This window comes from Trachurus japonicus, chromosome 21, assembly GCF_045865225.1.
Source record: "Trachurus japonicus isolate A0001 chromosome 21, Traja_1.0".
NCBI classification, from domain to species: Eukaryota; Metazoa; Chordata; class Actinopteri; order Carangiformes; family Carangidae; genus Trachurus; species Trachurus japonicus.
In genome coordinates, this window is record NC_140927.1 from 1,778,845 (window position 1) to 2,257,243 (window position 478,399).

A 478,399-nucleotide genomic window follows, 5' to 3' on the forward strand; every position below is an offset into this window, starting at 1 on the left:
GTTATTAAAGTTAAACAGGTAGCTAACCGTTAGCCCAGCTAATCTATGATAACCATGACTAATTACAAAAATGTGCACACATAAATAGTAATGTTTGTCCAGTCATTGGTTTTATAAACTTTACAAACACCAGATTAGTCTAAACGGTGATATAGTGACGTGAAAAATTAGATATAATATAGCGAAACTCTCGTCCGTTACTATTGTTCTCATGCTGGTTTTCTACCCGGAAGTATGTGTAAACAACAAGGCGATTCGTTCTATTTCATATTGCACTTGTGTAATTTTTCATCTTCTTTGTTTTTCAGTTTTTACAGCTCTAAAGGCCGCAGCAGACCCTTAGCCTCCTGCTCTGTGGATGGGATGTCAGACAGGTGTTGGAGAAATGGTCGTCCATGGATGCAGGTCTGGCTTTTCTCACCAAGCTGCTGTTCCATCCGTAGGAGAGTTTCCTCCACATCCTCCCTGGACACATTTCTAGGCAGCTGACGGGCGAGTCGGACAGCTTCACCCTGGGAATTCAAACATTCAATTAGACAAACGCAACACCCCATGTGTGTGTGTGTGTGTGTGTGTGTGTGTGGTGCCACTCTTATTCTCCACTCGTAGCATCTCTCACTTGCAAGTAGTTTGTGATTGTCAGTGGCCGGCACTCTTGCACAGTGCTGGCCTTCCTGTGAAGAACTGCAGTCAGGATCTCCCTGAGGTCCTCCACACCGAGGAAAGGCACGCAGTCTGCCATTGCTGTCACTTCCAGATGTCTCTCGGCTGACGTGAGGCCTGGCCAAAACAAGCAGAAAACAAGGATTAATATACTCCAGACGCTACTACTATCTCCAGGAAAGAATAATAAATAAATATTGTGGTTTACGGCCGAACTGATGACCAAGTCAAACAAGCAGAGGGCCAAATGGAGTGTTAAATGACTAATAGAAGCCCCAGCAGACTGGAAGGAAGTTGTCTTGTAGGGCTGAAGAATGATGGCTTCTCATTTCATGAGGAAATACTGCAAATCATGGACAATTCATATTTCTGATACATGACTTTGGATGCAAAATGAAGTCAGAAAAATAAAAATAAAAAGTGGAGATGCAGAGAGAGAGTGAATATGTCTGCACTGATTGTGAGCCTGCATAGTCAGGCCTGTCCAGTGAAGTCCATAGGAAATATTAAATATAGAACAGCATATATATTTTTTTCAATTTAGAAATAAAAGAAATTGCAGACATCTCAGAAAATAAATACAACACTTTACGAAAAACCGAAGATACGCAGCAGAGATTGTGTAATGAAACCACCTTATATACACCGCTTCCTTCAATCCCATGCACACCCACCGAGGCGGCCCATGCCAAATGAAAATTCCTAGAATTTCTTAGAGGGCAACCATTCTCATCACCTGCACACTGGGGTACAAACCTACTGTGAGACCACGCTGTTGGGCAGAGTGCCAGTGTCAACTGAGGTGAACCGGTCCAGCAACAAAAACAAGCAAGCGAGCGGAGAAGCAGTGTCACAATGATAACGAAGAAGGCTGGTAAAAATATGTTTCACTGCAGAAGTTGTTTAGTTTTACTTTTAATATGAGTTTAATAATCTGGATTTGGCATTAGACTTTATTTATCACAGTTTATATACAGGGTTAAACTACACTGATGTATATTTTAATTATCAGAATATTCTGTCAAGCCCGAAATGCACCACTATAAGAAATTAGATTATACTGAAATATTGAAATAAATGCCAGCTTCAGAGATAACCTTTACAATACACACACATATTGATGTTATTTAATCTGGCATGATCGATAAAAAAATTTTTTAAAAAGTTATCACAAAAAAGAAAGGGAAATTTTAGACCAGATTATCTGGTCCTTTATCCTCAGAAAAAAATCCTGTTTCTGAAATTCATTGTTCATTGTTTTGTTTTGTTTTTTCCAAAATTTGTTAAAGGAATGAGACTATTTTGTCTTATCCACAACTAATCCACTACACTAAAACTCTGTCAGAAATAATTGCTTGTAATCCAGTTGCTGGGGACTGTACGTTTGACATTTGACTGGTGAACTATGACATTAATGATGGGAAACAGCTCCAGCATTTGTTAAATACAACTAAACAACCCATTAGACCTTTAAACAGCATGACTCAAAAAATAAGAAAGGCTTGTTTTCTGATTGATCCAGTGTGTTGTTGACTTCTACGTTGTGCTGCGGTGCTTCTGTTACTACACTGTTCTATCAGATGCACATGTATTGATCTGCTTTACTCAGAATTCTGTACCTGGACTGAGTTTGATTTTAAAGCCATTAGCTACGAGCCTGGGGTCCGAGATGAAGTACTGTCCGTTCATCTCGGGGCTTTGTTTCTCCATGTTGCACAAAGCATCAGTATATTCAGCTCCCCCTAGAATTCTAAAAGAAAAAAGAGATACCAGCAAATCAACATACAACAATGTATCTTCATACATTAGATACGTTTTGATAGGATTAGAATTTGTATGTGTAAAAAGCAGCCTCTAACATTTATGTCTGTGCAGAAAGTTGATGAGTGTGCAGTTCTCTACAAGGAAAACAACTGTTGGCTTTTTGCTGATGAGAGGTGAGTGATACCTTACCCATCTGTTAACTGTATAGGGTTCTGCAGACTCTCTGCTGGAAGTATATTATTCTCTAGAAGTCTCTTAAACAGCAAGGCTTCCTCCACTCGAAATGGGTTTAACAACATGAGCCTCTGACCACATAAAATGACCCAGGCGCTCTGAGAGGCCAGGCGGTTTACAAGACGGAGGCCCCGCGGTGCTGCGCTGCGCTGGGATGAGAGGCGCTGAAGCTGCAGCCGAAGGTCAGCCACGCTGCAGGGGAGGGGCTGCCAGGGCTTGGGTGGAGGGTTCTTCATCTTCTTCTGGGGCTGAGCAGAGAAGAGCTCGTCCAGCAGCTGCTGGTTGGACAGCGGGGCCTTGCGCTTCTGGCTGCGCATGTGGGATGTCATGGTGGTGGTGGTGGTGGTGGTGCTCGCACTCGGTTCTGTGGGCCCCCCGGCCGAGGCCAGCTTGGTCCTTTGGTCGTGGTGCTCCAGGTGTTTCTTTGCCTTCTCCTCGTACCTGCAGAGTCATACCAAAACCTTTTAGACTTAGGACAGAGAAGACAGCAACACTTTGTGATTAAATGGGATTCAGCATGAGCAGAAAGCATGAAGACTGGGCTGATGATGTCATCAGGGTTAAAGGGATAGTTCAACATTTTGGCAAATCGGTGCATTGCTATAATCCCTATAGTTTTAGCAGTAGGTTTGTTACCTTTAATTGTTGGTGCAAGCTGTTTTTAGAACGGCAGAGCAGAGCCGTGAGCTGCTCAGAGCTACGCTACGGAGGCTAATGGGATTTCTTGGTTTCCTCATCAAACTCATCAAATCAAGTAAACTAGGCATCATTAAAGATAAAATCATGGCTTAAATCAACTCAATCATGCACCAATCAATCATAAATTCAAACACTGGCTCACAATCCACTGGTTTGGAATCGTGTCGTGTCTTAACATTGTGATTTTATTGTTGCTGTTGTGTTTTAAGAGTGTGAAACTTTGTTATTGTTGTTGTGTGAAAAGGCTGTTTTTGTGACAACGTTTTTATTTGTTTGGTACTATGGTGTTATATTTCTATCTTAAAGGGATAGTTCAACATTTTGGCAAATCGGTGCATTGCTATAATCCCTATTCACCTTATTCTCCGGGGCAACCATGGAGTCAATGGAACGCTGTGAGATTGTGTTGGAACTTCCGGCGACGACCGGAAGTCGTATTGTACATTAGCGGTAGCTTGATTATTTGAGTCCGTTCTCAGATGTTTCTTGTTGGCAAATCCGGGTTTTTTTTCCCGTTGTCGATTGCAAAAAATGACGAGCATTATAAAGAGGAAGCTACAATCACTGGAAGAAAACGTGTGAGTTTTTATAGCAGTTGAGCATCGACCTCATCTTCTGTCCCAGTGTGTGTGGAGCTCTGTACGACCTGCACCCACCTCCATCTACTCTAGAGTCTGGTTAAAAATAATTAAATAAATCCCCGTGTCCCCGCTGATTTCAGCCAAGGTGAGCAGCTTGTTTGGAGAGAGTAGGAGCGAATTAAAAAAAAAAAACGCTATCACAGCCCGAAGCAACATTGTTAATGCACATAAGAGGCTGCTTTTAATTTCTGACAGCTGGACATTGCGCTACTTTTAATTATGAAGCTTTATCCATTTAAACAAAATAAACTAGAGGAACAACTTTCATGTTTAAATTGTGTTTTATAGCCTACTTTTATATATTTTACTGATCGCAATTCAGGCTGGGTGTCCGTATGAAAATATGCTACAGTGTTTCTCTTTTCTTTTCTCTTTTTTGGAGGGGGCGGGGGGTAGTTTAGGTGACAAAGACATTTTTAACTGTGAAAATAGAGATGTATTCAATATTTGCATTTGGGCAATACTGCTGTAGGCGAAACAAGTTTATTCATGGCCACATTTAAGTTACAGTAGTTGAGGGAGGGTTTTATTTCTAAATCCCTCCGTTTATTTCTTTTACACATTAGCGAGCAGGTTCACAGCGTGAACAGCGTGTCCCGACCCGACCAGGCTCTGGACACGGAGCAGAGACCCAGGTCCGATAGTGCAAGGCTCTCTGGAGCAGAGGATGAGGCCAGCTTCCCGTCAGTCTTCACAGACAGTCCAGAGTTGAACGAGTTTCTGATCATATAGTTGTCAGTTTGCTCCAGGTGACAGTCGACCCTCACAACAAACCCCCCCCCCCTCCCTCTCTCAGTAAATAGTTCCGACGTCCATGCTGCAGCTTATATCCAAGTAATATAATAGCCTATATATAAATGAGCTCCTGACGCTCAGCTCAACAGTTGGTAAACAGCAGCGGATCAGCGCGATCTCTCCCTCCGTACTGGTTCTGCCAGCTCCACTTGGATTTCAAAGTAAAAGTCACGCTGTAAATGAGTTAAATTGTGAAACAGCGGCGCTTTTATAGCCGATTTTAGGATTAAACTCTGAATATATGAGCTAAACATCTGTTACCATAAGTTTCCATGGCGATCTAGCTGGGTTGAAAGAGAGAGTACAGGAAAGCCTGGCTTTAGACTCAATAAAAAATATATAATTATAAAATATAACCCACTAAACTCACTTCGAAGTACACCCCTCAAGTGTTGTCCATGTTGATTTGATTGTCTGTATTGTAATTGTCCCGCAATATACTGCAAATTCAGTCGATTGTTTACATCAGTTTTTACTTCCGCATTTGACCGGAAGTCGTAACACAATCGCGGCCAAACCGGAAGTGGCAAAGTGGGCGGGGCTACATAAGGTGAATAGTTTTAGCAGTAGGTTTGTTACCTTTAATTGTCGGTGCAAGCTGTTTTTAGAACGGCAGAGCAGAGCCGTGAGCTGCTCAGAGCTACGCTACGGAGGCTAATGGGATTTCTTGGTTTCCTCATCAAACTCATCAAACACACAATCCAACAACTCCAAAATGCTCTGGTGGACAAGTTGTGACCTGCACATTCACCACGCTATGAGATAACAGAACGATGAGACCCTTTAGGTTGTATTGGGCTAAAAACCTGCCTTATAAACAGGAGCTGTGAGATCAGCAGTCAATGATTGACTCAATGATTTCTAAATACTAAATCCCTGTTGCACCTTTTAATGTAAAGCTGTATGTTTTATTGTGTGGGATGGGTGTAGGTCTGTAAAGTTAAACTGGCATCGTGTTGGTCATAGTACATTTGTTTTTCCATCACCATTTTGAACCTGTGACCTTGTTTCACTGCTACACCCAAGGTTGGCTACTCTGCGCTGCAGCTAGTGTTATCTCATTTACATATCATTTGGGTAACACTTTATAATAAGTACACACTATTAAGCATTAGTTAAGCATTAAATACTGAATTAATCATTTATAACACATGAATACTCAGTATGTAGTTTATAAACACAGTTAAAATGTTTTACTTACCATTGATAAGCACTAACTGTATTTATATACTACATACTAATGAGTATTCATACGTTATAATTGAAGAATTCAGTATTTATTAATGCTTAACTAATGCTTAATGGTGTGTAGTTTTTTGTGCACTCTTTTGAAAGAACAACCTGAAGTGAATCACTTCATGAAATGATCTGTTAATTTGTCAGTGAGTTGAGAGCAAACATGGCGGGATCATGAGGATTACACACTGTTGTGGCCGTGTTTCAGTTCAGTGAGCTGAACGCAGTCAGAGCTCCAGTGTGAACATTTCACTAAGCTCATCTTATGGATAAATTGGAAAGAACTATTTTGCCGATCACTGTTGCACGTCTCCGTAACTAGTGGTCCACTGTCACTGACTTCTCTGCATAGACCAGTGGTTTCCAACCTTTTTTGGCTCGTGACCCCAATCCCCCCCACACAACCCCAACACAAATGTGATGTCAAAATCAGCCGTCAATCAAGATGCGCCAGCTCAGATATTTCTATATGCTGCATTTTATTTGAACTTCATTTATATTCAAGAAAGTGAAAGTATATAATACAGTTGTTTAAGATTGTGTGTGGTGTTTTTAATGATAATTTTAGAATTTTTAGAATAATAATTAGTTTAAAAAATATTTTTATCAGTATTTTTTTTTTATCAATTATTCCCATTTTAATTTCAGGCGACCCCATGTGGTTGAAAAACACTGGCATAGATGCTTTGGAGAAACAACTTTTTCTTCAGTGTGGGTGTAGATCTGGACCACGATGAGCTTTAAAATTTGACTGACGGGCCAGTATCAAGATAGATGGAGAGTGTTTGACTGAACTAATATAAGTGACATGTAAAAGCCACTACCTAAAAATAAAATAAAACTTACATTCAAAGTTGGTCACCCTTTGCCCAGGTCTTTGCTATAATTTGGACAATTTTGTACCAGTATACGACGGGCCGGATTAAAAAGGTCAACGGGCCGCACGAGGCCCGTGGGCCGTAGTTTGCCCACGCCTGGTATCGATGCTGAGCTGCATCTGTTGTTGTCCACTTCCACCACGTTACAGCACGTCCTAAAATAAGATTTACGACACGGAGCAGCCAGCGACTCGGTTCCCGATGTAAATGCAGGCGACCTGCTCAGTGTTTGATATATGTGGCGCCCTTTCCTCCACAAAATTGCCAACTCATGTTTCCATAGATCTTCATGTGTTAAGCATTAGGGCTTACACTTCAGCAGCCCATTATTCAAATGACCTGTTTCATGAACTTGTGTAAGAATAATTCCTAGAAATGGTGTCCCACTTAACGGTGGAGGTGAAAGGAGCCAAATACCTGCCACATCTCACTTCATGTTGAGGACGGCAGCACAGCAAAGCAGATGTCTTTTTCCATACACTCTTCCATACCTTGTATAAGGCCCCGAGCTCGGCTGATACACATTTTCCAACCTTGCAACCTTGCAATTACTTAAATTGGTTTGCAGTAATCTTACATAATGGGGTTGGCGGTGTTGTTCCTCGATGCCAGCTGAGTAGCAGGAGTTTTCTTTTTGTTTTATTGATGTATCCATATGAATCTGAACCCTGAAGTTCTCATACAGTTTGTTCACCTTCACATCATCATTGGTAACACTTTATAATAAGTACACTATTAAGCATTAGTAAAGCATTAATAAATACTGTATTCTTCATTTATAACACATAAATACTCATTCGTATGTAGTTTATGAATAGACTGAATCGCCTTGTTGTTTACAACTATTTCGGGGTAGAAAACCAGCACGTAATTTGAATGAAAAACAGTAGTTACAAACGAGAGTTTAGCTATCATATTTTACGCCCTATCACCGTTTAGACAAATCTGAAATGATTGAAGAAACATTACTATTTCTGTGTGTGTGTTTTGTGTTGCTATGTGTGGTATTTATTCAGTTTGGGGTAAACAGTGTCTAGAAAGCATCAGTGGCTCAGCTGACAGGGACAGCTAACAGCAGCTAAGCTAACGGCAGTAGCTAAGCTAACATCGGGACGTCAGCTGTTGTCGGACACGACATTTTGGTGTTGGACCTCAGTGGAAACTTGCCTGAAAATCTGGAGTTTGAAAGTCGTAATTTTGCGGTGTGCAGCCTCATGAGCTACTCTGGCTTAAACAAAGAGCCCAAACGAAAAAACTCAGCCACTTTCAAACTCCAGATTTTCAGGCAAGTTTCCACTGAGGTCGAACACCAAAATGTTGTGTCCGACAATAGTTGGTTAAATTCTTTTTAGGAGATAAATGTTGGTCTCATTGATGAAATCTAACAATTGTGGTAGTCGTATTAGTTTGTTTAAATGAAAAGTGAAGCTTCACACAAAGCAGCAGCTTTGCCCCGGGGCTCTGTAGCCTACATACAGAAATCACCACATTTGCATCAATAAATATCTGTTTTACATTGATCCGATTAAATTTTGTTTCATTTTATTAAGTTATATAACATGGTTACGGTACACGACAGAGAGCAGCATAGTGTGCGGTTTCCAATGCAGCCTGTATGTAGCCCACTGGGCCAGCCACCATTCCGGCTCTGTCCTTCCTATGTAATGTGTGCCTCATTACATATTAATACAATGAACATCCGGACCAGTCTAAACCTCGCGCTTACTCTCACGAGAGAAAGTTGCTGTATGAAAAAGTGTCAGAACAAATTTTTTTTTTTTTTTTAATGTTTCTAATAAGTTTTAAGAATTGATTAAAAGCAATTCAAGGGGGACTGGATACGTAAAAAACCAGGTGATGACTCCTTTAAAGTTAAACAGGTAATGTTAACCGTTAGCCCAGCTAATCTATGATAACCATGACTTTTACTAAAATGTGCACACATAAATGGTAATGTTTGTCCAGTCATTGGTTTTATACAAACATCAGATTAGATATAGTGACATGAAAAATTTGATATATATAGCGAAACTCTCATCTGTCACTATCGTTCTCATGCTGGTTTTCTACCCGGAAGTAGTTGTAAACAACAAGGCCATTCGTACAGTTAGTGGTTATTAATGACGAGTAAAACATTTTTAACTGTGTTTATAAACTACATACTAATGAGTATACTAATGTGTTATAAATGATGAATTCAGTATTTAAAGCTTAACTAATGCTTAATAGTGTGTACTAATTTAAATAAAGTGTTACCTCATTGTTTTATGTGCTTCGATAGAAGCACACACACACACCTGGAGCCTGGAGAATGATGCACAGTTCTACCAAAAATACACACTGGCCTGATTTACATGACTTTGATCTGTTTGTTTTTTGCAAATAACTCCACTCCCGTCTTACCTTCATTAATGTAAATCCTTGGACTCTTGAGGGGAGCAGGGGTCAAACACAAACACTCATTACCTCCATCTGCTCCGCGCCAACTCTGTTCTTGACTGGCCAACTATGTGTCACTCCTTACACCACTTCTGAAGTAAGTGTAGGTGAGATTTTTTAAATGGACAAAGGGAATTGTGCGAACTTGGAAACGGGACATTTAGATATTAGATTACAGGAGGGTCTCCACTTAAAAATGAGTGCATACAGTTCAAATCAGTCAATATCCGTTAAATTAGTATACCCTGTCTTCGTGCCATTATAAATGCTGAATAGATTAGTTAACTAAAAGCTACCACAAACAAGACAAATGAGACAAGGGAATAGATGGAACACTTTGGAAACAGAGGACATTTTATCAATAGTGATACCTGTTGTACTTTGGAAAATGTTGTCTACCTAGCTCCCTAATAGGCCCAGTTTTCTGGAAATTAGAAACACAGCTCATATCAACTAAATTTCCAGTCTAGGCTTTTCACATGCAAATGACAGGTCAAACTTTCCCCCCTCTCTGTGCCTTGCGAATAACAAGAAATGGAAACAACTGCTTGGAAAGGTGAAGGTCTGGAAACTCACTTCTTACGCTCTTCCTCTCGCAGATTTTTCCACCTCTCGTGAACAGCGACGCTGATATCCTGCAGACTGGCTGTGGGTTTGTCCCTGAGGACGTCGGCCCGGGCCTCCTTCTGGAACAGGGCGGCGGGAGACAGAGGTGCCCTCATGGCTCGGCTGCTGATCAGGTCGTAGGCCGTCAGGGCGGCCTGCTTCTCCGTGATGGCGTTGGACGTCTTTTTGTCGGAGCTGCTCAGGCTCTTGAACTCGTGCGGGTCCGACTGGTTGTGCTTCGGGGGTTGATGGATTTGGACCGGCTGCAGGGGTTCTCGTGTTAAGGGGTCGGTCAGAGCCGTGCCCCGGCTCCAGTCCTCTGCCGACGGCTGGTCTCTGCTTGACGCCACGCCGTCATGTCCTACCAGAGATTCTCCAGCCGAACCCAACTCTGGTGCCGTTTCGTCATCATTTAGAGAAAAGTTAGATTCCAGTCCCACTGGGATCTGGTTCACAATCCAGTCGTCTGCGATTGAGGATGAGGAGCTGCTGTTGGAGGTCTGCTGGTCCAGTGAAGCCGCCGACAGAGCTGCACCGCTGTGTTTAGGTGCTTCTTTAAGGAGGTCGCTGCTGTTACTAGTGCTGTTGTCCATCTCTACAAAGCACTCTTCTACAGGTGGTGCAGCATCACTCTGTAGAGGACTAGATGTCTCATGGCTCAGCTGCTTCTCGGCTGACGGGTCAGGTCCAGGCCGATAGCCATAGAGAGAAACCAGCAACGCCTCGACGGCGGTGAGCACAGCGTCCTAAATAACAGACAGAGGGCAGATTATACAAAGAGTTTCATTTTTTAATGATGTCTTGGATGTCTTTTTGTTTTAATTCTCCTGTCATCACAAAGTCTGAACAAACTCTGGGCTGAGTTTGAAGTCCCCCTAAAGAGGCATTTTAAAATTTGTAAAAATGCTCTGCTATGACTATTTTTTGATTAAAATTGCTCTCCCACAAAGAAGTTGTTTAAAAGAACTCCCAAAGAGGCTAAAAACCCGTCTACTATTTTTCTACTAAGTAGATGACATCATAGTGAACAACAAATGAGATGCAAAACAAATTCAACAGGATTGGTTGCTAGGGATTATGATGTATTAATCCCGACTGGGTGCTGAAAAACTGAATCCAATTTTTTCAGACTCTGGCTTTGAAACTGCATTTTCAAATCTAAAATGCTCAGTTGTGGCTGCATTAGCGACTTTGCTGCTGAAATGTCTTGTAGCAGAACCCAAACACTACATTGACATGTTAAAGCAGAAGTAAGTGGTCCGGTCGTTTTCGCTAATGCTGCGTTCCAGGCAGGCTTTTGAAATCGTAAATTACAGCTTCAAGTCACAATTTACGACTTTGTAGCGTTTCAGGCAACCCACTCGTGTTTTTCCGACCTGTTTTACCGGTGAAAGTCACTATAACGGCCACTCGTAACTTCTGACCGGTGAACTCGTACCAGATTGAACTGGTACCACTTCACGGTCGGAAAAATACGAGTTTCCTTGAACGCACCATAACAGTCCTCGTCCCTACGTCGCCACATTCACGGCGTTTCCTTGGCTGCACACACAGCCCTGCATGCCGTTCTCTCTCCTCATTGGATAAAAACTGTAGGATACGATAAATGTTTTCTCTTCGGCTCAGAGCAGAGCAGAGTGACTGAGAGACCCGTGTTTCGGTCCAAACACTCTATGTAAGTGATTGCTGTTGGAAGATATAACTATTTAAGACTTATATTAACACAAATATATCACTTACTTCTGCTTTAATAATTTCAAAAAGTCAATTTTTGGTTTAGGGGGACTTTAACTGAGCTTGAATTTCATATCTACCTTGTCCTGAAGAAGAACCTGCCTCTTGTCTGGTGTCAGGTTGACGTCGACCGACGAAGGTGAAACAGTGACTTTGAGCATGAGGATGGGGTAGCGGTTTCGGGCCGTGTCGTCCGGATACTGGGCAGCGTAGTGTTGACGCAACAGCTGATGGTCAAATACACAATCACACCACCAGGATCATTTTTTTTCACGGAAACAAAACAAGAAAAGAATAGTATTAAATACAAACTCAGTTATTGTAAAAAAAAAAAAAAAAAAAAGTACATTTTATTGATTTATCAATTTACCTTCATTATATCTTTATGATGGACGGGTCGGTCGTTGACATATATGAAGGTTTTGTCAGGGTTAGATGAGCTGGTGGAGGAGTGATCTGCTCCAGGCTTTGGAAAAAAACCATCTAATAGGATCTGAATGACATGAGAATAATCATAACATCATAATACAATACAAGGTAGATGTGATAGATACACCAAAAGGTCTACAATGCTGTGTCCCACTACTGACCAGAAAATCATTACATTACATGGTAACACTTTCTAATAAGTACACACTATTAAGCATTTGTTAAGCATTAATAAATACTGAATTCTTCATTTAACACATGAATACTCATTAGTATGTAGTTTATAATTACAGTTAGTGCTTATCAATGATGAGTAAAACATTTTTAACTGTGTTCATCAACTACATACTAATGAGTATTCATGTGTTATAAATAATAAATTCAGTATTTAGTGCTTAACTAATGCTAAATAGTGTGTAGTTATTAGAAAGTGTTACCCATTACATTACATAACAGCGGCTGGCTGCACAGGTGCGTAACAAAGAATACAAATCCTAGTTATGAAACTTGGAAATTCTCCAAACCATACCATCATGATAGTTTCAGCTGGGATGGCACAGCTCCCGATTAGAGCTGGTTCACTGTTGGCTCCTTTTATCTCTACCTGCATGCAGGCTCCAGCATGAACACGCTGTTGGTTGCCATTTGTCTAATAACATTTACATCATGTTACATCACCAAATCCCACCAGAGGGAGTTCTCCTGAGCTAAAATTGATCACTCTGCTGAAAACCTGAACCTCCATTATAAATGTAAGCTAGTAAGAAATTATGGAAAGCCGTTAATGTTCCACAGATTGCAAGCAGAGAATAGCTATGCTTCTTTTCCACATGGCCCGGGGCTCATTATTAGCAGCAACACACGCCAATGAAGTTAATAAATGAACTGCTGTTTCAGGTCATGGCACATATGCTTCTCTCTATTTCTGCTCATTAGGGTCACTTTATGGGAGCACGAATGGCACCTCTGGCCCCAAAGGGCCGCGGCTATGTGTAGTCATGCTGCCAAAAACGAGTGTCACATTTTGTTCTGCAGAGAAATAGCTCTTACGACTCTCCCCGAGTGAGGCCCCGGTGAAATTGTCAACCTGGCTCCCTTGATCACTGAGCTTTGGTCTTGGGGACAAGAGAGGAGGAAAAATTTCTCTTTCATTGCTACAGGGAGTAAGAGGAAAAGGTGAAAGGTTGTTCTCATAACTGGGCACCAAAGTGCAGCAGCAAAATAACAACAACAAAGAGGGAAAAATGAGAGAGAAACAGGGTGAAAAGGGCTGCTCCATATCTGTCAGACTAGATTAGTTGGGAGCCTGGCAGCAGGTACGAGCCACATGACACCTACCGTGACCAAGCAGAAAGTTACCGCTCAACAAGTAATTCAATTACGATCAGCACAGCAAAGCTTAGCTAACAAAAATAATTCACTCTTCATCAGGAAAGAACTCAAAAGAAAAGGGCAAAGAAATAGTTGGCCAGCCACCAACTGACCACATTTGCTGGCTTGAGACCAGGCGTTCCTGATGAGGTTATTAGCTCACAATCAAGTATAACGTGCATGCACTCATTTGCTCTGCAAAAATGATCCATCTTTGCATTTCCTTTTTCTAAAACAAATGCTCACTGGCACACTGTCATCGTCATCATCACTCCATCATTTCCATTAAAAATTTAAATCTGTTTTCAACTTCTTTTCTCTGGAAGTCTCACTGTCCAACTTCTTAATTATTCCCAACACATGTAAAAAAAAAAAATTCACTATCTCAACCACATATCAAGGGTGCTTCATTTGATTTGTGTTTTGACTGAAAGCAAGGCTGTGTAATGTCAGGCTGGAGGAGCTGCCGTAATGGCTCCATAATGAAGGGCAAAGTGGCATGGGAGCCACAGTATGAGAGCAAAGAGTGCAAGGTGTGTGCGTGAGGTGGGAGGGGTAGCATGCGGCCCGGTGCCAGCTCGGGCCCCGCTATGTGCCTGTGACGCTCATCCATCAGAGTGTGCAATGCACACCATGCAGTCTCTTCACAATCACTGCGCCGTTTGTTACAATGTTCAGAGGTGACTTTGTCCAGCAGAGTAATGGTCCATGTGAAACAATAAAAATAACAGTTGACCATGAAATGTGAAACTTGTAAACGTGAGCCCTACATACCATGATATGACACAACTTAGCACTTTGCCCACAGTTGAACAGGGTTAACTATTCCAAATTGACTTGTATAAAATGTTATGGGACATTTTTTTTTCTTTTTTTTTTGAAAGGGACAATACACATTAATGAACATCAATATGTAAATACCAATGTAGACGTGTTGGAGACATCCTAACCCTTGGCAGGTAATAGACAAACAGACAGAAGAATAAGAGTTAGAATTAAGTAACATTAAGTAACACTAACATTTTTTTGTCTGGATAACAGCAAAGTTATTTTCTCCTAACCTGCGAGTGTTTTATTTGTCTTAAAGAATTGTTCCTTTTTCCCCTTAACTAACCTCTGGTTGCTCTTGGTGATGGTGGCAGGGGAGCAGGTTGGCAGCAGCGCCGGGCCCCAGCGTAGCAAGCAGGGCGCTTCTGTGATCGGCCACCTTGGCCTTCTGCCAGACTACCACCTGGAACAATATGACACCGGTCAACTTCCATCAATCCACATCAGGCCAATCACACTGCATAAAACCCTGTCACGGTAGGACCCAGGCCACTGAGTCAGTAAAATATCTGACGTTTGATGAGATGGAGAAAAACTAGAGTTAGTTACATCCAATCTGTCAAAATATATACAACGTCAGTGCTGAAAAACGTCAGAGCTGAAAAATAAAAGAATGAAAATTTTAATTAACATTAACATACAGTCATTATTTCAACCCAAAACAGCACTACATGCAACAGCTGAGTTGACACTACAGTATGTAAATCAAGTAAACTAGGCATCATTAAAGATAAAATCATGGCTTAAATCAACTCAATCATGCACCAATCAATCATAAATTCAAACACTGGCTCACAATCCACTGGTTTGGAATCGTGTCGTGTCTTAACATTGTGATTTTATTGTTGCTGTTGTGTTTTAAGAGTGTGAAACTTTGTTATTGTTGTTGTGTGAAAAGGCTGTTTTTGTGACAACGTTTTTATTTGTTTGGTACTATGGTGTTATATTTCTATCTTAAAGGGATAGTTCAACATTTTGGCAAATTGGCCGATTGCCATAATCCCTATAGTTTAAGCAGTAGGTTCGTTACCTTTAATTGTCGGTGCAAGCTATTTTTAGAACGGCGGAGCAGAGCCGTGAGCTGCTCAGAGCTACGCTACGGAGGCTAATGAGATTTCTTGGTTTCCCTCATCAAACTCATCAAATACACAATCCAACAACTCCAAAACGCTCTGGTGGACAAGTTGTGACCTGCACATTCACCACGCTATGAGATAATAATGGAACGAGGCGGAGTTGTTTTAGAGATAAATTCATGCGCGTTGCCTTCAGGGACAGTTTTTCAGCAAGCAGTCTCTCTATTTACCTCGAAAACAACTCGTTCCGTTATTATCTCATAGTGTGGTCAATGTGCAAGTCACAACTTGTCCACCAGAGCGTTTTGGAGTTGTTGGATTGTGTATTTGATGAGTTTGATGAGAGAAACCAAGAAATCCCATTGGCCTCTGTAGCGTAGCTCTGAGCAGCTCACGGCTCTGCTCCGCCTTTCTAAAAATAGCTTGCACCGACAATTAAAGGTAACGAACCTATTCCTAAAACTATAGGGATTATGGCAATGGGCCAATTTGCCAACATGTTGAACTATCCCTTTAACACTTCATGTTCTCTGTTCCTGCTCAGGGACTACAGATGAAAATGAGCTAGTAGTACTCTGGTATGGTTGAGAGCTGTGCACCGTCCCTGTAAAATAAACGAATAAATAAAATAAAATAAAATAAATAAATAAATAATTTTCCTATAATGAATTTATGCAATTTTAGAAGATATTACAAGAGCATCATAACATACTGTATAAAACAAACACTGGATTGCAGACTTGACTCACGTAACACTTTATACAAGAAAGATCAGGTTAGATCAGAAAATAGTTTGGGTACAAAATATGTTGACACCCGCCGAGGGAACTTGTAGTTTGTATCCACCAGTGAATATATCTCCTGGGTGTTGACTCCTAAAAGCATGCAGCCTGTTGCAGAGCATGTCTCAGCTATTAAATACACAATCTGGCACATGTAAACGGATCACTCCTGTAAACGGTTCTTGAAGAAGCTGTGAAACACGACACAAGCCAAATAGCAGAGTTGGAGATAAAGGATAGGGGGCAACGGAGCGCTGATTGGGCGAAACACATTCATGCATACTCCAACCTGACAACCTCAAAACTGATTTCCATGAAATTCATACGGCCGCCACGTAGCCCCTCCGTGACCCCCCCAGGGACACCTATATACTTCTGTGTACAAACTAGCTGCAGCCTGAAACAGAATCTGGGGTTAAGGCTGCAGCTGCGTTCAGCAGCTAGTCGGGCGTCAGAATCAGCCAAACCCGAGTTCGGAGGCAGCCATGTTTGTGTTTGGGACTCTGAGACGCTGCAACGGGATGGAAATGTCAATTTGCTCTCCCACTGCTGATACACCTAATTGTATGCAATGGCACTAAAGAACAATTAAGTGCTGTTTCCATTTTCTAATGGGCAATAACACAGAGTAAACACTAAACCATCAATACTGCATAAGTCAACGTTTCTATTGATGGAAGGAAAAAAAAAAACTCAGGACCATTGTTACAGTTCTCTGAGGAGTCAAAACTGTGGCTGTAATGATCTATGGGCATTTGGGCACAGTTCTTGTATTTCATTAGTTTAAGACAGTAGGTGGTAGATTTACTGATGTCCAGGGCCATCTAGAGTCAAGGTTCAGGTTGCAGACAGAATTCATAGTTCCCTCAACAGCAGCAAACCCAAACAATGTTTGCTGCGTCATTGGGTTTTGTCCTCAATATTTCGGTTTTGTGTTTCTCTCAAATACAGCTCTGGGACCAGAGGCACGAGAGCCAGACAGAGTCGCTAAGAGTTTGAGTTATGCAAGGTTGAATATAAACTATATGAAATTGAACCAGATCTTACTTTTATTAGTTGAATGATAAACATTCTGGGGAGGGGGGCATGAGGTCTTGTCATGTCAGAGAGGGTTTGAGAGCCGCTGGTACAGAGTATGTTAATAAGCACTGGATAGCAGCCATACTCAAATTTGCTGCCACACTCGTCCCTTCTGTTGTGGGTTTTTGTAGAATCGAAGCTGATCTGTAGCTGTGGTCAGTGTTGTGCTGTGGGATCTTACAGTGATACTTGTGAGATGTCCAGTTCTTTTAGCAGTGAAAAGTGCTTAATTGCCTTAACAACACTTTAAATAGTCATTCATTTTTTATGACATCTGATTTGAACCACATCAGCATCTTAAAGCCACATCTGAATGTCATTACTGATTAAATATTGATTGGTCACTTTCATGCGAGCCTTTATCCTAAAGGTCAACATGTTTGGCCCTTCGATGTCTTTAATGAAGATGAGTGCTGAGATGATGAATTATCTAATTAATGAGAGAATAATGTTGAGTGCCAATTAATAATTTAAGTCATCCATTAAGTAAATGCTACACAGTCTGGTTCCAGCTCCTCACTTCTGTTTTATACTGATGCATTGCTGATTTAGTATCTTAAAGGTCAAGTCTGCTCGCTTTTCCGCTGTTTTGCTAATCCTCCTCCTGGCCATGTGCATTTGTTTACATCAAAGCTGTCGAAAAATCAATACATGGAGCAGTGGATAACGTTATACAACATATATACGATGTCACAACGTGTATATCTGTGTAGTCTTAACTGTCATAAACAAAAGATTGCGGGTCTGAGAAATTGTGATTACAGGTTCTGTAAGAACTGTTGACTGCTTCTGTGTTTTTAAAGTATCAATGTTTTAGTGGTTCAAAAGCTTTTTTATAATTAACACTGTACATATATTATGCTTAGCTCTTCAGACAAGTTGTACAGTCTCTGATACTTTGTGTAAAAACAACTGAGTGGACTAGTGTGAGGATCTTGGGCTGTCCCTTTAAACAAGACATGCAGATTCATGATAAGAGACACTTTTTAAAAGGTCAATGACTTGAACTTTTCTTCAGCAGAACCAACACAGACTCACTGACAAAGCATTTTCAGCTTCGTCAGTCTGCACTCGTTTGACGCTATAAAATGTTTAGTTGACACGTTTCTATGAGCCAAACGAATATTTTCCATCACACGTAACGATTTCATAGCTCGGTGACGCACATTGGTACTGACAACAAAACAACAGGAGGCGCAACACAATTTCTATTGTTTTTATGATGTTTGATTGATAATTTAGTGGACAAGCCTCTGATTATCCTTCTGCAACTTCCATCATTTTACACATTTGACAAAGAATCTTCACAGAGACACAAATACAGAACAACTCTCTGCAGAGCTGGTGTCTCTGAGCCAAAGAGCCAGTTTACATTTTACTCTTTCACAATATTTCACATTGTCATACAAGTGAAATGTGAGTTTAGATGGATGGTTATTTTGTATCTTACCCCCTTCTACATGTTTTTTTTTTCATTTTATTATGATTGTTTGGTACAGTGTTTGTTTTATTTTGATTGTTTGTTTCAATCGTATGTAAGTTAAGTATAAAGTATAAATTACCCGTTAGATCAATATGAATGTTAAATGTATTTGGGAAAATGCTCAACAAAAATACCATTGAATAATAATGATTATTATTAGATGGAGTGGAAGTAGTATTAAAATTTCATGGATGACAAATGTGATGCAATCAAACATTAATTATACATCTATTCTCTACAATCTGAGTGGACTTCCTATGTGGGAACTGGAGGTATTGAGTGGTTTTACACAGATCATTGTTCTTAGTTATGTTGCCACAGATATGACAGTATACAACAGGTACTCTCAGAATAAGAACAGATACTGTAGAGGCTGTTGGACCAGAGATGTTTAGTCATTTGAAGACAAATGAGGACACCTAGCGGTTGCTGTGTGTGTGGGAGGACATTATGTAGATAGAATTTATACCAGGACAGACTTCAGCACTGCTAAACCCTCAACAGTTTAGGCTAAAAATTAAAACCATGGCTCTGCAAAAATCTTTTAAGCGCTGTGGATTTAAAGGGATGTTTAAAAGTCTGTAGTTTCAGCTGTGTCACTTTTTCTTCTGAAGCATAAACACTTCTCTGCTGGCCATCCCCATGCTCACTACAGTATGTTCTATCAATCCTGAATAATGATAAATAATCGATACACACTGATCATGCAGGCTGACAGTGAAGAAGTGGTTTTAAGCAGCTGGTGTAAGTACATTTTGATATATTTTACTTTTTACAGCCACCTTACAAGCTCACAGGATGTCAGAGTTACTGGAGTGTGTTCACTTTGCATATCACTTTAAAAGCCAAGTTGTTTGACTGGGTGATTGGACAGTTTAAAACTGTCATATTAGGCATCAACTTTTACTTTGCAATTGTCACCAGTTGACACAAATCCTTTCACTTGGTTAAATCTGAGAAGGTGATGAGATGTTTCTGACCTTATTGTGAACAAGTGAGAGCCTCAGGTCAGGTTTTATGATGGCGTATGCCATCAGCAGGTCTTGTATTTTCTTCAGTTCCTCCTTGCACTTCTTGGTAGAAGAGTAGTACTGCCTTCTCACTGGGAGGTTCTTGAAAAGCTTCAGTACACTCACTGTTGTACCTGGAAAAACACAAAAGATCAGAGTGTGCAAGATTAGATTAGATTAGATTATACTTTATTTCATCCCCGAAGGGAAATTCGTTCATGACAGCAGCATTTGACAAAGGAAATAAAAACAAGACAAATAATAATAACCTCCAATAGCTTTCAATATCAAATAATACAGTTCCCACAATAGGATGCAGGTGGACTCACTCAATCCACCTGGACATCAAAGGGAAAAAGCTAATTTGTCTGAACATTAGCAGTTAAACACCTGCAAATTAATTTATTTTAAAGGCTGCTGATTTCCCATGGCTTCAAAAAGTTGCATATTGTTGTGTTGTGAAGTTAATTTCAAATGGATAAAATGTCTGTTTCAGCCCATCAGTGTACATTCAATAACCTAAAATAGCATAACATGTTTTTTATGAAAATTAAGCAAATTTATTCAAAATCAAAAACCTTATAGCTCCAATTTATAAAAAATAAAATAAAACAATATATTTTTATTTATATATATAAAAATATAAAAAATATTTTTTATTATTAAAAAAAAATAAAAACAGCAGACTTGCCTTGACCCAAGTGAGACGGCTTCTGGGAAACAATCTCCCCTGTGAAGTTAAGTGTGTACTGGGTGCTGATGTCATCCTCCACTGTCTTTGTGGTGACAGTCACCTGAAGGGAATCAGCAGACACAGACACCATGTCAATTTAGAGACTTTAATAACCCAGAGTGTATGTAGATCCCTGTTTAATTAAGAGGAATGAAAGAGTAATACTATTCGTAAAATATAATTAATGTATGCATGATTGAGATGTGCTGTTTTAAGATCAGTGTACTGTATGTACTGTCTGAATTCTGTTAATTTTGGCCCATTTGCATGTTTTTCTTCTCATGTGGCATTTGATAACTACAGTCGTTCAGTACTCATCACCTCAGCCACAGCGCAGATGGAGCCCAGTGCTTCTCCTCTGAAGCCGTATGTTTCCAGATGCTGCAGGTCCTCATGGCTAGAGATCTTTGATGTATAATGTTTCACGGCCATCACAGGAGTATCTGCAGCTTTGATTCCCTGACCATTGTCGCGTACTTCTATCCGGTCCAAACCATAGTTCTCCTGCAGTGGGAAAGTCAATACATTCTGTTGTAGACTCACTGTCAGAGCATCTGCAAATTATATTATCAAACACAACAATATTGCTTTTAAATAGACAAGTTTTTTTTCCTCTTTTAAAATCTGTAATGTAGACACTGTACCAGTTTTATGTCGATGCTTAAAGCCCCAGCATCCAGGGAATTTTCCATCAGTTCCTTCAAAACATTCACCACTGATGAGATGACCTGAGAGCTGGACAGCAGCCGCACAGTGTCTGAAGGCAGCTGCTTCATGATCCCAGGTATCTGTTAGAGAAAGGTCTGGTTATAGTTGAAGATTAAGTCAATGGTAAATATGCACACGTTGAGAAACAAAAAACACTGTTTAGAAAAAGCTATTTATAGTTTGATTATGTTCATTATGTCTTCCTTTCGGTTATTTAAATAGCTATTTGTAGTTGTTCATGTTTTGATTATAGGTCCAAAAATGTCAGAGCCCAAGCATGAATGTAAGCAGTTGATTTCCAACAAAACGTACACAGTTAAGCTGCACAGATCAGATGCCTTCTTTGCATTTAAAACACACTTGTAACCGAAATGTATAAAACATCAGGCAAACACGTATGTGCTGATGTTTGACTGAAGGATTCTCTGTGATGATTATTTATCGTTGTCGATGATGTTCAAATGTTAGAAATAAGAGCTGGTATGACTCCTCAATCGCTCACTTGACAGAAAAGTGTATTCCGTTATATAAAATCGATTAGATGTGATTGATTATGCATCTCGAATTGCAATTAGTTCTACTGGATTAGTCACCATAGCGTACACACCATGACGCCACCTGATAATGAGGGTTACCAGTTAAGGTAGCAGCTGCAAACACAGTAAGGTTGATGAATGTGTTTTTTTTTTTTTTTAACAAATACATAAATGAAATAAAAATCAAACCTAAATTTTAAGCTATGATGACATATATCATTCGTTTCTATACTAAAAAGTCGTAATACATAATTTAGTGACACAACGAGAATATGATCAACCTAACAGTGAACAGCTGAGCTTTATAAAGCTGGAAGCCACACTTACTGTATGTTGACATTACTAATGGTAGCTAGTCGGTCTGCATTTGAGCTGCTTGTTTTCTGTGTAACTAACAACTGAAATCACATTTTCGTGAAAACGTACGTGGCGACACTGCAAATGTGTATGAATGAAAGATAACAGTGGCTACTGACAGTTAGATACTGACTTACACGGGCTCTGTTGACAACAGTCCTGTTGAATCTCTCCAGACAGTACACCAGGCTCACACCGGAAACGACCTGATTCCCGCCCCCTCCTTCAGCTGCTGATTGGTCAGAAGTGAAAAGTACTTGCAAGAGGGCGCGTTTGCTAAAAATACACTTCCGAGTTAACTGCCCTCAGTTCAGCCTTACAGGTACAAGCGTCTGCCAGGGTTATAAAGACACGTAGCTTTTGGGTGGGTTGTCATACCCAAACCAAACACATACAAGCTCATACGAAGCCCAACCGTACAGCATGTGATGTAAATCTTTACATTGCCTCCTGCTTCGTGTAATTTTATAGGAGGTTGACTAAGCCTGAGGAGCCAGATTAGGGCATCAATAACACGGAGATCATGCCTTGAAACCACGTCTACTTCCGGTCGGGTCAGACTACGACGTGCTGTCAGACCCTGGAATCTGCACAAATCAACAAGGGGATAAACCATTTCTCTCCATAGCACCTCGTCTGTTTAAATACCTCCACTGCTCGCTACCACCTGTAAGTGTGCACCGCTGGGTGTTTTTATTTTACCGTGTAGGCTAACGTTACCTTATGTGTGTTATTTACGCAATGATGCTGAGAACTTGGTTTACGAATAGAAGACGATTTGGGTTGGGCTATGTACTGGAAGCGAAAACATCCCTAAGGGTCCTTACATGTTTACACATCTACTTAGCGAGGCATGCTACACTAGACAGTGCAAAATAGACCATAATTGTTCACATGAAGTCACCAAGGCACGTAGTCAGTATCCTCTCACGTACTTGTTTACGTAGTTGTTTTAACAGTCATGCAGTTTGCTGTAGCCACGAAAATTAATCAGCAAATAGTCTGGGCCAGCGACTGTTATCTGTGTATAAGTTTTCCCAAATTATGTTTTTAATTTTTCAGCCCAGTCTAAGTCATTGCAGAGTTGAATGATAATAAGGTCTTGTTATCAGATATGTTATCAACCCGTATGTATCTGTTACTTAACTTTGCTCTGTTGACTGAGATGCACTGGCATCCAGCTGATAACTTTATTGTACACTAGAAGAGACATTTGGACCCATGTGATTCTACACATATGTTGAGATGTTATGTTTCATCTGCTCATTCACACGTGTAACTTTTCATATATTAACAATATCCAAATTGTATACTGGCTTGACATGTTATCAGGCCTTTCATGGGAATATGAAAATAATAAGCCATCATTTCCATAAATATGTGAAGAAAACTTTGATAAACCGTTAATCCAGCCAGGCAGCTGAAAGTGTGCCAGAGGGCAAAGTTCATGAAGATTGCACAAGGTGTTTTCTTATCACGTTTAGTCTTGCATGGAGGGTGAAGTGCTGGAGCAGTACTCTGGTGGTGTGATTTTCTACCTCAAATGTAAGTTATTATTAGTATATAAACTTGTGAACGATGCAATGTGATAACTAAAGTTGAAGGCATATTGTAATTGTAGATGCTTTTCATGCATTTGGAACGAGTGTTTCCAAACCTTCTTTCAGGATTGTAGCTTGTTTCAACAGTTGATGCCAGATCAGCGATATTACTACAAATACTGATCTGACATTTTAAACCTTTGCAGGACTATAAATAGTCATTAAGACAGACTTAGCTCAAATTGAGAGATGCACTATTGTAAAACTGAATTCTTGTTCGTTAGTAATACTGCAATGGTAAATGCTTCCAGTAGAACAGAAAGGTGAAAAGACCAGCAGCACAAAGTGAAAGTATTATTTATTTTTTCTGCCCACAGACCAGAATGAATGTGGGTGTGGCACACAGTGAGGTGAACCCAAACACCCGAGTGATGAACAGTCGGGGGATCTGGCTGACCTACGCGCTTGGCGTTGGAATACTTCACATTGTGCTCTTGAGCATACCCTTCTTCAGCGTACCGGTGGTGTGGACGCTAACCAATGTCATACACAACTTTGTAAGTTCACGCTCTCGCCGTCACAGCCGAACCAACGATGTTCAGATAATCATTTTCCAAAACAATGAATTATTTTGACTACCACGGAGTAACGTGTGGCTTTGCAGCTGGATTGTGCCCTGCATGCCTGTGCTTGTTTTAAAAAAAATGCTCTATTTTAGGGAGGGAGGGAGGAAAAAACTTTACTCCACATAAGGTCTGTCTACCAAACTGACCCCTCATTGTTACATGGCTGACCCTGAATCAAGAAACAAAGTCGCTGTGTGTGACATCATGGACTAGTGTGTGCTCGAAACACTTAACAAGGATTGTGTATCAAATCACAGCCAATATGGAAGGCTATTAACAGTAACAACTAAGGTCAACCGTAGCCCATTGTTTTCCTCACAATGCAACAACAGTGCGCTGATTATGCCTTCACCATATGTCAGCATTTCAGTTTTATTACCATTCCCTCTGTAATGCAGGTTTCCCATTTAAAGCTGAATTCCAGCGTTTTGACACAGAGGAAGGCATGTAATTAGAAATGAGTGTCATTCCCAAGATAGCAAACTTTGTTTACAATAAAAAGCCTTCTTCTTCTTCACCACAACCCAGCCTCATTGTTTCCTGCTGGGGTTTCTCTCATCGTACTCTCCTGCCTCAAACATCCTGCGATTCAGACACAGCTCCTGCAGTAACTGGACTTAAAGCTGCTGGTTTATAATCTCAAGTAAAAATAGAAACGCTGTAATTACTGCACTGTTGACTTCAGGTTTTCTCTCTGCAGGGAATGTACGTCTTTATGCATGCGGTGAAAGGCACACCTTTTGAGACCCCAGACCAAGGAAAGGCTAGACTTCTTACACACTGGGAACAGCTGGATTACGGCGTGCAGTTCACCTCGTCTAGAAAGTTCTTCACCATCTCTCCAATCATTCTGTATGTATCACACATCATCTGGTTGTGTGTTTGCACTACTGGATAATTTAGAGATTAGATTTATCATTGATCATCACTTGGATTTTATCTTTAGCTTGAAAAACATTGATCACTGCAGTATTAAATCTTATGGAACTGTAATGAAAGCTGCAATTTTCCCTGTACATGTAAAAAGAAAAAAAAAATGTTGTGCATATTTTGTCTTGCTCCTTATTCCTCATATTAGAGGGATTTGGTGGTTTATATTTGGAGTAATCCTTCTCTTTTCTTCTACAGATACTTCCTGGCAAGTTTCTACACAAAGTATGACACGACACACTTTGTGATAAACACTGCCTCACTTTTGAGCGTCCTGATTCCCAAGTTGCCACAACTACACGGAGTGCGAATTTTCGGCATCAACAAGTATTAAGATATTGTAAATGCTGTGCCTCATAGCAACCGAAGTTAATTCCCATGTAGTCTGTACCGCTGATGTGAGTACTAAGTCGTACAGTTTGTTGTAAACGTCACTGTCGTCGTTAGATTTATGAGGTTGCAGATGAAATGTTTAAAAAAAACAGTATGTTTGTAGATGACAGGATGCCATATGCATTACTAACTTATGTGAATATTTAATGATGTATTTTGGCCTGCATAGACCTGGGCTGGCCCAGGTATCCATGAGGCTGTTGGTCGAGTTTTTTTTTCTTCTTTTTCCTTTGCCCTAAGTTGATATGGTGTGAGTCTGTTTGTAGCCACAAAGATGTCCCAAATGTATTTTTCAAAGATGTTTACTTCCTAAGGGTAGGAGCCTGTGGCTCGTTTATTGGTACACTCTCATTTTGTAATGGGCGTCAAAGTTGTTCATGCTGAGTGGAGAATGGAATCATACTCTTTATTTGCATGGTTTGTGAATCATTCCTCACTTGTAACTCAATCAAAACAGGGCAATGTTTTTTCATTGTACAGTTATTTTGTGTTATGTCCTTTATGTAGAAATGAGACAAATTTCTGTTGTCTGGTCAAGTGTTTAGTGAGGGAGGTCTACAGTGTCTGTGATGAGAAAAAATGTCACGTATGTAGCTGCTCTCTTCAGATTATGACTTTTTGCTATCATCAAGGCAGCTAGTCCTGCTTTGTTTGGCCATAGCTCACAATACTCATGATATTTCTTGTTCTTAATCTTATTAAACTTTTTGTGCCCTCCAAACGTTCCATCTCTGGATTGCTCTCAGTTTCCTATCACACTTGTACTGCAAAGGAAAAGTCATTTAAGGATGCTCTCAAGTTGAGGGAATTTTTCACATGAACTTCCACTGGATGTGTGTTTGATTGTAACAATCTGAGGCTTATCAAGGCAAGGCAGGGGAATTTTATAGCCAATTTTTAAACCACAAGACAAACCATTTGTCTCAAAGGGCTTTACATAGCATCATAACAACATCCTCTGCTCTTAGACCCTCACGTCGACTGAGGAAAAACTCCCCAAAAAAACCCTTTTAACAGGGAAATATTGGAGAAACGTCAGGGTAAGCAACAGAGGAGGGTTCCCTCAGAATTATTAAGCAGCAGCTGTTACTATAACTCACTATATTATGTTACCACTGTTTTTATGTTTACTGGGCAGCAGAAGTCAAGCTTCAGTGTCACCAACACCCTCTTTTTCCCTTCTAACAAAGCTGTAAGCCTCAGTCAAACATCTCTGTCGATGGTTCTCAACTACATTTTCAATGCAACAATCACCATTTGAATGAAAACTTTATTTAAAACAACTGCTTTTGTAAAAAAACAAAAAAACACTGGTTTATCCTTGTGGACAGACCTTCAGTGACTATATGACCTTGTTGTCATGTCTGTTAAGATCCTCACACTGTTTGGATAAGACTCCTTTGAAAACCTCAAAGCGATGGTTCAAATCTCTCTGTGAGTGGATTTTCAACTTTGTTCCTAAGGCCCCATCAGCAGAGGCGGTCCCGTAAAACACACGGCCGATCCGCGAGTGCACCAGGGCCATGGCGCACATGACGCAAGGCTCTCGGGTCACGTAAAGGTCGTAGCCGGTGCATATGTAGGGCTGAGAGCTGCCCTCCGTCTCAGACCCATTCCGACAAGTGTCCGAGGTTGGCGGGGTGAACCGGCAAGCGGGGTACCTGTCGAAAGAGTAACAGCCGCCCCCCTGGCTCCGAGCCACCAGGTCAATGCAGACCGTGACTGCGTGGTGAAGGGGATGGTCGCCGCGGCAGTCGTGGCCCACCGCGACGATGGTCTGCGTGGTTGGGTCGACCACCGCGGCTCCGACCGCTTCCATGCCCATTTCCTTGGCGGCCTTGGCAGCAGCGAGCGCAGACGTCATGTACGCGTGCATGGCGGCTTTCTGAGGCGGACTGAAGAGCTCTCCTCTCAGGGCCACCGTCACCTGCTTGTCCTCGTGGAAGGACGTGGGCCAGTGCTTGCTCGCCAGCTCAAACTGAGGTCGGGTCAAGGGTTGGCGCGCGGGGACCTTGACCACGAAGGGCTCGCCCAACCCGTCGCGTCTCACGCCGTCCGAGGGCGGCAGCAGAGAGTCGACGGTGGCGGCCTTCCCGCCCGGCGCGTCGCTCACGAGGCACACCAGGACTTCCAGAGGGTGAGGGCTGTCCTTCGCCTTGCACGCCCGCACCCTCTTGATGTGCTGAAGGCCGTCCAGCGGGTAGAGGCCGTTCAGCTCCCTGACGAGGCGCGACGTCTCTTTCTTGTTGAGGACGGGCGCGGCGAACGCCTCGATCAGCTCCACGTCCTGTGACTGCTCATCTGACAGCACGGGGTACGCCACCCAGGAGTCCGTGTCAAACTGCGACCCTTTCCGGCGCTTCGTCTGTGGCTCCATTGTTTTGTCGTCCTCCTGTGAAATGTGATTTCACACAAAAGTCAAAACAGTGAGTGCGTTTGCAGGGCAAAGCACAAAGCCACACAAAACTAAACCCCGATCGCTTTAATACAACAGCCTCAGTCTGTGACCTTTGACCTGGAGCTTTGCATATTGAATGACTTCCTGGTCTCATCACTCATAAGCATAAACAAGCTAGTTGCAATTTCAGAGATGACAGTGAACTTGTGATTAATAATCTCTGTTTAATAAGTAAAATACACCACAATTCTTTAACAATCTTTCAAATTAACCATTTGTATTACATTTGACACAAACTGTAACTTTGCAAAGCAGATCGATCATTGAAGAATCAAAAAGAATGTGAGGCAGATAGTTAAAAAAAGAAAGAATGCAATAACAGTATTAAGATGAACAGTTTTGATGAATAACAGGATAACAGACAGATTTGAAAGACAATGCTCAACAGAGGCTGAGATCTCCTGACATCTAGTTCCCTAGTATGGGCCACACTCCAAAAACACTGGATTCTACATTTCCTATAATGCAACATCCCTAAACTTTCTCTCAGATTTGACAAAGCTCTGTCCTCCTGAGCCCCTTGACAACATTACACAACTATTTCCACACGTCAGGAGAAGTAAAATTAATTGAATGTGTAAACTTGGTGGAGCCCCGCCCCCTAAATTTGGTCATTAAGGAGATGTGATTAAGATAATACGCAGTGATCAGTTAGTAACACACTTCACTACTCTCTGGTGGACAAACTAGGAATGACACTGTTCCTAATAAGTGAACCTGTCATACAGTATTTGGCCTTTGTGTGCTGCAGTAAATACACAGCTGATACAGACATACCCGTGCAAAGCTAAGATCATGTGATATGCCATTCTGAGTGGATTGGTTGAGCTCTTCTGTCAAGTAAATCCAGAAACTCTACACTGCACAACCAGCATTATAATATCTTATCTCATGTATGCAGCTGTAGACATTCTTAAAGGGATAGTTCAACATTTTGGCAAACTGGCCTATTGCCATAATCACTATAGTCTTAGTAGTAGGTTCGTTACCTTTAATTGTCAGTGCAAGCTATTTTTAGAATGGCGGAGCAGAGCCGCGAGCTGCTCAGAGCTATGCTATGGAGGCTAATGGGATTTCTTGGTTTCCCTCATCAAACTCATCAAATACACAACTCTAAAACGCTCTAGTGGACAACTTGTGACCTGCACATTCACCACGCTATGAGATAATAACGTAACGTTACGAGACAGAGTTGTTTTTGAGGTAAATTCATGCAAAACTGCTGATGCACGTTCCCGTCAGGAGCAGTTTTTCTGCAAGCAGTCTCTGCATTTGCCTCGAAAACAACTTTTGTCTCATAACGTTCCGTTATTATCTCATAGCATGGTGAATGTGCAGGTCACAACTTGTTGATGAGGGAAATCAAGAAATCCGTAGCGTAGCTCTAAGCAGCTTGCAGCTCTGCTCTGCCATTCTAAAAATAGCTTGCACCGACAATTAAAGGTAATGAACCTACTCCTAAAACTATAGGGATTATGGCAAATGGCAATAGGCCAATTTGCCAATATGTTGAACTATCCCTTTAAGTGTCTCATGAATTGACAAAACCCTCTGGTTCTTCAATGATTACAATCATTTTTCAACCGAAAACTAAGTAAGAAAAATAAGCTGTGACCTCTTCAGAGGTAGCTGAGATAATCTGAGGCAGTTGAAGTGATTCACTGCATGTGCAAATATAATTCAATACAATAATTCATAAAGCAGCCTGGGTTTAATGTCCATTACACTAGTAAATATTGTTCTGTATCAAATCCAACATTCAGTCTCTCCTCATTTCCTTCCCAGTACAAGCTTTGTCTTTATGACTTTGGGCACATGTCGTATAGTCAGTGACACCCTCGTGCTCCTTGTCAGCGTCTCCCCTGGCTCGGCCCCGGCAGCCGACAGGTTCACCACCTTGTCCGTCAGCGTGTCCTGGGCACACGGCCGGATGCCATGAAGGAGGCTCTGGTACATGTTGTCCTGGAGGATCAGAAGACTGCGTGGCTTCACCAGCAGCGAGAACAGGTAACGGTTCTCCTCCGTCTGCGGGGCATCTCCCTCCAGGCTGCCCACGGGCGTGTAGAAGTCAAGCAGGGTGTGGGAGCCCAGGCTGATGGTGGTGACGGTGGGGTGGTACAGAGGGCCGTCTTCATGAGGCATGATCCCTTCTCCTGGTTTATACTCATTCACCAACACATGATTGGCTGTTTTCCCACAGAACGCACCCAAGGAGGAAATTTTCTCACAGTGCATCTGCAGCCAGTCAGGGATCTTCTCTGCCAGCATGCCTTTGGGATGTGGTAACCCTCCCCAGTTCTGAAGCCTCCGTCCTGACAGCTGAGTCCACTTGGTCTTTGGGGACTTGTAGACCTGCTGCAGCAGGTAGGACTCCTCATCCTCTGATATGAAATCTGGGATGTAATACACTGTCGGTTGGGCATTGTGTACCACAAACTGCTTCATTTCCTCCACAATACAAGTTGGATGTTCCATGTCTCCTTCAGAAAAGTCAAAATAATTGTTAAAACCTAAGCTTTAAAAAAAAGCTAATGCTATGTAAGCTCCCTGCTGGCGGCTAAAAAATATAACAACTCGTTAACTGCTACAAGAAACTTTAACTAAGACGAGTACCAACACGCACAGGTCTGGATCATGTTATGTCCTAATGAACGAGCTAGTATCAGAGCTAACAACAGGACGTCTGTCATACGCAACCAAGTGCATTCTTCCAGTGTATGTTGGTAGCATTAGCATCGTTTAGCTTCCTCAAATCCTCTACATTCACTCTAATTCTTACACCTTAAAAATACTAAAGTTGGCAGTAAACAGAGCGTCACATTGTATTATTCTTTACAAGTTCACCGACATTTATGAAGTGAAAATACAAGGTTCTTCCTCTGGTTAAAAATCCAGCCTGCGACAGGGAAACGCCACAACTGTACAATCACAGCCAAATTGGCGTGATGCATTCAAAACTGTGGGACATCCCACAAATTTGAAGGGGTAAAACAGTTTTGCACTGCAGTGCATCTGGTCGGAAACTGAAGGGAAGATTTAAACGGCAGTTTTAGTGGTGATTCATAACGCCTTGCTGTTAATCATTACAGCTATCGCTGCCTGAAAATACAGTGCTATAAAAGTATGTTTGCTGCTGTTATTTCTATAATACGAGAGCATTTCATGTGTTAAATATATATACACAATAAATACGATTTAAAAAAAACAACAACAAAAAAACAACTTTGTTGGTCTGTCATCATTATGTCGTTTTGTCAGCGGGAGTTCAACATTTCTGGTGTCCCTGAAGGCGGCACAGCCTCTAAAAAGGAAAATTCTCAAACTGTGTGAAATATCGCCTCGTTTGTAATGTTCCCAGCACACAACTGCAAAAAACACATACACACAAAAATACATGTAATCATAAAATTGGACTTTACCTGTAATTAGAGCGATACTTTGAAGGGAATTGCGCTTGGTGAAAAATCCTACCTATCAGCTCGACTCATAGACTGTAAAAAGAATGGACGTAGCACCCGTGACGTCACCCATTGGTTTGGGGGAGTCTGTTTTGTGCCGCTACTACGGGGGTTTGAACCGCGCCATGTTGGATTCTACTTTCCATATTTGGGGAGGTGTGGCCGTTGGCCGGCCGAGAGCCCGCCCACTGGCCTCGAAGCAGCGGTCCCCGGACCTGTCACTCAACGTTTCCGCGCCCTAATTGGCCAGAACTTTAAACCTAATAATAGTAAAACAGTAGAGTTTAAAAAAAATTCACCCCCCTCAGAGTGTGTGCGGGGGTAGAAACTATCGGTTGAGACCAAAAAAATAAAATGTACCAGGCTGTAAATATGTTTTTTTAAGCTGTAAAATCGGCTATTTTAACATGGGGCTCAATTGGAGTTGCTCCCTTCTGACACCAGCCCCCAGAGGAAGCCGGGGGGATTGCAGTTTTTTGAACGCGGAAGTGAGCTTCACTTCTCAGACCGACAACTGCCCCCTTGTGGCTCGACTCCATGCTTATTCTTTTGTGCACCCAACTAAAATGTCCCCCACGGGAAAACATCCGATTATTTGGACCCATTCGTTATTTCCTCTCTAGTTGTTTTCTTTTTATTGGATTTTAAAAGATTATAAAAATGTATAACGAGCCAATGTTCGACTGTTAAGCCGCTGTGTGTTCATGGCTTTCAACAAGCTACTTGTGCTAAAAAGCCAAGGACACAAACTTGCAAACTTGACGCTACACGGAATTATTTACATGTGACACACGTCGCTGAAGAACGAGCAAGGTCCGAGCCAACCTGCGCTTCATCTGCGGAATTGTCTTCTTTATACACATGAATTTATTGTGTTTGTGAGGAGGATGAGGTCAGCCTGAGCTATCAGGTAGATTAAAGTGCTTAACCGGGTTTAACAGCATGCTCCCTTCGAGAGGTGGACTGGTGCAGAGGCTGCTGCAGCTGAGACACACACCGTCCTGCGGTCCGTCACACGGAGCAGCCGCCTGCTCCAGACTGGTGCTGGGCATCGAGACCAGCTGTGATGACACCGGAGCTGCTGTGCTGGACGAGAAAGGAGCGATACTGGGGGAGTCTCTGCACTCCCAGAAAGAGATTCATCTGAGGTGAGTGTCAGAGGAGCTACATTAACTAATGATGACTAAATGGCAAGTTGATTGTTTTTCAGAACAAGCCCTCGTTTTCATTATGTCGAGAGTACAAGACAGATTTACAACACAATATACAAATAAGACAAGAACAACACAGCATTAGAGCACAAAACACGGTTACATTCAAAGACGAGTTTGTTATCAACTGACCCAGAGAAACAGTAGTCTGCAGTTTGACTGTAGCTGCAGAAAAACTAAAAGCAGTTCTTCCAAATGAGGTGTGAGTTTTGAGTGTCAGCCTGTTACATGAGCGGTGTTGAGAATGGAAAATGATCACTTTTTACATTGTAGATTCATACTAGAGACATCAAAACTATGAAGAAAGACATTTCTTCAGTTATTATGTAAATACAAAAGTGTCAATCAAAAGCAAGATGGAAAACCATTTCAGGTGACGACCTCATGAAGCTGACAACAGAATCAAGTGTGCAAAAAGCTGCCATCAAAGCAAAATATGGCTATTATGTTTAGATAATTCCATAAATAATACAAATAAAGAAAAAACACTGTGTCCAAACTTTTGACTGGTGGTGTACAGGTAGTTGCTTCTCAATATTAGAATATCATGGAAAAGTCCATTTCAGTATAGTTCAAGTCAAATGGCCCCAAGCAAATATTGAGTGCATTTAAAATAAATGGACATAGTTTTCAGAGGGCCAACATTTCCATATTAAAAATCCTTTTTAAATTGGTCTTTTCTTATATTCACATTTTTTGTGATACTGAATTTTAAGGTCTTCATTCAATGTAAGCCATAATCATTACAATGAATAAATAAAGACAGGAAATGCTTCATTCTGCGTGTAAGGGATCTATGTAATGGATTAGTTTCACTTTTTGAATTGAATTACTGACATAAATAAACTTTTCCATGATAGTCTAATTCATTGAGATGCACCTGTATGTTGTTCCCTCCTCAAATGCTGCAGGACTGGTGGCATCATCCCCACAGTCGCCCAACAGCTCCACAGAGAACACATAGAGCGGGTGGTCCAGGAGGCTCTGGAGCGGAGCGGTGTGGACCCAGGCCAGCTGTCGGCCGTAGCCACCACGGCGAAGCCGGGCTTGGCCCTGAGCCTGGGCATCGGCCTTCAGTTCAGTCAGAGGTTCGTGAGGCAGCACAACAAGCCGTTCATCCCCATCCACCACATGGAGGCCCACGCTCTGACCGTCAGGATGCTGCACCCCGTGGCCTTCCCCTTCCTGGTGCTGCTGGTCTCTGGTGGTCACTCTCTTCTGGCCGTGGCCAGAGGGGTGGACGACTTCCTGCTGCTGGGTCACTCTCTGGATGAAGCTGCAGGGGACACGCTGGATAAAGTAACAACCTTTACACTGACTTTTATTTTACTGTATGTCGCTGCTCAGTTTGTGATCATGAACACAACAGGTATTTACAGGTAATACTCAGAAAATTAGAATATCGTGAAAAAGTTCATTCATTTAAGTAATTCAACTTAAAAGGTGAAATGAATATATTATTTAGACTCATAACAGGCATTGCAAGATATTTCAAGCTTTTATTTGTTAGAATTTTAATTATTATGGCTTACAGCTTATGAAAACCCCAAAATCAGAATCTCAAAAAATTTAAATATCGTGAAAAAGTTCAATGTTGTAGCTCAAATTGTCAGCCAATTAATCCAAAGCACCTGCAAAGGGTTCCTGAGCCTTTAAAAGCTCTCTGTCTGGTTTAGTACAGTTCGCAATCATGGGGAAGTGAATGAACTTTTTCACGATATTCTAATTTTCTGAGTATTACCTGTATATGTGTGTGTGTGTGTGTGTGTGTGTGGATTCACAGGTGGCAAGACGCTTGTCCCTCACCAAACACCCACAGTGCTCCACTCTGAGCGGAGGGCAGGCCATAGAGCTTCTGGCAAAGAGCGGTGACAGGACCAGGTTCCCTTTCAGGACGCCCATGGGACAGACTTACGACTGCTGCTTCTCCTTCGCCGGGCTACGAAATCAAGTAACAATGACGATAATGAAGAAAGAGGAAGAGGAAGGTATGAGAATTAGGTATGATCTAATCCATGTCACCATTCAGTTACAACCAACACTGTGTATTCTTCCCATATTGAGATGATATATATTGTTATACTGAGATTATATATTGAGATTATATATACGTATCTGCACTATATATACACATCAATATCCTAACCAGGTAAAAAAAACTCATTGAGATTTAAAACCTCTTTTCCAAGAGTGACCTGGCCATGACATATATTGACAGAAGGTACAGTACGAGACAGGAAGACACAGATTACTCAAATAAAACTATAAAAAGTACAAATAATTTTAAAACATATTCATATACAGGCTTTTATTCCAGTGCTCCCTGAGAATCGATGTGTAGCGAGTACAGCTCTTCCTCAGGTTGGTTAGAAACATGATGCCACTGTTCCCTGACTCATCTAGTCTACACATGAATTTATAGACTAGGTTTCTTAGCACTGCCTGAAAGGTATTGACTCTGGCAGCCACAAACATCTCACTGGCTCGGCACCATCAAGGTCTTTTAAGTACTATTCGCATGGTATCATTATATGCCACTTGAAGTTTCTGTAGGCTTGCTTTTCTATACCTAGCCCACAATTAAGCAGTGTAGAGTGATGTGCAATATGATCTAAATAGAGTCACACCTTCAGAACACATGCTGAATTTTCGTGCCAGGATGTTTGCCTGTGCATAATGTACACACTGCGGCACTTCCGGTAGATGTCATCAGATTAACTCTGTTATGTGTAATAAATAACATATATTGCTGAAATTGTAACACCTGTGTTTTTCCCTACTATGACAATATAAGTCAAAAGATTTATGAATCTGAGAAATTTACAAGAGTGGAAATAGTTTTTCAGGTTTATGAGTAAAAACTGGTTTAGGCAAAGTTTACCTTGCTTTTGGACAGCAGTAAAGAAAAACATACTTTTCAAAGTCTTGATAATGTTACCTCAGTGGAACTGTACTTTTACTCTGTTTGTTACTAGTTTCCACAATATCTATTGCAGTTATTTAAAAATATAAATGCGATTTCACAGTATAACATTTCTACCTTTTCTTTTGTCTGTCTGTAGGTATAAACCAGGGAACGCTGTTGTCATGTGTGAATGACATTGCGGCTGCCACACAACACACCGTTGCCGCTCATCTTGCAAAGCGCACACATCGTGCTATCCTGTTCTGTCAGGCCAACGACCTGCTGCCGTCAGACAATCCCACCCTGGTGAGTGTGTTACTTCACTTTATACCAAACTTCATTGATGAATTTATTTTATTTTTTTGACTGTAGATTAACTATGGAGTTAAAACACACAGAGGGTGATCTACAAATGCAGTCTCAGAAATACATGAGGAAAGAGTTGTGATGTGATCCACAAATGCAGAGTCACACTTCTCAAAACAGAATTTTCAGTGTTACAAATGGCTTTTTTGTTTTTACAAATGGAAAATTATACATTTACAAATACCCAATACAAATACAAATACAAATACAAACACATGTATTTGTAAAAACCAAACTACAAGTTACAAATAAGAAATTTGTATTTGTGGATAGCAAAACACGTGTGCAAACCAAGGAGCATTTGTAGATCACCCTCTGTGCGTTTACAGATATATAACTCCATATAGAACTTTCATTGATCTCTGGTGACAACAGCACTGACCATCAGCATCATAGTCATCGGGTTCTTGTTTTTTTCGCAAAATGTAATAAGAACTTAATAGTGACTCTAGATAGCATGTAGTTTAGTGGTTGTGGATGAAAGCCTCAGTAGTATTTTGTATTTTTTGTAATGTAAATACTAATGCTCCATCAAATGTTAATGAAGTTGCAAATGAAAAAATGCACAATTTCCTCCTGTTTAAATTCCTACGGTTCCCAGTTGTGTTTGGAGTAATTCTTTTCGAGGCAAAGATAAATTTAGTATTTGAGGATTTGTGCACTTAGAAAGAACCAAAGGTAAACAAATACACAGTATTTTGATGACAATGACAAAATGATAGGAAAAGATCAGCTCTATCCCCAGGATGAAGGAAAGTTGAATGTTTGATCCATCCCACCTGCTTGTATCTAGGTGCTGTCTGGAGGAGTTGCCAGCAACCAGTACATCCGAAAGGCTCTGACTGTCATCACTGAGAGGACGGGCCTCCACCTCCTCTGCCCTCCGGCCAAGTTCTGCACAGACAACGGAGTGATGATTGCATGGTGTGTGTAGTCACATCCATTAGTGAAGGTTTTAACGGTCGCTAGCGTCAGATTTTCAAGATGTGGCTCATTTCTTTTTTCAACCAGGAACGGAGTTGAGCGGCTGAGAGAAGGGAAAGGGATACTGCCTCCCAACGCAGACGTCTTCTATGAGCCAAAGTAAGCGAGAAGTCAACTGTGACACCGAACCAAAGAATCACGGTCCAATTTGTGTGTATTGTTTATGAATTAATGCTGGCTGACACATAAACCTTTTTTTCCTCAATGTCTGACAGTAAAGTTGAGGAAACGTTTTCCTGTTTTAGGTCAGCGTGGATCAGGTTTGGATCCCGTTTTTTTATTTTTTATTTTTCAATGTCAGAATGAAGCATTTTTAAAAGATTTTTTATAATTACTTCAATCAAAGTCAGACGTTTGCACACACACTGTGACTTTGAAGGTGCATTGTGTAGGAATTACTCCCATCTAGCGTTGCGGTTGTATATCACAAGCAACTCAATCATATTTTTCATGCTGCATTCACATGAAATTGGGCAGACAGCCACTGCACGTAACGGCATAAACAAGTCTCTATGTAAACAAGTGGTCCGTCGACACGAGGCAAAACAATACACGTGACAATATGTTGTCATGGCGATGTCGTATTGTTTACCTGACCCACGTTTTACCGGCTTTCTCTCGACTTCTGTGACTAAAATGACATCTGGTTTGTTACCGACGGCCGTCTGCCCGACTGCAGGTGAATGCAGCATCAGTGTAACGCTCCATTCCTCCTCACTGCGTTACCGCGGTGACTTTTCACAGACGCCACCTCGACCTGAGCCGACAGCTCCGGTGTCTCCGCTGAGTTTCCGTGGTTTCCTACCGTCACGCTGCCACTGAACGTAAAAACATGGAGACACCACATGGCAGCCAGCACCGAGCTTACCCGCTCCATGTAGATATGAACGATATGAACGGCTAATTCAGAGCTGAAAGGAACACTTCAGTTTGTTGATGGGGGGGGTTACTGATTAATGAAAAACATACTTTTGAACAAAATAATCGATTTTCGTGAATAGATAACAGGAGAAGTTACACAATGTCCCTTTAAACAGCTTGGAGATTACGGTTTCCTCAACTTTACTATCACACATGGTGGAAAATAAAGTTCATGTGACTTTCTATATATATAAACTGTATGTAAACTTTTGTTTACAACTGTATCTTGTGTTGCAGAGCACCGCTGGGTGAGGACATGACAGCAGAGGTGAAGGCAGCAACCATCCGGTTACCGTATGTCAGGATGAAGCTCTGACACACGTGGTGCTTTTATCTCGTCCAAAAATGGTTTTGTCACTCCTGGATTTCCCCAGATCAAAGTTTATACTGTGTATCAAGCACATCACTCAGATATTTATTAATAAATGTGTTATTATACAAATCAGTTGGTCTTGTATTTCTTCCTGTTCTTGTGAACACAATATCTCACATTGACTTGAGGGAACTTCAAATGTGGCACAGACGTCCTCTCGGACTCAAGGGTGATGAGGAAAAGACTAAATTACAGCCTGACCTTGTAAATCTTAATATCGGCATGATCAACTTCACATTAGGTGTCAAGTGAACAGACTTTGTTGTTATTACTTAATTTCATTTTCCTCTACTGGTGATAGAGCTATTCTTTAAATCCTTCCCAGCTGTTAAAATAGAAATATAAAGTTTATCCAGAGGGTGGTGCTAAAGAACAGGCAAAAGGGATCAGGACATTTCTTGATCTTCCCATTGGATCATTCTTCACAGTATCTAGTGGTAGAGTGGGACAAGAGGAAAGGTCAGTGGCTCAGTGAAGTTGGGTTTGAGGGACAGGGCCGTTGCTAGGGATTCTGGGGCCCCTGAAAGAATACCAAAGTGGGCCCCTGACTTTTCCACTTTTTTTCTTAGACTACGTACTGTATGTATTATCATTTTTCATTTAGCCTACTTTGTTTTGATGCTAATGCAGCATTACTGAGTATTAGTCAGGGTCTTATGCAGAATAATTCAGTCATACAAAGATTAGACTACTGGGGTTTTTTGTGGGCCCTACTGGGCGCTGGGCCCCTAGAATTGTCATCACCTTTCTCCCGTTTTACTGCAGGATCTCTGTTCCATGGTTAAACTCCCCTTGCTGAATTGATGAGGTCAAAACCCAAACACAGCATAAACACAGCACAGTCTCGGGGCGGTGCGTGGCGCAGTGGGTGGAGCGGCCGCCCCATGTAGAGGCTACGGTCCTCGCCGCAGGCGTCCCCGGTTCGGGTCCCGCGTCGGGCGGACCTTTCCTGCGTGTCATTCCCCCTCTCTCTGCCTCCCCATTTCCTGTCTATCTCTACTATCATCACTATCAAATAAAGGCAAAAAGCCGAAAAATATACTTAAAAAAAAAAAAAAAAAAAAACACAGCACAGTCTCCATCATAATATGAATGCCTTATCAGATGAGTGTGAGAAATTTAGTCCCACCGTTAATTGTGTGTGTGTATGTGGCACACGCATGTGTATACACACACAAATACAAAAGTATGATTTCTTGTTTTTTGTATCAAACAAATGTCAATATTAGACATAGATAACCTGAGTAAATACAGAATGCCATTTTTAAATGATGATTACATTTATTAGGGGAAAAAGTTATCCAAACCTACCTGGTCATGTGAAACAATAATTGTTAAATTATGAATTACCACATTTGTTTGGAACGCTGGGTTCAGTTTCACTCTCACCACGGCCTGATTACAACCAGAGCTGCTGATTCAAGAAATCACTTCAGTAGAACCCGTCTGGTAAAGTGAAGTAGGTCAAGAACAGATGAAAAAAAAAGTCACTGACATCTATTAGTCTTTGGAAGATGTACATCCTGCTATATCAGACGTGTACCAATACAGCATTTCATAAAGAGAACATCATACCAACAGTCAAACATTTGCTTTGCTGCTTCAGGACCTGGACGACTTGCGGTAAACGACTGAACCATAAATACTGCTCGCTACCTAAAGGAGAACGTCCGGCCATCAGTTCCTGACCTCAAGGTCAAACGCTCTTTGGTGTGTACATGTACGTCTCAAACTGTGATATGTATTTTATGTATATTTATTTGTCTAAGGCAGCTTTTACCATGCACTCGAATCCACAAGAAATGTCCCCTAGGGGACAATAAAGTTTATTCTAAGTCCACCTCTGAATGGCTTAAAAATAGAAGATTATGGAGAGGCCTAGTCAAAGTTTGGACTTCCCCACTGAGATGCTTGGCATGACCTTAAAAGGCTGTTCATGCTAAAAAATCCTCCAGTGAGGCTGAATGAAAACAATTGATTGATTTAAACTAATTGACTGAACTTGATTACCCAAGTTGCCCATGCTCTAATCCATTTTATGCATACAGGTCTCCCAAAGAAGACGCCTCAAGTAGCATCAAGTAGCATCAAATTATGAATAACTACCAAGTCTATAATTGATTAGATAAAGGTGGACTGAATTAAATGTATTTTGTAGTATGTCTTTCTGACCAATTTTGACAGTTTTATGGCACTTTTGCCTTGGTTTTGGTGCAGATACTGCACTTTGGCTTGGTATTAGCTACAGATACTGCACTTTGCCTTGGTTTTCCTACAATGGAATTATAGAGTAAATTATAGCTGCTGCGCAGCAATGGGTCGGGTCCGGGCTAATTTTGGCAAATTTAGGCTAATTCTGAGCAACAAACAGGAGAATAGGAAGACAGAACAGTTGACCATATAATGTTCAATTTGCACCAGTTGCGGATTGAACCCACAACCTCTGGAACCAAAGACCGTTGTCTATCACACTGAGCTAATTGACAAATGGCAGTTCAATAGTGGCTTCACAAATTGAGTAAGCCATTCACTGTCGTGTAGGCAGATTTGAAACCACAGTAAAAAGAAAAATCAGTTTTTGAGGTAAAATTCTGATATGTATTTGTCAAGCATCTACTATGAGTCTAAGATGTTAGGAGCCTTCGCACATGGTCCAGTCCAAGCTATTTGGATTTTTAAATTTAGAGGCTTGCTGTGATGCCACCATTAGGACAACTGTCTTGTGTTTCGTGTTGAGGACAACTGACTTTTTGATCTGTCATCATCATCATCATCATCGCCCTTGCTGGGTCTCGAACCCACAGCCTCTGACACCAAGAACCAGCTCCTAACTCGTTGAGCTAATTGGCTGGTAGTGAGACCTGCTGTGTAGCTTCATTTATCCACTCAGGTGAGTCAGTGCCCGGGCAGCTGTTGTCAAGGCAGATTTCAAAAAGTCAGAAATTCTATTATCTAAACAAAAATCTGTTAATACATAAATTGCATTTAGACAGCAAAATAGCTTGAGGACATCTGACATTTTGATCTGTCATCATCATCATCACCCTTGCTGGGTCTCGAACTCACAATCTCTGACACCAAGAACCAGCTCCTAACTCGCTGAGCTAATTGGCTGGTAGTGAGACCTGCTGTGTAGCTTCATTTATCCACTCAGGTGAGTCAGTGCCCGGGCAGCTGTTGTGATGAAATGGTCAAAATTTCAGAAATTCAGTCATCTAAACAAAAATCTGATAATACATAAATTGCATCTTGACAGCATGGAAATGTTGGTGATTTGTTTTTAATGATAAGTGTTTTGCTTCATAAGAGAAAATATGATGTTTATAAATTCCACTCTCACATTGACTGCAGTTGTTCCCATGAGAGCAGAATTCAAAATGTTCTCAAAAATTCAGTTTTTGAGATAAAATTCTGATATTTGCCAAACTTCATCAACCATGACTCCAGAATATTGTCATTTTTTTTCAGGAAGATTGAAAATGTATTTATCAAGAATTTGATGGTATATGTTTACAGTACTGTTTACAGTCAAACGTTTTCATGCACTGTAGGCTCAATTTTTGCTTAATCAAAAATCCGAGAAACAAGTTTTGTGGAGGACAGTCTGGAGATGCTCAAGTTTGGTGTCAATTGAGCAAAAATTGTGGGAGGAGATACATTTTAAAAGTTTTACAGTTATTGAAAAAAACAGAGTGATGGACTTCATAATTTGTAATAAGTTTAAGTGGACAAAAGTTTCAGCAGTATTGAGGCTACATTGTGGTGGTTTCAACACTGTAGCATCTACCGTTGGTTTGGTAGGAATTTTTAAAGCAGGACCCTAATTATAGAATGTAGGGAGTACAGTTACTCTTTGCAGATACTGCACTTTGCCTTGGTTTTACTCCAATGAAATTATAGAGTATATATAATTATAGAATGGAGGGAGTACAGTACTCTTTGCAGATACTGTACTTTGCCTTGGTTTCACAGTGCTTTTTTTTGGGATGGACAGCAAAATAAAAAAAAATCTAATAACTTAAAAAAAAAACCCCCAATAACTTTTAACTTTTTTTTTTAGCAGTACCAATATCAAATTCTACCAGATTAAAGAGAATATGCCACACTTTTGATTGGTCAAAAAATGTGACACTTGTCTGTAAATCTTTTGTGTTTACTTTAAAATGCTCTAATCTGAGTGGTAGCACCATCAGTCTAAAGACATTTGTGCCTCTGGCTTCCATCATGGCAGGAGTCCATCATGCTACTTTCTGATCTGCTTTGCATATGATGCTACATCAGAAACACTGACATGTTGTTATGAGTTTCATCTGTGAGAGCTCAAAGTGACTGATTATGTCAGATCATCAACTGAGCAAAAAGAAAAAACATCATTAGAAAAACACATCATGTTTTACTTATTTATTTTGTTACAAAATACACCAATGGTTCACTGGAGTACAATGTTAATCATGATGACAAGATGTGCACAGAACTTGTACAGTAAACATTTCTGACAAACCACAACATGGGTGCAAATGCATTTAATCATCATTATATTCAAACCACAGCTGCATTTAGTTGGTTTCCTCCTGGACATTCAATTTGAGAAATCTTTCTAAAAGTATTAGTCATCTCTCCCTGTGCACTGGTGAAACACTGCATATTAGTGGGCAAAAAAAATAGCATGTGGTGGTGTTTGCAGAAAAGTGAAGGTGATGCAGATGCTCCATATTACATAGGAGAGTTGTGTTGGGGACAATGTTAGATCCTGCCTGCTTTTTAAAGGAAAAATCCACCCTGAATAATTTTGTTTGGTGTTTTACATTTACATCTTTTCATTTTTCTCACCGTTATCATGGATAACACAATGTCTCATTGTGATGTTCACAACTACAGACTTTTCACAGCACAAAGATTTCTAGGTTTTTGTGGTCTTATGTTTTTTTTTATTTTTTTTTTTTTAAATTGTTGGTGATGACGATGTTATTTTTACTTGATCTGTAAAGCACTTTGTAACTGTGTTTTGAAAGGTGCTATACAAATAAAGTTTATTATTATTATTATTATTATTATTATTATTAATATTTCTCATTATGTCCTGGACTTGTTCCTTCACCAAGCCATTTGAATCATAAGGAGAAGTGAGTGACACACACTTCCTTTATCTGTATGCCAGCCAGGAAACAATTGAAAGTAAAAAAGTAAAAAATCATACACAGTGTCAGAACATGTGAGGGGGAATTTTTACTTGACATATTTTATCTGCATCTGTAACTGTATCAACTGTAAGTGTAAAAAAGCCACAAAAAGAGACTTGGATTAACTTTTTTCTGGCACTAGAGCTCATCACGTTGATAAATATTATACTCCTTTACACTGATCACTCCGTCTTTGTCCTGGTCATTCTTGTGGAATATATCAGCCATAACCTTCTCGTAGTAAGGCTCGTCTCGTGGCTTCCCTGATTTTTCAAAGTCCTGTTTCAAATATTCCTTCACCTGAAAATAAAGGAAAAATGTCATTAGTCACATTTACATTGTGCTTTTACAGCGCTCATCTGTTGATGTCTTCTATTTACACGTCATACTGTGTCATTCATAACAGGCCATTCACTTCCTTATCATCTGTTTAAGGTGCTAACAACAACCCAGATAAAAGCAGTAACATGACATTTTGGCAGCATATTTAACAACATTACATTCATTGTTTGATAATATCAGTAATTTAAATTATTCAATGTTGATTTGTAGTATTTATATTGTGAATATTATTGTGCAGCTGCATCACAGAGGAGGATGTAGATTGGTGTGGAGCAGGCACAGGCAAACTATGGCCCCGTCAAATATTGGTTCAAAATTGTCCAAATTAGACAGCAAACTGGATGGATGGATGGATGGATGGAAGGATGGATGGATGGATGGATGGATAGATGGATAGATGGATAGATGGATAGATGGATAGATGGATAGATGGATAGATGGATAGATGGATAGATGGATAGATAGATAGATAGATAGATAGATAGATAGAAAAAAAGACAGAGACAGGGAAAGAAAGAAAGAAGTAAAAAGACAGAGAAGGGCTAGAAAGAAAGAAAGAAAGAAAGAAAGAAAGAAAGAAAGAAAGAAAGAAAGAAAGAAAGAAAGAAAGAAAGAAAAGAAAAGAAAAGAAAGAAAGAACTACCCTTGTGGTCATTAGCCTATACATTAAAGTTACCTCATCCTTGGTGAGACTCTGATCCTTATCCAGGTCCATTTGTCTGAAGGCATCCACACTGCGTGGTCCCATGGTCACCGAGTAGACCTCCACCTCAAACACCACCGAGGCATTGGGCGGCACTGGATCTGATTCAGTGGAAGCAATACAAACAAAGCATTAAAGTTATGTCATAATCACAACTTATTATCTTACTTACAACTAGAAAGCGCTTGGAGAGCTCAGACGTCCTTAAATGTCAAAGTCGAACAGCACACACCAGAGAGAAAAATCGTATTCATCATGAATGATTCTGATCTCCCCTAAATTGGATTGGGTTCTTCCCTGACAAGTTCGATGCTGATTGGTTCAGCACTTTAATCCTGCTGATAAAAAAACTAACCAAAAGACCAACAAACAGACACAAGTGAAAATTGAAACTTCTATTTTATCATGTCCAGCTTTATACTGTCAGATTTAGCGATGAACTGAACTATGTATTCTTCTATTCTTGTATTTTTTCTATTTTAATCTTCATTGTATTATGTAACAAATATTATGATTATGGACCACAGGAAGACTGGCTGGTTGTCTAATGGGGATCCATGTAACAAATAAATAATAATAAAATAAACAGCTAATAAACACACAAATGAAAAAAAATACAAACAAAAAAACATTTGGTTTTAATATCAAACCATGTGAGTGACTTTATAGTTTGGAAAAAAGTATTATAACTAGAGCAATGTGCAGTTATAAGGTTCTTACTTTTTAATGAGAAGAGAAGAGAGAAAAACTGACTGTGTATCAGCAGCAAATGTATTCATGCTCAGCAAAACCAGTTTCTCCAGAGACAAAGAATGAGATCAAAGTAAAAACAAAGGCAAACCTGAAATGCAGACCACAGGCCAGGCAACGCCACCGTCAGATCATACCGCAGTGCATGAATGACCATCAGCACGGAGAGGTTTGAGGAAAGAGTTGTTAGTTTTCTTTCTTTTAGTTTAGTTTGTTTAGTATTTTTTGAAAGAGCTCCAATGCATGCAGGACAGAGAGAAACCCAGCAAAGACCTTTCACCCTCTGAGCATGCTCACAGTAGGCCCACATGCCATGGGCAGATGAGTAGCAGACACTGCGAGGGGTGTGATGCCATTTCAACTAAAGTGCTGTGAAAAGAAAAACAAGACAGAATGAAGGTAGTTCTTCTATTTAAAGGATAATTACCGTTTTTTACAATATGGACCTTATTTCTAGCATAAAATACGATCATTTACTCACCCAGATAACTTTGGTGTCATTACAAGTCGTTCCGATGAAATTAGATTCAGCCGAGAGCCGCGTATATCCATATAATGTGAGTCTACAGGGCAGCAGAATGCAGCCTCTAAATAACACATTATCTGCCGCGAAACTTGTTCATTCACCAATATTTTGTTATGATACGCTAGTGCTATTCTCCTCTGAGTCCGGGGTTAGCTGTTATCAACATCAGGGGTCTGTAGGTTGACCTACTAACCTCTGACCTGGATGATGTCATCTCCGAGCGCTGAGCAACTCATTCTAATAATAATATATATATTCCTATATAATAATAGGAATTCGGGTCGATTTTTACTGATGGGCGGACGTTCTCCTATAGGTCAACCTACAGACCCCGGATGTTGATAACAGCTAACCCCGGACTCAGAGGGGAATAGCACTAGCCTATCATAACTAAATATTGGTGAATGAACGAGTTTCGGGGCAGATAATGTGTTATTTAGAGGCTGCATTCCGCTGCCCTGTAGACTCACATTATACGGATATACGTGGCTCTCGGCTGGATCTAATTTCGTCGAAACGACTTGTAATGACACCAAAGTTATCTGGGTGAGTAAATGATCTTATTTTATGCTAGAAATAAGGTCCAGAATGTAAAAAAACGGTAATTATCCTTTAAAACAGCATCATACAGATAGTAGTTCATTTATGAGACTACATAAGGACAGTGGACATATACAGTAGATCTGATGGATGCCCATTTCCATTTATTTCCTATGTTGCACATACTGTAAGGCAGTGTTTTTCAACCTTGGGGTCAGGACCCCACATGCGGTCGTCTGAAATTCAAATGGGCGTCGCCTGAAATGTCTAGTATTGATAAAAAAAAATACTGATAAAAATATGTTTCTAACTAATTATTATTCCTTTTAAAATTATGATTAATAACACCACACACAATCTTACTATATTCTGTACTTTCACGTTCTTGAATATAAATCGAGTTGCAGCATAAATTGCATAAATGCAGCATATAAAAATATCTGAGCTGGCGCCCCGTCTCCTGGGGCTCTGAGAAAACAAACTGTAAATTGAACTGAGGTGAGGATGTTTTTCAGAGTCTGTGGTGAAAGATGCCAGTGAGATCATGCGAAACCAGTGTTTCCTGAGCTAATACCATTTTTCTGCTTCTTGTGCATAATGTCTATTTTCTAAAATTTGACTTTTTCCCCAGTCTCTAGATAGATTTACTCACGTTTGCCTTTTTCTCCAAACGCCAGGGCAGGTGGGACAGTTATCTTTCGTTTCTCTCCAGGACACATGTCCATTATTCCAATATCCAGACCCTTGATGACTTGTCCCACGCCCAACACAAACCACTGAGGATGCCCTGTTTTGTCCGATCGACTGAAATAGAAATAACTCATATAATGGACACATTTTCATACAGGTCAAAAAGCAGGATTGACTACAATTCCCAGTATCCAGAGTCCCTATACCCATTTATCAACAAACATGCATGTCATACTGTAATAAGGGTTTTCCCACTTAAAAACACACATTAGAACACAACATCTCTGAATGGTATTATATTATATTACATTATTATATTATAGTATTTTCCTCTTTCCTCCGTTTTTTAATGATGATTTCATGGATAAGCTTTCCAAACCTACGTGAAAAAGTATTCCCCCACCCCTTATCTTATTGTGCCACCCTCTGCAATCAAGCGTTTGCGATAACTGTGAATGCTCTTTCACATCTGCAGAATTGTTTTAATTCAGCCACATTAGAGGGTTTTTGAGCATGAACGGCCTTTTTAAGGTCGTGCCACAGCATCTCAGTGGTATTTAAGTCCAGACTTTGACTAGGCCACTCCAAAACCTTCATTTTCTTTTTTTTTTAAAGCCATTCAGAGGTGAACTTGGACAGACGTGGGTTTTCGATCGTTGTCCTGCTGCAGAACCAAAGAGCGTTCGACCTTGAGGTCAGGAACTGATGGGCGGACGTTCTCCTATAGGATTTTCTGGTAGAGAGCAGAATTCATAGTTCCGTCACTTACTGCAAGTCATCCAAGTCCTGAAGCAGCAAAGCAGCCCCAGACCATCACACTACCACCACCATGATTGACTTCCTATGAAATGCTGTTAGTTTTACGCCAGATACTGTATAACAGGACCACATTTGCCAAAAAACTCAACTTTTGTCCCAGCAGCCAGCTAAATATTTTCCTGTCAGTCTTCACCAAGATGCTTTTGGCAAATATGAGACGAGCCTTTGTGATCTTTTTGCACAGCAGTGGTTTTTACCCTGGAACTCTACAATAGATGCCATTTTTGCTCCGTCTCTTTTTTATAGTTGAACCATGAACAGGCCTGCAGGTCTTTAGAAGTTGTTCTGGGTTCTTTGTGACCTCCTGGATGAGTTGTCAGTGGTCTGGCCACTCCTGGGAAGGTCCATCACCACCATTCCATGTTTTCTCTTTTTGTTGATAAAGGCTCTCACTGTGGTTCACTGGAACCTCAAAGCTTTAGAAATGACTTATAGATGTCAGTGACTTTGTTTTTTCATCTGTTCTTGACTTTCTTCATGGCGTGTTGCATTTTGAGATCTTTTAGCCTACTTCACTTTGTCAGGCAAGGTCTAGGCTACCGAAGTGACCATCAGCAATCAGGCCATGGTGAGAGTGAAATCTACAGTATCTCAGCTTTACAAAAAATGTATCACAGTTAATTCATAATTTAACAAGGGGGGCAATTACGTTTGCATATGGCCAGGTAGGTTTGGATAGCTTTTTCCCCTAATAAATGAAATCATCATTTAAAAATTTGCATTGACCCAGGTTATCTCTACACTGATGATCTGAAACAATCAAGTGTGACAATTTATGCAAAACATATGACATCAGGAAGGGATACTTTTTCCACAGAAATGTACATAATGTTTACTTTTAAAACAGAAGATCAGCTTGTATTTCATCAATCGACTGCAGTTCAGTTCCCTGCAACCCACCCACCTGCAGTAGAACTGGGAACCATCTTTGGCGAGGAACCCATCGTAGTGGAGGTTTATCAGGTCGCCCTTCTTACTCTTTGGATCGCACTGCTCGGGTTTAAACAAAACCTCGATCTTGACCTCGCCGTCCTGATCATTTGCTGCGACCCAGACGCCCTGAGAACTGAGCTGTGAGCAGACAAAGAGGCACAGTGTGCAGCTCACCAACTTCCACATCATGCCGCTGTGTATTCGTGGCAACTTGTGAAAAGTGACGTTTGAACACACTGGAGGACGTGGAGAGCTGCTGCAGTCACTGTGCTTCCCTGAGCTCAGTCTGTCAGGCCGAAAGCTGCTTTCCAGCGTCAGTCTGCTTCAGTCATGTGTGGGGCGAACCAGGGCCTGAAGTCCACCTGACAGACTAAACTGAGGGCAAAGTAAACCTATAATTCAATCACATTAGATTACAGTCCCACCTTCTTTATACAGTGAGTCCCACTGACTGTTTCCACTAATGACAGTGGAGGTGGAAAATATGGAAAATATGTCAAAAATGTGAAAAACATACGTATTAATTGTGTAAATCTAAAAGCCTCAGCGTGAAATAGATCCAATGAACTAATACATTATTGCTTTTGAAAACTTGATTTTACTTGATGTAACTGTATAAATACAGTTTTATTAAGTTACAACAGTGCAACATAATAATATGATATAGACATATAAATGTTGCAAATTGTGACAGTAGCATGTGAGAGTTCAAGTTCAGTTTCAATTTGCCTTCCCAGTGTATAATAATAATAGCATTAATAAAGATCTCAACTAAGATTTTATTTTTTAAAGATTGGATGTTTTAAATAAAGAATTACATTTTTTAAATAGGTCATAGGATCTCATGACAGCCAGGCGGCCATTATTTCTTTGTAGACAATATGATTTAAAGCACTGTAATTAATACACCACATAGGTTTACCGGCGCTGTAGGCTATGTAAAAGTCAGAGCTAACTGGTTAATCATCCTACTGTTGAGAAGAAAAGACCCACATCAGGAGTTGACAGACACGAACATCAGCCAATGGAGAGCTTGAATGCCTCATAAATTATTCTCGACCGCCTACGTCACTACGTTTCCACCAATGGCAGCGTACGTGGGCGTGAGCGCGTTGCCGGTATTTGTTGGCCTCCTGGCGTCTGTGAGTCATCGTCAGACAGTCATCGTGGTCGCAGTCGCATCTGAACAGCTCTACACTTGCTACCGGTCATTTGGAAACACGACTTTCTCTCTAATTGACTGACAGGATTGAGATGTTACAGTTTAGGTTCTCGACAGTGCTGAAGGAGTTGTTTGAAACCACCCTCAAGCGTCCCTTGCCCGGCTGTAGACAGAAGACCTGGTTGCCCAACCGCCACTGCTGCTTCGGCACCACCTCCGTTGATGCCCGGGCCGTGTCGACCCAGCTGAAGCTCCTCCATGCCGCCGCCGCTCACCGCCCGCCGCTCCGCACCGCGCCCCTCGCCGCCCCGCGCCGCTCCTACTGCGCGAAGACCGAAGGCGCGGTGGTCGTGGACGAGCAGCTGAAGAAGGATGGAGGAGGAGGAGGAGGAGGAGGAGGCGGCGGCGGCGGCGAAGCAGCGGCCAGCGACGACAAGTAGGTTTCAGTGCAGCGGGGCAAACCTAGTCAGTGATGTGACGGTACGACCGGCGTTTTCTGGCGAGTCATGACGCAGACAGGCGCGAGCGGATGTAACGTTGCTCTCCGGGCGCCTCAAACACTGTCGTCGACTAACGAAGCGGTTAATTACCTCTTTCATTCAAACAGCTCGCACACGTGTTGCTAATTGACTCAATAACCTAACGCACTTGTGTGTAACAATGCTCTGTCAGAACACAGCTAATGTGTGGCCTGATAACAGCGGCTGCCCCAGCCATGTGGGGCTTGTTCAGCCTCCGGTGGCTTCGTGCCAAGAAGCTATATAAATACAAGTCCTTCAGATACCGGCAGGCAGCAACTTAACCCAGAGCTAATCAGGGGCTCAGGTAGCCATGGCTGGTTTTCAGCAGTAGGCGAGGAGGAAAAGGCTGGTGAGAGAAGGCGCAGCGTGGTGCAGCGGTTTAGTAAGTGAAACGTCACTGGGCCTGTTCTCAGGTCAAGGCTGAGGTGAAGGGTAAAACATCCACCTCCATTTTTAAGGAGCTTAAAGGTAGAAAATGAAAACAAATTCAACCCTAATACCGTCACAGTGCAGTCAGACAGCTAAAGGATGATTGATTTGTATGTTGTTGGTTATAAGAGTGAGTGCTGCCTGAGGGGCTTCTAGTGGTTTCTACAGTGACCTCCCTCCCACAGCTGGAGGGGCTGATCCAGAGTCAGACCACTGACACTGTGATGCCTGTCCTCTGGTTGAACAGTTTGTGATAGGAAGTGGAGAACAAAAAATTTCCAGAATAGCATTTGTGACTTCATTTTAAACTGCTCCTAAATGGGGGCATTTTGCCGCTAAATTTTGTTTTTTTTTTTATGTCTATTTGCGCATTTGCAACCAGTAAAATTAGCTGTTTTGACTCAAAGACTCTGGACTCTCTCATTACCGGTGTCAGGACAATGTGTGTGAGGATCATGAATGAAAAGGAAATGTGAATATGTGCTTTGCGAGTCTATTTACAGTGTGCAACCCTAAATTTTATGCTTACACTCCAGAAATTTTAAGTTAGGGGGCCACATGACTGTGCTCATACAGTAGTAAGAAGAGTTTGTCTGGAGCCCTGTAGTTCACTGAACAGTAATGAATACAGAATAGTAATGTAAGGGAGTATGCAAAACCTTTGTGCATATATTTGCTCTGCTTGTCATGCCTCAACGTATAGTCATGAAACCTCAGCCAGTGAAATGTGTGTTTAGTTTTTCTGCTGCTATTTGCAGAGCTCTCCTCCTGTGACATGACAACCATGTTTGAATGCTTTTTTAGTAAAAAGCCTGGTGCTGATGTTTATGCAGTCAGTTGATAAGTGAGTGAAGATTGCGTCAGCGTGAATTCCTTCTTTCATCGTTGCATGATAGCTAATGCAATGCTTCAAATTATGATTTTCTAGCAGAAACTAGACCCAGTTTTGCTCAGTTGACATATTCAAATAGCCCCGTTGTTTCAGTTTTCTCTTGACATAGATGAAACTGGTGGTTTTGAAAAAATACTGAGATCTCTTTTCACCACTGTCTGATTTAAATGATCCATATCAGCCGACGACGCAGTCCATGTGTTTCCCTTCCAAGGGAGTTTTTTTTAATGATCTCACCACTGCCAAAAATCACAGAGATATTTCCTGACCTAGAAATGAGCGCAGACAAGGATGGGGCGGCGTCATCAGTGAGGGGCTGGATTTGCTCTGCCGCTGTAAATGGCGCACTGCTATCACATAAGCAGAGTCTTCTCTAGGTCAGTAGCTTTGCAGTCTATAATAACCCTTTCCCACTGAAGCAACTTCTCCAAACACACCATGTAGTCTTTCTGCCCACTTGTACTCTCCTTATGATTTTGAGACAAATTACCAGAACCACAGTCCCACACTTCTCAGGAAGTGATATCAAATACAAGGTTAAGGTCAGCAAGAAGTCCAGACCATCATTGGTGTGTCAGAGATTCTATAAAACGTGGAAACGCAGCGAAGAACCAGCTCATGGTGCAGGAGGCTCCACGATACAGGTTATGTTTCTGCAGCGTACGTGGCTACGCACAGGAATGCTGCTTCTGTCTGATCCTGCCGCGTAGCTGGCGATACGTCAATGAGCCTCCGGGCCATTGCAACACAAACATCTCTGCACCGAGCCTGTACTGACTTAGTACGAGACAGAAAACAGGGTAAACAAAGCGAGTGTCTTCAGCACAGCCTCACATGTTCACATGCTCAGGGTGACACCGTGTCAGTTAGTAAATGGGATCAGACCTGTGACTCATATTTTGTGGGTCGGAGGAGCTTTGTGGGTACATTTTAGGGATGTTGTGTCACACTGGTGATGATGACTCATGAGATAAACCACAGAAGGAAACGTGATTAGTGACCTAAAGTCCCAAATGTGTTGCACTGAAAAACATGTGGGCAAATCTCTCTGATTCCTCTCATTCTGATATCCAGCCAGTTGTTTACATATTTGTGACGCTGTGAGGTTTAGCCTCCAAACGGTGGACTGAGCTGTATCACTGGAGCCGTTGCCTGCTATAACTGACAGGAAAGCACAGCGCTATATCCGTTACCTCAAGGCCTCGTAGAAACGTCAAACAATTAGAGCTTCCTTGGCTCACAGCCATCTACCTTGAGCAAATTATGGGATCAGTTACAGCTTTGAGCGGAGGCTAGTTGAGGTTAATGTGTCAGAAACAGACAAACGACAGTTTGTTGCATTGTTGTACACATGACGGAGAAACAAATGGGTGTTAAGGGCACATATTATGGAAATATCACTTTTTGAAGGCTCTTTAACATATATTTGGGTGTTTGTCTTGTCTTCCGGCCCCCAAAATGTGAGAAAAATCTGTAATGTTTACGCTCCCTATAGGTTGAAATTCATGTGGTTTTACAAGCTGTTCCCTCAGTTGTCTTCCAGTGATGTAACTAGGTTTTAAATTTGCACAACTCCACCCCTACCTGGTACCAGTAGAAGGGGCGGGGCAAGCAGTGGTTCATTTGCATTTAAAGGGACAGGCACTGAAACCAGCCGTTCTGAACAGGGCTGTTGTGAGAGGATGAAAAGAGCTGTGATGTTTGATCCTTGGGGTATTTTGACCAAAGAATGTCACAGTCATGTCTTTAAGGCACCTGGGAACTATTTTAATTTGTGGAAAAGGGGGCATAATGTCTCCTTTAATGTCGAACAAACTGCTTACTGATGTCACTGATGTGAGGTAATGAAGTGTGTTACCATACCTTGACCACTGACATTTGAAGTGACCTGAGTAAGTGCTGTATAAATAATAAAACAGTGCAGCGAGCCCACCGAATCTGTATCTAGAGCAGAAATAGATTTTTTTCTTTAAAACAAAGCTCAGTCTTTACCTTGTATCCAGGAAACTCTGAGTGTTGTGCTGATGCCAATGAGCAGTCGGCCAGAGGCAAAAGGCCTGAACCATGTGCCTGTGAAGGGGAAGCGCTTTTTTTTTTTTTTCCCAATGTACAAATGTTTGGATGAACAAGGTGTTCCAGTCTGAATTCACACACCTGAGCCGTTTTTGTGCAGTTGACCCACACTCTGTGCTGCATCTGCTCATTTTAGCTTTAGCTCTTGTTGGCTGGACACAAGTGAGAAAATCCAGCAGACAAGCCACAGGATTATGTGATATGGATATGTGTTAATTCATCCATCTGCCCCGTCGTGCAGGAGGAAGCTGTCCGTCAGTATCTGACAGATGAAGCTCACTCGCAGCATGAGTCATCGTCACTCTCCGGGCCAACTTTTCCAAACGGCAACAGAGGCTCACTGTGTTTTGGTCCAGACACAATCCTGACTGACTCTACTAGCTGCCATGTAGGGCTGGTAAGAATCAATGACACTGTACTGTCAACAGGATTGTTAATAATGTTCAGAAATAGAAACAAATAAGGTGGCACCATAAGGCAATTTGCCTTATGAGCTTTAAACAGAAAATATTTGGTAAGTGCCCCTTTAATTCCCCAAATACCTCCTTATTTACCTTCATATTTTCTGCAGTGGCTGCACAAAGTGCTGCCATGTGGCCCCCTTAGCACATTTTTAGCTGCACAAACGCAAACATGCTTGTCTGGTTTCAGAGAGCGTGTTGGTGGTTAATGAGCTTTTCACAAACACTGAAATCATTTCTCAGTCTCACTCGCAGCAGCAATCAGCCTCGTTTCACTAACGAACCACTGTTGGTTCACGGTGGTAAACATGGTCACGATGCGTACGGCCACCTGCGACGCAGTTCGGCGGCTGCCTTGTGACTCTGCGTCCGGCTTGTTGACTCTGCTGAATGGAAGTGGTGTTTCGGTGACAGATGCCCGGTCGATAAGAGTCTCTTTAAAATTAGGCACGCCTGACAGACAGCATTTTAGGCAATCTTCATTTTGTGTGCTCTCGTTCAACCGCGGTTACCTTGGTTGTACGTCGAGTGTTTACTCTGCGGGGAGCAGAAGGTGAGCCAAAAGGAGAGGGAGGAGAGGGAGTGGAGGCAGGGAGGAGGTGCTGACTGAAAATCCTGGAATTTGAAACGCTGATGTGGAGTTGGATCAGCAGCAGAGAGTCTGTCCACTCTGTGAAGCTTCAGTTTGATGTGAGGCTTCACATAGTGTCAGGCTTGGCTTTTCACTTGGACAAGTTGCGACCTGCACATTCACCACGCTATGAGATAATAACGGAACGTTATGAGATGTTGTTGTTTTCGAGGCAAATGCAGAGACTGCTTGTCGGAAAACTGACGCTGATGCACGTTCCCGTCATGAATTTACCTATGAAAACAACTCCGTCTTGTAACGTTCCATTATTATCTCATAGCGTGGTGAATTTATCCACCAGAGAGCCGGTGCATATTCTCATTTGCCCAGGTCATAGTATTTCAAAGGAGGTTAAATCGAAAGCAACTGGACTTAGTTATTTGGTCTCCACCAGAGCGTTTTGGAGTTGTTGGATTGTGTATTTGATGAGTTTGATGAGGGAAACCAAGAAATCTCATTAGCCTCCATACTAGTGTAGCTCTGAGCAGCTCGTGGCTCTGCTCCGCCATTCTAAAAACAGCTTGCACCGACAATTAAAGATAACGAACCTACTCCTAAAACTATAGGGACTATGGCAATGGGCCAATTTGCCAACATGTTGAACTATCCTCGGTTGTATCGTATTGCCTCATTGCTGGAAAGTGGGATTGTTGAAGATGTTTCATGGCTGCATTGAACCCACCCACTCAGTGTTTCCCCACTGATGACGCTGCAGCCCACTGTTTTCCACTCAAGCAACAACAAATGCTGCTTGTTCCTTTCATGGGATCTTTTCCAGGATGTGAAAATGAAACTGGTCTTGAACAGCGTAACTCGGATCCTGTTCCTCTGTGCAGAGCTGAGGGTGCTGCGCTGCCCCATGGCTGCTGCTGTGTCATGGCCAGTGTGTGAACAGGCCACGATGTTGGCTTTATTAATCCAAGAGCCACAGTGGGCTGAGCAGCGTAAAAGACGAGAGAATTTGTGGAATTTGAGCCCCGGTCTAACGCTGCTCCACAGACGACCGCCAAAACGTGTCAGTGGACACGCAGTATGTGTTTACATAATCAAAATATTAGAGATACATGACTACTGACCATGCACTGGTCTGCGTTTGCTGTTGGCGGTTTTTGGTCTCAGCTATTTATCTGCATTGAAAGGGTTTGTGAAATGACCTGGTGCTGTCTATTTAATGCTTGATCCTTTTGTTTCAACCTGTGGCTTTTCCTGGCAGTGTCGTAAGCAAGTGAATCACACAGTGTACATCAATAGAGGCCAACAGTTTCTGTTAATTGTGCCCAGTGCCCACACATTGTGCCCGGTGAACAAGGCCAGCGGCCGGTTTTTACCACTTTGGGTAAAAAGGAAAAGGTCAGTACGCCCACACGTCTGACATTTTGCAGGTGGACACGCACCGAAGTGCAGCTGTCGGTAAAAACTGCATTTAAACGTTTTGTGTTGTGTGAGTGAGAGTCAGATGAGCGTGAGCTGGCAGGGCACTCCTTCCCCTCCTCCTCCTCCTTCTCTGGACACGATGCAAATCACCACAGCACTGGGCAGAGTGTTACTGTGAAAGACAAGCTGTATCATCTCAGTGTAGAGCTCTTTAGCCTACATTGTGCAGCTGCATCACAGAGGAGGATGTAGATGGGCGCCGCGTGGAACAGGCACGAGCAAACTATGGCCCCGTCAAATATTGGTTCAAAATTGTCCAAATTATAGCAAAGACTGCAGTCTTTGTTGCACTAAAGGTGACCAACAACATTGCTCCCACTGAAATTAAGTGTTTGTTTGTGCGATATAGAAGACATTACCTGAAAGTAAAAGAAAACTTAAAGGACAATTCCAGGCGAATTCAACTCGGGGGTGTGTTTTCCTAACATTTTAGGTCTAAAAGAAGGAATCTGAAGATTTTCAGTTTAATTGCTCCTGTTTTGCGGTAGTTGTGTCTGTCCTCGCATCGCCACGGCAGCAATGAATGGGAGTGGATGTAAGTTCCGCTGTTTACATCCCTCAAAGCCGCAATTTTTTTCCACAGACAGCGTCAGATGGCTACTCAAACATGCATCGAGAAGTTTACTTACTATTTACAAGCAAGCCGACATGTTTGTAAAACTAGATCTAATTCAAAGTCTCCCGGAGTCTCGCGCGAGCCCGAAGTTGCAGTGCTGGTGTGTTCAGGCGCAGTAGGAGCTACCGCTTGTGTCATAAACACAGGAATATCAACTCTTGACTTGCTTGAAGTAAACATTTTTTTCCACAGACAGCGTCAGATGGCGACTCAAACATGCGCCGAGAAGTTTTTTTTTACTTGAAGCAAGTAAAGAGTTGATATTCCTGTGTTTATGACACAAACGGTAGCTTTTCCCACTGCATGTGAACACACCGCGCACGGCAACTGGGTCTAGCGCGAGACTCCGGGAGACTTTGAATTAGATCTAGTTTTACAAACATGTCGGCTTGCTTGAAGTAATTAAACTTCTCGGTGCATGTTTGAGTAGCCATCTGACGCTGTCTGTGGAAAAAAAATGCGGCTTTGAGGGCTGTAAACAGCCTAAACAGCGGAACTTACATCCACTCCCATTCATTGCTGCCGTGGCGATGCGGGGACAGACGCAACTACCGCAAAACAGGAGCAATTAAACTGAAAATCTTCAGATTCGTTGAGATTTAAAAACCTCTTTTACAAGAGCGACCTGAGAGCAGTGCACAAACAACCCTACATAGATTTACACAAACAACATGAAAGTTACAAATTAGGGCAAGCACAATCCCAAGAGTCGATGGATTTCCTTTCACCATAAACCATTACAGTGTGATCTGGGAGAGCTGCCAGCAGAGAACCGTTCATATCTCTTTATGTGTAATGAAGTCTCTGATCTCGTCGTTGTACAAACAAACACACACACCTCTGTGTGGTTAATGCTTACACTGGGATTGCATATTTCCAGTATGTGTCACTGACAGCCCTCAGTAATGTGATAAGACTGTATGAGCAGCCACAGATAAGCTCAGTGTTTACACTGGCTGGACAGGTGGGACCAGGCTTAATAGTGGCTCGTGCTAAATAGCAGCTGTGCTGTGTGTCAGCCGTGCCTCCACCGCTGTGGCCGCATCATGGGTCCTTTGAATTAACACAATAATAACGTGTTATTATTGTAAAACGTGTGTTTTTTTTAACATTTTGTGTTTAATACAATTTAGTTCAGAATCATCTTTGAAGAGCTGAAATATAAAATAATGAATTATAGCTCATATACAAAGACATTTTACATTCCTGCTGTATCTGACACATGATCTCTCTGACCCAGAAGAAGAAACGCAGGAATCCTCCCCAGTCTGGAGGATTTGCTCTTCTACACAGTCGCAGAAGGTCAAGAGAAGATTCCTGCTCACAAGTTCCTCACAGTAAGTCCTTCACATTCAGCTCAGCCTGATGGTTTTCTACCAATGTGTGCTGTTCCTGAATATTCCTCAAGCATATTTATAATCCTATGTATACATTGTTATTCTTTTAGGCACTTAAGGCCACAGGGCTTCGCACTGGAGACCCACGGCTGAAGGAATGCATGGACACCCTCAAAGAGACTCTGAAGAAAACATCAGATGGTGTGACACTGGACAGGCACCTGTTCAAGAAGTAACGTTTGTTATTTCCTGTTTTGTTTGGGTGTTTATTCTCCATCATACACACCTACCATGGTGGCACCCTTCTTTTTTTCAATCACATGTACATGTGCTCACTTCAACTCAAAGTATATGATGCAGTTTGATGACCATATTTTTTTAACGAGCAAATTCCAACATAATTTCAATGCGGAAATTTGCATATTGCATTAATGCAAAAAAAGAAAAATATCCATCAAACAGCATTTTGGGCAGAAAATCTGTTCTTGTGAGCTTGTAGAAAACCTTCAAATGGGCTCCTTCTCTTCCTTGATGCAGTTTCAGTAGATGTGATGTGTTGGTGCCACCTGTTAATGGCAGCATCAGAATAATTGGCTTTTTATAAATGATGGTTCAACTGTTAACACTACAGAGTTTCCAGCACTTTAATGACATAATTGTACAATAATGATCCCTTTATATCTAAAAAGAAAAAAATATTTTAACAAAAGGTTTATGATGTCATACTGAGATTGGTAGATGCTAACGCAGGTACTTGAGCTCTAAGTAATTTTAATTTTAAGAGGAGTTAATTTTAGGGTTTGTCTGTGTAACTGATGTTGGTGTCTGCTGTAAACTAAACTTGATGATGTCACAGACGCTGTCCATTGTTTCCTACAGTCAGTCATTGATGTGACAGTTGTCATTCTCAAACAGGGAGATGATCAACACTGATGAAGAGCCTCTTCATCAGTCATCTCTATTAACATCACAGAAGTTTGTCAGACTTCAGGGTTGCAGACGTGGTTGGCAAACTTTTCCTCTAGCTGCATGCAGTCACGGTGTTTTAGCATGCTTTTTGTGGTTTTTGTTTGTCAGGTGTGTCCAGAGCAACATTGTCCTGCTCACTCAGGCCTTCCGCAAGAAGTTCGTCATCCCAGACTTCCAGTCCTTCTCCTCCCATATTGATGAGCTGTATGAAAATGCCAAAAATCTCACTGGAGGACAGGTGTGTCCTTAGATCCATGATTTCTTTTGTTTGTGTGTTTCTCCAAGTGCCTCATGATTATTATTTAGCCCATGCAGATTCATTGCCATCGGCCTGGTTTCAGTCTGTATTTAACAGGTGTCAGTGATGTAGATCAGGGTGGAAGCCAGCAGAAGTCTGATCTGACTGAAAGCCACCAATCTTGAGGGAAAGTTTTTCCCTTGAACATGCTACTGTAAAAGTATCAGAGCAGTGTTTGCACTGCCACTCTTACATATTGGGCAGCAGCTTTTTGTCAGCTGAGTCGCATCATTTAAAAACTGCTCTTCAGACATTTAAAGCCAATAAGCAGCAGAATGATGAAGAAAAAGAGAAATGGTGTCAGCGAACCTCCCACAGTGAAGCTCCCTCTCTCAGGTGAAAAGCATGTAGCGACTCCATGAGCACAGTTCACACCCTCCTGAGGCCAACCCAGGGTCCGTGACGCTCTTCGGAGCAGACATTTAGACTGGCGAGATCAGAGCAAGCACAGATGGGATTTATAACATTAATGATGGCTGCAGTCCACTGAGCTGGGCCAGTTCCAGGGATCTGCTATTGTTCATTCACTGGCAGCGCTCACTGGGACACTTAACGGGGGCTATCGTTAATGTTAATATTTACACGAGTGCGTTCGCTGCTTTCAAGGGTCAAAATGTCGGCGGTGAGGAGGGTGTGTAAGCAAATGAGGAAACTTAGCCCACATGCACACACAGAGCCAGCTGCTTAAAGGGATAGTTCAACATTTTGGCAAATTATCGCCATAATCCCTTTAAAGTCATAGGAAACGGTTCATTACCTTTAATTATCGGTGCATGTTGTTTTGAGATCTGCGGGGCAGAGACGTGAGCTGCTCAGTGAACACAATGGAGGTGAATGGTACAGGTCCTCTGTCCCTCATCAAATACACAATTCAACAACTCCAAAATGCTCTTGTGGAGAAGTTGTGACCTGCACATTCACCACGCTATGAGATAATCATGTGTAACATTACGACACATGAAGAAAATACTCAGAACTACTTGCGCTTTTGAAATCACTCCGCCCAGCAGCCGTGTCTGGAATGTAGTTCCAGCTATGCATTTGCCTTGAAAACAACTCTGTCTTGTAATGTTACATTATTATAGCGTGGTGAATGTTTATTGTGGATTGTGTATTGGATGAGTTTGATGAGGGACAGGCGACCTGTACCATTCACCTCCATTGTGTTCACTGAGCACCTCACGTCTCTGCCCCGCAGATCTCAAAACAACTTGCACTGGTAATTAAAGGAAATTAACCTACTGCTATCACTATAGCGATTATGGCAATAGGTGAATTTGCCAAAATATTAAACTATCCATTTAAGAAACATGTAGGGGTTTAAATGACAGGTATTCACACCATGAAATATCTTCATCACTCCGCTGCTCAGCAAACAGCTGAAAGACACAGAAGTCAAGACCTGCAGTAGCTCCTGTGAGGACCTGAGGGAGACTTTTTCCTCTCTGACCCTCAGATCAGGAGTTGACCTCTGCTCTGTCAGTCCTCCTATTGTCCGCTCCACTGGCGTTAGCTTTCCCCAGTAAAATGATCCTCGGCAGACGTCAGAGGCGTAAGCTGACCCGCTGCTGCGCCGACAACCCTTTCAACTGCATCACCTCTCTTTCAGGTCGCAGACTACATTCCTCAGCTTGCCAAATTCAGCCCCGACCTGTGGGCCGTCTCCCTGTGCACAGTCGACGGACAGAGGTGAGACACTGTCAGCCTGCTGTTTATCTAAAATCCTGTCCTGTCTGTCAGTTATTCACTGTTACTGGATTTTACATTTCGCTGCAGGTTTTTCAGCTCTATATGTGATGTGTAATACATCTTAAAAATTAAAAATTTCATAAGCTGGACCAAATAAACAAAGAGACTATGATTTGTTAGATTATTATTTAAACTTTTAATAGTTGGCTGGACTGGCTTTAATCACAATTTGTTTGATTTTTGCTCAACGATAAAATTTTACATAAATTAAAATACTGTGTATGTGAACACAGAGAGAAGAGAAAAAAAGGAGAAGGAGCTGTAAACTGCTGACACTGAGCTCAATGTAAATATGTCACAGTCCAGTCCATTAACCTGTTTTCTGCGAAGCGTATTGTTTTGATTAATTGTAGAACATTAACAGGAGTGTACAGGTGTTGGGCTTCCTGTGTTTCCCAGTAAGTATAAAAGTAGCGCAGGTTCCATGACTCAGTCTGTTCCCTGATTGGCAGCCACAGGGAGGTGTGTAGATTTGTTATGTTTGTGTAACAGAGGAAGTCATAAAGATAACATAAGTACTGAACAGATCATCTAGTTCTGTTATCACACTGTAACACTCCGTCACTGAAGTTTGACGGTTTTCTTCCATTACTCACACAACCATCTTGACAACACACGTCCTCCATGTTTTACTCTGTCGGTTCTCTCTGAATGTCTTGTTCGTCGCCGCTGACGTCGCAGCTGCTTCGCCCGCACAGATAACTCGTTATCTTTTTGTCTTTTGCAGACACACAGTGGGAGACACCAAGGTCCCCTTCTGTCTGCAGTCTTGTGTCAAGCCTCTGAAGTACGCAGTCGCAGTGCACGACCACAGCACAGAGTACGTGCACAGTTTCATTGGAAAGGAGCCCAGCGGCCTGCGCTTTAATAAGCTCTTCCTGAGCGACGATGGTGAGGCTTAAGAGTTTTTCTTCTCCTCTCCTTTGCTTCTGGAGAGTATATCAGCCCACACACAGGTTTAACAGTGGAGACCTGGTGATTAGGACAACAGTTTGAGAAGTTAGTGTTTCCTGTTATTGTTAGCATTCAAATCAGAGTGAGTGGGAAATGAAGTCGAGTAAAACATCATCATCTGTATAAACTGCTGCTGCATCGCCTGCTGATGCTACAGTGTTGGCATCTGTAATTGAAATGACTCTTTAAACTCTGAATCACAGACAAATGTGGATAGTTTACATTTTTCCCACATGTGTATGTGTGTATATACACGGCTACTGCTGGCTGCATTCCTCCATGAACCCAGTGACACTAAGAGGGACAGTCTGTCGTTTACTAACCCAGATAATGACTCATCTGCTCATGGACGGTCTAGATGTAGCAGCAGGGAGAAGGAGAGTGTGAGAGCTGTGACCGAGCTGCCAAGTGAATGAGTCAGAAGCCGACACTGGAAGAACTCGTGGAAAAAGCGTTTTTATTTATTTGAACCAGCATTGTGAAAATAAACGTGGTCGGGTTAAACCGAACATGTGAGTCGCCACCCAGCACATGAATTGTCGGGTAATGTTTATGTCTCTCTGGGGCGTTTTTAATATGAAGCAAAATTCTCAGTTATCAAAAGCTGTGGAGGGTTGAGTTGGAGGAAATTCCACAATCCCCAGACTGGTGGTTAAACTGCAGCCATCCTGTCATCACATCCTGTCAGAGGGTTTTGGTCCTTGCCTCGTCCAGTTCAGGCCTGTGTCTTGCATAAGGCGATCACACACCTATGAGCTGTAGGTGATGTAAGAGCTGCACTTGACCTCCTTTAGGTCTCAAAAGGAGGAAAGCTTCCTCTCTGGAGCCAGGAAAAACCCAGTGAACAAACCCTGATGAGCAAACGGGGAGGAGGTGGTTCAGTACTGATCATGTGCATACCTGCTACATCTTCAACTGTTTTTGCACGCAGCATATTCCAAGTGAATCCTGAATGTGGATTTCCAATGATGACAGTTAAGATGCATCGTCGTGTGTGTTGTTCATGACATCTTAGGAAGAACTAAACGATTAATTGAAGGAAATAATAGACCAATGAAGAACAGATCAATGGAGAACAAAGAGGATTATTACTTTTAGCCCCAAAACAAAGGTTTTCTGCCTTTGTGTCATATTCACAAACAACTGTAACATCCCTCATCTTCATCTTTAATCTCAAAATTACACAAACATTAATTACCCACGTCTCATGAGGATTTGTAGTTCAAAATGAGATGAATAAAAAGTGACGTTTAAGTCATATAAACAAAGAAAAGACATACATACCATACCATAAGTCTAAACCAAGCCAAAACAGAGCCTCTACAAAAAAAACAAAGACAAACAAACGCACAGAGGGAGTCCAACAGAGACAGTATACATACCTACCCCTTTACAAATATATACATACCACTGCAGACTGGTGACAGGAGTTTACCCTAAGGGTGCAACCCACCATTGTATCAAGATGCTGCAGTATAAGGGCCCATTACTTTCAAGTATAACTCTTCCTTGTTTCGTAACCTACAGTATATGCATTGAACAATGACGGGTCACCTGAATCCCCTCCTGTTTACTACTTCTCATCAGGAACATGAATCAGCTGATAACTGCCTTTTTTTATGATTCACAATGTCAGCTTGACCTAAAGTAATTACTAGTGGGGGCGTAACATGGATTTAGGAAAGCTTTAGGAAGGAAGTGGATGAACAATATTCACCTGTTTTAAACAGCCACCAAATATCAGGGCACAACTCCCCGGCCACGGTAGCAATGAACGGAAGCTCATTGGAGGAAATTCCAAAGGAAGGTTTGATAGCTTTGGCAGCAGCTTCACCCTGTGCGATGCGCTGATTACAAAACAGTACCACCATGTAACGCCACAGTTGCGGTAACAAAGGCACACCGCTTTTTCAGAAAAAGGTGATTTACACAAATACGCCTTCATTCAGCCGAAGCAGGCACCTCGTAATTCTCTTTGTGGGAAAAACCCGGTGCAAGTTTCTACAAGAAATAGGAAGAGGAAGTAAACTCTGCCCAGTGGTGGTCACATAACAGCTGACCAGTTAACAGCAATACAGGACTTCACTGTATCCTAAAAGGGGACTTAATGGCTTCCATAGTAGTTGATCCTTCCAGCAGGATTTGTAATAGAGCCACCGCTCCTCTGGAAGTAGGTACAAAGATCAGTTGACTTCCTACAACATACCAGTGATATGGATATTATCATTATTATCTGCAGTAATGTCAATGTGTGTGATTGTTATTGTTTGATGTGTCTATAGACGGAGCTCTCAGACTTTAAACATTTACACTTTGACCGCCTGCCGAGTGTTAACCCACACTCTCATTGCTTTGCAGATAAGCCCCACAACCCCATGGTGAACGCCGGCGCTATTGTTTGTACTTCACTGATAAAGGTAAAAGCACAAACACTCTTATGTTTTCTTTTCTCCATGTGTGTTTTAATGTCCAGTCTGTGTCCAGTCATTTCCACTTAGCTTAGCTAGAACATTTCCTGTACGGTGGGTATCACTGAGCTGTTTGATCCAGGAGATAAAACCAAGGTTAATATCAACACTGGTAGCACAGAAAGACTAATTAACCCACTTTCCTTTTGAGCACACACTAGATGACTCACTATAACGCTGATTACTTTTCTGATTTAACACCCTGTCCAAAATCCTCCTAGTTATTATTGAGTAGCGTCGGTGCTGCGTCAGTAACATGAAGACATGAGCGCGTCCACATGTTTATGACTCTTGACTCAGCTTCAAGTATTTCTAGGTCACTAGCTTAGTCCACGGCCATGTGTCTTGTTGCGGTGATTAAGGCCTGTGCTAATCTATCCTGAAGGATGCTTAGCTGCCACAGCACACACATTGTTATTGTCCCTGCTGAAAATAACCTGGACAGAGAGCGCAGTCAAACGCAGGTGCACACAGACCAGGCTGTTGACCAAGAGACAGGAAGTTGACAAAGATTCTCACCTGACACGTCCTCGCCCTTGTTTCTTGGAGGTAACTGGGTGAAGACTGAATTCCAGTTACAGTTAGTTTGCTTCATTAGTCACAAAAATAAACGACTGGCCGTCCACCAAACCAAACAAGCTGCGGCTCAGGTTCACTTCATCTAAAGAGCAGATTTAACCTGGCTTATCTCGGCTTCGATTGGTTTCACACTGGCAGTTGTTGATCAGGTCAAAATTTGAATCTCTACCAAGCTCAATTACAAGCTGTGATCAGCAGTGAATTATTGGCACTCACACACACACATTCATACTCCAACTAGAGCTGTTGGTAACACAGTCTCACAGCTGTACAGGATGCATTACAGATATTTGCTTTCTAGTACCTCCAGATTAGCCTCCTCTCATTATCTGTTTACTGCTACAAAAGTGTCCAACTTCAGGACTGGTATTTGACTGCAGCTTCTATTGGACATGACCTTTATGTCCAGCTTTTGACCTTAGCCTTTGAACTGTAACTGACTAATGATGTGCTTCATCCTTGTTGCATTCACTTTGATGAGATTTCAAACCCTGGAGGTGTGATTGTTAGTTTCTATTTGAGTTAAGAGCAGGACAACTAGAGAGCATTAAACCGTAGACGGTGTCCACACCGTCCCCTGTGTGTCCAGACGCATGCTGAAGCATGGGGCCTGTGTGATGTTGATTGAGTGTGGATCTCATGCACAACAGATTAGCTCTGTCACAAGTCTCCAGGTCTGGGACCTGTGCGTTGTCAGTGTCCATGCGTCATTGAAACCCATTTCCTTTTTTAAAAAAAATCAGTGTTTCCTCTGCATCATCATCTTGCAAACTCAGAAGTGTATAACTTAAGTTTACACTTTCTAATATTCTTGACCAGATAGTTTGTGTTGACACATTGGCATTTGTCTGCAAATTGTTGCCTGGTAGGATGAAAGACTGTTGGTACACCATCAGCAAACTGCTACACCTTAGTCAGTACTCGGGAAGCCCATGTTACAGTATGATGGTTGATTTGAATAAGTGCAGCTAGTGGTTGTACACGCTAAAACAGCTAAACGTGTGTGTGTGTGTGTGTGTGTGTGTGTAAACTGCTCTTTTATTGTGCTTTTACAGCGGTTAAGATGACAACACAATTGTCTTGCACGTTTCTGAAGTAGGTCCAACCAAAGTTAATTTTTAAACAAAGCACTACAAATAATCTTTCCACTGGGCTGCTCACTGATGTTTATCCCAGTGGAGCGAGAGATTAATGAATAATCCAGTGAAGGATCATTAACTGTGAAGACATTTTTTTCTTTGTAGTCATTTTTATGGAAAATCTATTGGTTGCAGTCACCCAGGGCTTCAAACAGGAAGAAACCAAGGGCTTCATGTCAAAACGATTACTATCTATTGTAAATATGAGCAAGGTAAACAAAGTCATTGTGAGGGAATGCTGGAGCTTAACCTGCTCACACTCATGTCCACCACACACCTCTGGTTTGTGTCTCTTTAACCAGTGACGTTAAGAAGCCACCATCGCTTCGGTCTGCGATTTTTATTTTTTTTATAGTGCACAGGACAAATCCAGCGTCTCAAATCTTAAATCACAAAATGCTGTGTCCAGGATTTCTAGCTAGTTGGACAGTTTAGCATTTTGTGATCCCACATGAGTCAAACAGAAAAAGGCTGTAGAGTGTCAGGGATGAGGCGTTACTGTCGGCCAACCAGGAGTTAGCATCAACAAAAAGACTTATTATTATTATTATTATTATTATTATTATTATTATTATTATTATTACCACCATCATCACATTAGCTTTTGGATTATTGCAGAAAACAAGTCATGATACTGACACATTGAGCTTCACTTGTAACACCACAGTATGATTTTGAAGCATGAATACAATCACCAGAAGTGAAAAGCTAATGTTAACTTGTACTTTGAATTAGCTTTGCAATAACAGTAAGAGCAGGTGGACCACTGAGCAGATCCATTGGAGTGTTCAGCCTGATGATGGTTAAAGTCCCTGACAACCTCTGTAGTTACAATTAGTGACTTGTTAGCAACCAGCCTTTATAAAATATGCAGAGGTTGAAAGGACTCGGAGCTGGGGTATTTACTGCTGTATTCCAGATAGCTCACTAAAGTCCATTGACTTTGAGCTGAGGGAACAGAAGGGGGTAAAATACTAATTTCCAAGCTGGTAGGTATGACTCATTCCTGCAGCACTCTACAGAGAGTCGCAGTGATTTGTGTTGAATGAAACATAAGCAATCGCAGACTGCAGTGACCGAGTTGGCCTCTAAAATAGTTCAACATTTTGGGCGAATATACTTACTTGCTTTCTCTCAGAATTTGTATCAGTCGTCTTTTCTGAGATGTTTATTTCCAGTCTGCACTCATCTGTGTTTGTCTGCAGAGTGAGGTGATTTTAGTGTTGCATTTGGGTTCGTTCTCTCATTCACCTTGTTTTCAACAAATATCAGGAAATCATGAGCAGGAAAAGTCAAACCAAACGGCAGACACACAAAGCTGCTAGAGAAGCTGATATTTCTGCCAGGAGTTGATGGAGATCAAGATCAGCTAGTAATACAACTCTAAAGAAATGTTAATGTTGCCATGCAGGCAATTGTTCCCTATGTGATCTGAAGTCTGGGGTCATGCTGCGTTCACAGTGTTGCACTTGGAGTCTGGGTGTGTTCAGCTGGCTTGGAGGCAGGCCGATCCAGCTAACCTGAAAATGAAAAATGACTATTTGTCTTAGAGTTGTATGCCTGGAGCCCAACATTGGGCTTGTGCATTGTTTGTCAGCAGGTTGGATATACTGTAGCTGGTGAACAGGATTTGATCAACAACCAAACCTGGCAACCTCACTATAAAAAGACAAAGATGTGGTCGCTGTGGAAAGCTGCTGTTTGTCCAGAAACACTGATTGTCTCACACTTGTGTGGCCTTACGCTAAACTAGCTGAACACATCTGGACTCAACCTTCTGTACCAACACAGAGAAAGCCTGTAAGCCTCGATACTAAAATGTTGAACTATTCCTCAAACATGGTTGTGAAGTGGTGTGAGCAGATCCACACTGGGCTAATCTCTGTTGTGTTCTCATGCATAGTCTCAAAGATCATATCCAGCCTCACACAGTCAACACCTGTGGTTGTCTTAGTCAAGAAAAACAGGTTGTCCAACATGTCACCTGCTGATGTATGAAGCAGCGTGTGGGGAGTTGTATCAACAGGTCGTTCATCACACAGCAGACTGTTAATGAACTGACAGATCAGAGACCATCACCCGTTTTATTTGTTGAGACCATATTGTGTGTGTGTGTGTGTGTGTCCATCCACATCCACTCACCATTGTCACCACTTGTCTCAATGTGTTTTTGTTTTTCTTAACTAAAGCACAAATGTCAAGCTTATCCAGTCAGGTTGCCCTCTTGGCTTTTGACTTCGGCCGGGGGAAAAATTATGGGATGGTTGCCCCCAAAACACTGTTGTTACATGGTGCTTGAAGGCTACATGTTGTTGCTGTTTTTGTATGTTGTTGCATATTTTCCAGACGTAGGAACTGTGGGAAATAATGACTGCTGCTGCAGGTCAAATGACGTTGGTAATTTTTTCTTCCTTTTCCATATCTATCTCCTCGCACTCTCCCATCCTCCCCCTGATCCTCCCTCTTCTCTCTCTCTCTCTTTCTCTCCTCCAATCAGCTCTGTAGAAATCCCATTTAGTGACTCCTCTTTAACACCTCCATCAGTGTCACCTATGTTTTTGTTTTTATCTTCTGCACAGTAAAGTGTAGAAGTTGAAATGTACGTCAGTCACACATGAAGCATTAGTCGTTTTTGTAAGTGTAAAGTTAAACAAACCCATTCAAAACATGAACAGTTCAGTATTTTGAATTCATGTGAAATGCTCTAGCACTTTAAATGTGCATGCGTGTCTATTTTATTTTCCTTCTGCTGTGTTTTCTCTGTGGGACTAGGCAGCATCATCTAGCTTGTGACTTGATAAATGCACACTGAGCTACAAGCTGTATCTTACTCTCAGAGGAGGAGCATTCCTCCCTCCCCTCTCCCCACTGTTTTTGGCCGATGGGCTCTTTGCTCAGATGACTCATGTTGACCTACAGTACAGCCTCAAACGCACACACATGCACACCTGCACACCTGCATTATGGTAACCCATAATACAAACTTGCCCGCATACACCCACATTTCTGTACAGTCATCCTTGATGTAGAAACACACAGTCCAGGCCATCATGGTGAATTCTAGTTTTTTTTTAGACATGAATTATTAGTGAAAGTGAGATGAAATGGTGAGACATGTCTTCCTTTAACTGGCTAAACTGGTAATTCACATGTCTACTAAATCTCCTTTTAACTCCAAAAGACTTGACCTCTTTGTAACCTATTTGCAAGCCAATCCTATTAATATTTTGTACCTGTATAATTCTCTGACAAAGCTCATGTGATTTTTTTTTTCTTTGCAATAATATTCATATCTTCTAAATCTGTACTTTTAATTTGTCAGCAGTAGTCTTTTATCATTTGAATGATGCTGTGCTTATCCTCTGCAACATGTCTCGGTGAATGAAGAGAGCTAACCCCTTACTCTTCTGTTCCGTCCTCAGCAAGGTGCAGGCAACGCAGAGAAATTTGACTATGTAAGTATAGAAGTCAAACACTGAGCTAACCTTTCAAGAAAGAGACGAGTCATAAATATACATATGAGCAGTATAGATAATGATCTTGTATTTACTACAGTCCTGTTTTCTCTTTATACTTTGTCTAAGTTCATAATTCCCTTAAATCCATTATTCTAAGCAGGTTTTGTATGTGTTCCTGCCGGCAAAGTGGCAAAATAGAGTCAGTCTTACAATCAGTCGGTCAGTGGGCTGAACCCTCAGTTATGGGATGTGCTGTTGATGGGCACAAGTTTCACACAACACAATCCAAAAAGAAAAACCAGGAGGCTCTTACAGCTTTTCTCATTTTGCATAGTAATGTCAAAAAGTCCACACCTAAAACAATCAGTGTGCGGTTACTACATACAGTTAGACTGAGGTGTAGAACTGAGACACTGAATATTTCATTTATAATAGGTAATGGTTTACTGTCACTAGATTACATGCTGTTTACAACTAGTATTAGGTATCAGATTGTGGAAAAGCTACCACCAAGCAGGAATTTAACCATGAGCTCACTCTGTTGGTGATGTCCTCACTCTGAACTCTCCTCCTCTTTTCCTCTGCAGGTCATGAACTTTCTGAAAAATATGGCAGGAAATGAGTACGTGGGTTTCAGCAACGCCACGTAAGTTCCCTCTAAATCCCCACTCTTCTTAAATCTGTCTGTCAGACTGGTAAATGTTTCCCTCACACCGCTGGTCCAAGGTGATGTGCTCCAACACTTGTAGATGTGAAGCTAAATGTAGGTAAATATATCCAGATAGGATTCCCAAAGGGAAATTTGCAAGGAAAATAAATAATACGAAGAGGAAATATATGATAAATTATATCCTACCATGTCTAAAACAATAGAATTTACACTACAAGTGCAAAGGGAGCAACCTAGACAAAGGTAAAATAATTTGCTACATAATTTAAAAACAATATAATACTAGTGCAAAAGGCTGAAACATAATTTAAAATCATGTATTTTGTTGCATTTGGACATATTATTGTTTACATGTCATGTCCTGATTTCAGTAGTTTAGTAGTTTGTCAGTTGGGTCGCCATGTTTTGATCTTCACCTGCCTCTGACCACCACTACATGGTCATGTAGTTTACATATATTTGCATCCACACATATAAAGCCCAGAAAGAGCCAGATATAGTCAACACTTCCGATAAAAAACACAAAGAAGGGTAACATGTGTGATAAGAGGATAAACTTATCATAGATCTTCATCTCCTCTCTCGGGGCAGAACCTAGAAAGCCTTTTCTCATTAGAGACGTGTGTACTGTATGGTGATACACTACAGCTCACCAAAACGAGACAAATAAAGACGAGTAATTATAAAGTATTTTATTAATCAGCAGGCTCTAACTGGCAGAAAGGTAAAGTGGTTATTTTCTCAGTCTATCAAGGATGAGGGTAGGAGCAGGTGTCTGTCTGTGTTGTAAATGTCACTAGCATGTTCATGAGTGATGATGACACCACACGCTAACAATGTTTCTGGAAAAAGACCGAGTCCTGGAGCTCATGTTGCAGTTTGATCACATGATGGCATGAGAGCTCTGGCTGTACAGTACACATGAGGGGCGAGGGGTGGTGGAATTTCAACACACAAGTGTAAATGCACACACACACATGCACACTCACAGTGCAACCATTTCCTTCATCTGTGTAACGGGAGTGCTCTGCTCTTTGACAGATTCCAGTCGGAGCGTGAGTCAGGCGACAGGAACTTCGCCATCGGCTACTACCTGAAAGAGAAAAAGGTTTGACCTTGGATGAGTCATGCATGATTTGCTGACTGTGTTGACGTTGCTCTCTTTCTCTGCCTGACAGCAAAACACAGGGAAAGTGGAGAATAATTACATTTCATTGTGAATAGACACAGAACAAGGGGAACTTAGACTGAACAATAGAGGTGAATGAATGATGAGGGTGAAGTCACATGCCCAGTTTATCTTCCTCTGTATTATCTAAAGAATAAACAAACAAGTTGATCCACAGACTTTAATTTTTTTTTTCTAAGTGGTTGTAGTGTGCACCCTCCTTGACCTATATCCAAAACAACTCGTGGACAAGTTGTGACCTGCACATTCACCACGCTATGAGATAATAACAGAACGTTACGAGACAGAGTTGTTTTCTAGGTAAATTCATACAAAACCGCTGATGCACCCTTACCGTCGGGGGCAGTTTTTCGGCAAGCAGTCTCTGTATTTGCCTCGAAATCAACTCTGTCTCGTAACGTTCCGTTATTATCTCATAGCGTGGTGAATGTGCAGGTCACAACTTGTCCACCAGAGCGTTTTGGAGTTGTTGGATTGTGTGTTTTGATGAGGGAAAATGAGAAATTCCATTAGCCACCGTAGCGTAGCTCTGAGCAGCTCGCGGCTCTGCTCTGCCGTTCTAAAAATAACTTGCACCGACAATTAAACCTACTAAACCTACTCCTAAGAGGAATTATGGCAATGGGCCAATTTGCCAAAATGTTGAAACTATCCCTTTAAAGACAGATCTGTAACATGAGTCTGAATGTGACTTGTAACAGGGATCAGGATGTGCTCTGATGTTACACAGACCACCTCAGAGTTTTTAAACTGCAGTGTGTGTGTGTGCTCTGCCAAAGCTCCTCTGAAATGTGTTCATACTGTATCCTCCTCTCAGTGTTGAAGTGTCTTTAGTGGTGTTGGATGGCATGTTGAGCAGATGATACCTGTGGTCTGCTCTGTGTCTGTTACCAGCAGTATAACCACTGAGCTTTAGACAGGAGGACTGGTTTGTTACCAGCTTTTCTAAATAACAGCTCTTATACAATAATCTGTACAGTGAGTTGTCGACTAAATGCTTAAAGCCTCAACACATTTCCTATATATCTATATGGTGGTGCCACAAGATATAAATCATTAGTTGCAAAAGGATCTAAACTGATGCCATTATTTTCACTGGATGCCAAACTAGTGTGTTACAATATCTATGTTTCCTCTGGCAGGCTGCACTAGAGGTTCATATTTTTCTGAAATGAATAAACTGTGATGAAGTTTATAGAAGTTGTCGCCATATGCCCCGATCTCTTCTACTCACCAGATGAATTGGAAATATTCTCCAGTGTAATTTGGAGATTGAAGCTTGTTCTGCTTCTCATTGTGATTCTTCTTAAGTTTACATTTACTTTCAGTAGAAAAACTGGATTCTAATAAAGTTCTAATGGACCTCGACGCCGGCTGCTGTGCTGATGTGACGCCTTAGGCCGGGTTTAGTCATTTTCCTGATAATTTAGTTCTTTTTGACTCATTTTGCAAACAAACCCTCTTGCAGCACACTCCTGCCATTTTGCCTCCTGAACAATGCGGTCGTTCTTTATCTGCAGCTGCAGCAACACAGGAATGTACAGTAGTTGATAAATGTGTGTGTTTGTTTCTCTGCAGTGTTTTCCAGAGGGGACAGACATGACATCTGTACTGGACTTCTACTTTCAAGTGAGTGTGGCTGTTTTTTTCTTCTTTTCTTATCAAGTTCAGATTATCGTTTTCCTGTTTTGTTGCTTCTCTTCTTCATCATTGATTTTTTGTCCCGAGTGCCAGAGAGCCTGTGTCTGCTTCTCTACCAGTTGTCAGCCACCAATCCCCTTTATTCCTGTTTACCTGCTCTGTTAATGCTACAAATGTCCATCCTACAAATAGGAAACAAACCCCAGTATGTCTCAGTATGATGTTGTCCCACCATGAGCTCACATCTTATAATTCTGTGAGTGCAGTGTGACAATTGCAATAATTGTCCTTTGTGTGTCCCCGTCCCCCCACAGCTGTGTTCCATTGAGGTTACCTGTGAGAGCGCCAGCGTCATGGCAGCCACCCTGGCTAACGGCGGGATCTGCCCAATCACAGGCGAGCGTGTGCTGAGCCCCGAGGCAGTGAGGAACACCCTGAGTCTGATGCACTCCTGCGGCATGTACGACTTCTCAGGACAGTTCGCCTTCCACGTGAGTAGAGGACACAGGATGCACCTGTTGCCATGTCGTTCTCACCACACGGCAACAGGTCAGAATCAAAGAGGTGAAATGAAGCAGTAACTTGACAAGACGCCAAGAACCTGACACGGTGTTTTTGTCTAATGCTTGTGAATACAACATCTGCATGTGTTTAGGTGAAGCTCCTTGATTACAGGTTGATTACAGACTCTCAGATCTATTATTTAATTTACTCAGTAGTTTTAAATTAAACGTTTGCAGTGGAACATGACAAGAACTTTCTGCATACAGTAAATGTAGCCACAGGTTTCCAACGGCTCTTCCTGGTCCTCGCCATCGTAGCTGGTCTCAGCTGAGACGACCTCACGTTAAACCAGAGCCTCCTCTGATGATCGTCCTGTCACTCAGCATTGTTTACCTCAGGGAGAAATAATGACTGGTCTTGGATCTGCTGTTTAAGCTGCCCAAAAGTAATAAACATAAAGTGATGGCCCAGGGAAGTCATGTGTCCATGTATACCAAATAAGTGTTTGAAACATCTATAATACTGTTCAAGCATTTTGTGCATATAAAACTGATTTTGTTTTGATAGAAGCATGTTTTGTGAAGCACAGAGTAGACTAGGTCTTGGACCAACAGAGCTGTGGCGTCACAAGTCTGAGCCGATGTGTGGGTTGTGATTAGACGGTTTAATGAGACTTGATGGCAGAGAGTGCAGAGAGTTCAAGCAACGTGTGAACATCTTCAGCATTTCAGATTCTCATGATAGATCATATGTGGAACTGCACAAAGTGTGAGGATACATCCACAGACTCATGTTTTCCCTCCTTTTTGGTTTATTTTGTTCTGGATGGATTTTGGAAACAAGGCACAGGTAGAAACAATGGCCTCAGAACAACTCCTTTTACTTTAGATATTAACAAAATAAAGATGGCTGCAAGAAGAATCTGAATACATAATATATTTATATTTTCAAAGATTCTTCAAAATTAATCTGATTGTAAATAACAGAAATTATATTCCTAAACAGATGCTACTAAGAATCAAATTGCTGATTATCGTTGACTTGTTCTTTCTATTTTCAGCGGTGTGTTGTTGCCCTGCTGATACTGCAGACGTACACAGCTTACATTATGTAACCCGTCTGTTTTCCCTGTTGCAGGTCGGTCTGCCGGCCAAGTCTGGAGTCGCAGGGGGGATCTTGCTGGTTGTTCCTAATGTCATGGGCATCATGTGCTGGTCGCCTCCGCTGGACAAGCTGGGAAACTCAGTCAGAGGAATACAGTTCTGCACGGTACGAACGGAGGAGCAGGTCGCTGCACCCTGCACTGAAAACATGATCAGACTAGAAGGAAAAAAAAACTGCTGGTAGTTACTGCTGGTAGTCTAGAGTTACTTCTAACCAGAGTAAAAACAAAATTCCAGTAGCATGAGATGGTTTCTGGTAGAGCTGCCAATGTTCCTACCACGCTGCAGCTTGACATCAATAATGAGTCACTAGCCAGGTAGACGGTAATCATGGATTCACAGTTACTCAGTACATCAAGGACTGTGATGGTTCAGTCTAATCGATCAGAACAAAGGCTGTCTGTTTCTTAGCCAGCAGGGTGAATACATTTCCCTATGATAATAGAAATATGTATTGCCTCATGGGTAAAAAAAAAAGGTTATTAGTGTGAATGCTGGAGACAAAGTTATTTAACTTTTTCTTTTCTTTTCTTTTTACCATTCAAATGTATGGAGATGTTCTTCAAAACTTCAGCCTCTTTCAACTTCAACTACTTCAGCTACGCACTCCATTCAACCTTCAAACTGTTCACAAACCTTTCAGCTCTTCAACCTACATTCAGTCTGTTGATATCTTCAACAGTGGTTGATTTATGGCAGTTAGTTCCCACAGTTCTCACCTAACAAACACCAAAATGTATGTGGAAGCATATTCGGACATGAACGTGTTCAGGATGGTTCTGTCTCTTTGAATAGAGTTTTTCCAGATGTTACAGAAACGAGTGTGAGGGGTTTGTAGACCCCATCCTCCCATACATTTGTATGTATCCTTGTGTCACATAGTAAAAAAACTAAGCAAGTAAAATCGCCATGGCAACCTCAAAGGGCAAGTAAAATCACCATGGCAACCTCAAAGGGCAAACTGACACACAGGTGTTCTACACAGGCAGTCAGGTAGATAGGCGTAACGTTATGTAGCGTCATGTCAGCCGTTAGCAAAATGTTTGGCAACGTTTCAGTTGTCATAAAACTTGTTTGGAAAGTGACAAAAGACATGAGGGCTGGCTCCAGAGTGTTTTTACTGCTTATCATTTTATTAGTTAAACACTGAAACATGGCAGGCAACCATCACGTCTTCCACTTGCTATTGGCTGACAAGATCAGATGACGTGAGTGAGGACATCTATACTGTTAGTGAGTGTTGGTCTGTAGGGTATGGGACCTGTAAGTAAGTGAAACAAGACATGCTTGTACATACACTCCCTGTCCAAAAAAAAACAAACTGATGCAGTCTCATTTCTTAAGCAACCATGTCAGAAGACACATCCGGTGGTTGTGGAAAGATGTTAATCTGTTTCAGAAGGGTCAAATTATTGGCACCAAGCAAATAAATAATCTAAGGAGATTGCTGAGACTGACTGCTAATATTGTAACCCAATATTAGCAAACTGGAAGGATAGTTGGGAACCATCATCTTCAAGAAAGAAATGTGGTCCAATGTGACCAGAGTCCAGACCTGAACCCCACTGAGAATCTTTGAAAAATGAATGCAACTCTGGATGGAAATAAATGTAGTGACATTGCAGAAGCTTATTGAAACGATGCCACAGTGAATGCGTGCCGTAATCAAAGCTAACGGTGGTCCAACCAAATATTAGAGTTGGTGACTTTTTTTGGGGGGATGTGCAGTGTGTGTCTAGACATTTTTGTTCTGCCTTCAACCATTGGCTTCAACCTTGACACTCAGCCTTCAACCACGTTTTATTCAGGAAATGCACTTTAATTAGTGGAAACTGTGTAACAGTGTCCTTGAGCGTTCCTGGCTGACACACTTCCCAGTGACTGTAATCATTATTCCAGCATCAACAACTGATTAAGCAGGTTCAGAGAGAGCAGATAAGTTCTCGGTAACCACATTCACCTCTGCCGCTGATGTAATCAGATTACTAATGTGCTAATGTGTCAACTGTTACAGTGCAGAGTTAATCGTGTGTTCACCATCCTGACGCCTCTACCCGTGTTTTGGTTTCAGGACCTCGTGGAGCTTTTCAACTTCCACAACTACGACAACCTGAGGCACTTTGCCAAGAAGCACGACCCCCGCAGAGAAGGAGGGGACCAGCGGGTAAGGACACACAACACACCGTTGTGAAGTGAGAACAAAAACACACACAGGGCACCTATTCCTCTGTGAATGTGGGCGACGCTGGTTAGAGCCGATGCGTAGCTGACATTTAGCTTTATATACGTTTACATACACCTGAAGGAGAAATACACACAATGTCAGATGTGGAGAAACACTGGACAGTCCTCGTCCTCTCTTCTCCTCAGTCTGTTTCCTGAATTCCCAGCAAACACATCTTTCTAGCCGTGTCCTTTCTTACAGACTAAATTACAGGAAAAACTGTGACTCTACATCTCACCTCGGCTAACGTTAACAAATAACAGCAGACCCCACACACACACACACACACACACAGACATAGACACACACATACACTACAGCTACACACCCACGGAGGGAGTGAGACTAATTTGTTATCCGTGTCGATTGAAACAGCAGTACTCCTTCGGACCCATGGATTACGAGAGCCTCCAACAAGAGCTAGCTCTGAAAGCCCCTCTGTGGAAAAAGGTGTCTCCCACTGAGTCGCACCAGGACAGCTCCACCACTGTAGTCTATAGGATGGACACTGTCAGCGAGTGAGACTTAAAAAACCCACATGTCCCGCACACCCCCACCTCATCTGATCTCTCGCAGCAGCAGCAGCGGCAGCGGCAGCACCATCTTTCCTTGCCCTTGGATATTTATATATTATAAATTATGTAGAGGATTATTTATTGCTTGTGAAGCGGTTACTGACTGGGAAGCTTTTGTTTGTGTCTGTGATGGAACAACGGGACGAGTTACTACTTGTTGTTTGTCCTCTGAATTCCAGATGAACTCGTAGCCTCCACCTGCTGGTTGCCTTAGAGTGTGTGTGTGTGTGTGTGTGTGTAGGATCTGATGTACAGTGTACAGGTTGTGCTCTCGTTCCATCTCACCCCTTTATTGCAAATGTTTGTTTTGTTTGTTTTTCTCTTGTTTTGTTTGTTTCATTTTAACTATTTAACACACATACTTGGTCTTGATTTAAAAACCTGGGAAAAACCAAAAAAAAGAATGATGCGAGTGTGTTGTGTGTGTGTGTGTGTGTGGAGCTTGAGCGCAGCCAGTCTTTAGACCAACAGTCTGACTACTTTGTTTGAATGATTGCTTATTGTAGCTCACACTGAGGCCTTAGATGCTAGAGATTAGCCCGTTGTAGCAGATGCTGATGTGTGTGTGACACGGTGCGTCTTTGGGTTTTACTAATGGAAAGTTTTGGGTCAATGGAGTTTTATTGTTAACATATCAGTCGGCTGTGAACGCTTGGACGTCTGTTAAGATTTTAGTTTCTATATGAGCTCTGAATCTGAAGGGATTTGAATGAAGCAGGATTTGCTTTTTATTATTAGAATCATTACAATCAAACCATTGAAAATATCTGTGAAGACTCACTGACCTGAGTCATGGCTGAATGTTCAGTTGTATTTTTACACACACAGTCATATTAATATATGATTATGATTATTATTATATGTTTGCTAGAGATTCACCAGTTGTGGTTTTCTAAGAGCCATAAGTGACGGCGGCAAAAAGATGACGATCCATCAGTGCATGATTGTCTGTACAAGTGATATCAGACGGTGCTGCAGCAGCAGCTCAACAGACCAGCGTTGTCGAGTCACTGAGGCTTCATGTTAGCAGCCTGTATCTGCTCTGTTTGTTGTCTTGAACACACACTGTTTCTCCTGGACTGTGTGTGACTTCACAAGTTTCTACTTTCAGCACGCAGCCATCTCTCTTTAAAGGAAAACTTCGTTTTTTTTTCAACCTGGGCCCTGTTTTCATATGTTTTTCTGTATACGTGAGTGATGGATAATACTTGTATTGAGGTGGCTCCAGTATTGAGCCGGGCAGGCAGCCTGCAGCCCAGCTAACACTCTTCAACCGGGCAAGTGGCTCCCGTCAAAGTTCGCCCTATAAACCTGCCTTTTTTTCACACTGACAGGTTTAGATAGTTACAGTGTCCGACAACATACTAGAAAGGAGAAATGAACGTATGTTTCTACCTTTAGCGCGCCTCTTCTTTGACTGGCAGTAGTCATCCGGGTCAAAGCACAGCAGACCCTGTGGTCGGCATGGCGCAGTGCATCGACAGGAGTGTCAGCACAGCTAGCCCTAACTTGTGAAAGCTGCGCGAAGAGTAGCTCAACATTTTGTTGTTACAATTTGGAAATTCTCCGGTCGTCTCTCTTCACCTCAGTCAGGTAACAGTATTCCCCATTGGTGTTTTTGCCATGAGTTATCGCAAGATTTCAGAACGAGATTTCTGGCGTGGTGAGATTTTGACACAGATCACAACAAACAGCGACCTCCAGCTAAAGATAGACTATTACGTTAATTTCTCCTTTCTAGTATGTTGTCGGACGCTCATTGTAACTATCTGAGCCTGTCAGTTTGAAACAAATGCCGGTTTATAGGGCGAACTTTGACAGGAGCCACTTGCCCCGTGGAAGAGCGTCAGCTGGGCTGCAGGCTGCCTGCCCTGCTCAATACTGCAGCAACCTCAATAATTGTATTATCCATCACTCACGTATACAGAAAAACATGAAAACAGGGCCCAGGTTGAAAAAAACTGAAGTTTCCCTTTACTGTAAGTCTGTTTGTGCAGGACCAGAGTCTGAGCCAGTTGTTGTTGTTGTTGTTGTTGTTGTTATTGTTGATACAATACAAGCAGGTCAGAGTGTATTCAGTTCAGTCATAATGCTCAGAGGTGAGGCGACTGGTTGTGAGGCTCCTTGTGGAGACCGGTTTGACCCGACTGTCCTCATTTACCTGTCAGACTCCCAGGAGCGACGACCTCAGCAGAGCAGCTGCACAATCTGAGCTGCTGTTGAGTTGGGATGGAAACAAAAAAAGGTTTGTGTGTGTGGCCGGTTGTTTGTCTGTGGTTTGTGTGTGCTCTCGGCATCCCGCCAGTTGATGGAGTGCGTGTGTGTTGTTTTGTTACCACCGTATGGACCATTGGACCCGCGCTGTGAACACCAAGCTGCGTCCCCGTTTACACAGCGCACAGAAATACGCTCATGTTGACACAGGACGTCTCAGTCTGGAGATAAAAACTGCTTCAGACAGAAATAGCAAGTCATGATCTCTAGACTGACCTGTAGTGTCCCGCCTGTCGCCCACTGACCACAGCCCACCCACCATCACACACACACACACAGTAAAGTACTAGACGTCAGGATGACATACTGTATGCAGTCAAATTTATAGTCTGGTTTTGTAAACTCTAATCAGATTTAAATCAACATAGAAAAGTAAATCCACGTCTAATACAACATTTTCATGTCACAGCTTCAGAGGAGAAACATCTGTGATTCTGGAAGTTAAAACACTGAATTATTCCCCTTTTTACAGCCCAGTATGGTTTTGTTAGCTTTAAGCTAGTGTGGGGATGTTCTCCTTTTTTTTTCTTAAAGAAACAGAAAGCGTTTCCTTTTTAGTTATTTTTTTTCTTGTGTTCAGACAATGAAATCAAGAATGACGTTACCTGCTTGACAGTTTCGACTGTGACTCCAGTCTTCCTCAGAAGTGTCATCCGACGTGCTGCTGACCTGTCATTTATCAGCTGGTCGGCTCGGCAAACCCGTCAGAGTCTGCCGAACCGACCGCTTCCCCTCCGCCCTGGCTGGTCTCTGGAGCAGGGAATCCCAGGTGACGCCCCCTCGTCCCGGTTGATGGTGTCTCTCGCCCGCTTCCTGATCTCTATGGCCTCTTTTTTATCCATCAGCAGCACGTCGGATGACGCTTCTGAGGAAGACTGGAGTCACAGTCGAAAACTGTCAAGTAGATAACATCATTCTTGATTTCATTGTGTGAACACAAGAAATAAATAACTAATATATACGAGAAGAAATGAACATAATCAATCTAGAAAGTGTTTCCTTTTCATATTAAACTGTACCTGGTAGAAAGGTTTGGACCCACAGTGAGAAGTGGCTCAAAGACACTTTCAGGGCCTTTCAGTGTTCCTGTTTTTAGATTGTTGTTGTTGTTATTTTGTAACATTTAAGAATGTTGGCTTCTTATGGTAAATGATAAAAGATCATGTGTTATACCTCAGAGAAAGGTATCAAGAAAGCACAGGAACAGAAACTGATGTATGATGACGGCAAATGACCAACGATTCCCAGGAAGATGTTATCAGACTCTATTAGCAGCATCAAGTCCAACCGGTGCAGACATGATTGTCTGTCAACTGGTGCTGTCAAAAATGCCCAGAAAAGAAAAGTTTACTCACATGAGGCTTGAACCCATCAACAGGAGCTTATTTTCGCGATGGGTCCTCAGGTTTCTGAGGCTAGGCTGACTGTAGCTCATGTAGCGTACGTTGATCTTTAGCTTCCACATTTTTGGCCGGCGTCTACTGACGACAACCTGACGACCCGACCAGCTCAGAGTGAGGCTCTGTCTGGGTTCAGCTCTCTGCTGCTGTTGAATCATCTGCAGTTAATTTTCACTCAGTGACGCTGTGGGACTCGGATCAGGTCAGACGGTCGCCGTAGTGATGGTTTTTTTGTTTTTTGTTTTTCTCAAAATCCGATGACATAGTCAGATGTAGACTATTGTTGACAGTGTTGACATGTAAACACAACACAACATGTATCCAGTGTTACTCTGAAACGGAGGTTACTGTACATTAATGAAACATCTAGACATAATTAACTGGACCTGTGAATGTACATAGCAGCAGGTGTATATAGCTTTTTAGGTGTTTGTCTGCACATGAGTGATCCTCAGCAGCAGACCTGCTTGTGTGTGGGTGTGTTTGTGTGCGTGCGTGCGTGTGCGCATTTAACACTTAAAGACGTTCTGAAATTTCTGGTAGCATCTCCTCCAGGAAATAGAAACACTTGCACATGAATGTCATGTCAGCAGATGCCTTAGATGTCACTCAGTTGTGACTGTACTGGGGGGAGGGAGGGGGGGTGGGGTCAGTTTGTTACTCAGTGGTTGTTGAAGCGGTGCAGCTGGTGCGTGGTGTTCATCATTCACAGTTACTCCAAGTGGTAGCAGCTTGAGCCATTAATACTCTGTTATTACTCTCTGTCATGTATTCATTTGGTTTCTCTGTGTTAAGTCACAGACGTGTGTTATTGGTGGTTTTTCCGTGTTCACGTCTCTACTCGTCGGCGTGTGGAGGCGCAGAGTCTTACTGCTGCTGTCTGTTCTACAGTAAACAGGAAGTGGAGCTGGTCTGGTGGCCACTTCCAATGATTTTCTCCATGGATCTTGTTTCAGTTAAAGTCTGAACTCTAGAAAGCACTGATGGGATTTCAGTGGGACTGTCGTTAAAGTTGTAATCCTTAAGATTTTCTCTTCATATCAGACACTGAGGCAGTTTATGTTTACAGGGCTCCACACTAACATGTTTTACTAGGAGTGCAGTGGCCCCTAAGCAAGCAGAAAATCTAGGGGCGAACGTCATAAATTGACTTGCACAGCAAATATTTACATTTCCTTTTCATTCACAATCCTCACACACATTGGCCTGTTACCACCTGTAATGACAGATACCAGATTCTTTGAGTCACCCCTTCCACGTTTGACCAGCAAATTTACTGGTTGCGCATGTGCAAGTAGAACTAAATCAAATTTTAAAGGAGACATATTCTGCTGCTTTTCCACAAATTAAAATAGTCCCCAGGTGTCTTAAAGACATGTCTGTGACATGCTTTGGTCAAAATACCACAAGGATCAGCCTGTGAATATTCTCATTTGTCCAGGTCATGGTTATCTCAAGGAAATTTAAATCGAATGCAACTGGACTTGGTTATTTGTCTAGGAAGACGTTTCACCTCTCATCCAAAGATACCCCAAGGATCAAACATCACAGCTCTTTTCATCCTCTCAAAATAGCCCTGTTCAGAACGGCTGGTTTCAGTGCCTGTCCCTTTAAATGCAAATGAACCACTGCTTGCTCCGCCCCTTCTACCGGTCCCAGGTAGGGGTGGTATTATGCAAATTCGAAACCTAGTTGCATCACTGGAAGACAACTGAGGGAACAGCTCATAAAACCACATGGATTTCAACCTGCGTGCCTGTAAACCAGTGTCAGTAACGCATCAGGACCAGTACCAAGTGTCACCACAACTACAGTCTTAAGGATTACAACTTTAAATGTGCAGTGACTCATACCACAAAGTGTGTGCGTGCTTGAACGCAGCCCGGTGACGTGATCTTTGTCCCTCAGTGACGAGCTCTCAGTCAGTCACTCATCTCACTCTCAACCATTAGTGTTTTTTAAAGTGTGAAGGGAATCAGTCTCTCCGTTATGACAATGTGCAAGTCTTTATTACTTTGCTGCTACAGGGAACCCCCGCCCCCCTTCACTGGCAACCATATCTAGAACCCGGGGCCCGCAGGTCTAGGAGACTGGACCCGGGGCCGGCTCAGTCTGTTATGAGACCGGCTCGGACCCGATCGCAGCCAATCAGGGTAGACGGTGTGATCTGGAGGGAGGGCCGATGAGCTGTTACTTGAAGTTTGTAAATGAGTGAAACTTTTCTTGCTCCTCAGTCTGATCATGACTCTGCAGAAGGGCTTTTGAATGCAGAAATAAGTGTTTCCATTGAAATCACCAAACCTTCATGTATGTTTTAGTTTCTCCTCCCTGCATGCTTATTTATGTCTGATCCCATGAATGTCTTTTTAATCCCATGTCACAAGTTCATTTGATTTTTTTCTTTTCACATGTCTTTTATTCATGTTGATTTCTGTCATGTTTTATTCCCTTATGACATTATAATTGCATATGAATTGCAAAAAAAAAAAAAAAATCACTACCATTGTTATTCAGTGACCTTGGAATTGTGAGGTTCTCTAATGTCTCGGTTCAGTATTAGATATTTATTTACATGTGGTTTTTAAAGCGTCTCTTTTTGCCAAAGACTTATTGTTGAGATTGAAACAAATACAAATTTGAATGTTAAATTAAAATCAATTCTCCAAACCTACAATAGATGAAACCGAACAGTTCCAAGCTCACAACTGATGACTGTCGAACTTCTCTGTTTTGATTTTCTCTCTGTGTGTCCACATGGTTGTAAATCTGTAAAGTCTCCATGAATTCATGAACTGTCCTGTCTGCTTGAAGGAGAAGACACAAACTTGTCTTCCTTCACAATTCTAAGCAATTACTTGACTTTTTTCTTTTTCTTGGCTGTGACAAACCTGCAGACACGACAGTGACAGTGTTGTTAAGATTTTTGTTGCCTTGGTGTCCCTTGTATAAAATCCAATAAAGTACTGTTCTCTAACATCCTCTCCTCTGCGCCCACCACTCTTCTTCAGCCACCTCCTTGTCCCTGTGTAGATGCTGCTGCTGCTGCTTTAGTTGTATTGAACTTGAGTAGTTGCTAGAATTTAGTAGCAGTGACTAAATCATCATTCTAATCACCTGAAAATCTGCTTTATCAATATTAATCTTACACATAAACCTATGTGTAAGCAATAAGCAAGATCAGAGACAGATTTTTAAGGGAATAGTTTGACATTTTGTGTCATAATTCACTTCAGTTGGAAACCAAACTGTAAAAACATTAATTCACCGCAGCAAAAATAGTGAATTCTGTCTTTTTACATATGAACATGTTGGTTAATGAGCTTTTTACATGCTGTTGTCTGTGAGTCCCTCGATCTCATGATGTTTCCATCAGGGTCGAGGGAAAGTGGTTCAGAGAGATAATTTTGACTTCATCAGATTCTTGTTCAAAGGTGAACCCAAACCATAACCCACTAGTGAGGAAAACACTGCAAGACAAAACACAAACGTCTCATGTGACACAATCAAAACCTTCATTAAACCACGAGCAGCAGCTTGATGTGTGTGTGTTTGGATTCATGTTTCCAGAGAAACAGACTCCACTCATGATCCAAACAGCACTTGATCACAACACAAAGCAGCAGAACAGTTTTCTCCCTGATGTCGTCATGTGGTGTAACAACAACCATCCACTGCTCCAGTTCCACAGAGTTTGTTGGTTTACAACATTACTGTAGTGATGCAGGTGTGCACAGGTAATGTGTATATGCTATGTATACAGTTAAGATGAGGGGTGAAAGGAAAAAATGAAATGATCTATTTTGCTTCTCAATCATATTATGGACCAACCACATCAGACTGATACTATGTAGGTTTTGAAAAGTGCCTCTTCAGCCAAAATTTAAAGGGATAGTTAAAATTGGCCCATTGCCATAATCCCTGTAGTTTTAGGAGTAGGTTCGTTACCTTTAATTGTCGGTGCAAGCTATTTTTAGAACGGCGGAGCAGAGCCGTGAGCTGCTCAGAGCTGCTAATGGGATTTCTTGGTTTCCCTCATCAAATACACAATCCAACAGCTCCAAAACGCTCTGGTGGACAAGACAGAGTTGTTTTTGAGGTAAATTCATGCAAAACCGCTGATGCGCGTTCCCATCAAGGGCAGTTTTTCGGCAGTTTCTGGTGAATGTGCAGGTTACAACTTGTCCACCAGAGCGTTTTGGAGTTGTTGGACTGTGTATTTGATGAGTTTGATGAGGGAAACTAAGAAATTCCATGAGCCTCCGTAGTGTAGCTCTGAGCAGCTCTGCTCCACCGTTCTAAAAAATAGCTTGCACCGACAATTGAAGGTAACGAACCTACTCCTAAAACTATAGGGATTATGGCAATGGGCCAATTTGCCAAAATGGAACGATCCCTTTAAGGAGTGAATGAGTAAACAGATCAGATCCAGAGAACCAATAAACATGCAGCATGTACAGACTAAGATCTAATATTGCTGGTTATTAACACGTCTTGATGGGTAAAAGGAACATCACACTGGAATGTTTGTAGTAGTCATCTTTTCGTTTAGATGGACTGAATAGAGATGGTCCTAAGAAGCATCATCAGATCTAAGATCTAAAATTTGCAATAACCAAAATGAGCGCTCACCAGGCTACTGGATCAAATAGTAATAGTGCTAAAGATCTGAATCATTAGTGATTAGATCCCTGTTCATGTGTCTGTTTCAAACCCTGACCTGAGAAACTCCGTAATGGAAGAGAGAACATCATAATCCATGATGAACCTGGATTCTGTCGTGTCTCTTGAGCCGGGTTCATCCAGACTTCATGGTCACATGGGTTTATTTACATTTACAGAGGGAAATGATTCAACAGTGGAATCAGTGTGACACTGATAAAACACCAGAAGGTCAATAAAAGGAAAGTTCCAAACAAACTGTGACACTATGACGCAGTTTACTGAACACACACTGACCCACATCAGGGAAAACACAAATATTGGCTGTTGTCAGTGTAAATTAGTGAGAGTTAAAAACCTCAACTCAGTATGACTCATCTGAAAGTACAAACTGTATAAAGTGATGCTATAAAACCTCTGGTTCAGCTCTGAGAGGAAGCTGAAGCATGATATGAATATCTGTGGTGGGCTTTTACCCAACTACAGAAAAATTCCTGAAGTCAAGTTATGAAATGTCTCTTAAAGTTAAATGAAATGACATCATGCTAAAAAAAAAAAAAAAAAGGGGGGGGGTCATGTATGATATTTGGTGTGACTGGAGCAAGTTGAGAAGTTAAACCACTGGAGGTCAACAAAGATGGGATGAGCAGTTAAGTTTCTGTTGTATCTGTATGAATCAGTTTCCTGCTCTTTATCTTGTTTTGCTGTGGTGTGTAGTAGTTTTGTAGTTTTGGGCTCTGCTCTGTTGTACCTGCTGTTTCTTTTGGCTGCGTGGGCTCAGTGTCGGCTGTGTGCTGTGGTACAGTAGTTGTTGTGCTTCTTGCAGAGTTGAAGTATGTGTATTTGTACATACATGCCCCTGTCTACGGCTGTCTCCATCTATCTCCTCAGCTTGAATCCAGTCACCCTCCAGTACCTCCAACATAAATATTCAGTGAACAGAAAAATATCATGAATTTAGCATCTGTTTTTTTTTTTAGTAGAATATCCTTGGTTCAAACAAGTAATTAAACAAGTTACTGACACTGTGGGAAAATATACACATCAATGATTTTTTTTTTGTATATTTTTTGGGGCTTTTTCGACAGGACAGTCGAGAGGGACAGGAAATGGGGAGGCAGAGAGAGGGGGAATGGGGCGGTGTTTAGCAGTTTGTGGAGCACCAGCCCCATGTGTTGAGGCTGTAGTCCTCACTGCAGGTGACCCTGGTTCGAATCCCGCGTCAAGCTGTCCTATCCTGCATGTCATTCCCTCCTCTCTGCCTCCCATTTCCTGTCTCTCTCTCAACTGCACCACTCGGTGCCCCATCAATACATTTTAAAAGGAAAATGGTTATGTCCACTTTTCTCACCCAGCAAACTTCAAATTGTTTCTATCCTGAACAGATCGACGGTGTCACACAAATCAGTCAATTAAAGGAAGTAAAACTTAATATACATACTATATAGATAATCATGCAAAGCCTCATTCTAGCATGTCATTTACAGTATAAAGGTAGGCGTTTATATTAAAGCTCCATACAGTATAAAAGTAGATATCAATGTGTAAGAGAGTAAGAGTCCACAGAGAAATGCACACAATCAGAAACTGAGCCTGAAAACAACATAATGGATATTTATCACTATTTGAATCAAGAGAATAATCTGCTGATTAAATGATATCCAGGTAACTGATATACAATAAATTGGCTAAAAGTGTAATATACTGTAGGATTTCCCTCAGATATTATTCATGTCTGTAGGTATTTGAAGTATTTTTCTTCCAATGTCCCATGTGTGAACTCTTCAGGTTTTGCTTGTAGGAACTGATTCGTTGCTGTGATGGTAAGTCTGACTCATGCAGGGATCAGTCATGTTGGGTACAGTAGATGTAGCTTTGTTTCTGAGAGTCGTTAGCTGAGATCAGTTCTCTGTCACTGTTAAATTAGTATTTGTGATCAACTTTAGTCTTTGTAAGGTGTTAACATCCAAACTAAGGTGATTACTGATTAGTTTTATAGGAATTAATACTGTGTCCTTTGAAATAGTACAATAGTGTGTTCTGTGTGGTAGCCTGTGGAGTTGCTGTGACGGTGGAGACTCTGTGGTCCTTCTGCAAATGTTCTGTTTGTCTCCGTCTCTGTCCACAGGTCAAGTCTGTGATCAACCTGCTGTTTGCTGCATTCACAGGAGACGTCTCTGCCCTGAGGAGGTGAGCAGCTCACACATTCACACTACTGTTGATATGTGCACATTTTAGTGACCTCTAGTGGCAGCAGGAGGAAACGTTGGAAAAAGTTGGTTTTAAAGGAGACATATTATGTCCCCTTTCCACAAATTAAAATAGTTCCCAGGTGTCTTAAAGACATGTCTGTGACATGCTTTGGTCAAAATACCTCAAGGATCAAACATCACAGCTCTTTTCATCCTCTCTAAACAGCCCTGTTCAGAACGGCTGGTTTCAGTGCCTGTCCCTTTAAATGCAAATGAACCACTGCTTGCCCCGCCCCTTCTACCGGTCCCAGGTAGGGATGGGGTTATACAAATTCGAAAACTAGTTACATCACTGGAAGACAACTGAGGGAACAGCTCATAAAACCACATGGATTTCAACCTAGGGAGCCTGAACATTACAGATATTTTTGTCAATTCTCACATTTTGGGGGCCGGAAGTCAAGACAAACACCCAAATATATGTTAAAGAGCCTTTAAAAAGTGATATTTCCATAATATGTCCCCTTTAATTTACAGTTATTGGCTCAGTCAACAGATGTGAAATGTTCTTTATTAAATAATTTGAGTGCACTGCTTGTACTGTGTGTAGGTTTGCGCTGTCATCCATGGACATGGAGCAGAGGGACTATGACTCCAGAACAGCCCTCCATGTGGCATCAGCTGAAGGTAACATGCAGCCAAAAGTCAAACACACACACACACACACACACACACACACACACACACACACACACACACACTCACAACAATTACAGAGGGATCAGTAAGGAGGATCAGTAACTACAGGGGCGGCCAAAATGATATTGCACATCTTTGTCCAGTGCTGTTTTCACATTATTTTTCACAGCTCCATCCCAGTGTGACAGCAGTGTGTGTCCCCAGTCCCTCTGGTCCACATGTCCACAGTTCGCATGTGTCCTTGGGCGAGATACTGAACATCCACTCACTGATGTGTGAATGGTTAGACATAGTGTTAGTGTGTACTGTAGATAGAAGTGCTGTATGAATGTGTGTGAATGGGTCACATGAGTTGAGTCATCCTAGACCAGTGGTTCCCAACCTTTTTTGGCTCGTGACCCCTTTTGTGTGACAGCGTTTGACTTTTGTGTTGCGTTTGAGTGTCCGCATCGAAATGTTTGTCGTCTGACATTTGTCCAACATCTGCTCTGCTCTCCAGGACACACAGAGGTGGTGCGCTTCCTGCTGGAGGCCTGTAAGGTGAACCCGGTGCCCAAAGACAGGTGAGCCTGCTGTCTCCGTCCTACGTCTCCTCGGCCACTGCTTCTTGTCTTGCCACGCTTTGTCTGTCTTTGTGAGATCGTTAACATGCACAGCTTTATTTTGTCCCATCCCACCATCTCTCCTGAGCATAAAATCACAGTTTTTTACTGCGTTACAATGTCAGTCTGTCAGATCTTGAAACTTGCCTGCATAATCCATGTAATATAATATAATGTAAAATAAATGTAAATTCAAATTTTAGTTAATTTGTAGGGTAGAGGATTAGGGGCCACCTTGGGAAAAAAAGTGAGTTCTGACTTTTTTCTCAGAATTCTGACTTTAAACTCAGAATTCTGACTTTAAACTTAGAATTCTGACTTTTTTTTCTCTGAATTCTGACTTTTTTTCTTAGAATTAAAGTCAGAATTAGGGTCTGGGCAGCTAAGCTGCCGGGAACCTATTGTATTCCTAGGAATTCTTTCTTTTTCTTCTTCCTCTTCTTCTTCTTCCAAGGAAGTCATACTTCCCATGGGTGAAAAGTCACCAAACTTTGCACAAAGGTCCAGTCCCATGCCAGATTCACTCAACTCCAAGGACATGTGCCCCCCCCTCCTAGGGGGGGCACAATAAGCGTTTAAATTAAAAAACTTAAAAAATTCCTACCAAACCAACGGTAGATGCTAAAGTTTTGAAACTTCACCACAATGTAGACTCAATACTGCTGAAACTTTTGTCCATTTAAACTCATTACAAATTATGAAGTCCATCACTCTGTTTTTTTCAATAACTGTAAAACTTTTAAAATGTATCTCCTCCCACAATTTTTGCTCAATTGACACCAAACTTGCTAAAGAGCATCTCCAGACCGTCCTCCACAAAACTTGTTTCTCGGATTTTTGATTAAGTAAAAATTGAGCCTACAGTGCATGAAAACGTTTGACTGTAAACAGTACTGTAAACAGTACTGTAAACAGTACTGTAAACATATACCATCAAATTCTTGCTAAATACATTTTCAATCTTCCTGAAAAAAAATGAGAATATTCTGGAGTCATGGTTGATGAAGTTTGGCAAATATCAGGATTTTATCTCAAAAACTGAATTTTTGAGAACATTTTGAATTCTGCTCTCATGGGAACAACTGCAGTCAATGTGAGACTGGAATTTTTAAACATCAGATTTTCTCTTATGAAGCAAAACACGTATCATTAAAAACAAATCACCAACATTTCCATGCTGTCAAGATGCAATTTATGTATTATCAGATTTTTGTTTAGATAACTGAATTTCTGACATTTTGACCATTTCATCACAACAGCTGCCCGGGCACTGGCTCACCTGAGTGGATAAATGAAGCTACACAGCAGGTCTCACTAACAGCTAATTAGCTCAGCGAGTTAGGAGCTGGTTCTTGGTGTCAGAGATTGTGAGTTCGAGACCCAGCAAGGGTGATGATGATGATGATGACAGATCAAAATGTCAGATGTCCTCAACATGAAATACAAGACAGTTGTACTGATGGTGGCATCACAGCAAGCCTCTAAATTTAAAAAACCACTGTTAAACTGCCACTTGTCAATTAGCTCAGTGCGATAGACAATGGTCTTTGGTTCCACGGGTTGTGGGTTCAATCCTCAATTGGTGCAAATTGAACATTATAAGGTCAACTGTCTTGTCTTCCTATTCTCCTGTTTGTTGCTCAGAATTTGCCTAAATTTGCCCGGACCCGACCCATTGCTGCGCAGCAGCTATAATTCTATTTTTTTTCTCAGGATTCTGACTTTTTTTCTTAGAATTAAAGTCAGAATTCTATTTTTTTTCTCAGGACTTTTTTCTTTAGAATTCTGACTTTAATCTCAGAATTTTGAATTTAAAGTCAGAATTCTGAGTTTAAAGTCAGACATCTGAGAAAAAAAAGTCATAATCCTGAGAAAAAAAAAATAGAATTCTGGTTTTCATCTCAGAAAAAAAGTCAGAATTCTGAGATTAAAGTCAGAATTCTGAGAAAAAAAACAGAATTCTGAGATGAGTCAGAACTCACTTTTTTTCCCCAAAGCAGCCTTAAACCTCTTCGATATTTGTTTAAACACCAGAGGACAGTTTGATTACCAGTAGTGAGGAACCAGTGATTTACTGTCATCTGACTAGTTCAGTTAAGTGTATAGGTTATATTATAGATGAGCAAATCAAAGGTCACTCTTGTTTCTGGTCTCTGGTTATTCTGAGGTGAGGAGGAGTTACATAAAAGATAGAACATTCATATTGAACAGCTATGATTATGTGTAATACCGTTTTCTCTGCACAGATGGGGGAACACGCCGATGGACGAAGCGGTGCACTTCGGCCACCACGACGTGGTCACCATCCTGCGGGACTACCACGACAAGTACAGCCCCCCCGCCGGGGCCGATGACAAGGAGAGCGTGGAGAAGAGCCTGGACAGCCTGCTGTAGACCTGCTGGCAGCTTCTGGTTGTGTGTCTCTGTTAGAGCTTTGTATAGACATCACATGTGCGATGGACACAGTTTCTTTGCTTCCCTCTGTTTGCCGTGTCTCCTCTGCTCTGGCTGTATATCACCGCTCTGCTTCATCCCACCACTGTTGTAATGCAATTTGTGTTGTATGTATGCGTGTGTGTGTGTGCGTGTGTCTCATCAATACTGTTTAAACAAATGACGTAACAACATATAAACACCCGTAACACAGTGTTTACAGTATATTACTCCTGTAATCTGTCAGTGTAGTAGTTTAGTTACAGTACCGTTCTGTTCATTCTCTTCTCTACCTGGTAAATACACTGACTGTATTAGTTTTTGTGAGATAGTGAGGTGTTAGGAAATGATGGTGTAAACTGTGTGTGATGATGTGTCTGATTGTGTAAACGTGTAAAAAAAAACAAAAAAAGACTTCCAGGCAAACGCTGCAGTTATGTGCCTGTTGGATTCTCACACCTGCACCTGCTCTCATGTCGTCCTCCCGTCCCCGGCGCGAGGACGTCAGCAGGTTTTTATGAAGCTTCACGTCTCCTCCGACGTCACGCACAGACTGTTCTCTGAATGTATTTCTCAGTGGCAACACTTGCAATAGGAGCAGCGAGTATTTATTACAAAGAAAGACTTTCTAACGTGTAAAACTCCGAGAAGATGTAAGAGCGTGTGTCTGTTGGGTCTGTGATGAAAGCACATTCGGTTTCTTTTTTTTCTGTTGGTATAGTTACATTTTTCTGTTGAGGTTTCATGGGCCTTTAAACTCGACAACGAATGCTGATGTGTGGTGGTGATGATGATGAATGTTGGGAAGCAGGGGGGTCTGTTTTTGTCCCACTTCCTCTTCCTCCTCCTCTTCTTCTCATCAACAATGTAAAAACTCAATTCTTTCTCAAACTTTTATTTTTCCATCAGGGGAAAGACTCTGAGGTTTTATTCCAGGCTGGAGTATCAGATATTCCTAGTGCTTTAGATTTGGTATTGTTCAGCTCAGCTGTGTCATTCAGATCGAATCCAAATCAAAGTCTATAACTGTAGTGTAGGACTATAACCTGAACATATTTAGCCTACAAATTATAAAATCAAAATGTTAACACAGCCTTCATGAGATAGTTTTCCATGTCTATAGTCTATAATGTACTGTATATATATTATATATATCACATCTGTTAGTCTATAGGCACAAAAAGGTCAAAGAGTTAAAGGTAGACTACAACTGACTTATTACCTTGATTTCAAAAAAAGTAGTTATTTGTTAATTGCAATGAGGTGATTAAAAAATAAAACACTAAATGGTATTTTCTCATCTTTAACCAGCTCTTTCCATGTCTCACCACCTCCTTATTTGTTCTCATCCTTAGTAGATATACAGTAAAATCATTTATTTCATGTTTTGGTAGTTTATAGCTTATATGTTTATGCTCAACTACTTTGGTCCAGGAATTTAGGGAGAGTCGCTGACAGGATGGACCAAAGGTGCAAACTGAATGGATCATCAGCAAGTTTCTTTTGTCATTTCTTTCTTTGCCCAGTTATTAACCAAAGAGGGCGTACTCTTATTTCTGCCATCACACATACTAGAAAATTCAAATCATAGTAATAGTCTTATTCTGATCAAAAACAACTCACTAAAACCCGAAGCCCTCAGAGCAGCTAAGGTTTTGGTCATGGATGAAACCTTATGGTGACACCAGTCAACAGGTTCATCCTCTGGGGAACACGTCAGTTCACTGCAATCCATCCAATAGTTGAGAGATCTCAGGCTGGACTTACCTACATTCCCACAGCCATGCAGCTAGCTTGGTTAATGTGCTTTGACTTGGAAAATCCAGGAAGTATTTTACAGTCATGTGTTTATTTTATTGTTTACCAAAAGTACAGTTCAATTTTTTTTTTTACATTTGTGTTTTCCATATCAATATGATACAATACATCCAGTTCATTTATTCAGTTTAACATTTACACAGCATCAGTGGATTTCAACTTCTGAAATCTCTTTGGCAGTTCTATATTTGATCAGCTGTTTATTAGTCGAGGTATGTTTGACCAGACAGGTAAACCAGTTGTTTATCTTATTTAAGTGCTGGTGAAAATAAATCAGAACGAGGACCACAACATAAAATCTAATGTATTTGAGTGGATGTATTTTAGCTCTTTGATTAAATGATTCATTGTTTTCCTGTCAATACATTGATTTCTTAAAAAAAAATAACAAGGAGCTTGATGTCAGAGACAAAGACAGCTGAATATGTTTATCCTTTCCTCTGTATAAGTAAAAATATAATTACAGGATCAGTGCTGTATGATGCAAATGTTATGTATTTTGCCAGTGGAATGCGTTCAAATGTTTATTTTAATAAACAAAAGTTAAAGAAAAATATTTACCGTGCCGCATTTTCATTTAAAAATAAAAAGGCCATTCCCCATATATAATACACGTTTTACAGTACAGACGAGATTTCATACAGTAGTCAGCAAACACCTGCACCAGAACCCAACATTAAATAACTCTCTCTCTCTCTGGTTCAGCCCACATTCAAAGGGAGCTGTCTATGTAGAGGTCAGTCGGAGTGGTTGTTGTGTCTTCCCTTTCAATCCAGGAGAAATGAGATCTTGGTAAATTCTGGATTTCATTGAGGAGTTCTTCAATCACTTGATCCTCTGTCTACAAGTAAAGAAAAAGATTTTGTTTTCATTAACTGAAGAGTAAAAGTCAGCAGGAAAATATAGTCTGGAGTAAAATGTCAATCTCACACTGTCTGCATCAATGTCCATGTGTATCTCCTGAGGTGGAGGGGAAGGTGGTGTAGGATCTCTGTAGACAAAAAACACAGTTTACTGTACTGTAAGAAAACAGCGGGGTTTTTTAATATCAGTGATGCAAACTAAAACTGATGTTTTTAACCTTACTTACACTGAGCATGTGTGTTTTCTGGGAAGGTAGCCATTCGATTTTTTAAACACCTCCTTTTCTGCATGAACAAGGATAAGAAAAGGTCATCACAAGGCTCCTGTTCACTTTTTTTTTTTTGATTGTTTTACACTATTTAAGTGTCATGCACATTTTTTGTGCCCAGCCCACATGGGCTTATATTTACATTATATTAGAATTTATTTATTTATTTTTTAAATCTATGTGTTGTACACCCATTAAGGTGCCCAGGGACACATATTTCATACTCAAAGCCAGCAAACATAATCAGCAGAGTACAAACAAAGCTAAACCACATAGATCGTACATTTCAAGTAGAATGCACACAAATAATTAATTCTTTCCTAATTTCCAAAATAAAAAAAAATACATACAGTAATACTGTATGTTTCTGCAAGAACACACCACATAGCTAGTGGGTGGGTTCAATCCAAAAAAGCTACTTGGAACCACAACCCTGCACAGCCACAACCCATAGGGCTGGAGTTGATGACCACCCTGGGCAATGGGCATGCTTTGGTATTGGTATTGGTATTGGTATTGGTGCTGGTATTGGTATGTATGTATGTATGTATGTATGTGATGGATGGATGGAGGATGGATGGATGGATGGATGGATGGATGGATGGATGGATGGATGGATGGATGGATGGAAGTAACACGACAAATTTCTGTTGTAAAAAAATAAATTAAAAAGTGATGTGATTCTTAGGGTGAAGTAAAGCAACAGACAGTACCAGAGAGGCTGCAGTAGCGTCCAAAGGCAGTGTTTTTGGGGATGTCTGGGTAAAGGTAGAGGAGAGGATTCCTGGTTGTGTTGCCATGAGACTTCAGACTGTAGAGGTAAATAATGTCTGGTAGAGTCAAGTTCTTCAGCTCCTCCTTGGAGTAGGGCTCTACTGAATGCACATGTGTTGCTATGGTGGAAAGACACAAGAAAAAAAACATAACTGAGGCAGCAGCAGTAAACAATCACTTCATGGTGGTTTGTTGGAGCTTTTCTTTTCTTCCTCAGTGGCTCCATCACTTTTTTTTTTTAAAAACTACTGCCCAAACTCTGGCTTTGGCTCTCATTACACTGTAAAATGTTGTTTGTATTAATTGAATTTGAATTTTATTTTATTTTATTTATGTGTTGTACACCAATTAAGGTGCCCAGCCTATAAGGGACACAGATTTCATTTTCAAAGCCAGCAAACATAATCAGCAGAGTACAAACAAAACTAAACCACATACTGTAGATACATGTGTACATTTCAAGTAGAATTCACAAAAATCATTAAAAAAAACTCTTTTAGAAGGCACAGATTTATGTACAGAAACAAACCATCATTAGCGTGTTCAACCCAGCTGAAGGTGACAGCTCCATCTTGGTTACTCTCACTGAAGCGGAGCAGAAAGGTCCCGGTCTGTTTTTCCATCAACAGTTTCTTTGCAGTCTTTCTGCTCACAAACCCCATGATAGACCTGAGAACCCATGAGCACAATATGACAAGAGGTTGGTGAACTCATCCTCATCCTTCAGAAGTGTTGTTTCAGTGGTCACATGAGAACAACTGCAACATTATTATGTTGGTAATTATTAGTGGATTATACAGTTATACAGTAAAGATTCTTCTCACCCATCCCGCCAAAGATCCACCAAATGTTTCCTGATCAAATCCAGGATCCCATTGATCCAAAACCAGGCACTATCACCCTGGTACAAAGTAAAGTAAAGGTAAGTTAAAAGCAGACACACACACATACACACACAGCAAAACCTTGCGCAATATTCACCTTGGAGAACTTGGACCAATGAATGAGACCATCAGAGTCATCTGTGAAGGAACCGTTTATATATTGAAAATATATAAACTAACAGTTTTGTTGTGTTGTGTCATTGTGACTACAAATATCAATGAATCTATAAATGTCACAGGAAAAACATTAAAACAAATAAAATAACTCTTCATCCTTTACACCTCTTACTGCAGAGTTTTATTCAAGAGCATGTTGACTGAAGTGTTGAACATGAACCCAACAGGATACTACTGATAACTAGCTAACTATAGCTAGCACATTAGCTTAGCTTAGTTAGCAGAAAGAAAAAATATTTTATTACAACTTTCTCTAATAGATCAACATTTATCATAAAGGTAGCATGGCTAAATTCAATAGGAGAAGTAGCCGAATACTGACCCACAAATTTGTCTTTTAGCACGGAGAGCTGGTTTTCATCAAGTCCTCGCTGGCCCACAGACAGAAACTGCCAGCTGAGAACCTCTGACAGTTGCTGCCAGGTGAGTGGGGAAGGGTCCACAAAAAACAACAGATCCTAACAAAGAAAAGCAGTGGCAAAAGAACAGATGTTTGGCGAATATAAACTTATACAGCACAATAAGAAGAGAGAAAATAGTAGGCCTAGTGTCTATGACAAACACTAAATAAATATAGCTACAAGGAAATGAGAGTTTGATGCAACATAAACGTGTTCAAATGCAAATCCTGATATTGTTAAGAGGATAGTTCAACATTTTGTCAAATTGGCCCATTGCCATAATCCCTATAGTTTTGGGAGTAGGTTTGTTACATTTAATTGCAAGTGCAAGCTATTTTTAGACTGGCGGAGCAGAGCCGTGAGCTGCTCAGAGCTACACTAGGGAGGCTCATGGAATTTCTTGGTTTCCCTCATCAAACTCATCAAATACACAATCCAACAACTCCAAAACGCTCCGGTGGACAAGTTGTGACCTGCACATTCACCACGCTATGAGATAATAACACAACGTTACGAGACGGAGTTGTTTTAGAGGCAAATTCATGCAAAACCGCTGTTGCCCATTCCCATCAGGGGCAGTTTTTCAGCAAGCAGTCTCTGCATTTGCCTCTAAAACAACTCCGTCTCGTAACGTTCTGTTATTATCTCATAGCGTGGTGAATGTGCAGGTCACAACTTGTCCACGAGAGTGTTTTGGAGTTGTTGGATTGTGTATTTGATGAGTTTGATGAGGGAAGCCAAGAAATCCCATGAGCCTCCGTAGCGTAGCTCTGAGCAGCTCTGCTTCGCTGTTCTAAAAATAGCTTGCACCGACAATTAAAGGTAACAAACCTACTCCCAAGGGATTATGGCAATGGGCCGATTTGCCAAAATGTTGAACTATCCCTTTAATTTGCTGTACTGAGGTGTGATGACTTCACTTACCCTTGGCTCGCTGGTGGACAGCATGTTGCACCACATGACAGAGGCCCAGGCACTGGGGACCTGACTGGTGCTGGAGATGATGACCACAGGCAGGGAGCTGGCCTGAACCCACACATGACAAGAAGAACGTTCAGTGAACAGCCTGACGACCTCTTTTTTTTCCATCAATCTCTTTATGTAAAAACTGACTGAATGAATGAAACTGAAAACTGACTTTTGACCGTAATTTGAATGTCGTATTCACTCACCTCGATGTCACATGTCAGTCCAGCATGCTGAAACACTGTCACAAACTTAATGATGTGAAGATCTTCGGTGACTCCCAGACGACTCTGATTCTAATAAACACAAAATGTATCATTTACAAAGGTGATACTGCGAAGCTCCCTTGTCCTGTTGAACCCTCTATCCATCTATCCATCTATCCATCTATCTATCTATCTATCTATCTATCTATCTATCTGTGGCTGCTGACACTGACAGTTTCTTCATCACTAAACCTGTGCCACTGTCCAATCCTCCCTCACTCACGGGACAAAGTCTTTTGGATATGTGGAGGCCTATATTCCCTGTTTTTCCTCTATTCATTTCTAACCGACTCATTTCCGTTTTTGAAAAAATCCAGCTCCAGCCCGTAGGTAGTGAAGATACACAGGATCACAGTTACAGTAATATAAATATATCTTCTTACCTGACATGAGCCTTTGCCTCTGCCTTTCCTCTCTTGCTTTTCCTTGAGAGACTAAAAAAAAATAAAATGTTAATATACAATACTCTTGATACGAGATGGAGTTGTTTTCGAAAATTCATGCAAAACCGCTGATGCGCGTTCCCGCTGGGGGCAGGTTTTCGACAAGCAGTCTCTGCATTTGCCCAGAAAATAAATGGTAAATGGTCTGTATTTATATAGCGCTTTTACTATACCTGAACGATACCCAAAGCGGTTTACAGTATATCATACATCGCATTCACCCATTCACACACACATTCACACGCTAATGGCGGAAGCTGCCATGCAAGGCGCGAACCACGACCCATCAGGAGCAAGGTGGGTAAGGTGTCTTGCCCAAGGACACTACAGCAGCAACCGGGACAGAGTGGGATTCATTGTGCATTTGATGAGTTTGATGAGGGAAACCAAGAAATTCTAAAAAAAAATAGCATGCACCGACAATAAAAGGTAACAAACCTACTCCTAAAACTCTAGTGATTATGGCAATAATCAATTTGCCAAAATGTTGAACTATCCCTTTAATACCTCAACAGCATCCAAGCTCAGCAATGTGTGAGTTTCATACCATGTGTGCAAACTCTGCCGCCAGGCCTCCACCAGGTAAGTCCACATCCAGCACCTTACTGTTATCCCTGTTGAACTCAAAGTGACGGGACCTAAAGAAACATCAGACCAGTGAGTCTACGGCCAAAAATGAATCAGCACACATGAAGTGATGATAACTTAGTATCACAAATTGTCTCCAGTACAATTAACTTACCCACTGACTGTTGTGCTTTCTTCAAGATCCCTGATTTTTAGGAAACAAATGACATCTTAAGATTTTACCAGTAAACACACAACAATCACATTTCTAAAATAATCTTTCTGACTTACTTATCAAAAACAGGTTGGACTTTGAGCAGGCACTTGAATTCAGGTAGGTTTGCCAAAAATCTGAGAGGAGAAGACACACACAATGACAATCCCTCCATCCCATCATTTCCAGCCCCATGGTTCACACCTTGGCTCTGTGTTGGCTACTTACCGCACTCCTGCTGTGAACCGCACTCCCGTCTTGAGTATTAGAGGTCGGTGTGTCTGACTCGCCATGACAGGCTGTTTCTCAACAACTAGAGCGCTGCAATACAAGACCACGATACAAGATATTAAAGTGTGTTAGTCTGCAAGCATGTGCTGCGGCCAACAGGGGAGTCATGTCTCACTTTGCCAGGAGTTTTCGGAGTAGGAGCAGAGCTGAATTCTCAGTCTCCTGATAGAGCCCAGAGGTATTGTTGCTGTTGTATTTCTGGTTCTGCTCCTGTAGCTTCTGCAGTTCTTGGCGGACCTGCATTAGCACCTTTGCTACAGCAGTGAACCTGCACATAGAGAACACTTTGTCATTGCATGTGACAGGTGGGGCAGAGAGAGGTTTCAAAGCCAATGGCTGCGGTGCTGTGGAACTTCTTACCACATCTGGAGGTGGTCCAGACAGGTGTCAAATGGACCTCCGATGCAGGCCCCCTGCTGCCGACGCTTCCACTCAGGCAGCTGCACGTCAGTGAGAGCTGCAACTATCTGCTCGGCCTGTTTTAAGATCTTCACGATCTGCTGCAGCACCACCTGCAGGAGATAAACCAACACTGCAGGCATCATGTACATGATGAGGATTTCTCTTGAAGCTGCTAGTTCGTCAGTGACCTTACTCATAATGGAGAGTGTTGCAGCTCAGAATTGCTTTTTGTTATTGTTGTTTTTACCAAGATACTGTAGACATCCATCTATTGTTTACATGGACTTTTGGCAGTGTTTCGTACCCGTGCAGGGAAGTTACATAGTGCAGTTTCAGCCGACGCGACCCGGCTCAGGCTGCGGCGGCAGCACCATTCATCCTATTAACCATTTTTCTACCATTGCAATGAGTCTGGAAACATTATTTTAAGGCCGAAAAACTCCGCAATGTTACTTTAAAGGTCCCTTATCATATAAAAGTGGACATCATGTCTTTCTGACTATAAAGCAGCTCTGGGTTCTGTATTAATACAGTGAAAGCATCAAAGCCTCAGTCCACAGAGAAATGTTCACAGCCTGTGAGCCTGCTCAGAAACTGAGCCTTAAAACCAACTGTCAGGGCTTCCTGTAACTTTGTGATGTCACCAAGCCCCGCCCACCTGGATCTACCATCCATCCCTGCAGGATTTAGTTTCTCTGAGTGGATCCCTACAAAAACAACTCACCAAAGATACATACAGTACCTGCTTTGTCTCATTGATAAAAGTGGCCTGTTTAAGGCATTCCTCTTTCACAGCAGCTTCAGACTGGGCCAATCCAACACACTGCTCCACTGAAGAATGACAAAAGAGATGAAAATGAAGCATGCACTCACACTAAACCTATCACCTGTCTCTTTACAGCTCCTACCACACCTTTGTTTTGCCAGCTCTTCAGTATGTAGTCATGGTTTTCATATAACATCTCCAGTGACTTTATTTCCCCCTTCACCTCCTGCATTAGAGTTCAAGTTGACACATTTAGACCTAATAAAGCACCAGGATCACTACCAAACCAGCATGCAATTCTGCATTACAGAAAAACCAGGTGACCTCACCTTCGTATGTCTTTTCAGTTCATTGACTCTGTTGTTCAGCTCTCTCCACCTCTGATCAACAGCTGGGCTGTCGCCACTCTGATGAAAACAAAGATAATTTGTGGTAATTTGTGGTATTCTCATTCATCCAGGTCATCGTTATCTCTGGGCAACAACTGAATCGAAGGCAACTGGACTTGTATTTGTCTGACGGTGACCGAATTGTTGCCCGGAGACATAAGAAAAAGGAGAAAAAGTTTATTTATCTGACTTTATACAACAGAGAACCAGAGAAAACTCTTGCAGACTGACATTAGTTTGTAAATCATCTGCACAGCTCCTGTTCAAAGTTCAGTGATGTTGGTCATTTTACCAGTTTCTCAGAGGCTGAAGCCAGGACCTTCTTTTCCTCCTGTAGACATTTAGATAGTATGATGGCCAAGCAACGTGGTTCAGCTTGAAAGTATCTCTGAGTAAAGAAAAAAGAAGTCAGGAAACAGTTGTGTCAGCTGAGGATTGCTGCAGTTTGACATCAAAATGTAAAACCGTATTGAAATGTTTCCCTACCAACAGGTAGTCCTTCATCCCTGGAAAATCTGGTCCCTGAAAGGCGTGGTCCTGTTGGACACAAAGGTTCCACTGTTGGTCCAGATACAACAGAAGAGTATTGAAGGAAACTCTTGCTCGATTTTCATCCGAAGCAGCCGAGTCCCTAACAAAGAGAAACACAAACAAAAATTATTCAACATCAAAACTGACCAGGACATTGTATCTTATCTTATTTGACAGCCTTTTAAAGCCTCTAACATAGAAGAAGACATGTCTGAACAGCAGCAAAACAGGAAGAACCTACTGCTGTACTTCAAAACATTCAAAAGCAAATACAGGCCAAACATTAAATGAACTCCCCCTTTATAGTTCAATGGTTTGTAATGTCCATTTAAAGTTTGTCTGCACCTTCTTTTTGCTTCTCTTGTTATTGTAATGTTTATTGTTATAATGAGTAGGCTATTAGAAGCATTATTATTACACAGTAATTAGATAGCCTAAGCCTACTAAATATAGAGGTAGGTGTGTGTGTGTGTGTGTGTGTGTGTGTGTGTGTGTGTGTGTGTGTGTGTGTGTGTGTCATACAAGAAAGATAAAATAACTTGTAATGAAGTAGGCTAAATGCAGCGTCAGACTGTCTCTTACCAGTCCAGGCTCTCTATGCTGTTGCTCAAACAGTGGCGGATGTGTCTTGGGAATTTTGTCTCATAGACCTCACTCAGCTGGTTCTGGATCAGGCCCAGCCTCAGCAGCTCCTGCCACTGGGCCATCTGCAACCAGACAACAGCACACATGCAGTCACAACACAACCTGGAAACCGCTCACTAAAGTCCTGGAAGTACACTGCATTTGGACCATGGTCTTATAATAGATCCATGATTTGGTTACCGGTAGCATTTGGCTAGCCCGGACTGTTTCTATGGCAACAATATCTTGCCAATCACCACCGCCATTCAGTCTCCAGCTATCTGTGGAAGCTAAAAAAAAACGACGCTTTTCTCTCCATCTCTTGGTTACCATGGGGACGACGCCTGCCTGCCCCATCTGATTGGCTGCCTGACAGGAGCTGCAGTGACGACACCAGCGCCTCCAGGAAGCAGCGGGACTGGAGTGTGAATCCTGTTAACTCAACTATTGTAAAATATATAGCACATGTTGATCCTCTCTGTTCCTTCCGTCATCATACAGATGAATTGCTATGTCATCTCTTCTGGGATTGTCCCTTCAGTCAAACCTTCTGGTGCGACCTCAACCTTTTTTTGAATAGAAAATTAGATACCCCTTTTAAAATCAAAATTGAATTTATTTTATTTGGTCTTTTTGATAAGAAAATACCCACAAATAAATTATTTATTATCAACCTTTTTATTCTATTAGCAAAATTCCATATACATACCAGCAAATTTACAAAACAAAAACCCAACTTTTTTATCTTCGTCTCTTACTGTAAATCATATCTGGACACACTTAATTTTTGCAAAAACTCCAAAGCTTTAAAAACTTTAGCCTTATGTAATGAATTTGATTTATTTTAATTTATTTATTTTCACTTTGTTGCTCTCTTTATTTGATTCATGCACTATTGTCATTATTATGTTGTTGTTTTTTTTCTTTTCTTTGTTTTGTTATTTTCCCAAAGTGCATTACCTCGAGCATTCCGTGTTCTTATTGACAGTTGCCTTGTACACTACTTTGTGTAAATAAAGTTTATAAAAAAAAAAAATAAATAAATAAATAATAAAAAAAAGACTGGAGTGTGAATCTGTCCAGTGTCCACATTAGGAAGACTAACGAAGACAACACTATACACCGCACACATGTCCTAAAAGGCGTCGTAAGTGTGTTTCAGGTGTCACACACACACACACACACACACACACACACACACACACACACACACACACACACACACACACACACACACACACACACACACACACACACACACACACACACACACACACACACACACACACCACAAGTGTTGCAAAATGACACGAGACAGAAACCGGTCTCTCATTAGTTTCCCTTAATTTCCCCACAACTGGCAACACTGTAAAACTCTAGCCTACATTTAGCTTAACAGGCCATGTACTTTGACACAGTTTGATAAGACTTCTTGCTTCAGCAGAACCAGTCCACACAGACTGCACGTCTTAAAACGAAACTGTTGTTTTACAGAGTAAAAGAAAAACACAGGTTTTTCTTCATACGTCGTTCCTGTTCCTGCAGCTGACTTACCTTGTGGCTGTCGTGTCGCGCCTGTAGTGTAGCTACTTTGTATCCAAACAGACTGACCGTCCTGCACGGTGCTGACTGTGTGAATGGCAGTAACGGAGGGAGGAGGGAGGACCATTTATAAGTTCGCCTCACCCACGGACCACGTGATTCTCCAGAAGTCCCGCTGACTGCGTCAAGTCAGTGCAGTTACACCACTTCTCACTTCCGTTGTCACAACATAACAACATAAGAGAAACAATACAATGAGTAAAATAATAATAATAATAGTAAAAAAATAATGATTTACTAAATAATCTCATCATAAGCTATGAAATGCCTACACAACTGTCGGTATGCATCTCGGGAGGCTATGTTAAAAGTAGGAAATTATGAAGTTCATCACAAACTGTAAAACTTATAAAATCTTTCTTGTCCCACATTTTTTTTGCTCAATTGTCACCAAACATGCTACTCTGCATCTTCAGACCGTCCTTCACAAAAATAACACCGGTTATTTGATATTTGAAAAATTCAGGCTACAGTGCATAAAAACGTTTGACTGTCAACAGTAGTATCTGCATATATTTCAGGATGTTTTGCATCCCTACAAATTAACAGAATGAGTGTAAATATAACTGTTTTTAAAATGTAGCATGTTCAAAAAAAGTGGTCTTGTGACTCAACTTACCCCATTCCATAGGAGTGGGGTAAATTGATTAACCCCCCCCCCCCTTCTTTCCTTCCATCCATCTCCTCCCTCCCCCTTTACTTAATATTTCATCTGTCCAGGTTGCAGGTGAACACAAACTGCAGGGACTTCCTGCTGAGCCACCAACTCACTGAGATTTGGGGAGTTTTGTAATTACATGGCATCTTGGGAAGAATCCCAGATATTTTTCTTTGAAAGTAAAGTTTGGCACACTATAAACAACGTTTCCTGTTTATAGGAACATACTTACTGTACTCACAAACATACAGAATCTTGATTTAATCATTTGGACATACAGCCAAAATATATTCACTAAGTGTATAGGATAGGTGGCTCAACTTACCCCTGGCCAAATGGATCAACTTACCCCACAGCTACCTTACAGTAGCTTGGGTTTATTACTCCCCACAGCTAAAATGGTGCAGTTTCATGCTAGGTTTACTACCTCATGTTGTAGCTCATAGATACCACAACCCATGTACAGTATAAAACAAATTAGCAATCATCTCTTTTGGTCTAAACACAATTCTCATGAAACTTATGATCGACAAAATGCCTGCCTCCCAAATATTTGGTCACACGCTAACTTTTTCCTATAGTTTCCTAGAAACAAGGGGTGGGTCAACTTACCCACTGGCTCATCTTACCCCACTCTCCCCTACTGTAAACATTTACCATCCAATTTTTGCTAAATATCTTACTGAAAAAAAACAACAACAATATTTTAGAGTCATGGTGGCAGATCAGAATCTCAAAACTGAATTTTTGAAAATATTTTGAATTCTGCTCTCATTGGAACAACTAGGCTACAGTCAATGTAAGAGCAGCATTTTTAAACAACAGATTTTCTTTTATGAAGCAAAACACTTATCATTAAAATCACCAAATATCTCTATGCTGTCAAACTGAAATGTATGTATTATTAGATTTTTGTAAACAGAATTTTTGACAATATTTTGTTTTTGTTTTGCAGAGTTCAGAGTTCTTTATTCTCCCTCAAGGGGAAATTCAGTGTGCAGTGTCAAGGTCAACATCCTCTGTCAGTCTCTCTTTTATCATCACAGATTCACAGCTGTTATCTGACCTTAATTGACCCTGAACTTATAATTAACAAAGGAGGTGTGACTTTTCTTTCTACTCATGGAAGGCTTCCAGGGGCTACACAACGTAGCTTTGTCTGGGACATAACACAAATGAACTGATCTGAGTCTCAGTGGTAAAAAACAAAACAAGCAACAACAAACAGTTGTGTTAAAGTTGTGACCTTTGCCCTCCTCACCTACCTGTCACTGACCTAAATGAGCAGCTGGACCACTAACCCTCCTCATGGCATGTCAGTCAGTCCAGCTGAGCACTTACATGTCATTCATTCATTCATTAATCCAGAGAGTCCTGAGGGACTTTATGCTGCTCTCAGGTCTTAACCCTAGAACACTAACGTCGGGTGATTTTCACCCATGAAATTATTGTTTCATAATTTTCATTATGTTGCTGTTGTCTGAGTTTCATGGGTCCCTGGGTAGCTTCATACTGCTCACTGACGTCATTGAAGGTAGGCATGCTCCCATCCCTAGTTTTTTCAGCAGGCACATGTTCGGGTGGATTTCACCCGACGTTAGTGTTTATGTATCTAAATCTGGCGACCGTTTCTGGTGATGCTGAAAATGTTTCTTTTTTCTTTTAACTCCACCAAATAAGGCTCAAATGTCCCACAAATGGGTGGTCTGAAGGACAAAGTCCCAGCTCCATTAGTTTTTTTTTAAGGAAGTTTTTGTTAAAAAACAAAAAAAAATCACAAATTTTGGACATTTTTTTATAGGGTCACCATGATACCTTTTTTTTCATTTTGTGAAACATTGTATAGTGGAAAATTAAGGAAGTGTACTTCAATTTGCCATGTATTGTTGTATTTTAATATACTTTGGTGAGAAATATTTTTTTATGGGTATATTATATCGGGTAAAAAATACCCGGCGTTAGTGATGATGTTACTTTTTGTAACGTTAGTGTTCTAGGGTTTTCTGTTATGAACACCCTGCAGTGTACAGTGAACTTACCCTACAAAAATATATCCAACTTTTTTTTAAAGCTTCTTAGCTCATTGTTTTAACTTTATACTGGCTGTATATTAACTATAAATGGTCTTTAGCAAAAATCAGAATTGTACATGAGGATTGTATTATTTGAATGTTATGATCATCTTATTATTGCTTTACCAACAGTCTAAAAATAAATGAGGAAGAACAGCTGTGTTATTGTTCTGACTCAGTCTCCGTCACTTTACTTCATGTATCCGCCCGACTCATTCTCCGAGAATCACGTGATTCTTCAGAAACTCTGCAGCGCACGTTGAGGAAGTACTGGGCAATAAACAAATCAAAAATATGTTTAAGACATTTTTTTATTTCCTGTTGCTTTCAAAATAAAAGCTCTACAAATCTCAGCCGTGTCATCTGCAGACGTTGCCATGCCTCATTGTGTTCAATAGGTGGCAGCTGAGCTCATCATTACTGAAGGAAGTATAGTAATAATGTGTCAGCAACACGTTGGATCAAAAACATTGTGTAACCATTATGTACAGCTGAAGTCACTACGTAAACAAGGCAGTGGTGCAGGGATACAGAAAGCTCATGTGAATATAGTACACCAGTCACACTAAACACATTACAATTGTTTTATATACAATATAGTAGAAACACATTCAGTAGGCTGTCAAAAACAATTGTGAATATAAAAGTGATTGATTCCATTTTTTTTTTTTTTTACCATAAAAACCTCTTTAAATACAACAGACTGATGTAAACGCAGGCATCAGTTGAAGGCTGGTGGATGGAAGTTATCAGGGAACTCTGAGCACAATGTTGCACCCGTCTCGTCTCTCTTTACTCTGAATATGGAGAACTCATCTGTGAAGTAAAAGAAGAACATCAGCACCAGATAATATGAACGGCCCTGTTGCAAAGATGTATAGACACTGTGCCTATCTTTTAGAACCTGGACCTGATTTCTGGCACAAAATACGGCCATTTACTCACCCATACAACTTGGTGTCATTATTTCATATCATATTCTCCTTTAAGTTGTGATTTTTTTGTTTTTGTTTGTATTTGTTACGGTGATGTTGGTTTTAAAAATTATAATTGTGCTGATTTGTTTACCCTAACATAAAAACCCATCACATACACACACACATACACACAGGACAAGGCTGCTGTTTTTCTATATTTTTCTTGTGAACACATTCAATGAAAATCATTGGAAGAAAATCAAAATGAAAGTCATTTTGTATATCAGGTTGGCAATGTGCAGGACTTTTTGTCGAACAGCATGAACAGAATGGTGTATTTGTAAGGAACTATTTTCAATTGTGGATTAAAACACATCTGGTACAGTGTATAAGGGACCGAGTCAAAGTAAACTATATTTTATGTGCTATTTGGTCTTTTCATTGGATGTATTTATACCAAGGAAAATACCTACTGCCGACCTTATCCTTTAAAACATTAGTAGTAGCCAACAGTCAAACAGGGGCCGATATAACAAAAATAACCTGTAGCTCTAACAAACAGTGAGACTTTGCTCACCATCTTAAATATTTTGGGTAAATAAAGACTATTTTAAGAACAATGGCCAAATGAGAAACTACATCCAAGCACTGAGCTCCATTTACCTCAGTAGAAAATGTCTTCAGTCACAAGACTGGCTAGACTCTCTGCCTTCTTGTTGCTCTCCCCACAACAACAATGTTAGCATACTACATGATTTCCTGCTTTTTGTTGCTGGTTGCTAGCCTGTGTCACTAATTACTACCATGGTAATCTTAGTCCTGAGTTAGCCTGCGGTTAAGATGTCTGATGTCTGTGGCCTAAAACAAGTCAGTGTTTATTTCTGTGAGACAGCCTCAACTTGCATTAAACTCATCTACGTATGAGCACATTTAAGACTGGACCAACACTACACACCACTGTGACCCCCGGATGCTGAGGCGTGTGAACTCACCGTGTCAATGTCGAAGCACAGGTGTTCGTTGAGCATGTCAAACTCCCCGGGAGTCATTGGGGGCTCAGGAGACTGGCAGGAAGGTGGTGTGGCGTTTGAATTAGGCCTGGATACAAGGGAGACAAAGTACAAGTGAAGGCAGTGTTCAGTGTTCCACTCATCATAAACCATGTAGGTTGTACTGGCAGCTTTTCAACATTCATACCCTAAATATTGAGTGTTAAAGGGATAGTTCAAAATAGTTTTAGGAGTAGGTTCATTACCTTTAATTGTCGGTGCAAGCTATTTTTAGAACGGCGGAGCAGAGCCGCGAGCTGCTCAGAGCTATGCTACAGAGGCTAATGGGATTTCTTGGTTTCCCTCATCAAACTCATCAAATACACAATCCAACAACTCCAAAACGCTCTGGTGGACAAGTCGTGACCTGCACATTCACCACGCTATGAGATAATAACAGAACGTTACGAGACAGAGTTGTTTTCAAGATAAATTCATGCAAATCCGCTGATGCGCGTTCCCGTCGGGGGCAGTTTTTCGGCAAGTAGTCTCTGCATTTGCCTCGAAAACAACTCCGCCGTTCTAAAAAAGGCTTGCACTGATAGGTAACGAACCTACTCTTACTCTCTACTCTTACTTAACAAAGGTTCATCCAAAATTCATAAAAAGTTATTTGAATAATAGTTTCATGTCAGTAATGAACTCACCTCAACTGCGAGATGGGGATCAGGACAGATGGTATGTATGGATACGCTGGAAATCGAACATGAGGGAGATTAGTGATGTAACCCACTATCTTGTCCATCAACACACACTCAGAACATGCTCTAAAAACAACACATGAGGGATTGGGTTTGTATCCTTGCCTTTGCTCGGCTGACTGTTGTAAAGCCGACCGAAGGCCTCGTCCTTGGGGATGTCAGGGTAGAGGAACTTGAGGGGGTTCTCTGGGACAAAACCATCCGAGATCACTTTGTAGTCCCGTATGATGTCGGCAAATGGGAGAGCACTGAGCCGGTTCTTAGTGTACGGCTCCACCGAGTTGAGCTTCGCATCTCCTGTTGTAACAGCAATATTGATAATTATGATAACAACTTTTTTTCAAATAAGGACAACTAATTAAGTACATAATGAGAAGCAAGTGTATACAAACATAGAGTTCGACTGAGAGTTGATTTTGAAAGGTCGATAAAATAAAAAAACATCGTGCTGGAAAAAGCCAACAGCTGATTACTCGGCCTATACCTTGTAAAATAAGCACATAGCTGAGTCTGCATCACATTTTAATCAGAATAACGTCTTTAGTCCTTTAGCCATCTTTACGACATCACAGGCAGCTCTGCAATATACATGTAGGCAACTATTTATTTTGTGTTTGGGCAGCAGTAATATCAAGTCCTGTTTGAATATTAATTATCTCAGGTACATAACTGTCTTTACAAGCTGTTTAACAGGTAAATTTAAAGGCACCAACAGTCAGCTGACCTTATGTGACCTTTGTTCTGGTCAGTTCTATGAGCTGCCCCATAGCTCCACTGTTCAGTCAGCTAAACAGGGCACTACAGCAATCAAGAGCATGTATACATTTCTTTGTCACTAACAGAGGTGATCTAATTTTTTAAAAAACATTCCTCCAATTATAAAACACAACTGGCCTTCATGGTCCTGAAGAACAACCAAACATTTTGTAGCTGACATCCTGCTGTGAGTGAAGGGGGCTAAGGCGAGGCTGCATCTGTTTTGAACATCTGTCTTTGGGGCCAGTGATGAGAACTTTTGTCTTGTCACAGATACATTTTAAGACCTTCAACAAAGGTATGTCAAATAGATTCTGGTCTGTTTTTACGCAGGGTGCTTTCCAATCAAGCATAGTTATTTAAATGCCTAATATAAGCATTTAAAAATGGTTTAGTTTGTTTTTCTATACAGTTGGTTTGGTGGAAACGTGGTGGAAAGCTCACCGTTGTCATTGTGCTCCACCCAGGTGAAGGTGATTCCTCCAAGGTGGCTCTCACTGAAGCGTAGGAGGAAAGTGCCTGGCTCCCTGTCCTTCAGCAGGGTGCGCTCCATCTCTTTACTCACAAAGCCCATGATGTAGCTAAACGAGACATGCTGTTATTCTTTGCATTGAATGTTTTGTCTGACTGTCCAAATTGAGTGTCCTCACCTTTTTCATCATTTAGCCTCAATGTACACTTATTAAATCTGCATAATAGAAAGGTCTGGCCCTTGGAGCCGTCCTTCTACATAGTAAAATGAACTTACTTCTCATTCCAAACAGGCAGCAAGTGTTTCTTGATGAGCTCCAGGATGGAGTCCAGCCACATCCAGAAACTGAAGGGCTTCCCTGGAATATTCTCCTGGAGCAATCAGACACAAAGAGCAAATACTCAGCATTTAAACGCATTAAAATCACATCATGTGCAGCATGGGATGGAGATATGACATAATGCTTTCTTATCAGCCACAACCACCATGTTTGATGTGGTTATGTAACTGATTTCTTACCTTTGAAAACTTCGACCAGGACACCTGATAGTCACTACAGGAGGCATGCTGACCTACAGAGATACAGGAGATAACATCAGACTAAGGACTCGTGCAAGAAGCTCTGAACTCTTCAAGTAAACAGCCTCAGTATGATCTTAACAGCAACTATCAACTCTTAGTCTTAACACTGGCTACATGTTTTTTTTTCATCTTTTTTCACTTATTCCAAAGTCAAATCAAGCTCAAGCATCAACAGACCGAGAAGCTTTTCTCCCAGCATGGTGAGCTGCTCCTTGTTCAGGCCCCGACCAGCAAAAGTGGAGAACTGCCAGCTGAGGACCTCAGAGAGCTGACTCCAACTGGCCCGAGGCGGGTTCCCAAAGAAGGCCAAGTTCTGGGAAGGGTAAAGGGGGAACATTTTTTTGTTTATATGAACGCTTTCCATCTCTTCCAGGACATTAAAAACAGTCAGAGTCAGAGTGTTGGCTCACCCTGGGCTCATCTGTCAGAAGGTTGTACCACATGACGGAGGCCCAGCCTCCAGGCAGCTGGCTCACATTGGAAATAACCACCAGCGGCAGAGAACATGTCTGAAAGAAATCACACACACACAATTATTAAGCCCCTGCCAATAAAACAACAATCGACAGCCAGCCAATCAAGTAGAATCAACTCTGACCTCCAGATCGATGGTGAGACCCTGCACCGTGAAGCAAGCCTCAAAACTGAGAGAGTGAAGTTCCTCTGTCACAGAGAGCAGACCCTGCAAAACACACAGGAACCACATCACTGCTTCATGTACAGATGATGAGACTCATCTATTCTAACTGTGTTAAAGTGGTGGGACAGAAAATAGTGGAAATTATAGTTTATCAGTTGCATTTTGAAATTAATTTGAATTCAGAAAACAAAGCACAAAAACAAATTTGATGATTTCATGTCAACCAGTAAGTCTGATGAGTCCTGTTGTCTATACATGTACATTATAAACATAATAGTGTTCAGAGAGCACATGACTTACCTCGTTCCCCTTTGTGCCATTGATATATTTCTTCTCTTTCAACTGCTGTAAGGTACAAACCCAGTGTCAGTGTCAGACCACGATAGAGCTAATTCAGTTCTATATTATATACTATACACATGTAAGTGAAACTGGATTTAGTCTACTGTGAGTGTGTGAGGCAGATTTAGAACAAAGAGATAATACATTGGCTTCTTGAAGTTAGGAGAGAAACAGATTTTTTCAATAATAAATGAAATCCTAACAACAATCAGACAGTTCTTACCAGGTGTCTAAACTCCACTGAGAGGCAGCCATTGGAGTAGTCCTCAATATCCATAACTTTAGTGTTGTTGGTCAGGATGAAAAACTGACGACTTCTGATTGAATAAGACGGTAAAACAAAACAGAACAAAACAAAACAAAAAAGATTTGAATAAACATGCTGGAATCATGCAGCAGAGCGTATCAGTCGCTGAGTGATTTTGGATGATACGCCGCAACTTAAAGGACAATTCTGGGCAAATTCAACTCGGGGTGTATTTTCCTAACGTTTTAGGTCTAAAAGAAGGAATCTTAAGATTTTCAGTTTAATTGCTCCTGTTTTGCGGTAGTTGTATCTGTCCCCGCATCGTCATGGCAGCAATGAATGGGAGCAGATGCAAGTTCCGCTGTTTACATCCCTCAAAGCCGCAATTTTTTCCACAGACAGCATCAGATGGCGACTCAAACATGCACCGAGAAGTTTGTTTACTTGAAGCAACCTGACATGCTTGTAAAACTAGATCTAATTCAAAGTCTCCCAGAGTCTCGCACGAGACCCAAGTTGCCGCGCTCGGTGTGTTCACGTGCAGTCGGAAGCTCCTGTTTGTGTCATAAACACAGGAATATCAACTCTTGACTTGCTTGAAGTAAACTTCTTGGTGCATGTTTGAGTAGCCATCTGACGCTGTCTGTGGAAAAAAATGCGGCTTTGAGGGATGTAAACAGCCTAAGCAGCGGAACTTCCATCTGCTCCATTCATCGCTGCCGTGGCGATGCGGGGACAGACACAACTACCACAGAACAGGAGCATTTAAATTGAAAATCTTCAGATTCCTTCTTTTAGACCTAAAATGTTAGGAAAATACAGCCCTGAGTTGAATTTGCTCGGAATTGTCCTTTAAGCTGGTGAATCAAACAGGTCAAAACACGACTTGAACTATAAATGTAAAAAACACCAAACTTCACATGATTGTAATAACTACCAAAGCTTAGCTATGAGACCTGTTGGAGAGGATACAGTAGCTCTCCTCAACTCTGTTATAACCAGGTCATGAAAACACAAAGCAGCAATTTTGTTGTTCTGTATGTTGTTTTTATTGTTATTTTTTTTACTATTGTGAAAGACTAATAAAACATTGTTTTATAGAGCTTGTAGGTATTCAGTACTGTATGTGATATTTGTAATCTAGTGTAGTGTGCTGTTCTTCACACCTGCCGACATGGTGCAACGCTGCTTCTATCTGAGCTAAAATTAAACATCAGCAGAACATCCTGTTTCGAGGTTGGTTGTACTCACACTCTGCCGGGGGGAAGGTCCCTAGAAACACACAAACACACACAAATAAAAAGGTTGCACCGACGTATTCTTCAAATGCAAGGTGGAACTTTCACATTGACCAATAAATTGATGGAATAGTTAGGAGTCATATGCACATAATATTGCTAAGAATTAAAATTAAAATCTCACTTGTCGAATGTGGTTTTCACTTTCAGCTGATAGTCCACCTCTGGAAGTTTAACCAGGAGTCTGGGGGGAATCAGAGAAAGAGAGAGAGAGAAACTTAACTGAACTCTCAACCAACACAGATAAAACATTTTTTACTAAGCAATAACATATATAAAAAAACTATAAGCAGCAAAAAGGTCAGATATTGTTTGATTTAAAGGTACATTGTGTAGGAATTACTCCTATCTAGCGTTGTGGTTGTATATCGCAAGAACTCAATCGTATTTTTCATGCTGCATTCACGTGAAATTGGGCAGACGGCAGACGGACGACAGCTGCTGCGCGTAATGGCATAAACAAGCCTCTATGTAAACAAGTGGTCCGTCAGCACGAGGCAAAACAATACACGTGACAATATATTGTCATGGAGATGTGGTATTGTTTACCTGACCCACGTTTTACCGGCTTTCTCTGGACTTCTGTGACTAAAATGACATCTGGTTTGTTACCGACGGCCGTCTGCCCGACTGCACGTGAATGCAGCATCAGTTACCACGGTGACTTTTCACAGACGCCACCCCGACCTGAGCCGACAGCTCCGGTGTCTCCGCTGAGTTTCCGTGGTTTCCTACCGTCACGCTGCCACTGAAGGTAAAAACATGGCGACACCACATGGCAGCCAGCACCGAGCTTACCCGCTCCATGTAGATATGAATGATATGAACGGCTAATTCAGAGCTGAAAGGAACACTTCAGTTTGTTGATGGGGGGGATTACTGATTAATGAAACGAAATAATCGATTTTCGTGAATAGATAACAAGTTACACAATGTCCCTTTAAAATCAGTGTGTAAACAGGAATATCACAGTCAAACACACCAGGAAAACCTCAGGTAAACACATGTTACATAATGATACCTGACTTTGGTGGTGAATTGTACTCCAGTCTTGATGATGAGGGGTTTTTGTGGATGTGTGGGCATACACGGCTGCTTCTCCACCACAAATGAGCTGAGAACAAAGCCAGACCTCACATCATTTACAGTTTTCAGCAAACAGTAGCAGCACGTTCAACAACAGATACTCTAAACAGATTAAAGAGAGCAATGGCCCTCACAGATCACAGATAGAGAGAAGTCTTCCTGTTTATTGTGGGGCAAAGAAAGAATGTGTTTCAGCTATACGCCACCATTGGCGTAAATAATAGTAGTGGAAGTGACAATTCATACAGATAGTTCAGGTTTAAACTCCGGACAAAGAGAACAAATGAGTGTTTGAGGAGATTCGATGAAATGAAAGAATTTCTTAGAGGCCACAAGGAGGAAGGTGTCACATTACATGATGACAAATAGCTAAACTGTAATTTGAGAACAAAATGTGAAGAATCACTACCACAGAGATACAGTTACAATTTCCTGATGAGAAAAGGGATGTAATGTGAATAATAGGCAAAGTACTCAGTAGCTACACAAAACTCAGACGAGAGCTATCAATAACAGGAAGCAATAGCAACTCAGCATAAAAGGCAGAGACAGAGAATATACAACTATATGACTCAGTTTCCCCAAAAAGATAGCCGAAAAATCTTCAAGTACTAATTAAATAATGGAAAATTACATAATAGAAATATTACATAACTAACATAACATAATAATAGCAGAATTAGTTTGATGATGATGTTCACATAATGATAATAACAATTTACAGCTTTCATCATGGTCACTTGAGTCACGCCTGAGAGAGTCAAACCACAGCTGGGTGTGTTTCCTGTATCAGCACCTTTCTCTGTTTCCTTTTCTACTATACTGTGCTTTTAGCGCTCTAAGTAAAGCAAGGGTGTGCTATCACAACATTGCTTCTTAGAAAGCCTTTATGTTTCATCTTTACATTGTCAGAGGCAGCTGACTTCTCTGTCTCTGTTCTTTAGATCTCTGTGTATGAGCGTTTCTCTGTACATCAAACAGACTGAGAGGTCGACCCAGTGATGGGACCAGTTGGAGCTTTGGAGAAGAGTCTCCAGTTCTGCTGCAGCTCAATAATGTTAGTTATATTAGAGATAGACACTTTATTTAGCTTCATTTCATTTGTAGTTTACAATTTGACTTTGGCAGCTCTTTTTTTGCCATATTCTGTTTTTTAACCTTTGACCTCTCTTAGATACACTCTCTGATTGCACATTTGTTTTCTCCTTGACCCTCCTTGCTACTTAATACATTTGTTTTACTCCCCTTTATCCCGATATAACAATCAAGGCTTTTTGGCGAATTGGCCCATTGCCATAATCCATAATTGTCACAAGTTGTGACCTGCACATTCACCACGCTATGAGATAATAACAGAACGTTACGAGACTGAGTTTTTTTTTTAGGTAAATTCATGCAAAACCACTGATGCGCGTTCCAGTCGGGGGCAGTTTTTCGGCAAGCAGTCTCAACTCTGTCTGCTAACGTTCCGTTATTATCTCATAGCGTGGTGAATGTGCAGGTCACAACTTGTCCACCAGAGCGTTTTGGAGTTGTTGGATTGTGTATTTGATGAGTTTGATGAGGGAAACCAAGAAATCCCATTAGCCTCCGTAGCGTAGCTCTGAGCAGCTTGCGGCTCTGCTCCGCCGTTCTAAAAATAGCTTGCACCAAAAATTAAAGGTAAAAATAAAAAATAAAACTGTTCATTCTCAAACAACGATTTACTGACGAAGGTGTGGGAACAAAATAAAAAGATTATATTGTGTTTTTATAGTGTGTGTCCACGGTGTTGGTTGTGTTTTGTCGCCTGTGTTGCGTAGCGTGGCGTTCAGAGTAGTTACCTCTTGATGAGGTGGTAGATGAGGTATTTGACTCGCTCCTCCATCTGGGTTTTCTGCAGTGGGATTGGGTCGCCCTCGTAGGTCACCTTGACAACCAGCTCCCCCAGTTTGTCCAGCTGACGTTTGATCTGGAAGAGACTCTGGGCTGTCAGAGTAAACCTGAGAGGGGATGAAGAGGGTGAGATGTTTATTTAAAATGTGACATTCATATATCATGTCACACTGATCTGTTCTGACAAGAGTTTCTACTTCCTCAGACTATTTTGGGAAAAGACAGTTGCTTTTATTTCAATCTGGATGATGGACCAACAAACAGTTGAGCCAAACAGATGTGAATGCTTTAATCTATTTCTGTGTTTTTATACAGAAGCAACCTGTTTTATCAGAGTGTGAACAGAACTGTTGAGACTCCTCTCTTCTCCAAACTAACAAGTGGCACCAGTACAAAGATGAGAAAGGGTGAAAGGGCAGCATGTGCAGAAAAAACTACAAACACTCTTGACATTAGTTGAGCTATATGTTTTCATGATAAAGAAATTATCAGATGACCCAGTTATTATTATCTGATTGTTCTAATAATCAGGGCCGGCCCCTGGCATAAACACTCTATGCGGTTGTTTAGGGCCACAGCCTTAGGTGGGGGGCCACATGATCAGAAAAGTACAGGGGATCTTTCAAGTCATTTAAACATCCTGAGGTCTGCACGCACGCTATGAGCTTTATATGTAATTTGAAGTCAATATTCAGCTTCTTTTATCTCACATTTGAGACATTTGGTGAAAATAGAACGGCAGAATGACAACATTTGTGCTCAAAAAGCAATCTTACAAAATTTCATTTTAGACTTGTTTTCTACACTTATCTATTACTGTATTCATATCCTATTTCAAGCACCAAAACAGTTCATTCTCATGACTGAAGGTGTGTTTTTACAAGGGATTTGAAATTTTTCAAAAAGCAGACCTCAAATTTCCAGCATTTGGCCTAAATTATTTCTTTATACAGTGTTCTAGGACAAACTGGTCTCAGTGTGCTTACAGCAGAGGTTCTAATATTTAGACATAAAACACTTGAGTATTGTTACATCTGCAAGTATCTTAAAAAGATCAATTTAAGAAAATATGTACCGGTTAAAGTCGAGAAAATGGCCTCAAACCTCAGAGGGTTTTAACCAGTGATTTGGTGTTTGCGCTTAGAGTGCAGGGCCACAAACAAAAATCTTGTTTAGGGCCACCAAAATCCTAGGGCCGGCCCTGCTAATAATGACCCCTTCATTTAATCATCAGGAGTTATGGTTTGGTAAATTCTGATAAACCTACATACTACCCAACAAAGTAAAAAGAACTCCAGCCATCTGAAACTCAAATGTCAGAAGATCAAGAGGAGTTATACTAAGTTAGAACACAGTAAAAATGTTTCCTGTGAAAAACCACCCTGACGATGTCACCGGGGTTATCTCAGTTTTGGCTTCACGATCTCAAGATGTGAGCGTGGGAAAAAACTGACTGGCAGACACAACCAGTACCACACACAGTCTTAAAAAAAGAGGTAATGTTGATTTGCATCTTAGAGCTTGAACCAACCTCTGCTGCTTTGATTTTGGCTGCTCTTTTTTTTTTTTTTTGTAAATCTGTATATCGTAGCGCTCCCAAACTGCAAAGCTCAGTCACCATTCAGTCATTGCAATAACCCTCAAGTGTTCAGATCTACAAGGCAAAAACATTTTTCTATTTTTCTTCCTGAACATGTCTTCTTTCAGGTTATTTTAAGGTGGTTATTTTACTTCATGTTATCTTCTTTCATTGATTTCTCCTAAATTCACCAAAAGTTAGCATTCTACTGTGACATACTGTGCTGTGCCTGTTGTCTGACCCATATCATGTCAGGTATCATTGTAAAGCTCTCTCTCTCTATTGATTTTTTAGGGATGGTGACAGTATTTTCTCATTTACAGAGTGATAAAAAGAGATATCCAAAATCCCCTCTGTAAAAACCTTTGACTCTAATATGTCAACAAAACAAGAGGCTTTATCCATTGTTCAGATTTCAGTTCTGGAAATATGCTATTTAAAACTTGTAATACAAAAAATATTTGTCTTAATGTAAGTGATAAACTTAGGAAGTTTCATGGTCTATTAAAATTTTTACCCTGTTCACCTGTAGTAACCCCTTAATGTAGGCCTACTGTACATAGAGAGCATGTGGGTATGTTTCTGTCATAACTTCACTACAGTAAAAGGAAAGTACAGATTCCAGCAGAGATCCAGCTCTTTACCAGCTCTGCAGCTGGTCCAGGCCGGTGAGCAGCGGACCACCGATGGCGGCGACCTGCTGCCTGCGTTTCCAGTCCTGCAGCTCCGGGTTGAGCTGCGAGGTCATCAGGTCGTCAATCTCCTTAATCACAACGTCCATCTTTGACAGTATCTCCTGACAGGGGGGTGTGAAGAAGAATTATACTACCTTTTTTTCTGCATAGTGTATTCAGAGACATTGAGTCCCTCCCATGTCAGCATTTCACATGATAATACAAACACACACCTTCCTTTTGAAGTCGAGCCTGTTGAGCATTTCCTGTAGTCTTGTTACTTCCTGTTTCATTATGTCAGAGTTCCTTTCTGCTGACTCTGGCATACACACACAAACATAAACTTTTGAGCACATTCTTGGGTGTATTATCACAAATTGCTTTCTGTGTGTGTTCTCGTGTGTAAATCTCACCCCGGGACTGGAGGGTCTTGTAACGGAAATCAAAGTCGTCCTGCATGTCCTCAATGTATTTCACTGCCTGGTCCATCAACTAGATGCAGACAGACACAGTGTCTTTGAATTTCATTTTACAATATGAGTGATAGTGTTGAATTGATTATCGGTATCTGCTGAAATGACTTGAATGTTTCTGTCACCTGCACGCTGCCCCTGATGACGCCCACTCTGTTGTCCATGTTCTTCTGCCTCTCAAAGGCCACAGAGCTTTGCAATGATTTCTCCAGTGGTCCCTGAGAACACATTTTATTTTCAGTCATCTCTTTATTCTCTATGCACTGACCATCCAAAACATATAGATATAACAGTGCCAACTGTTCGTCTCATTGTGGAGTGGCCGATGAAACTCATACTTTGGAAACTTCACAACACAATCTTATTAAATCTTAAACAAATTCAGCCCTTCTTAAAGGGATAGTTCAACATTTTGGCAAATTGGCCCATTGCCATAATCCCTATAGTTTTAGCAGTAGGTTTGTTAACTTTAATTGTCGGTGCAAGCTATTTTTAGAACGGTGGAGCAGAGCTGCAAGCTGCTCAGAGCTACGCAACAGAGGCTAATGGGATTTCTTGGTTTCCCTCATCAAACTCATCTAATACACAATCCAACAACTCCAAAATGCTCTGGTAGACAAGTTGTGACCTGCACATTCACCACACTATGAGATAATAGCAGAACGTTATAAGACAGAGTTGTTTTCGAGGTAAATTCATGCAAAACCGCTGATGCGCGTTCCCGTTGGAGGCAGTTTTTCAGCAAGCAGTCTCTGCATTTGCCTCAAAAACAACTCTGTCTCGTAACGTTGCGCTATTATCTCATAACGTGGTGAATGTGCAGGTCACAACTTGTCTACGAGAGCGTTTTGGAGTTGTTGGATTGTGTATTTGATGGGAAACCAAGAAATTCCATGAGCCTCCGTGGCGTATAGCTCTGAGCAGCTCGCAGCTGTGCTACGCAGTTCTAAAAATAGCTTGCACTGACAATGAAGGTAAAGGTAACGAACAATGGGCTAATTTGGCAAAATGTTAAACTATCCCTTTAACAGCTGATGCAGCTAAATCTTCTCTCATATTGAATATTGCTTTACAAATTGGGCGTTCACAGGCGCCACAGTTCTGAAACCCATAGAACAGCTAAATAATAGAGCAATCAAGATATATTTGTAATATAAAACTCTATTTTGGCTATAATGAAAGAGAACGTGAAGACACATGAAACGTCAAAGGTGTGGTCAGATACTTGGAGCGCTGCCAGTTTTAGAGTCTGGAGGCGTTACAGCCTGTAGCAATAACATTTGTGTGACTCTCGGAGAATCAGTTTATGATTCTTCTCCGCAACTGACCGAGTGATGTAATGGCAAGTCAAAGTCAACTGAGTTTTATACATAAGGGGTTTGATATTTTGCTGCAGATATTTCAGTTTGCAAAATAAACAAGCTGTAGATACAGCAGATACAGCCTTTATAGTTAGAAACACTGACTTGCAAACAACTCTAATATCCAGCTTTTTAGCACTGCTTTAAGTAAGTCAACACCTGCAGCTCCTAAATGTATATACTGTATAAAAAATATTAAGAAATAAATAAAAAAGGAATGAAGGAAAAATAAATCCTAAATTCTTTCAGTTTCATCTACTTTTGAAAACACATCTCTGATGCAACAGTTTTCAGTTTTACAACTAAAACGATTCCTAATTAGCCAGTTATTGTTGATTCTGTTGAACATCACTAGAACAAACAAAAAACATATTTTATCGTTATTACAACACTTACAGTACACAATTACCGTAAGTGCCAGGGATTAACGCATATTGTCATTCCACACTGTTCCTGGAAGCTGGCCTTATTTACCAGCAGTGGTTGTTATCCAGGAAGCAGAGGGACTTTCCCTCTGAGGGAGTTGATGTGACAAACCTGTTCCTGCATGCAAGCGCTGGAGAGGATCCTGCTCTCTTCCCTCAGGCAGTTGGAGATGACTCTGGCCATGACAGCAGGGTTGGATGCATATTTGACCTGTGGGGCCAAACACACACAATCACATGTACTGTAAAATATAGTTGATCAATAAGATGACTGATGGCATTGTGAGGTTTTTCCCAGAAGAGCTGCCATGCATTGAATCATAAATGGAATGCAGCTAAACTTGACCTTGAAATAATGAAAGTGAACATGAAGACACATGAAGTCAAAGGCGTGCTCAGATACTTGGAGCACGGCCAGTTTTAGAGTCTGGAGGCGTTATGGCCTGTACTGTAGCAATAATAACATCTGGTGACTCTCGGAGAATCAGTTTATGATTCTTCTCCGTAACAGACCGAGTGATGTAATGACAAGTCAAAGTCAACTGAAGATTACTGTGGTGATTCCTGAGATTAACTCCTGACAGTGATGATGTGATGACTTCGGAGCATCTCAGACATAAGTGAAAAAATACAGTAGAGTTTTAAACATATGGGGTTTGATATTTTGGGACATATTTAATTTTGGGAAATTTGGCTCATTGTTTTCAGAACACATTTTTAAAGGTATAATGTGTAGGAATTCCCCCCATCTAGCGGTGCGGTTGCATATCGGAACTTATTCTTGATGTTGCATTCACGTGAAATCGGGCAGACGTCAGACAGACAACAGACGCTGCATGAAACAGGATAAAGAAGCGTCTATGTAAACAAGTGGTCCGCCAGCACGAGGCAAAACAATACAGGCGTGACAATATGTTGTCATGGTGATGTCGTATTGTTTACCTGACCCACGTTTTACCGTCTTTCTCTCGTGGAGTAAAATGACATCTGGTTGGTTTGCCGACGGCCGTCTGCCTGACTGCACCTGAATGCAACATCAGTGCCTCCGTCCTTCCTCACGCTACACAGTGGTGACTAGAGATGGGATTTATGGCTCTTTGAGGGGAGTCGGATCTTGGTGAGCCGTTCCTTTCAAAGAGCCGTTCAAAAAACTGGCTCATTTGACTGATTTTTTAAATATTTATTAAGTTTTAAGAAGCCAGCCTGGTGGTAACTCATTTTATCTTGGAAATAATGGGGTGAGATTTGGAACAAAATAATACAAAATTAGATATCCCACTAATATCTGAGTTTGCACGCCACTTACGTAGACAATGGAGCAGCTTCAATTGACTGTTATGAACACACAGAGATGTAAAAAAAAAAAAAAAAGAACGGTTCCCAGCTGTGACTCGGTTCCCATCGTTCATGTTAACGAGCCGTTCAATAGAATCGGTTCGTTCGTGACGTCACAACACTAGTGGTGACAGTTTTAACAGGCCGAGCCGACAGCTCCGGTGAGTTTCCGTGGTTACCTACAGTCGCGCTGCCACTCAACGTAAAAAATGACGATGCAACATGGCCGCCTCGGTTCGGTGCGTCGCCCACTTATGTATTTGTAACGACTTGTAACAACTCATTCTAAGGTACGAGAAAGCTTTCATTTGTATGCGGGTGTGATTCCACTTCAGTGAAATACGTATTTATGAAAGACATATTTGATTTTTGCTAATAAAAAGCCAAATAAGTTACATACTGGGGCTTTAAATGTGGTAGATTATTTCAGAGGGTCCCTAATAGTGTTCAATTAAAAAAAAAAAAAACCTCTTATACATACAATGCCTTCACAGGCAGGGAGCATCCTATGACTAGTAATTGACCTTTATGTGAAGTGTCCCCGAACTTTTGTATTTGTTTTGTTTCATACTGACAGCAGAGAGCAACCCCACATAAAAATGAAAAAAAAAATCAATGTTCACATGACATTCAGCTTAAGATACAAAAATTCCCTCAGACAAACTCCTGCATCTGTACACAACCTCTACATAACCACAAAAGGAGCGTGGTGAGATTTTACCCATCAGCTCATTTGAAAAAAAAAAACTTCAGAAAGTACGAAGAAATTCTGCTGTGGGAAGAGGAAAGTTTTCTCTGTGACTAAGGTGACATGCATCAGCATCATTTGCCAGAACAGGGACCGAGGATGATCACATCACACCTACACACACACTTTCATGTCAATACCATAGCATTCAACACTGGCAAGTAGCAGGTCGGCTCGTTTCTAAAACTGTTGATTACTGGCTCACTTCTCCTTTTGGGTCCACACACACACGTATTTTAGAGAGACTTTTGGTGCTCATCTCTTCCTGCAGTGGTGTTCACACAACACACATCTGACAGACAGCTTAACCAATTTTGGTTGGTTTAACCAATTGTGAGACATTTTCCTAAATTTCTGAGGAAGACCGATGAAGGTCAGGCAGACGCAGACGGAGGGGTTTTCCCCTCCGGTGATTCTGCCTGAGTCTTTTTTTTTTCAGAAACTTTATTAAGTTAACATGGTGCAATACAAATCAATACACCAACAAAATGCAGAGGGAAGCTTACGAAAACAAAGTGTACATAAATTCAAAGTTTTTTAGCTTTCATGTTGATGGACTTAATACAGTATATTGTTTGGCTTCGAGTGGTTTTTGATTAGTGTAACGACATTTATGAATATGCCATTTGGCTAACTGTATAATAAGATTGATGATATAGTATTGTTTTTCTTTTGCAGATGGATTGTCAGTGAAGCCAGCACAGGCAATCGAAAAAGAAATCAGGTTGCAAATATCTTCCCATAATTTGGTTGAGAAAGGGCAAGACCAAAATTAATGAAAAACATCTTCAGGGTGTCCTACACAGAAAGAGCAGTTTAAATCTATATCTTTTTTAAATCGTTGTAAAAAAAAAACTTTAGATGGGTAAATTCTGTTAATTATTTTAAAAGATACTTCTTTTACCTTATTATTAATCATATATCTAGCAGGATTCTGCCTGAGTCTGAGTGATGAGACAAACAATGGAGAGAGATGGACACATGACTCTGGTTTAAATCTCTTTTGTATTGTTGAGGATGCAACGAAAAAATGACTTAGGCTACACATCACAACAACAAGCCACAAACAACCCCCTACCACGCAAGAGTAACTACTTCCTCTGAGATGTGTTGACACATTCACGCACACACGCTCAGACACACAGGAAACAGCGGTATGGGCCTCACATGGCTCTGCTGTAAAGGCTACAGTATGTCTTTTCCAGAATAAAATGTTCTGCTGAGGCATTTCACGTCAGCTCACTGCAAACAAACATCCTGTGCAGCTCCAGGAACGGTGTCTAACTTTCTTACGTGCTCACCTGGAGATCATCTACACAATATGATGACATGACAGACACACTAACAACAGAGGGAAGGCGTGCTCCACTGCGCAAAACCTCCTAATATCTGTGGGGAAACAGACACAAACACCTGCTTGTTCCCTGCCTGTGCTGTTATTACGTAAGTATTTTCATGCATTAAAGAGATAGTTCTACATTTTGGCAAATTCGCCTATTGCCATAATCCCTATGGTCAGATAGGTATGTTCATTACCTTTAATTATTGGTGCATGTTGGTTTGAGATCAGCGGGGCAGAGACGTGAGCTGCTCAGTGAACACAATGGAGGTGAATGGTACAGGTGCCCTGTCCCTCAAAACTCATCAAATACACAATCCAACAACTCCAAAATGCTCTCGTGGACAAGTTGTGACCTGCATATTCAACACACTGTGAAATAATCATGTAATATTACAAGATGGAGTTGTTTTTGAGGCAAATCCATACAGTAGCTGGAATTACATTCCAGACATGGCTGCTGGGCGGAGTGATTTCAAAAGCGCAAGTAGTTCTGTGAATTTGCAAAAGAAGTGTTTATAATGCTTTACTTTAATTTTGTGTGGGATGTTCTGGGCTTTTACTCATTTTATTTCACATTTGAAACACTCATCGGTGAAACCAGAAGCTGCCTCTCTCAGGTAACAGAGAAGAACCACACACAAACAGAAACCACATTCAAACTAACCAAGTCAAGCGTCCAGCTGACACATTTTACTTCCCCGTCACCTCTGGCACATGGAGTTCATACGCCACAAAACTACTTCTCCATATGTAACATGGTCAGTTTATGGTTGAAATGTTTGCCCCCGAGGAAGCGCACTGCTTTTCTTCCTGCCTGCCTCTGGTTCTGTGACCTCAAACTCATTCCACTTGTTTGTCACTGATATGTGTCAGTGAAAGCACGTACGATGTTTCCACACTGTGATCTTATGTCTCAGCCGTAACACCTTCTTTGTTTACTCCCTCTGATCTCCTACAGTAAACACTGTGGTGAAAGTTGTTGTAGTTGTGTCATTCATGACCTCTACTGTGTGTGAGAGCTTTGTGTCGGTCGGTGCTGTGAAAAGCAACAGAAAAGTCCCGACTGAATAAAAGGTCAACGCTGCCCTGAGTGAGGACCTGTAGGGACGGGAGGAGGGGACACACCTGTAACTGCTGCTGGATGATTTTCATGTTGTGCCTCTGTAGGAAGTTCTGCTCCTGTGAACGCACCCTCTCCAACTGGGACAGCAGGTTGGTGAACAGCACCGCCGCCGTCGACTCATCGTTAGCCGCCGTGTCCCTGGAAACACAGAGACAGCGGCGTTGGTGTTGAGGAAGACTCCCAGCCAAACCCATGAAGATGGAATTACCGTTTTACATACAATAGCACACATTAGTTCCCCATGATGTCTACTCATGGGTAACTGTATAAAACTGTATAACTTCATTCACTAGGGACAGTTAACGGTCGCAGCCCACTCATCAACCATTTTGGTTTCTGTGGCGGTTTTATGGAAACAGCTCACAGGGATGTGAAAGAGAAGAAAAAACAGGAAGGCGCCGAGCATGGGGTCCTCTGATCAGAGAACAGTCTGGCTTCTGTGGAACGGGGTCTGACATGATTCTGCATATAGAGCCTGCAAACATGTGCAGGGGTTTATTGTGAATCCTGGTGTGAACACTTCAGGGCTATACTGCATTTACCAGTGTGGTGAGAAAAGGTGAAACATAACAGACTTAAAGCAGAAGTAAGCGATATTTTTGTGTTAATATAAGTCTTAAATATCTTCCGACAGCAATCACTTACATAGAGTGTTTGGACCGAAACACGGGTCTCTCAGTCACTCTGCTCTGCTCTGAGCCGAGGAGAAAACTTTTCTCGTATCCTACAAGTTTTATCCAATGAGGAGAGAGAACGGCATGAAGGGCTGTGTGTGCAGCCAAGGGATGCGCCTGAATGTGGTGACGTAGGGACGAGGACCAATAGATCCATGACGAGGGCGGGGGCTGCTAACTCCATCGGCTGACAAGAAGTTATGGTGCGTTCAAGGCAACCCGTAACTCGTGTTTTTCTGACCTGTGAAGTCGTACCAGTTCGATCTGGTGCGAGTTCACGGGTCGGAAGTTACGAGTGGCCGTTATAGTGACTTTCACAGGTAAAACAGGTGCAACAGGAAGGAAAAACACGAGTTACGGGTTGCCTGGAACGCTACAAAGTCGTAAGTCGTGACTTGAAGCTGTAACTTACGGTTTCAAAAGCCTGCCTGGAACGCAGCATTAGCCAAAACGACTGGATCGCTTACTTCTGCTTTAAGGTGCGTTCACACCGGACCTTTTACTTTTGTCGCTGGAGGACAGCTGGAGCTCCGAGCAAAAATTAGCTCATCGCTCGAGATGGGAAATCCCAAGTCGACGTCATTCCGCTGGTCGTCAGTCGCTTGCCACTCAACGCTGATTGGCTGCCGTAATCCCGGTGGTGCCGGTGTATACAGAGAGACATGGCAGTGGACACCGACAAACTGGAGTCTGTTGAATTGTGCCAAACTGATGAGCGATTGCAGCTGAGCGATAAGGCCATAACAAAAGGGGCGATACGAGCGACAGCGAAAAAAATAAAAAGGCCCGGTGTGGATGCACCTTTAAAGGACAATTTCAGGCAAATTCAACTTGAGGCCATATTTTAGTAATAGTTTAGGTCTAAAAGAGGTCTTTTTAACGTCTTGTTATGCAGTAGTTCTGTCTGTCCCCGCATCGCCACGGCAGCGTAAAATGGGAGCGGACAGATCGGACGGATCTTACGCTGTTGAGGCTGTTTACATCCCTCAAAACTGCATTTTTTTCCCCACAGACAGCGTCAGATGGATATTCTAACATACACCGAGGAGTTTGTTTACTTCAACATGTTCATAAACGGAGCTGCAATACAAAGTCTTGCGAAGTCTCTCACAAGAGTCATGTCGATGCACTCAGTATGTTTACAGGCAGAATAAACAACAGCCAGATTTACTGACCTGTAAACACACTGAGATAGTCAACTAGACTCTCGTGCCAGACTTCGCGAGATCGCGCGATACTTTGTATTACAGCTCCGTTTACAAACATGTCAGCTTTCTTGAAGTAAACAAACTCCTCGGTGTATGTTTGATTAGCCGCCTGACGCTGTCTGCGGGAAAAAAAGCGGTTTTGTGGGACGTAAACAGCCTTAAACAGCGTAAGATCAGTCTGCTCCCATTATACGCTGCTGTGGCGATTCCTTCTTTTAGACCTAAAATATTAGGAAATTATAGCCCCATGGTTGAACTTTCCTGAAATTCTGTGTCTTATTGGATTATTAACCCCTTCAACACACACCAGCAACATTATAACATGGACTATTGTTTCTGTCTGTTATTCAGTCTTCCGCTCTGATCTCCATCATCTGTAATAAAAATAAATGGGTGTCTTTTTCTTTTACTTTTCTGTATTGTGGAGGTCAGGTCAGCGTCAGCCTTTGTATTTGACACTTCTAACCCTAACCCTCGCTCTGACCATCTTTCAGAAACACTAGCACACAGGAGGAAGTATCAGGTTTGTAATATGGGCTACTTCTCTACAGCAGGTCCACAGCGTCATTTTATGGGTCAATTCATCAAAATAGAAAAAAACTACATGTTTTTTTTCCCACCCTCGGCGGCTGATTCTGAAGTAGCTGTGGTTTCTGTCAGTCAGTGTTTCCACACTAAACCCACTGCCTCACTTCTACTGAAATTGTTTTTTTTCTCTGTAATTGTGTTGAGGTAACCTTTTGTATCTGTCTAACACTCTTTCATTTCATATGTCCTATGACAAGCACAGGGGACTCACCAGTCCTGAGACTCGATCCAGCTGGCCAGACCCTGTCTGATGTCCATGGGGAAGTTATCATCATACAGATAATCCACATGCTCCAGGAGCCTCATCTCCAGCTGTTGAATCTGCTTCCACTGGCTCATGCTGTGGCGAGCCAAACACACACATCTCATATTATATTAAATATATTACATTAAATTTAAATATTACATTTCAAATTCATCAGTTGTAATAATGTAGTGAGCAGCGGTATTTGTTACCTGTGACGTTCAGTGCGCTGCTCCCCGTCGCTCACACTCAACATGTGCACTTGTTTCTCTCTCTGACTTTCGTTTTTTAATGTGAGTGAGTTCAGGAAGCGCTCTCTCATTTCCACCCACACTGACGCTCCCCCTCAGGTAGGCTTTTCAGGAAACCCCGCCCACACAGTAGACGCACAGGCGCACGCGCACGCGCACGCACACGCACACAAACACACACACATGAAAAAGTATTGTGATCAGTGAGGTGAGAGAGGAAGAAGGTGACGATTTACCGGTAATAAGGAGGACGCACAGGGAGGCAGCGGGTGGTGCCAGGGCGTGTGAGTTAGAAATGAAACAGAAATAAGAAACAATGAGTATATATATATATATATATCCTCTGTGAGGCACTTTGTGTTACATTGTATGAAAAGTGCCATATAAATAAAGTTGATTTGATTTGAGTATCACTTGTTAATTACACCGATCAGGTGTTTACTAATCTGAATTCATGTCAACAACTTTTTTTTGTTGAACTTTTTATTCAGCGTTCTTCAATAGAGACATTGTAAATAGCAATAGTAGCAGTATGATCAATAAAATCATTAAGAAACAAAACATATAGGTGGTCTACTAAACACTATCACACATCAAAATGTTCAAATAATATGGCCTAATTGTTTTTTGCCAATTTATTATTTAAGGTTAATTTTAAAGATGTAAGAGGGGATTTTCTTTAGCCAAATTGTTTTGTGTAAATAAATGTATATTTTACTAAAATAATGATCAAATGTACCTATAATGTATTTTTCATCAGATGATAAATTTGGGTTGGTGATAATAAGAAGTCTACCTATATCTTATCTGATATCTCTGATTTACTCAATTCACATGAAAGCAGTCAACAAACACATGTTCAGCAGTTTCTCCTTCACAACCACAGAACGTACAGGTCTTAGAAACATCACGTAGGAAAAGACAGAATCGTTTGATTTTGAAGGGTGATATCTATGAACAAACTTTAAAAAAAATACCTTTGTTCGTACTTTCTGTATGAGGTAGTAGAAAGACAGCGTTCCATAGTTGGTTTGTTTAGATACGGTATTTAGCTAGACTGGTTCAGGTAAGCTTCTGATAAAAGCATTTTTTATCAGTGATGCGTAGGGTGGTGATCGCTGATAAGGGAGTGTCAAGTTGTAGGTATTGTGCTGAAGTTAATAACACTATTAGGTATCGACATGATGACAGAGTGAAGGTGTGGATCCCATATCTATTCATATACCAAACCTTTTACATCTAGCAAATTGTTTACAGTGTAGGTGTGTTCATCTGACGGCCCTGTGATTGACTGGTGCCTCCTCCACAGCCTCCTATCAATCAGAACAGTGAAAAACAGTCCAGGGAACCAGTGACAGCAGCTCACTCATGACTGTGATCCACATTGTGAGAATTCACTCAGATCAGAGGAGGTGTGTATATGAAAGCAGTTTCAGTGGGATGCCTGTGACAGAAACTAGACCAGAGTTGATCAGAAGTCTGTCTGTCTGTGGTCAAACACAGGAGTAGGCTGTGTAGCACAACTTTTTCTGTTTTTTTTTTTCTCAGAAAACAGTGCACTGCACGTTTAAAACGAGCAGGGACACTGCCACAACGCAGGCTGTTTATAACAGAGGTGTAACAATAGGCAGGAGATGGAGCATAATGATATAGGATAATAAGAGGGCTTCATACAGCCCTCCAACTCACTGAGGTCTGCTGACTCTGTTTAAGGACATGGAAACTTCAATCACCAAAGAGCATAAATGACAATGCTTTCTCAAAGCAGAGTCATCACAGTTGCTGTAAAGAATAAACACATGAAAAATAGAGGTGATGAAACAGTGTATCATTTTGAGTAACTACTTATTTTTTATAACATTAAATGTCACATGCAAAGAGAGCTACAGGTAATTAATAATCATAATATCATATATTATTTTATGCAGCACCTGCAGAAAGACGTTGGTAAAAGCAGTGAAGAAAAGTAATTCACTGGTGACTAGTGAATGAAGTTTTTAAGATGAGACAGATTAAGAAATTATAAATGATAAAAAAGTATCAATACCCATGGTTCTTCAATCTGGTCTTAATTCCATTCAGCGCTAGTTAAATTGGAAGATTGGAATGGAATAATTCTGGAAATATCTTGGGTGAAAATTTGTCTTAAATTTACAGTAAATGGATTGAATCTATCCCCAGTCCGAGCAGATTGTTTGTTTTCATGATGGAAAATTAAAATGTGAGCTTTCTTTAGGAATGCAAGATTGAAGTAGATATTACACAAAGTTGCATGTGGGAAGTGTGGTTGTGTTTGCAGAGGACTGAACAAGGACAGATTCCCTGAAAAGGTAAATATAGCTCAACCAGCACCGTGATTCTTACTAACTTTCTGCTGTTTAGTATTCATAGCCTACTTGTAGGCCTACAGGAGAGAACAGAGGGAGATGGATAAGGACCTTCTGTAATTAACTTTCCCAAATAAATAAAATATAGCTACACGAAACAAAGTTTTTTTTCTATCTATCTATCTATCTATCTATCTATCTATCTATCTATCTATCTATCTATCTATCTATCTATCTATCTATCTATCTATCTATCTATCTATCTATCTATCTATCTATCTATCTATCTATCTATTGTAGTGTATTATCCACCTGAACTTTTAGCTTTAACATCATGTATTATGTTCTTCTTTGTATGCCCTTTTTTGGGAACTGAAGGAAAGTGTGAATTGGTGCTCTGCTTCATGGACATGTTTTGCTTAGAAGTAAACAAATCGAAGGTAGATGTTATAAGTGAGAAAGACGCACATAGCTACATTTATAGATATATAAAGATTGCATTAGGTGTTTAGTAACAGTAAAAGATTAGATAATGAGTGGCTCTTGTGAAATGTACCCTAGGAGAATGTCTTTCCTGTTGTTTCACATTTTTCCTGTGAGAGCCTTGCTTACTGTAAGTTTATGTTAGCCTCGTCCGGGGTAAGAATGCAAGGTCGTAAAACTCTATAGGCTAGATCCTGTCTCATGTCCATAGACGCAAGACATGAACTGCGTATGTTAAACACTTACAGGAATTGTTTAGATTAACAGATACATGGATTGTTCATGTTAATGTCGAGCAGTTAATTCCTATTATGGTAAGCTATATCCTTATGTTGGGAGAAGGTGGAGTTTTGGAGTTAGAATAGAAAGTATATGATCATGGTGTTGAGCCATAGGGGGGAAGATCTCACTTTGGCACCAGGGATGCTTCAGGATTCGGCATTTTTTGTAGGCTACACTGTTCTTCTACTTGTTAATAAACTTCTTTTTGAACACAAGTGAAGACGTGTCGGCGGTGATCCCTTCTTTTCATCAACACATCAATATAGACTACTCTATCTATCTATCTATCTATCTATCTATCTATCTATCTATCTATCTATCTATCTATCTATCTATCTATCTATCTATCTATCTATCTATCTATCTATCTATCTATCTATCTATCTATCTATCTATCTATCTATCTATCTATCTATCTATCTATCTATCTATCTATCTATCTATCATCTCATGCCATGCTGTTCTCTCTACTCTCGGTGTCCAGTAGGGGGCAGTAGGCTACAGCCTCTACAACGTGTCTCCGAGCGGTGAATGAACCGGAATAGACTGAAGGAAGAGCGGGGTCAGCGGTCAGAGTTGACTGTAGTGAAAACATGGTGGAGCATGGGGAGATCCGCGTGGTTCACCGAGGTGGCAGCAAAATAAACTTCAGGGAGCCTGTCATAAGCAATGACTCAAGGTCAGTGTGTGTTTTCATCCCGACAACATTTCATATAAAGTGAAAGAGTTTCTTCGTGGCTTTTGGTGTTTTTACGAGCCTGGGAGCTAACGCTGTGCTAACTGTTAGCGTCAACAAGCTGCCTGCTAACAGCTCTACCGCTGTTTACAGTAAAGTAGTCAAACCTATTACCCCGCCTTTTAAACGCTCTTTTAGCGGCGAGTTGTACGCAGCCGTATAAACACAAACCGAACAGTGTTCCGTGTGTAAAGTGAGACATGTGGTTGTCGTTGCTGTAGGTTCCTGCTGTGCGCCTCTGGAGAGTGTGTGAAGGTGTTCAGCGCCTCCACGGAGGAGTGTCTCCACGACCTGCGGGGACACACCGACCAGGTGACAGGTGTCCTGCTCAGACCCTCCAACCACCTGCAGGTAAGATCACCACTTAGCACCAGGTAGCACACGGTCAGGGAGCAGGGAGCAGGGAGCATCTCTGTCTGACTCCATGTCTACAGGGATGAAGGAGAAACACACAGGCGTTCAACTCCACGTCTGCTCATAATGAAATGACTGGAAACATGTTGTTTTATTTGGTTAACCCTCCAGTTGTCCTCCTGGATCAAGGAAGGAAAGAAAGAAAGATGGAGTAAGGGAACAGATTGGATCAGGAAAGCAAGAAGAACGAAGGGAAAGAAGGGAGGAAGGAAGTGAAAAGGGTCAAGGAAGGAAGAAGAAGGAAGGATGGAGGGAAAGAAGGACCATTCGAAACAGATTGGGTCAGTTTGACCCAGGAGGACAACAGAAGGGTTAAATACATTTGAAATCGTGTCACTTTGCAACAAACTTACCTTGAAACATTCATGATGGTCTTCTGAACAAGCAGTGTTTTTTTGAATGGCTGTGTATGTGGAATAGAGAAACCTGTCCCAAAGAATAAGTAACCAGAAGGCCTGTGTGCCCTGTGGTGACAAGGTTTAAAGGTACAATATGTAAGAATGTGGCCAAAAACGGTTACTGCAGTCAAATTCAAAACACAGCGATCTGGTTTTTTCTCCCAGCCTTAGCGGCAGGTCAGTGGAAGCAGACTGAGGCTGAAACGCCACTGATGCCGCCGTGACTGGGAGAGAGGGCTAGGTGGCGCAACATGTAAACACGTAAATTCAAAACATAAACATGATTTGCAGTCTGCAAAAAAAGGTTTTTAATGCGAATACTCTGGCTGTACTATTGTTGTTGGTGAGTTCATCATGTTATATGAACATTATTCCTGAGTCTCTGTGACATATTAGGAGGATTTTACGGCCAGTTGCTTTAGATTTCTTACATACTGTACCTTTAAATATGTGTGTTATTGTTATTATCATTATCATTATTATTATTATTATTAATGTATAACAATAGAATGGTCATATTATTACATTTTCTATTTATTTTGAACAAAACAAGGCATCATTTTAGTTTGTTCCTTCACATGTAAATAACAGAAACAAGTTGAAGAACAGAATTTGGAAACAATATCACTTGTCCTATTTCCTTAATTGTCCTTAATTCCATTGTTAGGAAGAAAAATGACCTATTCACCTCTGCTGCATGACTGCAAATTACCACAACCTTATACTGTATCTAATTTCCTTATTTTATTTAAGCACATATATGCCTAATCTCATGCTGTTGTGCATGTTCTCAGATATTTCTTTCCAAACTGGAGCCTGATTAATGGCATTGTTATTGTTTCTCCTTTATCTTAGTATAATCATCAAATCATCAAAGTTAGTTAGCTTCACCTCACTAAACCTTCATCGATTGTCCTGATTATTTTTGTTGTGCTTGAAAGCAGTAGTGGGATTTGGGGATAACTAGTACAGTATAAACACAGCCTGCAAAATATACAAAATGCTTTTTTCAGTGTTTCACTCACTGTGTGATCTGATCTGATTTCTAAAACATCTGCATGTTACATCCCTCTACTATGCTCTGTTGCAGGTCTACTCTTGCTCAGCAGATGGCACTGTCAGACTATGGGACTTCACAGACGGCATCCTTATCAAGGTACAGCTTTATTCATATCATATTTTCCCCCCATTGTCCGTGGCTCATCCCTCCTCAGCACTGACAGCCTGTCTGTGGCTCAAGAGTGAAGCTGTCTCTCTGTGACTATACTGTATGTGCAGTGAGATGGGGGATGAAGGACTAGTCTAGTGGTTACAGATCAGTTTAAGAACATGTCAGGAAGTTTTTCCTGAACAGCCACTTGTGACGACTGTGTGATCTCTTCCAGACTTATGTCATCGGATATCCAGTCTACTCCATCTACGCGTCTGCAAACCATGAAGGAGTTATCTTTCTTGTTACCCCGGTGCGAGGTGACAAAAGATCTGGTAGGTTGGACACCTAGTCCAGTTTTTATTGTTCATGAGTTTGTTCCCAAAGCCGTCCCAGCATCTCTCAGTCTCTCTATGTGCTTTGACAGAAGACATTTTATTGTCACTGTGTTCAGTTTGAACCCAAAACCTTAAGTTAATGAGGAGCAATCATCATTGAGCTACATGAGAGCAGAATATGGGCATAATCAATTTTAATTCTGGAGTAGAAAGTGCAAAACCAGACTGACAGTTTTTCTAAGTGACAGAAATGGTTGCTTGTTGAAAAAATACACTGGGTCTGTCTTTCTGGTGTCTTCAGGTCAGGTCAGACTGTATCCCAAATAATGCTGTATCATAGAGACATCTACAGTTATGTTGTTCATTTATTGCCTGTTTTTTTCATTATTGCATGTATCATTATTGTTTTGCATTATTTATTCATGTATATATTTTTCCTTTCCTTCTTATAGTCACTCTATAATCACTCATCTTTCATTATCATTGAATTATTCCTTATTTTCTTGTCTTTATTTGTAACAAATTTGTTTTTTTATTATGTTCTTCATGGGTGAGGTTTTCATATAAGCCCTTTTGGGTTTCATACCTCCCCTATGTTTGCACATCACAATCATAATAATTGTTCATACTATTTTAAATTATATGTTTGTGCAAAAAAAAAAAAAAATATATATATATATTGTATATTTTTTATACAACCTGTAGGGGGCACCAGATCTACAAAATGTCAAAAATGCTCTCAAAGGGGCTTTGAAGTGCGCTTAGTAGGAACTTAGGAAGTGGGTGAGAGTTCAGTGGGTAAGAATGTGTAACAGGCTGATGTGTGTGTGTGTGTGTGTGTGTACGTTCAGAGATGTTCCAGTTGGTTGCGGTCCATCTGCCGCAGAGCGCTGATCAGCTGGTGGAGGTCCGAGAGCTCTCTGCTGTGCTCGGTGACGTCAGCTCCAACCCAGCGGCCATTACCTTTGGTAGAGGGGTATGTACACATCGCTCCTGTCACCAACACAACAAGTTAAACTTTTCCACCCCCCCCCAAAAATTGACATCCCCAGTTGGGTTTGTTTGTTGACATATGAGACATGTCTGAAAGGCTGTTGACTGGCTGTATCAGACTTTCCTCTAATGTGGCAGATAAGAAGGATCCTGTTGACAGAGTTTCATTTACTGTCAGAATGATCTATAGCTTCAGTTCAAGTCGTATCTGTCCTCAACAAAAACTCACCAAATGGGAACACATACATTGAATTGCTCTATAATGCATTGTAGAAGATGAAGCTATACTGTCACATCTCTTTGGTCAATAATGAGCCAAGGCCTCTTCAGATTGGCACCAGCATTTCTCCAAGAACCGTTTTCAGATGGATCAGTGAACAAGGCTAATCCAGGATCTGGATCAGCCTTGATAACAAACAGATCCAGTGTGTATGTGTATGTAACTACATGTTATCATCTCAACAGGGGGAATATATCGCTTCAGCTAAAGGTCTGCAGCTCGACGTCTATTTCTTCAAGAAGCAGAAGTCATACAGGTGAGCCAGAGCAGATAAGAGAGAATTTATGTGACAAACGTTTTGAATCATAAAACCCATAATGTTCCCAAACACACATCTGTCCATAAAGCCAAGAGGATGTTTGACAAAGCCACGTGTCTGTCCCTGTGTGTGTGTGTGTGTGTTGGTAGCTTTTCCCTCAAAGAAGACAACAAGAAAGGAGGAAAGAACACGTTCACCTGCGTGGCCTGCCACCCGCTAGACGACTGCATCGCCACCGGCCACGAGGACGGCAAGATCCGTTTGTGGTGAGTGTTACAGTTTTTCTCAGTCGCTTTGGTGCTTTTCTCACATCACTCTTAACATTTGCACAACAGTTAGTGCATTTCTCAGAACAATTATTGCAAACTGCAAAACCTAGTGGATGACCTGCAAAAGCGCGTCACTTGCTCAAAATGGATTGTCCATCCCTCAAAAGCAAGTACTCATGTCAATGAAACTGTCAGTGTCGTCAAAATGAGAAGTCCTGACACCATCGTTTATGAACAAGATAGTCAAATGGCTTTGTCATGGTTTCATTAGGACACTTTATTCTCTAAGTGTTTTCCAATGCAAAAAGTGATGACACTACCTGAAAATGCTCAAGGCAGCACTATACACTACTTGTACAGCCATGTGAAAACTACAGTAAAGTTACACATTACTGTATTTAGTGGAGATACTGAATATGTATGTTTCACATTTCTACTCTTTGCAATTCTGATTTGTTCACAGCATTGTGCAAAGGAAAAATACACTACAGTCATCTACAACAAACATAAGAAACACTCTTTGGGTACAACTTTACGTAAACAATGTTGCAGTACATATAGTAACTGAACCTACAGAGTACTGTAAATCATTCCTGCACATCCAGACGTTCCAGTCACATTTTCATCTACATCACTCTGTCAATTGTAGCGATTGAAACAGATTCAATATTCCCAAAGATACAGTAATGTCATCCTTACATTGTATCTCTTTCAACCTTATGCCATTGTTTGCAATCACCATTGCACAAATGTCTTGTTCTTGTAGCAGAGTAAAAAGGGCTCAGTCTCTTCCACCTCTGTGAGGTTGTCTTGTAATCCTAAGTGATGCAGAGTAAAATTACAGTAATGTACAGTACATGTACTGCATCAACCATTATTACTGTAGTGTACAATACTGTAAAAGTGCTTCCTACTTGTAAAATGCTGTAGTACAGTACCGTACTGTAAAGATGGGAAATCTTTACTGTGGTTGCTGTAATACATTACAACACAGTAAATCTGTTCTCTAGTGAAGCTGTAAGTCTAAATGTAAATGTAAAAAAGTTCTTGTCCCACTGTATCTTACAGTAATGCCTGACACAATGACAGCAGTGCAGATTGTTTAGTGCTGAATTACTGTCCAATACCATACATACCTGTTGTTCCTTACTGTAAATGTTTGAATAATTGAATTCACAGTGCTTCTCCCAACATTTAAAATTAGTTTGACAGATTTTGAAAACTAGTTCAACAATTTTGTATGTAATGACTCAAGCAATGAAATGAGGACTATTAGTTTTATAGGGAAAGACTATTCAGCGTTCAAAAGCATAGTTCATTTTGACTGACATGACATAAACAAATGATAATGTTGCAAAACAGCAGAGAATTGTATGAGAGCAACTGATACATGTCCAAAAGCATTTGCAATTTGTTCAGAGGAAGGAGAAACTGCTACTATGATGTGGACAAATGACTACATGTTGTGGAGGTTGAACTAATAGTTATGAGAACTTTCATTCTGATCTGAGAATAGCACCAAAGCGATTGAGAAAAACTTTAACGACAACATGGCCTTGAAGTGTACACACTCCACACTCCCACCCTGGACAGTGCTTAGTTAGACTAAACATGTGCTGCTCAGTTGTTTTTCAAGCATTCTGCTGATCTTGTATATTTATAACAGCCAGTGACGGGAATAACGCGTTAAAATAAACGGCATTACTAACGGTGCTACTTTTTTCAGTAACGAGTGATCAAAAAAAGTTACTGTTTCCCCCGTTACAACACTGTTACCGTTACTGACTGATAAGATGCGCCGTTATCAGCGTTAATTGACTCATGACCTACCATCAGAAAATAATACACCCATTTAGAGAGGAACTATGCAAGTCTGGTGCTTTTCCTCTGTGTTGCTAACCCTCCACCTGGCCACGTGCGTTTGTTCACAACGAAGCCGGCATTAAATCAATAAATTGAGCGGTGGATGACATAACTGTCATAAACAAAAAATAATGGGTTATGCAGCGCGTTTGTGTCGCAGTGTGCAGAGACGAGAGCTGGGACACCGGGGCGGTGGCCAAGTAACTACACTGATGTTACAAGGTTGGTTTTCAGCCATGAGACGCCAGGTGTTTGTGGTAATATTTCTTAAATAGTTATATCTTCCGACAGCAATCACTTCTATAGAGTGTTTGGTCTGAAACACGGGTCTGTCAGTCACTCTGCTCTGCTGTAAGCCGAGGAGAAAACTTTCCTTGTATCCTACAACCTTTATCCAATGAGGAGAGAGAACGGCATAAAGGTGTGGTCCTCTCTGTGTGCAGCCATGGGATGCGCGTGAATGTGGTGACGTAGGGACGAGGGCGGGGACTGCTAACTCCATCGGCTGACAAGAAGTTAGCCAAAACGACCGTATCGCTTACTTCTGCTTTAACGATCACAATTACTATGGAGCATTTTAATTTAAGGGATAGTTCAACATTTTGGCAAAATGGCCCATTGCTATAATCCCTATAGTTTTAGGAGTAGGTTCGTTACCTTTATTTGTCAGTGCAAGCTATTTTTAGAACGGCGGAGCAGAGCCGTGAGCTGCTCAGAGCTACGCTACGGAGGCTAATGGGATTTCTCCGTAGCCTCTGCTCCGCATAATATGTGTATAACATACACTACGTTATACACATTATTTTAAGGTCATCAACTGGTCGGAAAAAAGTTTAGATACAGCGTGCCGCGGACCCTGCCTGTGTGGAGGAGTACCGAGCAAGTTGGTTAGGTAAGGGATAATGTATAGTTCGGAGGTTGTTATGGAGAAATAAACCCCGACAGGTTGTATGGAACCCCGACGCGAACACGGCCTACATCTAAATCATTCAATAATGTAACACAAAATAATGATAAAAAGAGATTTTATTCATGTAAAATTAGACCGTTGCTCGGGACGCCGCTCTGACCAGCGCAGCACAGAAAAGAGAAAGTATGCAGGATATTTACTTTATGTTTCATTTTTACCGTCATTAAATAGCTTCAGACTAATTGTGATGTTAGATAAACGACTTGTAACCTGTTACAGGGAGAGTGGAGGCTCCTTATTTCCACATCGTGGCTGAAAAGTAAACTTGCATCAGAACTTCTGACCGTGTCACAGCTCCTCTCCTCTCTGTAGCTCCGCGACACAAACGCACCCCATAATCTCTTGTTTATGACAGGTACGACTACACACAATACACGTAACGTGTATGGTAATCCATCGATCCACTGATTGATTATCAAAGGCTTCAAATGCACGAACGGGAGGAGGCTCAGCAAAACAGCGGCTGTGACCGGACATGCAGAGTCGGCCGTTGCTATGGAGTCCCTAGCAACGGTCCGCTCAGCGGTGGTCTATCGAGAAATAAACACCGCAGAATATTGGTGATTGACCAATCAGAATCGAGTATTCAAGAGAGCCGTGTTCTAATTCCAGATAAACCGGGGTTAGGGAGAGAAGTCTCAGTAATTTGACATATTTGAGCATTTAAAAAAAGTAACAAAATAGTAACAGCACATTGTTATTTCTTTTCTTCAGAAAACAACCTTTCAATCCTTTTGCATGTGCAGTGTGAGAATGTAGCTGCTCAGATGAAGGTGACACTTCGTCAGTCTGTCTAACATTACTGTTGATGCTTTCAGGAGAAACTTCAACCACAAGAAGGAGTACACATACTCCACTCTGCACTGGCACCACGGCGCCGTCAGCTCGCTGCGCTTCACTCCAGAAGGTACAACACGCCTCAGTCCTAGACTTAACATTCGCTCCTTCTCTCTCCTAACGTAAAGTGGAATCAAATCTGGGTCTCCCCACAGTATGTTAAATATTAGCTGCCAGTTTCTTCAGAAGCTCCTGGTTATTTATTATTTTTTCAGAGAAGGACACCTGTGTGTGGATTTGTGGTTTGTTTGATCAGGCACCAACCTGCTGAGCGGAGGTGAAGAGTCTGTGCTGGTCCAGTGGAGGTACAACCAGGAGACCCAGAAGGACTTCCTGCCCCGTCTGGGTGGGGCCATCACACACATCACCGTCTCACCTGACGGAGCGCTGTTCTGCACCTCGCACAGCGACAACAGTAAGGAGCTTTACCTCTGTTATGCTCCGTTACTATGGAAACAGTTGGGTGTATATAAAGTGTATGAGCTGAGGATTTTGCATTTGACTGTTGGTTTTTCTATGAGGTCACTGACAACACAAACTGAAACGGCGGCTGCATCTGCATTCAGGGTTGATGTAAAGTTTTCATTATTCTTGGAAAGCTGACTTGTGTTCCTTCCTTGTTCCAGAGATCACTATCATCCAGAGCTGTGTTAAAGTCTCAGCTGTGATTCAAGGCCTGGTCAAAGGTGAGTACAGACTGCAGATGGCAGCAGCACGTAGACCCATCATGGAAAGGACACGCTGTACAGGTTCACACCTCGCCAGCGTTGGCCACTCTGTCCTCTCAGAGAGATCTTTACCGTTACTGATGAAGCCTCTCAATCACCAGTATTTTCATTTTAAGCAATAAACTACTTACCCAAGTTGGTGACATTGTGACAGTCCAAGGTTTTGATCAACTAACCTCAGTTGCAAATTGTGTCTATCGACCACACCATCAACGAAATTAAAAGGAGAAACTCACACGAACCTCTGGTGATGTCTTGTTGAGGATTACCATTAAAACCTCAACTAACAAGAGAATGACACTGTCACTCTCTTGTTATTTGGACGTAAAATGGACGTAGGAGTCACTGTTTGGATTGTTGTGTATTCAGAGTGATATGAAAATCCTCTTTTTACTTTGATTACCAAGTCTTTTACATCATAACCAAGCAGGTGTACCGGAAGGTTTTGCAGCTGATACATAACTAGTGTTGGCACCAGTAGCTAGTCTATCCACCTTTTTCTGAACGTCAAAAACGTGAGCCGGTTTTGCTCTTCCGGTGGAATTGAATGATTACGTTTCCATGTTTCAGTAGTCAGGGTAAATGCATGGATTTTTTTTTTTTTTCATTGAAAATCTGTAGAACGCATGGATCATCACGCCAGCTTTTAACAATGGATACCACACAAATGGACATCCATTGTTACAAGCCAGCGTTAACAGATCTGGCTTCCGTTTTTGACGTTCTTGTGGATAAGAAGCATTGTGAGTTCAGCGTCAAACATAATTTCTTAATCATGGAGATGGAAACAAAGACCAATGTTAACTGTTGGTCTGCTTCTGTTTCCATAACGTCTTGTCCTCTCTGTCACTTTCTTGTCTCCTTCTGATAGTGGCTCAGAGGTTGCCAACGCCAACAACTGTGCTGACACTGTTGTATGGCACTGACTTGAAAACTATGTATATTGTTACTGTGTGATTCAGTATGAGCAGCCATAAATCAAGACTGCATGCTGTGAAATGTTTGCAGATTTCTGTCTTTAGTATCAAACCTGTCTGCATTCCTATGACATCCCAAAAAGAGGAAGGTTTGAACCCGCCAGGATTTAAAGAAACCAGCTGATCTGTCACCTCTTCCCGTTGTGGTGCAGGAGAAAGCGTCAGGACCGACATGATGGTGGACCCGCGCAGCAAAGCCATGGTGCTGAACGGCAGACCGGGCCACCTGCAGTTCTACTCCCTGCAGAGAGACAAACTGCTGTATAATGTAAGTACTACATGTATTACTGTACATGCACCTGACCAAGTGAGTTTGTTGATTACTGTTGGAGCTTCTTCTATACATATAATTAGAGGGAAACAGAAATCCTGTCTGATCCACAGACTCACTTAACAACACCAAGAGGAACACATTTGTTTTTAGCCCTAATAACTCATTTCTAAGGTCTTCTTCTGTGTTTTGTGCAGCTGGACATCGTGCAGCAGGAGTACATCCATGAGTCAGGCCTGCAGCAGTTTGAGGTGGTCAAGGCGACCTTCGATGCCACTGGGAATTGGTTAGCAACGGTTGAAGAAAGACAGCAGAAGGACTCTGAGCTGGAGTTTAATTTGAAGCTGTGGGCCTTTGATGAACAAACACAAAGGTACAGGTTTATCACTATCTAGATTATCTGATGTTTCTTATTACATAAGAACCAGTGTAATGCAGTTGTAGCTTGGCCTCCAAGTGATTCTGAGTTTTGCCGTTCAGCCCAGGAGTGTTTTAGTAATGAGTAATAGTTTCTTTTTTTCCCCTTGATCCCCAACCACCAGCCTGTTACATGTTCTCTGAATTCACTTTGCAGTTTTGTGCTCAACACCACCATCTCGGCCCCCCACGAGGCCCGGATTACAGCCATGTGCTTCTGCCACGCCGCCGACAGCCAGACCACCATGCTGGTTTCCACCAGCACGGACGGACACTTCAAAGCCTGGCAGCTGGCCGCAGCGGCCCACACAGAAGGTAGGTAGCCGGGCTCTGGTCCGGCTTCTGACAGCTCACTCTACCAAAAGGTAGAATCTGGCTGAGCTGTTTTACAGTGGTAGTAATTACTGGGCTCCTTGGCCTTGGTGTTCATCTCTCATTTACTCAGAGTTGATCTTCACTGAGGAGCTTTGTGTCCAGATTTGACATCAGATTAACCTGCAACTGTCTTTTAACCGACAGTGCAGAACTTTTGTCTCCCCCCAGTGGTGATGCACGTTTGTTCTCGCTCTTAATCCTTGAAAGATGGTGACCCCTCCTCTGATGACCATCTGAACATGTTTTTTTTATTTATCTTCAGCATTAAAAACCTACATAAAATCACTACTGGGTGCACCAGTGCATGTGACCTGGTGCCAGAAGACCAGGAACGTATCAGATGTTTCCCATGTGTAAATGTCCCAGACCTTGTACAGCATTTAGGCATAATATTAGGGAAGCATTGATTTCTATTGAGAGGTAGAGCATTTAAAGGGATAGTTCAACATTTTGGAAAATTGGCCCATTGCCATCATCCCTATAGTTGTAGGAGTAGGTTTGTTACCTTTAATTGTTGGTGCAGCTATTTGTAGAACGGCGGAGCAGAGCCGTGAGCTGCTCAGACCTACGCTACGGAGGCTAATGTAAATCTCTTGGTTTCCCATTTGGAGTTGTTTTCGAGGTAAATTCATGCAAAACTGCTGATGCACGTTTTCGTCTGGGGCAGTTTTTCAGCAAGCAGTCTCTGCATTCGCCTCGAAAACAACTCTGTCTCGTAACATCCCGTTATTATCTCATAGCGTGGTGAATGTGCAAGTCACAACTTGTCCACCAGAGCGTTTTGGAGTTGTTGGATTGTGTATTTGATGAGTTTGATGAGGGAAACCAAGAAATCCCATTAGCCTCTGTAGCGTAGCTCTGAGTAGCTCACGACTCTGCTCCGCGGATCTAAAAATAGCTTGCACCGACAATTAAAGGGACAATGAGGAGTTTCTATTTGGTTATAAAAGAGTCTCACGTTAATGTGGATGAATCTACGTTACCCACACTTGTTAATGGCTCCATTTTCGATAAATATATCGTTTTGTCTCCATCGTTATTTTGTTATTTTAATTAATGGTGGAAATGCTGGGCGAGCTGACCAGTGTTTCCTTACTTTTGGTTTCGCGGACGCTGCCCGGCGGGTCCGCAGAATCGCCGTTTATGGTCGGAACTACGACGGTATGTGATTGTCTTCTAACCTCTGACTTTCATTCTTGATGAATGAAAACATTCTTGGCAAGATGCCCGTCTTGCGCCAGTCCAAGAATTTCACCGTGCGCGTGGAGGCTCATGGTAAATGTAGTATGAAAACACTTCCAAAACTCCTCGTTGTCCCTTTAAAGGTAACAAACCTACTGCTATGACTATAGGGATTATGGCAATGGGCCAATTTGCCAAAATGTTGAACTATCCCTTTAAATTACAGCAAAGATGTTACATCAAAATACACACCTGTATCAACAGAAAGAACTAACACATTTTCTGTCTCTATCAGTTACTTGGTTAGATCTCAGTGAAAAACATCACATGGTCATTTCATATTATCATCACACATTTTAAACAAGTATTGGAGCAATAAAGTGTGAGAGTGACTGCCCGTGGCTTTACAGTTTGTTTTTGTTTTTTTTGTTTCTCAACTCATCAGTTGAGTTTAAGGTTTTAGTTTAATTAATGTGCTTGTCTCTAATCTAACCCTCCCTGTGTCTGTCCACCTCTCTCCTTCCTCTGGGACCGGCCAGCAGACGAAGGCCCTTCCTGGTCGTGTGACTTCGTGGGAGCCTATCACGGCCTGGTGCCCCACTGCTGCAGCTTCTCAGCCGACGGCTCTTTGCTGGCGGTCAGCTTTCAGGAGGTGGTGACCGTGTGGAGCCCGTCGTCCTGGGAGCTCCTCACTACTCTGTCCCAGCCGCCAGGAGCAGTCAGGTCAGAACATGTTGATGCACATCAATACCCAGCAGCAGAGCTGGTCATTGTATGTATATGTGATTATGTTTGCAGCACTATTAAGTATTGAAAAGTATCATTAAATGTTTGGTCAGCTTCTTTACATTGATCAACCTCCTGTCCAGCCAAAAAGTTGACAGACATTACTCAGCCCTAATACACACACGTAATGAGACAGATAACTAAAATGTAGTTTGTCACAGTGAATAAACAACCAGTGTGTATTGGTACAAACTGATAGTACAAGGTGGAAAAAGGGACATCGAGGCCTCACGTTCAGAAAAAAACATTGTGGTTGTACAGGATCACATCTGTGACGCTGCAGTGTGTACAAACTCACCAGACACTTTATTAGCAACACCTGCACATCCGCTTATTGAATGACAATGGCCTGATTTCTGCTCTTGATCAGCTTTCAGAGGAGAACAGACAGACTGGTTGGAGCCGACACAAAGACTTCTCACTTCCATTTATCACTCAGATAACCACTTGTTGTTGAGGCTGTTTGAGAGGGAAAGGAGGAACAAAGTGCTCCTTGAGTGTCGCGACGATTGACAGAGACTGTTTTCTGACGGCAGGGCTCTGTAGTTTTTTTTTTTTTTTTGTAATTCACTTTTTATTGCTTTTTAACAGTACAACAAAAAGACCAACATACATGAACACCGTTTCTCCTGACTCTCTCACCCCCACAGTCCCCGCCCCACAACATATCATACTTTTGTCACAGTCAAGACACAGCTCCCATCCACATAGAAATTCATCCCCACTGCCCCTCTAATCATCCATCTCGCACAAGCCTCATGTAAGGACAGGGCCCTGTAGTTCTTAGCAGATATTGCTTTAAAGGGATAGTTCAACATTTTGGCAAATTGGCCCATTGCCATGATCCTATAGTTTTAGCAGTAGGTTCATTACCTTTAATTCTCGGTGCAAGCAATTTTTAGAAAGGTGGAGCAGAGCCGTGAGCTGCTCAGAGCTACGCTATGGAGTCTCATGGGATTTCTTGGTTTCCCTCATCAAACTCTTCAAATACACAATCCAACAACTCCAAAACGCTCTGGTGGACAAGTTGTGACCTGCACATTCACCACGCTATGAGATAGGTAAATTCATGCAAAAACGCTGATATGTGTTCCCATTGGCAGTTTTTCGGCAAGCAGTCTCTGTATTTGCCTCTAAAACAACTCTGCCTTGTAACGTCCCGTTATTATCTCTTAGCGTGGTGAATGTGCAGGTCACAACTTGTCCACCAGAGCGTTTTGGAGTTGTTGGATTGGTTGTTGGGTATTTGATGAGTCTGATGAGGGGAACCAAGCAATCCCATTAGCCTCCGTAGCGTAGCTCTGAGCAGCTCGCGGCTCTGCTCCGCCGTTCTAAAAATAGCTTGCACCGACAATTAAAGGTAACAAACCTACTGGGATTATGGCAATGGGCCAATTTGCCAAAATGTTGAACTATCCCTTTAATAATAAGGAGACGGAGCGTTTGTGGGAGACTATTTTCAGCCATGGATAAATACCCAGTTGATGCAGGAAGTTGTTTGTGGGATAAAGTCAATACAGTGAGGAACATGTCCCAGTGTCCGCCGTGGGCTGTTGATGGATTGTAGTTGTTGGACAACAGAAGTTGAGAGACACACTCTTGATTTTAAGAACACCTCAAATTCAGAGCTGAGAAAAAAAAATTACAAGTCAAAGTCACACACACACAGAGAGTCACTCAGCAGTTGTAGCAATTGTAGAGTTTGGCCTGTTGCCGTGGAGGCCCCTCGGTGGTGGACGTCTCTGAGCAGTTAAACGACCTCCTTAACACACACTGGCAGCGGTCCAGGGCGTTGTTTATCACAGCAGAAAGGAGATGTAACGGCCCGAGCTGAAGAAGTGCTGCCTGTCATCCGGCTGCACAAGGACACGCTGCAAGTTTCGCAACTTCGCTGGACTCTGACATTCTCAATATTGGCAGGTCAATGAGGACACACAACTGCTGTTGCTAGTTTCTGTACCACATTTCTAAAATAAGCCCCAAACCATGACTCATCCTTTATTATTATTATTGTGAGGAAAAACAAAAGGGAGATGACTTGCAGTTTATGTCAAAACAGCACACCCGGCAGAGGTGAAGCATAAAGAGAGGAAACTTCTTTTAAAGGTCCACAGCGGCAGAAAAGCTCTCATAGAAATTAGTAGCAGACTTTATTTGTTTTTCCCACTTCTTTGCATGTAAGCTGAACTAATAATGCGTAACCGACAGTCAGCCGCTCCAAAAACTCCATCACACTCCGAAAAAACCTCTTTGAGTGAGGAGACGTTTCCTGTGTGTTTTGGGAGCTGGAGGGGAATTTGTACGTAATCAGACTTCAAAGTCGAACATGGGGGAAAGTGGAAGATGTTAATGTTCAGCTGTTTTGACAGCTGCCCACTGCCCCTTACATAACCACCACCTATGGATGTGATGTGTAGAGCCGGGGTCAACTGCTCCACCTCCGACCTCACCAGCCCCGCACTCATCCCCCGTAACCTCGGGGATTAATAACGTCCTGGCTCGCTGATGAAATGGATACAATTGACTTGACAGGAGCCGGTTTTATCAGCGAGAGTAATGAATTCATTATTTCATGGAAATGTCACAGACTTGCGTTAAAGGGATAGTTCAACATTTTGGCAAACTAGCCTGTTGCCATAATCCCTATAGTCATAAGAGAAGGTTCATTACCTTTAATTATCGGTGCATGTTGTTTTGAGATCAGCGGGGCAGAGACATGAGCTGCTCAGTGCACACAATGGAGGTAAACAGTACAGGTCCCCTGTCTCTAAAAACGCTCTCGTGGACAAGTTGTGACCTGCACATTCACCACGCTATGAGATAATCATGTATAATTATGTAACATTATGGCACATGAAGCAAATACTCGTAATTCTACATGATTATTTCATATCGTGGTGAATGTACAGCTCACAACTTGTCCACCAGAGCGTTTTGGAGTTGTTGGATTGTGTATTTGATGAGTTTTGAGGGCCAGGGGACCTGTACCATTCACTTCCATTGTGTTCTCTGAGCAGCTCACGTCTCTGCCCCGCCGATCTCAAAACAACATGCACTGATAATTAAAGGAATGAACCTTCTGCTATGACCATAGGGTTTATGGCGATAGGCAAATTTGCCAAAATGTTGAACTATCCCTTTAAATGAAATGTAGGAGGCAGCAGTGGAGCCTGAGAGGCAGCCAGTCATCGAGTCCTGGTGGGTGTTCAGACTCTGCGTACATGCTCCCAGTTGAACCCCCTCCCCAAAGCAGAAAACTCTTGAAATGCTAATCCTGTGAAATATGTGTGGTGTGTAGAGCTCGGAGACTGGGGGTGGGGGGGGTTAGTATTGGAGTGGGTTGGGGGTCACACTTGGAATTCTTTACAGTCACAGGAAAACTAAAGGCAGTTTTTTTTTTTTTCTCTCCCTCCGTCAGAAACCTGTGTTTTGGGCGACTAAGCTGCTCCAAGTATCTGCTGGGAACCACAGAGAGCGAGCTGCTGTGCTGCTGGAACCTCCTCACCTGCTCCTGTACGACCCCCTCTATACATACCATACACTTATTTGAAACTCTCTGCATGCATGAATGAATATTGTTCATGTACGTACCTTTTTCTTTTCCTGCAGTGGAGTGGAGCACCTCCATGGACGTCAGCCTGCTGCTGGCCGACCCCCTGTCCGAGAACATGGCTGCCTTCTGCTCTCAGGCTGGATGCACCGACTGTAAGATGCTAATTTTAATGCCCAAATCTACATCTCACATCAGAAACCACACACAAAACACTTGCAAGTTTAATTTAAATCCACAGAAAGCACAATGAATAATGTGTACACATGTAATAGGAAATCCTATTCACTTTTCCTAACAGCAGACTGACTAATAAATTAAGTGATTTACTCCATGAGTATTGTTTAAACAATCTAAAACAAGATTCCATAAAATTCAAGATGGTTCTCTTTGAAGTTTTTTTTCTATCATTGAAATAAAGATGATCAATAATCAGGTTGGTTAATGGTGTGCATATATATCTAATCTATATCGACAGTTGCTGTGTCGTCTGCTGTCAGTGTACCAGGGCTGTGACTCTTTAGAGACGTCAGCTGAGTCGTTTGATGTTTCTGTTTTTTCCCTTCTCCTTTCCAGTGTTTGTGTTCAAGCCCAGCGAGCCTCGGCCAGTGTTTTCCCACAAGGCCGTGTGTTCAGGGAAGGTGACGCGAGCTGTCTTTGCCCCGAGGGAGGAGATGCTGGAGAGCTGTGAGGAGAGCAGCCAGTGGCTCAACCACTCGCAGCTCTACTTCCTCACCCAGTACATGGTAAATGTGACATGTAGACAGTTTTTACACTGACTTGAGAGAATAAAGAGGAAGTTACAATCAGTTACAAGAGCTTTAGTCTGGTCCATCATCAAAACTAGACAAAAGTAAGTTGTAGTGTAGAAGCCTCTCCCTAAATAGAATAAAAGGTTGGGCGCCAGACAGCAATATAGAATAAAACACTATTATACAGGGTTACTGTATAATTTCTAGAGACATATTGATCTATTGATAAGTCAGATCGGCCAAAAATCATGGCTGTCATCAACCAAAATATCTTTGCGCTATGTTGGTGCTGTTGACTGATGGGAACTCTCTCCTGCAGGACCTCATGACGTTCACCACCAAGGCAGAGGAGGACAGGCTGATGGCCTCCAGCAAACAGGTACATCCAGATGTGCACCAATCACAGCTCAGCATCAGAAGTTTCCATGTTTAGTTCAAAACTCAAAGTCTATCAGGAAAGGATGTCTGCAGCAGTTTTAATAACATGAAAACTGTGAGCTGCAATAACAATGTTACTTCATATGTTTTCTTCTGAAATGAGCACTGAGGCCAACATCATGGTGAAAAGCCAGCTCATTGTTTTTAAAGACAACAAAAAAACTTACTAATTTAATTTGAAGTTAAACCAAAGATCTTCTTAAAACAAAACCTTGAGCACAAAGCACTCTTAACTCTTCTCCACAAAGTTTCCCAAAATGTTTACTGTAGTTTTTAAGTGAAGACCTTACCAACCAACCAACCAACCAACCAAACTAAAGACTTTAGGCACCTTCTTCTTAAGTGACTACTTTTACATGCAATCAATATTAAGGTTAAGGTCAATATTCCGGTTTCTGAAACATTCAGAATAACCCGTTTACATGCATGAGCAAACACGGTTTTTCCTGTATACTGTACATGGTAATTGTAATCAATTGGGATATCCCGATCAAAACGGCGACACACGGACAATTTCCTTCCTGTATCCGAAAACAACAACAACGCTACAACAGTGTGGTGTTATCTTGCGTTTCGCCATGTTCACAAGTAGTTAATGTGCTAAAAAAGACCAGGAGTCCTTGCGAATTGAACAAGCGCAGAACACAAATGAATGTTCCTTTCAATGGGGATATCCCCATAGGTGTATACATGACCCAATATTTGGGTTAGAAAAGGAGTAACCCAGGGGTCATTTTCAAAAGATTTGGGTAAAAGGGTTTGGTGTTTACATGGCCGTGCGCAACCAGGTTATTGCTAATATTCCGGTTATGAGAGGGATTTATTGACTGCATGTGAACATATTCACTGTCACATGAATGAAGAGAAGAGGAGTTCTGAAGGATGTGAACCTAGAGCAGGAACACTTTCCCCAAATGGCCTCTTCCTTTTCTGCTACAGCTAAAGATCGAGTCTGACTGTGTGTGTCATACCCAAGTAGAAAGCTTAAGGTGCTGTGTGCACCGGGCCACAGGTCTTATGACTGGGCAAAGGAAACGAAACATGTCGTCTTTACGTCGTCTCTTCACTCTGTCACACAGAAGTATCAGTGCTGAAAGTTTCCAGCAGTTTATTTCAAATGAAGTGGACACATTTCCTGTTTTCCCTGACATTGTCTCTGACTGTTTCTCTTTGTCCCCTCCAAGCTTGTGATCGATGACACCGTCGCCATGACACCGTTCTACCTGTTGCTGGGGAAACACCGGCAGCAGCAGCAGGAGAAAGAAAAGCCTCTGAGCTCCCAGTCTGCTGAGAGAACGGCTGTGCCTCAGGGATCTGCTGCTGTCAGAGAGGTCGGTGCTGCAGACTGACACGTTTTCATCCCTCCTCTGTTTTCATCCTCCCACCGTTCTTAACTCTTCAACCTTCTGTCTCCAACAGCTCCTGCAGACTCCTGCCCACGTCCTGCCCTCCACCTCCTTCCTCTGCTCCATGTTCGTCCAGTCTCTGCTCATCTCCGTCACAGACTCCAGGTCAGTGATCCACCGAGGCCTTCAGGCTCCAGAGAGTCCACTTTTTCTCAATCTGTGTCCATTTACTTGTTTGGGGATCAGCCAGTAATGATAATAATGATGATTAACGGTCACATCGTTCATTCTGACTTGTTTAATGCGGTTTGCTTGATGGGAGGGAAAAATATGATGATGTATTATTCTTGATTCTTCACTTTGGGTCAGATAATGTCAGAGTGAGTTGACAAAACACTGCTGGAATTCAGGCTCCTTGTGACTCAGCAGCGTGAGATCCAGGTTGATCTGGTGCACATGAGGAAATGTTCATGTTTCTTTCTGAAATTATGCCGAGTCACGTTCACACCACTTGTTTTTTTTCCATGTGTTTGTTGTTTTTTTTGCCTCAGGGAGGAAACCAAACACACAGAGGAGGAAATGGACAGCGAGAAAGAGGAAGAGGATTCCGAGGAGGAAATGGAAGCTGGTTCCTCGAGACCGGAGGAGGCGTCGCTGAGTCGCCAGGCAACAGAGACCGAAGCCCCCGCTCTGACAAAAGCCCAGGCCAAGGAACTGAGGAGGGTGAAGAAACTGGACTACAGCTGGCTCGCAGGCGTCCTGGACTCTTGAACATGACGTGAACCAGAACAGACATTCACTCAGACTCCTCAACTGATTTTTTTGTTTTTTTAATGTTTGTTGTTTCTTTCACCATGACATCAAAATGGATTGTGCAAATCCAAAACAATTATTGATTGGATATGTAACTGACCCTTTGGCAGAAGTTACAGCCTTGAATAAATATTATTTTACACATTTTACCAATATAAGAATCCCCTGTTTTCTCTGTGAAGCAGCTGAAGCTCTGTTACACAGGGTTCATGTGTGAGCAGCAGAGTTCCTGCCTGGAGCTCTGGACTCTGACTGGAGTCTGGACCGCTCCTGGACATGAATGCGGTTGTTTTTTAAGCCAGTCCTGTGAAGCTTTGGCTCAGTGTTGGTGATTGGTGTCTTGTTGGGGAGTAAATCTTTTCCACAGTCACAGTTCTCCTGCAGACTGCAGCGGCTTCTCCTCCAACATTTCTCTGTGTTTGGCCGCAGGTCAGAGGCAACATGCCAGCTCTGTTTTCATCATTACATCATCTGTCTATTCTCTTCTTTTCTTTTCTTTTCTTTTCTTTTCTTTTCTCTGTCCTGATTGATCCACAAGATTCCTGGAAAATATTTGTCTTCCAATATTTATCAGCAACTTTAAGGCACCAGTCTTCCAAATCCAGGACCCAACTCAAATCTTGTCATCCCAGTCTCAGATGAGGATTGATACCACTCCTCTCTAAATGATATTTAGTGTCTTCTAGATGTTTAATGGATCATTTTTGATGATTGGACATAATTGTTGGTGAACTATCATTCATCATTTTGGCAAATTGGCCCATTGCCATAATCCCTATAGTTTTAGGAGTAGGTTTGTTACCTTTAAAGCAGAAGTAAGCAGAATATTTGTGTTAATATAAGTCTTAAATAGTTCTATCTTTCGACAGCAATCACTTATATAGAGTGTTTGGTCCGAAACACGGGTCTGTCAGTCACTCTGCTCTGCTGTAAGCCGAGGAGAAAACTTTCCTTGTATCCTACAACCTTTATCCAATGAGGAGAGAGAACGGCATAAAGGGGCGGTCCTCTCTGTGTGCAGCCAAGGGATGCGCGTGAATGTGGTGACGTAGGGACGAGGGCGGGGACTGCTAACTCCATCGGCTGACAAGAAGTTAGCCAAAACCACCCGATCGCTTACTTCTGCTTTAATTGTTGATGCAAACTATTTTTAGAACGGCGGAGCAGAGCCACGAGCTGCTCAGAGCTACGTTACGGAGGCTAATGGCATTTTTTGGTTTCCCTCATCAAACTCATCAAATGCAGCGATTTGGAGTTGTTGGATTGTGTATTTGATGAGTTCTAAAAAAAAAGCTTGCACCCACAATTAAAGGTAACGAACCTACTGCTATGACTAGGGATTATGGCAATGGGCCAGTTTGCCAAAATATTGAACTATCCCTTTAAAGTTTGGTCTATTTTATAAAGCTAGTTTAAACAAATTAGTGTTTGTACTACTAAGACTTGGAGTGGCAGATATATAACAACTTCTAGATTAATCTTGTTATTTGATTTTACTACCAGTTTTCACAGTCTGGACCAACAGAATGAGTCAATCTGGTAACTAGTTACCTCCTGGGGCACAAGCATCCCTGCTCTTCATCATGTGGTTTTTGGCAGCATATTTAACAGAAACACACCTGGTTCTCCAAATTAACGTTCAATTGACCTTAAATCTAATCCCTTAACATTTCACCTCATATAAAAGCAGCAGCTGGATGCACCAGTGATGGTTTTTGTGTGTCATAGAATAAAGAATAAGTTAATAAACATTTGAAAGTAATATTTTCCTCTGTTTAAATACTTGCTGTTACTGTACATGTTTTTCCACACTCTGAAATTTAATAAAAAACATGTGAATCTTTTTTCTTCAAACTGTTGGCCTCTGTGATTTTGCCTCATCTCTCACCTCCAGGGTCCAAACTGCCTCTTTTCATTGTCAGAGCCGTGTGATGTACCTCAGTAAACTGGTGGAGGTTACGTATGTGCATGACGCCTCTCATGTCGTTTTATAAACTGGGGAACTATGACACACATCTAACCTGCCTGTTGCTTTTTGATGAAATTTAGTATTAAGATAAGAGACAAAACGAATGCATAAAATACCAATCAGTTAATCAACTAGTTCCTGGCATTGTGTCTGGAAATGCTGCCCATGATGTTGCTGATTCCTTTCTTGGAAAGCTTTGAGCAGCAAACTGTACTTATATCACACCGGGACCTTGAAATAAGATTATTGGTGCTGTAAAGTCAGGCCGTGCACTCTTGAGTAACAAATATCCTGAAGTCCTGAGTAAGCTGTCTCACAAAGAGAAGGTCACATTTGGTCATATAAGACAGCGCAGGGTCATCTCAGCATTTTTCAGTTCCTTTCTTCAAGAGGTGCTAGAGAGGCCCCTCACCACCAAGGACGGATCACACGAGAGTTTCCATGATCACATGCGTTCGTCACACATCCGGGCCTTTAACAGGACCTTTGGTAATTAAACTGGGTCAGATTATACATAAAGTTATCAAGTCCTGAACCGTGAACACTTTTATGGACCTGATACCGGCTGGGGTTGTAAAGCAGGAGATCCAGTGAATATGAAAAAGAAACAAATCCTGTGTAAACATGTATGCTAAACTTTGCTTTTAGGGTGACTAATTCATCACTGCACCTGATTTAACTATAAAACTTTACAACAGTTTTACCTTTCGCTTTATACTTTGAGCAATGCACAACAACTTACCAGCAGCAACAGTCATTTATGATATCATAATGTTACGCATATTTTTCCATTTAAACAAAGCCAGTTCAACAAACGTCTGAAAATCAACAAAAACAAAGATGGAAGTGAAAAATGAAATTATAACATAAATCTTAACTGAAACTGTAGGCTATCTGTTCAGCTTTAAAGAGACAGTAGGCTTCCACTCTGAAAACCCACACATAAAGCTCACATATTATCAGAGCATTTGATTAGGCTAGTGGTTTTATGGTGGTTAATGTGTTGGACAGTTTTAGTTCCTGGGGGCAATGAAGGCATCACTCAAGAAAATTTCAGTTACACAACATCACCATAAAACAACAACAATTTAACTTTTTTTTTTCTTTTTCTTTTTTTTTTTTTTTCAGTTCAAGCAAACAAGGTGTCACCCGTCTTCAGAGTCGTGCTAGCTCTTTCCCTTTGATCCTGTTTGTTATACTGAGCTAAAATCAGTTAAGTGGCTGTTAGCTGTTGCTTCAAATATAAGAGAGACAAGCAGGGGTGGGTCTTCCATGGTGGCACAGGGGGGCACCTGCCCCCCTTGCAATCTGATTGGCCACTCTGTGTGCCCCCCCAATGGTCACTGACTTGTGGCAATGTCAATCATTGTGTAAAGCTCTTAACCACTGCTATGTTCACTGTAAAGAGCTATAAGCACAAACTTTTGAATAAGGCTCAACTTTGTACTCAGAATCAGAATCAGCCTTTATCGTCACTGTACAAGTACAGCGAAATTACAGCAATCACCCCGTCCGTACATATAGGCTACAGCATACAGTAGGCTATACATACAATAAGATAGACATAACAGGATGACTGGGCAGTAAAAGGAGGGAGGAAAAGGGGAGAACAAGAGGAGAGGGGAAGAGAAAAAAAGCAGCTCCTCCCAGACTATGCTCCTGTGGGGGAGTACAGTGTGGGACCGTGAAAAAAAAAACCTATTTACAAGATAGAAATGATATTGATTGGTTACAATTTTAATATTGACAAGTGGAAAATGGGAAGGTCATAGGCATCTTTGTAAGGTGAAAGATTCAATGTGGGCAAAAAAGCAAGATGAAGACATTGGAAACAGTGTGTAACTGTACAATATAAATATTCGAGAAAGTGGTCAATGGCAGCCTTCATTTTTGACACTTTTGGGTGGCCCCCACCAGAAAATACTCTGGACCCGCCCCTGGAGAGAAGTCATGCGTTTTCATCAAATTCTTAATAGGACAGTAAATGCATGTTAATGCATGTATTCTAATAATGTGTTACAGCATAAAACTAGCTGTAAAGAACGCTGAAACTGAGCAATAGTTAAGCCCCTCACACCTCCCTCCCTACCGCCAACTGGTATCTGTTGAAAAATCTCAACTTTGGCTTCAGCAAACACAGAGCCTGAGCCAGAGATGCCGACTAAGCAGCGAGCCGATTTATTTTTCGGGAGAAAATCAGCTTTTGTGTGATCAGTGTGTCAGGAGATAATAGAGATTTGACACACAGGGAGGATGAGATACCGTATCTGCTCTTGTGGCCAGGCACTTATCTGGTTCCTGTCTGTAGACATTGGACTTTTGCCACAGTCAGCAGCTGTGTCCTCCCGAAGACTGTGGTTGTTCAAGTATGAGGAAGAGCTGAGTCACAACTTTCAATATTTTCTGAGGTGTCGCTCCTTCAAATGAACCTTTTGCACTAAGCTGTGAATGATGTTGTCCTGAGATAAATAACATCTTAAGTGTACAGCACAATCCATTATGTACTTAGTAGTGACATTACTGCAGATTTGTGTGACAGTGTTTTATTACTGTTGTTTACAGTCATTACCATATGATTTTTCATTATAAAGCAGATCTCTGTTCTAAATCGATACTGTGAAAGTATTAAAGCCACAGCCTGTATTCAGAGACTGAGCCTTAAAACCAGCCGTCAGGACTTCTGTGACTTTGTGATGTCACAAAAAAAGCAGTAATCAAGCCCCACCCACTTGGACTCACCATCCAACCTTGCAGGATTTGGTTTCTCTGAGTGTTTTACCGGAAAACTTACACATTTGTATTGGATCCCCCTAAAATGAGTCAGCCAATCAGGAGGGGGGCTCGGAGCCTCCTCTCTCCTAATTGGCTGGCACTAATCTGTTGTTACTAGGGCTCCACAGGGAAGTCTGAGAGAGGAGATGTGAAACTACTTTTTGCCTGAAGACCAGAAATATTTGTTCTTATGGATACAACCCTAAGTGTATGCTATTAGACCTTTAAACAGAGGTTATTAGTTATGAGATGTCTATAAATGATCTGGTCTGATGTTGCAACAGAACAACTGACAAAAAAAAAATGCCTGCAGAGATTGCAAAAGCTTCCATTGTATTCATTAGCTGTCTGACTGGTACCAAAGGCTTGGTATTTGGCGTTATGTAAACCTCTTAAAGAGGTTAACATGAAACGAACATATAAACATGTCTCGTTTTTTTCGGCAATTGAAGAAACATACATCAGGGGTTGAAACGCAAAAATGCCACAAAGTGAAAAATGAAGAACTGAACGCAGGGAAAGAGTGGCCAACAGGCCTCAGGCAGAGCCTCTCTGCAGCCTGTGCTATGCAAAACCAGGTCACTCTTTGTCTTTCCGGCAGGCACGCAAGTCCAGATCATCCAGCTCAGCTTAAAGTCAGTCAGAGTAGCACCAGCCGCCTCAGACAGACTGAACTCTGGGGAGGAAAATTAGCAGCTAACTCTTCTGTGGTATGTGACCTCACACAGCAGTGGCCATGGCCGAGCCCTAAACTGAGACCTAGAAGCCCAGCAAACTTAACCCACTGTCAACACACACACACACACACACACACACACACACACACACACACACACACATAGAGATAAGGCTAATACAAACAGGTGATTGTAAAGGTTTTCTTTATTCAAGAAAGCCCATGCAATACAAGCAGTACCAATGTCCTCATAGTGAGTGGAGTGCGATCATTACATACAAAAGAATTTGATTCCTTAATGATTGAATATCTCAGCCTATTGAACTACATCACTGATATATGTATATATATTTACTGTACATATACACAGATATACTCAGATTGAAGCAGTATGATACAGATGTATTGAAATGAATACAGTAATTGCTTTATACACAAATTTCAAAAATCTTTATGAAACCTCAATTTGACATTAAATTGTAACACTAAATATACAAAACATGTAAAAAAAAAAAAAAAAAGAAAAAAGTTTTCCGACAAATGGCACAAGACAGTTCACACAATGTTGTTGTTTTTTTTTCTATTTTGTATTTATATATTTATCTTAGTTTGAACTGACAGACGACTACTGTTATTTACATTAAAAATATAAAGTTTATGGCCATGTGTGATATTCCTGAATCAGCAGGCCGACCGTTGGAAGAGCTGGTTTTCGTTCTCTCGTGCGCAGACTTTTGAGTTTGAGGTTACTGTAAACCTGGGTGGGATCTGACAAATGAGCTCCGCTCCCGGTCCAGTCTGCAGCTCGCGGCACACACACCTGTAGACTTCCTGACTCAGCACCGCTTCTACCAGGTTTGGTGGGAATGTGCAGCTGAGAAGTGGCTCACTGTTCTCCTACATCTGCTGCGGCTTCCATCTGCCTCCAACCCAAACATCCAACACCCACCCCTCCTTCCCTATTACCCCCCCCCCCCCAAAAAAAATCATGGCTACACTGTCTGGCTTCTTTATGGGTGGGGGTGCAGCCACAAACTATTGCTGTAGCCACATGTGTGCGTTCAAACAGCTGTCAAGGCTATAGTTTATAATAGTAAGGCATCAGAAATGACTGACAGCGGGAGGGAAGAAGCGACTGTATTTGGGATGTTTCAAAGCGTCTTTCCCGATGTCTGTGATCTGTTGGAGAATTTTGTTTAACCTATAAAAACGACGTCTGATCGGTTCAATCACTTCACAGTTAGAGTAGCATGCAAAAAACGATGCACTCGTCTTAATGAGGTCCTTTTAAATACATTTTCTACACTGGTTCTGTGAAGACAAAGAGGTCGACAGGAGACCCAACTCTGGCTTGAGTCAAATATTTTCCCTACTGTTGGAAATCAGAGAAGTAAAAACAAAGACCCAGACGTGAGTCCAGGTCTGGGCTCTGGAGGTAAGAGCAAGGATGCTGACTAAGCTCCCTGGCAGACTCCTCCAGGAAACGGGGGGCACCTGAAGTAAACTGAGGGTGTATTCAGACTTCTTTTTTTTTTCCACATGGGGCTGTTCCACTTGTGCTGAGTAATATGTGCCTTTTTGAACCACAACCCCCCCGACAGCACCTGGACAGACTGACAGAGACTGTAAGTGATTGAAATATGTTTGTGCAGAAGGGGAGGGGGTGGGGGGGGGCATTCTTGGGCAGTCTGGGCTTTAGCCTTGTGCAAAAAGTATTGATCAAATACCTGATCACGCATTGGGTGTAATGACAGACGTCAATCACTTAAAGTGCCTGTGTAACAAAACAATCATGATTGATAAAAATAAAAAAAATCACTCCAGAGAACTCAAACATGAAAATCAAAAGGTGACAAAGAGAAAATGTTGATGTAAACTATCAGAAAAAAAACAAAAACAAAATTTTAAGTACAATCTCAGAGTGGGTTAGAAATATTCAGATATACGGCGGTTATATGAAAGCATTAGTGAACCTACGCTACTGTCACCTGATGTAAAAATATATATATTTGGAATGCTTCAGACAGATAACTGGTTTCCCTCACTTCCTTTTATGCCACATGTGGACTTTGACTTTGGTTACTGAGATAACTGTTGACAAGGGTGCATAGGATTTCTCATTTGTTTCTTATGGCACAATCACGCGACAAAAATACTGATGATACAAAAAAAACCACCGTCTGCAGTTCCTGAATAAATACAGTTAGTTGCATAACCCTTATAGCCGTGCATTAAAGAGACTGGATCCCAGTTTTGTGTTTGGTCAGATAAAAAGAACCCACCCCCTCGTAGAGAAGACACCCACGACCTGCTCAGCAGACATGTACAGTATGTGGAGGCTGAGGCTAGCAGAGAGCGGCTACAGCACCAATGACGTCACTGAGATGGAGATGTCGATGAGGAGGGCGGCTCTGTCTTCAGTGTCTCGGACAGTCGACCCCCCCCTCCCCAAACAAACCCCTTAATTCAAGCCTCAGTGGCTGCTTCCCTGCAACGTCTCTCCCTCATTTTGCCCTTTTGTTTAGCTGAAGCACCTTAAACAAATCTTGACAGCTAGACCCGGGCTGTTCAGAGGAGGTGTTGAACACAAGCCCGGAGGTGAAGGATCCGTCCCTGACAGTACATGTATGTGTTAATGAGCATGAACCCATAGATGAGAGGCTGTTAGAGAAATCCTGCCTGCCTTATCTATGCTTCTACTATGGATTAGTTTTCTCTGACCGTCAACCTCCTTCTGCTAATGATTAATACATTATTAATGGCTATCATAGCATGTCACGTTACCTTTCTAAGGTTTATGTTAGCATTAGCGTTCTGCCAGCTACAAGCAGTGATGTTAGTGGGATAGATAAGCTGGAGGGATAGGGTAAGGCTTGAGAAGTATGAACCCAGGACAGAGTCTCTTTAATAGAGTTAGACGGTGGTAGGAAGTGAGGGCGGGTCTTCCGTCTCCACCTTCTGCTCTGGCGAGCAGCAGAGGAAGAGGCGGCTGCCCAGGCTCTTGAAGGCAAACCTAAAGTACATGATGTGGCCCATGGCCACGAAGGAGACGGAGATGATGACCAGCAGGCCGAAGGCCTCCGGGTTCGGGGCCAGAATCACCATGATGAAGTGCAGCAGGTCTAAGAGGTAATTCATGGAGTTCTGGACGCCGTTGATCACACCTCGCTCCGACTCGATCACATTCTCCTGGATGAGCTGGGTCACTGTCAGGTCGAAGGACCACAGGCCTGCAGGACACAGATCAACAGTCAGTCTGGATGCTTTTTTTTTTTTTTTTACAGCTGCACGGAATGACGTGAGAACCTGACAGTAGCTGTGGCAGGAATTATCAGGATGTATTATTGGCATCAAAGGTTGCAGATATTGCTCTGACAAACCTATAGCGGTCCACTGTGACCCTCAGTTGACTTATGAAAACACTCAACCTGTGGACCTGCTGCCTGCCTGACTCACCTTTAGGAAATCTCAATAAAGAATGCTTTTTATCATTTTACGAGGGGAAGTGAATATGCTAACAAGGCACAGACACTAATTCCAACACACTAATTTCCTTTCAAATAAAACCAGCAAACATCCACTCAGACTTTGTACCATTTACTTTACTGACAATCAATGAGGCTCAGATAGACTGTATGTTGAGATTTGGAGTTAAACAAATTGAATTGAACTGAATTGAATTATTTGCTCCTCAGATCTCCTTCTTCTCTATAATAGAATAGAATATAACGGGTTTATCTGATAATATCGAGGGGAGCTTCACTCACCAACTCTAGCAGCAATGACGCCAGCAAACAGCAGACTAACAGACATGTAGGACTGGAGAGGGGGCTGCTCTTCGGCCGGCGCCGGCGTAGTCACGTTCCCCCCCGTCAGGACGCCGGTGAGGCTGTGGTCGGCCTCGGGCAGGGTGGTCTCCCCGATCAGGTGGGTGTAGAGGTCCTGGAAGGGCGAGACGCTGAGGTCGAACGGGCTCCCCGGAGCGAAGACGGACACCACGCACAGCATCAGGCAGGACAGCTGGGCCACGCCCGACATGAAGCCCGTGCGGATCAGGCCGCACTTCTTGCGGACCCACGTGAAGGCCACGGTGCCGCAGATGCCCGACACGGCCGACGCCCCCATCAGCAGGCTGAGCACCGAGCCGTTGAGGCCCTGCGTGTAGGCGTAGCCCGTGGTGATGCAGTCGAAGCCCAGCACCGTCATGTAGAGGAAGGCCAGGGACATGCCGGCGAAGAAGATGTTCTGGTTGTAGTAGGCCACCCAGCCGGCCTTCAGGGTGCGCAGCGGCTCCGACACCTGGTAGCAGCAGCCCTGCTTCTGGGGGGAGTCGGGCTTGGACACCGGAGAGGCGTCATTCATCAGCGGCTGAGAGGATTCCTCGGGGCTCTGGCCGTTCTCCAAGTCTGCAAGGGGTGCAGAAGGATGGACAGGTTTGTAGTCAGGACAGTAATTATCATTGTGCTGAGTATGAGGGGTGGGGGGTGGGTTCTGGGGAAGTCTGGACCTCAGCCTTGTGCAAGAAGTATTGATCTCTGATTGTACATCGGGTGTAATGACAACCATCAATCACTTAGAGAGGAACTATGCAGGATTTGTAGCTTAACTCTGCTACATTTCTACCTTAATTAAACAACTTTGGAGTCATTGTGTTGGTTTAATAAATGGCTTAAAGGAGAATTCCGGTCATTTTCTAAGTATTAGAAAGTATATAGTATATGAGAGAGCAGTGTTAACGTTTGTTAAAAACACTGATCTCTCATTTGAAGTGATATTTTGAGTATTATATAGAGGCCAAAGTCACAGTTAGAAGTTCTGCCCCCATTACGTCGCTGTTTAACTGCAGTGTAGCGCAGCTTGCAGGTGGAGAGCTAGGTCCTGGCTGCACATATTTTTCTTGGATTTTTTCCTATGGTCGCACTCGGGGACCTAGAGCTGTAGAGCGTTATTTAGAAAATGACCGGAATTCTCCTTTAACTTGTTACAAGGGAGAATGGAGGCTCTCTGCCTTCCACGTGTGTCACTTATTGTGTCTCTTGGCTGAAAAACAACTCTGCAAGATCAGAGCTGCCGAACTAAACTAAACTACACAAATATAATAATGGTAACATCAAATGTGATATATAACGTTATGTACCACTCTATTGATTGATTTCTCCCCGGCTTCATTGTAAACAAATGCACATGGAGCAAAACAGCTGAAAAGCGACCAGACTTACATAGTTCCTCTTTAAAGTGAATGTGTAACAAAACAATCATGATTGTGCAATCTCATAGTGAAGGTTTGTTGTCAGCACAATAGCCACCAAACACACAACACAACTGTAAGCTTCCACCCGGAGATCCACATGAGGTAAACACCAGCTACCTTTGGAGGGGCTGAGCTGTTTGAGCTCCTGCTGCTGCTCCTTCTGTCCGGCTTTGACGGCCAGCGCCGGCGTCTTCTGGTAGACCTTCCACAGCAGCGCGTACTCCAGACACATGGAGCACAGGTTCCAGCCGGAGATGAAGCCGCAGCCGATGAAATGGGAGCCAAAGGCCATGATCTGTCCCACCAGCATGGGCGCCAGGATGTTGGTCAGCTGGTCAATGATCCGCACGGTGGCGTTCATGTCTGTTTGATGCAAAGAGGTGTAGGTTGGTGTTTAATAGTGAATGAATCATACTTAAGTGCTTTATTCATGTAGTGTTTACTGGAATGACAGCACAAGCACAGCAGATTGATCAAGTTCATGGAGTTCATAAGAACTGAAAATGTTTTCCACCATGTGAGCAAATCTTTTAAATAGCTTATAACAACCGGGGAGCAAGAGGGGGGGGGGTGAGTCAGCATCCAGGATTCAAAGTCTGCCCCACTGAACACATCTGATAACGGGTCACGTGAGGCCTACATCGGCAAGGAAACGGCAGCAAAGCGAGAAACACCGACCTGCCAGCTTGCTGCTGTCCTGGCCGGCCACGACCACCACCCAGTCCCTCTGGATGGTGATGGAGGTGGCCGTGCTGGCGAGGTTGGCGATGTTGGCGATGGTGATGACCAGAATGTAGCAGGTCGTCTGAAAAGCAAAATCAATTGTTTTTTGTTTTAACATTGTATATTTTTCGTTGTATATTATATATTTGATCTAATATCAAGCTCATGTCCTGAAAGGAGACAGAGCCTCGCTGTCGTCTGAACACTAAAACACATCAATAAACCGCACCGCTGCACTCGCCGACCTGTGAGTCATTACCATTAACACACTCAATTCCTTTCACGCTGCTCTGCAATCACTACCTAGAACTGTGGCTCCCTCCTTTTCAGCTTTTTACTCCTTAAATGAAGAGACATCTGTTCTTCATCAGACAGCACAGATACATTAATGTGTTAATTTAAGACAAATTAGAGCCAAACAATATGCAAAATACCACATTTTACTTTCATTGGGGGAAAAAATGATGTTGATTTGTCGTCTTGTCTTTTTAAACAACATTCCAACACTTATATCATGATATTGCAAATTTAAATATTACATAATATCTTCTAAGACTGCAAATCTTTTTTTGATGAAATTGAAAATTTGTGACACATTTTCATCATCTGAAGTCCTAAGTTGGTACAACTGAACTTGTCTTGGCCTGAGAGCAGATAGGGAAGTGTAAAAGTATCGAAACGGACTCATTGTCCGTCTTTTGATGGTACCACAGTGGATGGCAGAGAGAAAAATCCAGTATAGAATTACACAACCAAAATAATAACATATAGACATACAGTACTTGATGTTATGACCCATTATATTGTGAATATCAAGTGGATTATTGGTGGCAATACAAAGTTTCAATCAGTAAAACACTTACACTGATTGAAACCTAAATTCCTAATTCTGTGACAATGAAAAGCTGAACTGTGAAAAGAGACTCAGTTCCTGAATAGCTGGCAGTTTCGCAGCACAAACCTCGAGAATATCTTTTAACCAAAAATCCTACAGACACTATCACATGTCATCATACGTAAACGGAAAAAAAAAATCGATCGCTTCCTATAGGAAAAATCTATAGCGTTCTAAGAAAGAGAAACAGTGTGGCAGTTGATATAATAGCCAACATGTGATCTCAGCTCCAGCACTGCAGGACAAAAACACTAAGACACATACATTTTGTCTAGAAATGGCCTTTTTGTGAAACACGCTTTGTTTGTTGAGCTGCATGTAAACTGTAACGCAGCTGCTCCGGACAGAATAGAAAACATTCTTCAACAGGTCAGGCCACATTTCTCTCTCTCTCTCCCTCTCTCTCTCTCTCTCTCTCCCTCTCTCTCTCTCTCCCTCCGTCTGTCATGTGACAGGCCTTGAAGATCGTGCTGACTACACAGCCTCCAACCAAACACTCAATCTCCTGTTTCAGCAACCTGTCTCCACCTCCACACACACTCGGTCCGACGTTGGCTGCCCCTCTAAACTCTCTCACATGGTGAACCCCCCCTCCCTCCCTCCCTCCCTCCCTCCATCCCTCCCCCTCCCCATCCCGCCTGCCTCATTCTCTGAAAACTTAAAAGGCGTCCGACAAATGCGAATGAGAGGGCAACGTTTGAGACATTCCCTCCAACAGAAAGGCTTTGTGTGTCAACCCAACACCCCGACTGGTCTCTCATGACAGGACGTCTCAGGCTCGGTTTCCTGCTGGATCAGGTCCGAATCTTTGTGATGCCGCAGCTCGGTTTCAGTTATGTAGCTTGACAAGTGTAAACAAGTCCATTGCAAAACACTGACACACTTACACATAGCTGGCTGTTGACAACGTTTATGTGCGCGTGTGCGTGTGCGTGTGTGACTGCCACTCAGAGAAAAAAACTAATTGTTTTGTGACTGCAAAGTAATTCTTTCAAGTTTTTACATTAATAATTGCAATTAGAAGATGCAATTAGAGTAGCATCAATTAATTAATTTCCTCCTGAGAGCACATGTTTAGTAAAGGGATAGTTCAACATTTTGGCAAATTGGCCCATTGCTATAATCCCTATAGTTTTAGCAGTAGTTCGTTACCTTTAATTGTCGGTGCAAGCTGTTTTTAGAACGGCAGAGCAGAGCCGTGAGCTGCTCAGAGCTACGCTACGGAGGATAATGGGATTTCTTGGTTTCCCTCATCAAATACACAATCCAACAACTCCAAAACGCTCTTGTGGACAAGTTGTGACCTGCACATTCACCACGCTATGAGATAATAACAGAACGTTACAAGAGAGAGTTGTTTTAGAGGTAAATTCATGCAAAACCGCTGATGCGCGTTCCCGTCAGGACCAGTTTTTCGGCAAGCAGTCTCTGCATTTACCTCGAAAACAACTCTGTCTCATAACGTTCCGTGATTATCTCATAGCGTGGTGAATGTGAAGGTCACAACTTGTCCACCAGAGCGTTGTGGAGTTGTTGGATTGTGAATTTGATGAGTTTGATGAGGGAAACCAAGAAATCCCATGAGCCTCCATAGCGTAGCTCTGAGCAGCTCTGCTCCGCCGTTCTAAAAGTAGCTCACACCGACAATTAAAGGTAACGAACCTACAATGTTGAACTATTCTTTTAAGTCATAACTAATCTATTGTGTCAATATGAGTTAGTGGAACAATCAAAGGTCTTCTGGGAGTGAATTACTGTCATGCCACTCATCTGTAAAAGCAGTTCAGGAGGCCATAAATCAGACAGACACGAGTGGCTGCGTATCAGTAGAAAAGGGAGCGGGTTTCAGGGGTCAGAGTTTCGCACTTGAGGAGACGGGCTTAAAACTGCTTTGAGTGAAAATCCCCATCAGATCACTGTTGAAACAGCAAACGTGTAAGAGACAGCACAGGGGTGGGGGTGTGTGTGGGGGGGAACTTACCAGAATCCATCCATTGTAGAGCTCCACAAGCTGCTCTTTGAACTGGAAAACAACCATCAGGAGGATCCCACACACGATGACACAACTGTTCTGGACGAGCAGCGAAGTCTGGGCCACTGTGGAAACACCACGACCGGCATTAGGGACAGAAATCTGATCACAGACAACAGATCTGTGTCTGATGGAGCGACAAGATGCTTGGATGCAGTCCCTCGTCTAATCTAATAGTGTGTTTTGCCAAATTGGTTTGGATAAACATTCCTGCCACAAGAGGTGCATCTGAAAGAGAAGCTACACACTGGATGCAGTGGGACAAATCAACAGCCCTTTGGAAAGTGCTACTCCCAGGGTCCTACAGTACAAAATGTAAGCATTTTATCCATAACAATCAGGTGTGATTGATCATAATTAATCAATTAATACACCTGGCTGTCGCTGCCTCACCTTTGAGCCTGGGGTTTCTGTCCACCCAGTCCCCGATGATGGCCCCCAGCAGCAGCACGGAGCCGGCCACCACCAGCCCGTACACGGCCGTGAGCAGCAGGCTGTTCCCATACAGCTCCACCAGGAAGACAGCCACAGCAAAGTTCCACATTCGGTCGCCCTGGAAGGGAGGAGGGGGGGTTGAAATGTGGTGTTATTGAATGAGCACAGGCTTGATTCAAGGCATCCTGCCTGTGAGTGATAGGAAATGTAGTTTAGGTGCTATAAGAGCCCAGGTGAAAACCTAACAACCCCCCTTCCCTCTTCCCTCTCCCTTTCCCTCTCTCTGTTGCTGCTGCTGATCAACACAGGCAAACATGTCATTTTGTATCCCAATGACAGTAACAACAACACAATAACACATTAATGCTGTATTACATTGTATTACTGCGCGGTGCAAAAGCCTGTCATCACGATGAGCATGATACAAATACATAAATGATGGGGTGACAGAAATAGACAAGAACCGATAAGGGCTGACAGATGTTGTCACAGTGTGTCACATACCCATGTTGACAGCGCGTGGCCCATGTAAATCAGGAATTTAGCTGAAGTGAAGAAATCCCGGACGGATTCTGCAGAGAGAGACACACATGCAGCTATGAGGTTACACTGCTGGAGGTCCGTGTGCATCATCTATCCAGCCGAAGGATCCGTTACGGAAAACCGTTTGGCGCTTGAACACAATGGGAATATGAACCTACCACAGCACGTCTTCTTAGGTCCAGAGTTATCCATGTTAAAGCTGTCCAAATAACCGACTGAATGTTGTTTATGTTTAATTTTTTTTGTTGCTTCTTTTGCTTTGCGCGGTTTCTGCTCTTTTGTAATGTAAAGGAGGTCGACCCCGGCTTACACTACACGGCACTGTACAAGAAACAAAACAGACGACACGGCGTTTTCTCCCTTTCCTCCTCTCCAAACTTAGCTATCACTGTAGCTGAAGTTGGAAAGAATATAACTGTTTTTAGCCCTGCAAAGGCTAAAGGTGAGTCGCGAGAAAAACGACAACGCTGGGAGCAGGTCTGGCTGCTGGTCCGGTGCTCAGCTCCGGTGCTCGGTCCCTCTGCTCTGCTGCTTCTGATGCTGCTCTGTTTACGTCCCGCCTCGAATATACGGGCGCGCGGTCACGTGACGCGTCATTATTTACATTGTCAAAAACAAGTGTGGTCCTGGATCCTCCCACTGTACACACGCTGCCTGATGGAAAAAAGAAGAGGAAGAAAGAAAAGAAGAAAAGAAACAAGACAGTCAGAGCGTAGGATAAAGACTTTAGACCTCGTCATGCTCTTTATGTTCTTGTTTATGAATTGGCTTGTCTTTTACACCTGACTGACCAAAGATGGACAGATGTGCACCACAGATGTGGATGAATATGTCTGTGGCCTGCGTTGACAGCTTTAAAATTGCTCCATTTAAATTCTTACTGAAGCTTAATATAGCCTAGAATATGACAGGCTAAATGTTTATAGGCTACGTTATACCTACATATTATCATAATAAAGTAAAATATATTTGTTTACATTGAATATGCTATATTTAGTTAATATAGCTATGTATGCTTATTAAATCATCATTCGGATTATCTTTTCATTATTTCTGAACATGTCTGAGAAAGTTTATAATATCAATATATGTTAACAGGCTTTACGATGGCTAGGAATGTATATTATCAGCATAAACACATTTGTATGGAAAAGACATATGTCAATATAGGCTACTCAAGTTTAAATGTAACCTATAATTTCCTATAATGTCCATAGATTTCATATAATTCACATATACCATACATACAACAAAATACTAAGGAGGTAGTTGGCTTTAAATTTGTGATTGTTCTGTGCTTTTATTTTATTTTTTTGACTGTGTCAAACAAGCTGTTGAAATGAATTGAAACAACGAATTAGGTTTAAAATTAAATGACGAATGATTCAGAATAAACTCAATGAAAACAAACTAGCTATAGATGGGCTCAGCAACAAAATCAGAACAGTGAGATAATGTTATGGCTGATCATTGTATCTTGCGATGAATAAGAATTTTTATATACATTTTATAATTTGAATGTCATTTAACATGTCTTGTAAATGTATTAAATATTTTTAAAGTGAGATGTTTGTATACACAGTCAGTATACAGTAACTAAGGCTGTTATATACATGCAGTGGTGTATAAATATAAATTTCACTGTGAGAAAAAATAGGAAATACATTACAGGAAATACATTATACAAGTTGTCATTACAGTGATACCTGGCTTTACAGTGAGATGCAGAGTTAATCAGGTCAGATTTACACCGCCTGTGTCACTAATGAAATTATGGCCACTATCAATAAAACTCCAGTTCTCTGATTCACAGTAATAAAACAGTTACAGTTGTGATAACAGATAATTTCACAGCTTCACAGTTCTATAATTTTATTTTTAAGAAATGAAGACTCAGGTGGTGCAAAGAAGAAGAGCTGACGGGTGAAAACAGATTGCAGAAGTTAAAGATTAACTGACTAGCCTGCACGTGACGCAACACAAATTCAACTCAAACATTTTGAACATTTTGGCAAGACAGACGCTACTGCCTTGACCTGGTGAAGCTGTTTATCACGAGGAATGCTGCAATCGAGCTCTGCGGTGAGCGGAGAGAAACTGTTCGTATTTGGATGACTTGCGTTTTGTTGGCCTATGTCAACAGAATCACATCTGTAATTACAGGCTAACATTAATGTGAGCTCCTTGGCCCACTTCCATAAAAAGTCATAAACACAGAGCACATGGTTAATATTTTTCTTGTAACTTTACATTGTACAGTGGTGGACTATAAAAAGCTCTTATCAGCTGAGTGGGACCCCACTGCCTTGGGCCACCACTAAAAAAAAAAAACTCTGCTCTGGGCTCACCACTGTATAATGAATAATACCAGCACAGTCAACAATGGTGAGCTGCATCTTTTCATATATCACTGAGATCAGGTCTTTTTCTTCAGATGGCTCTGTGGTGTTTATATCCAAACACTGCACCAAATCATCAACTCTGCTGATGTTTCAATTTTTTTTGTTTTTTCAAATCATAACAACAGTGTGATGAAAGCTTACAGTGTTACAGCAAACTCTGGCAATGTGATCTCCCTCAGACACACACAAAGCACAAAGAGACAAACACAAACGCCTCAATCTCTGGCCAAAACCAACCAAAATGAGGAGCGCTGAAGAGCCTTCATTCTTTTTCACAGCAGTGATGTTCGTCCAATTCATTATTATATCCAGCTCTGTTACCACACTAACGCCAAAACATGAGTTCAGTCCCCGGTGGGTTCTTCTGAAGGGTGGGGCTGCGTCTTTTCACATGTTATGGAAATATTATCACAAGGGGTTGACGTGTGATTAGCACGATGAAAAAGAGGATTTACGGAGCGCCAGAGGGCTCTATGATCACATTTTACAAAATATTTTTTTCTTTCTTTTAGCTAAACGGGAAGATTGATACCACATGCCTGTCAACCAGGAGACAAGCAGGCTTAGAGCAAAGACTGGAAACATTCCAAAGGCAGCAAACCAGCGTCTAATTAACACATTATGTCTTGTTTGTTAAATCTGTACCAAAAAAAAGGGAGGAGAAGAGAAAATGAAATGTAAACTTGACCTGGTTTTAAAACAACATGACATTGACATGAGGTTGTCAAACACCTGGTCAAGAAATAGTCTGCCTTATAAAACCACAATGAGTCATTGCTGTAAGGCCTTCATTATTGGTAACGCTTTATAATAAGTACACACTATTAAACATTAGTTAAGCCTTAATAAATACTGAATTCTTCATTTATAACACATGAATATTCATAAGTATGTAGTTTATAAATACAGTAGCTTATCAATGATGAGTAAACCTTTTTCAACTGTGTTAAACTACATACTAATGAGTTTTCATGTGTTATAAATGATGAATTCAGTATGTAATGCCTAACCAATGCTTAATAGTGTGTACGAATTATAAAGTGTTACCTTATTATTATCATTATTATTATTTCATCTTTATGAAGTTACCACAGACATACCTTTCCTAGGGCAAGGACCTGGGGGGCCACATCTAACAGCTGTAATAATCCCCCCAGTGGGTTAATCTGGTCCTGTATTTAGTCTTTAATATTTGATCCCCTCTCAGCCGGTCATAATCTACATGCAGTAAAATTACAATAATTTAACAGACAGCACTCTTTCATTGTTTAGATTCTTTTTCATTTTCACATGCCAGTGTTACAAACATCCAAAGCAGCTGTATCCTCTGTGCTCAGAGCAACATGTAGACCTTCTGTGTGCCATGTCATGGCACGAGGAAACAAACCTGACCCCAACAAGTAACATAAGCACATATTTTGAGCCAAGTGATGACAATAGGCACTTCTAACCCTTTGTGATCTATTCAAGGATCACAGAGAGCTCACAGGCGTTTGAAAGCCTGCGTACATTGAGCCGGTACAAACAGATTACCAGCCGCACTATTAGTGGGCCGGTGTGTCAGCCCGGCTCAGGTAGAGTACCTGTCATCAGTGGTCAGACGGCTGCTGTGTCATTTTGTGACAATGCGAGCTGCAGGTATGTCTGCACCGGTGCGGGATCTCCTTTCAGCCCGGCTATGTGAACAACACGCTGTGTTTACGTGGGCTAAATTTATACTGCCGGGACAAAAATATGAGAATGACTTGCTTCTTGCGGCCGTATGTTGTCTGACGCTCACAGCCACAGTGAAAGACGGGACACAGGTGGAGGCAGGATGGAGAAATATCACCCTAAGATCTATGTACAGAGGCCTGGGTCAGATTATTCATCGATTTTTCATGCAGGGCTTCTGCTTTTTTGTCCGGAGCTCTTAGTCTGTGTTGGAAGAGAGCTGAGGGGTGGTAAAGAACAAGTCACTTGGTTCACAAGTTTCAATGAAACTGAGCTGGTATGAGTGAGTCTATAGGTTCTTGAGGTCTCCTAAAGTGTCATGACAAAGAAGGATGACCAAGCAGTGGTGTGACCAAAGAACTCCAGAGACAATGATTACAATTTACCAGTTTTGGTTCTGTAGAAATCTACCGCTGTCCAGGACTTTGGTGCATGTGGAGCTGGCAGCTCCTCTCAGCCCACCATGGAACGATAAACATCAGAAGTCACTGTCCGGGCCACCTTTCCCCAGATTACAGCCCTCGTTTCCAGGGAATGAAACAGTAAACACCAGACAGCTGTTTCAGATCAATATGTTGCAGCTGGGTGGGCAGTGATCCATGTGAGACCTCCACCAGGTGTGTTTGTCCATCACACTGCAAGTTCAGAGGGTGCTTGACCAACTGCTGGAGCAAGGTCAACATCTGGGTCATCCAGGGCCATTTTTCTCTACTGATGTTGATCCCTGCCAGGACAGGGAATCTCATAGTTTTGTAACCTCATTACACCACACAGAGGTGGTGTGATAACAAGAGCAGATAATGATTTAAGAGGCTGGTAGTTTGAATCCCTGCATGTTCCGCCTTGGAAAATAATACGGAATAAAGAGTTGAGTTATTAGTGCTCTGCCCTCTCGCCACAACTTTAAAGGGATAGTTCAACATTTTGGCAAATTATCCCATTGCCATAATCCCTCTAGTCTTAGCAGTAGGTTTGTTATCTTTAATTGTCAGTGCGAGCTCAGAGCTACACTACGGAGGCTAATGGAATTTCTTGGTGCAGGTCACAACTTGTCCACGATAGTGTTTTGGAGTTGTTGGATTGTGTAAGATGAGTTTGATGAGGGAAATCAAGAAATCCCATTAGCCTCCGTAGCGTAGCTCTGAGCAGCTTGCGGCTCTGCTCCACCGTTCTAAAAATAGCTTGCACTGACAATTAAAGGTAATGAACCTACTGCTATGACTATAGGGATTATGGCAATGGGCCAATTTGCCAAAATGTTGAACTATCCCTTTAACTATATCAGTAGCATGGGTCTGAGGATGGCAAGACTGAAATATGTCAAAGCTGTTGAATGGACTGTCATTACATTTGATTCAGACTTTCATAGTCCCCAGAGGATCTATCCTTTTGAGTTTGACAATCGCCTGACTTCTCCTCTATAGTGCCACCATGAGGGTGAAATGTGTAGTTTTCAGATGAAATGCCTCGACAGCTATACTTTATACTATTCCACATTGCTCAAAGCTGTGCATTACTGTGCAGATCCTCCAGCAGGCATCAAACCCAGAACCTTCTTGCTGGGAAGCGAAAGTGCTAACCACACTACCACAGTAGCTACCATGCTGCCCCGTGACAATGACATGATGATTATGATAATATATCATATCAATATATCAAATATCAATATGATAATAGTGTGTATGCTGTTGCATTGCCGGTGCAGTTCTTAAAATCTACCCTTGAGTTTTGAACTGATCAAAGTCGGCTACATCTCCACTGTTTCCGGTTTCCCAGATTTTTTTTCCGACCGTCCCATGTGATTCTCCTGTGACTAGGAGTGTGTGTTTGTGTGTGTTGAGTTCCTCATTTCTCTCATCATCTGAGTTGATTTTCCACCAAGGTGAAAACAGCAACATGGGATTGAACTTGTCCTGACTGGCACAGGTCAAGTTAGGCAAGTTTTCTGGGACACTTGACACTGGGCATCACGGCCACTCAGTGGTTGGTAGGCCTACTGTTGCCTCACAGCGGAGAGTCCTGGGATCTTAGAACTGTGTGTACTCACTCACTGTGACTGTGCGTGTTTCCCCCTGCATCTAAAATCACACAGATCTGCTGGAGTGTTTGTGCGGAGATGTAAACATGAGTGTGAAAATGTTTGTCTGTGTGTAGCTCTGCGATAATGATCACTCTGTGGTGTGCTCAGCCTGTCACCCAGTGCAATCTGGGAAAAGCAGGACATTAAAAAGTTGAACTGATATAAACAAACGTATATAGGCTAGTCTAAACTAAGTGTTGTAGTACAACATTTTCATTCAATTCAATAAACCAAAATTGCTCTACAAAAGCCTGTGTAACCATCTGAAAAATTTGGTTGCACCAGTGTCAGTGGGAGGAGACATCAGCAGGTTTTGTGCTGTGTTCGTTTGTTCAATCCAAACTTTGTTTCAATTAAATATGGCTTAGATTTTATATAAAATTATCTTTTCTTTTTAGCTGAGGAATAATGTAAATATCATGCCACATGATTACTATGAGTAGTACTGGTACCTACAATAATGGTCTTGAAAATGGTCTTGCAATGGTTTGATCTCAGTCTTGCCCCCCTCAAAGTCTTGATCTTCTTGGTCTTTCCCTTTCCTTCTTTCCCCTTTCCCTCTTTCCCTTTGAAATACATTACAATTAAACATATGAAAATGAGCTGCAAACTGAAGGTAAGCTGCTCTTGTCTGTAATTGATTTACTCATAAATAATCACCATATTTACTGCAGTGTGAGGACAGAGGCTGTACAACCTCCCTCCTCCAGGGGGCGGTGGAGACTCGACCTGACACCAACCCGGAAGTACTTTGACGACGCTAAGGTTCAACATGTGTTTACATTGAGGTTTACTGGCTTCAACAACTTTAATATTCACTTACCATTAAATCAAAATGTCTTCTAAAGTTCAGAATAACGAAGACGACTTTGAAGGACAGTCTGGACTGAAAGAGGAGCTGAACAAAAAGGTATGGTTAAGTTAGCCGAAACGTGTCGCTGGAGGCTAATGTGCTACAAATATTAGCTGTTGAAGAGTTAAGCTAGCAAATGTGACTTTACTGTTGACATTATAAGTCCGTTTCAGGGGCTAATATTTACATTTACGTGACTGTCAAACACAGGGACTGTCAGGGCTCTGTGTCCTGCTGGCTGTTAGTGTTTCTATCAGCTCAACTTCTTGTGCCTTTTCAATTTCAGATCAAGGAACAGAAGGTTGTCGTAGACGAGCTGTCCAACCTGAAGAAAAACAGGGTGGGTAGAGGCAATTGTTATTGGATAATATGTTCAATATAGATTTTACAGCAATATATGATTTTCTTGTGTATTAAATTGTGGTTATTCTGTATGTCTTCGTCTCTGTAGAAAGTCTACATCCAGCAGAGGAACAGTAACATATTCTTCCTGGCAGACAGAGGTCAGACGCTGGGATCCTGCAAAAGTAGGTTGAGAGGTGTAATGGGTGAATTCATATCATGTAAAACAGGGTTCCTACGCAAGTATGGAAAGTATGGAAAAGTATGGAATTTGATTTTATACATTTCCAGGTCTGTAAAAGTATGGAAAATTGAAACTATTGTATGGAAATATATTTATTTTATTTATCTTATCTTGGTTTGGTCTTATCTGAAGTTATTTGGGTTAATTATTTTGTATGCACTAACTTATTGTATGTAGCTACAATCTCCTGGCAATGATTTGGTTGCATAATGGCATACCCATTCAGAATAATGAAAACAAATAATAAATTGCATGCTTTTTTTTAATATTATGCACATCTATTTACTTAAATATCGCAAATTATTTGATTTTTTTTACCAAGAAGTATGGAAATTAGGGTCTGGAAAAAGTATGGAATTTGGAAATTTCAAATGTGTAGGAACCCTGTAAAAGGACAAATCAGTTGGAGTCTGGAGTACTGATCAAATTCTATTTTAGGAGCACAAGCAGAATATTTAAGGGCTCACACCGTAAATCGACTTGCCAAGCAAATATTCATATTTCCATTTCATTCAGGATCCTCACACGCACAATGACAGATTCAAGATACTTTGGGTCCCCTATTTAGACACACTTCTTGTCTCTTTGGGGTTCCATGTACATCTCTTGCGACTGCTCATGTGCAACATATTTTTCTTTTTTAAATGGATAGTTGAACATTTTGGCAAATTGGCCCATTGCCATAATCCCTATAGTGTTATGAGTAGGTTTGTTACCTTTAATTGTCGGTGCAAGCTATTTTTAGAACGGCAGAGCAGAGCCGTGAACTGCTCAGAGCTACAGTATGCTACGGAGGCTAATGGGATTTCTTGGTTTCACCCATCAAATACACAATCCAACAACTCCAAAATGCTCTGGTGGACAAGTTGTGACCTGCACATTCACCACGCTATGAGATAATAACAGAACGTTATCTTTTAGAGGTAAATTCATGCAAAACTGCTGATGCGTGTTCCTGTTGGGGGCAGTTTTTCGCCAATCAGTCTCTGCATTTGCCTCGAAAACAAAACAAACCCCCCAAAAAAAGCAAATTTGCTGGTTGCACATGTAGATGAGCTTTCTCAAATTCTAGGGGCAAAATGCCACTATTTAGGGGCAGTATGGAGCCCTAATGTGGCGTCATTAGTGGATGAAACTAACAGATTGAATTCTCTGTCTCCAGGGGAACTGGATAATATGAAAAAGGACCTGCAGGATATGTGAGACTGGTCCTCATCTTCTTTCAACAATGTGTGGCATCTTCTGTCTGCTGAGTCGGTCGCCCGCTCACTTTGAGTGGGATAAAACAGTTCACGAACATCTGAGGAGAAGAGGACCCAACTCCAGCCAGGATCTGACAGTAACAGGAGGAAGCCCCCCCCGCTATCAGTGTTTGTTCTCTGCCCATGTTCTTCACCTGAGAGGTCGTCTTACCCCTCAGCCCGTTCAAGACGACGCCGGAAATGTGCTGGTGTGGAACGGGGAGGTTTTCGGAGGTCTGCCCGTGACGCCGGCCGAGAACGACACCGCCGTCGTCTCCGAGAAGCTGTCGTCCTGCGGCAGCCCTTCACAGATCCTCTCTGTCCTGTCCAGCATCCGGGGGCCATGGGGGTTTGTTTACTATCAGAAGGCCGGAGACTACCTCTGGTTCGGCAGAGACTTCTTCGGCAGGCGGAGTTTGCTGTGGAAACCTGAGGCCGAGGTCCTGACCCTGACCTCTGTGGCAGCTCACGCCTCTGACAGCGATCCGTCTGCGTGGAAAGAAGTCCCAGCTGTCGGCGTGTACAGGATTGACCTGAAAACAATGGCTGAGACCAGCAACATGATGTTGGAGGTTTTTCCTTGGGCCTCTGCTGGAAACGACGCCAGCTCCGCCTGCATTGAACCTCTGTTGGAGTCTCTTCCCCACGGCTGCACTGCTGTGATGAACCAATCGGGACTGGTCCTCACCTCACCTGTGTGTCCTCTGAACATGTCCATCCCAGCGTCTTTAAATGAGACAGAAATGAATCCAAACTCCCATTCGTCAGTCAGCGATCTGGAGCAGCTGCTTGCGAGCAGAGAGAAAGACGACGAGGTGAAGTGTCTGATTGAAGTTCTGAGTGAGGCGGTAAGGAGACGTGTCCAGTCTCTGCCTTTTGAGGACGAAGACAGCTCCCTCAGTAATAACCACGCTCGTGTAGCTATACTTTTCTCAGGTGGCATCGATTCTATGATTCTGGCCGCTCTGGCTGACCGTCACATACCCGCTCATCTACCGATAGACCTTCTCAACGTGGCGTTTAAACTACAGGAGCCGAAGAAGCAGCAAGAGTCTGCAAAGAAAAAGCACAAAAATAAGGCGGCGATAGATTCTAAAACTACCGAAGCTGGGTCCCGGACATCCGGCCCCTTTGACGTTCCAGACCGAATTACTGGAAAAGCCGGACTGAAGGAGTTACGGCATCTGAGTCCCGAGAGAAGGTGGAATTTTGTGGAAATCAACGTGACGCAGGAGGAGCTGCAGAGGACGCGACAGGGACGCATATGTCATCTGGTGCATCCGCTGGACACGGTGCTGGACGACAGCATCGGCTGTGCTGTGTGGTTCGCAGCACGAGGGACCGGGTTCATCACGGAGGACAACGACCAGAGGCCTTTCACATCACCAGCAAAGGTGAGGCTCAGTCATCAGACTTTGGACTTCAAACTTTTCCAGGAAGAAAACTCTTTGATCTCTAACTCTTCAACCAATACATGAGATTTGATGTAACTGTCACACCAGGATGATGTATTTTGTATTTTCATACAGAGGGTTTTGGAGTTGTTGGATTGTGTATTTGATGAGTTTGATGAGGGAAACCAAGAAATCCCATTAGCCTCCGTAACGTAGCTCTGAGCAGCTCGCAGCTCTGAGCAGCTCCGCTGTTCTAAAAAAACAAACAAACAAATAAAGGTAATAAAACCTACTGCTGTAACTATAGGGATTATGGCAATAGGCCAATTTGCCAAAATGTTGAACTATCCCTTTAAGAAACTAAATATTTGTAATTTCTGTTGAACAGTTCTCATTACATCTGATTTTCTGCTCTGTTACTTCACGACTGCAGGTCATCTTGACAGGGATTGGGGCAGATGAGCAGCTAGCAGGTTACTCCAGACACAGAGTCCGATACAAGACGTCTGGACACCAGGGGCTGATCCAGGAGCTGGCCATGGAGCTGGGCAGGATCTCCTCCAGGAATCTGGGCAGAGATGACAGAGTGATAGGAGACCATGGGAAGGAGGCCAGGTGGGTCTGCCAGGGGCTTGTTCCAAATACCAGATTCAGGCTGTCAGAGCAGAGGGATGTCTTTGGCTTCAACTTGCATATTGTGCAACAGTTACAAAAAATTAAACAGCAAAAATAGTATTTTTAATTCACCATTACGGCGCCCTGTGGAGTTTTAACAGTGTGTTGAGAGAATCTTCCTTCCGTTTTCAAAGCTGATTGTTTATGTATCTACAAGCTTGGTATTGTCCTCACTGTCTTTTTTGGCTCGCTGCTTCATTTCTTTGTTACTGCCCTCCCCCCCCTATTGTGTGAATTGTGTCATGAAAAAAAAAGACCATAACCTATTTAAAACATTGCGTTTCATGCCAAAAAAAATCAGCAGTTTATCGTAAAACGGCATCGGGAGAATGTATTTTGTGTGCAGACCGCTCTATGGACTACAGTAACAGGCAGTGGAGTAGCTGACACAGGAAAGGACAGCATATGGTGTGTGACGTCACCTACGCTACCTGTCGTCTTTCTTGTTATAGATTTCGGAATTTTTTTTTATAATAGTTTTACAAACTGCTGATTGCTTGGTATGAAACGCAATGTTTTAAATAGGTAGGTCATATATTTTTCTCATGGCACGATCCAATCGGATCACAAAATAAAAATTTGACTCCCGTTCACTTATATGGAGATCTTTTCCGAATTGAGGTCCCGTACTTCCTGCTTCTTAGGCTCTCTATAGCAGGAAACCAGTCGCAGGAAGTGAGAATTCTGAAGGTTTATTTATACAAACAAAACACACCCCCACTGATAAACACTGCTCTAGTGTTACTAGAGGTCAACTCCACAGTGTACCTTTAACTTGACAGAATAATTTTCTTTTGCCTAATGATATGTTTGATAACAGAATCCACAGACATGAAGCAAACATTTTGACTGGTCATCGTAGGGAATACAGAGCTGGTACTAACTAACATCCCTGATGGCTGTTGTAGTCAGACTGTTCTTGTCCTGCTGACGCACCTGTAACTAATGACATTAACGATGGCACTGAGGTTTCCAGGGCAACATGCCAATGAGCCAGTAAGGAAATGCAAGGGCTCTGAAACAAGTCGTTGTCATTTATGTTCTATATTTTATTTATTTATTTTCATGGGTGGGGGGTGGTGTTTAGACCTTTCTATATTGATTTGATAGATACAGTGTGCGAGAGAGACAGGAAATCAGGCTGAACTACTGGAGCACCAGTTAATGTTATTAGTCACACCTGTGCTGGACCTGCTGTCATGTGACTACAGTGCTGTTGCAGTCCAACCACCATATTTGGATATATACTACTGTGTATATATATATATATATATATATATATATATATATATATATATACAGCTCTGGAAAAAATTAAGAGACCAAGTCCAAAAGGTTCTTAATAAATCAGCTTCTCTACATGTATGGCAGCCATCGTTTCCAGTGCCTATTGCACTCCAACACAAGCACACCTCAACTCTGCTTAGCTGATCACCTGAACCAAATCATATTTAATGAGGAGGATTATAAATAAATAAATAAATAAATAAAAAACACTGCTGTGATTAGAAATTGGGATTATTCCACCAACTTTGATTTCTAAAGTCTTCCTAAGTTTAAAAAGTAGTGTTGTGTTGTTTTAAAAGTAATATGAACTTGTTTTCGAAAACACTGGAACTTTTTTGTTATTTTGACCAGTTGCCATTTTTTGCAAAAAAAATGCTCTAAATGACGATATTTTTATTTCCAATTTGGGAGAAATGATGTCAGTAGTTTACAGAATGAAACAAAAATGTTCATTTTACCCAAACACATAGCTATGGTAAAACCAGAGGAACTGATCATTTTGAAGTGGTCTCTTAATTTTTTCCAGAGCTGTATATGTATATATATGTCAAATATAAATATTAAATAGTAGCTGCATCTTTTGGTATTAGTTTGCACTCAACTCAGATGGCCACCCATACAGGTGTTTTCAAGCATTTTACAGGATTAGACCTAGTCTTGGGTTGGGGTGGGTGTGTTCAGACTGTATGACATCTCGCGTCTCTAACACGACTGCTTTAGGCACCTGCTTACATATGAGAAATTACAGCTTTACTCTATAGCGGTGGTTCCCAAACATTTTAGGCCATGCCTACTACAACCTAGCTGATGCACCCCCAATGCCCAAAACATTCATAAAAAAAGGCATAGTCTATTTATCAATTGTATTTTGGGTACATATTTTTAATTTTTTTTTTTATCAAAATGATTTATTAAAATGTTTTTTTAATTCAGGTTTACAAATGATTTTCTTGATTTTTACTATTTACACTGTGAAAACCCAATTTGAAACAGTGTATGAGTTATTTATTTATAAGTAAAATATAACACCATAGTGCAGTTTGGGAATCCCTGCTCTATAACAATAAGAGTTGTGCTCACTGAACTGAAAATGTCAAAGCCGTGACACACGTCACAGACAGCAGGATATCTGGACGTTGTTAATACAAGACTATATTCTTAAAAATCAGCACCACAGATGAAACTCCATTCACCCTCAGCGTGTAGGACCTGACAGATCTCACTTATGTGTGCAGGTTCCCCTTCTTGGACGAGGACGTGGTGAGCTACCTGAACTCTCTGCCTGTGTGGGAGAAGGCAGACCTGTCACTTCCTCGAGGTGTCGGGGAGAAACTCCTCCTGAGGCTGACGGCGAAGCAGCTCGGCCTCGGCCAATCAGCAGTCCTGCCCAAGAGAGCAATGCAGTTTGGCTCCCGCATCGCAAAGATGGAGGACAGTCACGAAAAAGCCTCAGACAAATGCACAAGACTCCTCACCGGGTAGAGAAATGACTGACCACAATGACTGGAAAAGATACAATTTTAATAGAAAATAGTCATTATAAAATGTTTATTTACAGCCACCGTTCTTGATTTACTATCACAGATCCTTGGTCATGATTCCACAATTTCAGGTGATTTGTTCTTCTGTGCTTGCCTTGAATTATAACTTTTTTACTTGGCATAATAAAAACAGCATTTTCCCTCTAAACCATGTACGATTTGACATCTTGAAGTTTCTCTTTGAAGTAAAGGTCACATTCAATGTAAGAAGGCAGGTTTCCAACATCAAAACGTCCAGTAATCTGATGAACATAAACTGGTTTCCTGAGGAAAAAAAAGTCCACTTTATTGAGAAATACACAAAATGATTTAAAAAGTCTCACAAAGCACAAAGATCCCTGACTCTACAACAGAACTTACCTTGGAATGAGCCAAGACACAAAGTTTCCTGGGGCGTCTTTCTCTTCAATAGGAGCCTCCTATGGAAATATAGAGGTGTCAGTAATTATTACAATCAAAAACACAAATACATCCTCCCTCCTCTTTTCTCTCTTATGTCACATGTGGGTCTTTTGATGCTTAAATTCACCTTCTTATCCTCGAGGAACTTATCCAGGAGAGGAAGGCTGTTCTTGGAAAACACATAGAAACAAGGACACTGGAACACACAAAACATTATCTTCTTGATGCATGAAAAGTAACACATGTATAGTACAAATTGAGCATTTCATAAAAGTACCAGTAACCCCACTCTAATATCAGTACAGTGTAGCTGAACAACGACTGTAAACAGTTAAAGGGATAGTTCAACATTTTGGCAAATTGTCCCATTGCCATAATCCCTATAGTCATAGCAGTAGGTTTGTTACCTTTAATTGTCGGTGTCGGTTTCAGCACTCTGTCTCGTAATGTTCCGTTATTATCTCATAGCGTGGTGAATGTGCAGCAGGTCACAACTTGTCCATGAGAGCGTTTTGGAGTTGTTCGGTTGTGTATTCGATGAGTTTGATGAGGCAAACCAAGAAATCCCATTAGCCTCCGTAGCGTAGCTCTGAGCAGTTTGCGGCTCTGCTCCGCTGTTCTAAAAATAGCTTGCACCAGCAATTAAAAGTAACAAACCAACTCCCAAAACTATAGGGATTATGGCAATGGGCCTATTTGCAAAAATGTTGTACTATCCCTTTAAGACAACCAAAGAGAGTTTTTATTATGGTAACTGTAATGAGTAGTTAAAGGCCTACATGCATTGTTTAACTGATGTTTGATGTAAACATCATTCCTAAACTGATCGTCAGGAGTCAGGACTTAAGCCTCACTGTTTTATTTCTAATCTAAAGTGCTGGTGCACACAGACACAACAAAGGTGCTATTGTCCTGACACAGTATAACTGCACTGTAAGTACAGAGGATCAGGTTGGCAGCTCTTATGGCATAACCTCATTTTTCTGAAAGATTAGAGTAAATATTTCTGTTGGCTCTTTGTGGTGCTCTCTTTATCTACAAGGTTGTTTTCCATTGTAAACGCTCTCTATGTGCCCTGGTTAGTGTTTATGGTAAACTTACTGCTCTCCTCGACTTTGTCTCTGAAGGAAGAGGTTTCTCCTTCATACAGAGGACACAGAGATCACTGTCTACTTCCAGTATCCCGTATTTATGGGTTTCTGAAAAGACAAAGACACAAGATCGACATTCTGAGATGAGACTGATCCACTTCTCCAACATCTGTACCTAAACTGCTCAGTGGCTTGTCACGTGTGCTTCTGAAATGTGCCTTATCTTCATCACTAAATTATGCAAATTCTGCAAAACTCACCTTCATCTTTGCACTGGTACGAGAGCACTAAACAGCTGTCCTCATCCTTTGCTTGGAGGTCAGAAAACTTCTCTTTAACACCACTAAGGCTAAAATCTTCTTTGAAGAGGGTGTCACTGTTGAGGGTTGGAGGAAGAGTTTGTCAGGACCTGACCCGTCTCTGCACGGTCGTATTGATACAGTGAGTTTATATATACTTACCCTCCGATAACTACGACGTGGTCCTCGATGTTGAAGTGCTTTACTGCCAGCTGCAGGCACGCCACCGCACCAAGACGCTCCTGGTGGAATGAAAACATTCAGTTACAGGTTCAGTTTCTAAAAGCAAAGAGTGGCCACAACAAGCCAACTAAGTACTGATGACTGATGAGATAAAACCTGATTTACATCATTGTTTCTTGTCTGATCACTGAGAATCTTGACATGTGTGAAACCTGCGGCCCACTCTTCAAACGCAGCGTGGTACAGAGCGTTGGTCTGTGGAGAGGAGAGCAGTACAAGTTAAGTTGAGGCCCGACATGGGTCATTGATTCTCAGTTAAGAGTAAAACCTGAACATCTGGCTGACATCAGCCCAGGTCCTTGATGCAGAAAAAACATCTGCATCGGTCTGGGCTGGTCTTAGTTTGAGGCACAAGTATAATACAAAAAACTTGATTAGAAACTAACTTTATGTAGTTAGCAGTTGTTTTTTGTTTATTATTGGGTGATTATTATTGTTGACACAATAATGTGAGAGTAATATGAGAAATATTGAACTGCTTTACTGTTGAGGTTAGTAATTCATCATGTTTATTGATTTTATTGATACATTTGTGACCATTTAAGATGTCATTCAAAACTGCTATCCAAAGTGCTGTAAGTAGCCTATATTGTTCTATGGTATGACAGAAGAATATAAAAATATATGAACAACATCGTGGTTACCGTGGTTCACCATTGTGTCCTCGTTCCGACATGATACTCACAACAACGTAGACAGAGTCCACGGCTCGTGAGGCGGTCAGGGCATGGACCCAGTGGGATATCAAGGCGCAGTGTCCCACCGGCAGCAGCGGCTTGGCGCAGCCGGCCAGGTGAGCGAACCTTCCGCTACCGTCTGCCACCACATCCCGCTGGAGCCTGGTCCCGTACCCAGCGGCGAGAATGACGGCTTTCATTAGAAGTGAGCCGGGGAAGCGCCGTGGTACCGGGTCCGGTATTTACTTGTGACGGCTGAGATTTGTTTAAGTAAAACAGTGGTAAGTTAGGAAACCTCCAACTGAGCAGCCAGGTTCGTTCTGTTCTCGCGAGATCCTAGTCCGGCCAATGGGCAGATTTGTTGTTAACGCGAGACGAGTAGCTTCAGGTTTACAAAACTTCCGGTTATATATTTCCAAAGTAGTACTTCTTCCGGCAAAAGATAACATTTAGATTTAACAGTACAAGAACATTATTTATTTCAAATGATCTTAAAACTGTGCCAGGGAATATAAGCAGGAAGAAACATGTAGTAGTGGAAAGATGTTAATATTAGAATAAAAGACTATTTAGTATTATTCGAAATGTGACTCAGATAACTCTGAGAGATGGGGTCATGCCTATGTTCCCACAGCCCTATGTTCCCTCAGCCCTCCCTCATTTCTAACTTTTGTTGTCACTGAAAATTAGGCCCTATGTTCCCTCAGCCCTTTGGTCCCACCAATGGTTGGGTTTAGGCAATGAAGAAAGGAGTTGGTTAAGTTTAGTAAAAAGACCAGGTAGAGGCTAGACAGGCCAGATAGGTAGAGTCCAGATAGGTAGAGAGAGTCCAGAGGGAACATAGGGCTGAGGGAACATAGGGCTGTGGGAACATAGGCACGCTCCCCTCTGAGATCAGTGCATGTGCACCTCACAGCAAAAACCTAAAAAGCATACACTTAATGATGACAACGGCCTTTCACAAGAATGCTTAAGACTGTGTTATGTTGAGACGTTCCAACCAAACTTCCTTGTTTCTTTAGTCATATTTCATGACTTCTCCATTTGTTTAACACGTTGCACTTTCACTAACTTATATTTTGAGTGTGTCCAGAAGTTGTATTTAAAAACTGAACTCTGTAACCCTTCATGTTCATTATGAATTGACAGATTCATGCTGACTAATGGGGGGAAAAAAAAGAACTGAAGCGACACAAAACCTGTGTTTTCTTGATTTATTTGCCAACTCACCATAACATGAAGGCATATGGAATGCTTTCAAAATTTACTCAAAATCTGTTTTCTACAAATACAAAAAGAGAAATCCTGAAAAAACAAAGACTGTTTACAGAGAACAGAAATGTTCTTTTTTTTCTCTCTTTTGAGTGCATGTGTCTTGAGCAGTTATTCTACATCTTCGTTGCCACTTCCAGCCTCAGGTCCAGTGTTCTCCGCTTCAGCATCTTTTTCTGGTTCCTGGGGGTCTGAGGGTACAGGCTGGGGTATGGACACCTCCATTGGTTCCTCTGCTGGTTCTGGTTGAGGGGATGGCGTTTCACTCGCCCTTGTCAACTCCACCTAAAGAGAAACAAAAATTTTAATCAAATTCAAATCCAACTGGCAGGAAACCCTGATAAAAAGTTCAAAACAGTTTTGCATTGATTAGGATGGACACAATTCCAAAACTTGAGTTTATTTTTTTAAACTGAAGGTATTTTATGTATATGTTTTTTCATTCTCTTTCAGATTTGTGTGATCTATACCATCCGATAAATGATGCACTAACAAGCTAGCCACAAAGTCATGTACAGGTAACTCAAGAGTGCAGATCTGATGGGTTAGTTGTACACGATTCCAAGTGACTTAATTTTACCTGGGAGACGGAGCTGACACTCTCCTCCTGTGTGGGTGGATCTGACTGTTCTTGCTCCATTGCTTCTTCTTCTTCTTTCATGACGGTCGGCTCCTGCTGGTCTGGGATCTCTGGTTCATTCTGTGTAACAGTGGGACTCTCCTCTGAAAGTGAGGCAGCCGGAGCAGAGATTGCTTCAACCTGTACCATAAAACAGAGAGACTGAGTTGTGAACGAGTGAACAATAATTTCTTTATATACAGTATTCTGTTAGTTGAGTTAGAGTCGGCCATGTAAATGCAGCATAAAGAATACGACTGAGTTGGTTGCGATATAACATTGAGTAATTCCTACACAATGTCCCTTTAATAGCACAGAAAACTGTGTGCAGCATATCGATCCGTTACCTCTTTCTCCGCAACAGGCGGTGCAGGTTTGGGCTGAGGTTTTTTATTGGCTTCCAGCACTGTCATGATGGACGCAGGTATGTGAGCTTGCTGTTGCACAGAAAAACACAGGTAGGTGGTGAATAAATACAATCCCACAGGAAACAGAAGTTTGGACGGTGACGTTTGGTAGAACTTGTTACCTGATGAGGTGTGAAGGAGTGGACGTGCTGGAGAAGAGGCTCTCTCATCTCTGGGCAGCGTTCAAACACGCTGGTCAGCTGGGCGGGCGGCAGCTGGAGGAGCACGCTGAACGACTGAGGCTTCGTCCTCTGGCAGCACTTGACAAACCCCTCCCACACCTTAGGATACTTCCACACCTACAGAGGAGCAGAGCCACCAGGGTTACACAGCAACAAGTATGATAACAGTGGATACTATTTACGGTTATGTCTGTGGACAACTACTTGAAGAGGAACTATGGAAGTCTGGTCGCTTTTCCTCTGCTTTGCTAACCCTCCTCTTGGCCATGTGCATTTGTTTACAACGAAGCCGGCGAAAAATCAACACATGGAGCGGTGGATAACGTTATATAACATATACGATGTTACGGCATGTATGTTTGTGTAGTCTTAACTGTCATAAACAAAAGATTGTGGGTTAAGGAGTGCGTTTGTGTCGCGGTGTGCAGAGACGAGAGCTGGGACACCGGGCCGGCGGCCAGGTACTACACTGATGTTGCAAAGTTGGTTTTCAGTCATGAGACGCCAGGTGAAGGCAGAGAGCCTCCATTCTCACTGTAACAAGTCACAAGTCATGTAGTTAACGATCAAAATTAGTCTGGAGCTTTTTAATTAAGGTAAAAAACATAGCATAGCTACGGGAAAAATCCTGCTTAGGGGTTTTGGGTGGATATCATGTTTCTACTAAATTCGATTCAATTAAGTTTAAGTCAAGCACCAAATCATAACATACATTGTTTCAAAGGACTTTAAATGGTGAGGCCTAGACCAACAGTTCCCACAGAGCAGCACTTGGTGAAATGTAAAAGTCAAAAAGCCTAAAAAGTGAAAAATAACTTACAAAAAGAAAGGTAGTCTGTGTTTATATCTAAATTAGGGCTGTCAAACGATTAATTTTTCTAATCGCGATTAATCGCATTTTTTCCATAGTTAACTCGCGATTAATCTCTATTAAAAATATTATATATGGCGCTTTGGACATTCAACACTCCAAAGTGTTGAAAGTCCAAGCCAAAGTGTTATAATCTCTAGACAAGCAACTTTTAGACCAGACCTAGTAGTAGCCTACCTACCTAATCATAACACATGATGCATGAAACTCACACAGAATTGAAACGAATTGCATCCAGTGGAAATTGCCCTTTACTTTGCTACACCTCTGCCTAGCCATGTGCATTTGTTGACAACAGAAGCTGTGCATTTGTTGACAACGAAGCCGTCAAAAAATCAATGGATGGAGCTGTGGATATATGTTAGACTGTGTATATTTGTGTAGCAACCAACTTGAAGGTGCCTTACCGCCACCTACTGGACTGGAGGTCCCACACTCCAGTCCTCCAGTCCAGCAGACAGAGGACAAAATGGGCCGCGATTAACAGCGATTAAAAAAATTCAACGCGTTATTTTTTTAAATTAATCGCATCGCGATTAACGCGTTAACTCTGACAGCCCTAATCTAAATACATCTGAAATCCCAGCTCACACGTCATGCTTATTTAAGTATTTGGTCATTTTGTCAGTTATATAAATCATGATCTGACCACAGGAGGCTCAAACACACACACGAGAGAACAGTGTACCAACAAGAGAAAAAAAAACATCAGTGCCATCAGTGCAGAAACTCTGTCTAACTGGCTGGAGTTTGGTGCCGACCTGCTTCACAATGAGCCGGGACAGAATGTTCATGACGAAGCCGCCCAGTCGGGGGTACATGGTGAGGGATTGGATGACGGTGCGCATGAGCAGCATGGGGAGGGGGCTGTGCTCCATCAGCTGCTGCATCACCACCGCCAACACCTCGGAGGTGTAGACGTTCTTCTCTCCAAAGCACAGGTTGGTAGCTGCAGCCGAGACACAACAGGGAAACACACTGGTGACTTATGTTTAACCCTTCTGAATCATTTTATCTACTTCTAAACAAACTTTCATCCTCTGATCATGGACCCTACATGCAGTCAGAATGTAATCTGGCTGCAGCGGATGAGAACATCACTCATGACAAAATAAACAGCTTATTCCACAGTGGTTGTTGCTTCAGTCAAACTAAACCCTGACAGTACGTGACTTACGTATATGTGAACATACTGAAGCACCGACCGACGCTGATAACGCTGCTCAAAGACAATAAAAGGCTCAATCTCTGAACACAAACCTTTTATGATGGACTTCATATCACATTTAGTTGAGTCTATGTTGTGTAAGGCGATAAGCAGGTCTCCTGGGGTCAGAGGGGACACGGACGAACTTCCCTCACCTGTAAGACAACAGTCACCATACGTCAGTGAATCCTCCACAGGAGCAGAGGTAACATGATACCACAAAGTAGGGAAATAAGAAACCCAAAGGAAGCAGAATATACTAAAACAACAATAGGAACATTACAACTTTACAGGTGAAAGGTGTAAATGAGTCTTACTGTGCTGCGTTCCCAGGAGACGGTTGAACACCTCCTTCACTACAATGGGGTTGAGTTTGATCAGCTTGGGCAGCGCCTGGATGACCTCATTCTTCATGAGAGACACAAAAAAATAAAATCCAGGAGAAAATGTATTATGATTATCAAGCGAAAGACACGTTAAGACAGACTAACTTAATCCCAGTAACTCTCTGGACGCTGAGCTGACTTTGAGAACGTTACCTTCTCTAGGCCGTTGATGACGGGGATTAGGAAACGAACGTCTGGCACTCGTTTGTGGTAAAGATCTCGCACCCTCTCCACCAGCTCTGGAGACGGAGGTACTGAGCAGAAGAAGAAAGGCTTAGTTCTCTTTTGACTTCCTCTACTGTGCATTTTCACACAACATATTTGCTCAACGTTTATTTACCTTTATCTGTCAAAATGTGCAGGCAGCGAGTGACTAACGTCTCTGCTCCTTTAGGACAGTTCTCCACCAGAAGCAGCAGCTCAGGAGAGTTCATCCCCATCCCACGGATCTACACAGACAGTAAGAGAGCATGTCAGCACTCAAGAGATACATTCATCGATTTGAGACCATCGTTTCCACATTTTAGTTTCTTTCTTTTGGAGGAGGACTTGTCATGAACAGCTTTAAGTTATTTTCTTCAACCTTAAAGGGATAGTTCAACATTTTGCCAAATTCACCTATTGCCATAATCCCTATAGTTTTAGGAGTAGGTTCATATCATAACCTTTAATTGTCGGTGCAAGCTTTTTTGAGATTGGCAGGGCAGAGACACAAGCTGCTCAGCTAATGCAATGGAGGCTAATGGAATTTCTTGGTTTCCCTCATCAAACTCATCAAATACAAAATCCAACAACTCCAAAACGCTCTGGTGGACAAGTTGTGACCTGCACATTCACCACGCTATGAGATAATAACGCATAATTATGTAACATTTCGACACACGAAGCATAACTCGGAACTATTTTCACTTTTGAAGTCACTCTGCTGAGCAGCCGTGTCTGGAATGTAGTTCCGGTTACGGATTTACCTCTAAATCAACTCTGTCTCGTAACGTTCCGTTATTATCTCATAGCGTGGTGAATGTGCAGGTCACAACTCCACCAGAGCGTTTTGGAGTTGTTGGATTGTGTATTTGATGAGTTTGATGAGGGAAAGCCCGGAAACACCGCGAGCCATGAAGGGCTCATGTCTGCCCTGTGGATCTATAAACAACATTCACCGACAACTAAAGGTAACAAACCTTCCCCTAAAACTGTAGGGATTAAGGCAATAGGCAAATTTGCCAAAATGTTGAAATATCCCTTTAAGTTTCGCTGTGAGCTTTCATTTATTTTCCACTTAAAACCACATGTAGAAATAGATAAACATCGAGTCCAGACTTTGCTCTCACTTCATTGTGTCATGCTAGACTTTCCCAGTGAACACAATGTGATGAACACACTCTGTTAATGACCACACAGCCTTGTGTTTTGGGGTTAAATTCTGCCTTTGGCTCAGATCTCATCATCATTACTCAGGCCTGAGTCGACCCCCTGCTGGCCCTTTAGGGAATCTGGGGCGGCTCAGATGGAAACCTAGATGTGATGGTTGGAAAGCTCACCAACAACATCTGTTGGATAAAACAGCTGGAGAGCACCGTGTCCTTGGTAACAAAGTTAGGACGAGAACAGCCCAGTGGCCATGACAGCACAAATCCAGACTATGTGTGTCATTGAGGACATACTCTGTGTCAGGACTGGACTCACACCTCACACAGGACAAGTCCCGCCGCTGGCTGGGACGACATGTCCACTGGAAATCAAATATCACTGTAAATTGGTTTGGTTTCAGTTTTTGCCCTCAAGCTGTTAACCTGTCCATGTCCACACACACTGCTGACTGTCAGTGGACGTCCATGTGAGAGAGACTTACAGGCTGCTCTATGGCTCGGAGCACGCTGCGCTTGATGTCAGCGATGGCCTCGGTGTAGACGGATGCAAGCTCGTGGACCAGCCGGTGGTTGAGAGGAAGCAGGGACAGGTAGAGGAAGAGACACTGTCTCACTGTCTCTTCGGTCCAGGGGGCAGCCACCTCTGTGTCAAACACACAACACACAACACTGTGAGCTTACTTACAGCACTGCGAACTGGGCAGCTGCTCATTTCATTGGCCGATAGGAAAACATCAAGCAGAGAAAGTGAATGTGTGTTTCCCTCGCTCCACAACACTGTCTGTCCCCGGCTGGAAGGATAATAGCAACAGGAAGTGCAGCCCATTGTTTCTAGCTGCCACCACTGGACATTAGTCCAGACAAAGGTAACAGGGCCATCGCCTTTACAACTTCTAAAGTTTTTAAAAATAAGACTATACTCTACTTTCTATTATCACTGATGTAACATCATTTAGCACTGAATCTGAAAGGTTGTGTCAACATGCATGTTTGTGACATGGATTCATCAGAAAACACAAATCTGACAAAAGACTTACATAGTACATTTACTTATACCGTGGTCTGGGTGAAAACATGTACTTGATTCTGATTGGCTGCAGGGGGTCCATTAAAAAGTGATAATGGTACCCCCATCAGTCACACAGTGGTACAGGGACATATTCAAGGTTTTTCCTATGGAACACCGCAGTGCCACATTAAAGGGCAATGACGACTTGTTTTATAGTGTCTGGCAACCTTTCCTGAATTACCTTCCTGGTGACCTTGTTGAACTGCTGCATATTTTGCCTTCAGCAATAAGTCATAGAATACTTTTATTTCCGCTCTCTTTTCCTTTTCTCAGTATAGTCCCCATGTAAAATTTTGTATGCTGTATGATGTGCAATTCATGTATGTGAATTGGTGTATTTCTGTTTTGCAGTTTGGCTGTGTCTGTGCTGTATGGTTCGTTGTTTGTTTTTGTGAAATCAATAAAATATATTACAAAAAAAAAAAAAAAGTGATAATGGACACCCACAGAGACGTTCCAGTCAAAATCTGATGACAGTTCTAAATATTATTGTGTCGGCTCAAACGCTAGTTGGTAACCATGCCAACAGAGATTCGGAGCAACAAGTTTTCTTCAACGCATAATTTTTTTCGCCTGCAGTGCAGACGAGAGATATTAAACAGTCCACTCAGCTGCTCCTTGTGAAAACTTGATGATTTTAACTGTAAAACACAATGAATTATATAAAAAAAATGATTTAATATCCATTTCTTTGGTAAGTGACCACGGTATAACTGGGATAATGCCCCACAAGGTGTCCAATTGATCAGTAATTAATGGACTTCGCAGAAGCAACTGTCCTTATTATAACTGGATACCTGGCCAGGCATTATCCCTTTATATGCTACTATACAAACCGCATTCTTTATGTTACACCTTTAATCTGTTCTTACTGTGTAAATAACTTTCAGTGTCCACAAAAATCCATCTAACTACATATTAACTCAAGTGTACTGTGTTACAGCTACTGTTGACCTTAGGTTTACCCTGTTTTAATACAAGCTTTATGAAAGAATTTGATTTGATTTGGTAAAACAACATCATCAGCATATTAAATGATCCATGTGTCTCTAACCTGTGTCTTTGTCGGCCCCAAAGAGCAGAGACGGGGGGTTGGGGTGGACCAGCAGCTGCATGTAGTTCAGGGCGAACTTCTCGATGTAGTCTCTGAGCTGGTCCTTCTCATACATGCGCTTCAGAAAAGCCAGGGCGGTGGTCCGCACCTGAAAACACAACACGGTCATATCGAGGAATATGACAACTACGCAAACTGTGACGGACTGAGCGGCTCACTGAAATATTCTCACCTTCTCCTTTTCATGCGAGCTGAGATCCAGCAGCACGTGCAGGTACTGGAACTGCCTCGACGGCCGCTTGACGATGAGCTCCTTCAGGGTGGTCATGCCCAGGTAGACCCGGGACTGAAACAAAGGCAACGACACAGAGCTGAGTCAGGAGCATGTCAGGAGGTAACGCTGTACAAGGAGTCGTGTCTGTCGCCTGCCACTTACCTCGTCCTCACAGTAACGTCTGATCACTTCCAGAGCTGATTCTGTTATAATCGGAGCCTCCAGAACCAGTTTGGTGAAAAGTCTGAAAGTGAAAACAAAAAGCGACTCAGTGTAGGCTTCCTATTGTTGTCTGGCTCAAATAAGAGCTATAGAAAACGTGAAGGAATGATGAATGTGCGTCCTCACCCGTCCCTCTGCTCTGGTTTCTCCTGCAGGCCGGACAGCAGTGTGTAGAGACAGTGGTCGTAGCTGTCCAGCAGCCCGGTGGGCAGCTGGCCCAGGTAAGTGTTGTACTCTTGATAGAGGAGAGAAAAGGCCAAGTCGCTCCTGGTCCGGATGTCGTCTAGGATGAACTCCAGCACGTCCTCTTTCATCATCCCTTCAAACTGTGTCACCAGCCTGGAGAGGAGCTTCACTCGGACCTGGTGGGCAGAATTACTCTGATTAACTTCTGAATACACACTCTGGTTTTGCCTCAATTGTGTCTCCATCTCCATCCATCAGAGGATTGAAAAAAAATCTTGCGTGGGTTGGGGTGGCCACTTACATGAGACATGCCACTTTGAGCGATAGCTTTCTCTGAATGCAGGATGCGTTTTACAGCTCTGGAGGTCAACGTCTCAATCTGAGTGTCGGATAACGGCTGAACCACATCTGACAACCGGAACACTTTTTTCCTCCCGCTGGCCCCTGTCATCCTGGAAGAGAACACAATCGCGTAAGGTAATAAGTGAGAGTTACAGAAATCTACAGCCTTTAAAGGAGACATATTCTGCCCCTTTCCCACAAATGAAAATAGTTCCCAGGTGTCTTAAAGACATGTCTGTGACATGCTTTGGTCAAAATACCCCAAGGATCAAACATCACAGCTCTTTTCATCCTCTCTAAACAGCCCTGTTCAGAACGGCTGGTTTCAGTGCCTGTCCCTTTAAATGCAAAAGAACCACTGCTTGCCCCGCCCCTTCTACTGGTACCAGGTAGGGGTGGGATAATGCAAATTCGAAACTAGTTACATGACTGTCGGACATCTGAGGGAACAGCTTGTAAAACCACATGGATTTCAACCTAGGGAGCCCGAACATTACAGATTATTTTGTCAATTCGCACATTTTGGAGGCCGGAAAGCAAGACAAACACCCAAATATCTGTTAAAGAGCCTTCAAAAAGTGATATTTTCATAATATGTCCCCTTTAATACTTCTTCCAGGACTCACTTGGTCTGTGCAGTAGGAAGGATGGGCTCAGGAAGCCTCTTGACTGCAGTGGGCGCCTCAGTGGTTGGAGCCTTTTCTGCGTAGCCCCCCACCACAGAGATGGCCTGGCCCATCATCACGCCGGGAAGCTTGCGCTTGATGAGCAGATCTTTAGCTCCAGAGTCCTCATCATTAGCCGTCTCTTTGCCTGCATCGTCGTCCCGGGCTTTGCACTGCTCAAGTCCTGAGAATTTAAGTAAATACAGTAACTGGGTTTAGTGGATACAGATGTGAAATGCACAGATTACAGATGATGATGTTTCACTCTTTCAAAAACAAACAAACAAAACCAAAGGAAACTCAATGCAACAAATTCTTTCATGGTGTGTGTGTGTGTGTGTGTGTTTGTCACCGACCTGGACCGATCCCAGCTGCTGTCATCTGTGTGGCCATTAGCCTGGCCAGATGTTTGATTTGGGCGTCAGTGCCTGCTGACTCCACAGGCGTGTATGTGGCCTGGAAGGATGCTGGCATGACGTCGGGCAGATACACCATGCTGATCAGCACCTGAACAACCACACAGACATATCAGCTGAGGTGTCACACAGGGAGGGAAACAACCGGCTCAGGCGGCCTCCACCTCCACTCACCAGGTTGGCGACGTTCTCGGGGCTGAGCAGTGGGTGCAGGAACTCAGCTGTGAGGTCGATGGCCGACTGTGCGACTGGAGCGGCAGCTGGTTTCGGGGCCGTGAGAGGGGCGGGCTCCTCTTTGTCCTCGTCATCTTCGATCAGGGTTGGCTCTGAGATAAAGAGGAGCACAATGTCAGAAATACTGTCCAAAGTGAGTCACCACACTAGACATCTGCATACTAGTTATTACAATCTAGGGGATGCCCTGATTGATTGGCTGTTGATTACTGGCTGATTTTCATTAAAAATATCTGATTAGTAGATCAGTGTTAAAGGGATAGTTCACTATTTTGGCAAAATGACCCATTGCCATAATCCCTATAGTCATAGCAGTAGGTTCGTTACCTTTAATTGTCGGTGCAAGCTATTTTTAGAACGGCAGAGCAGAGCCGTGAGCTGCTCATAGCTACACTACGGAGGCTCATGGAATTTCTTGGTTTCCCTCATCAAACTCATCAAATACACAATCTTGTGGACAAATTATGAGATAATAATGGAACATTACGAGACAGAGTTGTTTTTGAGGCAAATGCAGAGACTGCTTGCCGAAAAACTGCTCCTGACAGGATCAGCGGTTTTGCATGAAAACAACTCGTAATGCTCCGTTATTATCTCATAGCGTAGCTCTGAGCAGCTCACGGCTCTGCTCCGCCGTTCTAAAAACAGCTTACACCGGCAATTAAAGGTAACAAACCTACTCCTAAAACTATAAGGATTATGGTAATGGGCCAATTTGCCAAAATGTTGAACTATTCCTTTAAAGTAAGGGGACATGAAGGGCTTCATGATTTGACAGCCCTCACACACTCACAGACTTCCCGTGATCGTGCCTCAAAGTCAGTGAGTCTGTGAGCGGTTGGACTGGAATTCAGCCAATCACACCCATAGATGATGGGTACCAGTGACAAGACAAACACCATCAGCAGCGTATCCCTCCTCCAGTCATAATGTCTGTGATCACTGCTCACCCATCTTGACTTTTTTCCCCTCTGTGTATTGTTCGTGGCGGGGCCGCTTGCGCTGCTCTCTCAGTGCGGGTGTGGAGCGGGTTATTTCGCTCTGGGGCATCCCCAGGTCCAGCAGAAGGGTGCTGATCTGACCCTGGAACTCCACGCTGCAGGGATGCTTGAGGACGGCCACCAGGTGCAGCTTCAGGTTCTTCCTCACGCTGCTCACCTGAGACTTGGCCAGAGTGGGCGGCAGGTTGGCTAAAAAGGTTCAAACATACAGAGTAAAGGAAGAATTATGAAGTTATGTATTGAAAACAGCAATTTGGAGTATAAAATCTCAGACAATGCATTTTTAAAATGAATATCACAGTCACACATCAACAGTTAAACTGGTGTTTTATGGGGTGTTGTATAGCTGCATGTGATTCCCCCTCTCTGTCTCCCCATTTCCTGTCTCTCTCTGACTGTCCTATCAATTAAAAGGCATAAAAGCCCCGGAAAATAGTTGTTTTATGATGTCTATATTACACAACACTTACCATGCAGTGTCTCATATGCTTGAACCACCTCTGACATGAACATTGGCCTCTGACGAGCGATGGTGGCCAGTGAGCCCAGCGCTGTGGTGAGGTTGATACTGGAAATGGCCGGGTGGACCATGAACTTCAGCAGCTTCTCCAGCGCAGACTTCCCCTCCTCACACAGGACATCTGGTGAGAAATGAAAGTGGCATTAGGACAAAAAGGAGGACTAGATTAAAGGGATATTTCAACATTTTGGCAAATTGGCCCATTGCCATAATCCTTATAGTGTTAGGAGTAGGTTCGTTATCTTTAACTGTCGGTGCAAGCTATTTTTAGAACGGCGGAGCAGAGCCGCAAGCTGCTCAGAGCTACGCTAAGGAGGCTAATGGGATTTCTTGGTTTCCCTCATCAAACTCATCAAATACACAATCCAACAACTCCAAAACGCTGTCATTGACAAGTTGTGACCTGCACATTCACCACGCTATGAGATAATAATGGAACATTACGAGACAGAGTTGTTTTCGAGGTAAATGCAGAGACTTCTTGCTGAAAAACTGCCCCCGACGGTAAAACGCATCAGTGGTTTTGCATGAATTTACCTCGAAAACAACTCTGTCTTGTAACATTCTGTTATTATCTCATAGTGTGGTGAATGTGCAGGTCACAACTTGTCCACCAGAGCGTTTTGGAGTTGTTGGATTGAGTTTGATGAGTTTGATGAGGGCAATCAAGAAATCCCATGAGCCTCCGTAGCGTAGCTCTGAGCAGCTCGCGGCTCGGCTCGGCCGTTCTGAAAATAGCTTGCACCGACAATTATAGGTAATGAACCTACTCCTAAAACGATAGGGATTATGGCAATGGGCGATTTAGGCCAAAATGTTGAAATATCCCTTTAAAAATATATAATCTTCCTTGTGTCAGGATTTTAACATCCGTACCGTATCGAATGTAGGAGTGATCTTTGGGAACTTTATCCAGGCTGATGTCACCCTCCTGTCGTTTGGGGACGTCGGAGTCGGACGTCCGTGGCGACAGAGTGATGATTAGCGATTCTGTGAACTTGATCGCGTGAGTGCGCACGCCATCGTTTTCAGAATCCAGCAAGGCCAGAACGTCCCCTTTCATCTGCGTGACCAGATCCCAGCATGCCTCCTGCATGTCTGATACTGTTTTACCACGAACCAACCACTGTCGTGAAAGAGACACAAGAGTAAAGAGTCAGACTGAGGTAATGAAATGAAATAATGAAAAATCAGATGTATAATTGATACTGTATTAACCTGCAGAGTGACTTTGTAGACATGGGTGAGAGTGAGGATGGCTTTCTTCACCACATTCACACTTTCATCCTTAAGCAACATGTTCAGGTTGGCGATGAGTCTGAGGAGGAGCTCATTGTCTCTTTTACTTGAAAGAGAATAAACACAATAAAACAGTCAAACATGGGAGAAAGCTGTGACAGATTCTCTCACAAAACCATGAGACCAGTCAACTCACCATGCTTCCTCTATGAAGCCGATGACAAACTTTCTCACTTCAATAGACTTGTCAGTCTGAAAAGCGATGATCTCCTACAGGACGAAAAGCCCATTCACAGAATTATGAATCAAGTTTGATACAGATTAACTGTGCTGTGCATTTTAAATTCAATATGGTGTTTATTACACGTCAAACACACAATAATTAGTTGAGAACACTGTGCACAGGTTGACTTACATCCAAGAAATTGTCAAGAAGAGAAGGATCTTTGTTGATGATCAGCTCCTGGACCTGGAAATAAAAGAACTGATTCAGCATTGTCCTATTCATACTGTGGATCACATCTCATCTATAGAACATGGATGCAGCCAGGATGGATTAAAATACATTGCGATGTAAATATTCAAGTGAATGCTAGAAAACGCAAATGCAAATGCGGAGATCGTGATCATGGAAATGCTTTTTATCAATACTTCTTATAGGATCTCAGATAAACTCAGAAAACAAACCTGTTTGAGCACAGTTAGCTTTTCATCTGTGGGTATCAGAGCAGCCTGATTCAGGAGCTCCACCACCTGAAAGGCAGAAGGAAAACTTATGAGCCTCTCTTTATAGAAGGAGCATACATTTTATTGTCACAACACAAAGAAGACCTGGTATCTTTTTATCCAAATCAAAATGATTATAGTATTTCTGATCTATAAAGTGCAGCAGCAAAGTTTTTTTGTCTAACCCGCAGGTCAACGCTACATCCAGACATGTTTACATGTGTGGACATTGTCCATTTGTAGTTATTAATTGTGCAGTGCTGACCTTTCATTTGCTTTTTCAGCTTTAATCGTAACCTCTACTATTCTGACCATCACCCTACAGGGTAAGAACAAGTTTTAATATCTGGAAAAGGTCTAAAGGTTTGAAAGTGAGGGATGCAAGGATTTTGACAGATCAGTGATCCTGACAACATTGCATATGACAATATTGTTAAATGTCTCAATATCTTATTTATTAGTGCCGTTATTCAACAGATAATTGCAGTCTGTGGTGGATGAAATTGTCTCATAAGAACAGGCTCAGACTACGGTGCAGTTTTTACTTACACTTTCCACTGCTAACCCTGTCAGTGTCTAGTCTCACCACTAAATATTTCTGATATGTCAATATAAGCATTAGATCTTGAACGCAGCATTAGGTCGTGAACATCAGTCTTACCTTCTCACTGGTGGTCATATCAATGACACGGGAGGTTTCCCCCTCCTCGGAAGACAGCTCCATGATGATGCTCTGCTTCTGTCACTTTGTAGATAACATAGTCTCCAAACAGAGCTGCTGCACGCTGGGACTTCTGTGAGCACACAATCGTTTCTGTTGTAAATATCTGAACCCGCCAAGATGTATCACAATCAGATTCAGCTTGTTTGACAGTGTGTGGTTTGCGTCGGCGCGCTGTGTGTTATTGATTAAACTAACAACTATACAGTTAAATGTATTTATCATAAAACGTTCGTAGAAAGTCTTCAAATATCACAAACACCAACTCTCAAGTCTCAGCTAACAAGTGACTAGCGCCATGCTAACCGCAATGCTAACCCAACAAGCTGCTTTGACGTGATACTAAAAGGTGTGTACTGGCTACTTACAGCTTGAGAGGCTCGACACTTCGTTGGAACAACAGCTATTAACTCACTTATAACAAGTGTATTAATGTGGACACCTTAACAGAGAAAATAAATACTACGTTCACTCTGTTCGTTCATAAAGGAGGCGGCCATGTTTAATTGAAAAAAAGTCGTTCTTCCTCGGTAGTTGACGGCGCAGGGACGGGGGAGTCCGCCCCCTACTGGAGGCTCCACGCACTAAAGACTTATGTTTAAAAAAGGTTTAGATTTAGATACAAAACTAAATCATGTTTATCCAGAAATGCTTGAAAAAGACATCCAACAACCTGTCTTGTCTGATCTGCACGTTTTTATGCATAATACATTAAGATGGAGATTTGAATGAGAAATCCTGTTTGTCATCACTGAGGTAGTAGGCTGTAAGTTCATTATACCTCATGATATGAGACTGTCAGTGATTTTTAAAAATGTTAAAGGTGTAATATAGCTGAAAAGAAACTGAAATTGTAATTGCAATAGCAGTTTTAGACAGCAAGCAATGAACTGTAAGATATTTAAACATGAAAAAAAAACATACACTATTGTGTTGTTCCCAGAATTATTTTTAGTGGTTATGGAGTTAAGGATTACATCCTAATAGGCTACTTTAACACAAACATGGAGAATAGTTTAGAAGTTTGTATTGTAAATATATTCGTTACCCATTTTTACTCTAACCCATAGAGATATATAATAGTGCACTACTTAGTGTTTAAGTTGACTTAAAATCTAACTGATTTTCAAACGTGAATGGCAACCATTGACTGTAAATACAAATCACAACATTTGCCACTTTAAAAGACTTCATATCCCAGAAGTCTCTGCAGGACTTAAATGATGTCACCTGATACTGTAGAGGGCAGGATGTGCTAATGTTTACAACCACTGGGCTGTCAATAAGTTTATCGTAAAAACGGATTGATTTTGTTGACGGAGCGTGAAGAGGCAAATGAAGGATGGCGCGAACTAATTGACCGCATCTTGCATGAAGGTAAAAACACGACTTTGACACGACATTTGATCGTTTAATCCAGAGAGCTGGTTAGCGCTTAGCTGGTGAGTTACTGAGTTGTCCGTAAACAAGTAAACGTAGCACAGCTGTGCTACCTGCTAGCGTCAACCAGACCATAGGTGGACCTGAGCCAGCTCCTGTCAATGAACTACCGCTTACGCTACAGATAGAAAAATAACACTTTGGATTTAGAGCCAGGTTTAGTGCAGCTCTTTGTTTACAGGCTGTAATGTGTCCAGCTCACATGTAGCCTGGCTAACTGGCAGCTAGCCAACTGCTACATTTAAACACGCAGGTGAGAGGAGATACCAACACATCACGTTATATCCGCAGAAAATATGTGGTGGTTCTGTAGTAATGTCGAGTTATAGTGGGAGCTTTTCCCCTGTGGGTTGTGGTGACATTAGCAGTGATGGGAAAACGGCGCTACTTTTTGAAGTAACGAGTAGCTAATCAAAAAAAGTTACTGTTTCCCCCGTTTTTAACGCCGTTACCGTTACTGACAATAAAAGTGCCGTTACTCGCCGTTACTTGACTCAAAAAGTCTCGTCACTAAATCACACACCCGTTTAAGTGTACATTATATACCAGAGATGTTTTATATACACATTTTTCAGTCCATCAACTAGCCGGAAAAAAGAATCTGGACAAACAAACCAACTCACTCAGTATTCTTCAGCACAGGAGGTTAGGGGGTCGCAACAGTTACCTTTCCTGGCAATTAGTTACTTTTATAATGTAGTAATTCAGTTACTGTTAAAGTAACTAGCAACTAAAGCTTCTTGCCTTGTGTCTGTGGCAGGCAGTTTTCAGTGAATACCCTGCTTGGTCCTGACTGTGAACTGCAGCAGAAGAGACCACGACAACATTTCACACTGTGAGGCTGGCTGGTGAACAGGTGTGTACTGAAAAGTAATAACGTGCTTCTTGCAGCTCTGCTGTGCTGTTTGGGGCTTGCCTTGTTTTTGCTCAATTATTGTGTGTCATCAGGATTTTTATTCTATCTGTGGGGAATATTGATTCTTTGTGGATTTTCAGTTCAAATAGAGCTGCTGTCCTGTACAATAAATGATTTCTACATTTTGAATACTTTATTGATTTGTTTATTAAAGTGTCATGCACATTACTGTGCCCAGCCCACATGGGCTTACAAGATACTAGACAATATAAATACATGCATTCAGTCTACTGTCTGCGATAGTAGGCAAAATAACCAAAACAATGATATTATCTTTTAGGATATAATGTTTTCTGTCTCAGACCCCATGCTTTATTAATAAATCTGGCTAGGTCATGGAAATCCTGCCTTGAAAAACCAGCTCAACGTATCACACTCAGACATCCAAAACAAGTCGGGGTTCTTCACTTGAACTTTTTCGAACATGGATTACAATATGAGACACATATAATACTGTTTATTTAATTAGATCTCATTTCAGTGTGTCACTCTATAAAAGAAAACATTGACCAAGTAATTGGGATTTTTTTTTACATGTAGTCTCAGTAACCTGAACATCTTCTTTGCCTCTCCTGTCCTGTCAGAGTCCTGATGGAATGGGCATTCATCATGAACCGGATGAGCTCTCAGGGAAGCTCTGCAGCTCAGCGCAGGCGGATGGCCCTCGGGGTGGTGATACTCCTGCTGGTGGATGTCATCTGGGTGGCCTCCTCTGAGCTAACCTCGGTAAGGACATGGCACGTCACGGTCAGTCAGTTTTCCCACACCTGCTGTTGAAAGGTGGGCCGCTGCAGAATGCCACGATACAATAGGAGTGAAATGAGAGACAGGGTGCAGATGTACTTAGTAAGTAGAGTGCGCCGAGATGTTCTGGGATCAGCAGACAATGGTGTGGTATTTTGTTTTGTTTGTGTCCCAGTGCATGACATAACTTCTCTCTCCTTGAGTACAGAAATCCTTAATTAGTTAATACAGTTAATGTGGTGCTCTAATTACTCCATATTCTGGCACCATAAAGACACAGCGGGGTTTGCAGTACACAAATGGTTGTAAGTAGCTGAGAAGACACCAAGAGGAAACCAGTACAGCTGCAACCTCTCACAGTGAAAAAATATCTGGTAGAAAAAAGATGAAATATTCAGAGAAAGAAAAAATAGTGGATGAACAGGAAAAAGAACAATACCTTTGTGTTCACTAGGTTGAGTAAATATACTTTGCTACTGCTCCTGGGAAGAACCTGACAAACCAGAGGTGCAAAATGAAATAAACAACAGGAGTGAGGAGAGGAGACCGAGGTGAAACATAATTTAATTGAAAGAACAGCCATGTGTGCCAGCTTTCCACTCGGTTAGCCGCTGCTCCTAACATCCCTGCTCTCGATTGTTCTTGCAGTACATCTTCAAGCGACAGGAGTACAACAAACCCTTCTTCAGCACGTTCACCAAGACCTCCATGTTTGTGCTGTATCTGCTGGGCTTCCTGCTGTGGCGGCCCTGGAGGCAGCAGTGCACCGGCACTCTGAAACGCAGGCGCTCTCTGTTTGTAAGTAGTCAGGCCGCACTCTGACCACACGGGGGCAGTATGAGTAAATCTGATTTCTCCCCAAACGTTCATGACGGTGCATTCCACCGTCTCAGTTACACAGAACCATAAACCAAGTCTTCTGACAGGTTTATTACTGGCTGTGATAACGGGGCTGGTATTGTTGTCATCCTGTGAGCGGTGTCCCGTGTGTGTGTGATCATGACACATTGTGATCCTGGAGACTCCTGCTGTGTCAGGAATCAGGATGGGTCTGGATCTCTGTCTGTCTGTCTGTGTTTACAGAGTGAAACTTGAGAAGAAGCAGAGATGTGGAAAGCTTTCTAAAATCACAGATCTTGACCTTTAAAGGGATAGTTCAACATTTTTGGCAAATTGGCCCATTGCTATAATCACTATAGTTTTAGGAGTAGGTTTGTTACCTTTAATTGTCAGTGCCAACTATTTTTAGAATGGTGGAGCAGAGCCGCAAGCTGCTCTGAACTACGCTACGGAGGCTCATGGGATTTCTTGGTTTTCCTCATCAAATACACAATCCAACAACTCCAAAACGCTCTGGTGGAGAAGTTGTGACCTGCACATTCACCACACTATGAGATAATAACGGACCGTTACGAGACAGAGTTTTTTTTAGGTAAATTCATGCAAAACCGCTGATGCGCGTTACCGTCGGGGGCAGTTTTTCAGCAAGCAGTCTCTGCATTTGCCTCAAAAACAACTCTGTCTCATAACTTTCTGTTATTATCTCATAGTGTGGTGAATGTGCAGGTCACAACTTGTCCACCAGAGTGCTTTGGAGTTGTTGGATTGTGTATTTTATGAGTTTGATGAGGGAAACCAAGAAATCCCATGAGCCTCTGTAGCGTAGCTCTGAGCAGCTCGCAGCTCTGCTCCGCCGTTCTAAAAATAGCTTGCACCGACAAATAAAGGTAACGAACCTACTCCTAAAACTATAGGGATTATGGCAATGGGTCATTTTGCAAAAATGTTGAACTATCCCTTTAAAAATTGCTACAACACTAAGTGTATTCATTGTGGTTTTTAATGCACTCAAAAAGGTGCTGTTGGGGGCAGTGTGTGGCGCAGTGGTTAATGTGGCCGCCCCATGTAGAGGCTACAGTCCTCAACACAGGCGTCCCCGGTTCGAGTCCCGCGTTGGGCAGACCTTTCCTGCATGTCATTCCCCCTCTCTCTGCCTCCCCCTTTCCTGTCTATCTCACTGTGCTATCAAATAAAGGCAAAAAAGCCGCAAAATATACTTAAAAAAAAAAAGGTGCTGTTGAACTGTGTTAAAACTCACTTAGATTCTGCTGGTGAAGGTTTCGCAGCACCTGGGTTGAAAAACAAAGAACCTTCCAAGATGAGATTAAAGTGTAACTGACTCCTCGATTTGAATTGTATCTTTCTGCAGTTTGCTGATGCCGAGGCCTACATTGCCCCCTGCACAACAGACACCTCTGTCAACAACTGTTTGGTATGTAATCTGATTACAGAGGAAACACTTTATCTGCAGTTTTTACCATTTCCTGCTCTGTTTCCCATGGAAGGAGCCAGGAACAGAAATGCTTGAATTATAAACATCTAACTTTGTCCTTGGCCTCTTTGTGCAGAGTGAACCACTCTATGTGCCGGTGAAGTTCCAGGACGTTCCCACTGATCACTCACATTGTTTATTAGGAGACTGTGAAACTTGTGAGTATATTGGTGTTTTCTCTTTATCAGATAACGAAACATGAAGCACATGCACCGTCTCATATCTGTCTCTGAATCTACTGAGCTCTAATAAGTTTTCTCAAATGTTGAAGTTGTGACTCATCTGAGATAGATAACCTCATCAATTTGCTCTCATGAATGAGAAACGCACTTTGAACCACAGAGGGCAGTACTCAGCCATGATGAGAGAGAGAATCCAGAGATCAGAGCCACTCTGACAGAAATTAACATCAGACACATCTGTCTTTTCTTTCACAGTCCATCATAAAAAAAACCCCGAAATAGTCGTATTTTTTGTTTTGTTTGGGATGTTTTTTGTAGAGCAGTTGAAAAACCTGATGATTAAAGGACAATTCCGGGCAAATTCAACTCAGGGCTGTATTTATTTTCCTAACATTTTAGGTCTAAAAGAAGGAATCTGAAGATTTTCAGTTTAATTGCTCCTGTTTTGCAGTAGTTGTGTCTGTCCCCGCATGGCCCACGGCAGCGATGAATGGGAGCGGATGCAAGTTTCGCTACTTAGGCTGTTTACATTCCTCAAAGCCGCATTTTTTTTCCATAGACAGCATCAGATGGCTACTCAAACATGCATCGAGAAGTTTATTTACTTCAAGCAAGCCGACATGTTTGTAAAACTAGATCTAATTCAAAGTCTCGTGGAGTCTCGCGGGAGACCCAGGTTGACGTGCTCGGTGTGTTCACATGCAGTCAGAAGCTCCTGTTTGTGTCATAAACACAGGAATATCAACTCTTGACTGGCTTGAAGTAAACACCTGACGCTGTCTGTGGAAAAAAATTGAGCTGAAAATCTTCAGATTCCTTCTTTTAGACCTAAAATGTTAAGAAAATACAGCCCCGAGTTGAATTTGCCCGGAATTGTCCTTTAAGTGATGCTCTTCAGGAAAAATCACCTCAATATTTAGAGCTGGCTGTCGGCCTCCAGAGACAAAGCCACACAGCAGAGGTTCTCTGACAGATTATTAGGGTTCTGGTGTTTAGCACCTGTATTGAAAATGATGCCCGTTTTGAGCCCAGTCCTGCTTCAGCGTATGATAAGGACATTTACCCTAGTATGATTTTGGTAATGGTCTCATTGAATATGCAAAAAGAGCCTGTAAATGACACTTTAATTGTTTTTTATTTGGGCATTTGAATGAAACTCCCATTAATTCACTGCACTCCTCCATTTCTGCCCCCCAAGCAGCCTCCAAAAAGCACCGGGTCCGCTTCAGTAACATCATGGAGGTGCGTCAGCTGCCCTCCACTCAGGCTCTGGAGGCCAAGCTGTCCCGCATGTCCTACCCAGCCGCCAAGGACCATGAAGCCATGCTACGCACAGTGGGAAAGCTCACCATCACTGATGTGGCCAAAATCAGCTTCTTCTTCTGTTTTGTGGTGAGTGGATGACAGTTTACTCTGCTGTATTAGATTACAGACATAAGAACACTGACTGAATTCATTTCCGAAAGTTGTCGAACATTGTCTACAAAGTTAAAGCTTTCGAAATATTTTTTGACCCAAACTGCACCTTTTTCCAGTGTTAAGAGTTTTTTTTGTCCTGAGATATGATTGGTATTTCAGTGCTTTTTCCTTTTCAAATTACATCCAAACAGCTCAGTTGGCTGCCAAATCAAACAGGACACACCTGACCACAGTTTGGTGCCACAACAAAAAGTAGACACTTTTGTAGATGGTAAAACGTTTTTTGTTTTACCCAATTAAAACAAAATCTACAACAGAATGTTGTTGTTGGCTTTTTGCTGCTCCCCCTTAGGGGTCCTCACAACACTACACCGTCCGCATGTCGATTTGCCACGAGTTGTAATACCCTTCCTAACACTTGTTGATCCCCAGCAGCCTCATGCGCTATCACCTGAACCACGACCCCTTGAAATCTATGACAGATTAAAGACTTGAAGAAGCCACTGTAGCTATACTATATACTTAAAGGGATACTTCACCCAAAATTGATAATTCACCAATTTTCTACTCACCGTCATACCAAGGAAGGGTTTGGAGAACTTTGGTATCAAACCACTTTTGGAGTTCCAGGGGGGGTCCGGCTGGCAACGGATTTTCATATGGTGGTGGATCGAGTTCACTTTTGAATCGTCCAAAACACACACTATGAAACATCCAGATACCTCCATACTGCTCGTCTGTACTGACCCAAGTGTCCTGAAGCCACGACATGAAAAAGTTGTTTGGTTGTTCGTTCGGCGTTGTAAACCATTGGATGTATGGAAGAACGTCTTGCAGCAACTCTTGCACATGTGCACAAACACCAACAGAGCCACTATCTACTACTACAACAAGGCTAAAAACAGAGATCAAATACATTTTTTCCAAACAACTTTTTCATGTCACGGCTTCAGGACGCTTGGGTCAGTAAAAGTGTTTTGATAACTCCTTGGTATGACAGTGAATAGAAATTGAAAGTGAATTGTCGATTTTGGGTGAAGTATCCCTTTAATGCCCCTGTACATACTTTTCATTAAAGTGAAATTCCGGCGTAAGTGTAAACCATGGTCAAACACACCGTAACACCGAGTTAGACCCCCCCTCGAGAGATCAATTTGCCCGACCGCTACATTCACGAGATCCACCAACTTCAGCAAATACCGCAATATCGCCACACACGGCGCTCTCCGGATCCACTGTCTGACCGCAACCAAAACGCCACCATTTGCCCAAAATAATGCTCAGAACTGCACCAAATGTCATCAATAGTACACACAGGGTCCCAGCACGTAGTACGAGTTGTCAAACATCTGCTAGCTTTGCCTGTTTTCTTTAGCAAGGAGATGCAACTCAACTCACCTACTTCTCCTCCGGGAGCCGCTCGTTCGTGAGGAAGCCCTGACGAGTCGATCACCGAGTGCACCGGAGTTCCGCAGCTCTTAAAAATGCTCATTTGCGCCTATATCGTGGCCAGCACTCGATAATAATAGTTATAAAGTGATATGCAAGATAAAAAAAAAAAAACTCTGATTGTATTTCCATGAGGTAATTGTTGATTGAGCTGCGGAACTCCGGTGCACTCGGTGATCGACTCGTCAGGGCTTCCTCACCAACAAGCGGCTCCCGGAGGAGAAGTAGGTGAGTTGAGTTGCATCTCCTTGCTAAAGAAAACAGGCAAAGCTAGCAGATGTTTGACAACTCGTACTACGTGCTGGGACCCTGTGTGTACTATTGATGACATTTGATGCAGTTCTGAGCATTATTTTGGGCAAATGGTGGCGTTTTGGTTGCGGTCAGACAGTGGATCCGGACAGCGCCGTGTGTGGCGATATTGCGGTATTTGCTGAAGTTGGTGGATCTCGTGAATGTAGCGGTCGGGCAAATTGATCTCTCGAGGGGGGGTCTAACTCGGTGTTACGGTGTGTTTGACCATGGTTTACACTTACGCCGGAATTTCACTTTAAGTGTTGATTTTGGCGGCCCCTGTGGACGAAAGCGGTGGTGTTTTGCCGGAATGAAGACTGCATTTCCCACTGTCATGAAGACGTCTGTCTGCCCGGCACGTGTAGACTTGTTTTGGAAACGACGGGACTTGCTTTTTTTTTTCTTTTTTTTTGCAGCGTAATGTATCTATCCGTATCGTTTCGTCAGTGGTCCGACCCGACCATGGCTTCCAGAGGTATAGACTTAGACTACTTAGAAATAGTGTATCTACACACTGATGGGCTCATTTGCTGTTGTAGGTAACAGAGACACATAAGCAGAAACCAGAGACTTTTATGTATCCAGTTAAAAGCTCCGTACAGGGGCTTTAACATGGCTTTAAAAAAAAAAATATATATATATATATATATATATATACGGTGTATATATATATTTTTTTTTTATTTTATTTATATAGCGTATTTCATACCAAGGCAACTCAATGTGCTTTTTGTTTTCATGCCTTGCTGTAGTTACTTATTATGAGGGTAGTAAGAGGTGGATCTCAACCTTATGTCAATAATGTGCAGTGTTTATGACCAATATGCAACAATTCCAGCAGCACAGCTCCTTCTATTTACCACAGACCTGACTGTCTGTTGTTGTGTCCACTCCTTGTACGCATTGTCACATCGCTGTGTGTGTTTGTCTTCCAGTGGTTCCTGGCTAACCTGTCCTACCAGGAAGCCTTGTCTGATGTACAGGTTGCTATTGTCAACATCCTGTCATCCACCTCAGGTGACTTTCTCTCCCTGTCTGTCTGTCTGTCTCTGGTCATATGTGAATGTATTAAACCTAACAAAGAGTATACTTACAGCTGAGACTCATCCTGTCCCCTCTCCCTCCCCAGGCCTGTTTACACTCATCTTGGCAGCCATATTTCCCAGCAACAGCAGCGACCGCTTCACCTTGTCCAAGCTGCTGGCTGTGGCTCTGAGGTGAGGGCTGAATGAACATGTTGAGAGGAGCATGCTGGGAGTTGTGTGTTTACATTAGTGGATATATTGTTTTATGCTGTTTGTGTCATCCCATTTTCCACAACATTTACTTTTCACTTCTCTAAAATGCTTTTGATTCACTTTGGCTGAGTAGTTGAGATCTGGTTTCCATTGTATATCCAGGCGTTATTGCAGCAGCCAGAGGCCTAAAGAATATATCCAGTGATGTTTTATTCATAACTTATTTCTAACATTCTTTGAGTATAACCCTGAATACACTAGTTCACGTTTCTTTTTTGGTTGAGCATTATTAACAACATGTTTAAATAATACACTGGTTTATAACTGGACATCATCTGGAGGAGCTGTTAAAGTTTTTTTTCCTCACCCCATTTGACTGGTTGAGACACAGATATCTTGACAACCGCTGGCCATATTTCCTGAAAATCTTTGGTAGCCAATTAGATAATATATAATATATAATATTATAATCCCCGGTGGAAGAACTCAGACTGTATAATATATAATATTATAATCCCTGGTGGAAGAACTTAGACTGTATAATATATAATATTATAATCCCTGGTGGAAGAACTCAGACTGTGTTTGTGACGTCCCGGTCCTTCATCCAGCGTCACGTTCACAACAAAAATCGGAACTTTGAACACAAGACATTTAAATTATTGACCCCATCATCTTTGCCTGTTGCAGCATGCCCTTTGCAAATGTTATAGGTTTTAGACGTGGAATGTCTTGAAATGTTAATTAATGATGAATCGAGTAGTTTAACATTTTAGGAAATATGCTCATTTGCTCTCTTGATGAACGTTGGACAGTATCTGCGTGAGTCAAACAAGAATCCTCTTCTTCTTCTCCTTGTTTAGTATGGGAGGTGTGGCCCTGGTGAGTTTCTCCAGCATGGACAACCCTGATGGGAAAAGTCTCATGGGTAACTATGGAGACAGCAAGTTTCTGTCGCTCTCTCACATCACTATTGTGTAATTATTAATATTGTTTCCAAATGTGATGCCTTTTTTAAAATGTGTCTGTAGGTTCTCTGTGGTCGCTGGCCGGAGCGATCCTGTACGCCGTCTACATCGTAATGATCAAGAGACGAGTGGATCGGGAGGATAAGCTCGACATTCCCATGTTCTTTGGTAAGTGAATGCTCAGTGTATGTTCTTGAAGCGCAAAGCCCCCTACTTTGTGGCCAGAGGCAAAATGTTCTCATTTGAAGGCAGAGCTGTTTTCTATGTATTGTTTTTGGGCTGCCCGGCTTTCCGTCTGTCCCAGAGATATCTCAGTGATGACTCGACAGAACTCAATTCAAATTGAGCTCAAACATTCACTAGGACTCTCTCTGGACTATACTATCGATTAAAAGCGAAAAAGCCCCAAAAATATACTTTAAAAAAAAGAGGATTTCGGCCTTGTAAAGGCAAGAAGTCCTTCTTTGAATTTAGTTAGACTGTTCACCTCGACATAGGGACAAACTCATTCTAATTTGGTAGCAAAAGCTCAAAGGTCATGGTGACATCATAAAACATGATTTGGGTTTTGTCAATGCAATATCTCAAACTCCTGAAGGGATCCCTTCAATTTTGGCATGAACATCGATTTTGTTTGTGAAAGGTCAAGGTCATGGTGACATCGTTTTAGTTTTAGAAGTGTCTGACTGACTGGAGATAATTTACACAGCCATACACAGGGTTCACTTCAGAGCACTGTACAGTACAGAAAAAAAACGTAACATAATAGGTCAACAAGAACCCGCTCAGAGGCCACAACAAAGCCCTCTTTCCACTTGAAACTTGTAGAAGGAGGCGCGACAAACAGGACAAACGGCCATTTCTGTACACCTTTAAACAGAGAAGTAGGGCTGTCAACGAATATTCTAAAAAAAAAAAAAAAACGGAGTGAAAATTAATATTCGTATGTGGAAAAAAACACATCAGCGGCTGCTTTGCGAATGGGCGCACTGACCCTTCAGAGGCTAGAGGTCTACGGTCTTAATAGCCTATAGAATGGTTCCAACCTATGTGTTTTTATAGAGCCAATATTCTGACAGCCCTAAAGAGAAGTCTGACCTCCACTGCATGTGGCAGACATCACCTACTGCAGGAACACAATCATCACTCCTGCCCGATGGCGGTGCTTCTCTCAGAGAGCAGCCACATCGTGTCTTTCCTTGTTTTGAGACTAGAGGACATGGGATTGATCGACTCCCTCTCTCCAATAGCTGCACAGTCAGCACAAATATCTGACATGAGATGTGTGCTCAGGGCTGTGGATGTGAAGGAAGCTGCAGGCCCAGATGGAACACCAGGAAGAGAGACATGCTTTCACCATCATCCTTAATCTGTCTCTGTAGCAGGCCATCACCTCCCTGTTCCTCAGGTCAACCACTATTATCCAAACCCCAAAGCAGACAACCATCAACAGCCTTAACTACACACACCCCTGGTTCCAGTGCCAGTCCCTGGATCACCTAGACGCCGCAGCATCCAGGTCCAACGTAGGTGTAGTGGAGCCCGCTGCCACTTCCTCCGGCTCCCTCTCCTTGTCTGCTGGGCGCTGTCAGGCAGACTGTTCCCGTGCCAGTGTGCGTCAGGGCCAGCCATGTGTGGCTGCAGAGCCTGACACCATCTGGGGCCGTCAGAGAGGCAGGTGCTGTAGGAATAACCTGGCACTCGCCACCCAGGAAACAAACAGAAGCAACTAACAATTGACTCCTGGAGAAGACAGGAGATTATAATGCCTGTCCCTGTCAAGCTTGGACAAATCCTCCACCTGCAGACTCCTGAATAGTTTCAATATTTGTGTGTTTGTGCGAAGAAGTGCAATGAACGTCCACAGCAAGGCCGTAACCGTGGAGTCAACATTGGGGGGGACCAAATCTCTCTCTTTCTTTATTCGCTAACACATGGGATTATTTAATCAGATAGCTATAAGGGGGGGGGGGGGGGCATTTTGTGCATATCTGAATATCGGGGGGGGGATTGCCCCCCCCAATGTATATGGTAATTTCAGCCTTTTATCCCTATAGTCATAGCAGTAGGTTTGTTACCTTTAATTGTCGGTGCAAGCTATTTTTACCCCCAACCCTAAAACGCTCTTGTGGACAAGTTGTGACCTGCACATTCACCACGCTATGAGATAATAACGGCACGTTATGAGATGGAGTTATTTTCGGGGCAAATGCAGAGACTGCTTGCTGAAAAACTGCCCCTGTAGGCAACACACATCTGCTGTTTGTTATTATCTCATATCTCAAATTTTGTACATTTTCTCTGATACAAATAAACTTATTAAACTAAACCAAATATCAAATAAATACAAATACAAATTACATGCATTGAACAATCATGTCATTTAATATTTAGAGAGAGAGAGTTCATAGATGGTCGGTGGTAGATCTTCGCTGCTTTTGCTGCAGTATCTTCACTGCTTTTTTCAAGTCCTTGTGGATTTGTGCCATCATTCAATTGTTGCTTATTTAACATGTGTTATTATTTCATGTATGCTATCAAGAACAACAAAATGAATAGAACTGATGTTGTTTTTTTTTTGTTTTTTTTAACGAAATAGGTGGGAGAAACCAGACTTCCTGGAGAAAACCCAATCTTGACACTGAATCCATTCATTTAGTACGAGAGCATGATGCTAGAAGGAGTTGTTGAGGTGGCAGGGGATGGAGGGTAAAAGGAGGATGGTAGGGGTTAGAAAGTGGGAGGGGGGGGGGTTGAGGGGAGGGAGAGAGATTTCATAGAGAGAGAGAGATTATGTTGATGGAGAGAAACAGAGAGGGAGATTTCATAGAGAGATGGTCGGTGGGATATCTTCTCTGCTTTTTTCAAATACTTGTGGATTTGTGTCATCATTCATTCAGTTGATGCTGATTAACACATAGATTGATTATTTTCTGTTTGTTATCAAGAACAACAAAATGAACAGAAGTGATGTTTTTTTTTTTTTTTTTTTTTTTTTTAAGGGAATAGGTGGGAGAAACCAGACTTCCTGGAGAAAACCCAATCTTGACACTGAATCAGTTAATTTAGTACGAGAGCATCATGCTAGGAGGAGTTGTTGAGGAGGCAGGGGATGGAGGGTAAAGGGAGGAGGGTAGGGGTTAGAAAGTAGGAGGGGGAGTTGAGGGGAGGGGTTTCTATTCCTCCACTGTCATTTCTCTTCCTCTCCTCTGTCTCTCCTCTCTTTCTCTCCTCTCCCTCTTCTCGTTCTGTTTTCTCTCCTCTCTTTCTATTTTCTCTTGTTCTTTCCTTTCTTTCTTTTCCCTCTTCTCAATTTTCTTTCTCTCTTTTCTTTCTTCTATGTCTTGCTCTTCTCTTTCTCTCCTCTCCATCTTCTCATTTTCCTCTCTCTCTTCCCTTTCTTTCTTCTCCTGCTTCTTCTGCTCCTTCAACTCCTCTTTGAGCCTCTTTTCCTCATCTTTCTTAATTTTTGCTTTCTCCTTATCGGTTTTGCAGGCCAGTTCCTGGAACTCTGTCTTTTCAGTAGTCAGGCGCTGCATGTCCTCCTCCATTCGTCTGCTCCATAACAACCAGTCTCTCTCCTTTTTTAGCCAACTCTCCTCAATGTCTATTGTCTTTCTGTGCAGCTCCTCTTTCTCTGTCGTCTCCTGTGCAAGTCTTTCCTGCAGGTCGTTGACTCTGGCCTCGCATTTCTTAAACATGGTCCTCATGTCCATCAGTTCCAGCCTGCGCTCTTGCCTTATTCTCACCAGTTCAATGTTTTCACGTATAAAACTGGAGATCTCTTTGTCTTTGGCTTTCATGATGAGTCCAGTCTTGTTGCAGCTCTCCTGCAGAGCTCGGAGCTCATCTGCCATGCTCTTTTCCTTGCTAGCCATCTGCTGCAGGACATTGGTTTTGGCCTCGAAGTCAGATTCACATTTCTGCAACTTGGTCCTCATGTCCAGGAGCTCCAGCCTGCACTCCTCGTTCATTGTCACCAGTGCCATGTTTTCACTTGTAACACTGGAGATCTCTTTGTACTTCTCTTTCATGATGAGTTCAGTCTTCTTGTCATAGCTCTCCTGCAGAGTTTGGAGCTCATCTGCCATGCTCTTTTCCTTGCTAGCCATCTGCTGCAGGGCATTGGTTTTGGCCTCACAGTCAGACTTGCATTTCTGCAACTTGGTCCTCATGTCCAGGAGCTCCAGCCTGCACTCCTCGTTCATTGTCACCAGTTCCATGTTTTCACTTCTAACACTGGAGATCCTTTCATCTTTCTCTTCAATCTTTTTGTCGTGGCTCTCCTGCAGAACTTGGAGTTCAGCTGCAGCTTTCTCTTCCTTTGCTCTCATTTGGTCCTTCCATGTTGCATTGAGCTGACCGAGTGACTTGGCAAAGGAGTCCTCCAGCGATTGAATCTTTTCGTCTTTTTGCTTCAACTGGTTGTGGAACCACTGGTTGCTCTTTCGGCAGGCAGTGAGATCTTCCGTGCAACGGTGGAGTTCCTGCATTTTTGCATGGATAAATTGTTCCATTTCCCGTTGCTTGCCTTGATACCAAGCCTGCATCCTATTCTTTTCCTGCTCCCAGCTGTTCTCTTTGCTGAGCAGCTGTTGCTTCAGAGCAGCGTTTTGTTCAGCCAACTCTTTTACAATATTTGTGTCTAGAAGGGGTTTTTTGAGGAGTTGCAGCATTTGAGGGGCATTCCCCATTTGCTGGTTCCCATTATTATGATTTGTTTGTGCGGATGACATTTTGTCACTTTCTGCCAACTTTGTTTAACACAGACTGTATAGCACGGTTGGAGAAGGAATACAAGATGTTGGTTATAAATTAATTACTAATGTATTACTGGTTATTAATAATCACTCGTAATATCTCGTAATTAACTAATTGCGATTAATCATTCATAACTTAACAGAGAGGTCAGACTTTCTGCCGTTCACTGTGAGTATCAAATGAGAAATGTGTCTCTGAAGTCAAGTGCTAGCCTATCAGCAGAGATCAAAGGAACTGTATGACATCACACAGGATGAGGGGAACATTCTGTATGACATCACACAGGATGATGGCAACATTCTGTATGACATCATGTGTGACATCACACAGAACCTAGTGATGGCTGTATCATGTGACTTTATTTGAAAACAAACAAACAAAAAACATCAAGTACTCTTATTTTGAAATTACAGGTTAAAGCTCTTATTTTGAATTTTTTTGTCTGAAGGTACAGACACATTCAGATTACAGTTTTGAGATAATTTCTCAATAATTTATTCTGTCGAAATTTACATAATACCATGTATTTTTCAAACAAGCAACGAAATACAGTTTTTCCAAATATTTATGTCGATGGAGAAATAATAAAAAATCTATTAATGAGTTCAATATAACTTTTCAAACTTTAGAAACATCAGGAATTCACTAACAGTTGAAGCCTCTAAAACTTATTTTAATGCCATGATTTTGTCTCATTATCGTTATTGTATGTCATGTTGGTCTTAGGCAAGTACATCTGTCTTGAAACCCTTCAGGTCACTCCACAAACAAGCCCTGAAAATCTTAGACAGGAAATCACGACAGTATCATTACTGTGAAATACTTAAAGGGATAGTTCAACATTTTGGCAACTTGGCCCATTGCCATAATCCCTATCAAGGCCGTTACCATGGAGTCAACATCGGGGGGGGGGGGCCAAATCCCTCTCTTTTTATATATAAATTCGCTAACACATGGGATTTTTTAATCAGCCAGCTATATATTTGGGGGGGGGGCATATCTGAATATTGAGGGGGATTTGTCCCCCCCAATGTATATGGTAATTTCGGCCTTGGTCCACAGTAAGTTGAGGTTTTAGGAGAGGAGGCGCTTGTAGAGCGGAGAACCACACACACACACCATCAGCCTGGACAGGTAGTGTGTAATAATGGAAAATGAGCAGGTTACATCCCTTAATTATACACGATCAAGTCATGACTTTTTTTAAATTAAAAAAATGTTAAAAAGCAACTTCACTGCGACATGAAAACCTTCTGTAAAAACTCCTCTCTGACCATTATTCAGCGAGGAGCAGATGTGGAGCTGATGACCGTCTTGCATTTGTGGCCGGAGACTGAACTGGGAAGTGTTAGGATGTTTTTGCTCATTTGCAGCTTCATCTATGTTCGAGGCATTGGCAGCTCTCATGGCTACAAGTGTCTGTTCTGTCAGAAGCAGCCAAGCATGTTGACACTTTTTGTTTCTCAGCAGACCAACAAAGCAAACAAAGTAAACTCACATGAGTCTTATTTATAATGTATCCCTATCACAAATCTAACAATACACCGAATATAGATTTTTAATAACTTACATCAAAGACTACACATAACATATCAGTCTGGACAGATTTGAAAATAAATTGGAAATTGCCAGGTTGGAGGAAGCATACAATCCTCTCATTAAGATATAAGACTATTTATTGATCCCACACATGGGAAATTTGGTTGTTACTCAACAATACGGTAAAAAGGTATAAAAAATATGCAAATATAAGAGAAAGAGAAACATTCTGTACAGTTCTGTCCCAAAATCTTGTCAGTTATACAAGTTATGTATAAAAATAGAATAAAATTTATATATAAGCAGTTTTGTTTGCTTTAAGGCAGAAAAATAATGAAATGTGCACCAGTTGTTTCTAATCCCATGAACATGAAGCTGCTCTGGTCAACAGTGGTTTTCTTTGGAGCTGTCTGTGTTGACCCATTGTGTCTCTCTCAGGGTTTGTGGGTCTGTTCAACCTGCTGCTGCTGTGGCCAGGCTTCCTCCTGCTTCACTACACGGGCTTCGAGGCCTTCGAGCTTCCCAGTCAGCTGGTTTGGACGTACATCCTCATCAACGGCCTCATCGGAACCGTCCTCTCCGAGTTCCTCTGGCTCTGGTGAGCAACACGATGCATCATTCATGCAGGTCATGAACCTATGAAACGTGTTTGATTCTGTCTGGTGAGCTTTCATCTAGACACCACCCTGGTGGAATTCATCTGAATTCATATAAAGAAACATTGGTTTGAATCCTGTACATTGTTTTTGTTTTGTTGTGTTTATATTCTGTGTCTGTCCACAGGGGCTGTTTCCTCACGTCGTCTCTGATTGGAACTCTGGCACTGAGCCTCACCATCCCGCTCTCCATCATAGCAGATATTTGTATGCAGAAGGTAAGAACCCACAGCAGGTACTTCACAGCCAGAGTCCGAGCTTGAAATAAGAGTCAAGTTACTGTTTGATTTGCAAGACTCCAGTGTGAACAGAGTGAATCAGAGCAGATTGCAAAAGGAAAAATCAGCATAATCTCAGTTTGTTTAGCCCTTTGATTTGAAATGTGAATATATTCAGTTCCGTTGAGCCAAATCATATGTTTCATCTAATCTGCACAGTGTGTTTATTCTCTTAAAGAAAAGTTTAAGTGATGATTGGTTACAAATCAATAGAAGTCATCTCTGTGTTCACTCTCCAACTCTTTCTCGACAATTTATTTTTCTGTGTTGGTAAAATAGTTTAATAGAAGCAACAACTTAAATTATATTTTTCCAGGGACTCTCTGTCTGTAAACACAGTTGAGTTTATCTTATGTTGGTTTTTATCTTTTGAAGCGTTTATTACTTTTGTTATTTTAATGTCCTTTTCAGGATAATTGTTTCCACTTTTCATACAGCCACAATAAATACACCACTTTACAAACATAACATCAAATTTGTTGTATGCTTTACCCAAAAATGATTTATTGAAGGTAATGTTGTGATGCAGTTTTTAGTCCACAGGTCAAAGATCATGTGTTTAATCTGAGATGCTGAAGTCCAGCTGTGTCTCTAGTAACTGGTGACTTTCCTCTGTGTGTGTGTGTTTGTTCAGGTACGTTTCTCGTGGCTGTTTTTCGCCGGGGCGGTACCTGTCTTCCTCTCCTTCTTCATCGCCACGCTCTTATGCCACTACAACAACTGGGACCCGGTCCTGGTGGGGCTGAGGAGAGTCTACGCCTTCATTTGCAGAAAACATCGCATTCACAGGTACAGCCTTGTTCTCCACTGGACTTTCATGTGACACAGTATTCTGTGGTAGCTAAGCAACTCGACACATTAACCACATGTGTAATTGTGCATGCTGACACACGTATCCCCCATACAGTAGCTACCGTACAAATTATATATAGATTACCTCTGACCACGCTCAAGCAGCCATTTCGTTCCAGCATCTAGATACTATGAAACATGGTTTGCAGAGACTTGATACCTACTTGGGGCAGGTAATGCACCAGAGAAAACACTTAATCCCATAATCCCTATAGTTTTAGAAGTAGGTTCATTACCTTTAATTGTCAGTGCAAGCTGTTTTTAGATCAGCGGGGCAGAGACATGAGCTCTGCACAGCGCACGGTACTTTTGCCTTTCCCTCATCAAACTCATCAAATACGCAATCCAACAACTCCAAAATGCTCTTGTGGACAAGTTGGGACCTGCTCACTCACCACGCTATGAAATAATAATGTAACATTACAAGATGGAGTTGTTTTCGAGGCAAATGCGTAGCCGGAACTACATTCCAGGCGTGGCTGCTGGGCAGAGTGATTTCAAAAGCACAAGTAGTTGGAACATTGACATTTTGAATTTACACATTGCATGTAAATGATTAATTACTGTTTTTACTTGACATTACATAAATAGGCTGATTATCACTTGTACATAACAAGTGGTAATCACAGAAACACAGCACAACTGAGCCTAATTCTCATTATAAGTGTTGTAACTAATTGACTGTGCCATGTTGGTTTTTTGAATTTGATGAGTAAGAAGGTGTGGAGACTGTAAGATACAACTAGAGACATGAACTTGACTTGACTCACCTCATGGCACCGGGACAGAAACAGCCACAATATAACAAGTCTCACTCGGAAGCAAATTTATCTTAGCGGACTAATCACATTACCATTACCAACCACACAGCAGCCATTTGTGGTTGTCTTTCGTTTCCAGACAGGTTGTTAGTCACACTGAGCCATTATCAGTGTAGAGTCATGTTCCAGTGGTTTCCAATGTGGTTACCGTGGCATTTATGACACAACTGCATGAGCGTAAACAGCAGGGTTCCTACGCAAGTATGGAAAGTATGGAATAATATGGAATTTGATTTTATACATTTCCAGGTCTTGAAAAGTATGGAAAATGGAAACTATTGTATGGAAATATATACTTATTCAGTCTTATTCACATTTTGTATGCGCTATTGTAGGCTACCTAGCTACAATCTCCTGGAAATTATTTGGTTACATAATGGCATACAAATTCAGAATAATGAAAACAAATTAATTGCATAATTTATTAGCATGAAACACATCTATTGGCTCAAATGTCACAAATTATTTGAATTTTTTTACTGAGACACTGCAAAAACTCAAAATCTTTCCAAGAATAGTTGTCTTATTTCTTGTCAAAATGTCTAATTTCTAGTCAAAACTAATCTCTTTCCACTTAAAATAAGACTCATCACCTAAAAATTATCTTGTTTTTAGATCATTTGCACTTGTTTCAAACTAATTTTCACTTGAAATAAGTAGAAAAATCTGCCAGTGAAAGCAAGATTTTTGTGCTTGTAATAAGAAAGAAAAAACTTGCTCAACTATCAGATTTTTCTACTTATTTCAAGTGAAAATCTGCTTGAAAGAAGTAAAACAAGCTACTTTTTATGTGATGAGTCTTATTTTAAGTATAATGAGATTTGTTTTGACTAGAAATGACATTTTGACTAGAAATAAGACAAATATTCTTGGTAAGATTTTGAGTTTTTTGCAGTGGAAGTCCGGAAATTAGGGTCTGGAAAAAGTATGGAATTTGGAAATTTAAAATGTGTAGGAACCCTGAAACAGACACGCATGCTTGACGGGTGAAAAAGCAGCTTCCATTTGTTAAAGCCAAATGGAAGTACCACACGCTTACACACACACACACACACACACACACACTCTACCGGAAGTGGGTGTGTGGCAAAACGTGAACATGATATGAAAACGTGTTCTAACCACAATTTTTTTATAAAGTTGGAGAATTTCAATCATCTGACCGTAAATGTGACACACACTTCTTTCTTATTCAGTGGGTTCCTGACAGGGACGAGTGACGGCGTCCGTAGCCTCGCTAAGTCAACTCTGTAATCAGATGTACATGCTCGACTGACTCACCTCTCAGCAGCAGTTATGCTACCTATTCTTCTGTGAACGCTTGTTCCCGTTCGGCGTAGATGATGATTATGATAATGATGGTTGTCTTGTCAGGTGAGTGAGTGTGATGATGGCTGACCCCTCACCCTCTCTGCCTACAGACTCCCAGAAGACAGCGAGCAGTGTGAAAGCCTTATTCCCCTCCACACCGTCTCCCCCAGCGAAGGAAGCTTCTGTTCATGATCCAGCAGTTCAGCACTAAGTATGTGATGTTGATTGGTGTTTATAATAGAATAACATCATAATAATATATATTTTTCATAATTTCAATGGAATTATTGAATTTTATCGTTTCAGTCAAGAGTTAATAATACAGAAATGTCTAAGTACTGAAAAGAGTGTTAATTTATGAACTCAGTACTTGATCTGATCCTGATACCAGATCTTTCAATGAGTAATTGAGCTTCAGGTTTCTTTTTTTCTTTTTTATTGTGATAAAACAATGTTAATGAACATATAAATCATAGCAGGGAATTTTAATAGAGTTTTAAACAAGTCTGAAGAGGAAGCACAAGTCTTAAACACCATGAGGATTTTGAAATAGTTGATGAATCTCTGTTTTCCTTCAGTTGTTTGCCCCCGAACAGCTGTCAAGCATTTGTCAGACCGCCTGATGTTTGGATATGTTTAGTCAGAGGGACAGAAGACGAACTGGACGGGATGATGATCGCATAAATATTTAAGATCAGAGTTTGACCACCCACTTCTCAACGTCAGAGGAGCTGCTGTCTCAAGCTTTTCTCCTCAGCCTCCTTAACCCACAAAGTAAAGAGATTTTGAACTGACTCAGTGGAGAATGAACACGGTGCAGTTAAGAACAGACTTGTCCACTGTTTCTATACAAAGCATGCAAGCCAGGGAGGCGCCATCTCCTGTGAATAGAGGAGTCGAGCTACGCATGTGTTGGAGGGATAAGGGTGCTAGAGCCAGATCTGTCTTATTTCTGGAGATAATTTCCCTTCTCACCGTGCTCCCTGTCTTCATACTGTATAGATGCCGTGTACAGTTTTATAAATATCTATTTTTCTTTTATAAAGAAGCATTTTATGGAGCTAATTTATTCCCTCATTCTGGGGATGACGTACTGGTGTGGGCGGAGTTGTGTTTTGTTTAGTTTAGCCTCATTTGTTTTAATATCCCACAATGAAAACATGATTTTAGATCTTTTTAACAAGTTGCGCTCTGACAGTGATATTTCTGGTCGAGTGCCGGACCTAAAAAAATCAAAATCACCTGAAAGGACAGCACATCCCACAATTTCAAGTCAGAAAAGGACAAAATACACACATTACAGTCTTTTAATTGGCTCACATCATGACAGATAATGCTGCTGACGTGTGTCCTTTCAAGTGATTTTGAAATATGACGTGTTCATGTAGCTCAGGTTCTGTTAATCGTCTCTGAAGGGTCATGGTTGTGTTTTTTTACACCTTGACTGGAGTCTACCAGTGGTGGATTCAGCTGATTGGACAGATACACACATGTCTGTCTAAGGTGTCCCAGCTGACACTGCAGATGAGAGCAGAGACGGTGAGGAGGGAGCAGCTGCCTCAGAGCTCAGAGACAGGATGATGCCCTCAAGGTTTTCCAGGAGCACAGTGACCTCCATCCGTCTTAATGGGGGACGACTGGAACAACCAGGACCTCTTCCTAGAGGTGGACACAAACTGATGGAGACTCTTCTCACTGAGCTAAATGCAACCTTTCAAAATTTCACTCCAGAACTCAAAGACGTTCAGTTTCTAATTCTATAAGAAATTGAACCCAGAGGAGAGACGGGGCTGTTGTTGTTGTGTCCCAGCTCAATCTGGTCTAAAAAAGTCTTGTATTTCTACTACTCTGTCTTCGAAAATGAAAACTTCAATTGTAATGTATTTTTTTTCTTCATCTCCTCAGGTAGCATTTGTGGATCTTGCTGAGCGGGACAATCTGGAAGCTTTCAGAGACATTGAACTGCCCCAGTGCCTCCTATCCAAACTATTTATTCTCTACAGTCAAGAGACGACCTGGCCATTGTTTTCACACGCCAGTCATCACAGACTGAGCTTCTCGTGTCACTTTTTTTTTTAATGTCCATTTGCATTATCAATGATTACTACAGTGTCTTGTGACCAAATCAAACGGTACATTTTGCGCTCAATTAGAACACTAACAGAGCTGAAGTAGCTGCATGTGTGTCTTTGACACGTGGAGAAGAGTTCCCATGACTATTTTATGAAGGACTTTGCTGGATTTTGTGTTCGGAAGTATGTCTGAGCAGACAGTCGGGGCCATTTGCACATTTAAAGAGCAAACCTAGTCTTTTTCCAATGGTGTTAGTGTCACCAAGGCAGCAGCGCAGTCGAGCACATACAGTATATTCCACTGCAACACTGACTCCACACCTGCATCTGTAGAAACTGGGCAGTTTGGCGAGTCAGCTTCACTGCTGCGTGGATCATCAGTCACTACCTGGAATTGTTGCTTCTTCAATCAACCAAGCAATGAACTCCACATGATAAATCAGTGTGTATTAGTGCGTTGTGTCCATGATCAGTTATCAGAGATGCAGCGGAATGAGGAGTTCATGTGACCCAGACTCAGCAGCTTGGGGGCAATAACAGAACAGAACTGTGTGCATGTTGCTTGATGCTTTCCACTCCTCCCAGACCTCTAGGTGATACTAACACTATCCTGAGAGCATCTCAGCAAGCCATCTGTACGTCTTGTCTTTATTTTCTGTTGGGGGGGAAAAAAAACTTTTTAGTCCAATGCTGGAAGAAGAAAACAGAAATCACACTACGTCCTTCAGACCAACAACATTTTTCTTTGCCCTTGACAGTGCTGGATATCCGAAGACAAACTGTGACAGAGACACAAACTTTCACTATAAGCTGCAATAACGGTCGTCTGCTTGAACAAGCAGCATTCCCTCTCCGATGGGTGTAAATACTGTACACAGTGAAACATTCACAGAGTATTGATGTCTGTTTGTGAAGCTCAGACAAACGCCACAGATTCATCCTCCGAGATTCTGTATCGGTTTATATATTTGATGTATTATTTAAATGACTTCTGCCAGAGGAAGAGTCTACGTCACAATGTCTTTCAGTTGCAACAGAGATTATAATCCATCGGTCGGACTGTTGTGTGTGCGATCCATACCGTTTATTCACTGCTTGTGATTACATGTAATGAGATGAAGCGTTTCTTTTACGCAGCCTCGGTGCCCGTCATGTAATCGGGGATGTGCGCATTCCAGTTGAAGGTGAGATGTAGCTGCTGGTCCACTCATCCTGTTAGATGCCAGATGTGTCCACATCTTTATGGGGTGTTTTTATTATACTCCCTATTGACTGGACTTATGAAGTGGCGGAGGAAATAAATGGCTGGTGAGGGTCAATTAATGGGTTGTGCACACAGTGGCAGATGGAAACTGGTTTCATGGGTGTTTACTGTTGCCCTTGCTGTTTGTCACCCTGTATCATGACTGCAGGTGTGACGGCTTACATTTCTCATGTTTGGCTGCATACAAAGTTATTTTATCAGTGGTGCTTGTGGAATCATGGTTATGATTATTTTATTTTCTTTCTCAGGTTCTGTGTCTTGATTTTTTTTTTTTAATTATCTGAGCAATTTCTTTGTCTTTTAAGTGTCATTAATGAAAATGTTATAAAAATCTAAAAGAAGGCCTAGTGAAAGGCTGTGGTTCCTTTTATCAGCCGAAGCTCTTAAATAATCCTGTTGTAAGACTGTTTTCATACTTACACTGCACTATTAAAACATATTGTTTTAAAGTTATTGTTTTTATGACTTCTTTCTACGGGAGATGTGATAAGACAACAGCTTTTCTCCCTCACCCCCTGGCCAAACACATACAGTATGTTGTAGTTTCATGGTTGGTGCCACCATCAGGCCAAACCACTCTGGTCAGAGATGTCTGTGAAAGTGAAGGTGAAATGTGTGGATGATTGGGCTGTGGTCGTCCTTCATGTTTCCTACATTCTATCCTTATCCGAATAGCACTTTAAGGGAACTTCTTCTCAGATTTTCATTTGCACAAAAAGATGAACTAACCCGATTTTGGTTGTTAAACTCACCTTGACCTCACATTGTGAATGCACAATATTAGCAATGCCTGTTGGGAATTATGTTACATCTGGCATAAACACTCATTCACCCCGGCTGTGTCTAAAATCACTCACCTTATAGTCCAGTACATGTGGAGTTTGCCATTTTGCAGTGCTGTCTGAATGTAGAGTGAGAACTATTATAGCTTCCTTATGTAGTGGAGTCTTCCTGTTAATGATAGCCCACTCACTAACATTGTTTGGCAGCTAACAGTATGAATGCATAACATTGATACATTTGCATGTTGCCTCAGAGCCATGATAATATTCACTGGGGTTTAATTAACCTGTGCTACACATGTTAATATAATGAGTTAACATTACTGATTAATGATTGTGTTACCAACAAGCTGGTATTGTAATATGTTAAATTAACTCAAGAAGCCTACCAATCACAATCAAAATACATTGTGTGACAAAAACAACAAAAAATCCAGCAGCCTGTGTCAGTACCTTTTTGTGTTTTGTTTTGTTTTGTTTTAGCCTTTTCCAGATGTGGGCCAAATACATCATATCCAACATGGTCTGAATTCCATTGAAGTCCAATTTGTATCTGTATGAAGGCATGCATTTTTCAGTTTCTTTAAATCTACATATCAAAGCACAAAAGATGGCATTGCCCTATCCATTGACCCTAAAGGCAGACACATGTACGTCTGTAGAGAACATAACAGCAAGCTACTAACAAGTTTTCTATGTACCTACCTTACACTAAGTTCACTTTCAAGGCCACTGTTTCATTTTTGCCTTTGAAAACATCAGCCTTTTATTTAGAGATTTTCTTGGTTCATAGTCTATGAAAATATTCAGAGTCGGAGTCAAGATAGCATACAGTACATTTCTTTCATTGTAAACAGTTGTATGATGGTTTTGAATGAGATAAATCAAGGCCAAATACTTTTTGTCTTCACAGTGCCTCTGTATGCCTGCAGCCAGAGCATGCCCTGCATCATGGTGCATCAGGGATGTTGGACATAGAGACCACTGGCTCTAATCTGCTGTTACACTGAGCAGTAAACATTTTCTGTCACAGCACAGAGTATATTTTCCCCTGGGCATGTCAAGCAGATCCAGAGTGTGTTCCTTTTAATCTCTTGACAGTCGAGTGGAGACTGAAGTGAATAAGTATTTTCCTTGATATGCTTTTCATTTCATTCACTTTTTTATAACTGTACAACACAATGACTATCTCTACGCAGGCTGATGTGTCCTTAAAGCCCCTGTGCATGACTGGGGTTTGCAATGTAAATAGTGAGACCTTCATGAGGTGCTCGGCAAACACGCGCAGCACTAGCTCATGATGTGTTTATCTCAAAGTCACACAGACAGTTTCACGCAGCCTCTTACACATGAGCACCTCATTACTGAAATATAACAAATGAATTGTCTCATGCAATGTGATTAAACACAGACGTCTGAACACAATAGCAGATAATTCAAATGAGCTGTGGGCGCTGAATGAAGATGCTTTAGGACCATAATGAACAATCAACCTTGATTTTTACTTCCCTCACTCCTGACAGTAAACATCTGGCTGACGATGTGATGCCACGCAGCTCGAGAGGGTTTAATTGACATTATCTGACAATATTCAATCACAGTGAAAAGGCACTGGAGGCTTTTAGCTAATCAGGTTCAACCTGTATTTATCATTTCAGCTTTGTTACAGCAGAGGAAGCTTTGTCACTGAACTATGTGGATCTTTTTCTCTCTTTTTTGATGTACTCTGCTCTGGTCTATGTTTAAAGTAAGCAGTATAAACAAGTAATATTATTCATCGGTATTTCAAAAGCATCATTTTATCTACTACGTAAATGTGGTAGATAAACGTTGTCCGGTGGTTTGAACCTTGCGGAAAATAATGTTCGCCTCGCCCACGAAGCCATGCCTGGATTATTTCAGTTTTGACCTTTTCAACTTTTCAACTTCCCCGTCTGTTTTTTTTTAAAGCGAACTTTCTCATGCCTCCACTGTGTTGTTTTCATTTCCTAGGTTCATATTCTCTGCTATGTTTAAGGTGAGTGTCACTTTTCATGATCTCTTATGTGTAAAATCTCCCCCATTTTTCATCTTATAAGAACTCCAAGCTTGTAAATGTCTTTCAGTTTGATTTATATTTGTCAAAATTAGGAAAATGTTTCCTTTTCTTCTTATCCTTTTTACAAGTTGCAGCACTTTTTAACCACCTTTTAATCTTGACTATAACTGAAAGTAAAACAACGTGTTTCTGTGTAAGTGAGTCCTGCTGATAAGGAGTGAAACCAGGCCTCAGCACTCGTGCTGCCTGTAGTGGTGTTTAATGTTTAACTGGCCTGCCCTCTCAGGAGGGAGGAGGAAATTTGTGGGAGTTGAATGTTGACTAATACTTTGCACAGACTGAGGTGACGCCACAGACTCCTGAGTAAGACCTGTGCACACTCTGGGGAGTCCCAGACCGTCATCGGGGGGCGAGAGGAGATGGACCGGGCTCGTGGCCTCGTGCTGGATTTTAGCATAATTTCAATGTGAGCTGTTATATGTCCGCTCACCTCTGGATCTTGGCTCAGTCGGCTGTAATCACGGCGGCTGCACCCACAGCAACTGATAAGCTGAAGGGCGAAATCAATACCTGGACAATCTGAGCTCACCACTCGTAACCATGAGTGAGGACACGGAGACGGAGATAGAGACAGAGACAGAGGAGAAGGACTGGAGGGAACTTGAACCCAACTACCCCGTCAAAATCTTCCTGACGCTGTTTTACAGTCTCATCCTGGTGACCGGCATCGTGGGTAATTCAGTCACTATCAGGGTGACGCAGGTGCTGAAGCGGAATGGCTACCTGCAGAAGAACGTGACCGACCACATGGTGAGCCTGGCCTGCTCCGACCTGCTGGTGCTTCTCATCGGCATGCCGGTGGAGCTCTACAGCGCCATCTGGTTCCCCTTCTCGTCCGGGTCAGGAAACGCCTCCTGTAAGATCTACAACTTCTTGTTCGAGGCGTGCAGCTACGCCACCATCCTCAACGTGGCTACGCTCAGCTTCGAGCGCTACGTCGCCATCTGCCACCCGTTTCGCTTCAAAGCCCTGGGCGGGAAACGCACCTCTGCCCTCATCGCCTTCGCCTGGGTGGCGTCGGTGCTCGTGGCCCTGCCGTTGCTGGTCGCCACGGGAACGCAGGGCCACATCCCCGTCCGTGCGGATAGGCCCGCCCAGAACCTGACCTTCTGCACCAACCTGAAGGAGCGCTGGGTGATGTACCGGGTCAGCATCTTCGTGGCTTTCATCGTCTACATGATCGTGCTGATCTGCGTGGCCGTCATGTGCCGAGCCATGATCCTGGTCCTGAGGAGACCGATGGGTTCCCACGACGGAACCGTGAGCGGAACTCAAAGGGATCCCAAGCACGAGAGCCCAAAGGTGAAGATGGCCAGGAAGCAGACCATCCTCTTTCTTGGTAGGTTGCTGCTTTAATGTCCTTGAAATAACGACTTGTTCAAGACAGATTTCAGAGCTCTGATGGTGTGTGTTTGTATTGTGTGTATGGTATTTCTGAACCATTGTGCATGGTGTGCATTTGTGTGTGTATTTGCGATGTTGTTTTGTACCATGAGCTCGTTCGTCCATTTCTAGCAGTGAAACACGACCTTGGCTCTGCCACAAGTAGAAGGGATAAAGACAGATCTAGTGTTATGTTTCCAATCTTTTGACACACACACACACACAGTTTCTGTTAAGGAAGTGTTCTTAAACAGGTAAACAGTTGTACAGTGTATTTTACTTTGTTTGCATCAACCCTCAAGGCTTCTTTGTACATAGAAACATCAATGTCAAGTACCTCCATACCCATGATTTAACTCAGGTTTATATTCAGAATGAAACTACTTGAATTCAAATACAAAGAAAAAACTAAAAAAAAAACTAAAAAAGAAAGAAAGAAAACAAGCCATTGAATCCTCACAAGGACAAAAAAAAGAGAGAGAAACCTCACAGAGGAGGCTGTTAGGTGCACAGGTGCCAAAACTACCATCAGATAAAAAGTCTAATAACAAACCCTGCTGAATAAATAGTATGTGAGCACTGGAGTGGACATCCTGAGCACATGAGCAGCGTCTCGGTCCGCCGGACATCAGGTATCATTTGACATGAGAAGGGAGAGACACAGATGTTACCAGAGGCTGATAATCCCCACTGGAGACAGACTGGGATGGAAAGCGATAGAAGACACAGAAATACATGCGGCAGAACTCCCCAAGCCCCTCAGTCATACAGTCAGCCAGGCACAGACACTGATTGCATGAATAAACAGCATATTGACAGAAAACAGGACGCACGGGAACTTCAGATCAGGAACTGGAGGAGGAAGCTGGATCATATAAATTCACTTTTACCCCTTGCGTGATGCAATTTTCTTTTTACTGATGGAGTAAGAAAGACTGATCAATATTTTATCCTACAGAACTGCTTCAGCCCAGCTCGTCTGGTGTGAGCAGCTCTCCTGGGCTCATTCCATTGCATGTAGTAGATTTTACTTTATTGTTTATTTTCATTGTCTGGCAGCTCCTCCTGAGCTCCGGCAGGTGCAGCCTCTCTGACATTATCCTGGCAGAGACCTTGATAAACTTGTGAATTAATTTTCCCCTCCATGAAGTAGAGCCATCCAGGCCCAGAGCCAGGGAGCTGCGTGCTCACTAAACCACTTTATGTAGCTTCCTCTGCCACCTGCAATAAATACATAAAACCAATTTAACAAGTCAATTAATGTAGCTTTAATTTAACACCTTTTTTTATATCCATGGATTACTGTACATTTAAGTGAAACATACCAGAAAAGCTAAAGTAGTCTGCTGTTTATTGTACTAAAAGTGTTCTTTTACATTTACAGGCACAATTACACTCACAGAAATGTTCCCTTAGCAGATGACAGTGATTTACAGTTAAACATGAAACATTATCACAGTGTGATTATCAGATGTTTTCACCAAAGCAACAGTTTTAGTTGCTTACATCACTGTTTGTTCAACTCCTCTGCATTACACACACACACAGACACACACTGTCTGAATCACAGCATCGGAATTCATTGTGTATTTACAGCTCAATGCTGTAAGGTTAATCAAACACATAGACTACCTGTTTGTAGTTTCAGTGGGATGTATTAAACATGAAGGACGAAACCTGACGTAGGAGTGAGGGAGTATCTTCTTTTAAAGGAAAATATCAAAACCTTGACGCACAGTGAAATCGCACTAGGTTTTTCTTTTTCTTTTTTTAATCTGACAACTGTGGAAAGTCAAATTTTCACACCTGAATTATAGCCTATCAACAAGGTGAACAGTTTCAGCTGCAGCTCATGAAAACACTTTACATTTTCAAAATCCCCAGCACCCATTTGTCAGTATGTCAGAAAACACACAAACACAATACACACGTTGATACGGTGACTTCACTCCATACATCATGACGATCAAGATGCTTCATCAGTGACACACACGAGTTGTTGGTTAATGGATTTCCTGACTTCCTTCCTGTTACACAGCAGCCTGGTGGGTTACTCAATGAGTCCATGGGAAGATTAACAAAATCAAAAGCAAAACTTTATTTGTAAAGCACATTTCACTACAGGTGGAAGCACAATGTGCTTCACAGAGCAAAATACCCTAGGTATAGAGGCCATGATAGTGGTGGATAATAAATTATTGTCCACCACTATCATCTTAATGTGCACTTTATATAATTATTATTAATAATTATATAAAGTGCGCATTAAGGTAAACACAGTTAGAACAATAAAACAAGTGTGATTAGAGATCAATAAAATATTATAGACAGAGTAAGTAAATAAAAGGTATAGCTAAAAAGGAATGTTTTGGGATTTATTTTAGTTGATAATATTGGTGCATACTTACTGTAACATGATTGCAAAGGCTGTTCCATAATCTTGGGGAATAGTATCTTAAGGCAGCCTCACCAATTAAACTTCCTGTTAACATCAAACGTAATTCATAATGGGAACTGTAGTTTCAGATAAGTGGTTAGAGAAATAATAATAATTATAATGAAATCCTTCAGTATTAACTTTTTTTAGTGTTGCACCATCAGTGTATCTTTCACATGAGCATGGTTCTTAGAAGCCTGGGTCACTGACACTCTGCTGTCCATGCATCCGATGTCAAACTATGAAAACTATACTGACTGAAAGTGATCTACAAGAAGAATGATGGGACACTGACAGTTGAATACACAAATCTCTCATCTTCTGGAAGGTTTAACTGTAAAATATGTTTGTTTTTTTCTTCATTTATTCATGACAAAATCTAAAAATAGTTTGCATGGTCAACACTGTCACTGTAACTGCACTGAGCCCTCTGGACAGTTGTGTATTAGCCACAATGATAGACACAGAGACCAGACTAGAAGCATCTGAGGATGATAAACTTCCCCCTCACTGTGTTTCTTTATGACTGTGATAGATCAACTAATCTAACTTCACACAAAAGGAGCCCTCTCATCAGTAAAGATCATTCATCATTTATCATTATTTGTCATCTGCTCTAGCTTTCCATTGTTTCCTTGTGGCAGTCATTTGTGCATCCTCATTAGTTAAATGATGGATTCAGTATTGAACAGTGTGTGAATCAGTGTCTCTGTGCCGCGTCCTCCGTCGTGACAACAATCCCTAGAGGCTGAAGTGTCTTTCATTGTTCAGTCTCACCGCCGCTATCATCTACATTGTTCTCTTGTTCTCTATGAAGCCACTTTAACCCTGAACAGTTGTCTAATGTCTCTATAAATGATACTATTTGAGTTATTTTGACCGTTCCTTAAAAATACAAAACATGAAATATGTATCTTTTAATTTTTTGGAAGTGCCACATTGACTGGTGCATTTATATACTTTGCAACTTCAGCTTCTCCAAGTTAGTGGATCATTTGCAGCAGAAGAACAGCAGCTCCCTCCTGTGAACATATCTGTTGAATACAGGGGGAGTTTGCATTCACTCTGCAAAGACGTTTTGCTGATGCACAACAAATGTTTACAGTAATTATGTCTAATATGCTGTGTGTCAGTCTGAGGATTCAATAATCACAGTTCTGAGAGAAAACAGACCATTTATTCCCCAAACAGAAAACTGACTGTGCTGTAATGAAGCCCAGGCTTGATGAAGATGTTTTTCTGCAGGTAGTTTGATTGGATGGATTCCTCTCAGTAACAGAAGGTAAACAACACGTTTAACAACACAACTGGAAAGTAAAAGATTAAGGGAGAAAAACATACTGTGGATGATTATGTACTATCTCATGGTGTTTTGATATCTTTTGCTTTGTATTGTGGAGTCCAGTTGGATAAAGTGAACTTTGTTTTGACAGAGGTTCGATGGAAGGTGCTAATGTGTAAGCTAACACGAGTCAGATAGTTAAATGAGACATATTATGTCCCCTTTCCACAAATTAAAATAGTTCCCAGGTGTCTTAAAGACATGTCTGTGACATGCTTTGGTCAAAATACCTCAAGGATCAAACATCACAGCTCTTTTCATCCTCTCTAAACAGCCCTGTTCAGAACAGCTGGTTTCAGTGCCTGTCCCTTTAAATGCAAATGAACCACTGCTTGCCCCGCCCCTTCTACCGGTACCAGGTAGGGGTGGGATTATGCAAATTCAAATCCTTGTTACATCACTGGAAGACAACTGAACATTACAGATTTTTTTTGTCAATTCTCACATTTTGGGGGCCAGAAGGAAAGACAAACACCCAGATATACTGTATGTCAAAGAGCCTTTAAAAAGTGATATTTCCATAACATGTCCCCTTTAAATGTGAAGAAGCATCAGCAGAGAGAAACAGACTGACCTGTGGGCCGGTGCATATTCTCATTTGCCCAGGTCATAGTATTTCAAAGGAGGTTAAATCGAAAGCAACTGGACTTAGTTATTTGTCTAAACGTCTTCCTAGACAAATAACTAAGTCCAGTTGCTTTCGATTTAACCTCCTTTGAAAGACTGATCTGTGCTTTGGCAGCTCCAGGTGAACCTGTGGAAGCCATCATGAATGAACCTTCCCTTTGTACAAACTAAAGCTCAGATTGCTCTGTAACTGAATGTAAGTGAGTGAGCAACTGTTGCATCAACTGAAAAGAAAAGGTGATGAAAAGTCTCGCCAACTGGCCAAAAAATGAACATTTTGCAGGTTTAATAAGTCTCAGCCATCGCCATTTAGACTCAGTAGCATTTGCACAACCGTTGTTATGTCTTTTATAATAGGCCATAGAAAAGAAACAGCTGGAAATCGCCAGTAATAATTGGGGAAAACAAAGTTCTAAGTAAAAGCCTGAACACTGTTATTTTCTATCGCCTTCATATTCCTTCTAGTCGTTGTTTGTGTGCATCAGCTGAATCTTTGCACGTACTTTCTGAAAGTAAATTAGAATTGATACAGTATATTGAGAAATACTGTAGGGATGCTGCAGCATCAGGGAAAATGAAATGAAAATGAAAAAAGAATGTTATTTTTCTCAGCTCAGAGATCAGTGTAATTGACTCGATCCATCCACTCCTGATTATTGGGAAGAAATAACTGTTGCCATGTTATATTATGCACAGCGTTAATGAGTATTGTAGCTGTTGGAACGAATTGTGCTTTAAATCAGTTTTTAGCTGTGGTTATTGGGAGGTTCCACCCTTTGGGGTTTTGTTGTTGCTGAGCAGATAATCCTTTATCGGGCTTACAGCATATCCTAGTGTTGTTCCAAACTGCACAGAGAAAGACCGATGATTTGGGGAGAGGAGGAAACGGAGATTTGAGGACAGCCCTTGACGGCCCTGACTGATTTTTAATCAACAGACACGTAATGACATTCCTCTGTGTCTGATGGTGTTTTATGAAAACTGTTGCCTCCTGCTTTATTTCGGTAGGAATTGTGTGGGATGTTCACTCCATCCCCGCCCCTCTCCCTCAAGGTTTTTGCTCTACTTATAACCAACAGACTAGAATATTGAAGTTTGTATAAATATTGATATGTGTATAAATATTGATGAGAGCAGACGCGGAGTGGTTTGTGTGTTTCTTACATCAGAGATATGGCGGTGTAATATTTAAACCTAATACATTCAAATGTGAAGTGCAGGTAATTGAGGTGATTTCCAAATAATCTAACAGAACTAAGTACGTAATTATGATTCCCCGAGAATGAAAGCCAGCGTATTCTAATCAGCTTTCTGTGTCTCCATTACTGCGTCTATCAGAACTACTTCAAAATTCAGAACGGCTCAGTCCCAGTAAACAACAGCCTCACAATGGAATATTACACTTACTGAATATTACTGGGGAGGTCATGACACAGTCTGCTGGCATCCGCCGCGTTCACTCACATCTTTATTGACTGCTGACTCACTCTAGCGCAAAAATTACCTGAGTTTGAATTTGAATATGAATTGAATTGTTAGTGTCAGAGACAGAGAGGAGCTGCTGCAGATAGCGCCGAGTTCCACTCTGATGCACGCCGTTGTAAAGCACCCATGTCAGTTATCTCTCAAGTGGCCACGTTCCTGCTGCTGCTGCTCCACTTTACCTTCAGATAACTTTTAATCCTGGTTGGGCGCTGTCACTGTGGAGAGTAATTAAAAGCAGAGAACATCCGTGTTAAGTTGACCACACGTCACGTCCAGCTCAGGAGGTTAATTGCTTTAGATTGCTTCTTTTTTTTTTTCCAGCCGCTGGCATTTGCGAAATGAATTTTAATCCTTTTTTGCCGCCTTCAGCCTTTGGCCTGTGACCTTTGACCTTTGTAGGCCATTTGTAAAGGGGACATGCATTGAAGCTGAAGAGTGGCAAAAAATAATAATAATAAAAGAGGAGTCGCTTGGACACTTTAGAAAAAACAGAGCAGGACGTGCTGACCAGCAAACAATTACACAAGTTACAGTAGGAAAAGGTGGTGTATGTCAGTGGTGTGCACAGATTTTTTGAAGGGCAGAGGCGAAAAAGAAAAAAAAGGGCATATATAGCACGTCCTTGCCACTGAAGAGGGCACTTTAACACTCATTTTGGCTCCTAGAGGGCACTTTAGCACGCGTTTTGGCTCCTAGAGGGCACATTAGCATGCATTTTGGCTCCTAGAGGGCACATTAGCATGCATTTTGGCTTCTAGAGGGCACTTTAGTGCGCGTTTTGGCTCCTAGAGGGCACATTAGCGCGCATTTTGGCTCCTAGAGGGCACATTAGCACGCGTTTTGGCTCCTAGAGGGCACTTTAGCACGCATTTCGGCTGCTAGAGGGCACTTCAGCGCGCGTTTTGGCTCCTAGAGGGCACATTAGCATGTGTTTTGGCTCTTAGAGGGCACTTTAGTGCGCGTTTTGGCTCCTAGAGGGCACTTTAGCGCGCGTTTTGGCTCTTAGAGGGCACATTAGCACGCGTTTTGACTCCTAGAGGGCACATTAGCACGCGTTTTGGCTCCTAGAGGGCACATTAGCACGCGTTTTGGCTCCTAGAGGGCACTTTAGCGCGCGTTTTGGCTCCTAGAGGGCACTTAAGCACACGTTTTGGTAGCATGGGATCATGGGATTTGTTGTCTTCACCAGCAGTGTTTTCAGCTTCTACCTGTTTGGATTCCTTCAGTGTCGTTCAGGTTTTTATTATTATTATTATTATTTACCATGCACAGATGTCTGTAGGATGGAGACAGGACATCAGGGAGGAGCTGCTAGCCTTTGTTTCTCTGATAACTTATGATCCAGACATCCAGGAGACTTTTACCAGCAGGCAAACTATCAGCAGTGTCCTCCCCTCCATAACAAACAGACTAGGAGGACTGAAAGAGATAAAAAACAACAGTTTCACTTTAAAAATCAGTGATTCACAGACACAGTGATTCATGGACGGAGGACAGGACGTCTCTGGTGGCCGGGAGCTGAGCTGTCGAACATTTTTTCCTCTGATAACTTAAGATCCAGACATCTGATGACGAAAGTCCTTCATCTGTTTAAAATTTAGTGCTGAAAATGACCAGGGTGGAAAACAGTGTCTGTGGCTTAAAACTAGATGAAAATCCATTTTCAGCCTCTGCTAGGGAACCACAATATGTACACACAACACATGCATGTGGAGGAATTAGACCATATCCTCTGTTTTGAGAATTGTTGGAAATATATTTTTTAATAGATATTTTAATGTAGAAAAGTTCCAATAGTTAACCTCAGAACAACAACACTTTAATCCTTATTTGAAGAAGAGTTGACTGCTGGTAAACAACATGTTTGTGCAGTCTTGCTCCAGCAAGTACATTTAATAATCTTCTGTGTTTGATCTGTGTGTCAGACACCTCCCACGCAGCTCTCACACTGATCCAAACACAAACCCATTTGCTAAAGTTAGTTGAGATATTAAACTGCTTTGTAGACTCCTGATGTCTGCACGGATTTCAGAACAGCTATATGTGTCGCCATATAAAGTATATTATAGACTACAGTTTGATTTCCTCCCCTAGAAAAAGCCGTCCTGTGATTGGTTGGTGTATAACAGTGTTTACTTGGGGTTAGCAGCACATAAAGACTCTGGTGGTTGGTTCGTATGAAGACAGGAGATAAGACAGGATCCCTCAGTGTCCCCTCGGGCAGTGGTGGAACAAAACCAGCAGGTGGTGGATCGAAACTTTCGGCTGAGTCTCCTTCAACATCCTGGGGTTTTTTGGTGGTGATGGGGAGGACGGGGGTAGGGGGTGTTTTCTGCTGTGCAATAGTAGGTCTGACATACAAAATGACGAGCGCAGTAATATTTGAAGCAGACGATCCAGGCACTGATCAGAAAGATGATTAATCAGACATGGTGTCATCAGAAATGTGAGATTAGAGATTTGATTTTGTGTAGTTGTCCCCCCCCCCTTTTTTTTATTAAGGAAAATGCAACTTGACATAGTTTCAGTGCAAACCATGAAATTAAAGTTTCAGCTTTTCAGGTTTCATTATGATAAAATCACACCACAGATATGAAAGTACAGTAAAGTACTACGTTAAATTGCATCGACTGGGGAAGGGGGCGTCGTGAGCAGGCGCCCCAGAGGCTATAGTCCTCCTTGTAGCCGGCCCCGGTTTGAATCCCCCGGTGGCCCTTTGCTGCATGTCATTCCCCCTATCTGTCTCCCCATTTCCTGTCTCCCTCTGACTATCCTACCAATTAAAGGCACAAAAGCCCCCCAAAAATGCTTCCTTGAACTTAAAGGCATAGTTCAACATTTTGGGAAATTGGCCCATTGCCATAATCCCTATAGTCATAGCAGTAGGTTCGTTACCTTAAATTGTCGGCGCAAGATATTTTTAGAACGGCGGAGCAGAGCCGCAAGCTGCTCAGAGCTACGCTACAGAGGCTAATAGGATTTCTTGGTTTCCCTCATCAAACTCATCAAATACACAATCCAACAACTCCAAAACACTCTGGTGGAAATAGTTTGCACTGACAAATAAAGGTAACGAACCTACTGCTATGACTGTAGGGATTATGGCAATGGGCCAATTTGCCAAAATGTTGAACTATCCCTTTCAGAGACAACAATAGCACAACAAAGTGTCAAATGGAGTGAAGAAGAAGGTGCAGTTACTGTACCTGGATGATGCTGAGAGCTTTTGGTTTTGCTTTGAGTCAACACTTCACCTTTGTTGTAAAGGAATAGGAAGAGAAGGAAGAAGAAGAAAAAGGCAGAACAAGAAGGAAACAACAAGGGAAAAAGAGGTTCCTTATTGAACTTTCACCAAAGCTTCATTAAGTTCTAGGTCTATATTAAACACCAGGCGTATCCATCCTCACCAAAGGTAAATGTCATGTTGAGAAGCAACAGCACCTCTAATTGTCTGGGCCTGTAACTGTGCCGTTCCAGAGCCTCTCCTCTTCTCCATTCGGTTGTGTGGAAGCTGAAGTGAGAATCATTAACGAGAGCTTTTTGGGTTCAAATTCAACAAGCTTTAAGACGCTCAGCAACCAATTATATCTTGTTCTTATCCAAAGATAACCTGCTGTGTTAATGCACCACATGAAGAACATGTGCAAGGGGGGAATTCCTGAATTACAACGCCTCTTTGTGTCGTTGGTCAAGTGCAAACACTGCTCCTTGTTAATCAGTCATGCAGGGACAAATGTTGTTTTTGCCTCATACCAGAGTCACTACACAGCAATCGGGTGAGAAATCACTGAGCAGCATTAGATGACAGGTGGTGGAGTGCAGGACATAAAAATGAAACCACCTCTTGAGACCAGATGTAATGGAACGGTGGAGGAGAAGCTGAGGATTCATAACTTCCTCGGTCTTGGATTGTCTCACCTGCTCAGCCACTTTCCACCAATCTGCCAGAGCAGGGCCGTAGCTCAAGCACTTCCACGACAGCCCAATTGCCACCCATGAACCTCTGCCTCCAATCGATTGGGGCTTATTTATTGTGTTTGACTACAGCTCCCGACTCCCTGTCGGCCTGTTTATGCCGCTTGGGTGGCCCCTTTCAAACCCTTTTACTATCAACTGTAAAATAAACCTCTGGGAGGATTTGTCAAGGCTCCTTGGGCAGGTCGATGACTGTGCCTCGCTGTTCCTCCTCTCAATCCCTCCCTTGTGTCCCCGGCATCTCCTGCGCACAAGAGTGACAGCTGCATAGTTTAGCAATAATCTGAAGAGCCCTGAACGGCCCCGCAGCCCCCCTCGCTGGCAAACATAGCTGAAGGCGAGTGTTCCTGCGAGTGACAGTCGGCACTCACCGGGCCGTCTGGGAGACAATGGGCTGAAGTCTGAGAGGGGGATTGTGTCATTTCTCACTAGGGAAATCACAGGTTCCACTGTGTGGGTGTGTTTACTTATCTGCTTTACACAGCCATACTTAACACAGACACACGCACTTATGTGCTGCTCTTGGCACAAACTGCTGGGGTTGAGTGATGTTTCAATGGGGGGTCTTATTCTGAGCTTTGTGGCCACTTATGGACCAATTATTATCACCTTAGTATGTTATTCTGAATTGTTGCTGCCACAATAGTGGACTAAATAATTCAAAAATCCATTCAACTCTGTTTTGGTCTCCATCACCTCCTGAGTGCTACAACTCTGAGCTGATGGATGCTCCACTGTCCTTGTCTGCTATGTGGACGGTGATGTGCAGTGGGTTTAGCAGAGTTTTCCTTTTCTGGCTGTAGGGAAAAGATTTATAAAGGAGGTGATGTGGAACCAAATGAAGATTAATCATTGAGTGAAACCGAGGACGTACTGTAGTTGAAAACTGTTGTGGAACAGTTGTAAACAACTGATGTCATTGGATCCTATTTACATTCAGCCATGTGTCCGGTGGTTTCAGCTCTTTTTCTCTTTGCTTTTTTTCCACTCACATATGCAGTGTTTTAATACTGAATTCTGAATTCACAATGAAGCTTTTCTCACATGTTTATCTGCTTCTGTTGTCAGACAACAGAAAAAATAAGTAGAGACAGAACCTTAGCCCAGATAATAGGTGAGGGGTGACTGCAGATTGAAATTAGCTCTTGAGCTGAATCTGGCATATTTACAACAAATTGTTATGAATAAGTCCCATTACAAATAAACTAATACATGAAAAAAGAATATCTTCCTTATTTTGTCTCTCGCCTTGTGCAGAGCACAGATATCAAACTGCTAAAAAACTGAAAAAACGTAAGTCTCCAACTTGGTCACGTACCATTTGGCTGAAGAGTTGTGGAACATGATCAAACAACTTTATCACTTTTTAAGTGCTGATTTAAATGGCAAGGTTTTTTAAGTGAAGGTATCTGTAGACGTTTAACTGGTGAAGTTTAGGTTGATGAAACAAAACCTCAGACACATTTGCAGTAGAGACTTCAGTAATGGTCCCAGACTCAAACACAGCATGCAGCACTAAAAGCTTGAGGTGAGATTAGATGTGTGAGTTGCTGGTGTTCCTGCAGAGCAAAACTCACTCTGTAGGAGACTCAGTAGGCCCATATTATGAACAGTGATTATTATGACAAATTGAGGGTGTTATAGTTCTGGACCCAAATGCAGACAAAAACAAAGGCAGGTCAGCGCAGCGCTGATATTGAATAAAGAAAAATAGGCTCAGAGACACTCTGGCTGGTACACAGGCTGGCAGTTGCAGAATTGGATGTAAAACAGGAAATACACACAAGGGAACTGAAGTACGAGGCAACACATGAACAGACAAATATTGAGGTAGCTGCAGAAATATACTGTATAATATAAGGGAGGTACAGCAGGGCTGACTGGGAGCAGGTGAGAGCCACCAGGGCGTGGCCGACAATCCCAGAAACAGGAACAAAATGAAGACAGGAAGTAGAACAGAAACACGAAGAAGTCATTTTTTAGTATAACAGGAAACACAGGGTCAAGGCAGAAAGTCACTTGGAGCAGATCGTGACAGTCTCAAACTGCAGGTCTAGACCAAAGGGCAAGCCCCTGGGCTGAAAAATGAGATCCTCTAAAGACCACCTACTGTAGGCTCCAACATGCAGTCAGTCCCCACAGACTGGTGTCCAACTTCAACAGAAATCAACATTTACAGTCCGAATTACAACGGTATCTGATCGTCTTCGAACCTCCGACATTCTCCATCAATGAAAACATTCTTCTTGGCAAATGTTTTGTCCGTCTTGCGCCGGTCCAAGAATTTCACTGTGCGTGCGGAGACTCATGGGAAATGTAGTGTGAAAACACTTCGCTTTCCAAAACTCCTCGTTGTCCCTTTAAAGGTACATTGTGTAGGAATTACTCCCATCTATGTTGCGGTTGTATATCGCAAGCAACTCAATCGTATTTTTCATTCTGCATTCACGTGAAATTGGGCAGATAGTACTATAATAGCTGATACTTTTCATTGCTTTCTGTGTTAAGTTTTTAATACACAGAATTAGACATTATTCTGTTTACAGAGCATTAATTAACAAGCCAACCTACTGTAATGAGCGACTCTGTAGTGAGGAGGGGCTGGGAGCTAAGTGCTGAAAACAGCAAGAGGTTAGACATCTCTAACCTGCTGATATCTAGCAGGCATGCCAATATTTTCTATTCATATATTGGCACCAAAGTGATTTTACACGTAAGCAGTCCAACATTAGCCCGTGTGTTACAGTATGCTCACAGAGATAGGTTTACAGGTATTTGGTTTCAAACCTAAGTATACAAACTGACCACGATGAGAAGTAAAAGTAAAAGGAGCAAAATTCACTATTCAGACCCTGACATCTTTTATATAAAAACATTATTGATTATGTTTCCCCGGGTCAAGCAGCAGCACTGATGCTTTCACAACAATTAAAAAACTGAGTGAATGATAACACATAAAAAGGAAAGATTTCGAGCCTTTAGATCCAAATCAGGTCTGAATGCTGCCGAGCTTCCTCTCCTCAGGAATCGATCGTGGCGCGCTAGAAGCTGTAAAATTGCCTTCTTCTCTAACGAGGAGCTTTGTCATGTTGGATGTCGCTGAGGGTGAGGCTGCAGGCATTAGTGAGCAGGTGGGGCTGCTGGAGCTTTTTAACGTCCTGTGGGATGCACTGCTTCAAGGAGCTTTGCCTCAGTAGATCTACATTGAGTCATATTCACTCTTAAAAAGTAATTAAATACCAGGAGATGAGAACCCAGGCTCTGCCCTGTGGAAGAGTGATGGCTCTCAACCACACCATTGTTGCTGAAGGACACATTTTCCACGTGTTGTCTAATTTTTCTTTTGTGGCAGCAACACTACATAAAGATACATTCTTTTTTGTGTCCATGGATTTGATATTTCTGCTTTACTGAGCCTGTTTGTAAGTACCTCTCATCCTAAGATGTTCATATCAGATAGCAGGGCTGTACAAGACGTACGTGATCAAATCTGTAGTTCTCATCACAGTGGTTCAGAGAATACAACCAGCAAACTGCTGTATATGTCCAGTGACTAGAAGATGGATTATGGGTCTATATCCCACTCTACAATAATGTAAAAAAAGAAAGAATCCAAACCATTAAGGATATGAGCGCTGTCGTCTGATGCTGGTGATGTCATCCGTAGCCCGTCTGCACAGTTAGTACAGTAGAGGGAGGGGAATGGAGTGGACCCGCCCATACCTGCTTGTCTTGACCCAGGTCAAACACTGTCAATTGCAGCTGTTCAATCATAAAGTGACACTCTTGTTTTATAGTATCAAATAACTAAACTCAAACTTATCAAAACGCATACGGTACATACCATGCATGCTTCTTTAAATGACAGAAACCATCTTTGATTTATTTTACTCAAATGTATTTCTCTGACTCACATCCCAACTGGTGATAGGGGGAGGAGCTTATTATAAAATTGTGTAGGAAAATGTGTTAATTTGTCTCTGTGAGTTGTTTACTTCAAGAGCTATGCCAATTTCATTTTTATTTTTTTCAGCTTCGAATTTGGGATAGGTGCAGTAAAGGGTTAAAAATAAACCCCATGGGACATTTTTTCATCCTGGTACCTGTCTTAAAGTAGACACTTTAAAGATTAAGAAAAATCTCAAAATGTTTTCATTCAGTGTACAGGATTGTGGTATAAAAATATACATACGATTTTAGAATTTTCAGCTAATTTTTGATATTTTTGTCCCAAAATCAAGTCAGGATGTGTTGAAAACTTAAAAAATAACTATTCTATTGATTTCCTTGGCCCAAAATTGTGTAGAAAAATGTGTTACTGTAATTTGTCTCTGTGAGTTGTTTACTTCAAGAGCTATGCCAATTTCATTTTCAGTTTTTTCAGCTTCGAATTTGGGGTAGGTGCAGTAAAGGGTTAAAAATAAACCCCACGGGACATTTTTTCATCCTGGTACCTGTCAGAGTCTTAAAGTAGACACTTTAAAGATTAAGAAAAAACAGGTGGGGGAAAAAAATCCACTATGTGCTCGTGGACCCCTGTTTCCATCTAGACTATATGACTTCTACTGCAGCCTGTTGCTACTGTGTGGGGTCAATAGGGAGGTTTTCACTTCACACTTTGCACAAGCTATGATGTCATCCATATTTACGGTATGTATATTCAATGGCTGCAACAGGCAGCTGCTGTTGGCTGAAAGGTTAGCAGTATAAAGGTCTGTACATATTCTACCTACTAAGTACTGGTATTTAGCTACAGACTGTTAGACCTGTTAGATCGATTTGCATGAAGACTGAGAACAGAGCAACAAAACCAAATGTCTCAAACTTCCACAGATAAACTCGTGTCATTAATGTGTGTAATAAGTAACAGTAAGAATTTGTTGTGTGACATTGATCTCTTTGATTGGTCCGATGCAGTATCATTACATGTCATCATTTATGTCTTTATTGTGTTAACACAGTCAGACAGCTGTTAGTCCTCTCGTTTCAGACATCATAACAAAGTTGAGTCTGGATGCTGAACATCACTTCTCATTCCAGCTCTTTACTAAAAGACCTCTTTTGAATTAGTCTATTTATAATTGAATTGATTGAGGTTATGTTACAGTCACAGCAGTTTTGTACAACAACATCTTCATTTCTAATAGACTGAACAGCAGACACCACATTTATTTCTATACTTCTTAATAACCAAACAATTGTGAAACTGAAGCTGTCAGCAGTAGATGACTGGAGGAAATGAAGCACTCGCAGCTGCTTGTTCAGATTACTTCCACCTTTGATGACAACAAACACTGTGATGAGACAAAATGAGTCCTTCACAAGAGGTTAGAAGGCGTCATAACATTATTACTGGACAGAGATAACAAATGGCCAGAGGCACTAATGCAAGAGCAAGTACTATCATGGTAAATCTTTAATGTGATCCATCATTAAATAGACCAGAGCCTTCTGGAGATCTCTATTTGTGCTTGTCCTTGTGGCATGATCATTTGTGATGGATAATGATGATATTCCATTCACTCAGTGTCTTTTCCGCTACAGCTGTGAATGCCGTTTTCAGTTTAAACTAAGAATAAACTATGTAGTGAGTGTTTTTCTTTTTTTCTTTTTCTTCTGGCCTTTTTCTTATAATGACCCTTCATTGATTGGGTTCTGGGGAGTAGTGAGCTACATGTAAATAAACTATATTTTGCTGTAAACCGCTGGTTATTCATGTGAGCATAATGATCCAAGTAGTTAAATAACCATTTTGTGCCGATGATGTGCAGAGTTGAAAATTAAACTTCAATCATGTAGCTATACCAGCCTGCTGTCTTTTTCTTTCTCTCTGATCACCCCAATGGCCCTTCCAAGCAACGTTTTTGTCAGACATGTATTTTAAAGAAATGCTCTGTTTTAAAGGGATAGTTTGACATTTTGGCAAATTGGCCCATTGCCATAATCCCTATAGTTTTAGGAGTAGGTTCATTACCTTTAATTGTCGGTGCAAGGTATTTTTAGAACCGTGGAGCAGAGCCATGAGCAGAGCTCAGATTTATGGAATTTCTTGGTTTCCCTCATCAAACTCATCAAATACACAATCCAACAACTCCAAAACGCTCTGGTGGACAAGTTGTGACCTGCACATTCACCACACTATGAGATAATAACAGAACATTACGAGATGGAGTTGTTTTCGAGGTAAATTCATGCATGACCACTGATGCAAGTTCCCGTTGTGGCAGTTTTTCCAGCAAGCAGTCTCTGCATTTGCGCCAACAATTAAAGATAACGAACCTACTCCTAACACTATAGGGATTATAGCAATGGGCCAATTTGCCAAAATGTTGCACTATCCCTTTAAAGCTGAAACACAGGTAATGTAATGTTATTTTTGTCTTTACATTTTCCCTTCATCCTTCCACGTGTGAGTAATAGCCCATAAATGATAGCTTCATTCCCACAACAAGTGTTTCTGTGCTGTAAAGTAAGGCTCATAAATGTACCACTGCTCTGCACTGGAACAATGAACAAAGAGAGGCAGACCTGGCTTCAGGCTCCATAGTTGTTTTTGCTACTGTGGACTGAATAGAAGGGAGAAACTGAGGCATTTTGTTCATCTAGGTTATTGTTATTCTGCTCATCCGTTAAATGAAGTATTGTTATGATACCTCAATTTAATGGCTTTAAAACCAACATCTGCTTCAGTCTGGATTACACTCCAGCATTAGAGTGATTGATGCAGGCCTGTACGAGGTATGGTGTTTGTAGACGAGTTGTTGCAAGCACACATTGAGCTGCACTTTTAGTTTGAATCCACAGAAAGAAATTCAATGCAGTGAAGTGTTATTTAGAATTGAAGCACGCCCTGTGTCTTGTATTAGAGCACTTTCCCGACATCTTAGATTAGATTCAGTCTACCTATGATAACTATGGTCTAGCTGCCACAAAATCAGTATAATCTGTATTTGGTGAATTGTTGAGAACAATTTAAAGAATCTTCTCTTCTCTTCTCTTCTCTTCTCTTCTCTTCTCTTCTCTTCTCTTCTCTTCTCTTCTCTTCTCTTCTCTTCTCTTCTCTTCTCTTCTCTTCTCTTCTCTTCTCTTCTCTTCTCTTCTCTTCTCTTCTCTGTGATCATGCTGATCAGCTAGGACCATCCTGTCATGTGACTTGCCTTTTGCAACTCACTGTAGCCCTGAGCTGCTCAGAGGGCGTAGTATAACCTCCTGCCTTGTAATGGTGATGATGGCCAGAACACTTTTCAGGCTACAACCACCACCACCTGCTCCCAGCAGGAAACCAGGTTTCAACCACATGACGGAGAAAACTTACAATAGCTCCTTTAAAATCTTTGCACACATGAACAGTGAGGCCCGTACATTAGCACATGTGAAACAACACAGTACAAAGTACCAAATGTGTTATCATTAGCATATAATGTGCAATACTGTCAATGAGGCTGAGATATTTGACCTCTGTTCAAGAGCACCTTTGCTCAAGTAGGACTCTTACATAACATCTATCCTTTTTACATTGCATTATCATAGCATTACTCTCTTTACTAAATGTTTCGTCATCACTACGTAACTCCATATTGAGGGATACATACGTGCAGATTGTACAACCCAACATTATTTTAAGTAAATAATAATAAATCAATTTTTGAAAAAGATTTTTCCATTAAATCTCCCATAAAAAGTCCTTAGGTAACATTAGCTAATGCAAATATCATGGAGGCTTCTCAAACAACATCTGCCAGCTTCAGCTGTGGATCAAAAAGAGATAAAGTGGGCCAGCTGAAATGAACATTATACTGTTATGTTCCACTGAAAGACAAGTCAAATTCAACTGTACACCTCTTAGGTGTACTTATTTTGCCTGTTTTTTTATTTTTACTTTATGCACTTTTAGAGGGCCTTTAACACCTCACAGCACTAGTTGCACTTTCTTGTGTTTTCTTGCAGCACTGTAGCACTTTCTTGTGTTTTTATGTATTATTGTATTGCTTTGATGTAAAAGCACTCTGGGTACCGTCTGGCTATTGGGCTATACAGTACAAATAAAATTTGATTGATTGATTGATTGAAATAGTCAAATCCATACAAACCTATACTAAATCAATCAGCTGGGGACATATAGGCTCAAAGCAGTGGTGAATAGGTGGTGGATGGATTGCTTAAAGCAGTAGAGTATTTCCTTCATCACCCAGCAGCGTGTATTCAGGTACTTCGGGTGATTCATGTGTGCACTTCACTTTAACGTGTATTGCAAATTTTTATTTAATATGTATTGTAAATTACTGTCAAGTATTTTCTCTTATTACTTAGCCTGGATTGTCTTAGCGGAGGACCACAGTGGAAATAAGTCTTGACTTTTCTGTGTCATCCTCGTCAGTTTTTTTAGATGGGACATGTTCTTGTTCTCCACCTGTGTTTTCAGAGTGTGTCGGTCAGGACTGCATCTGGTAACCTTCCTTCACTTGAGAGAAAAACCCTGGGACACACGAAGCAGAGAAGTGTGTATTTGTAGAAGAGGGTCACTGGATCTGCTGCTGTGACATCTTTGTCCTGTGCATAAACACATGCAGAGCTCCCTGTGTGTCAGTGCAAACAGCAGTACACTGAAGTTAGTGAAGTTAGAAGTGAGGGGGTTGAGAACCTCTGCTCAATTTATATATGATTCTTCCAATACAAACATTAAACATTAAAATGACTTAATAATTTAGGAAACTTAGGGAAACCCATGGAAACACGCGCTGTACCTGCATTATAAAAAATATGTGTAGGATGTGCACTTAAATAGTTGTCTGTTGTCTTGTCTGTTGTCTGTCGTGATGGCCAATCTGTGTCTGTTTGAAACCTTCCTTCAGCAGATGAATGAATGAAAAGAGTCCTCTTGTGTCATCTTAATTTCCCATCGTCATTCTTGATGCCTTAAATCTCAAAATTCAAGTGTGAAAGAATTTTCATGAATAGTACCAACTGTTCAACATCTCTATGGGCCTTTAAAGGGACATTGTGTAACTTCTCCTGTTCACGAAAATCTATTATTTTTTCAAAAGTATGTTTTTTATTAATCAGTAATCCCCCCCATCAACAAACTGAAGTGTTCCTTTCAGCTCTGAATTTGCCGTTCATATCATTCATATCTACATGGAGCGGGTAAGCTCGGTGCTGGCTGCCATGTGGTGTCGTGACGGTAGGAAACCACGGAAACTCAGCGGAGACACCGGAGCTGTCGGCTCAGGTGGAGGTGGCGTCTGTGAAAAGTCACCGCGGTAACACAGTGAGGAGGAATGGAGCGTTACACTGATGCTGCATTCACCTGCAGTCAGACAGACGGCCGTCGGTAACAAACCAGATGTCATTTTAGTCACAGAAGTCGAGAGAAAGCCGGTAAAACGTGGGTCAGGTAAACAATACCACATCGCCATGACAACATATTGTCACGTGTATTGTTTTGCCTCGTGCTGACGGACCACTTGTTTACATAGAGGCTTGTTTATGCCGTTACGTGCAGCGGCTGTCGTCCGTCTGCCGTCTGCCCAATTTCACGTGAATGCAGCATGAAAAATATGATTGAGTTGCTTGCGATATACAACCGCAACGCTAGATAGGAGTAACTCCTACACAATGTACCTTTAAGGTTTATTTTCACATTCTTAAAGCAAAAGTCTAGTGGACAGATATTGTTTATCTTGTCCTTGATCCTTTCTCGTTCCCTCTGCTTTCATTATTGCTTTCTGTTGGATGGGTCTGACTGTGGGATTTAAGTGGATTTGACTGAGGTGACAAACTGAATCAGCCGTCTGCTGCGGAGAGAGAAGTCAGAATAACATTTCACCGTTAAGCTGTTTCCTCTAACGTAATGAGGAGAATATAATTTACAGGTCAATTTGTGTGAATTTAACCCAAACAGGGCCGCTACCAAACATCCTCACGCTGTGGCCACATCATTCAAATGGGGAACAAATGTTGGGCGAGGAAAATGATTTGCATTAGAATTAGACCAGAGCTCTTCTGAAGAACATCTGCGCATATTCACTAATGTCCTTTCCAAGTTTCCAAGATTACAAACAAGAATCTCCAGAGCAGGATTATCTATCATCAGGCAGCCCTGTCTGCACCAGAAAATCTCCTCCAAAGTGATTAGATTAGTTCCATTATGAATAATATTCCCCTATGACTTACCCGAGTTATTCAAGTGGTTTAATGACTGAGGATCTTCTGTTAGCCTCCAAATTAATTCATTCCCACTCTTCCTGGATTGCAGTGCAACATTACTAAAAGTCACTTCTTTCTCCATTTGCAGTGGGAGAGGAAACCACTCGGTTTGTGGCTGACAGGCTCATAAATGAGTTTGGATTCAACTGGTCTGAGAGGCTGTCGTAGATAAGATTTAATGCACTCAGTTGCAGTTGTTGCACAGTGGGAGGAACCCTAATTGACCTGTTTCCAATCTGTCTCTGTGGTTTAATTGAACTTCGATGTATCAAATAAATGTTTGCCATGGACGTGATTTATGGAAGTATCAACTGACAATGTTTGCCTATTTGAAATCAAGGATATTTTTTCTGTGATGTTTACCTGGCATTATTTGTGCTGGACCACTCATTAAACCCGCCCATCTGACATCCCAAAAACTCATTATTATGCGACGGATATGCCAAAGTTTCAATCTTCAAAAAGCTCCTTTATACTCTCTGTGGGTGTAATTCATCCACGGTCTGTTCTGGTTTTGTGTCTGGGTTCAGGAGATGTCTGTACTCATTGTCAGAGGCTTTTGTAATGTTTGTCTCCATCACAGGTTGCTTATTATCCACAGGATAGTTCTTCATCCAGTGTCTGAGGAGAAGATCTCACCAGATCAATATTATTTACTCATCTCTGTGCTCCGCATGACATTGATTTTCTCTTTGATTTTCATTTCTTCACTTGAACAAAGGTGGTCTGTATTTAGGTTTGACTGCACATTTGTTCAGTCACTCTTATGTTAGGTTATTAAACATACACCTGCAATTTGTTACTAATACATAATATCAATACAATGTAACGTAATCAATCAATAAATAATACTAAATGATTATTCTCCAATCATTTGGTGAAAACAAGCAGAAAACATTATTTCTTTACCATCCATCAGACAGTAAACAACTAAATACTAACCAATTCTCAATTATCTATTTTTTCTCTCCATAGGCTCATATTTATCTTTCACCTTAATTAACTTTTTTATTTTATTTTATTTTATTTCATTTCAGCCCCCATTCCCATTATCCTCATCATATTTCCAATTTTTGTCATGTCTGTGATACTACTGTAATATCCATGCATGTACAGTGTGTACCATGTAGGCTTTGTCCTAATAGCAGCTGCCATGTGTTTGAGGTCGTCCTTGACTCTCCTGTCTCACTTCACTGTAAAAAAACAAAACAAAAAAACCTCAGCTTTAGCAACGAGCTCTGTAGCAGCGTGTAGTTTGGTTCAGTGCTTCAGGAGATTACAGTCACTGCTCTTTGCTGTGGATGCAGTTTTCACAGATCACCACTGTATTCTTGTCCTTTACCCTGAGAATGGAAAAATAATATCCATGTTACTTTCCACCACTGTAAACTCAACTTTGTGCACTATTGTGTCGGCTGGTAGTGTTGATCACCTTCCAAAGTGGTTTTTAATCAACTCTACTTTTTGATAAATTTCAATCAGGCTTCTGATCTTATCACAGAAACAGCTCTTATTAAAGTGCTAAATCATGTAAGGTTGAACAATGACTCAGGCAAGCTGTCAGTTTTAGTCTTACTGGACTGCAGTGCTGTGTTTGACACTGTAGATCAATCAACAGTATACTGTTGAACAGGTTGGAAACAGAACAGTCCTAGAATGGTTCAGGTTCTCCTTGTGGGACCGGAGACATTTTGTGACCATTGGAAGTTATGAATCCGATCGAGCAGCTATGTCATATGGAGTTCCTCAGGGCTCAGCTCTTGGACCCTTTCTGCATATCATATTCTGCAGACGACACACAAATTATGTTTGATACTATCCCCAAACGACTACAGTAGAGGCTTTGTGTCACTGTTTAGAGCAGGTACGTCACTGGATGAATGTCAATTTCCTTCAATTACAGTAAATCAGGACAAAACTGAGGAAATTGTTTTTGGCAATTACTGTAAGAGAAGAGGTTTGCTGTCAGTAAATTCCTCCGGTGAATGTCCTAAAAAACCAAAGACCAGGTTCACTCCAGGACCAGGACTCCTCAAAAAAAGCATTAAACAGCAGCAGCTTGAGTTTTGAACAGGATAAAGAGGTCAGAGCACATTACATTACTCCAGTTGTAAAGTCTTTACAAACAATACCTTGCCATTGTCATAGATAGATAGATAGATAGATAGATAGATAGATAGATAGATAGATAGATAGATAGATAGATAGATAGATAGATAGATAGATAGATAGATAGATAGATAGATAGATAGATAGATAGATAGATAGATAGATAGATAGATGTTGCTTCCTATTTAAAAAGTCAAAAGTAGAAAAACATATTTTGTTGGTTAATATAGTAGTAAATCACAAAATGACACAGGCTGAAATAAACAGTTTCTAATCATGGAGCAAACAAGTGAAGCTCATTCCTTGAGTTTCCCCTCATCATGCGCATCTGAATAATTTCATCCCACATTCATCTTCTCCTTCATTAACACATTTCATTTTGGTAGTTATATATATGACATATGCTTTAAATCAATATGCAATCAAGATGGCCATACATACGAGTTCAGTCCTCAGTCAGATGGTGTACTCATACACCATAGGAAATATTTTCCTTCTCTTGATTATTCCGTTTGAATCTACAGAAGCGTTTCCAATCATGGAAATGAAGTGCGTCGATGATTTGGTGATGCCCTCTATTTGAAAAGTTTCTCAGTGAGTTATGAAAGAAATGTTGCTTTTTCAAAAGGTCTGCTAAGCATATGCAGCATTAACCCTGCAGCCTATAACAGTGCAGGTGTGTGTGGTGGTGTCTAGTGCAGACAGTCTGTCTCCTAAACAGTCAAGTGAAGCAGTCATCTCAGCTGCAACAACTTTTCTAAGTGATCTATTATTCAGATGATTAACAGGCACTCTGTTGTAATCACATCAGACACAGGTTCTTCAGAGGGAGAAAGCTTGTTTTGAATTATTGGGTTGTCATCGTGGTCAGTCTCTTCATTCTGATAGTAGTACATCAAATGACAGCAAGATGTTTGAAATTATCTATCTTATGAATTTGTCAAAAACAATAAATTACTTCCACAAATCTACCCAGACTGCATGGCAGCTGAAGGTTGATAGACTGCTGCGCCGGTGATTTAGTGCAGCTTATCTCAGCACAGGCACTATAATTTATTTGTATTACTCATTTGACTAAATAGCTCCTAATGGTGTTGGTGTCTTGCCACCAGCTCGTTGAAATGTCATAAATTGCTGTTAATTGCTTCCATGTTTTTCTTTACTTAAAATTTACCATCCATTTCATTTGTTTCTTGTAGAAGTAGATCAAAATAAGAAACACTTGTCTCAACAGGGCCCTCTCCTCTGCAAAAACTAAAAATCTTACCAAGAATATTTGTCTTATTTCTAGTCAAAATGTCATTTCTAGTCAAAACAAATCTCATTATACTTAAAGCAGAAGTAAGCGATCCGGTCGTTTTGGCTAACTTCTTGTCAGCCGATGGAGTTAGCAGCCCCCGCCCTCGTCATGGATCTATTGGTCCTCGTCCCTACGTCACCACATTCACGCGCATCCCTTGGCTGCACACACAGCCCTTCATGCCGTTCTCTCTCCTCATTGGATAAAGCTTGTAGGATACAAGGAAGTAGCCTATACAAGAAGTTTTCTGCTCGGCTTACAGCAGAGCAGAGTGACTGACAGACCCGTGTTTCGGACCAAACACTCTATGTAAGTGATTGCTGTCGGAAGATATAACTATTTAAGACTTATATTAACACAAATATTCTGCTTACTTCTGCTTTAAAATAAGACTCATCACATTAAAAAGTACCTTGTTTTTAGACACTTCTTCACTATTTTCACTTGAAATAATCTGATAGTGGAGCAAGTTTTTCTTTCTTATTACAAGCACAAAAAACTTCCTTTCCTTCTCTGGCAGATTTTTCTACTTATTTCAAGTGAAAATTTGTTTGAAACAAGTGAAAATTAGTTTTAGTTTTGACAAGAAATAAGACAGATATTCTTGGAAAGATTTTGAGTTTTTGCATTGTGGTGCTGACACTGTTAAAGGACAGACTTGTGTCAAAAGATGTAGATGTTTGAGCAGAGCTGGATTTCACATCAAGTTTCTTGTAACTTTGTATCAGGAATCCTTCAACTTTCAGACAGTGCAGTACAGATTATACAACAGGTACACGCTCTGAAAGCAGCTCCGTGTTATCTCTGTGTGTCTGCTCACAGGGCTGCCAAACAAACCTAATAATATGCAAGTCAATAATCATTGTGGCTGTAATCTGATTTCATGCTGCATTGTACTGTCCAAAGTACAAAGTGCAAGTAAAACAACATTCTTCCTCTTCTTCTTCTTCTTCTTCTTCTTCTTCTTCTCATTAGACACTGTTTTGCTCCCTGATAAATCTGTGCTCATAGCGTGGTGAATGTGCAGGTCACAACTTGTGCACGAGAGCATTTTGGAGTTGTTGGATTGTGTATTTGATGAGTTAAATGAGGGAGACCATCCCATTAGCCTCTCTATACTAATGGCTAATGGCTAATTAGCCATTAGCGTAGCTCTGAACAGCTTGCAGCTCTGCTTGGCCGTTCTAAAAATACATAAAAGATATATTAAAGCCCCTGTACAGACTTTTCATTTAGTGTTGATTTTGGCAGCCCCTGTGGACGAAAGTGGTGGTGTTTTGCCGGAATGAAGACTGCATTTCCCACTTTCATGAAGACGTTTGTCTGGCCGGCGAGTGTAGACTTGTTTTGGAAATGTCGGAAAGAAAACGGGACTTGCTCTTTTTTTTTTAACAGCGTAATGTACGTATCTATTCGTATCGTTTCGTCAGTGGTCCGAACCAACCATGCCTTCCAGAGGTAGAATTAGAAATAGCGTATCTTCACACTGATGGGCTCATTTGCTGTTGTAGGTAACAGAGACACATCAGCAGAAACCAGAGACTTTTGCGTATCCAGTTAAAAGCTCTGTACAGGGGCTTTAATGTTTCTTTTGTTTGTTTTGGGTGAGGTTTAAATAGCCCGTAGTGGGTTTCTACCTCCTCACCCGCTCGTGTCTTTTGTCTTTTTTTTCAATTTTATTGTTGCTTTTATAATCGTGCAAATAAACATAAACATAAAACATAAAAATAGCTTGCACCACCAAGTAAAGGTAACAAACCTACTCCTAAAAATATAGGGATTATGGCAATGGGCCAGTTTTCCAAAATGTTGAACTATCCCTTTAACAGCTGACATGACATGTTGACATCTGACTCACATTAACTTGAAACAACTTGGTTCAGCTCAGCCTTTTCTCCTCAACTGTTTACTGCACCAAGCAACTGGGAGGCTCAATCAAATACACTCCAATTACAGCAAAGACGGACAATTAATTGTTCCAATAATCTGCTTTAATTGCTTTCTAATTAGCAGACAGTTGCATTTTGCTCAGGGCGGGGACACAGTGGATCTCTCTGTTATGCATGTGTATGCGTATGTGTGTGTGTGTGTGAGAGAGAGCTTGGGGACATTACTGATGAGACTGTCAGCTCAGATAATAATAATAACGATGATAAAGATTTATCAACAACATGAGAGCTTCGCATGCGCCGTGACAACCTGAGCTGCACGCTCTCCTCTTTGCAGGGATGTTACCGAATTGTGCTGACTCAGTGGCAATTTTCCAGATGAACGCGTAGACTGTGATCAACGAGCCAGTGTGACAGGTAGACCCCTCCCTGTCTGTCCTCCACCACCACCGCCCCCGCCATTTTAAAGAGTAATACAGCCATTTTGGACACGATCTGAGCGCAACGGCCGATGATAAAGGCAGCTAATCAGGCTGCTTCATCTGTCTGTGTGACATCTGTAGTGGCCTATTCAATTTTTTTTTTTAACTTTGTAAGTTTGAAAAAGTCACATCTAAAAGAAAAAAAGCACAATCCCCTCAGGTCTTATTGAGAGTGAGTGGATCAGTGTAGTGTGTGATATTAATCCATCTGGACAGTTAGTGTCATTTATACGGATGGCAGTGTGAAGGATGGCAAAATTTTATTACCTGGCCTTCGACTTTAGAGATGGGCTTCTTAAAAACGTGCAATGTTTCACCAACAGGGGGCAGGACTGAGCCAAGTGCCTAGTGCCTATGCGCATACGTTCGTATATGTATATGTGCTACATGCATTTGTGTGTGAGAATGTGTGATGGTATGCATGTTTTCTTGTTTCTTGTACATGCGTTGTTATTTTTGTTTCTGTCTCTGCTCTGTGAAGCACTTTGGACGACTGTCGCAGGTCTTTTAACTGTGCTATATAAATAAAAGTGAACTTGAACTTGAACTTGAACTTGAACTTGAACTAATGTGGTGAATATCACCAATTACAGTACTCCTACTCGTATGCTAATTACTTAAAGTTTATATGTTTGTAAATTAAAGATCCCTGTTTTTAAGGAAATGAGAAATTATAATTAGGGAATTTGACATTTCGGAGATACAACCTCAAATTACCAAAAACTGAACAGGGGCCATCATGGGCCCCTGAAGGTTTTTGGCCCTTGGCAGTTACCTGTTTTCACAGTTGGTGATCCAGCCTTGCCACAGGGTAGAATGTCTAAAAAAAACAAAACATACAACTTGGAGTAAGTTTAAAAGTGGTTAAAATCATGAATGCACATTTTCAGCCGTGTCCTGACTAAATCAGCATTTTCTTTTCCAAAGTCACCCTGAGGGTGTAAATCTGAAAACACCAGCTTGTGTTTTAGTGTGTGTGTGTGTGTGTGTGTGTGTGTGTGGGGGGGGGTCATGGAGGTTTTTTACAAAATGATGATGTAAGCCAACCAGCCAGCCGTCTGGGTGTGGGGGTAAAGTTAAGAGGACATTGTTTAGTTTCCTCAGACTTTCTCTTTGATCATTCATTTTAAATGCTAATAAATCTCATTAGCCTGGATGGAGGTGTGATGGGCCCTCACTCTGCAGAGTAACTGTGCTTTTGGACAACATATAAGATAATAACTTGATGGGCTGTCTGGCCCGCCCCACTCCAGATGTTGGCTGGGATGTTTGGGCAACAGAAAAGAGGGGGAAGAAGAAGAGATTCATCTGTGATCTGGTGTTATTCAGGTGAACACCATGTAGATGTACTCAGATTGTGTACCATTGGAACACAGAGTGAGACTGGAGTTGATGTTTTTCTTCTTTGAGTAATTATCTAGTACATACAGTATCTTTAGCTTGCAAGGTCTTCCACTGTGTTAGCCTACTCTGTATAAAGCTTCTCTGAGCCTGTTGTCTGGAACTAGTTGTCTGTGGTTTAGTGGAGGTGGTTGATGAAGGGGATGAGACAGTTAAGTTTGTGTCTGGGATATTATGACAAGACAGAAACCTTGAATGTATCCAAGTGTTTGGTCGGTCTATTAAAGTATTGCAGTTTGAGTCCCAGCCTTCATGTGATGAGTGTGGAAGCTTGGCAGGATGTGTCAGCCACAGGATTTGGTCAGTTTGTATGCTGATTAATTAACGCTCTGACTGTTGTCTTCTGTGGGACTCAGAGATTAAAATAATGCTGGAGCTGTCATTTAATTACAGAAAATGCTTATGAAGCCACAAACAGGGGATGAGCCTGTCTGGCTAGTAAGTGTTTGCGTTTTTTAAAAAGGTCAAGGGGAGAGTATACATTAACAGACACTTTGACAAACATAGGCTCATTAAATTACCATTGTGTTTTTAATTATCTATCAAACCTTCAGGGGAAAGTGACACATGGTGACACTGATTAAAGGAGTATGTCCCCTTCTTTGTCCCTCCTCATTCATTTACCTTCTGTCCCTGTCTCTAAGTTCACAGATGACAGACTATTTTGAGAGGAATCTGTTACCTGAGCCTACATACAGGTTCAGCTCAGTCTCGTCTCCTGTGAGATCAATCAGTAAAACACTTCTCTGTGTGTCACTTTCAGCAGGAGGCTCCTTCAGTTATTCAGTGAAAATACCAGGTGCACTGCATGGTTGTACAGGGTCATATTATTGTAAAACACTGGAAACTGGAAATAGAAGAAATCTTGCAAAAAAAATAAATTAAGTAGTCATTAATTATGAATAATCTGGCTTTTAGATCTCAGTGCACTACTCATGGTCTACTTTTTGTTGGTGTAGAGCTTCGTTGGAGCCAAGCAGATGTTATTTTGCTGAGGACAAACAGCAGGGAGATCAGTTTTTTCTTAACCTCTTGTTTGTGTTGTTTAAAAGCCAGTGGGCCGAAACTAAACCCGTGATGCTGCTGCTTAGCAATGGTACATAGCTCTGGAAACAGGACCGATATTTCCTAATGGCATGGGCTAAACTCACACCAGCAGGCTGATGGACGAGCCTCTGACCTCACAGCCAAGTGTGTTTGCTCAGGTTGGGACCTGACGTGTGGCCACATGGATCAATTGAAAAATATGTGTTTGTGCAAGTGGTGGAAAATGAAATGTAATATATGACCCCACGTGACAAGATTGTCAAATATGTCCGCCTACAGTGATACTTTGAGATACATATCAGCATGCTATGTTCATCCTATTTTTACTTGTTTGTATGTTAATTTTGCTATTTTGCACCCTGAAGTACAAATCTCAGTAGTTTGCAGATATAAACCAAAGTCTCAGACTCATTGAAAATTTCACTTGATGATGATAAAAAGTCAGAGAACCAACAATTTAATGGTGATCATAACTATCTACCAGGTAGATGTCCATGGGACATCACCACAGTCATATCATGTCCTCTGAGGACCACATACTGTAATGATAATTTACTCGTGATTATTTCCTATTATTGCTATTGGTCATGACCTCTTTTTTGTTTCTGGATGTGGTAGATCTGTTCATAGTGACTGATTTATTAAACTGCAGTTCAAGTTGCTCCCTAAGTGGTCATACAAATGCAGAGTGTATGACTTTGGCTCTGAATGGTCTCAGACACAGTCAGCCTTGATCAACTGACAGTTGATATTGGAACAAAGTGAGATTCAAGTCAACAAAAGCACCCAGACCAAAATGTCTATGCAGCTCCCCACCCCTAATAATAAACCACTACACAATTCTAATGTAAACAAATAAGGTTGTCTGTCTACATAGTTTACTGTGATCCATATTTTATTGTTTGGTGAAATGGGTAACACTTTACAATAAGGTACACAAAATTAGAGTAGTTAATGAGTAACTAATGAAGAACTAATGAGGAACTAATGAGTAGTTAGTGAGGAATTGAGCTACACAAAATTACAGTAGTTACTGAGGAACTACTGATTAATTAACTATTAGTTAATGGTCAGTTCTTCAGGAACCCCTGATCAAATTTCAGTAGTTACTGAGGAACTAATGAGTAGTTAGTTAGGGAAATGAGATACACAAAATTAGAGTAGTTACTGAGGAACTAATGATTAACTAACTATTAGTTAATGGTCAGTTCTTCAGGAACCCCTGATCAAATTTCAGAGGAGTAGTTACTGAGGAACTAATGAGTAGTTAGTTAGGGAAATGAGATACACAAAATTAGAGTAGTTACTGAGGAACTAATGATTAACTAACTATTAGTTAATGGTCAGTTCTTCAGGAACCCCTGATCAAATTTCAGAGGAGTAGTTAATGAGGAACTAATGAGGAACTATTAATGATCAGTTCTTCATTAACTCATGATCAAATTTCAGAGAAAGTTAATCACAACTTGATGATTAGTGAACTAGTTACTTCATCAGTACAGAATCATTACTCAATAACATGTCCAGTAGTTAGGGTAAGTGTACCTATTAAGCCCACGTACCATATAAGCCCACTTGTGACTTCTGAGTCAAATAAAAAAAAAAACTACATCACCAATTTTGCTGGTTCATGGTTCTTCCAATGAAGCAGCTTGTTACATAAATTATACTTTTTATTCTAAGCAAATCAGATTTGTCAATCTTGAGTTATCGAAGCATATGTGTGACATGTGCCTGCTGCTCCCGAAGAAGTTACAAAAAAACTTCAGTGATTTTGATGCCCTGAAAAAACAATATTTATTCCATATTTCTACTCCGACTTTAGCTAAGTACTCATTTGTTACCAAAATTTAAGAGATTAGTGCTTTAAATAAAACATGTGTTAAAATTTTACTAGAATTAGAAATAGTTTTTCTTTTGAATTCAAAATATGCATTTTAGCATGCTAGCAAACAGCCCACATGCTGCATCTATGCAGCCACTGCATAGCATTGTTCATTGCCATGATATAAAGCATGATAAACATGGATAGTTTACATTTTTGTATGCAGAATATCCTATTGTATTGTTAAATTGATAATACCTATGAATATTTATCTTTATTTATTTTTTAATTAACATTTTTACCAAGTGGGCTTAAAGGGGACAGTAGCAAAAAAATCACACCATTTAGGGCAGATGTAAATGAGTATAGCTAATTACTTAAATACATGATCAATTAATACTTTTCATGTTATGTTAGTGCAGCTTATATAGATTCATGTCATGTAGTTGTTTTTAAATGTCATGTGTGTAGAATAAAAATATTCTGATTTTTAACCAGTAATTCACTGATGTTCCCTTTAAGCCCACCTGCTCCCATTAAGCCCACTGGCTCTGTTTCAATGGAGAGTTTCTTCCTTTTGACTTTTGAACCATTTTCCTGCCTAAGTTTGACCTCACCTAATCAATCAGCTTCATAATTCAGATAATTAAATACCCAAATTTAAATATTAGTGATATTGCATCGGCCAATTCATTCATTTTATTAATTGTTTCTATTTAAGCTGTGTTTTTATGTTTAAAAAGTTATTTGTTTAGTTGTAAATACTGAAATTGATTCATTTATTATCCTTAAAATAGTATTGAACCAGGAAACTGTCTTTCTCTCAGTCATTGGGTCTTCAGAAATCTAGATAAAAACACATTCAACCAGCTGGCTGGACCAGAAAATTTGGCCAAATGTAAATGCCAATTGTATAATGTAGGATAGAGATACAGACAAAATGACAACAGATATTGAAAGCTTAAGTACTGAAGAGTAATTTCCATTCTAATTTTTATTTTGTTCATGAATAGTTTTTTGGCTACATTCCAAAGAAGACATGTTGTAAGTTTAGCTTTTTCTGTGTTGACAACACAGAAAATAGGCCGATCATGCCTATTTCAAATGCCATTTACAGGGCCAAGGAGAGGGGTGGAGACAAAATGAAAATAGCTATTGAGAGCTAAGAGATTACATATTTTAATAGAATAACTTTGGATTTTTAAGATTTTTAAATATATATATGTATTTATCAACAAATCATGAAGTGGGCTTATTTGGAACACCCATGGGCTTAAAGGGTACATTAAGTACCCATTAAGCCCATGCCAGATTTTTGGTATATTTTGACAAATTAAACAATAAAAACATTAAAAATTGGTATAAATGAATGATTGACACTTCAAATTAGACATTAGACTATCATTTGAACTAAAACGTTTTCGCTTAAATTGGGGTGGTATATATTAAAAATGGCTGAAAAGCAGATTTGGTGGGCTTAATAGGTACACTTACCCTAACCTTTATGACCTAAAGTGACACATAATGAGTGGTTTTTCATTTCTTCATCTTCATCTTTACATTAGTAGTTCCTTAAAAAAATCACAGACAGCAGGATTCTTGAGAAGATTTTATTCATTAATTTCAGACCACATACACATCAATATGACCATCCATGTTGCCTTTGAAATAAATATGATAGTTTGTCACATGTTTGGTAGGCTAAATGAATGTATCATGGGGCTGTGTGTTAAGTACTGTATACTGATCACACCGTGGTTCACAGTAAAGTTGTTTGAGGTGCACAAAATTTAGAGTAGTTATTTACTATGAAACAAATTTGGAATGAATGAGGAACTCACTATTAGTTAATGGTGAGTTCTTCAGTAACTCCTAATCAAAATTACTGAGGAACTAACTATTAACTTAATCATTAGTTACCCTTTTTGTGTACCTTAAGGTAAAGTGAGGACATCAAAATGAGTAGGTAATGAGTACTGAATCATTACTGAATCATTAGTTACCCTTTTTGTGTACCTTAAGGTAAAGTGAGACATCAAAATGAGTAGGTAATGAGTACTGAATCATTACTTAATCATTAGTTACCCTTTTTGTGTACCTTAAGGTAAAGTGAGACATCAAAATGTGTAGGTAATGAGTACTGAATCATTAGTTACCCTTTTTGTGTACCTTATAGTAAAGTGAGACATCAAATTGAGTAGGTAATGAGTACTGAATCATTAGTTACCCTTTTTGTGTACCTTATAGTAAAGTGAGACATCAAAATGAGTAGGTAATGAGTACTGAATCATTACTGAATCATTAGTTACTCTTTTTGTGTACCTTATAGTAAAGTGAGACATCAATATGAATAAGTACTGAATCATTACCTAGTCATTAGTTACTATTTTTGTGTAAGGTACACAAACATTACAGTAGTTACTGATGGAAATAAATGAAGAACCAAAATAATCATTTGCCTCTATGTGCACCAAAATAACTTTTTGTCTTCACAGGCACCAAAATAAGATTTTACCTGCACAGGTACACCAAAATAACATTTTTTTGAATGTCCACACACAAGAAAATATGATAGAATGTAAAAAAAAAAAAAAAGAGAAAGAAAAGAAAAGAAAACCTTTGTAGCTTTCTTGTTTTAATAATAGCCTAATAAAAAATAACAAGTGTGTAGCGTCCCCAGCTAAATGATGGTCACAAATGATGAAACTGATGGTTCACATTCCTTCATTCCATGGGACCGTAATTCAGTTGCAGACACACCGTAAGAGCTATGAGAAGAAGAAAATGCAGTTACCTTTCCTTTTACATAAATGAAATTATTTTTAACTGCTTTTATCACATAAACAATCATGTAAGTTGACTCCCTTTTTATCTATTTTAATCAAAAGACAATATCCAAATGGAGTGCTGTATTACCATGAAATAAATATTTTTAACCGTTTGTTTTTTAATCCAATCAAACTGTTTTTAACCTTACCAGACCTCACATCAAACAGACAAAATACGTCCTGTTGCATATAAAACAATCAACGAGTTAGCTTAGCTCCATCTCACTTCAATACATTGAAGTTAAGCTAAAACTAAGCTAAACTAAGCCGAGCTGCCAATGCTAATAGCTTACGCTAACCACAACATGTTCCATACATGAGACTATCAACGGCGACCAAACTCGAGCCGGACATAAATATAGCATGAAAAGGTAACAAAAACAAAACCTTGTGTCCCTTATTAGCCAGGTGCTAGGGCGTTTCATGTAAGTTAGGCACACTTTTAGCAATGAAGACACTCTGGCCTTGCAGACACACTGCCGGTAAAATCCGTAGCACCGGAAGTTTATGAGGTCTCGGCGAGACGCTTTCAAAATAAAAGCACTGAATATAACGTCTGCTTAATATATAAGAAATAAAGTCCTGACCTTGACTAATGTTCAGAAACTAAATAAATAAACATAAAAACAACAAATAAAGTAATGTTCTTATCATATTAAAGGTCATTTACAAAGTGTCATTTGTCTTTTATTTTGGAAACGAGATCATCATTTCCTGTGCACCTTTACTATGAGGAGCAGTGAATTCACTTGACACAAGAGAAGCAATGGACCATGCCACAAGAGAAGCCAATGGACCATGCAGGGAAAAGCAAAAGAAGGAAAATCCCATTTCGACGATATCTCGAGGACGAGGGTGTGACCGTATACAGTGATATTTTAATGGTATCTGTCTTTTTTTTTTTTTTTTGCAAGATGTGTAAGATTACTCCTCAAATTCTTACTATGCTAACTTTCTCCAAAGTGAATGTAGCCTTCAAAAACCTAGCATAGCATCGATGCTATGGTCGGTTAACAGAATGTAGCATCGATGCTACACTTGTACACGTTTGTACAAAACATTAAATAACCTGTTAACTGCATCTGAATCGCGGGATTCTTTGTTTTCCGAGGGTCCTTGAATGGTGCTCTATGAAAGTATGCTCAAGTGTTGCATTGATGCTAGCTCGGTTTAGCTCTGTTCCCTTACCATGTGGTTACATGACGCATATCGTCCCTTGTTGTCATAGAGGCACCATTCGAAAAATCCAGTGATTCAGATGCTGTTCACAAACTCGTCTCTATCATATACGGTTTCATAAGTTATTTAATATTTTGTCAAAAATGTGCAACCTCAGCATCAATGGTATGCTCGGTTTAGCTTCTCTTCCAGTGTCACGTGTTGTCGTAGAGGCACCATTCAAGGACCCTCGGAAAGCGGATAACCCCCCGATTCAGATGCTGTTCACAGCTCGTCTCTATCGTAAACGGTTCATAAGTTATTTAATGTTTTGTAAAACATGTGCAAGCGTAGCATAATGTAACGTTCGGTTTAACCAAACTTACGGTCGGTTTTAGAGGGCTAAATTCACTTTGGACAAAGTTATCTTACAGTAAATTTGAGGAGCAATCTTACCGAATTTGTATATATTAAAAAAAAAAGAGAGAGATACCATTAAAATGTACTTATACTGTACGGTCACATCCTCATCCTCGAGATATAGAACGTCTCTGATATAGTCAAGATGGGAGCTTCTGCTCTTCCTTGCTCTGTCCATTACTTCTCTCATCGTCGTCAAATGAATTCACTGCTCCTCACAGTAAAGCTGCACAGGTGAGCCACCGGAATTGAAGATCTTGTTTCCAAATAAAAGACAAAAGACTTTTTTTTTTAAGCAAGTAAGCTACAAAGGTTTTTGTTGTTGTTGTTGTTGTTGTTGTTTTACATTCTATGTCATTTTGGTGCACATGGAGGCAAATGATTATTTTGGTTCCTCATTAGTTCATCAGTAACTACTGTAATGTTTGTGTACCTTACACAAAAATAGTAACTAATGATTCAGTAATTATTCAGTACACATTACCTAGTCATTTTGATGTCTCACTTTACTATAAGGTACACAAAAAGGGTGACTAATGATTCAGTAATGATTCAGTACTCATTACCTAGTCATTTTGATGTCTCACTTTACCTTAAGGTACACAAAAAGGGTAACTAATGATTCAGTACTCATTACCTACTCAATTTGATGTCTCACTTTACCTTAAGGTACACAAAAAGGGTAACTAATGATTCAGTAATGATTCAGTACTCATTACCTAGTCATTTTGATGTCTCACTTTACCTTAAGGTACACAAAAAGGGTAACTAATGATTCAGTACTCATTACCTACTCATTTTGATGTCTCACTTTACCTTAAGGTACACAAAAAGGGTAACTAATGATTAAGTAATAGTTAGTTCCTCAGTAATTTGTTTAGGAGTTACTGAAGAACTCACCATTAACTAATAGTGAGTTCCTCATTCATTCCAAATTTGTTTCATAGTAAATAACTACTCTAAATTTTGTGCACCTCAAACAACTTTACTGTGAACCACGGTGTGATCAGTATACAGTACTACACAGCCCATGATACATTCATTTAGCCTACCAAACATGTGACAAACTATCATATTTATTTCAAAGGCAACATGGATGGTCATATTGATGTGTATGTGGTCTGAAATTAATGAATAAAATCTTCTCAAGAATCCTGCTGTCTGTGATTTTTTTAAGGAACTACTAATGTAAAGATGAAGATGAAGAAATGAAAAACCACTCATTATGTGTCACTTTAGGTCAATAAAGGTTAACTACTGGACATGTTATTGAGTAATGATTCTGTACTGATGAAGTAACTAGTTCACTAATCATCAAGTTGTGATTAACTTTCTCTGAAATTTGATCATGAGTTAATGAAGAACTGATCATTAATAGTTCCTCATTAGTTCCTCATTAACTACTCCTCTGAAATTTGATCAGGGGTTCCTGAAGAACTGACCATTAACTAATAGTTAGTTAATCATTAGTTCCTCAGTAACTACTCTAATTTTGTGTATCTCATTTCCCTAACTAATTACTCATTAGTTCCTCAGTAACTACTCCTCTGAAATTTGATCAGGGGTTCCTGAAGAACTGACCATTAACTAACAGTTAATTAATCAGTAGTTCCTCAGTAACTACTGTAATTTTGTGTAGCTTAGTTCCTCAGTAACTACTGTAATTTTGTGTAGCTCAATTCCTCACTAACTACTCATTAGTTCCTCATTAGTTCTTCATTAGTTACTCATTAACTACTCTAATTTTGTGTACCTTATTGTAAAGTGTTACCGTGAAATGTAGTAGATGTAATAATTATAACATAGATGTGGTGTAAAGGGTTAGGGAGGATGGATACAAAACACTGGACTTTTATAGGAGTAATTATACTTTCATAGGAGACTGCTGTATGTTTCCCGTGTGAAGCCAATGATCAACATTGTTTCTTTTAACTTTAACTGCATTTATTATTGTAACCATGACAACACAGGTCCTCTAACCATGATCTCTTCCTAAACCTAAGTATTTCCTGTGCCTAAACCTAAACAAAAGGGAACCACTCCAGCCTCATGCGTCCACTGTTACACTCTTATTCGTTGCATGTGTGGGTATTATATAGGAACCGACATGGTCCTTCAGGCTGGAGGAAGTGAAGGATGATTTATACCAATTAGTTTCTGTCCCCTTAACTGATATTGGATTAAATCATTCTCCCAGCTGTTTTGGATGGAGCATTATAAACAAATGTGTTGATATCTGTGTTTGACAGCAGGAAGCCAGGCAACTTTGTGAGTCTTCAAAGGCTGTTTGCTCAGTGTATTTCCCCATTAAAAACACTGCAGGAAATAGATAAACACCAGCTTAGACTACAATTATGTGTTTAGTCCTTCCAAAGAGGAAGCGCATGACTCAGACATGACAGACGAGATATGTCAGCGGGCTGGTCTGGAGTTGGAGAGGCAATCCTGTGTCCTGGAGGGCCTGGTGCAGTCACTGTGGTTAATGTTTGGTCATTTTTTTGGAGCACCTGCTGTTCAGCTCTGAATAAAATCAGACTAGAAGGAGAATAAAAATAACAGCAGGTATGATGAACCTGATTTCAGTCATGTCCGTTTTAAATCAGCTGAGAAGAAGAAAACAACCCGGAGGAAACTGATGTCTGAGCTTCAAAAACAAACCTGTGTCATTATACAGGAGGCTTAGCACCGCTGGGAGTTCACCACCCCACAGCTCCTCATTAAAGCTGAAATAAAAATCAGTCTGGGTGGATAAAGCACCTTTTGTGAACTGATTTTCCCAGAGTAAGAAGAGATTACGATGTTCAAAGATGCTGTAAGCAAAAGAGCTAAACAGACTGAAGCAGCCTACTGCTGGCTTCCAATGTGTTGAGATGATGTAACAAAAGCAGAACGAGGCAGTTTCTCATTGGCTGTAAAACCAAATTTATCATCAGCCTTCCTAATGAAGCTCTTCTCACCAGCTCAGCCAACACATCTAACATACAGTGGTATGCAAAAGTTTGGGCACCCTGCAAGATTTCTGTTGATGTAAACAGTTCAGCAAGTGGAAGATGAAATTATCTCCAAAAGGCATAAAGTTACAGATGACACTTTCCCTTTACATTTCACCAGGGCCGTTGTATAGGGGAGAGAGGTGATGATATTCTAGGGGCCCAGTGCCTAGTGGGGCCCCCCAAAAACCCCAGTAGTCTAATCTTTGTATGACTGATTTATTCTGCATAAGACCCTGACTAATACTCAGTAGTAGTAATAGTAGTAGTAATGCTGCAATAGCATTCAAACAAAGTAGGCTAAATAAAAAATGATAATACGTACGTACTGTAGTCTAAGAAAAAAAGTGGAAAAGTCAGGGGGTAGTGGCCCAAAGTATTCTTTAAGAGGGCCCAGAATTCCTAGCAATGGCACTGCATTTTACCCCCAAGTTATCTGAGAGCTCAAGTCTCCTGGGTTTCCCATTCTTCTCCCTTCTTCTTTGTTTCGCTTTTTCACTCTAAAACTGTAGAAAACAAAAATACTACACTGATATTGTGGGTTAGGGGCCTTTTTGAGATCATTTAATCTTCCACTTCCCTAAATGTTCACATGGACAGAAATCCTGACCATGGGTGCCCAAACTTTTGCATGCCACTGTATGTTGTATACGTATGTACTGTGTACAGCATCATTGTACTAAGTCTTGTTCTTTTTTTCTTGCTTCTTTTCTTGTTTCATTAGTTGAATATTTGAGGAAATGCACTTTCCTGTTGAAAATGAGAGAAAAGGGTCGATACCACTCTGTTAGATATTCATTAGCGTGGTGTTGGCTCCAGGAAAGGAGCTGCATTTGGACAGAACAGCCTGGTACATTACGCCCTGACACACATATGTTTTTGAATGGATCTTCTTTAAAAGGTTTTACATGGTAGCCATTTCCCATGTTTCCTTTCTTTATGCTCATGTACGCTCGCAGGTTGCAGGCTGAAGCATTGTCTTTAAGGGGTCATTCCTATGTTCCCTCAGCCCTATGTTCCCACATGTCTAACTTTTGTTGTCACTGAAAATTAGGCCCTATGTTCCCTCAGCCCTTTGGTCCCACCATTGGTTGGGTTTAGGCAATGAAGAAAGGAGTTGGTTAAGTTTAGTAAAAAGACCAGGTAGAGGCTAGACAGGCCAGATAGATAGAGAGAGTCCAGTGGGAACATACTGTAGGGCTGAGGGAACATAGGCACGCTCCCGTATGAACATCAGTGCCGTTGAAAATAAGTGTTAGACATTCATATTCTATGCTTTGACCTCCTCAGGTCTCATCGTGGGATCCCTGACGGTGTGCTGGCTTCCCAACCAGATTCGACGACTTATGATGGCTGCCGTTCCCAAATCCCTCTGGTCTGTTCTCTACTTCCGGAGCTACGTCACACTTCACCCCGTGGCTGACACCTTCTTCTACCTCAGCTCCGTCATCAACCCTTTCCTCTACAACCTGTCCTCCAGGCAGTTCAGGGAGGTCTTCGTCCAGGTGCTGCGCTGCCGTCTCACCATCGAACACAGGAACAAGCGAACGCTGCAACACTCCCAGGCTGCTTCTGCACGCTCCCTCCGGCCCCTGTTGATGAAGTCATTGCGTCGAGGCAGCGCGAAGCGGCCCACCCTCCCCCACGAGAAAACCCCTCCCACCTTTACAACCTTTCAGAGTGACTCAGGAGTGGCTTCAATCACCCAGACATCCCAGAGCCTGACCGGAGAGCCAGACTCAGTCAAACTAAAGACAGATGAACCGTCAGAGACTGAAATATAATGTGCTGTACAGTTTAATGCAACACAGTTAGCAGTAAAAAAGAAACATGGAGGGGACGGCTGGATCCAAGGACATGTGGCATATAAACAGTGAACACAGGGATTTCATTGACAGGACACACTCAGCTGGCTCATCAGTACAAGAAAGTTTAATGTCAGCTCACTAACAGATAGTTTCTATAGTCAGTCTATCTGCAGTAGATCCAGATCAGTCTGCTGCCAGTTTGCGAACTGTTGAACTATTGTATTACTAATCATGAGTGAAGCTTCAAACAACTCTACATCAAATCCCCTGAACTACTGCCTTAAGTTCAGTGGATGTGACATTATCAAGTCAGGAAGTGTTTATTCAAAAACTCATATGTTCAGTTAAAGAGAAACTATGCAGGATTTTTTTTACCTTAACTATGCTACTTTTTTTTATATATATACCTTAATTAAACAGCTTCAGAGTAATTGTGATGGTTAAATAAATGACTTGGGAGAATGGAGGCTCTCTGCCTTCCACCTATTGTCTTTTGGCCAAAAAACAACCTTACAAGATCAGTGTCGCTGACCTGGTGTCCCAGCTCTCGTCTCGGCGGCACCAAGACACAAACTCTCCCCGTAACACATAATCTCTTGATTATGACAGATAAGACAAATACACACAACGTAACATTGATGTATAACATTACCCACCGCTCCATAGATTGATTTCTTGCCGGCTTTGTTAAAAACAAGTGCATAGTTCCCCTTTAAGCATGAGGGTAACCAGATGGAGTTTTTGACCACAAACCACTGACTGGTTTTAATGTCGTGACTGATCTGTGTGCTGTGCTGTGGAAAACAGTTGAAATTAAGCTTTAAATCAAATTATTAATGGTTTTAGATCTCTTAAAACAAGCCACCAGTCAACACCAATCAGCCTCAACAATACAAACAGTCTGCGCTATCCAGTGGATAGTGAGTGAATATTCAGCTTCCAAAATTAATACTCACAGAAAACAGTGAACTCTTGTATAATACACCCTATCGTGCTAATTAATATTGCACAGGATGGAGGACACACATATTTACTCATGAATTTGCTGGTGACACATTTTGCTTTGCTTTTCTGTTGACGGCAGAGGGTGGGAAATACAAATGTGTGGTGCATGTGAGACACAGGAGCAGCCGGTCCCAAAGAGACCTTTTCTCTTACACAGTGCCTGAAACATGGTCAATATAATTATCTGAACCTCATGAAGTTCCAGAAATCACTTTTTTATGTGAATTCTACCCTTTTGGGTCCAATCAAACTGGAAAAATCCAGAAGAGCAGTGAAATAAGAAAATAGCTTTGGTAAGACAGAATGGGCCAAAAAGCCTAAATTATTTATGTGCAACCAGTACACAACTTCCATTGGAATTAACTATTGTGATTCTTGAGTGAATAGCCAATTATTCCTGATGAAGGAGATTTTCTCGTGCACATGAGGCTGATACTTACAAATAAAGCAGTACTAATATCCTGCATGTTGTTGTAATTTATGTATCACATACGTAAGAGTGTCAAAACCACAACAAGACCTCCAAATTAACAGATTACATACACTAGTGCGTGTGATTACCACTTTAGGTTAACATGTATTGTATTGGAGCACTGGCTGAAGCTGTTGCAGTTCTTAGGAAAATAGTCTCCCATGCAATAAGCATCACATGAACCCGGGACGATCCTGGAACCATGATGACATGTGGTATATGGTGTCTGTATACCATTTTATGAGACACACTAAATGTAAACAGAACTGAGTCTATTCACAATGAGAGTTCACAGGGCACCATGAAGGTTCAGGTCAGTTCCAAAGAAATGCTTGAACAAGCAGGAAACACGTTTTCCATATTATAACTTAACCACTGCTAAGGCCATTGACTCAAACAATTCGGCTTTTGTTAATCACATTTCCTCCTGTTATAACTGAGTAAACATCTACTTCCAGTCTCATTAAAGGGCACATATCATGCCTTAAAGACATGTCTGTGACATGCTTTGGACAAAATACCCCAAGGATCAAACATCACAGCTCTTTTCATCCTCTCACAACAGCCCTGTTCAGAACGGCTGGTTTCAGTGCCTGTCCCTTTAAATGCAAATCAGCCACTGCTATCTTGCCCCGCCCCCTCTACCAGTACAGGTACTCACAGGTAGGAGTGGTATTATGCAAATTCGAAAACTAATGACATCACTGGATGACAACTGAGGGAACAGCTCATGGATTTCAACCTAGGGAGCCTAAAAATAATATATATTTTTTATCAATTCTCACATTTTGGGGGCACGAAGGCAAGACAAAGGGCTCTAATTTCGTGGCGCAACGCAGGGTGACGCAGCGCGGCGTGGCCGGTGCAGTCTTACGGCGCAGCACCTGTGCAACGAATTTGGTAATTTGGTAGTCCGAGACACGCTGAAATGTGGCGGCGCAGCAGGGGAAGGTGTCGACAGATTCAGCTTGGCGCAGTGACAATTTCGTGCCAAAAGGCTGCACTGAGGGTGCACCAAAAACCTGCCATCTCCAACCTGGTCTACTCTGGGCGCAAGGCGAAGTGCACCCAGCACAGTGGTAGTTTGGCTGGCCGACGCACAGTGCGCACATGGCGTCACCAAAACCTCACAGGCAGGTTTCCACAGTTCCAGGCACATTAAATGCAATAGGAAATAATCACAAAAAACACTATTTAATGGAACTTTCTGGTCCTGGTCTACGAAATTAGAGCCCAAACACCCAAATATATGTTAAAGAGCCTTCAAAAAGTGACGTTTCCATAATATGCCCCCTTTAAGTCTCTCTCTAAAGTGAATGAAGAGCAGGAGGTGGTCACTGACGACCACCCACATGTCCAACCTCCCAAATACTTTCATGACTGTTACTCCAGCTCATACAAAGTCAACCTATTAGTAATACAGAGAAAATGTGGTAAGTAGCCTACATTAAAGCTTTTGTGTATTTCAACATGCTCTTGTAGCTTTCTGTACAGAGCAAATTGCAACTAGCGGAGAAAAGTTTCAGGGATGGAAGAGGACTTTTTTTTATGGCTCCAACTGCAGGTTATTGCAGAGCTGTCACTCTGATGAAATGATGCTGGACCTCTGAGAGCCTTGAGCAGTGCCGGTGCTGTAATCACTGACATATGCATTGTTCTCCATCCACTACCTTTTTCCATGACTACACACTTTTCTTTCCAGAGTCATTAAACAATATCAGTGTCACACATAAGTCTTATAGAGTCCATAAATATGCTGCAAACATAGTGACTGCTAATGAAGTATTATTTATTGTGCATGGCTTCAAGGGAATGAGCGATGAATCTGAACTTTCTCCTTCCCACCATATGCCTTATTTGACCTTGCAGTGTAAATAAATAAAGACAAACGAGAAAGAGCCACCTGCTGTCCAATAAATAGCTCGAAGCGGTGTCACCCACGGCTCTGTCCTCCACCTCACCTCACCCAGCTCCACTTGCAGCTGCACCACAATCCTGTTTTCTGACCTGATGCAAGATGATGACATTTCCCAGTTCTGTGTGTGGCGGTGGTATTTTGGAGGCAAAGCTAACACAGAAAGCAGCAAAGGAAGGAGAACACATACTGTACACACAGCTTCCACGCAGCTTATGGTCATGGAATATACATTTTGAAGTTATGTATGTCCAAGTTTACACAGTTCTGGTTCATGTCTCCTCCGCTGTCTGCAGCGAAAACATTTTTTCACAACTTTTTTTAGATCTTAGCTCAGCATGTGATGGTCTGTCAGCACAGGGCGGAGGACAGCAGCAGGAGAGAAAACACAAGGAGCCGTGGCTGGGTCAGGGCGATGGCAGAGGAAGGTTGTGGTCTTTTCTTCTGGCGTGGTCCGTTGCACAGAGGTGTGTTGCAGCAGTAGATGCACACTGAGTTGAGCTTGCCGGTGCAGAACTGCTGGTAGCCAGAAGAAGCGATGAGACAAGCTCCAGACGAGGCGCAGGACTTACGGTAGTGTATCCCTGAGGTGGGACAGAAACAGATGCATTAGGTTCGTAATGAGAAGATAAGGTGTGTGTGCGCGTGTGTGTGTGTGTGTGTGTGTGTGTGTGTGAGGAAGGAACAAAGAGAGAAACACTGAGAAATAATAATGCATTTTTATCATCAAGGGAATTTTAGTTCAAAGAGAAACCTGAACATATCTTTAATATTAGACTAATGCTCCTAATAGAGCTGTCTTCTGCATAAAACACTCCTCATGCATAGACTTTAATAGTCAGTGTTGGTGTGAGCATTCAGTGGAGCACAATAAGGAAAAAAAAAATGCAGTCCTTAAAGGGATAGTTCAACATTTTGGCAAATTGGCCCATTGCCATAATCCCTATAGTTTTAGGTTTGTTAACTGTCGGTGCAAGCTATTTTTAGAATGGTGGAGCAGAGCCGAGAGCTGCTCAGAGCTACGTTACGGAGGCTCATGGGATTTCTTGGTTTCCCTCATCAAACTCATCAAATACACAATCCAACAACTCCAAAACACTCTGGTGGACAAGTTGTGACCTGCACATTCACCACGCTATGAAATAATGACGGAACGTTACAAGACAGAGTTGGACAGGAGATGGAAATTAGCCGTACAGCTATACAATATCTTTCCATATTTAAATTTTTCTTTTAAAATGTTAACTAATATGTTTTGTCCCATTTCGAAATAAACTTGTAAACTTGTTGATGAGGGAAACCAAGAAAACCCATTAGCCTCCGTAGCGTAGCTCTGAGCAGCTCGCAGCTCTGCTCCGCCGTTCTCAAAATAGCTTGCACCGACAATTAAAGGTAACGAACCTACTCCTAAAACTATAGGGATTATGGCAATGGGCCAATTTGCCAAAATGTTGAACTATCCCTTTAGTAACTTTTTAACTGTTTCTGTGATCTGCATCTCATTTCACTTGCACACAAAAATGCTCACCAGCAGCACAGTGAGTTATATTGTGGACTGTGGTACTGAGATGTGAGTGGCACTGGTTCTCCTCACAGCCACTCTGAAAACCAGTCGAGTAGCAGAAACACACAGCGCACTGGTGATTATTCATACGAGCCAGACAAACCAAGAAACTGAGGAGTTGCTAGTAGAAACTGATGCAGCAGTGTGAAACAAAAACCAGTAGTCAATCAACCAGCAGCAGCAGCACTTACCCAGATGATATGGACTGATCCACCCTGCAGCAAAACAGGTACTGATTTCCTTTAATGCCATTTAAACAGCCAACCATGAAGCCTTTATCTCCTGTGATATATTTTACTGGATGTACACAGCAGACACACAGGCTTAAGAGTGCATGTAAAGGGATGGAAAAAGAAGATGAATGCCTCCATCAACTCTTCTCCGTTAAAACATGTAAAACTGTTTGATTGCTGACATTTCTCTTCAAAGGAAGTGGGACATTAGCTTGAGAAAGCGTCTGTGGTGCTGTTTGATCTTGACTAAAGCACCAAACACCTGTGCAGCTGATTGCACGACCTTTACAGATCAGAGCCTTTTCGTGGCTTTACCTTGTCAAAGCAGGGAAAGGTCAGGTGAAACTAGTAACATTAGGATGAAGCAGAAGACTTTACTATGTGGTGACTAGGAAGCTCAGCTCAGATCTTTGTTCCAACCCTCACCCATGCTCATGAGCTGGGGCTGAAAAATACAAACAGATACAAAGGACGAAGTAAGTTTCCTCTGCAGGGTGGCTGGACTCAGCCTGCGGAGCAAAGAGCTCAGACATCCAGATGGTGCTGCTCCTTCACATTGACAGGAGTTCAACACCCCCAGTTGGGATGGATCAAGCATCTCAAGCGCAAAATAACATTATGGATCCATTATGATTTTCCTTTGTTTAAAAATGTCAGTGCAAAAAGAGAATACAATCAAAAAACAGCTGGCTTAGCTTGTTACGAGGGAGAAAGGAGGCTCTCTGTCTTCCATGTGCGTATGTCTCTTGGCTTAAAAACAACTTTGCAAGATCAGACCTCCGCTCCGGTGTCCCAACTCTCGTCTCTGCGCACCGCGACACAAACGCGCCACATAACCCTTAATCTCTTGTTTATGACAGTTCAAACTACACAAATATACACATTGTAACATCGTATATGATATATAATGTTATGTACCGCTCTATTGATTGATTTCTCTCCGGTTTCGTTGTAAACAAATGCACATGGCCGGGAGGAGGGTTAGCAAAACATGTGACATGTGACATATGATCTGCATCAGTTAGGTCAGGCCCAGGCTAACTCAGGTGTTAATATGTGTGGTTAAGATGCCTGCTGGTACCTTCCACTGGAGATCTGCAGGCACCTCAACTGGTAGGTCTAATTGCATGGATGGATAGATGGATGGATAGATGGCTGGATGATTGGATGGATGAATATTCAACTGCTTCACTGTTGGCTTCGAATCAGCCACACATTTATGGTTCACCTACAGTATATGTGCATTTACGTAATTGTTTAATCAAACATATATTTGAATAAACACTGGGCCCACAGGATTTGTTTGAGACTTTACCTAAAATCAGCCAGCCAATCAGAGTGAAGGCTCCATGCTTCCTCATTTCTGTTTGGCTCATCCTTCAAACCATTCAGAAAACTTTTCTTTTTTCTTATATGAAGGCCGATCACTGTGATAAGCCAATGATAGGGATATACATATGCTGTTGCTGGCAGGACCACATTGCATACTTATAAGTTGTCTCAGTCTTATTGCGTGCTAAAAGATTATTTTTAAGAATCAGGAAGAGTCGAAGACAGATGGCGATTAGACACGCAAAAGAAAAACTGAGCTTAAATCCTGGATGTGCTCCAAGAGGCATCACTTGGCCTCTGTCTTGTAACAGCAGCAGATGTAGGCTGAAAAAATTCAGTGAAATTTTCAAGCGGGCCACGAGTTGGAAAAGGTTTGAGACCTGTGTCTTTAATCTGATAATAATGAAATCTGATGGAGTAGCAGGTGAACATTAGGTTATGACAGACAGCAACAACTCTACCTTCCAGTGTTTGACTGAGAGCGGCACTTGGCTGAACTCCCTACCAGAGTCTGTCAGAAACCCTTGATTATCTTTTATATCATGCTTGATTTTTGAGATTTTCCAGCAGCTACCTTGCTACACATTAATTATCATCAACCAGGTCATGATATGATCCTATACACATTCATTCTTTGAGGATCATTTACCGTGAACCCATTGGCACCTGTGACAAGCTATAAAGAGAGCTTAGGTTTTTGTGAATGGAAATATTTCAGACTGAAAGACTTGTGACACCCACCAGGCTTAGTGTCCTATTTACACCAAATCTCTGCTCAAAATGAATGTGAGGGTTCTGTGTGCTTAGATGAAAAAAAAATCTCATAAAAACTAAAACCCCACTCTTATTCAATTTTCAAAGCTCCTCTGAAAAAGTTTCCATCACAGAAAGGTTGACTTATCTCCACCAACTCTAATCCACATCACAGTGATGTTTGCTCAGGCAGACTCAGAGTTAAAGAGGACACCCTCAGCTGTGACCATTTCCATTAGTAATGTTTCCTCACTGATTTTCTCCAGAAGCCCGCTGGAACATGTCAGAGGTGTTTGTGAGATTACTGCAGGGAGGCTTTAACATTTTCTGACATTTTGTTTACTATGTGCACATGAACTTCCGGTAACCCTTGTATGCTTCACTCCCACAGATCCAGCCAAAGTTGCACCCAGAGAACTGCATGCTCATTCAAATTGTGCATCCTCCCATGTATCGTGCACTGCAAATATCAGTGGAGGTCCCAGAAGGTGTTGAGTAATCCACAGTGTGAAATGCTGCGAAGCTCTGGGAAGGAAACGTCCTGTCTTCTCACACATCTTGACTCAGACTGTCTTTTTTCATCTTTAATTTTTAGCTCTGACAGGATGGCAAAACTCTGTGTGAATCTCTGTCAGTCTATACTCAAAACCTAAAAATGGTAATGGGGTAAAGATGTGAAATAACTCAATGTTTAAAAAAAAGAAAAGAAATCAAGAACATAATTGTGAATGGCTATACATAATAAGCAGTAATTGGAAAATTGAACTGATTCATGGACTTCCTGTTTTATTTTGACATCCCTATTTATTTGTGTGTAGTTTTGTAACGTCCTGTCAAATTTCTTTGTTCTTTTCCCGCCAGTGATCACCACACCTGTTGCTTGTTAACCTGCCTCTGTCAATGTTACTCCATTTGTTCTTGCCCAGTTTTTCTATAGTGCTGCCAATTAGTGTATAAGTTGGTTTTGCATCACTGGATTCTGGACTTCTGATTTGTTTGCCTGGTATCAGACTCTGCCTGAGTTAACAGTTTTAACTGGTGTGTATGGCCTGGGATGTCAAGAACCCAGAGTGGGTGGCACCTTCTCTTCAGCTGTTGAACGTACTGTATTGCCATTTGACACCTATTGACTCATTCCTGGAGCATTCCCACTGCTGCCATGGCTACAGTTTATTTTAACTTTACTTATAGTCTTCCATCTGGTACATTTCACCTGACACATGACCTTTGCTCTTCACTTGACCTTTGAGTTGTTGTCACTGCTTACACAACAAGTAACTCCTCCCACCTCAACTTCCTATACAGTACTTCAAATTAGGACTCCATACTTTCCAGTGATCACCCTTCACTGGATTAAAACTTTTGAAGACTCTGACACTTCACATCCTTTCAGTGCTTTCTTCAAATATGGAAATGTGAATGAATGAGTCATTTTCAGTGTGAGCACTTTCATCCAGTTCCTTTTCAACTCATTGTTTAAAGTTGCTACTTATTCAAGTTCTCAAGTCTTGTACTGTGTATTATAACATTGCAGAAGGACACAGTATGTGAGGGGGGTTATATAACAGGTAGTCTCATAAGAAGGAATTTAAGGAGATGATTTCTTATATTTTTCAACCAGTGAACTCCAGACAGTGCAGTCTGTCTTTCATCAGGAGTTGAAACACACAAGGTAACAGAAGAAAGAGTGCACAATAAATGATGCTGCAAGGAGCAGCTTGATGCCAATTACTTTCTATTTCAAACACCTGCCACGAAACATACAGGAATATAAACTATTTGAGGAGACCAAAGAAAAGTTTGGCTCACACTCTTAATCTTAATCTTGGTGCCGTCTGCCTGACTGCACCTGAATGCAACATCAGTGCCTCCGTCCTTCCACACACCAAAGATATTCAATAAATGGAAAGATACTCCATGAGTGGCTGCTCCAATGATATGAAATTGTATACACTTCCTGTCTCTCTAAATGGGCGTGGTCAACCGTCACCCCACCTCGTCTGTGAACGTGTGTGTGGATTTATACAATTTGTAGGTAGATGAAAGTGAGATATTTATATTTTCTTATGATAACATTAAATATTTACACTACTAACAGTAATATTTAGCATGCCAAAAATAATTTAAATCATTTTCACGGGAGTTCGCGGCCGTTTGTTTGACGTTGCCTAGGAGATCTGTGCCAAATCTCGTGAGAGTGCGTCGTAGAGACAGAGACAGGTCTTGAACAAAGTAGATTTTCTCCTGATGTGTCCGTCTGAAAATTGCCATTTTCATGTCAAACTGTTCAGAAGAGATGTGGCTTGTGAAAAATTAGTCCAAAATTTACTTCGGTGACTGTGGGGAGAAAGACCCGACCATAATCTGTGTTCACGCTCAATTTTCCCATTGGAGTCAATACACTCCAGGCTGCCTCTGGTCTCCCTAAAGGGGCGTGGCCGTGCAGAAGCCCACGTGACATGCATACAGAAAGCTGACTCGTCATGGAAGGTCTTGGTTTATAAACCGTCTTTGCTCACACTACACAGTGGTGACAGTTTTAACAGGCCGAGCCCACAGCTCCGCTGAGTTTCTATGGTTACCTACGGTCGCGCTGCCACTCAACGTGGTTCGGTGCGTCGCCCACTTATGTATTTGTAACAACTTGTAACAACTCATTCTAAGGTACGAGAAAGCTTTCATTTGTATGCAGGTGTGATTTGACTTCAGTGAAATACGTATTTATGAAAGAAATATTTGATTTTTGCTAATAAAAAGCCAAATAAGTTACATACTGGGGCTTTAAAGCAGAAGTAAGCGATCCAGTCGTTTTGGCTAATGCTGCGTTCCAGGCAGGCTTTTGAAACCGTAAATTACAGCTTCACGTCACGTCTTACGACTTTGTAGCGTTCCAGGCAACCCACTCGTGTTTTTCCGACCTGTTTTACCTGTGAAAGTCACTATAACGGCCACTCGTAACTTCTGCCCCGTGAACTCGTACCAGATCGAACTGGTATGACTTCACAGGTCGGAAAAACACGAGTTACGGGTTGCCTTGAACGCACCATAACGTCTTCTCAGCCGATGGAGTTAGCAGCCCCCGCCCTCGTCATGGATCTATTGGTCCTTGTCCCTACGTCACCACGTTCACGCGCATCCCTTGGCTGCACACACAGCCCTTCATGCCGTTCTCTCTCCTCATTGGATAAAACTTGTAGGATACGAGAAAAGTTTTCTCCTTGGCTCAGAGCAGAGCAGAGTGACTGACAGACCCGTGTTTCGGTCCAAACACTCTATGTAAGTGATTGCTGTCGGAAGATATAACTATTTAAGACTTATATTAACACAAAAATATCGCTTACTTCTGCTTCAAGTGTCTTTGAGCAATGAAGTCAACTTCCTGTTTGATCTCCTAAAAGTGTCAGTCACAGGTTTTGTGTGTAAATCTTAGCATCTTTGATAAAATAATGTGATGTGATTATCAATGTTTTCCTTATATCATACCAACTCTGCCTAAACAGATCTTCACAGAATTCAACATTTTAACCTTTACAGCTGTAATGACTTGAAATCCATTGAAAGCATCTTAAAATATTCAGCCTTTTTAAACAGGGGATTTAATTGATATCACTGAAACTTTACCATCACAAATTATTTACGATTGCTTGATGTAAGAGGAAGTATAGGACATTATGGTGGTCTGCCACAGTATACCGTATTTCCTCTAATAGAGGCCGAGGCCTTTATTTACTTTAGCTGCCCAGGGGAACCGGCCTGTATTGGAGACCGGCTTATATTTGAGAGAGGCTATTATTTCTTCCTCTGTTTCATGCTGGTGCTCAAATTTGACAGTTACCGTGCTCAGTTTTCATTCTGCCTACAATTAATTATATTTTTTTACACATTACTGTAGCAGGTACCGCAACAGCAGCGATCAGCTGGACAGGATTAGGCTAATAAACGCTGGAGCACAAGTGACCAGTTTTGTCACAGATCGGGTAGCGTCGCAAATCGGGTAGTGACACGCCATGCTGCTAAAGCTCTCTTCGGTCGAGTTGTCAGTGACTGTTTCCTTGAAGCGTGGGTTCATGTGGCACTTCAGATCTAGCTACTGCCATCTGCTGGCACTTGTGGGTTACTGCATCCGTGTTTGGCCGCCTGAGACCAGTGCATCCACAGTGACTGAAATTCAGGTTTTTTCTGTTTGTTTGTTTTTTTCCCATTGACCCGGCCTGTATTTGGGGCCGGCCTTTATTTGTTCGTGTAAACCACGCCCCCGGCCATTATAACAGACCCGGCTATTAAATAGATACCGGCTACTATTAGAGGAAATACGGTATGTCTGAAAATATAGTTTTCAATTCACTACTCTTCTTGCACGCTCTTCTCCTGCACAATACATACACAACTCAATGTACCATCAAAGTGAAATATTTCTTTTGCAGCACATCCACAAATAGACAGGAGCTGTCCCCAAAGTTAAATGTGTAGAGACAGCTGAGCCCTTTAAATGCAATGGTAAAACAGTGAGTAGAAGTTGCTGCTCTTGAGCCTCTCAGGAGAAAACCGCTGTCCAACATGTCTTGTTTTGGCAACTGCGGGTTTTTCGGAAATCCTGATTAATAGGAAAGTCTATTACAGAAACCTTCCCTAATTAGATTAGTATGTTAATCATCTAACACACGATTAATTACCTAAAGCTTAAACTGTTCTAATTGAAATTCAGGACATAAACATCATAAATTCTAATACACTGTGAATCTAATGTTCCAGTTATGAGCAGTGCTGCGCTGCACTTGTTGAGCAAATACTAGAGCAGTGAAGCTCTGACAGCAGGGAACAAGGAAACAGTCAGTTTCTCATGTTTGAAGTGTGTGGCAGGGATGTCATCTAATTTGTGCATGGGGGTTCATACAATGATCCCATTATTTAGCTTTTTGGAAATCACATATTTATGAAAGATGTCTTGGAAAATCCTAAATTAAATCAGCTACTATCAAGTTTTTGCGCAAAACACAGGTACGATGTAAGACTGAACAAAGATACCAAACCAGTTGTGATCACACCTAAGACCTCATACAGATCATGTCAAAAATCAATATCCATTGATAAAAGAAGCAGCTAACGGCATCAAACCAGTGTTTGAATGAGAGGGAGGAGGAGGCAGTCCAATATGTCTGCTGTCTCCAGAACCTTCCATTCCTCCTCTAAATGTGATTTTAACCAAACAGATCACAGACGGTGCGGTTCTGATAAAAGCAGTGAGCAGTGCCAACACAAGCGTCTGGATCTTTACAATTCTGTTGTCATGTTTGCTGATGTCAATTCAAAGGTAAATGTCAGGAGAAAACTTGAAGTTGTTGTGTTTGTTGCTCTAATTGAAGGGACTGAAGTATCCTCAGCATGAGGAAAGGATCAGCAGCTTCCTATAGTCTTAGTAGGGTGTAAACCCCCCAGTAGTTAGGACCTGTATCAGTGAGTTATCTGAGCTTTATTATCCATCTAAATCAAAGCTGTCTAAGCAGGCAAATTAGAGTGCAGTTGTTATATGAGCCAACGTAAAAATGTCATTCAGAAAAATGGCCATTCGGGACAATAGAATAAATATCAGGTGTTTTGGTGATAAAACCATCGTTTCATCAACATTAAAGTGACCAAGTTCTGTGGTGAAGCATGTGTTAATGTATTAATCCCTGAATGCATTGACATTTATTTTCCTAACTTTGTCTAACTGAGTTAAAGCCCATGTAACTTTTTTGGCTTTTTATTAGCAAAAATCAAATATTTCTTTCATAAATACGTATTTCACTGAAGTGGAATCACACCCGCATACAAATGAAAGCTTTCTGGTACCTTAGAATGAGTTGTTACAAGTCGTTACAAATACATAAGTGGGCAACGCACCGAACCGAGGCTGCCATGTTGCATCGCCATTTTTTACGTTCAGTGGCAGCGTGACCATAGGTAACCATGGAAACTCAGCGGAGCTGTCGGCTTGGCCTGTTAAAACTGTCACCACTGTGTAGTGTGAGGAAGAACGGAGGCACTGATGTTGCATTCAGGTGTAGTCAGGCAGACGGCCGTCGGCAAACCAACCGGATGTCATTTTACTCGACGAGAGAAAGACGGTAAAACGTGGGTCAGGTAAACAATACGACATCACCATGACAACATATTGTCACGCCTGTATTGTTTTGCCTCGTGCTGGTGGACCACTTGTTTACATAGACGCTAGTTTATCCTGTTTCATGCAGCGTCTGTTGTCTGTCTGACGTCTGCCCGATTTCACGTGAATGCAACATCAAGAATATGTTCCGATATGCAACTGCACCGCTAGATGGGGGGAATTCCTACACATTATACCTTTAAGGGCAGCATGGCCCTGTGGCACTCTCACCTCTAAGCAGGAAGCGTCTAGGTTTGATTCCCAGCCTTTCTAAGTAGAATCTGCATGTTCTCTATGTTTCACATGCACACTAGACTGACTGGAGACTTCCAATAGGTGTGAATATGAGTGTGTGTGTGTGTGTGTGTGTGTGTGTGTGTGTGTGTGTGTGTGTGTGTGTGTTGTTTATCTACTTGTGTCTAAACGCTCTCATGGACAAGTTGTGACCTGCACATTCACCACGCTATGAGATAATAACAAAACGTTACAAGACAGAGTTGTTTTCGAGGTAAATTCATGCAAAACCGCTGATGCGTGTTCAACGTTCCGTCTCATAACGTTCCATTATTATCTCACAGCATGGGATGCAGGTCACAACTTGTCCAACAGAGCATTTTGGAGTTGTTGGATCATGAACTGTGGCCTTCAAAAATTCTACCTTGTGTTTAGTCTGAGTGAAGCTGGTCATATGGAGGACACACACTGGTCCTCCAGCTTCAACCTAGAGAAGGACAAGCCTGTTTTGTTGTTTGAGCAGATTTTGGCTTCAGTGAGGACGACACTGGACAGAGAGAAGTCAAATACAAACACTGCAGAAAACGAATCTGAGAGACCAAAGATAACACTTCTCTTTGTTTTGCCACTTAGAACTCAATCAAATTGTCAAATATGAAGAGAGAGGCAGATCAGCACCAAAGTAATTGTTCATTCATCATAATCAGGGAACAAGTTTGAAATAATCATGATATTGATTTACATGGTCCACACTCCTTTTTCATATTTTACTAGTATATATTCTAACGGAATATTTCTCTACTTGTTATTGAAAGTTTGGTCACACCAGAGAGCTGCACAGCAACACCGCACACCCTCGATGGTGCTGCTATGGTTTCAATGCAGTGGCTACTCACTCAGTAACTGCTAACAGGCTTACTGGATGACAAGAACCTGCCAGAGGCTCATAAGGAGGCGGCAGATTGCATGTAAGCAGGAGCTGCTTCATTAAAGGCTTTATAACGAAGCAATTAAATCTTAAAAGCTGTTCTAAAACTGACAGGAAGCCCTTGATGGACAGAAAGGACAGGTGTAATGTGGTCACTTGGAGCAGTATTTTGACTCATCTGAAGTCTATGACTGCTGGTCCTGGATCAGTGTGCACTGCATTTCAATATTTGAGCAGTAGAGGAAGGAAACGGCCGATCTGTGTCGGTCGTCTCAGATGAGTAGAAGAGGACGACACCCAACTGTCGTCACCGAGGGACGGGTCTGAGTCAGAAATAACACAGAAGGTGTGAATCTCCTTTTGGACATTCACACACTCGATGGGAGATGGTGAATATTAGCGAAAGGTGACAAAGGTACAAAGATTACACTATACAGCTGAAGCTGATGGGTGCGATATTTGATTTTGATAATGGTGGCAGAGGAAAAACAGAATCAAAATTAAGGGGAGACACTACAGGTGAATAGGGGAAACATTTTAAATAACAGATATCACCATGAATCTTCCCAAGTTTTTCACTGACATTAAGACAAATATTTTTTGTATTACAAGTTTTGTCTGTCTGATGAAATATGCACTAATTTGCATACATTTCCAGAACCAAAATCTGAAAAATGGATAAAGCCACTTTCAAAATTCTTGTTACTACTGTCACCAGTCCCCAAGAAATCAAATTTCGCCATGTTTTTAGGAATAAAATGTTATATAAATCAGGCTTTGAATATATCAACAATCCCCTCTGTAAAAACCTTCAAGACCGGAATAAAAGTGGAAGGTTTGGTGTCTGTAAGTGCTGCTGTAGTGGAGATTTCTGGCTCAGAGTCTGAGGAAAAACTCTTTTTGAGAAAACAGCCTTTATACTATAAAATTCCATAGATTGTTAATGTAAATCATACTTTTACAATTGGTTGCGGATATGGATGAGATGACAATTTTTGGAGTCTACATCATTGTTCAGGAGAGAGAGAGCTTTACAATGATACCTGACATGACATGGGTCAGACAGTAGCATGTTAACTTTAGAAATCTACTGACGAAAGAGACAAAATGAAGTAAAGTAAACACATTAATGTGGATTTTCTACCATTTCCTTTGACTTTTCTGAAAGAATACGTGTAAAGGAAGAAAAATAGGCCAAAATCTCAAAGTTGATCAGTGCATGAAAAAACAGTGTTTTTGTCTGTAGTGTCTCCCCTTAAAAAAAAAAATCCTATGTTTGAGTATCCAGAGTGATCTGAAGTCTATAAACCCTCCCAGCATTCAAATCACACATTGCTGACACATTTAAGTCTGTATGAACAGTCCCTCTATTTAACAAAATGTAAACTATGACTACCCACATTCTCATTTCCTTTTTTCCTGATACAGTGAATTAACTTTGGCAAATTGCAGAAGCTAATTTAGATAAGCCATGAAATCAGACAGACAGGACTGCAGTTGGTGCCCGTCTCCGTCCTGCTGCGTGTCACTCTGTGGCGTCTTCATCAAGAAGACGCTCCGCCGGCCTCATACCAGCAGGGACTGGGTCACTGGTTGTCACAACCAGTCCGGTGACTGTGCATTAGTCTGCTAATACAATCTCCTCAGCTGTCTGGGAAATTCAGAGGAGAGATATTGTATTGTCTGGTCCTGCCTCAGGCCATCAGACCACCATGAGACCGCTTCACAACTCCAACCCAGAGAAAATATTCAGAATCATATCACAGACTGTTGTTATAAAACCTCATGACCTGTCTCTGTGACAAGGTTTAAACACTCCCTGAGCTCCTTACTCCGTCCTTGACTCCTCATCATCGAACGTGATATTTTTGTTGTTGTGTGAGCGATTAAAAAAAAAAAAAAATTTACATTTTGATTGTGGACACTGAATGAGCGCCCTCAAAACAGCAAAGAATAATAGATGAGGATGGAACCGAGCTCGAGGCCTGCTGGCTCCTCACTTCTGTCTGTGTCTTAAGACGACATTAACAACCAGAAACAGCATCACTCTTGGCTCAGCTCAGCCTGCATCAGCTCTCATCAGCATCACCTGCACAACACGCTGCGCCGCAACACATCAACCGCTATTATTTGATTTTCAGAGGAATCCAAGGGGAAGCATCACACATATTTGTCTTGTCATGGCTGCTCCACTTAGGGAGCTGCCTCTGTGGACACCGTGGTGTTATTACATCTTCATGATGAACACAAACTGTGTAAACTTGCTGCAGTGACGGGTGCCTACCGAGACCTCGTCAACTGTATGACGTGAACATTTGTTTGAAAGAAACTTTCGAGACACTACAGGCAAAAACGCTGTTTTTTCATGCACTGATCAATAAGAAACTTTGAGATTTTGGGCTATTTTTCTTCCTTAACATGTATTCTTTCAGAAAAGTGGAAAGAAATGGTAGAAAATCCACATTAAGGTGGTTATTTTACTTCATTTTGTCTCTTTTGTCTGTAAATTCCTCCTAAATTCGCCAAAAGTTAGCTACTGTGACACACTGTGCTGTGCCTGTTGTCTGACCCATGTCATGTCAGGTATTATTGTAAAGCTCTCTCTCCTGAACAATGACGTAAGCTCCAAAAAAAAAAAATCTATGGACTTTTAGAGTAGGCTACAAGTCTTTAAAGGCCGTTTTCTCAAAATAGTTTTTCCTCAGACTCTGAGCCTGAAATCTCCACTTCAGAAGCACTTAGAGACACCAAACCTTCCACTTGCATTCCTGTCTATATTCTGAAGGTTTTTACAGAGGGGATTGTTGATATATCATTCAAAGCCTGATTTATACAACATTTTATTTCTAAAAACATGGCCAAATTTAGGGCTGGTGACAGTATTTTCTGATTTACAGAATGATAAAAACAGATATCCAAAATCCCCTCTGGAAATGTAAGAAAATTAGCGCATATTTCATCAGATATTGCTTCATTTACATATTTAAACATAAAATTTCATGGTGATATCTGTTTTTACCCTATTCACCTGTAGTCCCCCCCACCCTTAAAGAAGGCACAGTATGATGGAGATGCTGTATCCATTATGAATATGAGCACTGCATAATACAGAGCCTTGCAAGAGTATCGTATGAACCCCTTGAATTTTTCCACATTTTGTCACATTACATTACACACTTAAATGTATTTTATTGTGATTTTATGTGATAGACCAACACAAAGTAGCACATAGTTGTAAAGTGGAAGAAAAATGATACACAGTATTCAATTTTTTTTTTTTTTTTTACAAATAAAAGTCTGCAAAGTGTGGCGTGCATAGTATGTGTTCAGCCAGTCAATACTTTATGAACCACCTTTCGCTGCAGTTACAGCTGCAGGTCTTTTGGGGTTTGTCTCTACCAGCTTTGCACGTCATCTACACACTGACATTTTTGCCTATTATTCTTTGCAAACTAGTTCTAGTTCAGTCAGATTGGATGGAGAGAGTCTGCAGTTTTCAAGTCTTGCCACAGATTCTCAATAGGATTGGGGTCTGGACTTTGACTGGGCCGTTCCATGCATAGCTCCATCCATCTTCCCATCAACTCTGAGCAGCTTCCCTGTCCCTGCTGAAGAAAAGCCTTCCCACAACCTGATGCTGCTACCACCATGTTTCACGGCGGGGATGGTGTGTTCAGGTTCATGTGCAGTGTTAGGTTTCCACCTCACAGAGTTTTCGCTGTAGGCCAAAAAGTTCAATTTTGACCTATTACTTGTAAAAACTCTTGAACACTATATGTAATTTTCGTTCCACTTCACAATTGAGCTACTTTGTGTTGGTCTGTCACATAGAATCTCAGTTTGTGGTTGTAACGTGACAAAATGTGGAAAAGTTCAAGGGGTATGAATACTTTTGCTTTTTGTATGTGACCAGTCTTTGTCTCTAAAGCGGCGCCAGCTCTCCTCCTGTCAGGTACTCCACCATGTCCCTGGCTTCTTGGAGGAACTTCTTCTGTGGTTTCACGCTGCATTAAGCTAATGTAGCCTTGTGGTGACTCATAAACCCGCTTCTCACTTCACTTGAGGCAGTTTATCAGACATGTGCACGTCCTTCTGGAGCCACAGAAAGGTTTTATGCTGCTTTTTTCCCCCTTTGCTGTACTGTAGTACCCCCCATTTCCTTTCCTTTTAAAGCAGCTCTAATCAATTCTCTATATAGTGGACAGCTCTAAGCACATCACTTCACACCTGGCACATGCATCTCAAGTGAGACCTGCTGATTGGATCTCACCTCCACATTCTATATGCAAATAAAGAGCTATTTGTTGTTTTTAGCCAGTCTGACTTTCGATGTGTTTATGAGAGAGGGGAGCGCTGTGGTCGGCTCTCCATCCGGCTATCCAGTTGGAATAGTAAAATACTTTGTGCTCATGATGAGCTGGGTAGACTGAGGGAAGAGGACGCCAGCAGAGTGGGCGGTCCTTCAGTGTGGTCAGGATGCATTTTGCAATCATTGTGCTGAAACAATGTAGCCGCATGTGGCCCAGACCACCTATAGCATCAAATCAGCTGAGAATGACCGTCTGCACTTTCCTCACTCCTGCATTTAGCATCTGTAAGTAGTTTTTAGTTTGTCTCAACACACAAACTTTCATCAACCCTGTTTCTAAGCAACAAGTCATACAGTAATGCGAGTTATAATGAAGCAACTTCATTTCACATTATACTCATTTCTGTTGGGGTGAACTTGAATTACTGCTTGTTGTTGTTTGGCTGCATCAACCTGCTAAGTTTCCAATATACTGTTTTGAATAAAGGTCTTTTTGCAGAACATTATGATGTCACAATGAAGATTACCTTTGACTGTTACACAATCGTATCATTTAATTGGGCAATTGAGTTAAATTATGTCATATTTAACGCCTGAATTGAAAAACCAAAAACCAAAAACAGATTTTGTGCCGACACTTTGACATTTTAAAGGGACAATGTGTAACTTCTCCTGTTATCTATTCACGAATTTCGTTCAAAAGTATGGTCTTTATTAATCAGTAATCACCCCAAATGACATGACAAACCAGATGTCATTTTAGTCACAGAAGTCGAGAGTAAAACGTGGGTCAGGTAAACAATATGACATCACCATGGCAACATATTGTCAGGTGTATTGTTTTGCCTCGTGCTGACGGATCACTTGTTTACATAGAGGCTTGTTTATGTTACGTGCAGCAGCTGTCGTCCGTCTGCCGTCTGCCCAATTTCACGTGAATGCAGCATGAAAAATACAATTGAGTTGCTTGCGATATACAACTGCAACGCTACATGGGAGTAAGTCCTACACAATGTACCTTTAACCTTTGTTTCCAATTGAATGTTAGTATGTTGTTTAGAAGATGCATTAATAAGATATAACATGGGGTGTCATTTAGCTTGGTGGGTAGGTGCCCCATATACAGAGGCTAAAGTCCTCGCAGCAGCGGCCCTGGTTTGATTCCACCGGTGACTCTTTGCCCATTTCCTGTCTCTATACTGCTGTCCTGTTGATTAAAGGCCTAACGCCCAAAAGAATACTTTAAAAAAAAGATATCACGGGGCGGTGTTTAGCTCAGTTGGTAGAACACCCGTCCCATGTGTTGAGGTTTGAGTCCCGCGTCGAGCGGCCCTATCCTGCGTGTCATTCCCCCCTCTCTGCCTCCCATTTCCTGTCTCTCTCTCAACTATCCTGTCCATTAAAAGCGAAAAAGATATCACACTGGATGGATGGACGCCCCGACACAGCAGAGCCTCTGACAATCAGATTAGCAGCCTTTTGTGACATCACAAATACCAAAGTGTCAAATCTTTGTGGCACAGAAATAACGTATTCATTATAAATAGCAGAATTACTACAGAACTCTAACCCCATATTGCCTCTGCTCTGTGTTTCTACACTAATGTTTATACTATGCCTTTGAAACTTGCCTCTGAGAAAGTGATCACATCACAGAGCGTCTTACTCTCGTGGTTTGAGAGGAAGGGCAGAGCACGCTGGAATGACAGGTGGCTCACTGGATGGCAACCACCCCTGCTTTAAAGACAGTGGGAGAGGAACAGTCCTCAGTTGGCTAAAAGCAGATTCTTCTATCATTTATGAATACATAATCAGAGCACCATGATGATGATGGTACTAGAAGACGGGCCTGGACAGGAAGCCAGGCTCATCCCCGGCAGAAAAATAGTGTACGTGTATGTGTGTGTGTCTAAATGTGGCGGCGTGACAGAGGAAGCTGACTCTTGATACCTCGATGTTCTGCCAGGCGGCCTCTTAGCTGGAGAGCAAACGCTGATGGATGGTATCAGCGCCTCCAGATCCAGCAGGGATAATAGCTTGCATGAGGACACACTCCGGTGTTTCCGTGTCACCTGCATCTGTATTACAGAGCCGCACGCAAAGTGTGGCAAGTACACTTAGAAGAATTGGACGGACGGCCTCGCTGATTTTTATTCTTATCAATGAAGCAAATTGCACAGAGGTGGAAGTGCAATTGTGGACGTATCTGCTGCATTTCAAACAGCGATAAGGCGCGGCCGGTTGGATTTCTAAGCCCTATTTTCATGCAGAGCAGCAATAACGATAACGCTGGGAGATAAAGGCTGGGATGTACATGAGCATTCAGGCAGAAATTTTCTTATTAAAGAACTGTCGACTCTATAGTGTGCTGTGTCTGCCCTTTGGATTGGGAGGCACATTTCCAAAGACAGGAGCTTATTGCTTTTGCTCATCAGTGTTAGGAGGAGGCAATAAAAAACGGCCACCAATTTTTCAGTTGGTGTGAAAACGAAGTGGACCTCAGGCAGGAGGACTGACCTTTAGTGTCTGCGTCCTAACCATCTGCAGCAAACAGACATGTAAACAAGGCAGACGCATTACTCATTACTGAAGAGGCAGAAATAATCTGTTGAACCCCCAAAAGCCTGGAAAGGATGTATAACCTATTTGTTTTTAACAATATCCCCAAACCTGCAGGTTATAAATCAGATGAACTTCTGTGCACAAAACAAATGTGGTCAGAGTCTGATAGAATCAGCAGCTGCAGGAAGCTGAGGACATTTGGTTGATATTTAAAATATCTTTTCAGGTAATGCAGGTAATACATGCCCATCATTCCCCTTGCAAATAGTGACATTATCAGTGGGCGTGTCATATTCTAGGCTGTGAAGACGAGCAGGAAGGAAGCGAAGGCAGCAACACTGCAAAAGAATATTTGTCTTATTTCTTGTCAAAATGTCTCATTTATAGTCAAAACTAATCTCTTTCCACTTAAAATAAGACTCATCACCTAAACATGATCTTGTTTTTAGATCATTTTCACTTGTTTTAAACAAATTTTCACTTGAAATAAGTAGAAAAATCTGCCAGTGAAAGCAAGTTTTGTTTGTGCTTGTAATAAGAATGAAAAACTTGCCCCACAATCAGATTATTTTAAGTGAAAATATGCCTTAAAGAAGTAAAAAGTGTCTAAAAACAAGCTACTTTTAATGTGATTAGTCTTATTTTTAATGACATTTGTTTTGACTGGAAATAAGACAAATATTCTTGGTAAGATGTTGAGTTTTTGCAGTGAACTGATAATATGGGGAAAAATAAGTTGCAGTGGTTTGCTAAAGAAACTAAATTTTTGGTGGTAATTTGGGTGTCAAGAAAAGCCAGAAAGCAGCACAAGAAAGAACAAGTTGTTTGCCGAAATTGCAGAAGAGATGGCCAAGTCTGGGTTCACCCCAATCCCAGGCCAAATAATTAATAAACTTAAAAACTGAAGAAGGATTACCAAGACAGACTTTCTGAACCGTTTGTTTTTTAATTTGTTGCAAAGACACAGAACCTGAACCCAGAAACAGACACATGCTGAGCCAGATGGGAAACATGCTCCTCACTATGTCCACCACGACCAATCTGTCAGACACTGATGAATGAACCAGACTTTAAGAGATATTGAGGCCACAGGATGATCACTTGCATCTCCTCTACTTTTTTTCCAAACATATACTTACAGGAGGGAGATGCTTTCAGAAAAACATCCTCTTACAATCAGAAATAAAATCATTTTAATATTGTCCGTCCTTTCAAGTGCATATCAAACTTCACCGGGATGAAATGGGCCTGTAATAGTGATCAAGTGGCATCGTATTATTGAGTACGCTCTGTGGCTTCTAACTTCTTTTTTTTTTTTTGAAAAGTTGGACAGACATCCGAAAAGACAGGGAATCTTTCCTTTCTATTCAGCCACAGCACCTCACATTTGATAGATGCTTTTGAAAGTGAGTAAACATGGTCCAAGTCCAAACACTATTGATTGATTCTGTGGCCTCATGTCTGGATAAACACAACAGGATTTTAGCCAAATAATCCTCTCATTAAGTCAGAAGACTCTACAGTAGTTGTGGTGATGGTGGTGGGGGATCTGATGAATTAATACCAACACTGTGTCATGATGTCAGTCTCATCCTTTGTTATTGTTTGGACCTGCTGAGGCAGAAATTGGAATATTTGTATTCAATCATCTGTAAAAAGTTAAAATAAATGAATGATAATAATAAAATATTGTAGAAAAGTCACCACAAATGACTTCATGCAGCTTTTTATTTCTAAATCCAGCACACACACAGCTTCAGTGTTAGTTTGGATTTGTTTCTGAACAGTGGAAAGTTACATTTTCACTCTTTCAAATTTGATTTGCTTGCCAGCTGCTGCTCAGAGCTGCACCGCTGTGTCCGTCTGTTGTCACAACACCAGAGACGATGAGCTAACTCTAACCTAAACCAGCCAACATTAAGTGTATCAGTACCATTTCAGGAAACAAACATGTTAAAGTGAATGACTGAAGGTGACTCAGGGTGAGCTCTGTGAACAGACACCGTTGGTTTCAAGCCAGTGACTTTATCAGAGCTCCTACTATTCACTCAAACAGCTTCCTACTGTGACTGAGGCTGATAATTACTCATTACTGTCTGCAGCTTTACAGTAACTGTGCGTTCACACCAAAAGCTTCCAAAGCGTCAAAAACGCCGGAAGTCAATTCATTTTCAATGAGAGCCCGGCGACACAGAGCGTCCAAAGCGTCAACAGGTGTCGCCGCGCTTCCAAAGCGTCCAAAGCTTCCAAAGCGTCCAAAGCTTCCAAAGCGTCCAAAGCGTCACCAGATGAGAAGTTGAGCCAGGTTTAACTTTAGGGTAATTAGCTATGACGCGGTTCAGCGGCAACCGGCGGCAACCGGCGGCAGCCTGTCAGAATAGAGATGTCCGTCGGCTGCCTTTTTTTCCTTTTTTTTGTATTTCGGCTCCCCAATGACCAGCGCGATCGAACTTTGACGCCAGTCATGTGACGAGCGGCCAAAGCGGCTGAAAATATTTGCCGTTTTGGGAGCTGTCTTGTCTGACGCCCACCCTCGAGCGTTTTTGACGCTTTGGAAGCTTTTGGTGTGAACGCACAGTAAGTAGGGGAGACTGGGGACAGTTGCAACAAGGGACGGTTGCAACAAGCCTTATTTCTCCAATCAGAAACATGCTAGAGTGATGACACTCACACTGCGCATTCACAGTTAGACCCTCTACCCACCAATAATAGAGAAGACATATTCAGCTTCTGCTCCTGCTTGTACTGAGACAAAGTTGTTTCAAGGGTATGAAAGTAGCTTTTTTCATGAGCTGTATTTTTGTCATACTGTCCTGAACTTTTGTATGAATTAATCCAAACCTACCTAGTTTGAATCACTGTTTTGTTGACTATCAAATGACATGGTTAGCATGCGTCAGTGTCATTGTGTCTAGCTAGTACATTATGTTTTGTCATGACTGACAGTGTGGGGACGGTTGCAACAACTGCCATTTGAATATGGAAGCACTATGCAAATGCAAATGTATAAAATTAAACATTTTTAGCTTAAAATAGGCACAATATATACATTTTTTTCCCTCATGATGAACAGAACAGCCAATTATATTAAACCACGAGAGACTAAGATTTCAAAATAATTCTCCAGATAACTTCCTATAATGAAATATGCAATTTGTAGTTGTATCTTATTCTATGGGATAGACGTAGCCACATATATTTTCCTTTGAAAATTAGAGAAAAATAAATTTATTTGATGTCATACAGTGAATAAATCATCCAAAAGTAGAGTACATGTTTATAAAAGTTTCTTGTATTGCAAATAGTTCCATTCTTCTTGTCTCACACTGAGCTATTGAGTTTTATTACCACTGTTAACCTCTGCACATTGACTCAAGGCTGTTCTCTGATAAATATTACTAACTAACTAAATAATACTATAGTATTATTGTAAGACAATGCATATTTTAGGAATACTTTGCTTATTGAGACAAAAATCAAAAGTTAATTAGTGAAATTTAATGTACGTTTAATATGTTGCAACCGTCCCTGATCCGTGTTGCAACTGTCCCCACGTTTGGGGTCAGTTGCAACGTCTGGATTCTTCCATTCAAATGAACATTGTGATTGATGTGTCATATGTAACCATCTTTAAATGGTATGACTAATTAGCTGACACATGTATGTTTAATCTATAAAAGTTTGGTGAGCCAAGTCCAAATAGTCTATGAGTAACTGAGAAAAATGTATTTAGTGTTGCAACTGTCCCCAGTCTCCCCTACATTGTGTCAAACATAGCCTCCTGTAAAATGCCCACAAACTGTCAGTGTTTAACTGCAGTGTCCTCCCCAGACGAATACAAGGGACTCACACAGTCAAGTTTTCTTCTGAAAGAAAACCTCAGTAAGCGTTGAACCACTGCACAAGAAGCAGATGCTTGAAGTTAGAAATAGTTAATCAAAGAGCATCAGTCTAACTCTGAATGGAAAAACAAAATGCAGAGACCATGATGGAAGTATGACATTTACATTTGCATCATCAGGAAGGTCACAGTCTCCACATCTCTGGACGCATCTGATGTTTTCGTCCTCGTCCTCGGAGCTGCAGTGGCATTTAAAGGGATAGTTCAACATTTTGGAAAATTGGCCCATTGCCATAATCCCTATAGTTTTCGGAGTCACAAGGTCACCACTTGTCCACCAGAGCATTTTGGAGTTGTTGGATTGTGTATTTGATGAGTTTGATGAAGGAAACCAAGAAATCCCATTAGCCTCCGTAGCATAGCTCTGAGCAGCTCGTGGCTCTGCTCCGCCGTTCTCAAAATAGCTTGCACCGACAATTAAAGGTAACAAACCTATTCCTAAAACTATAGGGATTATGGCAATGGGCCAATTTTCCAAAATGTTGAGCTATCCCTTAAAAGCTCCTTTTTATATCAACACTCGCTGCGCTTCATCGGGACCATGAAAGTGAAATGATCCACTGCTGAATGTTCTCAATGGACTTTTACTTCAACACCAACCAAGAGATGAGTCCAGCTCACTGATTGGACATAAGGGAGTGATGTCATTCAGCACTTTCTATTCTATCTCACTTAGCTGTATTTTATGTACTCTCTCTCAAAGGCACAACTGATTGCGTTATTATTACTGTACAGATTGAAAACAAGGCATCTTGTCAAACAACATGGTGTCCGACCTCAGGACTGTCAGATCATTCTGAATGGTCAAAGCTTAATCCTTTTGTGTCACCATGGCTACCAAATGATTTAATTAAAGAAAGCTTTTGATTATGAACAACTATGAGATTGCAGATACGTATATTTGTAGTTTGTCTTTTGAATTCCCATTTACTATCACCAGATACAGAGGTTGGACCATCAACAAGCTGCTCAGAGTTTAACATCTGCAGCAATTTGCTTTGGATTTGAGATTCTTGGAAAGTGATGCTCACACTTATACAGCAGGTTGAGGTTGATATTTTCCACTGAAAATAGAATAGTTTATATCCATGGCCGCTGTTTCAAATACACTGACCTACAGCTCACACTCCCATCCTCTAATCATTAGTTGCAGAGCTGTGAGGGGCCCGCGGCTGCTGACCTCAGATCAGCGTGATTACTGTTCTCGACAAAGAGCCCTCTGAGTGCGCTGGACACTTCAAACATGCCAACAACACAAACACCCACCGTCATGTCAGTTCTAAACGCCTTTCTGTTGACAGCATTTCCACCGCCTGAATGACGCACACAAACCAATGCTGCTCCTGAACAGCTAGGAGTGTGACACAGACACACATTACTTCCCATCACCTCAGTTCTCAGCATGTTTTTCGATTTCATGCCCAAAAAAAAATATAAAGCCTACAGTACTCCTCAGATTTGGAGATCCTTGAGATTCAAGGGTGAAATTCTGGCTCCACATCACAACCAAAAAAAATCTCATCCATTGTCCTTGGATTGAGGCCAATCTGCCCAGATTTGACTGAAACCTGCTCTGCTCTGAGATATCCCCACAGAAAAACCAGCAGAAGTGGGAAAAAAAATCTTCCTCATGTGGAAAAACAGACAGTAGAACAACAACTTACCGTCATCTTTCACCAGAACCTCCTTCTGGCACATGTCCTGCACGTTCACCGTGCAGTTGACGATGAACTCTGGGGTGGAGCAGTCGTGTGTCATCTCCTCACACTGGTAGCACTGGATCTGCAGAGCCAGCCCTGCACATACACACACACACATACACACACACACAGAGACAGACACATAATCAATTATTGAATCCATCTATTTTCATTTTCATATAATTTCCACCAGGTGCAATTACTTCCACCTCCATCAGCAATCATTTGAATCCTCATATATTTATTTCCTCAAGTATCCTGAAATAAAGAATTTATGCAAAAGTTTCACCTCAAACTAAAGTCCAATTTTATGTTGGTTCGATGTTCTGGTCTCTTTTGTTCTGGCTGTTTCAAATTGATGTGACAGAAGCGCTCAATTATTTAGCAGAATTGGAGCTGGTGATACATTTATCGAAGCAGCACTTTGTTGCAGCATTTCATCATATCTGGCTTTGATAGTTCGATATTTCACCATCACCGCGGAGACTGACTTGTTTACAGTGAATGAGCTTTATTGAGAGTTGAGTAGTCTGAGTGGTAAAGAGTTGCCCTCCGGTCACGCCAGATGATGACAGGTCATGACAGGTAAGAGTCGTTTTGTTCTGTCAGAGCTAGCTGGCTTTTGAAATGTCTGTTTTTTACAGTAATGTAGCACCATGACGACACATGGTTCAATAATAGCGGGTAGAACATTTCATCAGGTCATTTAATTTGCACTCCATGGCCAGTTCAAGCAGCTTTCAATACTACAGCCATTTCTCCCTTCAACAGAAGATACAGCATTATAAAGCACTTCCCATCTTTTTTTTATCTGTCGAGTGCAATTTAAGGAAAAAGCTTCAGAGAAGAAAATAATTACTCATAGAGAAGTACTATTAGATTACACTTGGAGTACTGTTACTTTAGGTATTTCCATTGTATGCTGATTTCCTTGAACTCCTCAGAGGCAAATGTTTTACCTTTTTTTAATCTCACTCCATTTACTAAATTACAATAAAGATACATCTTTTTCATCCAAAGGATATGCTCAATTTATAAAATGTGATGTTTTTCACCTTTAATCTTCCGACACAATAGAAAGTAGTGAGTTCAACCTCAACAAGCCACAATACTAAATAACTGATTTGTATTAATGCCCTCACAATTTATTTATAACCTTTATTTAACCAGGTTTGTCCCGTTGAGATCCAAGATCTCTTTTGCAAGAGAGACCTGACCAAGAATGGCAGCACATAAAGTTTCAACACATAGTCACATTAATCATAGATGAAAAAGAAAGAAACAAATAGAATACAAATAACAATTTAATTTTCAAAATTAGTTAAAAGAATTCACAAGATTAATCAAACATTTGCACTCAAATAAAACATTTGCACTCGCGAAGCCTGGATGTAATGGAATTTATCATGGACTTGAATACATTCAGAGATACCAGACTTTGGAGTTCGAGCTCAAAATGTTCCATGTACAAAAAGCAGCAGAAAATCTAAAAGCTTTCTTCCCCATTTCTGTTCTCACCTTAGGAACAGTAAAATGACAAAAGTCCTGAGAGCGGAGACTGTAGGCTCTATTACTCAAGATTAAAAGGGATGAAATATAAGATGGAATCATCTCAAGAAAAGCCTTGTAAATCAGCACATACCAATGTCGGCGCATATATAAAGATGGCCAATTTACTTTACTGTATACCACACAATGATGAGTTAGAGCTCCACAGTAAGAGTCTGATAAATGATCTACAGTATTACTGTGTTACTTGCGTTATTGGTACTTTGACTTCTGATATGATCTTTTCCTCAAGTAAAAATGTGAACGCAGAGCTCCTATTTGCTATTTGATCATTATGAGATTGTTGAGCTGGTTGTTCGACTCGTGGATGTGAAGGTTCTCCATCACTGAGTCACTCAGTCGCAGAGGAGGAAAACATCGTTTCTCTGTGACTCCGTGGCTCCTGCGTAAAGCTACAGGAGAAGCCTCTGGCTGAGGGAGACGCTCACAGAGACTGGGCTCCACACTGTTGATCAGCAGCCTCGATCAAAACTTATCTGGATCTGTTCAGACGCACCGGGGCGCAGAGGCACCAGCGGCTTCACACACCAGAATATTTTAAGATCAAGTATTTATCTTAACAGACAATCTTACATCCACAAATTCAAGTCCAAAATCAGAAACAACTTTAGAGAAAGACCGTTTGCGGGGATCCCTGCGAGCTGCGCGCGCTGCGTCTGCCACCAAAACCTGACCACCACCCTGCCTTCCACCAGCGGCTCTGCGCTCCTGCTCCAGAGAGCGTGGCAATAAGAAAGAAAAAAAGCGCTTTGAAAGTTTTGTTGTAAAACCACAGTCTAACAGATGCTTTACATCCCGAAGAAGTAGCGAGAAAGAGACAGACAGAGAAGCTGAGTGTGACATTACCTGAGCTGAAGAAGAACAGGAGCAAAGTTGAGACAGTGAAGAGCCGCATCGTCCGCTTAGTGCGACTCTGAGCAGAAACATGAGAGACGGGTGTTCGCCGGCTCGGAGGCGCAGAGACAGAGACAGAGCTGCAGCCGGCAGCCTGGCATGCTGAGCATCACACCTCCTGCGATGCCTCACATATCTTATTCTCTGCCGCGCGCGCTCACACCTGCGCGTACACGACTACATTGTGTACCATGTGATCTCAAGGTGTGCGTTCCGAAGTCCCCTCCTCAGCCTGCTTTCCTCTGTTTATTATGATTACCAGGGACCTTTTATATCATATCTGTGCATCCCACTTGGATACATTTGCTGCTGCTCCGAGGAGCTGATTTCACCACTGGGATCAATTAAGTTTCAGAAAGTGTCTAAAACAATCTAACAGACAGAATAGTGTCTGTATATTTTTTTGCTCTTCCTTCTCACTTGGCCAAACAACTCCAGAATCTTAATTTTCTTTGTTTATAGCTCATCATTAAGAAGAAATTACACCATAAACTCAGAATACAGATTTAGTGCTGTGACCTCCAAAGTCCCCAGTTAATCTTATTTATTTCAGAGCTAAAAAATCAGTTCATCACCATCCCCCAGTTTGATCCCATGGATGGAATCTATTAAAGATAATAGCACACACCCACTACTCTGATTGTAATAAGAAAATAAATTATTTTTATTCATTGCTGTTGAATTTTGGTCAGATGTCATGCAGACACAAAGATGCGTGGGAAGCTAAATTCAAACCTTAAAGCATAAAGTTATTGTGACATTTTCTGCAGCATAACTTTTATTTGACCAGTTTTATTTGACTATGTGCATATTTATTGCAAATTAGAAAGATAAAGCCAGCACTGAAGTGCAGTTCCTCTAATGACCACTAGAGGCTGGTTCCAACAGTCAGTCACTCCCCATGTTATGATGTCTGACTTTACAGCAGAAATAGTCTATATGTTTTCAGCCAAGAAACACTTCTGATCCCTACAGATATTAAAAAAAAATTCTTTACCTTTACATTTTCTTATGGCTAAACTGAGGAACACTGTTTCGTTTATTTTCTCATAGCTTTTCTAATTCCTCTAATCAGAACATGATTTCTCTTGTTTTCCCCGAGGTTAGCATAAGTCTTTCAAACCGAGGCTGTTTGTTTTCCAGTCATAATTTTAATTGTCCTTTGATCTTATAGGAAACAACTCCAAACCAGTAAACCATTGGTTCCCAACCTGGGCTCCAGGCTCCCCTTAGGGGGACGTCAGAGATTTCAGGGGGTCCACAGAGCTTTGTCTGCTCTGAGGTTGTGAGGTCATCAAAATTTTGTGCATATTTACATTTTAAAATCCCAATAACACCACCCAGTTGGATAATCCAAATAATGTATAAACAAAGACAATAGGAACAAAAACCTACAACTGTTTATTGTTGTGGCAGAAAGAGGTGAAACAAAAGAGGAATCAGATGGTCGAGGTCCTGGTGTCAGATGGGGATCTCTTTATTCCAGCACGGCCTCGTAACCAGCGTAGGTTCCAGATATCTTCCAACATTACAAAGAGTGACATGTCTTTGTATACCAAACCCAGGCTATGTGTGTGTGTGTGTGGGGGGGGGGGCTCAATATCATTTATCTTGGACTTTTGGTCACGTAACTTGGCTCTTATCACTATGTGTGTGTATGTGAGGTGCATTTCTCAATGTTTCCTGGCCTTCCAGCTGTTGTTCTTGACTTGCTTGGCGCCTGTACGGGTCATGGTAACCTAGTTCAAATCTCGGGTGTTCTGGGTTTCGCAGCAATCCTAATGGCGCCCTACCAAGGACATGATGTGATGTGATTTGCACTCTCATTCTCCTGCATTATTTTATTTATTTATTTTTTAACTTAGTTTTTATTTCCGTTTCATTCAAAATCATACATACAGAATCAAATTCATCATAATCTCTTTCAATACAATGTAGCTAGTGCTTATAGGGACATGATAACAATTATGACACAACAAAGGAAACAGAGACTGTAATAACAGAAAGATAAAATAAAATAAAACAAAAAGACAGAAATATAAATAAAAAGAATCAGATTAATAATATAGAATGGATTCAAATTGTATAAGGGGCTCCTCATTGTATTAGCATACCCATGGCAGGGCTCCACCTTATCAACTCCTTATTTTTGTAAATAAAAGTTTGTATAACTTTATTATTTTGATGTGCCTGTAAAGGCAGGAGTTGTGGATGGTGGGGTGGGCCTGGCTTAAACCAAAGTTTTGTCATGGGACCAATAGTTTTAATGAACAAATCATAAAACAAGAGGTAAAACAACATGTGCCCAAGGACAATATTGCAGGCAGTGAAATGCATCATAAGTTAGGCAGGGTTAAGTGAAGGAGCTAAGTGGAGAGGCACAGCAGTGTCTGCTTCAGCGTGTGGCTTTGTGAAAGGAGGCACTTTTTAAAGGTATTTCAAAAATAACACCGTCTGCAACACTTGGTGGGTAAAAATCGGTTGGACACTCTTTCACAAATTCAAAAGATGGATTAATCTCCTGTGCGCTGCACAGTGTGGCCCATTATTTCATACAGGGCTCCAGAAAAGAAAAAGAAAACGTCTGAACAATTCCTTCTCAACTCTGCTTCACAAGTATAACCCTCAGTGCAGAGCCAGACACCATATCAGCCTGTCCTTAACCAGACCCCAAACTAATTTATAGTGTATATGCCTCACTACACCTACCAGCACCCTGCTGCATAAGGAGTAAGAGGATTTCAGTGCAGAAAAAAAAACCCAAGATGAGGGCAAACTGCTGATGTGCAGCAAAGAAGGGTGGTGTTATGCTTTGCCATTGTTTACTGGTCTCAAGAGAAGCAGATTTTATTCATTTTCAATCCTCTGTCCAAACTCCAGCAGTTTTCCTCCGAGTTGTCGTGAACAACCTGTTTAATTAGTGGATGAAACAGTGTGTCAGCGCTGCATCAAGAGGCTGCGGTGAAGTTGTTTGTGATTTACTGGGCTAATCAGCTTAATTGGAACTTGGATAATTACACATTAAGACACAATTAAATATTATGAATCTCTACTTTGGCGGAACTTTAAATTAGCCAAATTAACTAATGGTCATTTGCATTGCATTTTGGGCGATGAGAAGATTTACACTGGCAGCTGAGAAGCTTTTTACTCTGAAATGAGACATCCAGGAAGATAATGGAGTGATTCCTCGCTGGTGTGAAAGTATGTAAGGACGTAATGGGCAGCTACTGAAGCTGTCACTTGATTAAAAGATGGTCCAGTATTTTAGAAGAAAATTGTTCCTGGCTGTTTTAAGATTCAATGTTTTCTCTGCAGTAGAAGTAACAGAAGCAGTAGCTAAGTGCAGTATTTAAGGAGTTGAACTAAATGTGCAGCAGCTGTAGTTTCTCTCTACTGCAGCGTCTCTGTCATAACATGACTGATGGCACACTGGAGCCATTATGCATAGAGCATTTTAAAAGAACAACACTAATCAATGATGACTGACCATCAGATCAGGGAGAAACCCGTCTGCATACACAAAGTGCCCTGCATCTTAAGGTGGAATATTTTAAAAACCAAATGGGAAAAATTTACTCAATTTATAAGGTTGTTGTCTTTGAAAAATGTTATTTAATTAGCTGCTATAAATCAAAAGACAGTCATTATGTCAGAGACAGTAAGTAAGCGAGTAAAGCATCGACTCTGACAGCTCAAACACCACAAGGTTACAGGAACCTTCCTACTTCCTGAGGGGCAGTTGGCTTCCCTGGTTGCCACTTAAGTCCACTACTTAAATGTTACTCTGTTGTAATCAGGGATGATGTTCTGCTGTGTTTCGTCTCTATACGTTCACTTCAGTCCAGGCTTAATGAGCTGACCTTCACAGATCTGGGAGTGTGGCCCTCGTAATGAGAAACAAACGCATCATTTTCTGTACTCTATAAGCATCTTTGTGATTCCTGCAATCACAAATGTAGCTCACAGACTTCAGCCTGGAACCCAGTGGCTGCTGCAGGTTTGTCATGGGCAGAGTTCAAGACAGTTTTGAATTCAGGGACCAACGTTGGACCAGATGGTCTGAGACCTCCAATGCCCTCATGTGTCCCGGAGCCAAAGCAGGAGAAATTCTACTTTGGCTGAAATGATGGTGTTTTCACTCGAGCTTGTTTCCTACTTATTATCTCATATGAATTATATGCATAGATTTTCCATTAGTAAAATACATTCAAGTTCTACAGACATTCATGCCCATGGCAACAGAAGTATGGTCTGGTGTGATTGTAATTATTAACAAAGATGACCTAAAACCTATTAGTAGAGTAAAGTTATTCTAGACTTTATTGGAAAGAGTAAAAGGCTGGTAACTTATTACATCTACCTGGATACAGTTACTTTAGCTTTACATAAAAACTTGAAATGTTTCAAAACAACCATTGTCATATTAACATGTTATATCTCAACGTAAAATCCATACATTGACCACTTTTTGATATGATATGGTATGATACTATAACATGTTAACTTGTTGGCATTACACACATCCAGGGGTGCATTTTACCCTTAGACAGAATAAGCAGAGTTTTTTTCTTTTTTGCGTGGCTAGACTATCCAGCTCTAGATTCAACGGACAGATATGGTCTTGGCATCTATCTTCTAACCTCACTCTGGCCAGTAGATCAGACACATTTCCTGAAATCTGTTGAGGTTAGGAAAAGATTGTAGTTAGTGTTATGGACAGAAGATAACTACAGACAGGAGCCGTGCAGCCAGGCTGCCAGTGTTGATGGAAATAGGCTACTTCCACACAAACCCAAAGCTCTACATCATTTAGTTCACTGTATTAACCTTCCTATGAAATATACTAATACAGAATCACTGCATGTAAACAGAGTTTGTGGTGTGTGTGTGAGTCTAAAGGCACCTGAGTGCCCACCCACATTACTATTCATGTGTTGAATGTGTGTCTCCCTGCATGACTTTAGAAGGACATGGATGTCAGCCTTCATTACTGTTTCTTATTGCTTTTAGTTTTCATCTGACAGCACTGTTGGCACTGCCCAGCAGGAGTCTGAGTAGATCTGGTCCAGTGCTCGTGACAAGTTGGTTGGTATTCTGTTAATTGTTTATTTTATGTGATATTAAAGAATAACAGTTGCTGTCGTCTTTATGTGATATAAAAGAATACAAGTTGGTTGAACCACTCATGTAAAGATTCCTCTCTGGTGTTTCCTGAGGAGAACAGACTTTGGGTCTGAACGCAGCAGACTCCCATGTTAAAGGGATAGTTCAACATTTTGGCAAATTGGCCTATTGCCATAACCCCTATAGTTTTAGGAGTAGGTTTAGAACAGCAGAGCAGAGCTGTGAGCTGCTCAGAGCTACACTACGGAGGCTATTGGAATTTCTTGGTTTCCTTCATCAAACTCATCAAATACACGGAATACACATGGAGTTGTTGGATTGTGTATTTGATGCGTTTGATGAGGGAAACCAAGAAATCCCATGACCCTCCGTAGCGTAGGTTCTACTCCGCCGTTCTAAAAATATCTTGCACCGACAATTAAAGGTAACGAACCTATACTGTACTCCTAAAACTATAGGGATTATGGCAATGGGGCAATTTGCCAAAATGTTGAACTATTCCTGGTGTATGGTTTTTACCTCTACAGTTAATTTCCTCCATCATAACGACTGTGTTGGTTCTACAGATTCTACACCTTAACTTTAACCGGCTGTTAAAGTTAAAGTGTAGAATTGAATGTGTGGCAGCTCTGAGTGACAGCTTGGTGCTAGCCACTCTCTGCCTAGCCGCCAGTTGTCAAACCAGTAACACCTCAGCTAATTTGAGTCACTGAACGTCCACACATACACACACACACCACACTTTTTTTCCCCATTTTGGATTAAATGGGAGTATTGATGTAGTCACGCACATGGCAGAGCAGTCCACTCTGAGCCTGGGGTGGATGACATGATCTCCTCTGATAATATATTTTTGGAACCTATTAATTCAGTCAAGTGTAACAAACCGCAATGCAGCATGCTTGATGTACTGTAAGTATTGAAATAGTTTATTTTTTCATCTTTGACATAAAGAATATAAGCAATATACAATTTCAATTCGTACTGCTAAGGTGACTGTCACACAAGAACATCACTGTTATTATTGGGTTTTGAAAAAAAAAAAGACATTTAGAGGGAGAATTACTGTTAATAGTGAGTAACAATATGTGCAATACATGGTAAATTACACTCTTCAGTGCTGAGTACAAATACAGGGCATTAGAGTAAATGTTAGAAAAATACAATACTCTTGTGAGAGTGACGCTCTTTGTTATGCGAGCCATTTTTAAAAACACAGACACCATGCTCCACCTACCCGTATCAATACAGCCAATCTATTCCCTGATCCGTTAACACCTCATTTCACCTGCGTGCGCTACATATTTCATTTAGTTTATAGCTCTGCACTGCTATTGGCGTAAACACCGCTGCATTTTTTGTTTTTTTTTGTACAAATATTACCTCACATATACATGTAGCAAGTGAGCAAAGATTTAAAGAAGAGGTAAACACAGTAGATGACATGACTAATGGTATTGTGCAAGGTTACAGTGCTTTATAGTTCTACATCACACGTCTCTAGTGTTTGAAAAGAATATGGCTATAATCACTATGACAGGTCTGATATGTAAGATTCAGTTGCATTCATTTTCATGTATATGTGATTATGTGATCAGAGCAATGTTTGGCAATATGCATTTTGGCAAATATCTATGTGTGTGTGTGTGTGTGTGTGTTTGTGTGGAGGGGGTGTTGCAAAGCAGTGCTAAAAGACTGTCAAATATGTCAGGATGCATTCAAGACACCAAAAACGTTACTATAAAGGACACAGCATACATAATAGAGAGAAAGAGAGAGAAACTGAGCAACCGCGATGAGATATCTTACAGCTTAAATGTACAGACAAAAACAGACAAGAGGACGGGTAAATATCCTTAAAACATTACAAGAAGTGAAGTGTTCACCACCGGCTGCAATGAAACAGTTGCACATGTTAATCCACAGCATCTATCAGAGACAATAAACGGTATTTTCCCTGAGCTAGCACGACAATGTCCACTATATATGTGCCTACTGGGTGCTTTTCAACTAAGGTTACATGCAAAACTCACTGCTTTGTCTTGATGTCATAACTGTGGAAAAAAATGCAAAGAAAAAAGAAGAGGAAGAAGAAGAATTCACATATTATGCAGAGTTTCATTTCAAGAGGAGATGCTCACCGTGTTAATGGAAGTGAGCCTCATTGTGCTTACAGAGCTGCGGCGGGTTACCGTTCATAAATACTCATCAGTGCACATCAATTTTCACATATCAGTATTATCCACCTCTTGTGAAGAAACTCCGATGGACACGATGATGCATATCAGATTCATATGGTGCTTTTTTTTTTTTTTTTTTAGGATGGGTGCATGCAAGGTCGATATCAACACTGTGACAATAAAAAAAGTTAGTGCACACATTACTCAGTCAGATATAGAGCTCATGAATGGCAATCAGTAGTAAGTGCTGTACATAAGGTAGTTCTTTTCAGGATGGAAATCGATGCTTGAGATTATACGGCTCCATCTGTTGCTTTGCTTACATTAAATCTAAAGCAGAATAAAGTTCTCCACATTTATTATCAAAATGTTCACACATGGCTGGAACATGAGCTACATAACCTTTTGTTCTGCGAGAAGTGTTACATCTGGTGCCATTGTGGGTGTCTGGTAAGCAAACTGGGTGGTGAACGGTAAAAAAAAATAAAAGCAAAGTCAAGTGAAGCTGTGATCAAAGAGGCCACAATTTACATTTCAGCTTCTTCTGGCTCGTTTGGGATGATGACACAGTGGAGGTGACTGTGCTCCTCAGTGATAAGTTGGAAGCTTGTTGTTGTTGCAGTACCAGTTTTTACATTGTATGACATGGTATTGCTTACATGTACAGAATTTGGACAGTTCTCTGTGTAAAATTGATTCAATCAGACACAAATAAGAGAAAAGGTTTCACCTCTGCCAATGCACAGAGCAGCCATCTTGGATTTTTAGGTTGTGGTTTATGAATTCCTCCAACCTTGGCTGTCAGGTGTGCAACTTGGATGTGACGGTGGTGATAACAGGTAGCTGTGATACAGTAGTTGCTACGGGGGCTAACCTGCTGTGGTTACAGGGAATAAGATTTTGCAAAGGTTTGTTCTCCAAGGGAGGAAAACAGCAGAGAAGTGAGCCAGGTCTGTGAAGCTGTGGTGATGCAGCAACTGAATATCAGGTGTTCACAGCTGATGCCAGTGAGCCGCAGACCTCCAAAATGGCTGCCAGGGGGTGGGGGGGTTTCATTACAACATCTGAGAGGCTACTGAGTATCTCAACACTGCACCAAGCACAGGTGGAAGCGTACAATGCCAAGCTTGTTGCTCGCTGTCCAGTTTCTGAGCGTTTCATCCGCAGTCACAGACACAGTGTCCAGACTGTGGGATTTAGGGATCGTCCATGTGAGTTAGAGAGATAAATCCAACTGATTGCTCCGTTCCTCGCTTCAGGTTGAATCACTCAGCTTGAGAAACTCTGAAACGGAAGAAGATGTAGAGCGGAGTGAGATGCTGCTGCCACAAAATAAAGTCCAAAATGATCTGCCATTCAATTCAAATTCAAAACATACTGTTTTACATAATGCAATGTTCAGAAAGTGGCATTGAAGGCACTTGAGAATTTCAGTTTGTTTGTGCGTTCATTTCCTCCGATACGGTTCAGTTATATATTCCACCACATGTGAGACAAGGAGTCATCAACTCTTTTTTACTGAAATTACAGTTTATGATGACTTTAATAGTACTGAAGTGTTGCTTGAAGTAAATTCTATATGCATAAGTTTCACTCAAGCAAGCAGCTTGGTTCAAGTGCAAATTGAAACAGACAGTTTCTGATTTGATTGCACTGTGCAGAGATGATAACTGCCTTCCCTGCATGTTGATATGAAGTTACATCACTTTCCTGCATAAGCCACCTGTCTAAGTTAATATGACACCAGGAGTGATTAATAGTACACAGATGTTACTGAGTGAATATAATAAATGTTTATGAGTTTGTACTTGTTAAACACTTGTATAAAGTATTAGATAAAATCACTAGGCAACGAAAGACGGTATTTTGTGTGTTTCATGCACACGCACACACGCAGACCTGTTGTAAGTGCCAGCGTTAATGTACTGTAGTGAGATGCAAATGATGTTTGTGTTAGTCATGTGTTTAGTCACCACCATTAAGCTTTGCTTTCTGCTCTGTGGGGATGGAGATGAGTTTTCACAGTTAACTAAATCATTGGAAGTGCAGTTCTGAGGCAAACTGTGCTGTGTGAAACAAGAGGAACCGTTGCACAAAGTTTGAACGTGTCTAATAAACCTACAGGAAACAGATTCTACACTTATTTGAATATTTAATGAATATAATAGTGTTATTATACTTGCTGGTATCATCTCTCCTGTGGTTGCCAGTTTTCTCCTCCATAATCCTGTGAGTTCTTAGGTTTTTGTGTTACTTTTTCTAATGTCCAGGACTTAGACCGGTTAACCTTTAAATGTTTGTGTCTGCAATTAGATCAAGTTCCTCCTAAACCTTGACATATATCTACTGGATCTATGAGAATATAAGTTGATAAAATATATGAAATACCTATTGTATTTATTTTCCATACCTGTCTTAAAAATATATATGATTAATAGAAATAGAGTGTATAAGAAAGAACATGCTGTGAACATAATATTCCAATTTCCAACATGTTTCATACGGTATATAATTTCTACTGTAGATGTAGATGTGGGTGTATGTATGTATGTATGTATGTGTGTGTACTGTATACTTACTCACACATACATTTTATATCAGAAAATAACCAAGGATGAAAGTGTAACTCTTCACTTTTTAGTTCTAAAATTTCTTTTGACCTCATCTGTGACATTGAAGATTTGAAGTATTCTTTTAAATTTTTCAAGGCTGGAGCTCCGAGTTAATTATAGAGAAAATTCTTCATCTATTTTTAAAAGTACAATAACACTTTTGTGAATTAATTCAATCTGGAATTTGAACATTTCTGGTATTTAGGAGGTAATAAGGGTCACATTGACCTTCAAAGATGATAACTTTTAAAATTGCCTTTATATTTTTTTTTATTTCTAACCCAGCAGGTGAGATCTGAGTGTTTAACTCTGAATAATGAAGTCAGAGAATGAAGTGTGAACAGTGTGGTGGCTGATAAGGAGACACATAGTTAGTTTCCACAACTGTGTGGCTTTAGTAAATCTCCACTGTGGCTTACAGTTGGCAAGCTGAAGTCTGGTCTGTTCTTTCTGTTGGCTCGGGCTGCCTCGTGTTTTCGATTTGATATAGGTTAACTTCTTTGGTTCCAGTCCACCTGGAAAAAGCACACAATGAAACTTATCTTAGATGTTTTCTGATCAGTCAGAGTTCATTCTCCCTCCTGCTCAGAAGAGGAACCAGAGCGTGCAGACGGGAGAACCAATACTGATACTGACAGACTGACCTCTGACGCCTTCAGAGAAAGTAAGATTATCACTCTGAACTAAGAGTGGCAGGAGATGTGAGTGACACTAAAGAAGCAGCGGCTGTCATCTTGAAAGATGACAAATTTATAATTCAGCCGGGGTTTAGTTCTCAGATATGGAGTGACAATTTAGGCTGCTTAAATCAAACAGCAAAAAGTCTTCAGTGTTTGTCAGAAGAGAAGTCCCTCCGGAGACAAATATTTAAATATGCATTTGACTACAAGAGCTCTCAGTCTGATGCAAGGTTAGCAATCTGTCTGTGGCTCCCCAGGGGCTTCAGTGTCTGTCAAACTCTTTTCCAAAGTAACCCAACAACTTAGCTATGTGTGACCATTAGCTAAACCCATCCATATGCTGAGGCAAAACAAATAAACAAAGGAGAGGGATGGATTAGACAGGGTGCTCTAACTGTCATTGTTAGCATGGCCGGCCAGCTAGCTGTCAGAATAAAAACTGATGATAACGATGTTATCACAGTGTCTATAGAAAAGTTGGAAAAACTAATAAAAAGAATAATCTTATCAGTCAAATTCATCTTTAACTTTGTTTAGTGTGTTTTCTCTGATGCAGCGAGCTGGATAAGTGTCGGTAAAAAAAACTAAACTGTACAAAAAACAACAGCTGCACTTAACTTATAGCAGTAACAGGACCAGGGGGCCTAACATCTGCCATCACAATGTTATCATGTGTGTGTTATTAACACAACATTAACATTGCATTAAAACATAAATCATGGTTATCATGAATATTAGAAAATAAGCCTTCAGTGTGTTGTGTTTTTCCAGTGCACAGGAGATGATTCTGGAGACGAGTATAAGTGAGTAGGCTAATGTTACCAGCTAGCTGAAATCTGAATCTAATCACAGTTACATTGGCCAAACAGATTAATCCTTATTAAAGAGGTTTAGTAATAGTAAAACATTACCACTTCCACACATTTCAGGTGCAAAAATGACTCATGTTGCTATTTGCACTTCTGAGTAAGGCTGAAAATAGGTCAGTTAAGAAAATATATATTTTTTTTAACTTTTATTGAGTGAGACATAGCAGCAGCTTTTTAAAGTGTAGGCTACATATGTTAATCTCACTACAGTATAAAGTTCCTGTGGTCTGCAAATGAAAATACATTGTCCCAATAAAACATGAGTCTTTGAAAGCCACCAAAACAGTATTGCACAGAGTGCTACATCTGAGCTCTGTACCTACAGATGGTCATCTGTCTTATCTGAGTTAATAATTGTGATTCCTTAATCTATATAAATGTACCATTTAAGTATGTTACCTCTTCAGCAATAGCACTTTAAGAGCTGTGATGTGGTTTTTGTTACACTTGGATATTTTTTTATGAATGAAAGTTGATGTAAAGGGATAAGTATTGATTAGCAATCTAGTGGTGTTAAACAATGTTGATCTCACCAATGCACAGCCAAGCAGATGGCATTCATTAAAGGGATAGTTCAACATTTTTGGCAAATTGGCCCATTGCCATAATCCCTACATAGTTTTAGGAGTAGTTTTGTTACCTTTAATTGTCGGTGCAAGCTATTTTTAGAACGGTGGAGCAGAGCCGTGAGCTGCTCAGAGCTACGCTACGGAGGCTAATGGAATTCCTTGGTTTCCCTCATCAAACTCGTTGGATTGTGTATTTGATGAGTTTGATGAGGGAAACCAAGAAATCCCATTAGCCTTTGTAGCGTAGCTCTGAGCAGCTCGCGGCTCTGCTCCACAATTCTAAAAATAGCTTGCACCGACAATTAAAGGTAACGAACCTACTCCTAAACTTATAGGGATATGGCAATGGGCCAATTTGCCAAAATGTTGAACTATCTCATTAAGATGAAACTTGCTGACGATTTAACTTCATAGAGAAAAGTCTCTATAGCACTGTAAGGAGGAAATCCTACAAGCATCATTGCTACTGCTGCAGTTGAAAAGCCATGGGGCCTTTGTGTCTTTACTGTACCTTGCAGTGGTCTGGGTAGCCTGCTCTGGGTATCACACACACTGGCAGAGGTCACAATGGGTTCAGACTGGGGTTGGATGGGCTGGAGGAAGGCCACAGTGGGGAAAGGCACTGACTGGATATGGGTCATGGAGGAGTCGGACAGGGAGTTTGCCACCCCTGCGTGGCTGCTGTCCTTAAAGCTCGTGGGTATTCTCCACCGGGGTAACGGGGAAGGAGACACGTCCTCACTGGAGGAGCCGGGGACACTGGGAGGACTGAGGGACTGTTCTGGGGTTGATGAGGATTTGGGGAGGAGGTGCAGGATGGAGGAGAAGAAGGAACAGGATTCAGGAAGGGGGATGGTCCCGATCCCACTGTCCAACGTTCGCATCTTGCAGCCGGAGCCTGCGGCACAAGGAGAACAGTTGAAGTGGCTCAGGGTAGAGGGAGGAAGAGGGAGCACAACAGGAATGAAACAACAGGGTAACCATGGTTGAAGTGGCGCTAAAGACACCTTTGATTGTCATCCTTTTATATCCCCAGGACTGTAACTGCAGCTCCAGTGTCTCAACATAAAACAGTGAAAGAGCCGACACTATCAAATGAGAGTAGTGATGACGGAGGCGCTCTGCAGCATCATGAGATGGTTTCCATCATATCTCTTTGATATTCCTTCCACATAAACTTCACTCTGTTTGAGCTCTAAGCTGTTCATTTTACTGTTGTGCTTTGGTCATTTTAATGCAGACACGCAACAGATGGTTCGTTTTTTTGTGTTTTTTTTTTTTTTTGTTCACCCACTCTCGATGGATTCCCATTAAAAGCCAAGTTGAAAAATGGTGGTTCAGAACAATCTAATTACATGTTAAGTGTGAATCAGGGTAATTACTTTTTTGTGCTAATTACACCACAGAGAATGACTCAGCCAATGCAAATCAAGCCCACTTAAACCACTGCTTTGTGTCACAAATGTTATTTAATGGGTGCGTGACTGCTGGCATGCACATACTCTCAACATGAAATGCATGTAATGGCATGTGAGATGAAATTCAAATACACCGCAGTCTTGTGTATTTTGTTTTCAATATATAAATCCTAACTGTGAGACAAACCCACCAATCTCTATTTTAAATCGTTATTTTTTAAAGAAAACAAGGGTGAAGCTTTGCACATTTCTAATATGCAGTGTTTGTAACATTGTTTGTATCAGCTGTTGTTGCGCAGGCTTATGTTTTAATATGTAGCCTTTAGCATGAACCTGTAGGCAATCATACGCTGGAGAGAAGGCAGCAGCTGCTCCCCCTTTATTAATTAAAGTGTGCACACAGGAGACTTCACTCCGCTCTTCTGGGTTTTCCTACAAGCTCATTTTTCTTCACTTCTGTTCTCGTTCCATTTTTAAGCCAGAATGCCCAAATTAATTGAGTTCTTTGAATGTGTTTCATTACAAGTCATGCTGTGCTAAAAAGGTTTTAAAAATATGGAAGAGGTAAAAGTGGTACAAATATAATTTGATACTAGGCCTACTTGTTGTCATGAAAATAACTTGTGTAATGCAGTTGCATGTATCATTCAGCTTTAACCGGACACTGGTCTAAACAGCATTGAAACATCTGAACAGCTTTTTTTGGAGGACGTCTTAGAGCTCGGGCCTGGCAGCTTCACTAACATCCATGACGGACGTCTGTGCAGCTTCTGAGTGTCAAAAATGGTCTTTGAGTATCTACACCAGTTAGTTAAGCACCACTCGAGATGAAAACCAACCTGGTTCTTGTCCTGTTGTAAACAAGAACAGATAATTTAACTGGCAAGACATAGAACAGAGACTTTATTGATTAGTTTGGTCTGTAGTTGGAAGTTAACAAGAACAACTGTGACACAGTCTTCCCTGGAAAGGCAGACTCACTAAGGCTGAGAATTGATTGGTCTCTCAACAAGCTTTTCACATGGAGATTGAGGTTGTTGTGCTCGTCACATCATCTCTCTGTTGAACTGAAGCTCAGTCAATCAACTCCATGATGTCAGAAGACATATTTGATATCTTAAAACATGGCATTGTATGTGAATGAGAATAATGTGTTGAATACGTTCAAGTCCTGCTTGTTTGCTACCTCAAGACAACCCATAATAGACCTTCCAGTAGCAGGGGCCTCAACATGTGCTTATCACTGTGACATGGACATAGTTTGGTTATGTTTAGGCACAACAAGAACTGGGTTAGGTTAAAGGGATTAGTAAGGGAGGGAGGAAGGGAGTAGTTCAACATTTTGGCAAATTGGCCCATTGCCATAATCCTATGAGGTTTTAGGAGTAGGTCCGTTACCTTTTATTGATGGTGCAAGCTACTTTTAGAACGGCGGAGCCGCGAACATTACGAGACAGAGTTGTTTTCAAGGTAAATTCTTGCAAAACCGCTGATGCGTGTTCCCGTTGGGGCAGTTTTTCAGCAAGCAGTCTCTGCATTTGCCTCAAAAACAACTCTGTCTGGTAACGTTCTGTTATTATCTCATAGTGTGGTGAATGTGCAGGTCACAAGTTGTCCACAAGAGCATTTTGGAGTTGTTGGATTGTGTATTTGATGAGTTTGATGAGGGAAACCAAGAAATCCCATTAGCCTCCGTAGCGTAGCTCTGAGCAGCTCATGGCTCTGCTATACCAATCTAAAAATAGCTTGCACCGATGATTAAAGGTAAAAAAATAAAAAAAATAAAAAACCTACTCCTAAAACTACAGGGATTATGGCAATGGGCCAATTTGCCAAAATGTTGAACTAGCCCTTTAAGTAACTGATCATGGTTTGCACTGAAATAAGCAGGTCCACCTTTAATTAAACAGGAGCACCTTTATGGTCATTGTTACAATAATATTCAGTTCCGTTGGTTTGTCCTTATGGCAGATGTTTGACTTAGAAGGACAAACAGAACGAAGTGGTCTCCTTGCTTTTGTTACTTGTCATTATCTTGTTTTTCACCAGCAAACCCATCAGCCCACAATTTTTCTCTAGAAGGAAAACATGACATGCAATTTACTAAGGTCTGTATGCTTTGGAAGTAAACACGGCCAGAGTGGCCATGGGGGCAACCGACTTCAATCCCACTGGACTGTCAAAGCCTCCATAAAGATTTTACTGGCTCTATCAGTCTCTTTATCTGGTCGTCTCATTTCACTGGGCTTTGTAGCACCTTGCTGACTGAGGCTACGTCCACCCGCTTACTTTTCTTTTTAAACTGCATCTCTTTTCTGTTTCCTCCTGCCGTCCACACTAATTTTCAAGAAATAATCTCCAACCCAACCTTTAAGGGCACCGCCTTGATGCCAATGTGCTGCTGCCAATGATCTGTAGGCTGGACAGCCCACACCATGCTCTACAGTACATGCTCTGTTCTTTTGTGTTTAGTTTTCACACCTACACCGAACATTTTAAACCATACAGAACATCCATGCACTTCCATACACCTACAATCCAAAGATCCACCCTCCATTAACATTATGGTCGTCTTTTGATTTGATAAATCTAACTCTGTTTGTGCTTCAACTCTGTGTACACCTCCCTTCTTTGTTGCTAAACAAAGGTTTAGATGCAGTTTCTGGGTGTTATGTGAAACCATAAAACTGCTCTGTCAACATTATATGAGGCCCAACAAGTTAGTGTGTGAACGGCATAATTCAGCTCACAGCTGAAGGCAAAGTTAATTCACTCAGTTGTGGTTTGGGTGAGCGTGCTTAGCTGGAGCGCTGCTGAAATTTAATGAGGTGATTAACCCCTGAGGGCAGGCGTCCTTCCATATCAAACATGCTTGATATTTGCAGCACCCTGCCGATGGTGTCAATCTGACCAATAAAATTTCAGCAGGGTCTGTCACCAACCCTCTACCTGAGCGATGTGGAGAGTTTTATAAGTGGCTATTTTTAATATAGTGAGTGAATGTAGTGAAATAACAACCGAATAAAGTTTGACTAGACATTTCACCCTCCTCCCTCTCTCTCTCTCTCTCTCTCTCTCTCTCTCTCTCTCTCTCTCTCTCTCTCTATGTAACTCAATTGCCACTCATTGTCTTGCCTATATGTGTGGGTTGGAGTGAGCCACAGAGATCAGATCTGTAGTGCTACTTTGCCCCAAGTCCTTGGAGCTCGAGTGTTTTGACACATGTAGGATACTTTCTGCTCCAGAGGTGGATTGGACCCAATCCAGAATGAACAGGTGCAAAACAGAAGTGACATCCATTTCATATAGACCCAAGGTTGCTGTAATGTCTGAACCATCTATCGACAAACCTAATTTTCTAACAACAATGTTGTCTGACAAAATGATCAAACACATAAATGAAAATGTAAGTACTTTATCAGGCTTTTCTCAGCTTTTTATCACAGTCATTTGGAGAAATAGGATGACATGAGGCCACAGGCTGGACCTGAACCACGGCTGCTAAGGTAAAGACCAGGTGAGCAGCAGGGTAATCAAAGACAGACTCATTAATATTGTGTCTCTCAGCTTCCAGCTCAATATAGAAAACAATCATCCTAAATGTCTGACTCTCTGCACTACCTGATTACACAAATGCAACGCCTCCTCTAATTGTTTGGGCCGAAACCCAGCAATTCTTAACAGAGCTTTTATTGCTTTGCTGCGCTACGTTTCGATCTGCTATTTAGTGTAGCAGTTACTCTCCTCTCACTGCTTATTCCTCCTTTAGCAATAATGACACATGTAATGAAGGTAGTTATGGAGGTGAGGCTCAGTGAGGAAGGACTTCTTTGCTTCCCCACAAGAAAAAACTAAAATCTAAATCCAGACACAATGTACTAAATTTCACCTCCCTAACAGAAGCTACTTGTGCCAGGAACTCAGAAGCACTGGAAATATGATATGATATGATTGGTCAGTCAGTCTGTCAGTCAGAGACAGTCCAGATTATAGGGCTGTCCAGCTGTTACAGTCAAGTACTTATGTTTGATTGACTACTGAAACCTGTTCTTCAGTCAGTGGTGCAGTATTTCCCTGTTATTTTAGGGCCATATGGTTAAGAGAGTTTGGTGAAAGATGGCGGCGTGTCCCTTTTTGTGCATTTCCGTGTGTTTTTTATGCGTTTTGTGTACACATACCCACGCAACCTGGTGCTACAGCCGGCAGGACCTGCTCGACATTGGTTTTAAATACAAAATGTTACAGTTGTTTATTGTCTGTCTTGTTTCTATGTGGTTGCACTTTAAGATCTTAGCTTTTAATCTAATTGTGCTGTTGTACAGTGACAAAATAAAAATTCTTCTGAAATGAAAGAGTATTCACAGACACAGGCGGGTGCACAGAGCACACACACACCGCCAGTTAAACACAAGCAAAGTATGTTGAAAATCCCTTTAGATGTTGGGATCAGTCAGGTGGGAGATTACAACGCTGCCTTGAAAAGTCGGAGCTTCTTTGTATGTGTGTTGTATAAGGTCATGTTGTGTGATGGACGTCTCCTGAGGCTTTTGCAGAGAAGCTTATTTTTTTAAAACTACCTGGTAAATCAGTCACAGCGTTTCCACTCATCTCCTAAATTCGTCACCACAGCTTCATAACACATTTGTGATTTTTTTTTTCACACTTCTTGTCATTTAAAAATCTAACGTTTCTTCTATTAGTGCCTTTACTTCACCACAGGACTGGTGGGTGCTCACTCATCAGGGACAAGTAATCAACTGACCACAAATAAAATCTGTGTGTGCAACACTCCATTATAATAAGCTTAGATGCAACTGTGCTTGATCAGTTTATTGAATTTGACACTCAAAATACTCTCATGAACAATTAAGATATTAAATACAAACCCCTCTGAACCATGCACCTGTCTCACACTATGACTGTTTGTCATCAAAACACTGCAGCAAATTGGACTAATCAGTAACTGAAGAGGGAAGTATGTGTATCTTGTGACAACAACAAGGAGCGACTGTCCATTAACAACAATAGTCACCTCCAAAAGAGGTTGATTGTAAATGCGTCTGATTTCTCCATTATCAGAAGGTGCTGCCCCTTTTCAAACAGCGTCCAATGAAAAACACTCCCAGAAGGTTCTGTGTAACAAACAGTCTGGTGTGTCAGGTTCAGAGCAGCCCGAGGATCACCAGGATCATTAGAGTGGACCCTGTGGGCACCGTGAACATCTCTGTGAACTTTGGCTCCAATCCGTCATGTTGAGACAAATGAAAAGTCTCACTGAAAAAGTGCAAAGCTGCTGATGGCACCAGACATAACACCAGGGAACCACCAAAGTCAGCAGGAGTCATCTCCAGCACTAAGTCGAGTAGCTGTTTAAAATTCATGTCAATGTCAATCAATCTAATAGTTATTGCGATATTTTAATCTGGACCAACCTGGTGGCCAGCATACTCATCACAATGACTGAGAGACACTGTCATCCTCTAGAACATTGCATTGGGTATTTAAACAGTCAAACTGCTCTTTGTCACTATCTGTAGCAGCAGCACTGTCTCAACACTTGGTGGTAAGAGAATGGATTTACTATTGGAAAACTATGGTTAAAATTTCAACTCCATGCTCACTTCACCCAGCACTGTGATCATTTCCAATAACAACACTGTGATCCATATACAAAAACAGTTGAAGCATTATGGACCTATCATTACCGCTGCTACTTTCAAGACCTGGTTAGGAGGGAGCTCGGGCTCTTATTTGGATGAATATATTCATCCTGATTGGATGAAAGCTGTACATGCAAATTCTCAGAGAATGGATCTGTGAAGATGAGCAGTCACACTCACATACAATATCTCCATTACAGGGCAAACTCTGAGTGAAATACAACTGGAATGACATGACTCCTATTTGCCCGGATTCAAATTGCCAATCAGAACACAATACAGAAATGCAAAAGTAAACAAATAAAATGAGCATAGAAATGGACAAAAAGCACACACTGACAACCTGGGCATTTTGCATGTTTTCTGACTGCTCATGGCATATTCATCATATTTATAACTTACACATATTTGTCATATTTGGTCTTCACTTCTGTCTGCAAACTGTAAAATGGTAAACACAAATAGAACCTTGAAAGGAGACAGTTAATATTGCTATGAAGTACCTGTTTTACAGGTACTGTGATGTTCAAGAGGGACTATTTATACTATTGGTCACTGTTAGCACTTAGCAACTATGCAGTGCAATAGAAATGTATAAAAACCTGACCTATTACTGCGTCCTGGCTGGGGCTTCTCACAGTGGATCCATTTTCTCCATCAGCCCTCCGGCTCATCATCTGCATCTGTGTGTTTTTGTACGGGGACAAAAAAGGAAGTCATATACATAAGCATGGTATTTCATATGCAAACAGGTACAGTTTCAGTGTTTGGTTCTGGGTTTTATCCACAGGTCCCCTTATCATCTAGTGGTAGCAAGACAAGCGTATAACACATTTTCACACTTGCATTGTAAACTCGTGCTCATGGTCTCTCCATCTCACTATAGCCTACAAATGTTTCACTGTCAAAGTACAAGAAGACAAACAGACTATTTTTTGGAAGGAATACATGGACAGCAATGGTATATGTAAAAGTCTTTAAATAAAGGTTAGTAATGAAGTACAAAATGATGAAATGCTGTGTAAGAGGCTTTGAGGGACATTTGGTGAAATTACTCTTAAGTACATTTAATTTGTTAAAACACAGTCCAGTGGTGCAGCAGCTGTCTCTATGACCCTGAAGTCACACACAGTGGATGGCAAACAACTGTCACAACTGTACTACGTTCACATCTGTATTTTTTCATGAGGATTTGTGAAATAGCTCAATGTTTGACGATGTTTCTAGATATTTCTAATGACTAAATCATTATTTCATCATTAATTTGCTCAACCCCCCCCCCATGCCCAGTCTCTCCCTCTCTCTCTCTCTCTCTGTCTCTCTCTTGGTTTCTCCCTTTACATTGCCAACGGACCCTTCTCTCATGGTCAGCCTAACTAAAAGCAACAACGCATACATGTTTATTTGAATATAGAGTGGAGAGGTGAGATCTAATTACAAGTAGACACTCAGCACACATGTGGAGATGCATTTTAATGTCAGGTGATGGATAATGGGCTTTAGAACTGTCCACTGGTAATCAGATTACCAAAGATAAATGTTATGCTCAGTCTAATTGGGGGCCTTCAAGTCAAAGTCCAAAACAGAAAGTAAAAGACTCAGATAACTCTTCCATGACTCACTTCTGTGACTCACATTTGAAAGTGGACTTCATTCTTAAGATTCCACAACTAGAGCACACTAACACCATGTTTCAATATCAGAAACAGGTGAAAACAGTGATTAAAGACGAGATGCGGAGAGCTGCAGGGTATATACATGTACTGTATATCAAAGCGGCTAGGGAAAATTCCCACACTGCTGTTGCCTAAGCAGCAGGCTTATCTACAGGGGGCAGGATTGTAGGGTCACTAGATCAACCAACAAAAAAAAGTTGAACAGTTGAGCAGCATTGTTACTTTATGATGGCCAATTATTTACGTGGATGCTGGCACACTTTCCTGTTCAATCACTATGTAATGAGAACTTTTTTTTTCTTCCGTCCACAACATGATCCTGAAGAAAGTCAAAGTCTTTCTCACTGTGAATTGTAAATTGACTGAATGTTATAGCTTCAAGTTTCTGGATCTGTTGATCAAACTGAACTTACTTCATTGTACTTCATGTCTCACTAGTTAAGACCTCCTCCTTTGTTTTCTTGTTGGTGCAATTTACATGATGTTGTTTTAACATATAAAAAAACAGCTACACAACTTTCTATACAGACATTTTTGCATTGAGAAATACTACCAGGTACATACCAATAAAATAACTTGTATATTGAGGATTGATTTGATTTACCTTTGGGTCTCCACTGATGTCAGTATGTCCTTGTATCTCATTCAGGGACATTCCTGGGCAGGGCATTGATATGCATGCCCGCACTGCATCATGAGACTCCCTTCTCCCCACAGAGCTGAAACACAACAGTTTGTCAACAACTGTGAACCTCTGATACTGTATTGACGAAACAAGCAGGATGATAAATCACTCTTGAAAAGTGGCTGCAGTTCTTTGTATGAATTATACTGCAGAGACGTGGAGAAGACTTGATGAAGATGACCAGTCATTTGAGGCACTATATTACTTCCAGTAAGGTCTGAGGAAAAATGTTGGCCTAAGCAATTAAGTTTTTTGTAATGTTGAGATTACATCAAGTCAACAAATGACATGCATTATTGCTTTACTATTTCTTACCAGTCTTTTCCATCACTTTTTCTTCTATCTCTCTTCTTGTCAGACTTTGCCTGCTTTCCTCCCAGAAGTGATGTAATCTTTTGCTCCCTCTTCTCTTCTTTTACTTTCGGTGGATCGCTTTTCTTGCCGTTGGGAGCAGGAAGTTTACTCTTACGAAAACCAAACCAGTTTGCCAAGGTTGAACCAGACTTTTGTTTGACTTCCGTGGTTCTCTCCTGTTCCTGAGACTTGTGCAAGTTCTCCTCTATGCCGAGCATCACTTTCTCCTCAATTGTAGTTATGGTACTTTGTCTCTCCGGTTCCTCAGAAACTGGCTCACCAAAGGCGCTTGAAAACTGTTGCTCGATCTGAAGGCGCCTAGCCTGTTCTCGCTGGAGCTTTAGACTTTGAAGCCTTTCACTAGAGGACCCCAGCTGTGACGGAACTGTCAGGCCCTCTTCAATCAAGAAGTTGTTCAAAAGGGATCGATTCATCGGACAGTGGTAGCTGCTGGAGCAACTCATACTTCCTGGAAGGACATCACCAAGAGAGTTTAAGGAGCTCCCTGAGTGCGTTTTGATCTGGGTGCGGACCTTTCCGGATCTGTTGAAGCTTGGCCTATCCATGTAGCGTGCACCAAAACTCTGGCTACGAGCCTTGGCCCCATTCATGCCCATCACTGGCTTGAGGAGAGGTCTGGTTGACACAGACACAGACCTTTTAAACAGCCAGCCCTCTTCATCAAATCCCCAGTCTAACATCACACCACTGTCTGATGCAACAGGTTGACCACAGGGCTCAGAATCCAGTGAGTTACAGCGAGTCTCAATCTTCCTGCGGCCCTGAACGCTACCTTCATGTGTCGCCTTGGGATCACACGTAAAAGTTTGAAACGTCTGGACAGGTTTTGTTGCCGAGTTTGTATCATCCTTGTTCTGTCTTCCAAAAATAACAAAGGTATTGGTTTCCTGTCCAGCAATTGCCTCATTAGATTTAGTATTCATGGGAAGAGCCATTTTTAAAGCTCTTGAAGTGGAACTTTGAGAATTATTGGAAACCCCATGGTAGTAAACATTGGAATACGCCGGTGGCAAGACTTCTGAAAGTTTTGGTTCGCTAACGCTCTGTTGGGACCTTCGTAAGATGCTCTGATTTGGGAGTATAGAGGGAGCACCATTTTCATGGCAGGTAGCAGTTCTGTCCATGGATAACTGGCTTGAATCAGAAGCTTGAGATTCTTGAACTGGGACAGACGGCATCTTGGTTGAGTGGGTGTGGTAGAGCTTACTGGGGGTATCTTTCAGTGGTTTACCTTCAGCACCCATTTGAGGGGCAGCAGGTTGCTTCTCTTTAGTTATGCTGGATTGTTGAGGCTGTAAAGCCGAAGAGAGCTGATGTGTTTGCGACTTGTTTGATGGTATCTTCCCAGTGGTGGAGCTTTGCACCTGACCTGGAGATTTATGAGCCTCGGATAAGGAGTCACTAGTGGGTCTCAAAAGAAGAGAAGTGGTTCGACCAGGGGGTTGTGGGGGTGGTGGGGATCTAGGGTCTAAATGGGAAACATCACAGTGCTGGTCTTGACGTCGCTGTTTTCGTGGAGAGCAGGGTAAGTTGTCATATATGCTCTCTTCCACTGAGTCGCTGCTCGACTGAGGTCTTGTGATTTGCAAAGATGATTTTGTTGGGCTCTTGGAGGATTCGTTTACCCCTGGAGGTTTAAATGTCTTTGAATATTTCACAGGGGAAGCAAGGGGAGAACGCTGCTGCACATTCTCCAGAGACTTGGAAGTTGTTGATACCACAATATCTTCATCTTTCTCAGCTTTAGATAATGCTCCTTTACTTGAACCATGTGTTTTACTAAGATTCGTCCTTTTGCTAGGAACACTGTGCTCAGTAGGGTTTGACTGTCCTTTGGGCCTGTGGCTCTTAATAAGCTTTTGATGGAGAGGAGAATGAGTATGCTTCGCTTGCTCTGGTCCTCCATCTGCACTCTTGCTCCGCAAAATAAAAGCCTTCCTTGCTGAGTCAAATGGCTGAGGTTTCAGTTTCCTTTGAGGAGATTCTGAGATTGTGTAGTGCTGACTTTGACCACCAGCTTGACTTGCCTGATCTCTGCAATGAGGGACCTCTGCTGAAGAGCTGCGCTGTCTGGCTTCATTCACACAACTAAGGGCTCTTGTTGCTGAATGTGGAATACCTGAGCCCACATCACTTGTCCCAGCTTCCATTTGCTTGATCGTGAGTTTGCCCTGTTGTTTTTTGACTTGATCCAGTCTGGATTTACGGTCAGTAGACCTTTCTTGGTTATTGTTTCTATCGCTGAATTTCATACCTGTTGCTTTTTGTTTTTCTAGCGAGTCCTTATTCTTTTCCTGTCGACGTGTAAGGCTATCTGTAGGGCTAACGCCAGGTTTTACTGTAGGGCCCTCCAAAAATTTAAAGTTGTCTGTCACAGGTGAGGGGAAAAGACCAGAGTTTCCAGCAGGTTTCACTGTGTCTTCCAGAAAGTTGCCATCATTGTCCTTAGCGACATCAAGCTTATCCAAGCACAGCTGCTCTTTTGTTGGTTGGTTACTGGTTTCCCCACTTTGCAATTTAGGCGACTCATCATCCGCATCATCAGAGTCAAGGACAGCAATACTTCCCTCAGTCTTGAAAGGTTTACTTGTAGTGGCTGCTTGTTTGGCTGTTGCCCCTTGCAGGCCACACATTACACCAAGCGAGTATATGCCTTCGTTTGAGGTCATGCAGTCTTTGCAGTGTGGTACAGATGCATGTGAGGATGCCTCTTTGGAGCTGCACATTTGGAGACGCTTCAGGCCTTTCAGAATATGGCCTTCCTTCCATCCCAGGTCTGTCTGCTCGATGACTGCTGAATGATTGCTGGATACCGAACCTGCACTCATTCTTTTGTCCCGACTCGTAGCACTCTGTGGATTACAAGAAATATTCACAGTCAGTGAATTTGCATTTATTTATGAACTTGGTTTTACCCGAAATGGCACATATGTAACGGAGGTCCACGGGTATAGTCACAGTCACGAGGTACCAGTAAGGAGAAGTGACGGAGTGTGGCGGTTAGTGGTACTGAAGTTCAACTCACTCACCCATAAAAGACATGCTAATCCACTTGCCAAGTGGTCATTTACCTCTTGGCGAAACGGTTAGCATTGTCGCCCGTGGTGCAGGAGACCCGGGTTTGAAACCCACTTAGGGCAGGCCAGACAACATCGGTCACATTGGTGCCGTGACCCGGATGCCCTGGGTGGAGTGAGTTTAGGGGGGTGATCCACTTGCCAAGTGGTCATTGACCTCTTGGCGAAACGGTTAGCATTGTCGCCTGCGGGTTCGAAACCCAATCAGAGCAGGCCAGACAACATCGGTCACACATAGATGCTACCAAATACTCTACTTTGAGAGCCTGTTCACACATTATATTGAGGGAAGACGGTTACAACCCACCTGCTTGGAGAGGCCACGTCCTTCTGCCCAGGTGTGGGAGCCACTGGAGTACTCACTGCAAGCACTGGATAGAGACAGTTCACTGCCACTGCCGCTACCACTGCTGCGTGGGCATGTTAGGCTCAGCAGGCTGGGCCACCTTCCTGTAGGAATGCCAGCTTTTCCATTTCTTTGGATCTCCTGGAAAATAATAAATTATGTACTGTAATCAATCATCAGAAAACACTACAAAGAGATGAATGTAGCAATAATAACATCAGGTTATACAATAATTGTGAAATTAGCACAGTAAATATCAAATCAGAAAAGTCATCATTGATGCAGCTTTAACAAAAGAGACCCTTTTATGGGATGTACAATTTAATTTATCAGTGCTGACAAAAACTGTAATTATGGCTCACAGTCACACCAGGGAACTCAATGATCATCCATGTAATTCCATAATATTCTATAGATTAACTCGGCGATGTGACCAATAAACACTACGCTCCATGGCTCACAATTTGTCTCTGCCACAGATCTGAATGGATCAATAGCGAGGATACATAGCTGCCTCTTTCCATCCAAAGGCTAATTGAAAAATGGAATGACATTTTCCTCTCCACTAGTAAGATGGCTTTTGTTTTAAAACACGTACGCCATGATTATTTTGGGGGTGGCTGGTGAATTAAGACATTTTAAAGTAATGCTTCAGTTCTGACTTTGAGGCAGACTATTCACAGAGTATGAAGACTTTTTGCATTAGGCGTTTGTTCATGTTTCAGATATACGTAAAAGCACAATGACTAAGTAGCATTGGATGATGATGTGGGGTTGTGTTGGGATCAAGTCGGAATCAAGCAAATTGACATTCACATAGTGTTCCTCTGTCTCAGATGATTATTAACATTTTCACTGGCTCAAGTCGAGTGCTTTTTGTGCAGAATTCTGAAGAAAAAACCCTCAAAACAATTCTACTAATGCCAGAGAAATCATCTACCTACACTGTGCAGAAAGAAAGAAAAGCACACTGTAAGCCTCTTGACTGAATCATTAAGTGCAATAGGAATCATTAAGTGCAATAGCAGGCAAAAGTATAGTAACGTAAAGTACTTGTATTTAAGGTTAATAGACTCAATAATAGAAGTGGCCCTGACAGGAATTTTAAAAGGCTTGAAACGGCATTCACTACATATTTTTTATCACACTCATTTTATGTTCACGCCACGGTTCTGTCTGGAGCAGCAGTTTCATGTAACGTTGACCAAGCTGCCATCTGTCCAGTTCAGGTTTACTGACAATAGATACCATTAGATGCTGATCAAATATTTCCATCGTTTTGCTTTATGATTTTAGCACCAACAATAAAACCTGCACATAAAAATTGGTATGGAGATTTTAAAGCAGAAGTATTTTTATATTTGTGTTAATATAAGTCTTAAATAGTTATATCTTCCGACAGCAATCACTTACATAGAGTGTTTGGTCTGAAACACGGGTCTGTCAGTCACTCTGCTCCGCTCTGAGCCGAGGAGAAAACATTTATCGTATCCTACAGTTTTTATCCAATGAGGAGAGAGAACGGCATGTAGGGCTGTGTGTGCAGCCAAGGAACGCCGCGAATGTGGCGACGTAGGGACGAGGACTATTATGGTGCGTTCAAGGAAACTCGTATTTTTCCGACCGTGAAGTGGTACCAGTTCGATCTGGTACGAGTTCACGGGTCAGAAGTTACGAGTGGCCGTTATAGTGACTTTCACCGGTAAAACAGGTCGGAAAAACACGAGTGGGTTGCCTGGAACGCTACAAAGTCGTAAGTTGTGACTTGAAGCTGTAATTTACGATTTCAAAAGCCTGCCTGGAACGCAGCATTAGCGAAAACGACCGGACCACTTACTTCTGCTTTAAGTTCCTATCAACAAGTTCAACAACACATCTACACAAAATACAGTACTTACTTTATAATATGAACCTCATATACAGCATAAACACCTTTCTGGGGCTGGAGCCAATCCAAGCTAATGTAGGGCAAGGGATATAGATGGGAAACACTAACACACTCACATTCTCACCTACATGCAATTTAGAGACACCAATCTAGTGTGCATGTCTTTGCAAAGTGGGGGGAAGCTGGAGAAGCCGAAGAGAACCCCCGCAGATGAAGAGAGAACATACAAACTCCACCCAGAAATAAACCTGTCTGATCTCTGTATATGGAGCACTGGAAAGTTAGTGAGTTAATAGCGGATTGCAATTTCAATTCTCATAATTAGAGGGACTCGAGAAAGAAATTACCATTTGATTAGACAACTACAAGATCTTGGTATTCCAACTGACTTCGATCTGAGCTTCAGCGGCCCACAAGGCAACAATTAAATCTGCATTTAATCATCTCAAACATATCCCACTATCAAGTGCCTTTATCTCCAGCAGGGGGAACATCCTCTCATCTGGTCTCCTCAAAAAGACCTTTAGTCAGCTTCAGCTCATTCTTAATGCTGCTGCGTTGACAGCCAGGAGACCCCGGCTATTCACTCCTGCTCTTAAATCTTACTCTGGTTTCCAGTTACTTACAGAATAGATTTTAAATTGCTGCTGCTAGTTTATAAATCACTGGGTAATCTCAGGCCAAACTGCAGCTCTGATGTCCTTGAAGAGTTTAAACTGAGCCTCTATGCAGCACACAGACCCAACTTACTATCGAGATAAAATGGTCCACAACTCTAAACACTTGTGATGAAATGAAAACCTCGGATTGGTGGATTTATTGGTTGGTCTCCATTGGTCTCTGCAGCACTTTGATAACCTTACATTTGGGACATTTACAACTCACTGATGTGCTATAACTGTATTTTCTAAAAATCTCATTCATTTTTTTAAAATTAATTTTAATCTATTTTAAAATCCTTACTTACTTCTTTTGTCTGTCAAGCAGTTTGAGAAGCTCCATGTCTATTTTGCATAATGCCAGTGAATATTGCTTCTTTGCCTTGGCTTATACTCCAAGGCAAAGCCATAAAGTCTCATGAAAGTTAAAATCCTTGATAACGATCATTACATAGGATATAGGATGGAACACCGAGTCACATTTGATTATGATTTTTGTCTCAATTTTGATTTTAATAAATTGAAAGATATAAAATAAACCAAAAAGTGTTTAAAGTAGGATTCTCTATTACAGAGGTTCACAGTTTAATGTTTTCATTTCATGGTTCATAGGTCCACTTATCTGTGAAGGCTCCTGTGTGGAAAGCCAAGTCTGTTACTAGGAGCCTCTGGCACTGTTCACTGGCATGCTGCAGATGCTGTTTGTGTTGGTGCCATTTCCAATCACAGGGACCCAAAGGTATCAAGTGTTGCGACCCCATTTAAAATACCATTGATCGTTTGCAAAGCTGCCATGGCCAACTTCCTCTCAAAGTCATTAGTGTCATCTGTTAGCAATAATTAATGTGAATAGGAAATAATTGCATAAGGGAGCTGGGGACTAAAGTGATTTGGTCCATTCATTGATATTCACCTATTATTTGATTATCCGTGCTAGCCTTTATTTCACAAGTACTGTAGGAGAAGGCCACATCTGACTGTGCTTGTGCGGATTAATCTTGGAACTAATTACAGTCAGCGTGTCGAGGGGTATCTGAGATTTGACACAAGTGATATAGTTTAACAAAACCCTCAATCAGCATGGAGCTGTGCTTAAAGTCAAGGGCGATTTCAGTGAGGGCTGAGGGTGGGGGTGGTTTTTTTCCCTCATCACATATTTTAATGTTTTTTCCACTCTGTAAAATGACTTTTCTTCATATTTCATTTATGTTCCAGTACATTCATTATTTTTAAGGCAAAGTTTATGTTTATTCAACTGCAACAGAACTCAGACCACAAGGAAAAACTTGTTGTAGGCCTAATTAAAGATGGAGAAACCATTAGTTCTCTTGATACACACTACTGTAAATATACTTTATACAGTCTTCACCCTGTAACATCTGTATCCATCAACCTGTATTACTGATCTATTTTTAAAGATAGTATCAGTATTGACAAGTCTGTCGAGACCATTACTGCGCTGATGCTCACAAGCTTAGATCACAAGGACAATTAGAAACTCAGAGCAAAGTCATTTTTCTTTTTATTTAAAATAACATCTATGTGGAGGCAACACTTACAAATGGAAGAGCTAAAATGACTCTTCAGTTTCTGACTGTGGTAGATCAAAGCAGGTGTGGCACTTACATTGTACATTTTTATGAATACATTATAAAAACTTTACAAAAAGGTTTTATATATCTGTCTAATTTTACTCTGATTTCTTTGGGATGTTTTGTGTTTGACTCTGAAACCCTTTAACATTGGTATTACATTTTAATATTCAAATAAACATGTCTTCTTCTTTTTCTTTTCTCTTTTCTCACCAATAGTATTATTATTACTATAGTAGTAGTAGTAGTAGTAGTCATGTCATGATTATTAGGAGGATCTAGCCAAAGAAGTTATCAAGTTGCCTCTTGGAGGCTGGAAGTCAGATTGCATCACAGGCCTGTGTGAATAAATCATAGGATCCCTGCCTCCACCTCCAGCCCTCACTCAGAATAATACAGTATGTTTCATGTGAGCTGGTGGATCTGCAGTTTAGGAGAGCTCATAACCTCACATGACTTCATACATATGAGTGACTTGCAGAAATGTAACCACTCTCCCCTTGTAGTTCTGGAGATGTCTCTGCCATGGACCTTAATTGATCATCACATATCATATTCCAAATAAACCTAAAGGTAATGTGCTCATGTTGTTGAGATAAGTAGAAGATATAAAGCATTAGAAAGATTCACCGCTGAGATGCAACAATGATGGATTTGTCTGCTTTTTTTAAAGCCCTGCTGACATTTTCTTTAACACGTTTCCTGGCACATAATAAGATTGGAGGCTATTAATTTTTAATCCACTAATTGTCTCAAATTGTGGCAGCAGGATAGTGTATGCGGGATTTCATAATGTGTGTGTCAGTAATGAAAGAACCCAGAGTACCAGTGGGATTCACTGATGTGTTTTTAATGGTTTTAAACAACAATGGAGCGAGATGGTGAGTTGATCCTCCTGTGTGGTTTTGGGCTTTTAATGGGAGTCGTAGGCAGTAACTAAAATATAGTCATAGTGTGCACAGTGGTGTGCTGTATTTTTAGAAATGTTCTCCCTGATTTCCATTTAGTTTTCAGTAGACTATCTACTAAAAGTTTACGGGAGGAACATGTGAAATAATGGCATGTCCAGGATATTGAAGTGGTAATTTGTTATTGAGCCATTTCCAGATTTGCTGTCACTGAAGCAAGCTGATGATCAGCAAACCATTCAGCCACGAGGACGATGCACTTTTGGGTTCACTTTAAGTCTCACAGCCTCATCCAAATTTGTCCAAAACCAAGGTTACACTCACTCAACCAGTTTTCTCCACTCTCTTTCACTATATCACATGCACCAACTACTGTACAGCTTCATCCACCGCCCTCGTCTTCAGGCCACTGCCATTAATATTTCTCGCTCATCTACACCGTGGTGTCTTCTCTTTTTCAGGTCACCTTCACCTCCTCTGCCCTCTCTCTCCTGGCTGCTGCTCTGTGTTTTGCCTGCTGGGCTGGGCTCTAACAAGATGCACTGCTGCTCAGTTAGGTGTCGGTACACAGACACAGGAGGGGGAAGCAGACTATGCTGGGTGGAGCTCTGCAGGGTGAGGTGTGCTGCTCCAGTAAAAGAAGGACTGACCTTATCAAAACTTATCCGAGGAGAGTTTGTGAGTAAATATGACACAGAAAGGGACAATGATGAGTCAAATTTACCTGCCGTGGTTGACAAATCAGAGAACAATTGCAATATCAATACAGCCACTTATTTCCAAATCAACACTTATCAATACACAGTTGTTGTTTTTCTTTGCAAAAATAAATCTCCCAGTTTCGATTCCTTCAGGGTCATTCAGGAGGTTTTAAAGGGATAGTTCAACATTTTGGCAAACGGGCCCATTGCCATACAGTAATCCCTATAGTTTTAGGAGTAAGTTTGTTAGGCTTTAATTGTTGATGCAATCTATTTTTACAGTAGAACGGCGGGGCAGAGCCGCAAGCTGCTCAGAGCACATTCACCACACTATGAAATAATAATGGGACGTTACATGACAGAGTTGTTTTTGAGGCAAATGCAGAGACTTCTTGCTGGAAAACTGCCCCCAATGGAAACGCGCATCAGCGGTTTTGCATGAATTGACCTCGAAAACAACTCCATCTCATAACGTTCTGTTATTATCTCATAGCGTGGTGAATGTGCAGGTCACAACTTGTCCACCAGAGTGTTTTGGAGTTGTTGGATTGTGTATTTGATGAGTTTGATGAGGGAAACCAAGAAATACCATTAGCCTCTGTAGCGTAGCTCTGAGCAGCTCGCGGCTCTGCTCCACCGTTCTAAAAATAGCTTGCACTGACAAAGAAAGGTAACAAACCTACTGCTATGACTATAGGGATTATGGCAATGGGCCAATTTGCCAAAATGTTGAACTATCCCTTTAACCAGGATCTGAATCATCCACTGAGGTTTCCTCCACTCCACACAAAACTGACCAAGTGATTCAAACTGATAAAGTTTATTTATTCTTTTTACCAGGATGTTCCTTGAGATTTCTTTTGCAAGGAAGACCTGGCTGAATTAGAAGTCTGTGATTCACAGAAGCTGACACAGGACACAGGACACAGGACGTCTCTGAGAAGCATCATTTACTCAACTTTCTTCTCTGATAACTTCACATCCACACATTGAACGATTCAAACTTTCTTTCAGTTGAAATATATACGTGAAAACAACCAAAATATGACATAAAAATGGATAAAAGTCATCCATCTTTGAGTTTTGGGTTGGCAACCACAACTCTGACAACACTGATGTCACTGACAGACAAAAGTGGTTGTTTGTGTTGTACATTGTATTTGTGTTGTAAATCTCCCTGCCCTGCAAAAGCCGGTGATTTTTTTCACACACTTAAAAAAAGAGCAAATACATATTGACTCTGCAATATGACTTCACATGGCAGCAATATCAAATGCCATTTAAGGCACTTCAAAGAGGAAAATTCATTTTACTTTGTGATGTATTTTCCTTTATCTTTCACTGCAGCCCTGAAGTTTATCTGAGGAACGACACACCAGCTGCTGTTTAAAAATCTCACAGTCCCGGGTCTCCAGAGTGTCGCTCTGCCGCTGAATTACAATAATATTGTGACAGACGACCCCGCCGCAGAGCCACTAGATTTTTAACAGCCGGGGCCTCTCTAGCACAGAGACACAGGGAGACGACATCGCTGTTCTAAACAGTCTAAAGAGTTATTGAGAAGAAGAAAAGTCTAATCATAGAAATGAATTAACACGTTGTCAGGACTTGTCTGTACATCAGGCGGGTCCCTGTGGTCTGCACTCCTCAATGGGCCGGCCATATCAAACTAAACATTTGTTAATCAACACCCCCGCCCCCCCACTCCATCTTTAATTATGTTGCTACATCTGCCAGGATTTTCACACTGCGCATTATGTTGTAAATGATAACACAGACACATTTTCTCCCCAGAATATCACACAGAGTCAGCCCTCCATGTTTGCAGGCTGAGATAACAACCATCACTTCCAGATTTCATAAACTGGCAGTGGTTAGCTTATTAAGATAACGTTAGGTCCAGTTCACTAAAGTTGTCTAAAAAAAAACACAATTTCTGACTCCAGCTGATTCATTTAAACTGGACATCTTCCCTGGAGGTCGAAACATGCACTTGATGCCCACACATCAAACTCTGTGCTCAAATAAACCAAAGTAAGAGCTTTTAAAAAATGATGTCTCTGATTTAAACGAGAGGAATCAGAATTACGTTATCTTAATCTCTATCTTCTAAAAGCAGGACAGATCCATTAACGTTATCTGAACTTTTGCTGCACCAAGGGAAACAATACAAAGTGAATGTGTTAGTTGTGAGCAGTGTTTAAAAGTGTTTATGATCAAGGCCAACAAGCACATCCTTGATTGACTTTAATGTTGAAGGGAACATATTATGGAAATATAATTTTTTGAAGGCTCTTTAACATATATTTAGGTGTTCGTCTTGCCTTCTGGCCCCCAAAATGTGAGAATTGACCAAAAAATCTGTAATTGCTTCTGTAACCTGGGACCAGTAGAAGGGGCGGGGCAAGCAGTGGCTGATTTGCATTTAAAGGGACAGGCACTGAAACCAGCCGTTCTGTTGTGAGAGGATGAAAAGAGCTGTGATGTTTGATCCTTGGGGTATTTTGACCAAAGCATGTCACAGACATGTCTTTAAGACACCTGGGGACTATTTTAATTTGTGGAAAGGGGGCATAATATGTCTCCTTTAATATAATAAACAGTTAGCTAGTTACATGTTCACTTTTCCAGTTAACATCAGAACTGATAAACACATTATTAAAATATTCTTTAGACACTCTAGAGGTAAGAGGGCCTTTGGTTTTGAAAAGGTTATAAAAAGGACAACACTCTCCAAACTCATACGACTCAATCTGATCACACTTATACATGACACTACATGTCATGTATAACACTATACTGTTTGTTAACACCATCAAACATTACATACTGTAGTTATAGCTGGTTGACTGGGACTGTGATTATAATGTTGAAGAGTGAAGGAACAGGTGGATCCTTGTGTGGAGCAGGTGGCTGTGCATATGGACATGTCTCCCTCTTGCTTCTTATTCTTCTGTTTGTGCCCACTTGTCTATATCTTCTGTACATCCCCTCACTAAAACACAGAGTCTGGAAACTCCTGGAAAAAAACAGAGTTGTTCTTTCTCCCTCTCCTTCTCTTTTGTTTTCTCCTGTGAGTTGCGAGCAGCCTTGCCATAACCTCGCTCAGAGTCAGTCTACCTGACTGGGAACAGGTGTGCCTTCACAGTGATTAAGGAAGCTAACAAGCATAACTCGCAGTGAAAAACAAATTTTCCATTTCAATAAATCATGCATCATTACCACTGTGTTATCCGGCAAATTGATACCCAACCAGTGTTATGTCTCCAATTAAAAAGCCCTCCATCACTGATCATTTCCCTCTCTCCAGCACTGATGAGGACAATAAAATGACCTGTGCTTCAGTTTTTTCAAATGCTCTGTAGCAGCTGTAACAGAGTGTACAGCCTAATTTATTCCGGCCTCTCTGCTCCTACTTTGTGGAAAGTACAAAGGCTGTGATCTCCTGTTGCAGTAATCGTGCTGTTCATCTGGTCTCAGAGGCCTGGCTCGGCACTGAGAAAGGTGAGCGGTCCAGGCAGGGTCTTTAGAGAAAAGAGGCTTATGAGGAATAATGACCTTCAGTCTCACCATGTCTGGCACTCTGAATGTGTTCTGCATAAATGAGGTGCAGGTAAGACTCCAAACGCATATTGGGAAGCTGTTGATCAAAGTATTCAAAAGATCTGTTTTTCTGGATACAATTAGGTTTAGTTTCCATAAGTGTGGTTAGAATTCCAAATGTCCTGTGCAGATTAAAGGGATACTTCACCCAAAATCAATAATTCACCAATTTCCTTCTCACTGTCATGCCAAGAAAGGGTTCGGAGAACTTTCGGAGTTATCAAAACGCTATGAAACATCCAAATCAACAATCCAAAGTGGCGCAGTAGGTTAAGCAGGCGCCCCATGTGTTGAGGCTATAGTCCTCGTGTAGGGGAGACCCTTTCCTGCATGTCATTCCCCCTCTCTCTGCCTCCACATTTCCTGTCTCTCTCAACTGTACTACCAAATAAAGTTTGAAAAAGCCCCCCCCCCAAAAAAAAAACCAAACCTCCATACTGCTTGTCCGTATTGACCCAAGTGTCCTGAAGCCACAATATGGAAAAATTGTTCGCAAAAAAATTATTTGATCTCTGTTTTTAGCCTTGTTGTAGTAGTAGCTCCCAACTTTTTCATGTTGCGGCTTCAGGACACTTGGGTCAGTATGGATGAGCAGTATGGAGGTATCTGGATGTTTCATAGTGTGTGTTTTGGACGATTCAAAAGTGAACTCCATCCGCCGCCATTATATAAAAATCTGTTGCCAGCCGGACCCCCCCTGGAACTCGAAAAGCATTTTCATTACTCCAAAAGTTCTCAAACCCCTTCCTTGGCATGACAGTGAGTAAATTGGTGAATTTTTGATTTTGGGTGAAGTATCCCTTTAACCATGGTGTAATTTGAATAAGTCGTAATGAAAAGCAGCTTGAGTTGGAGGGGACAGGGAAAAGGAAAGAGAAAATAAAGTCTAGGAGGATACTTCTCTAATAATTCTCTGTGTGGACACTGTGTTCCCCTGGTGCCTGTAGCTTTCCTCTGCCTCCTGCCACAGTCCAGGTCAGTTTTAGTAGAGACTCTACATTGCCTGTAGGCATGAGTGAGAGTGTGACTGCATGGTTGTTTGTCTGTATATGTCAGCCCTGTGATGGACTGTCACCTGTACCCTGCACTCACCCAATGGTGGCTAAAGGGTTAAGCAGAATGGCTGATGACTGACTGCTATCATGAGGTTGTATAAGTAAAGGTATGTTTACAGCATCTTTATTTTAAGGTGATAGAATATAAAGGGTGTATCAGCAACTTGTAATGAACCATAATCTTACCTAAATCCCATCACCTGTGGATGAACTCATCTGTCATAAGCACAAATAAAACTGTTGTTTATCTGTCATTTTCTCAGGAAGTCCATAATTTAAATACTTTGAAATCAGATATTTACATGCAAAGCCCGTTCTCAAAACTTTTGTTTGTGACTTTGCTGGAGACAAATATAACAACTGTGCTTAAAATTCAAGCTTCAGGGGCGATATAATTATCTTACACAGCTAATGTAGCCTCCTGGACAACTGGGAAAGCTGCATTAGTGAATCAAAGGCTCCGTATTTGGCACATAAAAGTTTTTTCTTCCCTTTTTTCCCCGTCATGCTGCCAGCAATGTTGTGTTATTAACATTTTGAACTTTTTTATGCTGAAAACACTCATCTTGCCTAGTGAAACACTGAAAGTAGCTTCTAAGATTTGGAATTTAGCGTCCGCACCGAACCAGTGGAAAACAATAAAGTTTATTTTCTGGCTTGAGAAAGATCCAATAACTATTTTACTCAGTAGATGGAGCGTTTAATCAGAGGAAACTTGGCTGAAATGTTTGGCAAAGAGGAGCAGAGGAGCAGAGAAACAGACTGCAGGTCAAACAGTCAAAATATAGGCAGAAATATCCAAATGTATGTAATATTCAGATTAGGGAAGTGTGAATTCAAGATGTGACTAATTAATGGTCTTTCGTAATAAGAAATGCTCATATTAAGCAATTATGTAGTTATACCACAGCAGAATATTCTTTCACTTAAGATTTAACTTCTATAGACAGTGTTAAACCAGCAGCTAATTAACTGTGAGACCAAGCTTCATCACAACCTGAGGAACAATGTCAGCATGTAGCATACTTCTTCCCAGCAGAAGCAGCTGAGCGTCTCTGCAGGGTTACATGAATTTTCTCCTACAAACACTGAACCCCTCATTTTAGCAGAGTCTGCGAGTTTGACCTTTACAGAAAAGGTCAAAGATGAAGGACAGCATTTCCTGCTCCGCTGGGCTCGCAGCATACTTAATGAACTGGTCTGGGATTTCATAGACTTTCCCTCATGATTTCCCCGAGGCTGGAAATAGAAAATACTGAATAAACTATATGAATACTTGCAGAAATTCCTATGTTAATGGCCAGTTCTGTCTTTAATGAAAAATCCAGTCCTCTGAATAAGGGGCGTAGATTTGTCCAGGAGAGGAACCACGCTGAGACAATCCAAAGAGACCTTTAGAAACAAAGAGACTTCTCTACTGTCTTCTGCATAATGATTGTGACACTCTGCACAGGGGAGACGGGTCGCTTCATTAGGACTCGGGCAGTTTAGAAAAGTTTTGACTGAGATCCTGCCAGTACTCTGATCAAGACCAATTATGCATCTAAATACTGTATCTGCTGTGTTGAGAATGAGGAAAGGGATTAATACAAGTTCAAAGTTGATGCCATTGTTAATGTTTACATACACTCGTGTTGCATTGAAGCCCTTACTAAAACATGGTTAGTGCTGCTCACTGTAACATCACTTCAGACATTATAATCTACCCTGTAACCCGGCAACTCACACCCTGGATCGCCTGCTATGCACTCTACAGACACGTGTTATGGTGTAATAGACACAGCATTAAAGGGACAGTTCAACATTTTGGCAAATTGGCCCATTGCCATAATCCCTATGTCATAGCAGTAGGTTTGTTACCTTTATTTGTCAGTGCAAGCTATTTTTAGAACGGCGGAGCAGAGCCGCGAGCTGCTCAGAGCTACGCTACGGAGGCTAATGGAATTGCTTGGTTTCCCTCATCAAACTCATCAAATATACAATCCAACAACTCCAAAATGCTCTGGTGGACAAGTTGTGAGCTGCACATTCACCACGCTATGAGATAATAACAGAACGTTACGAGACAGAGTTGTTTTTGAGGTAAATTAATGCAAAACCGCTGATACACGTTGCCTACAGGGGCAGTTTTTCAGCAAGCAGTCTCGAATATTTACCTCGAAAATAATGCCAAAAATGTTGAACTATCCCTTTAACAGGGTTTGAAAACTCATCTTTGTGTCACCAGATTGTAGGCGTACATACTCACTCACACACATATTAACAATCTTGTTTCCCACAGCTGTTCAAGAATCAAGAGAGACCTGAGCGGGAATGCAAGTGTTGTTGTTGCATTGTGGTCACTGGAGAACATCAGCCCCTGTATGTCTTGACCTGAGGAGCGCTGCTGCAGGAGTGAGTCCAAATTCCAATTCCAAATTGAGTAAGCATTCTGGTACTTCCAGTTCCTGCGTCCCTGAGTCTATTGATTTTTTAATGGATAGAGGAACAAAATAAAGTCTGTGTCAGCACAAGCTTAACACATTGTAATTCTTTATTCTACAACATAAAATACACCACAACACACGCACGGAACTCCCCAACTGACATGGCCCTAACCAACCACGCCCTTGAGACCGCCACACAGAGGAGTGGGGTGTTTATGAGTACCCAAAGTTATAATATAGTGGCTGACTTTCAATGCAATACAGAATTTTAAAAAGCACTAAAACTAAGACAAAAAAAAAAGAAAAAAAAACAACAGCCAAGGACTCTCCCTGCCACCTACCAGGAATGAAGGCATGAGGACAAGTGGCTCACTGCAGCAGCATCTGCAGAGGTGTAGCTGTTCAACAGCACACGCTTCAAGTGTGAGGTAATTGGCTTCAGCAAGCACATGTAATTCCTGCTGGGATGATAACAGCAAGAGATCCTGATTGCAGCTCAGTAAAAAGCAGCGTTTGTGTCAATTACAGCTTGCACCTTTTTAAATGTAGAGATGGACTAACAACCAGCCAGTGCAAAGGCTTTATCCCAAAACTCAACTCAGATGCAGAAAGAATCATGTGTCCATCAGAGGTACCATTAATTATTCATAGGAGACCTGTCCAGCTGACTTACTATTTTTCTGAGCAGCCACAACTTTACCTGTAACCTGTCTTTAAACCAGTTAAAACCTGTCAGCAGGTTTAATATTCTGATCAATGCAATGTCTCTGTCCTATAATAATCAATATTTGGTGCTTGGAAATGAACTCCTCTACATGTATGACCTGCTTCACCAGTCTCACTTTGAAAGTACTTCTGGTCTCCATGGATTTGTTATTTAGGAAGTGTATCTGTACAGGCAGCTCTGTGCAACATGACAGTGTTGCTGCCTCATTATAGTTTGACACTGACCAAAGTAGCCAAATCCAGCCTGTCAGCAAGGTTACATCAACAGACCTCACAAAAGAAGCTTAACCAATATATGAATCATAGCAGCAACAGTTTAGAGGCAAATGAAATTGTACAGCATGCAGTTATATTGTGACAGAGAAGGAAAAGGTGCAAAACTGCAGTTTGTTATTACATGAAAATATTAAAAGGCCTTTAGAAAGCATTGGTGAGAACAGAAACTACATATATATAAAAAGAAAAATGTAACAGCAGCATCCGGCCGGATGTTTTAGAATGATCATGTCTGCCCTGAAAACTAATTACTCTGACTTTAAGTGTCCAAACAGACTCTTTGCCTGAAGTTTCATCAGCATGTAATGAACTTCATGACATTGCCTAACCTTGTCTCAGTGACATGTCTGACAACCATAACCCCCGTTCCAGAGCTTCTGCTGTCATGAGAAATGACCGCCCTCCAAATTTTTGTTGCAACTTTCAGGCAATAGATAACCACTATGTTGGCAGGCACTGGAGAGTGTATGACTGCTCATCACCGCTGTGAAGACCGGAGACAGAAAGAATACTGAAGATGAAAAATCTCAAACTGAATTTAAAGAGTAACTGTAACACTGAATTCATCTTTTTGTGTAGGTAAATTACATGTACAGTTCATTTATTACGCTAACTTCTGATCCTAGATCAACTTTACAGAGTTCATTTCAACACAATTTTCCTTTTTTTCAGTAGTTCTCTCCTGTAGATCCCTAAAAACACCTGGGACACTCCACCCCCAAACTACCAGGTACAGTAGTGCCACATTCGTTATTATTATATTATATTATGGCCACATGAGGGGCATCAGAACGAGCTCAAATTGAAACAATTACATTATCACCAAACAGTATGCACACAATACTGTTTGGTTCTGGGCAGGTACAGTAGCACAGTTAGTTTCTGGGGCTTTTATGCTGAAATACATCTGCCTAATGCTGCTGGATAGAAATGGAATTGGCCAAACTTCCCCCTTTAACACAGTGGCCTTGTGGGTAACTTGAGTGTTTGACGTATAGTCTTGTGATATTGTGAGTCTCTCCCAGTATGTGCAAGAAATATAGTATCAGCAGTTGCATTCAGTGCGCTGTGTGGAGGATGTGGACAGACTGACAAAAGTGTGATTCTCAAACTTTGTCACCTCAGATGACACTAATTAGACCACAGGCCTCCATCTGATTGAGTTTTACTTTTAGTGTTATTACAGAAAGTGTTTGCCACCCGTGACTGAAACAGTCCCCCATTCTGACATACTTATGGATGGAGCTATAATGAAAATAATGCATACTGATAATAATAATAATTCCACTTTGCTTGAAACCCACAGGAAGCCACACTTTGACAACCACTGGTCTTGATAAGATGAAGTTTCAGCTTAATAGTCACTGAAATTGCGCTCACGGCCTAAGGAGAGAGATAAAGTGCTTTTTTCATACTCATACTTTTGGAGTTACAGATCTGGAAAGTTAACACAAAGTTTATCAGAGTACAAAGTAGAAAAACAAATCAGCAGGAAGACACTGCAGCCTACCTGAGAGATAATTCTCTGCGGTGTCATTACTACAAACTCCTGACAATGTCAGCCACATTGATACAAAAAGACTCACTATCTGTTGTTGTGCACTACATGTTTGACATCCATCCATCATCCATCACATCTAATCGGCGTTTTAACTGTTCAATGGGTAGTGGGGCAAGTCTCTGTTCGTTTTTACTGTATTTTCAATCCTAAAGGGATAGTTCAACATTTTGGCAAATTGGCCCATTGCCATAATCCCTATTGTTTTAGGAGTAGGTTCGTTACCTTTAATTGTCGGTGCAAGATATTTTAAAACGGCGGAGCAGAGCCGCAAGCTGCTCAGAGCTACGCTACAGAGGCTAATGGGATTTCTTGGTTTCCCTCATCAAACTCAACGTTCTGTTATTATCTCATAGCGTGGTGAATGTGCAGGTCACAACTTGTCCACCAGAGTGTTTTGGAGTTGTTGGATTGTGTATTTGATGAGTTTGATGAGGGAAACCAAGAAATCCCATTAGCCTCCGTAGCTCTGAGCAGCTCGCGGCTCTGCTCCGCCAATCTAAAAACAGCTTGCACCGACAATTAAAGGTAACAAACTTACTCCTAAAACTACAGGGATACATGGGCCAATTTGCCAAAATGTTGAGCTATCCCTTTAATAATACTGTAGGTTTGGTTTAGTTTTCTGGGTGTGGCGCTTACGACGTTTCAGTTTGTTTGCTGGCAGTACATCATCATATACTGTATATGTCTGTTGTTGGAAATTGAAACCGTTTTATAACAAACAAGTACTGAACAGAGCAGCTATAAAGCTCCTGAGTGCAGTAAGAAACACAAACTGAACAATCACTTGTTATGATGAACTAACAATACAACAGGAGCAGCAGGGTCTGCAGCAGTTACCCCGCCCCGACACTCTCCGGTTCAGAGCGCCTTAATTAAAGAGACGTGTTCAGCACATTTTCTCACTTCTGACTCCGTCACCTTGTAGCCACAGCTTTATGACGGGTCACTTAAGTGCAGTGGAGCAAACCACCCAGACACTAACTACACTATTTAAGAACAGAAGAATATAAAGCCCAAATGAATCCATTTCCATTTCTGAATCCTACAGCCAAACTGTACAAGCTAACCATTTAAATTGAATTGCATTCTGGGTGGATTTCTCTCTCTTTGTGGTCCTTTTGAAAGTTAGTAACCTTTAGAAGTGGAGAGCGCCTCTCATGTAAAATTCAAACAGCCTTCGAGCAGGCTACGTCTGTCAGCGTCTGTGTCCATTGTACCATGTGCTCCTACCTGGGAGACAGGAATCGCGGACATTTTGACACGTTGTTGGAACAGCACACTCAGTATGCGGTTTTGCTGCTCCAAGTCAAACACACGGGTCCGCAGCTTCACACACTCCTCTTTCAAGTCCTATAGAAACCCCCACAGAGGAGAAAAATGGACACACAACAGTGACTACGGGGATATTTCCCAACTACACGTGTATCAGATGCTAATTTAACAGCTGCGGGACACAATGCTGTATTTATGCAAGAAACACATGACAGCAAAAAAACAACATCAAAGCAACAGCAACAAATAGTCGTCCAGCTTTTTGCTGTGGTGAATCTTGTCATCGTAACACAATGAATTAAACAATGATTTACAAAGAATAGAGTATCAGTGTGTGCTGAGCAAACTCATTATAACTTAGCCACCATAAACAATGACTCTATGTGTACAGTACTATACAACAGTTCTAAGTACATGCAGGTTAAGTCATACACATTATATATATAGTTATATTATTGTATTGTGGATAAGCAAAATTCAGTAGGTACGTTTATTATGGTTAATTCTTCATTTGAACTGAGACTGATTATTTGAGGTGCATTAGAGGCTTTTTATGAATGTTTAAATATTTGCTCATTTTCATCAATCAGAAAAATAGAACAAAGGCAAATAAATAAAGTATTTAGTATTCTTATTTAGTGAATCATTATCCCCTTACTCCATTACATTCAACAGATGGCTGCAGCAGTATGGAGTCCAAATGCTAAACTTTTTTTTAAAAAAATTTAAATTTGACACATAACTATGAAGCACCAAAGTACAATTATGTATTGTTCACTGAACTGTTGATGGAAGTTAAAATGTAACTGTATGTTACACAATTGTTGTTGTATTGATACATTTATTTCAATGATTGTAATGAAAATACTCATTAAATATAGCATTTAGTTCAAACCATGAATACAGTTTAGATTGAAATTATAAATAGATTTTTCAAAATCTATGTGCATTAGTTTGTTTCTATTTTTCCTTATTTACTCCATCTTGCTGACTAATTATTGATGCAGTCATTAAGAAAAGTCATTGTTGGAAAAACAATGTATATGATGTAAAACATACAGTATATTGTACACTTTTCAATAAAAAAGTTGATCACAAAAAAGAAAAGTCATTGTTATGTAAATTTGTACTGTTGGTTGTAAAGTCTGTCAAGTCTTAGTCTTACACCTTGTTCGGTCAGTTTTTATATTATTGGCTGACTGCAGCTTCATTGATTTTAGCAGCAGCAGAGAAGTTAACATGTGGTCTTACTTGGCCACAGTTTCAAACTTCAAACTTGTACATTTGGACCTAGAACTGAGCTGAAACTCTCTAACAATGAGCTGAATGCAAATACAGCCAACAAAGGTTCTGGCTGACTGAGACAAACCTTCTGTGTGAGCAGGGCCTGGACCACCTGGTTGGCCACCTGAAAGAGAGAAAGTAAAACATATGTCAAAATATTCACGAGTCTGGTCATTAGTCTGAAAATGGATTTTGGAAACATCTGTGGAGCTTTGAAATGCAGACAGACTTTAGAGAAAAACGACCCACTGTGAACACCATCACAGAGAATCTGGAGGCATGTACGATGCTGTGAGGACAAATTGACAGCATGTTGCATCACCGACTCAGACCCAGTGAAATCACATGGTGGTTGCCTGCAGTTAGTATACCCAACTCTGTCCACAGCACATAAATAAACCAAATTGTGTTATAAAAAAAATCTGAACAAAGGTCTTTTTCTTTTATGGTTCCTATTTTTATGGTCCCTGAGTTCCTTCCTTGCCTTAAGATAGGACTGACCTAACTTTTCTATACATCTCAACAAAAAGTTCAGTTTAGCTTTTTGACTATGAAACAGCACGATCAGAAAAGCTTTCTCCTCTACTTATTTTGACTTCTGAAGCAGGAGCACACATTATACCTCGACACAGGAATAATAACTATCATCTATCCATCAAAGCGACTCGCCTCAGCTCATTCAGACCATGACAGGAAGCCTCCTGAATGGTTTCCCCCAAAAACGATTCATGTGTATAATAAGACTGAAAAAGCAGCAGAAGAGAAATGAATCCCTCGGCAGAAACTCTTTTCTGTCCTCAGCCAGAATGTATGCTAGATTCTCATGGGCAGCAATCTCCATGGTAACAAGCCCATTAGTGAAGGGCTGCTAAGAAAAAAATAAATAAATAAAGTGGAGCGGCGGTCTTGCCGGCTGGAGATAGATGGAGGAGAGACGGGGGGAAAGAGATGGAGAGACAATCAGGGTGTCGTCGGGGAGAAAAAGAGGAGGGAAGGAGTCTGTCCTCCTGAGCGCCGAGCTCTCACTCTCAAAGCGCCCAGGGCTCTGTTGTCTGTCTGCTTCAATTAGAGACACAGCCCTCTCTTGGCTCGCCTCTGTGGACCTCACTAACACTCCAGATAATAGAGTGTGTATGAGAGGCTCCTGGCTGCAGGAGCTGATGGTCAGCTCTCAGTGTCCGAGGCCGGATCACCAAAGAACACGGCCCAACCTTAAAGTCTTTGTTTTCTAGAGTGAGATGAGAAGATTGATCCTATTAGTGTGTTTAAGTGACAGTTGGGGTTGTTTGACGTAGGCTGGTGTGAGGTTCTTATCTATCAGAGTCAGAGTTTTATCTGCAGTAGATTCAGACCAGTGCGTTCAGGAGAACAGAGGCTGAGTGATGAGCTGCTGAAGCAGCCAGACCCAGACATCAGGTCTGTAGAGTAACACTGGATGAGCGCTGCAGCTGCACTTGTTTGCAGTGATCAGTGAAGGGAATAACAGCGTTACTAACGGCGCTACTTTTTTCAGTAACGAGTAATCAAAAAAGTAATCAAAAAAGTTACTGTTTCCCCCGTTACTGACAATAAAATGTGCTGTTACTTGACTCGAGAAGTCCCATCACAAAAATGTAAAAAAAAAAAAATTGAAACAAACACCAGAAATACACAAATATTTGTTCTGAGACTGATTAACGTTCACATTCAACATTCAAATTAGGGCCAGTGGCATGAATTTTTGGAAAAATGTCAAGACATATCCCGAAAAAAAATGTGGTAAAATTTTGAGAAAAAGTTGGGGATCCCCTTGAACCCTCTCAAGGACCCCTGGGGGTCCCCAGACCCCACTTTGAGAACCACTGCAGTAGATAAATGGGAGGTTGGGTTGGTGGTTAGAGGGTTAGGGGGGCGAGTCGAGTCCAAGTATTTTGATAAATTTGAGCATTTTTATAAAACAGTAACGCAATAGTTACTTTTCCTGGTAATTAGTTACTTGTATAATATAGTAATTCAGTTAATAACTCAGTTACTTTTTGGGGAAAGTAACTAGTAACTATAACTAATTACTTTTTTTTAAAGTAGCGTGCCCAACGCTGGTAGTGATACAGTTGTTCAAGTTTCACAAACTGTGGTTCCAGGGTAAAGGCTATGTGTGAAAATGTGGTCGTCTTATAAAGAGGCTAAAAAGGTGTTGTTGCAGATGTCCACACCCACAGCTGCTGCTGCTGCTGCTGCTGCTGCTGCTGCTGCTGCTGCTGCTGCTCTACACTGAGAGCAGAGCCGCTGGCCTGAATCTGCTGCTGGTGACACATTGATTATAGATAACTACCTCACTCAGCTCCACTTCAGATAACCTCCACTGTGCCTTCATGTGCGGAGCTGGAGTCACAACTTATAGCTTAACAAAAAAATAAATAAATAATGGAGGGTAATGGAGGACAACAGCTAGACTGGCTCTCATCAAATACACAATCCAACAACTCCAAAACGCTCTGGTGGACAAGTTGTGACCTGCACATTCACCACGCTATGAAATAATAATGGAATGTTACGAGACAGAGTTGTTTTAGAGGGAAATGCAGAGACTGCTTGATGAAAAACTGCCCCTGACAGGAACACGCATCAGCAGTTTGCTGAATGAATTTACCTCTAAAACAACTCTGTCTGGTAACGTTCTGTTATTATCTCATAGCGTGGTGAATGTGCAGGTCACAACTTGTCCACCAGAGCGTTTTGGAGTTGTTGGATTGTGTATTTGATGAGTTTGATGAGGGAAACCAAGAAATCCCATTAGCCTCCATAGCATAACTCTGAGCAGCTCACGGCTCTGTTTCACTGTTCTAAAAATAGCTTGCACTGACAATTAAAGGTAACAAACTTACTCCTAAAACTATAGGGATTATGGCAATGGGTCAATTTGCCAAAATGTTAAACTATTCATTTAACAAAACCTAGTTGGTCGCAGCAAACCATTTCTTTTTTCTTTTTTGAAAGTGAGAAGACCAGGACTCACCTCATCCAGACAGCGTTCGTACTGCTTCCTCTGATTGTCGTTTTCCATCGACAGAGCAGAATTCTCCGCCTGCACAAACAAACAACAGACAGGTAAACAGGAGGAATTACAGTCATTACTGCTGCCCAGATATCATTTTGGCTCCATCAGAAAACCTAACATGGAACACTCTTCTGAAGATGTTGTCAGCCGGACAGATCCAGAAACTCTCTCCCTGCAGCGCTGTGGGATTTGCAGGTTCACCGGAGAAAAATGATTCTAAATGAATGATGCTTTAAATTTCAGGCATCCTGCAGATCCTCAGTGTGTCTGCAAGGCTCACTTGAGGTACCCCAGGTATAATTCAATTACTGACAGTGGTTTTGCCCGACAGGGAACAAAAAGCATTCTGGGAACTCAGGAGGTGACTTTCCACTGAAATGATTAGTTCAGTAAATCTTAGGAGCTGAGCTACGGAGCTGCCTTGTTTTCTCTCATGTGCTGTGGGCAACTCCTCCTCCGCACAGCAGGTCCACAGAAAATCTCAGTAATGGCTGATAATCAGAGGAATGAGCAGTTTTCAACGGAGACCTCACCTGGCAGCTCGCTATCACCCTCACTCTACCCAAACATGATGATGCACAAGATTACAAAACTAATTTTTTAACCCTGGCTGAGGTGTCAAATCTTAATTTATAAAATGTGTTTTTCAAACTGCACGCTGTATTAAAGTGTTGAAGTGAGTGTTAAAAAGAAATCCCTTGCTAAGATGTAACCTGCCATGCTCCCTTATCCTTGTTTTCTCACAGTTAACATGGTTGATGTGCAGGGATCATCACATCAATCAGTGTTTTAAGCTTAACTGTCATATTCCACTGGAGCTGAGAGGAGTCAGTGACTTCTCCTCTGTCAAGAACCACAGCCAGCTCAGTCTGTTTTTTATAATTTATCTTCTTGCTCTTATTTGTGGTTCCTAGAGCAATTTTATTTTCATTTTTCAAGCTAGATTACATGGGAGGTACCCGAGTGTGGAATAATGACGGGAAAGTAGTCGAACTAAATGTAAAACCGTGTAATGTTTCTTCAGTTCAGCGTTAAAGTTTAATTACTAGTGTGCCTAAAATGAAGGCAGAAAGCATGAAGAGGCAGCGGCATGAAAACCACAGAGTACACTCCCTCAGAATTATCCATGAGGGTCAACAAAGCAGTCAAGGAAATTGGTGTTATCTAAGTGGGCACTTAATTCTCAGAGATAATTACAATTGACAGAGCAGTTATGAGGGTTTTCTTAAGCACCACAGTAAATGAAATATCACAAAAATATCACTGAAATAATTTACAGTCATTTCCAGTAATTCAGCAAGCACTGCTGGAAGTAAATACTTGAACTCAAACCCAATTATCCAGAGTATAAGGGTGCAGGGTATTTCTCATCAAGCCACATGTTGAATGTAATATTGCTAAGATATGAATTCATCAATATATATCAATATTCATTTATATTAAAATCCTCTAATGTGTATAGCCTACCTTAGCATGATTTTATTGTTAGAGCAGTCTGGGATATTCATAATGCTGTACATTTCTATGTGGAAGGTATTTCAGGTATTTTAATTTTTTTTTTTTATGTTAAGTTTAAGAACTTCCATTCCATTGAATTTTTGAGACATAAACAGGAAGGATACAGTAATGGATTATTAAGTAAGTTCAGTCAACTTTTCCTCTGAGGTAAAAAAAAAACAACAAACAAACTACTCAGTCAAGTGAGTTGTGGAAGAATAAAGTAGCATAAAATGAAAATACCGAAATGAAATACAAGTAGAGTAATGTAAGTCAATGTAATTGTGAAAATGTTATTAAATAACCTTTTTATGAGTACATCAAAAGGTAAATAATGAACTCTGTATTGAAAAAAAAATTGAAAAATTCTACAGCAGTGCATCCATTGCATCACTGCTCATCACCAACCCCCATTTGTTAACATTAGATTATATGTGAATGAACATGGGACAGTTACAGGTAAGAACAGGATATAGATACATAAATATATAAATTGTTCTCTTTTACCGGGGAGTCTTCACTTGGAGCGGGTCAGAAGAACCCACAATAACCTCTGTAATTCAGACCCTGACAGTGGGAAAGATTAGACCTGCTTTGTTGCCCACATTTATTTACATTATGGCAAATTATAATTATGCTGAGTGAGTGGTTACCACTTTTTGTTAATTGTGTATCCACAGCTGCACAAAATACTATCACTGAATGACTCTGATCGTGAAGAAAACTTAAAAACACAATGATTCTCAGGCAGCTTCTGGAATTACAAGGACGCTGAGTGTTTCCAAGTGTATTTATGGATGTTTGTTTGTGATGAACATTGGAGATAATCGTATCCTCAAAAGGGGTAAGACACATTGATTCTGTTCAGATTCAATAGAGTATGAGTAAGAGGGAAATGAATGCACTGTATGACACATATTGTGGAAATAAGGTTAGACCAACAATGTGATTCATTCTATTCAATGATTTGTGCAGGGCTTCACTAAATCTCCATAAATTTCATTTAGTTGTTCAAGGATCAGTCTGCATCACTGACTTAAACCACTAAGCTACATTTTAATTGTAATATAATTCCTGGATATTCATAGTTGAATAATAAACAAAAAAAGAGAAGGATTAAACCATCCAACACTAATCTGTGTTAAGCTTTTCACTGTACCAGCCAACTGTTCATTCATCATTCAACAGAATTGTACTGTACTGTACATTCACACTGCAGGAGATCAGTGTTTTCTCACAAACACCACTTGTTTCAGTTATCGCACATGTTTGATTTAAGTCCCACACCCCTGGTGAGTGTCAATTCATTCGTATATTAATATCTTACAAGAGGCGACTGTGGTTACAGTTGAGACAGTGAGGTAAAATCAGAAAGGATAAAAATAAAAAAACTTAGTTCAACAGTTGTCTGCTCCATGTCCTTAAATAAAGTCGACTTGAACAACAACTTCACATCCTGCAGTGAGGGCGAGCAGAATGAGGCAGTGAAATCTGTTTTGTAGCACTATAGCAGTGTGATCAATGGCCTCTCAGCAGATGGTAAGTCCTATTAGCTCTTCAGCAGGGCACTGTAGGTGTGACAGAGCTACTGTACATTCACTGGAACACCGACTCCAAATGTTAACTACCCTGTCAGCATTTTAATTATCACCTCCCGGATATGAATAACTCCTTTGTCTTCTGCTGCTCCTCTGCCCCCAGGATCACTGCGCAGCCTGATGGGCTCTCATTTACTGAGGTGTTGGGAGGATACACACAGAGTCATGAGGACACACTGATTGCGCTTGTTTATCATCAACATGTGCTGCTGATATTTTCACATGAAGCCACATTGACTGGAATGCTAATAATGACGTGTGATCGTGGTTAATTATCTTTTGGGAGCTATTTGACCTCACAAAGCTACGAGCTATTTAATTAAAGAGGACATATTATGGAAATATCACTTTTTGAAGGCTCTTCGACATATATTTGGATGTTTGTCTTGTTTTGTGAGCAGTGGTTGCATTTAAAGGGACAGGCACTGAAAGCAGCCGTTCTGAACAGGGCTGTTTTGAGAGGATGAAAAGAGCTGTGATGTTTGATCCTTGGGGGATTTTGACCAAAGCATGTCACAGACATGTCTTTAAGACACCTGGGAACTATTTTCATTTGTGGAAAGGAGGCTTAATATGTCTCCTTTAAACAAGCTAATACTGTTGATTTCACATGCTGATATTCACCTTTTTCTGAACGCCAAATCGTAAACCGGTTTTGCTCTTCCGGTGGAATTGTATGTTTACGTTTCCATGGTTTCAGTAGCCACGGTAAATGCATGGATTTATTTTTCGTTTTTTTCATTGAAAATCTGTTAAACGCATGGATCATCACACCAGCTTTCTAACAACTATGACAACTACTGAAACCATGGAAACGTAAACATAGAATTCCACCGGAAGTGCAAAACCGGCTTCCGGTTTTGACCTTCGGAAACTCGTGGATAAATGAGTTACACATGTCTCATGTTGGGGTGTTCTTGAAGAGTCCGTGTTTACCTCAGGAAGCCTTTGAATTATTTTTATCTCGGATCTCAGATTCCCCAGATGATTTAAACACAGCTCACTGAGGAATTGTGCAGTACACTAATGCACACTATGAAATCCTCTTTGACATCTTATTTACAGCTACGTATTACACAGGAATCTGAAGTAGATTTCTGCAGCGCGCCTAAAGGTTTTGATGAAGCCTGATGAAAAAACACTATAATTTAAGGAAAGGTCCACAGGCCACAATATTCTGACCTCTGCCTAAGTGAAAAAATATGTGATAATTAGTTTATTGATCTGTGTCGGAGTGAAAGAAGAAACACCACATCAACAACCCCAGCGACCCTGTAATCCATCTTCTACATGGAAGACACAAAGACTGTCCTTGAGCTGGTCACTTATTCAACTCCGTAGATATCAAGTGAAATAATTTAATTAAACATGTGACAACAACGTATCGATCAATCTGACATTTCATGGGTGATGGGAAAGTACACGAGAAGCAGGAAAAGTAGAGGGGGAATGGGGGAACAGTTGGGGGGAAGGGTAAGAAGCGGACCATGCAATCCACTTTACCTCCAGGGCTCGGAGCCGCTCCAGCAGGGGATTGCTGTCCTTTGAATTTTCCTCCGATCCACCGCCGGCCTCGGGCAGAGCGGGGATTTCTGCCACGGTGGCTGTAGGACCCTCTAGACTGTCCTGCTGCTTCCACATCTCCTCCAGGAGTTTGTCCTGGAAAGAAGTTTGTGCGGGTCAAAGACTTGAATGTCTCACAGTCAAAAAGAAATGAAGAATACATTTTACATATCAAAGTGGCCTCCACTTGGATAAACAACAGACTGCAGACTGCATGAATAAAACTTCCACTTTCCCTCACTTTAGAATTCTATGCCATACTTTTAATATTGAATCAAACAAAGCTTTATAGAATGAATGATTAATATGTAACTTGCACTGCTGATTTCACTGAGAATCAACACTTCACTTTGCAGTGTTTGCAGCTGTTAGTGGTTGTTCACCCAACATACAAAATATCATGAATTATCAATAGTAGTCAATAGGGCCGACCCCACAAATAGTCGACGACTCATTGATTGGATTCGGAGAAGTCTGATTCAACTACCAACCTCGCCGCCGAATCATCGCAAAATGTGGAGACGGGGGTGCTCACTGCTGCTGACCGTCTGATTTCAGATAGAATTTCTTTGTTTTATAATAATATAGCCCATTTTGACACAAACATCAAAGTGGGTGCTCAAGTGTGCTGTCCATAGTGCTGTGACACTCCACCCCATGTCGTGCATGCAAGCCTGGATGGATGGAGAATGCCTGTTATTGTTATATAAAGCCAACTGAAGAATTAAATGTGTTTATTCAAGTGTTTTAGCTCGTTTCACTGAAGCAGAAAAAGAAGCAAATGAGACCATGAATCAATGAGGGAAAAGACAACTTGATTCGACGATTAGTCGACTAAAAGCAAAACCTGACTGATCAGATTGGACTATGATGTTAGTGGCCTTAGTGGCCGAGACAACCATGGCTCATTTTCTAATCTTGGCCTTTTGGACTTCTTGGACTTTTCAGTGCAGAATTCCACTACACTCTGCCATTGTCCCTTACCAAATTTTCACATTAAAAGTCTTGCAGCCCCAAAAAGGTGTGTATGATTTCAATCTGTTGTTGTAATGATGGAATTAATGCTGTGGAAATGTACCATGTGAAATGTGGTAGTACTAGGCTACAGGTAATCCCACTGTCCTCTGTTTTATTTACCCTAGCCTTTATTAGAACCTGTTGGTGCCTCAGCTATTGAATACCGGCTTCATAGGAGACTTTATGCTTTGGGGTTGTGATGGAAATTTTTATGTTAACCCTATTATGCTTTAAAAGTGTTGTATAGTCATGGTTGTAATTGAACTTCTTTTCACCTTGTGATACTGTATGTGGTACTTAGTTAATCCCTTTGATGACAGCAGTGTGAGCTAGGCTACACCAGAGAGTCCACTCAGGACAGGTTAAAGGTTAGGAGCCAGAGAGGCTCCCACAACAGAGTGTCCTGTGGAAATTTACAAGGGATTGTTGTGTCCTGGTGGTGAGGCTAGGCAGAACCCCAGAGGTGCCATATTGTGTCTATTAGTATGTGTTTGGGAACTATAAAGACAGTGAATCTGAGAACATCTTCAGTTCACTCACTCACTGACCGTGTGCTGTTCAGTTGTATGTGTGACCCCATTCATGAATGTTTTATTAAAGGAGAATTCCGGTCATTTTTGACCCCTAAATCATTGTCCTGATGGTCAGCCAGTGTTGGGGGGAGCAAAAAACGTGACTAAAATTGATGCAGGCAAACCAGAGTTACACCATGACTAGACGGCGCTAGGGATAGCGACAACGCTAACCTATGGGGGCAATTTTTTCAACCACAACAAACACTCAAAAAACAATCAAATATCTATGGTAGATGACTCGAATCCGTACGAGACACCACTGAACTCATATTGTGTACAGTATACACAGTAGCCTATAAACTTTGTGTTTTTGCATGTAGTCACTCACCTCAGACAGCCGAACTCTGAAACATCCTGGAAAGACATTATTATCCGATCGCAGAGCGCCTGCTCTCCCCACCACAGAAACAAACACTTTTTCCTTGTTGTGATGAATTCTTTACAAAAATAAACAGTTGGAGATATTATGGACATTAACACTGTACTGCTCGACCGTTCCATCACAACAAGGAAAATATAGTGTATACTGTTTATACCGTACATATGAGTTCAGTGGTGTGTCATAAGGATTCCAGTCATGTACCATAGATATTTGATTGTTTTTGGAGTGTTTGTTGTGGTAGAAAGAATTGCCCCCATAGGTTAGCGTTGTCGCTATCCCTAGTGCCGTCTCGCCATGGTGTAACTCTGGTTTCCCTGCATCAATTTTAGTCGTGTTTTTTGCTCCCCCCAACACTGGGTGACCATCAGGACAACGATTTAGGGGTCAAAACTGACCGGAATTCTCCTTTAAACCTCAAGAAAAGACAGCCAACGTGTGAAACCTTTCTTTTGAAATCTTTACTGAACAAAGAGAACTAATTTTTGCCACCACAAACCTGGCGACCACGAAGGGACCTCATCTGTGAGCGTGAGTTTTGATCTACCCTTTTATAATAAAGCTCTGGCAAACTAAAACTGGACAAACTGTTGTTAGGAGAAGGACATCACCTGTTTTCTCCTGAGTGAAAGTCACAAGCTCTGTACATAACAACACCATCATGTCCTAGTCAGCAAGGACAGTCTTATTTACACAGCTGCAACAGCTCACTAAAACATAGGTGTTGTAAAGAGTTTGAACAAATGGCCAGAGCTGTCATTAGGACCGTCTCCCAGTTGCCGAGCTAAAACAAGCTGCATGCGCTTCATGCCCAGCTTGAAATGGCAGAGAGACAAAGAGGCTGGTGAAGAGGGCGGAGCATTTAACAAGACAAATATTCTCCTCACTGTCGGTGGACCCAACGTGAATAACACCAACGAATATTGGACTTTTGTTCAACAGGTGTCCAGAAAAAAGGACTCCGGTGGGACATTGTGTGTCTGCTCAATTAAACCGTGAAGTGCAGGAGTATGTAAGGGATTCGTGAGATTAACTTCGCTTTTAAAGCTGAATATTTTCATGGACAGAGAGAGAGGCAGTGGTGTAGCAAAGGCTTAGTGGGAGAGGGTCAGATATCATTTTTTTGTCCGTCCTTGTGATTGTGCATTTGTAACAAAGTCATTAAGCTGAAGCTGTAACTTTCCTCCGAACCGTTCATGTGTCCTTGAATGTAATTTATCGTCCATATGTGTGTTTTAACTTGGCTTCTCCTTCTCCAGGGACGTCAGTTCATCAGGAACAGAACTTTTACTGCAGAGAGCCACTGTCACCATGACTGTCAGCTGATCCCACACAATCTTATAACAAAATGTCATAATGGCAGTACAGGGTGGCAAATTGACATTTCAGTGCTGCATCTTTTGGATGAATCAGGTTTCATTACAATTTGTTGGATTTCTCTATAAAACTGGCACAAAGAAAAACATGAAATCCAATTACACTGCAAACATGAAAACTAGAAAGAGAAATGAACTGACTATATATTGCACCATTATTTTCTTGAATTAAGCAGGTATTTAACATTACCCACATGTTTTGTTTAGATGCAGAAAGCCCAGTGGTACAAGGTTTTTCTAGATTAAGTTCTCAACCAGGCGGAAAATGACTATCACCTATGGAGACATATTCTAATGCTGTCGTCTGATACTTCTGACAAATTATTGTGTTGGAACACTATTCATTTCTGCCTTTCTGATATCTTTACTTTATTAGGTGTCTGCACGTTGTACTCTATTTCTTTTGTCTGATGCTTATTGTTTGTATGGCACTTGATGATGAGATGTTTACATTAATGATTGGTTTTGAATGGCAGACACTGAACATTACAAAGCCTTGATTCAAAAGAAGGGGCAGGTGGATGTTAGCATAAGGACATAAAGGACAGAAGACTGATGAAGCTGTGTTGCAAAAAACACCCTTACTTATTGGTTTTATGATGTTTTGCATGTTCATCCATATCAACACAACTGACTCACAATTCAAACCACATCAGAAGCATTTGTTTAACTTGTTTAGCACCTTTCACTATATGCAGCACACTCACCTCCCTCTAGAGACACAAACTTGTTTTAATCATCAGTCTACAGTAACATAGCTAAACAAAAAGAGCTCACAAAAGCTTTTTCCTATCATTAAAAACTATCCTCTCTAAGTATTTGTTTCATACCCAAAACACTTTCATGGATAAACACTAATCAAGATGCTACTGTTTCTGAAACAAACCAGCATTCTTTTAAATGTCTTACAGTAGATACACATTGCACATTAGATACAACTTGCACACGAAAAACCTCATCCAGCGACTTACATTATTACAGTATGTTGACAAAGCATATTGTGAACATGATGGGAAACAGTTGTGAAGTGGTTTCATTGTGAGATCAATAATAATCTAACTCTAACATCTGAAGTTGGAAGCAGTTCAGTCAAAAACAATCCATTGTTTGCATGTTTTCATGTCACAGTTTGCATAACCTTAGTGCTTCTTTTTTTTACAAAAAGTGCTGACAGGATTTTACTTGATTCAAATCAAAATGTCGATGGCAAAGCCAACACAAGCATCAGGCCAGTGTTACAAAACAAAAACTACACAGGATTTAATAGAAGACTGGAGGTCCATACCTTGTATGCTTTCATAAGGTCCAGTGGGTCCACCTTGGGACCCTCCAGTGAGTCCTGGTTCTGTAGTAGTGATCGCACCGTCTCCTCCATGCTGCGTTCAAGGGGGGAAAAACAATGCAAATTGGTAAGTATATCCCACTATGAGATGAGTGAAAGTGTTGAATCAAGGTTCATTCATACAGTATAGAGCCTGTACCAGTAAGGTTTATAAATTGATATCCTCCCAAGGCTCGATCTACTGATTCATTGATGGTTCATCACACACTCAAGTCCAATACAGGTATTGGGTGGGAAACAAATGCTTTTGTTGTGCTTGCAAAGCACAATAAAGCCCTCAAGTCTACAGAGGTTGATTTTAACCCAAACCCAAAGTATCTCAGTCAGGGGACTCTTTGTTAGTTCCCAAACATTCAGTCAGTCATTTCGTCCCCTTGGAATTATAAAGTTTTATCTGACATTTTTGTCAAAATTGAGTTATTCACATATTCCAGTTCTGGTACTATAATAGGAGGTGTATTTTCAGGTTTTATGCATTTTTGGTCATTTGATGTGGAAAACAAAAAGGTTCTATCTACAAACTCAAACTCTATCTTGGTCTTATAAGGTTCTAAACCTCTATATCTCCAATCTGGTCAGAATGCAGATAGAACCTTAAAATCCCAAGGGGACGATTTTCCCAAAATTAAAAAATGATCTATCATTAACTGTCTGAAGTCCATGAGTTTCTGTACTGAATTTAGTATTTCAAGCTGAACTGACTGACATCCCTGAACTTAGAGCTGTTGTTACTAGTAAATCTAATGAAAATCAGTATTTTGTGTATTTCTGAGCTTATATTATCTGAAAAATATTGCCCTGTTAGTTCATACTGTAGCCTACATATACAGCATATCAAAGGTTTCAGAGCGTCAGCCAATAATCTATTCACTGTCTTGAATTTTGATGATGGGGATACACATTTGTTTACATAAAGATCACTGACTGAGCCTTTATGTAAAACTTCAAGCCATTTCTTATTACTGAGTATTGAAGTTAACAATGTCTGCAGTGCAACGTCATTTTTCCAGTCCGGTGGAAACAGTAATGGAGTCTGCTAATTGGGTGCAGAGAAGCTGAATGAGGCTGATAAATGTGTTAGAGATAGAGGTTCTCGTGTTAAAGGGACAGTTCACGTTGACAGGGCGTCCTCACACTTCATCATTCACAACGACTGCATGAACATTCAACATCAGCACTGGATCAGCTCCCCTGAGATGATCTGACCTACAGTGTTCAGACTTCTCTGCATCCATACCCAATGATGCAATGCTGATTGGTAACAGAAAGCAATCTAAGGGTGGTAATGATTTGAGAAATGCTGTTAAGAACATCTCATCTACTGAATGAACAAGCAGAACTGTTTGTAAAATGTTGTTTGATTAAAACAAATCAGAACAACTTTATGTCTTATTATACAACATTATGTGTTTTTATATTTTGATGGTGTTTTCTACCTCCAGGCAAAATATAACATGAAGATAAACAAAGAAAAAAAAGTTCAGCCAGGGAAAACAGAATGATGTGCCCCCGTTCTCTTTGAACAGATAGACACTCCTGTTTGCTCTGCTTTGGTCCCCACTCTCCTCTGAGGAACATCTACAGTACACATCTGGAAAAGAGACAATGAGATGGTCTAGCCCAGGAATGAGCAAACTTCATCCCACGGGCCACATACAGCACACTTTTTAATTGTCCAAATCATCCTTTGGGATCAATTATATATCTCTAAATTAAAGCAAAGACCACAAACTTTGATGCATCAGCAAAAAAAGGATGAGCAACAACACTGCTCCCACTGAAACTGAATGTAATTTTAATGTAAGTTTTCTTCTACTTTGAGGTAATGGCTTTTACATATTAGTTCACACAAACACTCTCCATCCATCTTGATACTGGCCCAACCCAGCTGTCAAATTTTAATACTAGTTGTGGCCCCTGAGCCAAAAACCCCTGGTCTAGCCCATGTATGAATGCCCGCTGTGTTTTCGGGCCTATCCAAAGTGCATCTTCTGTTGTCTAGCAACCTTAACAGCTGCAGCTTGTTCATTACTCACTGGGAATTCTCTGAGGACTAGACCCTCACATTTACAAACGACACATGACAAAACACAAAGGACGTAGTGATAGGTGGTTATCGAAATTATTTTTGATTTACATTTTCTCCGTTGCCACGACCTACAGGCAACTATCCAAGCAGATCAAAATGCATTGTGGTGAACAGTTGCATCCTTCAAATTTGGGAGATGAAGGCCACAGCCCCATTTAAAGGAGTTCAACGTGGGACGGCCCTCCTGGGTATTGAGTTTGAAATTCTAACATTGGGCCTGTAAGACATTATTAAACAGCTCCCCATCTGAAAACAACACAGATAACAGCGCTAATGCTGGAAAGCTTTGTCTTTCTGTCCAGAATTTGCTGTGGATAATAGCCACTAGCAGGCTGCTTCTATTTTGGATATTTCCTTATTATAAATTCATTTTTGATTTGTTTTTGACAGGAAATGTCACAAAAATGCCACTGTCTCACTGTCTGCAGCCCTGCCATTGACAACAATATTGAAAGTTGTCAATTTTATGACATGTTGTTGATATAATGTTAACATACAGGTTTTTCTTTGTGTATTTTTGGAGGGAACCACACAGAAAATAGGTGAAAACGGCAAAACATGGAAACATTTTTTCAGGTTTTGGACTTAGACAAGTCTGTTAAGTGGGAAACAACACACGCAGTCATTTGTTCCATTTTTTCTGTGAAAATGTTCTATAACTTAAAGGGACAACGAGGAGTTTCTATTCGGTTATAAAAAAGTCTCACGTTAATGTGGATGAATCTCCTCTACCCACACTTGTTAATGGGCCCATTTTCGATAAATATATCATTCTGTCTCTATCGTTATTTTGTTATTATTAGTGGTGGCGGAAATGCTGGGCGAGCCAACCAGCGTTTCCTTACTTTCGGTTTCAAGGCGAGTCATGAGAATAACGCAGCTGAATCGCCGTTTATGGTCGGAACTACGACGGTATGTGAACCTCTTTGAACCTCTGACTTTAAGTATTGATGAATGAAAACATGAGTCTGTCTTGCGCCGGTCAAATAATTTTACGGTGCGCGTGGAGGCTCATAAATTTAGTGTGAAAACGCTTTGCTTTTCCAAAACTCCTCGTTGTCCCTTTAAACCTTCAATTTCATATATTATCTGATAGATATCAAATGGGCAAATGTTCAAAAATCAAGACTAAAACCATGTTAGTAACAAATGTTTGAATATAATGTAACTCTGATGTACTGTGTTCATTGTAAAGTTTATCACCACTATGAAAGCTCTATTTTACAACCTTTTTAATGCTTTTTAATTACTCTGAGATCTTTTGTGCAAACTCACATTGTCCTTCAACATATAATATTTTTTACTAAAGGCTTCATAATGCCCATAATGCTGCAGCTGACATTTGCTGAAATGGCTCCCCATGTCTCTGCGTAGTCTTGCATTGTGATTTTGTAATTGTTTTCCCCCCTGAGCTGTGTATGCGTGATAGACACTGACCAATACGCAGTGACATTTTGCTCTGTCACTTCCAGAGCAGTTTTTTCCCCCTGCTTGATGCGTGTGGCATAGCCATTAGCATTAGCTGCTGACTGTGAGCACACCACTGGCATTCCCGCCCCAAGTCACTGCCACTGACCTGAAACAAACCCATCCAAAATGAAAACAGCGGGTGGGGTGGTAGTGGGGCGGGGAGAATACTGAAATGAAATATTCATTGAGTTTTAAGTCCAGAAAAAGGCAAAATGAATCATTGGATGTGAGTATCTGAAAGGCCATATGTCACTGTGTGTTGCTCAAAGGTTTGAGGATAACTGTCAGGGTTGGTGGTTCAGATCCCACCGGGACCCGCCATGCTCAAAGTGCTTGCATTTGCGGTGCTGTGTGTGATGCACTTTGGGGTCTGAACGTGTCCACTGAATGGAAAATGATATGAAACTTTAAATTTGAGAGACCACATGTGGAAGAGCCACTGAACTGAATGAGTTGTAGCTGTTTGTGCTTGTTTATAAGCAAACGTTAGCAAGCTAAAACGACCACGTTCCTCTGGAAGCTAGTCAGCCTAACTGTTTTTTGAGTTTAACAAAAAAACAAAAACACGATAGGTCCAAAATGTGATGGGACTGGGGGGGGCACCATTCCAACATCCCACCAGTCCGGCATAGGCCTCTAATTGTCTAAATGGCAACACTTAATTTTCTATCAATGGGTTAGTGTGTTAACGATCAAACATTGGTACTTCATGGTTAAGTTCTTTCTGAATATGCTTTCCATCTAGATATGAATGCATCCGTAAATATGTTTCTCTATGCATGATTCATAACTTTTGCGCATGTTCCACAACTTCCAGTCAAATGCATCGGTGCATGTAAACATCAGACCATCGCAAGTAATTAAAATCTTCCATGCGAATGAAAAACATGTGCATGTATCTGCAGCTTTGAACACAAGTAGCTGCTGTTAAAGGTACATGCTAAAGAAAAATGTACTTTTCTTCTTGACTGGTGAGTAGCTGTTAATGCTGACGATGGAAATTTATGTTGTGATTTCAGTTATTTTCCAAAATACACTGATGATCCAACACATTGAGACAATTTACATAAGTATAGGTTGGTAATTCTTTTACATTTATAAAATTCACATACTGTTCAACACAGCACTGACTGTAGGCCAACCCCTGAACCAAGTCGACTTTTTGACCAAACTCACAATCTGATCTGAAATAAACACTAACACCTCACCCACCATACTTTGACCACCAACAGTCACTCAAATTGCAGCCTAAGGTCAAAGCTATCACATTTTCCATCAGTAAAAATCTCACATCTTCCTTTGGTTCCTGTATGAATAATTATATTACAAAAAGTAACATTATGTAATTCTCTTTCTGCAACATGGATCATTTTCCCACCACAATCCGGACGTTACTCTACAAAGTTTTGTCTAACCAAGCTTCCTGCTCATGTAGTCAGATCCAACTGATTCCCATCAAAATTCATGTTATTCTCAGCAATATTTCATTCATCGGTTCTACTTTTATCACACTTAGTCATCACTCACCCCATGCTGCTTTCCTACCGATGTTGCTCATTTGAAATGAGGTGAACCAAACAGGTTCTCGGTGTCCTTGGTTCAGAGTTAGTCATCGTTGTGTGTGTTTGTGATTGGGCACTGAAGGGAAAGTGGGTCTCCTGGTCTCTCTGTGGACCATGAGGGGAATAATGTGCAGCTGAGTGCTCTCAGAGAGGGGGAAACAAACTCCCACCCTGTCCGGCTTTACCCTAACAAGGCCTCGTACTCTCCATGGCATCCCAGTCTCATGACTGCAGTCTGGCAGGAGAAGTCTGTGGTCTGATTGTCCCTCTGTTTTGAAGCTCGCCTCAGAAATGCTGCCCAATGAATTTTTGCATTTGCTCACACAGCTACTATAGGATTTTGCGAAAGCTTGCATTGTAATGAGATGAAGGGAAATGTTGGGTCAGTCTTTTCAGATACTGAAGATGGATTTGCTCTCACTCAGCCCTTCAGCAGCAGCAGCTGTTTGCAAAACCTGAACTGAAGCCTGCCATTGAAAAATTTCATTGTTGCTGATTTTCGCATTCCTCATTTTGAAAACAAGGTTTTGAGATCTTATTTAACCCTTTGTTATACCGGCAGGAATCTTAAGGTCCCATTATCTTTTGTGAGCAACAGTTCAATTCAAGGCAGGTAACTCACAGAGGCTAATTAAAGAGGAGCTATGCAGGATTTTCACCTTAACTATGCTACATTTGTACCTTAATTAAACAACTTCTGATGGTGAACTAAATGACTTGTAACTTGTTACAGGGAGAATGGACGCTCTCTGTCTTCAGCCTAGTGTTTCTTGGCCAAAAAACAACCTTGCAAGATCAGAGTCACTGCCCCGGTGTTTCAGCTCTCGTCCCGCTGCATCACGACACAAATGCACCCCTTAAAGCCGTAATCTCTTGTTTATGACACAAATATACGCATTGTAAAGCGTACATAACGTTATCCACCACTCCATGGATTGGTTTCTCGCCGCCTTCATTAAAAACAAATGCACATGGCCAGGAAGTGGGTTAGTAAAACAGCGGGAAAAGTGACCAGACTTGCATAGTTCCCCTGTAAGACAGCTGTCACAAGCTAAACACAAATCTGACATTTATGTGTAAAATTGATGGAATTTCGCTTCAGTGGACACAACACACTCATTCACATCACTCATATGAGGTAAAGCACAAACATAAAATACAGCCTACATCATGAAAATCCTGAATGTAACCCTGCCCCTAAATTACACATATCATTATTGCCTATTATCTCATACAAACAAATTTCTCAAGAGATGTTAGAAGTGTCTTGTTTCGCAGAAAAAGCAGTTTTGGACTGAGGACATTAACCACCTACAGTACATTATCTCCATGATCTAGTTTTACCTAATTGCATTTCACTTTGAAAAATATGTCCAATGACTGATGTCACAAAGTAATAGGGTTGTGTAAATTATGTTGTGATTACCTTTGCAAACTTTCATTTGGATTTAAAACAGCATGCGGTGCTGCTGTCTGCCACATATGGTTTTCAATTCTAACACAAAGGAGAGCAAAGGTTCTGCAAAAGTTAGAAATATAAAGATGAAACAGAAATATGGCTTTATTATTTATCAAAGTTAAGTCATCAGACACAGCAACCATAATGACTGCTTGAAATTGTTTGGGTTAGAGGCATGCCAGCAATGTATGGAGGAGAGCACAGCCAAGGTTGAGAAGCTTTTTTTGGTAAACTTTGTAATGGCTCTAGCAACCGTTTCAAAACCAGAGCTGACCTCTCTAACTGTTATCCATCTGTGTCTCTCTCTATCACTCTGCTGCCAGTCTGTCTATTCTAAAGGTTGATCTTGACCCCCTTGGTTGGAAAATTGCTGAAATGTTTGAGGTTGACCCTCTTGATTTTCAGTGTCAAAAAGGAAAAGCCACTTACAAACAGCAAGTAGCTCTAGGTCTGAAATGTGAATCCAATGATCTCTGCATTCTTCATACTGATTAATAGTAGACAGGCTCAAAAACAGGATTGTATAAAGTCTTCTTCAATATAGCATGATGTACATTGTGCTAATTAATGTCCCATTTAGAGTGAATTAGAGAGTATAATATGCTCTACAGCATTGCTCTCTTGTATTTGACAATCTGCAACCATTGTGTTAATTAATGTAGGTTGCATTCTAATTTTGATGTGCATGTGTGGTTTCTTAGTCCATTTGCATTGATAGGTGTAGTATTCTCCATATAAATCAATATTAATGATATTTTATACACTTAAACTTTGTTCTAGCATGAAGAAAATCTGACATTCGTGCAAAGAGACACAATAAATACGTTTTTGTTGGAACTTAACACATCTGGACTGATGGGAAATCTATTTTGCTGTTTTTCTATTGTTCAGGAATCTTGGACACCTGCATGATTTACACAACAGAAACAGTACGGCACATGAACATGCTTTACACATCTCACACATGTGCACCCATGCATGTGTTTACTATACGTACATAACACTGCTTCAATGACCATGCATAGAAAGTTGTTTTAAATGGATATGACCCCCTCCGTCTTACCTGAGGGGTTCTGAAGATGCTCTGTGACATTTTGCCACAGGCGCCACTTTTCAAAGCAAGACCTCCACTTCATCATACACCACAATGTCTGAATGAACGGCCTAGTTATTCCCTTACATAGTGATGTGACCTTATTCTCCAGCTCAGTGACAACAGAACCACACACAAGTGTTATGGGGAAGCATTTCAGTGTCTCTCTGTTCTCATGGGATTTCATCCATGATTTATGTGTATTTGAATAAAGAATCCTTAAAAACCACTGCAAAGATCAGTTGTTTACTATGGTGTTCACAGTGGACGTAGCTGAGGCACATGGCACGCAGTAGTTTGGTCACAGAAAATTACTGCTGCGCTTCCCCAAATATAGAATGAACTATGCAGCTGGCTCCTCTACTACTGCTGCTACTACTATAACTAATAATAATGACAATTATAATAAACTGGCTACAAAGTAGAATCTACTGAAAGTAAACTATGATGTGGTCCAGCTATAAACTGGGTTTTGTCCCGGCCTTGTTACTTCATTTGGAGACAGTCGTCAATTAGTTAATCATTGATGAATAATCCAATCTGCACAAAGAATAACACAACGAGATCACAGAAGTGTGTTTTCTCATTACTCTTCTGTTATTATTATTTTGTGTGAGAAAAATAAATAAAATAAGTTATTTTTTACACTTTCAAAAACAAATTTTATGTAAAAAAAAAGAAAAAAAAAGAAAAACTTAAATGGTGCACAAACTAATTGCGCCGAAATTGTTGTGAGACTAAAAAGCAGTATTTGCCCCTTTTGTATGAAATTGAAACTTTTTCATGTGCTAAATATCTCAAGCATCTTGTTCTGTAAATAAAAGATGAAACAGAAAAGATTCTTGATTCCTGAATCTCCCCAGCACCAATTTAAGGTCCTCAGGGAGCAGGGTTTAAAGGTTTATGGCCAGTGGATTCGTATTTCATCAGAACGCTCAGAGTCAGGGTTCGCTTTAAAAGGCTTCTTCATGAGACACTGTCTGCATGGAACTGGAGTCAATGGAAATATAAATATAGAGGAAGAATACGTGATTTCAAATTTTCAAATTATGGGTATACGTCGTTTTTTTAATAACTACACACTGACACATCCCCTGATACGAACAAGCAAAGCTAAGACAAACAAACAAATGTCTCATTTCCTTAAACACTGGGCAGCCGTTCAAATATCCTCCCCATGGCAGAGGTGAATGAATTTACAGTTACAAATCAACAGGGCCTAATCTCACACCTCGCTGAGTACATGCAGATGGGATCAAACTTAGATCACGAGGGGCCGTCAGCAGCCAAACAGTTGGCTGGACATAAAGCTTGGTTATTATTTCCCTTTATCACACGCTGGGAGGGGAGATCGATAAGTGGGGACACAGTGGTCGTCTCTCGCTGCACAGGGTTGACACTTCATATCAAGTTTAAGTGTCCAATAAAACTGATTAGATTTTTTTTCCCCCCTGTACATATAGTGGGCTCTCAAGTTAATGAAACTGTTGAAGACACCCAGCGGTGCATCACATTTGGTGTTCGGCCGTTGATGGATGGATACTATGCATTATGTTTGTTGTATTGTGGGATGTTTTTTGTCATTGAGCCTTGACCACTGGAATTCAATCTGCTGTTTAAGACACAAGGTTCTGTGATAGAGGGGGAAACTTTCTGAAACACTGAACCACACAAAAAACTCCATGTCACTTGGCAAGTTATAGTTTTGAGTATGTTTTTTTTTCATGCATCTTAAAGGGATAGTTCAACATTTTGGCAAATTGGCCCATTGCCATAACCCCTATATATAGTTATACCAGTAGGTTTGTTACTTTTAATTGTCGAGCTATTTTTAGAACGGCCGAGCCGAGCGGCGAGCTGCTCAGAGCTACGCTACGGGGGCTAATGGGATTTCTTGGTTTCCCTCATCAAACTCATCAAATACACAATCCAACAACTCCAAAACACCCTCGTGGACAAGTTATGAGTGGTCCACAAGTTGTTTTCGAGGTAAATGCAGAGACTGCTTGCTGAAAAACTGGCCCTGAAGGCAACGCTGAGCTCAGCTGTTTTGCATGAATTTCCCTCAAAAACAACTCCATCTCGTAACGTTCTGTTATTATCTCATAGCGTGGTGAATGTGCAGGTCACAACTTGTCCACCAGAGCGTTTTGGAGTTGTTGGATTGTGTATTTGATGAGTTTGATGAGAGAAACCAAGAAATCCCATGAGCCTCCGTAGCGTAGCTCTGAGCAGCTCACGGCTCTGCTCCGCCGTTCTAAAAATTTCTTGCACCGACAAATAAAGGTAACAAACCTACTGCTGTGACTACAGGGATTATGGCAATGGGCCAATTTGCCAAAATGTTGAACTATCCCTTTAATACTGAAGTCAGCTCGTACATTAGTCATAACTATCATAGAGGTCTATAGGAGAGGTAAGGATGCATGAGGGAGGGGCCATAAAAATTAACACTGATTAACAATGGATGGGTGAAATAATGTGCTTTATATGGAATGAGGAAAATATGAATTACATTCCCTAAAATGTGATTATTTTGGGAAGTGGCCAAACATTATATGTTCCAAATGTTACATATTTTACCCTGATGTGTTGATCCAAATAAATAGTAGAATTCATGTTGATACTGAACACATTATGTATGTCAGGTATTTGACTGTGGTCTGGTTTGATACAGAGAAAAGTTCACAGTGACTCCAGACAAAGCCTGCGTAATTATAATTATGTATAATTAAAACAACACCATCTCTCCCTGACTTTAACCATGGTGCCTTTGGTGTCTAAACCTAACAAGAGAAAGTGCTCTGGAAGTGAACTCATGTCTCTGGTGTGGCGTACACTCTGTACAGTGACCATCAATCCTAAACCACATCCTGCCAACTGTGCTGCCATTTATAAATACTGCACGTCATCTGTGCTATAACCTGCGTATTCCAAAGTGACACTAATGGACTCCTGACTTATATCAGTATCAGTGTAGGACAACTTGGAAGTGAGAATGCGTTTAAGGTCACACACAGTTTGTGTTGCATCAACAGCGAGGCAAATAGTTAGCTGCTAAAACCATCAGACTTCACACAAAAGATAAAATCCATCAGTATCTGGTGTCGTCGTCAGTTACAAAATTTGATGAATCTAATGTCAATACAATAATTATTTTGTTGGTTGAAACATTCCCTGTTTTATAAGTGTAACTCATATTGTTCTGGCCTGCCCTGAGTGGGTTTCGAACCCCGGTCTGCGACGATGCTAACCATTTCGCCAAGAGGTCAATGACCACTTGGGAAGTGGGTTAGCATTAATTTTATTGATGAGTGAGTTTAACTTCAGTACCGCTAACCGCTGCACGCTGTCACTTCTCCTTACTGGTACCTCGTGACTGTGACTATACTAGAGACGCAGCCGATCCAATACCCGGATCGGATATCGGGTCCGATATTGACTAATTAGCTGGATATCGGATAAATGAGGCCGATCCAGCATTCTGATCTTTTTATTATCATACACAGCAATACAGTTACATCTAGTGTTATTTATTTCTTTTTGCTGCTAATGTATACTTTGTTATTTGTTAATAAATAATATTAGGTACATCTGTAAGTAAGACATTTTTTTAAGGAGGCTAAATGTTTATGTCAACCCTGATGCCTTCACTCACATGGCAGGCAAGGTATACAGTTCATTCATTCAACAGTAGTGTTGGATTGGTATTGTGTATCGGCCTATACGCTCAGCCCAGGTATCGGTATTGGATTGGATCGGTGCATCTCTAGACTACACCCGTGGACCTCTGTTACATAAGTATGTTGCACATCAGCTAATGTATGTTGTCCACAGCCATGACAGGAGGACAGCACAGAGTGATATAGAGAGCATTTGTGATATATTTTTTCATTGTTGCAAGAAAGATTATTAATTCACTTCACTATGATCCTCTTTCTAACTTTTGGCCTCTAAAGAAGATCAGATATCTCACAGATATACCAGCTGGTATTGCCTTATCACATATACACTGGTACTGTATATGAGCCAGTGTTTTAGTCACCAGAGAGAACTGGAAGCTTAATCTGTTACTTTCATCTCTATAATATCTGGCTCCGAGCATATACCTTTCATTTCTCTGATAACAAAACCCAAGAGACTTTTTATACTCATCATCCTCTCTAACTGTCTGATTCAGTCTACACTTTTTCGTAATGCAACGTCCCACGCTTTAGTTCAGTTAGGTGTGTCATGTGAGTCCCAGTGATCAGGCGTCAGATTCTCAGTCCTCACCTCTGCCTGAATTTGATTCAGCTCAGCTCCCTCTGGAGCCACAAAAGACTCATGACATCTTTTTTTTTACTCCACGTACACACTCATGCTCCTCCCGACACCTGCAGTAAAGTCTGTAAGTGTATGTGTGCAGCCTGCTGCGCTGTAGGTGCTACCTGGAGAAGTGCTGCTGCAGTGTCACCATCTGCCGCCCGCCCTGCTGAGACTTCACCCTCTCCCTTCTCTCCACGCCCAGATGTTGTTTGTTCTCCAGCTGGGGATTATTCCTATGGATGGCTCTCTGTGGCGTAGCTGCAGGGGAGAGGAGTAAACACAGTTAGTTTGTTGTTAATCTTGCGTATCATAATTCCCACCGAAGATTTCAAACATACACGTTGCATCTGTTGTTGTCTGTAAAAAGCACTTTTTTTTATTTTGTTATCTTCCCTCCACCTCACACACTGTAGCTTTGAATTAACGTCGACATGCGTGTTCTCCTCTCAGCTGACAGGTTGGGAATTGGACACACTCTTCCTCATGACATTTAAACAGGGCCTTGAGGTAAACTGTCATGGTGGAACCAAATACCTGTACATCTAAAAAAAAGAGTGAAGGATGCCCCCACTCAGTCCTGGATGATCCTTCAATTTGTACCACATCCATGACCCCTGGACAAAACTTAGACATCAGTTACTCCCAAAATATTTGTGATACATATACTGTAGGGCTGGGTCTTGACTAAACATGAAAATCACTTTTGACATGGGTTTCAAAATGTTTAACCCCTTCCTGGCCAGTTGTTTTTGCTGCAAAAACACAAAATTTCTATGGGACTCTATGGGGTTTAGGGCTGGTGAGTATTTTAGTGATAAAAAGAGGTATCCAAAATCCCCTCGGTGAAAACTTCTGACTATAATATGTCAACAAAATAAAACAAGAATTTTGAAAGTAGCTTTATCCATTGTTCAGATTTCGGTTCTGGAAATTAGCCCATATTTGATTAGATATTATCTCATTTACATATTTAAACATAAAATTTGACAAAACTTGTAATACAAAAAATATTTGCTTTAATGTGAGTAATAAACTTGGGAAGTTCCATGGTGATATCTGTTAGTTAAAATTTTTACTTTAAAATACATTAAAAAACCCATTGGCAGAGGTGGACATTTTTGTCCAGAGAAGGGTCATGGGTGTGGTTAAAATGCATTATGGGTCCAAAAAATTGACTTTCATTCTGAAATTTGGGACATCCAGAGTTTACCCAAAGATACACCTCCTTGCCAAAAAGCAGGCCGCAGTGACCTTTCATTTGACCGTGGGGAGTTGGGAGAGGTGGACAAAAATGTCCAGGGGTAAAAGTTTAACATGATGGTAACCGTGGTACCTGATAGATCGTCCTATGGGCGTTCACCTGTCCAGATGCTGCCCAACTGAAAAACTCTGTGCTGCATGTTCAGAAGATTTTCAATGTTTCTGAGAACTGTTGATGTTGTTTTGTTGACAGTAACAACATAACACAGAACATGTGATTGTTGATGTTTGTCCAGCGGTCTGACAAACCTTTTCTATGAGAGATTCTGAGCGTGTTAAATCCTGACTTTAATTAATGTGAATTTCCATAAAGAGAAGCTCATTTCTTCTTTAATGCCAGTCTGTGGAGAAATATTAAGTGGCCAGCCCAGGTGTCAATCAAACTGATAATGGATCCTTTTTCTTTCCATCTGTTTTTTTTTTTCTTTTTCCACTGTGACTCACACTCAATCATTCCTGTTCCACCCTGTAGTGCAGCAGAGCAGGAACAAAAGCTGTTGAATTACATTAAATCCTGTGACTAACTCTAGATTTTGCAAATTTTTGTCTGTTTTGCTTCAATCAGAAAGGAACACTGCACTCACTGATCCTGTTTTTGGATCTTGTTTACAGCAAAATCTGTTTCAATTCAGACCAATTGGTTTGGTTAATTACTACATTAACATTTATAGGTTTTAATCATGGAAGATTGTATATAGGTAGATGTCCGTCTGTGTTTTGGGCCTTGTGAAAACTATATCTAGAGAACTAGAGAGATCAAGGTCATCCCTTCAAATGTCACAAAAACATTCACTTTGACTCAAAGATAAACCGAGTCAATTTTGAGGGTCAAGGGTGTAGTGACCTCACAAAACAGTTTTAGCCTTGTGAACACATGTCTCTGTGATACCTTGAGGTCTTTGGTACAAACATTCATGTGGATACAACAAGAATAAACTAGTTACATTTTGGTGGTCAAAGGTCAAGGTCATGATGACTTCAAAAACACAGCTATTCATAAGACCTCACTGAAATCATGACCACTAAAATAATCACACAAGTGGTTTATATTGTATCTTGTATGACTGGATAAACAGAGATGTGTCCTGATTGGTGTAGACAGTCATGACCTCCATCCACAGAGAAACACACAGCCTGTATTCAGAAACTGAGCCTTAAAACCAGCCGTCAGGACTTCCTGTGACTTTGTGATGTCATAAGGAAGCGGTGACAACCCTCATCCATGTTCCAAACCCCGGCCACCTAGTTCCACCATCCAAGTTTGCAAGACTTTGTCTCTGTTACTGTTTTTGTTGAAATGTCTATATCTTATTTTTATTACATCACTAAGCAAACAGTGAGCAAATCAGAAAAGAGACTAAGACCCTCCTTTCTTCTGATTGGCTATTCACTAACCCATCATCATGAGAGCTACACAGATTAGACATGCACACATATTGTACATCTTCTAATGGATCAACACTTTAGACTCTAAAAAAAAACCTACATCAGCCTCCAGACACTTCACACCACAGCTGCAGATCTGTCTCCACTCAGGCGAGGCATCATAGCAGGTAAATAACAGGTATTACTATGAGAATGGCTCAGTCCTCAAAGTGAAGATGCTGTACCATAGTGCACTATGCTGCATGTGGCTGTACCAAGAACCACAGGAACACAGAACTCAAGACACCCACACAAGGCCAGAGACTCAGTTCATTCATTCATTGTTAATAATTATAACATTCAAAATAAATAATTACACCTGATCTGAGAACTGGCTCAAAGTCAATCTTGCTGAAGTGGTTGCTATTGGAAATGTGTTAGGGAGAGTGTTTCAGCCTGGATCATTACGTCAGGGACAGCTATTAATCAGTTCTTAAATTACACAACTTTCTGTTTCTCCTTTTACAAAATGTATTTAACCACTTTTTGTTTTTTCTGTCCTTCAACCCAGAACATAATGAATAACAGCAGGTCTTCACTAACTACACTCTTCACTCATTAGATTCATAGTCGAGGACAAAACCATTGAGGCAAACCAAGAGTCTAAAATGAGCTGATTTCATTGGACGGCTACCTTAAATGTCACCACAGCTTTTCCAGCTTTTTAAGGGTGTTGCATCTCTAAATTGCAAGTGTCTGACAAGATGTAAAATTTGAATCAGCACTGCCACCTAGTGGTTCTGACAGATCACTACCAGAGTTAGTCACGTGGATGTACTGTATCACTGCAGACAAAACTAAAATCTGAGGAATTAAAGTTTATGTTTTGTCTTTGGAAGTCGGCAGCAGTGGCATCATCATCTCAACTTATCTGCATCACAGTTATGTATGTAATTGTTATCACATAGGGAGGACAAAATACTTTCAAAAAAGACGAGGAACATAGCAACAATCTCTTTTTATTGCAGAGATTTAGAACAGTCCATTAAGGCTTTTGGCTGTTTCTACACACAGTTCCTGAGAGGTTCTTTAAACTATTACGACAATACATCCAGGCCCGAGTGAGGAACTGATTTCAGACGCTTTTTAAACAAACTGATCGTCACGTCTTGTTTTTGTGTTGATAACCTTTGTTCAGTGCTTCATTGTTTGGGCTGAATTTTGTCTGTCTTGTTCTGTTTCACTCTTTTTGGTGAGTGCTTCTTGAATGATAGTCAAATCATCGATGTCAGTGTCATAACTGTCTGGTTGAAATAATCTAATCTAGCAGGAACGAAACTGCTCTTTTTTAATCAATTGATTTTGTTGCATCATAATAGAATGAGCTACGTACGACAGTCGGAGAATATAAACACGTTGTATACACATACATTATTCTTATGTGGCTACATACTATATATTTACAGCCAAACTCACTCGTGGTCTATCTGTTTGATCAGTGGGCAGGTGATTTACCTCCATGGCTGTCATTACTTTCATTTCTCTACAGCACACTGAGCCTTTATATCTGGGAAAACAAAACAAAAAAACTTCTCCATACAGTGTTACAGTGGGAGGGTTTTCACGTCTCATTCTCTTGTACAGAAAAGACATTTTGTACCATCAAGTGTCCATGTATTGTGTTCTTTATTATCCTGGCTTTAAAATTGTTTCTGTTTTGTTGCACATAAACATATCAAGCCTTGTACTGTACCACCATCCACTTACCACCACCTAGATTCAACACAGTACTGTCTCATCTCTTCTTTAGTCTGCATAAAGTTTTCCAGTGGAGTAACCAACACATTCTGACTCAATAAACACTTGAACAGAGCAGATAATGGTGTAGTATGTTGTTACACAAACAGTGTAACACGTTTTAATGACTAACCCTAACCCCTAACCCAGTGGTTCCCAACTTTTTTTGGCTCGTGATCCCATTTTGACATTACAAATTTCTGGCTACCCTGTGATCGCGGCCGTCAATCAAGATGCACCAGCTCAGATATTTCTATATGCTACATTTAACTCAATTTATATTAAAGAAAGTGAAAGTATAGAATACAGTTGTTTAAGATTGTGTGTGGTGTTTTTAATCATAATTTTAAAAAGAATAATAATTAGTTTAAAAAACATTTTATCAGTTTTTTATTTATTTTTTATCAATTACTACTGTAAATATTTCAGGCGACCCCATTTGAATTCCAGCCGACCCCACTTGGGGTCCCGACCCCAAAGTTGAAAAACACTGCCCTAACCCTTTTAATTGAAAGTTTGACCTGATATTTACAGTTATTATTCTAGTTACACTTTGTAGAGGCTTGACAGATAAAGCATCTCTCTGACATACTTGTGCTACATGGATGTGTTTGTCAGTACTGAGCCAGTAGATGGCAGTCTTCATTCATTTTATCCTGCAGTCTTGCATCATCTGAATGCATCACCTGCTTCCTCGCGTGCATGTCCGCTCATTATTAGATTTTCTTTCCATTTCGCTGTCTCCATCTGACTAACATGGGACCTTTAAATTAGTTATATGAGGGTCTACAGTATTCATAAAATAACACATGTAATGGGAAAACACCTCAGTCAACGGACATGTTAAAGAGAAATGATCCGATCTATTTTATTGTCCTGTGAAGGTCTTGGGTCACAGGTTTTGTTTAGAAGTAATATTTCGGCTAAATTAACATATAAATATGAAATCAGGGATGAGAATTTGATGAAGTGTCTGCAAAGGCTGTTGTCATAAATCTATGGAAATGCTCTGTGTGGGCTGCAGATCAAGAGTCTCATTTCTCAAAGAGTGGAAATCACATTTAGAGCTAAACGTCTTCAAACAAACCCACAGTGACGTGGCTTCTATAGATTAGCCTTTTTTTGTGTGTGTTTCCCCGGGGATGTATGGTAATGACGTGAGCACACTGAATACAAGAGGCTGCTGTGAATGCACATCATTATGAGTCCATTATAATGACGGATCCCTATTCTTCAGCTTCATCCACTCAGTGACAAACAGTTCTTTGCACCAGATCAGACCAAATGTACAAATGTAACAATCACCGCCATGGATCAGTTCTATGGAAACTGAACTATAGGTTTCATTCATTCATCCATTCATGCCTCTCAATAGTAGTGAATAAAGACTTTCACTCTTATGAGAAACTGAAGTATAAAGGATTTAGACAGTGCCAGAAAAGTGCAAAAATACAGCATGAGAGTAAAGAACCACTTCATATAATACATGGTAACGTGTATTTTGCTCCATAATAACGTGCATCACAGCTGTCACATGAAGGGATATCTAGAGACCAAAATTATTCTCCTTGAACTGTAGAAGTGTAGAAGTTCAAAGTGGAATAAAATGGAAGGTTTGACACAATCAAAGAGAGAGCTCAGCACTGCAGCTGAAGACGACATATGCAAATAGACAGTAGAGAGGAAAACAGCTTTAACACTTTGAAAACATATAACTTCTCCTTTTAGCTGCCGTGTCCCACTGTGTTCAGCAGCTGGTCTCTAACTGAGGCAGTCTGCAGTTTGCTGCTCAGCAGGTAGTGGACAGTGGGGTGTTAGAGCTCTGTGAAAGCAACTGCCTTCTCCCACAGTGTTGTCTTCAACTGCAGCGGCTGGAGTGAATACATTTATTTAGGAGCCGACTTCAGCTGCTCACGTGTTCACCGGTTCACACTGAACCTGAATCTCAATTTGCTTCATCATGATACAAATCAATCATCTCTCTCACAGAAAGCACATGGATTGATCTCCTTTAGATTTGCTTGTGTGATTTCCTACATGGTGAGCGATGCTGCTTCACCTGATTTGTGTTTTCTTGCTTCTTTATATTCTGAGTGATGAGAAAACTTGCAATCCATAACAGCTTCTCAATGACCTGCCTGCAGATGTGGAGTAAAACCATCTCCAGAGGTTATTAAAAATGGCTTCGGTTATTAAAGGGATAGTTCAACATTTTGGCAAATTGACCTATTGCCATAATCCCTATATAATAGTTTTAGCAGTAGGTTTGTTACCTTTGATTGTCGGTGCAAGCTATTTTTAGAATGGCGGAGCAGAGCCGTGAGCTGCTCAGAGCTAGGACTACGGAGGCTAATGGGTTTCCCTCATCAAACTCATCAAATACACAATCCAACAACTCCAAAACGCTCTGGTGGACAAGTTGTGACCTGCACTTTCACCACGCTATGAGATAATAACGGAACGTTACGAGACAGAGTTGATTTCGAGGCAAATACAGGCTGCTTGCCGAAAAATGCGCATCAGCGGTTTCTCACGAATTTACCTCAAAAACAACTCTTCTGTTATTATCTCATAGCGTGGTGAATGTGCAGGTCACAGCTCTACTCCGCCGTTCTAAAAGTACCTTGCACCGACAATCAAAGGTAATGAACCTACTCCTAAGACTATAGGGATTATGACAATGGGTTAATTTGCCAAGATGTTGAACTATCCCTTTAAGAATGACTTAGAAAACCCAGTTATCTCTTTTACAGTTCAAATAAATTGATCAGAATCACTTACACTACACTGAAACTCTTATCTGATGGTGATGTAACAGTGAGCATACACTGATCACTGCACTCACATTAGATGACACAGGAAGCTCTGCAGTCCTCACACATCTTAATGTGTTTTGAAAGCTCTTAATGTTTCTCTGTGTCAGTGCCACTGACACAACACTTTGAACAGTTATTGAAGCCTATACTTTTCAATCACAGTCGTCTAATGCAGAAGAAAAACACAACTAGCATGTGTTTACTTAGCAACCCTTCAGTGAGGAAAGCACTCCAGTGTAAATAGTGTAATTACATGTCTTCCTTTTGGGTGGGTGGGAGGGTAAATTGGTATAATCAAGGCCGCCGCACAGCCTCTGGCATTGATGTTAGAATGAATTAGGACAGGACCTTGTAGAAATGTTGCCCCCTGGGTATTTAATGAATACATACTTCTCCCTCAAATCACATCCTGCTGATATAGTGGCGAGCCAGTCCAGTGACTGTACAGACCAAGTCACACTGGGAAATTAACAGCGGAGGAAATGCAGATGTAAAAAGGGGGCTTTGGGTTCGCTCTCAGACGTCAAGCTCAGGCATCATCAATCTCCTACCTATACACAACACACAGAGAGGGAACAAGAACAAACAACTCTGGATTTAACAGCTTTAGTTAAGTTTACTTTTGTGGAGTAGTTTTTACCTTTAACTTCCATAGATTCCCTTCACTGCTAACTTCTCAGCCTACTTCTCCATGTGCTGCTTCCACTTATATACAGTGGGCTACTATATTTCCAATACTTAAATGTCTTGTATAGCACAAATATTGATTCCCATGTGTTTCTGATTATAAAACCGGTCCCAATTGATATAGTTAAAGTATCAAAGTGTCCAGTCTAACAGAAATACACACAGCCTTCAGATTTATTGATCTCACAACAAAACTGTCAGCCACGCCCTGAGACTCACTGCCATGTCTGACAGGATTTGATTTCAGTGATTACCTTAAATCTCCTATATTTCTTTTCAATTGCTCAAAAAGCAAATGAGCTGTTGTCACTAAAGCCACAGAGAGAAACCTGAGAGAGAACATGTAAAACTATATTAAGTTGTTTTTTTGGGGTTTTTTTTACCTTTAAAGGGACAACGAGGAGTTTTGGAGAGTGAAGTGTTTTCACACTACATTTCCCATGAGCCTCCACGCACATGGTGAAATTCTTGGACCGGCGCAAGACGGACGAAAGCGAAGAAATTTGCCAAGAATGTTTTCATTAATCAAGAATGAAAGTTGAAGGTTGTAACACAGTTAGATACCGTCGTAATTCCGACCATAAACAGTGATACGGCGGTGTTATTCCCATGACCCGCTGGGCAGCGTCCAGGAAACGAAAGTTTCGAAAGTAGGAAACGCTGGGCGAGCCTAAATAAATAATAATAAATAAAAAAATAACGATAAAGACAAAATGATATATTTATCGAAAATTGACCCATAAACAAGTGTGGGTAACATAGATTCATCCACATTAATATGAGACTCCTTTATAACCAAATACAAACTCCTGGTTGGCCCTTTAAAAAGTCAAAAATCTGCCCAAAATAATAAATAATATAATAACAAACTCACCAATTCATCAAATTCATGTCTGACAAGTGAAGCTTAAAATATGCTCTCAGTACAGTTTTTCTTCATTCATTATATTTTCACTCATCCACTGTTAATTACAATGTTAATTTTCTGGCCCCGCCCACACGATCTGCTGATTAACAGCGGTGCCTGCAGGCACGAAACTGTGATAGCTCTCCTATAGAACTTCATGATACTGATGTAAGAGCTGACTTCAGCATTTAAAATGTATGAAACCATGACACAGCGTTGCCAGTAATACACTCAAACCATCAACTGTGCAACATTTTAGCTTGACTTGAGGATTTCTATGGGGTGCAATGTTTCAGAAGATTAATCACATAACTTCAACTACAGACTTCAATGAAGACTGGTCGCCATAGTTCAATGACAAGCAACATTCAACAGCAACAAGAAACGTATAACAACAACACTTTGTCAGTTTTATGAGTTTCCATGTCCCACATGTGAACTAGTTTCTCATGTGTGCCATCATGTGGGCCAGTGAATTTGTTGGTTGGTTTCTATAGCTGATTCCATGACAGTTTATGTTCTTGTTAAAAAAAAAAAACTTAATTATATTCCACAAATATCACTAGCATGGTGGTACATTATCCTCTGGGGACTATGAACATGTCAATAGAATTTGATGGCAATCTATACAACAGTTTTTGAGATATGGATCGACTGACCAATGCTTCCACCCCTAGACCCACAACAGTACCATTACAATGCAAATAATAACAATTGCAAACACTAATGTAACAAGCATCTGGGACGGTGATGGGTGGTCAAATTCCCAGTGCTTCTAAACAAAGACCTCACATCCCTGCACTGCTTGTAACTGATGGGAAATACTGAAATAAAGATAATGATTTACACTGTTAATCACAAATCCGTCTAAATCAGACCAGAATTTGATTTGAAAGGTTTTTAATTGATGTGGTAAACACTGGAATATTATGCACCCCTCTCTGCTTCTGGTCCACAAATAGTCCTTGGTTGAGATATTTTTAGTACAAAGCTATTTTGTATGCATCCTTGATGTTGCAAAGGTTTAAACTCACTGTAATGCTGTTACCATTCTGTCGTTCCTCCACTCTCTAATCTGATTTTGCAACAAACAGTCAAGTTAAATCTTTGATGAGGAGCTATTTATTGCAGATTACGTTTTTAATTTTAACTGTTATTTATTCAGGGAATGAGTCAGCAAATGTTCACAAATGTTCTGTCTCAGCTCCTCTCTGCTGTGTTTCATAAATGCTAGAGGAGACCTACACAAATCTTATCGATTGATTCATATTGAATTTCATCAGGAGCTGATTTGTTGTGCTGGTCGTCACAGACTGAAACTGTATCGTCACCTGCCCAACTGCAGCATATTTTTGTATAATAAAAGGGTTAGGAGCAATGAAAAACATTCAGTGTCCAACACATCATCCAACTACAGCTCTACAGATAGTTTTTTTTTAGTTCATTTTTAGATCACAGGTATGTCTATTCAACGCTTCAGTCTCAGCTATTCACCTCAGCAGCCAACAAGGCTCTTTAAAAGCTCTCTCAGTCCCACTGTTACAATACCTGCCCAGGAACAAACAGCAGAAGGTAAGTTGGCAGCTAGCCTGCAAACATAGTGGAACATTTATATATTAAATGAATTACATTTACTCTAGTACTCTTGTGATCTTACAACCTGCTCCAAGCACTTCACAGATTTACTGCTTTTCTATCTCGCACGGGGGCAATTTGGGGTTCAGTATCTTGCCCAAGGACTGTACCCTGCTCTACCCTGTGAGACACAGCCGTCCCCATTTAGCAGCTAAAAAGGCAGAAATGTTGGTGGAGCCCAAAATAGAGCTAAAAGGAGAGTGAATACTGGACTTTAAGGGGGAACTATGTAAGTCCGGACGCTTTGCAGCTGTTTTGCCAACTCCATGTGCATTTGTTTTCAATGAAGCTGGCGAGAAAGCAATCCATGGAGACGAGAGCTGGGACACGGGGTCGGAGGCTCTGATCTTGCAAGTTTGGCTTTTGGCCAAGAGACGCTACATGTACTAGGTGGAAGGCAGAGAGCCTCCATTCTCCCTATAACAAGTCATTTAACCATCACATTTACTCTGAAGCTGTTTAATTAAAGGAGACATATTATACCCCAGTTCCATAAATTCAAATAGTTCCCAGGTGTCTTAAAGACATGACTGTGACATGCTTCGGTCAAAATACCCCAAGGATCAAACATTACCAGTACTCGTGGTATCATGCAAATTTGAAAACTAATGACATCACTGGAAGACAACTGAGGGAATGGCTCATCAAACCAAGTGGATTTCAACCTAGGGAGCCTGAAATTTACAGTTTTTTTTGTGAATTCTCACATTTTGAGGGCCGTAAGGCAAGACAAACACCCAAATAAAGAGTCTTCAAAAAGTGATATTTCCATACTATGTCCCCTTTAAGGTAAAAAATCTTGCATAGTTCCTCTTTAAGTTTTCAACAACCCAGACGCACAAGTCTTCATCCTCTCCTTGTCCATGTTTGCTTGTTGTGTAAATGGGCAACGTTTTTTGCCATGTTAGCAACAACAATGCATACGTCAGACATTAATCAACGTTAATGATGTCACAGTTTTCTACTAACACTCCCCAGGAAAAGCAGCAAACACAGCTGATTGTATCACTTAACATGTTTAGACTACAACAAGGTGGTGTCTGCTGTCATTTTAGTGTCACCTGGTCGTTGCTGAAAGGCCGTGACAGTGTTAAGTGCATAATTATAGAAGGTGTGACCTTGCAAATTAATCCATGCTCTCAGTAACAGAATGCATCAAAAAACAAGATTAAAAAGAGCAATTTACAAATCAATCAGTACAAAATCAAGTCTCATTTTTGTTCTTGTTTGGTCTCCACCAACTAATCTTTGATACTTTGTTAACTAGTTAGCAAGACTGCACAGAAACAATGATGAACTGATTGATCAATTCATTCCAATTCTTGTGGACGTGATCTTGTCTGTGCTGTGTTGAATGTGTACGTATAAGATTAATTACCCAAATCAAAATGCCCTCTGGGTACAGATGAAGCAATGTAACCTAATTTGCCCAACACTTGTTTTTGAGCTTTTTTTTGTTGAAACAGCCCCTCCCCCAGAGGATAATAAGAGTGGATTTAAACATACTGTACATACTGTATGTATTCAGAACAGTGGGCTAATCGAGGCCAAAAAAAATTGATTTGATGCTCATTTGAAAAATATTGATTGCTGCAGGTTTAAAGGGTTTCGCTACAACAGCTTGTGAAGGAGAACATTAGGTCTTTTTACACATAATTTTCCGGACCAGTACGGAGACCCTAGCGATAGCCCTCCCTGTCAAAACCTTTCCTTAACCTTTAGGCGACCACTGACCCCTTTTATACGGCTGCACAATACCCTCATCTAGTCTCCCAATCAAATGCATTAGACTGTCTGCTTCAATGCACCAAACATGAAATAGATGCAGCTACAGACAATGGTTATCCTCTTGCCTTGAGCTACTGTACATCATCCACTCCTGTTTAAAGGCTTTTTATACATCGAGGTCAACTTATCTATGTTGCTACAATAATACTTTTCATATATCTCCTGCTCTTCTTAACTATGTCAATAGACTCCAAAGTGTCACAGCATTCTATAGAGACGGTAAAGGTCACACAACAATAACAGAGGCAAGACTGAGAAAGAGAGAATTCACAAACCGGGTTATCATTAATGGAGCAGTTATATTCTTTTTTCTCTCTATCTCTTAGCTGTCACTTTTGCTTCAGCGCTTCAGTTATCTCTCTCTGCTTAGCTCAGACGCTCAAGCTCCATCAACGCTCTCATAAGCAATCTGGTACAGTGTTGATCACTGGAAACACTGCTGTTCTTCAGCTGTCATTAACCCTACACCTACACAAACACAGTCTAGCCAAGTTAATAGTTGCGGTACATGAGAGCATCAGACACGTCTTAGTGATAAGTAACATTAAAGGGGATATATTATGGAAATATCACTTTTTGAAGCCTCTTTAACATATATTTGGGTGTTTGTCTTGCCTTCCGGCCCCCAAAATGTGAGAATTGACAAAGAAATCTGTAATGTTCAGGCTCCCTAGGTCGAAATCCATGTGGTTTTACGAGCTGTTCCCTCAGTTGTCTTCCAGTGATGTAACTAGGATTTGAATTTGCATAATACCACCCCTACCTGTTACCGGTAGAAGGGGCGGGGCGAACAGTGGTTCATTTGCATTTAAAGGGACAGGCACTGAAACCAGCCGTTCTGAACAGGGCTGTTTTGAGAGGATGCAAAGAGCTGTGATGTTTGATCCTTGGGGTATTTTGACCAAAGCATGTCACAGAAATGTCTTTAAGACACCTGGGAACTATTTTGCACATTGCACTGAGCACATTATTAGGAGCACCTGATTATTCATGCAATCAGCCAAATACGTGGCAGCAGGGCAGCACATAAAGTCCTGCAGACACCAGTCAAGGCTTCACTTACACTTCATATGAAACACTGAGTATAGGAAATGTGATCTCAGCGGCTCTGACTGCGGCCTGATTGTTGTTGTCAGATGGGTTTTTTTTTTCCGAAACTGTTGATTTTAGAATTTTCACACACAGCGGCGTCCTAGACTTTAATCAGAACTGACGTGAAAAACACAAAACATCCAGTGAGCATCAGTTCTTGTTCAGCAGACAGAGGAGAACAGACAGACCAGTTGGAGCTGACACACAGACTATGGTCACTCAGATGACCACTCCTTGTAACTGGGGTAAGCAGAAAAGCTCCAGACTGAACAACACATCCAGCCTTGAGGTGGATGGACTACAACGGCAGAGATCGCATCAGGATCCACTTCCTGTCACCAAGAACAGAGCCCTGAGGCTGCAGTGGGCACAGACTCATGGGCAGTGGACAGATAAAGACTGGGAACGTAGCCTGGTCTGATGGATCTGGATTTCTATTGAGGCAGCAGATGGTAGAGTCTGGGTCTGCGGTCCAACCTGTCTTATGGCTGCTGGTTTTGGGCCTTATTTCCAAACAATCATGATTTGATTGCCACAGTCTGAGTATGTTGATCCTTTATGGCCACAGCTGACCGTCTTCTAATGGCCACTTCCAGCAGGATCACTCTCCAGGTTACAAAACTTCAGTGACCTCAACACTCTCCAGACTTGGATACAGCACAGCACATAGTAAAGTAACACCTTGGGGTGTTACATGGAGCAGAGTCTCAGAGACTCAGAGAAGGGTTTTTCAAACCTGGTGGATCCATGATGATACCACAAACTGAGGTTTGAGAGCAGACAGGGGGAGCTACCCAGTGTCAGTGAGGTTTTCCTAATAATGTGCTCAGTGAGCGTGTACCCACATGTCAGAAAAATCTGGCCCAGATTTGGGTTTATGTTGCTGCCGGCATTTTGTAGCTTGCTGTAAGATATAGGATTTGAACACTGTGCAACATCATTAATGGTGGTATGATGAGGAGCCAGTGTGATATGGTGGGGGTGCAGACACTAACCTGACATTTACATGGACATTGAAATTATATGGACTCATTTGGCATCAGGATTTATCCAAAGAGACTAACAAGTGAAGGGAATCAGTGGAACTTCAGCGCTGTGGGAGACCTTGGCCCAAGTCCTACAGTACAGTAGGTACTAACACATCTATTTTAGACCAAGTACAGTATACTGTTTCATCATCTGATGACTAAACTGTGAAGGTACATCAGTAGAATTTATGAAATAATCACCTTTGTCTTTTGATTAAACTGACCAAAGAGAACAAGCTGAAGAAATCTTTAAATCCTTCACACGACACAAATTAGGTCTTGAAATTCTAAAACTGTGAGCTGAGTGACGCTGTAATTGAAAATTTTTTCTAAGCACTTCATCAGATGATTGAATAGCTTTGGAACCCGCCCCCCCCGCCCCCCACACACACACACCTTTCTGACATCAGATTAGGGGCTTGTGTCCAACACAACCATCCAACATTCACACTCACGCCATGCTGTGATTGGCCGGCTGTGTGGAGGTGAGGAAGGAGCCAGGGTTTGAATCGCTCTCTCTCTCTCTCTCAAGCTCTCAGTCTCAGATCACATGAACAACAATATGCAATTAAAACAATTAAAATGTCTTTATCCATATTTAAACAATATCTTACTGTCCCCTCTCTACGACGGTCGACTTTTTTTCCAGTAACTGGAATTTAAATTGAATCCCTCATATCAACAGAAACAAAAGTGAAACATGAGCATAGCAATCGCTGGTCAACCAACAGACTGAAATCAGCTCTCAGAACTCACCATCAACTCCACATGTGTGATAAAACTAAATAAAATCAGGGAGTTTTGACCTCTGTTGACCTCTGTCTGACCTCTGGTAAAGTGTCTGTCTCCTGTGGTGAAGACATGCTGATCTGTGATGTAGAGCCCCTCAACGTTTCTAGGACGCTGAATGAATGAAATCAGATTAAACTGAACAGAACAACACTGAGCTGACCTGGGTTGAACTGTGCCGCACTGACTGACCACACCGACGAGGAGCTGACCGTCACTTTGGTTCATTAAGGATCCCGGAAAGTAACATTAATGATTCAGTATCCAATATGAAGAAATAAATACCCCCCCACCCTCCACCCACCCCAAAAAAACATGTCCATTGTTCCTTCCAAGCAGATCAAATGCTTTCACAGACCAAAAAGGACTCCAGTAAATTATTTATCCAGCCTTTGCCATCTTGCCATCCTAGCCTACTTTCTTTAGTACTTCGGGGGGAGGGACAGTGACTTGTTGCCCACTATGATATCTCCCAGGTCATACATTATACATGGAGACACACTGCATTTTGCATGTATACAATATGGCAGTCCATTCAGCATCACAGCCACAATGTGGAGTCTCCAAAAGAAAAAAGCCTGAGTTATGTTTGTTTTTGTGTCTGAGAAGGGAAAAAAAAAACACAAACTGGATCTACAGGGTTGTAGTGACGTGTAACACATATGCACACACATACACACACACACATACAAACAAACAGACAATCAGCATGCAGGTCAGAGCAGTGCATCCTTACCCTGCCGGTTGCTGTGTGTATCCACGGAGACAGATGTCAGCAGAGGCGGGCTGAGCCGAGGTGTAGAGCATGTCTTGTCCGCATCACATTCACAGAGCGGCCGAGGAGCAGCAGCAGCAGCCCGCAGCCAAGAGCCACGACTCCACAGTAATCTGGGTCAGTGCTGCCGGAGCCATCCTCCTTATGATGGAGCAGAGGAAGAAGAAGAGGAAGAAGAAGAAGAAGAAGAAGAAGAAGAAGAAGAAGAAGGGAGCACCACAGACGTCACAGGCCCACATGGATCCTAGCATCCAGCCACGGTCGCATCCTCCGTCTGCAGCTGTTTGGGATCCAGATGCAATGAATTCCTCTGAGACTCAGATTGGAGCAAATCCATGAGAGGGTTGTTGTTTTTTTTTTTCTTTCTCACATCCACACGCACGACGAAGAGCTCTCTGCTTAAAAAAAACAAAAAAAAAACACAACACAACAACCCCCGTCTGCACCGAGCATCAGCTCCTCACTTAAAGACGCTCTCTTCCTCCTCCTCTCCTCTCTGACTGCCTAATTCACTGCTTTACCGCTCTATTTCTGTCTTTCTCTGACGCTCACCCATATTTCCACTTCGCTGCTCTCTCTCTCTCTCTCTCTCTCTCTCTCTCTCTAATTCTCAACTGTGTCTCAGTGCTCTGCTCAGCCCTGTGCCCAGAGGATGTTGAACATGTGTTCAGGGTGGGGGTTGGGGACTGCTGACTTCATAGGTGGCACGCTTACTTCGCACACTGATAGGTTAAGGGAGGATGGCACTGTGCGGCGCCTAACTGGCAGTTGATTTAGATAAAATCTGCTTGGCCTCTTTTTTTTTTCCTTGTAAATGTTCCTATTTTTGATTCAAACATCGTGAATGAGATTAATGGCTGTGATTAACTGTCAAACTGCATTCAATTGGTGGAAATCTCTGGTGTAGTAGAGTGAGGAAGGAACGGAGGGGTTTTTTTTTTCTATGCGTGATGTGATAAAATCACTGTCGTCTCACTAAATAGCCCCGCAGGACCGACAGCAAGGGCAAAAACAAACGCCACGGGCGCAGAAATGAAGAAGTGTGTTGTCTTTGCTCAGATTTAACGCCACCGCCTCTTTCTAGACAGAAAGGGACGCATTTCTCCACATTGTACGACGGGGAGCAGAGGGAAAAAGGGAAAGATGTGGGAGGCAGAGTGTGTGTGTAGGGAGAAAGGAGGGGGGAGGGAGAAAGGGAAAGGGAAAGGGAGGGGAGAGAACAGAGAAAGCAGCAAGAAAGGCAGAAAGAAAGGAGTGGGAGAGAGAAAGAGAGAGAGAGAACAGAGAGATTTGGAATATTTATAGAAGGCTGGAGACTGATGTAAAGAAATAAGCTCCTCTATTTCTGTGCTGTGACACACGGTCGCATCGCGGATGATACGCTGTCAGGCTAAGTCATATCAAAGGGATCCTATGGTGATGCTGCTGCTGCTGCTGCAAGGATGCACATAAACTGCAGCAGCAGCAGCGTGCACAAGGATACGTCTTTATTTCAAGCAGATTACACACCAACACACACACACGCTCACAAAGAAAAATAGATTTAGATTAGGCTTCAGTGGGAAAGTGTCTTCTAAATGGATGTTGCACCACTGAAGGATCCCAAAGAGCTCTTAATGAAGGAAATGATGGCCTTGTGACAATCACAAGAGCCATTAGACTGGAGTCACATAACCAATAAGGTTATTAGGGAGTGAGAGGAAGGAGATGGACATGGGGAAGGGGATTTTTTGGGGGAAAATATGAAATTCACTGGATTTATTTATAGTCCTTTTTTTTGGCCGGGATGGGAAGTGTATCTGTCGTCTCAAAAAAAAAAAAAAAAAAAAATCCTTTCATTGTTTGCTGAGAAGAAATTAGTCGAGTCAAAATGGATTTGCAAGACATGCGATCTTTTACATTTAAAAACGTGAGCACAGACGAGTGTGTGTGTGTGTGTGTGGGAGTGTGGAGACCGGGATACCTCTGGGCTTATGCTGTGACCTAGATTAGGCCTTGATGCTCCCAAGCCTGGCAGGCTGAGTGTGTGCATGTGTGTGTGTGTGTGCATGTGTGTACCATCCATAGTGTAAATGCATGAGCATGTATGTGTGTGTAGATGCAGAAGAGAGGAGAGAGAAAGGATGTGTCTGTGTGTGAGAAATGGGAAGTCATGTATGTACGCATGAGATGCAGCTCCAGTGGAGCTTGCTGCGTTGCTTGTGTGACTAAGAGCCTCAGCTGGATGGCACACAAAGAGGTGAATGTTCACGCAGTGAGGGAGCTTATCTAAAGAAGTGTGCACACATTGATGAAAATTACACAGCTTCTGCCTCAAAGGGCAAAACTTACGTAACTTCAAACGCAGAGAAATGAGAAATCGCACAACATAACGAAAGTGGAGTAAATTCAGACACCGACGGTGGAAGATTTTCATGATTCATACGACAACGATTTGTCTGAAGCTTAACAGATTAGTGCTCACTTTGTATGCAGATTATTGGCCATGGAATTACTAATTTCCTTTACATATGACATGAAGTTAAACAACATCTTATGATGCATTTAATGGGGCCGACCCTATCTTTGTGCTGCATCAGTATAGTCCAAGTTATTCTTACCAAATGACTCAAATCCATACCTCACTCCATCAATGTGCTGCTATTTAATGCATTATATGAGCCTTATATAAGAAATGACTGGAATCATCTCGCCCCAGTTAATTCCTGACCTGTCCTCTGGCCAAATTTGCGTCCATGTTATTAAACGGTTAATCCTGTGCGTCATGTAGTTGCACTAAGTATAGGTTTTACAAGAAAATATTAGTTTTTATGTATGTTGGTGGTAAATGGCCATAAAAACGATGAATCCGCTGCGCGGGTTGGTAAGTTTCTCTGGGACATGTTTGGCGAAAACGCTGCCAAAGTGCTGGATGATTCTGTCCATGACTTGTGATAAAAATAGCTGTTTCACAGACACATATGGTTTCTCTCACACAGTGTCATGCGTGGTGAGGCCGACGGCGGAAAATGATGGGAAGAGACTCATCAGCAGAAACTCATCAGTAAACACAAGTGTCCAATTTGCTCAAAACAGGAAATGACACACGCACTGAAACATTTTTAAATCCACTGTGGAGGAGGATGTGCTTGGGTGTGTGGTTTTGGTGTTGGTTTGGTAGAGGAAACATTTAGAAAGAAAAGAAATAGGCTAATCTTTTTTCACTCAAGTGACAGATTGGGAAAGTACTGAGCAGAGGATGTGGAAATGTTATACGTATTATTTGATATATTTGACCTGTCTCAAGGAAAGAAAACAAGAAAAGGGATATTTATCTTTTTAAGTATTTATTGACTTAGGCTAGGTCAATTGCTCATTAAAAAGTATTATGTCTAAATCATTACACATAATCAGTGAGTTTGCTGTTACAGCTGTATTAATTACATGAAATAAATTATAGGGTTTTATGTAAAACTGAACAATTAGTACACATATTGCTGTAAACAATTAAAAGAGCATTAGTAGGCTACTAACTATTAAATTGACCATTTGGCAAAAGTTTTGGATTCATGCTCCAGTTGTGTGTATGGACTTGTAGTAAGAGTGAGATTGATGAGTTTTTCATTTTTTTCTCCAAAACCAAAAAATACAAGAGCACATCATAAAGCATGTGTGTTTGTCTGCTCTAATTATTATGTTAGCATGCTTGGCTAACTAGCCGCAGCACTATGCTAGCGTAGCTTTAAAAGCCACAGAGCATATCTTTAGTATTAGTTTGTGGGATTAAAGTATGGTAAATCATTTATGTGCCTTTATTCCATATTGTGTCTTTTTTATCCATTCCTTCCTACTGTATCACTATACGCTACTGGAAACTGTTGTTGCAAACTGTAAATATGCAGCCGTTGGAGAGCGTGACAGACAAATGGTCAGTTGTCATGATAATTAAAGTGACAATAAACACATTGTTTTTGAGGTTTTTCTGGTTTGGGCGACGATTACTACTTTTCACATGCGGATCCTGTTCCGCTCTTTCCAGAACTCTGCAATCCCTTGAGTAAGCGCCAACTCTGCTAAGCCCCTGCACTCGCGGGGAGTGAACCCCACTAACGCTGTGCCCTTTGTGCCAACCCCCTGCCTCCCCGCCAGCTCTGCAACCCTGGCTGTGATGAGGGAAGCCGGAGCGTGACAGTACGGCTGCCCTTCGATGCTGAAAGACGGCCAGGGTTCGGCCTCAGTCAGGTGACTGGGTGGGCTCCCTTTCACACTTTCCACATTACAGGCAATTTCCACAGCGCCCTCATGTGGCAAAGCCAGCACCTGCACCCCTGGTAGGCCCCCGGGGGTCGACTCTCTGATGGCCGTGGCAATGCTGCGCCCCATGGCCATGTCCTGCGTGTCGATGGTGACGTTGCAGTTCATGACGTATGGACTGGCCCCAACACCTGCAGCACATTACAAAGTGCAAAGAAACTGTTCAACATCATGAGTCTTGATTTCCTCAGGGAGAAATAACACAATTTACATCTTTGTTGAACTCACTGTCCCTCACACTGTCTCTTCTGCTTCTATTTTGGTCAATTATACTGCTCTGTATTTCCCAGAATTACTTTCATCAGATCCAGGAAATGAGCAATTTTACTTTGGAGCTTTCACCTATTGTTCAAACACACGGGTGCAGAAAGCAACAACGCTGTAATTAGTGCTTGTAAAAGCAAGACGGTAAGACCTGCTCGGGTCAAGGATTTTCAGCCTTTCTTTAAAACACAATGTGTGATAGCCGTATTGCATTATTATTCATCCTACAGTTGGTGGAGATATTGAAACATCTGCCATACAATATACTTCTCCCTGCAAACATGTCAAAGGAGGATTTTCCAATCTGTCTATGAAACACCATTGAAAAGGCATTAGAAATGCATTGGCAATGACTTGAAGGGGTTTTTGTAAGAATAACAAATTTTCCATGACCAAACAACAGTAATCCATGATAAATATAACACCAGCAGCTGTTTTGGAGGAGGTCTGTCTTCATACAGTCCTAACATGCCCTACGTACGATGAAAGATGTTTGGTTGCCGTCCATAATGGCCATGAAATGATCTCTCTCCCTAGAGTGCTAATGTGGCTACACTGTGAGAAATCGGAGAACAAACATTCAGCCAAAGCTAATTTTGGACTTAAAGGGATAGTTCAACATTTTGGCAAATTTGCCCATTGCCATAATCCCTATAGTTTTAGGAGTAGGTTCGTTACCTTTAATTGTCGGTGCAAGCTATTTTTAGAACGGCAGAGCTGCTCAGAGCTACGCTACAGAGGCTGATGAGATTTCTAACCTCTAACCCTCATCAAACTCATTAAATACACAATCCAACAACTCCAAAATGCTCTGGTGGACAAGTCGTGACCTGCACATTCACCACGCTATGAGATAATAACAGAATGTTACCAGACAGAGTTGTTTTTGAGGTAAATACAGAGACTGCTTGCCGGAAAACTGCCCGACGGGAACGCGCATCAGTGGTTTTGCATGACTTTACCTCGAAAACTCCATCTCGTAACGTTCCGTTATCTCATAGCGTGGTGAATGTGCAGGTTTTGGAGTTGTTGGATTGTGTATTTGATGAGTTTGATGAGGGAAACCAAAAAATCCCATTAGCCTCCATAGCGTAGCTCTGAGCAGCTCGCGGCTCTGCTCCGCCGTTCTAAAAATAGCTTGCACCGACAATTAAAGGTAACAAACCTACTCATAAGACTATAAGGATTATGGCAATGGGCAAATTTGCTAAAATGTTGAATGTCCCTTTAAGCATGATGACTTAGCCAGAGTTATCTTTGGTGGTTATCTTTGCCCTGGTTGGTTCACTGCCAGTGTCTCATGCGACTTCCAGGAAGTCTGAACGCTGTCTCCGTGGCCACATATCTAATTGTCATGCTGATTCACTGGATCTTTGTTGTTTAAAGTTTAAATAGCCGTGTAGCATTAAACCTCCTGGACTAAAGTTAAAATGGACGGGTGGACGGATGGATGTTTGGAATTTCAACCACACAGACTTGATTGGGTTCATAACAATTTGTCTGGTGTTGCTAAAGTATGATAGTGTTTTGCACAACACAACAGAACAATGAGAACAGAAGACTCTGTTCTCCGTTTCTCATAATGATGTTGGGCAACAAAGGAAATTCACTGTCAGTACGTAGAGGAGGATCAAAGGCTTGAAAAGACTTTTAAGTCTTTGAACATACACATAATGGGGTCGAATGGGAAAGTAGTCTCAGACGTTGCAACCCCACTGTACATGCAGGCGCAACTTAAATTAGCCTAACATAGAGGTCAGCAGTCTTCTTCATGATAGTGGAGCTACTGAACCAGACTCAAGAACCTTTGTAGGTATTTACAGTTAATTATCTGATTAGTGTGACATCATTAGGTTGCAATAATGACATTTTCACTATATTCTAATTATTTGAGATAGTGAATTTGGGGTTTTCATTAAATGTAAGCCATGATCATTACAATTCAAAGAAATAAAGACAGAAAATATTTCAGTCGAATGAATCTATATAATATATGAGTTTCACTATTTGAATTGAACTAATGAAATAAATTAACTTTTCCATGATATACTAATTTATTGAGATGTCCCTGTGTATCATGTGATTATTGCATTAAAGCAGAAGTAAGCGATATTTTTGTGTTAATATAAGTCTTAAATAGTTATATCTTCCGACAGCAATCACTTACATAGAGTGTTTGGACCGAAACACGGGTCTGTCAGTCACTCTGCTCTGCTCTGAGCCGAGGAGAAAACTTTTCTCGTATCCTACAAGTTTTATCCAATGAGGAGAGAGAACGGCATGAAGGGCTGTGTGTGCAGCCAAGGGATGCGCGTGAATGTGGTGACGTAGGGACGAGGACCAATAGATCCATGACGAGGGCGGGGGCTGCTAACTCCATCGGCTGACAAAAAGTTATGGTGCGTTCAAGGCAACTCGTAACTCGTGTTTTTACGACCTGTGAAGTCGTACCAGTTCGATCTGGTACGACTTCACGGGTCCGAAGTTACGAGTGCCCGTTATAGTGACTTAATAAGTTGTGACTTGAAGCTGTAATTTACGGTTTCAAAAGCCTACCTGGAACGCAGCATTAGCCAAAACGACCGGATCGCTTACTTCTGCTTTAAAGAAGGTATAATCAAAGCGGCAAATAGTTTAGATTTTGCCTTTGCTGGAGCCTCTTGGCCAGGTCATGTTTGTAAATGAGAATTTGTTCTCAAACATTTTACCTGAATAAATAAAGTTTAAATAAATAAATACAAATGAAAAAAAGAAAAAGAAAAGGTTTGAAATAAAGCATGGCAGGCCTTTGGCCAAACTGCAACAACAATAGCCAGATGAAGTCACCAGTATTGTATAATCCTGCCAGAGATGATGTAACCTTGCTCTCAGGCTCCAACCTTTACCTACAGCTGCACGCCTGGGATAACATTTCTGTGTGTCTCTGCAGCTCTGGCTCACCTGTGAGGCCGAAGCGTCTCTGAGGCTGAGGCCCCAGGTCGGCCCTGATCGCCTGCAAGTCTGGCATTTTCTTGAACCAGCCCATCTCCTTCCTCCTCTGTGCCAGGCCCCGCTGGCGGGGGGAGTCTGCCCAGCCAAACAGGAAGGCACTGGTGCCCTGGACCCGCTCTGTAAGTCCCTGAGCCACAGCTGGAGCCGGGGCAGGAACACAGACATGTCAGTTAACCAGCAAATGGAGCGCATGTCATCACATGAGCTTTGAGAAACACAAGAGCCACGAAAGCATGACAGACTAAACACACCTGAGGGGATAGAATACAGACAGAGGGAGAAGAATACGCACAGGCGGGCCGCTTATTACATGCATGCACACATAAATACAGTGATTGTTAGTGAGGGTGTCAGTAATTACTTGGCAATCCCTCCACACGCATTATTAGCATGCTGAGCGTTCACTTCAGGCATGCAGGTCACATGCTGAGTTCATGCTCATTATTAGCAACACACATGGCTAATAACTCAGCTGGTAAACCATGAAACTAATCAACGCAAAGATGTCACATGATCAGCCACCAGCTTATATACATTTATATCAGGCAGGTAAAAGTCAGTTTTACTGCTGTTTCATATTAAACCAGAAAAACATCCTCCTCTCTGTCATATGCAGGACAGAATACAAAAGAGACTGTTTCCTGGAAGCTAATGAGCAGATATACACACTCCTAAGTGCACACAAACAGGGTTACACACACAAATGGCATCTCACCCTGAGCCTCTTTAGCACAGTCCTCCACTCGCACTTCCTCCCCCAGGGGGTAGATGGGTACGAGGTCGATGGCACCCATACATGGATGGACCCCCGCGTGAGCCGACATGTCAATCAGCCCGCAGGCTTTCTCACAGGCCGACAGAACCGCCTCTCCTGTCGCACATCACAAGTTACATCAAACAATACTGTACGTCAAACATCCTGGCATAGTGGAGGAAGACCTGGTGTGATGTGTGGGACAGGAGACATCATGTGAAGCAGGTGGTCTCTGTGTATGAAAATAAGCTGATCTATTTGATCTGTTCGTCTTGAGCTATGATTGACAGCTTTGTCTGCACTGACAGACGGTTGAGTTATGCATTAATCAACGTTTTTTTTCTATGATCTCTGACTGAAAATGTTCATCCTGAATTTTTTTTGTGTTTAAATCCCTGACAAAGCTTATTAAAGGATTGGAACGCAGGGGACAGGGACTGAATCCCTACTGTAGCAGACGCAGCATTGCTACAACAAGCAGATGACAAGTAGTGTGCTAAGATTAATGTAGAAATCATATACACCAATGAGGCTTCAACAAGAAAACATAAAGATTAAATACTTACTGATGGAGTCGATGCTGGCCACGATGGTGATGACGGAGCGGTTGTAGTCATGATCATTAAAGATGTTCAGCACTGTGGTTCCCTCTCGTCTGACACCTAATGAATGACAAAAATACCTAATTTAGATTATTCTTTTTTATTATTACCTCATTTTTTATTCATTTTATCCAGATCATCTTTGTTCTTACTGTAATGGTCATTAATACTATCATTGTGTTTTGTTCTATGGCAATGGTTCTCAAAGTGGGGTCCAGGGACCCCCAGGGTTCCTTGAGAGGATTCAAGGGGGTCCCCAACTTTGAGAAATTATTTTTATTTATTTAATAAATTTTACCACATTTTCTAGATTTAAAAAAAAAAAAGTTTTTTTTAAGAAATTCTACCACTTTTTTCCAGACATTTCTCTACAATATTTCCAAAAAATTAATTCATCCATTGGCCCTAATTTGAACAAACATTGACTAACTAACGTTATTCAGTCTCAGAACAAATACTTGTGTTCTGGTGTTTGCTTCAAAATTTTGTCCAATGGGGGTCCGTGGTCTAATTTGTGTCAATTTAGGATTCCTTCATGTAAAAAAGTTTGAGAACCACTGTTCTGTAGTATCCCATGACACATTCTTATGTCTTAGGCCCACTGTTGGTCTTGGGGCCAGCCCTAGGGTTTTGGTGGCCCTAAAAAAGATTTTGTTTGTGGCCCCCAAAACACTCCAAGTGCAAACACCCCCCCAGTGATTGTGGCCCTAAACAACCGCATAGAGTATTTATGCCAGTGGCCGGCCCTGGAACTTGGTCTATAATTAACTGTTGTTGCAAACTGGAGAGCGTGACAAACAAATGGTCAGTTGTCATGATAATTAAAGTGACAATAAACAAAAATCTTTTGAGGTTTTTCTGGTTTACGCAGGCAACGGTTACTTTTCACATACGGATCCTGTGCTGCTCTTTCCAGAATTCTGCAATCCCCTGAGCGCCAACTCAGAGCCCCTGCATATAATCAAATTGGTTGATTATATGAATGAAAGATAATAGTACTATAGTCTACATTGTGTCACTGTGGTCAGAAAACCTCCAGGAACCACATCTGGTGTTATCGTAGAGGACGTGAGGAGAACTTGCTGAGGACTGATAAGGTAATGTGAGTGGAGGAAAATTAAAGCAGAAGTAAGTGGTCCGGTCGTTTTCGCTAATGCTGCGTTCCAGGCAGGCTTTTGAAATCGTAAATTACAGCTTCAAGTCACAACTTACGACTTTGTAGCGTTCCAGGCAACCCACTCGTGTTTTTCCGACCTGTTTTACCGGTGAAAGTCACTATAACAGCCACTCGTAACTTCCGACCGGTGAACTCGTACCAGATCGAACTGGTACGACTTCACGGTCGGAAAAATACGAGTTTCCTTGAACGCACCATAACAGTCCTCGTCCCTACGTCGCCACATTCACGGCGTCCCTTGGCTGCACACACAGCCCTGCATGCCGTTCTCTCTCCTCATTGGATAAAAACTGTAGGATACGATAAATGTTTTCTCCTCGGCTCAGAGCAGAGCAGAGTGACTGACAGACCTGTGTTTCAGACCAAACACTCTATGTAAGTGATTGCTGTCGGAAGATATAACTATTTAAGACTTATATTAACACAAATATATCACTTACTTCTGCTTTAAATATATGGTCAAATTACAGTTCATCAGCATTCAGCCTCATTCAAAACCTAAAACAAATGCTAAATATGTAATAACTTGCCCTCAGTGTTGTATAAAGCTGCCTTTGCCACAGTCTCCACCAGATCTTTCCTGCGAGCCTCAGAGACGTTGAGGAGACAAGCCACCAGTCGTCTGCCCAGGGAGCTGGACGCCATGTTACTGCAACTGTAAAGACACTGAGTGACTTAAAGCTGGACAGACTTAAGAAGAAACAAATGCTGTAAAAAGAGAGACCATGTCATTTCTTCAATGACGTGGGCTGAAGTCATAAATACTAAAGCACATTTGCTCAGTTCATACACTGAAAGGGCCATCCTCTATGTGTGACGTGGTCTAGCTTTATCAGTGGCTTATGGTGGCTCAGGTTGGCTAACTGTGTGCTTCTGTAATTTTGGTATCATTAGCAAAGTTATTACCCTGACTATTTGGCATATCTGTTGTAGTTTTTTAAGCTGCCATAGAGTTCATGGTTAAACTGTTTAATAACAACAGCCCATTCAAAATAAGTATTTGCCATCTGCAGATGCTCTGCAGAGCTGTCCTTAACACAGTGTAAGTTACTGCATAATTTAAATGCAAAACTAACAAGCAAACAAATAAAACATTCAGTGCACCCTAAATCTGCCAAAAGTAGTTCTTTAAATCTCCAGTGAACATACACTGGTGTAATATTAGGTTTGCTCTAGGTTACCTTACATTACAGCAACAAGGAGTCTCCCTATGACTCATCTGAAAGTTTAATCATTGAAGTGTTGTGTTGTTGATGAGGTCTATGGGATTTCTTCAACCATGAGGTGTTGCTCCATATCAACGTCCCTACTGAAAACATGTTCAAAGTCCAACCTGGTGACCACTCACTCACTCTGTCTGTGGCATACAAGTCAAAAACATGGCAAAGAACCTGAAATATCTGTGCATAAAGTGTGCCATACTTGCGTTAAATTGACCTGGCATGTGCAGAGCAATGTCTGGTTGTGATTACTCTGCGTGCACACCAGAGCACTAACTTCAATACCTGTGCTGCAAACTTATTCACGTACCAGATCCAACGTAGCCTACCACAAGAAGGTTTTTAGCATGTGTGGCTAGGTACCGGTCTTAGCAAGATGGTTACCTCCTGTTTTGCCCATCAAGAAACATCCGTCTTCTGCAAGATGCTTATTTATTTATTTATTTTGCACTGCATGGTTATGTAAATCTTCTTTACTGAGCCTTGTTTTGTTAATTATTTTTAAATAACTAATTCGATGTTTTTCCATAAATATGCGATGCATAGACTACTTACGTAGGGCACTGTATGAATATTGTTCATGAATGGTTTATTTTAGTGTTTTTTTGGTTTTTGCATGTTTATGACGTATACATGATTTATACTGATCATTTTTCAAGTTAATTTATTTATCTATCGCCTATCTATCGTGTTTTTTCCCCACACTCCTCGGTCCGTGTTCTTCGATAATGTTCGGTTGACCGAGTCGACTCAACAAACACGGAAGTACTAAGCAGTGTACCATCTCTACTTCGGTGTCTTTGTAAAACAACGCACATGCGCACTAGTGCAAACGGTTTGGCTCCCTGACAGCTACGCAGCTACGTCACTCATGAGCTACCGTCGACAGGTTTGTGACGAACAGCGCCTCTTTGTGGCCGGACACGACCAAAACTGTCAGAATATAATAAATGCTGGACGCTTTTCGTTTAAAACAGCCTCAACGCGAGAAAGACAACAGTAGAGAGACGGTATGTAATGCTAAGTCGTCTATTCGGAGCCATATAACAAGGTTTATCGGTGCTCGCCTTGACGTTAGCTGCGGATAACGTGATGCTGTGTTGCTAACAAACCCAGCAGCTCCAGTTTGTTGTGCAGGCAGCTAGCTGACAGCAGCAGCAGCAGCAGCAGCAGCAGCATGGAGTGACTGCGCAGGGAGAGAAAACGCCAAATCATTTTCTTATTTTAGAGTCCATGCTATCCGCTCAAGCCGTTGCGGTGGGTTTCACTCTAATAACAGTGGCCAAAGCAATGACCTCTGTAGCATCTACGGCTGAGTCCCGGGGGCTGCATGCGGCAGCCAGCCGGGATGCATGCAACGGGAACCCACGGCAGAGGCTGCAGAGGCTGGCCGCGGTGCCCGGGTCCGCCCCGAACCGAGTCAACGACCTGCTGCTGCTGCGGCCGGATGCCAACAACCAGAAGGAGAGGAGCGCTAACAGGCATGTGGTGTTCTTCCACGGGGATATTCAGGTGAGTGCGGCGGAGGGTGGGAACATAATCAGGGAGGGGATTCACGTTATCTATAGGGTCCACGACTGTCCCAACGGAACCAGTTTAATCACTTTGTGACAGTAGTACAGTGACAGTATTAGTATTAGTGACTATTTCTGCACAGGTCTGGTGTTTTTGTAAACAGCACAGCCTGTGGGATGATGATAGAAGATGAGGGCATTGAGTTCATGATGGCCTCCTCCTGCATCCCCAAACCTCCAGACAGCCAGTTTTCTAAAAACATCTAGGTTGTAGAAATGTTAAGATCACACTAACTAAACTGTAACCGTATGTTGACCCCCTAACAATAGCCCGATTAACAGAGACTGTGTGACTGTATTAACAATTTTCCTGGAGGTTAGGTTGGTTTGTTGCTGGTGGTCATAAAGTCACTGTATGTTTCTTTCACGTGCAGCCACATGACTCACTGAAATTACCCTCGAATGCCATAAGATATTTACAGGGTAACTGTAATGTATTCCTCAGATGTAAGAGGCTTTTATAGATTTAAACATCATGTGACACCTTATGGGTGTCACCAAAGGTTATCAGTGCGGTAAGGGACTTTTTCATTTTACTGCTTCATAAAAAAATAGAACAGCTCAAGGATCCATGACCTGTCACTGTGTGTGTGGGAAAGCACATTTAGACTTAGTTGCATTAGAATGATTGTTTCCCACATGAGTGTCAAGTGTAAACTGCACAACACTGTAAACTGTCACTTTCTAACACAGATTTGTAACTAGGGTATCACACAATAGCTGCTGTCAGCTACATTGGCATCAAGTCAGATGTATTGATATGAAGTCATAAGTGTCTAGAGTTAATCACAACATTCAACTAAAAGCAGCAGTTCCATGTATTCTCCATCACAATGTGCTGTGATAAAATTCAACATGTTTATCTGAGTGGGAGGGAGCTGACAGACTACAACACCCAGAATTCCACTGTGTAAAAAGTTTATCGTATGTTATTACAAAATAATTGAGACAACAACAATGCAGGATAAACTTCTGAAGGTTCATCCAAATATCAGTGTACAGTAAATAGAGACCTACAAACACACACAGTGATGTCCATGTGAGTCAGCAGCTTTTTAGTCTGTAACATTTTTAATATACCAACATCACTAGAAAACGAAAAAAAAGAGAGAGAGAGAACTTCCTAAATGCTTACAAGGGGCTACACCAGACCAGGCTTGGTGCTGGTACGTTCAATGTATTAACACCATTGACACCAACAGAACATTTAGCCAAGTATAGATGTGTCTGTAAACCAGCATTTCCTATTTATTTAACTGAGTAGAGCAAGACACAAGGATATATGTTCTGACACAAGTGGGTTTCCTTCACCTTTTTTTTTTTTTTTTTTTTAGTATTTTTTGGGCTTTATGCCTTTAATTAACAGGATAGTCGGAGAGTAAATGGGGGGAGAGAGAGGCGGATGACATGCAGCAAAGGGCCATCGGGGGATTCGGCTGCTGCGAGGACTAGAGCCTGGCCGGGACAGATGCTCAACCCAGTGAGCTGAACCAGTGGTCCTCAAAGTGGGGTCCAGGGACCCCCATGGGAGGGTTCAAGGAGGTCCCCAACTTTTTCTAGAAATTTTACCACTTTTTTCTAGAATTTTAAAAGTTTTTTGAGAAATTTTTTTACCATACACTTTACCATTATCATTTTTTTTCACTTTACTTTTTTAATTTTACCACTTTACTGCTTCTTTTTCTTTTCTTACCAGTTTCTTCTAGAATTTTTTAAAAAACTTTTTTTTTGAGAAATGTTACCTCTTTTTTGAGAAATGTTTGAATGTTTTCTGAGAAATTTTACCATTTTTTTTTCTCCAGAAATTTCTCTACAATATTTCCAAAGATTCACGCCATTGGCCCTGATTTGAACGTACATTGACTAAAAAAGTAACGTTCTTCCGTCTCAAAACAAATATTTGTGTATTTTTGGTGTTTCCTTCAAAATTTTGTCCAGTGGGGGTCCCTGGTGTAATTAGCCTAGTGTCAGTTTAGGGGTCCTTGATGTAAATGAGTTTGAGAACCACTGAGCTAAACGACACCACTTCTTTCACCTGTTGATGCCTATCTGGATACATCATCAGTGATGTTCCTGGAACCAGCAGTGTTTCTGATGATCCAACATCGTACGCCCTCCTCCAGGAGAACCCCGCTGGGCTGATCCCACCCCAGCTTGTGTCCAGATGGCTAGCTACTGCAGACTCATAGGCTCTCCTCTTCTCAGCCATAGACATCTAGAGGCTCTTTCTGCTGCAGCTGGCTCTCCTCACTCTTTTTTAGTGCATTTGCCAAGTGGGAGGGATATAGTCGAATAACTATCCTAACTATAAATTCACAACACTTGTTCTTCGATATGACTATACCGTATATATGGTTATATTTATGGATTTGGGATTCAGCCAGACATGCAAAGACTTACATAAGGTTCGGATTGAGTCACAAGCATGAAATAGGTGCTGTTGGTGGTTGGTTGCTACATTTACAGGAGTCTGGAATGTTTCTCTGCTGCTGCTCATAGTTTCCTATCAGATATTTGGCATAAATATGAAGATATTAGATTTTGACTGTTCTTTGGCTTTAAATGTCCCTGCTACAAAGAAACGTGGGATTACATTATGTCCTCTCTCCCTTTTCAACGAATGAAATGCACCACAGCCTTTGTCTTGACCATAAGACACTTGTGTAAAAGCAACAAAACATGTGTATAAGGAAAGAACAGAGCTGATGAAAGAAGAGGAGAGTTGCTGAACAAGAGTGCAGCTCAGATTTTTTTTTTTTTTTTTTTTTTACATTTACAGCGGGTATCAAACCTGCAGCTGTCAGATTATGCGAAGCTGTCTCACAGACTCTTTGTTTCCTTTTGAGGAGACACTTACTAATCAAGTGACAAAAAATAGAGGAGGCAAAGAAGATAAATGTCACACGTTTGTTTTTCTTTACTAATTCTTCTCAAGAATTAAAAGACCTGCCCTCATTTATTATGAAGTGTCTGCGTCCTCATCTGCAATTCATTAGGCCACTTTCTTAGCAAGTGTTAATATTCCCACAGTGTGCTGCTATTTCCCAGGGGACGTTCATATGCACAGGACGCTGTCACAGGGACGTATCCATATAAATAAAATGAATGAAGTCATTGTGTCCGGGACCACACACTGACAGTCTGACAGCAAAGTGAGAGGAAGCTGCTGATGGAACTAATTAAGTGGGCCAAAGATACACTGAAGTGTGTTTGACGTCTTTAGTCAGACTCACCATGGCTGTTACCAGCAGCTCCAACCAGTGTTCTCAGAGAAACACAACAATATATTCTGGAAACATCTCTGATTTTCAGGTTGTTCTCATGAAGCAATTTGGGACTAGGTTTGTGTTTTTGGTTTGTATTATATTTGAATTGTTTACAGGCTCAGTAACATGGTCAAAACAAAGCTCAGTCCTCTACAGACACATGAGTTTATAGTGCAACATGATCTTCATCTTGTTTATCTGGGCTAACTAAGAAACTAAGACAAACTGGAGAATTATTAAGGACACAAGTGGTGTTTATCAATCTAGTTGCCTTGATGCTCGCAAGGCCACCAACAGTAAGGGACCCCTCCCACCCCTTAAACAGCTTCTTCAGCTTCCTCTCATCAGGGAGAAGTGTGGTGAATGTGCAGGTCACAACTTGTCCACGAGAGCGTTTTGGAGTTGTTGGATTGTGTATTAGATGAGTTTGATGAGGGAAACCAAGAAATCCCATTAGCCTCTGTAACATAGCTCTGAGCAGCTCATGGCTCTGCTCTGCCGTTCTAAAAATAGCTTGCACCGACAATTAAAGGTAACGAACCTACTGCTATGACTATAGGGAATGGCAAATGGCAAAATGTTGAACTATCCCTTTAAAGGTGATGTGGCTGTACATTTGCACTATTGTGGGAATACATCCTGCTAAATGTAGTCACATTGCACATACAGTTTGCTTTTTTGCATTGACTTTGTCTTCAGGTCCTTTAATAACTTATCTGATTTTAATATTGTTGTTGTTTCCCCTCATGTTTTGCACATGCTGTGGTAGTGAGCCTCTGTCTGTGTGCTTTCTGTGCAGAACTTCCAGGAGGAGATGGCTCTGCAGCCCGAGGGAGCCCAGTGGCTGTCCTGGAGTCTGGAGCAGGTGGCCTTCACCCTGGGCCGACGTTTCCCCGAGCGACACATCTGGGTGATCAGAGCCTCGCGCATGTATCTGCACAAGTTCAGCTGCTACCACAACTTTGTGGAGAGCAACATGTTCGGGGCGCCAGAGCACTCACCTTACTCACCTGACTACGGAGCCTTCCACCATCTCAGGTTGGTGTTCTATGGAGGGAGGGATGGATGGATGGATGGAAGATGGAGGGAGGGACGGAGGGAGGGAGGGAGGGAAGATGGATGGATGGATGGAAGATGGAGGGAGGGACGGAGGGAGGGAGGGAGGGAAGATGGATGGATGGATGGATGGATAGATGTAGGGAGGGAGGATGGAAGGATGGATGGAGGGAGGGAGGATGGAAGGAGGGACAATGGATGGATGGATGGAGGGAGGGACAATGGATGGATAGATGGAGAGAGGGAGGATGGATGGATGGAGGGAGGGAGGGATGGACGGATGGATAGATGGAGAGAGGGGGGATGGATGGATGGATGGAGGGAGGGAGGGATGGACGGATGGATAGATGGAGAGAGGGGGGATGGATGGATGGAGGGAGGGAGGAAGAGAGGATGGGGGGAGGGAGGGAGGGATGGACGGATGGATAGATGAAGAGAGGGAGGGAGGGACGATGGATGGATGGACAGAGGGAGGGACGATGGATGGATGGAGGGAGAGAGGATGGGAGGAGGGATGGATGGATGGACGGACAGATGGATGGAGGGACAATGGATGGACGGACAGATGGATGGATAGAAGGATGGACGGGTGGATGGATGGATGGAGAGAGGGAGGGACAATGGATGGACGGATGGATGGATGGAGGGAGGGACAATGGATGGAGGGAGGGAGAGAGGATGGGAGGAGGGATGGGTGGAGGGAGGGAGGATGGATGGATGGAGAGAGGGAGGATGGATGGATGGATGGATGGATGGACCGATGGCTAGATGGATTGAGGGAGGATGGGTGGAACCTCTCAGCACATCTTGATCATGTGTAACAGCAGTGCTATGAAGCAGCTGCTGTGTACCAGGTGTTGTACCAGGTGTGTAGCCGTCAGTCCAGTGTGTGTGAACAGCGTGTCCCTGCAGGTCTCTGCTGAGCCACGGCATGCAGCGAGCCGACCTGCCCAACCCCCTGCAGCCACCAGGAGGCGCCGGCGGCGTCCCCTCTGGCTTCTCGCTGGCGCTGGTGGGCTTCAGCAAAGGCTGCGTGGTGCTGAACCAGATGGTGTACGAGCTGGGCGGGGCCCGGGCCGACCCGCTCACGGCCCCTTTCGTCAAGTGCGTGTCGGCCATGTACTGGCTGGACGGGGGACACCCGGGGGGCAGCGAGACCTGGGTGACGGACAAGCTGGTGCTGAAGGAGCTGGCCGCCAGCGGGGTGTCGGTCCACGCCCACGTCACCCCGTACGAGGTGTGCGACCCCATGCGGGCCTGGGTGGGCCGCGAGCACGGACACTTCATCAAGACCCTGGAGGAGCTGGGGGCCTGTCCCAGCAAGAAGCTGCACTTCCAGGATGAGCCCCCCTCCATCGAGAACCACTTCAGGGTCATTCAGGAGTTCTGAGTTTGCCCCCCCCCACACACACACACACACACACACAGAAACCTGAGCTGATCACTGAGCGCTTTAGATGAGCCATTAGAGTGCAGGTTGTGTCTTATTTGCTGGTCTTACCTCAACTTTAGGTGATTTAAGGGCTCAGAGTTTAGAGCATGTGACAGATGTGGGTGTGTTAGACTTTGTACTTTCTTTCTACGGCAAATTGCACTTAATTTGAGGTGGAATGATCATGGCGCCTTCCCCCTTTTCCCCTTTGGCCCAGAGTAGAGTATGCAGGTATGAAAAAAATGGATCTTTATGGTTCAGTGTCTTCCTGCTCTGATATTTTACTCTTAAATGTAAGCTTTTCCATTTGATTTTGGCTGCAGAGCCTTTGAATGATTCATGTTGTTTCTGATCAGTTTTGCTCATAAGGGAATTTCTGTAATTTAAGGTGTAAATGTTAGTGTAACATTGTGACTTATTTAAATAGTTTAGTTGAGGACGAGCAGCTTATTACATTCTAATACTAATGTTGAGCTATTTTAGACAGGTGAATGTCTGAACGTCTGAACCCGACTCTCAGGTTCAGGCTTCAGTTGGTCTCAGCGGTGATTCTTGATTGTACTTTTAACTGTGGCTGACTAATTAAGCCGAGTGCCAGGTCATTCCTCCAGCTTGACCCTGAGGTCGCTTTTCCACCACTGATTTGTTGTTTTACATGTCTGCTCTTAAGCTGCAGACAAAACCAAAAACTGGCGCTTTATTTTAGTAGCATTCCTTTTTTCCTTAACGTTAGCCAGCATGTTATGCTGCCATCATGACAAATATAACTGCTTTTCAAGGTGGAGAGTGAACTTTCAAATTCAATATTACAATAACAGTCTTCTTTGACACATATTTATCAGCCGGTATAATAACAAACTGTACACATCATGTTGTAGTTTTCTGCTTTCAATTGGATCTGGTCCTCACATCTATGTTTATTTTGGAAATATACCAAATTATCTTAGGATAAAAGTTGTAACTAGACAAGATGTAATGATGTTTACAATGTTAACTTTTTTGATAAAATGAAACAAGAAGATATTTTAAGTACTAATTTTTCTTAATTAATTTGTTTATTCGTTTTCTTGTTCTCATTGTTGTAAGGGTATGTTCTATCTTTATCTATGTTCTGTACTGTTTTTATCTGACTGCAGCAATGTGCATTGCATAATGTCAAAATACACACACTTGCTTGTCTTGTTGGAGCTGTGTGGTGAAGTCAAGTGTAGTGGCTTGCTCAGGTTGGACAGCTGACTCCCAGTCAGCGCTGGCAGCATGCATATGAATCTGTGTCAGCTTTTTGCACTGCGCCGACGGCTGCAGCTCTTTTTTGCTGAATGTAACTTCAGACCATTCCATTCTGTTTACTACCTGCTGTTAAAAAGCCCCCGCCGGTGTTCCAGCGGGGCGGATTTGAACTTAAAAAAAAACAATAACTATTTATCTAGCGTGCAAGAAACGTAACACAAGAGTGTTTGAAATCATCACACACATTAACACAGCATCACTTTGCTCTATTGACGGTTAATGATGGAGGCTGTTACAGTAGCACAGGTGGTGGAGCAGAGTCTCAGCAGGTGGCAGCACTGTGGAGGAAGAGCAAAGTAAAACCGACTCTACTAAAGACACAGAACGCCTCATCAGATATTTTCTACTATTTTTATTGAGCTTTTTCAGTTTGCTTTGTGATGCCTACATATTAGCCTGCAGTTGATCAGAATACAATACAGATTATGTCTCTCTCTTTTTTTTTTAAAGTCATTTCAGATGCAATCATAAGTCTCATACATTAAAAAAAATATATAAAATGCAAAATAAACAAACATCTCTTCAACATGTATTTGCTTGTGCTTGTGGCTGGTTTGACTCGAGTCTACAGTGACCTTCAGGCTCGCTGCAGCCGGAGAAGAGAGAAAGGAGTGTTGGGTGACATCAGTGGCGCTCCGGTTCTAGAGGAGGAGGATGATGAGCCAACCTCCTGTTCACACAATGAGCGCTCACACACTCACACACACACTGACTGAGGCCACCGAGTGACTAGCTGCTGAAAATAACACAGTACAATAGCTGTACAAAACACAACACCACAGCATAGGTCACGTTCAAGTGACAGGATAAACAATGCCAGCAAACACGAGACGCTTGGTCCAAAAAAGCGTTTCGTCATCCCCGCAAAGTGAGATCCCTGACATCACCGCTCAACTCGTCAAGTCTTGAATCTTGTTTTTAAACAGGCTGCTGCTGCTGCTGCTGCTGCTGCTGCTGCTGCGGCAGGAAAAGGCTTGTTTCTGTTTCTGTACAGCTGAGCTCGGAAAAAACTCAGGACTTCCTTTGTTAAGGCACCTCAGCCTGAACGGAGATTACTTTTTTTTTTTAAGACAGTCGCCCGTTTGAAGAGGTATTAGAATCCAGAAGTTTTAACTCACAACTTGAGATGAATTAAGCTTATTTTTCCTTATCCAGTAGTAAAATAGACAATAATCTAATAAGCTCCTGACAGCATCACGCCGACGTACCTGTCGGCTTAACCTCAAATCTGCTAACTTCCGTGAGATGAGAATCTTTTTTATTAAATTTTTTTTACAGTGTGGTGCTCCAGTTTTTTTTCCAGGGATGACAGCATACAGATGAGAGCACGGCCGTGGCCGAAGACGCCCATCTCCCACACACAAAGGCCATTGTGGCAGCTGGCGACAACAACAAACAAACACAATGTGGTCTTATTCAGTTTGGCACCTCGCGACAAAAAGAGGAATGTTTCACTGGAGGTTAAGAGCTATCAGAGTTGCCAGCGTTTTTTCCCCCCTTATTCAAGTCTTACTTGAACAAAAGATGGTAAAATCCTGTAAGTCAATAGCGTTGCATTACATTACATGAACTCATTTGGCAATTACAAGTGAGCACCTCGTATTTCACATTGTACCGGCGGTTCTTGTCACGCCACGTTCTGTCTCTTTCTAAAAAAAAACCTTTACCATCGTTTCCCACTTTTCTTTTTTTATCATCATCACCCAGAATGCCTTTCACGCCAACATATCTTTAACAGCCAACTTCAGAATGTAAACCAACAGGTCCACATCTTGGGAAATAACCCACATTTCATTTGAATGCTTCACTCAAACACATCAAAGTGTGTCATCTTCCTCTTGACTAAAACCCTCTGACTCATCTGAACCATTTCACTTTATTTCATTTATTTTTTTCTCTTTACTTCCTGGTACCACCTTCTATAACGAATCCTCACTTCCATCCTTTTCAAACGTTTATCACTCATCCTCTTTTAAATAAACGCCTTGATTACACAGGATCACCGGCCTCCCACCGTTAGACTACAGGACATGTGAGCACATTATTTGCATAAAATATATAAAGTATAAGTTCAGCACATAAATAATAATAAGCCTATAAGAATAACATTAAGAATACAAAACAAAAGGGAGAAAGAGAGAGAGAGAGAGCAGCGTGTCCTGAGATGTTAAACAACAGGAGCAGGTTGACTCCGGGCCGGCGGGGGCCCAGGAGCAGCCGAGCAGCTTTTAATGCTGACACTGTGGGAACAGTGAGGTGAATGGCTTTGGTGAGGGACTCAGAGACACAATGAACCTCTCGAGGACACACGAAACTTTCAGAAATAGCTCCTGCTTATCAGCTCAAAACGTGTGCTCATGAAGTAAGCGCTACAGTCGGCCAACAAAGAGGAACGGGGGGGAAGGGGTGAGGAAATCATTTGAGTAATAAGTGCGGGTGTGGCGTACGAAGCGCGGCGTGACTCATTAGCTCTCTGAGCCGTTACGGGTCGACATTCCTGTCTCACTGTGGAAGGATGAACAGGAATTCAATGAGTACCGTGATTTGTTGCTCACTTTAAACCCTCCTTTTATATATATACTGTACAATAACAATAACCCAAGTACAAGACTGTACACACAGAGCCTGTCAGGTCTGAGGACGGGGACCACGCTGTGGTTCCTCTTATTAAAAAGGAGCTTCATCTAAAAAAAAAACCCTGAGCTAAATTTAAACCCTCGATCTATAGCTGACATGGAGAAAATGAAAGTGTGACACCGTGGGACTCAAGGCGAAGTGTAAGGAATGTGATAGCGAGCGATCGTGTCCGTCTGCTGGTTGGTTTTTCAAGTACAAGTGCAGTTGCAGGTAGGAAGAGACGGAGCTCGGGCAGAGAGCGGCCAGGTCTCACTAAAAACGCTACAGTGGTGAGATGAAACATTCCCAGACACACAGCTGCAAAAAAAAAAAAAAGAGACTATTTTCCCATGATGCCGCTGTCCAGCTGTGCCCGGCTCTCATCCACATGCAAATAAGGACACAAACACACTTCCTCATTGCAGCGGCGCTTATCAAGACATCAGGTTTCTGCTGAAGCGCGGTGACGATGGACACTTCACTTCTCGTCTTAAGGCAGAGTGTGATGCGTGTGTAGGCTTCTTTTGACAGATAAGACAGGTATTGCATAGAGTTCCCTAGAAACAGTGGGCTAGCCTTCATCAGTACAGGGACAGCTGCACACAGCCCCTGACAACACCAAGGATTTCATACATCCAACGGAATTAAATACTTTAGGTTAAACACGCAGCATTAATTAGACATTTTTCACACCTTTTTTTAAACAGAGATGGATCAGTGGTGGATCTCCAAACGTAGCTGGTTATCTTTGGTCTGACTGGTCGCTCTTCGCAGATTAGTGGAACAGAAACACAAGCTAAGTGCTCTGAGTGGTGGCAGCAGACAGCTGGTTTTGTGGAGGCTTTAGAAAAAAGACATTAAAAAGCTCAGAGGAAGAAGCGAAGAGCCGCGGCCTTCGGTTCCTCCCCACCCCCCGTCTTTTTTTTTTTTTTTTTAGAACCATTTTACACTCTCAAAAGTCACCGTCTCCGGGGGCGGAGGTCTCCTCGCCGAATCGAAACCTTTTCGCGTGAGAGTGCGGGGACTCCTGGATGTTCTCCTTGTCCTCGGGGTCTTCGGGCGGGGCCGCCCACTTGCTGCCGCAGCTCCTTTCGCGGCCGGTGCGTGCGGTGGCGGGGTCGGGGCTCAGACACAGCTGCCACAGCCAGGGATGGCTCATGCACTCTGCAGCACTGGGCCGGTCCCTGTGGTCACAACAGAGAACATTAGAAGAAGAGCTGGTGACTGTTTATGTTCATCCATAAATGGGTTCATTTAATTGACTGATAGATCCTAAGGTGATGTATACATTGTATACTAAAAGATTCATATCAATTTTCATTTAAAAGATCCGATATTGATTCATAAAATCCATTGATCGATCTTTTAATGTCTGTTTAATGTCTTCTTGTCTGTTAGAGATCTTTGTGAATATGTACATTTCCATTCACTTCTTAAAGGGATAGTTCAACATTTTGGCAAATTGGTCCATTGCCACAATCCCTATAATCATAGCAGTAGGTTTGTTACCTTTAATTGTCGGTGCAAGCTATTTTTAGAACGGCGGAGCAGAGCCGCGAGCTGCTCAGAGCTACGCTACAGAGGTTAATGGGATTTCTTGGTTTCCCTCATCAAACTCATCAAATACACAATCCAACAACTCCAAAATGCTCTGGTGGACAAGTTGTGACCTGCACATTCAACACGCTATGAAATAATAGTGTAACATTACAAGACAGAGTTGTTTTTGAGGCAAATGCTAAGCCGGAACTACATTCCAGACACGGCTGCTGGGCGGTGTGATTTAAAAAAAAACTCAAGTAGTTCTGAGTATTTGCTTCATATATACATCATTATTTCATAGTGTGGTGAATGTGCAGGTCTTACTCCTCCATAGAGCCTTTTGGCGCTGTTGGATTGTGCATTTGAAAAATGTTGAACTATCCCTTTAAATGTACACATAGATTGCAGTATTTGAATTACTGTATCACCCACGGCTGTACTGAAGAGTTGCACCGTTTACTTGTATAGTGTGTCATGTTAAATAGATGTGCAACTGCTTTAGGGTTTTTCATGTAAATATTAATATTTTCAATAATTCATCAGGTCAGAGAGTTTCATCTTTGTACAATCTGCAGTACAGCATTAGTTCTGTGAAAATCTCTTTCATAACCAAGCAAAATTGGTGTTAAAACAAATATCTCTAAATGAATCAATATTGAATCGAATCCTTGTGAATCTTGATCGAGTTGATTCCTGTGTGACACAGAAGAAAAGCTAATCTTAGTGTCTGAGAGGCTGTAGCCAGACTGTGATGCTTTCCAGTGATTATATTAAAAAATCCAATATCGCTATACAGTCTAGAAAAAAATGTTGTGATGTACAATATTATCCCTGGAGGAGGGGGTGTAATATAATTATATTGTTATTATATGTGTGTTCTCAGCAGAAAGGTGCTTCTACTCAACAGAAGTGAGGGTCGGAGTCTGCAGCAGAGTCTGAAAAACTCCAGTTATTGCTCAGTCTACCGCTGACTAATTAAAGGGATAGTTCAACATTTTTAGTAAATTGGCCCATTGCCATAATCCCTTTAGTCTTAGGAGTAGGTTTGTTACCTTTAATTGTCGGTGCAAGCTATTTTTAGAACGGCGGAGCAGAGTCGCGAGCTGCTCAGAGCTACACTACGGAGGCTAATGGGATTTCTTGGTTTCTCTCATCAAACTCATTGACAAGTTGTGACCTGCACATTCACCACACTATGAGATAATAACGGAACGTTATGAGACAGAGTTGTTTTTGAGGAAGATTCATGCAAAACCGCTGATGTGCGTTGCCTTCAGTGACAGTTTTTTGGCAAGCAGTCTCTGCATTTACCTCGAAAACAACTCTGTCTCGTAACATTCCGTTATTATTTCATAGCGTGGTGAATGTGCAGGTCACAACTTGTCCACCAGAGCGTTGTGGAGTTGTTGGATTGTGTATTTGATGAGTTTGATGAGGGAAACCAAAAAATCCCATTAGCCTCTGTAGCGTAGCTCTGAGCAGCTCGCGGCTCTGCTCCGCCGTTCTAAAAATAGCTTGCACTGACAATTAAAGGTAACAAACCTACTCATAAAACTATAGGGATTATGGCAATGGGCCAATTTGCCAAAATTTTTAACTATAGCTTTAATAGATTAATTAACAAGTTATTTGAGAGGCAATTTTATCTAAATCCTATCTCAAATAAAGCTCCTCACTGGTTGCTGTACAACTTCCAGAAAATCACAAGAATGACTTTTGTGCTGGTTCTCTGTTCATCAGGAGAGAGTTTCCTCTTCCACACAGGGACACGGGAAAATCATCATCATCATCAACAGAGGTGATTACTTGCTAATGAATTAATTCTCAGTGTGTATTCATGTGTTATGATAAAAAAAAAAAAAGACTAGTGCTTCATTTGCTCTGGGTGCTGCACATGCTGATGTGTGAGGATCCTTAACGCTCCAGTGCAACGTAAATATAATATAATAAAACACTGCGTGTCGGTCGTCTCCTCATGGAGAGACGTCGCTCATCTGTGTGTTCACAGTCTCTGTCTCTACTCACTCTGGAGCTTTGACCAGCAGCTTGCGGATGAAGTCCACGGCCAGCTCCGACACCCTGGAGAAGGTGTCCCTGCTGTAGTCCACGTTGACCTGTGACACGTTCAGGTACGTCTCCTGCTTGTCGTCCCCGGCGAACGGAGACTCACCCGTCACCAGCATGTAGGCTATTACGCCCACGCTCCTGAGGGACGGAAACACGCATGAAGGACAGGGTCAAAACACGGGGGCTGGAGCGGCAGTGGGCCGAGAGGCTCATGGAAATTTAAAACATCCAAATACACAAAAGGAGAAAATTGAAGCTTCTATTTTAATAACTTTAGCCACCAGGGAAGTGAGAAGCAGAAAGAAGAGAAGAAATATGAAGTGTTGCAGAGCTGCTGCGGTCGGTGGATTTACACTGCAGCTTAAAGGGATAGTTCAACACTTTGGCAAATTGGCCCATTTCCATAATCCCTATAGTCATCGTTACCTTTAATTGTCAGTGCAAGCTATTTTTAGAACAGCGGAGCAGAGCTGCGAGCTGCTCAGAGCTATGCTACGGAGGCTCATGGAATTTCTTGGTTTCCCATCAAACTCATCAAATACACAATCCAACAACTCCAAAACGCTCTGGTGAACAAGTTGTGACCTGCACATTCACCACACTATGAGATAGCGTAGTTGTTTTAGAGGTAAATTCAGAGACTGCTTTGACCGAAAAACTGCTCCTGACGCGCATCAGCGGTTTTGTATGAATTTACCTCTAAAACAACTCTGTCTCGTAACGTTCCGTTATTATCTCATAGCGTGGTGAATGTGCAGGTCACAACTTGTCCACGAGAGCGTTTTGGAGTTGTTGGTTTGTGTATTTGATGAGTTTGATGAGGGAAACCAAGAAATTCTAGAGCAGTTTGCGGCTCTGCTCCGCCGTTCTAAAAATAGCTTGCACCAACAATTAAAGGTAACGAACCTACTCATAAAACTATAGGGATTATGGCAATGGGCCAATTTGCGTGAGCCTCTCACACTTTGTGGTGCAGCTGGACTGATGTTGGGTCTTAAGGAACAAATCACCCATGATACACATTTCTCCTTCAAACGGTGAACAGCTGCTCAGCACACACACCAACTCACCACAGGTCGGTGGCTGTCGTGATTGGTTCATAATTCAGGATCTCTGGAGCTGAATGAGAGGGAAAAAAATCACATCATTAAAATTCCAGTAAAGTCTTTTTTGTCCAGGATCATTTCTGTTCCTGTCCTGTGTTGTTTGGCTTTTCATGATTCACCACTAGTAAAGTTACATATTTGTGTGGTGTCCTCACAAACTGGTTTCTGTTTCACAGTTCTAATGGAAAAACAAATGAAACTCTTGACGGTGCAGGCAGAGAAAAGAGTTCCTTGAGATTTATGTAACTGGATCAAAGCGAGTTTTTCTTGCATGACAAGACCACAGGAGCTGTAAGGAGGGAAAAACTAAAAACACACAACCCCTCCTGTACTGGAATTCATGCTAATTGAAGAAAATGATTTCTGAATAAGCCTGAACCACTTCATTTGTAAACTTAATGTGCTGAGACTCTATTATCATACCATAAGACAGGTTTCTACTCTGGCGGTTTTCTCCGCCGTACATGTCTTTGAGCGATCAAAGCGTGTTTTTACAAACTTCACCTTACCCACATACTCAGGTGTGCCAAGAATCTCCCGCAGCTCCCCAACCGCACCCAGTCTACGTGCCAGGCCAAAGTCTACGATCTTTATGTCTCCTGGAGGAGTCAGGTTGGTTAGGAGGATATTCTGTGGCTGAGGGGAGAAAAAAAACACACATAGAGGAAACACGGTGAACGTCGCTTGAAAAACAGAAATGGTGCTGAGATAAGAGGTGCTTTTAACTTGGGAACAAACTTATTACTCAAATCAGAACTGTTTCTCAACTTCTCTTTGAATGTAACTCCGAGAGAGGGAGGGAGGGAGGGAGGGGTGTTGACCTTCCTGTCAGGGCTTCTAACAGCTTTATTTGTTCAAGAACTGAAAATATATGGACCGTGTCACACTGTATAAACACTGGTATTAAACGTTTGCATCGTTCTCTATGAGAGGTTGAGAACATACAGTACTCTCAGTGTATGTTTGTTTTGTAGAGTCAGGGTTGTCTGTATCTACGACTCTGTCCATACACAGCTCTGTATCACACACACTATGTGCATACTGAAAACACCTGAAAACATAAAACCTTTCACAACAACACTGGGTGTGCACATGCTGGTGTAAACAGGAAGTAGATGGTCTACAGTTGATGACTTGCAGAAAACGCTACAAACAAGGGACAGTTGTGGTGATAAGAGGCAGAATTAAGTGAGGTGAGAGGAGGCTTCATGACCACCTCACACAACCTCACCACAAATAACACAAACTGTCCTTTTAAAAGGCACAACAACAGCTGTGACGAGGTCAGTCACACTTGTAATGCACTGTCCGTGTAGCTGTCGCCGCCTTTGGCCCAGGCTGACGGGAACCAATCGGGGAGCGGCCACGGGCGTCTACTGTACATCTGTGGCTGCAGTTTGGGGTACTTCCATGTTCGCACTAGTCGCGCCGAGCGCATCGGGCGTGTTGACAAAGACGAGTACAGCAGCGTGCAGAGCACTACACTACAAGCACAGAGGCTGCACTTCAAACTGAAACAAAGCACACTCCTCAGCCTTTACAGTTACAGTACAACTCAGTGATGTCATGGAGCACAACATCACACAATGTGATACACTGAGTGAAGTATCTGACACGCAGGGTCTCACTGTTACAGTACACGCAATTCAATCGTATTTTTCATGCTGCATTCACGTGAAATTGGGCAGACGGCAGACGGACGACAGCCGCTGCACGTAACGGCATAAACAAGCCTCTATGTAAACAAGTGGTCCGTCAGCACGAGGCAAAACAATACACGTGACAATATGTTGTCATGGCGATGTGGTATTGTTTACCTGACGCACGTTTCACCGGCTTTCTCTGGACTTCTGTGACTAAAATGACATCTGGTTTGTTACCGACGGCCGTCTGCCCGACTGCAGGTGAATGCAGCATCAGTGTAACGCTCCATTCCTCCTCACTGCGTTACCGCGGTGACTTTTCACAGACGCCACCTCGACCTGAGCCGACAGCTCCGGTGTCTCCGCTGAGTTTCCGTGGTTTCCTACCGTCACGCTGCCACTGAACGTAAAAACATGGAGACACCACATGGCGGCCAGCACCGAGCTTACCCGCTCCATGTAGATATGAATGATATGAACGGCTAATTCAGAGCTGAAAGGAACACTTCACTTTGTTGATGGGGGGAATTACTGATTAATGAAAAACAGACTTCTGAACAAAATAAATAATCGATTTTTCGTGAATAGATAACAGGAGAAGTTACACAATGTCCCTTAAAAAAAAAAAACAGGGAGCCAGCAGCTCTTGAGGCAGTGCAAGGCCTCTGTATCTCAGTCTGGTGTCAGCGATGCAGTGTGTGCTGTTGAGCTCCCTCTCTTCGCCCCGGGCTAACGCGCCATTCCCACCTATAATCCTGGTTCTGGTCTTAACTGTGTCATGGAAATAGGAAACTGGGGTTTTGAGAGCAACGGAGCTAAAAAAAGGAAATAAACACAGCCGAGCACTTAAATGTGTAAACACGTAAAAATAGATCCTTGAGTCTCCGGCTACAGCCATGCATGTGATTCTCTCACTCTCTCTTGTGTGTGTGTGTGTGTGTATGAACCTTCAGGTCTAAGTGCACCAGGTTGCTCTGGTGGAGGTAGTGGACTCCCTCCAGCGTCTGCCTGATCAGACGGGTGATCTGGGCCTCTGGCAGCAGCTCATCCGGCACACAGTGGTCAAATATCTCTCCACCCGCCGCGCTGGGCAAAGAGAGAAAACACAAGCACATTGTAAGTACACTGACACAAACACACACATACACACACATACTAACACACAGGGCAGGTTCAAAAAAAGGTCACCAACACACCAGGCAATTTACTGACATCTGATGCCGTGCGGACGCGGTGGACTTTGGACGTAGAAATAGAAAGCAGAGGGCGGCTTCGGTGGTTCAAGTGGCAAAACCTAGAGCTGCAGGGAGATCAGTTTGATCCTGCATGTCCTGGCAACATGTTGATGAGCAACGGTGACGGTAGTTAGGAGGTGGGAGTGCCGGCCGAAGACACAGAGAAAGGCAATCCCTAAAAACTGAGCCTGGATCAGATTTAATTACACTTCAAGTTATTCAAGTTTATAATTTGATATTTCTCTGCAAGCCTGCGTCTGCAGCGTCTTGGCTCTCAGGATTAAACCGAAAACACAGCAGCAATTCACCTCAGGACGAACGCGGTGTTTACTTTACTTATATGTCTCACATCTACTTTCTGTTCTGATGACACAGAGATGCAAGATGAACGATATGTCAGACAAGGAAAAACATGATATAACACAAATGGCCCAGAGGTCAGGATGTTTTGATGATGATGATGATGATGATGATGATGCCTCAGAGAGAATACGTGCAGCCACGTCATCTGCTGGGTGTCACCTCAGGGTGTTCAGTGAATTCATACAACACACTGGGCCTTTGAGTCAGTGAACAAATATTAGGGAGAAAGAGCTGCTGGCTTTATATTAAAAAAAGCAGATAATGTAGCAGCGCCGGCTGGATCAACAGGACTTTGCCCGTAAAAAAGGCATTTTACTGGACTGTGCTGCTTGTTTGTGGTTGTGTTAAAGGGATAGTTCAACATTTTGGCATTTGGCACGGAACGTAACGAGACTGAGCTGTTTTTGAGGTAAATACAGAGAGTGCTTGCTGAAAAACTGCCCCAGATGGGAACGCGCATCAGCAGTTTTGCGTGAATTTACCTCGAAAATAACTCTGTCTCGTAACGTTCTGTTATTATCTCATAGCGTGGTGAATGTGGAGGTCACAACTTGTCCACCAGAGCGTTTTGGAGTTGTTGGATTGTGTATTTGTTGAGTTTGATGAAGAAAACCAATAAATCCCATTAGCATCTGTAGTGTAGCTCTGAGCAGCTCACAGCTCTGCTCTGCCTTTCTAAAAATAGCTTGCACCAACAGTTAAAGGTAACGAACCTACTGCTATGACTATAGGGATTATGGCAATGGGCCAATTTGCCAAAATGTTGAACTATCCCTTTAACAGTGTTAGAGCGCTCAGACAAACTCATATTAAAACAGAAATAATTAGAAAGACACATTGATGGTTGTTGCCGTTTACTCACTATTCCAGCACTAAGCAGATGTCGTGATCTGTCTCGTAGGCGGCGTGCAGGTTGACCACTCGGGCGTTGTTCCGAGCCGCCTCCAGGACGGCCATCTCGTGGATGACCTCGGCCCGGCAGTCCCGGCCCCTCCTCCGTTTCCGTAGGAACTTAGCAGCAAACACTTTTCCTGAGACCTTCTCCACACAGCGCTTCACCACCGCAAACTTCCCCCTGAGAGACACAAAGTGAGGCAAGGCAATATGTTCAAGCATGTTACATCATCTGCTGTTGTCTGGTTAGCACTGTTCATTTCTGTCCTTAAAGGGTTAGTTCAACATTTTATAGTTGTTGGATTGTGTATTTGATGAGTTTTTAGGGACAGTGGACCTGTACCATTCACCTGCATTGTGTTCACTGAGCAGCTTGCGTCTCTGCCCCGCAGATCTCAAAACAGCATGCACCGATAATTAAAGGTAATGAACCTACCACTATGACAATAGGGATTATGGCAATTGGCAAATTTGCCGAAATGTTGAACTATCCCTTTAATAAGGGACCTTTAATATTCTAACCTCCCTGACCATAAGGAAATGAACTCTGCATGGGGACAACGGTGCCATACAAAACTGGTACTTGATAACAGGCATCTGCAGGTTATCTGATGCCAGCGTGCTGCTCTACAGTCCTGGTGTTCACATTTCTAGGTCACAGGGTAATTGTTCATGATGATCAAGACTGAGAGGAGATACGTGTCCACTGCCTGTGCCTGCTGGGTTTCAGGATCATAGTTCATCACGATGATGAACCTGAGTAGGAATATAGCAGCTACACAGAAACAGACCGATTATTTTTACCCATGTTGCATGTCTTTTATTTTATTTGTATTAACATGTAATTTTATGCCTTATATGAGCTGGTATGTCTTTTATTTCTGATGCTTTTTATTCGTTATTCTGTGCAGCACTCCACCACTGTGGATGCTTTAAAGTGTTCAACAAATAAAGTTGGATTGGAGTGGACACAGTGTTCATGGCACATTTGAGTGCATGTTCTCTGGCTGCTTACTGTAGGTTAGCATAGAAAACATGTGCCACAAAATGTTAAACTGGTGAGAAGCGGATCTACACTCCCCTTATTACAAAACTTTGGCCATCAGCTGGTACTTATGTAATTTCCCTACAAAGCCTTGCAATGAAAGAAGAAAAAAAAACTAATCCAAAAATAACTGCTTTACAAGCACCAAGAGCAGTGACTGTCAAGGTCGGAGACCCAGAAGGACTTTTCTGTAAGAATAGAACAATGGTGCTGACGATCTGACTCCTGCAGCACCACCTAGTCACATGTTCATCCACTTATAACATTCAATACGAAAAAAAAAAAGTGTCTGACGTGTTGAATGTTTGGAAGCTGATTAAAGTGTGGGGAGGAATCTGCTGTTACATGTTAATGTCATGTGACTTGTTTCTAAGTTTCTGTTTTGGGCTCCTCATCACTTTAGAATCTTAAGCATTTGGTGACATCATGTGATTTCACTTTTCATTATTCTTGTCTTTTTGTTTTATATTTATTAAAGTAGTAAAACCCAATGATTGAAATCCTCCAATAAGAGAGCAGAGACAAAACCAATCCACAGAGGCCAGAATATTCTGATGCACAGTCTCTGACATGAGCCAAACTCCAAAACTGCTGCTGGATCTTTTAAATCCCATAATGAAACTTACACCGCATTGCCAGAAAATGTTCAAAACCCGTCCAGCTTCACGTCTCCTGTTGATAACTTCTGCTTTCTGTAGAAGATTTACAGACTGCAGCCACGACGCTGCCCAGACCGACTGAGCTGAGCTGTTTAGAACTGGGTTTAAAGTTTATTAAGTTTTAAAACGACCTCAAACTTCCTGATATCAGATTGACTTTTAGCATTGTGAGTGTTTATCCATTACTTTACTGCTTTATTGCTGTAAATTTTTAATCTTCATATCTTGTTTTGTGCATGTGAGTGTAGAAAGGTGCTATATAAAGTGGAGTTGAGATAACGGATGACATCATCTGGGTTATTTCCTCTGGACAAAGCTCTTCCACAGCAACAGAAACCACTGTTTGTTTAGACTGAATCGGACTCCTGTTTACATGTAAACACGTCTTCATGTTGTAGAACTGGTTGTCGGCCCGTCCGGGTGAACCCACAGTAATCTAACTCTCAACATCTGTCCAGGAACACATACAAATAAGGTGACAGATAAACATGTTGTATAAATAATTATAGATAACGTTTTATCTAACAGAGTCCACACGTAGAGGTCACAATTGATTATGATGTTGTTGTACCTCAGCTGCGAATCACATCCTTTATTAATTAACCCTTTGATGCACAACATGGGTCTAAAGTGACCCGGAAAAATATTATTTCATCACATAGTATTTCAGGTATTCCTCAATCTATTTATTACTTGTTTTTTTATTAGTGAGGTCATTATTTCCATTTTTCTTGTCTTATTTTGTGAACCAAAATGTTAGCTAGCTAACTGTTAACGACAACAGTAGAACATGTCAACAGTTACCTGGCTAGCTAGCTGTTGACATGTTCTACTGTAGTTAACTAATAGGCTACAGCAGAATGTAGAAATGTCAACAGCTAGCTAGCTAACTGGTTCACTCTGAGACTTTTTGCTTGTTTGTTCATAAAATAAGAAAGTAAAAATGGAAATACTACCCTGTACTAATTAAAAACAAGATATTCAAATAATACTTGGAAGATTCAATCATAAAATAAACTGATTTTAAAAGATACAGCAGATAAACACTCACCCAGCATGAATTCACATGGAAAATGAATGCTGGTCATTTTAGACCCATGTTGTGCATTAGAAGGGGTGCGCATGTGTTGTAGATCAAAGGGTTAAATGGCAGCAGAAGTGGATAGAGATTGTTTTTTCAGTGTACCAGTGTTGCCCTTATCACGTTCTTAAAAATATTCCACCCCAGAACTTCCCTTTTCACACACACACAGAAGTGGTCTGTGTCATTTCTTCTTTCTAAAGTCTGGTTTGCACATGTGCTCGTTTCCTTCCTCGGGGTTTTGAAAGCGGTACGCGCTTGTATGACGCATTACTTCAAACACACCTCAGGGATCTTTGTCAATGTGATCATCGACCATTGGCGGTTGCCATGGGTCGCACACACGGTGCCAAACACGCGACAAAGGTCTACTGTACTGTAAGCACCGGCAGGGTCGGGTCCCTGGCACAGCGAGGATCTCACACACGTTTACACCGGCTCAAGCTTTACGGGGCTAGAATCCAAAATGCACAACAGTGGCGCAGTGGTTTCATGTCCAGAGTTAGGGAAATAGAGAAAACGATACACAATAAGACTCAAATACATTCACATAAAGGACACATGAGTCTTTTATAAACAAGGTGATTCCCTGGACTTCCTCTAAATGTTTCTGTTGTCCTGTAATGTCCTCTGGTTCTGCGGTGATGGTGTCATGTAGTTCAGTCACTCTCTATATTTGCTCTTGGTAAAGCAACAGAAACTGACCCTCATTTGTAAATATGTAACGACACATTGCATGCTAACGTTCAGTCCATGTCTGTACAGTCAATAACCGCATGTTTTAACACAGCCTCTGCTGTAGTTAATGAGCTATAAGCTGGTTGTTTAGTTTTTTAATCATGACTTCTAGTAGCTTTTGTGACGTTTGTTACAAGCTGATAAGACGATATAAGACGCTTTAAAATGCTTGTTCTGTACAACCTGAACACTTCTTAAAACACACCTTTTATACCCAGTCTTTTGGTGCAATTTGGGTTTCTAGTTGTTATAACCTTGTCTGTTGTTCTTTAACTTATTTGGCTCGTCTACTTTCTCCCTTATTTTAACAGATTATTTTTTAAAGTGCATTATTGAAACCATGTTGCCACCATGGTGATTTTACACTCTAAATAACCTGAACTGAACTGACAATTCCATGTATCTAATCTATTTATTATATTTATGCATTTTACATTCAGCACTTCTAAAAGAAGAGCCTGTCCTCACATTTGTAAGGAAGCAGGGAGCAGCTGCCTGTTTTGAATGACTCATACTTTATGATAGCACAGTTAGTATACTCTGTACTTTCATTAAGTTGCATGTCATAACAAAGTGAACATGGAGAGGCACGAGACAGACACACACGCACACACTCCTTGATGCACATCAGTTTTTCCTATGAGCTGTCAGGTTGGGTTCATGACAGTGTTGGTGAACATTCAGAAGAGGCATGCTGGTGATGCACTATTTCCTACACTGCACTGTTTACACCACAACTAATAAAAGTTCATATTAACATTACAAATGTATATACTTATCTACACTATTTCCTACACTGCACTGTTTACACTATAACAAAAAAAAGTTCATAGTAACATATCTACTGACACTATTTTCTACACTGCACTGTTTACACTATAAAAGTTCATATTAACATTACAAATGTATACTTATCTACCCTATTTCCTACACTGCACTGTTAACACTATAACAAAAAAAAGTTCATAGTAACATATCTACTGACACTATTTTCTACAGTGCACTGTTTACACTATAACTAAAAAAAGGTTCATATTGACATTAATGTATATCTTCTGAGTGAACACAGTGAGCCTCCAGCAGACAGACAGATAGGAGACCCTCACCATCCCAGTGTGTCTCTTGAACAGCCCTCACCTGCCCAGCTCTCCGGTGATGTCATACACAGCCTCCATGGGCTCCGTGCTGATCGGGGTCTGGCTCTCCCCGAGCAGCCCCGCGGAGAGTCCGCTGCGACTGTCCAGCCGCCTCCGAGACATCTTCCTCTGCCGTCGGTATGACTCCTGCTGCCAGAGCCCGGCCCGGGCACCGAGGCGAACACCGAGTAAAACAAAAAGAAAAGAAAAGAAACGAGAGACCGACGATAAAACTAAGCTAGGTGTCCTGCTAACAGCTGCCCGCCTCACATCAGTTACATGTCACGGTGAGCTCCGCCGGCGACCGAGCTATTGTTTGGGTTAGTTTTACCGACTCCCGGTTAGCTCAACTGTCGCTAATTAAGTTAGCTCGACGGTCAATGTCGCGGATTCAAAAGTGAAGATCGATTTTCCTCAACCGAGCCGACGAGGAGCGAGCCGGGGCTGTGAGTGAAGTCCTGTCGGTGTGTGGTCCGGTCTGCCGCAGCGGGGACACCGTTCAACAGCTCGGCAGCTAAGTTTATCCACAGTTTCCGATCATTTTCACATCCCTCTGTTTGACACTTTGTCGACACGTCACAGCCCGGCGCATGCGCAGCCGCGGCTCCGTTTGAAAACGCGTGGCCGGCGTTCATTTGAAATGAGAGAGGACGTCCTGTATGGAGGACAGTTGTTCCAGCTGTGTGCTCTGTTTGACCTGCAGCCGTCCACTCCCTCACTACAGAGGGTTGTTTGCAGTTCAGGAATGGCAACCATCAAAAGAAATATTTGTATAAAATAAACGAGAATTTACCTAGATTAAAGTTACATTAATGAGATGATAAAACATTTGACTTTCAAATGTCACAACTATGAGATCAAGTGGCCTATGTTTGTGAGCTGGTAGTTTAAACTGAAGTCAAGATCTCTATTAGTCTTTTTGTACATATAAATATCAGACAGATTATCATTTTGACTAAATATTAATTTATAGATCAAAATTAGGGGTTTATTAATCATATGTGAGGCATAATAAGAATTGAAACAATATCTTTAAAACATATTTTTACCCATGTTATCATTAAGATTTTTATTTACTGTAGTTTGTTTTTCACTTTTATATAGGCCTATATATTTCAATCATCTTTTATTTGGCTGTTCTCTTTAGTATGAATCTTTTCTCCTTTTTTTGACACATCTGAGTGGAACAATTTAGAACTGGTATTGGTTAGATGAATCATTTACTTTTTTCCAAATGACATTAGTTTTAGAAAGGCAATATCTATAATAGTTCCAATAAAACATAATGTTGTTAACGGATTAAATTAGTATAAAATGATAAATAAGGGTCTTGTGTCATTAATCAAAATTTGCCATTTGTTTTCTTTTATTACAATCATCGGGGTGAAATGGAGACACACGTACAGGAGCTTTGCATAGAGTGGAAATCTGAAAAGTGGAGCCGGGTCCTGTCAGAAATGCACTAGGAAAGAAGAGAGGTGCGACTGTCTTCGTTTGGATGTGAAGCAAGTAATCAGTCTTATCAGTGTTCTGCAGCAGAAAAGCCTCATTGTGGAAAATATCAAACTGACCAAGTGATGTAAATCCTAACGTGAAGCGTTGCCCATGCCGGAAATCTGCCCTTCAAGCAAACATGAGGTGATGTTCTGTAAGGTGTTTTTTTTTTTTTTTGGCAGAAGCCAGGAGTGGGATGTGTTTGTTAGACTGAAATAGAGAGCAGGCCTAATGGTTGACTTTGCAAGCCCCAAACCTTTGGTACATTCGGTGCAAAATATATATTTATACACACAACAGGACAGACATACATATACAGTTATATACAAAGAGACGAACAGGACCGCACACATGGTACACGTAACATGTGCTCTCACGTTTCACAAACTCAAAACAGCCCTATTGATTCATCACCAGGTCATGAGCGATGAAACATAACCATCGACCTATTACTAAGATAGGCGGACGCACACATGTGAAAGTAACAACATCTGGAAACATGCTGCCAAGATACTCGCTGTCACACTGTCATCCAGGAAAACAAACTGTTGCATTCACACATCGTCTGATCCCAGAGCTAACACTAAGTGACTGAAGCACCGCCCCCCCCCCCAACCCCCAACCCCCCACCCCCCAACACCACCACACCTTGTTCCCATGAGCTCCACGCTCACGGTATGACAGTGCCAGGTAAAGCATTAAGGCCGCATGCCTCGAGTTAAAGCGCCACGACCAAAAAGTGACACGACTTAACCGGCTCCCTCACCCCCCTTTTTTTCTGAATGGACAGCAATATCCTCATGCAAAAAAGCTAGTAAGGACAGTGTGTTTTTGCACTATTTCAGCATGCAATATCGAGCTATTACACAACGCCACCTAGGGGTTTCTGCCCTGGCACGGCTCACAGAGCTGACCGAGAAGATCCCGCATGCAGTATTGGGCTGGGAGGAGGAGGGTGTGGGTTGGAGGAGGGAGGGGAGGAGGAGGGGGGGCTGGGCTGGGATACGAAAGTCTGCCTCCACATCTCATCGCATCACATGTGGGGCTCTTTACCACTATTCCAGTCCCTGTGGTCTAGTTCCAACAGGACTCTGTACAGTTAGGTGTAATCTTGCATGCACCCCATAGAAAATGAGTATGTTTGTGTCTGTGTGTGTGTGAGAGAGACGGGAGGGGAGGGGAGGGGGGGAGGGTCCTCAGGCTTATGGGTGTGTGCACTTAAGAGTTAACAGAAATGTTTTTATCACATGCCAAAGGTTCTTAAGTACAATATCCATACAGCCCTAAAAGCTCAGTGCTTCTTCCTGACGACATCATCATCATCATCATCATCATCATCATCACACCTGGTCAGGTCATTGAGTATGAACAAATCACCGCTTCCTTTGCTCTGATAGTAGCGACAGCACACCTTACTGCCCCCTGGTGGTGATAACCTGCTGAGGGGGAATTTGAAACTGCAGCTCCTGCTGTTGTTGAGAGACACGTGGATCTGGTCACATTTTTTTTTTCACAAGGAAATAAAACAGCTTTCCATATGAAATTTCACTTAAGGTCAGGAAAACCCAAGAGGCACTCAAAATAAAATAAAATAAAATAAATAAATAAATAAAAAATCCCGCCACTGCACCCTCCTTCGTCCCTCAAGCAACCCTGCATCACATCTGATTTCCTTCCCCCTTCTTTCACTTCCGACTCTTGTGATTCTTTCCTCTTTAGGGGGGAGGGGGGGTTTCTGAGCAGAGTTGCTTGAGGTTCATTCATACATTCAGTCACTGATTTGGTACATTCATCACTTTCATTGGGTGGGAGGCGATTCCATCAGTGAGGGGACTTTGTGTGTCATCCTTATGAACAGGTGTCATCTGTCTGTGTGAGAAAGTGCAATCTATTGCTCATGATTAATGTGTGGAGGGGTTTGAGAGAGAGACAGGAGCCCCGCGTTTGTGTCGGTAAATGTATACCTGTTCACTGGACTGGGGTCAGTGTGCACCTGTAAAAGAAAGAATACACCCGACGGCGCGAGGCTGATAATAATGCTGTAACATCGTATGCGTTGTGTTTGTCCAAAGTTGAAGGTGTTGCAGGCTGCATTCCTCTGGTGTGTCTGAACCTTTCACGCTCGTGTCAGAGCTCCGATGTCACATTATTGAAGGTAACAGTCCTGACTGGAACCCGCTGTCATTATTACAATGGTTCTATAACTATGTCACTGATGATTTCTGACTGGCTGTCCAACTTCTTCAGGAGTCAAAACTAGGAAAACATGTGTATTGTTTGTCTTAGATCAACTGCTTTGTGTTGTGTGTTTGTGTGTGTAAGTGTATGTGTGCACACCAGTGTATCTCCTGTTTCAGACAGGCAGGGAGGACTAGCCAGTATCCAGTTAAAAGTCTAAAATGTCATATACTGTATTTCCATGCTGATAAAAAACCTCGGGGTGGGGGGGGAAACACTGGTTTGCACCTGTAATAAAAAAAAAAAACATCATGTCCCATGTTTGTGTGTGTTTTGTGCAAAGGTGAAGAGTGTGTGTCTGTGTTTTACAGTTTATAAGACTGCAGCCCCAGTGCAGGATGGACACAGTTTAGAGGTCCAGGGAGGGAGAGGGGAGCGTTGTGGTGTTTGAGCAGCTGTCTCTGAGGTGCAGGTTGGAGGAGGAGGAGGACGAGGTGAGATGCTAGAAATCCAGTAACCAAGGCCATTAACTGAAGAGATAAAGCACACATGTGGCTCGATGAACAAAGAAAAAAAAAGACACTGTACTGTACAGCTTTTCTGAACTATTCTCCAGTTCTCCACCTTTCTGTCAGAAGGTGTCCTCCTGCGTGCTGAGTGTCAAAAAGCTAGTTGAAAAAACAACAACAACAAAAAAAACAGCAGAGTTCTCCAAGTGTGGGTAGTTGCCATTTGAGGATATAAGTTTTGTTTTTCATGCCCCTTTCCTGAAGCGAGAAAAGATGGATTTCCAGATGATTCTCCTGGAACCTTGGGCGTGAGCTGCTTTGAGGTTATTCCAAACCGAACGTGCTCGTTTCCTCGACGGCGGTGACCAGCTTCTCATAGAGCATGGAGAAGGAGGGGTAAGGTGGAAGGTCCAGACGGTTAAAGCAAGTGTGAGCCCTGTGGAGACACATGGACACACGTCAGGAGGTTATGTGAAAGGTGTCAGGATGACTCATCTGTGGAGCTCAGTCAACAGAAACAGAGCTGCACCCTCCTCTCTCAGGCTTCTCTCTGGCATCCTAGCAACAACAGCTCTCAGCCTTTCTTGTCATTCAATGGATGTTTTCTGAGTGAGTTAGTAAAAGTATAGCAAATTTCAGGTAAAACACTGCAAGGTTAGATGGTGGATTCAGTTGGATGGGGCATGGGATGTAGCTGAGGGTGGTGACTGCATAGTTGTGACATCATAAAGTTACAGGAAGTCATGACGGCTGGTTTTAAGGCTGAGTTTCTGAATACAGACGGTGTGCATTTCTCTGTGGACTGAAGCTTTGATATAGAACCTGGGGTAACACTTTATTTTAAGGGGTCCTTGTTCCTGTGTATCTACCTAATTAATTACAGTGTAATTACCTATGTAACCATATGTAATAACATGTACTTACATTGTAAATACATAGTGTATTTTAGTGTACTTACAGGTCCTTGTTACACTTGTAATAAGAAATGCCAAAGTGGCCTCGTTTGCACAAGCATTTCTTATTACAAGTGTAACAAAGACCTGTAAGTACACGAAAATACACTATGTATTTACAATGTAAGTACATGTTATTACATACGGTTACATAGGTAATTACACTGTAATTAATTAGGTAGATACACAGGAACAAGGACCCCTTAAAATAAAGTGTTACCGAACCTGGACCTGCTTTATAATCACACTACACATGGACATTTACCTTTATACTACAGAGAGAGATTTTATATTTATAGCATGCTAACTAGCTAGCCTCCAGTTTGTCAGTTTGTCCTGATCAAAATGTAAAAAAGCAAAAAACAAAAGAAAAAGATTATGATATGATCTGATTATGAAAAGATTTTATTCTGTGGGTAATGGGGGCGGGACTAGATAAGCTTTTGCTTCTCCCGCTTTCCCTTTTGGCCATGTGTATTGTATTATTTGAACTAAGATGAAGTGTGATGATGATGATTTAAATTGACATGCCCGAAATAAGCAAATTGATTGATTGATTGATTGATTGATTGATTGATTGATTGATTGAAGACATACCACTGTGGCTAGTGAAAAGTGCAATAGCTTTAAATAACTGAGACTAAAATATCTTTGATTTAAAGGGGAACTTTCCAGTCGCTTTTCCTCTGTTTTGCTAACCCTCCACCTGGCCATGTGCATTTGTTTACAACAAAGCCGGCGGTACATAACGTTTAAGCAATATCACACGAGGGAGTGCTGTTGTACTGTATATCAGCACGACCTCGAGTGTGATATTGCTTTTATACAACAGTGCTACGAGCGCATTTTAGAACAGTAATAAACTACAAGAGATTATGATTTGTTTGTTTATTTAATCATTTATTTGGCTCCGCCAACAGAAATAGTTCCGCAACGGGAAGGGAGACAAGGCTGTTGCCAGGCAACACATAAACATTTCATACTAGCTTGCTACTAGCTACAAGCTTTTCCACCGAGCTGCTTCCAGTGCTGGTTCTGGTTCGGAGCCCGTGTCTGATTAGCACCGGAGCAACAGGACCAGCGTGAAGACATACAGAGACGTTATCGATACCGTATTACATTTGTTTATCTGCTATAATCAATATAAACACAGTTGAAGCTAAGTAGCTGAGCTACGTGGCTAACAACAGCTAACGCTAATATCAAAACACATCGCCGTCAAAACGTAGTTGCCCCCTCGGCGATTTTTTTCCAGCCGGGTTTAGTAGAGATTTATTGCCAATTAGACGGACCAGGTCAGGTCCAGGTTTTAATGTTCAGGTCCGTTTATAACTGTAGTAGCAGCAGCAGAGAGATGGGGCAGCTCCTGTATGGGGAGCGTGGCTCTGACTTAGCTCCTGTCCAGCTGAACAGCGGAGTGATAATGCCTGTAAAAAGTCGCAGTGCTGTTATACTGTATATCAGCACTCATGGAACGTCTCTTGTCCAATCAAATTGCTCGGTTGGGACCGGTCGGAACTAACTGTTGTATAATATAGTATATCATATACGATGTTATGACATGTATATTTGTGTAGTCTTATCTGTCATAAACAAGGGATTACAGGTTACAGGGCACGTATGTGTTGTGGTGCTGCAGAGAGAGAGCTGAGACACCAGGGCGGCGGCTCTGATCTTACAAGGTTGGTTTTCAGCCAAGATACGCTAGGTAGAAGGCAGAGAGCCTCCCTTCTCCCTCATAACAAGTTACATGTCATTTATTAAACCATCACAATTACTCCAAAGCTGTTTAATTAAAGTAAAAATGTAGCATAGTTAAGGTAAAAATCCTGCATAGTTCCTCTTTAAGTCATCCCTAAAATATCAGTTGAGGTGGTACATGTTATATCACCATCACCACATTTTAAACCCAACTGAAAGTCAAAATATGTTTAAAATGGTGACTGAACCCACTGAATTAACACATCAACCTGATGTGGCAGCTCTGTGGGTGCTGAGGAGGTTTAGAGAACCATAATATTTCCATGCCACCTTTATATTCTAAATAACATAAAAAGAATAGAAATGAGATCAGATGGTGACTTATTTTTATGAGGTCAGCTGTCTGAAATAGATACCAGGCTTATTATGAGCAATTTGTGGTTGACTGGCAGAGTTATATTTGGTCCCTTATAATATTTTTTTTGAGATGACGTGTTTTCTGTGTTGGTTAAGCTTGGCATTATTCATCCTGTTAGTTATGTGATGGTTATCCCATGGCACAGGCATCCTACCTGGGTAAGGAAGTGATTTTCCCCCACTTCTCAACACAGAATCGGCGGGGTCCGTTACTGCCCCGCAGAGAGGCAAAGCCCTCATAGGGAATACTGGAGGTGCCTGTCACAAACTAGAGACAGAGAGGCAATGAACTCACAAGAAGAATGGAAACGGCACCCTGATAAAATATCATCATTCATCACTAGGTATAAATGAGTCATCAATATGAATTTAAACAAGCAGATATACAAGAGAATAGACATTTGCTATTTCTGAAATCTAAACAAATATCAAACTTACATCATCTAAGCTAAGCTATACTTAGCACATTTCCCAGCTAGAAGCTAGTGCACTGTCATACAGTGTCTCTGCGGTGGCTGCAGTTCCCCCGGGCCGCCACATGGGGGCAGCCTGTGTGCATGTGGTCACCCACGTGCCCTACCTGCAGCAGCCTCAGCCTCTGCTCGTTGTTGAATCTCTCCACAGCCGCCCAGAACCAGCGAATCACTATGTGGTTGTCATGGTAACCTGAAGGAAAGAGAGAGGGGGGGGGGTTAGGTGATGGTGCATGAGTCAGATGCATAACAAACATGATCTCTGTCCCCCTGTCTCCCACCTCCGACCCCCCACCACCACCTCTCCAGGTTGCTGTTGGAACGGGCCCTGCTGTTTAATGTTTAATGGCCGGAGCCGTTTTGTCCGTCTCAGTCGATCCCTCTATTAAAAGAGCCTCACACTGAGTCGTGGCTGATTGTCAGTTTGAGTTCTCTTGAGTCCCTGCTGCTGGCGGCTTTTCAACTGTATTGGCCAGACCCTTAAAAGGCCCTTTAATGTGATCTCTTTTAAACGCTTTGGACACTAGTGCTTGCATCTGAATGCTGCGCACAACATGTATTACAGTAATTAAATAGCAGTAACTCCCTAAAGTTTCCAGTGCTCCTTGTACAGTCTATCACAGTGAAGCCTGATGCGGTGATTTAACAGGAAATGGAATTATTTCTCAAAATCAAGAATCTATGCTGCCTGTTAAGTACTGTAGGTGGTAAAGAACAGCGGTAATATCAGGGATTCATACTTTTCTACAGATCAGAGACAACAATTTGACTGCAAGGACAAAGGATCAGTTATGCCAATGTTTCAAAATAAAGAAAGGCTAAATTACCAAATGACATACAAACACACATCCATCATTTCTTGAATATAGAGTTTTGTTAATAATCCTAATAACAGTTCCACAGTCGGTTGTCCTGTCTGTGCAGAGAGCAGCTGCACAGACCTCTTGAATCAGGCTGCCGGTTGCCAGGCTGTGGTAACAGATGGGTTGAAAGTGTAGATAAAGGGCCGAGCAAATTACAGGAGTTTCCCAGGAGAAACAAACAAATCACACCAGGAGTTGGCAGGTCGGCTCCAACAGCTGCATCCAGGGAGCCACGGCGGCTGGTTATCTACGTTTGTCATATAATTTCTCTTCCATCTTACGGGAGGTGAGGAAAACTGTTAACTGGTTAAGAAATGAAAGAGGAATACTTTAACAGCTCAGTGATTACTTACTCATCGCCATTATTCTTTACAGCAACACAACTAAGCCCTCACTGCTTACAAACACAGACACACTTGATGCATCATCATGTGAGCGACTGTGTTTATACATGTGTGCAAGGCCGATCAGGACCAGATTGGACCTCGATCCTCTGTCAATAAAAATATGTAAACGAACTGTGTGTTATTTTTCTATTTGGGTTTTTTTCTCTTTGAAGTTACTCATAATTCATAGATTTGGATGCATTTTAATCTGAGAAAAAAAGAAAGCGGGGGGGAGCAACTGACAGATGTCAGTCATCAGGTCACACAATGATGCCAACAGTGAGTTCCACGGGACGGTGTTTAGCTCAGTTGGTAGAGCACCCGCCCCATGTGTTGATGCTATAGTCCTCACTGGAGGCGACCGCAGTTCGAATCAGTTCGAATCCCGCACCAATCAACCAATGAAATTTTGGTCAACTAATGCTCGGTCGACTGTTTGGGGGCAGTCCAAGTGTGTGGCAAATGAAAACTTGTCCCATCGTTGTGTGGGTATGACATGTGCATCAGTGCTTGTAGCTGGTTCAGGGGTCGAGTGTCACAGCACCATGGACAGCACTGGTTTTGTGTGTAGTGGGTGTATGTGAGTGTGTGAGTGTGTGTGTGTTTAATCTTGAGATCTTGAGACAGCCCCCCCCCACACACACACACTTTCACCTCCAGCTCTACACACCTCCTCTGTACTCTGTGTTGTTCCTCCAGTCCGCCAGGTCGATCTCTGCAGTGCCTGCTATCACCAGCTCCAGCTCCCTGGCATCAAACACAGACACCAGCCGCACATCCACCACCTGATGCACACACACACACACACACACACAGATAGACAAACACATGGGTAAACATGCGGTACACTTATCACAGTCCTCCCACATACGTCGGGATGTTTGAGGCATTTCAGAGCTTTGAGACAACACAGTTACAGTCAGACAGATGGCGCAGAGGGATAAACATTGTTGGGGAAAAAAAGTTTCCATCAGTTTGTTGACGGTAAATTTGTGATTTTGATTTGTTTGGCAAACCAGAGCTTATAAACTAACACAGACACACATGTCGCCCACAAAGAACCAGTAATCTGTCATCCTGCCAGGCCGGGGATTTCATCTGGGGTGGAGTTTATACTAGTTATTAAAAACAAAGCACCAGTGGCAGATTATAATCCACTCTGGGTTTTACAGTATCTAAGACTGTGGACTGTGGACTATCAGGTGTCCAAATCCATTTTCTTACACTTATGAATTGTAAATTGTTTTCCACACACACACAAGCTGAGCTGTCATTGTTCAGAGCTGGAACAGACCACCTGCCTTGACATTCACGTCCAAACTGAGCAGCGCACAAGGTCTAAACACTCAGTCAGCTATGTAAATATCTATATACTGTAGATTCACTGGAATCACAACAGATGCTACACAGCGGTCTAATGCCAGCTACTTCAATTCATCTATCCTGGTAACAGGTGAGCAGCAAAAAGGGAACAACAGCATAAGAATATTGCTATATGACAAAAGTTGCACCGCAAATACATCCGTCATAATCACATCTAGTGCATGCACTGCAAGGCAACACAATGGCAGTATTTCCAGGACACACAAAGAAGCGATGAAGCCGACAATGAGCAGCTCTTCCACACCAGCTGGGTTCATGGCTTCCCTGATTCCCCTGTAAACACTCTTCTGTGTTTGCCTGTGTTGTATGTGTTTGCAGTGCACGTGTTGTCAAATTGATGAAGATACTTTCTGAATTTGTTTGTGTCTTGGCGTTTGTGTGGTTTCCTAAAAATAAATGCAGCTTGTTGAGCTCTCCGGGCCACCGTACCTCCGAGACACGATTCTGCTTTGTCATTTGCTCTTTTGGCTTGATCGTACAGTAAGTGTTTTTATCCTTTTTAGCTGAAATGGATTGTGACACTGGTCGCTTTGCTCAAAGCCTCATCATCCACCACTGAAAATACCAGATGTCAGGAGACTGTGTGTGTGTGTGTGTGTGTGTGTGTGTGTGTGTGTGTGTATGCTCCTGGGTTTGTACTGGTCAAAAAGCCGGAGTTCTCAGGATCTGAAGCGGTGATGTAACCACACTGCGTCACTGTTATTGATCATCAGTGCTGCCACGGTAACGTTTGGAGCCATAAATCCTCACTCGCTTTCTGCCGGAGAGAAGCTCGTGACCTCAGCCACGTCCCTAAACACACATAAAAACGGCGTCGTACCTCGTAAAAGCCTCGGACCAGGCTCTCCGTCTGCTGCGCCACTCCTCTTTCGATGCGCCACTTGACCATCCGCTCGATGTACTCCTTCTTGTTCTTCTCCGACACGGGGATACCAGCCCCGCCCGGCTTCAGCTCTCTCTCTGTGATCTGCAAAATCACATGATGGAAGTGCTGTCAACCAATTTTCACGCATGCAAGATTCATTTTTTTTAAAATCGGTCGCTCCTCTACCTGTCCAAACACCTCCTCGTTGACAGTGAAGGTGAGGTCCAGCATGTCTTCGATGTCGTTATCCTTCATCCACTGAAGGCTCTGGTGGAACTCCTCGTCCAGGAACTCCAGGTCGCTCAGGTCGCATGGGCTGCATGAGCACAGGCAGAGGTCACACAGAGCTGACAGAGGGGTCAGGGAGCTATCGACAGGTTGTTCTACTCATAAACCATGGCTCATTGTAAGGAAGGAAGGTTGGAGGTCAATTAACTGATGTAGAACAGCGCAAGGCAGCTTTCCCCCACTGCTGATGCATGGCAAGAAATCACGCTTAAATTGATTACTCATCAAGATAAAGATGCACCATGTTGGTTTTGAGGGAGGTCAGAGACATGCTTATGATAAATAAATGTTGATTTGGTTAAAGGTACATTGTGTAGAAATTACTCCCATCTAGCGTTGTGGTTGTATATCACAAGCAACTCAATCGTATTTTTCATGCTGCATTCCCGTGAAATTGGGCAGACTGCAGACGGACGACAGCCGCTGCACGTAACGGCATAAACAAGCCTCTATGTAAACAAGTGGTCCGTCAGCAAACCGATACACGTGACAATATGTTGTCATGGCGATGTCATATTGTTTACCTGACCCACGTTTTACCGACTTTCTCTTCACTTCTGTGACTAAAATGACATCTGGTGTGTTACCGACGGCTGTCACTGAACATAAAAACATGGTGACACCACATGGCAGCCAGCACCGAGCTTACCCGCTCCATGTAGATATGAATGATATGAACGGCTAATTCAGAGCTGAAAGGAACACTTTTGTTGATTTTCGTGAATAGATAACAGGGTAAGTTACACAATGTCCCTTTAATGAGGGACTCTGCACACTTTGCACATCAGTGTGTTATGTCCGGTTAAGTTTGTTTCCTGTTTTATTTTGATAGTCTCCTCTCCCCTTGTGGTGCCACCATGTTTACTTCTTCCCTTTATTCTTTCCCCACCTCTACAGTATGATTACCCCCATAGATATGCATATAAAAAGACTAGATTTACTGACCCGACACAGCTGCCCGGTGACACAGTGTTGCCACACGGCCACCAGCTTGCATCAGTCCGCTATGGTTCATGTTCTACTAAAATAACCAGAACTTGCTCAGTTTTTGACCGATTTTCAAACGGTTTGTTATGTTATCATCACGTGACTCACTTCACCACAAACTCACAATAACAAGAGCACAAAAGATCATTTCTGATCCATCACACCCAGCTAACCACCTATTCCAACTGTTACTACGCTATAGGTCCACCAAAACAACGCAGTTCAAAAAGAAATTCATTCCCACTCTGTCTATGTTGAATGTCCTGTTATCTTGTGTGGATACTGTACTGTAATATGTTGTACCGAAAGCAAATTCTGACAACTTTGTTGTTTAGTCCTTAATAAATAAATCTGAATCTGAATCTTAATCTATTAACGTCAGAAATGCAGTTATGAGACCGCATGCTTGAAATTACAAATAATTTTCATCATGTACTTTTCTATGAGAATAACTTTATACTAACATTATGCAAATAGTTGAAGTAATAGCTATTCCGCGTCCCTTCCTTGTGAGTGTTTTCCTAGTGAAGTTTTTTGTGTTTGACCGTCAGTGTTTTTGCAAACCAATTTGCCCAGTGTTTGTTGATACCTCTGCCCTGTCTGACTGCCTTACTGTATACCGACCTCTGTTATAAACGACCTGTCGTCCTGTGTGAGTCTGCTCGGTTGAGTCCTCACTGGCTGAACTCTTACTTTGACCAACAGTATTCACAACATTTCCTCAAATGTTCAAATTCCTTTAAAGAGGAACTATGCACCATTTTTGCCATTATTAAGTTTAAATTATTCATTTATTAAATTAAGCTTGGGAGTCACTGTGATGGTTATATGACTTGTTATGGAGAGAATGGAGGCTCTCTCTTCCCCCTAGCATCTATTGGCTGAAAACCAACCTTGCAAGATCAGTGTCTCCACCCTGGTGCCCCACCTTTTGTCCCGGTGGCACCGCAGCATGTAACCCATAATCTAACAATCGTAACGATTACACATACAAACATGTATATGATATATATACAATATTTAACATTATCCACCGCTCCATGGATCGCCTTCTCGCCGGCTTTGTTGAAAACAAATGCACATGGCTGGGAGGAGGGTTAGCAGAACTTACATAGTTCCCCTTTAAATCAAAGATATTTCATTCTCAGTTATTTAAAGCTTATTGCACTTTTACTAGACACAGTGCTACGTCTTCAGAACTGGAGGCTACAGAGACTCGCCATGAGTATGCGATGAGACAAGCACAGGGGCTAGCTGGTTAGCATGCTAACTTCAGTGGAAGAAAAGAGGTGATATCAACTAGATTTTGGTGAACAGCTCTTTATCTTAACATTAGCTGTATATGTGACAGGAGATCTTATAAATAGCTCCTTTCACAACCTGTATAATTACTACATAAACATCTGCCATGTAACCCCAACCTTTAATACAGACATTTGGCAGGATTTTAAATGGTTTGGACAAAGCCATTAATAAGGACGCTGCTCCTGCTGAGAGGAAAGTGAGCCAGCTGCTGGCTGAGAGAACCTGATATCCTCAGGTCTAACACTGATGTGGGAGAGCTAAGTGGAAGAGCTGGGAGCCTGTAAGACACTCGTGATGAAGCGAGACCGGGGGACTCACATGCGAAGAAGCCCCTTGTAGAAGGGCCGGGTGAAGAAGGCATCCAGCAGGTACTGATGGACGAGGGCCAGCCCCAGGATCCGCCCGCTGAACCGAAACCTGGACCCAGCACAGGAAGCACAGGTGAGTACAGACACCAGCACCACAGCTGGACTCACTGATACCTTCAAATCATTTCTGATGTCCTGCGTTGAGTACCAGATGTAGGTTTTTACTCCTTTTAACCCTTTGTAGGGCAAGTGACTGTTTTTGATCACTTCCGCACATTATATTTCCGCCCCGTGCTCCCCGTCAGTAAGAGCAAGAAACATGTGGCCTTCACCAAGCCAATCAGCAAAGATCACCCTACGACACGGTATACGTCATTGTAGCCTTTGACCAATCAGCAGAGACCAGGAATGCGGATAACTTTCTCTTTTCTCCGATCGCGGAAAAAGACGCTCGGTCGGCTCGCGGTAGAAATGACATCGATACAAAACTAATCATGTTAAGTTGAGACTCACACATTTTATAGCTGATTAGTTGTGCTAAGTCATGACATAAGTATTGTTTGTGGCAGCATGAAAAATGGAGTGACCATATTTGATCATACGTCCATTTATGGTAAACACTGGAAGTGTCCATTTTTGGACATATGCCTTGTTCAGGTAACAAACTGTATAAGCGCATTTCCTTCACAAATAAGGCAATAAATATGTTTTAATGTTGCCTTAAGTTTTTAACACATCTTTTTTTTTTTTTACCACAAAAGGGCAAGAAACCAAAGATGGTCACTTTGTTGACCTTTATTTTCTACATGAAAATGAAAAATTTTGTTATAATAAAGTCTTGATGTCCTAGAATAACAATGTAAGGTTGAAATTTTGAATTTCAAAGTATTTCAAGCTGTCTCATGAGGACATGTTTGTGTATTGTATTGAGCCCTAAATCAATCACGTGTTATCTTGCTCCTCCAGAATATGACATTATGAATATCCAGTCTGGCTGTCCCATTCATCAGTCTCATCATCCATCCATCCAGTCACTGTCACAATGACACAACTGACTGGTGAGCCTCAGACAGCTGATCCAAATTTATGCGCAGCACCCTGCAAATTGCTTCTATTTTGGGAGCGGCACACAACGGCTGTCGGAGCGGGCAGACTGAACTCTTTACAGTCAGCACAGCATCAAGTGTGGCTTCAACAAACAGAGGACGCGCAGACAGACGGTCTGACCGATTCTGTACAACACGGGACGTAGAAACCTAAGTGGGACCTCACCACTCGTGGTGGTTGTCTACGAACGCAGACATGGGGCTGATCTGGACGGTGTACGTGTCATTGGCTGAATATTCAAACAGGCCGTAGTACGGGTTGAACAGCTCTCTGGACACCAGGAAGAAGAACTCTCTGGAGGGCCCACTGTAGTCCAGTCTGCAAAACAAACAGCACAACACACATACAGTATATATGTATCAGTAGGAACAAATTAAACAGTTAGCTACTGTGCAGTCACACAAACAGCTTAAAAGAACATTGTGGAGATGTGGTGGTTATTCCAGCAGAGACAGTCATCAGCTCTTGTGCATTTGCAACAAGAGAGGGATACAAGATAATACAATTAACTGACAGTAAAGGGTTTATTATCAGTCATTCTATACAAAAACAACACAAAGCACAGTGTAGATGCTGTCAATCATCTTTGTGAAGAGCTTATTGACATTAAAATGTTTTGTGTGTGTGGTTTTTTTCCCCACCCACTCCCCCCAGCTGCTCATTCATTCAAACACTAGGGGAAACTACTGGGATGGGATGTTATCAGTCATGAGTGTGATTACAAATTGCGGAGCTTAACTCATTGAGTACCAACCACGTATTTTCTTGTTTTTCATTCCCATGCGTTGAGTGCCAAAAACGTAATTTTACGTTTTTTGCTTTTTTTTAAATTATGAAAATAGACACTTTAACACACCTTTATGTGTAAATTTGGGGACTCTACGACGAGCAGAACTGAAATAGATGACGATCAAAAACTCATGACAGCTCACGATCTGGAAGTTTTCATCATCATTCTGCGGTGAGAGGCTGTGACACGGCACGGTGCGTCTGTGTTATTGTTGTTTAGTGCCCCCCCCCCCCGCCCCCGATGGTGGATTTGTGAATAGAACATCAATTGTTGTATATATTTATCTTACACGAGCACTTTGATCCAGAAATGCGAGTGTCAGAAGAGCGACAGGCACAAACAGAGCAGCTTTCAGAAAAGACGCTGCATCTCCTTTTCTAGAAAAAAAGGAGGGATTTTGGTGAAACCCAGCCATGTTTAGCTTGACTTTTCTCAGGAACAGAGTCACGTAGAAACAAACGGTTTGTGGCCATTTGAACCTTTCAAATGAGCCACAGTATGTGTTGGTGGCAATAATATAGAATACAATGTGGCTCTACAAAAATCGTCAAAAATGGTCTAAATTGCCGGTACACTTGACTAAAACTTTGGAAAGGAGCGTGGCACTCACTGGGTCTCATTCATGAAACGTGAGTAAATCTGTGTGTAGATTTGCACATAAAAGCTCACTCTACTAAAACTCTACTCCGGATTCATGAACGGTGCGGGAAACTCAGATTTGATCGTAAACACGTGTGTAAGATGATGAATGCCAACCCATCGTAACCTAACAACACGCCCCCGGTGATCAGCAATTAGCATTGATCTCCATACATGAATAGCCATATAAGGAGATCCTGACCACCATATTAGGAGGTAGGTGCATCCTGCTCACCTGCGGCCATGACGCAAACGAGGAAAGAGGGAGAGAGAGAAAAAAGAGAGAGATCGCGGATCGAAGTCATTTTGGGTGAAGTGGAGTCCAGAAAAAATATTTAATTCTCTTCTGTTAGTAGTGGTGTGACTGGGACAGGTCAAAGGCGTGGAGGGAAGAAACAGATTTAGTGAATTAAGTAGGCCTATACTTGGTTGATTAAAGAACCGTTTAAGAAGTAAAGCCAGAATAGTTCAATATGAAACATGAAAAAAAAAAAAAACACAACTCCAGAGCTACAGCAGCGACGGGAGGAGGAGGTTCTTCACAGCCTCAGCTGTAGAGGAGCATGGTTGTATCAACACATGAAGTTATATAGGCAGGTTATATTGTTACAGAAGCACCAGCCGTCTGTCACAGCTCCATCCAAACCGGTGCCGACTGCGCTGCTGCGCAGGGTGAAGTGTGCGCCCACCGAGCGTGTAGCAACACAAAAAAGTTTTTTCCAGTTTTATATCAGATTATTATCATCATTAGATGGAGCCTTGGCGTGTTTGTGTGTGTCCGATCCCTAAAACGTCTCTCTCTCCAAATATTTCTAATTGTTTGTCATGTTTAAATTACGTGTTTCAAAGGCATCAACGTATTTTGAACATGAGAGAGAGTAATACGGATTAAAATTGTAATTTTCAACAGTGACAAGCAGTATTTATTTGCATTCCTACATTTACACAAGCGCTACACACAGTCCGGAGCAGGTGTAGATTTTGTGAGTAGCTACGAAAAAATCAGCACTACTAAAAGATTGATGAATGCGGAAATCCACGCAAATTTGCGCTGCTCAGGGTTTACACACAAATCCGTGCTGCTCACGTTTCATGAATGAGACCCAATGAGTTAAGATCAGAATGAGTGCTGAGTAAAGCTCACCTGGACTGGATACACTCAGCAAACACACACATTTCACACTGTCTCTCTCTTTCTCTCTCTCTCTCTGTGTCTCTCTCTCTCTGTGTCTCTCTCTCTCACCCGTCCTCGCCCACGAAGCTGACGTAGAGTTTACTCCTCTGAAGGTCTTTACGGGAATAACACATGATCTGGTTGAAGGCATCCTCCAGAAGGTGGTCTCTCCGTATGATCAGCCTGGAGGCACACACACAGACATGTAAACAATATTGGCAATGTTGACATTTTACTTTGTATAAACTGACACAATGTCCGTGTGTTGTTGACCTAATAGAGTATTCTTTAAGATGTTCTACTTAATACTTGAGCTGATGACAGAAAATAGATGCAGCGTGGAGGAGCTGCTGCTCTGTTATGGATTAACATTAAAACACTAGTTGTCAGATGAACCATAAACAAGGCAGCTGGCAGGATTCGACATTCCTTCTTAATGTCAACAAATCTCATGAAAAAAACATTTAAAGTCAATACAGCGTGGTAGGTTCCCGACATGTGACATGAATCTCTAAAAAAACAAGTCAAAAATATACAGTTTAATTTCTCTAAGGGTCGGTAATTTCCTAAAACAGCCGGGAATCAAACAGGATTAGACGCCACGTTTGTTGGGGACTATTTTTAGCAGCGGATTTATCCACATTTGGTGCACTAATGAGTGTTTACAGCGGCAGGGCTGTGTGTGTGTGTGTAGGACTGAATCAAAATAAACTACAGTGTGTTTTTCCATGGTGATGAAGCAACATCAGCCGTTACCCAGCACTACAGCCTGCTTCCCTGATGTGCTCTTGATATTTTCTGGAAACAATGGAGCTCTGTGGCACAGAGGAATAAGATGTATGAGGCTTTGGTAAACACAAAATAACCTTCTGAGAGGGGAATTAGCACTCTGCCCCCCCCCCAACCCACCACAGGAAACACTTCCTTCACTTCCTTCCTGTTTCCTTTTACTTGAAACTAACTGAGGAAACTTTAATGAAGCAGCCAACCCAATTATTGCGACTTTATTCTATAAATTGGTGCTATAAAAAGGCACAGCCTGCAATAATCTCTTCAAATGACAACATTTACACATACTTGACTTTCCCTGGTCCTTGGCCGTAACCCTTGGTCTCCAGCTTTCGATAGAAGTTCCTCAGTTTAGCCTCAAAATCTCGCTTATAGGGGGCAGGAGCACGGGCGTTGGCTCGCTGAGTGCCTGTGGTAAGAGTGAGCGAGAGACAAAGAGAGAGGAAGAAGAGAGAGAGAAGGATGCAGGAAAAGAGAGAAAGAGGCAGCAGGCACAACAGAGAAGTTAACAGACAGTAAAGATGGGTGAAGACACACAGATACAGGCAGAGATAAACTGAAATTTTAATGAGACATTAGATTAAGCCTGAATGCGTGAGGAGTCCTACACTGTACTGTATGCAGGTTAATCCTGGATTGTTATTTTCTATCAGACTGTTATTCTTTCATTCAGTACTGGGTTTTCCCGCTCAGAGATTTTTTCTCATTCACTGTAAATGTCTGTAAATATCTGTCTGTGATTTGGTTTAACAATTTTCTTCAAGCAGGTGAGCTGAAGAAAATAAGTCGACATCAGTGTGTGTGTGTATTTGGATTTAAAATAGACAGGAACAAGTCCACTACAGTTCATTTCACTAATGGTTCATCTGGTGGGGCTGCAGGCTCCGTAGGGGGGCTTGTTGGATGTTCCAACAGCTTTGGTAACTCACTTTCCTCCCACATTTCATAACTCTGACAATTAGTTTTCAGGTTCTGTTATTTTGATAATATAAGAGGTTATAATTTTAAACATAAATTTGTACAAAGAACTCTACTCTAAAATTATAAGTTCATATGGAATGTGCAGGTAGTTGCTCTAGTTGCTTGTGTTTTCTTAAGTAATTTGGCAGACCATCGAGTCTAATTTCAAAGGAATTGGTTCCGTTAAGGGGCATGGAAAGTTTTCTTCATCCTGCTCCTTTCCAGTCATGGAATGTGTAAATTATAAACTCATTTTGTCAGTAATGTATGAATTAAAAATGTTCATGCTTGGAACAAATAAAAATGAAAAATGAAAAAATAATACAAGTGCAGCTTTAGGGCAGACGGCTACAGTTAGCTGCTATTGGTGAGTGAGATGGTGCTAGCTGGTTAGCATGCTAACCTCAGTGGAAGAAAGTGAAATAGACACTCTACTCTTATCCTCTGGAGACAGATGTTAGTGAGATAAGGGATTAAGTAAACAGCTGGTCATGTTAAAGCTTATTTACAAGCACGCACAGTGACTCACCAGGTGACCAACAGATAGAGGGATCTGATCTATCTGTGATCATCCAGACACCCCGTAGCAAAAAGTAGTAGACCTGAAGTTCATTTTATTAAGTATGCTTGAGTATAAGTATATCAAGTATACTATGGACCATGTACTTGTAGCATAGTAGAAAGTATACTAATTTAATACTTCTTCTGACTAAATTGGAACATTTTAAGTTTATAAAAGTATACTTTATAGGTCATTTTAAGTTTTCAAAAGTACACTGTCAAGTATATTGCCTCAGTTTTAGTATAAAATGAGTATACCTGTAGTACACTTTAATAAACTACTTTTTGCTAAGGGACCATGTATAAAAGAAATCTGCATCATTACCCCTGTATTTAAATGATTCTGTGACTTTCCCATCTCCAGTGTGATCGCGTCACACTATGTTATATATGAGGGTTCTGTTAAATTGCTTTTTTTTTATTTAGTCAGACAATGTAAAGGAAATCTCATGGTGAAGGACATGGAATTTCATAACAGGTAGGAACCTAATAAAGGCAGAGAGAGCGTGCTTAATAAAGCTGCTGCGGACACGGTGAGACAGAGACTTACCAGGGGAGCTCTGAGGAGAGGAGATGCAGTAACCTGGGTGGAGTAACGGTGGCACATATGACATCACCTCCTCCTCAAATAAGCTGCAGACGACAGTAGAGCATTAGCGCCGGTGATAAAATAGGAATTAAGACTTGTACAGGGAGTGGTGGAGCCCACTTGTTATCACTTTGAACAACCACACACGACCCCACACACATAAACACAAACACACATGCACAGGACTCGCCTCAGCAGCATGACGAGGTCAGCGTCGCTAGAGAGACGAGCCAGCCCACTGACTCCTTCACTGCGAATGAACTGCACCTTCTCCCTGCACACACACACACACACACACACACACACACACACACACACACACACACGTCAGGGGGTAAACTGGCACAATCCATCAGGATTAAAGGTTAACTGTGCGTTGAGGTTGACTGATGATGATGATAATGGAGGTGCTGGAGGTGAGCGAGGCTGGAGGCGAAGAGGGAGGAGGGGTGGGTGAGAAGGAAGCAATGACAAACAACAAGAAGAGGAGGGAGAGAGAGAGAGACTTAAAGAAACATACTTGAGCGGGTGGTTCCTGGCTAACTCGGGCTGCCTTTCCTGCAGTATCTCAAGGATGTTAGGTTGCCGTAGAAACGCCACAATTTTGTCGTTGTAGGCTGAGGGAGTGAGACGAGAGAATTACTGCTCATGTTACTGAGCTACTGTTCAGTATTATGCACCTGTAACGTTGCGGTTCCGGCCAACTCACCCACGGGCACCACGTCGTGGTATTGACTCCGACTGGAGCCGCTGAAGGTGCTGGAGGGGCGGGGCATGACGGGCGGGTTCGTTTGGCGAGAGTCGTCCACGACCTGTGTCGGAAGCAAGCACTACAGTTCAGGTCGCATCCTAGTTCTGAGACCGATCCACCTGCCAGGCATCACTGAAACATGGCCACACCTCTACCACCTCCACACCTGCTGCATGTATACCTGTTAGTTTTATATTAATGCTATAGCTCTTATCTCATCACTTCACAACCTGTAACATGGAGGCTGCCAAATGTTACATCACTTAAAGCAGAAGTAAGTAAATCCGGTCCTTTTGGCTAATGCTGCGTTCCAGGCAGGCTTTTGAAACCGTGAGTTACGGCTTCAAGTCACGACTTGCGACTTTGTAGCGTTCCAGGAAACCCGTAACTCGTGTTTTTCCGACCTGTTTTACCTGTGAAAGTCACTATAACGGCCACTCGTAACTTCCAACCCGTGAACTCGTACCAGATCGAACTGGTACGACTTCACAGGTCGGAAAAACACGAGTTACGGGCTGCCTTGAACGCACCATAACTTCTTGTCAGCCGATGGAGTTAGCAGCCCCCGCCCTCGTCATGGATCTATTGGTCCTCGTCCCTACGTCACCACATTCACGCGCATCCCTTGGCTGCACACACAGCCCTTTATGCCGTTCTCTCTCCTCATTGGATAAAGGTTGTAGGATACAAGGAAAGTTTTCTCCTCGGCTCAGAGCAGAGTGACTGACAGACCCGTGTTTCGGACCAAACACTCTATGTAAGTGATTGCTGTCGGAAGATATAACTATTTAAGACTTATATTAACACAAAAATATCGCTTACTTCTGCTTTAAATAGAGTATCACTACTACAGATGTAAACAAATGCACTTTCGCCTTCCTTCTTAAATGCATTAAAGTACAGACAGTGTGTTTGTCCAACAAGTGTTTGACAGGATTTCTGATGGCTCTTGCAAAGCATCTTAAGATGCATCATCCAATAGTTCACAGTGATACATCTGTGCTCTGATTCAGAATTTTATTTCCGTCAATAAGTACTTCCTTTTTTTTATTCTATTTATTTATTTTTCGTTTTCTTCAATGTAATGAAGGGCAATTAAGGAAGTGGGACAAGTGATCGATTGATTTATGATTTGTGGAAAAGAGGCGGGACTCAATTATCACAGCTTCTTCTCACTCCTTTTCGAATATATTTGATTATGCTTTTGTGTTTTTGTTTCCAACTTTTGTTCTTCAACTTGTTTATGTTATTTTTATGTGAAGGAACAAACTGAAATTGTGCCTTATTTTGTTTTACATGTTCAAAATAAATATATATATAAAAAAAGAAGGACCAAGTCTCAGGAAACTGGATCTGCTTTAAACTCTGTTATGTTTGACTGTAGTTGAGGCTTGAGCAAACACTTGTGGTGGTTGAATGGTAAGAAAAGGAAGAAGGAACAAAAACTGAATTGCATTTGTACTGCTGACTTGAATTCCTGTTTGTGCCTACAATGCAGAAAGTCGCTAACATTTTTTTTTTTTTTTGTCTTCAAAGTGGCCTCTGTAAACATTGCAGTGTTGCGAGAGCCTTAAGTTGACTCCAGGTGACGAGTGGTGCAGTGACGGGCAGTCTCTCACCTCCCCGGCACTGTGGCTGCGCTGGCGGCTCAGATGCTGGCGGTGGGCCAGCAGCCCGGTGGAGCGAGAGCTCTGGAGGGGCAGCCGCGGGTCAATGAAGGTCGTGGAGCGACAGTTGTGATCCACAAAGAAAGGCTGGAGATGGAGATGCACATAGCAACGGTCACACACAGATTAACTCCACAGTGTGGGTGTGCACAGAAACATAAATACAGATGCGGTAAAGCAGCACTGCAGAGCTGGATGTGCGTGGCCTTTAAAGGGATACTTCAACATTTTGGCAAATTGGCCCATTGCCATAATCCCTATAGTTTTAGGAGTAGGTTTGTTACCTTTAATTGTCAGTGCAAGCTATTTTTAGAACGGCGGAGCAGAGCCATGAGCTGCTCAGAGCTACGCTAATGGGCCAATTTGCCAAAATGTTGAAGTATCCCTTTAAGGTAATCTCAGGACAGGGGGTCACAAACACTCACACACCTTCCCAGTATGGTCGTGCTTCATCTCCCAGCCTCGGGGAAGCTCCAGCTGCTTGTTGGAGAACATGTTGAGGAAGGTGACGAGGTCGCGGTTGTGCTGGTAGCGCTCGAAGTAATGAGCATCCCGGCGCACCTTACTGATCATGTGCTTCAGGCAGGTGTTGCTCGTAAACATGCGGTAGGCACTCTGGGCAGAGAGGGACACAGCGGTGAGACAGGAGACAGACTGAAACAACAGCTCTGGAGTCAATATGGAAGGAAACATGGACACAAGGATATATATCAAGACAATATTTTCATGATTTCAGCTTCTAACTTTGAATATAAAGATACTGTCTGTAAGGCAACTTACAATATTAGTCTCTTTATATTATAATGACAATCACCTTGTTTCCACCTGGCAGTGACCAGATTGCAATCAGATAGTCCTTGACCACACTGAACACAAGTGTAAACGATAATGCGTCCTGTATCCACATACAACTATGCAGGCGGAAATAAAAAAATAAAAAAAATTCCACGATTTATTTTTTACTTTTTTCTTTTGTAATTTAGCGCACAAATATGTGATCAGATCTCAATTGGATCTCAATGTGGACACTGGAGACGCATATTAATGCCAGGTGTAAACGCTATCTGGTCAAATTGTATCTACAGTAGATTGTATCTGGATAAAATCTGGATACGAGACGCATGTGAATGCCAGGTGTAAACAGGGTGAATAATATGTCAGTGAGAGTGTAATATTATTTAAATGTAGCTTTAATATCTAATCTATAATATGACACTTCATTTTAGTGCTGCTCTTATTGATCTCAGCAATAATTTGTAGATTGATGGTGAATTCTGATTGAACTTTTTGTATTGTCAGCTTTAAAAAGAAATCTGTGAATCTTTTTCAAGTGATTAAATCATTCATTTTTCATTCATTCATTCATTTTCTATACCGCTTATCCTGTACTAGGGTCACGGGTGGAGCTGGAGCCAATCTCAGCTGACTTCGGGCGAGAGGCGGGGTACACCCTGGACAGGTCGCCAGTCTATCGCAGGGCTAACATATAGACAGACAACCATTCACGCTCCCATTCACACCTATGGGCAATTTAGAGTCGCCAATTAACCTAACCTGCATGTCTTTGGACTGTGGGAGGAAGCCGGAGTACCCGGAGAGAACCCACGCATGCACAGGGAGAACATGCAAACTCCACACAGAAGGGCCCCAGCCGGCCGGCGGGTTCGAACCTAGAACCCTATTGATTAAATCATTACTAGCTCATTGATGTATACTGTATGTTTTAAGGTAAATTCAGCTCATTAAGCTCTATTGTTGAGATATTTTGTTTATCTGCATTCTCCGGCACTGCAGAAAGAAAGTGAGGAAATATGTTTTATGCTTTTTCATTTTGAAGCAGTGAGCTGGGACAGGTGGTGTTGTTCTCTGCACAACAGCAAAACAACCTCAAAGTATCCAAAGATGGAGGCTAACATTCTGTTTATGTGTGATTACTAACTCAAAAAGAATGATTGCATTGACTGACCATCAGTCAGGTCTGGCCCATTAACTGCAGCGGGTCACACACTCAGTGTAGCACTGCTGCATTACAGTATTGGATTTACGCGCTACAGAGTGAACCCAGTGGCTCCTTCTGTTACTACGTCCGAGGTCAATAACTGCTACGAGTGCTCAAAAATTCAATCATCCACCTACAAGTGGTGTGTTTACTGTACATGCAGACACCTATAGATCTATGTAAAGCGAGAGCAGGGTCAGAGGTGACGGAGGAGATGAGGCGTGATCAACTGACGGGGTTTGAATGCAGCACGGTGAAGAAGTCGGGGCTGCACAGGAACTTGGCGCTGGGCGACTGGAGCAGCAGGGAGAGGCGCGAGCGGCTGCTGCCGTGAGCCACCGCGCTTTCTCTTCGGTATTCTGCAACACACACAAGTCGAACAAGGACACACTGATGAATGCAGCTTTCACGGTGCTTTGATACAGTATGATATGACTACATCTTGTGTAACATCTATAAAAACCATCTACTGCTGCTCTCAGACCTTTGTGTGTATAAAATAACGACTTATTCACAGTATTTCAAGACATCAAGTGTTTTTCAGAGGTGAATCATTCAACTGGAGAATTACTGTTTCTCAGAAGGGATGCACAGCTCCGAGGAACAGAACCTCTGTTTGTGTGTGTGTGTGTGTGTGTGTATATTTGTTTGTAATGCGTCTTGTTGAGACTAACCAGCAATGGACTGAGGCATCAGATCACTTTCTGGTTCAGGTAGCAGGTCAACCGAGCTCTCCTCCGACCGGTCACTGTTGGTGATGGTCCTCCTGATGCTCTGGTATCTGTGATGGAGAGTAAAGGGGAAGTTTAGGGTTTCATGAGCTCAGCAAAAACAACAAAAACTTTTTCCATTAACTAATTTTTTATAAAAAATGAATAGAATAATACAAGAAGCACTCTCCTATTCAAAGTCTTTGTGTACCTGTGTTGTCAGCATAACCTCAAGATGAAGAGAAACAAAGCCAAACCCACAGGCGATGTCCCATTAAAGGAGAACACATAACAAACTGAGTCTCTGAGTGGACATGTTTGTGAGCACGCACGTTTAGTTTTTGCTTCTCTAGTCTGTTAAAGGTAGAGTCTGGAGTTTTGTTCGTTGCAAACATTGAAACTCAGCCCCTCCTCTCGGGCTAAGCTGACAGCAGCGGTTGTCAGGGCCGCAAAGGAAAGGAAATACAGTCCGAGTGAAGCGCTGGAGTCGTGGGGCGGTACTCGACCGTCACCAACACCGGGAGCCTCCGTGTTATGTTGTTATGTCGTTGTGGTGAGCTGGGAAGACAGTGTTAGCGGCAGATGCTAACCGTTACCGCTAGCCGAAGTTGACATCAAGCTAGCTCACTACAACAGCCCTAATACTTGTTACCAGTCGAGGCTTTAGTTGTCAGTGACGGTCGGGAATCGGTCCGTGGCTCCAGCGCTTCACTCAGACTGTATTTCTCTTTCTTTGTGGTTCTGACTGCTGCTGCTGAGAGAGAGAGACTAGGCAGCATCAGAGACAGCTAGTGCGGCTAGCAGCCCTGAGCCCTCCTAGGGGAGCGCCGGGTCGATTGATACACGGGATGATTGATACACAGCGATTTCCTCGAAAACCACACAAGCTTGAGCTGTCAGATTTTGTCACTATACCTTCAGCACTCAACACCTACCAATCCTGGGAAAGCTCGTGAAATGACGTCACGCCATTCAAAAGTTATTAGCGCGAACCGGTTTTTGACTACGGAAAGTAAAATCGTGTTTATGACATGAATCAACAGATATTCAGCAAAGTGAGGGGAAAATGCCGAGGGAAAAATGACAATATGTTCAACTGTGTCTCCATAAACATTAGGACAGGGAAATAAGTAAATGAAATGAAAATGCAGTCGTCCAACAACTCATACAAAAGAAGAAAGGTGAGTTTAATCGAAATGCGGATCCTGACAATTACGCACGGGACAAAAATATTTGTTTGACCAATTTATATTGTGAGAAATTATGTGACATTTTGGCAATGACGAGTACACTAGTATGTTGTCCGATATGCTTCATAAAAACGAGAGTAATGACAGTAGTTTCTGTTTAAAACATGCTGTTTCAACCGTCCCTCCTACGTGTTTCAAACGACCCGCATAGGTGGGGCGTTTGAGACAAATGTCAACTTACGTTCAAAGTTATAAAACAGATCATCCAACATATGTGTTAAATTACACTTGTAACTAAAGGAATACACATGTGAGTTGTTGATCACATGATAAAAATGTTTGTGTACATAACGTCATCTTTGAAAAAGACGTTTAACTGAAAAGTGTATCAGTCGACCCGGCGCTCCCCTACACTGCTGCACGTAGCTTCACCTGAGCTCCGTCATTGGCTGGAGAGAAAACACCGACTCTTTCGCGACTCTCTCGCTCTCCACCCAGAAACGTCCCCGTCCGTGCACAACAAAACAAAGAAAAAGACCAAAATACAGGCAGGGGGAGGGGGCGCTGCAGACACAGTCACCAAAGGACTAGAAGCCCATAGGTGATGATTAAGACAGATTTTATTTGTACAAGTCTAATGTTTATTTTTGGGCACAAAAATCCAGACCCAACCTTTATAAGCCACCGCAGAAAAACTAAACCCCCCATTTAGTCAGTATATCTCTAATTTCACTATTGAGAACACCATGGTGGATATCACAGTTCATTTCTCTCTGCAAATCCTACCTGCGGTTGAGCTGCTCCATCTGCTGAATGGAGTTGGAGCGGGTCAGGCCCTGTGGGGCCGGAGGTCCGGTGGGACGCTGCCATGTGGTGGTTCTGTTCACGTGGTCCACGAAGAAGATCCTCCCGTGGCTGTCGATACGAGCCTCCCAGTCTGAGGAGCAATGAGCAGCGGATACAGAGAAGATGTTTAAAGCGTGGGAGGAACAACCCCAAGAGTCAATGACAACACATCTCTCATCTCAGACATTTGAAACTCCACTTCATAGAGTGAAGTGAAGTGGAGTTTCAAATGTCTTCTGACCAAGAAATCTGTTACTGCACATTTTCTCCTAATTCTACAGAAACACATTCCAGAAATTAGCTTTAAAGGGGACAATATCACTTTTTGAAGGCTCTTTAACATATATTTGGGTGTTTGTCTTGCCTTCCGGCCCCCAAAATGTGAGAATTGACAAAAAAAATCTGTAATGTTCAGGCTCCCTAGGTTGAAATCTATGTGGTTTTATGAGCTGTTATGAGCCCTCAGTTGTCTTCCAGTGATGTAACTAGGATTCAAATTTACATAATCCCACCTCTACCTGGGACCGGTAGAAGGGGCGGGGCAAGCAGTGGTTCATTTGTATATAAAGGGACAGGCACTGAAACTGGCCATTCTGAACAGGGCTGTTTTGAGAGGATGAAAAGAGCTGTGATGTTTGATCCTTGGGGTATTTTGACCAAAGCATGTCACAGACATGTCTTTAAGACACCTGGGAACTATTTTAATTCGTGGGAAAGGGGCAGAACATGTCTCCTTTAAAGATCCAATCCAATGAAAATTCAAGTCTCATCTGCATGATGAAGACCTATCATGTCAGACTAAAATAATATAATAAAAAGTACAGTGAACCACTGACAGAAAAAATAAACGGTCAGAGATATTTTGGACATTACCACTGCACTGCTCGACCTTTTATTTTTGTAAAGAAATCATCACAACAAGGAAAAAGTGTTTGTTTCTGTGGCGGGGAGAAGGCGCTCTGCAATCGGATAGTAATGTCTTTCCAGGATGTTTCAGAGTTCGGCTGTCTGAGGTGAGTGACTACATGCAAAAACACAAAGTTTATACTGTTTATACTGTACACTATATGAGTTCAGTGGTGTCTCGTAAGGATTCCAGTCATGTACCATAGATATCTGATTGTTTTCTGAGTGTTTGTTGTGGTTTAAAGAATTGCCCCCATAGTTTAGCGTTGTTGCTATCCCTAGCGCCGAGTAGCCATGGTGTAACTCCGCCTGCATCAATTTTAGTCACGTTTTTTGCTCCCCCCAACACTCAGGACAACGATTTAGGGTCAAAAATGACCGGAATTCTCCTTTAAGACATACCAGTCCAGAGTCAGGAAGCCGACACACTCACTGACAGACAGCTGTAAATGTGTTTCGGATCATTTTGTTCACATCATGATAGTTGATAAACAGCTGTGCCATTCATTCTTTCAGCAGGGTTGATCTGTGATCCAAGGCTTGTAGCTTTAGTTAGGGTCAGGTGGAACATGGACACACATATACACAAAGACACGCCGCTACACACAGATGGCGGCATACAGAGATATGCTGCATGCAGGCACACACACTCACTGGGGGGCAGAGGCTCGTCCACACGTTGGTATCGGTGGATGTCGTGACGTACAGAGGGAAGCGAACGGACAGGATGGCCGTTGACATGGGAACCTGAGCACAGAAATACACAAACACAGAGGGAGTTTGGTTTTACTAAGTGGAAATGGTGCAAATACAAGTTACACAACACTGATGTTCAGTTATGAAAATGTTCTAGTAAGCTGCTTTAAATTAACTTTTTTTTTTTTTACCTTCCTCTCCATCAGTTTCTGTGGTAACTTGCTCTGAATCGGCAGACCCCGCCTCTTCCTGTGGTTTCGTCTCCTCCCCTTCCGGCTCTTCAGCCACACCCCCTGCAGCCTGCAGGCTGAGCCTCCTCACGCTGACCTGCTCTACCTCCTGTGACCCGCTGGCTACCGGAGCTTCTCCTTCAGCCTCCGTGACTTCAGCTTGCGCACCCGCTTCAACTTCGGTCGCTTGAGTTGTTGTTGTTGTTGTTGTTGTTGTTGGCGGGGTGCTGGGAGCTGCAGGTCCCCCAGGATCTATGGCCGCCTCCGCTCCCTCCTGTGCCTCCTAAAAATAACCCACAAAATAAAAACAGTAAGCGAAAGCAATGGACAAAATAGCCATTTTTACAGGTAGTGGTGATTCGCTGGAATGTGGAAAATTTCAGTGCTTCAAAATATTATAGGAAGTCAATCTAAATGGAAGCTCACAATTAATAATTAACAATAAAAATTAGTAATTAAACAAAATTATCTCAAAAGGCATCTATTTCAATGTTGGTTGTGGTACAGTATTATGGTGCAGTGTCAAACTAAACCAGCTGGAGCTAGGACCCTGCGGAGCCTGCTACTCAGTACAATGTGTACACTGTGAAGAAACTGGTGTCACTGAGCCACAGCACAGCAGACTGAGGTAAGACACAACCATTACCGCTCAGCAGTCGATGTCAGGTATTAGCCTAGTGGGAGTTTTGCAGGTGATCACTTTGTTTTGTTTTGTTTTACATTTCACACAATAAACCCCAGCTCAGTTGTATCACCCCTAATTACCTATAGGTAAATGTACAGGATGCAAACAGCAGCAATCCTAAGAAATAAGATGAGCTCAGCTGGGTTCAAATTAAGTTTGACACCGAGTTTAAATGCACAAATACCAATTTTTTGACAGAAATTATCAATAAAATGCATTTTACTGAAACATATATATCGTTAGATATCAGATCAATTATTTTCTGCTTAGCTTTTTTGATCTGTTGCTTGTTCCAATCTTTCAAAGTAAATCAATGGGTTGTCTGTTTTCTTTTTTTTTCTTTAATTGTGCATGAGGACATTCATGGGAAAAGCACACCTGCCATGCAATTCACATCCTGTTAGTCCTGAAGGTTTCACCACTGACTGTTGGTGCCAGTATTGAGTGAATAAAAGTTGTGGTGCACCGACAAAGGAAAAGAAGAAGAGGAATGATAGCAAGCTAACATGTATACTATGTAGGCTAAAGAATGCATCGTTTAAAAGACTAAAAAACTGGATTTGCACAAAAACCTAAAAATATCCAAACCTGAGAATATTGCTAATTCTTCACAATTTACTGCTTACTAGGACTGGGCGATAAAACGATAACAATACATCAACTTTTCCTTGATATGAGACGCGGTTGACTGTTGTATAATGTCATAATTGTCATGTTCAATTTTTGACAGAAAATAAATATTTAAATCACAAATAACTTTCTGATATCTTCAAATCTCACTTGTGAGTATAAGGGAAATTTAAACTTGACAAAAATAGTCATTTGAGTTATATTGCGATATATATCGAAATCGACGGATGTGAAAAAATTATCATGATAGGATTTTTTCTCATATCGCCCACCCCTGCTACCCTAAGGCATCACTATCTTCTGACACTTGAATTATAAAGTTAATTGTAAAAGTTATGAATAGATCATTCAACAGTGTAGCTGCAGTCCCAATTAGGATATATACAGTATGTGGTTCTGTAATAACACATTGAATCATGAGTCGTGGCCACATCAGGATAATGAACTCACCACAGCAGTGGTCAGTGTGATTGGACAGCTCTCTGATGAGGAGACGACTGTCTGCGGGGCCGTTGCCATGGAGCAGGTGTCGATCTCTGATGAGGGTTCCTCACCAGCCGCCCTCCCCTCCTCGGCCACGTCTCCACCCTCTGGCAAAGTATTATGAGACACGGCCTCTGTGAACGGAGCCTCCTCCACCTCTGAGAAGACGTCTGGCTCCAAGACATCGTCCAAGTGGAGACCCGTCTCCGCATCCACCTCAGGGGGCAGGTCGTCTGCCGAAGCGCCCGCTCCCTCTGGCTCCTCCTCCAGCACCGAGGGCTCTAGCAACTCAGGATCCGGCTGTAAATCAGGAAAAGGGTCTTCTTCATCGGGCCCGCCCATATCCAGAGGCACTCCATTCATCAGCAGCGGTGACAGCGGCACCGGACTGGCCCCGGACCTCTCCTCATCCTCGTCTGAGTCTATGTGCAACATGGAGCTGAGCCTTGTGTTTGTGGGGAAGCTGGAGCGCAGTTTGGGTGAAGCTGCACCCAGCGGTCTTTCACCAGGACCCTTCGGGGCCTCAATGGCATCCAGACCCTCGCTGAGAGACCTCTGGAGCATTTCGTGGCCCAAGAAACTGTGAGGCCCCATGTATCTGGCCTCGGCTCCGATTAGAGGCAGGTCCTTTTCCGCGCAGGCGGCGGCGGCGCCCTCCCACAAGCCTTGAGAGCCAGAGGAGCCGGTAGGAGAGGGGCCTGCCGAGACCACCCCAGGGAGGTGATGCGGCAGGTCTTCATCGTCAGAGGGAGTCCCTGGAGCTCCGTTCAAGGATGAAAGGCCGATGATAGAGTCAGGAGAAGCACCTGCAGTAGGCGGAACAAGGCGCACGTTGAATAACCAAAACAAACACATCTGTGGAGAAAACGCAAACACAACTTTACTGCAGGTTTACCATCAGGCCCCGTTGAGGTGAGCTCCACTTTGAACTGCAGTTGGCCGCTGACATGTTCAGTGGGCAGGCGCCGACAAAGAGAGAAACTGACAGGCTGGACACTGGACGGTCAAACAGAGAGGGACATGTGAGTGTGTGTGTGTGTGTGTGTGTGACATTACACACTTCACATGAAGCTGGACCATTTTACAGCTTCTCACATTCACATGTCTGTGACTTACCCGGGTATTTTTTCTATAAGGCGCTGCACAGGGATGGTCAGCTGACCAAGGAAGCGTTTGATGATTGGTCGGCTTTTTGCGAACTTGTCCTTTACCTCAATATACAGGATGTCTGTCATCAGTGCTACGAATGTGTATTTCTGCAGAGAGGTGAAATATGACACATGATCATGAGTTATCCATTGGACTGTTACATCTTATGCTGCGTTCACACCGGACCTTTTGTTTTTCGAACGAGCGACGAGTTTACATGTTAAAGGGATAGTTCAACATTTTGGCAAATTGGCCCATTGCCATAATCGCTATAGTCATAGCAGTAGGTTCGTTACCTTTAATTGTCGGTGTAAGCTATTTTTAGAACGGGGGAGTGGAGCGACAGGCTGCTCAGAGCTACGCTATGGAGGCTAAGGGAATTTCTTGGTTTTTCTCATCAAACTCATCAAATACACAATCCAACAACTCCAAAAGGCTGTCGTGGACAAGTTGTGAGCTGCACATTCACCACGCTATGAGATAATAATGGAACGTTACGAGACGGAGCTGTTTTAGAGGTAAATTCATGCAAAACCGCTGATGTGTGTTGCGTTCAGGGACAGTTTTTCAGCAAGCAGACTCTGTATTTACCCTGTATTTACCTCGAAAACGGCTCCGTTTCGTAACGTTCCATTATTATCTCATAGCGTGGTGATTGTGCAGGTCACAACTTGTCCATGAAAGCGTTTTGGAGTTTTGGGATTTTGTATTTGATGAGTTTGATGAGGGAAACCAAGAAATTCCTTTAGCCTCCATAGCGTAGCTCTGAGCAGCCTGCTGCTTCGCTCTGCCGTTCTAAAAATAGCTTACACCGACAAATAAAGGTAACGAACCTACTGCTATGACTATAGTGATTATGGCAATGGGCCAATTTGCCAAAATGTTGAACTATCCCTTTAAGTGAATGCAAATGAGCGATTGAGCATTTAATCGCCCAGGCGAAAAAACGCTGGGGCTCGGAGCGACAGCGACGGAGCGACGGAGCGTTTTTTCGCTCTGTCGCTTGAGATGAGAAATCCCAACTCTCCGGCCGTCAGTCGCTCGTCGCTCAGCGCTGATTGGCTGCCGTAATCCCGGTGGTGTCGGTGTAAACAGAAACACTAGACACACACTAGACTTATACAAATGAAATTTGTCTTAATCATCACCTTCTAGTCCTGTGTGGTGCCACCATCTCCTCAAATGATTATTGTGATGTCAAATGATTATTGTCATTGCACACTGCCCCCTTAATAAACTAAATAAACTAAACTAAACTGTATATTGATAAATTGCTTGACAGAGTGTGTGTGATGCTGAAGTGACTTTGGTGTGGAAAGCACCTCTCCGTGCCAGACAGGGTTGGTGGTGTTAGCGATGATGGCCGATCTTCGTTCCTGTCCATGGTGACTGAAGATGGGGAAGACACTTCTCTTCCCCGGGTGGATGGACATCTTCAGGTACGGGTCCGGGTTAAAGAACATGCCCTTCTTCAGGCCCGTGGCACGTAAATCTGCAACAGAAGATTCCAGACAGCAGCCTCATAAGCAGAGGGCCAAATACTATGTAGGAGAGGAGAGAGAGAGAGAGCCCAGTTCTCTCCTCCTCGCCGTCTGGTAGAAAATGTTTTTGGGTGAGTAGGTTGTAAAAAGGACTTTCTGTTCTTGTAAATTCATTACACTAAATCTGATTTTGCCCGAATTGAATAGCAAAGTGATAACATTCTTTGTCTTTCTTGTCTGTCTGGAAAACACCTCTTTAAATACCAAGAGCGCTGTGTTTCCTGAACAGCTTTGAGAGTTTACTCGGGCTTTTCCCTGAGGAAGCTGTTGGACAAAGATGGAGATAAGATTAAACCCAGAAGTCTGCTCTGTGTTTTTGAGGGCTTTGTTAAATTTACTTCAAGTCATCGACACAACTTCCAAGATTTGCTCTGATTTGTTACCAAGGTTGATTACAAGAGAGAAAATAAAAATGTGCTTTGTAATGTCAAAATGTCTCCCAACAAAGAAACAATGGAGCTTCTCCACTCACCCGTCAAAGTAAAGCTGATCAGTTTCCGAGGATGTTCAACACCCACCTGCTCTGCCAGCCCCTCCACCTGAGACAGAGGAGACAATGTCACACTCTACACACCGCTGGGACCAAAACACAAAGGACAAATTTGTATTCAAGGGACGACACACCAACGCACACCTGTGCTTGTCCTACTGAATTCACATACATCTACATACTAATACAGAGTAATCAGAAGGGAGGAGGCAGCGCTCAATGTTGATGCAGCTGAGAATTACAGAGTTTCTACGGACAGCAAAGTGTCACGGGTTGATTCTGTATTGTGCGAGCGTTTGGTCATCGATCACCTGGATTGGTTTACATGTGATGCCTGTCCCAATATGAGGTTCCTTTATGTAAAAGCACACGAGGACATCACATAACTTAACAATACTTCCATTTTCCATTAGGTTTTCATTCAAACAGACAGTGACACAGGCTTTATATATATTCAGATATCAGATAGAAAAAGAAACTGACTGTGCATAACTCCGTTAATATGAGAGAGCAGTGTTAACGTGTGTTTTTATCACTTATCTCTGTTTACTCTAGCTTCCTGGGTAGACCTTAATAGTCGACTGTCGAGCTCGGGACTGTTTTCATATCAACAAAGACAAAAACGCAAGGAAAACATGGATTTAGGAGGGAAAAAAATGATTTTGGATGGGAAAAAAGCACTAGTAAGGTCTACCCAGGAAGCTAGAGTAAGCGGAGGTACGTGATAAAAACACGTTAACACTGCTCTCTGATATTAACAGAGTTATGCACAGTCAGTGTTGTGTGGTAAGGAACTGGTGGATGTTGCAAAGCATTTGTAGTGATATTTTAAGCATTATATAGAGGCCAAAGTCGCAGTTAGAAGAACTGCCCCCATTACCTGCTGTTTAACTGCAGTGTAGCGCAGCTAGCAGTAGGAGAGCTAGGTCCTGGCTGCAAATATTTCTCTCAGATTTTTTCCTATGGTCACACTCAGGGACCTAGAGCTGTAGAGCGTTACTTAGAAAATGACCGGACTTCTCCTTTAAAATCTGTTGAGTGAGTTTTTGAATAAACCACAAATCAGGCTTCTATCAAATGTAGGAATCAAAGATAAAAAAAAAAAAGTATTTCTCTTCTGTAGGTGACGCTCACCTCTAAGATATCAATTTCATTTTTTCCCATAATGCTTCAATGAGTGGGCAGCTCTAAGCACAGATCTGAATTTGATGTGGTCTCATTCAGAGGTGGTCTGGGTCAGTCTCAACACAAATGTGTCCTGGGCCATAATGAAGGAGCGCCTACTAACCTGACATCCTCTGCCACAGTCTAATTCATCCTGCCACAGCTTCATAATGAAGCAAACATAGATTGCATTGATTTATTGTGTGGTGGTTCACCACAATATCAACCCTGACCGCCTCATATTGAATTTCTATTTTTTTTTTGTACTATTTGAAAACCTTATTTCACTGCAGCAGTCTGCACAGCTCATTGATTTGGACAGACCCTACATGCCCCCTTCATGCTCTCTTTCTCTCTTCTCTAACACACACACAGACCCATACTCAGTCTAAAAACAACAATGCCTAATGTCTGTTTTTGTTTTTATATAACCCGGGGATATGATCCAAAGTGATCCCAGGTGTGAACTGACACATATTTTTTTAGAGCTGCCCACACGTGATCGGATCACCAGAGACATGTCATATCAACGGCAGGTGTGAACGGGGCCACGCACCAGGACTGCTGGATTCTTCACGGTGATGCAGGGGGTTGTGGCTCGCAGGGCTCCGCTCACTCCATGGTAGTACTTAAAACAGATCTTGGTCTCAGCTGCAGAGGAAGCAGTGAAGAATTATGGGGCACGGAAACAAACACTCTAGCGGTTGTTGCCGTGGAACAATGTGCATTGATCTTTGAAGCTCTATCGCATAGTGAGATTAATTCTGAAGGTATGACTAATATACTGCTATTATTATGAAACCATGAGCACGAGAATGGCTGCATATAGAAAACCGTATGTACAACTTTAAATCAAGGGTGTCAAACTCATTTTATTTCAGGGGCCACATAGAGCGCAAAGTGGGCCGGACCAGTGAAATAATAGTATAATAACCTACTGTATGAATAACAAGAACTCTAAATATTCCCTTTGATTTAGTGCAAATGAACCCTCCTTTTACAAAACATGTTATGAACAAACTGAAATTTCTTAAGAAAAATATTTGCAATTTGAACAATATTATGCCTCTTCTGGCTTTTATGTAATTTTCACTCTTGGCAAATTCATCCTGTGGGCCGAACTGGACCCTCTGGCGGCCCGGTTTTGGCCTGTGGGCCGTATGTTTGACATCCTTGCTTTGAAACCCTTTTTGTAAAATTCAGTGATGGGAATAGCTGCGTTATAAAATAGCAACGTTATAAAATAACAGCGCTACTTTTTTCAGTAACGAACCATCCAGAAAGTTACTGTTTCCCCTGCTATAACATTGTTACTGTTACTGACAATAAAATGCGCCGTTACTTGACTCAAGAAGTCACTAAATAATACTCCCGTTAAAGTGAAGCTACGTTATATACACTTTTTTTTTCGGTCCATCACTTAGTCAGAAAAAAGCTGTTCATCTGGAACTAACCAACTAAATAAACGGGGGGTTAGGGGGACGAGTCCAAGTAATTTGACATATTTGAGTATTTAATAAAAAAGTCATGTAATGGTTACTTTTCCTGGTAATTGGTTACTTTTATATTGTAGTAATTCAGTTACTAACTCACTTAATGTTTGGGGAAAGCTATAACTTTCTAAAAGTAACATGCTCAACACTGGTAATATTAATTATTAATATAAGATTTATGTATTTGTATGATTAATTATGAACTTACGCTCCATAAAGTAGGGCCCGGCCTCCAGCCTCCAGACAATCTGGCCTTTCTGAGTGCCATTCACCCCTCTGTTCTTACAGTCCCACACGTTGGATGGACTGGTTTCATCTGGAAAAGAGCAGAACCACGGCTTAGACATGAGTTTGTGTTAACTGTGGGGTTAGACAAATCACGCTCTGGCTGTTTTGACATTTCAAACCAAAGAATGTTAAATCAAGACGGCAGATGATGGCGGCTGAAGCTCGAAAGAAAGAACGAAAGAAATGCAACTGCGCCGCATCTGTTCCACCTTTAAGTTTAGTCTGCAGTGTCTTTCTTTAATCAGTGAAATCCATTCCCAAAATAACCTCCCCGCAACCTCTAAGCAGAAGGACAAACACCAAACTTCCTCTGAGTTAAAAACAGGGAGGGGGAATTCCGCTGTACGTAGCACTTTAGCCCACAGATTAATGAAGCACCAAACTCAGCTGACTGGTGGAGAGTTTCAAGAGAGGACTGCGTACTGTATGTGTGTGTGTGTGTGTGTGTGTGTGTGTGTGTGTGTGTGTGTGTGTGTGTGTGAGCACGCCTGTGTGTGTGTGTGTTTGAAGGTGGTGGAGGAGGGGAGGGCAGGTTGCTTATCATTGAGTGTCTGCTTAGTCGAGGAAAGTGGTAGCCCCTCTGGGGTATAAGACCCTGGAGCAGATAATGAAGTCCTGGCAGCCTTATGATCGATATGAAGTGACCTGACGCCTCTCTCCCGGCACCAGCAGTTTACACCATCTCTCTCTCTCTCTCTCTCCCATCCACACAGGAAACTAATCCAGACAGGTTAAGTCCTGGAGGTCATCAGAAATGTGACTAATCAGTTGGTAAATAAGTTAAAACATAAATATATTCTTTTATAAAATAACTGCACAGGAGCTCTGCTGTCTGCTGTCTGTACTCTGACTGGAGTCAAAGGCCATTACTAACACTCTATACTGAACAACTCCCTGAACATCACTGTATTGTATCAGCAATGATCTGCTGTAAAGAGGCAACTTTCACATCATAATGAAAAGGCAAACTAATAGCCTCTGCATTGATGTCTTCATATTTCAGTTAATCAGGCAGGATCAACAACAGTCCTTCTTCACTTAAACATTACATAGGAAAAAGCATGACACTTTTTTTTTTTTTTTTACCAGAGCATGCTTCAATCTGTATTTTGAATCTGAGTTTTAGAGATTTTGCAGGTCAGGCATTTATGATTAGCAACAAAAAAAACTGCCCAAACTGAGGGACTAAATACCAAAATAGAGGTTACCCAATGCCACAAAAATAAACACACAATTCTGTGTTTCCCATAATACCATCAATAACATTATTCTGCTCCACCCTCCCTTTCTGCTGAAGGTTCTGCTGTGTCTTTTCTTAAGACAGGACTTCCTTTACATCATCAGGGATATTGCTCACAAAAGTGACCTTTATAGGTAAAATAGGTGGAGACTTGCCAGATTATTTATAATAATAATAATAAATAGCCTTAGACCACCACAGGATGAACGTCATGAGCAAGTCTAGGGACCTGGTGGCTGGTTCAGACATGTTTGTAATAACAGCAGGACAGGGGACTCCTGGGGTGTTACTGGGGGGAGACAGAGACAAAGCTGAAGAACCATTATTATTTGCATGTTAACAAATAATTTAGTATTAATTAATAAAAATAAACAAATACAATTTTCTAAAGATCCTAAATATTCAAGGAACAAGGCTGGAAAATCAAGCTAACGCCAATGCTACTGAATACAGCAATGGTCTTGAAAATGGTCTTGCAACAGTTTGGTCTCGGTCTTGGACTTGGCCTTGACCCCCTTAACGTCTTGGTCTCGGGTTAGGTGGTCTTGACTACAACACTACCAAATGTCCAACTTTACAGGAGAAATAAACATTTACAGGTTGGTACAAAAACAGTTTTGGTCTCTAAAGCTTCCTTCATAACAACTGTGCAGGAGATGTTCACACTTAAAGGGATAGTTCAACATTTTGGCAAATTGGCCCATTGCTATAATCCCTATAGTTTTAGGAGTAGGTTCGTTACCTTTAATTGTCGGCGCAAGCTATTTTTAGAACGGCGGAGCAGAGCCGTGAGCAGCAAAAAGTTACACAGGAGGACTGACAGTATAGCAGCATGAAGGAAGGCAGATCAGACAGTAAATGTAACCTACACGGACATAGATGTGAATCACCTGTAACAACGGCGCTGGAAAAAAAAAAAAAAAAAGAGGACGTCGCTGCTCTCCAGCCTGTTCACCTGCAGCTCTCCTGCAGCTCCACAGAGGAGCTGTCAGAGGAGCTCTGCTGCTCCTTCAGCCTGGTGTTTGGCTGCAATTTGTATAAAAACAGTTCTACATTGGACGATCTAACCTCCAGAGCGCGATCAGCTGAGACAGAGCGTACTGATCAGCTATCGCGGCGCACGTGTGTATTTAACGGCAAAAAAAAAAAAAAAAATTTGAAACCAAAAAAATTTTTTTTTTTTTTTTTTTTTTTTGGCCGTGCGCCGCAAGATTCTTAATCTTATCGGTTAACGGTTAATAATCGGTTAACGAGCGTCGGTTATCGGTCAGAAAAAAAATTCAAAATGTGCATCCCTAATAATAACAGAACGTTATGAGACAGAGTTGTTTTCGAGGCAAATGCAGAGACGGCTTGACGAAAAACTGCCCCTGACGGAAACGTGCAGCAGCGGTTTTGCATGAATTTACCTCTAAAACAACTCTGTCTCGCAACGTTCTGTTATTATCTCATAGCGTGGTGAATGTGCAGGTCACAACTTGTCCACCAGAGCGTTTTGGAGTTGTTGGATTGTGTATTTGATGAGTTTGATGAGGGAAACCAAGAAATCCCATTAGCCTCTGTAGCGTAGCTCTGAGCAGCTCCGCTCCGCGCCGTTCTAAAAATAACTTGCACCGACAATTAAAGGTAATGAACCGAGTCCTAAAACTATAGGGATTATGGCAATGGGCCAATTTACCAAACTGTTGATCCCTTTAAATAAGATTTAAAGGTTCTGTGCCTCTTTGAGTTATAGGTATTTGCCATTGTGCCTAATTTCTGTTATAAACCTAAGTACTGGCTCTACACATGCCCATTCTTGGATTAGCTGGGAGTTTGTCGGAGTCATACAGTGCAAAGATGGCAATGGTGAAGCAGCTCACTCTGAGCTTCAAAAAGCTCTTCAGAAACCTTAGTGAGGATACATTCATCTTTACACTCTATGAGTAAGGGTTAAGTTGTAACAACATCGTAGTCTGCATAGTAAATACTAATTTGTCTTCATTTTGTTTTTAAAAACACACTGTAAAAAAAATGTGGAATAAAAGAAGCTAATGCAGAAGCAGCTGGGCCGAAGGTGACGTCGGGGCTTCCGCTCGTCAATCTGCAGCCAAATCTGCATAGAAGTCAGAGATTCTTAAAAACAGCACTGCTCCTGTATTACTTTTCACCAGCATGGACAGATCTGCCAGTCGCTGTGTGACTGATAGCCTTCTTCAGCACACAGGTCAATGTGTTTCCACCCTGTCAAATTCCTGTCTCTAAGCAGGATTAGCATACATTATTGGAGACCACCCCGCTGGCCACCGACACATGCACTGGTTTGTGATGGTGTGTGTGTTATCGTACACCGAGGCGGAGCCATTACGTGTTGACTCAGCTCCCAGCCCCCTGTGTGAAGTCTCAATGGCTCCAGTTTCAGTATTGACTCGGAGATGGAAGCTCCTGCGCAAGACTCTACCTGGCTATTCTCAGCTTCCAATAATAAAACACCGGGATGGGCTGATGAGCTCTGAGGACAGGTAGGGTCAAGTCAGCTTTAGTCCTGAGTGAGTATAGCTACTGGACAACTTGAAAGTCACTTCCTGACCTCGAAAATATTAGATTAACAAACTGATCTGAAGTCAGTGTCCACAGCCTTTCAGCCATTAATCCACATAACTTTTGTTCAGATGTCATGGAGATGATCTATTACCATACCACACACAAGTGTAGTCCTGGAGGCCACAGGCCATGCAGGTGGTTTTGAGTAATTTAACAAAACAATAAACAGGACATAAACTGGAAAGCCCTGTATGTCCACTTAAAGGGATAGTTCAACATTTTGGCAAATTCACCTATTGCCATAATCCCTATTGTCATAGCAGTAGGTTCATTACCTTCAATTATCAGTGCATGTTGTTTTGAGATCAGCAGGGCAGAGACACGAGCTGCTCAGTGAACACAGTAGAGATGCATGGTGCAGGTCCCTCAAAACTCATCAAATACATAATCCAACAACTCCAAAACACTCTTGTGGATTGCGACCTGCACATTCACCACACTATGAAAAAATCATGTATAATTATGTAACATTGTGACACATGAAGCAAATACTTGGAACTTCTTGTGCTTTTGAAATCACTCCGCCCAGCAGCCATGTCTGTTGTGTTACATTATTATTTCATAACCTGGTGACTGTGTAGGTGACAACTTGTCCACCAGAGCATTTTGGAGTTGTTGGATTGTGTACTTGATGAGTTTGATGAGGGACAGGAGACCTGTACCATTCACCTCCAATGTGTTAGCTGAGCAGCTCACGTCTCTGTCCCGCTGATCTCAAACAACATGCACCGATATTTAAAGGTAATGAACCTACTGCTATCACTATAGGGATTATGGCAATAGGCAAATTTGCCAAAATGTTGAACTATCCTTTTAAGTTACATACTCATTATTTGGATTACTCATTCATTTATACATGATTCTTCAGTTGTGTTCAGTTGCAATAAGCTCCATCAGCACAGCTTTGAAAACTGTATCAGTGCTGCATCATTTCAAAGGTTCTTCACTTAACTTGAACTCATCCTCCAGGACCTGACACTTGACATGGACTCTGACTTGAGATTTGACCTTGACCTGCCCCAGTAGAATTAAAGCAACCACAACATATGTGAAAAAAAAGAAGAAATCATCTAACCGATGTGGTAGAGGCCGATCCAGTCAGTGGCATCCACCTCCTCCTTGATGTCCCAGGATATGACGAGGTTCTGACCGCGGTTCAGTGTGTACTCCAGAGTGGACGCCGTCAGCGAGGATCGGCTCTGGGAGGTCACCAGGTCGGTGTCGCTGTTAGCCCGCGGAAGCCCGATGGGACCGCTGACCACGGAGACGGTGTCCACGGCTGCTCCGCCCCTCTCTGCCAGGGTCCGCAGGTTTTCCGGGCTCAGGGTGTGCCGCAGGTGGGGGCTGCGCCTCCGCGGAGCCGACAAGTGTTCGCGGCCCCCCACGGCCAGGTTGGGTGGATTGTGGGAACGGGTCCTGGGCGGGAGGACCGCCGTGGCGAGGGAAGGGCGCATGATGCGTGTCTGGCGAGGAGACGGCCACGAGATACAAAAAAAAGCAGTTGATTGGACGCAGGCGGAGATGAGGAGGAGCTTCTCAGTGACGAGGCTGCTCGTCCATGTGATGACACATTTGTCCTCGTTGCCTCAACTTAACTCCTCATGTGTTGGTTTGAAGGGGTTGTCATTACAGGAAATACACGGGACCCTTCAACACTGAGGCCCCCGCTCTCAGCCCTTCGGGTTCCCCCATCGTAACACAGCTGTCAAGGTCAAAGATATCCAACGACATGCCGCTGTTACTCCATGATACCAAGCCAGGACTGGAACCTGAAGATGGGGAAAGAGGGAGAGACAGAAAAACCTGTGAGCTAAAGGTACATTGTGTAGGAATTACTCCCATCTAGCGTTGCGGTTGTATATCACAAGCAACTCAATCGTATTTTTCATGCTGCATTCACGTGAAATTGGGCAGACGGACGACAGCCGCTGCACATAACGGAATAAACAAGCCTTTATGTAAACAAGTGGTCCGTCAGCACGAGGCAAAACAATACACGTGACAATATGTTGTCATGGCGATGTCTCGACTTCTGTGACTAAAATGACATCTGGTTTGTTACCGACGGCCGTCTGCCCGACTGCAGGTGAATGCAGCATCAGTGTAACGCTCCATTCCTCCTCACTGCGTTACCGCGGTGACTTTTCACAGACGCCACCTTGACCTGAGCCGACAGCTCCGGTGTCTCCGCTGAGTTTCCGTGGTTTCCTACCGTCACGCTGCCACTGAACGTAAAAACATGGCGACACGACATGGCAGCCAGCACCGAGCTTACCCGCTCCATGTAGATATGAATGATATGAACGGCTAATTCAGAGCTGAAAGGAACACTTCAGTTTGTTGATGGGGGTGATTACTGATTAATGAAAAACATACTTTTGAACAAAATAATCGATTTTTGTGAATAGATAACAGGAGAAGTTACACAATGTCCCTTTAAGTGTTTGCACACAACAAGAGCAGTGATTACAATTACATACTATGAGGCGCAATCAACAGATGAGTGAACAGGCATTAGTCACCAGGGGGGTTGTTTGCTTTGGAATAATCTGTCACCAACACAAATAACCACACAACCATGTCTTCTCAGACAACCTTTCTAATAAAAGAGGAAACAAATGTAGGAAAGGTCTCAGCTGTGCATAATTCAGTTTATCAGGGTTTCGGCGTTTAAATAGTTTATTGTTTATTGTAGTTAAACGATGACATGCTTAATTAAAACCTATATGTCCTTGCAGGTATGAACAGATCTTTCCCCCTTTGAAGATAAATGTGTGAAACATCGCATCAGAGATCTCTTATCTCCATGAGATAAGAAAAAAAGAAATGTTTGAATCGTCTTAATAACCCTCACACACAGAGTCAGACACGTTTCTGGTTTCTGTCAGTACAGGCTGCCTCAGTAAAAACAGAGAAGAGAGACAGGCAGCTGCATCTGCCTCCCAGGAAGCTCTTCAATCAACAAATACCAGTTTGGGAACTGTCTGGGGAGTGCTGTCACAGCCTCATCCAGAGCCATCTTGTTTTTAAAGGAAGGACGACATGCGACTTCAGAATCTAGCCAAAGGCGGCTGGTTTTAGACAGGCTGAGAGGATGTTTTTTTTTGTTTTTTTTTTGGGTTTAGTAATATTCAGCTAATATGTGCCTGGTGCAGTCACTGGAAAACTATGTGGGCTGTAGTCTGAGCTAAGCCCTGATATCTTTGGCATTTTAAGTACGTATACGTCTCAAAAGCTGAGCTGTTCACTGATGCTTTGAAACCACTGCCTCTGCTGCCTGCAGGCCTCAGCATGTGTGTCCTGCACTGTATTTAATGAAAAAGTTTGGATCATAAAGTCGTTAGTTTTTAAATAAGCAAAACTGAAAACCCTCTTCACAGCCATCACACTTCTTCAAATGACTTTGCTGTCACTGACAGCTCCTGACAGAGACAATATGACTCTCATCTGCTTGGCTCTGTCCAAAGGTAGATCAAAGTTTGATTTCCATGTTTGTGTATCTCTGTTCTTCTGCACGAAAAAAAGAATAATGAAATGACTGTGGATTGGTGCATGAATATTTTCTCAACCCAGCTTTTCAAGATGTTACCTTTAAATCTACAGCATTAAAAGCATAGTGAATTAGCTATTGATGGCAATACCAATACCACTATTACTGTAAAGGGGAACTATGCAAGTCCTGTCGCTTTTCCATTGTTTTGCTAACCCTCCTCCTGGCCATGTGCTTTTGTTTACAATGAAGCCAGCCAGAAACCAATAAATAGAGCGGTCATTAGGTTATAAATCATATACATGTTACTACGTGTATAATTGTGTAGACTTATCTCTCATAAACAAGAGATTATGGACGACGTGATTGCCAAAAGTTTAAGTCTTTGCCTGTGTCAGGTGATATTTGGTTTGTTTTCTCATTAATGCATTGATACATTAGTAGTGGTTGTAGTATTGAATTAGTCTTCAATCTGATTTGCCTCACTATATCTTATACATGAAACTAAAAGTTTAACTTAAGTTTAACTATGGAGTTGTGTATCATCAAAAGCCAGTACAGTATTCTAAGCAGTGTCTGAAGCATTTCTGATGCTACTACTGGCATTGTGTAGCCAATTGTGTTTCTCGGTACGGACTGCCCCAGGTGGGGTTCGAACCCTGGTCTCCCGCAGGCGGGCGGCTGCGGGCAAACTGTTTTTTTCAATGAGCGCTTGGCAGCCGGTTTGCACATCCTTTATGGGTGAGTGAGTGCACCTCCATTACAATTGCAAGGCATCTAAAATGTACTTTCCAAGTATGAGGAGGATTTTAAAGTATCCTAACTGCTCCAATGTGTACCTTATTTCTGATCTATCCTTCTTTATTTCATCAGGCTTGGTGCCCTCCCTCACTGCAATGCGCCCCCTCACGACTTCCTCTGCAGGAAAGAACAAAACTGAGACTGGTTTTAATACAGTTGTCCAAAACCGCTAGAGTAAAAGTATTTAAGATAATCACGTTAAGATAGAATGTCAATTGTTTTGTTGAGTATGCACTGAATTATTTTAGCCAATCAGAAAAGAGGAGGGTTCATGGGTCCAGGTGGGCAGGGCTTGGGGCATGGCTAAAAGCGGCAGCTCCTTTGTTGTGACATCACAAAGTGACAGGAAGTCCTGACAGCTGGTTTTAAGGCTCAGTTTCTGAATACAGGCTGTGGGCGTTTCTCTGTGGACTGAGGCTTTGATACTTTCACAGTATTAATATAGAACCTAGAGCTGCTTTATAATCACACTACACATGGACATCTACCTTTAGACTGTATGGGACCTTTACAACTTAATTTTAGCTTATCTGGGGTAAGGTGTTCCCACATACATACAGCCTATATGAAAGTTATATAATTGTTGCAGGACATCCAAACTCTTTAACCACTTAAATCTCCAATATTCAAAACAAAAACGTTTTATTTAAATGTTAACATTCTACTTTCCATTATGGTTGGTATTCTTAATGTTAACTTGGTACATATAATTTCAAGGTTCATATTGCATTCACACAGATTTTTATCACTCTGTCACATTCTATATTTCATGAAATAGGACAGTGTAATATGTGTGAAAAATGAACTAATATACTGTTTATGTGTCTCTCAAGCATCTAGATCAATTCAGATTTGCATTTTGAACTGACTGATCAGAAATTATGAACCGGCCCCTGCGCTGATGTATGTGCACCAGCTGTGTTTCTGCACAACTCAAGCCTGATATTGAAATAAGATCTGCTGCATCTGACATGAGGAAAGCCTGGAACGTCCCTGACTCAACAAGATTACCAGAGCGCGGCCCCATCTCACACACACACATACACACACACACACACACACCACATACAGGGATTTATGACAGAATAAAACCTTCATCACAGATGCAGGAATACGTAAATCCTGCTCACGTGTGCACATGGCCTCATGGACCGTCATATAGCACCAGCAGAGATGGACCTTTTCTAGAAACTGATACTGAGTCTTACTCGGTCGGAGAAGAAACAAAAATAAGTGTATATGTAACTGCTGAGATGTTATGTAAGTGTTCCTGTGGTTCAAGTCCCCCCCCCCCCCACCCCCTCCTAATGTTTGCCAGGCATTGTCTAACCCTGCTGTGGAGTGGGAGATGCCGTGGCTGCACCAGTCCCACTCAAAACAGAGTCTGTCTACCAGCTACAAAACAGCACACAGAGAAACCTCAAGGGGGGAGGGATGAAAAAATCTGAACTTATTCCACTGCTGTTTCCTCTAAAAGATTCCTGTTTCCCATTATAATCCCAATTCAACTGCTCTGCACAGCTCTGACCTGATGCTGGATTAGTGATTGATTCCCAGGAAACGGACGCAGATAAACAAGGTGTTATTTGAGGACCCGCAAAACTAAAAACCTGTTTCTAATTCTAACCCTTCTCTAGGATGACGTTAAACCTGACACCTGTCTTGCAAAGACCGTCATTTGAGTACTGTTCTGTTATCAGGCACCAAATACTTTGTACTCTGCACCACTGTGCAGTGAATACTAAAAAGAAACACATCTGCGGCAGAGGATCTGATGGGGCATGGCAGGATTTGCTGGATTGTTGTTTTCTTCCACCTCATCAGAAGGTGTTTCTTCAGAGCTCCGTGTCAGAGAGATATTTCAAAGTGTTTTGAGGTTTACAGCGATGCCATTCGTGTGTGATGAGAGGTCTGTACTGGTGAATGCAGTCTTGTCCTGTCCAGTGTCAAGGAAGGAAGGACAAAGGGAAAGAAGGAAGGAAGGAAGGACAAAGGGAAAGATGGGAGGAAAGAAGGAAGGAAAAAATGAAGGAAAGATGGACGGAGGGAGGGAACAGATTGGGTCAAAAAGGAAGGAAGAAGTAAGGGAAAAGGGAAGGAAGGAAGGAAGGAAGGAAGGAAGGAAGGAAGGAAGGAAGGAAGGAAGGAAGGAAGGAAGGAAGGAAGGAAGGATTTAAATAGTCCCCAGTTGTCTTAAAGACATATCTGTGACTGATTTCAACCTAGGGAGCCTGCGCATTTAAGATTATTTTGTAAATTCTTACATTTTGGGGGCCGGAAGGCAAGACAAACACCCAAATATATGTTAAAGAGCCTTCAAAAAGTGATATTTCCATAATATGTCCCCTTCAAGCCTGACAGAGCCCTGCTGATGTCCAGAAACTGTATGAAAAAAAACAAAACATCACTGAGCCACACTGTTGCACCAGGTGACATGTCCCTTCCTGTTGCCCCAGTGCCCCACAGAGATGTGTATCACACAGTAATATTAAACCCCGGCTTTAAGGCTTTACAATCTGAGAGGAAAATTGGAATTTGAGTCGTTTAAGAGCTCCCATATTTTCATCTCAAGTGTTGATCCATAAGAGGATATATTTGTGGTTTAGTTGGAAAAAACAGTAGAGTTTTAATCTCCTCTAAGGCTTTTCTCTGGAGCTCTAGTAACAACAGTTCAGTCAGCCAATCAGAGTAGAGAAAGCTCTGAGCCTCTCTTCTGATTGGCTGACTGTTTTCTATGTGATCCAATAAAAAATTCATGTAAAATGTGAGGCAAACCAAAATCTACAAGTGTTGGATGTTGGGTCCAGGGGCTTGAGGCATGGTGACTGATCTGTTGTGACATCACAAAGTTACAGAAGTCCTGACGGCTGGTTTAAAGGCTCAGTCTCATATAATGAATACAGGCTGTGTGCATTTCTCTGTGGACTGAGGCTTTGATACTTTCACAGTATTAATATAGAACCTCAGCTAGATTTATAATGCAATAAAGACATGGACATATATCTTTATACAGAATGGGATATCTAATAAACATAAATTCCAAATATTTGCTGATTCTTACTTTTCACAGCTAATATCTTGTGTGATCTGTTTGACAAAAACAGGCTATTTGCGTGCTCACTGGGTTCTGAGGCGTTAAGACATTTAAAGATTAAACAATTAATGATGCAAAAATAATTCAGAAATGAATCAAGGATAAAAAATAATCACAGGCTTCAGCCCGTCTGTTGTGGCTGACTGGACATGTGTTGTGAGCTACAGTATATGCGGTGATGTCAGTGAAGGGATTCCTTCACTCGCTTTCTCTGTTTTCCCTTTCTCTCTGCCTGTGTGTGTGGGTGTGTGTGTGTCCATGTGTTGGTGTCAGCAGAGGGACCCCTCTGTGCCCCTGTGGAGGTGACTGCAGCACTTTACAGCCTGACAGAACGGGCACCTTGGGGAGCTGGCACACACACACACACTGTGGCACCGAGGTCTTATTGTGCCTCACTGACACATAAAGTTAAGAACTAAACAAGTCAAGCAGCATGAAGAGGCTTCACTACGCTAAAACAAGCGAACCACTGCTCAACAAAGCCACAAACAAACACCCTTATCCATGTCTACAAAAACTGTTTTTCTGCCTCACTAAACCTCCTCCTTGCTGAGCTCCAGATGGACCTGAAGCTGGAGGAAGACTACAACTCGCTGCAGTGAGGCCTCGGCGGAGGATGCAGCTTTGTGAGTCATTCTGAGGGAACACAGGCTACGGCCTCAGTGCTAACCCTTCCCGCTTCCCTGAGAAAGAGCGGCTCTGTCCCGCACGCTGTACTTTCTTTGAACACATGGGCCTGAGTGTGCACGTGGGATGAGTCACTGCTCAGGAGGTAACCCTCCATCACAGGCCTCGGCCGGATGGAAAATGGCATTTCCGCCAGAAGACTGATTGATGTGGCCCTCTTCAAGCTTACAACACTGACCTTTCTATAAACAGGGATGTGGGTTGTACATCGATTTATGAATGGCATGAAAAAAAAAAAAACTGTCCACTATGCAAAGGTATACTGGAGCATCTGCTCCAAGCATCTGAGCGGCTGAACACTTTTCCTTTCCCCTCAACCCATATTTAAGAATCTGTTCTATTTAGAGCAATGACTTTCGGGTCAGTCATTACGAATTCAGGCGGTGCAGCCGCTGCACACTGTTCAAACCCATGTCGCTATGTTTGAAATTCAAGTGGGAACCCCAAAGTTTCCAAAAATACTTCATATGTCATGCTGGATTTTGAGGGATGTGCATATCAAATGATACAATAAAATCAGTGAGGATACTACTATTTGATAGAAAGGTACAAAGCCATTAAATACACATTGATATACTGTGTATAAGTTAAGTGGAGCGACAAACTTAAAGGCACTTGAGGGGAAACAAAAGTTGGATACTGATGTTAAGTGTTTTTTTTCATGATGGATGGTTTATGACCTACACATAAAGCAGTGAGCCACTGCAGAGTGACACAACCTCTATGTCCACCTCCCATTTTAACTCTTGACTCATTAGCTAATTCAATTTCTTAAAAAGGCCTCCGAGGCTATCTCAAAGATTTTCAGTCAAATGAGGGTCTTTAAAGGCACTAACTGTGGCCTGATGAGGTAAAACAGTGGTCAATGAGGCTGCGTCCCACTGATGAAATATTCAGAACTCCTTGCATTTTACAGTTTTATTAACTGTGTCTGGTATGACTCAGCTGCAAACTCACAAGGAGTTCTGCCAGAGCTTCTGTGTGAGGGAACACACAACTATTAGCACCGTAAGCAGGCCTGTCAGAAAATGTTGAATGATTACCTGATCGTGATCATTTGAGCTGACCACGATCATTTTTCATAACCGTTAAAATCGTCTCCTTTTATCTGCATAAAAACAGCTGGATGAAACTAACATATTTCCTCATCGTTTTCCACCGTTGGAGGTGTGAGTGATCCATTTTAATGACATCATCACGTTGTGCCCCCTTCTTCTTCTATGGTTTAATCATGATACATGAGTTCAAATTGTTCATCTCGAGGACCTTAATTTCGGTGCAAGCTATTTTTAGAACGGCGGAGCAGAGCCGCAAGCTGCTCAGGCTAATGGGATTTCTTGGTTTCCCTCATCAAACTCATCAAATACACAATCCAACAACTGCAAAATGTTCTGGTGGACAAGTTGTGACCTGCACATTCACCACGCTATGAGATAATAACCAAACGTTACGAGACGGCATTGTTTTCGAGGTAAATTCATGCAAAACCGCTGATTCGAGTTCCCGTCGGGGGCAGTTTTTCGGCAAGCAGTTTCTGCATTTGCCTTGAAAACAGCAAACAATGGGCCAATTTACCAAAATGTTGAACTATCCCTTTAAGGTAAAAAAAAATCTTGCATTGTTCCCCCTTAGTTGAACAATGACTTAAAATACAATTAAAACTGCAATATGACCAGGTGCAACATCCAATTTCTTTTTTGTCACAAACTGTAACAGAAAAATTGCGGTGCTCCCGCCACACCCTGGTCTATAAATCATATTCATTCATTCATTCATTCTTCTTCCTCATCACTGTAGGGTGGCAAAGGAGATGACCTATCTCAGCTGACGTGGGGCGAGAGCAGGGGTACGCGCTGGACAGGTCGCCAATCTATCACAGGGCTAACATATACACACAGACAACCATACACACCTATGGACAATTAACCTAACCTGCATGGAAGCCAGAGCAGCCTGAGAGAACCCACACATGCACAGAGAGAACATGCAAACTCCACAGAAGGGACCCAGCAGGCCGGCAGGTTCAAACCCACAACCCTCTTGCTGTGAGGCGACAGTGCTAACCATTGCACCATCATATTCTACACGTAAAGGAGCATGCTTCTTTGGTACCCAAACCAGAAATTTTAAAAAATCATCATCTTAATATCCCAACTGAAATTATGAGTCATATCAAAATTGCAATATCTGACAAAGTAATCAATGTATGCTTTAATTTGATTATTATTCAGCTCCTGTTATTCTTTGTAAAAACATTTCTGATTTCTTAAAGCCCCAGTATGAAATTTATTTGGCTTTTTATTAGCAAAAATCAAACATTTCTTTCATAAATACGTATTTCACTGAAGTCGAATCACACTCGCATACAAATGAAAGCTTTCTCGTACCTTAGAATGAGTTGTTACAAGTCGTTACAAATACGTAAGTGGGCGACGCACAGAACCGAGGCGGCCATGTTGCATCGTCATTTTTTACATTCAGTGGCAGCGTGACCGTAGGTAACCACGGAAACTCAGCGGAGCTGTCGGCTCGGGGAGAAAGTTTTCCAGGTATCACCTGTTAAAACTGTCACCACTGTGTAGTGTGAGGAAGGACGGAGGCACTGATGTTGCATTCAGGTGCAGTCAGGCAGACGGCCGTCAGCAAACCAACCGGATGTCATTTTACTCGACGAGAGAAAGACGGTAAAACGTGGGTCAGGTAAACCATACCACATCACCATGACAACATATTGTCACGCCTGTATTGTTTTGCCTCGTGCTGGTGGACCACTTGTTTACATAGACGCTTGTTTATCCTGTTACATGCAGCGTCTGTTGTCTGTCTGACGTCTGCCCGATTTCACGTGAATGCAACATCAAGAATACGTTCCGATATGCAACCGCACCGCTAGATGGGGGGAATTCCTAGTACCTTTAAGGCTGCATAATAAAGGAATGAAGTGCTTCAGTGTGATATTGTCAATATAACACTCTCTGCATCCACAGTAAAACAATAGTTTTTCAACAGTTTACTCTCAAATGTTCAGTGTTTCACCAAACGTACTGTAGTTGACACTGAATGTCACATAGTCTGTTTATACAGGACCGCAAATCTAACTGATGCCAGGTTTCAGTGCCCAGTGCAACAGATGCCTTATAGCTGGTGATTAATTAAAAATATCGGTTTAGTATGCAACCCACGTTATGTGTGCTGCAGTTTTACCCAAAGATCAAATATGGAATAAGATTTAGTTTGAAGATCTTTCGTACATACTGTACAGATTCCTGAGCGACAGAGGCAGAAACCTGGATGTGTCAGAGTGAATCAATTACTGTGGGAATGCAGCCGCAGGAAGGATCAAAACGTTTCATCTTGACTGTACAGTCACATGAATGAAAGGCCCTTCTTCACAGAGGACACATCACGGTTCAAGAAGCACATACGTAAAGACTGAACCGGCTGAATGGCGCTCAGCTGCTTCAGTTACAGGGTCCTGGTGTTGGACACGCTGGCTCACTGTCAAACTGTCATGGCTTCCTAGGGACACTTGAACAGAACAGAGCTATCGTTAATGTTATTGGTAAGGCCTCCTCCTGCTATGACAAGTCAAAAAGAGGCTTTTTTGTTTAGAGGCTCTGCAACTGGCTGCTTAGACCTCCACTTTGGTGAATGTGTGCTATAATATTATGTTCTCATAGGAATTATAACAAGGTGAGTTGTCCTGCTCTGGCAGATGAAACAAAACTAACCAAGCAGTAAAGGAGATATCAGTCACACCAACACACAGAGCAGACGCTGACTGGTCTTCACCATTCACAACGTGACTCCTGACACCGTTTTAACCCTACACTCATCACTTTACATGGACGGTGGCATAGTCTGTTGGTGACAGAATAAAGAATAGTTCCTGTTGTCTTTATTATAAGGTGTGCAGCACTTAGGTGCATGTGTCATAGAGGATGTTTAAGGCCAATTCTTGTTTGCTTGTTTATATTTCATCCTATATTAACTGTGGTGCTGTCAAATAGGATTACTACATCTTCTCAACCACTTTGGGGTGTAGCAAGTAGTTACAGGCTCCCTTTGACAGTCATTTTGGATTCTGTCTCACCCTCTACTCCCTCATCCGCAACTCAGAAGTTTTTCAGTATTTACTCATCTGCCTGCACAGCATGAAAACCAATTATTCACAGGTTATCCCTTGTCTAACTCCATCAGGTGTGGAAATGTGTTTTTGTGATGATCCGCAGGGACAGTAAGTAAAGCTGCAGAACCTTCGCCTACATCTGTTTGTTTCAGACAACAGATTCACTTCATTTGAGAAACCTGTGCATGCTTGCAGTTTTTGCCTCCCTTTAAAGCAGATCACAGCAGGGAGAAAGGAAAAAAAGGTGCAAGCAATTTATGCACTGTAAGATCTCAAGAGGAGGATTTAGTAAAGGCACTGCAGGACCATATGGCTGGATTACAGCGATGAAGAGAAGAAGAAGAAAAAAAAAAAGCCTTTGTAAACACGACCACTTTCAGGACTGCTGGGCTTCTCGGAGAGACGTGAAGGTAACCCCCGCTTATAGCGGAGCCACGTCAGCAGAAATCACGTTACATAACAGTTTGTCTCCAAGTTTAATCATTTCAAATCAATCCGTGCGCTGCCGAGGCCGCGCGCGGCCGCTTGGCGCACATGACTGAGCAGGAGGCCATGCAGGGACCGCACTGGCGGAATGTGCAGGTGTCATCGCTCGCTATTGGATTACTGTGGGAATTCCCTACGTCATTTTCCCCCTTTTTCATGCACCTCTTTCACAAGACGCATACATGAATCAGAAAATCGATCAAATGTCCCCTCAGCGCAAACTCCAGCGATAAGCAGCACGAGACACGAGTCGGCCGACGCTGCAGTAGTTTAATGACACATTCCGCTGTTTTGAGCATCATCATCATCATCACCATCATCATCATCACCATCATCATCACCACGAGCGCTGGAAGCCATGAACACCTACACGGGCTCACGTCTTCCTGGCGGCGCGCCGGGTGGCGGAGCCGCGGAGCCGCGGAGCAGAGCTTACCTTTGGCGCAGAGGTGCGGGTCGGACGGAGGAGGACGGAGTGGAGCCCGGTGGAGAACCTGCCGGGGATGACAGCGCTGCCGCCGCCGACACCTGCTCGCTGCTTTCTGCGCGGGGATATCACGGTTTAGGTCGTTATCCCTGCAGTCCAAATGAGGCGAGACGGGCGGGGTGCCGCGCTAGGGCCCCCCCTCGCTCCCTCCCTCCCCCTCCCCCTCCCCTCCCTGTCAGATCCCGAGCCAGGGCAGCTTTGGTCTCGGAGTCACGTATCGAGACGGCATCCCTCTCTGAAAAGCTGCGGCGCTGCAGAGACACCACGGCCCTCCTCGGCAGCAGCGTCCAGAGGTGTGCGCATCAACTCCGACACCAGCAGCACCTCCTCCTCCTCCTCCTCCTCCTCCTCCTCCTCCCTGCACCTTGTCCGCTGCTGAGCTGCTGCTGCCGCTCTGGGCTTCAGGCGTGCAGCTCATACATGCATCGCATCCTTATCCTCCACCACCACCGCCCCCCCACCCCTCACCTCTGCATCGCAATGCGCTGCAGTCAGTGCCGACGTCCTCCCACCAAGTCCCGGCAGATGCACAAGATCTTCCTGGGCAGAGCATGCAACCGCTGTCAGTCTGAAGGAAAGAGGGAGAGAGGAAGGGAGGCAGAGGGAGAGAGAGAGAAAAAAAACGTAGCTTACCGGAGGATGGCGTAATGTTTGGCTATTTGCAGTGGAGTGAGTCTCCTTGCTGTCGTGGGGGGAGTGGTGGAGGGGGCGCGGAGGGATTTAGGCTATCCAGAGGATTGTAGATCCTGTAGATGTGCTTTTCTGTTGATAACATATATAGGCTACACACTGCATATTAATGTGGGAGAATGCCAGAGTGGGCGGTGACTCCAGACTCGTCCCGCAGAGAAATGGAGAAACTGCACTGAATGTGATCAACCTGTAGAACAGAACAGTCACAGTCACACTGCACACGGCCGAGCAGTGCATTTATGTAAGGGCTGGGCAGTTCTGAGATAGGCTATTTAAGTACTACATTTGTTTATGCAACTTATTCTAATAATTGGCAGAGTTTCAATCAGTGCATTACATTAATATGACCTGGCTACAATTACTGCTCTGTAACATTTTATAAACAAAACATAGGCTATGTTTAGTGTCATTATTTTTTTTATTTGTTTTTTGTTTTTTTACATATATCCCTCAACTGTAGGCTACTATGGGGAAAAGACTAGGCCTATTAAACATATTTTTAAAAAAAGTTGCTTTTGCATTAAATATGTCCGTTCTGCACAGTGAGTGACTGATAGGCTGCTGACGCTTGTTTCAGGCCTATGCTGAAGAGGAGAGATTAATGCAGGAATAATGGTGTATTGAGTAGGTCTATTTTTACAGTGTAACTAGTATTTGTAGCCTGTTTCTGTAATTCCGTCAAACCAGGCACCACGTGATTCCCCCTCTCACCTGTGTGACGCGAGCTACCTGAGTAAACACTGAAAAGCAGCCACGAGGAAACAGCAGCAACACACTCACTCAGCAGTAGAGATAACTTCGGTTCACACCTCGTACTGTCGCAGGCTCCGGGCTCAGTCAGGCGTCGGCCGGCCGCAGGGACGTGGAGCCCCCTGGTGGTCAGTCAGCAGAGGTGCAGCAGCACTGCAAGATGCAGCCAAAGCAGCAGTAGTGGTGCCTAGTTATTAACATCATTAAGTCTCAGAAACAACATACAAGTCATACAGACCGAAAGGCTGATAACACGGTGGACCAGGGCTTATGGTGACATATTGGCGTCATGTTCAGTATCAGAATAACAACACCCTGTTAGCTAACATTACATTGAGCAGGAGAAGCACACTGACCGCCAGGGAACAGAAACAACAGACCCTGGCGAACTGTTTGCTAGCAAACAACTGTCTGGCATTGCACCACAAGTTGTTGTTGTTGTTGTTGTTTTGTTTTTGTTTTAAACTACTTGTTAAACACACACCATATTTCCTATCCCCGTGTTTGTTTGTTTGAGCTGTTACCTGAGAGGGTCTCTCCTCCACTGCTCCTCTGCTTCACCACTTGTTGGTTAGTTTTAGCTCGCGCTCACCACAGTCCCGCGTAAAACTGCTAGCCACCTAGCTCAAGCTAACCTCTGAGCTAAGGCCGGGTACCGATTCTTTGTGGCAGAAGTAGCAGCCTGTTTCAATTACCTGTTAATTAACGGCATATGGTGTTAAAATGAAAAGCAAACATAAGTTATGAGCTAAATAACCAAAAACTGAAAGGTACGGCACTAAAATTATGTAAATCTCATTATTGTTTGTTTTTCCCCCTTTCTTTCTCTATGCAAATGTGAGGCATCCTGGGTAATGTAGGGGCAGTGCCAGGCATTTTTAAATTGCACTCAGTGGCTTTTTGTGTTTTGCGTAGACTAACTAACTACAATCAAATTTACAACAACCCTCTGGCTCTGCTCTGATATTGTTTCATCTGATTGGCCAGGCAAACTTTAGAAAAAAAATACACTTTCTTTGATATGTAACCATCTTTGGGAAGGCATTGCAATTATATATTGTTGTCCTGACCTTCAATAACTGGGGCATTTTCTCAAAGTGTTTTTGGTGAGACTCACCAGTTCAGACAACTTAATATCTCACCACACAGTCTTCAGTGCTTTTTTTTTTTATGCATTCACTCAGAAAAATTAGTTTGATAATAGGCTACAAGGTGTATCTGTTCTATTATCTGAGAGAGGATAACTCTGTCATTATGTGTAGGCTACACCTCTGTTCTAGATTATGTGAAAGCGTCGGTGCTCAACTGACATTTTCCTCACACTCGTGAATTCTGTTGAGCCCCTAGAGACAGAGCAATTTATAGCCTTCCCATTCATGTTAGTTCAATGACCTCGTGTTATTACCACTGAAAACCACCTACCTTCAACAGACCACAGGTCTACCAAGCCACACTATGTGTAAACACCAGTGTAGGCACGCATCTTATACATTCACTTTATATTCATACCCATGACACATTTACAATAAAGGGAAAACAAACAATTACAGTTATTTTCTTGGTTTTATTGCAACAACAATGGTGCCAAAAATTGCACAGATTGCCCATTTACAATGACATCAGATAAAAATGTGAGAAATACAAAAACACCAAATCAATCGATTTTGACACGATGCATAAACCTGAGGATTAAATAGTCTTCCACGATAGAGCCTCGCCAGGAAACATGAATTAAAGGAACCATCCCTTAGCAGTGAAAAGGCCTGTGTTTTCATTTCTTGCACCTCATTACCTAGAACAGTAAATGTCAGAGGACTAACTAGTTCTGCACAACAAGGAACAGCTAGCCAGAGGTTACATGTTTTGAAGTCACTCTAGGCAGAAGCAGAATAAAGGAAATGGATGAGGTTACCAGACTTTAAAGCACTTACAGACTGCAGAGACATTTAGTGCGATGCTTACTATCTTATTACCAGATAAACACTGTGATGTATTTGTCATGGCTTGGTAAGAAAAAATACTGCTGTCTCTCTGTTCAAATTATTAACACTTCCATTCAGGTTGTGATAAGGTTTTAATAATGACCTGGAATTTGACTACATTTCCACATAAATACCCCAACATCAGAGCTCGATTCTGACTCAGCTCTGGAATAAATTCCCTATTGTAACTGTTCAAACGCTTCTTCTTTTCTTTTCTTTTTTTTCAGCGAGTTCAACTAAGAGCCAATTCTTTTGATTTCATGGTAGATGGTTCCAAAAAAGCAGTTGGAGGTTTTGGCAACGGTACAGCATTCGCTAAGTGGACACTTACAGTGATCAATCCAAGTGAGAGGATCACATGATGCAATTCTCCAAGTGTGCTTTAACTTAAATTCTTAGTAGCTGGGACACAACAAAAAAGAAAAATAAGCCCACAAAACAAAGGGAGAAGTCGCACTGTGATCAACGATGCATTCAGACAGAAATCTGTCAGCAGGACATTTGATGGTTTAACGGAATCCTACAGTTTGTGCTGCAAACGTAAATGAGAAATAGTTATAGAGAAAAAAGACGTGTCACCTACTCTAGGTGCAGTATTGTGACAAGACAGTAATATCATCCTTTAAATAAACAAAAAATATGAAATTTACCTGACACTTCACTGCCCAAGTCACTTCAGACACAGTAAGACACAGAGACAGACACTCCAGACTAAATATTCTCATGAAATTGTAGAGTTGTGAGATATATCATTAGGTTGTCAGTTGTAATTATGGCTGATGTGAGATTTCTGTAAGCACTATTAGAATAATGCTGCCATGATTTTACCAAGTAACTTATACTTGTTTTGGATAAATTACATGTTTGTTCAACTTAATCTTTTTGTCTCCCAGAGACATTTTACTAGAGATTAATGACAATAATGTCAAATTAGAGAAACAAGGTATTTGCTTATAAAGTTTATTCCTTAGTCTGAATTCAGACCATGTTAAATGTGCATGTATCACAGCTGCACTATAATGAGACAACAGGACCAGAGTTTGTTGAACTGGTTTTAAAATGGCAGTATTGAAGCTCGAGTGTTAATGAATGGACAACTGGATTCCCTGCATTATTTCAGTCCAACTTTAAAGCTTTCAACCCACACAAGGAATCTTTATGATAAAGAAACATTATTTTCTAATTTTCTAACTTTAGAATTTGTGATTTTCCATTTAAGACCAGAGACACAAAACTCATTTGAAATGACTAATACCCCAAAACATGAATTCCAATTGTCTGAACGTCGTCTGAACCACTGGAACGACATCATCACAGTGAACACCGATATAAATAACGATGACATTTATATAAAACGTAACTAATCTCTTCTAACTTGTTCTACAAAGTTGTGTATGCCACAAATTCACAACAAGGCAGACGATGATGTGCATGTCGAAGCACTAAGACTGCACCAAACCGACAAGTGCACAGAAAAACACACTTACACCACTGGTATTGTATAAAGTCACACACACACACACACAGAGACATTCAGAGCAGGTACATTCACATTGGGAACAACTGCGGTGTCTTTATAGAGCGTGTTGACATATGACTGTGTACTGGCCTGACGGGGCGAGCTCCACTGGTCCCTAATGAAATGTAGTGTCTAGTAATTCTACATCCACACAGATCTAAAAGCCTACTACTGCGCTGAGGAGTTGGTAGAAGTACATTAACATTCACAACAGGCCTCAGGATCATTTGGCCTGTTACACTGCTGCTGAGGACTGAATGTGTTTAGACTGACAGGCAGGTATGAAACAGATGCACTGCTGCATACACATGAGAGGAGAAAGGCACAGCAGCTACTTCACTGGCATGGAGGAGAGGGGAGGGGGGTGAAGAAACAGCAGGAAGATGCCACACAGCAAGAACAGTAAGACACAGTTTGAACACAGAGGTATAAAATAAAATAATACAAAATAAAAGCTCAACTCTTACATGAGACACTGCAAACAGCTGGCAGAGAAAAAACAACTAATCTTGAGATGTCAGAACAGCCTTCCTTTAACTATACTGCACATCTATGACATCAGATCACCAGTCATCCATTTCAGCCCAAACCATCCTATATATGAGATTCATGAAACTGATTCATTACATGTTATTGTGAGAGCAACAGTCAGTCAGCTTAGAGAGTCATTGGCAAAAAAAAAAAAAGAAAGAAAAAATGAACTCAAAAAGCAAATAAATAATGTTGGTTCCTAGAAGCCATACATAAAACAGTCTCCATCACATCAGTCTACATTTGTGGTCACAGTTCCACTGCATTTAAACTCCAACGGTTCACAATATCAAACATTATGTCTTTCTTCTTTTAACACCTTATATTAAAAGTCCTGCTGTGTCAATAAAGCCCACAAAAAGACCAAACCAATAATGCATTGATCCCTTAGTTGAGTGTGTGTGTCAAAGTCTGATGTGTCTCCTCTGCATTAGAGTTCATAACTCAGTGAGCCACATCGTCTTGTTTACTTCAGTCATTCCCACATACACAGTCCTTCTGTGGTAAATACTCACTAGAGCAACGACTGTGGAGTGATCTGCATCTGAAAATAGTCCCTCGAAAATGGTGCAGATTTGTCTAAGTACTATGCTACGACAGGAATCATATTGGAGGGGTGGTGTGAGTGCTGTGTGTGTGTATAGTATATTATATATATACTGTATATATATATATATATAAAGCAGAAAGTATTGAGAGATGGATTTGATACAGTACATTTTTAGTCTTTCCATGGGTTTTGTTGACAGGAAGACAAATATGGAACATCTCCAGCCTCCTTCTTAAAAGTTTAAGACCTGGAACTCAAAGAAATCTATGTGTTGTATACTTTCATATTTAAAAAACAAAACAAAAACAAAAAACATTCAAATGGTCACAAGATTTTTTTTTCTTTTTAAGCTTTAAGACTTGCCGTACGCTGTCATGTGTAGCTGACTTCAGACCAGCAGCTTTGTAACCAGTTTGTTGTTTTTTTTATTATTATTAAGTTGATATAAAAAATACAAAAAGGTGGTGGATTCCTTGGACATCAATATTCACCTCTACACCTGCTAATCATGCCTTAATAAACTGCAACCATGACAACAATTCCCTTACTGAGCCCGATACTATAGCAGCACAACACAAAGCAAAAAGTCCATTTATGTTATGAGTTTTAACATTTTCCATGAAAAGCCAGAGGCTCGACTCAAACTGTGCGGGTGAACCAGCGTCCACACCGAGCAGTCTCCTGTCTGCCTCAACATCAACATACACCATCTACTGCACTGTAGCTAGAATATACCAACAACAACCACAAGTAACACTGTGTCCGTTCCATTAAACCCAATAAATCAGTGTTTGTGATTTGTCTCATCCTTGTATGCTAATCTGTCCGTTTATCCTAATTATCTCGGCTCATTAACTCTCAGTGTGACACGGAGTATCTGCATCAAACGTTACACTAGAGCCTTGTAGTATTCACCTCCCTCTCATTTCATGGACGCATTTGACACGTGGAATATTTTTGAAATTTATAAGACGTATATACACTTAATACTTTAATGTGAAAATAAAAACTTATATTTTGTGCTGACTTGCACTTGCACTTTGACCCAGATCAATCTAAAGCTCTCAGCGTTGTATGTACACAGTGTATCGCCATCACTACATCTCATGATATATAGACATGGGTTGACACTGTGATTATAAAGTAGAGGTCTTCCAGAGGACGCAGTCATGTATTACACAGCCTCATATGAGGTGTATTAGATTATGGGCTATAAAGCTCAGCTCCTGCCAGCTGCTTGTTTTTGTGCGACAGGTGTCGACTCTCGCTGGCTGTTGACTGGACACCAATGAGCTGCACCCACTTAGCTTGTGACTGTGTATTAAGATGTTTCTATCAGCTCGACCCTGTTTGAACTCAGCTGCTGGCAAGGAGATCACAGATGTACAGGAGTGATTGGATCAGCTAATATTTATTGATTATTGATACTG

At 41.7% G+C, this 478,399-nt stretch overlaps 24 protein-coding genes across 46 annotated transcripts; 9 read left to right on the forward strand and 15 right to left on the reverse strand.

Annotated features, from left to right (window-relative positions):
• Positions 1–268: 268 nt before the first annotated feature.
• On the reverse strand, positions 269–22,322 carry pms1 (PMS1 homolog 1, mismatch repair system component). Of its 3 annotated transcripts, none has more exons than XM_085764314.1 (13): positions 22,216–22,322; positions 21,126–21,269; positions 20,803–20,985; positions 20,440–20,542; positions 19,719–19,882; positions 14,604–14,720; positions 12,060–12,182; positions 11,770–11,916; positions 9,926–10,701; positions 2,617–3,102; positions 2,283–2,413; positions 620–780; positions 269–512 (listed from the first exon to the last, which is right to left on the reverse strand). In XM_085764314.1, exons 2-13 carry the CDS (start codon positions 21,255–21,257, stop codon positions 312–314), a joined length of 2,724 nt encoding a protein of 907 aa, XP_085620440.1. In that variant the 5' UTR covers positions 21,258–21,269; positions 22,216–22,322; the 3' UTR covers positions 269–311. The 3 variants fall into 3 exon arrangements, with proteins under 3 accessions (XP_085620440.1, XP_085620444.1, XP_085620443.1); XM_085764318.1 differs by having other exon boundaries at positions 22,220–22,239; XM_085764317.1 differs by having other exon boundaries at positions 22,202–22,221.
• A 317-nt stretch (positions 22,323–22,639) lies between these two features.
• On the forward strand, positions 22,640–26,293 carry ormdl1 (ORMDL sphingolipid biosynthesis regulator 1). Its single transcript, XM_085764319.1, has 4 exons — positions 22,640–22,751; positions 24,001–24,180; positions 24,950–25,101; positions 25,378–26,293. Exons 2-4 carry the CDS (start codon positions 24,007–24,009, stop codon positions 25,511–25,513), a joined length of 462 nt encoding a protein of 153 aa, XP_085620445.1. The 5' UTR covers positions 22,640–22,751; positions 24,001–24,006; the 3' UTR covers positions 25,514–26,293.
• Positions 26,294–26,822: 529 nt separating this feature from the next.
• Positions 26,823–31,516, reverse strand: adat3 (adenosine deaminase tRNA specific 3). 2 transcript variants are annotated; one of them, XM_085764907.1, is made up of 2 exons: positions 31,450–31,516; positions 26,823–27,961 (listed from the first exon to the last, which is right to left on the reverse strand). In XM_085764907.1, exon 2 carries the CDS (start codon positions 27,947–27,949, stop codon positions 26,915–26,917), a length of 1,035 nt encoding a protein of 344 aa, XP_085621033.1. In that variant the 5' UTR covers positions 27,950–27,961; positions 31,450–31,516; the 3' UTR covers positions 26,823–26,914. The 2 variants fall into 2 exon arrangements, with proteins under 2 accessions (XP_085621033.1, XP_085621032.1); XM_085764906.1 differs by having other exon boundaries at positions 26,823–27,964.
• alkbh6 (alkB homolog 6, nucleotide demethylase) lies at positions 29,601–31,516 on the reverse strand. The gene is made up of 2 exons (XM_085764908.1): positions 31,450–31,516; positions 29,601–30,510 (listed from the first exon to the last, which is right to left on the reverse strand). The coding sequence occupies exon 2, from the start codon at positions 30,503–30,505 to the stop codon at positions 29,801–29,803; it is 705 nt and encodes a 234-aa protein (XP_085621034.1). The 5' UTR covers positions 30,506–30,510; positions 31,450–31,516; the 3' UTR covers positions 29,601–29,800.
• A 761-nt stretch (positions 31,517–32,277) lies between these two features.
• osgepl1 (O-sialoglycoprotein endopeptidase-like 1) lies at positions 32,278–38,320 on the forward strand. Its single transcript, XM_085765663.1, has 7 exons — positions 32,278–32,636; positions 33,611–33,998; positions 34,483–34,687; positions 35,762–35,910; positions 36,764–36,894; positions 36,982–37,053; positions 38,113–38,320. The coding sequence occupies exons 1-7, from the start codon at positions 32,431–32,433 to the stop codon at positions 38,189–38,191; spliced, it is 1,230 nt and encodes a 409-aa protein (XP_085621789.1). The 5' UTR covers positions 32,278–32,430; the 3' UTR covers positions 38,192–38,320.
• Positions 38,321–43,446: 5,126 nt separating this feature from the next.
• fkbp7 (FKBP prolyl isomerase 7) lies at positions 43,447–48,960 on the reverse strand. Its single transcript, XM_085765682.1, has 4 exons — positions 48,703–48,960; positions 46,942–47,093; positions 44,447–44,574; positions 43,447–43,728 (listed from the first exon to the last, which is right to left on the reverse strand). Exons 1-4 carry the CDS (start codon positions 48,918–48,920, stop codon positions 43,567–43,569), a joined length of 660 nt encoding a protein of 219 aa, XP_085621808.1. The 5' UTR covers positions 48,921–48,960; the 3' UTR covers positions 43,447–43,566.
• A 923-nt stretch (positions 48,961–49,883) lies between these two features.
• Positions 49,884–92,830, forward strand: glsb (glutaminase b). 4 transcript variants are annotated; one of them, XM_085764902.1, is made up of 18 exons: positions 49,884–50,329; positions 58,194–58,287; positions 58,398–58,519; positions 59,365–59,494; positions 61,164–61,243; positions 62,031–62,194; positions 64,616–64,674; positions 69,866–69,898; positions 70,489–70,547; positions 71,613–71,679; positions 73,339–73,389; positions 73,716–73,892; positions 75,043–75,174; positions 77,140–77,232; positions 88,329–88,390; positions 89,003–89,079; positions 89,591–89,654; positions 91,940–92,830. In XM_085764902.1, exons 1-18 carry the CDS (start codon positions 49,986–49,988, stop codon positions 92,085–92,087), a joined length of 1,956 nt encoding a protein of 651 aa, XP_085621028.1. In that variant the 5' UTR covers positions 49,884–49,985; the 3' UTR covers positions 92,088–92,830. The 4 variants fall into 4 exon arrangements, with proteins under 4 accessions (XP_085621028.1, XP_085621029.1, XP_085621030.1 ...); XM_085764903.1 differs by having other exon boundaries at positions 58,197–58,287; XM_085764904.1 differs by lacking the exons at positions 88,329–88,390; positions 89,003–89,079; positions 89,591–89,654; positions 91,940–92,830 and adding an exon at positions 77,668–78,247.
• Positions 92,831–94,018: 1,188 nt separating this feature from the next.
• On the reverse strand, positions 94,019–104,403 carry LOC146964584 (signal transducer and activator of transcription 1-alpha/beta-like). 4 transcript variants are annotated; one of them, XM_085764898.1, is made up of 24 exons: positions 104,326–104,403; positions 102,730–102,854; positions 102,103–102,247; positions 101,909–102,004; positions 101,557–101,634; positions 101,375–101,453; positions 101,204–101,292; positions 100,420–100,571; positions 100,175–100,327; positions 99,997–100,089; positions 99,846–99,905; positions 99,730–99,759; positions 99,535–99,625; positions 98,928–98,978; positions 98,485–98,574; positions 98,237–98,338; positions 97,234–97,369; positions 96,832–96,872; positions 96,675–96,751; positions 96,380–96,519; positions 95,790–95,969; positions 95,035–95,092; positions 94,875–94,935; positions 94,019–94,785 (listed from the first exon to the last, which is right to left on the reverse strand). In XM_085764898.1, the coding sequence occupies exons 2-24, from the start codon at positions 102,852–102,854 to the stop codon at positions 94,657–94,659; spliced, it is 2,256 nt and encodes a 751-aa protein (XP_085621024.1). In that variant the 5' UTR covers positions 104,326–104,403; the 3' UTR covers positions 94,019–94,656. The 4 variants fall into 4 exon arrangements, with proteins under 4 accessions (XP_085621024.1, XP_085621023.1, XP_085621026.1 ...); XM_085764900.1 differs by having other exon boundaries at positions 94,459–94,781; XM_085764897.1 differs by lacking the exon at positions 104,326–104,403 and having other exon boundaries at positions 102,730–102,995.
• A 2,705-nt stretch (positions 104,404–107,108) lies between these two features.
• LOC146964585 (signal transducer and activator of transcription 4-like) lies at positions 107,109–129,137 on the reverse strand. 2 transcript variants are annotated; one of them, XM_085764896.1, is made up of 24 exons: positions 129,055–129,137; positions 128,810–128,938; positions 126,131–126,266; positions 121,693–121,791; positions 119,920–120,012; positions 119,735–119,813; positions 119,555–119,640; positions 119,292–119,443; positions 117,017–117,175; positions 115,129–115,221; positions 114,232–114,291; positions 114,061–114,081; positions 112,786–112,876; positions 112,521–112,565; positions 112,179–112,262; positions 111,991–112,089; positions 111,758–111,893; positions 111,518–111,570; positions 111,275–111,369; positions 110,971–111,107; positions 109,876–110,067; positions 109,717–109,762; positions 109,013–109,118; positions 107,109–107,919 (listed from the first exon to the last, which is right to left on the reverse strand). In XM_085764896.1, exons 1-24 carry the CDS (start codon positions 129,096–129,098, stop codon positions 107,896–107,898), a joined length of 2,259 nt encoding a protein of 752 aa, XP_085621022.1. In that variant the 5' UTR covers positions 129,099–129,137; the 3' UTR covers positions 107,109–107,895. The 2 variants fall into 2 exon arrangements, with proteins under 2 accessions (XP_085621022.1, XP_085621021.1); XM_085764895.1 differs by having other exon boundaries at positions 112,786–112,879.
• A 3,622-nt stretch (positions 129,138–132,759) lies between these two features.
• wdr75 (WD repeat domain 75) lies at positions 132,760–152,476 on the forward strand. The gene is made up of 21 exons (XM_085764492.1): positions 132,760–132,864; positions 133,143–133,272; positions 134,824–134,889; positions 135,119–135,218; positions 136,073–136,197; positions 136,680–136,750; positions 136,903–137,019; positions 140,674–140,762; positions 140,949–141,107; positions 141,319–141,378; positions 142,550–142,665; positions 142,866–143,041; positions 143,243–143,400; positions 145,185–145,365; positions 148,847–148,941; positions 149,038–149,133; positions 149,555–149,724; positions 150,050–150,109; positions 151,353–151,499; positions 151,588–151,679; positions 152,066–152,476. Exons 1-21 carry the CDS (start codon positions 132,779–132,781, stop codon positions 152,283–152,285), a joined length of 2,514 nt encoding a protein of 837 aa, XP_085620618.1. The 5' UTR covers positions 132,760–132,778; the 3' UTR covers positions 152,286–152,476.
• A 5,456-nt stretch (positions 152,477–157,932) lies between these two features.
• Positions 157,933–168,362, reverse strand: slc40a1 (solute carrier family 40 member 1). Its single transcript, XM_085766397.1, has 8 exons — positions 167,782–168,362; positions 167,585–167,652; positions 167,039–167,198; positions 166,595–166,710; positions 163,674–163,800; positions 163,113–163,358; positions 161,512–162,150; positions 157,933–160,974 (listed from the first exon to the last, which is right to left on the reverse strand). The coding sequence occupies exons 1-8, from the start codon at positions 167,813–167,815 to the stop codon at positions 160,658–160,660; spliced, it is 1,707 nt and encodes a 568-aa protein (XP_085622523.1). The 5' UTR covers positions 167,816–168,362; the 3' UTR covers positions 157,933–160,657.
• Positions 168,363–174,566: 6,204 nt separating this feature from the next.
• asdurf (ASNSD1 upstream open reading frame) lies at positions 174,567–176,605 on the forward strand. The gene is made up of 4 exons (XM_085764721.1): positions 174,567–174,728; positions 174,958–175,011; positions 175,123–175,198; positions 176,420–176,605. The coding sequence occupies exons 1-4, from the start codon at positions 174,654–174,656 to the stop codon at positions 176,458–176,460; spliced, it is 246 nt and encodes an 81-aa protein (XP_085620847.1). The 5' UTR covers positions 174,567–174,653; the 3' UTR covers positions 176,461–176,605.
• asnsd1 (asparagine synthetase domain containing 1) lies at positions 174,567–181,548 on the forward strand. Its single transcript, XM_085764718.1, has 6 exons — positions 174,567–174,728; positions 174,958–175,011; positions 175,123–175,198; positions 176,420–177,892; positions 178,326–178,507; positions 181,090–181,548. The coding sequence occupies exons 4-6, from the start codon at positions 176,486–176,488 to the stop codon at positions 181,334–181,336; spliced, it is 1,836 nt and encodes a 611-aa protein (XP_085620844.1). The 5' UTR covers positions 174,567–174,728; positions 174,958–175,011; positions 175,123–175,198; positions 176,420–176,485; the 3' UTR covers positions 181,337–181,548.
• Positions 181,355–184,428, reverse strand: LOC146964590 (uncharacterized). Its single transcript, XM_085764720.1, has 8 exons — positions 184,116–184,428; positions 183,536–183,625; positions 183,350–183,429; positions 183,149–183,264; positions 182,899–182,996; positions 181,925–181,993; positions 181,756–181,814; positions 181,355–181,659 (listed from the first exon to the last, which is right to left on the reverse strand). Exons 1-8 carry the CDS (start codon positions 184,305–184,307, stop codon positions 181,539–181,541), a joined length of 825 nt encoding a protein of 274 aa, XP_085620846.1. The 5' UTR covers positions 184,308–184,428; the 3' UTR covers positions 181,355–181,538.
• A 1,037-nt stretch (positions 184,429–185,465) lies between these two features.
• On the reverse strand, positions 185,466–199,606 carry sympk (symplekin). 3 transcript variants are annotated; one of them, XM_085764214.1, is made up of 27 exons: positions 199,459–199,606; positions 199,031–199,154; positions 198,331–198,396; positions 198,059–198,112; positions 197,840–197,913; positions 197,623–197,749; positions 197,281–197,530; positions 196,355–196,525; positions 195,834–196,073; positions 194,824–194,975; positions 194,590–194,740; positions 194,195–194,417; positions 193,528–193,678; positions 193,167–193,402; positions 192,981–193,062; positions 192,777–192,890; positions 192,545–192,692; positions 190,904–191,064; positions 189,392–189,500; positions 189,205–189,305; positions 188,983–189,073; positions 188,719–188,820; positions 188,220–188,407; positions 186,528–186,704; positions 186,346–186,435; positions 185,960–186,139; positions 185,466–185,664 (listed from the first exon to the last, which is right to left on the reverse strand). In XM_085764214.1, the coding sequence occupies exons 2-27, from the start codon at positions 199,091–199,093 to the stop codon at positions 185,491–185,493; spliced, it is 3,675 nt and encodes a 1,224-aa protein (XP_085620340.1). In that variant the 5' UTR covers positions 199,094–199,154; positions 199,459–199,606; the 3' UTR covers positions 185,466–185,490. The 3 variants fall into 3 exon arrangements, with proteins under 3 accessions (XP_085620340.1, XP_085620338.1, XP_085620339.1); XM_085764212.1 differs by having other exon boundaries at positions 199,031–199,163; XM_085764213.1 differs by having other exon boundaries at positions 199,031–199,183.
• A 701-nt stretch (positions 199,607–200,307) lies between these two features.
• LOC146964592 (solute carrier family 35 member F5-like) lies at positions 200,308–220,491 on the forward strand. 2 transcript variants are annotated; one of them, XM_085764562.1, is made up of 15 exons: positions 200,308–200,467; positions 201,291–201,386; positions 202,031–202,172; positions 202,839–202,988; positions 204,400–204,462; positions 204,599–204,680; positions 205,906–206,096; positions 208,802–208,883; positions 208,996–209,083; positions 209,968–210,032; positions 210,136–210,240; positions 216,811–216,970; positions 217,156–217,246; positions 217,941–218,095; positions 220,401–220,491. In XM_085764562.1, the coding sequence occupies exons 3-15, from the start codon at positions 202,038–202,040 to the stop codon at positions 220,480–220,482; spliced, it is 1,449 nt and encodes a 482-aa protein (XP_085620688.1). In that variant the 5' UTR covers positions 200,308–200,467; positions 201,291–201,386; positions 202,031–202,037; the 3' UTR covers positions 220,483–220,491. The 2 variants fall into 2 exon arrangements, with proteins under 2 accessions (XP_085620688.1, XP_085620687.1); XM_085764561.1 differs by having other exon boundaries at positions 200,321–200,467; positions 205,903–206,096.
• Positions 213,091–214,769, reverse strand: LOC146964593 (uncharacterized). Its single transcript, XM_085766193.1, has one exon. It carries the CDS (start codon positions 214,764–214,766, stop codon positions 213,249–213,251), a length of 1,518 nt encoding a protein of 505 aa, XP_085622319.1. The 5' UTR covers positions 214,767–214,769; the 3' UTR covers positions 213,091–213,248.
• A 6,281-nt stretch (positions 220,492–226,772) lies between the features above and the next one.
• Positions 226,773–267,577, forward strand: gpr39 (G protein-coupled receptor 39). The gene is made up of 2 exons (XM_085765378.1): positions 226,773–227,845; positions 266,701–267,577. The coding sequence occupies exons 1-2, from the start codon at positions 227,047–227,049 to the stop codon at positions 267,192–267,194; spliced, it is 1,293 nt and encodes a 430-aa protein (XP_085621504.1). The 5' UTR covers positions 226,773–227,046; the 3' UTR covers positions 267,195–267,577.
• A 2,577-nt stretch (positions 267,578–270,154) lies between these two features.
• LOC146964595 (ly6/PLAUR domain-containing protein 1-like) lies at positions 270,155–296,802 on the reverse strand. Its single transcript, XM_085764763.1, has 3 exons — positions 296,687–296,802; positions 294,236–294,367; positions 270,155–271,194 (listed from the first exon to the last, which is right to left on the reverse strand). The coding sequence occupies exons 1-3, from the start codon at positions 296,733–296,735 to the stop codon at positions 270,962–270,964; spliced, it is 414 nt and encodes a 137-aa protein (XP_085620889.1). The 5' UTR covers positions 296,736–296,802; the 3' UTR covers positions 270,155–270,961.
• Positions 296,803–302,770: 5,968 nt separating this feature from the next.
• LOC146964596 (nck-associated protein 5-like) lies at positions 302,771–380,884 on the reverse strand. 7 transcript variants are annotated; one of them, XR_015034646.1, is made up of 15 exons: positions 380,228–380,884; positions 364,450–364,585; positions 352,290–352,380; positions 347,598–347,753; positions 342,958–343,026; positions 340,048–340,086; positions 338,637–338,756; positions 321,970–322,149; positions 318,526–321,437; positions 318,130–318,244; positions 316,457–316,532; positions 316,252–316,290; positions 309,283–309,669; positions 307,073–307,168; positions 302,771–305,325 (listed from the first exon to the last, which is right to left on the reverse strand). XR_015034646.1 is itself a non-coding variant. In XM_085765881.1 (14 exons), coding segments are annotated over exons 2-14 (4,272 nt in total). In that variant the 5' UTR covers positions 364,479–364,585; positions 380,228–380,884; the 3' UTR covers positions 302,771–305,323. The 7 variants fall into 7 exon arrangements, 5 of the variants coding, with proteins under 5 accessions (XP_085622007.1, XP_085622010.1, XP_085622009.1 ...); XR_015034647.1 differs by lacking the exon at positions 307,073–307,168; XM_085765881.1 differs by lacking the exon at positions 316,252–316,290.
• Positions 380,885–383,584: 2,700 nt separating this feature from the next.
• Positions 383,585–391,933, reverse strand: ftcdnl1 (formiminotransferase cyclodeaminase N-terminal like 1). 3 transcript variants are annotated; one of them, XM_085765889.1, is made up of 6 exons: positions 391,878–391,933; positions 390,878–391,002; positions 389,135–389,230; positions 388,530–388,685; positions 387,764–387,952; positions 383,585–384,690 (listed from the first exon to the last, which is right to left on the reverse strand). In XM_085765889.1, exons 2-6 carry the CDS (start codon positions 390,990–390,992, stop codon positions 384,254–384,256), a joined length of 993 nt encoding a protein of 330 aa, XP_085622015.1. In that variant the 5' UTR covers positions 390,993–391,002; positions 391,878–391,933; the 3' UTR covers positions 383,585–384,253. The 3 variants fall into 3 exon arrangements, with proteins under 3 accessions (XP_085622015.1, XP_085622014.1, XP_085622016.1); XM_085765888.1 differs by having other exon boundaries at positions 391,770–391,903; XM_085765890.1 differs by lacking the exon at positions 391,878–391,933 and adding an exon at positions 391,785–391,803.
• A 546-nt stretch (positions 391,934–392,479) lies between these two features.
• On the forward strand, positions 392,480–399,660 carry c21h2orf69 (chromosome 21 C2orf69 homolog). The gene is made up of 3 exons (XM_085765891.1): positions 392,480–393,079; positions 397,207–397,445; positions 398,376–399,660. Exons 1-3 carry the CDS (start codon positions 392,801–392,803, stop codon positions 398,851–398,853), a joined length of 996 nt encoding a protein of 331 aa, XP_085622017.1. The 5' UTR covers positions 392,480–392,800; the 3' UTR covers positions 398,854–399,660.
• Positions 399,661–400,522: 862 nt separating this feature from the next.
• stk17b (serine/threonine kinase 17b (apoptosis-inducing)) lies at positions 400,523–416,890 on the reverse strand. The gene is made up of 7 exons (XM_085765887.1): positions 416,312–416,890; positions 411,620–411,832; positions 410,107–410,245; positions 408,026–408,152; positions 407,481–407,529; positions 406,369–406,548; positions 400,523–403,985 (listed from the first exon to the last, which is right to left on the reverse strand). Exons 1-7 carry the CDS (start codon positions 416,431–416,433, stop codon positions 403,754–403,756), a joined length of 1,062 nt encoding a protein of 353 aa, XP_085622013.1. The 5' UTR covers positions 416,434–416,890; the 3' UTR covers positions 400,523–403,753.
• A 762-nt stretch (positions 416,891–417,652) lies between these two features.
• On the reverse strand, positions 417,653–471,347 carry hecw2a (HECT, C2 and WW domain containing E3 ubiquitin protein ligase 2a). 2 transcript variants are annotated; one of them, XM_085765941.1, is made up of 30 exons: positions 470,894–471,347; positions 458,846–459,539; positions 453,868–453,975; positions 452,723–452,817; positions 450,985–451,051; positions 450,294–450,463; positions 448,939–449,078; positions 448,718–448,818; positions 447,790–448,628; positions 445,986–446,307; positions 445,753–445,845; positions 444,133–444,283; positions 442,121–442,227; positions 441,681–441,805; positions 439,877–440,062; positions 439,400–439,534; positions 437,739–437,841; positions 437,550–437,646; positions 437,220–437,303; positions 436,991–437,073; positions 435,208–435,328; positions 434,200–434,313; positions 431,693–431,845; positions 430,431–430,529; positions 427,719–427,848; positions 427,488–427,634; positions 425,955–426,069; positions 424,143–424,228; positions 423,718–423,830; positions 417,653–420,927 (listed from the first exon to the last, which is right to left on the reverse strand). In XM_085765941.1, exons 2-30 carry the CDS (start codon positions 459,222–459,224, stop codon positions 420,816–420,818), a joined length of 4,575 nt encoding a protein of 1,524 aa, XP_085622067.1. In that variant the 5' UTR covers positions 459,225–459,539; positions 470,894–471,347; the 3' UTR covers positions 417,653–420,815. The 2 variants fall into 2 exon arrangements, with proteins under 2 accessions (XP_085622067.1, XP_085622066.1); XM_085765940.1 differs by having other exon boundaries at positions 437,739–437,859; positions 470,894–471,242.
• Positions 471,348–478,399: the final 7,052 nt, after the last annotated feature.

Coding starts and splice junctions, on each gene's coding strand:
- stk17b (XM_085765887.1), bottom strand. CDS start 416,433: ATGTCTCGGAGGCGGCTGGACAGTCGCAGCGGACTCTCCGCGGGGCTG. Junction 410,246..411,619: donor ATCTGCTTAGTGCTGGAATA/GTGAGTAAACGG, acceptor CTCTTTGCCCAG/CGCGGCGGGTGGAGAGATAT. Junction 407,530..408,025: donor TGGCACACCTGAGTATGTGG/GTAAGGTGAAGT, acceptor CCTCTCATTCAG/CTCCAGAGATCCTGAATTAT.
- sympk (XM_085764214.1), bottom strand. CDS start 199,093: ATGGAGCTGTCTTCCGAGGAGGGGGAAACCTCCCGTGTCATTGATATG. Junction 198,397..199,030: donor ATATGACCACCAGTGAGAAG/GTAAGACTGATG, acceptor TCTGCCTTTCAG/GTGGTGGAGCTCCTGAATCA. Junction 196,526..197,280: donor TCACTCCTACATTCGATACG/GTACGGATGTTA, acceptor ATTTCTCACCAG/ATGTCCTGTGTGAGGAGGGG.
- LOC146964593 (XM_085766193.1), bottom strand. CDS start 214,766: ATGGGGAATGCCCCTCAAATGCTGCAACTCCTCAAAAAACCCCTTCTA.
- asdurf (XM_085764721.1), top strand. CDS start 174,654: ATGTCTTCTAAAGTTCAGAATAACGAAGACGACTTTGAAGGACAGTCT. Junction 175,012..175,122: donor CCAACCTGAAGAAAAACAGG/GTGGGTAGAGGC, acceptor TCGTCTCTGTAG/AAAGTCTACATCCAGCAGAG. Junction 175,199..176,419: donor GACGCTGGGATCCTGCAAAA/GTAGGTTGAGAG, acceptor CTCTGTCTCCAG/GGGAACTGGATAATATGAAA.
- glsb (XM_085764902.1), top strand. CDS start 49,986: ATGTTACAGTTTAGGTTCTCGACAGTGCTGAAGGAGTTGTTTGAAACC. Junction 64,675..69,865: donor TTTGTACTTCACTGATAAAG/GTAAAAGCACAA, acceptor TTCCGTCCTCAG/CAAGGTGCAGGCAACGCAGA. Junction 73,390..73,715: donor TACTGGACTTCTACTTTCAA/GTGAGTGTGGCT, acceptor GTCCCCCCACAG/CTGTGTTCCATTGAGGTTAC.
- ftcdnl1 (XM_085765889.1), bottom strand. CDS start 390,992: ATGGCGTCCAGCTCCCTGGGCAGACGACTGGTGGCTTGTCTCCTCAAC. Junction 388,686..389,134: donor GGCCAGCATCGACTCCATCA/GTAAGTATTTAA, acceptor GATGTGCGACAG/GAGAGGCGGTTCTGTCGGCC. Junction 384,691..387,763: donor GAGACGCTTCGGCCTCACAG/GTGAGCCAGAGC, acceptor AATGTGCTGCAG/GTGTTGGGGCCAGTCCATAC.
- pms1 (XM_085764314.1), bottom strand. CDS start 21,257: ATGAAGCAGCTGCCTTCAGACACTGTGCGGCTGCTGTCCAGCTCTCAG. Junction 20,543..20,802: donor CCATCTGCGCTGTGGCTGAG/GTGATGAGTACT, acceptor GATTCCCTTCAG/GTGACTGTCACCACAAAGAC. Junction 14,721..19,718: donor TCTCACTTGTTCACAATAAG/GTCAGAAACATC, acceptor ATATTGTTCCAG/GTGGTAGTCTGGCAGAAGGC.
- LOC146964585 (XM_085764895.1), bottom strand. CDS start 129,098: ATGTTGAGTGTGAGCGACGGGGAGCAGCGCACTGAACGTCACAG. Junction 112,263..112,520: donor ATGGCACAAAGGGGAACGAG/GTAAGTCATGTG, acceptor TGTGTTTTGCAG/GGTCTGCTCTCTGTGACAGA. Junction 111,894..111,990: donor TTCTGACAGATGAGCCCAGG/GTGAGCCAACAC, acceptor TACCCTTCCCAG/AACTTGGCCTTCTTTGGGAA.
- LOC146964595 (XM_085764763.1), bottom strand. CDS start 296,735: ATGCGGCTCTTCACTGTCTCAACTTTGCTCCTGTTCTTCTTCAGCTCA. Junction 294,368..296,686: donor CCTGTTCTTCTTCAGCTCAG/GTAATGTCACAC, acceptor GTGTATGTGCAG/GGCTGGCTCTGCAGATCCAG. Junction 271,195..294,235: donor GGTTCTGGTGAAAGATGACG/GTAAGTTGTTGT, acceptor GTCCCACCTCAG/GGATACACTACCGTAAGTCC.
- LOC146964584 (XM_085764897.1), bottom strand. CDS start 102,878: ATGTGTGCTGTTGTCTGGTTGCAGATGGCCCAGTGGCAGGAGCTGCTG. Junction 100,090..100,174: donor CTCCGAAAACTCCTGGCAAA/GTGAGACATGAC, acceptor CTTGTATTGCAG/CGCTCTAGTTGTTGAGAAAC. Junction 99,760..99,845: donor GTCCAACCTGTTTTTGATAA/GTAAGTCAGAAA, acceptor CCTAAAAATCAG/GGATCTTGAAGAAAGCACAA.
- slc40a1 (XM_085766397.1), bottom strand. CDS start 167,815: ATGGATAACTCTGGACCTAAGAAGACGTGCTGTG. Junction 167,199..167,584: donor GCCACGCGCTGTCAACATGG/GTATGTGACACA, acceptor CCTCCCTTCCAG/GGCGACCGAATGTGGAACTT. Junction 166,711..167,038: donor CAGAAACCCCAGGCTCAAAG/GTGAGGCAGCGA, acceptor GTGTTTCCACAG/TGGCCCAGACTTCGCTGCTC.
- gpr39 (XM_085765378.1), top strand. CDS start 227,047: ATGAGTGAGGACACGGAGACGGAGATAGAGACAGAGACAGAGGAGAAG. Junction 227,846..266,700: donor GCAGACCATCCTCTTTCTTG/GTAGGTTGCTGC, acceptor TGACCTCCTCAG/GTCTCATCGTGGGATCCCTG.
- osgepl1 (XM_085765663.1), top strand. CDS start 32,431: ATGCTCCCTTCGAGAGGTGGACTGGTGCAGAGGCTGCTGCAGCTGAGA. Junction 32,637..33,610: donor CAGAAAGAGATTCATCTGAG/GTGAGTGTCAGA, acceptor CAAATGCTGCAG/GACTGGTGGCATCATCCCCA. Junction 37,054..38,112: donor GACGTCTTCTATGAGCCAAA/GTAAGCGAGAAG, acceptor CTTGTGTTGCAG/AGCACCGCTGGGTGAGGACA.
- ormdl1 (XM_085764319.1), top strand. CDS start 24,007: ATGAATGTGGGTGTGGCACACAGTGAGGTGAACCCAAACACCCGAGTG. Junction 24,181..24,949: donor CCAATGTCATACACAACTTT/GTAAGTTCACGC, acceptor TTCTCTCTGCAG/GGAATGTACGTCTTTATGCA. Junction 25,102..25,377: donor ACCATCTCTCCAATCATTCT/GTATGTATCACA, acceptor TTTCTTCTACAG/ATACTTCCTGGCAAGTTTCT.
- c21h2orf69 (XM_085765891.1), top strand. CDS start 392,801: ATGCTATCCGCTCAAGCCGTTGCGGTGGGTTTCACTCTAATAACAGTG. Junction 393,080..397,206: donor TCTTCCACGGGGATATTCAG/GTGAGTGCGGCG, acceptor CTTTCTGTGCAG/AACTTCCAGGAGGAGATGGC. Junction 397,446..398,375: donor GGAGCCTTCCACCATCTCAG/GTTGGTGTTCTA, acceptor GTGTCCCTGCAG/GTCTCTGCTGAGCCACGGCA.
- LOC146964590 (XM_085764720.1), bottom strand. CDS start 184,307: ATGAAAGCCGTCATTCTCGCCGCTGGGTACGGGACCAGGCTCCAGCGG. Junction 183,626..184,115: donor TGGACTCTGTCTACGTTGTT/GTGAGTATCATG, acceptor TCCTCTCCACAG/ACCAACGCTCTGTACCACGC. Junction 181,994..182,898: donor AGACAAAGTCGAGGAGAGCA/GTAAGTTTACCA, acceptor TGTGTGTTCCAG/TGTCCTTGTTTCTATGTGTT.
- adat3 (XM_085764907.1), bottom strand. CDS start 27,949: ATGGAGCCACAGACGAAGCGCCGGAAAGGGTCGCAGTTTGACACGGAC.
- LOC146964596 (XM_085765881.1), bottom strand. CDS start 364,478: ATGGTGACACTGCAGCAGCACTTCTCCAG. Junction 352,381..364,449: donor CTGCAGCAGCACTTCTCCAG/GTAGCACCTACA, acceptor CCTTGAACGCAG/CATGGAGGAGACGGTGCGAT. Junction 318,245..318,525: donor AAAAGTGATGGAAAAGACTG/GTAAGAAATAGT, acceptor GTTGTGTTTCAG/CTCTGTGGGGAGAAGGGAGT.
- wdr75 (XM_085764492.1), top strand. CDS start 132,779: ATGGTGGAGCATGGGGAGATCCGCGTGGTTCACCGAGGTGGCAGCAAA. Junction 132,865..133,142: donor GTCATAAGCAATGACTCAAG/GTCAGTGTGTGT, acceptor TCGTTGCTGTAG/GTTCCTGCTGTGCGCCTCTG. Junction 141,108..141,318: donor CACCTCGCACAGCGACAACA/GTAAGGAGCTTT, acceptor TCCTTGTTCCAG/AGATCACTATCATCCAGAGC.
- LOC146964592 (XM_085764561.1), top strand. CDS start 202,038: ATGGAATGGGCATTCATCATGAACCGGATGAGCTCTCAGGGAAGCTCT. Junction 208,884..208,995: donor CATCCTGTCATCCACCTCAG/GTGACTTTCTCT, acceptor CTCCCTCCCCAG/GCCTGTTTACACTCATCTTG. Junction 209,084..209,967: donor CTGCTGGCTGTGGCTCTGAG/GTGAGGGCTGAA, acceptor CTCCTTGTTTAG/TATGGGAGGTGTGGCCCTGG.
- fkbp7 (XM_085765682.1), bottom strand. CDS start 48,920: ATGATGTGGAAGTTGGTGAGCTGCACACTGTGCCTCTTTGTCTGCTCA. Junction 47,094..48,702: donor GGTTCCCAGTTCTACTGCAG/GTGGGTGGGTTG, acceptor TTTCTATTTCAG/TCGATCGGACAAAACAGGGC. Junction 44,575..46,941: donor GTTTGGAGAAAAAGGCAAAC/GTGAGTAAATCT, acceptor CCACTGAATCAG/ATCCAGTGCCGCCCAATGCC.
- asnsd1 (XM_085764718.1), top strand. CDS start 176,486: ATGTGTGGCATCTTCTGTCTGCTGAGTCGGTCGCCCGCTCACTTTGAG. Junction 177,893..178,325: donor CTTTCACATCACCAGCAAAG/GTGAGGCTCAGT, acceptor TCACGACTGCAG/GTCATCTTGACAGGGATTGG. Junction 178,508..181,089: donor GACCATGGGAAGGAGGCCAG/GTGGGTCTGCCA, acceptor TTATGTGTGCAG/GTTCCCCTTCTTGGACGAGG.
- hecw2a (XM_085765940.1), bottom strand. CDS start 459,224: ATGCGCCCTTCCCTCGCCACGGCGGTCCTCCCGCCCAGGACCCGTTCC. Junction 448,629..448,717: donor CACCTCAACGGGGCCTGATG/GTAAACCTGCAG, acceptor CGCCTACTGCAG/GTGCTTCTCCTGACTCTATC. Junction 441,806..442,120: donor GATGCCTCAGTCCATTGCTG/GTTAGTCTCAAC, acceptor TGTGTGTTGCAG/AATACCGAAGAGAAAGCGCG.
- alkbh6 (XM_085764908.1), bottom strand. CDS start 30,505: ATGGAACATCCAACTTGTATTGTGGAGGAAATGAAGCAGTTTGTGGTA.